The 550,585-nt window shown below is 36.1% G+C and overlaps 3 protein-coding genes across 6 annotated transcripts; 2 read left to right on the plus strand and 1 right to left on the minus strand.

Moving 5' to 3' along the window:
- The first annotated feature begins 8,907 nt into the window (after positions 1-8,907).
- Positions 8,908-440,298, plus strand: CMSS1 (cms1 ribosomal small subunit homolog). Its single transcript, XM_074214320.1, has 10 exons — positions 8,908-9,060; positions 391,971-392,071; positions 406,771-406,839; positions 412,250-412,379; positions 429,250-429,309; positions 430,367-430,469; positions 432,181-432,241; positions 433,988-434,075; positions 437,397-437,485; positions 439,709-440,298. The coding sequence occupies exons 1-10, from the start codon at positions 8,997-8,999 to the stop codon at positions 439,790-439,792; spliced, it is 849 nt and encodes a 282-aa protein (XP_074070421.1). The 5' UTR covers positions 8,908-8,996; the 3' UTR covers positions 439,793-440,298.
- On the minus strand, positions 17,369-373,782 carry FILIP1L (filamin A interacting protein 1 like). 4 transcript variants are annotated; one of them, XM_074214317.1, is made up of 8 exons: positions 373,259-373,782; positions 372,131-372,266; positions 217,960-218,077; positions 162,239-162,500; positions 161,375-161,548; positions 149,586-149,764; positions 47,574-50,349; positions 17,369-20,662 (listed from the first exon to the last, which is right to left on the minus strand). In XM_074214317.1, the coding sequence occupies exons 4-8, from the start codon at positions 162,488-162,490 to the stop codon at positions 20,471-20,473; spliced, it is 3,573 nt and encodes a 1,190-aa protein (XP_074070418.1). In that variant the 5' UTR covers positions 162,491-162,500; positions 217,960-218,077; positions 372,131-372,266; positions 373,259-373,782; the 3' UTR covers positions 17,369-20,470. The 4 variants fall into 4 exon arrangements, with proteins under 4 accessions (XP_074070418.1, XP_074070417.1, XP_074070420.1 ...); XM_074214316.1 differs by lacking the exon at positions 372,131-372,266; XM_074214318.1 differs by lacking the exons at positions 17,369-20,662; positions 372,131-372,266 and adding an exon at positions 23,539-23,571 and having other exon boundaries at positions 373,259-373,781.
- A 4,883-nt stretch (positions 440,299-445,181) lies between the features above and the next one.
- LOC141521192 (cell cycle control protein 50C-like) lies at positions 445,182-482,568 on the plus strand. The gene is made up of 7 exons (XM_074233475.1): positions 445,182-445,405; positions 453,756-453,866; positions 469,772-469,873; positions 473,603-473,690; positions 475,127-475,267; positions 478,480-478,689; positions 482,275-482,568. The coding sequence occupies exons 1-7, from the start codon at positions 445,205-445,207 to the stop codon at positions 482,460-482,462; spliced, it is 1,041 nt and encodes a 346-aa protein (XP_074089576.1). The 5' UTR covers positions 445,182-445,204; the 3' UTR covers positions 482,463-482,568.
- The last annotated feature ends 68,017 nt before the right edge of the window (positions 482,569-550,585 follow it).

The raw sequence follows: 550,585 nt of genomic DNA on the forward strand, positions 1-550,585 counted from the left end.
CTGAGGCCGGATTTGAACTCAGGTACTCCTGACTCCAGGGCCAGTGCCTTATCCACTGAAACACCTAGCCGCCCCCAAAATTAACTTAAAAAAAAACTTTAAAAAAAAGAAAGACAGTGACCCATGAGTATGTTCTGAATTTGAAAATCAGCATGCTATTTGTGCTGACAGGCAGCATGGGAGGCGCATTAAAGGTATGCAAATATATCACAGATATATCATGATGTGTGGTCTCTAACTTTCAAGCTAGAAACCAAGATTACAGGTGGGTGGAGAAGCCATTTTTTTTCCTTTGGTGAAAGAAATACGTGCATTAACTTTAAAAGGGACAAGAAGCTGCTTAGTGCCTCCCCTCTAAATTATCTGCAATTTACTCTGCACATATTTATTTGATATATAATTGTATGCATGTTGTCTCTTCCATTTGACTATGAATTTTACATGTGTGTGAATGTCAGATAGATTTGTTCTTTTTCCCTTTAATTAAATAATTGTAGTCAGTGTGTGAATTTTTTCCTTTTTCTGTTTTCCTCTTTCTACATTACTTCATATGCCTTCCCAGCCAATTGTCCTGACCTGATGACATTGCATAGCCCTGCCACTCTTAAATTCAATTCATTTGCAAAGCAAGACATCCTCCTCCTCCTAATGTTATTGGTTCTCTTGGAGAATTAAGGATGAATAACAACAATCTGTCTTCTCATCATACTATTTTTACAAAAGGCAACAGTATAGAAGGGGCAATTGGGTGACAAAGTAGTAGATAGGATCCTGGACCTGGAGTCAGAAAGACTCATCTTCCTGAGTTCAAATTTGACCTCAGACACTTACTAGTTGTGTCACCCTAGACAAGTCACTTTAACCCTCCTTACTTCTGTTTCCTCATCTGTAAAATGAGTTGGAGAAGTGTTGAATCCCTTTCCTGGACTCTCCCTCAATTTTCCCCAAGTGAGCATTGGAGGGGTGGGAGACAAGGATGACAAAGGAGAAGAGTACTCCATCAAGATCTCCAAGTGCCCTATTTATTTACCAAAACACCAGTGCTTAAATACCTTTCCAGTCTCTAATTCACTCCTACTCCCATGGCATTTAGTAAGATAAGATTCTGCAACTTCCAACAGAGAAGGAAATGATGAATTACTCCCATATCCTTGCCAAAAATAAAAAATAACCAACAAACAAAAAAACCCCAAATGGGGTCAACAATGATTTAGACACAACTGAAGAATGACTCAACAACAACATTATGGAATCACTTGAGAATTGTGAAGGGGTACTGAGAAATGCTACAGTGATATTTTCCTGGATTGTTAATCAACAAAAAATCTCTGTTACTATAGCAGGAAGCCTGAAACATCTTTGTGCATTCTTCACTATTTCAAAGACCACTTCAGGTTTCCCCAGAGTGTTACTGTAATTTATGAAGCAACCTTAATGGAAAGGATTAAATGTCTTTGCAGTAATGGGTTTACCATCTCTCTCAGTAGTAGAAATAAATCCAGATACTTGTATAACCATGTATAAATCAGCATGATGTAGGTGCTGTTTTCTTTTTCTATTTTTGTTCATAGAACAGTATTTGAATAACCTGAATATTTAAGTTAACCAAAAAAAGTTCCTTATTCCCACTGCAATTCGTCCCCTTAAAGTATGTGATAAATAAGAAATCCAATCAATCTCTCTTTTAGATCTTAGAGTAAGTATGAAAATTTTTTGAAAATCATTTTAAGAAGTGAAATGATACCAGATAGAAAACACCAACTACATTTGTTCTAATTAGTTAAGGGATTTTGCCACATCCTCTCTTGTTGAGTTGAATCTGACTCTTCCTGAACCCATTTGGGATTTCCTCATTGGATGGTTTGTCAATTCCTTTTCCAGCACATTTTGCCATTGAGAAAACTGAGATAAAGAAGGTTAAATCACTTGCCCAGGGTCACATAGCTAGTAAGTTTCTGAATCTGAATTTGAACTCAGAAAGATGAGTCTTCCTGACTTCAGACTGGGCAGACTCTTCCACCTAGCTACCCCATTACATCCTGAGCCTTGCCACAGAAATATACCCCTGAGGAGATAAGGCAGGATCGATCCTGCCACAGAAATATGATAGAGTAGCAATTGGGGACCTCAGGTATCTGGATATATGCCGAAGTTCTCATTACCAAAATCAAAATAGCCAGTAACTTCTTTACTTTCCTTAGTGTTTGGTAAAGAAACCATTAAGGGGAGATTTTATTTTGTATTTGATTCTCAGCATCAGGGATTGTGCTGGCATCAAATTAATACAAACTTGGGGAGGGAGGAGGTGATGTTGTTATAAGTGACCATTTCCTCCAGTTTGTAATACGGCGGAGGAAATCCAGAAATAGGGTAACATCTTATCTTTCATTGTGGGAGAGCAGATTTCAAAGTATTCAGAAGAAAAATAGGATCCCATGGGTTAAAATGGTTTAGGGAAAGTCTGTTCAGGAAAGATGGGAGGAAATGAAGAATAAAATTTTGGGACACAAAGGAAAAAAACAGTGAGGAAGAAAAAATAGAATGTATGTGAAAAAGCTGATATGAACCTATATGTAACTTGTCAATCAAAAGAAACAAAAAAAAAACCGGAAACAAGGGCAGATAACAGGGTGAATGAATATGGCATGTTTCATCACATTCTTTTGTATAACTTGTTCAGTCAGGCCTCAATAGCTTGGATCTTTGGAGTTAACAAACACTAAGTTATTGTGATCATTTGTGTTTGTGTGTGTGTGTGTGTATGGGTGTTCCATTGGTTAACCATTTTGTTTCTTATTTACTAAGTAACAAGCTTGATCATTACCACTTGTAGTATAGTTTTGAGATCTGCTACTATAATTCTTTGGTGATTTGATTGGTAAGGCATTTCTATTTCATCTTCTGTCAATTTGGGCAATTTATATTTTTGCAAATATTTATTCATTTCATTTATAATATTAGTCATATTGCAAATAGTTGGGCAAAATAACTCAATAAATAAAGGCTTTAATTTCATCTTTGTTGGTTGTATATTCACTCTTAATTTTAGACAATGTGAAATTGGTTTTCTTTTTTTTTTTTAATATTCAGGTAAGCCAATTGTTTATCTATTTTATTTCTTTCCCCGATAAAACCAGCTCCTGGCTTTATCTATTAGTTCAATGGTATTTTTTTCTTTCAATTGTATTAATACCTCTTTTGATTTTTCAGGGTTTTTTTTAAAAGGATTTGCAAGGCAAATGGGGTTAAGTGGCTTGCCCAAGGACACACAGCTAAGGTAGTTATTAAATGTCAGAGGCTGTATTTGAACTCAGGTACTCCTGACTCAAGGGCCTGTGCTTTATCCACTGCGCCACCTAGCTGCTCCCAGGCTTTCTAATATGGCATTTAGCTGAGGATTTTAAATTTGTGTTCTTTTTCTGGGTTTTTTCGATTCATGTCCAATTTGTTAATCTGCTCTTTTTCTCTTTTACTGATGTAAACTTTTAGATAAATTTTTTTCCTAAATACTCCTTGGGTTGCATCCCACATATTTTGGAATATTGTCTCATTATTATCATTATTTTAAATAAAGTTATTGATTGTTCCTATGATTTGTTCTTTGATGCACTGATTCTTTAGGATTAAATTAATTGGTTTCTAATTAATGTTAAATCTACACTTTTACAATCCTTTACAGATCATATTTTTTTATTGATTTATGGTCTGAAAAAGGTACATTTAATATTTCTGCTTTTCTGCCTTTGTCTGTGAGGCTTTTAGGCCCTAATATATAATCAATTTTTGTGAAGGTACCTTGTATAGCTGAAAAAAAATACTCTTTTCTATTCATATTATATTTTCTTCATATACAATTTTTCTAAAATTCTATTCATTTCCTTTATTTTTTCTATTTTACTTTATTGTTATATTTATCTATTTATTCTGAAAGAGTAAAAATGAGGTCCCTACTATTTTCTTCTGTAACTCATTTGGTTTTTCCTTTAATAATTTAGGTGCCATGCCATTCATACATACTTAATTTTCTATGGTGCTTTTTAACAAAATGTAATTTCCCTAAAGATCTCTCTCTCTCTCTCTCTCTCTCTCTCTCTCTCTCTCTCTCTCTCTTTAGGTTTTTTGCAAGGCAATGGGATTAAGTGGCTTGCCCAAGGCCACACAGCTAGGTAATTATTAAGTGTCTGAGGCCACATTTGAACTCAGGTACTCCTGACTCCAGGACCTGTGCTCCCCCCACAGAAGGTAGTCTGTTAGTCTTTACATTGTTTTCATGGTATACATTAATCTAAATTGAATATATTTTTAATTTGTTTGGGATTATGATTACTACCCCTGCCCTTTTTACTTCAACTGAAACACAACAGATTCTACTCTAGCCTTTGATTTTAACTATATCCCTGCCTTTCTGTTTTAAATGTGTCTCTTGTAAACAGCTTATTGTATTGTATTGTATTGTATTGCATTGTATTATGTATTCTGGCTTCTAATCCTTTCTGCTATCCATTTCTATTTTATGGGTGAATTCATCCCATTAACTTTCCCAGCTGTGATTACTGTGTATTTCCTTCTACCCTGTCCTCTTTTATACTGTCTTCTATGTATCAGGCAGTGTGCTAAGTACTTTACAAATATTATGTTATTTGGTTCTTTGAATAACCAGGAAAGATAGATGCAATTATTATCTCTGTTCTTCAGTTAAGGAAACTGAAGCAAATGGCAGTTTAAATGACCTATCCAGGGTCACACAAGATGAATTTGAACTCAGATCTTCCTGACTTCACATCCATTGTGACATCTAAGTGCTTCCAATGGTCTACATACTGACTTAGAAAACTACAAATTAACATCTATATTTTATTGTATTTTTTTATTAATTATTTTCAACTCTTTCCAATTGAATTTCAATTTTGTTTGAGACTCAAGATTTTTTCTGGGATGCAAGTAGGGAGTGGGGAGAGGAAAGATCTCCCCTAAAGCTTTTCCATAGGGGTGGCTAGGTGGCACAATGGATAAAGCACCATCCCTGGAGTCAGGAGTACCTGGGTTCAAATCCGATCTCAGATACTTAATAATTACCTACCTAAAAAAAAAAGCTTTTCCATAGTAGCTCTACTAAAATTCTTCTATTTAAAAAAAACAATTAGGGAATAGAAAAAGAACTTCTTTGTAGCCATGAGGGTCCAGCTAGATTAGATGACAAAAATTTGCAATGAACTTGATTGGTCAGCATGATTTTATGATTTCATCTGGTTCTGTTCAAGAGCACATAAAGGAGGTAGATTCTCCCTTTGATAGGTTAAAGCCCAGTGAACTCCTTCAATAAAGTACTGAAAGACCAGAACAAGAAAAGACACTTAGCTCCACTTAGGTACCTGGGTGTCCTGGAAGACATGTGCCTGCTGAACCTGACCAGTCCAATAGTTTGGACCAGTTTACTTTCCTTGGCGATTGAGACCCTGACTCAATCCTCCCACCTCACATACCCTTCTTTTGACTTCTAAGAGGTCTGAATTCTTTCTAGATTTGATGAGCCTAGGCTAGGTCACCATAAAATCTTGAATTGGGTCACTATAAAATCTAACTCTTGAAGAATTCCATCAGGTATGGCTGGCTGGAGCAGTGGATCCAGATGACGATACTGAGAGTCATAGACCTAGGTGGGGCATTCCATATATGCCATTCTTGGGATGAGGAGCCAGGAGGAGGGCCCCATCACTGAGGTCATTCTGCAACAGTTTGGTCAGAACTTGTGTCTATATTGACAGATGCTTCTGCTATGACAGGGAAGAAGCCTAGTTGAGATTGCTGACTGATTGTGCTCAAGAACAGTGGCTTCCATCACAAATGCTCTTAAAGATACCAACATGTTGCCTTGAATTTCAGCTCAGAAACCCCTCATGAACACAATGTCAATGTGAAGATCACCCTATCTGGAGTGTTGACCATGTCCAACGGTAAAGAACATCATTGGCTTCTCTGTATTCACACAGTTGACTTCCTTTGATCTGTGATTAAACTGCCTTCAACATACCTATAAGGTACCTAGAGCTCTAGTCAAGACTATGTGCAATGAAGTGTGACAAAAGCTGAAGTAGTATTTATACTCAGATATGCAGGCCTATTTGGTGGATTATTGTCCCTATGCCAACTTTATGATCCAGTTTCCTGTTTAAAGGTACATATATGACAAGTATTCCTCCCCCCATGTTGACTTCTGGAAAAAGGCAGGAACCATGTCAATTGGTTGAGCACTAGGGTATCTAGCCCAAATCAGACCAATATATTTCTACCTGGAGTGAAGCTTCTGTAAGGGCACTGTGTATGATTCCTAAATAGTCATAATTCTTTTCATCATAGTCATCACAAATAAATTAGTGAGCTCTCTGATTCTGTTTCTTGTTAACCAACAATTTTATAATTCATATAGTTTGAGAAGAGAATTTGTCATGTTCATCCTGTAAATTGGTTTCTTCCTTTGTATTTGATAGAGAACAGGACTAAGAATCCTGAATTAGAGATATGTGTTGTTAGAAATGAAAATAAGACTTGTAGTCACATTAGTAACTATGGGATATGCATCTTCAAGGGCATTTTAAAACTTCATTGTATGTAAATCCATTCAGAGTTTCTGATTATTGAGGACAATAAATAGCTCATCTTTCAGTGAGTAATTGTTGTTGATATTTTCTAGCTTACCATTAAGATTTTTCATCAGACCTTATTCATTTTATTTTATTCAGTAGAAATTATTCATAGAATCATAGATTTAGAGCTGGAAAAGACTTCAGAGGTCACTGATAAGAAACAGACTCAAAGAAGTTGGGATTTGCTCAGGGTTAGTAGATCTATAAGAATTTGAATCCAGGTCATCACAATCTTAGGTCCATCTTCTTTGCAACTGTCTTCAACCATATCTTTCAAATTTATCATTTGTACTATAATAGTCCCACATTTTCTCATCCTGACTCTACCTCACCATTGGTTCTCCAATTTATCAACTCCATTTTCTCTCCCCTCCAAGACATCTATTTATGGAATATTTCAGTAAGTTTATTTATACTTGAGTGAAAGTGTAGCTTGTCCAAGTGAGCTGATAATATCTTGTGAAAAGATAAACAGAACTTTTAAAGAGAATAGAAACAGAAGGGGTGAGTTGTGAGGGGTTTGGAGATAGCTTAGGAAGAAGTCTTCTGGGAAAGTTTATTTTAGTAAATCATATGAGAAATAGTCTAGGATAGTTTGCTCATTATTTGGGCAACATTGTTATCTCAACATTGTTTTTGTGCCTCAATGAGTCAGATGGTTCTGGTACACTTCTGGGGCATAACAACTTTGACATAATGTGCAAGACATAGGGTACATGATAGGAGGAATTTTCTGATTAGATTCAGGATGGTACAGAGGAGTATAAAACAACAAATTTTCTCAAAGATGTTAGAAAAATATAACATTTCTTTAAATTTCACAAGATGGGCTTTGAAAGTGGAAAAAGTCACTATGGAAAAGTACAAGTTAACTATTTGCTTTCTGCTCAGTATTTACACTTCATTGGAATAATATAGTTATTTACCAAATATTTACTGTAGTATAAACTGGGAACTCCCAGGTTGTGTATAGTGTAGATTAAGGTAAGATTTCCTGGCTTGGAATCTGTGTTCAGATCTTTCCTGGGACTAGCTATGTGGCTATGGGTTTCTTCTTCTTCTTCTTCTGTAATATGAGGATAAAGGCTAGGTGGCCTCTCAGATCCCTTCCAGATCTTAAACTATAATTCTAGGTTTTAATGTTTTTTTAGAGTTAGTACTATTTCCCTTCATTTTTATGCTTCATAATGGGGTTGTTAAATGTTCTTCAATCAGGTTAAATGATTCTACATCATTCAAATAATTTCTTTTCATTCTCATTTATATTAAGTAAAACATGCCAGAAATTATGTTCCTGCTCTGCTCAAAAACATTAAATGGTTTCCTCAATACCCAGTGAATAAACTCCAAATTTAGCCTGGCATTCCAGAATTCGCCCTATCTTAATTTTTCAGCTTTATTTATCACTCTGCCTCTTCAGCAGCCAGATGTTCTGGCAGGCTCTTTGCTCCCAAGCACATTATCTTTGTCCTGGACCGGTGCTTCCCTGCGTTTTCCTTTCAAAACAATGCCTCCCCTCTTTTTTTTTCTTTTATCTTCTGTTGAAACCCTATTTTTTTCCCCCAAGGCGAGTCTAGGGTAAGGGCTTGCTGCCCCCCAAGCTCCACACCACTTTGTGGAAGGAGGAGGCACTCAAGGTCAGGGGGTGGTCTTCACTAGAGAGCCAGGCCAGTTGGTTCTGAGTCCTCCAGAAGCATCAATTAAAGGGGATAAGAAGAAAGAGAAAGATCAAGCAAAGCCCCTGCCCTCAAGGAGCTCACAAGCTAAAGGAGGAGCTACATGGAAGCAAGCTCGGAGATAACGCCCCAGAGGGGAGGCTCTGGCACTAAGGGAGGGAAGGAAAGGCTTCCGGCGCTTAGCTTCGGCGCATGTTCAGTTCTTCTCATTTTATTTTATTTTAATTTAATTTTAATTTTTTGCACGCTCATTTCTTAAGCTGACACCCACGTGGGTCGCACTGTTTTCCCGCGGCACTATCCCTTTAAAACTACAGGAAAAAAGAAACAGTCTCTTTTCTTTACCGCACTTTCGACAATATTATTTTTAAATTAATTAAATGTTTAAAAAAATTTTCCTAGAATATTTAATAAATAAATGTGGACGAAACATTTCTAAACGATAAGCGCTTTTCATACGATTTATTTTCTTCTTCTCCTTTCAGCTCACTGTCTTCCTTCCACAGGTGTGTGGAAAGTGCGGACAGCTGTGCGCCGGCCAGGAAGGGGCGGGGCCGGCCAGGAAGGGGCAGGGCCGGCCGGCTGAGGGCAGGTTCCGCGCCACGCGCGCTCGTTGCACCGGGGAGCCGGCGGCGTCCGTGGCCGGGAGCGAAGCCCGAGACGACCCGGGACGGGGATGGCCGACGCGCTGGGAGACGAGTGGTGGAAGTCGGAGGGAGGCGGCGGCGGCCGCAGCGCAGGTACTGCCCCGCCCCGGAGCTTCGGGCTGCCCCGCGCGGGCGCGTGGTGCCGCTTTGGCCGCCTGGGCGCCCCCGGCTTGCAGCCCTGGCCCTGCTGAGTGTCCGGGCCGCCCTGCTGAGTGTCCGGGCCGCCCGGCTGAGTGTCCGGGCCGCCCTGCTGAGTGTCCGGGGCCGCAGCCGCGCTTCCGACCGGACCCCTTCCCCAGGGCGAAGGAGAAGGCGCGCCCCTCGGGGGCGGCCTTACCTGGCGGGTTTGATATTGAGCTTAGGAATCGTTAAGTGAACCCCCGTGGGGGCGGGTCTTGCTGCCCCGCCGCGCAGGGACCGCGCCATCTCGGCCTCCGGAGGAGGCGACGCTTCCCGCCGCCTCCCCGAGGCCCAGGTGCGCGGTCCTCCGGGTCAGCCGGCAGCAGCGCCGTGGCCGGCCCCCGTGCCCACTGGGCTGTTTTCTGGCTTGTGACCCTAGACTTCTCCCATCGCAGTTTTGTCGTCTGCTAAATGGAAATAATTAGAGTACCCACCCGGGGGCAGGAGGTGCTGCAGTGGACGGAGCTCCGGCCCTGGAGTCAGAGTACCTGGGTTCAAGTACGGCCTCAGACACTTAATAATTACCTAGCTGTGTGGCCTGGGGCAAGTCACTTAACCCCATTGCCTTGCAAAAAACCTAAAAAAAAAAGGACCTATCTGTAAGGAGGGGGGGTTAATAGCCAGAATTTATATAGCGATTTAAGGTATGGAAAGGTCGTGACCGTTGTTTTCTGAATGCCATATTCTACATAAAGAGTTTTGCAAATCTTAATATTGGGGGCTATCTTTGTGCCTCAGTTAACTTATTTTTTTATATGGCCTCAAAGCCTCTAACCCTGCTTTGGATAGGGGGAAGAAAAACAAAAACAAACACTTTGACTTTTCAGTCACAGAGCTTGTATTTGTATATGACCTCCAGCAAATTACTTACCCTTTCTGGGACCTCATCTTTCTTTTTTTTTTAGATTTTTGCAAGGCAGTGGCTTGCCCAAGGCCACACAGCTAGGTTAATTATTGTCTGAAGCCGGATTTGAACCCAGGTACTCCTGACTCCAGGGCCGGTGCTCTATCCACCTAGCCACCCCTGGGACCTCATCTTTAAAGTGATTTATAAGTATATCAATCAATCAGTCAACATTTATTAATTACTTACCATGTTGCCAGGCATTGGAGAGACAGAGGGAGACAATTACAATCTTAATGGCTGAGAGAAGAGACAAATATATAGAAAGCACCAGGTTTTATATAAATATAGAGCAAAGCAAGCTACATATAGGATAAACAAGAAATAATTAGCAGAGGGAAGGTACTGGGATTCAGAGGGGTTGGGGATGACTTCCTGTGGAAGTTGGGATTTTAGTTGGAACTGAAAAGAAACCAGGGAAGTCAGTGGTTGGAGTGGATGGGAGAAAGCATTCCATTTTGGGGGGACAACCAGAGAATGAATGCCTGGAGCCTAGAGAGAGAAGTGTCTTGTTCATGGAATAGCCAGGAGACCTGGATCACTGGCATGTAAGAAGACTGGAAAGGTAAGAAGGGGACCCAGTACAACAAATTTTGAATGCCACACAAAATATTTTGCATTTGTTCCTGGAGGCAGTAGGATAGCCACTGGATTTTATTGAGTGGGGGAATAACATAGTCCTTTGTTTTAGAGAAATCACTTGAATTGGGTTGAGAAGAGATTTTAGGCAGACAGATTGACCTGGAGGTTTTGTTGTAATCAAGACATGAGGTGAAAAGGGTCTGCCCTAGACTGGTAGATTCAGAGGAGAAAGCAGCACATTGGATGTGGGAGGTGAGAGATAGGAGTCTGAAAGAGGCTTAGGTTTTAGTCTGAGGGACTGGGAGAAAGGTTTTTGCCTTCTCATTATTGTGTGGCCCTCATTCTCAAAGAGAATGATGATCCCATGATTGCAAGTTATTTGGATTTAATCGAGGGAAACCTGTGCATAGTTGCCAGTCTTACCTTCTTTTCTGGTGTCATCTGAGTCCAGTGGCCAAATGTCCTGGAGATGGCCCTTGATGTCTCCTTCTATGATAATAAGGAAAATAGGGAATATGTGTTTGTGTTTGTGTGTGTGTGTGTGTGTGTGTGTGTGTGTGTGTAAATAGGGTTTAAGGAGAATGATGAGTTTTGTGTGGACATATTGAGTTTAAGACTACTAGTCCTACAATTTAATGTCTGAAAAGCAGTTGGACATAGGAGATTGGAGGTCAGCAGAGAAACTGGACTAAGATAGATAGATTTAAGAATCATCAGCAAGCATAGTGGTGATTAAAATCATGGGAGCTGACAAAAGCATCAAGGGAAGTAGTATAAAGGGAGCAGAAAAGAGGGCCCAGGGCAGAAACCTGCAGGAAACCAATGGTTAGAGGGTGGGTTAGAAGTGAGGGCAGTAAAGGAGTCTGAGGAGAGATCAGATAGGTAAGAGCAGAGTATGGACAATAGTATCAAAAGCTGTAGGAGGTCAAGGAGAATGAGGTCTGAGAAAAGGCCATTGGATTTGTTCTCTTAGTTCCCTTCCAGCCCTGGATCAATATATGATCCTATGACATTCACAAGTTACTGTAATCATGATGCTCATTTTTATAGATTTAGAGACTCACTTGTAATGCTAATGTAATACTAAAATGCAATAGAGACCCAACTATTTGATTAAAATTGGATTTTGAATAAAAGGCTTTTTGTTCAGCTTTCAAGTCAGCAAACATTTATTAAGAGCTGACCATGTGTTTGGACATTATGGTAAGTAATAGTGATACTAATGGAAGCACAAAGAAACAGTCCATATTTTATGCTACATTTTTGTTGTTTTACACTCTAAATTTACCCTTTAATGAGGGTTAAGAAAACACATTAAAGGTACTTGCAGAAAGAAGAAAGTTCCAGGAGTTGGGGAATAAGTGGTGAAAATGCAGTTAGGAAATGGATTGTTTTGTTCTGCAGGGGGACCACTGTCTGTGGATGTCAAAATATAAGGAGAAGAAAAATATTGGAAAGTTTGAAAGTGTTCAGAATATGAAAAGCTTTAAAGATCTAACAGAAAATTTTATATTTTGATGGAGGCAGTGAGAAGAATGCTAAATGGAGTTATTTCTATTTTAAAAATTGGATCTTATTAGTGATTTATATATGTTTGCCAAGATTTGCTTAGGCAATGTTTTTCAGTAGAACACCTGAAGTTGCAGAAATTCTATGGTTTGACCATGCAAATAGCCAAAATTGGACCTTACAAGCAGTGATTTATATATGTTCCCCAAACTTGAAGATAGCATTTTTTCAGTAGAACACCTTAAGTTGCAGAAATTCTGTGGTTTGGCCATGCAAATAATTTGGCAGCTTTTGCCTTTTTTGTGTAGTGCCAACTGAAGTCCTTGTTGCAACATGAAACACCTAGTAAAGTTCTTTAACTGTATTTGGATTTAATGTTTTAAGTTGTGCTTTGATAGGAAAATTTTTTGTTGCCTCAAGGTTTTGAGATTTCTGCTCTGTAAATAAAAATTAATTTCTGTAGTTGAAATATATAATTGTCATCTGGAATCAACATATATCTCCTTACATGATGTTGTTGAAAGATGCCTCATGTATATTTTTTCTAAATTTTTTTCTCCTTGTGTCAGAAAATGCTCAGGAGGCCAGCTGATTTCTTTGAATTTTGTTCCTTCAGTTATTCCTAGTACCTTGGGAGATTCATTAAATATGAACTACTTTGGCTAATTTTTTTTTAACAAGGGGGAATTTAGTATTTTTAGTCTTGTTCTGGAGTTTGGCTCTATAATATGCTGTTTTTTTTTATTCTTTGAAATTTTGTATGAGAATATAAAATACAGATTCTGATTTAAATTGCTATCAGTAGACTTTGATGTTTAATAGTGGAACTCTAGGAAATTTGATTTTCAAAAACAGCAACTGAACATTCACTGCTTGTTTTATCCTATGGTAAATGTTTCTAAATAAGTTTGTGAAAAGATGACTATGTCCTTGTGGAATTTGCTTTCTTAAATATAGATTTGTGAATATGGCTGTATATAAAATTCATTTAAACCAATAAAGATATCTACTTTTAGTGACAGAATTTTTAAAAAAAGAAAAGGCAAATCATGTTATTAGCTTTATATTTTATTTTAAAAATTCCTCTACAATGAATTTTGGAAAGGATAAACTGAAATTAGAAGGAAGTTAAACAAAAATATAGGATTGGGTTTTTTTTTTTAGACTTAGATAGTAGGTAAATGAGAATGTAGATAGTAGGTAAATGAGAAGTATAAGAAAAGAGAGAAGATATTTTGACAATTGATGGGACTTTGATTTCCCCAGCAATGATTCAAGAGTGGAAGAGACAAAGATACATGAAAAGAAAAGGACAAGTCAGTCATTATTCTCTCCCTATTTGGAGATTTCATAGTAAAACAGTTTTTTTAGATAGAACCACTATTAAAATTTACATAATGAGCTTATAACAAAATTCTTTAAAGCATTTTTAAAGGCTATTTAGATATATCTTCAGTAGTCTTTGCTAAGTCTATGGTAAATGTCAATTCTTTTACATAAGCCTTGATAAAATGCATTGGTAAACTTTAAGGTCTACATTTTTCTAGATTAAAATCGAGTAAACAATTTATTTCATCAGTGTGACTAAATGAGCTTTATAAACCACTGCAAATCTTTTGAATGCTCTATCAATGTTCTATTCACCCCCTCAGAAAAAACCCAGAATTCAAACCAAGTACATGTACAATGCTAGTCTACAACTATTTTGCTAGTTTTCTTATTATTAACCTTATTATTAATCTGCTCATGAATATTATCTTTTTTAAAAAGGCTCTATAAATCATCCTCAGCTTGTTTGCCCAGGCTACCACTAATTCAGAGTATTTTTGTATAGGACAGAATACTTTGCAAGAATAATAGGAAGTTGAAAGAATTCAGTAATTGCATTATTTTAAACTTAAGTCTAATTTTTAAACTTAAGTCTAACTTATCTCTGATAACCAAGCTTTTCAACATTTGTCATTTCAGTTACATTGATAACAATCCTATTAAAAGACAAATTCTTTATTTAAAGAGTTTGAATAAGGTTATTTTTTTGAAATTATAATGTTACTTTATAAAGCATTTTATAAAGCACTTTACATACCATTTCAAATTTGACCCTCAAAACAAGTTAAATCCTTGTGAGCCTTAGTCCCATTTTATAGATGAGCTAACCCGAGGCTCTGAAGTCATGTAATTGAAGTTTAAAGACTGGAACTTGAACTAAGATCTTCTGATTCCATTTACGACTGCTTCCCACGTAATCATGACCAGGTAAATTTAAGAATGATATAGTACAACATAGAAAGACTAGGTGAGTATGTATCTGTGTGTTTGAAAACATTGGATTTATGTTGATTTACTTTAACATATTGTTGTTTCTTGACTTGTTTTTTAATTAGGCAGCTAAAGATAGTTCAGCAGAATTTCTTCCTTTATTTTAATTTTCTACAATGAAATCTAATTTTTGTGGAAGTACACTAAATAAGGAAGGTTGCTTTTTATTTCATTTGGATAGATGAAATGAATCTTCCTTTTTATTTTTAAGCCTAACTGTCTATGAATATGAGAAAGATAAAGAAAAGGTCAGATATCATTAGTTTAGGGGATTCCCAGGATAGGAACTTTCTCCACCAATCCAGATATTACAAACCTCTGACTTACCAGACAAGTCTTTAGAAATTGCCTGAAGCACAGGGAAGGGTAAATATCTTGCTTAGGGAAATACTTTCTGCAAGCCCACGCTCTGTTTTGTATTCCCTCTATAAACCTATTGATGGGAATAGGAAGGACGATTGATGGGCTAAGGAATCCCCAATCTCAAATAGAAAAAATTCACTATATAATGTTTTATTAAAGTTACAGCAGGTACATCCCTCAATTATAAATTTTCTCTTTGATTGTTTTCCCCTAATAGTTTTTCCTTATATCATATTTCAGATTATATGTACTGCATCTATACTTTTATCTCTGTTATGTAATGTAACCTTAGTTAATGCTTTTCATCAGTGGCACTTTCTGGATTGTATTTTATTCAATAAAATGAATTTTACTAGTCTTTATTATGTATGCAGTATCTTTGCATTTTAGTACATTTTTCATTCAGTCTTACCATGTTTTGACCAAATAATCAATCCCTCACTATCCACCATATCACCTTTCAGTTACTTAATGGCAAACTTGTAATAAAGATTACTTGATGACTAGTATTCCCCTATGAGATTCTCACTCCTGTATTATATGTGGTAGTGGGACTTAGTATGTTGTTGAGTTGTTTTTAGTTATGTCTGAATCTCATTTGAAGTTTTCTTGATAGGGCGAGTAGAGTGGTTTGTCATTTCCTTCTCCAGCTCATTTTATAGATGAGGAAACTAAGTCAAACAGGGATAAGTGACTTGCTCTTGCTCAGAGTCACACAGTTAATAAGTGTTTGAAACCTGATTTGAACTCAGGGAGATAGTCTTCCTGACTCCTGACTTCAGGCTTAGTAACTTGATCCACTGCACCACCTAGTTGCCTTTGTTTCATGTCACTGTTCTCTTCCTTAACTAGAGTTTTTTTTTAAATCTCCTTTTTCTAATCTTTAATTCACCTGAGACCAAATCACCATCTTTCTGCTACGACTGCCAACTTTACTACTTATTTTCTCTCTCTTTTCTCTGTTTAACTGTTTTGCATAAACCAGTAGGGTGACTGGATCTGCAAATCGACAGGATTTAGAGATGGAAAGGATCACAGAGACTGATGATCCCTTCATTTTACGGAGAAGACACCAGAGAGGCATCTTGCTCATGGTCATCCATGTGAGAGCTGGGATTGAAGCCGTGGTTCTCTGACTGTACTCAGTGCTTTTTCATCACAACATTCCCTCTTCTGTTCATGTGTGGTGAGAGACAATAAACTGTTCAACATAACATCAACTAAATCTAAAATGAATCCAAGGCTATTGTCAGTATTCCTGTTTCCAGGTCATGAAGTCCTCCCAGAGTTGGAAGGGAGACCATCCAGTCTAACTTGTACTTTATCACAGACCTCTTTCTGACATTCACCTGAGGAGCTCAAAGGAGGAGGAACCCTTTACCTCTTTTTTTTTTGACTGTGACCTCTATTTTATTTAATATTTATTCTCATTTTGTACAAATAATATTTTTTTACATTAATAAAATATTCTTGTTTAAATATAGACTTGCAATTTAAAAAATTAAAAAAAATAATAGTAGTAATTGTAGGTATGGCCAGGTGGTGCAATGGACGAAGCACCAGCCCTGGAGCCACGAGCACCCAAGCCCACATCCAGCCCCGTACTCCCAACAATCACCCAGCTATGTGACATACAAGCCACCCGAACCCCAGTGCCCTGCAAAAACCAAAAAAAGAAAAAAAAGAAAAAAAAGACCCAAAATAAAATAAAATAGTAATAATAGTAGGGGTGGCTGGGTGGCAGACAGAGCATTAGCCCTTGAGCCAGGAGCACCTGGGTCCAAATCCAGCCTCAGACACCCAACGATCACCCTGCTATGTGGCCCCAGACAGGCCACCCAGCCCCATTTGCCCTGCGCCCCCCCCCCCCAAAATAATAATGATAAAAATGTGCTTGAGTCTTTGTTCCAACACCAACAACTGTCGTGAGTGGATCACATTCTTTATGATAAGTCCATGGCAAAAGTTACTTCCATATTCTTCCACAGTTGCCATAGCTGAGCGCAACTCCCTCCTTTCATATTTCTCCACTACCATGTACTATATTTTCTCTCTCCTTTCACTCTGACTCTGCTGTAGGGTCGCTGAGTGGTGCAGCAGACAGATCCCTGGCCCTGGGCCCAAGAGGCCCCGAGCCCCCTTACCACCCCTTAGGCCCAGAATCCACCTGGTCCTATGGTCCTGGACAGGCCTTCCAATCCCAGCCCCTTGCAAGAAGTAAAAAAGAAAATGTGTTATATCTGACCACTCTCCCCCCATGGTCCAGCCTCTCCTCCATGACTCACATCCCCCCCTTCCCCCTGTCCCCCCCTCTCTCCTTCTTACTCCAGATGCCTATACCCCATTGAGTATATATGCTGTTTCCTCTCCTAGCCACCTCTGATGAGAGTGAAGATTCCCTTATTCCCCCTTGCCTCACCCCCTTCCATATCACTGCAATAGCTCATTGTAATAAAGAAAAATCTTATTATATGAAATATCTTGGCTTATTCCCCCTCTCCTTTTTCTTTCTCCCATTACATTTCCCTTTTTTTTCTATTGACTCCATTTTTACACCATATTTTATCTTCGAATTCAGCTTTCTCCTGTGCTTCAACTATAAAAGCTCCCTCTACCTGCTCTATTAACTGAGAAGGTTCATATGAGTATTATCAATGTCATTTTTCTGTACAGGAATACATGCAGTTCATCCTCATTGAGTCCCTCATATTTTCCCATTCTCCTCCAATCTCTATGCTTCACCTGAGTCCTGTATCTGAAGATCAAACCTTCTGTTCAGCTCTGGCCATTCCAACAGAAACATTTGAAATTCCTCTGGTTCATTGAAAGTCCATGTTTTTCCCTGGAAGAGGACATTCAGCCTTGCTGGGTAGTTGATTCTTGGCTGCATTCTAAGCTCTTTTGCCTTTCGATGTATTATATTCCAAGCCCTACGAGCTTCCAATGTAGTTGCTGCTAAGTCCTGTGTGATCCTGACTGTAGCTCCACAATATTTGAATTGTGTCCTTCTGGCTGCTTGTAATATTTTCTCTTTGACTTGGGAGTTCTGGAACTTGGCTATAATATTCCTAGGGGTTGGTTTTTTGGGAGCTCTTTCTCAGGGGGATTGGTGGATTCTCTCTATTTATATTTTGCCCTCTGCTTCTAGAATATCAGGGTAATTTTCCTGTAGTAATTCTTCGAAAATGATGTCAAGGCTCTTTTCCTGATCATGACTTTCAGGTATTCCAATAATTTTTAAATTATCTTTCCTAAATCTATTTTCCATAGCAGTTGTTTTTTCAATGAGATATTTCACATTTTCTTCTAATTTTTCATTTTTTTGGTTTTGAAGTATTGATTCTTGATTTCTAGTAAATTCATCAATCTCCCTGAATTCTATTCTTTGTCTGAAGGATTTGTTCTCAGAGAGCTTTCTTATCTCTTTTTCCATCTGGCCAATTTTGCTTTTTAATGCATTCTTCTCCTCCATAACTTTTTGAACTCTTTTATCCATTTGACCTAAGCTGGTTTTTAGCATGCTATTTTCTTCAGCTTTTTTTTTGGATTTCCTTGACTAGGCTGTTGACTTGATTTTCATGTTTTTCCTGCATCTCTCTCCTTTCTTTTCCCAGTTTTTCTTCTAACTCCCTCATTTGATTTTTCAAAGTCTTTTTTGAGCTCTGTCATAGCCTGAGCTTAATTTCTGTTTTTCTTGGAGTCTTTAGATGCAGGAGCTTGTGCTTCCTAATCTTCAGACTGAGTATTTTGATCCTTCTTGAGCTCATTTGCAAAATATTTCTCAATGGTCTTCCTCTTATTTCTCTGCTTGCTCATTTTCCCAGCCTGAGCCTGGTTTTGGGGTTTCTTCCTCAGCTTTTGGGACACTTCCACAAGGGTCTCAGTATGTGAGGCTCTGTCCTCCCTCCTGGTCTGTGAATGGCCATATGCGACCCCTCTGCCACTGGGCTGAGGGTGGGGGGGGGCCTGGACTGCTATCAGGATCTGAATGTGGTCAGAGCCCCAGAGTCCTGTTCCAGGGGCAGAGGACAGAGCTCTGCAGTCTCTCTTCTCTTCACTCCCCTTCCTATGTTCAATGGACTGATGCCTTGGGGGCTCCTGCTTACCAACTTCGCCTGCTTCTGTTCCTGGATCTGGGCTGTTGAAAGACCACGTTGCTTGCTGTGTGCCCGGAGGGCTGGGTGTCACATGCTGACCCTGGCAGAGGTCCCCCTTCTATTCCCCCACTTTGTGCCCGGTGCTCCCCGGGGCGTAGCTACGGAGACTCTTCTGCTGCTGTGAGACAGGGCTCCCACTGCCCTGGGGCTGCCTTTGGGAGGCTGAAGTTCTTTTGCTCTGGCGGGCCCCCCCCTCCGACCCCGGGGAGCAGAGCCTTTCTGCTCTTTTCCAGGTTACCTTGAGTAGGAGAACTGCCTCACTGGGTCCCTCTGTGGGTTCTGTCTCTCGAAAATTTAGTTAGAGTCCTTAGTTTATGAGTTTTATCAGTATGCAGCTAAGATGTGATCTCCATCTTGGCTCCGCCCCCAACCCTTTACCTCTTGCTGTAATCCTAGATCTGAATGAATTCCTTGACGTGGTCACATGTATTTAAATCTGTACCACTTGAAGTCATGATTATATAAAATATGGTCATTGGTTCCAGCTCAGTGAAACTATCTCAATGTGAATTCAAATCATGTGACCACTTTATTCAACCAAATTCTCCCAAATTGAGCCCATTACATTTTTAAATAGCTCTGATTGCCTCTCTAGGACTTCTTCCCTTGTTCTTAGATCTTCTCTGAAGAACCAAGAACAAGTCTAATCCCTGTTTAACAGCTTTTCACAATATTTAGAGATGGTTAATCTTTCCTTTTCTCAGATCTTTTCTCTAGTAAGGACTGGGGTCCTTACATGTATGTGTGATCTTCCACATTCAGATATAAGCTCCTTCTGGATAGGGACTGTTTTTTGTTTTCTTTTGTTTCTCTACTGCTCAGCACAATGCATAAAGGGAAAAATAAATAACCTTTCCCCTTCCCTATGGGATCACTTCAGAAACTTATTACAACAGATTGTGAGTTATTTTTCCTTAGCAAAGTTATTGCTCAGCGAAGATCTGTGGAAAGAAGCAATATTTCTAATTATATTTGTAGTTAAGAAATTTAAGGCATGTAACTTGTAGGAACTGTAAGACTGTTCAGGAAATGTCAAGGTTAAGCTTTAACAAAACTGAAATGATAGGGTTCTTGAGGGCTATCAGATCTCGTACTTCATTCTGAAAATCTGATTTCACTTTTTTTTTCTATTCTGGACTAGGAGAGTACAACCTAAGGATTTTCCCTGGGCTGGATTGGAAATGAAGAGGCTAAGGAGTTGGATGGATCTTCTACCTTATTTTCCCCATGTTTCTGTAAATGTTTAAGTACTTTTTTTAAACTCAAACATTCCTGGTATGAGATACCGTGTGGTGAAGTGCTAATACACTGTAATGTCAGGTTGAATTTCCCCTTCTTCCACCAAAAAGAACAATTTCTTAGTTTCTTGCTCCACTCTTCACCAAGATGGTGGCCCTTGGCCTTCTTGTCCTTCTGGAGTGGTTATTGGAGCTTTCTAGGTCTTTCTGCTGGTGAATGAGACTTGTCACAATGACCACAACAGCTTGGTTTACCTTTTTGCTCCTACTTGAAGATAAGTGTTCGATTTGATGGTCCTTGTGATGTGCAACTTTCCAAAATCGGAATGATGAACTGGTTTTTTGTTATGCCCTGGGAGAGGCTTAGCAGGAACTTTAGTGATTACCAGGGACTTCAGTTTAGGAGTCCGAGTTGGAGTTGAACAATGGTAAACCTCCTTGATCTTGAAGTAAACAGAAAAAAAAAAGCAATTAATAGTTATATTGGTAAACAAGTCACAAAGTGATTTTACAAGTGTTCAGATCATTCAGATTATCAGCAAGAGGGTGGCTTCCTCCCATTTTTCAGGGCAAGGGGACCTATCAGATTAGACATGGGCAATTGGGAACAGGTTGAAGAGTGGAAACTTTGACTGGAGTTTGAGAAAGGGAAGGGCTAAGTTGGTTCAATTCACTTTTTTAGTATATTGGATAGAGCAGTGGACTTGGAATCCATAAGAGGTAAATTCAAATCTAGCCTCAAAAACTTACTAATTGTGACCTTAGGTCAGTAACTTAATCTCTGTCTGACTCTGCTCATCTGTAAAACTGGCTTAATAATACCTACCTCCTAGAGTGGGGTGGAATACAGAGTTAAGTTAGCAAAAGTTAAGATCTTCCATAAATACTAGTTATTGACTTTCTCTCAACAAACACACAGTAACAATTGGTTGTCAATGTTTCCTAGAATTATACTTTATAAATCAAATCTCAACATATTTCTTTAGGTGTGAGAGGCAAGAAGAACCTCACTCCTCCCATTTAATAGCCATGTAGATTTCATAAATAGCACATTTAAAAAGTGCTTTCCAATTATCAAAAGTGTTTGGATCCTTTTTTTGTCAGGCCCATAAGGACTGAACTCCTCCCTAAGTAAGCTAACATCAGTTGGTCCCTTTCTGTATTGGGCGTTTTTTTTTTAATTTCACTCTTACTGATTTCTTATTGCTAAATTGTCTTTTGTCTCAACTTTCAAATCCTGTTCTGTTCCCTCACATTATATTAATACCTCTTCTTTTACTGAGATTGAGAGCCTCTAGCCTATGCTCAAGGCACATAAAAACCCTACTGCCTTCCTAATTGCTTTCCCTTCTTACCATCAGACTATCTGGAAAAGTAGCTAACAACCCATGCCTTCCCCTTGTCACCCATCCTCTCATCTTGCATCCTGGTTTCAGGTCATTTGACTGAAATTTTTCATTTCTCACCTGGTTCTCTCCTTTGGACCTCTCCATCACACCTCCAGCAATCCATCCAGTCAACCTTGATACTCACACCTCATCAGGCAAATCTCCCCTGGGACTCCTCTGATTGGAGAACAGAACTGAGATCTTCTCCAAAAACTTCCATTTAAGGTGGGGCACCTAGGTCAGCCATCTCTTCATTTCTTACTCAAGTATGCTCCTTTGGATTTATCTATAATATGGTACCCTCCCCATCTTCTCCAAATCCATAAACTTCTAAAGGACATGAACTAACTTTTTCTTTTCATATTTGTATCCCTAATGCTCAGCAAGCATAATATCTGGCACACAGCAGCTTCTTCATAAATATTTATTGACTGGCTGAAATGACTTGCTTTTAAAAAAAATTCAGTTCTGAATTGTCTACCTTTCTCTTCTTTTCCTCCCTCACCCACTGAGATTAGAAAAAACAAACCTATTTCTAATGTATTGTCATAGAAAACAAATTCTTTCATTAGCCATGTTAAAAAAAGGTAAGAAAAAGACAGAAAAGAAAATCTGCTTCAGTTTGTAATCTGAGACCATAACCTTGGATCAGTAACTCTTGTTAACATATTTCTTCCCTTAGTTTAATTGACATCAGACTCCATTGGTTCTTTTCTGTTAATCATTTTATCTCTTTTCCTCCTGACTTCCTAAGCATTTATCTTCTCTTTTTTTCTCTTTATAGCCACCTGTGACATCCTTCATTATTTCTCAGCATTTATCTCCAAAAGGTGAATAAACTCAAACTCTATCCTTTATCCCCATTTCTGACCCTCCTTAAACTGCCAACCTACTTTTCAGTAGTCCCATCAGAGGGACTTGTGCAGCCTGAGACCTAATGAATCAGAGAGGAGCTTAGAGTGACACCAGATAATAATAGCTAGAGAAGGCTGAGAATTAGCCAAGGAGCAGCGTTTGCAACCTAGAGGCAGCAAATGGATAGAATTTGAAGCTGTGAAGTCAGGAGAATGTTTAAATATGGCTTGTACCACATACCAGTGCCTCTAGATGGCAGTGGCTGCTTGATCCTGGGCAAGTCTGGTTCTATCTTTCTCAGTTGTAAAATGAATATAATAATAGTAGCACCTGCCTCTCAGGTTGATTGGGAGAATCAAACGAATTAATAATTGTAAAGCACTTGGCATAATTGTTTGCATATAGTAAGTATTTAATTAATGTTTCCTTCTTTCCTCCCTAACAGGTAGTGCCCTTTTAGGTTGTAAATCCAGGTGTATTATAGAAATGTGTACCTTTTAAAGTCATTTTATTTTTGTACTTGATATTTTTGAAAACAGGTGCCACAATGAAAATTCTAGGGTGTCATATAGCTTTGGTGTAGAGGGGTGTTTTTTTATTGTGGATATTACTAGTTTATTAAGTTCATAATAAAAAATATGTGAGATAAAACTATCCCAGTGTTGCTAGAAATATTGCCTTCCCGAAAGTTGTCAAAACATTTTTATATCTTCAGTTGTGTGATATATCTTCCTAGCATACTGGATTGTAGTGGGGAAAATTGTGATTTCTTTTCCCCCCTCCTGATTTTCCATATTGTTAAAATTCTCTGTTAGAACATTCTTGTATGGAAAAAAGTATTAATAATATTAAGTGTTTTTACTCATAATAATGACATGTATTGTAATCATTAAACATTTAACCACAGCAGACTCTATTCACTCTTAAATCTTATGATCTTGTAAGATAACAATTCTCAAAGCATGGTCTGGAGAAGGTCCCTGACACTCCTCAGGGAGTCTTCAAGGTTAAAACTATTTTCATAATAACACTAAGATATTATTTGTCTACTAAAAAACTCCTACCTTTTTCAACTACATGTCTCTGTGAGTTCAGCTTTTCTTCAAATACTGCAACCAAAGCAACATTAAAACAGATTGAATACAGAAAAAGATACAAGAACCCACCTGTCTTCTATTAAGCCAGACATTAGAGGCTTACAGAAATATGTGAAACAATGTCAATTTTGTCACTATTTCTTTGATTTTACATAAAAATGTTATGTATGTTAATGTGTAATTGGGTTTATTATCATGGCTATTTTTAAATGAATTAACATATTTTCTAAAAATTATTCATCTTAATTTCCGATGAAATGAATATGATAACTGGATCTCACATAAACAAGCTCTTTGGAGTCCTCAGTGATTATTAATAGTGTAAAGAGGTTTTTGAGACCAAAAAATTTAAGAACTGCTGCTATAAAACATCTCTAGGGAACCTTCTTAAAAGTATAATAATAATAATAACTAATATAATATTTTAAATGGATTTAAAGTTATGATAATAACTCATTTATATGGTATTGAAGGTTTGAAAAATGTTTTATGTACATTATCTTAATTCATAAGCAGTGCATTCATTAATTTGCATTTTAAAAGTTTTCCTTTAAATTTTTGTAAACTCTCCTGAGGCAAGAACTGTGCCACTTATTTGTGGGGTTTTTTTTTAATTAGCCAGATCCTGGTATATAAAATGTTAGACACTCCGCTAATTCTAGTTGGTTTATATTCTCCATTGTTGTAGCAATTTAATGAGAAAGTGTTTCTTCATTGCTTTAGATTTCACTACAAAATTTCTACCTCTAGATGGTAGCAAAGACTAGCTTTTTGCTTTAGTTGCAAAATCAGATCCATATTGAACTTATTGAACCATTGGTATGGAAGGAGCCATAGAGATCTTCTAATTCCAACAGCTCATTTTAATGATGAAGAAACAGAACTTCTGGAACTTGCCTGGGGTTACACAGCTAGTTAGTCAAGGCTTGATTTCATGTTCCCTGGCTTACATCTTGAATGAGAAATATTGCTCTTTTCAGAGTTTATAAAAAACAAAACACAAAACTAAATATAGAACTAAAAAAATTGTACATCCTTTGGAAGAATTCCATGTGAAAATAGCTATAATAAAGTTTTGTACAAATTTGAACTGTATTATGCAAGTACAAATCTGTGTAATAACACATCTTTTCAATAAAAAAATTATGTAATAACTGATCTTTGTAATGAAAGAAGTGATTCCTGCCCCCCCTCTTTTGAGACCACAGAATGAATACTTGACAGGCTCTAATTAGAATGCATATAGCTTGGAGGAGATTAAAGAGTTTCACTTCGTAGGAAAAAATGAAATAAAAAGCGTATGGAGCTCAACTTAATTCTATATTTGGAGATCCCATTTGTCTACAAAGGAGACAGATTAAAGGGAATGGAAAAATGATTTTTTTTTAGGGAATGTATATTAATTGGAAATATGATTGGATAGCAGTTCACAAGCACATCATGTTAAGTTTGTAAGAGACCTCATAGGTCCAACTTATCTGAACCAGAATCCTCTCTATAGTAATCCCAGTAAGTGCTCATTTTGTCTCCATTGGAAGTGATGAAGACCTACTACCTCCTGAGGAATCTTATCCCACTTTTAAACAGCTCTAATTTTTATTAGGAAGGTTATTTGAGGCGTTTGGATGGTGGTGTGGGATCTAATGCTAGAATGGCCCCAGAAGATCTGGGTTCAAATCCTGTACATTCCCTTAGTAATTGCATGACTGTGGGCAAGTTATTTAAGAAAAAAACTTAACTCCCTAAATCAGTCTCAGTTACCTCATGTGTAAAACAGACATGATAATCACCTATCCCCAAAGGATGAGATAACACGTCTTTGTAATAAAAAAGTGATTTTTTTCCCCCCTCTACCCAGATAACAGAATGATTGATTACTTGACAGGTTCTAATTAGAATGCATGTGGCTTGGGGGGGATTAGAGTTTGAAAAACCTCCCAGGTGGAAGACAGAAAATAAATAGGTGTGTATACAATTCAACTTGGGAAATCGCTTATAGAATTTAATATTAATATAATTTTACATAATCATGATTTAATATAAACTATACATTATGATTATGTATTATATCAATATAGAACAAAGAAAGAACTAATAAAATTATGATCAATTAATATTAGTCTAAATGTTATATAATTATAATTATAAAACTTATAAAATTTCATTAAGATTCTTAAATGGCTATTGCCTAATTTTTAAGTCTGGTCTGGTGTTAATTTGGGTGACCAGAGGTCATAATATTTAACTCTTCTCTTTTGAATGAATAATTTAAGTAGAGAAACTGAAAGGATCTTAGAAAGTATGTGATTTGCCCATATAGGTAGTAATTGATGAAACCTAGGTGCTATAGAGATGGAGTTAGAATATTTGCTCACTTAGAATGAAATTAAATCTTCAAAGTACTTTGAACGTTTTGAAGCTACTTGGAAAACTTTTGTAGAGAAAATAATATTCTTTGAAAATAGCTACTTCTTTGGATTGATGCTAAAGGATGCCTGCCATAGGACCTAACATAAGCTATAGGGGTTTTAAGCAAAATGAAACTCTAAAAGAAACCAGTGTCTTGGTTTTTAATAGGATCAGAAAATGTAGAACTGTTAAAAAAAAAATCAGAGACTGTCTAGTTCAACCCCCTCATTTCAAAGAATAAATCGAGGCCGGGAAGTTAAGTAATTTCCTCAAGGTCTCTCGGGAAGAAGCAGAAAGAACTGAGATTCCAATCTGTTTGCTCTGGTTTGACTCTAAATCTGGGGCTCTTTGACATTAACTACAGCTTGTAAGAGGTGTTCCGAGCCTCCCTAACTTCATTCAATGCCTTTGCTGTGGAATATTTGTGTCAGTGCACTGTTTTTTCAACTTTCTTTTCTACATTTTTTTGTTTAAAATGTGTAATGGGAAACAATAAGACGATAATTTTCTATCTGACTCTGGCATTTTCCAGACTAGTTCTCTTTCTTAAGGCTTTCAAACCTACTTCTTGCTAATTCTGTATATGCTTTGTATTTACTTTCGGTGATTTTTGTGTTTGGGGTACCTTCCTCTCTTCTCTTTTCTGCCTGTTGAAATTCACCTGTCTTGGTGAACTGAGAGAACTATCTTGGATCTCATGTAGCAGTATGTAGATTGTATTCTAGTTATCAGTCTTTATCTCATGCTCTAACCAGATTGTGTTGTTCATGTGCAGGAATTATATTTTATCCTGACTTCTATATATTGTAATACTTGGCACTGTGCCTTATACATAGTAAGCATTTAATATTTTTAATTGAATTGTTGGGTTGGTAATATAAAGAAAAAATTCCTAAATGGAGGGGGAAAAATCCTCAAAAAAATTTTTTTCTTCTTTTTTTGTCTCATGGACCACTTAACTAAAAAATCATTACTATTCGATTGTTGGTGTGGGTAAAAAAAAATCAAAAGATAAGACAGCATGCCAAATTACCTGAAGGATTATACTGTTGTTTTATATATTTTTCTCTTTTCAGCTTATTCCTTTTTAGTACAAGCCTTTGTGACCAAGAATCTGACCCTTTTGCAAAAAAAAGGAATCCTTTGGAAGAAATCTTTGCTATTTAAAATAATTTATCTAATGTTAACTAGTTGGAAAATGCATGAGGTAATTATATCATATCCATTAACCTTCTGAAAAGAACATTTGGTTTTAAATAGATTCCCACTGTTCCTGAGTGTTATGATTTGTATTCAAGGGCGGTCCAATTTTGAGGTGAAGATTATAGTAATTTGGTCTTTTTAGATTATGATGTAATATGCCTTTGTGGTTTCTAGGCCTTTGACTGGAAAGGAAAATGTACTAATCTGCCTCCCTCCTAACCCCAGTTACCCCTCATTTCTATTTCAACTATGATTAAACCATGGACAGAGGACAATAGAAGAGTAAACTCTGGCTCTAATTAGTCTACTCCCTGCTCTATCCATTCATTTCCTTCCTAATCTTTTTCATGCTAGAGAAATATAATTGTATATAAAAGCATTTATTTAAAATATACTAACCTTAGACAACTTGGAACCTTACTTGCTTTTAATTTTTTTATTCACTTTCCTGTCTGTGAATTTTTCTTTTACAACCCCTCCCCCCATTCTCTCCCTTTTGCTTTTCTTTCCAATTGTTTGATATGAATTTCTTTCAGGTTTCCCACCCTTTTTCCCCCCCTCACCTTTACCATCTGGCAATCCTTTTCTCCAATAACTTTTAAGTTGCTTGTTCCTCTTTGTTAATTTTAATTCTCTTTTTTATTTCATCTTCATTATTTGTTTTTTGTTTCCTCTCCCTAGTTCCTTTGGGAGAAGAAGGCAAGTAAAAGTATATATTTAATAAAACAATAAAATAAACAGGACATTGGCTTTTACCTTAATGTAACTATCATTAAGATAGATTCAAGATGTTTACGTTTTGGTTTTTACTATGCCTTTAGTCCATATAATAATTTTTCTTAGTTCATTCCCTTTCTATTTTCTTCTTCTATTTTCCTAATGATTTTACTTCTCCATTTTCCAAAAGTTTATTTGAAAACACACATTTTCAACAGTTCCTGCTTTTTAAATGTTTCTCCCTCATCTGAAAAAGAACATTAAGCTAAATGGTCTCTAAGGGCCTCTCCAGTTCTGACTTTCTTTGAACCTCTTCATTGTGTCTGTCTTGCCACTAAGGACACTTAAATCTCCTAATATTAAAAAAAAAAAAAGGAAAAAGTCTGTAAGTGAAAAGGTAGATCATTTCCCCATTCTCCTTTAATATGCCATTTGTTGATAGCATTGGTGTGCAGTTTGCAGGGAGAGTAGTAAGTCATTCTAAGGCAAACTGACCTCTTTTCTCACTGATGCTTGAATTGCTGTCATCCCCAGCTACTTGGCTTCCATTCTCAATTGAATCATTAACTGAAGAAAAGTGAAGTAAGAAGTCTTAACATATAGAACTTTCTCTTTAGGGGTTTGCAGAGAAGTGTCATAGCACAGTGAGGAGGTGGAAGACATAGTTTCTTGGACCAAAATCTCTCTAAGATCCTTTAAAATATTCCAAGCACATTTTATGACAGTAGACCTTTTTTTATTGTTGTTGTTCACTTGTTTCTGTCATTTCCAATTCTTCATGACTCCATTTAGAGTTTTCTTGACAAAGATACTGGAGTGGTTTGCCATTTCCTTTTTCAGCTCATTTTACAGATGAGAAACCGAGGCAGATAGCTTTAAGTGACTTGTCCAGGGTCACTTTGCCAGTAAATGTCTGAAGTCAGATTTGAACTCAGTAAGAAGAATCTCCTTGGCTCCAGACCTGATGCTCTTTTCACTGCTCCAACAACAAAAACAACAAAGTAAAGTGACTTCCCTAGGATTCTAGAAAGAGTCCCTGGAAAAACATTTAAATTTAGTTCCATTTTTATAGTCCCATTTGTTCTTAGTTTACTAACCAAGAGAATTTTCAGACAGTACCTATTCACCTGTAGGCAGGTACATTGACTTTTAAATTGATAGAGCTCCATTTGCATAGTGCTTGTCTCTGAGCTACTATGATTTTGGAAGCATACAAATACAAAGGGGAGAAAAGCTAATATATTCATATATATATATATATATATATACATATATATATAATCACATCCACTGTGACTTTACATTTGTTATCTCCTTTCTGGTTGCTAGATCACTTTTTGGTTGAGAAAGTCTGCTTGCCTTGTACTAATTGATTTATTTCTATTTTTTTTAAGAAAGATTTTTTTTTATTTTGAGTTTTACAATTTTTTCCCCTATTCTTGCTTCTCTCCTCCCACCCCCCACAGAAGGCAATCTGTAAGTCTGTACATTGTTTCCATAGTATATATTGATTCAAGTTGAATGTCATGAGACAAATCATATCCTTAAGGAAGAAACATAAAGTATAAGAGATAGCAAAATTACATAAGATGTTTTTTTTTCTAAATTGATGTTAATAGTCTTTGGTCTTTGTTCAAACTCCACAATTTTTTCTCTGGAACAATAGTATTCCATGACATATATACCAGAGTTTGTTAAACTATTCCCTAATTGAAGGACATTCACTTAATTTCCAAATTCTTTGTCACCACAAACAGGGCTACTATGGATATTTTTGTACAAGTGATGTTTTTACCCCTTTTCATCCTCTCTTCAGGGTATAGACCCAGTAGTAGTAGTATTGCTGGATCAAAGGGTATGCACATTTTTGTTGCCCTTTGGGTGTAATTCCAAATTGCTCTCCAGAAAGATTGAATGAATTCACCAACAATGCATTAGTGTTCCAGATTTCCCACATCCCTTCCAACAATGATCATTGTCCTTTCTGGTCGAATTGGCCAGTCTGAGAGGTGTGAGGTGGTACCTCAGAGATGCTTTAATTTGCATTTCTCTAATAAGTAATGATTTAGAGCAGTTTTTCATATGACTATGGATCGCTTTGATTTCCTCATCTAATAAATTGCCTTTGCATATCCTTTGACTCAATTGTGGGATGGCTTCATTTTTTTTGCAAATTTGACTCAGTTCTCTGTATATTTTAGAAATGAATCCTTTATCAGAAACACTAGTAGGGAAAATTGTTGCCCAATATGCTACATTTCTTTTGAACTTGGTTACAGTGGTATTGTCTGTGCAAAAGCTTTTTAATTTAATGTAATTGAAATCATCTAGTTCATTTTTAGTGATATTCTCCGTCTCTTCCTTAGTCATAAACTGTTCCCCTTTCCATAGATCTGACAGGCAAACTACTCCTTGATATTCTAGTTTGCTTATAATATTGTTTTTTATGGCTAAATCCTGTATCCATTTTGATCTTGGTATAGGGTATGAGGTGTTGGTCTAATCTAAGTTTCTTCCATACTAACTTCCAATTTTCCCATCAGTTTTTATCAAAGAGAGTTTTTATCCCAATAGCTGGACTCTTTGGGTTTATCAAAAAGCAGATTACTATAATTATTTCCTACCATTGCACCTAGTCTATTCGATTGATCCACCACTCTATTTCTTAGCCAGTACCAGACAGTTTTGATGACTGATGCTTTATAATATAATTTTAGATCTGGTAAGGCTAAAATCACCTTGTTTTGCACTTTTTTTCATTGAATCCCTGGAAATTCTTGAGGTTTATCAATTTAATTTTTTTTTCATAAAACCAGCTCTTGGTTTTATTTTTTTATTTTATTCTTTATTTCAATATTTTTCTTGTTTTCAATTTTACTAATTTCTCCTTTAATTTTTAGAATTTCTAATTTGATATTTAATTGGGGGGCTTTTAATTTGTTCTTTCTCTAATTTTTTTAGTTGCATATTTATTTCATTGATTTCCTCTTTTTCCAATTTTTTTGGAAGCATTTAGAGATATAATATATCCCCTGACAGTCACCTTGAATGTATCCCATAGGTTTTGGTATGTTGTTTCATTATTGTCATTATCTAGGTTGAAATAATTAATTCTTTCTATAATTTGTTGCTTTATCTACTCATTCTTTAAAATGGGGTTATTTATTTTTCAATTAGTTCTGGGTCTATACCTCCCTGGTTCAATATTACATATTATTCTTATTGTATTATGATCTGAGAAAGATGTATTCACTATTTCTGCCTTTCTGCAGTTGATCATTAGGTTTTTATGTCCTAGTACATGATCAGTTTTTGTGTAAGTGCCATGTACTGCAGAGAAAAAGGTATATTTCTTTCTATCCCCATTCAGTTTCTTCCATAAGTCTATCCTGTCTAGGTTTTCTAACTCTCTATTTACCTCCTTAACTTCCTTCCTGTTTATTTTATGATTAGATTTATCTAGATCTGAGAGCAGGAGGTTGAGGTCTCCCACTAGTGGAGTTTTGCTGTGTATATTTTCCTGTAGCTCTTTCAACTTCTCTAAGAATTTGGATGCTATCCCATTGGGTGCATACTGTTTAGTATAGAAATTACTCTATTGTTTATGGTACCTTTTAGGAGGATATAGTTTCCTTCCTTATCTCTTTTAATGCTATCTATTTTTGCAGATGCTTTGTCTGAGATAAGGATTACTACCCCTGCTTTTTTCACTTCAGCTGGAGCAAAATATATTTTGTTCCAACCTTTTACTTATTCTATATGTATCTCTCTGCTTCAAATGAGTTTCTTGTAAGCAGCATATTGTAGGATTCTGGTTTTTAATCCACTCTGCTATTCGCTTAGTTTTAAGGGAGAATTCATCCCATTTGCATTCAGAGTTATAATTACTAACTCTTTATTGCCATCCATGCTATCTTCTCTCTTGTTTGTATTTTTCCTCTTTTTCCCCTTTATCCCTATTTCCCAGTATTTTGTTTCTGGATACCGACACCTTCAGTGTGTTTTCCTCCTTTATCAACCCCCTCCCCTTTCTTTCCCCTTTCCCCTACTTCCCTTCCTTCTGTTATATCCCCTTTTCTCCCTCTCCTTGTTCCCCCCCCCCCTTTCCCTCTTCCCCTTTTAATACTTGAAAGGTAAGATAAGTTTCTCAACTGAGTGTGTGTATGTTAACTTTAAGCTAAGTCTGATGAGATGAAGATTCAGGTGGCTCTTCCTTCCTTCTTTCCCTCTATTACAATAGGTCGTTTGTCCCTCTTAATGTAATCATATTTACTCCATTCAGTCTCCTCCATCCTCCCATCTCCTTACTGTCCCCCCTTTTAAGGAGGTATTGTTTTTAAATCATTTTGTCTGAATGATTTAAAAGTCATGAGTGTCCATTACTTCTGGCTAAGTATATTCTCTCTAATAGAGTTAAAATTCTCAAGAGTTACAAGCATCTTTCTCACAAGTCGGGATGTAACCAGTTTCCTCTTATTGGATAGCAGTTCTTTTTACCTTTTTTGTTTTTAAACTTTTCATGTGTCTTTCAAGCCTCCTGTTTGATGTCCAAATTTTCTATTTAGCTCTGGTCTTTTCACCAGGAAATTTTGGAAGTCTCCCGTTTGGTTAAATGTCCATCGTTTCCCCCTGGAATTGAAGGCTTAGTTTTGCTGGATAGTGGATTCTTGGCTGCATTCCAAGCTCCATTACTCTTTGAAATAGCTCATTCCAGGCCCTTCCATCCCTTAATTGTTGATGCAGCCAGGTCCTGCGTAAGCCTTACTGTGACTCCTTGGTATTTAAATTGTTTCTTTTTGGCTGCTTGCTGGATTTTCTCTTTTATCTTATACTTCTAGAATTTGGCCACAACATTCCTTGGCGTTTTCATTTTAGGATCTCTTTCAGGAGAGGATCGATGTACTCTTTCAATAACTATTTTGCCCTCTGGTTCCATGACATTAGGGCGATTTTCCATCACCAAATGTTGTAATGTTAAGTCCAGGTTTTTTTTTTTCCTCTTCAATGTTTTCAGGAAGGCTTATAATTCTTATGTTGTCCCATCTTGATCTGTTCTCAAGGTCATTGGTTTTGTTGATGAGCTATTTTATATTTTCTTCTATTTTTTTGTTCTTTTGGTTTTAACAGACTCTTGCCTCATGCCTCATGAAGTTATTAGTTTCCACAGATTCCATTCTTTTTTTTTTTTTTAGGTTTTTGCAAGGCAAATGGGGTTAAGTGGCTTGCCCAAGGCCACACAGCTAGGTAATTATTAAGTGTGTGAGACCGGATTTGAACCCAGGTACTCCTGACTCCAAGGCTGGTGCTTTATCCACTACACCACCTAGCCGCCCCTCCATTCTTTTTTTTTAGAGAATTTTCTTCATTTATCTTTTGCAACTCCTTTTCCACTTGATCAATTTTATTTTTGAAGGAGTTTTCCATTTGCCCAAGTGTAGTTTTGTGAGAATTATTTTCTTTTTGCATTTGTCCAATTGAGGATCTGGGAGAATTAGTCTCATTTTGTATTTGTCCAATTGTATTTTCCAAGGATTTGTTTTCTTGTTGCAAGATGTTTATTTTCTCTTGCAACTGGGTAATTTCTTTTCCTAATTTTTCCAATTGAATTTTAAACTTCTTCCTGATTTCTTTAAGGAAGTCTTCCTGGGCTGGAGACCAATTCATAATCTCCTCAGCAGTCTATTTCTTTTAAGTATTTCTCCATGGGCCCCTCTTTTTGCTGGCCTTTCTTCATTTTCCTAGGACCTTGTGTTGGCAGGGGCTGACTCTCAGAGGTTTGCTTTTGAAAACCCTAGAGACTTTGTTCACTTGAATTAGTAATTACAAGGCCTGCCCAGTAGGAGGCACTGTTTGCTTTCTCCTGAATGTTTGAGGTCAGCAGCAGGGTCTGAGTTGACCTTGAACAATGGCCTGGGCCCTGGGGGAGGTGAATTAATCTCCCTTTCAGCTGAGTGAACTCTGTTGCCCAAACCTGAGCCTGAGGTGGTAGGGAGATCTAATCCTTGTTCCTGGGAAGAGTGCTCTGCTTAAAGTATGGATTTCAGGTCCCTTGTCCAGCTGGTCATTTTTCCAGATTTACTCTGTGATTCTGTGTTTGAATTCATCCTTCTGTGGACTGGGGCTCACCAGAGCTCCTCTCCCCTGGTCAAAGATTCCACAGCTAAAGTTGGTTCTTGGGACCCACCACTCACCAAAGCCTCTATGGCTGAGGCTGATCCTCTGGCTTTCCCCTGCTACTTTCCCTGTGCAGGCCCTCTAGTCTCCGCTCCCAGTTTACCCATGGTCCCCGGAGACAGACCTTGTTGGTAGGTGTTCTTCTCCTAGCTTCTCTTTTTGTGTTTTGTTGATCGAATTTCTATTAAGAGGTTTCTTTCATATTATTTTTGAGGTTGAAACAGGAACACTTAAAACAGTGCCTGTCTTCTCTTCGCTGTCTTGGCTGAGAGTAGATTTATTTCTATTTTAAGGAGTAAATCTAAAGAGTTGTAGCGTGTGTCCATTTTTCCAAGAAAGGCAGACAACTCTACTCTTTAGAGTTATCTTTTTGCTATTCATGGGGTAGGAAGCAGGTTTACAGAGGCATGCCTTTTATGAGACAACTATGTCAGGTTAATTGAAAGTAACTCCATGTTATTGTTGGGTTTTTGTTTTTTGTTTTGTCTTTTTAGATGTGTAAGATCTGACCTCAAACCAGTCTGCTAACCAGTTCAAAGCAAGAAGACTGATTTTGTTGTTTATATTCCATAAAACACTTAGTGCAGGGTTGTATGGCAAGTCAGTTTTTCTATAACAGAACCTAATAAATGTTCAATGGATAACAAAAAAAAAATGAACAATTCTATTAATAATACCAAATTTATCTCTAAAAAGAAAAAAAAGTAGCTCAGGAAATCTGAATTCCAAGCCAAGATCTTGCCTCATTATTATCTGTGTGGAATTATAGGCACTTAAACTCACTGAGTCTCATTTACTTATTTTTTTTGAGTATAATGATGCATTTCCCTCTCAGAATATTTTATTTGTACCTATTTGGTATTTATTCTCTTTTTGTTTCTTCTTTATACACTTAAATATATTTTTCTTGTCCTCCCAGTGAAAAATGTCAGATCTTTTGTAGTGGGGCTTTTTCAACTTTGTTTTTTATTATACTAGTCCTAGTACTTAATATTTGAGTGGCACTTTAACTTTTAAATTACTTGAAGGCCAATACTTAATTGTTTTTCCTTTCTGTATCCCCAATATGCAGTTCACAATGTCTCATGTATACTAGGTTCTTATTAAACTGAATATTTGCTTCTTACAATTGTTGGAAAGATGAAATGAGATCATGTCCATAAAATGCCTTCTAGCTACAAATCACTATATAAATGTCAGCTATTATAATATATTACTCAGACAGCCAGTTTGGTTGCTCAATTGTGAGAAAAATGAATTAGCAACGGCCTTATAGACTTGTGACTCTCACTGTTGATAAAGGCAGAATTCTCAAACTTCCAGAGTCTTCAAATTGGAACTTCACAGTTAAACTTGGAGTAATCTTACATCACTCACATCAACAGGAATATTTTCAGGCTCCAGTAAGAAACTCCAGGTTCTTTGCCAGTTCTCCTAATTCCAGATTTTTGAGTTAGAATTTGCTGTGGGGATGGTCTCTTTCCCTTGCCCAAGATTTGTAACTGGATGGACTTAAGGACAGATGTAGCATGCCAGGCCAAGAGACTCAAATGTCTTTCACACTGGTGAAGTTTTGCTAAAGCTTGCTTTGCTCTCCAGGTTAAAATGTCCCTTTTTGTGCTTTGCCGGTTTCTTCCCCATTTCATGTTTCCTTACTCCCCAAATCAAGAGGGTTCTATTTTTATAGGCCCCTACACTAGAGCTTATAAATCTCTGCAAAGCTTAATTTTACTTTTAATTAATAGAACTCTGAAAATTTTACCTAGCTGTTACTAATGCAGCTGACCTGCAGAGAGACTCCTAGAGTTATAATTTCTTTTATTTGCTTAGTGATGTCAATATTGTCTAGGTGGCTCAAGAAAGTCCACCTTCACCTATTTGGTTAGACTCTTCCTTTGCATTGCAGCAGCAAATCCTGAAACTTTCTCATGTTATGCCTGGAACCTTTGCCACTTGTCTGGGTAGTGTAACTGTTATGTAAACTTAGAGATTCCATGGTACTTGAGGAGGGATGTGCAGTAATAATGGGGTAATTCTTAAAATCCAGTTTTCTATCCTTTCTGTGAGTCTGGTAGTATCAGAAAAAAATCTGGGTTTAACTCAAACAAAATTATTATTTAACCTGTTCTCCTAATATTCGTTGTTCTTCAGAGATATTTAAAAATCGTTGAATAGAGAGGTTTCATTGAAACAGATAACATTTTCTGCAATATATGTGACAGGTCTTATAATTCAAATGGATAAAAGTAAGACTAAACTTGTGTTAATACACGTTTTCCTGAGCTTGCTCTGGTAGGCATGATGCCATATCTACATCCTTGTGGGAAATGCCAGATTTCTGGATGGATATGATATTGTATTATGATCTTCATTGTGATATGAAACTATTTACAGGCTTACTTTAGTTTCTATTGTTAACATTTTTCCAGCTGAGCTAAGTTACCCAGGGTTGGATTATTGGATTGGTTAGAATTTAAATTGAAACATTAAGGGCCCCTTTTGAAAGCAAAGACACTTTTCAGGAGGAAAAAATTTGTAATCCATAAATGTTGGATAATAGTAATATTACTGGGAATTGCCTTAAGAAAAGTGGCAATGTTGACATACCTTTTCAATATGTCTTGAGTTATAATACTGGGAAATATGTAGCCAATGACCAATGTTATTCCACTGTTATGCTAAGTGCTGGAGACACAAAGAAAGAAGGAAAAATTCCCTATACCTCAAGGATCATACACTCTAATGGAGAAGATAATCTGTCTACAACTAGTAGATTAGAATTCTTTACCTAGGACCTAGGAACTATTTTTTTAAAAAATATTTTAATAGCTGTATGTCAATATAATTGATTTCCTTTGTAATCTTGTGTGTATTATGTTGTGTACTTTAAAAACTTTATTCTTATAAAGGGTCTCTAGACTTCACCAGACTGCTGAAGAGGTTCATTTCTTCTTTGTTCAGCTTATCAAATGTTTCAGGGTGCAGAACCAGTTTCTTATATCTTTGGTAAAGAGTGTTTATTTTAAATGATTTAATGTTTTGTTAGAGAACCACAAAATTTTATAACTTTTAGGGAGCTTTGATTTAATAGCTGTCTAATAGTTGATTCAATTAGAGAGTTATCCTAGCTAAAATTCCATTCTTTTACTGGAACTCTTTCTGGATTCCAAGAATTCTAGTGTCTTTCTTTTGTTGATTATTTCCTATCTGTTCTATATATAACTTGATTGCATATAATTATTTACCTGTTGATTTCCCCTTTAGATTATGAGCTCCCTGAGAGCAGGGATTGCTTTTTATTGAATCCACAGCAATTAATACAATGCCAGAAAAATAGTAGCCACTTAAGTCTTTATCAACTGACTGGAGACTCAGGAATTAGTAGGGACAAGATTATAAAGAATGATAGAGATCTATAAAGAAAGGGAAGAAATAAAAAAGAAAGAAGGGAGATAAGTTCTTAAGACATTTGTGTGGCCATTTTACTATATCATTATTTACCTGAACACAACTATATACATATATAGTATATGACTTAGTGGGGCTTTCTTAAAGCAAACAAAACCAAAAAACCAAAGTCTCTTAGTCTGAGAAGAATAATACACAAGGACATAACTCACATTAAGAAATATATTTCACTCTTCCAAAGAATTGCCTAAGGGAGTCACAAAAATCTTAGTTTATGATTTTAAAAATGAGTTTTTGAAAAAGGAATATTATACTCAGGAGGGGAGCCTCTAATGCCAGAGTTCAGATGAGAGTAACAATTCATAACCATCCATTTATCTAATAACCTAATGGAGGAACTGCTGATATAGTCTTTAAGTACCATCATGTGGATTCTTTGCTATCATATTATCAAATTTATAAAGCACTTAGAGTTGATTATTCATTTAGTTTGCTGAACTCTCTGAGTATTGTTAACCCTATAATGTCAGTGAGATGCCTGGTACTTGTGAAGTCTTCCCCCCACCCCCAACAAATATTTTTGATCTGCTTTGCATTCCCTTGCTCAACTTGGAATTTTAACTTTATTGCCAGTCTCTTTACCCTCCTAAAGACAACCTTTTACCTTATTATTTGTTCTATCTGTCCTCTTTATCAGTGCCCTCTGTCCCTGGTTCACTTGAGGTACCCAACATGATTAAGGTCACCCTTTTCCTTCTGAACCTAAGGCTACTTTGTCCTTTTCCTTAATTACTTGTTCTAACTGCTCCTAGGACCTGACCTGTTTGGGGTTCCTTTTGACATCCAAAGCCCACCTTAACAAACGTAAGTTCTGCCCTTTCTAGCTGCTCCATCTCAGCATCATCCATCTTTGGGAACCCTTATGATATACAGAGGTCACCTTATCAGATTTAAACATCTGCTAAGGACATTTTGTTTTTTCCACCCTTTATAAAGAACCTGTTTTAAACCTCCCATTGTCAGAGCCACCTTTCAAGTCTTGCCCACTGCCCAGTAAAACTTACTTTACTGGGAGACAGTAAAGCCTGCATCAGACATTATTTCTCAGACACTCTTTGTTGAACCCCTATACAGTACAAGCTCTGGGTTTTCCATTCTTGACTAAATTTGAAAAAAATGAAAAATATCCAGCAAGAAGGAACTTTAGGGCTTATTTAAATTAAAGTGACTTTAAATATATTTTAAGAGTTTGTATTTTTTGAACCATTTCTATCAGATATTTACTTCAGTAAACAAAGGTGAGAGACAAAGCCCATATTCCTTGCTTTTCCTTTAGGAACTAGCCTTTGCCACATACTTCATAATTGTATCCTGAACTGATTCCAAGAAACACAGAATCATAGGATAAAAAATCATGAAATTTTCAAACCAGAAGGGACATTAGGAGTCATTTAGTCCAACATCTTCATTTTATAGATGGGAAAAACAGGCCTAGGGACATGAGGTGACACAGAGAGTTAATTTGAAGAAGCTGGACTGAAGTGGGTGGATTTTTTTTTTCTGGGATTAAGGCAGGATGGGGGGAGGGGGCCTAGTTTGAGATGGGAAGCTGAGTAAGAGTAAGAACTTCCAGGCATCATTTGTATCACTATCCAATAGTTCCCATTTAAACTACAAAGAGTCCTGGTGGTGCTTGGATTGGAGTTGAAGGAGACTCTCTCCGGGGATTCTGGTCCCTCCTGACCAGAGGAGGGTGGAATAGTTGAGGTCTAATTCCATCTGGCAGAGGAGGGTTGTGCACATAACACCTGGTGGTGCCTGCCTCTACTCAAGATTCTAAAATGTTTTCCTCTGCTTATATTTTCCTCTGGCTTGCAAAATTTTTTTTGCAAAGTGATTTTTATGCAAGGGGGAAAAAAACCCTGAAGGAGAAGACTATGCATATTCAATTCATTTTTAAAACGTTTTAGACAGAAAGGGAAAGGTATTAAATGGAATAGGGAATACCTTTCCCTTTCTGTCTAAAGTTTTAAAAATGAATTCCCTTCTGTATAGATATTTTATTTTGAAATTCTGAAACGACAAGGGGAATATAGAGAAATAGGAAACTATATAAAATAATAAAAATTGAAAGAAATGAGACGAGTTTCATTGACTTAAATCTCAGAAAAATGTTTATGCCAACTTAGTAGTGACTGGGCAGAAAAAAGAGTTGAGATAGGGGAAGTACTATAAAATGGGACATTGTTGTAGTTGAAATTTGTATTTTAAAATGTAAATAATTTAGATCAAGAATTCTTAACCCTTTTGTTTCATGGCTTCCTTTGGCAGTAGTAAAACCTATAGATCCCATTTCTCAATATTATTTTAAGATGCATAATATAAAATATATGATTACAAAAGAAATGAATTACAGTGAAAAATATATATACATACATATATGTATGTATGCATATTTAAAGTTCAAGAATCTCATGCTAACCATTCTTGATTTAAATGATATTTTGAGTTAATTACTTCCTTATTTAGGATTGCCTATTTTATTTAAACTAATAGAGTCAGGACCATATCTAGACCTTAACAAATATATAAGTAGCTAATTGGCAATTTTTTTTGTAGATTGACTTCTACCACCCCTTCAGAATTCAGATGGAAATCATCATCCTTATTTTTTTTTTAGGTTTTTGCAAGGCAAATTGCGTTAAGTGGCCTGCCCAAGGCCACACAGCTAGGTAATTATTAAGTGTCTGAACCGGATTTGAACCCAGGTACTCCTGACTCCAGGGCCGGTGCTTTATCTACTACGCCAATCATCCTCATTTTCAGATGATTTGGCGCTTTTTATTGATTGATATGAAGTAATGCTGATTGATATGAAGAAATGCTTAATGAAGTCACCTATGTGTCGTAGGAATTGAGGATAGGGATAGTTAACACAGGCAATCCATTTAGCAAAGCCTCCATACTTCTCCTAATTTCATCCTTCTAATAATATGAATATTCCCTATTTTTCCTTAGTAGGACTTTGCCAATTATATAGTGTTTATTCTGGAAGCTCTGCTATAGAGCATCATTTGCTTCCATCATTGTGTGACCCAATTACCATAGTGTTCTGTCCTTCAATAATGATATTGTGGATACCCCATTAACAGGGAGCAGGTTTCTAGTTATTGCACAGTCTTCTGCCCCCAAAATGGTGATGAATTTGCTCATTTCCTTTTCTATTTTACTTGGCATCCTTGGCACCATTTTTTAAATTAATTATTTTATTTATTCATTTATAGATTTTGAATTTTACAATTTTCTCCCCAGTCTCACTTACCTTCCCCCCACCCCCTCAGAAGGCAGTCAGTCTTAGTCTTTACTTGGCACCATTTTCTAAGCAATTAAGTCAATAGTCACAGATGATCGTTACAACTTAATTTCTGATAATGAAGATGCAAATAATAACACTCAGGAGAGAATAGCACCATCAAGTGTGAGTATCTAATGTTGGAAAACAAGTTTTAAATGCCAGTGCTTATGCCTGTATAATGAACCTCTTTTTCTAAAACTTTTAGATCTCTACAAACTCAACTTACATTTTTGTTGCCTATCAATATTACAAAGCTGTTTTTCCTGTTAGCAATTTCCATGACTTTTTAAAGGCCAGACAAAGCAGATTTCTTCCTACTTAAAAATATCCATACATTCATTGTACCTTAGGTATTTCAGTAATCACTTTTAATGTTATAAGTATACTCAGACTCAAATGGTTTCATAGTCTATATGACTTTACAGGTAGATCTAGAACTCTACTAGTTTAATAATTCACTCATTTTCCTAAAAGCATCTAGGTGACAGTGGATAGAATTCTGGACTTGGAATTAGGAAGACCTGAGTTCAAATTTGTTCAAAACCAAAGTGAATTTTTTGAATGAAAAGTGAATAAATTAATGAAAAATATTTATTAAACACCTATTATATAAAAAGAACTTTGCTTTTTTTTTGAAAGTAAGAAAAATAGCTAAAGGATTTTCTCAAGTTGTCTAGAATCAACCTTTTTAAAAATTTCTTGTTTAGATGGGAGTGTTGACCAGTTTATTCAAATTCAGTGATTTAGTCTTTATTACACTAGTGAACCTTTTATTGACTCCAGTATGAATGAGTACATGTCTCTTCATGCTTCCTGGTATTGTTCTTTTCTAGAGGTTGGGAATTGTTTATTATTATAAATAAAAATAATCACCAGTAATTTGTTTCTTTGGAGTTAGAGTGGGACAGAACAGGTATCTTTACAGACTTTGTGTGTTTGGAAGCAGAGGGAATTCATTTTAACTTTTCTTTAGATTGTTCCATAATGAAAAAGTCAAAGAAGTGGTTATCTAAAAAGGCTGATCCATGTAAACCAGGTTCATCTGTAAATTGAGGGGATTGGTTTAAATATCCTCTCAAAGGGCTGCTAGGTGGCACAGTGTGTAAAGCACCGGATCTAAATAAATAAACAAACAAACAAACAAATAAATATCCTCTCAAGTCCTTTTCAAGCTCTGCAACTGTGCCTAGTTGTAGGGTTGTAGAGTGTTGGAGGTGGAGTGGGAGTGTTTCTTTGATTCCTTCAAAACTTACCTCTAGCACTACCTTTTCTGACAACTTTCTCAACTCCTTCAGCTTCTCTTGCCCTGAAAAATTTTATGTTTTATACACCTGATCCCACCTAATTCTAGTGCCTTCACTTTGTTGATTATTTCTATTATATCTCATCCATCTTTGTACAGTCATCTACATGTTATCTCCTTTATTAATTTGTGATCTCTTAGACAGCAGAGACTCATTTTTATTTGTATTCCCACTGTTTAGCAGTGTTTGACACATAGTGTTTACCTGTTGACATATGCATATGTATATGTTATATCCATTAGTGGGATATAAGTTGCTTATGGGGAAGTGTTTTATTTTTTTGTTTATCTAGAGAGGAAAGCCTAGTGGCTGACCCATAATAGGGTGCTTATAAATCCTCATTGATTGAGTTGTCTCTTGGAACACCCTTGGTCTATAGTCATTAGAACATCAAGGGGATTATGCGCATAGTATTATTCAACTTTATAATTTCTTCAGACCCTTTCTAACTGTCTACAATTCTGTCCAGTGGTTTTCTTTCATAGCTTTGGGCTCATTATGGTTCTAGATTGTGATGTCAGAGCAAAAAGAATTACCAGCTGTGCCAGTCCCCATAGTGGTTTTGTGATAGCATCCCAAGTAGCCATTAGAGGCTAAAACTGAGACTGCCCCACTCCTTTTCACTTGTAACATAAGTTACTCTGGAATTCACAAAGTTAAGACTAGCCAACTGTGGTAAAAGTGTTGAAGTATATATTCAAGCCCATTCTAAGTATAGTAATTCTTCAATTCAAATGATAAGTTTGAATACTCCTATACCCAATTCAAAAGACAGCTGTTTTTTTAAAAAAATTTAAAGAAAAATGAATTGGGATTTTAGGTTATTGATGCTCAGCCCTGGATTTGCTATATTGCAGGTTGGTTCTAGTTAGTAATCTTGAGAATTGTCATGAAATTTTTAGTAAACAAATATGTTAAGAAAAGAATTTTTTAAAATTTATTTGGATTTTAAATAGCTCTTAGTACTTTGAGAAAGGAAGAATGCTGTAAAATCCAGCATATCAGTTCAAAAGGATTGTTAGGGTCTGAGACTTTGAATTGTGGGGAAATTGAAATTTGGGCCTAAACTGAATCTGGAATTGGAAGAGAGATGCCACTTCTTCATTTTGATATAAAAATCTCTAATCCCCTTTATATCTTTTTTTTTGGGGGGGGTTTGTAAGGCAAACGGGGTTAAGTGGCTTGCCCAAGGCCACACAGCTAGGTAATTACTAAGTGTCTGAGACTGGATTTGAACCCAGGTACTCCTGACACCAGGGCCGGTGCTTTATCCACTACGCCACCTAGCTGCCCCCTTTATATCTTTTTAACATCTTACTCGATTTTTTTCCCCTTGAGAAAAATATAGTCAACTTTACCCAATCCTACCTTTCTTGACTGATTTGGCTTTTCTATGCTTTTCTGTGCATTTCTATGCATTTCCTTACCTTTGGTCATACTATTCTGATTTCTGTATCTCTTCAGTGAAACCAATCTGCTGCCAAGTTCTATTGATTTTACACTTACATTCTTACATTTCTAAACTTTCTCTCATATGCTTCCTTTTCCCCCCTACACTCTTACCCCCTTGCCTCAGGGCTATGGGACTATATATAGAAATAGCTTTATTTTTCATTGGTCTTCCTGCCTAAAATCTCTGCTATCAAAGTAATAGGTTAGGTCTAAAGCTTTGGTCTGACCATGTCAGCTCCCCCCATTCAGTAAACTCCATTGGCTCCCTATCACCTTGAATATCCAATATAGCATACTATTTGTTCCTGCTCCCCTTTTGTAGTCTTAAATCTTACTTTCACTCTTTGATCAACTGACCCTGGCCTCCTTTATATTCCTTATATCTCTTAACTCCATACATTTTCAGTAACTGTTCCCCATTTCTGGAATTCTCTTCCTCTCTGCTTCATCGATTTTCTGACTTCCTTCAAATCCCAGTTAAAATCCTGTCTTGCATAGGAAGCCCCTTTCATGATCTCCCTTAATGCTGGCACCTGCTTTCTATTGTTAAATCACCTTCAGTTTATCCTATATCTCTCAAATTGCAAGTATTTGTTGACCTGTTGTCCATCCCATTCCACTGTCTTTCTTTTTATTCCATGAGATTAACAGTGCCCGAAATATAGTAGTCATTTAATAAATGTTTATCAAATATATATTAAAAAATGAGAGATGGTGGAGGTTCTCCATTTGGCACTAATACAAAGAAATATATTCTCAAGTGAAGAAAGATAGAATTTCTTTTTCTTTTCTGGCTTTTAAAAATCTAACCATAAGTATATACTTCTAAAGTATATGGTTTTGTTTATTTCATGACTAGATATTTCAGAACCCATCATCATCTTTGCATGACCTGCTAGATGTTTTTAGCTCTTAGAAGTTTAGAAGTGGCTAGCTGGGTGGGAGGAAGAGGTAGACCTCAGAATGGGGAGAGGAGTTCATTTTGTGCCCCACCTCCACCCCATCTTTTTGTTATTCTTGTGAATAAAAAAAATCCTACAATATAAAAAAGAGGGACAGAATTTCACAAGCTTTTTTCCATTTAGTGTAGAGATTTGCATTATCTAACAATCTTTGTTACAGTACACTTACCAGAGCCATTCTATTTTTACTCTCCCCATTCATTTTACATAAGTATACACACACACACACACACACACACACACACTCTCTTTTAAGATTCAGATATTTTGAAATTATGAATGATTGTTAATAAGAGGAAAACTATAAAACGTAATACTTCATGTACAGGGAATACAATGAGGAATAGGGAATAAAGCCTTGAATGTATTAAGAAGGGGGGACAATTTTCTAACCTAACCATAACAATTTTTTCAAATGAGAAATTATCCTATATTAAAATGTAGGAGGTGATAAATTTTTTACAGTCTGAACAGTGATTTAAACTTGTATTACAGTCGAGCACAATGATTTTTTGTGGGAAAATTAGAGGTTTAATAAAATGGGAGATATTTTTTGTTAACTCATTAAAGGTCTTCGCTAGGTATTCAATTTAGGGGAAATTATAAACATTTTTGGTATAATTTATTAATCTACTAGTGTTTTTGAAATTTGATTTTGTTTTGAACTATAAACTAAAGTAAGTCTAATGTCTTCCTGGTAGAGGAATCTCTCTAAAAGTGATTCTTCGAAAAATTCTGATTTGAGTTTCTCCTGATTTGAGATGAACTCTTGGGGTGACAGGCTACAGAAGGAATGAATTAGGATGACAAAAAGACAATTGGGTGCTTTGGAACTGTGGGAATTGCCATTGAGAAATGTCATCCTGATGTAAAATCTAAAGTCCTTCTATTCTAAGAAATATTTAGCTTTGCATTATGATAGACATTAATTTCATGAAGTAATGGATATAGCTTAGGGCCTAGGAGTCTGTCATATAAAATCTTGATGTTCTTGATGTCTGTCTGCTGCTGTTTGAGTTGGACCAACTCATCTTCCCTCTCAAATAACAAGACACATAACTGTTCCTGACTGCTATTGAAGTAGATCTAATGATCATGTAGGAAAACTTGGCAACGAAGCACTCTCTCAGGTCTGATGCGGAGTCTGGAATAATTTTAGTTGATGCTTCCCCTTTTAAGGTCTAAGACTTTATGTATAATTTCTCTTAAAGATTTTGCTTAAAATCTAAAATGACTAAACTCCTTTAAACTTCTGTATTTTGTTGTATCTTTCCTTCCAGCTGGTTCCCAAGATAAATGTGTCTAAACATAAGCTTTTCCATGCATCGCCAGACTCTGATTTTTGCCAAACTCACTGGATCATGATGCAATCCTGTGAAGTTGGTGTTGGAGTTCATCACCATGGAGGTGTTTCTGTCAACAAACCTTAACTTTATGGTCCTTTAATAATTGATTATACAGAAGAAGCAGAGGATGCTTAGGAAGGGAGGAAGATTGGTTTTATTTCAAAACACCTCTCACAGTTAAGAGTGATGATATGAACTATTTCAAATTTGGGATGGTCTATGAAATCTGACCTCACTGAATTAATATAGTAGTTTTAGAGTTAGAAAAAGGAAAGTGGTGATGGGCTGATTTGTCTTCTAATTTAGAAACTCACAAGCAGTGAGTCTCCCAAAAGTTTCATTCAGTATTTGGACTGTATTAATTTAATGTGATCAATAAATCCCATTATGCAGGCTCAAAATAACTTAATAGTTTGCTTTTTTTTAACAAGGCAATGGGGTTAAGTGACTTGGCCCAAGGTCACACAGCTGGGTAATTAGTAAGTATCTGAGGTCAGATTTGAACTCAGGTCCTCCTGACTCCAAGACTCCTGACTCTATCCCCTGAGCTACTTAGCTGCCCTAACTTAATAGTTTGAATGGATCCATATCTTGTAAATTATAAAGGGCACAACTAGAGGAATCAGTTCAGATTATATATAATTACACTTTCTCCCCCACCCCCAATGAGGTCATTCTGATTTTCTTTGGCTTTTACTTACTTGCTGAGATTTAAAACCAAAAAAAAAAAAAAACCCCTAAAATTATGACATGAGCTTCTGCTTACAATCTAGCTATAAGAGGTGTAATATCAAAGAGAGAAACTTCAAGTCTTTTGTGAAATAAATCGGGGATTTACACCTCTTCTTTGAAACTGGTTGAGTGACTGTTGTAAGAAAAGTTTTTTGTATGATAATAATTGATAGTATGAGTTGTGTTTTTTCTTTTTTGTTACATTTTTGGATGAGTCATAGAAAATAAATAAATCCTCAGTCAACTCTAGAAAACTATTAATTTTAGGCTGAACTGTATTTCAGAGTTAGTATTCCCTATTCCTCTTTGGAGCTCAGAGGCTATAAACCAACTTTAACTATAGCTTATGTATAATAATTCTGAAAAGAAATAGGAATTCATTTTAGACAATGGTTTTTGGGGATGTTTGTGTCATCTCAAATTCTTTGGATTTTCAAAGGAATAGGGTAATAGGTCTTGTTTTAAGGGTTATTAAACGTAAAATAAAATTCTGTTGTACATGCAAAAATATAACACAAGATGGCCAAAAGAAAATTCAGCAAGCAATGGCAAAAATAACACATTATTTTACTGTTTTATAATGTTAAAGTATTTCACCAAGACAAAAATTGCAGTCAAAAATTAATATGAGTTATGGAAAATGAAATACATAAAGATGCATCTATACAAGTGCAGACTAAATATTTTTCATAGATAGGTAAATAAAAAACAAAACAAAACCAAATGATATACAGTAAGTGCACACTTGATATGACTATGCAGGCAAAACTTAGTTAGTTTTATATATTCTTGTACAGTTCATGCACAAATCTCTCCCAAAGTAAAAGTTCAGTCTTTTTCTTTTTTTTTTAATTTGAGGAGAGGTAAGAAAAAGGGGGGAGGTTAAGTTCCTTGTAAGAATGTCAGTGTGGATGATGATGATGATGAGAGATCAGTTATATATATTACTTACTGTAATTTGTGATTGGCGAGGGAGTGGAGTGGTCGTTGGTGTGATAGTAATACTGCTGGTGACTTTATTTGTAGCTTTGCCTGCTGTTCCATTAATTAGGACTGGAGTTCGGTTATCTTGTGGTGGAGTTGAAGGACTGGCAGGTCTCACAGGACTGGCCATAGCTTGCATGTAAGGGCTTCCTAAGTGAATGTGGATTTTGTTATCCTCAGTAGTTATCACACTTGAACCATTACTGTTTGACCTTTGAAACTGCCATGCTGACTGTCTCTCTGGGGAAACTCTGAAGACAGCATGCTTGGCACCTATCTCCACTGGCTCTGGTGACCGTCCCTGTTCTGGGGAGCTTGCTGAACCAGTCACAGCCAAAACATGAATGGGAGACATTGTCCTTTCAGGGGTTATAGAGCCACAGGATTCTGGGGTTGGTGCTCTGGCAAAGGTAGCCATAGTAATAGGGGATGTACCTTGCTCAATGTTTATTGAGCTATCAGTAGAGGTTTTTGACTTCACTGGTGTTATGGAGGCATTTTGAATAATGGTTATTCTTTGCTTTGGGGTACCACAGTTGGGTATTACTGCAGTGCTTGTATAAGAGTGAGGACTTTCTGTAGTAGGACTGGTGATTTCAAGAGTGGCTGTATTTTGCCCATGGTCTGGAGTAACCTTTATGTGAAGAGGTTGTCCAGGTGTGTGACTTAGGACCAGATCCCCAGGCTGCACATAACTTCCATTCTGTTTAGCTGATATTTTTCCATTCTGAGGATGACCTTCCTTGGATTTCATCCAAGGGATCCACAACTTCCTATTGACTGGATGAGCGGGAGATGAGTTACATTTGAAGGACACTGTTGGCTCATTGTCGTGGGGATCTTCATCCTCATTATCACTTTCCTCATATAACTGCCCATTAATTACAGCTCGTTCCAAAGGAATGAGACTTTTGTAATCAGGAGGTTCATTGTCTGCTGGTTCAGTTTGGACTTCTTTAGAAAATACTTGAAGGTCAGAAATTCTTCTTCCATTAAGACTGGGTCGGAGACTCTTACTGAAATGCCGATATCTCTCTAATTCTTTAGTGAGGTTTTCAATCTCTCTTCCTAAGTCCCTATTCCTGTTTTCTTGTTGATTGAGTTTCTTTTGTAGAATTGTATGGTCACCTTGTAAGTGACATATTAAGTCTTCAGTTGCCATATATTCATGAATTTTCTCCTTTAATGCATCTACCTCCCTTGACAGGTGACCAGATTTGGCTTCTTCCTCTTTTAGCCTTTTGAAAAGCCACTGTTCCTGACTGGACTCTGTCTTTTCTGCTAACTTGTACCTAGCAAGTTCCTTTTTCACATCCTCAAGTTCCTCTGATAAAAATTTAGCCTTGTCTCTTTCATTGGCATAGCGTCGCTCAAGAGACTCATATTCATCTTCAGTTTTCATGAGATCATCTTCAATAGCTTTCATGTCTTTTAACTTATGCTTCAGCCTCTCCACCTCTTGGGAAAGCTCTTTAATCTTATTGTTTTCTTGGTGTACGGCCATTGTCGACTTCCCTGTCTCTTGTTTTGATTTGTTTTTGAGAAAATCTTTCTCAGTAGCTTCTAATGATTGGAGTCTCTTTTTCAAAATGTTAACTTTTGATAAGAGATCATTTCCTTTCTCTTCTTCTGCTTTAAGTTTGATTTTCAGTTCATCCCTCTCTTTGGTCACATTGTACACTTTTTCCTCTACATCTGTTTTGGACTTTAGTGCTCTTTTGCTTTCCTCAATTAGCTTTTCAGTAACCAATGCCACTTTGCTTTGTTCCACTTGAAGCTGAGATGTAACAGCTTGTAGCTTATCTTCTGTCTGCTTCATTTTTTCACTCATTGTTTTCCGTTCATCTACCAACATCACTGTGAGGGTTTTCAATTTAGTTAAATCCTCTTTGAGGGTAAATTCTGTCTTCTCCAGCTTACTCTCAATGCTTTCTAACTCTTTGATTCTAACTTTTAAACCATCCAGGTCTTGGGAAAGTTGCTTTGTTGTCATTTTTTCTTTTTCTAAATTACATTTCAGAGCATGACACTCCTGCTTGCTTTTGCCAAAGGCATCTTCCAGTTTTTCCAAATCCATAATCCTTTTGTTGAGCTTGTCAACCTCCAGTTTAAAGTCCTTACTCTGTGATGTCTCCTTTTCTAGCCTTTGGTGGAGATCTCGGCACTGCTCTTCCATTTTTATGAGTTCTTCATCTTTTCCTTCCATTTCTAATACTCTTTTCCTGAGTTCTTCCACTTCTGCTAGGATGCTGGAATTACCACCTTCTCCCTTGTTAATCTTTTCTCTTATTTCTTGTAATTCTTCTTCAGCTTTTCGTAAAGACCTATTCGTCTCCTCCAGCTCATCAATTTGGCGACTGAGTGCTGCCAGTTTTAGCCGGAGCTGCCGATTTTGGCTGTCCTCATTGGTGAGTTTAGCCATTGTTGCTTCCTGGCTCTCGTGGAGCTCCTTGGTTTGTCTTTGCAGTTTTCTTTCTAACCTGCCCACCTTCTGCTCTTCTTCCTGAGCTTTGGCTTCAGCAATGGCCAGTTTCTTGTGTGCTTGCTCAGCTGTTGTGGTCAAGTCTTGGATTTTCTGACTCTGGAGGGTGAGCTGATCAGTGAGCTTCTGTTGCTCATCTACAACCATCAAAGCAAATGATTTCAGTTTGGTCAACTCCTCCTTGAGGGCAGTGACTTTCTTCTTGTTCTCTTGTTCTCTTTGTTTATGGTAGGCTGTTTCTTGGTCTGTCAGCTTTTTAAACCTGAAAAACACAAAGTGCATTCTGTTTTACTACTTTGGATCAGTTAATCATTTTGCAATTTTGGAAAATGGTAAGAAGACAGTATCGCATGGTAAATAGTGTTGGGTTTTGAGTAAAAAAGACCTGACTTCAAATTCTGCCTCATATACTCACTAGCTTTGTAATCTTAAGCAAGTCATTTAGTTTTCTCTGACCTCAGTGCTTCCTTTTTGGGACTATATAAATGATGGAGGTGACTTGGTGGTTGACCTTTCAAGGTCCTTCCCATCTAAAATTCTGTGATTCTGTGGATTCTTTATTTTTTGGAGGGAAACCATGATAACAAGTTTAGGTACTTGCTTGGTGCTCTTACTTGATAATTTTGGTTTCCAAAGAATGCTGAGGGAGGGAATGGAGGGGGAAGGGAGTCTGTGAATAACCTTGATACTGTTTGTTCTATTGTAGCCTGGAGATTGCCATCTGAGGGCTTTAACTTAAGAACTTTTCTCGGATTTTACTATAAGTGGGAGGTTTAACATATAAAATCTAAACATCCTGACTAGATAAAAATCTTAAGATTGAATCTGATTTGGTTCTTCTGCTTTGTTGATATACAAACATTCAAGAAACATTGTTATGAGGGTAGAAACCTATGTGAATTTAAGAGAGATATTTACTCTCTTGTGTTTCAGTTTCCTGACCTACAAAAACATTAAGCCCTGACCTAGGACTTAATAACTTCTTAGGGTTCCTTCCAATTTCAAAACTGTATATTTATTCTGTGATTTTGCTTCATTGAAAACAAAAGCTAGAATTCAGGAATAACTTTTAGTTGAGTTGTTTCATCAAGACAAATAATATTTATGAAAAAAATCTTTATTGGGTAGATAGCCCTCTGGTAATGAACTTACTTGAAAACCAGATGGATTCTTAGATAATAGACTTATTAAGACAGAAAGTAGAAATGCTATAACTTTTCTCCCAAGCCTTTCCAGCTTGGTAAAAGCTGCCAGAATTTGCCTTATGTCCTACCTAGTTGACCTTGAACAAACCACTTACTTTCTGCAGGTCCCAATTTCCTCACTTCTAAAATGAGTGAGCTGTGGATTGGTGAAAATGAATAAAGCCTTCATAAGACCCAGCATGTGCTTTATAAATATTATTTCATTTGATCCTCACAACAATTTTGTCATTTTGGCGTTGTCATTATTCCCACTTTATAATTAAAGAAACTGAAGCAAACAGTTTTTAAATAATCAGGCTCACATAGCTAAGTACATGTCCGAGGCTGGATTTAAACTCAGGTCTCTCAGACTCCAGGCCCAGCACTCTATGGATGGTATGAAGGCACCATGTAGCTTCCTACTTCTAATGTGGGGGATCTGAGACCCTTCCAGCTCTAAATCTAAGATTCATAGATTCTGTGATTTGGGATCCATTTCTGTGCCACAGTAGAGAATTGAAGATTTTTAAGTCTTCAGGATTTCCAATAGCTATGAATGTAGAGTTGTAAAGGTTTTTAGTATTGTTCCAGATCCAGCACTGACAAATTAAAAATAATGGCAAGCATTTATATGGCACTTCCTATGATACAGGCAATGTGCTTAGTGCTTTTACCATAATTATCTCCTTTGCTCAGCATAACAACTGGGAGGCAAGTACTTTTATTATTCCCAATTTATAGATGGGGAAAACGGAGACAAACAAAGGTTAAGTGACTTGTACAGAGTCAATAGTAGAGTGTGTCTGGGCCCTATTTGAATTCAGGTCTTTCTAATTTCAGACCTGGTGCTTTATCTACCTAACTGCCCTAAGGGCATGAAAAGGAAGTTTTGGCAGTTTCTGTCAAAGATTGGAAAGGTTCATGTTCTTGGATTTTAAATTTTCTTGTTTCAAAAATAAAATTTTATTGTTGTTGTTGAGTCATTTCAGTCCTGGGTGATTCTTTGTGATCCAATTTGGGTTTTCTTGGCAGATCATTTTACAGATGAGGAAACTGAGGCAAACTGTTTGCCCCAGGATCACACAGATAAGTACAATTCTGAGGTCAGACTGGAACTCACTCAAAGCTCAGCTCAGAGCCCTATCTACTGAACCACCTAGCTTGCCTGAAATCAATGTAGTCCTTGCTGAAAGAGGGTTAACTTTGCTCCAAGTCGGCAGTCTCAGGATTGTAGAGAGAGCATGGGAAAAAAGAGAAAGGATGCAGTCATGGGTTCTTGTGAATATTTTAGCAATACCCCTTGGTCTTTGGAATTGTATCCTTATTGATTTTTTATATAAAGAGTAGCTTTATTTTCACCTAGCTATAAGATGGTCAGCTGGAGATAATTTGTCACCAGAGAGTAGTTTCTCTACAAAGCCAACTTCACTATGAGATTTCAGTTTTGGCCTTATATTTACAAATTTTGGCTTTACATGGACCAGTATCTAGTTTCTGAATATTATGGTGTACTACTTAAATCCATTCAGTTTGAAGCAGGCTAACTTGAGGTTCATTGAGCATTGCATATTCTTGGGCTGCCATCCTTCAATTACACTGCAGTACAGTTGACTTATAGTTCTGATTGTTTTGTTTTGAATTTTTCATCAAGAAAAGATTTTTTTGACAGTAGACGACCTTCAAGCAAAATGTATATTAACATGCAGAAACCTTCTGTGATTCACCATTTCTTTGAAACTCTCCCTGATTGCCCCATTTTTCCCTTAGTCTTTAACAGGATTATATTAAATATGTTTTAATATGATTATAATTTTCTTCATCTTTAATGATGATTATGCACATTTATAGTTGTATTCGGGATGCTTTATTGCATTTCATAAGTGGTCTTGTATTCTCAAAGACGTGTGTGTTTGCAAAGGAACAAAATCTTCTCCCAAACTCTTGTCTAAGTACCAGCTTAGCTAAACAGAACAAGGCTAGAAAATAAGCTAACAGGTGGCAAATGTTTTAGAATAGACCATCAGAACATCCTTAGTAAGTATTTATTTCCTGCAATTGGTCTTTTAAACTTTACTGTTCCAAATATCAGATGTTTTCTGGAATATTGGTTTATGCTAAATATTTAATGACTTCATTAAATTAGGATTTTGTTATCTAGAGTTGAAAGGGATCATGTTTTGTTTATGGTGTAATTAATTAGACACCAAGTGAATATGCTCTATTTCATGATCACAGACTGTGCTACTAACATGAGCTGTGCCACTGTCAGAAGGAACCTTTACTAAGTGGGTGACTTAAATCAGTTTAAATTTATCACTACTGATAGTTGATCAGAGAAGATGCTTTTTTGGTATACAAATATCAAAAGATTGTTAGACACAACTTCTTCCCCTTCCCTGCCCACCAGTGTTCAGATTTAAATGTGAGATAACAAATATTTTATTTTTTAAGTACCTAGATATATGGAACTGATAATTAGAATAACATGTCCCTAAGGAAGTATGTTAATAAAAGTACCATTTATTTAAATTAATTTTACAAATAAGATTTCTATTTATGGTTATATATATATATATTACATATATTTAAGAATGTACTTGCATTTCAGACAAAAACAGTTAACAGTATTCATAAGCATGCCCAATTACTGACCCCATAGGACTAAGGAACATTTACTGAAACCTTTCCAGTAAAAACAGACCTTGGAAGCTGGTTTTACAGACATAAATGTAAGGTGGTTAGTTCCAACAGTATCTTATTACAGCCTTCCTTTAGCATTTCTATTATAGCTCAGAACTTATATAACTTATTGTGGTTTATCACTGTAATTATATGCAATACTGATTGCTTACTTTTCCTAAAAAATTATATCTCTCATTTTGAAAGTTCTTTGTTGTTAACCACAATTACTCTTGTTTTACAAATTACATATTTCTGAGTATCTTTTCCTTTACAAATTTAAAGATCCCCTCGAGATATGTGCACACATTTATTTCCTTCTGGAAGTAATAAGGTTACAAGTGTCAAACAATTATACAGAATGTCATTCACACAAAACATTTAGCACATTTGTAAATGTTTTTAATGTCATTTTTATCTTTCAGTGGGAACTGTCAAAGTAGTGTTTTGAATGATTTTTAGAGGGGCTAACTCAGAAAAGGTATGCTAAGGTAATTTTTATGTAAAAGAACTTTTGAGTCCTTTATGGGAAGATTCCCAAAGTAACATTCTTTTAGTCCTTTCATAGAAGAGAGAACAATAGAAAGTAAGAATAACTGACACAGACAATTGTACTTTAATTTTCATATACTGTCTTCTTTTTCCCTCCTATCTTATTTAAGTTTTACAGCAGCCTCATGAAAAAAACAGTATAGTTATTATTATACCGATTTTGCAGGTGAAGAACTTAAGACTCAGAGCTTGAGAGAGATTCCTATGGTTATGTAATTAATGTTAGAGGCAAGAGTTGAATCCAGATTTTCCCTGATTTCAAGTCCTAGTAATCTTTCAGGCTTGCTATACTGCAAAAACTTAGGGAAAGAACTCAAAACTCCCAAAACATAACTCCTTCCCCTCTCTAATTTTTCCTAACCTTCCTACTGAAACCTTTGTCACCATGGGTCAACTAGTGATGGAGATACAAATTAATGAAAGTCACTCAATATTTCATAGTCACAAACTTGTGTGAGTTATTTTGGGTGGTAGCCTGAAAGCAATAGAGGAAGAAATAAAAAAAATTTTTATTTCCTTCTTAGAATTGTACTGTCTTCTAGCAAATCTGTCTTCTAACTAGAAAGTAGTTCTCAAATTTTTAGGATCTAGAGCTTTCAAGGAAAAAAAAAACAAAAGGGGGGAAGCAAGCCCCAACGTATATTCCTATAGAACCTTGTACTCAAACCTCAGATGGGACACCTGATGAAGCAAAGCTGAGAGATTCTGCGTGGGACTTAGAACACTTTCTTGAAAGGCACAAAGAAGGATCTGACCAACTTACTTCCTGATCTTCTCCCTTATTTTCAGAAGAAAGCCTTAAATTAAGATAGAGCACTAGCCCTGAAAGTTAGGAGGACCTGAGTTCAAGTCCAGTCTCAGAGGATTACTAGCAGTGTGACCCTGGGCAAGTCCCTAAGTTCCTACTACCTCCCCAAAATAACAACAACAAAAGAAAATCTAAGCTTGTATTGTTCTTCATAGGACAACTTAGGTACTATCTTCTACCCGAAACTTTTCCTGATCCCTTCAACTACTTGTGTCCTTCTTCTAAAATCACCTGGTATTTACTTTCTAGTTATATTTATTATCTTTATATCAGATATATATATATATATATATATATCTGATATAAAGTGTATATATATATATATGGTATGGGGATATACGTATATATATATATATATACTATATAAAGGGTATATATTATATATATTTATATATAGATATATATGTATGTGAATTGTGTGTGTATTTAAATATGCTTATACATGTACTTTTTGTTTTGGTAGAATGTAAGCCCTTTGCAAGTAGCAAGTGTTTTCCTGATCACAGTTATAATCTCAGCTTCACTGAATTTTTTTCCCAGCATTTTACACAGTTCTGGCCATAGTAGGTGCTTAATAAGTATTCTATTGATTGAATGATTAAAGGCCCCTGGGTGGCAGAGTATGGATAGAAGGCAGGACCTGGAGTTCAAATCTTGCCTCAAGATACTTTGTGACCACGGGCAAGTCAGTTCTATCTGCATGTTTCTACATCTGTAAAATTGGGATTAAAAAAGATAATAGTACCTTCTTCACAGGATCATTATGAGGATTAAATGAGATAATATTTGTAAAGCACTTTGCAAAAGAAAAAATTTACAAGATAACTTTATTATAAACTTAAAAGGAATAGCAAATTGTATATAATAGATTTGTAGTTTCATATGCAATCACTTTTTATGTTATAGAAATGCTTGTATTATTCCATAAATTCAAAATAAAAATAAAAATTTAGTTAAAAAAATTTAAAGTGTTAAATAATTCCTGGCTGTTTTTATTATTAGCCCGTTGTTATACTCTTTTGTTTACCCTGAAATGGTATACTGGAAGACACTTCACTCCCATCCAGCTCAGATGCTACCTCCTTCATATCTGTAGTCTTCCTGGTCCCAGAAGCTAGAAGCAATGTTTTCTTTTTTTTTAAATCTACCCAGTATTTTGTATCTCTTACTGCTTTTTCACATTCTACTTTTTTATTTTTAGTTGTTTTGTGTACATTGTTTGTATATTCCATTAAATCCCAGTGCATTGTTGAATGTTTAATGATTAAATTCATGCATAAGAGGGTATAAGCCATGTGGGCCAGTATTTCTTTTTCCCTATCCCCTTCCCTGGCTAGAACCCATGTTGTTAGTTGGCTTAGTACTGTCCTCCCTCTCCTTCGTTTTCCCAACCCCAGGTGCTATTTTTTTTTTTTTTTTGTCACGCTCAACAAATGACCCATTCCAGTGCTATGGGCTTCTTTTCATATTGTAAGAGTTAAAAATGCCAACTTGCAGGAAAGATTGCACTGATCATACTTGATACAATGATGACTTGCCCTTAAGGGTTTGTTGAGCCTTGACTTCTAAAGTATTTGGTAGTGTAGTGCCTAAATAGTATTAATTTAATGAACTATTATTAATGGGGGGAAAAATTCAGTCTTCCTCTGGAAAAATCTTTCATTTTGCTGTTCTTATAGGTCCCTAATGAGAAGAGATATGTTGCTTCATTGTGATGAATTCCACAAACTGTTGATCATTGGTTTAGTCATTGGTTAAATGTTTTTATCAGCAATAAAACCAGTCTTTCACTGTCTGACATAGAAAGGCCATTCTGTAAAAGATTCTTTGCCAAATAGGGCAAATCCAACTTCTGCCCTCTCATTTCCTTTTCTCCAGACCCTAAAAAATCCTGTAATGATGAGAATGTGTCTCCACATGGTCTCATGTATCTGTTTCAAACCACTGTTTAAAACATGGGCGAGGACCCATACAGTTGCTTGCTTTCAAAATTGGAAATGTTCCCAGGGATGTAGTACAGTGTAGAATTTGGAGATTATTTCCTTCATTAAACAAATACTGAGTACCTACTACGTGCTAACTTTTCTTGATTTGGAAAGCCTCTTTAAAGTATTGTTATGTAAAGTTTAATGGGACCATAAGTCAGTATGGAGGGTGGTTAAGGGGTGCAGGAGATAGACCACCACACCTGGAGTCAGAAAGACCTGGAGAAAGAATTGGCAGACCACTCCAGTATCTTTGCCAAGAAAATCCCAAATAGGGTCTCAAAGAGTTGGACACACCAGAAAACAACTCTACGATAGCAAAACTCAATATTGGTAGTAGCATGGATTCTATTAAAAAAGCCTATTGAGTCTCTAGATCTTTAAGATATCTATCTAGTTTATAATGACAATCCCATAATCATGGCTAGCATTTTATTTCTCATTATCTATCATTTGCTTTAATTTTTTCTGCCAGAATTGCACTCTTAGATTAGTTGATTTTTTTCTTTCAGAAATTTCTGCTAAGCAGGACAGCTGGATCATTAAATTCCCTTGAATTGTTGGTTATGTCAACTAGCAGAATTCCTGGTCTTATGTTAGGGGTTTGTTGGTCTGTGGTTATGGATCTCTCCCAGTATATCTTGTAGTAGTTATTTTATAAGGAGTAATTACTTATGTTAACATTTTGAATGGACAGTAGCTGAATCAATTGTGAAATAATTCCCAAGTTTCAAACTGTTTTGTTGAACATTGATTCCCACTTTTCATTGGGCTCTTGAGGTAGGAACAGTCCAGTAGAAAGTATGTTCAATTCAGTCAGAGCTTTGTTATTTTCCCCATCTGTGACTCTAGGGAAATCACTTAACCTCTAAGTTTTCTCTTGTCTAAAATAGAGAGATTTATACAAGATGACCTCTCAAGTTGCTTCCTGCTGTGTGTAAGATTCCAAGATATGCAGTTAATAGCTATTCATATGATATCTATTTCCTTATTGTGCCCATCCTTTCTTCAATAGAACTATGGAGTATTGTCATTTTTAGACATGCCTATAAAAATAACTGTGAAGAGTTTTTTTCATTTTATGTATTCCTATTTCCTTTATTTTTTTTCCCCTCCACAGACAAGAAGGTAGTTGTTGTTGTGAAAGTATGTGTATTTTTTTTTAATTATAGCTGCAATAGCATACCACAATCATAATGTCATGAACTGGATTCATTTGGCTTGGTCAGCATGATCTTTTAGAACAGTAACACTTTTTTTTTTTGTGGAATTTCCAATAGAATATGTGTCTGTGTCTGTATTTGTTTAATGTCTTCATTATTTAAGATCATGTCGTCATTGAGAAATATGGTAAATGGGTGCCTACAAATCTAGTGAACTGGGTTTCTTAATTGTTTCCTTCCCATGTGAACATAGAATTTGGGCATGTGATGATGAAGAGGTCAATTAAGGAAGAGTTTGTTACCCCTAAAAGGGGTATTTTGTGCTTATGTGTATGTATTTTTGTATTACTTAAAATCCTCATAGAAATATAAACTTGGAGCAGCTAGGTGGTGCAGTGAGTGGATAGAGCTCTGGCCCTGGAGTCAGGAGGACCTGAGTTCAAATCCAGCCTCAGATACTTAATAATTACCTAGCTGTGTGACTATTTGGGAATTTCTTAACAAAGATACTGGAGTGCTTTGGCATTTCCTTGTCCAGCTCATTTAAGTGAGAAAAGTGAGGCAAAACAGGGCAATGTGACTTGCCCAGGGTCACACAACTAGTAAGTGTCTGTGACCAGATGTGGGTAAAGGGTAGTAAATGTACAATAAGCCTGAAAAGTTAGGTGAGTGTTAGATTGTGAAAGGTTTCAAATGTGAGAGACAGACCTTTGTATTTTGTTCTAGAGGTAATATGTTCTTTGATCAAGGGGAGTGATGTGGTCAGACTCATTACTTAGCTGCTTTGTGGATGATGCTAGGGACACAAATAAACTGAGAAGACACTTGAATCAGTGAGATCAATAACCTAACAAAGAGGTAATATGATCTAGAACTTCAGTGTGCAACTGAGATATGTGGGTGAGGTAGAATCCATAACATTCTTTATAATAGATTGGAGATGCAGAGGGGAAAGAAAGGGATGAATTAAAGGATTCTCAAGTTCTCAGACTGAGTGACTGGAAGAGGATGCTGACAGAAATAAGGAAAGATAGATAGTGAGTTCTGTTTTGTATGTGTTATTAGCAATCCCTATAGAACATCTAGGGCTAAGGTCCAGTGGACAGTTGGTAATATACTGGAATTCAGGAGAGAATAGGTCTGGAAATATATGTGTGTTCATACCTATTTTCATAGAAATATGGATCTAATAGGTGTGATTTTAGTCAAGTCATTTAACTGAATCACATTTTCCTTTAAAATGAAGGGCTTGACCTAATGACTTTCTAAGGTCCCATTCTATTACAGGATTTTATAAGCTTGTGTACCATCTGTCACCAAGATTTGTAGAGATGGACCTCTTCAGTTTATCCCATCTATCTCTACTCTTCTCTGTTTGCACTGCTGTCACCTGCCTGGACTATTTAGCAGGATCATTTCATCAGGTCACTGTTCCTCTCTGTTCTCTTTTCCCTTCAGCTCACCCCTTGTGTTGCTGTTGGACTAATCCTTATAAATGAGTCTGGACATGGTCTTCTGTTTAGGTAGTCTTCAGCGCCTCTCTAGCGGTCTTTCAGAGTCTGGCATCATCCTACTTTTCCAGCATTTTCTCATATTACACCTCTGTATATACTCCAGAACATGTCCTATGCTCCTCACTTCTTTGGCTTTCCTTAGGCTGCTCCCTATGCATGAAATATCTATCTCTCCTATACTTTCTACTCCCATGCTTGTATACTCCACTCGTTTTACTCTAATACATATATGGTCAGGGCCTGAATCTTGTCTTCTATCTGTCCAGCACATAGCAGAGTGCTCTGAACAAATTGGGTAATTAGCATCTGTAGCTGCATCCCCACTCATCCTTTTAGAGTGCAATTTAAATGCCACTTTCTCTTTAAATCCTGTGATTTTATTTTTGGCAGTTGGTAAGGATCCTCTCCATCAAATCTTCATGGTTGAATTTTTCTTGGACTTTGAAGATTTGTAAAATTCTTTATCTACATGACTTTTTAGACTCTCATAAAAGTCCTATGTGGTAGATGCTTACAGTTGTTGCCATTCCCATTTTGCAGGTAAGGATATTGAGATCAGGTGATATTGAGACTTGCCTAATACCTAACAAGTTATATAACTACTAAGGCAGGAATTGAACTCAGCTCTTCCTAACTCCAAGTTCAGTGTTCTGTCTATGGCTTCTATCTAGGTTGCCTTTTGAGATCACCTCTTTAAAGGACTTAAGTCCAACTCTATCATAGAACATTGTTTTTGTGGATCGGTCTTGTCTGATTCTTTGTGACCTTGTGGATCACAGAGTCCCAGAGTTGTCTGCCATTTTCTTTGTCAGCCCATTTTACAGATGAGGAACCCGAGGCAAGAAAGGTTAAGTGACTTGCCCAGGGTCACACTGCTAGTAAGTGACTGAGACAAGATTTTAATTTAGGAATATCTGACTCTAGGCCCAGCACCCTGGCCTCTATGCCACCTAACTATCTCTTACAAAATTTTGTATAGTTATTTGTATGGATTGCTTATCATTTTACTAGATTGCAAAGTCTGTGAGGGCAGAAACCATGAATTCTCTTAACTTTGCATTGTCTAGCATACAGTGTCCAGCATATGTACCAATTTATTAAATATTTGATGAACTGAACTGGATTTTATTGCCATGAATGTCCAGGCTCTAGAGAAGAGATAGTAGGGAAGGTCTGTGGGCTCTAAATATAGCTTGTGCAAGAAAAATTTCTTAATTTTTGACTCCTCCTACCAGTTATGGTGTAAATTTACCCTGGTGGGGGGTGGGGATGGTGGAATACTGGCAGGAGCTCAACTGTTGAAGGGTTCTGTTTAAGAGCCACCCTGGAAGACAACCTGATACATCATATCACACTACATGTATATACATGTAATTTAATTTAGCCTAAAATTCATTGAACTTGACTGAGATTATGTATTATATTTATTTTTTAAAAGATATTCAGTCCAGCACAGGCGGTCCTATGTATTGTTTACTCTAGTCATGTGATGGAGATAATGGTTCTTTTAGAATCTTTTTCCAAAATTGAAAACATCATAATTACCTGGAAGGCACCTCCTAAAATCATAAGTCCCTCATTTTGGAGTTGAGGAAATGAAAACTCAAGAGGAGCCAAGATCATAGAGCTTATTAAGCTTTTGCTCTCCCCTAGAATGCCTCTCCTCTACAACAGAGCTCAAGAACTCCTTCATGATGCCTTTCTTCACTAAACATAAATATAAGTGAGTATTCATTGCATGTATGCCCCAGTAGATTTAGAGTGTATCCCTTTAGCATTCTCTCCCCCCCCCCCCCACTCTGCTTTTGTTTTTAGGAAATAAGGATGGGACCTATGATTTTATTTTATGAGGAAGCTCTAGCTCACTTAATCATCTCCCTTTGTATAACATCATCATATAGGAGCAGTGGGGTCAAACTCAAATAGACTCAGAGCCCTGTGATACCACACTGACTTAAAATAAAACAAATTAACATTATCTATGTTTTATTTCTTTTTTATTTTGTTAAACATTTCCCAAGAACATTTTAATCTAGTTGCACATTTGAGTCTCTTCTATTCTCCACCAGGAAGGAGAAAGTACTGAAGAGTTAAGAGACACAGGGTTGCATAGCCATGTGTTCAGAATATATCATATGGACTTGAAATCTGACCTTCCTGGCTTTGAGGGTGGAGATGCAATTTGTTATTCAGTCATTTTTCTATCATTTAAGATTCTTCTTGACCCCATTTGTGTTTTTCTTGGCAAAGATGCTGAAGTAGTTTGCCATTTCCTTCTTCAACTCATTTTACAGGTGAGGAGCTTGAGGCAAACAGGGATAAGTGATTTGACCAGGGTCATACAGTTACAAAATATCTGAGGTCAGATTTGAACTCATGCTTTCCTAACTCCAGACCTTTGTCACCCATCTTCCCAATGCTATTGTAGACTGTATTTACCTGGAGGGTACAGAACCACCTGCTAGATATTATCTGGGTATAAGTCATGGGTACCCTTGACATGCTGCATTCAAAACCTCTATTTTTAGAATGGACAAATGTAGTCTCTATAGCTCTCAAATTTAGAGAATTGAGAGTGAGGTATTTCAGGAATGACCTATTTTTTCCACCTCACCTGCAGAGAACTCAAAGAAAAAAAGATTTATTTTAATGTTACCAAGGAACACCCTTTTTTTCACATGACTCTTAGCATGCAGCCCTCAACAGGTACTGAATAAATATCTGCTGATCATTTGAACATATCCACAAAATAACTGGAGTGACCCTGTTAAAAATAGTGCTTTTGTTTTTATTGATCTCCTTATTTTTGTTCCTGTAATTAATACTAATAAATTATTTTGCTTTTTTTTTGCAGAGAAATCCTATCTCTTGATATAAAAAATAGTTTATTTCTAATACAAATATTCAATTCATTCAACATTTATTAAGCACCTACTATGTTCCAAAAAGAGGTAAAAAGTATGGTCAAGGTAACCCTTGTCCTCAAGGAACTTACAATCTGTGAAAGGGAAGACTCCAAAGCATCCTTACTTAGTAAGACTCATATCCAGAGTTTTGCCTCCCTTTTGACCTATTAAAAGATTGCTTTCCTATTAAAGGGAACATTGAGAGTGGCAGAGAAGGAATGGGACCATTATTAATGCTAACTTTTCCCAGTCAGGACTTTCAGACTTTAGTATTGTAATCTGATGGAAGTGGATTGACCTATCCTAAATAAATATGATGATGATGATGATAGCATTTATAGAATGCTCTGAGGGTTTATAAAACACTTTGCAATTAGCTCATTTTAATCTCCCATCAACTCTGAAGGGGAGGGCTATTAGGATCCCTATTTTACAGATGAGGAACCAGAGCCAGGCAGAGGTTAAATGATGTACTCAAGGTCACACAGTATATTCTGAGGCCATCTTTAAGTTTAGATTTTTCCAGACTCCAGGGCTAGCATTCTGTACATGGCCCACCCAGTTACCTCAGCATCAGAATCAGCAACAGATATATATTGAGCATTTCCTGTGGGCAAGATTTTGAACTAACATTTCCCTTTAAAGTGACCAGATCTTTGTACATCCAATTGTCATAATAGTCCAGTGAAGGTGAATGGCATTATCTTCCCCCAATGAATTCCAAAGATAGGAAGTGTCTGAGGTAGCATTTTAAACCCACGTCTTCCTACCACAAAATACAGTGCTTTGTCTGCTTAAGAACAGAAATTGTGAACATGATTAATATGAATCTATGTTTAGCACCATTATAGATGTATAGCTTATATTAGAGTGCTTTCTTTCGGGGGGGGGGGAGGAGGGAAAAGAGGGAAAGAACAAAATGTAAAAAACTCAAAACCTTGCAAAAAATGATTGTGGAAAGTTCCATTGCATATAGCTGGAAAAATAAATAAATGTCCATTTCAAAAAAAAATTAGAAGTTGTGAGGAATACAAAATGTTAGCAGACACAACTCATTGTTACATAATACTTTAAAGTCAACCACCCTGTGAGGTAACTGATGAAAGTATTTTTATCTGGTTTGTTCATCAAGAGGTATCCCTTGAACCCAGACCTTTCTACTGTGCCTACCATCTTGTCCTCTCTTTTCTTTTTTTTTTCCTTTTTATTTTTTTTTTTGGTGTTTTTTTTTTGCAAGGCAAATGAGGTTAAGTGGCTTGCCCAAGGCCACACAGCTAGGTAATTATTAAGTGTCTGAGACCAGATTTGAACCTAGGTACTCCTGGCTCCAAGGCCAGTGCTTTATCTACTACGCCACCTAGCCACCCCTTTGTCTTCTCTTTTCAGCCTTATTATTGATTGAGTTCTTAATTTTAATAAAAATATGTCCCTGTCCTCATCTACAAGCATCCATATCCACAATTGGTTTTCTATAGTTATTGTGACAACCAGAAAAAGGTAGCTTGTCCTTGAAGAGGCTAGAAGACAGTGGCAGTATTACATAAGATCAACAGTGGCCATGTCATGAATTCTGTTTCAGGGGAACCCAGAGAGGAGAGGGTATCCAAGAGCCAGGGGAGGGAGGGACTTTGGGGGAGGTCAATAGTGCCAGATAGGGTGAAGATTGAGAAAAAGCTGTCAGATCTAGAAATAATTGGTAAATTTGGAGAGAGCAGTTTTAGTGGAGTGATGAGCTTTTAGAAGCAAGCTTACAAGGAGTTGAGTAACTGGGAGAAGTAGTAGGAATTTGGTAATGTAAGAGAGTAGAGTATTGGAATCAGGAGTCATCTTCATGAGTTCATATCTGACCTCAGAACTTACTAGCTGTGTGACCCATGAAAAGTCCTTTAATCCTTTTTTACAGTTTTCTTGTCTGTAAAATGAGTAGTATCTTTACCAAGAAAACCTCAAATGGGGTCATGATTGAAGCAACTGAAGAATACCAAAAAAAAATCTAGAACAATAATATAAATGAATAAGGTCATAGGAGACTGAGCCTTGGTTATAGGAAGAGAGAGGTAGAGGTTTAAAATTCAAGAGTTGGTATGATTGTAGGGGCAATCTGCTGGAGAAAACAGGAGGGGATGAAATCAAGAACATAGGTGTAGAGGGAGGCTGAATGGGGATGAAGTTAGAGGACTTGGGGGATACAGAGAAGGGAGTCTAATGACATTAGTCTGTTTCCCAGGAAAGATGAAATCCTCAGCTGAGAGGGCAAGGGAGGTTTGAAGGATCAGGAAAGGTTTGGAATAACTTCTGCAGAGAGTGGTTTTGAGAACTGGTAAATAAAGAGTGAAAGATGGTCTTATTGAGGAAAAGACCCACGAGGTCAGCTAGCAAAATCTTGTAGTGGCTCACATTTATTGTGGTGTCCTTCAGCTCCATTCATCAGCACATGAGTAGGAGTGGAGGAAATGAATAGAGAGGAGTAATCCAGAGGTAGGGTTGCTCAGTGGATATTCAGTGTCATGGAATTTTAAAGCTGAAAGAGACCTTAGAATTCATCTCATCTAGTATTTCCCAATCCAAATTATATTGTGGAGTAGAAGTAGTAAAATATCCAAATCCTCTGTCTGGAACTGCTTGGCTGTCCTCAGACTCAGTTCATTGACAATTTGGAAGGAACAACAGAGGAACTTGATGAAAGGAGCTATTAGGTGGAGCCATAGAGCGCCAGACCTGGAGTCTGGGAGACCTGACCTCAAATCCAACTTCAAAGGCTGTGACCCTGGGCAAGCAACTTCCCCCATTTGCCTCAGTGGCCTCATCTGTAAATGTAAAATAAAAGAACCAGAGAAGAAAATGGCAAACCTCTCCAGTATCTTTGCCAAGAATGAAGGATTAGACACAACTGACATAACAGGGAATCGTTATTTTTTGCATTTAGGTTTAAAGAAATAAGAAGTTTTGGTGCAGATCAGATAGATATTACTGTAGGAGAAGTGTCAATCTCATCTGTTCTGACTTTTTTTTTTTTCAGATAAAGAAATTGAAGTCCAGACTGGTTGTGATTTCTTATTCAAGATCACACTGTGGGTTAGTGGCAGAACCAGGACTAAACTAACTTCAAATTCTGCTGATTAGCTGATAATCACCCAGTGCCAGCAAGCACAGTCTGTTACCTACATTAAATAGCTTCAGCTTCACCCTCCACCTGAACTTGTAAAGAATGTTAGAAAGATATCTGGAAGAGGGGCAGCTGAAAGCCCAATGGGAATAATGAAAGCTAAAGCTAAAAGAAAAGGAATGAGTATTTACATAGAGCTTGGTATGCGTCAGACCCTGAGCTAAGTGCTTTATAGATATTAAAGCATTTGATCCCCACGACAACCCTACAAGTTTGGTTACTGCTCTTATTGCCATTTTATAGATACAGAAACTGAGGCATGTAGCGATTGAGTGACTTGCTCAGAGTCACACAGCTAACAAATTCTTCATCAGTTAGGTAGAACAGTCAATAGAGCCCGAGACCTGGACACTGGAAGATTCCCCTTTCTAAGTTCAAATCTGGCCTCAGATACTTATTGGCTATGAGACCTTGGGCAGTTCACTTCTCCCTGTTTACCTCAGTTTCCTCATCTGTACAATGAGCCAGAGAAGGAAAAGGCAAACCACTCCAGCATCTCTGCCAAGAAAACCCCAAATGGGGTCATGGAGAGTCATGTAGGACTGAAAGCAACAACTTTCTGATTTCAGATCCAGCACTTTGTCCACAATCCCACTCCACTGCCTCATAAGGCAAAATATCCAAGTGGTAATGCCAACATGGCAAAAAGGGGCAGAGTTTAAAAAACATCATCACTAGGGGTGGCTAGGTGGCATAGTGGATAAAGCACCGGCCTTGGAGTCAGGAGTACCTGGGTTCAAATATGGTCTCAGACACTTAATAATTACCTAGCTGTGTGGCCTTGGGCAAGCCACTTAAACCTCATTTGCCTTGCAACCCCCCCACCCAAAAGAACCCCAAAATAACCATCATCACTAACACCTGAGATTCATCTATGCTACTCAAGGATGGGTGACATCCATTAACTCTCCAGGATGCAGCTTCAGAGTGCTCCTTTCAGTCCAATTTCCCACCTGGAAGTCCCAAGTGTATTGTCATTTCCTTTGAATATCTTTGAGTTTTGCGAAATAACTTTATTTATTGAATTTTGTACAATAGCTATAACTCTTAGTTTTCTCCTCCAAGTTCCAAAATTAATGAGACTAGCAATTATTTTTCATTTCTCCCCCACCTCCCAATATTGTTCCTCAGTTTGAATAAGGACATCTTGTGTCTTTTTTTGAACATGTTTTGGTTGTTTAGTATTTATGAATCTCCAAGTGAAAAAACCCTGTTAACAGTTCAGAAGGACTGCCTTTTCTAAAGTATGACTGTTATCTTGTCCTTGCCATTCTTAATTTGTAAATTAAAAAAAAAGAAATTTGGGACCACTAGATGGTACAGAAGATAGAATACTGGTCCTGGAGTCAAGAGGATATGAGTTCAAATCCAGACTGAGACACTTATTAACTATGTAACTTTGGGCAAATGGCTTAGCTTCCCTCTACCAGCACCCCTGTCCCCAAAAAAAGCATGATCAAAGGAAGTTTAGAAGTCCTTTAGATCATTCTCCTCATCTTGAGCTTAAGGAAACCAAGGTTCAGAGAAGTAAGTGACTTCCCCAAACTTTCTTAGGTTATCATCTGGGTCGGCTAGGTGGCACATTGGATAGAGCACTGGCCTTGGAGTCAGGAGGATAGGAGTTTGAATCTGGTCTCAGGTCACTGGACACTTACTGTATGACTTTGGGCAAGTCACTTACCCTGATTACCTTCTATTCAGGGCCATCTCCAGTAGCCCTGATTCATATCTGGCCACTGGACCCAGTTGACTCTGGAGGAGAAAATAAGGCTGGTGACTTAGTACTACATCCCCTCACTCGGATCCAATTCATGCGCTTGTCATGACATCACCTCCCTGATGTCATGGTCTTCTTCAAAAATGAAGAACAAACATTACAGGTCATCTATGGCAGACCCAGTATTTGTACCTAAGTCCTCAATGTTCTTAACAGTTCAACTTGTTGTTTTCTACTGGGATTATGTTATCCTTAGACTTTTCTTTTGGGATTATATTATTCTTAGACTTTATCCGTTTATGGACAGAAAAGACTGGGTGGTCTCAAGGGCGGAATGCTGACTTGGAAGTTACTTGTTCCCCCCCCCCCCCCACTTCCCCCTTGACTTTGCGACCTTAGGCAAGAATGTTGGGAGCATTAATGAGGATTTTTGTAATACTTTTTGAGCTCCTCTGAAGAAATACAAAATATTGATGTGAAGATGATATAATAACTTAACAAGATGCTTCTTGCCTAAATTGAGAAAGTCAACAAATCAGTGGATTTGTTGAAGTTTATGAACTGAGTGGTAGGTTGGCTGGGCAGTTCAGTTTCTTACAGTTTTTCTTGTGGACAGTTCAGATGCACTAATTATTGATTTGGTAAGAATTTAATGGTATTATAATGATTATTGTTTCAGGTCTAGAAATGGCCTTAGAGACCATAGTGAGTCTAACACCAACAAAGGAGGTTAAGCAACTTACCCAAAGTCTCATGGCTAGAAAGTGTTTGAAATCAGATTTGAATCCAAATGTTTCCAGTCCCCAAGTGTTTCATTCCCTATTCTACAATGGATTCTGATTTTGGAGATCGTAATCTTTCTCAAATAGGGAAAAGGGGAAAGGTAATAAAACTCATCTTGACTACTTAAAAAAAAACCTATCACACCTCCAAAACTGAAATTGATTTGTAATAGAATAATGTACAAAGAAAATGATCTAGCACTTTTTCTAAGAGAATGTACAAAGAATGTTACATTTTGAATATTTAAAAATTAATGTCATAATAGCAATAGTTATTTGTTATGTACTATCTTCATGTTTTAAGGGGTAATATTACATCTTTTCTTTACAGTTTGAAGTAGAAGCATATATGTATGTATATAGTTTTCCTGACTTTCTTTATATATGATATAATTGAGTCCAGAGGGTACTGTGTCTTGTCAAGATCATAATTAATACATAACTTAGGATTTGAGTCCAGAATTCTTATCTTCTAATCTAGGGTTCTCTATTTGTGGTTAAATAGCTTTGTTAGATATTAAAAACATTTGTATGAGCTATAAGAAGGAAGGTGTATATTTCTAAGGGTTTTTTATTTAACACCTTTTTAATTAGATTTCTCTAGGATATATGTCTTTATGGTAAAAATTGCATTTTTCAATCAGATTTTTAAAAAATTATTCAGTTCATCACCATAATTTTAAAAAAATTTAAAACTATGGCATTTTCTCATCATTAGGCACTAAAGATATTACCTTATTAGATTAGCAACACATTAAGCCCAATAATTTGGTGTAAATTAATAATTATTTTTATTGTAATTTTTAAAAATTGCAGTGTTTCCAAAAATAATATTCCCCAGGGACCTGGTTACAAATACCATTTCCTCAAAACATTTCAAGGCACAGAAGTTCTCTGAAAAGATTTTAACAGATAGTCTTTAGCAAGCAGGTGGTGTAGGTCTGATACCATATGATACCATATCTCTCAGATATAAGCTTCTTGGTTTTTATCTGCAAATTGGCTCTATGAATTTTTTCCTTCGTTGATCAAGGTTCAACCAGTCTATTTAGATATTTCCAATATATCATAGAAATTTAAGGATTGCATAGGCAACTCTTTAGAAAAAATTATATTTTGTCTATGAAACATCTTTCTTTACATTTTTAATCTTCACCCTCCAGACCACAAGTTATCTTTAGTTATGAAAATGATAGTTATTTTTTGAGTTAATATGTAACATTGTCTCATTCTCTTAGCATCTTCTGTGTGTGTGTGTGTGTGTGTGTGTGTGTGTGTGTGTGTGAGAGAGAGAGAGAGAGAGAGAGAGACAGAGACAGAGACAGAGACAGAGAGACAGAGAGAAAGAGAGAGAGGCAGAGAAAGAGACAGAGACATCCCATCCCCATCATGTTCTTTATAGTAACTGAGGATAATTGGTTTATGTCTTTGCTGTGATTTTTGGATAACTCCACATTTTAGCCATATGTACTACTTAATCACAGGCAGGTGGAAAGTTTTATTCTAAAGTTTCAGCAAGAGCAAGTGGCTATTTTTCCTGTGGCCTCTGTTTTGAATGCCCCCTTGCGTGCAGTATAAAAATCTGTAAAATGGTTTTGGTCATCTGAGCTTTGTTTAATTTTCCCTACACTAGCAACCCAGGACATTTGGATTACATTTTCCTATTCTCAGCTGCTCCTTCCAAGCTTAGAGAAGATCAAATGCACTGACACTTAGCATTGTTTGTTAAAACAAAAACAAGACAATCCCTTGGTTTTTACCCGTTGGTTAAATATGTGTCTGAATATAAGCAGCCTGCCTTCAAAAGTCAAAGTTATCCCACCAGATCATCATAGGATCACAGATCATAGATTTAGAACAGAAAAGGGGGACCTTGAAGACATCAAGGCCAAAATCCTCATTTGACACATAAATAAACTGAGTCTGAGAGAAGTTCAATGACTTGTCTAGGGTCATAGAGCTATTACCTTTTGAGGTGGGATTTGAACTCATGTCTTCCTGACTCCAAGTCAAACACTGTCTTTTTATTTATTTATTTTTTCTCCCCACTTTACAGATGAAGAGACTAAAACTCCTAGAGGTCAATTAAGTGACTTGTTTCTGATCATACTTTGAGTAAAATATTCAAAAATTTAAGCCCAAATCTTCTGGACTCTTAAAGGCCAACAACTTATCCATTAAACTACAGTGCTTCTTGAAAAGAAAATATCTTCCCTTTTTTGTAATATTAGCCCTGGCTCTTTTCAGAAAGGAAAGAGGAGCAGATAACAAAGGAAAAAATCTCACTCCTCAAAGAACCAAAAAAAAAAAAAAAATCCCAAACCAACCTCTCCTAAATAAGTAGGAAATTCAGTGGATAAGACACCTGTTATACTAAGTTCTCCACTTAGATTCTGTGACTGAATGACAAGGTGACCATGCTGGATTCTCTTAAATTTCCCCCCACCTTCCAAATGTGTTGTTTGTCTTCTGTCTCATCTGCAAGAAGAAAAATTGTGCTGTTGTTTTCTAGCTTATAAAGCCTTTGGGGATAATATAATTCATATGTCTCTTCCATTTTATAGTTTATAAAATCCCCATCCTCATATGAATAAAGAAACTGAAATTTGGGTAGACATTGATTTGCCAGAGGTTATATTACTGATGTAAGAGCTAAGTCTTGAATCTAAGTTCTCTTGATTTCTGTAATTCTAACCGAAGTTTTTAACCTTTTTCCACAGGGTGGGGAAGAGAATCAGCCTTTATGCAGTTCCATATAGATATTATCTTGGTTGGTTCTTGCAGCAACTCTGTGAGGAAGGTACTATTATTCCCATCTTATGATTTAGGAAACTGAGGCAGACAAGTTAAGTAATTTTCCCATGGTCACATAGGTAGTAATTTTCTGGGACTGAATTTGAATTCAGGTCTTCCTGACTCCTGCCTGAACCCTCTATTCACTCTGCCAACAGCTGCCTCCATCCACCCTTTGGGTAGACTGGTCAATCCTTTGAAACCCTTGTTTGTTGCCTATATTAATTGAAGGAAATGTTGACTTTTTTTTGTCATTCAAGTTCACAAATCTCTGAAATCAAGTTAAGAATCCTTGTTCTTGGGGAGGCTAGGTGGTGCAGTGGATAGAGCACCAGCCCTGGAGTCTAGTACCTGAGTCTCAGACATTTAATAATTACCTAGCTGTGTGGCCTTGGGCAAGCCACTTAACCCCATTTGCCTTGCAAAAAAAAAAAAAGAATCCTTGTTCTACTCTGTTTACACCCTTACAAAATAACTTTCAAAGTGAGGGTCAGTCACTTCTCTCTTGTTATTTAAGTAGTGACTTCTAAAGACTGTGTATTTCTTGTAATCTTTGTGGTTACAGTCTTTAACAACATACTTTAATAACTTTGATTTGGGTTTGCATTTATTTTTGTTTCTTTTTTAAATAAAAAGCATTGGAGCAGCTCCAATTGGTGATTTAAAGGACAAAATAAAGAAACATTTTCATCAGAATAACACTTAAACTGTTTCTAGTACCTTGGTCTGAAAAAGTACTGTCTTGGGAGAAGACTCTTAAGTAAGGAACCAGGGTGTGTAAGGAGCTGATAAGTTTTCTCCAAGAAGACAACCTTGTCTGTGACTAGAGATTGGCTCAGTCATTGAGTACAGGGTTGTTCTGTTTGGTTCTCCCAGATGTGTTTTTCAATCCAATATCTGTTCAGTGACAACTTTATTAAAGGAAAGTAGAAAGATTCCATGCTGCCTTTAAAGAGGCTGACTGCAAGATATCTACACATGCATGCAAATCATTTCCAATTTATCCTTTATTATAGCTTGATTGTATGTGGTTGTTTGAATATTGTTTCCCCTGTTTGATGAGCTCCTTTTATCTCTCTTGGTATCTCTAACATTTAACACAATCTCGGGTCCATAATGGACCCTTAAAGACACAGTCACACTCAGTTCCTGATTTGACTTCCTGCTTTGTTGATCTGATTCCTTTTCAAATTTCAACTGCTAGAAAGTTATTTCTTCTGAAGGTTAGGGGGTGGAAATCATTGAATCAAAGAAGGATAGAGTTGGAAGTACTTTAGTTAGAGATCATCAATTTTGGATTGGACCTCAGAAATCATCAGAGACTAGTCCATCCCACTTATCTTACAGATGGAGAAACTGAGGCCCAAATGTTAAGATGACATAACTAATAAGTGGCAGAACTTGGCTCATATCAAGGTGGATTTTTGTTTTGTTTTAGAACGGTGTTGTTTTGTTTGTTTTCTTTTGTAACATGGCTAATATGGAAAAACGTTTTGTATTACTTCACATATATAATCCATATCAAACTGTTTGCCTTCTCAAAAAGTGGGAAGGGCCCAGAGGAAAAGAATTTGAAGTTTAAAATTTTTAAAACGATTGTTAAAATTTTTGTTTTTTATGTAGTTGGGAAATATTTAACAAATAGATAAAAATAATTTTTAAAATAAAGTGTTTTCACTGTCCTAGAGATACACTTTTAAAAAGTCCAAGAGTTGGGTCTCCAAAACCTGACAGTTTCTCTCAAGTCTACCAGCTTTATTCACTTTCTTTTTTGGACTTATTTGAATGAGTTTTTCAAGTATCATGATAAAATCTTAAAGTATGTACTTTTTCCCATATGATTGATATCATTGTAGTTTGTTGGGACCCACCATTCTGACATTGGCCACTTCTCTCATCTATCAAAGGAGTGGGTTTCACATAAATGATTTTCTAAGGTCTATTTATCACTTTTAGAATAGATCCTATTTTTACCTCTTGCCTCATTTCTCATAAACTGTTTTTACTTTTATTAGGAAAGAGTTCTTCATTTTCCTAGTCAAAATAGTTCTCTCTCAACCTCTGAAGAAAATACAAATTCCAGTTCAGGTGTTAAAAAGTTAGCTAACTTGGTAATCATGGAATTTGTCAAGTTACAGATCTTAAGAGTAAGTAGCACCAAATTTCTCATTTGGGCAGCTAGGTATTTCAGTGGGCAGAGTGCTGGCCTTCGAGTTCAAATGTGGCTTCAGATACTAGCTATGATCCTGGACAAGTTCCTTAACCCCATTTGCTTTAGTTTCCTCATCTATAAAATTAACTGGAGAAGGAAATGGCAAACCTCTCCAATATCTTTTCCAGGAAAACTCCAAATGGAGTCACAGAGGATCAGACATGACTGAAAAAGGATAGGACAGCAACACATTTCTGATATAGCTGGACTTTGCATGTTCAGTTCTCTTACAATTTAAAATTTTGAATCACCATGTTAGCTAGTCTTACTTAGCAAATGAAGCAAGACTTGCACTGTGATTAAGAGGAAAATTACTTAAGTAGCAAGATCAGCTTGCTTGAAATCAGAGAACAATTACTAATTAGGTGGCCTTGGGCAAGTCAGCTAACTTCTCATTCTCTGGGAATAATGTTATCTTTTCTACCTTACCTCAAAGGGTCATAATGAGATCAAGTTAATTGTTCTGTGTAAGAGCATTATAAACTATATAGTGATCAATCAAGTCATATTATTGTAGCACTTTGCCACATAGTTGACTCTCAAATGTTGGTTAATTTTAAATTGCACAATATTTACTGAATGGCACAATAGGAAGGAGAAGTCATGAACTTTCAATTCTTGAAGTTTTACTTAATCTGCTGGATCATGTAGCTCCTTCACTTCTTTGAAACTTTAACATTAGTAACAAATTATTTTAAAAATGTATTTGTTAACCCAAATATGAAAGTAGCATAATGTAGTGAAAAAAAGGAATGAGGAGATCCATGTTCTAGGATCTAGAATTTTCCTCTAGCTGTTTGCTTATCTGCAAAAAAAGGAAGTTGTATTAATGTTAACCAATTTTTTTATAACACTTTGCAAAGTACTCTCTTACAGCAGCCTTGTGAAGTGAAATAGGCAGTATAGAAATATTATCTCTATTTTACAGATAAGGAAACTGAGATTCAGAGACTTGCCTAAGTCTGATGCTATCCAAGTCCCAGTATTCTGATTGTGCAATTTTGGGCTTCTTCTATGACTAGGTAATCTTGGAGGCCTTTCCTAACTTTGAAAGTTACAATGAAACTTAGATTCTGCATTTTGAATTTTTTCCACTCTGTTTCTGATCCCTGAACAGGAATTTATTTTTTTTCTTACTTAGAAAAAAAGAAAACTTATTTCACCTTTAAACTTTTGTTCGTGTAGTAGAATTGGTGGACTGTGAGACACAAGAAATTTGGCAGCTGTGCTCCTGTCAAAATGGTCCATCTTGATGCACTGACCTCATCCCTAAAGCTGCTGTTGGTGTAATGATTTTGAGCTGTAACAGACTCAAGAACTGAAGTAAAGATGTTTTATTCCAACTAAGTATTAAATACAATCCTTTCTTCCACACTCCTCTACTTTTTTTTATTTTGTCTTTGTTAGAGTAATAACAATACTATGATTTTTTTGCAGTTCCTTTCTCCAAGTAGCTTAGAATATCATACAGATAACATATAGTATTATTTTAGGGTTTTGTTTTTGTATTTTATTATATATATATTATATTATTATTATTATTATTTTAGGTTTTTGCAAGGCAAACAGGGTTAAGTGGCTTGCTCAAGGTCACACAGCTAGGTAATTATTAAGTGTCTGAGACTGGATTTGAACCCAGGTACTCCTGACTCCAGGGCCGGTGCTTTATCCACTAAGCCACCTAGCCACCCCTTGTTTTTGTTTCTTTAAAGGTTAAAAGGTACATGACTATTTTCCTTATTTTTTGTATAGGGAAGACAGCTTTTTGAGAATAAAAGGGCTTCCTCAAAATCACCTGTGGAGGAGAAAAGACTAACAATCCCCCATTGTTTTCTTTTGCCTCATGATGGTAGATGTCTGGACTCTTCTGTTATCTTCATTACTTTATCAAAACATGAAGAAACTTATGTAAAGCATTTATGGAAGAATTTCTTAATTGCCTTAGTCATTATCATTAATCCCCTACCAACCAGTGCAAAGTGCTACACAGGCCAAAATAGATAGTCTAGTACAGCAATTCTAAAAAATTTTTCATTTCTAAAAATTTATGGAGGATCCTTCCCCCTAAAGAGTCTTTGTCTATTTTACCTATTGATATTTCATATTAGAAATTAAAATATCTTAATACAAAAATAGTTTTAACATAATAGATGCCTAAAAGGGTCTCTTGACTTCTATTGCAAGGATTTTCAGATCACACTTTGTGAACCCCACTGGTGTAGTGTGTAAAGAAATGAAGTATTGAACCTACTGTCAAGCAGATAATAGGCACTCAAATGTTTATTAATGTTAAGGGGAAAGAGAAGTTAAATTCCTTATTGACACTCTGGCATTGGACTGATTACATTTGTTGCAATGGAAAAAGTATTTTCTTTTCTGTGAAAAGAAGGCATTTGTTGTTGTTGTTGTTCAGTTATGTCTGACTCTTTGTGACCCCATTTTGGGGTTTTCTTGGCAAGACACTGGAATGGTTTACCATTTCCATCTCTAACTCATTTTACAGATGAAGAAATTGAGGCAAAAGAGGGTTAAATGATTTACCCAAGGTAACTTAATAAGTATCTGAGTTTGGATTTGAACTCTGGTTTTCCTGTCTTTGATCCAGTACTTTCATCTGTTCTGCCTCTTAGCCAAACCCTATGTCCCTGGACCTAGAGGATCATCAGAGTATGGAAGAAGCAACAGGCTATTGAGAAAAGATATTTAGGTGCAGTCATCATGGGCTGGATTTTATCTTTGACCCATTTTCCAGCTTCCATCTGAAACTTACCTGATAAAGGTAATGCTGTGGAATCCAAACTTTCTCATGGGCATTTACTAATCTAAACAACAGCAACATTTCATATGGTTCCTCTTTTACAGAAGACTATTCCATTCCCCAAGGCTTTCCACTTGGTACTCTTTCATAATCTTTACTCAGTATTATTATTTTGTGGGAGTGTAGATAGGGACTAGCTGTTACTTATTAAGTGTTCACACACCTGTGAATCTAAAGCAAAAGTTAAGGTTCCCTGTTTGCTATTTGAATCTGTTTTTATTTTTATAGGCACTAGTGCCTTCTGATAATGACAGAAGTTTAAATGACTGATTCCCAAAGTAAAGTCTAGCAGACCAACTACCTCCAAATTCTTGAAGAAATTTCCTCATCCATATACATTGAGGGGGTCCTTTCATAGGTTATGAAACCCCAAAATGGCTTTGTAAGTGTTAACTGTTTCCCACACTGTACATGCCTCAGAGCTGTATGTTGTATTCCTTTGGTCCTACATTCATGTTGAAAGCAGGGAAGTTGTAGCAGATTTTCACAGGGAAGGGAAGCATACTAGGGAAGTAAACAAGGGATGGGCAATGTAAGATGTTTGGTTGGAGGCCCCAAGAAAGTGAATCTTTTTCACTTGCAAGACTTTAAATGAATTTTTTAAGCTCTATTCAATAAATGTTTTATTAAATGCATTTCATGTTGCTCTGATACATATTGAGGAAAACACAAATATAAAACACAGTATCCATTCTTTCCCTGTTTTTTATTTTTTCTTAATCATTTTGTTGTTATTGTTTAATTGTTTTCAGTCCTGTTTGACCACATTTGGGTATTTCTTGACTGGAGTGGTTTGCCATTTCCTTCTCCAGTTCATTTTATAGATGAGGAAACTAAGATTAAAATAGGGTTAAGTGTCTTGCCTAGGGTCATGCAGCTAATAAGTATCTGAAACCAGATATGAACTCATGAAGAGGAGGCCTGATTCTGGGCCCTGTACTTTATCCAATTTTTTGTACCACCTTGCTGCCATTTTTCTCATTTAGCCACATATTTTTACATCTTCCAAACTACCTTTTTTGACTTTTTAACCTCATAACCCAAATATCTTCCAAAATACTTAATTGTTACCAAGTTACAGAAGACCTTGATTTTCTCCTTCAGTATCTTTTGTGGCTGACCAATCAAATAGCAGAAAGTGTAAAGACTATACAAATATGTAAGGACTATATAATTAATGCTATTGATCCACTAATGTCTGGGACAATTTTTGCAGGAATAAAAGAGGTGGACAGAATGCATGCTTAATCAAAGCTTCCCAGGGTTGTCTGGAGAATAAAGTACTATTTTTCTAAGCATAAGTAGTTTGGACCAGATGTCTTGTAAGTTACCCTCAAGCTCCAAATCTACAATCCTATATAATCTTCCTTAAGACACAAGCATCATTATGAGAAATAGACAGTATTTGCATGATGCTTCTGACTTTGAGCATGGAATCAGGGAGGGCTTCCTGGAAGAGATTGACACTTGAGATGTATAGGAATTCAACCATGAGGGAGACAAAGACCATTCCAGACAGAGAGAGAGCAAATAATGTCAGTAAAACATGGAGATATGAAAACATAGAATAGGAAAGTCTGTTTTGGTGAAGTAGAGAGTATATGGAGGAACAGGAAAGGAAATAAGACTGGGAAGGTAGGTTTCTGGATTGTAAATGAGCTTGGCATTACTAGAAAAGGGAATTTAAATTTTACTCATTAGACGGTATAGTGCCTCTAAAGAAATTCCCAGATCTCTGCATAAAGAAAACAATTGTCAGTGATATGCAAGGAGAATGTGGAAAGATCATGTGAGAGCTTGTTCTTAAGTTGTTTTTCAGTAATATGTGACTCTTTGTGACCCATTGGGGTTTTCTTAGCAAAGTTATTGGACTGGTTTGCCATTCCTTCTCCATATGAGAAACTAAGGCAAACAGGATTAAATTGATTTGCTCAGGGTTAGAAAGCTAGTAACTGTCTGAGGCTGGATTTGAATTCAGGAAGATGTCTAACTGATTCTAAACCTAGTGCATTATCCCCTGGGCCACCTAGCTTCAGGCTATTTCATTTAGTTCAGGTAGGTGACATTGAGGGTCTGTTCAAGAATGGTAGAAGTGGGAACACAGTATCTGCTCTTTCCCAGTTTTTTGTCCTTTTTTTCCTTTCTCATTTTGTTGTTATTGTTCAGTTGTTTTCAGTCCTGTCTGACTCTTCTTGACCCCATTTGGGAAGAAACTGGAGTGATTTGCCATTTCCTTTCACTTTACAGATGAGGGTGGGATCTGTTGAAGAGGTGGAATTGGTAGGACTTGGTAGTTTTTAGAGATGAGAAAGGAAGAAGAGGTAAAAGGCAAAGATAATCCTAAACTTCTAAATATGGGAGACTAGTTGAAGGTGACCTAGACTGAAATAGCATTGTTAGTTAGAAAGATGATGATTTCAGTTGTTGACATTCTACTTCAGAGGTGCCAGATACATTAAGACAAAATAGCATAATAGTGAGTTATTATTTCACAGATTAGGCTATGCCATAGATCAGATTATGTCCAGCAAAGAACAGTAACTACGCACGATAAAAACTGAATATAAATTCACTCAATAGAGGTCATGCTAATCTGTATTAGTTTTAGACCTCTTGAATCAAGATATTTCTACCATACTGATATTTTCATGCTCTCTTGTTTTTTTCTCCAAGCTATCTAGACTCTCATCATTTTGGTAGAACTCGGTGAGTAAGGGAGCAAACGATGATGGTAAACACTGTACTATCCTAGAAATTGGGGGATGGGGGTGGGTTGTCAGATTCTGGTACTACCTTTACCATTAACCAAATATATGAACTTGGTTTTCCAAAAGATATTGTTTGAAATGATCTCTCAACCCTGTTCTGGGTTTAACATTATGTGAGTCTGTAAATATCTTCAATCATCTATGTATATTTTTGTACAACCCTAATTCCTGGGTTGAATGACATGGAATAGCCCCACATGACTTAATACTCACATAATAACTGCTTATATGGAGTCCTTTTGAGCCTTTCCTCATAATAGCCTTATGAAATTGGTAATGCAAACAATATTATCCCTATTTTAGAGATGATAAAGTGATTTGCCCAGGGTCATATAAGGCATACAGTCCAGAACTGGGAATGTGTTTCCTGACATTGAAGCCAGTATTCTGTTTTGCTCATACAGGGCTGCCCCATTATCGAGATAGAATGTCAATGATTGAACATGTGTATTCAGACTGCTTCTGGTGAATAAGGTGTCTGTTAATGTTTCCCCAGAAATGATAATTGAATTGTTGCCTTTAACTTGTTGCTATGGATATCGTTCTAAACCTAGGCTTGGGTAATGATTGCCATGTGCTTAAATGCCCTAAAGAAGAGAGTATTTAGTACCCTCTCTCAATCCAAATAAGCTTGCCCTGGTTCCCATCTCTACATATAACTGATGAGCTCATTACATCCCTGTACCCTTAAAGTAGACTGTTGCTAGTAGCCTCTGATATTCAAGTTGGAACCAATAGTTACTCTAAATATGGGAAACCACACATTTAAAGTCCATGTATGTGCATTCATACAGGTCTTCTGATGACTTTGTTTAGGATGGGCTCTATTACATCTTCTTCCTCATTCCAATGTCCAGTAGTGTTCTTAAGGGGTTATTTCCTTTAATGATTCATATTATTTTGAATTGACATGATAAAGATGGTTAAGGAGGGAAAAGAGGGCTATTCATCTGGTATTCCTTGCTCCAGGTTTCAGAATATAAACAGCTACTATCATCAACCGAGTACCTTACAGATAATGTTAATTGTTGATGCTTGGATTAAAGAAATAAGTAACACGTATGAACGTAAGCTTGAGAGAAAAGGGGGATTTTAGAGATACTCTATGCCAGTCTTTGAATTTTATACATGAGAAAACTGAGACTTAGAGAATGATGACATCTCTAAGGTATATAACTAGTAAGTAGCAGAGACAGTTCAAAAACTGCTTCCTTCACTAATTGCAAATCCAGTGATCTTTCCACTGCATCACCGTCTTCCCTAGCATTCAAGAAGGACAAGGGTTTGGTCTTCTTCACTGTCTTCCTAACCTCCTTTATACACCAGAATTTCCCAACTATGGTAAAACAGCTTATTCTTTTGGTCAAAATTCCTTTTAGAGTATCCTGATATGATGGAAAGAAAGAAGGGTGAGTTCTGTGTCTTTCTACTACTCCCCCAGATTCTGTTTCTCAGTTGAACTCAGAGACTGTTTTCAGGTTGGAGAAAGCACCATTATTCATTTAGGCTGTGCATGGGATGATAGATTTACCAGAAGCCCAAGAGTCTTAACTTCAGGGATTGACTTCATTCATTGTTGAGAGTGCAGAGGGGTGCAGTATGCTAGGGTTATGTAAAATTGTATCATCCCATTTTTATAAACTTCTCCCCCAAAGGCTAATTTTGAGTTCTCTTTTTTTACTTAAAAGTGTAAAAAAAACTTACACTTTTATGTTCCCTGTAACAGCAGTTCATTTCAGTGAGAAAATGACTCTTTAACTGACTGACCATTCAGGCACTATAGACTAGCTTCAAAACAATTATAGTGAAGACAGAAATAGCCCCAGAACATTTGCCAAAATGTTTAGAATACCCTTCACCTGTTATTAGTACCTGTTCATATTTAAACTGTCAGTTGGATGCAACTTAAATCCCTAAGGATACACATTAATTTGATGGATACATCACAGTAGTTTAAAAAATATGAGATTTTTGTTTTGTTTTGGGGGTATAATGGAAGAAAAAAGTTAAATCTTATTACTTATGTCAAGCTTCTAAAATAGGTCAGAGGTTTACTATTTGGAATCATGGTTCTTTTTAATTAGTGTGACACCTCATTCCCTTCCCTCTCCTCTCAAAGGGTCTTGAGAGTCTTACTGTCAACATTTAGAATTACTCTTAACATTGTTATGATTCTGTGTTGCAGAAGGTGCCCAAAATTCAGAGTAATTTTCTCCTTTTCTCTCATTTTCATTTTGTTAAATCAATGTATGTTTGACATTAAAGGTCTTGGAGGAAGAGGGGACAAAATCCCAAAAACCTTATAAGGAATTGTATCTAATGTGAATTTTCAATTTGAATGAAAATTAAGAAGAGCTGGTTTGTGTTTTCATATTGGCTGTTACTATAGAATCAATCACAACATTTGGAAAATAATACAAAAATGCCAGTGCTCAGCAGGCGAGGACTGTCTCCCTTCACTAACTGTATAAAGGGGTGGGGTGGAGTTATAGTAGCTTTATCAAGTTGATGCACATTCATTAACTTTGAAAGTTATAAATACATCATTTTTAAAATGAACTCTTTCCTGAGAATTAGGAAGTGAATTTCTATCCTAAGAGAATACAAATTTAGGAAGAATTTATGTTTGAAAAAGCACTCCTTAAGGTGCAGCCTTAGAAAAAGGCTGCAGAATACTGAGATGTATTTGGGAACAAGAGGAAGGGAATTAGAGCTTACCCTTCTTTTAAAAAAAAAAAATCCAGACAATGGGAAATAAAACTGTAAAGAATTTTGATAGAGGTTAGGGTTTTCAACAGGCTAGCTGCAGCTTATGATACAATTGGTACTTTGGGTATAGCTGAAACAGTAATTAATGGTTTCTGTTTCCCTTCTATATTAGATGCAAAAAAGCAGAATAACCTTTTGCCTAAGGCTCGGATTTTTTTTCCTCTTCCAATTACAGCCTATACCAAATAAACAACTTTGTTATTGCATATTCAGTATTTCTTCACAATGGTCTGGGTGTTGGCCTTTTTTTTTTCTCTTCATATTATTATAGGCTTTTTTAAGCTTGAAATAATAGTTCTAGGGAAACCTATTTATCAGTACAAACTTGCAGGTCCCTTAATCTGTTTTCAGCCTGAATGAAAAATAAATTTTCTTTTGGGCTGCTGGAAGCAAGATCTTCTAATTGCTCTATAAAAGTCAATTGATAAAATTCTACTAATTGATACAAAAGTGAAAGATGTGATTGTCCTCATGAATTTATCAAAACTTTAACAGACTCAGGTTTGGAAGATATTAAAAAAAATCACCGATTTATCTAATTTGTCTTTTCATTTAAAATTTCAATCTTGAATAAAAAACAAGCAAAGAAAATCCCAAACCTGTTCACTGTATTTTTATACTGCCCTGTTTAGTCCTTAGCTCTGATAAATGAGGTGGGAGTGTTCACAGTCGTCCACCAAATGCAGAGGTATCTTTAACAACTCAAGTTATGGATATTCACGTGTCAGTAAGCTATGTCTGTGAAACACTTAATCTCCATTATACATACTATAAAACACAGGGGTGAGTTTTAAGAGGAAATAGTTCTGTCACAGTAGATTTAATTTTTATGTCTTCTAATATATGTTTAGTCCAAGTTCAGCATAACTAAAAAAGCATATAACTATTTCATTCCAACTGCAGTATAGCAGCCAATCTGGTTTCTCAACTTGGAAGAACTGTATATATGTCATTAGGGAAAAAAAAATTCTGCCGAGTTTAATTTTGGCAAAAGAAGCCAAGTGTCATACACATTTTTTATTAAGCTTGCTGACTTGACTGTCTTCTTATACCATATAATTAATTTATAGCCTTCGCTTATTTCAGGTTTCGATATCATTAGGTTCAAAACCCCAAAGCTCTGCTAAATAACAAAATACTTCTTGAAGACATCTCTTGTCAAGAAAGCAGTTTTCTATGGAGCCTACCTTGATCCAAGACATCATCTTAGGGTGAATTGATTTAGCTCATTTACCCAGTGACCAGAGTTGAAGAGGAAAAAAAGTTAGAACTCAAAACTCCCTCAGTTCCTTACTTCCTCTTTCCAGATTGACATTTGCATGCTCTGTTCAGAAAGGAGAAGTCCTGTGTCTAAATAGATGCAGCCTAAGTTAAATAGCAAGCCTCCCGCTCTAAGACTTAAATTGATTTTACTTTCAAACCGGGCTCATAATCATCCTTAGGCATGTTCTTAATATTTCACACAGAATTTCCAGTCCAGTCATTCAATCTGTAAGCGGCATTCTGTCCCTTTAGTCACCTAACCACAGAGACACACATGCAGGAGCCTGGGGTGTGTGTGGGGGTCTTTTACAATTCCTTTTTTACTTTTTCTCAAGTACAGGCAGTACTCCATGTGCACTCCCTTGGAAAGCGTGCACAATTTCCCCCTCTTCTTCCCATTGAAAATGAAATACCTCATCTGTTTCTCTGGCAGCTTGGGTTTAAGCTCAGGTTAAGTTGAGAGAGGTCTTCTCCAAGGGTTCATTGGACCCCACTCTGTGAAACCTGTTTTCAGCCTGCAGTTCCGAGAGCTTGTTAAGAGAAAGGGAGCGCAGACCTATCTCCACTGACAGAAGAGCTCCTTGTTTTCTGAAGAGGAAAAAGCAAAGTCAGCTTTCTCTCTCTTCTCTGTCTCTCTCTTACCTTAGCTGTGTCTGCTGTGGAATCCCAGGAGCTAGCCCCTGCTTCTCCGAGCTGAGCCCTCCCAGGCATTCGAGATGTGAGCATTCCAGGGCTTGTGCTAAACAATGAGAGATAGGCTCTTTGCATGCCCCAAGCCTATGGAGCATTACGTCATGGCATTGCCATATAAGGAGCTCTGTGTTGTGCAGACTCGTCGTGTCTCACTAGTGTACTTTAGTGATAGCCAGAACTGAGAAAGCTTATTAATGGGGTCTGGCTCCCCCTGACGTTCCGGACTGTGTGAAGGATTTCATTTGTCTGGCCCGTTCACTGGCAAAAGAATGTACGGAAGGCCAAGTTGCATTAGTTCCTTCTTGCTATTGATAATAAAGGCGTGGAAAGCCATTTGTTGATAAGTTCGGTAATACACATCACCACCACCACCTTGGTTCCCTTGCTCAAAGCCCGAGAGGTTTTTTGTGAATAGTCTTGTGGGGGTTGGGAGGAGGGATGGGGAAGAAGAAGTAGGGAAGTAGGTTGAGGAGAAGTCTCTGAAGGTTGATTTCAGACTTCCAAAAAAAAATCTTCCCTTTGTTAAGAGTTGGGGTCCTCAGAGGGTAGTATTTTATTTCCTGATGATGTAACTACCAAACAATTTCTCAAGTGATAATGGGAAGGCCAGATGAAATTTTTTTTTAAAGTTTTTTTACCCCAAAATGAACCTTTCCTTTTCCTGAGCTCCCCCCTCCCCTCAATTCCTGCATGTCTTTGTTTTAGTTAATTAGAATCAATCAATTTTTGGAGAAATGTTTTTAGGGAAAATAGATGCTCTGTTTTATATTCACAGAAAAATAAAAGTAAGACTTGGCTTAAGAATTATTTTCTCTTCTTTATTCCTTCCATTCTGCAGGTACAGGATCTTAACACCTCTTTCTTACCTCGCCACCCCTTCCCACCCCACAACAACAAAAAATGCTGTGTTCCCCAAACAAGAAGAAAATAATAAATGGGTAAAGCCTGTAACCTTCTGATGTGCGAGGAAGTTTGCTTGCATAATTTCTTTTTAGGGTTAATGAAATTTATCCTCCTAATTCCTGTGCACATTGAGAATTAACTTCTGAAGTCAGGATCCTCATTGAATTATACAGTTCTGTTAAATAAATTATAGATGTGGCTATTTTATTTGCAGATTTCAGATGAATTGAGTAGTTTTAATAACCTGAATCTATTTAGAAGCTCTTTAAAAATTGCATTAAAATCAGATTGTTTCCTAATATGATGTACATATGTCTATAGAATTATTGTTTCCATATGTTAAGCCAAATAAAAGTAATGAAAATAGTGTGCTTTCTGTCATGTGTATTTTTGCATTGAAGTTTTATAAGAATAGATAGGAGAGGTTTAGAATAAAGATGTTGAACAGAAATTATACACTGTATATATGCCTGATTATTTATTGTAGGCTTAGTTTAGCTGTTTCTCCATTAGATGTCAGGCATTGGGTACCATCAAGGCAGAATTTATACTGACTTTCATCCTTTGATTTTTAATACGTTTGTCTGCTTGACTGGAAGGGATGAGCACCATACCCTTTAACTTAATCTATGGACGTCTTTCCATTAGCATTTTAGAAGGTGGCATCATGTTGCTCATTGTCAGTGAGCATTTCTATACTCTAAATTCATACTTTATAGTCATTTTATTTGTCAACACTTCTTCATGAATTGAGAAACCTTCAGGGGGGTTTTAAGCCATATCATTACAAGATGAGATACAGTGACTGTTATAAGCATTATATGAGGTACAAGCTATTTTGGCAGAAACTCAGTCCCAGATTGATTAGTTTCTTGTTAAATATACTCATGTAGTATTCTATACCTTGAGTTTACCTTTGACGCCAACATGAGTGGTATTGTATATTTACCAATCTGACTCTGCTGTTGGTCTTTTTTGTTTTTTATTTTTGTATAAGAGCTTTTTCTTATATATGTAATTTATTCTTTTTTTATAAGTTCATATATAAAATAGGTTGAGCTATTTCTCCTCTCCTTTACATGTGGCATAGAATCTTGACCAAAGCCCTGCTGTTATAGATGGTAAAGTCAAAAATATAGATCAGCTAACCAGATGAAAGGCCTGTGTTAAGGTATTGGGGATGGGATGGGACAAGGGAGGGGACGAGGAAGGAGATTGAGGTGGGGAGACTATCCATTTCTAGGATACTATATTATTCAAGTTCTAAATAGAACCTGACTTGATAACACCCAGAAGTAAGATCATTGCATATGATTGCATTGCATTGCATAAGAAATGATAAATATGTCCACCTTGAATTGATTTTTTTGGCTAATTAGTTCATTGACCTGGTGGTGCTAAGAAAGTTTTTTAACTAATTAATGTATTTCTCAGTTAATACCTTCAAAGCCACTGATCACCACCCCAAGTCCAACCAGCTAGCTATGCAAGATGACTTACATCTTTTAGGTCATTAGACTGTAACAGGCAAAGGAATGATTAGGATTAGTGCAAATCCATTCCCATTATGAAAGTTGAGGTGATCTTTCAAAGTGCATTCCTTATTGCTTTGAGTCAGAAATACTATTCTATTGTTATACTTGAACTAGGTCAATTAAAACCCTTGAACTTTTCTCATTACTCATTGTACAATTGAATATCATTCCTTCTGAACTTGATTGTTTGTTTTTAATTTGACCATGGCATAGGGGATAGAATATTGGAATCGATTTCTGGAAGACATAGGTTGCCTATGATTTACTGTATAACCTCGAGCAAATCATTTAACCCTCTGAGTCTCAATTTCCTTATCTATAAAGTGGAGATCATAATACCTATTTGTTGTTTTTGTTCAGTTGTTCAGTCAACTCTTCAAGATCTTTTTTTAGGGTTTTCTTAGCAGAGATGCTAGAGTAGTTTTGCCATTTCCTTCTCTAGTTTATTTTACAGATGAGGAAACTGAGGCAAACAAGATTCAGTAATTTGCCCAGGATCACCAGCTGATAAATGTCTGAGGCCAGATTTAAACTCAGGAGGGTGAGTTCCTGATTCCAGACTCTTAAGTTCTATCTACTGTCCCATGTAACTGCCATATAATACTTATAGTCCTTCACAAAGTTATTATAAGGCATGAAATAATATGTCCAGTTTTGCTTTGCAAGTTTGAAGCATTATGTAAATATGTTACTGCTATCTTTTAAATCTATTACAACTTATATGTGAATTATGTTTTTCATTTCTCTTTCAATCTGTTCTACAGAAATATTTTTCATTTCCTTCCCTTTTTCCTCCAAATTCTTCCATTATGTAAATTTAAAGTAGAATTAGTGAGACTCAGTGTATTGTCTGGGAGAAAAAAAATAAAAGTTCAATCCTTGGACCTTTTCTCTCTGCCATAAGACCTACTACTTTATTTTTATACATAGGAAGTTACAGTGCATCTTAAAATTTAAATCCTCCCTACATTTAGTTACCCTAAACTTCTTTACTTGGTCATATCAGTAAAATTTTTAACTTTTTTTTTAATTTAGGGTAAGTTACTGAAGAAATTTTTCTTCCTAAATGGTTTTTAATATGTGGAGGTAATATCTAAGAAATTCCTAAGAAATAGTGTTAATTCTATATCAGCATTATGAATGTTACTATTAGCAATATAATAGTTTAAATGGCCCTGAGTATACAGTCTGGTCATCAGAGACAGAATTCTCCTAAATTACTTTTTTAAAAATGATTTTATAATGACTACTGCAATATAAATAAGTTAACATTGAGAGGCAACTGATTTCTAATTGAAAACAACAGTCTTCCAGAGTACTGTAGTATCTCAGTTAATTGAAAAGAGGTAGGTATGTCATTAATATTCAATAAAATGTTTTTAGGTAATATTCTTTGAGTGAGCTTTATTTGAATATTTATTGGGAAGTATCTGTGTTTAAATATACCAAAAATGTCTCCAACTCTCTCTTTTATTTTTTTGAAGAATGTAACTATTCTTCCTTTCTCTCTTTTTTACAAACTTCATTTCCCATAATTTATATTAGCTGCCTTGTTTATATTTCATCAGTGACTTGGGGCCATCCTCAGACATTCAGTCGAGGTCAACACAACTTAGATCAACCAAACCTTTGTAGCTCCCTTTATCTTTTGTTGCCTATTCTCTCTTGGGGAACTCATAGGTCAAGTCCCTACTTTACTCTAGTTCTGAAGAATGCTCATTCTAAACTTGAAGCTTTCTTTGTCATTTGACAGTATCAATCTGAAAGCATTGAAAAAAATCTTAGATTTTGTGTTTGTATTAAATTCCATGTTTATAGTTGATGTTGACCAGAGTATGACCCTTTAGCATTAATTTATTCCTCGCCACAGTACTCTCCCATGTGCAACCTTCTTGCAAAGCAGCTGTGCCCCTATGCACTAGCCAAGCCTGCAGTTGCCTGTTGCCATTTATTTCTGCTCTACTGCCCCACAATTCAATAAGGGAAGGCAGAAGGTGATTTTTTGAATACCAAGTGAAACAGAGAACTTAGCACCAAAAAGGAAGTCTGGAAGATAAAACCTTCCTGGTTAATGATGCTTGTTCTTCATTGTTGAAGAAGACCACAACATCAGGGACATGTTGCCATGACAAGCACATGAATTGGATTTGAATGAGGGTGATACTGTACTAAGTCACCAGCCTAACTTTCTCCTCCAGAGCCATCTGGATCCAGTGGTCAGAATGTGAATGACTGGAGATGGCCCTGGGTGAGAGGCTGTCAGGGTTAAGTGACTTGCCCAAGGTCACACAGCTAGTAAGTGTAAAGCATCTGATGCTGGATTTGAATTCCTGTCTTCTTGACTCCAAGACCAGTGCTCAGTCCATTGTAACACCTAGCTCTTCTTTCACTGAATAGTGAGATCTACAAAAAATATAACTTACATGCTTTTGCAAAATGTGCAGCAAGTAAGAAGAAAAGTCCCTCAAACTTGAGATGCTTTTAACCACATCATTTAACTGATTGACTTTGAATGTTGTATTGGATATATCAAACCCTTTGCCTTCCATATCAACAACTTCTTTGTGCATTTCTGTTCCCGTGAATTTGTTGACCAGTCAGTCTCCTTTTCACTGTTCATCCTCCTCCTTCTCCTGCCTTCTTTTACAGAACACTAAGATCAAACAGCAGAAAGATTTTGGAGTCAGAGGACCTGGGTGCAAATCCTCACTGGACAAGCTACTCTCTGGGTCTCAGTTTTCTCATCTGTAAAATGAGAAGTTTGGGCTTTAATGTTTTCTAAAGTACATTCTAGTTCCAAATCTATGATCTTATGGTACCCAGTCAGGAAGATTCTTTTTTGGTATCAAAACTAGTCTCAGATTATCTCTGTGACTCAGTTTACTCCTCTATAAAATGAACTGGAGAAGGAAATGGCAAAGCATTAAAGGTATCTTTGCCAAGAAAACCCTCTCTGGGATCATTAAGAGTCTGACACTACTGAAAAATGACTGAATACCATGATACCCAGCAAAGTTATCCGGCTTAGGATGACCCCAACATTAGTTGTCACACTATTGTTAGTCTCATGATGCTACTAGATAATGTTAGGTCTTTTTAAGATATGTTTAGGGGTGGCTAAGTGGCGCAGTGTATAGAGCACCAGCCCTGAAGTCAGGAGTACCTGGGTTCAAATCCGGCCTCAGACACTTAATAATTACCTAGCTGTGTGGCCTTGGGCAAGCCACTTAACCCCATTTGCCTTGAGAAAAACCTTAAAAAAAAGGAAAAAAAGAATATGTTTACTTGAAATCAATGAGATTTAGGGGAGGTTTTTATGTAGTTTTATCCTCTGATTACTTTTCTGAAGAACTCACTATGTATTCTCTCCAGAATTAGTAAGTATAGTAAATACTTATAGTAAGGACTCTATACTGAACCAACATTACTTGATGTCTACATAACTACCTTGTTTGTTTTTTTCCTCTATATAAAGTCTGACCTTGAATCTTTCAGGTCCAAAGGTTTAGCAAGCCAGGCATGGAGCTTTGTATTTAACAAAGAATCTTTTATTCAATGGAAAGCCTAATAGACTTAGTTTACACAGTGAGATATGAATTAGCTGCATTACCCCAGTGAGACCGCCAGTGGGTCAGCTAGATGACTTGGCGAGAATTAAGGATTGATAAAATGACGCCACCAAAAGAGAATTAAATGGGGAAGAGGAAAGGCCTACTATTTAGGTCCTGTAAGTTTGCTTATTTATTTCTGCAAACATGTTTCGTTTCCTTAGTAACTAATAATAGTTTTGAGAAATTGTTGTACTCACAAGTATTACTGCAGGAGCAAAAAAAAAAAAATCACAAAAAACCCCCTAGAATCACAGAAATTAGAGATGGAAAAGACCTATTAGGTCATCTTCTTTATCCTTTGCCAGTACAGATTGTTCCCAGTGCTTTTATCCAGTTCATTTTTAAAGTGACCTTGTCAAATAGTTTATGCTTATTATGCTTTTTTTAGTAATGAACTTTTGAAGAAATCAAGTGTGGCAGATTGTATTTTGTATATACATGGAGCTCATTAACTAAGGGAAAATTTTGTTGGAGAAGTCTATGGGTACCGATTACAGAAGAAATAGTTTTATTTTAAGTGAATGAAAACTACTCCAGAATTTAAAAAGAGAGATAGAGTAAGTTCAACTTTGGAAACTCAAATATTCCTTACATTGTATTAATTCAGGAAATTAAATACTTTTACTTCGTTAGTATATGTAACTTGATAAAATTGGCCTTTTGATTTGAAAATGTAAATCCACCAAGAAGTAGATAAAGGACATACATTTACATATGAATTGTATAGATATATTCTTACATATAAACACACACATATTTGTATGAATCACGCCACCAAAAATGTCCATGTTAGAAATTTCTTCTAGTAAGAATTCTAACTGCCTCCTTCATGGTAGAGTTTTTAATTCTGTGTCTGTCACTAATAGTACAGACAGGGATAACGACCAATCTATAGTTTCACTGATGCTGTAGTCTTCTGGGTGAATAAAGTGCCTGTATTAGTAGATCTGTGTCTTCTCTTTGACACAGAGTTTTGGAGAATTGGTTAGGCCACTGAAAGACTAAGTGATTTGCCTGGGACCATATAACCATTATGTTATGAGAGGTTGGACTTGAACCCAGATCTTGTGTTAACAAGACCAGTTCTCTATCCACTGTATTATGTTCTAGCAGTATGACCATGAACCAGTTGCTTCTTTCTGAAACTCAGTTTTCCCCACTTGTAAAAAAGAGAAAGTTGAATTGAAATTGAATTGAGTTGAAAGTTGGTAGTCTTTAAGGTCTCATCCAGTTCTACCATTCTTTGTATTATGAAGCAATGTGATGTCGAATCTTTCAACTTAGAAGTCCTCTATTATCAAAAAAATCTATAACTGATGTTACCATTTTTTTTTAGAGAAGCAGGGTCCATTTTTAGAGTGCTTTGGCTCTGTGTGTGTGTGTGTGTGTGTGTGTGTGTGTGTGTGTGTGTGTGTGACTATACATAGTAAATAAATACCCACACATTGGTCCATTGATTTAATGCTTAAAAGGGATTATAGGGATTGTTTCATTCAACTCTCTCACTTTACTAGTGAGGAAAGTGACCCTGAGTGGTTAAATAACTTACCCATCATGATATGAGTAATAAGTAATAGACAGGATCCAAAACCAGACTCTCTGATTCTATAAAGTTGAAATTTTTTCTTCTCTGATTATTTCTCTGATATCATACTTCCTCTGTCAAGCATATTAGTCCCCATTTGCTGATTCAGAATACTTCTGCTATTGAAAGAAAACTCTTTCTTGTTTTTATTTTCTTAATGAAATCTTCCCTACTTGTATTTTTTTCCTAGTGATCTCAAATCAGCAACTTGCTCTTCAGATTCTTTGCTGTTTATCTAGTTAATGTAAAGTGCCAGAACTCCTAAGAGGGATGGGGGTTGAATAAAGAGCCAGGGCCATCAATATATGAATGTTCTACTTCTGTAAATTTCTTGTTTTCCTTTAGCCATCAGCATCCTTTATGATAGAATGGAGAGTATGCAGGTTTTTCCACCTAGCCACCCCCATAGCCTTGTATACTTTTGACCATCTCCACTTTCTGGATACTCTGTCTTTTTGATTCCCAAGACTTTGCTCCTATCTTTCTTTTTTTTTAAGGTTTTTTTTTTTTTTTTGCAAGGCAAATGGGGTTAAGTGGCTTGCCCAAGGCCACACAGCTAGGTAATTATTTAGTGTCTGAGACTGGATTTGAACCCAGATACTCCCGACTCCAAGGCCAGTGTTTTATCTGCTACACCACCCAGCTGTCCCTGCTCCTATCTTTCTAACTAGTTTTCTGTTTCCTTTTTCTTCTAGTACTTTTCCTGATCCTCAAACACAATTATTGCCCAAGTTTTTGCTCTTCATTCTTTTTTTTTTTCCTTTACATGGCTTCTTTCTTGACAAACTGCTATTCCAACTCTATCTATCCTAAATTTATAACTCCAGCCCTGACCCTTTTGGTTAAATTCTGCCTCTGTGGACCTAAAATGATTTAGTTATGTTGAATTTAAGGTACAATTTGACATATCTGATAGTGAGATTTCCCTCATATACTTGTTATTTTTATTAGCAACAGCATTTGCTTTTTTTTTTTTTTGCAAGGCAATGGGTTAAGTGGCTTGCCCAAGGCCACACAGCTAGCTGATTATTAAGTGTCTGAGGCCGGATTTGAACTCAGATATTCCTGACTCCAAGGCCAGTGCTCTATCCACTATGCCACCTAGCCACCTGCAGCATTTGCTTTTTGATATCATTTTCATTATTCATTCATTTCCCATGTTTAAAATTTTGGTGTTATTTTTGCTCTTTACTTTTCTTCTTCAATTCTCTTATTTAATCACTTACCATGTTTTCTTGAGTTTATGGTAACATTATGTGTTGACTGCTGAAATAATAGTAATACTGATAGGCTGTAATTATACAACTAGCCTAGCATTTGATTCACAAAGCACTTAACAAATATCTTATTTTATTCTCACAACAACTATTTGAGCTTGGTGCTGCTATTATCATCTCTATTTTAGGTATGAGGAAACTGAGACAGAGTGACTTGCTTAAGGCTACACAGCTATTAAGTGTTTGAGGTTGAATTTGAACTCATGTTCTTGATTCCAGGTCAAGCACTCTATTCACTGTGACACTTAACACATGTTTATACCATGCATGCTAGGATAAAAAAAGATGCCTGAACATAACTCGCTCTTTCCTCATCTCTCATGTCTTTAGCTATAGTAGTACTAGACTTAAGTAGATTGTATCTTCCTTGTGACCAATTCCTAGTGCTAAGTATGGTTTTTTTTGTGTGTGTGTGTGTGTGTGTGTGTGTGTGTGTGGTAGTATATATATTCAGTTATTTGCATATAGAGATAGAGAGGGAGGAAGACAATTTGAAACTTAAAATGTGACCAAAAAAAATTAAATAAAAAACTATATTTGTAAATGTCTATAGAAATTCAATTTTCAGTGGGTAAGATTTTGTATTAAATCCATTTGTCAACAAATATTTATTGAGTGGCCACAAACTCAGTTCTGTTACCATGAAGGTTGTAAAAGATTTGAGGCAGGCAGTTGCTCCCAAGGACTTAGAGACTAGCTTGGGATATAGGACTAACACATTTGAAAAATGAGGCAGCATTTAAGAGACAAACTGGTAAATATTAACTATAAATGCAACAGGATTTTAGAGAAGGGAGAGAGATCTATTAGTCTTTAATATTCTGGAAATTCTTTAAGGAAGAAGGTAGAATTTGAGATCTTTGAAGTAATTGACAGGAGGAGGAAATTCTAGGTAGAATTGACAGTATAACAGCCACCAAGACAGAAGCTAATCCTGTTGTGTGTGTGTGTGGGGGGGGAAGACCAGGAGTAAACCTGTCAGACTGGTTGTGGTAAGTGGTAGGAAATGGTAGTAGGATGTAGTAAGGAGAAAAGCCAGACAGAAGATTGGAATTTGTTAAAACACACTGTTCTAGCCTTTAGTCTACAACTGAGCAGCCTTTTGTTATTATTTTTTTATGTGTTTTTTGATCTGTAAAGTAGTACTATAAACAGGAGGCAGCACACTGAGGGCTTGGGGTCTAGAGGACCTCTTTCTTTCTTATTGTGTCACTATAAGAAATTCATTTAACCCATACTATCTGAATTTTACTTCCTACTTGGTAAAATGAGGGAGTTGAACTTTCAGATTAGAGGCATCAAGAACCTGACCCATCAATGGGACACATTGCAACCCACAATATTCCAAAATATAGCCCGACCAGATTAAAATATAATTAGGAAATATTTAACAAATAATGTAAATAAATTGAAATAGAAATAAAATAAAAATAATATCAATCTGTGAGTTTCTAAGTCAATATGCTACCCGTAGGGATCCTCATTTCTATTTGAGACTCCTAGGTGACACAGTAGAGTACTTCACTTTGAATCAAGAACCTGAGTTCAAATATGGCCTCAGACACTTGTTAATGAGGGGTTTGAAATTGTCCTTGATATAACTGAGAGGCATTGAAACTTCTTGAATCAAAAGAGGGACACAGTCAGACTTGTGCTTTTAGGAATATCAGTTTAGCAGTTCTAGGGAGGATGATTTTGAAAGGGCACATATAGAGAACAGTTCCAAATACCTTGTGTTCTCTTGGGTTGGAGCTCAAATAAATGGAAGAATCTGACTCCTAAGAAAACTCATCATCATTCCCCTTATCTTTTTTGCTTTTGAAGGGCTGAGTGAAGTCACACTGTGGTTCTTAATATATTCAAAGAGAAGATTAAAAAAAAAAAGACCTACTGGTCTGATCCTCCTCACTTCCCTTTCTGGTTCTTCTTCTATATCACACATAATTAAGATTGTCCCCAAACTTGTCCTGTGTCCTCTCCTCCTTTCATATGACAATTTCATTGGCTCACATAGGTTCAATTATCTCTATGCTGTGGTTCCCAGAGTTGTATGAACTCTGTATGTCTCTTTGTATAGTCATGAACCACAACTTGCCTTTTTTTTGTCTCAAACTATACAAAACAAAATTCTTGCTTTTCCCACCAAACCTTTTCTTCTTCCAAACTTTTCCATTACTATTTAAGGTTTGCAGTCTTTTACCCAGTTACCCAGATTTGCAGCCTTAAGATCAGCCTCCACCTCTCAATCTTATATCCTACATATCCAATCTGTTGCCATATCTTGTCAATTCTTTCATACTAGTCTATGATAAAACATCATGTGTTGGGAAATAGTGCTGGATTTAGAGTCACATTTGAAAATTGGTTCTGTCATTTATTACCTGGGTAACCTAGGCAGATCTCTTGACCTCACTAGGCCTTGTTTTCCCCACTTGTAAAATTAATGGGTTAGGTTAGATGGCTTCTCATATAAAGTGACAAGGAAGACCTGAGTTCAAATGTGGCCTCAGACACTTAAAAGCTGTATGACCCTGAGCAAATCATTGAACCTTTGCTTCAGTTTCCTATAAAACTGAGACTTCACAGAGTTGTTTTGATGATCAAAGAAGATACCATTTGTAAATCATTTAGCATACAGTATAAAAATACCACAGAAATGATTATTCCTTTAACCTCCCTTTCCCTCTTTTCCTTTTTAACTTATCTTAATCAATGATATTTATTTTGAACTATATACTCCTTTCCCCAAGGAAAAGACATTGAGTTGCATCTCTCAATTAACTAATTATAATGTTCTTATAAATTGAACTGCTAAAAATTTCTTGCTTATCAATAATCTAAAGAGCATTAGGCTAGTTTTTCTGCCATGGGACTGTGACATTTATTTCTCTTTCTTGATTCAGAATCTTTTTTTACACTGTGAGGTGAGGTTACGATACTGAGATTGAGATGTGAGATTCTCAGGTCTTTATGGTGACAAAGGGTATATTTCCAAGTTAAGGGGGATTCTCTGAAATCTTGTGTTATCCTGATTGTGGCTCCATGTTAATTTAATTGCTTCTTTCTGACTGCTTGCAATATTTTCTCCTTGATTTGAGAGCTCTGAAGTTTGGCTATAATATTCCTGGCAGTTTTCATTTTGGAATCTCTTTCAGGAGGTAATCAATGGATTCTGTCAATTTCTATTTTATTCTCTGCTTTTAGAATATCAGGGCAGGTTTTTTTTTTTTTGATAATTTCTTAAATATGTCTAATCTCTTTTTGCCCTCATGGCTTTTAGGTAGTCCATTCATGTTTAAATTATCTCTCTTGGATCTGTTTTCCAGGTCAGGTGTTTTTCCAGTGAGATATTTCACATTTTCTTCTAGTTTTTCATCCTTTTGGTTTTTATTGTTTCTGGATTTCTCATAAATTAATGCCACTACCAGGTCTATATTCTAGAAGAGATGAAAAACAGGAAGGAAAAGGACCTTTATGTGTAAGGATATTTATAGTAGCTCATAAATATATATATATATAGTAGCAAGGAACTGAAAATTGAGGGGATATCCATCATCGGTTGGCTAATGGCTGAACAAATTGTGGTATGATTAAGATGAAATACTATTCAATTATAAGAAATGATGAATAGAATGCTCTCAGTGAAAAAACTTGCATGAGCAGATGATATAGGAAATGTACTATATATACAAAATAATAACAATATTGCAGGATGATCAGCTGTGAATGACTTCATTTTACTCAGCAATGTGTGACCCACGAGAACTCTGAAGGACTTTTGAGAAAGAATACTACTATTCATCCCAAAGACAGAGATGACGGTATCTGAATACAGATTGAAGCTTCCTTTTATTTAACTTTATTTTTCTTGAAGTTTTTTTTAGGGGGGTGGGTGGGATATGTTTACTTTTACAACATGACTATTGTAGTAATGTTTTTCATGACTACACATTTTTAACCTTTATCAAATAACTTGCTTTCTCAGTGAAGGGGATTGGGATGAGAGGAAGACAGAGAATTTGGAACTCAAGGTTTTAAAAGTGAAGGTTGAAACTTGTTTTTTGCATATAACTAGGGAACAATAAAATAAAACATAAATTGTGAAAAAATAAAACTTTAATAGAAACACTTTTAAATATAAATAAATAAATGAATGAATGAATAAGGAAGATTCCCTCAGTTGGAAATTTTGGAGAACTTCATTAAATTAGGCCACTGGGATGTTTCTTAAGTAGTCCTTCAGTGTCTAAAGGATTACTTTAAACTGCTCCCTAAAACTTGTTTGTTGTTGTCCAGTCCTTTTAGTCATATCTGACTTTTCATGACGTCATTGGGGATTCTTTTGAAAAAGCTACTAGAGTGCTTTGCTCTTCCCTTCTCCAACTCATTTTCCAGAGGAGGAACCTGAGGCAAATAGGGTAAAGTGCCCAGGGTCTCATAGCTTCTAAATGTCTGAAGCCAAAAGACTTAAACTTGGGAAGATGTGCTTTCCTTACTTCAGAACCTGCACTCTTTCTACTGTTCCCCTAGCTGTCCCAAAACTCATTTGTCTGCCTTCAAACTAGAAAGTTATGCTTCATTAAAAACTCTCATTTTTGGATAATTCTTGTAAGTGAAATTTGTGCTAGAATTGGGATCAGAGGATCACATGAAAATGCCACTCCTGTGAGACTTTAGGATAGTCACAACTCTGGCTATCAACTTCTTCAATTGTAAAATGACTAGAAGAAATAGTGGATGTTAAGTAGAAAATCTTAAAGTTCCCTTTGAACTCTAAATCTGTGATCTCACAAAATTTTTAGCATTTGTGTATGGTGATCTCTCAGAAAGAGGGAGAAAAAAGTCCCCATATTTGTTGTTGATCAGTACATTATTTATTTGGCATAAATAATCGGTGTATAATGCTTTAGATGGAGAAGTTAGAAAATGTTTGGGGGAAATAGACATTGTTATGTTTATTTCCTCTTTCTTTCCTTATTTTTTTGGGGGCGAAAGTATCTGGGCTTGTGACTTTATTGGTCTAGAGAGAGCATCTATTTTGAAACACCCATTTTTTGTAACTGCCTCTGTTGATACTGATATAATCAGCTATCTGTAACTCACTGTCTTAGGGAATTTCCTGGTTTACTGAGAGGTTAAATAATTGCCTGAAGCAGCAGAACTAGTTAGTCAGAAGTAGCACTTGAAACCAGATCCTCCAAACTTAAGGCATTCCCTCTCTCTTTACTATCCTTCTCCTTCCCCTTTCATAATAAATGATTTATCTGGGGGGCATATATTGTCCCCCTAGATTTTCAGAGGGACTTGTCATCTTGTAAACAATATAGTAGGTACAGTGTTCTTTCACTGAAAGTCTTAAAGACCATGCATCTTCTTACATTGCCCAAAAGATTCCTCATTCAAATACAGGTTGAATTAATTGACTTGTAAGATTTTTTTCAGCTCCGAAAGTCTTAGATTCTGTGATTCTTCATTTGGGTCCATTTGATACTGGAGTGATTTGTCATTTTCTTCTCCAGCTTATTTTCCAGATGAGAAAACTGAAGCAAGCAGGATTAAGTGACTTGCCCCAAGTCATATAGCTTCTAAATGTCTGAGGCCAGATTTGAGTTCACCTTTTTGAGGGCTGGATGCTAGTTTTGTTATCAGTCATTGATCATTTATTAAGCATCCATTATGAGAGTCAACATGCTATAGTTGATCATATATCAGCCTTGAAACCAGGAAGATGTGGGTTCAAATCGGATCTCTGGTACATGCTGACTGTATGATTCTGCTCAAATTACTTAACTTCTCTTTGTTAAAGTAGCTGTATCGGATTCTTAAGTTGCACACAAACACTTATCATGCTTCTTCCATGTGCCAGACATTGTATTAACTGCTGGGGATATAAAGAAATGCACAAGACAGTCCCTGCCCATAAGGAGCTCAGTTTAATGGGGGAGACAACCTGAAAATAAGGTATATATAAGATAAATTGGGAATAATCAACAAGAGGGATTGGAAAAAGCTTCCCTGTAGAAATTAGGATTGTAGCTGAGATTTACAAGAAGCCAGAGAGGCCAGAAAGCAGGGATGAGGAGGGAGACCATTCCTTGCAAGGAGGATGTCAGTGAAAAAGTCTGGAGTTGAGTGTTTTGTAAAAAGAATAGCAAGGAGGTCAATGTCGTTGAATCTAAGAGTACTTGGGATGGAGACAAAGTATTGGGCTGGGTAGGGAGGAATGTAAGATTTAAGTAAACTGGAAAGATGGGGGGTCAAGATACAAAGAACTTTGAATGCCAAACACCTGGAAATGATAGAGAGCCATTGGAATGTATGTGTGTATGTATGTAAAAGGGTGAGACATGATCAGACCTGTACTTTTAGAAAATCACTTGAGCAGCTGAGTGAAGGATGGGCTGGAATGGGGTGTGATAGAATGAAGAATTGATGATGATGCCTAGGTTGGAAGCTAGGGTGGGGAGTGGCAGGACTGGGAGGAAAGTGGTACCTTCCACTTTCAGTATTAGGGAAGCTTGGAAGAGAGGATACTTTGAAGACAAAAGACAATAAATTCAATTCAGTTTAGGATATCTACAAAACATCCAGTTTGAAATGTCTGATAGGCAGTTGGAAATGCAAGATTGGAGGTCAATAGAGATGTTATGACAAGATAGGTAGATTTGGAAATCATCAGCATGGAATCCATGAAATATATTCATTAGTTTCATGAGCTCACCAAGTCATGTAGTATAGAGGAAGCAAAATAAGGTGGTCCAGGAGAGAGAGAGAGAGAGAGAGAGAGAGAGAGAGAGAGAGAGAGAGAGAGAGAGAGAGAGAAACCTGAAAGGTTCAGCAAAGGAGTGAGTCAGGTAGGAAAAGAAAGAACCAGGAGAGAGCAATGTCATAAGAACTTAGAAGAGGGTTATAAGGAGAATAACAGTGTCATAGATTGTAGAAAGGTTAAAGAAGGATGAGGGCTGAGAACAGGCCACTGAATTTGGTGGCAATTAAGAGATTATAACTTTGAAGAGATCATTTTTGTTTTAATGATGGAGTTGGAAGCTAAACTATAGAGCTTTAAGAAGAGAGTGAGAGGAGAGGATGTAGACATCTAATGTAGAAGATCCTCCAAGGAGTTTAGTTTAGATTAAGAAATGTGGGACAAATGGGATCAAGGTTTTTTGGATTTTTTTGAATGTGAGAGGGACATGGGCAGGTGTGTAGGCAGTAGGGAAGTATCCATTAGACAGGGAGAGGTTGAAGATAAGTGAAAGAGTGGGGATAATAAAAAGGTCATTCTGCTAGAGGAGAAAGGTTGGAATGGGATCACATTTGCATGTAGAGATTGGCTTTATTTAAATAGGACCACCTCATGTGAGACCAGGGTGAAGAAAGAGATAATGACAGAAGGTAGATATGGTTGAAGGAGTTTTCTCATCTGTTAGTTCCTTATGATAGGGAACTCACAGGTGAAATATTTATTTCTCTTTCTTGTGCTAGGTCCTATGCTAGACACTGGGAGAGGCAGAGAGAGAAAAAAAAGAGAGAAAGAAGGAAAATATGATTATGAATGGATGAATTCCTGACTTCCAGAAGCTACAGATCATGTTGCTATATAATAGTTCAGACCCCATGGATTGTAGATGCCAGACCCTTTTATTCTCAACTATTTCTCAAAGTTTGTTGCTTCTATAACATCCATCTCATCCTTTGCTGTTACTTTTCTATTGTCTTCAGTCTTTCCCATCATCAGGATCTTTTACAATGAGTGTCATCTTTCATTATGTGGCAGTGTTTAATTAAGCTTCAGCTCCAGTATTTGACCTTCTAGTGATTAGTCTGTATTAATTTCTTTAAGAATTGACTGATTTGATCTCATCGCTGTCCAAAGGACTCTCAAAAGTCTTCTCTAGCTTTGTTTGAAAGTGTTGAGTCTGTGGCACTCAGCTTTCCTTATAGACCAATTCTTTTTTTTTTAAGTTTGGGGTTTTTTTTTGTAAGGCAGTGGGGTTAAATGACTTGCCCAAGGCCACACAGCTAGGTAATTATTAAGTGTCTGAGGCCAGATTTGAACTCAGGTACTCCTGACTCCAGGGCTGGTGCTCTATCTACTGCTCCACCTAGCCACCCCTTATGGTCCAATTCTCATGGCCATACATTGCTTCTGGAAAAACCATAGTTGTGACTATATAGACCTTATAGACTATATAGATCAATTAAGAGATCAAAAAATACTCTAACTTTTGGATCTATGGAAAGGGGGAGAAATTTATGACCAAACACGAAATAGAAAACATTATAAATAGTGCAATTTGCACTAATAAAACCAATGCGTCCAAGATTAGAAGAAAAATAGAAAGTTGGGAAACAATTTTCACAGCTCAGAAACTATATGAATACAATTACAAAATGGACTCATTTCTAAAATATATAGAGAACTAAATCAGATTTATAAGATTACAAGTCATTCCCCAATTGGTAAATGTTCAAAGGATCTGACAGGCATTAAAGCTATATATCAATCAGTTAATGCTCCTTATCAATATTGATTAGAGAAATCAAATTATAACAATTACAAGGTACCTCCTCACACCTATTGAATTGGCTAAGATGACAAAAAAAGAAAGTGATTAATGTTGGAGAGGATATGGGAAAATTGGGACATTAATGTACTGCTGGTGGAATTGTGAGTTGATACATCTATTCTGGAAGAAATATGAAAATATACCCAAAAAGCAATATAACATTATACCCTTTGACCCAGGAATAACCAATATTAATCCTGTGTTCAAAAGAAGTCATAAAAAATGGGAAAAAAATCTCATGTTACAAAATATATATTAGCAACTCTTTTTTTGTAGTGGCAAAGAATTGGAAATTGAGGGGAGGCCTATCAATTGAGGAGTGACTGAACAAGTTATGGTATATGAATGTTATGGAGTACTATTGTTCTATTAAGAATGCATGCATGGTCAAACTTTAGAGAAGCATTGAAAGAATTATAGAAACTGATGCTGAGTTAAGGGAGCAGAACTAAGAGATCATTGTACACATTAACAACAGCATTGTGAGGTGATCGATTTTGATGGATGCAGCTTCTCTTAGCAGTTCAGAGATCAAGAACAACCCTGAGAGACATGTTATGGACAATGCCATCCACATTCAGAGGCAAAAAAGCACAGAATCTAAATGCATTCTATATGTTCACTTTTTTGAAACTTCTTTTATATTTTTTCCTTCCTTTCTTATGATTTTTTCCTCTCTCCTTAGTTCTAATTCCTCTTTCACAAAATGACTTAATATGTAAATATGTTACATACACACACACACACACACACACACACACACAAATAGTACAAAGGGAAAAGAGAAGAGGACCTAGGATAGTGCCTGGAGTTAACCTGTGGTGAACAGGAATGACCCTATAAGAAAATCCACCAAAGGAGAATGAGGAGTGGACTGTTAGGTAGAATGAATGAGAGCCAATAGAGAGTAGTGTCCCCAAAACATAGATATATAATAATGATGATGACTAACAGTGTCAAAAGCAAAGAGAGGTCCAGAAGGATGAAGATTAAGAAAGGATCTTTATATATGACAATAAAGAGTTCATTGGTAATTTTGGAGAGAGTGGGTTTTATTCTAATGATGAAGGAAGCCAACCTATAGAGACAAGGGAACTATGAAAATAAAAAGAGGTAAAGGACAATGGCCAGAGAAGATATCAAGGAAGGGTTTTTTTTTGAGACTGGAGGAGACATGAATATTTATCAGCATCAGTGAAATTGCCCGGAGAAAGGGTGAGATTGAAGATTAGCAAGAGGAATTATAACAGGGTCATCCTGCTGGAGAAAATGGGATGAAATGGGATCACTTAAGTATGTAGAGTGGTTTGCCTGGACAAGGAGAAAGCACACCTCCTTGAAGAAAAGGGAGTAAAGGAGATGGTGGGTGATATCTGAACAATGTGAGATAAGGATGGGAGAAGAAGGAACCCTCTACAATTGTCTCAGTGAAATATGAAGCAAAGTTCTCAACTGAGAGTGAGGAAAGGGCAGAGAGGTTTTTAAGAGGTATTAAAAAGTTTGAAAAAAATCTGTGGAGAATTGAATAATGGATTGATTAGAGAGGTGCTAAAGACTACTCTGGTGTATTAAGGACCCAAGTGAAATAAAGTTTTAAAATATTTCAGTTTACCCACTCAACATAGTTCAGTTCAGAAACATGTGAATGGAAATAAAATGATATTACATACATACATACATATATATACATATGTAAGCTATTAAAGCTTTAAACTGTATTAAGGCTTTCTAGATACTCTATGTGTGCACACATGTATATGTACATATAGAATAAATTAAAAATTAATATCAGGTTATTAGGGAGGGAAGTAAGGAAAGCATTTTGTAGATGGTAATCTTTAAGTGCCAACATGAATAAATTAGGGATTATAGAAGGCAAAAGTGAGGAGGGAGTTCCTTCTAGAAGCTGGGCCTCTACTGTTCCAAGTCAAGGAGATTGGAAATGAAATGCCTATGTTATTTGTGGTGGAGCAAAGATAAGGCCAGTTTGTCCACATCTCAGAGTTTGGGAGGAGACAGAATGTGCAATGAGCTGGAAAGATAAGTAGGGGCAAAGTTCTGAAAGACTTGAAAGATCAAATAGAAAAGTTCATTTGTTGTCCTGGAGGCAATTGGAAGCCAATGAAGTTTACAAATTAAGGAGTGATACCTTCAAATCAGAGTTTAAGAAACTTCACTTTGGCTGCACCTCTTTGGAATCCATATTGAAATGGGGAGAAATTTTAGATAGGGAAATCAATCAGGAGGTCAATGGCAGCATTCCAGGAGAAAGTTACTGACGCTGTGAAATAGAATGGAAAAAAAGGAACTGGATGTGAATGATGATGTGAAGATTGAAACAATCAACTATGGTGACTAAGCCGATATGCAAGGCAAGATAGAATAATGTTGAGGTTATGAATGGAAAATTGGAAAGATCTCAGAGATATTTTAACAGAAATAAGGAGGTTCAGTAGATGGGATCATAGGGGCAAAGCTAATGTTCTCTCTTTGAGATTGGACTTCATATATCTCTCTAGTACAACCTAGGCAGTTGGTAATGAGGGACAGGAGCTCAGGAGAACGTCTGGTACCAGTATATAGATCTGGATAGATTATCTACATAGAAATAATTATTAAGCTAGTATACAGAGGGAAGAAAAGGGGATCTGGACCAGTGCCTTTGGATAAACCCATAACTAATGGTGTGATATAGATAATAATCCAGTAAAGGAAATAGAGAAGTGGATCAGACAAGTAAGTAGGAGAGAGTAGTGCTTCTGAAACCCACAAAGAAGAGAATAGCACAGAGGAAAAGGTAGTTAGCAGTTTCAGATATGTTATAGAAATCAAGAAGAGTGAGAATTGAGGTGAGACCATCATATTAGGCAATTTAATAGATCACTGATAACTCAAAAGAGTTTACAATTGTCTGATGTTTGGAAGCCAGAAAAAACTCCCTGAATGAATGGCAAGCAAGTGAAAGTAAAACATGTAAATTAATTATTCTAGAAGTTTGAGAAAAGGAAATGTGTTAGCTTAAAAGTCTGATAATATATAAAGAAACAATTTTAAAGGATGAAGGAGACTTGTGTTTGAAAATAGTAGTGAAAGAGTCAGCAGATGGGAAGACATTTATAAGAGGATGATCAGGGAAGCATTCTGTTAGAGAAGATGGAAGGAGATGGAATTAAAGGCCTATTTAGTTAGAGGAGTTGATTTCAAGATTTTTCAAAATGTTAAACCCATTTTGATAACTAGTGAATGAGAATTATTAAGCAGGTAACATGTTGAGGACCTTGCTAGGTGCTTGAGATTATTCAATGATTTTAGTCATTTAGTCATTCAGTCTCCATTTGGGATTTTCTTGGCAAAGATACTGGAGTGGTTTGCCATTTTACTGATAAAGAAACTGAGGCAAGCAGGGCTAAGTAACTTGCCCAGGATCATACATCTAGTAAGTATCTGAAACCATATTTGAACTTAGGAAGATGAGTCTTCCTGACTCCAGGCCTGGACCTCTATTCACTGAGCTACCTAGGTGTTCTGTCTGGTACCTAGTTGGCAAGATTGTTTGATCAATGGATTTGTTGATTAATTAACTTTATCTTCTGTATGCCCTTTGAAGCAGTAGTGGTACAATAGACACTGTCAATGTTTATACCTTTAATAGTCTTTCTGATACTTTTATAGGTGGTTTTATTTTTGAGTGTTAAGGAAATTAATGGGATCATTTATTTTGAGCTTCATAGAGTTTGACACTCATTTGACACATGAGGAAATAAGGGAATTCAACTTTTCCAGTGTTACACAATTTCTGAGGCTGAATTTGAACTAGGTCTTTAGAAAATTCACATCCAATGTGGCATAGTATACCATACTTTGGCAAATTAGTTGAAAATGATGGAAACAGTCATTCCATGTAGAAAATAATAATGATAGCATTTACATAGTACTCTAAGTGCTTCCACACAACTTCTCAAATATCTCACTTCTTTATCACAACAATTGGAGGAAGTAGGCACTGTTATTTTCATTTCACAGATGAGAAAACTGAGAGAAATGAAATTAAATGTCTTATCTAGGCTTTAGAAAGTATTTGAGACAGGAGTTGAATTCAGGTTTTCCTGAATTTTCTCATCTTTGTACCTCCTAGTTGTTTGAAACTCAGAACACATTTACCTATGGACAAAATAATCTTGAACTTCTAGTAGGCGCTACAATAAGGTATTGCTAAAGAATTCTAACAAGAATGTATAGAAATGGGGACAGCTAGGTAGGGGCAGCTAGATAGCATAGTGGATAGAGCACCCGGCCTAGAATCAGGAGGACCTGAGTTCAAATCTAGCCTTAGACACTTCCCTAATTACCTAGCTGTGTGATCTTGAGCAAGTCTCTTAACCCCATTAACTTGCAAAACAAACAAACAAACTAAGAAAGAATGTGTAGGCTTCAAACTACATCGTCATTCATGGTCATCTCTGAGAACAAAGGACAAACAACAACAATAGATCTTTATGAGCTAGTTTGCAATTCAGCTTCTATTTATGATATTGTTTTCTTGACAAAACACATTCAGAAATTTCCTTCAACCAGGTATACATTTCCCTTTTCTCATGTCAAGCCTCTAACTGCCTAGGATAGAAGAAATTCAGTGACTTTATATCTGCTTCTCCTTTACCATGAGTTGTCTTCATGGTAAAACATTGAGTAGTCCATTTACAGATAATATATTCACAAAATAGTTATTCATAAATCATTAAGAATCTATTTTATTTGGATACTATAATGCATGAGTGGCTGAAACTTGTTAGTGATGGGATGTTATCCCTGAATCAGTTGTCAATATGCAGTGAGGACAATGACTTGTCATTACAAAGATCATATTTAGTAAAAAACAAGAAGAAAGAGTAATGAGAAAAATATGTGACATATAGTTAAACATCTGTCATGAACTGTTTGCAGGTAATTAGCTCTAATAAAAGGACACAAGAAATTACATAAACATGGTTTACAGTTGAATATAGAAGTATAACTAATTAAATCTTTTACCAAAACAAGGCTAGAAGAGTCCAGAAAATGTCTTAATCAATAAATATTTGCTTTACTTGCCAAACACTGTAAAATTTGTAAAAAATTGTAAAAAAAAGTCATTTATAAAAAAGGAAAGTGATCTTAAGGGCTTCTAAGAAAATAGAAACATTTCTACTGATATAATAGTTTTTCTATTTTATAAGAACAGTGGAACTATCTGAATTGAATCTTAATATCATAATCATCAATGTACTCATGACAGAATAGAAATGGTAATGAAAAGACAGAAAGATAATTAGTCAGATTTGACTAAGTATATGTAGGGAAGATCTGTGCTAAAAGAGATACAGTTGTAAGAGGTGTTGATATGCAAGCTATCTGAAGGAGGGAAAGATAACAAAAATGCTAAAAAATATCTTGAATCCAACTGATAACACCCCCCCACCAAGACAGCCAAGAAAACTTTAACTGCTACCAATGACTGTTTTCCTACATATATAGAATCTTTAGGCAAGTCATCTATATGTGAAACATGGATCCTTGATGGATGTTTTAGTAGAGAGCAAGTAGACTTTTAAAAGGAACATTCAGCAATGGTCCACATCTTTACCATATCACAAGTGATTGAAAGATATAGAAAATATATGCTCTCATTATGCTCATGTTTAGGTGGTTATAAAAAAGCATTTGATTTGGGAAGCCAAAAGTTATCTCAAAGACTTTTTCAACAAGATGTTCATTTATCAAAATCACTTAAGATTTCTTGAAAAATATAACAGTAGAAATAACTTTATTTAGTGACATTCTAAACATCAAGGCGCAGGACTCTTGCCAAAGATATTTGATAGAAGATGGGAGAAACCAAGGACAGCATCCAGATTGAGAATTTCCCTGTTGGTATGAGGTCCCTGAGATGTTCCAGTTTGTTAGAAAGGTTAGGCTGCTTATAACTTCATATGTTACAAAGCCTTTTAGAGATTTACACTTTAGCTTGACCATTTATGCAAGAAAAACCTAAGAGGTGAATTCTCTCTATTATCTAGATTTTGATATGCATTTGAATGAAAAATCTGTAAAATCCTAACGTATCTGTATGAAACTTCAATACAGCTGAACAATGAGTTGGGCCTAGAGTAAAAGAAGAGGAGAGTGATCTGGAATACTTTCTTGAAATTATAAAGTTTATTTAATCACCTCAAGCTTTCCATGTTTTAATTACCAACATTTCTGTGATGTTGCTGTGTGGAAACATGGAATATGGTAGTTCCTGAAGAATTTGTATCACACTGGGGCCATACAGAGGCACAGGATGGATGAGAGTAGCTTATCATATGTGTCTAGTGAGGAGGAATAGGAGTAAGATATATGAATAAGGAAATAGATCATTAAAAGAAAAGAAGGCTGCTATCCTTGCAATATGAGAAAAGAGAAAAGAAAGCCTCCAGAATTTTTCAATGAATGTCCCCTCTGAAAACTCATGGGAGAACTTTGGCAAAAAGTCTCACAAGATGGGCAGGCTTGGTTGGGTTGCTGTCTGCATCATGGGATGGATGTCTCAAATCGATGAGATCACAGATCTACTTGAGTGTTTGAGTAATATGTCCAACTTATCCGTATTTCATTACTTTCTATTCCTTACTCACCACGTTCCATTCTGGCAAAGCTCAAATCACCCTTTCTAAGAATGAGTCATTCTGCAAGCTTTGCAGTTCACTTTCTGGCTCTCTTGGGCTGCCACTTAATAGAATGATATATTTATTTGACTTTTTAACACATCCAGTAACATTTGGCTTTTATTTTATACGTATTTGATCAATTTTAAGCTATCTCTTATTAGATGAGAGTATATTTTTTTGACTGATTTCTCTTCCCAAAGAAAGCATGGATAAACTTTAGGAACATCACTAGGAAACATTTTAATTTAAGAAAATCAGCATAACCACATCTTGTAGCCATATTAAGCAATATTTATTAAATGCCTTCTTTATTTCCTGCTGATAAAACAAATATATCTAAAATTTCAAAATATTATTTTACCAGTGGTATTTGTCAAGGAATATCTGGAAAAAAGTATTATCTTTTCAAATGAAATGCAAAAATCTTACTTTTGCCATATTCTTTCTTTGAGTGGGGCAAAGTTGCAGGTTCATAAAAGCAGGTTAGCAATATAAGAATATTTTAAAATTCCTAATTATTTTCATTTTAAAATGATCTCCAAGTCCCTTCCATCTCTAAATTTCTCTGGTTAGTATCTGTAAAAGTAATTCATTTATCATTATTATTATTATTATTATTATTATTATTATTATTATATTCTCATATTAAATAATATTATTTGTTAATTCATACATCTTGTAATAGAAGCATAGATTTTAAAACTGAAAACAACTTAACTGTTCAAGAATTCCTAGACAATCATTTTTATAGATAAGGTTCAAAGATTAAGTGATTTGACTGAGATTATATATACCCATTTTAGTGACAAAATTAGACTCTGAACCAAGATCTCCTAGTGCTTAAGCTGGTATTCTTTCCACCACATTTTTTTTTTTTGGTACAGTTAAACACATTTATTTCCTGTTGGCTTTTTTGTAAAGATAAGTTAACCTTTTGTTCCCTTTTCCTTCATCTTTACTGGAAAATCTAGTAGACATCTTACCTCTCTTCTATTCTTTCCCCCTTTGCTTTCTTCTTATTGTGTTATCAGCTGTTGACATACCTCAGGAAACAACCCCACAAGCTAGTCTGACCTCAAAGAACAAATGCTTCATAAAAAAAGATTGTCTATTAACTGTTGGTTAAACCATAACAGAGTTTACAAGAAAAGAATGTGGACACTTTGGTGAGAGGTTTACAGAGGAATCTACTACCTAGAAATAAACATTCAAAGACAGTTGTAAAGGTGGCCTTTTGCTGGTAGTGAAATGGTGGATGGAAGACTGGGAACTGTGGACTTCTGCAGCATCTTGTTAAATTACTATATTCCAAAGCATGAGTCATGGATGTCTTTATGGTTACACATCCTTCCTTGCATATGAGGAATAAACTTTTGAGAAAAGGAAGTTAAGAGAAAACAGAAGTGTGAATAGCTGCTAATGGTGCTCTCTCTGGCTCCATTCAGTCTGCTATTTCATCATCCATATAGGGGCTATTTCAGAGATTCCTTTCCTGGCAAATAAGTGGCAACATATGTCTGAAACAGTGAATGGAAACTATAGGGGAAAAAAATGACAGGCATATGGCAAAAGGAAGGCAAGGGGAAACTTGTTGCCCTAATGTTAGCCACATAATTGCTACTTTTAACTATGGAAGGGCTATTTTATTTAAAGAAACCTGCTTAGTACATCGGTGTGATTTTGGTATGTATAGTTAAACATTTTTCTAACTTTTCCTTGTCTATTAATGAATGGAAGTCACTTTTATATCTCAATTTGATATAAAGGTTGTAGGGAAAGGGGGCATAAAAAAGGAAAAGGTTAGGTTAGGTTATCAAAGAGAAAACCTTGTTGATTTTGAAAAAGTCTAACCTAAAAAATACTAAATTAATTTACTGAGATTAGCAGATAGATGCCAAATTACCCTGCTTCATTTAAGGAGATATGGAACAATGGATTTTTTATTCTTTATCTACCATAGCTACCATCCTTTTTCCAATGATTTGAGGTTCCAGGGCATTTAAAAAGGAAAATTGATATTCCGTGATCCTTCCCCCCACCTTTGTTTTTTAGATTTTTGCCAGGCAATGGGGTTAAAGTGGCTTGCCCAAGGCCATACAGGTAGGTACTTATTAAGTGTCTGAAGTCAAATTTGAACTCAGGTCCTCCTGACTTCAGGGTCCATGCTCTATCCACAGCATCTCCAAGCTGCCCCTCTGTGATCTATTTTTTAAAAATGAATTTTAACAAATAAGAATATTTTTATTAAGAAATATTTTCTTTAAAAAATTCTTCTTTGCTAAACAGCAATTTTCTCAAACCAGTATCTTTTTCTTCTGCTTTAATTATATTCTACTTTACCAGTAAATCTCTGGTCTCTTCAATGCAGATTATGTCTTTATCTTATTTCTTTTAAATGAGCAAAAAGGAGAATCATTTTATGTTGATAATATTGAATTATGACCTAATAACTCCCATTAGAGAAAAAGCACATAAGGAAGGAAGGAAAAGGAGCATTTTTTCAAGTACCTGCACTGAGCTAACAGCTTTTCAAATATCTCAGCTAGGAGGTAAGCCTTCTTATTTATCTCCCTTTTACAATTCAGGAAACTGAGATGGGGTAAGTGACTCACCCAGCCTAGATTTGAACTCTCCGGACTTCATGCTGTATCCATGCACCACTTAGTTTCTTCAAAGAAAGATTTTTTAACTGCATATATATTTTTTTAAGACTTTTGCAAGGCAAATGGGGTTCAGTGGCTTGCCCAAGGCCACACAGCTAGGTAATTATTAAGTGTGTGAGACCGGATTTGAACCCAGGTACTCCTGACTCCAAAGCCAGTGCTTTATCTACTATGCCACCTAGCTGCCCTATTAACTGCCTGCAAATATGAGAAATAAATTTTAGCAAACTTTCCTAAACTGAGCAAAAGGAATCTCACCAGTTTTATTCTTTAAATCTTGAAGTTGGACCAGGAACTTAATTAGTAAGAATACATACACAAATGTATGTACATACATCTCAATCTACATAAATATGCACATACACATACCCATATATGCCTATTTTTGATTTCATCATTAACAGCAACAATATTGATGATTTATAGAAAACACTAAATTTTCTATTTTAGTTCTTCTTAAGAGTCTTGGTTTTATCAGGGTGGATTTTTCTTCCATCAGTGTCACTGGCTATTCTCTAAGCCCTGATAGATATTGTTCTCCATGAGTTACAGTGATAATAATAATAATGATAATGACAACAAGAATAACAATAATATTAATTTCATCCATTTTTTGTATGAGAATCAGTCCAGGTGGCAGTCTTCTAGTGATGAATCTCCACAAACTTAGCTAGATTTTTTATATGGGCTGTAACGTGGTCCATAATCAGACTCTTTCTAATTTGGTAGGATTTTCCAAACCAAAGTCTACAAGATAGTAAAATCACCTGTAAACCATAAAGAGGCAAGTGACTGATATGTAAAAATGAAAATGAAGTGAGTGGTATTATGAATTAGAGTTTAATATTAAACTATATCTGAGACTGTCTGCTTTCAACTTGTATCATTGCCTTTAGTGTCAAGTGCAATTGTCTGCATATAGTCCAGTGCTTAATAGAGTAATACTATAAATCTGTCAATAAAGATTTGTTAAGCATCTACTGCATGCCAACATTAGGCTAAATGTTGGACCTTCAGGAAGAGGTAAAAGGCAATCCTCGCTTTAAGGGAACTCATAATCTAATGGGGGAAACAACATGAAAAAATCCATATACAAACATGTTGCATATAGGATAAATAGGAAATAATTAACAGAGATATTCATTTAAGAGGGTTAAGAACACCTTCCTATCAAAGATGGGATTTTAATCGAAACATAAAGGAAGCATGGGAAAACAGTATGCATGCAGAAAGGAGTAGAAGAGAGCATTCTAGGCAGGAGAGACAAGTTCAGAGAATGCCCATGACTGAGAGCTGGAGGATCACGTTCATAGAAAATCAAATGAAATCATGTGTGTAAAAAGTGCATTTTAAAATTGAATGCTTATTTAATGTAGTTTATTGTTCAGTATTGATAATGAACTTATTGTGCATTGTAATCTGTTGCAAAGTTCATAGACAGGGATAGCTCACATTTATATATAGTGTTCTATAATTTAGAGAAAACTTTCATACATCAATCCTTTCCACAGATGAACTGATGGGGATATAGTGGAGTGGAAAAAGAATTGTCTTTGGAATTTGAATACTGGTTCTTATTTTCCTTGGGACCCTTTAGGAGGTATTAGACATGTTAAATTTTGAGGTTCAGTAAAATATAGGATGTTTTAATAGATTTAGACTTGAAGGGACCCTAGACATGGCAAACTGTATGTGGTTTAGCATTGGCAATGAAAACACAGGAAACAGCCAAATGTTTGAACTTAAACACTTTACTTAGTTTTTTTCGGTGCTTTTTTTGGAATAAAGGTTAGCTTCTTGAATTTTGAGTAAGGGTCAAAAAACTCATTAGTCACTACATCAGACTCTATTCACTCTAGATTCCCCAAAGACTATATAACTTGTATTAAGAATGAAAAGTATGATTTATGGGAGAGCATAGAAGTGGGTTACTTTGTATTCTTTTCTAAATGACTTGCTCTTTTTGACTTAAATATTTTAAGGGGAACAAATTCTCCATATCAGCCTGGCTTTTGAAACTTTAGTGTCATCCCTTCCTGTATCCATCTATATACCTTTCTCTTCCTCTTGTTACCATCTTAATTTTTCATTCTAACCCATTTTCCATGCTGTTACCAAAAATAGATTTCCCAAAACATTCATTCTTTGCTCAGGGATCCCATTCCTTACCAAATAAAGTCTAAGTTAATTTATCTGCTATTAAAAGCTTTTAAAGGAGATGGCATTGTACAGTAGAAAGAACCCCATTCTGCAGTCAGAGTTCACTGATTTTGATGTCACCTCTGATGTTTTTTTGGTGACCTTGCTTTAGCCCTCAGTTTCTTCAAACTCAGAATGACAGAGTTGAATACTTAGAAATTCTTAATGTTTTGGTGTCATGGACCCTTTTGGGATCTAGTGAAGGCTGTGTATTCTCTTTTTAAGCAACTGAAGGAAATGCTAAATTTCAGTTAAAGATTAGTGAAAATAATAGTATAATTTTTTCCCCATTCAAATTCAGGAACCTCCTGAAATCTCTCTATAGACTCCAAATGAAGAACCACTAAATTAGATGGTCTTGCAGAGTTCCAAATCTATGTATGACCCTAATTTTTCAACTTTATCTCCCATTACATAAACTTCTTGTTCTAGGAGAACTGTACTTGTTCTTCTTTATCTATCATAGCCCAAAGTCCCTCTGTTTCTCTTAACCTTTGTTGTTGTTGGGTTGTTTCAGATGGTGTTCAACTCTTTGTGACCCCATTTGAGGTTTTCTTGGTAAAGATACTGGAGTGGTTGGCCATTTCCTTCTCCAGCTCATTTTAGAGATGAAGAAACTGAGCCCAACAGGTTTGAATGACTTGCCCATTTGAACTCAGGTAGATGAATCTTCCTGAATCCAGACCCAGCATTCTATTCACTGTACCACCTAGCTTCCTCTTTACTTGTATAATTAATTTTATTTTTACTGAAATGATAATTCCTCCATGAATTTTCCTCCATGCTTAGCCAGAAATTTCTTCCTTTTTTTAACTCTGCTAGCATTTTGGTCATACCTCTATCTTTTTATATACTTACTATGTTCTGTGTAAATTTTGTATGTCCTCTACTATTTATTATAAATTCTTTAAGAACAAGGCCTGTGTCTAGTTTATCTTTGTTCCCATTAGTTCCTACCACCTAGCAGGTACTTGATATGTTTGTTAAATGTATGAATGATGAACATGGGAGGTAAGATGAAGAATGTGGAAAAAACATTTCTGGGTTAAAAGAACCCTTGGCAGGGCAGCTAGGTGGCACAGTGAATAGAGCACTGGTCCTGGAGTCAGGAGGACCTGAGTTCAAATTCAGCCTCAGACACTTAACTAAGTACCTAGCTGTGTGATCTTGGGCAAGTCACTTAACCCCATTGCCTTGCAAAAACCTTAAAAAGAGAGAGAGAAAAAGAAACATTGGACATTCCTAGAAAACTATGAGACTTATCAAGGGATTCAATTAGTTTTTTTGTTTACTCTGTAACTGTGTAGGTGTTGCCACATTTCCAGTTTTATGTAGTACATGATAAGGAAGGCCAGGTTGAATTGTAAAAGAAATAGAGAAATTCTAAGCCTAAAATTCAAATTGTTTACTTTGGTTTCTTTATTACAATTCTGAAGTTCTGCTAAAGACAGTTGGCTCAGTTGAAGTTTCTTATTATTTATAGATTTTATTCAGAATTGTTCCTTCTCTGTGATAGTTACAAACAAGAGTTGACTATTTTGAAAAACAAATTCTTTATGAGAATTTAGTATGGTGTATATAGTGGGAAAAATGTTGGACTTGATTTCAGAAGAAATTTGAGTCTAAATTTGACCTCTGACATTTTTAAGTCGTGTAGCCATGGAACAATGTTTTTAGATCAGTTAGTAAAGATAAATTAAGTAACTTGCTATTTACCAGGTACTGTGATGCTTAGTTTCCTTCTCCGTAATATAGTATTAACAATATGGGACTGTACTCAACTGTCAAGATAGTTAAAGAGGATAAAATTAGATATCCTTTGTGACACTTTGGCAAACCTTAAAGGGCTAATAAGTGTCAATTATAATTGTTGTTTACAAGATATAAAACAAAATATAATATAATATATATATATATATGTGTGTGTATATAACAAAATTTTTGATTGGGTCTCCTTCAGGAGGCACGACTTTAAGGAAATAGATTGGTATTGACAGTCAACAAAATGTTCTTTCATGTGAAGACATTCCATTGTTGGCTTATACTTACGTCCATACCAAAAGACCTAAAAGATATTAGAAATGTTTATTTTCAGATTTTTTTAAATTTTAAAATTGTTAGTGTCTTTTGAACTTTAAAGACAGAAGATAGATTTATAGTCAGAAGAGACTTTAGAGTTTGTTTACTTAGACTTCTTTTATAGATAAGCAACTGAGACCTAGAGAGCAGTGATTTTACTGAAGTACACAAAAAGTAATAAGTTAGAGAAATGGGATTTGAACCTGTCTCTTTGACTCTATTTCCCTTGCTTTTTTTGGTGATTTTGAGTGGGAGAAATTTAGTGTTGTTATGTTTAGTAGCTGCATAGCTGAAAATTTTTTTATTATGTTTTATTCAATGAATTGAAATTGTACTTCAGGTTATGACCTTCTGGCATGTTGATGTATGATCAATCCCTTTCCCTAACAATGGAAATATTAAAAAAAAAAATCTAAATAAAACTTCTGTAACCACAAATCTGCAATAGATGGAATTTGATATTTATGTTCATGAGCACATATACACAATCACAAACACAAGCAAATGTTCATTTTGTTATAGTTTAGTGCTTTTTCTAACACACAAGACTATTACTATAGCATAGAAGTAAATTTAATTAGTTTTGCATAGAAGTAAATTTAAATTTAAATGTTTAAATGATACTTTCTAAAATTTCACAAACTAATCTTCTGTTTAATTATTGCTCATTTATAAATATAAATTCCTCTGTGTGGTTTTCAAAACCCCTCATAGGGGGCAGCAAGGTGGTTCAGATCTAGTCCCAGATAATTAATAATTCCTAGCTGTGTGACCTTGGGCAAGTCAATTAACCCTATTGTCTTAAATGAAAAAAAATTAAAGGAAAGTTATAACTTATAAAAAAACCCACTTAGTTTCTTCCCCCTCACCGCCTCCACTTCCTAGTCTATACATTACACCTTCTCCTTCCCCCCTCTCCTTGACCTACAATGCCCTGTGATCCAGGGGTGCTGTCTTCCTTGTCAGAATAAGACACCCCATCTTCTTTCTCTGGGAATTCTATCTGATGTTCTTGAATATTTGGACTGCTTTGTTCTCCTCGTTTATGCCTACTTCCGTCCTTGGCTAAAATCCTGTCTTTTAGGACAAGTTGTGATTGATCCCACTTAATTCTAGTGCCTCCCTCTCTTGATTATTTCAGTTATTTCCTATATATAGTTTGTTTGTAAAGAATTGTTTGCATGTTGTCTCCACCTTAGTAGACTTGTAAGGTCATTGGGAGCAGGAACTATGTTTTATATTTATTTTTCTCTAGTGCCTGGCAAATAGTAGAAGTTTATTAAATGCTTATCGACTGCCATAAAGTGAAAGGGAAAATTGATATGGTTTAAATAATGGAATTGTGCATGTTATTTATAAGTAAACTATTTCCCTTGACATGTAAATTACTTTGTTACAGAGTTAGAATAATAAAAGGATCATATATGTAAAACATTATGTTTTTGATGATTTGCTCTGCTAGTATTGTTTATTTTCTCACAGTCACTTATTCTATATTATACCTCCTCACTTTCAACATGAAACTCTTTCCACTTACCTTGTTGTCTCTTAGTCAATCAAGTGGCAAAATAGATTAAAGAACTGGGCCTATTGTCAGGCAGACTTGAGTTCAAATGTAGTTTCAGATATGGGCAAGACACACAACCTCTATTTGACTCAGTTTCCTCAGTTGTAAAATGGGGATAATGACATCACTAATCTTACTAATCTACTATGTGCCACATAATTGAGACTATATAGTTAGACCTTTCCTCCTTATAAAATATCTTTTTAAATATATCTTCTCTTTAAAATGCTTAAGGGCAGCCAGGTGGTTCAATGGGTAGAGCACTGAAGCCAGGAGGACCTGAGTTAAAATTCGGCTTCTGATATTTACTAGCTGTGTGACCTTGGGCAAATCACTTAATCCTGCATGCCTTGCATCTAGTATTATCTCTTGTCATCCTGATTCATATCTGGCCCCTGGACCCAGATGACTCTGGAGAAGAAAGTGAGGATAGTGACTTAGCCCAGCACTCTCTCATTCAAATACAATTCCATGTATTTGTCATGGCATCACCTCTTTGATGTCATGGCCTTTTTCAAGAATGAAGGGCAAGGGGTGGCTAGGTGGTATTAGGGGCAGCTAGGTGGTGTAGTGGATAAAGCACCGGCCTTGGAGTCAGGAGTACCTGGGTTCAAATCTAGTCTCAGACGCTTAATAATTACCTAGCTGTGTGGCCTTGGGCAAACCACTTAACCCTATTTGCCTTGCAAAAAAAAAAAGAATGAAGGGCAAACAGCAGAAAACAGAAAAATGCTTAGTGATATATATTTGTTGTAGTATTACTATAGCTACAATCAATTAAGTGTAAATATTTTTACTTGATATATGTGACATATTAATACCATAAGATGCCAGAAATACTTATATTAAGATTTGTTATTTTGCTCCAGGAGGAAAGGTGTACCCTTGGGAAAGTAGTGAGCCTGTTTTTTTTCATTTTTGGTTTCACACTTTCCCTGCTAATAAGTATTAAAAAAAATCAAGTACTATGTGCAATGACTTATTCTAAATATTTTGTGGGGATTCAAAAGAGTCAAAAGAGCTTTCCCTAAAGAAAACCTGCATTCCACTGTGTGGATCAGAAAGGAAAAACATAAATCTAATTAAATACTAGAGGTCCTTAACTTGGAGTTAAGAACATGTTTTTGTTCTTTGTATTTTCTGAACTTTTAAACATTTTCATAACTATATCCCAATGTAATTTATTTCCTTTGTGTAAGCTAGAAGGTTGGAAGGTTAGTTGAACTCCCAAATTGCATAGGGTCTTAAATATCAAACATAAAGAAATAGTTATTTATTTGGTAAGGGTGAGAGAGCAATTGAATAGTTTCCAGCACTAAAGTGACATGATCTTATATGAGCATCAAGATGTCCTACCTGCCAGCAGGGTGTGGAGTTGGTTCCAAGGAAAAATGAGTAGAATCAGGGAAACCTGTGAGAAGACTAGATAGAGTATAGCAGAAAAATAGAAAAGTCTTGCACAAGTGTGAATAAAGTGGGAATGATAGAAGAGGGAATGGATAGAGAGACAATGAAGAAGTGGAATCAAGAAGTTTCAAAGATACCTCCAAGTTCTCAAACATGAATAACTACAGAGTGGCATTGATGTGCCATTATTGCCAGAGGAACAAGTGTAGGAATTGGAGAGATAACAGATGAGTTTGATTTTAGGCATGCTAACCTTGAGAGATGGGATGAATACAAATGGAACTATGTATCCTATCCTGTTGTCAGAAGTACTGTCTAGAAGTCCAGAAATAGGAAATAGGTCAGAGAGAAATAAGAAGATTTGGGAATCATTTCTATTTAAGTGATAGTTGAAGACTTGGGAGCAGATGAGATCATCAGGAGGGCATTTAGAGAGAGGAATAATGGAGACATCTTTTTGAACACCTGGATTAAGTAGGCAGGAGGAGGAAGAGTAGCCCATAAAGGAGACAAAGAAGTAGGAGGTTAGAGAGATAAGGAATGGAAAACTTTGGTGTCAGGAAAGACTGGGTGAGTCAGAAGACTTGGATTTAAATCTGTGCTCTGTCATTTGATTTTCAGCTGTTATGTTACTTTTCAGAGTCTATCTGATCTCTAAAGTTCCGTCTCACTCTAAATTCTATATTGTAGACCTAGAAGGTATTTAAAGCACTTGGATGGCCATAATGCCAGATTCCATAGAGTTGTTTTGGAAGATGGAAACTAAGGAAAGATCACTGGTTTTAATGATTGTGGTTGGGAAAGGGTGGAGGTAACCCAAAAAAGCAGAGATGCCAGAGGTTACTTAGATGCCAACCAAATTGAAATTTTTGATTAAATGATCCTTTCAGGATCATCTTAGATCAAGATTTGGGGGACTTGAGAGAGAGAGAGAGTAGATCTCATTTTGGTCCACAGACATTTCCTACCTTGTAGATCTTCCATGCCTAATTGAATCAGAGTCCTGAATTCTAGAGGGTGTTGACATTCTTAATGCAGTTGACCAGGGACTAATGGCAGGGGCTGGGAGGGAAGAAGTGTTCAGTTTATGAGGACACTTAAAATTCCTTGTGAGGCTTGTAGGAGAGTTTTTGATAAACATTTATCATGTGGGTTAATATCAAGCCTGATATAGTAGGTATTTAGTAAATATTTATTGACTGGTATGCTTTAGAAAAGAGATAAAACATGTAAAACTTTCCAGAAATATCCAGTGCTAGTGATTCTTGAAGAAAGGGGTAGAGGAAAGGAAGAGGAGAGCTAAGTCCACTATGATTGATCCTCTTACTATTTTTTTCTAAACTGATTAAAATCAATGATTAGGATATGATATTTCAGGATTTTCAGGGCACATATCCTGTATTGGAAGCAAGCAGCAGATTTCTGGGTATCCTGGGTTTTTTGTTTTTCTTTTTAATTTTAAATTGTTTTTCTTTTTAAGATTTAATTGTCTAAGGCCAAGATAATTTTGCATTTGATTTGGAGTAGGAAAACTGATTTCCAAATTCTAATTTTGTGAATATCTCTCAGTTTTCTCATTTGCACCTGTCTTGAGAATGAAAATAATAGAGGAGATATGAATGTTTTTCAAAACATTAAAGCATTTTGCGCATGTGTGTTGGTGGTATTATTCTGTGGAATATGTTCTCTTTAGGATTGAAAACTATTCAGCCACCATAAGATTAAAACTGAATCTTCACTTCAGTACCCAGCTACTAATGCTAATGAAGTATGGGTAGTCCAGTTATGTAATCTTATTTCAGCCCTTAGGTTCAACTTCTTTCCCTTGTAACACTGTCTGGGTTCTTCAAACATGAAATCTCATCTCCCATTTTTTTTTGTCTCTGCCCTAGTCATCCCTTGTGCCTGGAAGGTAAGTTCTTCCTCCTTTCTCTTTCAGTAAGGTAAAACTTTTGTACCATCTTCTGCAAGATCTTCCTGATTCCTCCAACTGCTAATAACTCTATCTAGTAATTCTTCTTGTCATTTTTCACTTGTGTCTGATGCTTTGTGACCCTAATTGGGTTTTCTTGGCAAAGATACTTGAGTAGTTTGCCAATTTTTTTTTCTCCAGCACATTTTACAGATGAGAAAACTGAAGCAAACTAGGGATTAATGACTTGTCTGAGGTCACAAAAGCTAGTAAGTGTTTGATGCTAGATTTGAACTCAGTAGTTGAGTCTTTCTGACTCTAGGCTCAGTGCCTCTGTGCCACCTGAGGTTTTGGCTGCATATAAATATTTATATATGCATATAAATCTATGTATAAATACTTATTTGTAGTTGAATACTAGATAGTTTGGTAAACATATGCTTATGTTTGTGTATGTATTATTTATATTTAAACAATACATATTTTATAGGTTTTTGTCTCCCTCATTAGAATACAAACACATTGTGAGTGAGGGTTTATTCATTCTTTGTGGTTGTATCCATAGCACCTGGCACAGTACCTGTCAAATAATAGATGCCTAAACATACATATTGATTGAGTAAGCCTAATAATAGTGATATAAACTAAGTAGCAGAATGTAGGAATGAGGGCTGGGATTTTAATGGATTCATTGACATGAAATCCTTAAATACATCAAAAAGTGGTGGATAGAGTAACTTATTTCTAGTAGAATTTTAGAATGTAATTTTAAAGAGATGGCTGCGAGCATTTACAAAAGAGTGGTGATTACTCTCTACCAGAATTGCTTCCTTAAGAACAAATTATGCTGGACTAACCTCATTTCCTTTCTGGCTAGGGCTCCTAGACTATGACTTTCAGTGGTATGCTGCAGATCATGAAAATATTGGCAAAGCAATTGACACATTATCTTATAGTACCCTAGTACCCTAGAAAGAGAGGTGTGGCTTAGATGATAATGCAGACAGGTAGACTTGGAACAGACTGAATGACAAAACCTAAAAACAGTCAGCTTTAAAAGAACCATTTCCAGTGGAATGTCCTAGAGGTCTCTCCTTGTTTTCTGCTCTGTACCATTTTACACATTGACTTGGATGAAGGTGTAGTGGCAATGCTAATCAGATTTATAGATGATACAAATATGGAAGAGATTAACTAGCAAGTTTGCTGAGTTAGGTTCCTACAAAAATTCTTTTGTCAAGAAAATTGAGATGATTACAAAATTTATTAGTGATAAATGTAAAATTAGTATAAATTTATTTATGGGTAGGAAAATGGCACAATGGAAAGATTCATGCGTCTAGAGTCAGTAAGACTCCTCTTCCAGAGTACAAAGTTGACCTCAGACACTATGTGACCCTGGGCAAGTCACTTAATCCTGTTTGGCTCAGTTTCCTCATCTATAAAATGACCTGGAGAAAGAAGTGGCAAGCTATTCTAGTAGCCTTGCCAACACAATCCCAAATGGGGTCATGAAGAGTCACACATAACTGAAAAAATGACTGAATAACAAAAACTTATTCGCGATAAACATAACTTAAAGAAAGTACTTCACAAATATTAGGTGGGGAGGTGTGGGTAGATAATAGTCCCCATGAGGGAAATCTGAGCATCTTTGTAGACTGTACACTCAAAGTCAATCAGTAGTTTGACATGAAATAAGTAAATGTGATCTTAGGTGTCATTATGAATAACAACACAGTATCGACAGTGAGAGAAATGGTGATTTTCTGTGTTCTGCTCTGATCACACCTCATCTAGAATGTGCTATGTTATTAGGAAAGACATGTACAAGCTACAGTGCATCCAACAGAGGGCATTTTGGTGGTAAAGGGGACAGGATTCTGTGCTATGGGATAATCCACATAGAACTGAAGACATTGACCTTGAAAAAATGAAGATGATGGATCCTTATGATCACTGCTTTCAAGTATTTGAAGAAGTATTATAAAGAAGGATTGACTTCAAGAATAGAACTAGAATTAGTGGGTGAAAGATAATTTAGGTCAACAAATAGAGATATTGCAAAGAGACTCTCTTGAAAAATAGTGAGCTCCCTTTTATTAGAATTATTCAAGGGGGGCAGCTAGGTAGCAAGGTAGATAGAGCACCACCCCTAGAATCAGGAGAACCTGAGTTCAAATCTAGCCTCAGACAGTTGATACTTACTAGCTGTGTGACCTTGGACAAGTCACTTAATCCTAATGCCTCACAAAATACAAAACAAAGAAATATTCAAGGGCAAAAACTAGGAATGTTAAATAGTGATTTTGTTCAATTATGGTTTAAATTAAATGGCTTGTGAGGTCATTTCCAACTCTGAGATTCTATGCTTCTGTGTATATTATTCTGATTCTGCTTTCTTCATCCTTTTGCCTCATATTTGTCATTTGTTATGATGAAATTATAAGACTATATACGTTCTAGAAGAGTTGCCAATTCTTTGAAAGGAAGACTTTTTGTGGAGTTCTGTATCTCAATGAAATTACAGATTAAATCATGAGACCAAAATACATTCCTGATAAATTGCATTGCTCAATGGAACACTTCTGTTAGATCCTTCCTTTTGACACCATTCCATTCAGTCTCAGTCATCAGATACATGGATTGTTTTAGATTTGTTTGTTTGGTGGTGGTTGTTTTTTGCTGTTGTGACTATACCTGCTATAAACATTTCAGAATTCATATATTCCTTTTTTATTTTTAATTTTTTTAGGGGAGGCAATCAGAAGTTATTTGCCCATGGTCACATAGCTAGTTAAAATCTGAGGCTGAATTTGGACTCAAACCCTCCTGACTCTAGGGCCTATACTCTATCCACTATTCCATTTAGCAGCCCAGAAATCCATGTATTTTTATTTATTTATTCATTCATTCATTCATTCATTCATTTATTTATTTTTTGCAAGGCAAACAGGGTTAAGTGGCTTGCCCAAGGCCACACAGCTAGGTAATTATTAAATGTCTGAGACTGGATTTGAACCCAGGTACTCCTGACTCCAGGGCTGGTGCTTTATCCACTACACCACCTAGCTGCCCCAGAATCCATGTACTTTTAATGCCAGATAATCTCATCTTCCATGAAGGTAAATATTTAAACTAATTTAAGTCTCCTGTGGTACAGTAAACACAAACACAGGGCATAATTTTCAAACTTTGTTTGGAGCACACATCCTCAGGTTATTTCTCTCTCTGAATGAATATTAAACATTCTTTGAATGTTTTCATTTTTAGAAATTATAGAAGGATGGACTATATTGTCTAAAAATGTACAGGGAGCAGATTGTAACTATGATATCAGCTATTCATTTCAGGTTTTTACACCAGATTAAACTCTGAGATATTTTCATTTCCTGTTATACTGGAAAATTAAAAACTGGCCTTAGTACTGTTTTAGAAATGGTTCCTTGGACCCAAGTGTGTGCTGGAACCTAACTGGGCAGAGTGATCGTTAAATTTTCAGTGTGAGCATTTACACCTTGGAAATGAGCAATTGCTACATATCAGAGCTTGATTTATTGTTTTGATGAGTATCTAGATTAAACAGTGATGAACATTTTTAATAATGAAGATTAAACTTAAAAGTGTGTTATGTGGGTATTTTCCTCTCCAAAGAGTTGATTATTAAACATTGATCAGCACACTGCTGCTTAGATAATAATGGGAAAACTGCATCAAAAATAATATTTGGAGGGGAAAAAAAAACAAAATGGACACCAAAAAGTAAAGGATGTTGCCATAATTTAGCTATTCAAACTTGGTGCTACAATGAAAAGACTTTGCAAAACTGTTTAAGAGAATTGATATTTTATTTCAAATGTTTATACTTTATTGTCTCAGAAGATTAATGCCAAATCCCTGAAAATGTAATGAGGAGAGATGACTCATTTTAGCTCATGTCAAAACAATGCACTTTTGTAATTTTCCTGTCCCTAGAGAAACTATTAAACACTAAACAAAATGCTTCAGAATGAAACTTATTGAGTGTTTTAAATTATGTCCTCTCACCTGGCAATTTGCCAGACACTCTTTGGGGAAGGATTACTGCAAATCAAGGCCTGTAATTTACACTGACAATGATAATACACAGTTTACATTGCTTCAATCTCCACAGTATGCATTTTAAAGTTAAATAGTCAAACAAAACTTCTACTCTTTATATAAACAATTTGTGTAACACTATACACAGCCAAGTGGTTTTTCCTTTGTTAAACTCTGGATGGGATGTGCTTAATGGATTAGGTATGTTCTCTGCTTATCTTGTTGATAGTTGAAACTAGGAATCCTGGTAAAATGCTTAACTGTAATCTCATTAAGACTTGATTCTCTTAAAGGGTTACATTGGTATTTCTTTTTAACTATATGGAACCTTAAGAAAATTACTTTGATGTCACCTCTCCTATTAATTCCCAGTAATTAATTATATTAATATTTCTCTGTTTTCATAGAATAATATATTCTTTATATAGATAGCTTTATTCATTTGTATGTGAAGATTCTTACGAGCACATCTTTTAAATGTTTAATGTTAATTACCAAACCCATAAATGGTGTTAAAGACCAATTATGTGTAAGGTGCAAAGAACTGTACTCTTAATTTTTCACATGATAACCATTGGTTATTTTGGAGTTTAAATATCTATTGAAATCCAGTTGTGACAGTTTCTATTCTGCAGAGCACCTATGGGATGACAAGTATATTCAGTAAATATTTATTGAACTGACATTGGATACCTCTATAATCTTGGTCATAAGTTTGGTAGGTGAAATTACATGAGTAATAAGGGGAAAACATAGTTGGGGAAATCTCTAGCTGTGTCAATTACATTAGCATACTGATATTTAAATGTAAAGTTTAAGGGAACATCTGGGTATTTAAATGTTTTATCCTTTATTCCCGAAGAAGATTACAACATCAGGGAGGTAATGCCATGACAAGCACCTGAGCTGTATTTCAGTGTACTAAGTACTGTACTAAGTCACCAACCTCACTTTCTCCTCCAGAACCATCTAGGTCTAGTGGCCAGCTGTGATTCAGGATGACTGGAGATGACCCTGGATGTGATGCAGTCAGGGTTAAGAGATTTGCCCAAGGTCACACAGCTAATACTTGTCAAGTCTGAGGTTGGATTCAAACTCCTGTCCTCCTGCTCAAGAGGACAGAGAGGTGCAGTGGACAGAGTTCCATATGTGAATTCAGAGGACTAGGATTTGGTTCCCAGCATTCCTACTTATAACCAGAATAACCTTAAGCAATAATAATAATAATAATAATAATAATAATAATAATAATAATAATAAATAAACAGTTTGCGTTCATATAGCACTCTGAAGCAGGCACTGTGCAAAGGGCTTTACAAATAGCTCATTTGCTCTTTTGATACTTATAACAACTCTTACAGATAGGTCTTATTTTTTTCCCCATTTAACAAATGAAGAAATGAGACAAGTAGAAATTAAGTGACTTGCTCAAGATCACTTATAAGTGGCTAGGGTCACATTTGGACTCAGGCCCTCCTGACTCCAGGCTCAGTGTTCTCTCCACCTTACTGCTCCAAGCAAGACTCTTAAATTCCTTGGCCCTGTTTCCTCTTCTCAGAAATGAAGGGTTGCACCCAAATTAGAAGGTTGCATTCAAATGGCCTCCAAAGTCCCTTCAAGCTCAAAATCTACGATGTAATAATGTGAATGAGTTAATTTGACTAGACAGAAATCTTAAGACTAATAAATGGGCAGACATACAGCAGATAGAAAAATGCTATAATTACAGTACTTTAAAGTTTTACAAAAATACAAAAACTTTAAATAGGTACACACATACACACACACAGACAATGTGTTTCTCACAACCACCCTGGGAGGTTAGTGCTGTTATTATTTACATTTTGCAAATTAGGAAACTGAGGCAGGCAGAGATTAAGAGACTTTACAGGTTCACACAGTTAGCAAAGAGTTTGATGTTCTATTTGAACTCCAGTTTTCCTGACTACAAGTACAATAACCGATTAGCTCACCTACATGTCAGATAAAAATGTCAAGTGTAAGTGCCTTTAGAAAGAAAAATCCAACTTAGATTTATTAAATAACAGATTCTGTTAACTTCAGGACAGAAGCTTTGCAGCAAATTTATTTAACAAAAGTCTGATCCATGATAAATAGGGAATTGATGTAAATATATGAAGAATAAGATATGAATAGTTCTCAAAACATGAAAGGCAAGCTATCAATTATGTAAAAATCTCTAATAACTAATAAGAGAAATTGAAATTTTAAAAAATCTGAAGTTTCCTTTCATACCATCAGAATGATAAAAAAGATAAAAAGGGATAATGACAATGACAGTTGTCAGAGGAACTGTAGGGTAACAGGCACTTCGAAACTGTTGTGATGTCACAAAACATTTCAGTGGCTCTGCAAAGCAATTTCTAACATTCCTTAGTTATGCACTCTTTGACTCAGCAATATCACTATTAGACTCATCCTCCCAAGAGACCAAAGAGAGGGAGAATGTATCCATTTGCACAAAAATAGTTATCACAAACCTTTTTTATTATAGTGAAAAACTGAAAAAGTTGGGCAGGCCATGATCGAATAATTATGATGTATAAATGCAATGGAATATTATTGTGCAGGGTGAAATGAGGAAAAGGATGGATTCACAAAAACCTAAGGAAATTCATTGATTATAAAATGATAAAAATTTATGCAGTACAATACTATAAAGGAAAACAGCTGTAAAAGGCTTAAGAATTCTGGTCAATGGCATTGACCATGACTCCAGAAGATTATTAATGAATCATATCTCTCACCTTTTGACTGAGGAACAGGATGAGACAGATAAAGCCAGTGAGAGAGTTTGTTGTGCTTATCTGTACTTATCTATTACCAGAAGAGGGTGTGTGTGTGTGTGTGTGTGTGTGTGTGTGTGTGTGTGTGTGTCTGTGTCTGTGTCTGTGTCTGTGTCTGTGTCTGTGTGTTTGTACTTGTATGCAAATTAAACTAGTGAGAAAGTGTAGACTTTCTTGCGAACTTCCAAACCACTATAACTAAAGCTTACATACTCTGTAAAGCATGAACTTCTAATTTACACAGTGAGTAGTAAACATATATAATTCTCTAGCCAGAATGGTTGTAGATAGAGAATATAAATAAATTTAAGAGGGGTTTAGCTTGCTTCGTAGCAGAGGAATCTAAGTAAATTAGGAAGGTCAAGTTTAACTTTTGAGGACTGTGTCCTGAGAGACAGTTGTCATTCAGACTCCCTAAAATGCCTTTCCCCAATTTTTTGTATTAGAAATTACTATTAAACTAAGAATGAAAATTATGAGGAATGTTATAAAATATGGAAGGATATATCTTGAAAAATTAAAAAAAGCAAAATTGGAAGATCAATATAAACAGTAAGATTATAACACAGAAATTAAGTTCCTGGAGGGGAGGGGTTGTCTTTTGCTTCTTTTTATATCCCCAACATACCTATTATGATGCCTGGTACTTATTAACTATTTATTGACTGATAATATCTATTAATCTCAATCAAGTTTCATATAATTTTTAGTTAAAATGGCAGCATAAAAGGTCATAGAAACCTTTCCTACTTATATTTTTATATGTCTGTCTGTCCATCCATCCATCCATTCATTCCTGTTTATATCTATAAAAGAACTTAGAAAGGTCTCTTTTAAAGAATACCAAAAAGATGTAAGCTTTTCCATCCAAATCAACACTGTAACAGAAACTAGTGGGATGAAAGTAGAAGAGATTTGACTAGGAAAACTGTGAACCGAGCTAAATGTGAAACCAGAGGAAGTGGAAAAGGGGAATTTTCAAGGGAAGCCAGCATGTGTTCTGGTAGTCAGGCCAGAATCTAATGGAGATAGGAAGAGGAACTACCCAGAGAGGTCAGACGGAGCTCTCCAAAAGGGACCTAAAAGTAGTCAATGCTTGTAACAGTGGTGTTACAAGCTAACTCAACTCTGATGATGCAGAAACTGAGGACAAATTCCTAACCCTGACCTATTGGAATAAAAATTTGGGATAGAATCAGGCCACATAAATAAACCTGAAGAGACTAGCCCCACAACAGCTATAATAAGCATAACCTCAGAGGAAAAAGAAATGACTTGATCCCAATCTACAAGAATATCTGGAAGATATGAAGCAAGGGGTGAAAAATGAAATAATTGGAAGGAAAAATTTTGGAGACTATATAGCCTGGATCAAAAGGTGGAAAACTTTACCCAAGTACTACATTTCTTAAAAAATAGAATGGGGCAAAGTTCAGAATCTCTATAAGATAAGCAAGAAAGAGAATAAAGTCAATAGACTGAAAGATTAAGAACTGGAAAACAGGATGAAAGGCAATTTAAGAATCAGACTACCTGACAACTGTGACCAAAAATCTGGGTTAATGTTTTTTTGTCTCATGTGTTATCTATAAATGTATACTTAGTTAGTTTGGATCCTACTTAAAATTAAATTCACAGAATTTATTTTAAAGTGGTAATCAAGTTGCCCCCACACAATTGATTCATTCAAATGAACCAATTTGTTAGAAGTGAAAAATTGTACTTGTTGGCAGGAGAAAAATATGCCTTTAAGTAATAAAAACAAGCCCTAGCTAATTAAGTTAATCAGATTCTTTGTTTTGTCAGAAAAAGTAACAATTTAAATAGGCATCATGTTTTTCCAAGCAAATGTTACTACTTCATGATCTTGGTAGGTTTTAGGATACTTGCCCAATTTTCAGACAAGTATTTTACATTTCTAGTACCAGTGATTGTGATTGATGTTGTTATTGTTGCTTTTAATGATAAATACATGTTTTCAGTTCCAGCTATAAACATAGTTCTGTAAAAGATCTTAATTGGGTCATATTGTTTTTCAGTTGGGAAAGTTCCCATATTATTAATACTCTTCCCCCCCCCCCATCATTATTCTCAGCATAGGATTCCCAGGCAATGGGGAGAAGATAATTATGGAATCTCATAGTTGGAAAAGACCCATCGACCATCTCATCCAATGCATACTTTAACTAGAATCCCTCTGCGTCACAAGTAGATAGTCATATAATTTGTGTTTGAACTAGTAATGAGAAGAGGGAATCCACTAGTTCCTGAATGAGTTCATTCCTTTTTTTTTTTAACTTTATTATTAAGTTTTTCTTTGCTTGGTGGCAAGTGAATAGAGTGCCCCACCTACTTATTAGCTGGGTGACCCTGGGCAAAGTCACTTCACCCTGCTTACCTCAGTTTCCTCATCTGTAAAATGAGCTGGAGAAGAAAATGGCAAACCAACCCACTAATTTTGCCAAGAAAATCCTAAATGGGGTCATGAAGAGTCAGACACAACTGAAATAACTAAACAACAATACATCTATTAGCAGTTTCTAACTGTTCTTCCTTGCCAAAGTGGACAGATGTAATTCCTCTACCATGAGGAATTCTGGAAGAGAGCTATCATGTTCCCTTATTCTTCTCTTACTATAATTAAATATCTCCATTTCCTTCAGCAATATTACCCTTCAGGGCAGCTAGGTGAGGCAGTGGATAGAGCATCCACCCTGGAGTCAGGAATATCTGAGTTCAAATTTGGCCTCAGACACTTAATAATTACCTAGCTTTGTGGCCTTGGGCAAGCCACTTAACCCCATTGCCTTGCAAAACAAACAAGCAAACAAACAATAGTACCTTCAAGGCTCCTCACTATCTTTTTCTCCCTCCTTTGGACATCATCTAGTTTATCACTAACTATCCTTCCTAAAATATGACACTAACACAATCCTCAAAATGTCTCTAATCGGGGTCACTTTGCATTTGGTTGGGTGGCTCTTTGCCAAGACTTAGACTTGAGCTGGTTTAAAATAAATTTTAGGTACATTGACCTAAATAGGAATAATTTAATAATAGGTATAATTTAATTATAGGCATAATTTAAGATAAAGGTATGGCATAGTGCTATGAAAGTCGATTCTTCTCTCCTTATCCCCAGAATTGTGGCTAAGATAGGTAGATCATGTACCCACTAAAAGATTCAATCAAATATCTAGTGTCTTCATTATATTTCTCTGAAAGTACTTTTGCATAAAATTTTAAAACCCTCCAAATTGATAATATTTTAAGTGTGAATCCTGTGAACTGAGGAATAATGTGAATACCCAACACAGTTTCTTTCAGTAGGTAACCACTGTTTAGTTTTTATGGCATTTCCTTGTTTTTTAAATTCATTATTTTCCTCAGAGTTACACCTATCTTTTTGATTTGAAGAACCCAGGAAAGACAGTAATAAGCCTTGCATGCCTTTCCCAGTTCAGCCAATTCTGAGTTTCATAAATGCCAAGGGACAACTAGACACATATACTATCCAGAAACTTCAGTCTGACTTTAAATTTTATTCTCTTCCCATACTAAAACAATTTATCAGTTATAAATGATAATCTCTTATCCAAATCTCTTTTTCCTCCATCCCATCCTTTATTTAAGGTGTTTCAGAATTCAGTTACAGATAAAATAACTAGAGGAAGAGATAGGACAAGAGTGGCAGTAACCAAGGGGGAAAGGGAGTTTATAGAGGAGCAAGGTAATTAATTAATCCTTGAATTTTGGACAGATGTCAGTTTCCCAGACCTGTTTTCTTCAGAATGAGTTTTCCTTTGCCTTTTGATTTCTTTATTCTCAAAAAAAAAAAAAAAAACTACTCTAGGAGGTAACTACCAAAAATTTAAAAATAAAAAGTATTTTGTAGCCTGCAAAATAGAATACAAATGGGTAGCAGTATAGTGCTTTTCAGTCTGCTGGCTTGAGAATTGTGATGGTTTTGTAACAACAGGAAGGGTTTCCTTGTGCTGCCATTTGGTGATGACATTAATATAATGTGACATTTATTACTGTTTCAGAGAATGGGAGAAGAGAGTGATAGTAAACATCTTTGAAAGATGAGAAGATTAAGAGAGTTTTTTTACTTCCACTCCCTTATACCATCTTTTTTTTTAATCATGAATATGTTGTCAGGAGTCACAGATATTTTAGTGACAATCAAAAAGAAAAGTTTTGTTCTATAACAAAGGGAGAGAAAGAACCTTTACTATTTTGAGTAGAAAAATTATAGGACTGAAGGACCTAGTCCATTTGAAACTACTAGAGAAGGGGGCTCTTTTTGTATGGTGAATGAAGCAAATAACTAAGTTAATGAGGATGTCCTGTTTAATTGGTCATTTATTCCTCTCACCCTATCCATTTTAAATACTCCATTACAATGTTAATTTTTAGTTATCTGAGTTATTATTGACTAGTTAAGTCAGATTGTTTACTCTCTTATCATGATACTTTTTTAGTTCCTTTCTTCAACAGGCATTGTATTTTCAGATTCAGAGGTGTCTAACATAGTTAACAGTGCAACCAGAACCATTAAAATATCATTAAGAACTATTTAGCAAAATAAATAAAAATATAGCTGAACAGAGGTAATGGTAATATGTGGTTTTCTAAGTCAATATGCTGCCTGAAAGAATCCTTAAGTACAGATGAGTGCCTCCATTTCTCTTTGAGTTTGACACCACTGCTCAAATTCACATAACATAAGCAATGAGAATAATGGTCCCCAGTCCCATTTGTTCTTTTTCTGAAATATAAATGAACTCTTCACATTTAGAGCTCATTAATCATTATCAACAAGAGCTGTCAGCATCTCCCCCAAAGTGAGAAGTATCCGTGTTCTAAAGACAGACTGCTTATGTAGGTCTTAAGGTTTGACGATGGAGTCTTAGATTAAGAGTCAGAAAGATCTTAGAGGCCAGCTTATGCCCTCTCACCCCCCATCCCTTTACATTTGATAGATGAAGAGCTAAGGTCTAAGGAGTTTAAAGGACTTGTTCAGTCTCACCACCAGTTCTGTGTCAAAGGTTGGCCTCGACTCCCAGTTTTTCTGAACTATTATAGCCAGAGCTTTATTTACTGCCTAATTAGGCAACGTTTTTCTATTAGTTATAGATATGGGCTTAGATTTATAACCTAAGTTCCCACATTACATTATTGAGCATTTGATTCTCCTGTTTTTATAGAGCCAATGGAATTTTTTTATATTATGGTTTTATTAAGTTTATTTATAATCTCTAGTCTTTTTTGGCCAACATGCACTTAAATTCTGTGTGAAAACCTATATGCCTTTCATAGATTTGTGGAAAATTAAAGGGATATAAAATATTAAGAAACTTCACTCAGTAAGCATGTTTACCTAAATGTGTCATCAGAGTTCTCAGTTTTCTTGTTAGAAGACTAGGTCGGGACAGACTGACTCACACTGCAGATTGATAGAATGCAAACACATCCAGAATTTGGTTGGCGAGACTAATGCAATGAAAACAGAGTTCTCTGAGTTTTCAACAGTGAAGTGGACTTCATTCCTTTAATAAATCTTCCTATCAAGGTGGTCTTTGAATGTAAACAAATATATGTTCTCTTGTGGGCTTAAGTGGCAATTTCTTACTATGGGAACTGGGATAAACTCATATGCAAAACAAATAAACAACAAAACTTTGAGAACAAGCCAAGATGCTTTTATAGCAAGGTCTACCACCCCAGAATTCTATCCTTGGAAGAATCACTGAACTGGGAGATAAAAGAAGTGGATTCTCATTCTGGTTCTTCCCCTGTTATAGCTATAGGAAGTCATCTCTATTCTCTGAGTCTTATTTTCCTCACTCATCAAATGAGAGGCTCAGGTCTTTCCAGCATTGACATATGTTGATTTGAAATGACCACCATCTAATAAGAAAATGGCCAGAATGTCTATGCCTAATTTGGTTAATTGGAATTTTTTAACAGAACTGCTAATATTTTTCTAAGGTCCCTCAGCATCCTTATGACGGACTTTAGTCTCCTTAGTCCATGTTCTCAAAGGAAGTTTCCTAAGTAACAGGCTACTTATGTGACATTATAGGAAGTGAAATTTCTTCTTGGCAGAGCTGAAGGTATAGTTTAAATAAATAGATACTCCTGTTCTTTCTTTTTGGAAAGGTGACTTCTCTTCATTGCCATTTGTTCTCAAGCTCCCTTAATTAGCCACTTTAGGACCAGGAGAAAGATTCTTTGCCACATTACACACCCACACTTCCCTTCCTGGGATTTAGGATAGAATGAGATTCATTTTTCCATTTACTGTAACTAAGTGCCAATACCAACATATGCCCCCCCCAATACTATTTTTTTTTTCTTTAAATGAACCATTATCTGGAATCAACCCTGTGCTTCCAGTTATCATTAAAATGGTAGCCCAGTGTTAAAGAGTTCTGTCCCTTATTGTATTTTGCTTTCCTGAAATGCTTCCTGATTTTTTTCCACTGACTTAACTAGATACCACCAGTCATGTCAATATTTAGCACATTGCTTTGACATTACATGACCACCCTATTTATTAAAGTGGATGATGACTTAAGTTGTTAAATTCGGCATCTCTTTGTTCTTAGTCTTAATAGAGTACTTATTGACCTCCTAGATTATCCCGAATCTCCACTCCTTCTCTTTTCATAAATAATTACTCTTTGCTTCTTTTTTCCCACCTACCATTTCCCTAGTGCCTACTCCTTGGTCACAGACCAAGAATATCATCTATCACTAAGAGGCCCTTCATATTGTACCCCAGGGGCCTTCTTGTACACACTTTGGATTATATAACTAACCCATTTCACCTCATTAAAGGAACTTTGTTCAATCAGTCTTTATCATAGCTGACAAAGTACTGACAAGGTATTTAACCAAATATCCCGGATAGAGAATATAATATAAGAGTGGACTGCCAAAGGTAATTCTCTAAACAGAGTTTATTTGAGTTGCTAAAGGAGTAATTGAATTTCTGTATTTAGACATTTTATCACCTTGCCAAACAAGAGGAAAAGAGTGAGATGGACCAATGGAGGTTGTTAGCCAAATAAAAGGCATGGTTTTTCATGTTACAAGATAAAAAGTGCTTTGAGAGTAGCTCTTTAGATTTTGATACTTTATATACAAAAAAAAATTTAGAGATATTAATTTCCCTGAAAGTTCACTAGTTTATTCTTTGTAGGTTCAGGTATTTGTTTTATTGATCATATACATATATATATATATATATATATATATATATATATATATAATATGATCTTTTGTCAGTTTCTTTTCTTATAAGACATCCCTAAAATACATAAAATATAAAACATAAAACATTAAAATATAAAATAGATTAAATGATAAATGCTTTGAATGTTATATGTCCTTATTCTCTAAGATATGATTTAATTTTACTACAAGAATTATCAATGCCATTATAAAACAACTGACAAATTTACAACCTTTATTCAAAATGCATCTTTAGTCAACACCTTATGCTTGAGACCTTTCACCCTCACTTAAAAATAAAATTGGAGAGAACTTTTGAAATTATCTTCCAGGACCCATTTGTATATAATATTTAGTGCCACAAGTTCTATATGTCCTATGAATCATGATGAAATGCATATAAAATATATTTTATATCTATATAATAATAATCTTTTTGATTGATTTGAGATAATTTAGTATCTTTCATCTAGTGTCTGCTATATAGATGAATGAAATTTATGATTGTCCTAAAGATATTGTTGCTCTTGGATAAAATTCTACCTCTGTAAATAAGGTTCAGATTAGTTCGTTCTCCTTCAAGGAAAAGAACTAGTCAAATACAAAGTCCAGGATCTGTGGACCTGGATCAGTACATTTTATCTCATAACTACAACTGCTGTATATAATAATCTTCTTGTTTCATGTTTACATCTCTGAAAATGTTTTTCTTTTCTATTTTGTTTTGGGGAAAAAGAATAGATTAGTTATAAGACAACTCTTCACAATCTATAAGGTATTTTTTTCCATAACAGCTCTGTGAGAAGGGTATGGTATAAATGTTATTGTCCCTGTTTTACAAGCGAGGAAACCAAGGCCCTTAATAGTAATAATAAACACAAAGCAACAATGGTAATTGTAGTATCTAGTATTTATATAGAGTTTTAAGATTTCCAAAGACAGTCCAATTGCGTAATACTCTCCCTCCTTCTCCCCTCCCCTTCTCTCCTCCTTAATTCCTATATATAAGCAACTCTATATGCAAAGAATAAACAAGAAATTATCTACATTAAAATGCATATCTCTACTACATATAACTTGATTTCCTTTTTTTTCAAGTATATCTTTGCAAATAGTAAAGTTTCACTGTATGCTTCTTAGGAGACAAGTGAAGATGTCAGAGAAATGAATAAGACCTGAGTCTCCTTGAAACTTGTTTGTTCCATTTCTTTATAAAGGAATCAAGCATTGTCAAAAGTACTGTACACCATTCCCATCACCATCACCTTCCTTTCCATCAAAAGAGGACAAGCACTACTGTACATAGTGGAACAATATCTGAAGAGGCTAATGCTAGGAAATTGTTTCAAGTGTTGTAATGGCTTAAATGGATCATAAACTGAGGAATGTAGCCTTATGTAATGAAAAAGATGGTAAGCTAATGCTTTAGTGTTGGCACGAAAAATTACTATCATTAGCGTTTCTTGGTCCTTCCCTTTCTTCAAGTCAAATAAAATCACTAAGATAACTTTGTTCAGTATTTCCTTGATGATCAGTGTAAGCTTCAGTATAAAAGAAGGGGAGAGAGTCACAGGCTGTCCTAGAATTTGTTCTGGGCAGAGTTCAAATGGAAGAGGGACTCTATATCGTCTAGGCAAGCAAAGTAAATGATTCTGTCTTTTGTCCTAATTGAAGATATTGCCATTTAGGACACCTTAGTCTTTGTAAAAAAAAAACAAGTAACAAAAGCAAACAACAAAAACACAAAGTCATTTGTTAATTTTTGTTCTTGATTCAATTTTTGTATAATATCAATATATACCATACTGACACTTAAAATAGTAGGATTTTGGAGGAATTTAATCTTCAAAACCTTTTTTTTCTGTTCATTTTTGGAAGTAGAGAGAATTTCCTTTAGCAAAAGTAGTTTGAAATGATTCCTTTACTAAGAGTAGTTAATTAAAATGTTTTCTACAGGAACTCACATGCCTTTTTTGCCCTTAAAATATAAAATTATAGCTCATATCTTAGTCTTGAAAAAATAGCAGAATTCTGGAGAAGGACAAACTTAGTTCTAGAAATATTTCTAGGCTGAATCAAATCTGGTGCCCCTTAACTATTTCATCTCCATGTGACTGAGATGTATGAATAAATAATGTGTTTTATCCCTCTATAAGTCTTTCTACCAATCTAAAACTATCACCATACTCAAAAAAGAACTTAATAAATACACCTGCAATCACAACTACTCCCCCAGATCCATTTTTGATGGAAGTAGTAATAGAATTTTTCTGTACAAGGAGGTTGCCATTTTTTTTTAAGTATCTAGATCAACAATGCAGTTTTTCTCCCTTTCTAATAATAATCAATCATTTCTTTGCTCAGCATAGAATCCATGAAAGAGAAGAGCAGGGAAATGAATCTCAGAATAATTCTTTGAGGCTATTAAAGAGTAAAGGATGATTTAGAATCATTGGGAGGAAGTGAAATGCAGAACAATATGCCTTTTGGGTGGCTACTTAATCAGGATAGGCCTTCAGGGTTGAAGATTACATAGTACCACTTATACCTGCTATACATTTTAATAACTTTTAATATTTGGAAAATTCTTTCATATCTAATGCAAATTCCATTTATTGAGTATCCAACACTTTTCCTCATGTGTTTCTCCAAGAGGTTTTTGTGGCTGAATTGGTCTCTTAATTTTGCATTACTTTGATGGTTTAATGAATGTTAAAGGGAGATGGCAAGAATGAGATAGTAAAAGAATACAGAACTTGGGAGTCACATGGATGCTGAGTTTGAATTCTGGCCTTGTCATTTATTACTTATACAACCATGAACAAATAATTTAACCTCTTGTATTTCATTTTCCTTATTTATTAAATGAGGGGCTCAACCTGGATGATCTCTAGTGTTCTTTCAACTCCAGAGATATGATACTGTGCAAAGATGCACATTCTCTTCCACCAATTATTGATTTCTGCCCCTGCATGCTATCTCAAGTGCATGAAACATTAATAATGTTCCCTTTCATTTTTCTCTGTGGCATTTTTGCACATGAGAATTGCCGATTTCTCATTATGATTACTAACAAATGTCTTGGTATACTGGTTTGTAACTTCTGATGGGGAATAGGAGAATATAGTTATGATACTTGTTATGATATGTGTTTAAAGGGAAAAAATACCGTTAAAGATTTTCATTTAACACAAAAAGAATCACTAATATCAGTAAGTGAATAAAGTTGTTTAACATGCTGTAAATATTGGGAAAGGTCTTGGGATATGATGTTTCATTTGTTGGGTTGGGTTGGTTTGGTGCTAAATATCTTGATAAAATATTCTTTTATGGATTCAGTTGAATTTTTTTATCCATAGAAATTTGTACTTTAAAAATTTGTGCTTTAAAAATCTTAACCAGATTTAAGGTCAAAATGCAAAACCTAACCAGCCCGGTGCTATTTGAGTTCTTTTAGTTTACTCTTGGACTAGGAAGGTTACAAACACTGCATTATAAAAACTACTGATTGTATTAGATTATTAAAGTTTCTTCCTGGAACTGGAAATGGAATCTAATTGATTACCCCACAAGTTGTTTTAATGATCCAAAAGGAAAGCAGCCTTAACTGACAGATGTAACCGGAAGAGAGAAGCAAAAGAGACTTGCAAAGTTAAATAGAAAGGCATAATAGACTTTGGTCTGATATATAGAAGATTGCAAAGACTTAGTCTTGGGAGTAACTACATTTCTTTGATCTATTCAGATCATTCACCTTTGACCAAGCCCAGAAAATAAAAATGTTTTTTTCAGAATATACTCTCTGAAGAACTTCAGGATGGTACTTCTGCTGATTGTCCTTTGTTACTGTTCTAAGACGACTTTACTTAGAATTAAAAGAAAAATTCAAGCAAAACCCATTCTTTAATTCAAACTTTTTGTTGTTTGTTTTTTTTACTTTATTTATCATTCATAAGACTGAAAACAGTAAGGACTGTTGAGAATGAACCCTTTATAAGTCAAAGATTTCCCTACCACCTCCACAAACAAACCAAAAAAATTCAAAGTTTTTCTCCCACTGATTGATGCTATCATATTTGAACTATGGTTTACTGACTAAGTTGAGGTTTTGTGAGTGATTAAAATCAGCAAGCAGGGTTTTGAGTGGTTAAGAGATATGTTTACAGTACAGAATAACTCAGTGTGAAGCAAATAACCAGGTTTGCTGAGCCAGAGGAGTGGGGTCATGTGGAATTTTTCTACAGTGTTGTTGAGATTAATCTAATTTCATCAGTAGTATTAATATTAATAAACATTCAGTTTTTTTGAAATCTCTTATCTGATAAAGGAATGTTTGCTTTCATAATATGTTAATAGATACTTTTGACTGATTTTTTTTCCATTACCCTAAGTTTTGGGGTTGGATTTTTTGGGGGATTTTTGAGGCTTGTGACATGAAATTCCATGAATGTTCTATTATGTCCATTCATATCAGATAGCAGAAGTCACAATTTACCAAAAGTGAATTAGAAATAATGTTTTTTAAGAAACAAAGTATTATTTCAATTAACTTGCACACTGTTTTGGAGACCCTATATTGAGGAACTATTCCAGCTTTAACCAAATATGATGCAGTATTTTATATATTTAATTACAACATTTGAAATATATAATTTATCCCATACATTAATTTGATATTAGAAATTTCAAATGTTTTAAGTTGTTACTGAGAAACCAATCAAAACAATTGGGAAAACTGCATCGTCCCTATGTGTATTTCAATAAGATAGATTATATTGCTTAAGAAAAGAGATGGAACATAAAAGCCATTTACTAGCTGCATCATTAGAGATGGGGTCCTATAGAGTAAGCATAGGGTTTCTTCCCATAAACTTTTTTCTTTTGTGTACTTCTTACTTAATATAATCCTTAGCATCCTTTAAAGTGCTGCTCAGGTACCTCTTACAAAAGGCTCATGCTGAAGGGGTTTACTGCACTTACTCCTTTGAAATTACTTTGTATTTCTCTGCCTAATAGTTGGGTCTCCCCAATCCCATTCTCCCATTAAAAAAATGCAGTCCTCTTGGAATGACTATATTTCTCTGAATATCTATTGTGTGGTCCTTGAGGAAAGAGACTGCTTTAGTTTGTAATCTTATCACTTGTGCCTAGGACAGTGCATTATATTGTTGCAATTCATCAGGACTATTGTGAGGCTAATCTTTTTTATGTAGCAATGGTCTATAGGTTTATTAAAAATAAAAAGACTGAGTAATAGATGAGGCAATTTAACACTGAACTTTTATCTCATTCACTTGTTATTTTTCCTGATGACATTTAGTTACATCATCAATAGAAAATTATTCACATTAAATTCATGTTTCCTCCAGAGAGTAGCTTTGTATATTTAAAAGGATTTAAAGTAAGTGTTCTTCAATTTGGGGTGGCACCATAGGGGGGAAAACGGACTATAGTAAGTGAGTATAATATGGAATGTGTTGGCACTGTAAGAAAGGATAAAATGGATCTATCTGGAAAAGCCCAGGAGGACTTTGGTACCTCTAAGTGAGCTGAACCAGAATACTTTGTACAGTGAACGAATCAAATCTCTAAAACACAAATGAGGAATATACTTCCTATCTCCTATCAGAGAGGGAATAGTTCAGGAACAGAAGGAAGTATGCACTTTTAGATGTGGCCAGTATTTTTAAAAAAATATTTTTGGATGGATAAAAAGCATATGGAGTTGGTGTGGCCTTGGGCAAGCCACTTAACCCCATTTGCCTTGCAAAAACTAAAAAAAAAAACATATGGAGCTTTTATTTATTATGAAGAGGGAAGAATTAGAGAAGATCCATGAGGGGGAGGGGAGGTAGATTGGAAAAGGTAGAGAAGAAGAAAGGGACAGTGATGGGATAAGATGAGAGGAAAGATAGTGATAATAAAGAAAAAGAAAAAAATTAAATGTTAGTCATTGAAAAATCATAGAAGACAATGAAGAAATAAAAATACTTTAAAAAGAAAGACAATGAATCTCAGAATAAAAGTAGACAGGCACTACAATATTTGAAATATTTTTAAAACAATAAAGCAAAAAAATCTTGAGTGATTATAGATCATTTTTTATTAAATAAGATCCAGCATAATGTAGGGACTTGGTGCAATCAGCACGTTATCTGCAACTAAGACCTTCTATAGGACCTCACCATCTCATAGGTAATTCCTCCTTGACACAGATCTTCCGTGGCAGATAAAATGTACATCAGTCAGCAAGCTTTTATTTAGACAAGTATGTATTATGTCCCAATTGCTGTGCTAGTTGTTAGGGATACAAATAAGAATAAAACAGCTCCTATTCTTGTGGACCTTCTGATCTCACTAACCAGACAAGTGCAGTCATCACCACTCGCATCATCATATCATCTACTCTGCCAGGCACTGTGCTACTGCTGCTGCTGCTGTTGTCCATTTGTTTCAGTTGTGTCTGACTCTTTGTGATCTCATCTGGAATTTTCTTTGCTAAGATGTTGGAGTGGTTTGCCTGTTCCTTCTCCAGCTCATTTTTACAGATGAGGAAACTGAGGCAAGCAGATTTATGTGACTTGCTTAGGGTAACACAGCTAGTAAGTATCTGAAGCCAGATATGAGCTCAGGAAAAGGAGTCATGGCAGTCTACTATTCTACTTGGTGCCAGTGCTTTACAGTTGTCTCATTTGATCTTTAAAACAACTCTGGGAAGTTATTATCTCCATTTTTTTCAGATAAACTGACATAAAGAAAGTTTAAGGGCTGTGTCTTTGTGTGTGTGTGTGTGTGTGTGTGTGTGTGTGTATTCCAAAATATAATCAAGAGAATAAATACTAGATAGCTGGAGAGGGGGTTTACTGGCATTTGGGAACAAGATAGAGGACCAGGAAAGGCTTCATGTAGAAGGTTGGGCTTGAACTGATCCTTGAAAGAAACTAGGGATTCTAAGGTAAAGGTGACAAAAGACCACATTCTAGGCATTGGGGACAGACAAAGCTAAGGTATGGGAGATGGCCTGTCACTTGTGAAGAAAAGAGAAAGGATCACTTTGTTTGAATTGCAGAATGCCATAGAGGAGGTAATGTATAACCAAATTGAAAAGATAGATTGTAAAGATGGGTTGTAAAGATAAGGACTTTTAAAATTTAAATAACATAATTTATATGTTATTCTGTCACCTACTAGTGGATTGATATAGTGAGAATCTGCTCCTGAGGAAAATCTTCTCCTATGGATAGGACAGATTTGGAGTAGGGAGAGAATTGCAACTAGGAACATTCCCTTATGGTAGTATTAATTTCCTGTATGACAGGTGGTGGAGATACAAAAAACATAAATGAAAAAAATGAAACATTTTTACACTTGCAGAATTTACAATCTAGCCAAGGAAGATATCTAATTATACACAAAATTATCACAGAATCACTACAGGACCTTGTTTGTCTTAGTTCTGGGGCACTTGAAAAAGGCTTCATGAAGAGTTCATCATTAAGTGAGACTTGAAGGAAATTAAGGATTTTTAAAACCATGAAGGTGGAGAAACAATAGGGCATTCCAGCTGGTAGGGAGCTGCCAATACAAATGCACATATGCAGGAGAGGACATGATGAGGAGTAATAAGGTGGCAAGTTTGACTGAATCATAGTGTGTATAAAAGGAAATCATGGGCAATTAAGCTGAAGTGGTGGAAGGTTGGATTCAAGTTGTAGAGTGCTTCCAGAGAAGCATTTGTATTTGTTGTGCCTGGTAATAGGGAACCAAGGGAATTTATTGATTAGGGAAGTGACATGATGACTCATCCAGTTTCATGACTCACTACATATCAGTTTCAGAGACAATAAAATAAGTTCATCTCTCCTGTAATATATTTTATGTATTCTTATATAATTTTGCTTTGGAAGCATCAGTGGAATACAGCTTTTCTGAAGTCTCATTATAGCAACAAGAATAGAAGATCCATTTTTGGAATTTAACAATGAAAGGAAGGAGAAATAGAAGACCATAACTGAGGACTTAGGGTTAAGTGAAGGGTTTTTTTTTTTTGTTTTTTTTTTAGGATGGTAGAGACTTGGGCTTACTTATTGCCATCAAAAAAGAGCCATTAGAAAGGGGAAACTGAAAATAGGAAAGAAGGAAATGATAATTGAGAAAAGCTTTCAAGACATGAAAGGAGAATGTATCAAGAATATAAGCAGAGAGAGATGAAGTAAAACATTCATCAAGAAAGGAATAGTCCACTATTGCTGTACTGAGGAGTCCAATTGATATTAGATAATATGAATAATAATAAAAGATTTCCTGACTTCCCCTTTCTACCCCTCATATCCTACTGATCTGTGCTGTATTCTTTTGGGAGAAATCAAACAACCATTCCAGTTAGGTCCCTTATAGATTCACGATATGTCATCTCAATTTTGCCTTACCTGCTGTTTAGCATTCTTTATTTACTGCCATGACTTTCTACAACATTAAAGATCATGTTAATCGGCCCTCTCTTTATGAGAAATGAAACTCAGAAATTTATTTTGCTTGATTATGTATATGTGGTGCAAGGTTTTTTCTTTTATTTTTTTCTCCCCATGGCAGTATTAAAAAAAAGTGAAAGGAAAAAGCATGATTTTTTACTTGAAATAATTTTAATATATTTTAAAATGTTTTAAAAAATAAAAAAAACCAAACAGGACCCAGAGAGATGAATAGTAGATCCTGACCAAATAGCTAGTTTTTGACAGAACTGAGGCTAGAACTCTTATTTCCAAGCTTTTAGGCAATGTGCTGATAAAAACATTTCAAGTATTTTTTTGGTAAACAAGACATTAAATGATTGTTCATGAAATCCACCTAGTCATCTTAGATATTTTTTTTTGACAAAAAAATTTAAAAATTTTTGGAAAACTTATGAGATAAACATTGTAAAGATTATAACACTGCCTTCTGAGGGGTTGGGGGAGGGAAGGGAGGGCATGGAAAAAAATTGTAAAATTCAAAACCTTATAGAAAATGATAGGTAGAAACTACTATTGTGTATAATTGGAAAACAAATAAAATATTAATAAAATGAGGGAAAAAAGAAAACTCATTAGATAGCATAGCACCAGTGTATCTTTTTTTGACACAGTAAGTCAGGAACCATTGAACTATACATTTAAAAGTGTATGGTTTCATGACATCTGTAGGAAAAGTGTAAATGAGTTTTTGGTACCATAACATGGGGTAGTCTCTGTGCATCACTGCCCAGATCCTTTTTTAATATCTTGGGTGTATGGATGAACACTGACCAGATCCCATGAGTCTGTTATATAGAGTTACAATGCTGAAGTCATGTTTGTGGTAGGTCCCCATATTGTACCTATGAAACATTGGTTATCTATGAAAAAAGGTCAAATGAATAAAGATCTGGCATCCAATTCACAATTTGCAAGACATAGTCTCCAGTGTATGTAATATGTGTAACCTATTGCCAGAAAACTTTGAAAGGAAATGATTACATTTGAGTACAATGCATTCTACAACAATAGCTTAGTGTTCATGAAAATTAAAAACTGCTGGCTGCCCACAGATGATAAATAAGTAGACTTAGTTTGCTTTTGTTAAATTATTATACAAATGAATTATACTTTGTAATCGATCTAAAATGTTTATATTTAAGATCATAAGATTGCAACTCAGTGGCCATAATAAGAGTTGAAATTTCTTGAGAGTTGAAATTTCTAAGAAATTTTAAGTTCGTAGAATAGAAGGGACCTCTTGCCCTGTATTCAGATGGGGGATTGAGCTTACATGAGTTATCTGGAATCACATAGCCAATAAGTGTCTTAGGCAAAATGTGAATCCAGAGCTTCCTGATTCCAAACCTATTATTTCATTCTCTACCCTATGTTATTTCTATAATGAGGTTTCTAGGATCATACATATAGAACTGGATGGGACCTCAGAGTATCATATTATCTCATCCCTTTATTTTACAAATGGAATAGCTAAGAAAAATAAATAACCCTACCACTCTACCATAAGTAGAGAGAAAAACCTAAGTTTTCAGATGCTAGAGTCAACTACATTACATGATATAGTGGGATACTTAATGTATTAACTGGAATATTCTACATAGAAGATTTTACTGAGCAATCTGTAAAACCACATGAATAACCTCACCCTGTCAAGGATATCCATTAGCCACTAATAAAAAGATCAAAAAATTATAAAAGCACTGTAAGCATGGAAGGGACAGCTTGGGGGCACAGTGGATGGAGTACCCAGTCTTGTGAAGGAGTGATTCCGCCTCCTGAATTCAAATCTGGCCTCAAACTTAGTGACTGTATGACCCTGAGCGAGTCACTTAACCTGTTTGCCTTAGTTTCCTCAACTATAAAATGCGTTCTAGAAGGAAACAGCAAACCACTCCAATATCTGCAAAGAAAATCCTAAATATGGTCATGGAGACATGACTGGAAAATAACTGAAGAACAACAACAAGGCAAGGAAATTTCAATTTTTGTATAGGGACAAAACTGAAGGAAACTAGACAAAGAAAGAATTTGACATTTTAGAGGGAGTGTTTAATGCAGGTCAAGACTGGACTTGGACAATGGCAGGGTCAAATACAAAGCTCTTCCAAGAGAAAAAGAAATATTTCATACATATTGCACTCCAGTCTGGGCCATCACAGAAAGTAGTTGACATGAGAGACCAGGCAGCATCCACTTAGTAAAGTGGATGCTTTTTTTTACAAAGAAAGCCTGAATTCTAATTCACAATATGCCACTAAATCATTTTGTGACTGTGGGCAACATGTGGATAGTTCCAGACCTGAAACCAGGAAAACCTGATCTGACATAAGAAGTATACTAGCTGGGTGACTCTGGGCAAGTTGCTTAATCACGAGTTGCCTCAGTTTCCTCATCTGTAAAATGAACATAATAAGAGCACCTACCTCTGCCTGGTACAGAATAGGTACTATATAAATGTTAACTGCTATCATTATAATTATTACTTAATTTCCCCAAGCCTTAAATAAAATAAAAGGATTGGATTAGATGAATTCTAAGAAAAGTTTTTACACTCTAAGGTATGAATATTAATTCAAACTCATTTCTTATTTATTGTAATAGAAGAAGATAGCTTTTTATTCCTGTCTTAAATGTTTATTGACTAAAGCTAACACTTGGATATTGAGCAGTCAGGAAGTCAGGCACCCTCACACAATAGAATTTGGAAATTCTGATTACATTTCTATAGTTGGAGCTCTATCTTATCAAATGCCTGAAGAGAAGTTTAGTGGTTTGTATTGTGGTGTCCTGCTCCATAAAATCTGAATATTGATGTGAACCTGCTTTGTGGAGTCATTGTGGGATTGAATTTAGCCTTTTAAAGCCCTGGAATATGCTGTGATCTGAACCCTGATTTTACTTTGGGTGATCTTCAACCTGCTTCCATGGTTATTTTGATACAAGATTAGGCTCCAGAGGAGCAGTCAATGCTCTTCCCCTTTTATCCATTTTGTTTCACACACTGATTTCCTAAGAGCCAGTGTTATAAATTTTGCTTAACAAAGCAAACTACTCCCAGTGATTTTTTTTTAATTTCATAAGCTTTTTTAAAAGTGCAGATAAAATTGGCACTTCACTTATGGGAAAATTTTGCAGAATTGCCCTGACTAAAAGTGATTTTTGTTTTGACTTTCCTGTGAAGTCATCCAAAAAAGCCCAAGTTGCTGCCATTGCTTTGTGTATAGAACATTTCACATAGACTGCACTTGTCCACCAGCCAAATCAGTTAATTCAGGTCATGGAGTGACACATTTATACACGTATTGGAACTGTGCAAAGAAACTAAAGTCACGAAATCTGTATGTGGGCTGACTTTATAGACAGACTAAACTAAATGATATTACAGTAAAGGAAACTTTGTATTAATGTCCTTGAGAATGGGGTTTCCTGAACAGCTCCCCTCCCTTCCCCCTATTCCTCTCCCCTTTCAGTAGGAAAGGCAGTTGCTTAGTGATTATAAGGACGACATCACTTGGCGAGTATTTTGGACTGAACTCAGCATGTGACATCAGGTTCCTTTAGGGTTTTCCACATAAAATGAATTCTCCAAAGAAAACACCGAAATTTAGCCTTAATCTGAAATCCATTATTACATCCTCTAAGGTCTCATTAGTCACCTCAATAAAGTGTTTTTTAGTTTTTATTTCATTTCCAGGCAGATATTCATAAATGCTGCACATAATCGTGGTAAACTTTTGCAGTATTTTGTAGGCTTTGGTCACATAGTTTATAGAATCAAATATTGAGAACTTAAAAGAACCTTAAAAGTCATTTAGTCTGCCCCTGTCTTTTTCAGATGAGGAAATTGGAGTTAATGTTTAGTAATTTGCTTAAGATGCCACAAATAGAAAATTAGCACAAAATAAAAACTCTTATATCTGGAAATTTGTTTTTTCAGTCCATTTTCACTTTAGCCCCGCTCATTTATGCTGTGATCTAGCCAGGCTCTTCTAATTACTGTTCCTTGTGCAGAATTTTTCATCTCTTACTTCTGCCTTTGTATAAGCTGTCTCCCATTGACCAATAGACCTGCCTTTCTTTATGCTTGCTTTTCTGAGAAAACTAAGGTCCATGTCCCTTAAAGCCATATATTTTCCTTTTTCTCTCAGATAACATAACCCTTGTTTTTGCTCTCTCTCTTTTCACCTGTCATTTTTAGAATACTGAACTTTCTTTTTTAAATTTAGTTTTAATTTTTCCTGTTACATGTAAACAAAAAAATTTAACATTTGTTTTTAAAATTTTTGAGTTCCAAATTCTCTTCAGATAACTTTCTTTCAATTACAACTTATATTTCACTTTATAATTAGTGGATTCCCAATATAAATTAGTGCTTTTCTCCTCCAAAAATTTTTCTTTATTTATTTTTTATACTTAGTTATCTGTTTATATGTTGAATATAAGCTTAATAGAATATAAACTCCTTGAGGGCAGTTCATTTTTATCTTTTTTGTTTATTCATCTTATTTTTGTATTTACTTATGTGTTTACATGTTGAATATTATCTTACTCAAATATAAACTCCTTGAGGGCAAGCACCAGATCATTTTTATCTTTGTATCTCCAGCTTCTAGCACAGGTCTGGTACATAGCAAATGCTTCACAGAATGCTCAGAATTAGTTAAATTGAATTCTCCTCCCTTCATTTTAATGGGGGTTTGTAATAACTTTTTTTTTTCAATATGGAAATCTATATATTTTTTTCTGTGTAATTCCTATCACTTAATTTGTGGAGAGAATTAAAAATCATAAGGGGTACAGTAATCTTAATGCTTCTGGGGAGGGCAGTTTGAGTCCTTGATAGAAAAATAGCCCAATTTAATTAAAATGTAAACGCAATTTGATTTGCTTTGTTGCTTCTTTGACTGTAGATACTTTATTTTTCATAGCATGACCAAGATCTGTACTTAGTTATCTGAAAGCTTTATAACTTTAAAAAAATGTGTTCTCTTTTTTCTCTTCTCTCTAAGGTTATGCAGTGTTTATTTTGATAGTTTGATGCAGATAGCCTCAGGGAAGGTTAAAATCATGTTTGCAGGATTCAGTATTTGCAGTCAACCTGAGAAAAGAGGCACGTGCTGGAAATTCCAAGATGTGTGACTCACAGTGTGATACAAGGGAAGCCAAGGGGGAATTATCTATGCATCATGTGAATGGAGAATTGGTTTAACATTCTCACACCCAAACATTTCCATCTGGAAGCTGTTCCTAAGCAAATGATAGTTTTCTCCTATCTTTTCTAGTAGCAATGTGGAGAGGGAGAGACTCTCTTTAGTAACTTTTTCCTATTCCTTCTAGGTTATATTGTTTCATTATTCCTCCAAGTTGAAGGAAATTGGTTAATTTTTGTCTGTCAAAAGGTTAAAAATCCTAGGTGTGAGACATTGTAATCCCATTTATTGCACTTTTATGTGCAGAAATATTATCCCTTTTGAGTTGTTTCCAAGTTGCACACTTTAAGCCCTGCTAATTTTTGTTCATCTACCTTTTAAAATAATTTTGTATCCAGCTCTGTTCATTCACACTTTCTGAGTTTACTAAATTTACTTCATCTGCCTTTCATACTTAACACCCTCCACCTATAAAAGCTGCCTTAGGTCACACTTCCACTCACCCAAAATTCCTCTGAATTGTGAACTGGGACCTGTGATTTTATTGTAGAGAATTCCTGATGAGGGAAACCCTTCAGCTGATCCTGATAGGCAACAGCTCTGCAACTGAGAGTCCTAGAGAATTTTCTAGGAAACTGGGAGGTTAAGAGATTTGCTCATTCTCATTTAGCTAGTTAAATACATGTCAGAGGTAGGCAAACCTCTTACTGACTTTTAGACTGTCTCCAAAACTCATACTATCTCTCAGACCTGCATGATTATAGAAATGAAAGTGTAGACATTAGTGCATGTCCTACCCTGTCTCTGAATCTCACTTACCTTATTGGTCTTTGTTAACATGACCAGTCACAGCTTGGTGCTCTCTGGGTCAGCATTTTGGCAGTGTTCAATAAACATCATAATAATAAGACTTGAAAGTCGTGTCTGTGTTCTGCAAGTTATTGCTCCATAACTGTTTTAAAGCTAAATGAGGTCCTGAGTGCGAAACCATGGGAGTCCAAAACAATATTTAATATACCATTGTTTCTTTGGATGGTAGATAATATTGTGATGACTAAGACAAAAAAAAACATCTCCTTGCCACCAGGTTTCTTTTTTCCTTTCTTTCTTTAATCAGGTCTAATATACATTTTAAAGTCCATCCAGGTCAGCTGAACACAACCACCACAGAATCCTGAATAGATATTAAACCTATTCTGAGAGTGGGGAAATATAACAGATATGTAAAGGACATGAGAATTGCTAACAATGAGGGCTCCTATCTGTGTACAGAATTCATTTTTATTTGCATAGACTTTTCTGTACCATCTATTGCCATTTGATTATAGAATTGTTGTTTTTCTACTTCGCAGTCATGCTTGACTTTTCATGACTCTATTTGGGGTTTTCTTGGCAAAGATGCTGGAATACCTTGCCATTTCCTTCCTCATCTCATTTTACAGATGTAGAAACTAAGGGAAACAGTGACTTGCCCAGGGTCAACCAAACTAGTAAGTGTCTGAGACAGGATTTGAACCCAAGAAGATATGCTTCTTCACTGTGCTACCTAGCTGCCCCGGATTACAATGGAGAAATAAAGTAGAATAAATCACATATTGCACTCTCTCCCCCATGATATTCTTGAATACATTTTCCATACAATTTTGTGGAAAGTAATATCAGTTTATTAGCTGTTAAAGAGCCTTCACTTATGTCTTTCTTTTAAAGATACATAGAAATGAGTAATTCTCACTGTAAACTTATTCCAAAGTACTACTATCATTTATTTAGATACCAAGAGAAGGTACCAAGTATTAATTTTACTTTCAGTGTAATATGAATCCTGGTGCTTTAAAAAAAATAAATCAGAGTAGTATGTTAAGATGGGACACATATTACTCTATTGCTTAGTTTTGAGATTAAAAATATTTTAATATCATTTTAGGGAAGAACCTTACCTTTCCTGCTCTTTTTCCATCAAATTTATGTATTCTTCACTTTTCTCCACATAATCTCTGTATTTTCTTTTTTCTTCCTCTAATTCCAATATCGTTTGTCTGTGAGCTTTTCCCACCATCAAAAGTTGTGCCAGCATTTGTTTGTAAGACTCTTTCTGTTTTTCAACAACTTTTTCCAGCTAAAAAGAAAAGAAAAAGAATTAGCAATTCCTATAGTATCTGCCACTGCAAATTAGTCTTATCCTCCTGGAGGTACACATTTTACTTAATCACTTCTTGATTTTCATATATGTTACTTATAGATTGTTCAAAATTCATTTTGGGGGTGCCTCTAACTCTGTGGAAACGCTTTTATTGGTATCTTGTCTATTCATCTGGTGGTCAAATTTGTGGCTTCGGGGGGGGTGGTGGTTATTGTCTTTCCTTTTCTCTTGGCTTTAGAACATACAAGTACCTACCTCTTTCCAGAAAAATTAAACCTGTGAAAACCATAGAGGGTAAAACCTAATGAACATGTTTTCATTCTTTGAAAATTTGGCTTTTCATCATATTCATCATAGCTATTCTCTTCCTTCTTCTGAGAGCTTTTAGAATTGTGCTAAATATATGCTTCTCTGGATCCATTGATATATGTAGACTTCAGTTTCTCATCTGTAAAATGAGGGGTCTGGACTAGCTGACTGCCAAGATCTCATTCATCACTAAATCTATAAAACTCTGACTCCTTATTAATTTGTATGTCAGAATGATGATTTAGGATTTTCAGGGTCCAATTTTTTGTTGGCTTTAGAGATTTGAAATTTTAAAAATTTACTTTGAACACATAAATAGACCATGATACTATAGAATTCTATAAGATAATGAAACTTAAAAAAAAACCCTTTTGTTAGATTCACATTATGATCATAAGAAAACTTGATTTTTTTTCTGTTACCAAGGTGAAGCTAGTTAGAAGGAAATCTTGCTTTTTTAATAACTTTAAGAGAGTAATTGATTTGCATAGTAATATCAGATTATCTTTTCAGTAAAACTTAAGTCTGGTCCTCTTTAGTCAATCAACTGTACCTAGTTTAAGGAACTCCTCTTTAAACAAAGGTCATTTTCCACATTGTTTAGTTTTTCACAAAGCTCACTGCTCAAAACCTATAAGAAATTTAAATATTAGAGTAAGCACCCAGAAGTAAGTTTGAATTTATGCTTTAAGGTGTAAAACCACATCTGTTTAACTTTCTGAAGAGGTACACAAGGAAGTCTATTGACTGAAATGTGGGAAATGAGATATAAAGTATCTTCCTGTACTGTAACATTTCTCCCTCTCATCCTCCCTCTGCCTTCTGTTCCCTCAAATTACTTGGAGGTACTATTTGAAGAAAAATCCACGTTGCTAGACTTAAACTCTTAATTGCAGAATGCCCTACAAATGCCCTTGTTTTGAGAATCACCAACACTTACCAGATTTGTACTGGTTCTTGCCTGTTAGCAAGAGTGGAATGGCAGAAAGAGAGATTTGGGGAGGGGGGGAGATTGAAGTATAAATGAGAATTTTTCTTCTTTTCATTTTTCCCCTTGTATGTGGTTAAGTTACAATTTAAGACAACTCAAAGACCACCTTCTCCAAGCCTTTCCTGTTCCTGATGCCCCTCAACTGCCTGTACTGTCCCTCAACTCAAATTAACTTGTATGTAACCATATACATGCACATTATTTTACCCAGGAGTATATAGGGACTTGCTGCATTTTCTCTTTGTATCCTCCCATTATACACTGTGCTTACCTACTTGCTGATTAATTGATTACAATATTGATAGTCTTCTCTATCCTGAGTAATTTTAAGAGAATTTTCCTAAAGCTCTTTTGTTCATTTTGAATGATTAGTTTATTTAAGGTTGATATATGGTTTCATTGATTGTATAGGTGATAAAAACTGCCCAGAATGCAGGCTTTAATAACTCTTTGCCATTTAACACAAACTTGGAAAAGTTGTTTTATTTTTTCTAAGTGGATTCGATTTTTCATGTAGAAGTAAAAACTTTGAGAAGAGCAGGAACATATTTCTTTTACTGCTACAATACTTATTCCCCACTCCTTCCCCTATTTTTAGCATAGCCCCCACTCACTCAAATCCAATTCATGTGCTTGTCATGGCATCACCTCCATGATGTCATGGTCTTCTTCAAGAACAAGGACAATATCAACATCATCATATTTTCCCCTGTTGAATTCTGATTTAAAAGAGATTCTTTACTTTTAAAAACATATAATGTGCAAGTTTAAGCTCCTGTGTCAAAATATTTTACTTTTTTTAAAGTTGGATTAATGGCAGAGAGCTATTAGAGACTGCATTTTGGGCAGCTATATCCCCTCCACAATGAATTTAACAGTATATCAACCTTAAATTTAAATTTTGCAACTATCAATAACTGGAGTATCTTGAGGTACAACTTTAATTAATCTCACTGATGTTATTTAGTAAATATGTTATTTAGATTTTTTTAGCAATGTAAAATCAATAGGAAATATTAATTTTGGTAAAACACACTTCTTTCAATAGGTTAAAGATCTTGAATTTTGTCCCTATGGTTATTTGTTCACCCTAAAGGGATCACAAACTTCTCTAATTCAGATACTCTCAGTGTTACTGTGCCTGAACAATTCACCCTGTGACCTCCCTGGTGGTGAGCCCTGTCCTAAAATAATCAGACACCTATGCAGAATCATGTCTGTAACCATAGATTTTGTATACTGTTCTGTTGGCATGAACTTTGAGCAACCAGGATAATCTCCATGTCTCCTAGAGGCACCGAAGGGGATTCAGAACTGCTCTAAATCTCTAAATAAAAATGTTATTTGAAATGTTGTGGGCACTTAGAGGCCATATAGTATAGAAGTAGAAATCAGGTCTGAGATCTTGATTTGGCACTCCTAAGGAGGCAACTCTCCATTTCTCTACCTGCCAAAGGGAGGACTATGAGACTTTTACATTTCTATTTCTATTCTAAGATCCTAAAATATCCAAAGAGTGATAGAGGGAAGTTTAATTCCTGGCCTGCTCATTGACTAGTTTAGTTAAGGTTGATTTATAGTTGCATTGTGTAGGGGATATAGCTGCCCAAATTGCAGGCTCTGATAGCTTTTTTCCATTTAATCCAACTTAAAAAGAATACTATTTTGACATAGAAGTCTAGACTTGCACAGTGTTCTTTTCTTCAACCATTCCCCAAATTAGCCATCTAAGTGAGAGCCTAGGTTCCAATCTCTAATAATTATTACTACTACTACTACTAATAATAATAACAGCTAGCATTAATATAACACTTTAAGTTTGCGAAACACTGTACATAAATTACTTCTTTTTTCCTCACAACAGCTCTATAGTATAGATATTATTATCTCCATTTAACAGATGAGATAATGGAGGCTGACAGTTAAGAGACTTCCCCAGGGTCTCACAGCTAAGCAATATGTCTGAAGCAGAATTTGAATTCATGTCTTCTGAACTCCAAATCTAGCACTTCAGGGTGACTTCTAAAAGAATTCTCAGTTTCACTGTTTTTGAATCCCCCCATCCCCAAAATAACAGCCATTCTTACTAAACTGACTTTTATGAATTGCTTCTCTCTTTTTCCTTTTCTTTATTTTGGCTCATCACCCTGGTAATCAGTCTGCTGCCTGATAATGAATCTGCTCAAACTTAGCTCCACTACTTGTTGAATAACAGTCATAGCTCATCACTAGACCCATACTTTTTTCAAGGAAGGGATATTTTAATTTGGAATGTTAGAGAGATGCTAAGAGATGTTTCAATGAAGTATATCAGTACGTGTTTTTCTACAAACAATGAAAGAATTGATTTGATTTTGGTTGTAGAACTGGAAAGGGGAGAAGGAAAGACCCAGAAGAATGGATGCCATAGCAGTTGCTCAGGAAAAAAATTAAGGAAATAGAAGTAACTGAAGTAACCACTAAAATAGATGGGGTAGGGAATTGGGGACTGGGGGCAAGAATAAGAGTTCTGATCTCCTTTAGAGCTTGGTATAAGGATCTTGGAACATGGTGCTTGATGAGGTAATATAGTAGAAAGAGTTCTGGACTTGAAGCCAGAAGACATGTGGGTTCAAATTCAACCTCTGATGCATAATAGCTCTGTAACCATGCATAAGTCACTTATTTTTCTGACCTCAGTTTCCTTATCTGAAAGCAGGAATAATAATAGCCAGAGTACCTGTCCTACAGGATTCTTATAGGATCCAAATGATACAACTCATGTAAAGTGCCCTAATGATCTATTTACATAAAATAGTTATATATAGTATAAGACTTAATGCTATACTAGAATATAATTATATATAGTATTATATATCACAATATCATTCTATTATTAATATCATCTATTAATATTAATATCTAACATGCTTTCTATTCTGTCCCTGTGTCCCCAAATCCTTGGAAGCCCAGCTCATTTCCCACATTATCAAATTCTGACTTAAAAGAGATTCTTTACATTTAAAGATATATAATATGCAAGTCTAGGTTTAAATGTAAAAATATTATACTTTTTAATTGCAAGAAAGTCATATAATAAACTCCCATGGCAATTCTAAGTGGTAGTTTGGTCTGAAAGCAGCATTAGCATCCCCTCTCATTTACAATGGTATGCCAGATATATAATTTATTATTTTATATGTACTTAATATTGTTTTTTTTTCATTTGAGTTTAATTTGGAGTTGGACAAATTAAAACAGTTATCTACTCCAGTCCCCCTTACAGCTGATGAGGAATAAATTAGATTGCCCATACAACTAGAAACTAGCAGAACCAGAATTTGAATCCAGGTCTATTGAATCCACATTCAGTGTTTTTTCCTTCCATATAAAATCTTGTCTTTCAGCTAGTTTAACAGCTAACAATTTTGTCCTCATTTATTCATTCAATAAATATTGTGGTAGGCAGAATTCCAGCATTGGCTGAAAGGTTGAACTATATTAGTGCTGTGATTTTATATAATCTTCTTGTTAACTGGTTACTATTTATGCTACACTCAGGACTGGAAGACAATAAGCATTCAGGAAATACTTGTTAAATGGAAAGGCTAAGTGATTTAAGTGCTGTAAGTGTTTATAATAAGCATTTCCATAAGATAATGCATTCTGGAATATCTCTTAAGAAAGATTCTTGACAAATGCAAAGTGGCGTTATATGGAGACTTGGCACCTTTTCTACAAGAGCTCAGATTGCAGTATGGTCATTAATTCCATCATTCTTTCAACACTCTCGTGAGGTATGTGACAAGGATTATTATCCTCACTTTAGAATTGAGGATATACTTCAGACCAGTGGTAAGGGTTGGGAGAGAAACCAGGACTCATTAAGTCTCCTTATTGTGGAAGATAAAGACATACCTTACTCTGCTATGTTTCCTTTCATTTATTTCCTATAAGAAGGATACCTAACTCTGTCTAATCAAATAATTATTTTTTAATGTTTAGTGTTCCTAAAAATTAACTCTTAAAGGGAACTGCCACCCCCTTCCCTTTTTTGACATGTTTGATGGTACAGGTTTACCACTTTATGAGGAGTTGGTATCTTTTGGTGTTATTCATGCATATGTGGTACATATACATGAAATAGACCATAGCTAAAGAGTCAGATCCTTGAAGGAGAAAAAAGGACAGAGTAGAATGAGTTCCTCCAGTTTTCTTGATTTGCTTACATTCCACCCTGGGTTAGTAGGTTACTTTATTGATAATAGATAAAATAGTTGGAACATCACCAGGGATTTTAGGATATGATCATTTCCAGAGACAGAAGGGACCACCTACATATTTGGAACCTTATTTACATCCAAAGCAATTTGGTACTGCTGGCTACCTTATTAACTTTGTGTCTGGGAAGTGATTGTAAGGCTACTCAAGGGAGAGGGTGATAAAAAAAAACCCATTTCTTGGAAAGGAAAGCTAACTTGTGTGGAAAATTTAAACTCAAGTCTTCCAATTCCAAGTTCAATATGCTAAATATATCACACTATGTAATATTTGAGGATTATATTCCTTTTACCTCCTACAGGTTATGAGCTCCTTGGGGGCAGAGATTAGACTGACTTGTATTCCTTTTGTTTCCCCACTGGGCTTAACTTAGTTTATACCTTCCACAAAGCAGAAACTCTTGTCATAAATATCAGCAAAATGAATAAGTCATGAGGCAAGCAGCATAGCTAACAAAAATAGGAATTAGGCTTAAAATCAGGAAATATATATATCCCCACTGAGAGTGGAACTTTGGAACAGGCTACATATGAAACTTGCCCAGTCTTGTAAAATAGAGATAACAGAGCTTCATCTATCTCTACTTCGCAGCATGTTCACAGGGCATGAGACTACTGAAGTAACCAGACAACATCATTTTATTAAGTACCTCCCATGTGATTGGAACATGCTGGTTACTGAGGCTATAATGACAAAAATGAAGCAGGTCCCTTAGGAGCTTATATTCTATGTGGAAAAATCATATATATGAGAGAGGTAAGCAAATGCACAAAACAAATACAGTGGAATTTGGGGTACTAGCAGCTGGGGGAATCAAGAAAAACTTCATAAGGAGCATTTACTTATCTCTAATGTTGGGAAGGTAGATTAGAGTCTAACTGGTACAGGGTTTTAAATGCTAAATATAAAAGTTTATATTTATCCAAGAGACAAAGTTCACAAGCAGGAGAAGGACATGAACATACCTCCATTTTTAGGAAAATTATATGAGAAGGGAAAGATTGGGAACAAAGAAACTGATGACAGTATAATATTATAGGCAAAAAGTATTACGTGCTACATTCTATATGGGAAAATAACAAAGATACATGTAAGCAAATATAGAGGGATTTGGGGCACTAGCAGCTAGGGGGATCAAGAACAACTTCATAGGGAGCATTTATTTATCTCTGTGTATTTATGTGAAATGGGCCAATTCCATACTGCCTAAAGGGATAATTATTAAGAACCAGACAATAACTTTTGCCTTTACTAAAAGACTTTTCTAGAGATGTCTCTCTGATTATCTCAAGGACATCTCAAACTCACTATGTCCAGAAGAAAATTCATTATATTGCCCATATCCTGCCACCCCCACCTTCCTCATTTTTCTTTCTAGTCACTCTCATTCAAAATATCATTCACTCTAAACTCATTTCTCTTTCTTACTGCCCTACCATACAATCATTTGCCAAATCTGCTTATTCAACATGTACCCATCTCTCCATTCACTTTTGCCACCATAGTTCAGGGACCTCAACACTTTTTACCTATACTCTTACACCATCCTTCTCATCAGTTTCCTTGTTCCCAATCTTTCCCCTTTCATATAATTTTCCTAAAAATGGAGGTATAGCCATATCCTTCTCCTTCTGCTTGTGAACTTTGTCTCTTGGATAAATACAAACATATATTCAGCATTTAAAGCCCTGTACCAGTTGGGCTTTAATCTATCTTCCCAAAATTATTTCATAGTATTCCTCTTGATGTAGTTTCTCTGCCTTCTAGCCAGATTGGCTTACTGGCTGTTTTCTAGTCTCAACATTTTATCTCCCACCTTCTTTGATTTGCCTAGACTGGTCTTTATGCTTGAAATGTGTTCCTTTGCTCCTTAGGATCCTTAGCTCCCTTCAAGACTCAAGTTAGACTCATGGGAAGCCTGTCTTGATCATCTCAGTTATTACTATCCTCACCCTTAAATTATCTTCTCTTTACTTATGTTTCCTTTTTGTATTATCTGTAAAATGTAACCAAGGTGGAAATTCTTTTTCATTTTTGTGTCTGTATTTGTGTTTTGTACAGAGTAGTTGCTTAATCATCTTTGTGTCTTAGTGGGGTCATTCAAGATTGAAGAATGATTTGATGAAAAGTTGTTATCCCTGTTCAATTAATTTGATCTGTTTGTACCATTTATCTTCCTTTAGAGTTACAGTCATGTTTTTGGTTATCTGGAGTGAAGTAGTTTTGATTAGTTAACTAATACTGAATGTCTACTATCTACCTTATGCTGTCATTCATGTCTTAAGGAATATAAAAGGAAATAATATATTGTCCAATTACTGTGACTTCTGATCTCCTAACTCCTCAGTTCTTGTTCCAGGTCTTCCTCCCTGTACTAGTCCCTATTTCCTCCTTTCTCAATCTTGATAAACCAGTTCAGCTCTACTTTGTTCTCTCTTCATGAGAACTGTGTCCCCGTTACAAATCTCTGATCTTGCCCTGCCTAACTTCAACCTTGGCTTACTCTCACTATCCACTGCCTTCATTCCTAAACACATACCACTGAATGAAGCTGGGGAAAAAATCTTGAAACTGCACTGACAGGATCTCCCACAAATTTATGTCACGTAGCCTCAACTGGGTCCTCATGGCTGCAAGACATTCTTTTTATACTTCCCTAATTAATGGCACTTTCATACATTTTTATCTCTTCACATTTCTCATGTCTCTGCTTCTTCAGCTAAGAACTTTGCTTCATATTTTATCGAAAAAAATTGAATCCATTTGCTAAGAGCTCCATCTTCTTCCCTGTTCCACATCTTCTATCATTCAGATGCCTTTTGCCATTATCTTCTCCTTTACTCCTGTCTTATATAAGGAGGCAACCCTTCTCCTTTCCAAGGAAACCTCTCTACCTGCATGAGTGATTCCATTCCATCTTGTCTTCTCCAGTAAATTGCCCTGCCATCCTCACCTCCTCACTCATCATCAGTCTCTCCATATCTACTAGCTTGCCAAACTGCCTACAAACATGCCCATATTTTTCCTATCTTTCAAAAAAGTCTCACTTAATCCTTCCATTTTTGCTATTCTCCCCTAATATCCTATCCTTTTGTAGCTAAAATTTTTGAAAATATTTTCTACAATTGGCATGTCTACTTCCTTTCTTCCCATTCTCTTAACTTCCTGAAGATTTTTCTGATCTCTTCCTTCAACCAAAACTGCTCTCTATCATTTCTGAATTATCAAATATCATAGCCTTTTCTTAATCCTTATCCTTCTTGACTTCTCTGCAGCTTTTGACACTGTTCATCACCCTCTTCTTCTCTTTAATATTCCTATCTCTAGGTTTTCAGGACATTACTGTACTGTCTTTGGTCTTCATTGCTGGATCTTCACCCAGGTTACACCTGAAAACTATGGCTGTTCCCCAGACTTCTTTCCTGGGTCCTCTTTCTCTCTGGAGGCAACTAGGTGGTGTAGTGGATAGACCTTGGAGTCAGGAAGATGAGAGTTCAAGTCCAGCATCAGATACTTGACACTTACTAGCTGTGTGATCTTGGCAAGTCACTGAACCCTAATTGCCTCATATCATCCTAATTCATATCTGACCACTGGATTCAGATGACTCTGGAGGAGAAAGTGAGGCTGATGACTTAACACAGCACCCCCTCACTCAGATCTAGTTCATGTCCTTGTCCTGACATCAATCTCCTTGATGTCATGGTCTTCTTCAAAAACAAAAGACAAACAATCATCTCTTCTACCTCAATTTCACTTGGTGATGATCTCATCAGCTCTCATGGATTCAGTTATCTCTATGCTAACAATTGTCAAATCTATTTATCATCTTGCATCCTAACCTTCCTTTCAGATATCTCAAACTGGATCTATTCTCAAGGCATTTTAAACTCAACTCATCGAAAACTGAAATTATTATCTTCCTCTTAATATCATCCCCTTTTCTCCAAACTTTCTTGTTGCTACTGCAGTATCCCACCCTTCTCCCAGTCACCCAAGATTTCAAGCCAACTAGTGATCTTCCCTGATTTCTCACTCTCTCACTCCCTGTATTCCATCTGTTGCCAAGTTTGCAGATTTTTACCTTTGTAACAACTCTTGAGTACTACCCCTATTCTCTTCTGATAGTGCCACCTTGTCTACTAGCGTACTGGGGAATTTGCCTGCTACAAATGTCTTCCCATTCCACATTATCTTTCAACCAGTTGTCAAAGCAATCTTCCTAAAGTACAGGTTTGTCTATGTTGTCCTCTACTCAGTAAATTGTATCACCTCCAGAATCAAAAATAAAAATCTTCTAATGTTCAAAGCCCTTCATAATCTAGCCCCTCCTTTTTCATTTTCTTACATTATAATATAAGCTTACAAACTTCTTGAGAAGACATGAAATATAATTAGTTAATAAGATAATAAACTACCAACTTGTATAGTCAATATATATATGGAAAATGAGTTTAGAGTAGAGAAAGTCCATGTGGATCAAAAAACTCAAGAAGACTCCATGGTGGAAAATTTGTCCTAACTTCAAGGCATGGGTGAGAACTGAGACTGTAGAAACCAGAGACAAGATAGGAACCAACAGATTGTGTAAGGAAGTTCAGCCTGCCTAAACTGAGGCTTTGTACTGAGGAGAATTGGCTAGGTAGGGTAAAGCTAGATTATGGAGAGCTTTAATTACCAAATGGAAGAATTTATGTTTTAGGCATTTGGAGAGGAAAAAGTATATTTTTAATTTTACATGGCTTTTAAAAGAATTATTTCATAACTGAAATCTATGTTGTTGAAAAGGGTTCATTTAACTCTATACCATAGCACTGGAGTTGATCCATTTATTATATTTTATCAACAGCATATGTCCAATGGTTATTAATATCTATTGAAGGGATTTATTGACCCACCAGTATGGAACCAGTGATAGTGGTTCTGATTCTTAAAGTATTTAGAGATGTGTCTGTGATCCTATATTACTTTTAATTTGCCAGGAACCAGTAGAATAGTTTAATATTCCTGAGTTTTAGCTTTGGCTCCCCATACTTAAAATTTGGATTAAATCATAAGTCAGCAGACTTTGGGTGGTCTAGTCCTAACCCCTCAGAGATGGTGATCCACATGACCAAACTTCTTTACAAATTGGCAAGGCTGGGAGTCTCTTTCTCAGGAGACGCACAAGACAAGAATAGCAAGTATATTAGAGGTCAGTGTTGAAGTGCCTTGCCAGAGTCATGTGGGGAAGTCCAAATTTTGCCTTCATGATCTCCATCTTTAATGTCTGCTTTTTCTACCCAAACTCATTTTTAAAAATGAGAAATTGGTGAAAAATTCCATCAAAGCATCACAAAAAAAAAAAGGATAAAACAATCCTAAGACATCTAAAGGGTCAACAAAAGACTAGGAACCCACCATGCATTTGCACCATGGTAGCCATATTTACAACCATATTTTTATCTACCATTGCAATTGCCAAGCAAACTTGATACTGAAAAGTTTTTTGCTGCCTTTAAAATTTTGAAGGAAAAAAGAGAATATGCATTTATGCAAAGTACATGACAGTATATGTTTTTGAAAGTTATTTCTTGGATAACTCTCAGGTCATTTCCATTCATGCTCAAAGTTTCTATGACATAATACTTCACTGCTTTAAAAAAATTAACCTCTGCAGTTAAACTTTATCTGTTTTTTATTATTGCCTAAGTTGTTAACCTACAAACACCCCTGAAGGATGTGTTGACCCTTTATCCTCTCACATTTTCCAGCTAAACAAATTTTGTATCATTTTAGTTTCAATTTGCTATTCGGCGGGGGGGGGGGACTTAGCAGAAGAATATTCCTATTTTTAGTGGTTTCTTGATTTTCCTTAGACCATACAGTGTTGAATTTCATCATGTTGTATTTTCCCTTTAGTGTTTTAGAGAATACAAAAGATGATCCTCAAAAGCTAAACCTTGTACATGGCTAAGCTGTCAGATTCTTTTACCTTACAAATATACTTTAAGGTTACCTATCAAAGCACCTTATATGGTACATACCTCATTGATTGGTTTCTCATAGATGTCCTCTTGCCATGGAACATCCTTTGCTTGAATAGCATCTCGCTGGAGAGCCTCTAACACTTTTTTTGGAGTGACAAACCCATATTGAGCTTCCAATAAAGCCAAGTCCATTTTTTCAGCCTTTAAAATGCCTATGACTTCATCTCGAGCCTATTGAAACACAAGGTACATAAAATACAGACTGTCTGAATCAGCAGCAAGTGAACTATGTTTCTGACATAGCAAACAAAGGTAATGTTAAGTTGTGTTTCTTATTGAAAAGGTAGCAGTGGAACTAGGTTTCTTTGTCTCTTTCTCTCAGCTTACCTTTAGGTATTTAGTTAATTTGATTACTCTTTTTGGACTAACATCTAATTTTTTTTTATTTCATTTAGTTTTCAAATATAGGCAACAAGATTTTCCAAGTCTCAACAGTTATTTTTAGGCTTTTCCAGTAGGTTAACTAATATAGTATGGTTAAGTGTAGAGTCTAGTTTCTGCTGGGTACAAAAGCAGCTATTGTTATTGAAAACCACTCTAGAAGTCACCTGGTATTATTGTTATAGATGCATGTTTGTGCATTGAAGCCAAGGATGTGACCTTTCACAACATGCATTCCAATAGCGTGTCTTAATGACAGCTCATTTAAAGATGATTAATTGCTTTCCCAGTTGGCAGAAGAGATTTGTGTTTTGTGTGTGTGTGTGTGTGTGTGTGTGTGTGTGTGTGTGTGTGTGTGTATGTGTATGCATGCACATAGGCTATCTTGGCTGTGCAAATACACAAAACATATGTATCCATAGCAGGATGTACAGCAAATTCAAAATTGGAACATGGATAATGACTCAAAATGCTGCTGACCTGCACTTCCCCCTCCAGAATGCTTAGGAGGAATAACAAGTCGTCTCTTGAGAGATTGGCCTCTTTGGGAGAACTTCCATTCTGTGTTGTCTCTGATTTGGGACTTCTGAGGATAAGACTGGTTTCCATGGGATAATCATTCTTTTTATTTCCCCTCCTCATTGTTTTGACACCCTGGATGGTGGGATCCTCACTGTATTTGCTCATCTGTGTTTGGGATATGTTTTCAGGGCAGCTACTTCTGGAAGGCATTTTTCAATGTCTAGAATGAGAAAAGAAGCAATTTTATAATCCTTGGTAGAGGTGGTTCTTCTCTTTTTGACAAAACATTTCTCTATTCCTATTTGCCAAAGTTGAAAGAAAGAAACATATGAACTAGGTGGAAGAATATTAGCAAGCTTATAAATTGAATCCTGTTTTATACTTCCATAATCAAATTAGTCATCTGTTTTAAAGTATATGCTCCCTTGATTATATCAATAGTTTTAGGATTTGGGTAAATAGAAATATATTTGAATTTCCACAAGTATCCTGGAATTGTCATAGTCTACAGTTCTTAACCAGGGTTCTTAATCTTAACATGAATTTTTTTGGTGGGTTTAATTTTTGATTATTATATTTCACTATAATGTTTCCTTTGTAATTCTACATCTTTTAATTTTTTCATTTTAGAACATAATATATTTTATGAAGGGATCAAAGTTCACTAGATTGACAAAGACATCCATGACACAAAAAATAGTTTAAGAAATCTTATTAAGAGAGTGATTCTTGTTAACTCTTATTTATTGCTGTTCCATTCAGTTGTACTCAAGTTTTCGTGTCCCCAGTTGGCTAAGATACTGGAATATCTTTTTCTTCTGTAGTACCATTTCCTTTTCCAGCTCATTTTGCCCATGACCAAACTGAGGCAAAGAGGGTTAAGTGATTTGCCTATAACCAAATAACTAGTAGGTATCAGGTGGCTTGGTGGATAGAGAATAGGACCTGAAATCAGGAAGACCCTTCTTCCTGAATTCAAATACAGCCTCTGATGCTCCGGACAAGACATTTCATTTCTCAACTTTTCTAAGATGATAATTGATTTCAATTTTTATTTTTAAAAAAAATTTTCCAATTACATGTTATGAAAATTTTTAAATATTCATCCACTTGCATATTTATGTTACACATTTTTCTACCACCCTCCCTTACTACTTCACCTCCCTTCAGTGGTGAATAGTCTAGTAAAATTTGTACAAATATATTTGTGTTTAACATGTTTACATATTAGTCATTTTTTAAATGAAGAATTAAGATTACGGGAAAAGAAAGAAAATCATGAGATAAGGAAGGAAAAATGTAAGGTTTTTAAAAAAAGTGAACATGGTATCCATTCAGATTCTGTGGTGTTTTATTTGTTTGTTTTCCTCTGGATGAGGATACTATTGTCCCTAAAGGTTTCCCAGGGTTGTCCTAGATCTAAGAATTGCAGATGAACCATAACTTTAGAGTTAGCTAGGTAATTAGCTAGGTAATTTCACTGGTGCCAAGGTGATCAATAATAACCTCTTACCCATTACAAAGAAGCTAGCAGAGCAAAAACTACTAGGTCAAATAGTCTGGAATTAAAATAGTAAAAGGCCTAGTCCTAGTCCCTGTTCTAGTTCCTTGACTGAAACTTTGCACTGTAGTAATGAAAAGAATGCTGGGTTAGTATGGACATGAATGTTCTCCATTTGGCTCTGTTACTCCCTGTATATTCATCCTTAGGAATATAACTTAATCCTTTTGTGCTTTAGCAATTTTTCATCTATAAAATGAAGCAGGGGTAGTAGAATTAAGGATTTTTACCTCTTTAATATTTGTCATGGACCCCTTGAGCAGGCTGGTAAAACCTGTTTACCCTTTCCAGAATGAAGGCTTTAAATATATAACACTGAGCCATCTAATTATCCTTAGGCATAAATAATCACGAATAAGTTATATTTCAAAAAAAATACACATGTGATGTTTTCATCTTAAAATCCTATATGATACTGAATGTTTGTAGTTGTATAATAAAGCTCTAATATTTTAACAGTCTTCAAATTGAGATGATAATTCTCAAATGAATAACAATTTGATGCTTTTGTTGATATATTAACATAGTCACGTCTCCACTGGGGCAGATCACAACCTTTCCATGTCCTTTCTCTTTTTTTTGTAAATTTTGTCCCTGTCCTTCAATACCTAGTATATTAGAAGCATTTTTTAGTTCCTTGACAGTTAGGATGTCCATCTCTCATCTCTTGATCTAGGTAAACTGATTTTATATCTTTTATGATGTTTTAAATATGCCACTTCTTTCATGCATAATGCATTGGTAGTCTGTTTTAGTCAACTTACATCTTCTATAACTTTTCATTATGCTTTTTAGTCATCTATGATTTTGTTTCTTTCAAGATCCTTGATTTGCTATTATGGGAAGCAATTGCTATTTAAAACATCTACCACTTGTAAAATGGAGTAGCTTGAGAATACTGATGCTATCTCTCCAAATACAATCCAGCCCACATTTCTCTCCCTTTTCAATTTTGGTTTTAGATCATTATCTATATGCAGCATCTATCATGTATGTATGTGTATGTGTCTCTAATATTAGTCTTACATTACACATTTGGAGTTATTCAGTAATACAACAAAAATTTAAATTTAGGTTAAAAGCTAAAATATTCATAGAACAGTTTATTTACTATTGAGATATCTGGGGAGTTTGGGGTAGGGAAGGGAAGGAGGAAGAAAAATCTACATAAAGATAGATATTAGACTTTATTTCTGTCTGCCTGTTTCCTCAACTAAAAACTGGACCTATAAAGCTAGATTATAATTTACAGGGCTTTCATTTTTAAAATATATCCTTTTACCAATGTCAGTGCTGTAATTGCTGCCATTCTAAATTTTGTATATTACTTTGTTCTTTCCTTACATAATTATTTATCTTTACATTTTATTTTCTAGCCCCAGTCATGAAAACTTAAGTTTCAAGCTGCTCTATGTTACAAGTGGTTTATGTTTTAAATAGCAATTTTTTCCCATTATAGTAAATCAAGGGTCTTAAAAGAAACAAAATCATAGATGAACCAAAGCATAATGAAAAGTTATGAAGGATCTAAGTTGACCAAAACAGATTACCAATGATGCATGTATGACTATAAGTTTAAATACAGTTGTCATTTCTATTAGTGGGGAAGTACCTTGTTACTATTGTTGTGCCTTTGATTTGCCTGACTCTTCATGCTGATGTGGAGCATTCTTTCCAAGGACTTTTCATGACCAAGATACTAGAGTGGTTTGCCATTTCCTTCTTCACTGGCAAACAAAGGTTAACTTATTTTCTCAAGGTCACATAGCTAGGAAGTTTCTAAGGATATATTTCTGATTTCAAGCCTAACTGTTCTCTCCATTGTGATACCTAACTGCCTTTAGCAGCATCTTAGAATAATGAAATGCTAGATCCCCTCCTAACCCCACCACCACCACAAAAAAAAATATTTCATAGCATTATTTCAACACTATTAACTTCTACAGGATGAAACACCTTCCCTAGAAGAAATAGCAAAGTGGCTCAGTAGATAGTTAGCCCAGGAGACTAGATAACCTGAATTCAGATGCAACCCCAGATATTTACCAATTGTGAGTCCCTGGGTGAAACACTAAATTACCTCATTTGTGGAGGTAATAATTGCAAAGATTGAGTTAGATACAAATTATAAAACTCTTTACATGAAGTTTGATATATTAATAAATGATATGTGTAAATATTTTTTTCCTTCTTTCTGGTTTTCAGAACATTGAACTTGGAACCTGGTCCCAGAGATAGTTCCAGGTAGTTTTCACAAGATAGGATATTTCTCCTTTCATATATTACTTGTGTCACTTTTATGTCCTTTATCAATAGTTGATTTTTACTTTAGCTATTATACCTATTTTGTGTCTTCTAGGCTGTAAATTTGTATTTTTCAGGTATTATATGTTCCCTTCTCAGCATCTGTCTTACAATGCTTTCCTTCCCTTCTCTGTATTTATTTAAAGGCTGATTATATGTCCTGAACTTGGTATTACAAAGATGCAATGAGCCAAATCCTTAATACATCTGCTCTGTCTCCCCTGATCCAAAGGTAAATGAGGTTTCTGCTGAACAGAGTTGCTAAATAATATGGTATCCCAAGGTCCATAAAATTAAGTAGTTGAATCAGAAAGCCTTTCTGTGGAATCTATAGAAAGATGATACTAGTCTTATGTAATACATTTAGAGTTTTTCAACAAATTCAACAAACAATTGAATTAAAGTTAAATCATAACTCACAGAACAGTTTTCATGCCATAAAATATCTAATCACCTAACTGCAACTTACTTGAGAATTTTTTTAATGTGTAAATTTATGTCAGAAGTGATTTGAGGACTTTCAGGACTCTAATCCTTTGAGGAGTAGAAATAGTTTACACTTTTGCCTATTAATGAAGCCAACCCCATGTTGTTTTAATAGCATTTAATAATAACCAATTATTTGTAGTATCAGAAACTACTGAAGGGGAGGAGCTTATATGTCCACTTGTGTACAGTATTTGAGGTTTTATATATTCCATTGCCAAAAACCTCAGATGAGGAATAATGAGAAGTAATTAAATATCCTGATGGAGAAAACAAAGAGGCAAATTGGATGATGCTTTCAAACTTTGTAGCATCAGTGACTTCATTGTTTCTCTTGGCAAATTCTTAATGCATTGGTCATTGACTCTGGAGGATGAGCTGGGAAAGTGAATATATTGAAATACCAATGGTGGTTTGGGATTTTCATATTATCTCCCTCTTTCCTACCAGCCAAAAAAAAAAGTTTCATCTGTTTGATTATGTGAAGCAACAATACAAATCTTGTTCCTTTGGGAAGGAGTATGGGGTGGGGGGGGAGACCCTGTTTGGTTTTTAACATTTATTCATTAATATTTTTATCAATTAATATTTCCTGATTGCCACCATTTAAGTGTTCTGTTCTCTATATGTAAAATTACTTTGTAGGAACTTTTTGATTTTATATATTTTTCTACATGTTCTGATCCGTCTTTTCCTCCATAAAATTTAGGCTCCATGAGGGTAGAGATTGTCTTTATGTCTGCCACCTTTAACCAAGTACTTTGAATATAGTAGATGGAATTGAACTTAATTAAATCAGATTTAATCAAATATCAAACATGTGGTAGAGAGAGAATTTTAACAAGGTTCTGATTTTGACTAAGCTCCAAAGTAGCTGTTTTAACATCTATTAGTCTCAATTTTCTTACCTTCAATATAAAAGGTGTGGTTATAGTTGTTTAACAAATTAGTCACAGTAAACTGGTTAATCTGATCATAATTCTATGATCGTAAGATTTTTTTATTCCTTCTTCCTCCTTCACATCCCACTAGTAGTTTCCATCAATCAACACTCCTACTCAGTGTTTGATCTCAAGGTTTTGTGGTCAAAACAATATATGTCTTCACCACAAAAATAGTGGTCTTGGATTGAATCATAATACATGACTTCTTTTTTATGGGCACACCATACTATTGAGTAGAATTGACAATTTGTTTTGTTTTCCTATGTGACAGTGTGTTGTTCAACATTAGCTTGAATGAAATATCTGATTAAAATTGTTGACTGAACCAGTTGTCCCAGGTTTATTTATAGTTGTCTGTGAGCACAGCTGGAGGATTGGCAATTATTTTCTTGATTTGTTCAGAGGCAATTAGCAGATTGGAGATTTTAGTCTATAATAAAAACTTCAACTTTACCTTAAAGCCAGTTTTTCTTTCTCATATATCAGATTAACAGTAGAATGATTTCTCAATCTTATTTTCATCTATATAGATAGAGTTGCAGTGTCCATAGCATCCCTGAATCTCTATGATGCAGATTTTGAAAGGATGTGATTAAAAAAAAAATTATGGTTTATGGTGATTTAAGTTAACCAATAAAAAGTAACCTGAATTTAGGTAAATTTATTCATACAGCTACAAGACAGATCATTAGACCTATGTAATAAATGCTGTCATAATATCCAATTTTGTTTAATAAGACTATACAGTTAACTACTTATACTAATATACTTTTTGCTGATATTTGTACAGGTAATTTTTTTTAGAAAAAAATCATTCTGTGATTTATGCATTCATAAATCCACACCATTTCAGCAGTTCAATGATTATTTTCTTTTGAGGTACTTTTTTTTGTATTGTAGAAAGTATTTAGGTACTTTTGAAGTATATTCTATTTATGTTTAGTAAATGTTTGAGAATGTGCTGTTTAAACTCTTTGTTAATAAACTTTTTCAATCTTTTTTCAAATGGAGAGCACTTTACAATGGTGGAGACTTGTCAGCTTCTAGCCTGGTAGAACCAGTGAAATCTTCATCCTGATACCATATTTTGTCTAGACTGGTTTACAAAAGATAGTAAAAGGACTTATCAGAATTAGTAGGAAATGGATCAGAGATAAACTTGATTAAACAGGGAGCAATTAACAGAGGACAAAATGAAAATTTGTTTAAGGACAGCTCTGGTATGTGGATTAATTTTCACTTTTTCAATTAAACTTTTTTAATTGATCTTTATTCGCTATCGGCCTAGTTGTGGTATAGTTAGGTGACAGAATATGGAAAGTTTGGCAACTTTTCTGGGCAGAACAGCTCCACCCATAGTTTATTAGTAACCTGTTTTCCCAGAACCCCTCCAAAATTTGTCATTTTCTTCTTTTGTCATTTTTGCCAGTCTGATAGGTATGAGCTGGCATCTCAGAGTTCTTTTAACTTGTATTTCTTAATTATTAGTGATTTGGAACATTTTTAAGGACCTACTATGTATCAGACACTTTGCTAAGCTCTGAGGACATAAGGAAAAGTAAACATTCCCTGCTCTCAAGGAGCTTATAATTTTAATGAGAAACATGCAAACATGTACAATGTTTCTGTGTGTGTGTGTTTATGATAAATTGAAGGTAATCTCCAAGGGAAGGCACTCATGTTAAGGAGGGTAGAGAAAAACTTCTTGCAGGATACGGGGTTTTAACTGAGACTTGAAGGAAGTTGAGGAATCCAGGAGAGAAATTAAGGAGGGAGAGAATTCCAGGAATATGAGTAGAGCCAGTGAAAATATACCAAAGTTGTAAGCTAATTACAAAATGGATTTGATCCATATTCTCTGAGATCCCCATCCTTCATGAACTAAGCCTTTTATTTACAAACCTCACTTCTGCTGGACCCTTCTTTTTATAGCAGAGATCCTTATTTACCCTTTTATCTATTTCCCAGCTTAATCCACCAAGAACTAACATTCCATTTAGAGAACACAGGTGAAAACTCATCTTTGTGCTAGTTCTCTTGGGCTTGAGCAATATTTAATCCTTGGTTAGGAAATAGGACCTAGAGTGCAAATGATTCATTCCTAAACATATGAAACTAACTTCCACAGTCTTAAGTTTTTATTTGATAAATATCCCATACTTTATTACATTTTGGAGCAATGTGTCTGTTGGTTTTCCATTTGAGTTCTATCCTTTTCATTGAGCCATTTAACTGTATTTCAGTTCCCTAGAAGGGGAATGGAAAGAGATACTGTGGGATGACCAATCATTAGCAGAACTGGTTGGACTCTGGATATTAACTGTCAAATGGTAAATGTGATTCAGCTGAAAAAAAATACTGGCTAAAAATGGATTTTTAATACTGCTAAGTTACAGAAGAGCTAGGTTGTTCATTGCATAGCCACATAAGGAAAAAGGGCATGTTGGATTTTTTTTTAAACAGTGTATCTTAAAATAAAAAATAAGAAAGAACATTGCTTCTGAGTTTAATTTTGTTTCCTACTACCCCCTAGACACTTACATTTGAAGATACTAAATCCATCCAACTACAGTAAAACCTGATGACTAAAAAAGCACATTGAAAACCAGATAACCTAATTTAGCAATTGCTTGTATTTATCTCCTTTCTACCATTTTCAGTCAAGTTATTTGAACATTCCCTTTTTTGTATTCTGCTGTTTTCTCCTTGGACAGGGTTACAGAGGGAGAAAGAGCAACATAATGTTTAGTTCAGTTTCTCCCAAGGTTCTGGGTCCTCAGAACAAGGTCATATTTTTTTTATTCTTAACAAATTTGTCATATAATCTTTGAGTTAGATGGGTTATCCAGTTAATTATCTCTGGCAGATGGTTATCTTGCTTTTGTTCAAATACACAGAGAATTAGGATTCTCTAAATTCTTCTTAAAAATCCACTGTTAAATAATTCAGATTTTTTGAAAATATTTTTCTCTCTTTAGCCAAATTCTGTTGCCTTTGAACTTTTATTCATTTGTCCTAGTTCTGTCCTTTGTAGCAATGCAGAACAAATTTACTCCCTTCTGTACAATATATATCTATAAATAAATGAAGGACTTTTTTTTTTAGATTTTGGCAAGGCAAATGGGGTTAAGTGACTTGCCCAAGGCCACACAGCTAGGCAATTATTAAGTGTCTGAGACTGGATTTGAACCCAGGTACTCCTGACTCCAAGGCCAGTGCTTTATCCACTACACCACCTAGCTGCCCCTAAATGAAGGACTTTCATGACTCTAGTTTCTTATTTCCTAAAGGGGAGCTTTCCACGTTCCTTCAACTGTTTTTCATCTGACATAGTTTCAGACCCTGTACCATCATGTTAACAGTCTTCTGGTTATACAGTTTAAAGTTCAATTCATTTTCCTGGATATTGAATTTAATGTCTTAGGACCCAACTAGGATGGATGGGTAAGAGAAAAGCCATAGAGAAAATCATTGTCTGCCCCTTTCTTCAGATTTGTAAAGGTTGCTTGTCATAAAAACAGGATTCTAAATGATGAATATGAGCAAAGTATTCTTCAGACAAATAGGTAGCCATCTTTAATCCTATATGTATTCGGTTGTTTTCATTTTGAATTTACTTGGTGGTTTGCAGCTGTCATTCAGTTTTCCTCTTAATGACAATTGAAGGTGATTTGGGAATTATAAAGTGGAAGATTTACAAAGGACATCCAAAGTCACATATCCCTACATAGCATCTCTGACAAATGATTATCCAGTTTTAACTAAAGACCTCCATTGATGGGGAACTGAGTAACTCCAAAAAGTAACTAATTCTATTTTTTGATATCAGTAATTGTTATTCAAGTCAACAAGCATTTATTAGACTCTAAGGCCTGGGACCCCACACATTCTAGGAGAATAGAAGAAAACATATAAGAGCTAGATATGAATGAGGTAAATGGTGGATAAATTAGAGATAATCAGTAAGCAGTAAGATTAAGGAAAACTTGGAAAGACTTCTTTCAGAGATGGAACTTTCACTGGGACTTAAAGGAAACTAGGGAATGTAGGAGAGCATGGAGACAAAAGTTCCAGGTATTAAAGATAGCCAATTAAATGCCCAGAGAGGAGACATAGAATATGATTGAATTGCAGAGTATGAGGTGGGGGGGGTGGTAAGATATAAGACTGGAAAGCTAGGATGGGTCCAGGTTGTGAAGGACTTTAAAAGTCCCGAGAATTTTATATTTGATTTGTTGAGAGGTTTGCTGTTAAATAAACTTAAAGACTTTCCTCTCTGAAACTTCCACTGTGTTCATCTTCCCTCTGGAAGTAGGTAGATGAGCACAGCAGATAGACTGACTCCATTAAGATGACATGAGTTCATGATGCTGAGCAAGATGAGCAGAATTAGAAAAACATTGTACACCCTAACAGCAACATGGGTACAATGATCAAACTTGATGGACTTGCTCATTCCTTCAGTGCAATGACCATAAACAATTTTGGGCTATCTGCAATGGAGAATACCAATCTGCATCCAGAGAAAGAACTGTGGAGTTTGAACAAAAACCAAAGACAATTACCTTCAATTTAGTGGGGGGGAAGTTACCTTATTATGTAATTTTGTAATCTCTTATACTTTATTTTTGTTCCTTAAAGATATGATTTCTCTTATCACATTCTACTGAGATCATTGTATAGCATGCAAACAATGTAAAGACTAACAGACTGCCTTCTATGGGGGGGGTCGGGGGAGGGAAGCAAGAATGGGGGAAAATTCGTAAAACTCAAAATTAATAAAAATTTTTCTAAAGGGGAAAAAAAGACATGAGTTCAAATTCAGACTCATTTTGCTTCAGTTTCCTGAACTGCAATCTCAAAAGAGTATTATGGAGATATTATTTGCAAAGTTTCCTGGCACTTGGTAGGAATTATATAAAGCTTTATTTTCTTTTCTCTTCCCTGAAATGAAGCAGAAATCTAATCCTTTCACAGGAAATTTGAACCTGAGGAAAGGATTAAACACACATCAGTGTTTAGATATCAACTATCAGGTTGACTGAGACACAGGTAGAGAAAAGGAACTGCTGCTAGATGGATATAATAAAGGAGAGGTGACAGTATCACTAGATGAAGATGGGGAAGGAGGTAAGAGGTAAATCTAAAGGTCAAGAAATGGATGGAAGAATGATCAGCACCACTTCCTTCTCAGGAATGGACCTCCAAGGTAAGGAAAACGAAGCCTAAAGAGTTATAAGACTGGTTCAGAATTCAAAATCAGGTCTTCTGATTTCAAATCCACCTTGAGTACTTTATTCTTAAGGAACAAGGGGAGCCACCTAGGATAATGCTATAGTTTAGGAGGACTGTCTAGATCTCTGGACTAGGTGGAAGCCCATCAAAAAGAGAGAGCTAAAAAGAAAAAAAAATTAAATTAAAAAATAGAGGGAGCTTACTTGACTCTTAAGTAACCCTATGTTATTTCCTTTTGCACAAAAATCCTACACAAGTTATTACTATAAATCAAGTGGTTTGCATAGGTCCCTGAGACTCTTGAAGAGAAAGGAAGTTGTCTTGACTGTTTATTAGCTTGTGCATTTTTGGTCCTATACATTTTCTGTATTATATTAAATAAAACTTTCCCTGTATTCAATATTTTTTTTTAGCATGAGTCCTTTCATGGAAAACTTAGGGCTCTTAATCCAAATTCTGATGTTACCAGGGTAGACTTTTTGTTGGGGATCTGTATGAGTCATATAAAATTTTGATAGAAAACTCTCAAGATTGAATGTAGGACATAGGAACCCAGTGCTTTGTTAATGACTTGCACATATCACTAATAAAAATATTGTACGCAATAGAGTCATTTTCTGTGGCAATCCAATAGATCCTTCCCTCCACATTCATACCTATCCATTAATCACTCATTTTTGAGTGTATACTTACATTTTAAACTGTATCTAACTGTATAGAAAGCCAGAATACTTCTCTCCTTGCAGTTCATAAAGTTATAAGAAACTTTTTCTGAAAATCTTGCTAAAATCCAAGTGTACTATATCCATTCCAACCTCTTGGTCTTCTAGTCTACCATATTCCAAGAGACTCCTGGCCTTAGATAAGAAATAAACAGCAAGTATATAGTAAGCTCTAATTGAATAGCATTACATCATGGCATTTCTTTGCCATGTGTTATGAGACCATTGGAGGACATAGAGAAATATAAAAATTATTATATATAAATAGATGAACTATCCAAATTTTCCATTACAAATCAGTTTTTCTTTAAAGATTGTTTTCTTATTTAAGAATGAATTATGAATTGGAATTTATTCTAAGACTTTAGTAGAAAGAGCACAAAAATTATTTTCATGTAGTTCAAGGTCATTTTTAAATATATTTTAGAATTCTACATTCCTGCCCTAGATCTGTTTTGACTATCAAATGGTGATTTTATTTTAGGGGTTTTTTTTGCAAGGCAAATGGGGTTAAGTGGCTTGCCCAAGGCCACACAGCTAGGTAATTATTAAATGTCTGAGGTCAGATTTGAGCTCAGGTACTCCTGACTCCAGGGCCGGTGCTCTATCTACTTCACCACCTAGATGCCCCTCAAATGGTGATTTTTTTTTTAATGACCTAAAGATTATATCACTTTTCACATATCTCCCTGGTGTATAGTCATTTTCTCTATATTATTAAAGTTATTTAAAAACTTAATCTTGACATATGGATGGCATTTATAATGATATATGCCAAAAATTCAGACAGTTTTCAAATGTTTGCTTCAGCCTGTAGGCAATGACCCCTGGGAAACTGAAGATATCTGAATGTGTAATGTATCCTAGGAAAGTTACCTGGTTTTTGTGAGTTAAGTAGCATTTTCTTGTTTTCATTTATTGCTATATCATCAAATATAATTTAGTAATAGACTAAAGTCAAACCAGTTCAACATAAATACTCCTAAATTTTGTGTTGTGCTGACTGCACCACATAAACAGTTTACTCAGGCATACATAATACTCAACAGAATACCCAGGAGTGCCTTGACTGTGTCTCATGTTTCCAAAAAAAGTAGCATGATAACAAACCACCAACCAAAAGTTCATTGTTTCTTGTGGTTAGTCCTATCCTACCTACATTTAAAAATACTATACAGAACTAGAGAATTGATCTGGTACTCCTAGACTGTTCAGTTCAACAGATTTTGTTGACTATTTCCTGTTACATTGCTAGTTGTTATATGGGAAAATGCCTTAACTTTTCCCATATCTTCTGTGTCTTCCCTATAAAGGGAAAAATGATGCCAACTTACATTTTCCTTTTCCTTAACAGTAGTTGAGCCACGTTCTGAAGGATCGGTAGCAAAAAATTTAAAAAAAAAAGCTAATCCCATTTAAATCAAACATTCCCATTCTAGTTCTGAATATAAGCTCTATATTTTCCTAAATCTGACTTGGACAGAACTTTAGTCTGATTACTAATAATTGCAGTGTTGGTAAGAGAGATGTAACAAACCTCTTACAGAAAAGGATGACAGAAATGAAAAAATATCACTTGAAGTCAACAGTTGTTAAAAGTATGTAATAGGGGTGGCTAGGTGGCATAGTGGATAAAGCACCGGCCTTGGAGTTAGGTTTAGGTCTATACTTCTGGGAATTGAAACAAGAGCATTGATGAGAGAAGCAGGCAGGATGTGATGAGTCTTGCCTGACCTATTGCTATAATATAAGTGTATGTTCATAGTCCCATCTACAGCTAATGGTGAAGTACCTTTGCAAATAAAATAAATATTTAAAAGTTTATTTGCATAGCAAACCCTATATAAATCCTTTGAATGACATTCCAAGAAATAAGTTTTGAAAACAAGTCTTCAATGGGGGTAGGGATGTTTTCATCTTTCCAGTCATCTTCTATCTTATATACTTCTACATACTCTGCAGTGTGGCAGCATGGGTCACTTTTCTGTAGACATTCCATCTGCTGATCTCCAGCATTTTCACAGACTGTTTCTAAGCTTAGAACTCTGTCCCTTCTTCTCGTTACCTCCTAGCTTCCCAGGCTTCTTTCAAATCTTAGCTAAAATCCCACCTTTGCCATTCATGATCCCCTTTGATGTTATTGCTTCCCTGTTGCTTATCTCCAATTTATTTTGTGTGTGTGTGTGTGTGTGTTGGAGATATATATATATATATCTGCACACATATACAAATATGTGCATTTTATCTTCCAGGTTTGATTGTGAGCTCCTTGAGAGTAGGCATTGTCTCTTGGTTTCTTCATAATATATCCCATTGTTGGTTGATTATATTCTTTCCTCTTGAGCAAGTTAGATGACTATAGAGTTCAAGTGATGTTTACTTCTTCCATCCCCAGTCTTTCTGTGTTTTTCTATAAATTTATTTGTGTCATCCAATTACATGTGAAAATTTCCCTGACCTTCCCCGTTTCATTTTTTATAACAAATACAGCAATGTTTCCATTAACACAAATGAGTCTTTGAAGATTGAAGGTTTCTGTTATGTTGCAACTAGTAATTATACTTTACATGTAATTATAACTTCAAATAGCACCAGTTTGAATAATGCAATCACTTACTGGGATTTGTTATTCATACTAATTGGGTTCTAACAGTAAGTTTCCCAGTCTATTTTTTCATCATCCCTTGTGACCATTTGCATGACCACCTGGTTCAGGCCCTAATTCCTCTCTCTGGACTACTGCATTAGACTACTAATTGACCTCTCAGACTTCAATCTTTTTCATTTTCCAGTTTTCTGATCATGTCACTTCCCTTGCTCTCTAAACTCTGGTGTCTTTTTCTTTTTCTCTGATAGAATACAAACTTCTCTACTTGACTTTTGAAGTCTGTTGCATTATGCCTTCATTCTATCTTTCCAATATCATATCTCATTATTCACCTTCATACATTCTTATGTTCCAGTCAAATTAACAAAGTTATTGTAACCTGCTACATACAATGGTACTTTTTGCCAATCAATTTTTTTGGCAAATTTTGAGTTTCATAATTTTTCTCCTTCCCTTCCTCCTCCCTGCTCCCAAAAGCAATTCAGTATCAGCTATACATTTGTAACCATAAACATAGATTGAAACTGAACATATTGTGAAAGAAGAATAAGATCCAAAAGAAAGAAACAAAACATTAGCGATAGCAAAATTGCATAATTCATAAGACAACTTTTAAAAAATTGAAGATAATAAGCTTTGGTCTTCATTTAAACTTCACAGTTCCTTCTCTGGATATGGATGGCATTTTCCATCACAAGACCCTTAAAATTGTTTTTGATTATTGTACTGCTGAAATGAACAAGTCCATCAGGGTTAATCATGAATCCTTAACTCTTGAACTTCCCTCAAAGCTCATTTCAAGTACCACCAGAAGCTAACTTTATTCTCCCTCCCCCCAACCCCTAATTGTTATACTCCCTGATCATGAAAGTATTTTGTATATATACTTTGCATTTCATTTCTGTGCACATGTTGTTTTTTCCAATAGAATGTAAGCTCTTTGAGGGCAAGGACTATTTTGTTTTTGTCTTTTTTATCATCTATATTTAGTCCAGGGTAGTTACTTGCTAAATGTTTTTTAAATGTCTTTACAAATCTCAAACAGGAGTTCAAAACTGCTTTCCAGTTGTTAATAGAAATGACTTGTGAGATGTCCTGTCTGGAGTTATCAGTAGTCTTTATTGTACTTTATTGGTTATCATGAACTGATCTGAAAAGGTCTATTAGCATTCAAATCCATCACTGTAATATTATTTGTCTTCTATGAGATCACAGATGCAGTGTCTAGAATAAGCAAAGGATCTTAACTTTGTTTTAAGTGTGCTCACTACTAGGAAGGAAGATGTACAAATTGGACCACTCATTTTCTGCCTGTGTTTTTTAATGTCTTCCACAAAATTCTATTCCAATTCCCATTTGTTTAGGAAGGTTATGCTAGGAGAGTTCCAGTACTCACAGGCTCACTGCAAGTACCAATTAGCCATGGATGGTATCTGTTCTCTGAGCATCTGTTTAGTTTTTAAAATGTGAAGAAATGCATCCCAGAGGGTTGGCTAGCTACTCTGATGATGGTTTGTTTTTATCACAAGAAGTTGGAATGGTGGAGAGAGTAGCTGCCTTAGTGAAAGCTCAAAGTGCTAGAGAAAAATGTGTGGTTCCTATCTTCCATTCTACTAAGTATTAATAAATAAATCAATCTTAAGTAGTGAAAGAGATTAAAAAGGAGGGAATCCCAAATCTGCTTTGAGGCAGAATTTAGAGTTTTCCATAGAAAAGCCCATCAAAAATCAGTAAGTGTTGTAAGGCAATGAGTTCAGCACTTTTTAGCTCAGGGAAGCCTTGTACATCTTGAATCGAATCCTCTTAGATTATGATCAAGGGACAAGGATATAACTGGATCAAAAAGTATAATGTCTGATCCTTGGAGGGTACAGATGCAAGCCTTAGGGGAGTTGATTGTCGAGCCATGACAAGAGGAAAGAGGGGACAGATAATCCAGTGAAAAACAACCCTCCTCTTCAACTTGGTTTCTAGGCTATTCTGGACTTTTATTGCTCTTTTCCTCTAATAGAAATGCTATGAATAAGAACCTGAACATCCCTTTCTATAAATTCTGGTACCAGTGTGGCGATACTAGACCAAAGGAAGGGGCATGTCTAGAATGCCTACTGGAAGAAAGACTTGATTCAGAAAAGTAGAGTTTTTCAGGCTATGGTTAAAGAATCAGGGAAAGTCTGAAAGGAATGTGTATTAGTTTAAAATAATGGGATTCTGCTTTGATAACTCTTCTCTATACTTCTCTTTTATCTCAAAGTCCCAAAATGCAGGGGTTTGGGGTGTGTGTACCCCAGAGACCACCTTGTTAGCTCCAAAGCACTTTGATGTACTATGTCTTCCGGATGACTCATCTGGCCTTGCAGCATGATTACTTGCAGTCATCTTACTGGGGACTTTAATCCATATGGCTTCAAAATGTCTGGTTATTAACCCTTTGCTTTCCAGACAACTTGTTTTTCCACTTTGTCTAATGCATGGTCAGCAAATCTTAAAGAGGGGACATGGTGGAAAGAACAATAAACCAGAATTTATGCTCTGATGTTCATCCATTAGGTAATGATGAGCAAATCACTTTCCCTCTGAAACTCAGTTTTCTTGTCTGAAAATAGCAATAATAATAATAATAATAATAATAATAATAATAATCCTATCAGTCAATACAAGGAAAGCATATAAGCATATTATAAACTATAAAAATATGTAGAAATATATGAAGTTATTGAAATGAGGCCCTTAAATAATGTGATTTTGCCCTACAAAATTAACTTATAAGGAAATTGTTTCTTCTAAGGAACTTAGGGACCTTTTGCGTTATCCTCATTATAATTTTTTTTGCTTTGTTTTCATGTACTTCATTATTTGCCTTTTTAATTCATTGACTTTTTTTAAGTGAGAAATTTCATTATATTATTCATTGAAGCAACAATTCCAGACAGGAATCATTGAGCATCTATGTGGTTAATTATATTGTTATGGCAACAGTAGCCTCAAAGAGAGAAAAAAAAAACACATTAATGTCTTTGGCAGGAGGAGAGGTCCTTCTTGCCTTTCATGAGAATGACTCAGATGCTGCTTGGCTTTTACTACTAGGATGCTCCTCAAAGAGTGGGGAAGAAAGAAAGGATTTTTGAGTGTTTGAATCAAAGGATTTTGAGTGTTTCCAGTAGTGCATCGTTTTACGTCTTCTCATTAGTCTCCTACTTTGCAGCTAGGTGACTCAATGGATGGAATCCTGGGCCTGAAGACAGGAAGAGCTATGTTCATATTCAGCTTAGAAGCTGTGCAGGAAGTTACCAGAACCTTTTTATGCCTCTGCATCAAATTCAAAGTAAATTTCTTAGTCCTGCCTCTCTTGAGAGTTAGTCATTGTGAAGTCTCTATCCAAAACCTGTACTTCTAGATAGTATGTTATCTTATACACAGCTCAAGTGGGGAATGGTAAGCTGCTATGAGTGATTTGGATAAGGAAGAAAGAAATTGCTATTTAACGGAGAGGAAATATGGAGTCATTCCTTTGGAGTTGCCGCTAGGCTATGTTGATTCAGACTGGTTAAGATGAGTGTTAAAAAAATGATAGGTTTTATGTTCACCTAGGTAAATAAACATGTCAGACCTTGTTAGAGATCTCTTTCTTTGCCTCTACCCACCCTATCCATACATCCTCAGGAATGTTGATTTTTTCCCATCTCTTAACAAAGGTTATACTGCCAATAATAGGGAGTATTTACTTCCAAAGGACACTTAAGCAAATATATTGAATGCCTTTTACTGGGTCAACCAAACCCATTTGACCTAACCTGTGTTATTTGATCTTTTTTATTTTTTTTCATGAAATAGCATCCAGAAAAGATAAGCTATTAGAAGAGATTGGGCTGCAGTGAGAAAGGGGAAAGGGAAGACTGAGGAGGAAATGGTGGAATGGAAAGGAAAAAGAACAAGCATATATTAACTACCTACCTACCATGTGCCTGACATGTACTAAGTACTTTATTAAATTAACTATTATAAATGTTAATTATTCTATTTGATATGCCTTAAACTTGGAGAACTCAGCAATGGCTGCTGGATTAGAAAAGATCAATTTATGCCCTGTCCCAAAGAAGAGTAATGCCTAAGAATGTGTAGATTACCAAACTTCACACCCCAGCAAGTTTATACCTAAAATTCTGGGCTAGGCTTCAGCAATGTGTGAACTGAGAATTACCAGAAGAGCAGGCTGGTTTTCAAAGAGGCAGAGGAACTAGAGGCCAAATTGCCAGCATAGAGGAATTATGGAGATAACAAGGGAGTTCCAGAAAAATATCTATTTTTGCTTCATTAATTACACTAAAGTATTTGACTTTGTAGATCACAGTAAAATGTGCCAAGTCCTCAAAGAGATGGGAGTACTTACTTGTCTCCCAAGGGAATTGTACATAGGTCTAGAACTAAACATGGGACAGCTAAAACATGTTTTAAGATTGGGAAAGAAGTACAACAAGGCTGTGTATTGTTATCTTATTTATTTAACTTATCTGCAGAGTATAATATGGGAAATGCCAGGGTAGTTGAATCAGAAACCAGAATTAAGGTTGCTGGTAGAAATATCAATAGTCTTAATTATGCAGATGATACCATTCTGGTGGCAAGAAAGTGTTGAAGAATTAAAATGAGGGTGAAAGATGAAAATATAAAAACTGGCTTAAAACTTAACCTTAAAAAAAAGCCAAACCTATGATTATGGCAACTGGACACACACACACACACACACACACACACACACACACAAAGAGAGAGAGAGAGAGAGAGAAATAGTGTCAGATTTTTTATATTGTGTTCAAAGATAACTGCTGACAATGACTTTAGCCATGAAATTAAAAGATACTTGCTCCTTAGAAGAAAAGCTGACAGATCTAGATAGCATACCCTAAAGTAAAGACATTACCTTGTTGACAGTCAAAGCTATAGGTGTTTTCAGTAGCAATGTAGGACTCTGAGGATTAGGTTATAAAGAAAGGTGGGCACTGCAGAATCAACACTTTTTTTTTTAGGTTTTTTGCAAGGCAAATGGGGTTAAGTGGCTTGCCCAAGGCCACACAGCTAGGTAATTATTAAGTGTCTGAGACTGGATTTGAACCCAGGTACTCCTGACTCCAGGGCCAGTGCTCTATCCACTGTGCCACCTAGCTGCCCAGAATCAACACTTTCAAATTGTGCTGCTGCAGAAGACTTTTCAGAGTCACTTTGGTCAGCAAGGACATCAAATTAGTCAATATTTAAAAAAAGTTAATTAATACTAATCATTGGAAGGACAATTCTGAAGTTGAAGCTTTAATATAGTGGCCAAATTGAGAAGATGATAGTCATTGTAAAAAAAAACAACCCTGATAATTGGGAAGGATTGAAGGCAAAATGAGAGGGGAACAGCAAAGGATGAGAAAATGTTAGGGAAGTAATAAACATGAGCTTAGTCAGACTTTAGAAGTAGTAGAAAATGGAAAGGGGTTTGGTGTGGTAAGGGGTGACAAGAATTGAACAGCAGCAAACCGATGAATAACAAAATTACTATTTTTTAAGGAGATTTCAACTGTTGTAAATCAGTTCTAAAACTTAAGGACCTGTCATCTAGTCTGAGCCCCTTATTTTATAGAGAAGGAAGATGACACTTAGGAGTAACTAAGTCACTTTTCCAAAATCACAGATAGAAACCTGAGGTGCACAATTTGACCATGGAGTCATTCCTCTTTCCATTGTTTTGTGCTGGATCCTTAGCATTCACCTAAGTGACAAAGTGGATAGATTTGTGGATTTGGAGTCAGAAAGATTTGAGTACAAATCCAGCCTCAGATACTAGCTGTGTGATCTTGGGCATGTCACATAATCTCCATGCCTTAAGTTTCTCAACTGTAAAATGAGGTTAATAATACCACCTCCATCTCATGGTTGTTGTGAGGATCATATGAGATAATCTTTGCACAGTTCTGAGCATACACAGTGTGCTATATAATATATATCATGTATATAAATATATATTTATACTTATATAATTGTATATAATATTATATAAATGCTACCAATTATTACTATTATTGTGTGTATGATTATAGGATCAAATCATGTTCCAGCATCTTTCTGGTCCCAGTCATCCTAGGCATCTTGAGGAAAATATTAGAAAGTTTCCATTGTCTTTTTAACCCAAACAGAAAAAGGTGCATTCAGATTGCTGACCAACAGGTATACATATACAGCTAATATAAAAATTTGCTAATTTAATTTGATATAGATCAAGATCCTAAAACCAGATCAGTGCATGATAAACTCCAGAACCTAGTAGATCTAGAAGACTTGAATGGTCTTGAGGCCAGTCTGTTTGATAAAGGACAGCTTTGGCTTGATCCATACCCGAATAGCCCAAGACAATTTTAGATTTCCTAAAGGCTCTTGGGCAACTTGAAGATGAACAGTATTCTTGAAAAAAGAGGTTCTTGAACTCTACATGGTCTTTTTTTCCCCTTTCTTCCAATGTAGGCACTTTAGAACACTAATCCTTCCATTCACTTTGTGTAACTTCATATCACTTTTCATCAGAGCTAAATTGGAATGACCATGCATAGGAGTTGACTGCAGAGGATAGCTGCTGCTGCTAGGAGAGCTCAGTAAATAAATGAATCTTAGAAGCTTACAATTAAGAGGTAAAAACAGGGAGCCATTATTATCTTCTGAGCACCTTTGGTTATATTGATAACAATTATAGAGCATTTACTCACTAGACTAAACTAAGCCTTTGTATATATGCACAAATGTCCAAGTCTTACCAAATCAGTTTCAGGACGCAAAATTCAGATGTGTTATTTGGAGATTTTAGGTCTTGAGCTCCAATTTCTTTGCTTTAAAAAAAATTTTTTTTGCCTTGTGGAATTAGTGGAAAGAAAGCTATAAGAAGACTTTGTGAAAGAAACAGGACATCTTGAATTTAAAAACAAAACAAAAATCTGATCAACAGATATTCATCTTATTCTTGTATCCCTAGATTCAAGCTTATCATAGTCAAGAACAGGAGCCTTCAGGCATAGAATTCTACTCTACACACACACACACACATATATATATTATATATGCATTTTGGTACTCATAATATCACTCAGTTATGGCCATTTTCACTTCTACTGTGTTAGCTTACCATAAAATTTTGTTTCCTTTTTAAATGTGTGGTATGAGGTTTTTAAGATGTGTATACATGGTGGGGAGAAGCAGCCATGAGAAAAAAGATCATGCAAAGAATGTTTTTTTGGAATTCCAATGTTATTTGGCATTTTTGGACAGCCCTATTGGGTGTTTCTTCTAAAAATAATACCCTAAAACATGTATAGTTGATTCAAGTAGCAAACCTGTGTTTTCTATTTCTTGTTATTATTAAGGAGTCTAATTAGGTATTCATCTCATTCATCTGGTAGAAGATATAAGGAATGATTCATTTGTTTCCCTATCATTTACATATAGAGTTATTTTATGTGGCTTAACACATAGGAAGATGCTAGATATTGAGCTGGCTTTGGGACTTGGGGGGAATTCAGATCCTACCTGTGTTACATGACCTACCTTGACAAATCACTTAACCTCTCAGAACTCTAGGCTTTTCTTTAAACCTATAAATTGTGGAAACAATACTAATCTTCATTGGTAAAAGGAGTTTCTCCCTGAGAACTCAGTATGCTACTGAAATCACAGGTTGAGTCAACAAGCCTTGATTAAGTCCTAAGTTTGTGTCAGGGATACAAAGAAAGGGTGAAATAGCCCATCCCCTAAAAAGTCCATATTTCAATGGAGGAGTCAGCATGTGTATAAATCAACACATACTAGAAATATACAGAATGAATGGGAGGCAAGCAGAGAGGGAAAGGCATTATCAGCAAAGTAGATAGGAAAGGCCTGCAAAAGGTTACCAAGGAAATCAAAGTATGGAAATAACAAGAGAGGGCATCCCAGACCTGGGGGACCCAGAGGCAGAGCCACAAGGCAGAGGGAGATGGAGTATCCTGTCCAATTCAAGTAGATCAGCGATCCTAGATTATAGAGTTCGTGGAGGGAAGAGTAAAATGTAAACATCCTGAAAAGGTGAGAAGGGGTCAGGTTTTGAAGAAGTTTAAATATTAAACAAAGAAGTTTATATTTGACCATTGATGTAATAAGGAACCAAGGGAGTTTATTGAATGGGGAGAAGAGGAGAAAGAAGGAGTACACCAACACTTTAGAAAAAATAATTTCAGCTATTGAGTGGAAGATAGGTTGGAGGCAGAAGGGTGACCAATTGGAAGGCTATTATTAGAAGTGAAAGGTGATAAGAATGGAGGCTGTATTAGTGAAAGGAGATACAAGTGAAAGATTTTAAAGGTTGAAAGTGTTAAATGTGTGGGATGGAAGAGGATGAGGAGTTAAACATGTGTTTCTGGAATGGTAGGGTCCTTGGAAATATCAGGAGAATTGAGGAAAAGGAATAGGTTTGGGGTGGAAAGAGGAGTTTTGTTTTCAACAAATCTGGGAAGAAGAAAGCTTCGTTATCAGCATCGTTAAATGCTGCAAAAGTCAAGGAAGATTAAGGATCAAGGCAGGAAAACATTTGACAATTAAAAGATCTAATAAAGTTGGAGGCCAGATTACAAAGACTTTAGAAGAGAGTGAGAAGGAAAAAAACAGAGTTGAATCACTAAGGATAAGAAAAATACAGGACTGTAACTAGAGTTGTAAGATCAATTGAAGGTTTGTGTATTTTTTTTAAAGCATGGTAGATATTAAGGTATACATGTAGTCATCAAGAAAAGATTAGAGAAAGGTTGGAGAGAGAGTGAGGATGATAGTGGGAACAATTTACTGGTTAATGTAGATAGGTTGATCTTGGCAAAGAAAGGGGCCACTTCTTTCTCAGAGATTAATTGGAAGGATAGGAGGGGAGCTATCAGAATTTAAAAGAAAAAGATGTGTGAAAGTGACATTTGGCCTCAGGTTTTATTGTGTGTTTGCTTTTTGTTCATGTTTTTAGTGATAGGGTGAAGTTCTCAGCTGGTTTAGGGGAGGGGATACTATAGAAGACTTGAGAAGAGCAGATCAGGATTAAAAGATATACATTGGAAAGTGGGAGAGTCTAGTTGAGATAAGATCACAAATCTGTAAAGCACCCAGTTGGTTTAGTTGTGAGTGTTGGTGCAATTCTAGGGTAGAGTTTGGCAAAGGGATTGATCAGTGATAGGATAAAAGGACAAAAGATTGAAGAATAAAGGATAGGGTAGAGTTGAGTTGATCTCTCAAGGAGTCCATTATATATGAAATAGAGTTGTCTTTATAGGGGTGATGGCCTGTGAAAAGAATTGGGAGTTGGAAAGGGAATGGAAATCACATTGAGAACAAGAATGTGCCAGGTACTATATTAAGGGTCAGTGATACAAAGAAGTGGCTCAGATGGAGTCAAATGTTGTTAAATAGGAACATATAAGAGGTATATATACTGAATAAATAGGAAGCAATCACAGAGGAAAAGGGTTGGTAGACCAGAAAAGACCTGCAAGAGGTAGGATTTAGCTCTTTCTTGAAGGAAGCCAGGAAAACTATGAGAATATAGGGATTATAAAACAAAGGGAAAGAAAAAGTGATAAAAGATTATGATCAGAAACAAGAATTTCCAAATTGATGAAAATGGGAATGGAACTTTGTGAGTGATGACATGATCAAGGCTTGGATATATATATATTTTTTTTTATTTTTATTTTTTTTAGAGAATGCTGATTCTAATACACTTGATGACCTTTTTTTTTGGATAGAGATTTTCTGTCCTTTAAAGCATAATAGATAATCAAATTGCCCTATCTTTTATGTACTATCTAGATCAGGATGAAGTAGCCTATGATACTGCTGCCCTGAATGACAGCTAAAGTGATGATTGGTAACATTTTCCCATCTCACCTTTTTTCTTCTCTTCTCTTCTGCTAAATGCCTTAGTCCTGACAGAATACCCAAGTATTTTTGCCTAGTGTCTATTAAGGGTTAAAGATGAGCTTTGGCCCTGATTTTGATTTATTTAAAGCTGGCTAAATTGCCTGGGAATTGACACTGTAGCTGAAAAGAATGTGTGCTGTTCTAAGGTCATGTCTATAATCCTCACGAGGTCTTAATCACAATTTCCAGTCATTTTTTTTCTCCCCCATAAGTTTACACTTGTCTCATTAAAAATATAAATCATACCATTTGAACCATGATCTATTTTCAGTTGTGGGAGTGGGAGAGAGGCACAGGAAGTGGAAAAAATGAGAATTTGAGGCATACTTTTAGAGAACAATACTGCCTCTCCATTTTCAATCCTTAATAGCTGAAAATATTGAATTGAAAATATGTTTGAAGTATGCATGCAAGTAGCTCATTCTTGCTTCTCATGGAAGTTTATTTTCACAATTTTTTCCCTTTAATTTTGTGGTAGTTTGCTATTATATTCACAAATGACTTCATCACACAGTTTAGTTCCAAGAATGAGGACTAGATTTGGGGGATAAGGGTGGGTAAGCTTCAAACAAAATAAAAAGAAAAGTAATACAGACACCAGTGACATTTGGGGGAAAAAAAAGAAAGCATGGTTGAACAAAATAACATGGTTTTCCAATTCAGCATTCTGTTTCTGATTTATAGTATGGGTATTATCATACTTCAACTGTATTTCTTAAAATTGGCATCATAGCATACAGTCTTCTGGGTACAAAAATGTTGTTATAGAAAAGTAAAATATTGCTTAGTTTAAGATAGTATCAAATCATGCAAATCATTTCCAAAAGATATTCTATCATATAGCTAGATGATGTATACTTTATAACTACAGTTATCAGAAATCAGACTGATTGGTTCAAAATGAGTCCTGAATTGTTTAACCTTCTCCTTTCTCAGCATTCTCTTCTTATATTGCCACTAGATATTGGAAATTTCTCTATTGAAATATGGTCAAAACTTAATCTTCACAAACTGGAGTAGGAAAAACTTCCCAGTGAGAAATTTCAGAAATAGGAATATTTGATAGCATTGTGGATATCTCCAAAAGCAGTTATACTGTTTTATAACATAGTTGTCAAAAGCGGAACAATTTTAGGAAATAATCTTTGAGTTGAAAATACTTCCATATCTAAAATTAAATTTTCCTTTGGCCATTTTGAGAGAAGTTAAATAAATAAGGTTTTTAAATAAATTACTTCCTTAAAAGATCTAGGTTCTTGGTTGGAAAGTGAAAGAAAAGGGAGATTTTGGTAATTAGAATTAGTTTTAAATCTATCTTAAAAGTTTTGATATTTTGTGAGAATCCTTGCCTTTGACTTAGGAGAATTGAAACTTCATTAGGTGATGATGTGCTCCTGAACAGAAGTTTGTGTTCTGTTAACTGGTTGCAGAAAAGACTGCATTTCAAAGTATTTACTGATTCTTTGAAAGACACACAGGAAGTACATGATACTTTTATTTTATAGGCTTAACTGCACTTTTAATTCATTTACCAAGAAAGTGGTGATCATAGTTACATAAAAGGGTTTCATATTTATATAAAATTATACTTCTAAAGAGAAATTCTTCCTTTTTAAGAATTCCAAGTTTTAGAAGGGCAGTTTTCCTGGGAGTTTTTAACATGCCAAGGTGCTGCTTAATGCTAAGTTTCCTCCCTGGATTTTTCTCTCCTATCAGAACAGTGTGGTGGCTACAAAAAAAAAACCATTCTTAGCCTTGTGGTTTCTTATACAAATTATGATTTTTACCTTTTGTTTAAAAATTATCTAGAGTAACATTTATTTCTGTAATCAAAGGTATGTTCCTGTTTCTGGATTCATTTATTTTGGCAGTCTGTTTATTAGAATTGGGATAAGGTCTTTTCAAAGACGTATTAAGTCATTTTTGTGACCTAAGAACAGAAGATATAAAGCAAACAAGAACAATAACAAGTCATATTGGAGCCTCTGAATAACTCCAGTTAGGACATTGCCCTCCTTTCCTTCGTTATCTTTTTACTTTCGGTGGACTCCCTTCTATCCTTCTATACCTGTAATGTTCCAGGAAAAACTAGTAACCTATTTGCCTTTCAGATACAAAATGCTGTTCACATAAATTCAGTGAAGAATTCATTTGTCCTTAGTTCACATGGTAGGTACAGTGTAAGACAACAGAGATCCAGGACATGAATTTATAAACCAGAATTCTCCTACCTTGGAATTTCTTATATTTATCTGCTTTTAGAAAGTGGCATCAAAAGAATGCTACATAATACCCTTGATGGCAAAGATGGATGTTTGGAGATAGATAGCATTGTATTATCTAACCCTGATTATCAGAAACCACCAATGGACTTCCTGTAGGGAAAGTTGCCATTGCTACCCAGTTAGTAACTGGAAGCAAGACAGCACAGCAAATGCTATGGTGAAACTCAAAATACTGAACCTAATGAATCAATTCATCTAAGCTATATTTTCAAATCTCTTGCCCCTTATCTTATTGCCAGCCATAACCAACCCTAGGATTCTCCCACTTTGCCTCCTTTTCTCCTCTTATTCATATGCTGCTAGACAAGCCTAATAAAAGTCATGAAATTGTGCTACTACTGCTAATTTGTTATCTAATCTCAAACTGGGTCCTCACTGTAATAAGGCAGCCCTTTTACTCTTCCCCATTCAATTCTTTATCCCACTTATCACAATGGCTATTCTCAAAACTCTCTCAAGTCTCCCATAAAACTGTCTTCTCCATTTATATCTTTCCCACAACCTCATTTTTACTCCTGACTCCAGGGCCGGTGCTTTATCCACTGCGCAGCGTAGCCTCCCCCTCATTTTATATTTTGCTGAAAAAATCGGAGGATCATTTGCCCAGATTTCTCCTTATCTCATTTCACTCAAACGTGTTTTTCATACTAGCTCCTTTATTTCAGTCTGAGATGTTCCTTCTCTTTACCTTACTCAAGCCTGACCCCGCCACAAGAACTCTTGATCCTATTCACTCCAGCATTCTCCAGAAATTTGCCCCAACTGTAATCCCCACTTCCTATAATCATCAATCTCTCCTTATCTATTAGTCCCCTTCCTTGCTGCCTACAATCAAACCAAGGCTCCTCTAATCTTTTTTTTTAGATTTTTTTTTTTTTTTTTTTTTTTGAGGCAAAGCAATGGGGTTAAGTGTCTTGCCCAAGGCCACACAGCTAGGTAATTATTAAGTGTCTGAGGCCAGATTTGAACTCAAGTACTCCTGACTCCAGGGCAGGTGCTCTATCCACTGTGCCACCTAGCTGCCCTCCTCTAATCTTTAAAAAACAAAGCAAATTCATTTGTCCCTGCTATCTCCACATGCTATTGTCCTACTTTTCTCCTCCCTTTGTAGGTCAACTCCTTGAGAAAACCATCAATACTTGGTGCCTCCTGTTCCTTTCTTCTTACTTTCTGCAGTCTAGTTTCCAAGCTCATTATTAAATTCTAACTCCTCTTTCCAAAATAATCAATGGTCCATTAATTGCTGAATCTAATGACCTTATTCTTGAATTTTCTGCAGTATTTAACACTATGGATTAATTTTCTTCTTATTCTCTCCTCTAGATTTCCATAGCACTCCTCTTTTGATATTTTTTAATATATAAAATATATAAAAAAATATTCAGCTTCTTCTCTGAATCCAATTCCTCGTCACATACACTAACCATGAATGTCTGTAAGGTTTTTGTCTTGGGTGATATACTCTGTATATACCAACTCACTTGATCTCATTGGTTCCCTCGGATTGTTTTCTCTAAATGGATGATTTCTGGATCTTTTTATATTAAATAGTTAGATGTCTGTGTGTGTGTGTGTGTGTGTGTTCTAATTTCTAATCCCACTTCTCCCCTACCTTTTGGATATTTAAAACTAAATGAGCCATAAGTATTTCCAACTCAACATACCGCAAAAAATAACTCATTTATTTTTTCCCTAAAACCATCACCCTTCACAATTTCTGTATTGCTCTTGAGGGCATCTGCAAACTTTGTGTCTCTCTCTAGGTCTATACCTCAAAGAGATTAAAGAAAGAGGAGAAGGACCCACATATACAAAAATAGTTACAGACACAGCTCTTTTTTTTTCTTTTGCAAGGCAAATGGGGTTAAGTGGCCTGCCCAAGGCCACACGGCTAGGTAATTATTAAGTGTCTGAGACCAGATTTGAACCCAGGTACTCCTGACTCCAGGGCCGGTGCTTTATCCACTGCACCACCTAGCCAGCCCTGACACAGCTCTTTTTTATGGTGACAAAGAGTTGGGTGTGATCTCAGAAAAACCTGGGAAGATCTTTATGAAACAATGTAAAGCAAACAGAACCAAGAGAACAATGTATATAGAAACAATGATAATCAATTTTATAAGATTTAGGAATTTAGATAAACACAATGACCAAACCACAGTTCCAAAGGACTCATGATAAAATATGCTGTCCACCTCCAAATAGAGAAGTGATGAAGTATACTGATTGAAGTATACTTCAAGAGTACTGATTGAATAATATTTTCTTATATTTTTCTTTTCTTTTTTAAGACATAATTAATGTTCATTTATTTTTGCATGATTCTGTAGATATTTATAATGGATTTTTTTCCTGTTTTCTCAATAGGTGAAGTACAGTAAGGGAAGAGGGAAAGGATTTGGGACTGAAAAATTAAATTGATTTAAAAAAGAAGAGAGAACTTTGGCATCCCTCTCACCCACATGTCCCCTTTATGTTTTCCAAGTGTTTTCATTTAATTCTCATAACAATCCTGTAACACAGGTACTTTTAGTATTTTTAATTTACAGATGAGGAAACTGAGGCTAAGCTTAAGTGATTTAGTAAGTTTCTGGTCTTTAATCTCTGATCTTCCTGTCTCCAAACCAGTGCTCTATCCACTGTCATCAAATTGCTTCAATAGCTCTAGTCTATGTTCTCTTCTTCCCTAGCTCAGGCACTCATCACTTCATACATGTACTGTAGTAATAGTCTTCCAATTGATCTCCATTCATCGGGACTCTTTACTCCAATTCACCTTCCACATAGCTACCTAACTAATTTTCTGACAGTATAGATTTTACCAAGTCACCTCTCAATTAAATAAACCCTAATGGATCCCCAAGGGTCAAATATAAAATCCTTTGGAATTTAAAGGTCTTCGGCACCTAGCCCCTTCCAGCCTTTCTAATATTGTTACATTTTCCTCTGCTCTTACTTCTTCCATTCACCTCCACCTCTTATGCTCCCCTGTGCCTTAGCTCAAATGTCACCATCTCCTAGCTCCTCCAACTTCTAAGCCTTGCCTTCACCATTATAACAGAAGCTACCTTAGGACACAGCTGTTTTGTTTTGTCTTTCTTTGTATCCTTGGTGCTTCCCACATTACCTGGTACATAGTGATCAATAAATGACTGACAATAGTATAAGGCTGTTTTTACTCTGTCTCAAGTCTCAAATTATTAAAAGTAATGAAAAGACTTTGTTATAACGTATTCATTAGTAGTAATCTTATGGCACAGACCCTGAAGAAAACTACTCTTTATTTCAGTGGAATATATGTTTTAGGTATATTTTGACAAATATTTAACTCCAGGGTCTCCAAAAACACTAGTCATACTTTAAAGTTTATCTTATGTCTTAATATTTCCTTCATCACTAACTTAAGTCTAGACAATCAACAAACAGTAAATCAAGTCCTGATTTATAAAGGTTGCTGATTTGGAGGATCTAAATGCTTGGTCTATGGATTTTTTTTTTTTTTTTTTTTTAGGTTTTCTTAAGGCAAACGGGGTTAAGTGGCTTGCCCAAGGCCACACAGCTAGGTAATTATTAAGTGTCTGAGACCGGATTTGAACCCAGGTACTCCTGACTCCAGGGCCTGTGCTTTATCCACTACGCCACCTAGCTGCCCAGTCTATGAATTTAATAATCAGTTTTTGATCCAATATGAGCTTGCTCCAACATAAACCTGCTTAGGATCGAATTTGGCATTACTAAGAGGAACTTGAGGTACCCAAATATCATCTGGTTCACTAACAGTGATTGTGTTGTAAGCCAAGGACTTTATAACAAAGTTTTCCTGGACAAGTGAACCAATTACTTGATTTTAACAAGGGCAACTGCATTCTCTACTTAAGCATGGATCTGATCTCTGTGACAGTGTTCCACTGTGTCTTAAATAATAGCACAGCAATTCCAAGGGAGTTATTTTTGGCTTCAACTCTATGTCTCAGCTATTTTAATAACACACAAATTACAGCATTATGTTGTAGCCCCTAAGCAACATTTTTTTCTCAATTGTTCATTTTGCAATCATATTGTCTGTTCAGATATAAGGAACAGAGACCAATCCTTCCCACATCTATCCAGAAACTCCCAGTGGTTGAAAATTAATTTAAAGATGTTTAGTATCATACTTGATAAATTACTTAAATTTTACTTAAATACTGTGAGATAGAACCAACCTTTCTAGATGCATTCTTTGTTAAAATGTTAATATGAAGTTTTATGAAAGAGAACACACACACACACACACACACATATAAAGGGCCTACCATGTACCAGACACTAACAGCTTTACAAATTATATCTCATTTGATCTGTACAACCCTGTGAAGCAGATAATATTTTACAGTTGAGGGAACGGAGACAAATCAAGGACTTAGCCCATGTCATACAATACAATAAAATACACTAAGATTCTAAAGTCAGATTTGAACTTGAGTCTTATTAAAGCTTTTTTTTTTTTAGTTTTTGCAAGGCAGTGGGGTTAAGTGGCTTGCCCAAGGCCACACAGCTAGGTAATTACTAAGTGTCTGAGGCTGGACTTGAACTCAGGTACTCCTGACTTCAAGGCCAGTGTTTGATCCACTGCACCACCCAGCGGCCCCCTTAAAGCTATTCTTTTTTTAAAATTTTTATTAAAGATATTATTTGAGTTTTACAATTTTCCCCCAATCTTGCTTCCCACCCCCACCCCACAGATAGCACTCCGTCAGTCTTTACTTTGTTTCCATGTTGTACCTTGATCCAAATTGGGTGTGATGAGAGAGAAATCATATCCTTAAAGAGAACAGAATTCTCAGAGGTAACCAGATCAAACAATAAGACATCTGGGGTTTTGTTTTTTTTTTTCCGAATTAAAGGGAATAGTCCTTGCACTTTGTTCAAACTCCACAGCTCCTTATCTTGATACAGATGGTACTCTCCTTTGCAGACAGCCAAAAATTGTTCCCAATTGTTGTGCTGATGGAATGAGCAAGTCCTTCAAGGTTGAACATCACTCCCATGTTGCTGTTAGGGTGTACATTGTTTTTCTGGTTCTGCTCATCTCACTCAGCATCATTTCATGCAAATCCCTCCAGGCTTCCCTGAAATCCCATCCCTCCTGGTTTCTAATAGAACGATAGTGTTCCGTGACATACATATACCACAGTTTGCTAAACCATTCCCCAATTGAAGGACATTTACTGGATTTCCAATTCTTTGCCACCATAAACAGGGCTGCTATAAATATTTTTGTACAAGTAATGTTTTTACCCTTTTTCCTCATCTCTTCAGGGTATAGACCCAGTAGTGGTATTGCTGGGTCAAAAGGTATGCACATTTTTGTTGCCCTTTGGGCATAGTTCCAAATAGCTCTCCAGAAGGGTTGGATGAGTTCACAGCTCCACCAACAGTGTAATAGTGTCCCAGATTTCCCACATCCCTTCCAACAATGATCATTATCCTTCCTGGTCATACTGGCCAATCTGAGAGGTGTGAGGTGGTACCTCAGCAAAGCTTTAATTTGCATTTCTTTAATAATTATTTAGAGCATTTTTTCATATGGCTATGGATTGCTTTGATCTCATCTGTAAATTGCCTTTGCATATCCTTTGACCATTTGTCAATTGGGGAATGGCTTTTTGTTTTAAAAATATGACTCAGTTCTCTGTATATTTTAGAAATGAGTCCTTTGTCAGAATCATTGGTTGTAAAGATTGTTTCCCAATTTACTACTTTTCTTTTGATCTTGATTACATTGGTTTTATCTGTGCAAAAGCTTTTTAATTTAATGTAATCAAAATCATCTAATTGGTTTTTAGTGATGTTCTCCAACTCTTCCTTAGTCATAAACTGTTCCTCTTTCCATAGATCTGACAGGTAGACTAGTCCTTGATCTTCTAATTTGCTTATAGTATTGTTTTTTATGTCTATGTCCTGTAACCATTTGGATCTTATCTTGGTAAAGGGTGTGAGGTGTTGGTCTAATCTAAGTTTCTTTCATACTAACTTCCAATTATCCCAGCAGTTTTTATCAAAGAGGGTGTTTTTATCCCAGTGGCTGGACTCTTTGGGTTTATCAAACAGCAGATTACTATAATCCTCTCCTGCTTTTACACCTAGTCTATTCCACTGGTTCACCACTCTATTTCTTAGCCAATACCAAGCAGTTCCCTTAAAGCTATTCTTATTGGAAACTTTTACAGATATTTGATTTAACTTTTCCTGTCTTCCTAACTATGAATAATGAAACTAATTTATACTTTTATTGAAGATTTGCAGTCCTCATTGTGAATATTAATTATTATTTGGTAAGAGGACATCTAAGTGTTACGGGGATAGAGCACCAGGTCTAAAGTCAGGAGGACCTGAGTTCAAATGTGAGTCAGAAATTTACTAGCTGTGTGATTCTAGACAAGTCATTTAATCCTGTTATCTCTGTATCTATATCTGTAAAATGAACTACAGAAGGAAATGGCAAACAATGCTAGTATTTAATATATGAGGCATGATAGAAAAACTAAAAGTGATCAAAGAATTATATTATTAAATTTTTTGCTGTTCATTTCAGTTGTGTCTGACTGTTCATGACCCCATTTCGTTTTTTAGCAATGATACTGGTCCCAGTATTTTATGCAGTGGCCCACCTAGCTGCCCATAGGTATATTCCTACCAATATTCTTCTTACCTGAAAATATTCTAAAATTTTTATTAGGGGAAATGACTTGGTTCAGCCTAATGAAAGATCATGAGACCATATTATTTAGAACTGAAAAGTATTCCCAATTCCTTCATTTGAGCATTAGGAAGATTTAAAATTGGCCAACTTCTGGAATTTTTATATATGTGTGTCAGCAGATTGAATTCATGTCAATGTTTGGATGCCCTTAATTCTCCCACTTTTCCAGGTTAAGCTATCCTTTTTTCCCAAAAGAGCAGTATCAATATGCAGGAGTTTATTTGTTTTTGTTTTTTACTGATACCTCTTTTTTCAATCAAATTCATTTCTATATATCTTCCCCCTTTAATTATTCATCTAGCATTCTTTATAACAAAAGTTTTAAAAGAGAACAAAATTCAGAAAAAAACAAAACATTGACAGTTTCTGAAACTAAAAAATAAACTGCTTTAATCAGGAACCATTTTAGTTTTTTCCTTTTTTTTTTTTAATATATCCCCAACACCTATCAAAATGCCTATACCTAGGTGCTAAATAGTGATTGATTGAATGATGTATATACAACATTCCATTCCTATAATCCTACACGTTTGCAGGGAGGGAGAAGTTGAGCTCAACTCTTCTCTCAGGACAAGCTTGGTTGGTAAAACTACAGAAAGTTGAGTTTCACTTTTTTAATCTTTTCATTTACATTATTGCTGTAATTTCATATATATAATTTTCACTAGTTTTGCTGATTACACCATTCTGTATCTATTTATATCATGAGAAATTATTTTTCTTTTATATTTAGCAACTAATTAGGTTTTTTCCCCCTTTTCTACTTCCTTACCCAAAAAACAAACTGTGGAAATGTCTTTAGAGATTTACATAGACCAGGATTTAAAAAGACTGTAAAAGAAATTTTATGTCTGAGGTAATTGGTGTTATTGAGTCCCTTTCTAGACTCCCTTATCTTTCCCCAGGCAAGCATTAGAGGAGCAGGAGACAAGGATGACAAGTTTCCCTTTATACCAAGGTCTCCAAGGTCTTCATTTATTTACTAAAATACAAATGCTTAAATACCTTCCCAGTCCCCTAATCCACTCCCACTCCTGTAGCCCTTAGTAAAACAAGAGTCTTGTGCTCAAGGATACCAGGTGAAGATAATTTGTAGTGTTCCCACCCACAACAGTCCCTAACAGGGTGTAAGTCTGCTAATTGTGTTTGCTCACACAGGTCTGGAAAAATGTGAATCCTTTCTTTTATCAGATTGGTGGGATGGGAATAGATATCTCTTTGACCAAGATTTGAGTGATCTAAATCATGAACCCCAAGACCTTCATTTTAATATAGCCCACCTTCCATTGAGTTAACTAGTAATGAGTTGATTGTTACTCTTCAGGGAAGGGCATTAGAACTATGAGTTCATCACCTTATGGGTCTTTAAGAGAGATGGCCAAATGACCATCCTTTTATTAATAACATGATGGTCTTATTAATAAAATGATTAAATTACCCAGAAATTATTGATAAATTTAAAACTCCACAATATAAATTTTTTTAGCATTTTAACCTTTTGTTTTCCAGTCATATACATTAGTAATATGTACCCATCATTTTTTGTAAGGTTCTGAATTCTACACCCCCCCCCCCCACAGAAGGCTGACAGTCTCCACATTGTTTCTGTGCCATACACTGATATAAATTGAATGTTATAAGAGTAAAATAAGAATAAACATAAACCCCTCAAAGAAGATGAGAAACCTCAAGAATAGAGAGAAAAAAACATTGTACTTCAGTGTGTTCAGATTTCAGTGGCTCTGTCTCTGGGAGAGTTGCTTTCTTTATCGTTAAGTCCACCAGAGAAGTTGCTTCAATATTTTTCCTCAGTTGCTATTACTAGCTGTACCTCCACTCTATTCCTCCCCACTCTCATTTATTCTGTTCTCTCTCTCCTTTCATCCTGACCCTGTCCAAAAGTGTGTTGCATCTGAGTACCCTCTCCCTAGATCTTGCCTCTCTTCTGTCACCTGTTCCCCCCTTCCCTCCCCCCATTTCCCCTCATCCTGTCCCTTTTCTCCCATCCTTCTCCATGGCAAGATATATTTCCTCACCCTATTAAGTGTGTATATCATTTCCTCCCTGAGTTATTTCAGATTCGAATAAAGGCTCACTCATTCCCCCTTGCCTTCCCCCCCCTTCACTCCATTGAAAAAGCTTTTTCTTGACTCTTAGGTGAAATTTCTCAGCTTCTTCATGTCCTTTTCCTTCCTCCTAATACTTTCCCCATCCCCCATTGACTCCATCCCTTTACCACATCATACCGTTCCTTCCTATGTCCTGTCTATATATGTTCCTTCTAACAGCTCTTATAAATGAGAAAGTTCATATGAGTTATCAATATCTTCTTCCCGTGCAGGAATACAGACAGTTCAACATCATTAAGTTCCTCATAGTTAGTCCTACTCTTCCACTACCTCTATGGTTCACCAGAGTCCTGTACTAGGAGATCAAACTTTCTTTTCAGCTCTGGTCATCTCAATAGGAAAGTTTGAAAGTCACCGGTTTCATTGAAAGTCCATCTTTTCCCCCTGAAAGAGGATGTTCAGTTTTGCCTTCCAGAATATCATCTTCTAATCCCTATGAGCTCTTAATATAGATGCTGCCACATCCTGTGTAATCCTTATTATGGAGCCTCAGTAGTTGAATTGTTTGTTTCTGGAAGCTTTTAGAAGTTTCTCTTTGATTTGGGAGTGTTGGAATTAGTCTATAATATTCCTGGAAGTTTTTCTTTTGGGATCTCTTTCAGGGGGTCACCGTTGAATTCTCTTGATTTCTATTTTACCCTCAGCTTTTAGGATCTCAGGGCAATTTTGCTGTATTATTTCTTGAAAAATGAAGTCTAGGCTTTTATCCTGGTTGTGACTTTCAGGTAGCCCAATAATTTTTAAATTATTTCTTCTGGACCTGTTTTTGAGGTCAGTTTTTTTCCATTGAGATATTTAACATTCTCTTCTAATTTTTGGCTTTTTTTTTTTTTGGAAGAGTTTTATTTCTTCCTGATGAGAGCTTTTTTATCTTCTTTTCCAGCTGGCCAATTCTGCATTTTAAGGCATTCTACTCATTTGCCTTTTGTTTTGCTTTTTCTATTAGGACTAAACTGGTTTTTAACAAATTATTTTCTTCAGTATTTTTTTTTTGCATATCTTTCACCAAGCTTTTGATTTGGTTTTCATGATTTTTCTGCATCGCTCTCATTTCTCCTCACAATTTTTCCTCCACCTCCCTTAATTGCTTTTCAAAGTCTTTTTCGAGTTTATCCATAGTCTGAGCCCATTTTCTATTTTTCTTGGAGGTTTTGGATACGGAAGCTTCGATTGTCTTGTCATCTGAGTATGTGTTTTGATCTTCCATGGGACTAAAGTAATTCTCTATGGTCAAATTCTTCTTTTTCTGTTTACTCATTTCCTCAGCCCAAGACTAATTTATAGCACTTCCAAGGCTTTGGGGTTGGATTTTTTGGGGGGACACCCCACTGGGCCCTTTATTCCTCCTAGGTCTTATGCTCTCAAGCCTGTGTTTTGATATGTAGATGACCACAGCAGTACCCTCTGTCCTGGGGCTATCAGGAGAGATCCAGCTTAGTTATTTAATATGGAAGCCCAAACTGCAATATCTGAGTGTAGGGGAACAGCAGGGTCCTAACCCAGGGAAAGCAGAGAAATCTCTGCAGACTTCCCTTACCTGCTCTAGAGTTGCAACAGACTGCTTTCTCCTGATTCTTGCTGCAGGTTCTGCGGCCAGTGCTTTCCCACTCCACACTCATTCTGATGGAGCAGAGTTCTCTCACCGCCCCCCCCCCCCCCCAAGCCATTGCCAGTGCACTGGGCTGGGCTGTGCTGGGGCTTTTTTCCCAAATCCTGGTCCTGGTGAAACCACGGAACTTATAAGTTATCCTGGACTGGGAAAATGTATCACTCAGTCTTTCTGTGGGTTCTGCCCCTCTAAATTTTGGCTAGAGCCATCTTTTGTTTTTTTGGGGGGTTTGGGGGGTAGGAGTTCCCGGGAAATGCTACCTTCACACTGCCATCTTCCACAATATAAATCTTCGCAGGTTCTTCATATTTAGCATTTCATACAGTAATACACTATGACATTCTTGTACCACAATTAACAGTTGACACATTTTGTTTCCACTTTTTTTTGTTACTGCAAAAAGTGCTGCAGTAAATATTTTATGTATTTGTTGGACCTTTCTTTATGTGTGGGACTTTTCTGTATATGTGGATTGTTTGTCTTTGTCCTCCTTAGTAGGAGGTGAAATTCAGACTTATTTTACTTTTCAGCATGCCACTTAAACACGGGAAATATTTTTTTTTAATCCTCTGATACTCTGAAAAGATCCCTTTTATGTGTCCCCTTTCCTTTGTTCACCTGCCTGATGAACCACAGAACCTTACCATAAGTACCTTGTCTGTCTCTCTGGTAGCTCAGTACCCATGTCAGTAAACACAAATACTAGAAGTATCTTGGTATGAAAGGATGAAACAAGGTAAAGGCTTTACTCAATATCATGTTTTAAAACTAAAAATAAATATTTGTTTTCATTCCATAACTTCCAAAGTATAACTCTTAAGATTCTATTATCTTCTATCCCAGCTCCATTAAAATAAGAGGAGACAGGAGGTCTTTAACTTAGCTAAATGATGCCATCACTAATACTGCTTCTAATTACAATGACAGACAGCCTCCAATAAAGAGTTATGCCTTGGACATCATGGAATGAAAAATGGTTATTGTTTTTTGTTTTAAAACTAAAGAGATTTTAGTGAAATCTCTGGACTTCCTTCAAAAATCTTAAATCTCACTTCTATGTAGGAAACCTTTCTCGATTACTCCCCTTACTCCCAACCACATGGTGCCTTCTCCTTTGATTACCTTGTAAGGATTCTAGGTATCTTTTAACAATATAGCTAGCTATATATATATATATATATATATATATATATATATATATATATAGAGAGAGAGAGAGAGAGAGAGAGAGAGAGAGAGAAATATAGATATAATATAGAGATTATATACATGCATGCACACACATATGTAAATAAATTTATGTAGATCTACAAATAATATATATATTTCATATATGATTTTTCCATATAATTAGTTTGGGTAATTCTCTGTATTTTATTTTCCAAATTTAAAAATATGCTGAGGAGTCTAAGCTTGACCAAACTGCCGAAAGGATTCTTGATACTCACAGAAAAGAACCCCCAATCCATCCTTTCTATCTCTAATATGGTCCCAGTTATTTTCAAGTGTTTCTCCCATTAAAACATGAGCTCCTTGAGAGCAAACTGCTTGCCTTTTGTTTAATCTATATAATTTAGCAGAGCATCTGGCACACATAATAACTATTAATCAGTAATTATTGATTTATAGTCTTGTGAGATGAACGAATCTCTAATTTATGAATTAGAAAATGGTTCTCTCTAAGGTGACAAGCTTATAAGGTGAATTTAGAATCTAGGGCTCTAGATTCCAAATAGTTTTCAATTCTGTATTCCAATAGTTTTCCATAGTGATTCATTAACTTTCTTCCAGTTTCAGAGTTCTTGGTAAGTGTGTCATCTGATAAAAGTTATAGAGAACAGGGCTCCTTTACAGGGACGAAGCCTATATTAAAGAAGACTGGGACAATTCATGTTTGTCCTTCATTTTCAAAGAAGACTATGACACCAGGGAGGCGATATCATGAGAAGCTGGTGAATTGGATTTAAATAAAGGAGTGCTGTGCTAAGTCACTTTCTCCTCCAGAACCTTCTAAGTCCAGTGGCCAGATACCAATCAAGACACCAGAGATGCCCCTGGATGCAGGCTATCAGTCTAAAGTGACTTACCCAAACTAGGACAATTAATTTATTTGCCAATATTGCTAGTCCACTAATGGTGCGAGTCTTTTCCACATTTTCCTGAAATGCTCCTGTAGTTTTGCTTTTTTGTTTTTTTGGATTTTTTGGGGGGGCGGGGGTTGCAAGACAATGGGGTTAAGTGGCTTGTCCAAGGCCACACAGCTGAGGTCGGATTTGAACTCAGGTACTCCTGACTCCAGGGTTAGTGCTCTGTCCACTGTCCCACCTAGCTGCCCCTGCTCCTGCTTCCTGAAGTCCTTCCTCTTGTTCTAGGTCTCTTTACCTAATGATTAAGAATATAATCTAATCTTAACCCCAGTCCCACGAGCAAGAGGGAGTTCAGTAAATCTGAGTAGGAGAAACATTCTTTCCTTATTAAACATTTAACTAATACAGACATTTTCCTGTATTAAATACAACTCAGAGATTGCCTATTTACTACAGAAAAAAGTTTGATCAAATGTTTTTTGAGTTTCATTATCTAAACAATTGCACAAGTGATTTATAAGACCCCTCTCCAGCTGTAACTTTATGGAACTACAAAGAGCTATGTGCTTTTTTTTTCCATTAAGAAAATTTAAATAGATGAATATTTGAATTGTGTCTATAGAATTCAAATGTGTTTCCACCTTGGTGGAGGTATACTTTGTGCCTTAAACACATACAGAATATAATCTTCAGGAAGTTAGTTTAAATAATGAATAAGCCTTGGAGTCTTTGGAATGCTTATTTTTTTAAAGGAAATAAATCTGCTGTTATTTTTTTTAAGATGTAGACAAAACTAGCCATTTGAATCCTTAAAGAAAAAGAGAAATATTTATTTTTTGATAAAGCTTTTAGAGATAACAAAATAGTTTGTGTGTATGGTTGTGTGTTTGTTTGTCTTGGGTGTATTGAATGTCTTTCTAACTTTCTCCCAGAATGTAATTTAAAAAATATAATCATCAAGAAGTACAAACATTTCTATATGCAAAGAACAAAAATAAGAACTTTATATGAACATCTTATTTTGTTATGTATAGTTTGAATTTTTATAAAAAAATTCTATTAAATTATCAAGGTAGTAATAAACCTTCCATTTATGTCTTTCTGTTCTTTCTTTTTTTAATCTTTCTTACTATGTAAGAAATCTAATAGAATCACACACACACACAGACACACACACACAGACACACACACACACACACACACACACAAACACACACACACACAATCAAAAATCTAAACATTGACTATGTTGGAAAATGTTTGTCTCATTCTACTCTACGCTTCTTAGCCAAGAGGAATAATGCTGAGGCATGCCTTTCCCATCTGTCTTCTTAAGTTATTATCTGTATTGATAAAGAGTTATGACATCTTTTAAAATTGTTTTTCTTCTGGATTATTGTGGTCATCATGAAAATTTTTCTGGTTTTTTCATTTCACTTTTCATTAGTTCATAGAACTCTTTCTCTGAAATACTTTTTCAGAGAAAAACATTCAAAATTTCTCAGTCTTTCATGGATTCATCATTTTTTGTAGTGCAGTATCCATTTACTTCCTATACCACAGATTCTTCATCTACTCCCCAGTTGAGGGACCCTTTTTTTTCCATTTCTTTACTTTCACATTTTCTGTTGTTTCTCTCCTGGAATGCTTAAATTTATCTCTTCTATTAAAGGTGTCTATCCCCCCTCCCAGTAGTATTATAATCAGTTTTACAGATTGTTGTTTTTTTATTGTATTTTTGCTTTTTTGCTATATCATGTTCGAAGTTTTCTTACTCTATTTTTTCATGGTGCCCAGCATAAAATAAACTCTTAGTAATTATATTTTATTATAATTGTTGTATGATGATCTGTGATCATTATTATGATTCTTTGGTAGTTGATTTCTTTCTGACTTGCTTATGGTATTTGATCTGGAAACTCTGGATTTCTACTATAACATTTTGGTATATGTCTAGTTTAGAGTTTTTTCAAGAAATTACTTGTAGAATGCTTTACTGTCTCAGTATTTCTGAGTACTCTTGTAAGTTTATATCCTGATATTACATCATTGTTTTCAAGAAAGTCTGTGATTCTTTATCTAATTTTATCTTTTTCACTTGAATTGGTTGTTTTTTAAAGACCATACATATTCTAATTTTTAAGTTTTATTTTAATTTTAAAAAATATTTCTTTTTGTATCATTGAACCATTGATTTCATTTAGTCTCATTATAGATTTGCAATTCTTGTGTAATACTTTCCATTCAATCTTCTAGGCTATTTTCTCTTTTAATATGTTCTAATTTCATTCTTTATTGCATTCATCTATTTCTTTGTTTTTTTTCCATCCACTCTTTAAGTTTTTGTGAAGGGTACATTTCATTTTTCTGTGTTTATGCTAATAATTATTGCTGAATTATTTCCTTCTAGCATGTTATCTTGAGATTTTGTTTACCTATTTTTTTCACTGTAGTTTGAGTTCTCTTTGCTTGTTGAAAATATCGTTTCAGCCTCAATTAGGAATTGTTACTTTGTGATAAGACCAAGCTCTACCCTCTCCTACAATTTTGGATTGGGTGAATAGGTCCAGGGACTTTCTCCTATTATAGTCTGGACCACAGTGAAATAACAATATAACCAATCTTGGCCCAGTTTTGGATAAGGTATCTGACTCTTGGTCCTCTCTACCATCCTGTACTCCTTAGTTAGAGAGCTGCCAGGACTAAGGCATAGCATAGTCTCTTTCTGAAGTTCTGACCTGGACCAGGAACAGGAGGAGGAAGACCCCCCCCCCCCCCATTGACTCTGCTTAGAGATGCTTTCCCAGCTTGGCCTTTGACTAGGGGTTGGCAATATATCCTTGGGTTTTTTTCTTCACACTTTTTCATCAATACTTCTGTGTTTCTCAAGGAAGCTGTGTTTGGCTGAAACTTTTTATGTTGCTCTGAAAACATGAAGTTCCAGAAGTTGTCCAGAACATCATTTTCTAGTACATAGATATGAAATTATTACAAACTTGAAAGACAAATGTAAACTAACCCAAATTTGCCTGAGATGCATATTTGTTTCAGGAAATTTGTTTTTTTCTTTTTCTTTTTTTTTCCAGTGAGGTGAAGGTAGGAAGAAGAGGAAATAATTTCAATTTTTTGAGGGCAATACAAATTTGAAATGCTATATGGGTTTTAAGAGGAGATCACTGTATTTTTAGTTTTTTCTTAGCTGTTAGTTGGTCATTAAACATTTATTAAAAATCTTTTTTGTCCCAATCACTGTGCTAAGTGCTAGAAATATAAATGTTTTAAAAAAAGATAGTACCTACCCTCAGGGAGATTATAATCTAATAGACAATGACTGTACTCAAAGGAAAGCTGAAAAGGGATGAGTCTACCCAGCATAGGGACATGGTGGGATCCAGTCTGAGGATTGTATTTGGTGGGACTTATGTTTGACCTTCATTCTCAAAGAAGACCAATGACATCAGGGAGGTGATGCCATGACATGCCCATGCATTAGTTTGAATGAGGGAGCGCTGTGCTAAGTCACAGCCTCACTTTCCCTTCCAGAGTCATCTGAATCCAGTAACCACATATGAATCAGGACCACCTGGAAATGGCCCTATATGTGAGTCAATCAGGGTTAAATGACTTGCCAAAGTCACACAACTAGTGAGTGTCAAATGTCTGAAGCTGAATTTGAACTCCTGTCCTCCTGACTCCAAGATCAGTACTATATCTACTGTGCTACCTAGCTGCCCAATTTGGTGGGAAATGAAGCGTTGGCTAGTCAAGGAGCCCTCTTTAAATGGAGGCTCTGGGAGCATTCTTTTCTCTACCCTTCAGTCCTCCAATTAAAGGAGCAGAGGATAATGACATATCTGAAGAGGTCTGAATCCCAAAGCTGACGCAATCTCACAGAATGATTGTTTTACTCATAAAGAGGGTTCCCAGTACATGATGATGTTGGAGTCCAAGGAGAGCAGCTGGAGGGGAAGATGTTTTTTAATTTGTTATGAGACCTCTCATGAAGTTAGAGTAATCTGTAAATGTTTGTAATGTAAAAGCATAACATATCAATGAAACTGAAAGTATAAAAATAAAAAAAAGTACTGCTTAGGGAAAATAATTATATAATGCTTTAGAATATTCAACACACTCAAATACAAGATTTCATGTGATTCTTAGAGCAGCCTAACTGCTTTTCTATAGCATCCCCAACAAGGGACTCATGCAGACCCAATACCTCCCAAGACAGCCTTTTCCACCTCTGTGCAGCGTTCTCATTAGGGTGCTTTTTTATACTTAGCCTAAATCTGACTTTTTACCACCTGCTACCCTAGTTCTGCTTCTAGTTCTGCCTTCTGGAGTCAAGAAGAACAAATCAAATAATCTCGTCTGTTTGAGAGTCCTTCAGATCCTTGTTGGCAGCTATTATAGTTCCTTTACATCTTCTTTAATACAGATTCAATTCTTATAGCATAATCTTAGTCTCTATGCTGTCATGGTCACCTTCCTTTAGAATCTCTACAGTTGGTCAGTTTTCTTCATGAAGACACATAGCCTAGAGGGAGATGGTTTCCCACTGTGTCCTAAAGAAACCAGCCTGTATCCTGATGGACAAGTCATCAAACACATGCCAACTGTAAATTAGTTCAGACATGTATTTCTTGAATAGTTCCAAAGCAAAGTTTATTCAAATACTTTTTCTTTTTTCTTTTTTACCTTTTTTAGGTTTTTGCAAGGCAAATGGGGTTAAGTGGCTTGCCTAAGGCCACACAGCTAGGTAATTATTAAGTGTCTGAGACCAGATTTGAACCCAGGTACTCCTGACTCCAGGGCTGGTGCTTTATTCACTATGCCACCTAGCCGCCCCAAAATACTTTTTATTTTAACCAAAGTCAGAATCTTTTTTTTCCTCACTAGTTCAGACTGACTTAAAGAGGCAGACATTATTACTCTCCCCACTTCTTCCTAGAATTTATTTTAAATCCTAGAAGATCTTGAGATTTCAATTTGAATTGCAAATTTGTAGAGAAATGTATACTTTTTATCTTTTCTACCATAATAGTTTATTAATCTAATCTATCTGATGAATAAAATAAATCAAAAGACCTAAAGACATTGATTTCACCTCTGACTGGATTAGATTTCTTCTAATAGCACTGATAAGATAGATATGAGTTTTTTGTTGTTTGTTTTTATGTTTTATTTTAATGGAGTCTAGGGACATCTGAGACCTATGTGTTTTATGTGGCCTAAGTTTCCTTTACTTTGCACACTGATGGGACTTGACTTCTCTCTGCTGTTTAAGGGATAGCTTCTTATATATCATTCATAATACTTCCAGTAACATTCAAGAAGGCCTTCACATAAAAGAACAAGGAAAGTTCCTTGCTTTTTAATATTAAAAATATTTAGGTGGATAAATATTAAAAATATTTAGGTGGATAAAATTTAACAAAATCCAGCTCTTCTATGAAAACAGTAAAAAATTAATTCAGCTTGAAGACACATGTCATTTTGTGATATGATCAAACTTTTTTTTAGTTTGTCTTTTTTTTTTTTGCAAGGCAGTGGGGTTAAGTGACTTGCCCAAGGCCACACAGCTAGATAATTATTAAGTGTCTGAGGCCAGATTTAAACTCAGGTACTCCTGACTCCAAGGCCAGTGCTCTATCCACTGCACCACCTTGGTGCCCCTATGATCAAACTTTTATCTCTTGAGGATTATATTTCTATTGGGACAGTTGGAGGGAGGATACTTGGAAAGGGGATATAGGTATAAATTGACTATATGATCAAACTCAGCTCTTGAGAAGTGTGTCTATTATTGGGACAGTTGGAGTAATTATACTTGAAAAGACAGTGTTAAGTATAAATTAATTATGCTATAAGGATGCTTATGACTCTTGAGAATTGTAGTTCTATTAGGACAATTGAAAGGAGGGAATTGGTATATTTGATAGAGGGAATTGGTATAAGAAAGCTATAAAACAATTAGCACATGGAAAAAAAGATTATTCTGGGAGAAGAAGGCAGATGCCTTCTTATAAGATGGATAAATAGCACCATATGAAAAGGCCCAAAGAACCTAATATAGTAGGGGGAAAGAAGGGAGGCTATGAGCACTAAGTAAATCTTACTCCCAACAGATTTGGCTTTAAGAGGGAATAGTTCCCAACTAGGTTTAGAAATTCATCCTACCCTACAGGGAAGGGGGGGGGGGAAAGGAAAGAAAAAGGAAGAAGGTGATTAAAAGGAGGGGAAAAGTAAAAGTTTAAAAAAAGGGGGTGGGAGTAGAAAATGGTTGTGGGCTAGTTTCTCATATATCATTCTTGTACTCGTATTATCAGTCAAGCAGGCCTTCACATGAAAGAACAGGGAAGGTTCCTTGCCTTTAATATTATAGGTGAAAAATTTAACTTGAAAACACATCTCTTCTATGAAAGCAGTAAAAATTAATTCAGTTTGAAAGCACATCATTCTGTGATGTGATGAAATGTTTATCTCTTGAAGATTGTATTTCTGTTGGGACAATTGGGTTGATTAAAGGGGGGACAGATTGAGAGAGAAGCAACAGTCAAAAGGTAAAATAATGAGAAAAAAAGAGAAAAGAAGAAACAGGATGAAGATAGAATGGAGGGAAATACAGAGTTACTAATCATAACTCTGAATGTGAATGGGATGAACTCTTCAATAAAACATAAACGAATAGCAGAGTGAATTAAAAACCAGATACACACAGGGTAAAAGTAAAATGCTAGAGCAGAATAATTTATACGTCATATGAAGTTAGAAAAAAAAGAGGTAGTAAGTATAATAAATGAAAAGCCAGCTATAAACTGGAATAGTTTTTAGTTTATCTAGGTGGCTTATTTGAAGTCGTATGATTCAGTATGCTTATAACAGTCACTTTAAAAACACTATGTGTGTTTTTGTGTGAGTTTGTATATGAACTCATAGGAGAGGGATAGCTTCAGGTTCTTTTGTAGGTGGATTCTTTTGAGATTTCCTTCACTGCCATTATTTCACAATAAACTTCCAAAAAAACTGTGTAGTCATCAACTCATTTTCCTACCACCAATTCTTCTAATGCTTCAAAACAGTTTTGCAAGTGGCTCTCCCACCCACCCACCCCCAAACATTTATTATCTTGTGGCCAGCTTTCTGAAAGTAACTATGTTGGTCCCTGAGGACCAACATAAAGTGTGATGGTCATGGATACTGCAACACGCAGTGTGGAGGTTCAGATCACAGTCAGGTGGGAAGGTTGGTAGTCCTGATAGAGTGGAGCAGATTAGTAGTAGCAGACAGATGGTGAGGTGAACTGGATGGATAACTGGAAAGGTTATAAAGCTGAAACAGTCTGATATCCAAGCCCAGCATAGTTTGGACCCTGGGCAATCAGCTGGGTTGGACCCAAGAGGAAGAACTCCAAAAATGAATGGATTAACTTTCCCATGGACTGAGGACCTGGATTCTGGAAGACCTAAGTGTGTAGGTTCAGGTCTTAGCTCCATTATGGATTATGCTTAATCAAGAAGTAGGGGAGAGCAGAATCAGGTAGATGGTGAGATTGACTAGGTAGATGGTTGGAACAGGTGTGAAATTGAAACTCTAAGTCACCTGGCTTTTTGCTGTGCCTCAATTTTCCAGGCATAAAATGGAAAACACTGAAAAATTTAGTAATATTATATGCTTCAAATCAGAATTTCATGTAAGGCAGTTCTTCCTTGGATTCCATACAAGGAGTTTTAGTCACTGAAGTACCAAAAGCACATCATGCTTTGGCAGTTCTAAGGCAATCTCATGGAACAGACCCCCCAGGTAGTGCTGTGGTGAGGTTCCAGTGGACTATCCAGTTACCTCCCAGAGGGTCATGGGATTATTGACTATTATATAATTCTAGCAAATGATTTTGCAAATAAAACTTTGATTTTAAAGAAATATAGAGGAATAATAGGATAAGTCTTTTCCTCTGGGTCAGACTTTAGGCTCAAACAACCTAGAGGGAACAAAACTTTGGCTACCTAGCAGATTTAGGGTGTAGTAGGAGGAATATTGAAGTGAATGCCTTTTACTTCCTATACAAGAATAGAATGATTACATTAATGTGTGGAATACTCCATATTTCATTCTCTCTTGGTTGAAGTAAAGACCCCAAATCCTTTTTCTATCCAGTGACCAGGGCAGCATAGAAAAAAAATCCATTATCCATGCTCTTGGCTATTTAAGACAGGGTGGACAGTGGAGGTTTGGATGGAGGTGGGGTCAAAGAAGTGATCCAAAGAAGCTTCTGCCCCCTTTAAACCCATGAAAACATCTGTTCTTCTGCACTGAGGGAAGAATCAAGGAGAATGAGGTCGTGCAGAGAATGCATTCCAGATGACAAATGGGAAGATGTGTAGGGGTTGCCCCAGTTTGCAATATGAAACATATACAATCCTGACATGTCTTATAAAAATCACTAATTTTCACCCCATCCTTTTAGTTCTTTTATCTATTACCTTATGATTAAATTAGTAGCTTAAAGGGGTGGGGTTGTTAGTGGTGCTGAGAAAAGGGGGGGATTCACTATCACTTTGGGACTATTGTTTCTGCTTCCTTTTGTATGACATCATTTCTCTTATCCATTTCAAGTTTATTTACTGTCTGAATCCACATCCATTTATGTGCCCTTGGATCTGAAGTATTGTTTATATATTTTTGTGTTGTTAATATTTTTAATTGATGTTTTTAAAGTAGATGTACTTTGTGTATTTGTCAGGCCAACAAAGTTGAGCATAAAAAGGGCAGGTTTTTTTTTAAAGTAACTATATAAGGTGAAAATTCCCTTTGTGTATGTGTGTGTGTATGTGTATGTGTGTGTATATGTGTGTAAATGTCAGGTTTTATCAGCCATGATATTCATTAATATTTATTGTAACAGTTTACAATGCAGACCCTTGATTCTCTCAGGAATATGAATAAACTAGATGACGTAACTTTGGAAAATGTAATAAATCTATAGTTGAAACCATTCCTTCTAATGGGAAGTTTTTTTAAGGTTGTAAAGCTAAATTGCCCCCACCAGGATGAAGGAAGTACTGCCTAGAGCTGTAGGCAATCATCATTTACTTCTTGTGTCACCTTTTCTTTGTTGGAATGTCATGTCACATTTTGGATTTTATCTGGTATTTTGTTTTCAGTTATTATTTTATTGTGTCCTTCTCCCCTAATTTTCACTGAATATACAGGACCCTAATGGTATTAAATACATAGACCATTATTTACTTTTTCCTTTATTAGTGGTTGTTTTTAGGGTTTTTTAAAATTTTTTAATGTGTTATCCCATGTTATCCTGAAGTCATCAGATATGGGGATTAAATAGATGTTTCACATACAGAAATCTCATAGAATGGTATCAGTGACCCTTTGGCTTGGAAAGAGGGGGATCTGGCTTTACCTCTACTGCTGAAATCTATGACCTTGGCTAAGTGACTTTGCAGAACCTCCATTTCCTCTTTTATGAAAAGACTCAGACTAGATGATCTATAAGCACTAATGTTCTCAGATTTTGTGAATTGGAAGAAACTGGAATTTGTCTGGTCCACTAATCTGCCTTTTGCAGCAATATCTTCTATAAACATCCTTGACAGGTGTCTACTCAACATTTTCTTGAACATGAATTACTTACCATGATGGAAGACTAGGTAACCACATTTCATTTTGAGACAACTCTGATTTCTTTCTTAAATTGTTTTGAAAGTAACCTCCCTATCATCCTTTGACTTCTGGTGATCTACAGAATAAATCTAAGCACTCTTCCAGATGAGATTTCTTCAGATACTTGAATATCTACTACCATATCCCCATTGTTTTATCTTTTCTGTACTTAGTATCCAAAAGTCCTTTTCTTCACCTCATAAGGCATAGTTTCCAGAACCTTCACCATCCTAGTGTTCCCAACTCTTGTGCTTCAGTTTGTCATTGTCCCTACTAAAATATCACTAAAAATTTCAGATATAATTTGATCAATGTCAAGTATACAGGGACTATTCTTATTTTGTTCCAATTCCTATGTTTCTTTAAGAATATATAAGACTTTTAACTAGCACAATACAATATTCATTGAATTTATAGCCCTATAAAATCACTGCTATTAAAGTGGATCTTTTGAATCTCATTTGTATATAGTTGATACTTAACTAAAATTAAACTTGATATTTATCTCTATTAGAACTTCATCTTGTTAACTAGATCCTTCCAACTCGTTAAGATCTTTTACAATCCTATTTCTACCCATGTCAATCAAGATACCCCTAACTTTGTGTCAACAATAGAATTTGGTATATCTTTTTTGTTTTTGTTCAGTCTTTTTAGTGGTGTACAGCTCTTCATGACACCATTTGGAGTTATCTTTGCAAAGATACTCCAATATTTGTCATTTCCTTTTCTAGCCCATTTCTTAGATGTGGTAACTGAAGGTCAATAATGTGACCAGAGTCACATAGCTAGTAAGTGTTCTGGGCCAGAGTTGAACTCAGGAAGAGGACTCTTCCTATTAGGTCTAACATTCTAGCCCCTGTTCCACCTAGTTGCCATGCATATGGCCCCATTCCATTTCTATTTTGAGTTTGACATCAGTGCCTCATCTATACAAGACAGTAATGTATTTATGTACAATGGTTAGAACTAATTAGTATTTCCAATATTCATATTTATGAAACTGATTATTTTATATTCCCTTAGAGAATTATGTTTTCCTCTAGTCTTTATTCTTCTCTTTTTCCTCATTTCCTTCCTTCTCACATTCCTCAGTTGTTTTTTTTAACCTATGGCTAAAATCCTATTGTATTACTGTATTTTCCCTCAGTTATGTAAAGTTTTAAGATTTGGAAGTAGATATTACTCAGTTTAGCAAGTTTTTACTTACCCATCAAGATTTGCTATTGTACAGGGCCCCATCAAAATATTTTGGAGACTTAGTCAGAACTGTTCTAATAAATGTAATGTGTCGGATTTAAAAAACTATTTAGAGAGCAGAGTCTTTGTGAAGTTATATGGGCCACCTGTACAAGACGTAACTCTGAGGAGAATGAACTCAATGGACCGTGCTGTACTTGGAAAAAATAGCTTTTTTTTCTTTTCCTTTTCCTTTTTTCTTTCTTTCTTTTTTTCCCCTTTAACTGAATTAAATCAAGCTGGCAGTGATCTGAGCAGCCTTTATTGAGAGCTCTGGATGGTTGATAAATGGAGCCTGCCTGTCTGAGCTGCTGTAGGATCCATCTGCAGTGCAGGTGGGTGTTGGCTGAGAGTCTAGGTGACCACTGCATGCTCACTTAGTTCCTTTACTGACTAGGATGAGAGGATTTTTTTTTCAGTCCTTAGGAAAAAAACAAAGCCCCCACCTCCTTCTCAATCATGATGAAAGCATTTTAGAAAGACTTGGATTCAGCCTAGCAGTGGATACAAGTACAGGTCTCTTGGAGTCTGTTCTTGGCTCTTGACTTTGAGCTAGTCAGCTGCCCTCTTTGCTTAGAATTCTCCTGTAAAATAATATTCCCTCTGGCATTAATACTTACCTCATAAGGTTATCTAGAGGATAAAATGGTAGTAATAATGGCTTGTATGTTTACCTCATTCCCTTCTCAGTAGAACTCAAAGCACTTTATAAACATTGAACCCAAACCTGCTCACAGGAAGAGTTTTTGAAGCTGTACTCAACCTAACACAATGAGAAAAATCATACTTTGGTAAATGACTCCAGTGGCCTGAAAGTTGTCTGTAACTTATAACTCTATCCTCTTTCCTTACTGGTGCACAAAAACAAAAACAAAAACAAAAAAATAAAACAAAACATTGAGTTGAACTGAGTGGGATGATAGAGATGGAGGAATATGACTATAATGTATATCTGGATAAAGAGATTGATATAATCAGGAGAGTTCATAGTGAGGGTTGGGACTTAAGGTGCAGCAGAAACTCCTTATTCCTGGAAAAAGACTCAGATGAAATAATACAGGTAAAACATTCTTCAAACTTTAAAGTATTATATGAATACTAGTTGTTATTCTTACACTCCTAGACTGCAGGACATTTGAGAAATTTAACACTGACCCCTCCCCATCCAAGACTCCCCAGTGAACAATTACATCATTTGGAGACTGATATTTTCTACTGGAGTCTGTTGTGTAAAGAATTTTGGAATTTTCAGAGTATTTGTTGTAGGAACAAAGGGAAGAAGAGATGCACAGAATTTAGCATTATTTGGCCTGGCCCATAGTTCCTGTGAAAGCTAGTGATCTTTATGCTTAAGGGGGCGTTCCCCTGGGACTGTGTCTAGATATTTCCAATACAAAGGCATCAAGAGAGTCATTAACTTTTTCCAATATCATATGTTGAATTACTGGCATATTCTAGGAAAATAACCATCCCTGGATTCTGAGTCCAATTGTAGTATAGTTGGGGTACCTTACTAGCAGCTAAAGTTCTTATATATTGATCCTATTCCACTTGTACACCCTAAACCATAAATTTCTAAGATCACTCTCCAAAGATCATTTGTCATTATGTAGTCAATTCTAGCTCAACAGTGCTGGTCATATACTACTATTAAGTTTGTCTTTATAGAAGTTTCCCATAGGCCTTCCCTGCTTAGGCTAGTTAGCACAGTGGATAGAATGCCTGGCCTATAGCCAGGAAGACCTGAGTTCAAATTTGGCCTTTTACAATATTAGCTGTGTGACCCAGGACAAGTCACTTGATCCTGTTTGTCCCAGTTTCCTCATGTATAAAATCTATAAAATGAAGAAAATGACAAACCACTCCTTATTTTTGTTGAGAAAACTCCAAATGTGATCACAGAGAGTCGGACCTGACTGAAAAATGACTGAGCAACAATAAAGATGCAGGGAAAGAAGAATGGCAGTGGTGCCATCTTCTTTGTGTCTTGGTAGTTGGAATCTATTCCTTTTCCTCCACCCTTGAATGACCTGGACCTCTCTTCCCTTCTTCCTTCCAACTGAAAGGTTTCAGATAATGGCAGCAAGTTTTTCATCACTTAAGGAGGAAAAAGGCAAGTCCTAATAAAAATAAGATAGGTGATGGTGCAATGGAAAAATTTCCAGACTTGGAGTCAAATGATAGGGATTCATATTCCAATTCTGCCACCACAGAAGGAAAACTTTGTTCAAGGCTTTGAAGACACTTTGAAGTAAATATATGATGAACCCAGCTGGGTCATTGGTTGAGACATTACAAAGTTGTTAGGTTCCAGGGATTTACATGTGGAGAATGAATGCTGTTGAGAGATTACCAGATTGTAAATTCATCAAAGGACTCTGATGATATCATAAGACGTGAGGCATTGGTGTCCTATGGCAGCATTGGAAGCCTTCCTCCTGGTCTGCTGTAGACCTAGGTTCTATACCTACCCAGTAGTTATTACAGTCATAACACAGCAATGACACAGTCTTCTTTTCTGTTTCTATTGCTTGGGCACAGCTGCACCAAGTCATTCTTTCCAGTGTAAATAATGGTTCATGTTTCCACAGGCTGTCGCGAGATCTTTCTGTGTTTATGAAATGAACCCATGTCACCACCCTCATTTGGAAAGATTTAACATATGGATGAAGCCAGGGAATAACATAGGAAAGCCAGTTACTTTTTTTCTCTTTTCTCCCTAGATGCATCTTGTGCCATGTGAACATTTAGATTGGCTTGGGTGGTACTGATTTGTACCATAATGAATGTGAGGTATAAAAATTGTATCATTTTCCATCAGTCTGATTTGAACATTGCATGTTGGCATTTTTTCTTTCATATTTTATGTAAGGAATAAATGTCCATTTCACAAGATGGCACTTTCCAAGCCAAGAATAATTCAGGCAAGAGCCTCTTTTGACCCTAATGCCTTTAGTTTTGAGAACAAGAGATTTATATAAAGCCTCAAAGCAAAAATCACTGATGGCTTCCTTTTTCTACTCCCGAAGTAAGATAAAGAATAATAGCAGTTTGGGGCAGAAAGTCTATGGATAATAATAGGACATTTATCACTTTAAGATATATGAAGCACATGATAGTCCTATAAAAGTTTTGGTCTCCATGCCAAGTTTGTTATTTACCCAGAGAAAGTGGATAAATGTCACTAAGATGCAAAGGAAGGTGAAGCTGATTACAGTGATTAAGGTAGAGTGGGAAAACCCTTGACTTTCCTTGGAGTCAGAGGGCCTTGACTCAAACCTGCCTCCAACCTTTATTATTACCTTTGTGACTTTAATAAGCAAGTCACATTATTTCCTTGGGGTCATCCTCCCCATCTGTAAAATGTAGATGTACTAGATTATTATCCTTTATTTGAGCATCTAAATAAGACCAAGTAAAATTTCATAATTAATTTACTTTATTTTCACCTAAGTTATATAAGAAGTAGGATTTAAATATAAACAGAGTGAAAAAGAATGAAGTAAAATGTTTCCCTTTTCTTCCCCAAATTTGTGTAAGTACCTAAGTGGACATTTTCTAAATTTTGAAGTAGAAACCTGAAAATAAGTTTTAGATTACTATAATCAAGAAAACATTGATGAAATTTGCCAAGTAACCCTTTTAAAACAGACTCAATGACTTGCCTTCTTGATCTCATGTGTAAAAATCAAAGTCAAGAGTATGACATGCTAATACAGGTTCATAGATACAAATCTAAAACAAATAGAAAGGAAAACCAACTTAAGATGCCCAGGTGAAAATACTATAATATACACAAATATATAATATTGTCCCTGGAGTCAGAGGACCCGAGTTCATATCCAGCCCCAGGATGCTTACTAAATTTGTGGCCCCTGGACAAGTCACTTACCCCCAATTGCCTGCTAAAACAAAATAAAATAAAAAATTGAAATAAATTTTATCTAATAATGGTGGATACAGTATACTCAATTTATAAACATTGCATAAAAAGGGATGTAAAAGATTCAATCCTTTACTGAAAGGATTAATTCACATGCAATTGAAAAAGAAAGTCTGTTTGATATTAAAATATAATGTACTTCATCTTCTAACATTGAGTATGATGTGTCTATATATGATAAGCAGGAGTTCTTAACTCTATAGGGAGCCTTCCTCAATCCCTCTTAATTCTAGAACCTTTTTGATATAATTTCCTGTTTACCTTGTATATAGCTTATTTTGTGTACATTTGTTTACATATTTTCCATATAAAATTGTAAGTTTCTCGAGGGCAGGGATTGCCCGTTGCCTCTTTTTGTAGCAATTAGCACATAATAGGGACTTAATAAATTGATTGATTGATATTTTGCATCATGGACTCCTTTGACAGTCTTCTGAAACCTGTAGACCCCTTCTCAGAATAAAGTTTTTAAATGCATAAGATAAAAGGCAACCAGTTATATTGAAATAGTTCAGATATTTTTAAAAACAAGTTTATAGGGGCAGTTAGGTGGCATAGTGGATAGAGCACCGGCCCTGGAGTCAGGAGTACCTGAGTTCAAATCCAGCCTCGGACACTTAATAATTACCTAGCTGTGTGGCCTTGGGCAAGCCACTTAACCCCATTGCCTTGCAAAAAAAAAAGTTTATAAACAGGTTAAGAACACTTGATACAAATTCTTATATCCCACTTATTAGGGAACTTTGAATATGCTTATTCTACAAGATAATTTCCATATCTTTTTTTTACATCCCTGATCTGCACTCCACACATAGAGAGCATCCTTTCTCTAATGGTAAAAGCAATCTGTTTTTTATTAAAAAAAAAAAACTAGTAAAAGGAACTACAGATTTTTGTGATATATTTCTTCAGTGCTCTCTTATCCTTTATAGCTTATTTAAAGTAAAATCTGTTGAAATTATTCTGATACTGTCTCAACTTTCTGTTAAGAACAAAGAAGGTTCTCTCATTTCAAAGATTGACAAGGATACTTTGTTCAGTTTTGATCTTCTTTTAATTTGAAGGTTAAACTTAACCCCCTCATTTGCTTTTGAGTAACAAGAATGTTTCCATTGTTTGATATGGGGGGGGGCTAAATTATCATTGAAGAATCTGTTACTTCCATCTTAGTAAATTTGGGTGGCTTTGAAGTTCAGGCTAATTTCTTTTGGTTTGAACCTTAAGTTTTTTCCTTGTTTTACAAAATAGATTTTTTTATGTTTTCAATTATATTTGCTCCTATCTTGTTAACTTTATATTAAACTCTTACTTGATACTGTCAAATTGCATTGAATGATATTCTATTGCATTTCAGGCAGACCATCTGTAAGATCATTGATGTAGTTAGATAAAATAAGTCTCATAAGCAAATATTTAATGTATTTCAAATCTGATCCTCGCCTCACCTCTGCTATAGATTGTAAGCTACAAATAGCTTAGATATGAGTTTTCTACTACAGAAACTTCTTCCTGTAACCCTCTTCTCTAAATTTAATATTCAATCATATAATTTTGAGCCAAATTTTAGCTTTAGGGGAAAGATATATTGCAGAAAAAACTAATAACTGATATTTATATAGATACCTGAAAGACAAAATACTATATATTATCTCATTAGAGACACCCATGTGATGAAGTGGTAGAGCACTGGGTCTGGAGTTAGAAAGAGTTCAAATCGAGTCTCAGACACTTATCAGCTGAATGACCCTGAGCAAATCATTTAATCTTTTTCTGCTTCAGTGTTCTATGTGAGGAAATTAGATATAACAATGCCATTTACTTTGAAGTGTGGTTGTGAGGATCATTGAGATAATCATTGTAAAAATTGGGACAAAGGAGACACTTAATAGATGTTTGCTTCCTCTATCACCACCTCTTTCCTTTGATCCTCACAATGATCTTGTATTAGTAAGTATCATTTCCATTTTACAGATGAAAACACTACAGTTGAGAACTTAGTTGTCTACGTCATAAAACTAATAAATGCTAATGATTTCCCAGTCCAATATTTTTTCTGCTGGATAATCTCTCCTCTCAATTTGTAAAATCTGTTAGCATCAAAACTTTCAATTTTGGTAAATTTTAAAAAAATCTCTTACTGTGAGGCAGACGGAGGAATTGAAGGTATATGTCTAATGTAGTGTAGTTCTCGAATCGTTTCCAATCTTCAGAATACTTCAGAAGGATAAAAACTGTCTCAGCCCACCACTCCACTGTCTGTAATTTTAAAAAAAAATACAAGAGAAGAATGAGACAAACATACATAAGAGACAAAGAACTAGAAGAGTACTTAACTAGAAGGTGTAGTTTTTATTAAATATTGAAATTATTAATCCATGACAAAATCAAACAGATATCTGAGAAAGCAGGAAAATAGGAAACAGTAGACAGACCATCTCTCAGGCTCCTTTTAGACTATTGTGATTCCCTGGGTTTTGAGAACTATTATTTTATTATTCCAGTATATGAAGTGTTAAATTGGAAAAGAGGCTACCTATATGTTCTTTCTAGTCTTCCATTTTTTTTTTAGGTTTTTGCAAGGCAGTGGGGTTAAGTGACTTGTCCAAGGCCACACAGCTAGGTAATTAGTAAGTGTCTGAGGCCGGATTTGAACCCAGGTACTCCTGACTCCTGGGCTGGTGCTCTATCCACTGTGCCACCTAGCTGCCCCCATAGTCTTCCATTTTAACTTGTAGAATAATGAGAATTAAATTTACATTTTGGAATTCAGCATTGTTTAATAAGTTAAATGTTAATCTAATATCCTAAAGATCCTCAAAGGAAGTGCCCCAGACTATTGCTGTAGTAATTTTTGTGAGTTGCAAGATTTTTGCCCTCTCTTCTAAACCAACCTAAGATATTGTCCTTTTCTCTCCACCTTGCTGCCACTCTGTAATTCAAAGGTTCAGAAGTTGTAATTATTTTGTACAAGATTATTGTTAGAGAGGTAGTCCAGTGACTTTCTGAGGAGTTACTTTGATAGTCATAAAGCTTTTTTGTTATCTTTTAAAATTTTATTTATTTAAGGCAATGGTGTTAAGTGACTTGCCTAAGGTCACAAAGCTAGGCAATTATTAAGTGTCTGAGGCCGGATTTGAACTCAGGTCTTCCTGACTCCAGGGCCGGTGCTCTATCCACTGCACTACCTAGCTGTCCCAGATAGTCATAAAGCTTTTTTAAAAAATTTCAAGTAAGGAAAAAAATTAGATATTTGTTGTTTACATAATTAATCATTCTAAAGAAGATGACTGAGAATTTTACTCTTGACTTTTTACTCCTTGGCAGTTTCCAAAAAGTTATGTCATGGAGCCCAGAATGGATTTTAACTCTTTTGTTTCTTAAAAGTGCCCGAGATTTATTTTTGCAAAGCTTCATAGAGTTAAAAGACTGAAGATTAATACTATTTCTAAATTCCCAACAACTGTCATAGGCTCTCTCTACTATTCCAGATAACTTCTTTCATATATTAACTTTGTAGTAAAATGTTTTAGACCTTGGAGAAAAAAGAAGAAAAAAAGTTCTTTGCAAGAAAAGTGTATTTTTATGGAAATAATGAAAATATTGCATCTCTGGGTTTCTTTTTAATAAAATTTGTATTAATTGAGATCAGGTGGCAAAAAAATTACATGTACAAAAATAGCATTAGAAAAAGTATATCCTGTCAAAAGATGTTACTTAATTTAATAAAGTGAATCATAGGGGCAGCTAGGTGGCGTAGTGGATAGAGCACCGGCCTTGGAGTCAGGAGTACCTGGGTTCAAATCCGGTCTCAGACACTTAATAATTACCTAGCTGTGTGGCCTTGGGTAAGCCACTTAACCCCATTTGCCTTGCAAAAACCTAAAAAAAAAAGTGAATCATAAATTGAATACATTTTCTATGCATTTTAATAAAGGTTCTTCATTTGATTCTGTAGAATTAGCTTTTGGGAAATAGGAAGATATTGAATGAAATGTTTGTTTCTTTATAACAGTGTGTTCATTCTGTGTATTTGTTGAATCAGTCAGTTATGAAAACAGTACTTTGCCTTTTAGTTGTTAAAAAGTTTCACTTGGAAAGTGTCTTTTATTTTCCCCTTAGAAACTCAAGAATGTGTTCGATTAGAATGAGAAACTAGGTTTCTTCTGTTGTTTCTGTTGAATTACTCAGAAATAATGTTCTACCTATAGTCCCCCTTATAGCTCTAATATGCTTCTATGATTCTTCATCGCTTGTTACATACACTTCAGAATCATATATTGTATTAGACTTCTGCTAGATGATGTCTTAGTTGCCTTTTTGAACAGAAATTTAGCACTGTGATTCCAAGTGTGGAACATATCAAGATGATTTGGGAAGGATTGTTGTGTTATTGTTTTCAACTTTGTCTACCTTGAAATGGATATAGTATACCACAGGCCACCATTGTAATTTCCAAGAAAATTTAAAGAAGACAGCAATAAAAGTCAGCAACTTCATTTCCAAGAATTACCCATCAACTCTTTATTTTATTTCATACTTAATAGACAACTGACTCTTTTATAGTTTTCCTAATCTTGCCCATTTTGTCTACAGTTGAGCAGGGAATTCCTGACTATTCACCCACCACATGACTTTGACTTCCTCATAAACTAAGCAACCGAGGCATCCACAGCCAATTGAACATGGCATTTATTTTTCCTGTTCTTGCATCCTTTGCCATTTTGCTAATGAGCTGGAAAATAGCCAATATCCAGGCAGCTGGAAATAGAGAAAACCCAGGTGTAAGACAGTAAAAGCTCTCTCTTATTGGGTTAAAAAGCACTCCTTTTTCCTTATTCACTACAGAGAAACTAAAATCAGTTTTATCTCATCCTTTGCAAACTGGAAATATGATTTATGTAAAATTAGTCATTTTAACAATATCATTACAGCAAAATTTCTTTTCTTTCTTTTCTTCCTTTCTACCTTCTTCCTTCTCTTTCACTTGAGTGTATTAGTTTGGGATTTTTATCTGTGCAATGCTAAAGCCACATTTGACTTCTCCATGAAATACATTTTAATAAAGAAAAATTGATCTCAGCATACAAATCCTGAACTGTATAACACTCACATGGCAATACAGGTTTCCCAAATTTGAAATCGTGTGTGTGTGTGTGTGTGTGTGTGTGTGTGTGTGTGATGACTAAAATTAAGTGTACTGTCTTTTGTGATTCCAGAGAAATTTAGCTTCCAGGAAAAAAAATTATGTTAAAGAAAAGTTTTAAAAAATCTGGACAGAACAAGAGGCTATTGAGGTAAATAAAGCTGGTAGAAATTAGATTCCTACATCAGAATTAACTTTACTATGGTTTAAACCTGGTTGGCCAGCTAGTTTTAAAATACAGGTGATCAAGCATGGTGACAAATATCTATAATTCAACTACCCCAAAGGTTGGGACTGCCAGATCTCTACAGTAGACTAAAGCCCAGTGGAGTCAACTCAGATTAGAATGGGCACCATTAAACAATATTGTAGGTCTCATGGTAACTATTTTATTGTATTTTTCTTTCTTTTGTTGATATTACTCATTTAAAATTTATTTTGGTTCATGCTGCACTTGACAGTGTCATAGGCCATGTAGCTAACTGGACTATGTCAGTAGGATTTCCTCTATATCATTAATATGATCAGACCCACCCTCCCCCTTGCCAAAGGGGACCCTAGGAATAGATTGTCTAAGGAAGAGATAGAAGGAAGGAAAGGAATGAGGGAGGGAGGAAGATGCATGTCATAGGGTCAAAATGGACATCAGCTGAAGGGCTATAAATAATCCAGCATAAATTAGTCACCACTGATGGTAAAAATAATTCAGAATCTATGTCCTGTTCCTAGTGATTCAACAGCTCTTGATTGTCAAGACAATAAAGAAATTCACCTTTTTTACTGGGTCAGGGATTTGTTGGATGTTGATATACCACTTATTTCTCCCTAGCTATAGAAGTTGACTAGAAAAAGACCTCAGAGAGATTGACAATATCAAAAGAGTGGGGAAGGTATCTTCTCATATCTCACACTGGTAGAGAATATTGGAAACTTTACCTATTGTAATTCAAAATGTCATATGGTATAACCTACTCGACTCAGTCTGCCTCTTATTACTTCTGCCTGTGTATCAGGCAACTTTTCCTTTGCTAGAACTATTTGTTTTCCTCATACAGTCACCTCATGATTCAGAGGTAAAGTAAAGATTGTTCTTCTTTCCCTTCTCCTCTTCATAAGGGCAGCTAAGTGGTTCAGTGACCTTAGAGTCAAGAGGATGGGAAAGGAAACTTGAATCCATCCTCAAACATTTGTCACTTACTAGCTGTGTGACCTTGAGCAAATCTTAACCCTGACTGCCTCATATCCAGGGCCATCTCCAGTCATCCTGATTCATATCTGGACCCAGATGGCTCTAGAGGAGAACATAAGACTGGTCACTCAGCACACAAACCCCCTCATTCAAATCTACCTCATGTACTTGTCATGGCATCTCCTCCCTGATATCATTGTCTTCTTCTAGAATGAAGGACAAACATTATCATCATCATCATCTTCATCAGGACCAGAATTTTTCATTGTAATTTAGTAACAAATATTTTTCATTATGTGGTGGTGTTTTTCTTTCCATTTACATTGTTGTAGACCATTTTATATAAATTTATTTCTTGCCTCTGCTTACTTCACTTTATGATAGCATATATAAGTATCTCCATGCTTCTTTATATTCATCATTTACATCATTTCTTCAACACCATAATATTCCATTACATACATTTATCACAATTTGTTACATGCTCCTCCAAATGATTGGTATTTCTTCACTTCCAATCCTTTTTTACACAAAAAATAAATATTTTAATACATATGAAGTCTTTCTTTTTTTAGCATAATAGACTACCTAGCTCACAGTGTGTAGACACTTTAACTTCATTATAGTAATGTTTGTCCTTCATTTTCAAAGAAGACCATGACATCAGGGAGGTGATGCCATGAGAAGCACATGAGTTGAATTATCAGCCCTGTCTTCAACCTGGAAGACATGAGTTGAAAAAGTTAAAAGTTGTTAAAGTTTATTAAAATAGGAAGATTTTTTAAAAAACATTTTTTATTTTAATTTTTCAATAAAAGAATTTTTTTAGTAGTTTATCAGTTATTACTGCTATCATATTGATAATTGAATCAATGGAACCATATTTCTATAGCCTTAACCAGTATTTTCTTACCTTGGTCCTTAATCAAAAATCTCTTAAATGCAATAATGTTACTAAAAGGATAATGATATTGCAAGTAAATAATGTTTGATTTTATATGAACTCATAAATTCCTTAGTGGTTATTAAATTAATTATTTAACTAAGATTACAAATGTCCTTCATGCTTAGTGTTAAATCAGTAAGCATGACTGTTATTCTAATAGAGGTTTCTGACCTCATTTGAGTCAGAAAGAACCCTGGCAGATAGAAACTTGGTGGCCAGGAATCAAGCTAAAGAAAGTAAGAAATGAAAATACCCTCTGTATCTGAGTGTAGCATATCGCATATTTTCTTAGCAGTCAATTTAGTTCAGCTTGTTAAATAATCATTTAGACAAAAGCAAAAATGAAATTCTTCCTGCCTTTGATAAGTTAACATTTTTTTTCTAGAATAATAACATCTATACAGCACAGTGCAAAAGAAGATAGAATAAGCATAAATTAAATGCCTACTGTTTATCAAGGGCTGTGCTAGTTGTTCATTCATTTTTTTTCACTTGTGTCTGGCTCTTCCTGACCCTATTTGGGTTTTTTTTTGGCAAAGATACTGAAGTAATTTCCTATTTCCTTCTCCAGAAACTGAAGCAAACATGGTTAAGTGATTTGCCCCAGGGTCACACAGCTAGGAACTATCTGAGAATAGATTTGAACTTAAAAAAATGAGTCTTCCTGATTCCAGGGCCAGCACTACATCCATTCTGCCACTAGTTGCTTGATAAATTTTATCTCATTTGATCCTCACAAAAAACCCCTGTGAGATAATTATTGGTATTATCCCTATTTTACAGTTAAGGAAACTGAGGCGGGCAGAAGTAAATTGAATTGCCCAATGACACACGGCTAATAAGTGTCTTGAGGTTGAATTTGAACCCAGGTCTTTATAATTCCAAACCCAGCACTCTATTCTAGTCTACCACTTAGATACCCAAATATAGGTAGAGAGTAAAGAGGCAGGAAAGGTACTAGGCAAAGACATCTAGGAAAAACTTAGGAAGGAAAAAAGTCACTATCAGCGTGGGGCAGAAGAATAAGTAAAAGCATCGTGGAAGGAGGTCCTATATGAGCTGTAATTTAAAGGAAGGTAAGTATTATGAAATTGCTTCATATTTAGTACATCACCAGATACTAGTAGGTGCTTATTAAATATTAGTTAATTGATAAAATTTGAGTGGAATGTATTCTAGACATGAGGTTAGAGGTAGAGGTCAGATTTTGCAAAAGTATAGAGACAAGACAGGAAAAAATGTAGTTCCCAGGTTGGCTGTAGGATACATTAAGAGAGTTATGTGAAATAAACATGGGAAGGTAGCTATGGAGCTTGCTTATATAGGATTTTAAGGGCCAAGCTAAGAAAGAGGGTATTTGACCCCAGAGGAAATTTTTGGCAGAAAGTTATTAATTTGAGATTGCAGACACAAGAAACAGGGAGATGAGCAATGATCAGGGCTTGAATTAAGATAGTGGCTATATTAGTTAAAAGAAGAGGAAAGAAGATGGTATAGGAAGAGAAATGGCTATATTTTTACGTAGTCCATATGTACATATACAAAAACAATTTTAGGAGAAATGCACAAAACAAACAGCTTTTTGGATTATGAGGATAAGGGAGATGAAAGAATGAAAGTTCACTCCAATGTTATGATCCTGGATATGACTTGAATAGTTGGTGGTGTTTTGGGAAAGAACTGTGTTTTGTGATCCTGTTAGAGGACTACATTCTTTTAGCCTTCACCATCCGTCTTTGAGTGCTTACTAGCAACTTATTAACTATGTTTATGCAGGTGTCACATAACTAGCATGTTGCATCTATTGTCCTGGGCTGCAGTGAATAGAACACCAGACCTGGAGTCAGGAAGACCTGAGTTCAAATCTGCCCTCAGACCCTTCCTAGCTGTGTAACCCTGGGCAAGTCATTTAACCCTGTTTGTCTCAGTTTCCTCAACTGTAAAATGGGCTGGAGAAGGCAATAGCAAACCACTCCAGTATCTTTGCCAAGAAAACCCCAAATGGGATCACAAAGAGGCATACACAGCTGAAGTGACTTAACAGCAACAACCTGTTGTCTATATGAAAAAGAACCTAGCCTTGTGAAGATAGATAGATGTGGTGTTGGCAGAACACCACAGGGAAGAGATTTAGTCATTTGTATTTAATCAAATTATTTTCATTTCTTCTCATATCATTTCTTGCTTATAGAGGATCATGAAGTGGTACTCTTGCTTGTGCATTTTCCATATACCAGTTTAAATAGGAGAAATACACATAATTTTGACCACTTTTAAGTCACTAGAATGTTTAAACATGAAAGGACTAAACCACCACTGCTCTGCATGGACTCACTTATACCACGGATTAGAATCTCATTGTAGAATGATTTTTCCTGATTCTTAAAAATTATGGTGCTTCAGAAAGTTATGATGACAGTAGAACTGTTCAATCCCTATAAAATGCTCATTTATTCAACAATAAAAAATAAATGAATCCACATAATGTGGGCTTACAGCTAGAGGCAGCTGTGGGAAGCATGTTTTTGGTCTCTTACATCAAAGTGATACAGACAGTACTCCACACAAAAAGTATAGATTGAATGTCTTTGAAGTATCAGTTGTTGGATATGCTGCTGCCCCCACTCTCCAGGAGTGTACTGCTCTTTTCCTCGGGAATATAATGATAATATAATAATCACATACATATATAATGCCTTTCCAACAATTCAAAATGCTTTTATAGCTAATATTTCATATGACTTTAGATTTTTGCCTACCTATCATCCCAGAAAATTTTCACTGGAATGTTTTCCTAAAATATGTTTATAAAATTAACTGAGATAATGAGATTTATATAAGCATACACATATGAAGACATAATTATATGTGTGCATCTAAGCTTTGACTCTCAGACTACATACACAGTATCTCTTTTGGGATCCAAAATCATGGTATTAAGCACTAAAATGAAATTCTAGAATGAAAATAAAGGAAGGGGGTAGAAATCTTTTGATCAAATAAATACACAATAAGTAAAAAAATGTTATATAAAGTAGAACCATCACTGGATCAATCTGTTAAAAAGGGAATGGAAGAGAATAATGAATAGAAGCTCAGGTATAAACTCATGAAATTAGATGATTCAATTATATGCATTATTTATTTTTTAATACCACTTAACTTCTAGGAGTGAATTTATTGGTAATACATTATAAAGAATGAAATGAAAATCAAACCAATTCTCATTCTTTGCTCAGTGGTGAACTCTGAAGATTTTTGAAATTCTCCCATTATGTTCTGACTTTCTGTGCCATTTATGATAAAACAATTATATTATTTCTTTGGAATAAGATCACAAAAAAGCAGTAAAAAAGTTGAAGTGGAATGTGATTCTTTAGGAGCCAAAAATGTATATTTGAGTATAATTTTAATAGTAGCAACTCATTTATTTTATAGAGAGTTCTGTCAAGATGAATTAAATTTCATATTTTGTCTTCTCCATCCTTAAGCAAGAGCCAAAATTGAAAAAAAAACCCACATAATATATTTTTAGTATTAAACTATCTATTACTGATAGATAATGACAGAGTAGTAGCAGAAGGCACCAGTTAGTCTGCATTAGCTCATGTGCTCTGGATAACTGGTGAACTCTGTACATTTCTCAAATTCTACCACTATGTTCTGACTTTTTGTTGCATTTCTGATGTCTTCTTTTCCCAATCTTTGTTAGAGCACTTAGTATGGTGCCAAGTTACTGTTGCTTTCTAAAATTATTTGCCTTGGGAAAATATGAGAGTTATAGTCATTAAAATTATTTAAGCTATTTAGAATTCTCCTAGCTCCATTGACTTTTCATCATCTCATATAGCTTCAAAATTTGGTAGTAAGCATCCACATTGAATTTGGTCACTTATTTTGAGATTCAAATGATTAGGAGAGAGGGCATGGTGTAGAAAAGGAATTCTCGAACTTTTTTGAATCTTGGATCCTAGTTACTCCTCAGAATAATGTTGTTTTTAAAAAATTCATAATTGGGGGGTGGAGCCAAGATGGCAACATGAGCAGATCGTGTCTTAGGCGCTCTCTCATCAAAACTAAGGACTCTAACTAAATTTTCGAGAGACAGAACCCACAGAGGGACCCAGTGAGGCAGTTCTCCTACTCAAGGTAACCTGGAAAAGAACAGAAAGGCTCTGCTCCCCAGGGTTGGAGGGTTGACCCACCAGAGTGAAAGAACTTCAGCCTCCCGGAGGCAGCCCCAGGGCTCTGGGAGCCGCAGCTCACAGCAGCAGGGGAGTTTCCTGACGTATACCCCAGGGAGCACCAGGCAAAAATTGGGGGAACAGCGGGAGGAAGCCCAAGCCCTCAGGGCACACAGCAAGCAGCATGGCCACCACAGTCCAGATCCAGGAAACAGAAGCAGGCGGAGCTGGTAAGCAGGAGCCCCCAGGGCATGAGCCCATTGAACCTAGGGAGGGGAGTGAAGAGAGAGACTGCAGAGCTCTGTCCTCTGGCTCTGGAACAGGACTCTGGGGCTCTGACCACATTCAGATCCTGATCAGAATCTAGGCCCCCCCATAGAACAGCAGGGCCCCCACACCTCAGCCCCATGGCAGAAGGGGGCACTTATGGTCATTCACAAACCAAGAGGGAGGACAGAGCCTCACACACTGAGACCCTTGTGGGAGTGTCCCAAAAGCTCAGGAAGCACCCCCAAAACAGGCTAAGGCTGGGGAAATGAGCAAGCAGAGAAACAAGAGGAACACCATTGAGAAATATTTTGCCTGTGAGCCCAAGAAGTCTCAAAATACTCAGTCTGAAGATGAGGAAGCACAAGCTCCTGCATCTAAAGACTGCAAGAAAAACAGAAATTGGGCTCAGGCTATGACAGAGCTCAAAAAAGACTTTGAAAATCAAATGAGGGAGTTAGAAGAAAAAATGGGAAAAGAAATGCGAGAGATGCAGGTAAAACATGAAAATGAAGTCAGCAGCTTAGTCAAGGAAAGTAAAAAAAGGCTGAAGAAAACAGCATGCTAAAACCAGCTTAGGAAAAAATGGATAAAACAGTTCAAAAAGTTATTGAGGAGGAGAATGCTTTAAAAGCAAAATTGGCCAGATGGAAAAAGAGATAAGAAAACTCTAAGGAAAACAAATCCTTCCGACAAAGAAGAGAACTCAGGGAGATTGATGAATTTACGAGAAACCAGGACTCAATACTTCAAAAACCAAAAAAATGAAAAATTAGGAGAAAATGTGAAGCATCTCATTGAAAAAAAACAACTGATATGGAAAACAGATTTAGGAAAGATAATTTAAAAATTACTGGAATACCTGAAAGTTATGATCAGGGAAAGAGCCTTGACATCATTTTCAAAGAATTACTACAGGAAAATTGCCCTGATATCCTAGAAGCAGAGGGCAAAATAGAAATAGAGAGAATCCACTGATCCCCCCAAGAAAGAAATCCCAAAAAACCAACCCCTAGGAATATTATAGCCAAGTTCCAGAACTCCCAAGTTAAAGAGAAAATATTACAAGAATTACAAGAATTACAATTCGGATACCGTGGAGCTGCAGTCAGGATCACACAGGATTTAGCAGCAACTATATTAAAAGCTCATAGGGCTTGGAATATAATATACCGGAAGGCAAAAGAGCTTAGAATGCAACTGAGAATTGACTACCCAGCAAAACTGAATGTCCTCTTCCAGGGAAAAAGATGGACTTTCAATGAACCAGGGGAATGTCAAACATTCCTGTTGGAATGGCCAGAGCTGAACAGAAGGTTTGATGTTCAAATACAGGACTCTGGTGAAGCATAGAGATTGGAGGAGAAGGGGGAAATATGAGGGACTTAATGATGATGAACTGTATATATTCCTGCATAGAAAAATGACACTGATAATACTCATATGAACCTTCTCAGTTAATAGAGCATGTAGAGGGAGCTTTTATAGTTGAAGCAGAAGAGAAAGCTGAATTTGAAGATGAAATATAGTGTAAAAATGGAGTCAATAGAAAAAAGGGAAATGTAATGGGAGAAAGAAAAAGGAGAGGGGGAATAGTCCAAGATATTTCATATAATAAAATTTTTCTTTATTACAATGAGCTATTGCAATGATATGAAAGGGGGTAAGGCAAGGGGGAATGAGGGAATCTTCATTCTCATCAGAGGTGGCTAGGAGAGGAAACAACATATATATACTCAATGTGTTGTAGACATCTGGAGTAAGAACGGGGACAGGGGAAGGGGGGGGGGGGATGTGAGTGATGGAGGAGAGGATGGACCATGGGGGGAGAGTGGTCAGTTATAATACATTTTCTTTTTTACTTCTTGCGAGGGGCTGCCATTGGATGGCCTGTCCCGGACTATAGGCTCAGGTGGATGTTGGGCCTAAGGGGTGGTAAGGGGGCTTGGGGCCTCATGGCCCCAGGGCCAGGGATCTGTCTTCTGCACCACTCAGCAACCCTACAGCAGAGTCAGAGTGAAAGGAGAGAGAAAAATCTAGTACATGGTAGTGGAGAAATACGAAAGGAGGGAGTTGCGATCAGCAACGGCAAGGGTGGAAAAATATGGAAGTAACTTTTGCAATGGACTTATAAAGAATGTGATCCACCTGCGATAGAGTTGGTAGTATTGGAACAAAGACCAAAGCACATTTTTCATTATTATTATTATTATTATTATTATTATTATTATTGGGGGGGGTGCAGGGCAAATGGGGCTGGGTTGCTTGCCTGGGGCTACATAGCGGGGTGATCATTGGGTGTCTGAGGCTGGATTTGGACCTGGGTGCTCCTGGCTCAAGGGCCAATGCTCTGTCCACCACCCAGCCACCCTCTATTATTATTACTATTTTATTTTATTTTGGGTCTTTTTTTCTTTTTTTTTTCTTTTTTTTTTTTTTTTTTTTTTGGTTTTTGCAGGTCAGTGGGTTTGGGGTGTCTTGCATGTCACACGGCTGGGTGATTGTTGGGTGTATGGGGCCGGATATAGGCTTGGGTGCTCCTGGCTGCAGGGCTGGTGCTCTCTCCATTGCGCCACCTGGCTATATCTACAATTATTACTATTTTTTTAATTTTGATTTTTTTTCTCTCCCCTTTACTTTATCGCTCAAATGAGTCTATATTTTTTTGGGGGAGGGGGTATTTTATTTACTCTTAAACAAGAATATTTTATTAATGTATAAAAAACATTATTTGTACAAAATGAGAATAAATAAATAATAATAAAAAGAAATTTAAAAAATTCATAGTTGAAAGAAATGCTTAATTTCTTAGTAGAGGTTAGTAGAAAATAAAAGTGTGATTTTTTTCCTCCAAAATTTCCACATATTAACTGATTAACTGCTACTGCCTCATTATCTTTATCCTTATCCTTGATTCCTATTTAATCAAAGGGCAGCTTTTAAAGTTCCCTATTAATTACTAAAATGCAGCATCTCTCACTTTAAAAAAGCCCTGAGAACCCATCGCTGCTTATTACTTAATCATTAATTTAAAAACTGGAGAAAACTCTTTTGTTATGTCTTAATAAATAGTAAAATCCATATCTCCTAAAGCTTAAACTTCATAGTGGCTATCCATGCTATTTTATAATTGGTACCTAACAATAAAAAAGACATAGATAATTATTATTTAAATAATACATTAACAGTATATTAGTGGGGGCAGCTAGGTGGCACAGTGAATAGAGCACCGGCCTTGGAGTCAGGAGTACCTGGGTTCAAATTTGACCTCAGACACTTAATAATTACCTAGCCATGTGGCCTTGGGCAAGCCACTTAACCCCATTGCCTTGCCTCAAGAAAAAAAAACACCAAAAAAATCTAAAAAAAAATCAAAACAAAACCAAAAAACAGTATATTAGTTAGGAGAATGATTATGTCCATAGTCTGCTTTAATTAATACTGCAATTATCAACTTCTCAATTCTGAAAATAGTCCCACTCTTCTATTTTCTTAAGATGTTAATTACAGCATTATCTCAAAATTCTCTAAATGTTTCTTTGCAAAATTGAGGTTAAACTCAATTCTCTCTACAACTGAATTTTCTAATTTCTTTTCCTTTTCTATCTCTTGAACAGTCATAGGTAAGACAGCTAAACTGCTAGGTTGTCAAGTCTGTCAGCTCTTTAAAGATACAACAAGTATCTCTAGTTCCTATTATATGACAACTTCTTGAAGCTGATTAGAACATGTTCCAACCAAATTGGTCTGTTTGTGATCCCCAGTTATCTGGCATTCCATCTCTTGCCTCTGTTCTTTGATCAAACTGCCCATATGCCTGTAATATTTTCCCTTCTGCCTATTGGAATACTTCACTCCTCTGTATGATGTTAGCTCATGACTGTATGCTCCTTGAGGGCAGAAGCTATTTTCATTTTTGTCTAGTATTGTGTCTGACATAGAGGTGGTTCTTGAAAATTGGTTACTGGGGGCAGCTAGGTGGCACAGTGCATAGAGCACCGACCCTGGAGTCAGGAGAACATGAGTTCAGATGCAACCTCAGACACATTACTTAGCTGTGTGACCTTGTGCAAGTCACTTAATCCCATTGCCTTGGGGAAAAAAGAAAAAAGAAAATTGCTTACTGAATTGAAATTAAAAAGGATAGAAAATTTATTTTAAAATGGAGGGAAAACTTTAATGATTAGAATACTGGAAAAATGAGATATTGTACAAGTGTTGTGTGTCTCCTTTCACTGGACAGCATACTTTCAAGGACTTCTTATACTGGTTTCCAGGAGAATGTGTCTTCAATATCTAGTGTCTTCAATATCTCTTCCAAGTTCCTAGATTCTACAATTCTATGAAAATGAATTATTGGACCAGATGAAACTAAAGTCCCTTTCCCATTTCTAAAATTGAGTTACCTGTAATTGTATAATCTTGAACAAATTTCTTATCTGTCCATATATTAATTTCCTCACCTTCAAAAAGGAATTGTTATATGAATATAGTAACCTTAGGCATATAGACAAGCTTTGTAAATTATATGTCTATAAAGTAGTATTCTTACAAGTCATCTAGCCTCACTGAGCTTCTATTTTTCTCACCTTTTCAGGAGAGAAAATTGAGTCTTCTTATCTCTACTTCTCAAAGAAGCATATATATATATATACATATATATATATGTATATATATATAAATTACTTTCACAAAACTATCATCATCATATTATTAGCTTGTGGAATTCATACTCGTTTATAAAACAAAGATTTATAGTGGCATGTTTTATGCTAAGCATTATAGGGATTTGATCCAGCTCTTTGATTTCAAGGAAATTATATTTTATTAAGCAAAATAAAACTAGTATTCACATAGACAATAAAACCAAATATGATACAGGCTCCTGTTCTAGAAACAATGTGATTTGGTACTTTTAGGGTACAGAAATGCTTTCTGGAAGAGGTGATCAAGGAAGACTTCAGGGTTGACCCTAGCCTTGAAGGATTTCACTTTATTTTTTTTTTTTTAGGATTTTGCAAGGCAAATAGGGTTAAGTGGCTTGCCCAAGGCTACACAGCTAGGTAATTATTAAGTATTTGATGTTGGATTTGAACTCAGGTACTCCTGACTCCAGGTACGGTGCTCTATACACTGCACACCTAGCTGCCCCTGATTTCACTTGTAAGTGAATGATAGTTGGGTAGATTTTTCTTTTTGGTTGTGGTTGGGAGAGACCAGTAAAGAAGAAGAGTATAGTGGGCACTTGGAGGATGTTCTAGATACAAATGGAAAAACAAGTATAAAGATCCTGATGTGGGAAAGAGGAAGTACTATGTTGGGAATCACATTTAATCATATTTGATTGGAATGTAAGAGAGTAGAGGAATAAAACAAAATTGCATTTGGGAGAGATGGCCGAATACTTTGACTGTGCTAGTTTAGACTTCATCTAAATTATTGAAGGTTCTTAAACAGGGAAGTCTTGTGATCAAAACATGTTAAGAAGACTAATCTGGTGTCAATGTGCAGCATGGATTGATTAGGGAGAGAGAGACCAAAAGGAAAGGAAACCAGATAGAACATTGCAGTGGTCCAAATGTATATTTATAAGGTCCCAGACTAGTTCCCTCTCACTGTTCTCCCCTCCTCCCAAAGTCAAAGATGCCAAGTCTTTTATACTGTGTCATGAAATGTCGGTTGCACCCATTTCTGCATTATACTAGTCTGTTAGTGTTAGAGTTTAAGATTTGGAAGTTGTCTTAATAGATATGATAAATGAATCTATATGAATAGATGAGGTTAAGGAAAGAGAAAAAAAGTGGTGACCTGAAAAAAAGAACTTTGAGTACACATTTAAAAGGGAAACAAGGGCGGCTAGGTGGTGCAGTGGATAGAGCACTGGCCTTGGAGTCAGGAGTACCTGAGTGCCTGAGTTCAAATCAGGCCTCAGGCACTTAATAATTACCTATCTATGTGGCCTTTGGCAAGCCACTTAACCCCATTGCCTTGCAAAAACTTTTAAAAGGGGGGGGGGGGAACAGACAAGGAACAAAGATAAAAGCATCAGTAAGGAGCACTGTTGCAGAAGACAAAGGACATAGTTCTCCAAGTTGTAAGGATTATTTAGAGAAGTTTTAGGAGAATGAAGACCAAAATAAGTTATTGTTGTATTTGGTAATTAAGAGTAATTTATGTTCATCAAGAAGGTAGTTTTAGGGAGCGGCTAGGTGGTGTAGTGGATAAAGTACCGGCCTTGGAGTCAGGAGGACCTGGGTTCAAATCTGGTCTCAGACACTTAATAATTACCTAGCTGTGTGGCCTTGGGCAAGCCACTTAACCCCGTTTGCCTTGCAAAATCCTAAAAAAAAAAAAAAAAAAAAGATTGATCAAGAAGGTAGTTTTATAGAAAGGACTCTGGATTGTGAAGGCTTCAAAAATGATTGGGTAAAAAAACTCTAAAACTCTATATACCGTTTTATCCAGCAAACAGCACTTCAGAAGAGATAAAAGGAAAAGGAGCTATATGTACAAAAATATATATAGCAGTTCTTTTTTGTGGTATCAAAGAAATGGAAACTGAGGTGGATGCCCATCACCTGAGAAATGGCTGTAGAAGTTGTGCTATGTGAATGTGATATAATAATATTATGTTTTAAGAAATGATAGAAAGGGATGGTTTAGAAAAATGTGAGAATACTTATAAATTGATATATATCACACAAAGTAAAGTGAACAGAACAAAGAGAATAATTTATACAATAATGATAATATTGTAAAGATAATCAGCTCCAAAAAACTTCAAAGGACTCATGATGAAACACTCTATGCAGCTCCAGATAAAGGGTTAAGGACTCGGACTGTAGGTTGAAGCACATTTCCTTCTTTCATTCTTTTCCCTTTCCCTTTTTTCTTTTCTTTCTTTCTTTCTTTCTTTCTTTCTTTCTTTCTTTCTTTCTTTCTTTCTTTCTTCTTTTTTTTGGACATGGTTAATGGGAAAATGTGTTTTGCATGACTATAGTTATTTATAATGGGTCTTGATCTTGTTGGCTTCTCAATGGGCAGAGAAGGGAAAGGAGAGAATTTGGAATTGAAGTTTATATTGAGTTAACATAGATGAAAAAATAATTGGGAAGTGGAGACATTATTTTTTTAATTTAATTGATTATTAAAGGAATAAGAGGAAAAGATAGCTACAGTTAGAATCAGCTTCAAGAGGAAAAGATTTCATATACATATATATATATATATATATATATATATATATATATATATATATACATATATACATATATATATATATAGTACATCCAGAAGGAAGTCAATGATTTGTAACTGAAAGTAAGGAAGCAACTTCATTTTTCAATAAGCCCTTAGCAGAAATATGAAAACCTCTTCATTACTTCATAAGTTTGAAATCCCTTTTCATCTTTCTCTTCTTAAAACTATTCTTCTCTTAGAGAAATTGTAGGCAGGAGAACAAGCAGAGATGTTAGCCCTGGCCAAGAGAAAAAAGACTCTTTATGAGACTGGAAAGTTAAAAAAAGATGAGTAAAGTTCATGGGAGTTTTGAAATAGGAATGAACAGTAAAGGAGTATCCCCTAAGGGACCATGATTTGCTTAGGATAGTAGGAGATGATTTTATTTAATGAAAATTAGGGGAAAATAATTATTTTGTTATTATTCAAAAACTCAGAATTAGCATGGAACCCTTTGGAGCTTAACAAATCTGTTCATTGCTACATAAATTTAAAAGATTATAATTGTTTTGAAATTCCATTTTAAAATGCCTTTTCATTGAACTGTTCACAAAAATTCTTTTGTTTACAAAAATTATACCCTAGTAGGGAGCATTTCATTGATTCTGTAAACAATAGTTTATATACTTTTATAAGGAAAAAATCTTATTTTTCATATTGTTAGATACTAAGATTTAGAAATCAGCATGTAATGTCTCTATCCAGATTTTTGTACATAAGAACTGAAAGGGGGGGGGGGTTAGGTCCTTCCCCATGCCCCAGGGTAAAAAAAGCAAAGATATTTTGTTCAATACAGACAGCCTCCATTTCCTAAGAAAGATTTGGGGGTTTTAATTATCTTTTTCTTTCAACAACTTTTCCTTAGTCTTGAATAAAGTCAGCTTTAAAAACTAATAGTGCAACAAGCATTATATTCAATGGGGAGAGGCTAGAGGCATTCCCAATAAAATCTGGGGTGTAACAAGGGTGCCCATTATCACCACTACTATTCAATATTGTATTAAAAATGTTAGCTTTAGCAATTAGAGAAGAAAAAGAAATTGAAGGAATTAGAACTGGGAAAGAAGAGACAAAACTCTCACTCTTTGCAGATGACATGATGGTCTACCTAGCGAATCCCAAGAAATCATTCAAAAAAACTACTGGAAACAATTAGCAATTTTAGCAGAGTTGCAGGTTATAAAATAAACCCTCATAAATTCTCAACTTTTCTATATATGTCTAGCAAGATACAGCAGGAAGAGCTAGAAAGAGAAATCCCATTCAAAGCAACCTCAGACAGTATAAAATACCTGGGAGTCAATTTGCCAAGACAGACTCAGAAACTTTTTGAAAACAATTATAAAACACTTCTCACACAAATCAAATCAGATTTAAATAACTGGGCAAATATCAACTGCTCATGGATAGGTAGAGCTAATATGATAAAAATGACAATTCTACCAAAACTAAACTACCTTTTTAGTGCCCTACCAAAATTCCAAAAAATTACTTTAATGAGTTTGAAAAAATTGTAAGTAAATTCATATGGAGAAATAGTCAAGAATCTCCAGGAGCTTAATGAAAAAAAAGTACAAAAGAAGGGGGCTTAGCCCTACCTCATCTAAAATTATATTATAAATCATCAGTCACCAAAACCATTTGATATTGGCTAAGAAATAGAGTGGTGGACCAGTGGAATAGACTGGGTGCAAAAGCAGGAGACGATTACAGTAATATGCTGTTTGATAAACCCCAAAGAGTCCAGCTATTGGGATAAAAACTCCCTCTTTGATAAAAACTGCTGAGATAATTGGAAGTTAGTATGGAAGAAACTTAGATTAGACCAACACCTAACACCTTTTACCAAGATAAGATCCAAATGGTTACAGGACTCAGACATAAAAAACAATACTATAAGCAAATTAGAAGATCAAGGACTGGTTTACCTGTCAAATCTATGGAAAGGGGAGCAGTTTATGACTAAGGAACAATTAGAGAACATCACCAAAACCCATTCGATTACATTAAATTAAAAAGCTTTTGTACAGATAAAACCACTGTAACTAAAAACAAAAGAAATATAGTAAATTGGGAAACAATCTTCACTAATGATTCAAAGCAATCCATAGCCATATGAAAAATTGTTCTAAGCCATTAATTATTAGAGAAATGCAAATTAAAGCTTCTCTGAGGTACCACCTCACACCTCTCAGATTTGCCAATATGACCAGAAAGGATAGTGATCATTGTTGGAAGGGTTGTGAGAAACCTGGGACACTGTTACACTGTTGATGGAGCTGTGAACTCATCCAACCCTTCTGGAGAGCTATTTGGAACTATGCCCAAAGGGCAACAAAAATGTGCATACCCTTTGACCCAGCAATACCACTACTGGGTCTATATCCTGAAGAGATGATGAAAAAGGGTAAAAACATTACACTTGTACAAAAATATTTATAGCAGCCCTGTTTGTGATGGCAAAGTATTGGAAATTAAGTAAATGTCCTTCAATTGGGGAATGGCTTAGCAAACTGTGGTATATGTATGTCATGGAACACTATTGTTCTATTAGAAACCAGGAGGGATTGGATTTCAGGGAAGCCTGGAAGGATTTGCATGAACTGATGCTGAGTGAGATGAGCAGAACCAGAAAAACACTGTACACCCTAACAGCAACATGGGAGTGATGATCAACCTTGAAGCACTCGCTCATCCCATCAGTGCAACAATCAGGAACAATTTTGGGCTTTCTGCAAAGGAGAGTGCCATCTGTATCCAGATAAAGAGCCATTTAACAAAGTTCAAGGACTATTCCCCTTAATTTAGAAAAAAAACAGATATATTATTGTCTGATCTTGTTACCTGTTAGACTTCTTGTCTCTTCCTTAAGGATATGATTTCTCTCTCATCACACTCAAGTTGGATCAATGTACAACATGGAAACAAAGTAAAGACTAACAGATTGCTTTCCTTGGGGGGGGGGAAGCAAGTAAGATTGGGGGGAAAATTGTAAAACTCAAATAATATGTTTAATAAAAAAAAACTAATAGTGCTCTGGCTTGTTCCATTTTAATCATTTCTAATTACTGCTTTCCAAAAAACCCGTGAGTTTTTGCTCTAATTTTTGAATTCCTCTATAGCCTCAAAAGAAAAATGATATTTTCTGAGTCATCTCATAATTTTCTGTATATTTTAATTTTTGATAAAATAGTATTGCAGATTACAAATATTAAGAAAAAAATAAAAGGAAAACCATTTTTGTCTTGTTTCATCTCAACATGTAAAAGGTAATTGCCTTGGAATGTCTCTCCACATCACTGAAGTTAAACTTGGAAGAGCAATTTTACAGACACCTGTTATGCTGACATTTCCACTTCCATCACTTGTCCTTGGGGCCAGATTCTCCCATTTGGTCAATTATCCCTTGGTCATAAATTTGGCAAGTGCCTTAATTCTTGTAGTCCTAAAATTTAGTCTTATACTGAATAATTAAATGCTTTCAGAGTTCCTACTTTTCCAAAATGAAATAGAATATTCTTTTATTTATATAAGCATATCGGTACATGTATATGTGTATTTACCTGAATATATACAGGATTTGGTATGGGGAAGTGGAGAGGGGGTGAACAGCAGAGAAACCCTAGAAATAGATCGTTTCAAACCTGACACTCTTCTGCTTTTGCCTCACTCCCTGCCCCACTCACATAATAGCTATTAGTGGAACTGAAGAGGAACAAACAGTGATTCCTACAGGTGTAATTGTAAATTGATCTAGCTATTCTAGAAAGTACCCAGCTAACTTCTTGAGCCCTACTGTTATAGGAGTGTCCATTTTCCCAGAGGCCAACATCCTTATAACTTTATCCTTTCATCCAGTCTTCTGATCTGCCTTCTCTACTCTTTCCTATCCTCTAATGCCCCTTCAGTCCTTTAGTCAACTTAAACATTTTTTAATCACTGATTTGAATAAAAGCATACTTAGATAACGTGCTTATATCAAGTTCACAGTGAAAGCTAAAATGAATAGCAAATGCCATTGGGTATCTTGTTTAGAAAAGGATCTTGACAAGGGGCAACTTTTTTTTTTAGGTTTTTGCAAGGCAGTGGGGTTAAGTGGCTTGCCCAAGGCCACACAGCTAGGTAGTTATTAAGTGTCTGAGACCGGATTTGAACCCAGGTACTCCTGACTCCAGGGCCGGTGCTTTATCCACTATGCCACCTAGCCGCCTCCAAGGGGCAACTTTTGACTGAATTGAATAATAGAAAATGTCATAGGGATAAATGACTTACAGTGGGGTTTAGAAATGGAGGCAGTGATAAAAGAAAGATTTGGAAGAGAAAGGAAGGAAGGAAGACATAAAGATAACTAAGAGAGGCTCTATTAAAAAAAATGGCTCCCAAGAGTAAAAGCTAATTCTACCACACTTCTGTACTTCCCAGCCCAGACTACTTCTGGAGAATTGTGCTTAGTTCTGGGTGCTTAAGTTTAGGAAGCTTAATTAATAAGCTGGAGAGTGTCCAAAGGAGTACAACCAGAATAGTGAAGATCTTCAAATTTATTCCATATAAGATTTAGCTAGCATGACCAGGGAGGTAAAGCTCTAGTGAAGAGAAAATTTAGGTAGAGCTCATCTTCAGGTTATGTGAAGGGTTGTCCTGCAGAAAGATTAGATTTGTTCTGTTTAGCCACAGAGATCAGAATATAGAAAATGAGTGGAATTTGCAAAGTGGCAGATCTGAAATTGATGTAAAGAAATATTCTGTAAGTCATCTGAAAAAATCAGAAGAGAAGTATATCATATACCTCTCAAGTTACAGGTAGGAAATGTATTTTTAATCAAAAAAAGATAGAGGATATTACAAAAGGCAAAAGAGATAGCTTTGATTATCTGAGGCTGAAAATCTGCACAGACAGAATTAAGGCACCTAGGATAAGAAGAGATGTGATCAAATGGGATGGGGGGGGCAAATATTTGTATCAGATTTCTCTGATAATAGGTTGGTCCAAGATAAACAATTCTTGTTTGGAGATCTATATGTATATGTTTGTGTTTGTGTATATGTATATACATGTATGTATGTATTTATGTATAAAATTAATTAATATTTATTCCCCAATAGATAAGTAGTCAAAGAATTTGAACAAATAGTTCTGAAAAGATCAAAATATTCACAACCACGTGAAAGAATGTTCCTTCAATTCTTTAAATACTTAAAGATAACTATTATATTCATTCTTAGTTTTCTTTTTTTCCAAGCTAACCATGCCAATTTTCTTCCACCAATCCTGATGCCTTCTTTTCCTGGGAGATATGGCTCTGCCAAGCCAGCTCTCTTATCCCCTTGGTGAGATCCCCACCCACCCCGAGCCTCAGTTTTGAGCAGGAACCCAGGCTGGCCAAAATTCTTCTCTACCATGCTCTCTATGGATACCTTTCCCTTCCCTTCTCAACTCCCTTTTGTAAGCTGCCTTCCCACACACACATTAGAATGTCAGATAGGTGAGGGAAGGAACTGTCTTCTTTTTGTAGCCAGTGTCAGACTCAGAACACTTAATAAATCTGGTTTGTTTTTATCTGGTCAACCATCAGTTTATCAGTGCCCTTCTTAGGGTAAAGCACTTTTCCCTTAGTGGCCTGTGCCCTAAATGGTTAGTCTTGAAATTTTTATTTTCAGTTCCCTGTACTGGTCATCATTACTTACCTGACCCTTATCTGTGGGTACATTCCAAGTTTCTAGTCTTGGTCTTCTCTTCTCTTCTCTTCTCTTCTCTTCTCTTCTCTTCTCTTCTCTTCTCTTCTCTTCTCTTCTCTTCTCTTCTCTTCTCTTCTCTTCTCTTCTCTTCTCTCTCTCCCTCTCTCCCTATTTTGATGACCTTATCAACTGGTTTTAATTACAGTCATTCCTTCCACAGTGAGGGAGTTAGGAGCACAGTACCCCCAAAATTTGGAAAATCCTTGTAAAATTTTTTTTGATTCTTCCTTTGACCAGAGAAGAAGTCTGAATTTTTTTATTTTTCTTTTATGGAGTGTTTTCAGTATCTTGTAAAATTTGTATTGATGTTATACAATATTATGCATATATTTTATGTATTTCTGAGTTTCTAAATTTTTTTCTCCATCACCTGTTGGCCTTTGTCTGTGGTTTCCAAAAAGTCCCAAGAAATTCCCATTTAATTTCTTGCATTGATGTATGTTATATTGAAACTGCATGCAATGCGGAAAGTTGCAATGGGGAAAGGATAACTGTATTCAGAGGCTCCCATATCTATATTTTCAACCCTAGCCATCCTCTGCATTCAAATCCTGTATACCAGCTGCCTACTGAACATTTAAAACTGGATACCTTGTGGGCAGTCCAAATTAAAAATCATTAGCTTACTCCCTAAATCCCTTCTATCTTCCATATTTTCCTAATTCTGTTGAGGACTTCACTATTTACCTAACCAGGTTCTGTTTTAAGTGTCTTCTTTCAATACCACTCCCCCATCCCCACCCCTATATCCAAATGTTGCCAAATCTTTTTTTTTTTTTTGTCTTCCCAACATCTCTCATTTCCAAACCCTCTTTTATTTTTATGGTCACAATCTTGTTACCTTGTTAAACTATCATATCAGTCTCTTGGTTGACCTCCCAACCTTAAGTCTTTCCCCAGTCCAAATCAGCCTCCAAAGTGATTTTTCTTTTGTATTCATCTATGTCATCCCCCTTCCCAATCAATTCCAGTGGATCTCTATTACTTCTAGGATCAAATACAAACTGAAAGAAATCAAACTAAAAGTAATCTCAATAAAGGAGAAGGATCCTGCTCTGATGAATAGCTTTAATCAATGAAATATGAGGTGAGATCCTCAGCCTTGAGGGTGGGAGTATTTAGGAGAGAAGAAGGAAAAGATTTGGAATAGCTTCTGAGATAAATGTGACAGTCAGTGAGATGTAAAAAGATTGCTTTACTGCTGTTTAGATCAGATAATATAAATTTGTGGTAGACCCAGTCAGAACACTTTGATGCTCTGTAGAGCCAGATGAGTAGGAGTAAAGAAAGAGAATAGTCAGAATAACCCATTGTTGGGATTTGGCAAGAGGAGACAAAAAACAAGGAAATAAGATTTCTGAACTTGTTCTACAGGGGAAGGGATCAAAAGTCATAGTGAGGTGTGAAAAATAGGACTGGTTAATAAGGCATAGGGAGGAGAGATGGTAGGATCAGCAGTTATTTTAACTAAAAGTATTTTTTTTCAGAATATCAAGGAATGTCTTAGCAAGTTTTAGCATGTGAATGTGATAGAACACTATTGTGCTATATATAGTTTCAGAAAAAATCTGGAAAGGCTTATATAAACTGATGCAAAATGAAGGAACAGAGTCAGGAGAACATATATAGCAATATTTTAATTATGATCAGCTGTGAAAGTCTCAGCTACTGTAATCAAGACAATAATCCAAGACAAATCCAAGGGACTCTTGATAAAAAATGCTGTCCACCTCCAGAGAGATATCTAATGAACTCTAAGTACAGATTGAAACCTACTTTTTTCACTTTTAAATTTCTTGTTTTTTATTGAGTTTTTTCTTTTTTTTTTCTTTTTTTCATCATGGCTAATATGGAAATAAATTTTGCATGACCTCATGTACAAGTGATATATTGCTTTCCTTCTCACAGGTTCAGAAAAAGACTGGAGGGGAAAGAACTTGCAACTCGAATTTCTTAAATGAATGTTAAAAATAAATAAGAGAAAAAAAGTTTTCAGTACATAAAGTATTAGATTTCAGGGTAACTTTAAAGCCTCTGGACTCTTTTATGTCTTTTCCTCAAAAACATTTATCTGCATAACTCTTATTTCCCCTATGCCTACTGTTATACTTAAGCCACAGTACATGAATGGATAGTTGGATTCAGTTTTATCAAATTCTTCTTAAAACTTCACTTTTTCACCTGTAAAATGAATGTCAATTCACAGTTCACAGTTATCTCTGTATTGGTCTGTTTTCTTATTGCTAAAATCATAAGCTAGGCAAGTTAAAATAGTCAAGGATACCATGAAAAACAGTTTCTTGTTGCCTTTGTACATATAATGAAATCAGCTCTGCCAACTTTATTTTCTTGATAGCTCTCTTTTCCATTTAACTGTGATTCTTTATAGCTTCTGGTTTCATTTAAAGCACAAAGGACCATGTGGATGTGGTTCAGGTTCTACAGTATTATGTCAGCTCAGTTGTTGGAGGTATATTGAATAAATTGATGCTTAACCCAAAATTCTAAAAAATTGTATGATTCTTAGTACTCTATGTTCATTTTTAGCCACTCTACTATGGTACTCTGAAACTGAAAGGAGCAATTAGGTGTTACTAAGTATTCTTTCATTAGTGATAAGCTATGGAATAAACAATAGTACTGCAAAACTTCATTGTTTATATACACTTGAAACAGAACTTTTTTTCCCTTTCTGGAAAAAGGGGACTCAAGTTCCCACTCTGATTATCTGATTTCAACTTAGTTTTTTTGATAATTAGTTTCAAAAAAGCCTTTCCCTCACTTCATACTAGTCATGGGAGTGATGATGATGATGGTGATGGTGATGGTGATGGTGATGGTGATGGTGATGGTGATGGTGATGGTGATGGTGATGGTGATGGTGAGAATAGCACCATAATGCTGTAAGATTTGAGAAGCACTTCACAGATATCTCATTTTATTCTCATAACAACCCTGTGAAGATAGTTGCTATTATTATTCTCATTTTGCAGATGAGGAAACTGAGGCAGACAGATTAAGTGACTTGCCCAGGATCATGAAACTACTAAGTGTCTAAAGTGGAATTGGAACTCAGGTTTGTCCAACTCAGGGTCCAATGCTTTTTCTTCTACACCAGCTCATACATACTTACAAATATATATACATACACACACACACACACACACACACACACACACACACACATATTATCTTGACTGTGTGTGTGTGACATTATTCTCAGATATTAAGTTATTTTTTTCAAATGTGAATAAATCTTGGCTATATCATTACTCCCCAAATCATTTTCAGGAGTATTTCTATTCTGTTTTCCCATACAAGATTAACTCATTTTTAAAATATGAAGTTATTTGTCCTCACTTCATCTTAGAATTCCTGGCTCCTTTCAAGATTCAGCTCAACCACATTTTGCATGAGGCCTCTTCAAGTCCCTATCTCCTACCTCACCAGGTACTAGTGCAACAGTAAACAGCAACCAGCAAGTCTAGAATTTGTATAGAGATCCTCCAGCTCCAAATCCTTTCCTTTTAACCACACTGTGTTTTTAGGAGCATCACTTAAAAAAATAAAAAATCTTAGCATGCTTGCTGAGAACTTAAACCAGAGTATTCTTTTTTTTTTAGGTTTTTTTTTTTTTTTGTCAGGAAATGGGGTTAAGTGGCTTGCCCAAAGCCACACAGCTAGATAGTTATTAAGTGTCCGAGGCTGGATTTGAACTCAGGTACTCTTGACTCCAGGGTTGGTGCTCTATGCACTGCACCACCTAGCCGCCCCTGGAGTATTCTTTTTAAAAAATATTATCTAAATTTAATCAAGGTAAATTATATCGATAGTACTTTCCTGGTTAAATAACTTAATAACCCTTTCAAAAAGAGAAATTAGGTTAGCCTAGAATGACAAATCTTTTTTAAAGTGTTGTAGAGGCATTTTTTTAAAAAAACTAATCCATTTGATTTTAGATATAAGCTTAAAATAGAAAGGGAATATAAAATATTTCAGAGAGAAAGTTACAAGGGATGAAATTGTGGGGAATAAAAAACAGTACAGTGGACATTAGCATACTGGAACTTTGCTCTGTCATGGATTAAACCAGATTATTCTGAAAACATTTGTAGATAAAACCTAGAACTAGAATAAGACTGCTACGTATAGGTGACAGCAACAAATATTTTTTTCTTTGTATTTTTCTTTGTAAGTGTTGTATTGTAGTTAGTTAGTATTAAATATTTGAATTGCCTTAGATGTGGGAGTAACTGTGTCTATGTTCCTTGAAATTCCATATTAGACTAGCAGAATTAAGAAAATAAACATGTCATAGGGAGCAAAGGAAGGGAGATAATATTAAAAAGAGAGGAGATGATCAGTTGTGACAAGTATTAGGGAAAGATCAGGAAGAATAAGGCAAAAAGTAGGTCATTGGATTTCCCAAAGAAGGTCTTGGAAGCATTAAGAAGAATAGATTCAGGCAGCTAGGGGCACAGTGGATAGAGCATTGGCCCTGGAGTCAGGGGGACCTGAGTCCAAATCTGGCCTCAGTCACTTAATAATTACCTGTATGACTTTGGGCAAGTCACTTAATCCCACTGCCTTACAAAAAGCAAAAACAAACAACAACAACAAAAAAGAATGAGTTCCCTGGAGTGGTGAAGAAACTGATTTGCAAGGGATTGAGAAGTAAATGGATGATAATAACATGATGGCAGTGAGTATATCATTTTTCTAGAACTTTGAGTATCAAGTGAGGAAATGGAATGGAAGTTTATGGCAGTAGCAACTTCAAGGAAAGGTTCTCTGAGGAAGGGGGGACACCTGTATCTTTGTGGTCTGTGAGGAAGACAACAGCAATGTAATTCTGGAAAGGCAAAAGACAACCCTTACCTTAAGGATACTCCTATACAAATAGGGAAGACAACATAAAAACAGTAAGTACAAACTAGCTTCATACAGGATACTTGGGAAATAATCAAATAAGGAAGGAAGGCACAAGAAATAAGAGGGATTGGTACAGGTCTCCTGTAGAAAGTTGAGTTTTTAGACTTGAGGCAACCCAAGGGAAGTCAAGAGGCAGAGATGAGGAAGAAAGTATTCCTTCTTCAGGAGGTATGGCAGACAGCCACAGAAGATGCTGAGACAACGCATAGGGTTTGGAGAACTGCAAGGTGGCCAGTGTCACTGAAATGAGGCATACATGGGGAAGGGTATGGAATAAGAAGTCAGGAAAGTGTAAGGGGACTAGGTTATAAAGGGCTTTGAATGTCAAACAGAGGATTTGGGATATGATCCTGGAGGTTGTAAAGAACCATTGGAGTTCTTTAAGTATGACATGGTCAGATTTGCTCTTTAGGAAAATCACTTTGGCAGCTGAATGGAAAAGATGGATTAGAATGAGAAGAGATTTTTAGAAACAGTAGAGACTGTGATTTTGAAAACTGAAGGGAATAGCCATCATCATTGAGACGGATCCATTGAAGCAATTATGTAAGAAGGATATTAGTTGTAAACTACTGTTTTTGGTGTGACTTTTTAAAAAATGACTTACAATTTCTAAAACTTATAGGATAACACTGTATTTTGTACTACAGATGTGGATTGGATCCATTTATTTGTTATTGGTTGTGTTTCTCAGTAACTGAAGCATGTCATTTGCAGAGTACTTAGCCAAAGGACCCATTCTTTGCAATACCCACCTACTCTCCCACAAATTTCCACGTAGTCTTTTTATATATGTGACATACTTAAGATTCAAACTGATTTAAAATTAAATTCTGTCTTTTTTTCCCCCTTCTAAATTGTATAGACTCATCCTAATTAATTCTCAGTCTAGTTGATTCTCTTGGACTAGGATGATCAATGAATAATTTCAGAATTATATCAGATGAACTGAACATGAATATTTATGGATAATTGTGGGTTTAGTGATGATTATTTTTGTTTTTTCCTGTTTCTGGTACTGTAGGAAGACCTGAGAAACCCTTTACTACAAGTAGTGAGAACTTGGTAGCATTTTCTGAATACTGGGAAGGTGAAAGGTTATTAGCAAGTAGTTGTTGTTCAGTTTGGGGTTTTCTTGGCAAAGATGCTGGTGTGGTTTGTCATTTCCTTCTCCAACTCATTTGAAAGATGAAGAAACTGAGGCAAACAGGGTTAAGTGACTTGTTCAGGGTCACAAAACTAGCTAAATATCTGAGATTAGATTTGAATTCAAGCCCTCCTGACTCCAGGACCAGCAACTCCATTCTGTCACCTAGGTGCCACCATCTAATTGGTACCTGTTCTATCAAGTTAGTCATCTTTTTTTTCTTCCATTTTTTTACTGCATCCTCCCAGTTAGCCTAATGCTAATAGCTACAGTAGTGATCACTCTTCAGAATATTTGTAGGCTGAAGCCTCTGCATCTAATAATTTAGTTGTCTTAAGGTTTAAGGACTGGGATTTCTGTTGTACTTACCCAGAGTATCATGAAGGGAGGCAGAGAGGGGTGAAAACCACACACCTTATCAAGTGTAAATAGTATGTTATGAATTTTGTCTAGATAATTCCAAGCAGATCCAACTACCTTTACAATTTCCAAACATTATTGGAAACACTAGTTTTGGAGATTTCACTGCAAATCTCATGGTGACAGGTGTGAGTGCTGGCACTGGCCAACCTGGAAACATCAGAAACACATCCAGGTGGAAAGCATCAGTGGGGCTGGATACTATTCAGTCTTCCATCTGTCTCTCTCAGAACTTATTTATCTCTCTACAAAGTTGTGTCTATTTGTGTTTCTGTCTCTTGTGCTTATAAAGTATGTTATCTGAATTCTTCCTATAGTCTTAGATTATAAATTCTATATGTGAAATTTCTGATTTCCAACTCCTTATTTCTCCTTTATGCTGTTTTTTTTTCTATCTACAGTGGTTGCTAAGTCATAGATATTGATTGGTGAACTTTTGGTTCTTTGCTTCAAAAAGGACTTTAATGTGTTTCCCCAACTTCAGAAATGAACATTCCTGAAACTACTGATTCCTTTCTTGGCCAGAAAAGTTAAATTTATTTTTAGGTAAGGAAAATGAGTATTAATATGGGCTGGATTTATAAACTTCCCCCCATTGCTTTTTTTTAGGTGGAAAAGCAAAAAACCCAAACTTTAAATAATAACTAGTTAATTAAGAACAAAGCTGATTACTGTACCTCACTTCTGTATTTTAACTACTTTTTATTGACTTGTCCAAGTTCTATAGACCTGGTTTCAGAGTCATACACCCAAGAAGGAGCTTTGAGGTTCATCTGATTTTAGCATTTGAGGAAAAAGATCCAAAAAGGCTCATTCAACTAGATTCATTTGCGTGTTTTGCAGATGGTTTTTAATGTCCAGAAGATGTCTGCTGTGCCATGAAATATAGGTGACTAAACTCTGGAAAACCTAAGTCTTTTATGACCACATGAGTTTTTGATTCTTGAAGCATTGTTTAAATGAAAGAGAACAATGGAAAGTAAACTTGGGACTCTTCTTGCCTGCCCTTGTATGTATTCTCCAAGTGTTTCTTTGCCGTCTACAGATCAGACATTCTTGTTGGGTTGCATCAGGGTTGGGTGACATGATTGATGCAGGAAAGTTAGAGGAGCAATGACGTCGTGGCTCATGCAGAGTTTACCTGAGAATTATCTCTAGTGTGGACTGCTTAGTGTCTGTGTGACTCATGTGCTGAAGCCCTGCCATCATCCCCTGTTATTCAGCAATGTAGACTCACACTTACCTCACCCTATGCTTCTCTCCTTTTCATGCCAAATCTGATTAGAAGCACTTTTGTTTGAAGTCTTGTGTTTATGAAACAGTAAATGTATTCGTATGAGTGACATGGTAAAGAAAAGAGAAGAGTGGAAGAAGAGGGCTATGTGTACAGAGGTGTGGATCTCTCCTTTGGTCTGTCTCCCAATGCTGGGAAAATTCTGTAGTGGCCTTGTCTGAGGTCTTTCTCCAAAGAAATGACCTCTCCCCCACCCAATTTGATGATTCAGGCTTTTATCCACATGAATGATCTGAGGCAGAAGTATGGACTGGAAATCTGAGTGGCAATGCAGTACCATTAATTCATTTAATATTTATTCATTATTTAATTTATCTGTTTAGTAAATATTAATGCTTGTTTAGTTAAGACATGAGGAGATGCAAAGTTTAAAAAAATTTTATTTTCTAGGTTTGTAAAGGATCCATAATGTAAAGGAGCTTACAGCCAAATTTGTTGGCAGTAATATGTAGCTTTGTCTACAATTGACAGGGAATCATGACTGCATGGTTGAACTGAAATTTGCCAAATTTCCTTCTAAAATAAAATTTTGGGGACCACATTTTTTCTCATATAGTTCAAGGCTTTCCTTGGTGTGAATTCACCACCTTGTGGTTCTCACTTACTAGATGATCTAGCTGTAGAGGTCAAAATATTAGGGACTTTGTTAGCAACCTATAATAAATTAACCAAATTTAGCTAGTCTCACCCTTTAGAAAAAAAAATACTCATGTTTTGGATCTCAGCCCATAGCTGAGTAGATCCCACCAGATTAACTCAGCTTCTGCAAGAGTCACTTCTATGGCACTGAAGCATTTAAGATTTTAGGAGAGGCATTAGTCAGAATAAAGTTTAAATACTCTGGTAAATCAAGTCTGTCATTTCAGCTGGTTCAAGCTCCCAAATGTAAAACTACAGCTGTCCTGCTTTTATTCATGGTAGGGGAAAGGACCTTTCTATGATACCTTCCCTAAGAATTGAATCCAGATAACACGTTGCCTTACATAGCTAAACATCTAGCAGGAGACACTATTTCCATTTCATTCACCTCTATCATCTGTCCTGGACAGCTATTTGTAATAGCCAATATATAATCCATGGTCTGCATAGATGAATATGTTTTAGATGAAAAAGAAGGAACTTGTGGGAGTTTTAACCAAAATATAGTTTCCAGATTCCACAGCCATTACTTCACATAAAATATTTGCTTTAAAAGTTATTGCTCCTCTTTAAGAGAATTCTTTCATGCCCAACATGCCCAAAAACAATTTTTTTTATTCATTGGTCCAATCAGCAAACTCAGGGACAGGACATTAGCAAGGACCAGAGAACTCAAAGAAAGAGGGTGTGTGAAGGAATTGGAAAGAATCTTTATTAAGTGTCTGAGACCGAATTTGAACCCAGGTATTCCTGACTCTAGGGCCAGGGCTTTATCCACTACACCACCAACTGCCCCCCATTCCACAGTTCTAAACCCACCTAGCCATACCAGCAATCAATCATTAAACATTTAACAAGTCGCCACTATGAAGTTGGTACTCAGCTAAGTTCTGAGGGATACAAAAAAGATGCCAAAGATAATCCCTGCCCTCAAGAAGCTTACAATCTAAAGCGAAAGATGACATGTTAACAAATATATACAAAGCAAACTATATTCAGAATAAATAGAACACAAAAGAGACAAAGCACTGGAAGGAAGAGAGATTAGAGAATGTTCCCTGGAAAAGGTGAGATTTTAAGTATAATATAAAGAAAAATAGTGAGTGGAAGAGGGAGAATATTTGAGATAGCCTTAGAAAATCCCATGAGTGCCAAGAGATGGAGCATCTTGGTTATAGAAGAGCTGGGGGCTGATGTCCCTGGATCAAAAGGGACTAAGTTCAGGACTAAAGTGTAAGACTGGAAGTATAAGAGAAGGTTAGATGGTCTTTGAAGATATAAGCATGTACCTGTTTTAGGAAAGGGGATGTCTTGGGTCCTGTATGTCTGCATCTTGATTGAGTCTCAAACTAGCCAGACTCTATTCTTACAACTTCCTCAGCACTAACCTATAAATCATTGTCTCCCACTTCCTTAGGCATTGGAGAGCATTCATTGAATATAAGCTTATTTTAAAGATGAGGATAGACAGAGAAAGGTTAACTAGGTACCTGAGGTCACACTACCACTGTTTATCACTGCTATTATTGATACCAATGCTACTGACTAATGTTTACGTAGTGCCTGTTTGCACCAGGCACCATACTAAACACTTTACAGTTATCTCAATTTATCCTCACAATAACCCTAAGAAGAAGGTCCCATTATTATCCCTATTTTACATATCAGGAAACTGAACCAAACCAATGTTAAGTGACTCATCCAGGATCACTAAACTAAGCAGTTTCTGAGATTGGATTTAAACTCAAGCTTTCCTGACTCTAGGCTTAGAACTCTATCCACTCTGCCACCAGCTTGCCCCTATAATAAACAAGCATTTATTGAACACCTACTATATACTAGGTACAATTATGTAATAATGGTATTACAAGGACAAAAATAAAAATAATCCCTACTCTCAAGGAACTTAAATTCTAGCTAGGAGGAGAAAACACAGGATAGATAGATAGTCACGTATATAAGTATTTAAGAGTATAGGTACAAAATCTATATTATATATAATATGTGTACACATGTATAAAATAGGTATATATTTATAATTTGTGCATAGGTGTATAAAAATATGTATTATACATGAGTGTGGATACAAAGTATGTTTGCATGCATGCATATGTATACTTGCATGCACTCATATTATATGCATATGCATACCTCCAATGGACATGGCACTTGAGCTAAGCCTTGAAGAAAATGAGGAATCTGAGATCTGGAGATAAGGGGCATGATTGTGTGTGTGTGTGTGTGTGTGTGTGTGTGTGTGTGAGAGAGAGAGAGAGAGAGAGAGAGAGAGAGAGAGAGAGAGAGAGAGAGAGAGAGAGAAGGAGAAGGCAAGTTTGGTTGTACAACAATGTGCATGGAGGAGAAGATGTAATAGACAACAGGTCTTGAAAGGTTGCTTCTGGCTATGTTGTAACAGGTCAAATGGTGATTTATATTTGATCCTTGGGGTCATCAAGAGCAGCTAGAATTTTAGCAGAAGAGTGATATATATGCAGCTTGGAAAAATCTGTTTGAGAACTGTGTGGTGAATGGATTAGAGACAGGAGAAACTTAGGAGCCTGTTAGCAGTCGTTAGCTTGAATACCAGTTTAAATGTGTAGAGGTTGTGTGAGTGGAGAAAAAGTCACAGGTTCACGAATTTGAAGGTAGAAACCACCGGATTGGACAACTTAGTTATAGTTAGTTGTATAACCTGGTTGAGGTGAGTGAGGGGGACATGTGGAGGATAGTTCCAAGAATTAGTCCCCAGCTCCTCTGCCTCTTCTCCTGTTCTAGTGGTAAAAGTGCTTTCCATATTGATTCAATTGATTTTTACATTTTCCTTTAGGGAAAAGTAGCTGTTCACATATGTTAGGCAAAGTCTTACACATTTCTCATGAAAAGCTTGGGGACCACTTTATAAGATATGAGTGGGTTAAATTTTCCATATGATGCAGATAGGGTTGTCCCAATCACAAAAATTGTGCTATTGTCCATTATGGCCACTACCACTGACCCTTTTTAGCCTCTCTCTAAGAGTGAAATAAAAATAAAAACTAAAAAAAAATAAATTAAAAAACTGCATAAATGTTAAATAGGATTGATAATTATAATAGTTATAGTGTCACTCAGAATTTAGACACATAAGAGTAGAGAAACTTACATTTATGAAGTAATTTAAGTTGGCTAAGGTGCTTTCCACAAATACAGCTGTCCCCACGAAACTCAGAAAAATTGTCTCAAGACTATTAGTAGTAATGATAATAATTTCACAAGTTATCAACTATGTTCTAGACCCTGTAGTAAGGTAATATTTACAAATATTATCTTAATTGAACCTTGCAACAACCCTGGAAGGTTAGCCCCATTTTATAGGTGACAAAACTGAGACAAATAAAAGTTAAATGACTTTCCCAGGTCACATAGCTTCTGGATTTGAACTCAGCCCTTCCCAACTCCAGTTGCTGCATTGTATCCACTTGCCTCAAGGTTAGACAACTAGATTGTCTAGAGTTAAAAAAAAAAAAGTAGTAGAGAAAATACTAATAATGCAGATTAAACTTTTAAATTGTTTTGTTTTTCAGAGAGCCAGTTGTTAAACATTTACCAACAAACCACTGAGGAGGGTAATAATAAAGACTTGTACCAAAAATTAATAAATAAATAAAAAGCTTAGACAACTACTATGTGTAGTAATAAGTACAATTTGAACCTTAGGGTACTTCTATCTTCAATTCCAGTAATCATTCCACTACCTTCAGCTCTCTCCTCCCAAAACATTCCAAGGTCACTTGCCTCATGATCTTTGCAATTACTTCTGTTCTTCATCATCCATCTTCAAAATTAAATTTACATACTGCCATGGCTTTCAAAAGCTTAATTACCTATTTACTACCAAATGCCAGAATTCCCTGGTGACAGTCCCCTTTTCCAAATCATCCTTACTCTCACTCTTAGCTTTTAAACTCTAGGTCTAATTGCCAGTGTGATGGAAATAGAAAATTGTTGATCAAAAAAAAGGGGATAAGTATTGATAGAACATTAGTTTTATTTATGAAAAGAGAAAAGTGAGTGGAAAAATAGACCATAGATATTCTAATTAATTCTCATTTCATTTCATTTTAATTTAGAAAGACAGGTCACTCTGCATCCTGCACCATCATCAGCTGCCTTGACTGTTGTCTTGCCACTGGACTTTGATGACTAGAGCAAAGAGTGAGGCTGATGACGTTGCACAGCCCTGCCTCACTGAAATGCAGCTCATGCAGAAGTCAAGACATCTTTTTTTTATAGTTTTTGCAAGGCAATGGGGTTAAGTGGCTTGCCTGAGGCCACACAGCTAGGTAATTATTAAGTGTCTGAGGTCACATTTGAACTCAGGGACTCCTGACTCCAGGGCCAGTGCTGTATCCACTGCATCAGCTAGCTGCCCCAAGACATCATTTCTTGATGTCACTGGCCCCCTTTGAGGAGAACGAACAACAATCACAACTGAAAAAGTAATGAAGTCTTATAATTTATGAACCCAGAGTTTAAATATCTACTGCTATCTTAAGTGATCAAACACCATAGTCATGTAGGCAGAGAGAATGTGGTTGAGTCACAGCATTTTTGAAGCCTTGCCCATCCCCACCTTCTCCAAGAACATTCTCCCAGCTTTTTCCTAAAATATTATCACTTCTCAGAGCATCCACGAGCAGTACTGTACATTTTGCCTCTTACTTCTATTCTGTTTTAGAATCCTTTAATGATTTCATGTGCATTTTTGCTTTCCAACTAAATTAGAAATTTCAGAACCGAGGAACCCTTCCTCCTCACAATCACAAAGGATGCAGCCCTTTGAAAGTACTCACTGCCTTCTGAATTAGAGTACTAAGTAGGTTCTGACCTCAAATAGACAAATACAGATCATAAATTTTCAGGTCTGAAAAAGTGATCAACTTTCATTCCAGGAATGATGACAATCATGCTAGGTCAACGTGTTTTTCTTCAAAGCTAGTTATTCTTAGATTAGTGTCACACTCTGCTTAGAAATTTATGGTGTGTCATATTAAACACAATTATCCATGTACAACCTATAGTAAAGAAATTAATACTCAAATTAAGCCTTTTTTATTTTATAAAATGCTTGATATCATCAGTATTTATAGATGACTCATACCTGACAATGCATCACAAAAAATGAGCTTACTTTGTTAAAGCCAATACTTGATTTTGCTTTCAGGTACAGTTTGTCCAGATCTTATGAGGAAATATTTCTGTTTTATGAGTTTTCTTAGCTCTTTAACTAGTGTTTTCCATGTGAAGTTTACACCATCTTGTGGCCTACAGTTTTCCCTGGCTTTCTATATTTCTCATGTCCTTGGCATCAGAATTCTGTTGGCAGATGTTTGAAATGGAAAGAAAAGAAGCAATCACCTGTAGTTTTCTATTCCGTAGAGAGTCTTTGCTATTTTTTAATATTTCTTCTAAATCATCAAAGTGGACTGTCACTTGAGGCCCAGAACATGTAAACTTTATATTTGACACTCACAGAATGTTAGAGCTAGAGGAAGAAGCTGAGCCATGATCTTAATCCCATTCCATATTTCCAAAGATGAGGAATTTGAGGCTGTAGAGCAGGAGTGGGGAAACTTTTTTCTGCCAAGGTTCATTTGGATATTTATACCCATCATTCTTAGTCCATAAAAATTTATCAACTTAAAAATTAGCCATGTTTTGTCAAACATTTAATTTACACCTGAATTTTGAGTCCCACCTAAGGTTGCCATAGCAGCACCCAACCGTTGATTTTGTAGGCTTTATAAGGTCCAAGGACTGGAAGTTCTCTAAGAGGGATGTTAACTTTTCTAAGGTCACACAGCTATTTAGTGACAGAGCTGTGGTGAGTTTTCTGACTTCTAGTATAGTCTGCTTTCCAATCCACTACATAAAAATGGATGATATTTGATCCCAGCATCTCTTCCTCAAGCTAAAGTCTTATCTAGATTTCCCAGCCAAATTATGGAATTTACCAAACTGACAGACTTCATTTACATTTCCAGAACTTAAAAAGAAAGCACTGGACATCAAGTTGAAAAGATGAGGTTCAAATTTTAGCTCTGCCTGTATACACAAGTTATTTCTCCTTCTTGAGACCCTGGACCCTGTTATGAGAAATGACAGACTGAATGAGTTCATTGCTAAATCTTAGGATCATAATGAGTTTAAAAAGATAATACACCGGTCACATCCTGGGGAAACCTGCATTATGTGATAGTCTCAGAGATGGAGCAGAACTTCCTTAATCATGTATTTCCAGAGAATTTTGCTCTTTTCACTTTATTTCTGGTTTTTGCCAGTGTGTTTAAAAAAAAGTATTTTGTGATGTCATGTCTTTCATGTTAGAAAGTGAGGATTTTAAAGAGAACAAAAATGTGAATTACACCTTTGACTACCATCTTAAGTCATAGGAATGGGTACTTGGAGTAAGGATAAACTGAGTTCACATCCTGCCTTTGACATTGACTTTTCTTAGATATTTTTAAAATTTTATTTATTTAAGGCAATGGGGTTAAGTGAGTTGCCCAAGGACACAGAGCTAGGCAATTATTGTGTCTGAGTCTGGATTTAAACTCCAATCCTCCTGGCTCCAGGGTTGATGCTCTATCCACTGCACCACCTAGCTGCCTTGACATTGACTTTTCAATGGACATGTTAACCTAATTTATCCTAGCTCCAGATTATTAGTCTGTAAAATAGGGATGAGAGGCTGAAGTATGGTATAACAAGTGGATGGTCAACATCAGAATTAGGACAAGTCCTAACCAACCCATGTTGCTGTTGAGTCTTTTTTCAGTTGTGTCTAAACTCTCTATGACCCTATTTGAATTTTTCCTACCAAAAATACTGTGGTTTGCCATTTCCTTCTCCAGCTTATTTTCTGGATGATGGAACTGAGGCAAATAGGATTAAGTGAACTGCCCAGGGTCACACAGCTAGGAAGAGTTTAAGACCAGATGTAAACTTAGAAATCTTCCTAACTGTAGGCTCAGAGCTCCACTCACTGTAACATCTACCTGCCCTTACTGGTAATGTAACGCTGGGGAAATCACATCACCTATTGGTCCCCCTACCACTTGGCAGGCAACTCTGAGGCTATAACCAAACAAAATGTTTGCAAAACAAATGACAGTCTGCATTGATAGAAGTATCTTTCTCACTGGGAACTCCTTATGCCAATAAAATCACAAGTATGGACTAAATATAGTTGGAGAGAATAGTTAATATTTGCATTTTCCATCTCTTAGAATTTTAAGTTTGAGACCTAAATGAGATAATAGATTATGTGTTATCATCATTGTAGAAAGTTGTACCAAGACTTAAGATTTTTGTGATATGACAAGTGTTTGTGCTGGTCTCTTGCAATTCAAAGAGTTGGATTCAGTTTCTACCTTCCCACCTTTTCTCAGTCTTATAAACAGGGCGTCTCTGCCCCCATCTGCAAAATTGGGATAACATTTTCCATCTTTCTGATGTACCAACTAATGTAATTGCAATATGCTGTTGCTGCCACAGATGATGATGTCTTTTTTAACATTGAGAGTATAAAACTCTATTCCAGGAGTCATTTTCAAAAAAGGTTTTTTTGAGAGAAGAGGGAAGAAAAGTCCTTTCCATTTCTTTGAAATTCTTGATGATTAAGGTAACTACTCCACCCCTCATTCTCAATTAGGTCTCTTGCCAACAACCAAGAGTTCTTGGACCACTGCCAAATGCTTCAGAGTATAGGGACTCATTTGATAAAAGCTAAGCATAGCAAAGAAGAAAAAAAACAACTCAATAGATCCTGAACTAAAATGTATTGCCAAGATCTCTACATGATTCGTGATTGGGGTACCCTTTACCTAACTTTTACATTGGGTTTGCTGCGGTTATTGATACCTTGGAACTCTTAGCCTATAATTCTTTGACTCTCGCTTTCTCTGTATATATGTGTATATGTATAAAGATATACAGACATACGTATGTATATATTATTGAGCAGCTGTATTGGGGAAAGTAGTGTTATCTACTTTGTTGGTTCCTTCCAACTATCAACTATTATAATAAGTATATCCACCACTATTCTAGTATCATTTGATTATTCTTAAAATTATTTATTTGTTGATCTTCTCTTCCAATTCGATTGTAATCCCTTTAAAGAATTGAATTGTCTTTGAAATCTTCCACCTATTTCTTCTACTGATACCTAGCCCTGAGCCAGTCACTCTGCAGATGTTCGTTAATACTTGATGGAAAAAATACAGGTTGAAGTCAAGATTTTTGTTAGTTATACATTAGAGCCAATGTTAATGGTAATCACTGCCACAATACTTACTGCCACCTCTAAACCCTAAATTTCATATATACTATTATTTTAACCTCCATATTCACTAAATTTTTGTTATAGCTACAGCTAAATTATCTTAGAATTTATTGCTCCAGTTTGCTCTATGTTAAAGGTATAGAGGGATCATGAAATGGGCAAAGATTAACATAAGTAGAACAATCGGAAAGAACTTTTTTAAAAAAAGAACCTGGAGACACTCAATATTTGAATGAACACTTCTTGGATAATGAATCATAGTGACTATAGTTGATTGAATGAAATGATCTGACTCATACTGATCCAATTCCCAGTCCTGTTATCTTGGAATAAAATGGTGGATGATAAATTTTTTCAAATGGACATATCCTTAGTGAAGACAAAGTTCATAGGACCATTAGGAACAGTGTAGAATTAGATATAGGAAAAAAGACTTGCCTTCCCTATTGGCAAGCAGGAGAGGGCCATTAATGGATCACTGAAACAGAAAGGAGATTACAACGTGGAGCAAAAATATACAAGAGCAATGTGAGAAACTTTCATCACCCCTGCTTTCCAGTGCCTTTTCTCTGGATAGAGAACATTTTTAATTTCCTAAGGTTGTTAATCTGGCACCTTTCATGGCCATCAGTAATCACTTTGAGGAAAAAATTTTTTTAATATAAAGCAAACAAGGAAAACATCTGAGTGGCAAGGGGAAAAAAACCAACAGAGGAAATTACAGTAGTTCTTAACATAGATCCTTTTTTTTTTCTTTAACTACAAGGAGAAAAGAATATTTTAAAGTTTAAGTATTTTTCAGCCTCTTCTTAGAATGATAACTAAAGGTCATGGGAATGGAGCATCTCATACACTGTGGAAGAGTAGCTATTATAACTATGCTTTTTTTTTGTTCCCCAAATGTTTTTGGTCTGTTCCTTATACAACCACTGTGTGTCAGAGGTAGGATTTGAACCCTGGTCTTCCTGATTCAGGGGCTTACTCTCTCTTGCCAATATACCATGCTGCCACATTGCATTTTATCTGCCCCCAAACACAGCGGCATTTTATAGACTAGTAGCCAGATTGCCAGCCAAGTGCTTTGGAATCAGACACGACTTCCTTTCTCTCTTGTTTGCTCAATACTTGCAGTTTCCTTTCTAGCATTAATGACTGTTTCTATAGAAATTACTATTTCCTCCACTGGTAAAGCTTCTGTTTGTTTTGGATTGTCTACTAGTTGTTAAGATACCTGTGCAATGTTGTTTTGGAGTCTTTAGAATTCTGGAGGTATAAGACTGTATTTGGCTCTCACTATTTTTTTCTTTCTCTTTGTTTCTAGGTAAGACAACTTGATTGGAGTAGCTCTAATTTGAAGGAATTTTCCATTTGGTAAAGTACTGCTATTTTTACAAAATACCATAAACTTTTGTTTCTCAAGCAGTGTTTTCCCACAGAATTTATCTAAGAAGTCCTTTCACCCTAGTGGGCCAAAAACGGCAAGTCAGGGAAAAATGGAAACATAGAAGATGAAAGTCACCATAATCTATTTATGTTTGAAGTTTGTAAAGCATCAATTTTTAAATATTTCTTAAGGTTGTTTGCTTTTTAAAGCTTCAGAAAATGAAAAAAGGCATTATATTTCATAACTCTACTTTAAATCTACATTGTTATTTATTTTCTTATTTATCATCATTTAATTATTATGTGTTATCTATAACATTTATTTATTTAAATTGTTTGTTTATAGTATTTATTAACTACTCTCTCCATGTAATAAAACACTAGGTATTGAGGGAGATGCTGTAATGAATATGACACAGTCCTTAGCCTCAATGCATTATCAGTCTTAACAGGGAAAGTCAGCCACATCAAGAAAACATGATTTGGAATTACAAGGGCCTAGGTTGAAATTGTGGTTCTTCTATTACTGCCCATGTAACCACTGGTAAATCATTGAACCTCTCAACCTGTTTTCTCATCTTAAATGAGGGGCTAAACTAAATGATTTCCCAGGTCCCTTCCTTCTCCAAATACTTTGTTCTTGTAGATGTATCTAGTTAACATAAAATTGAAAATGATGAAACAAACAACAACAAAAAAAATCCTTCGACTTGGATTTCAAGTGTGTCATAAAAACTGGAGTTCTGTGGCACAGTGGATAGAGCACTGGCCCTGGAGTCCGGCATACCTGTGTTCAAATCTGGCCTCAGACACTTAATAATTACTTAGCTGTGTGGCCTTGGACAAGCCACTTAACCCCATTTGCCTTACAAAAAACAAAAAACAAAAATTAAAAAAAACTGGAGTTCTTCTTGAATGAAGATTTTTAACCTATTTGATCTGTGAACTTTAAAAAAATTGATAACTGTATTTAGAAATCATGGTTTCCTTTGAAATCCTATGTATTTTATTTTGTATATTTGTTGTTTATCCTTTGGGGTCTCCTGGTTTCCACAGATTGCCAAAAAGTTCCATGACAAAAAATGATAAAGAATTCCTGCTTTGGACTTGGTTAGTTTTATTAAAAAATGATCCATATTAACTTCTATGAGATATTTTGAGTCCCAACTTGTTAATAATTCATTAATCATTTGTTACATTTTGAACATAGTTTTTCAATAAATTAAAGAACATAATATAATAAATTAAAACCCTGAAGATAAGAGAATTCGGATCTTGCCTCCGAAAAGTCTCAAATGACTGTAATAAGAAGATAAAGATTAGTTGTAATCTACTTGAGAGGAAAGAATTTCCACACATCAAAAATTACAGATCCTTTATATAGTGAGATGGTCAATAGAATGGAAAATATTCACCCCTACATGATTTACATTTATATTATATTTTAAGGTTTGAGATTTTCCTTATAATAATCATATGAGGACAGAAACATAAATATTTTCTTCATTTTATTTTTAATAAAATGAAGACAAAAAAATTTATATTGCTAGTAAGTGTAGGAGCTAACATTTGGATACAAGACACCTTATTCTAGTTCATTCTTGTATCATACCAGCTATCTTCCCACTATTGTATATTCTATGGCAGGTGTGTAATATATAATTATCTAGACTATTTCTGATTTTAATTTGGTTCAGACCCATGATTTTTATCAATGTAGGAACCTAGATCCTTGCTACAAAATGTCTTCTCCCAATGCAGATAGACATCTGTTCATCAACATATTTTCTTAAATCACCTTGGAACATGGAGAAATAAGGGATTGGCCCAGGGTTATACAATCAGAATATGTCAGAAACTGAATTGGACCCCAAGTATTTCTGCCTCTGAGGCTATCTCTCTCCCTGTCTCTTTCTTCTTCTCTCCTTCTGTCTCTTCCTCTATTGTTTCCTTTTATTTCCTTCCTTCCCTCTCCTCTTTCTTGTCCTCTCTCTCCATACTTTCTGCCTTCCCCTTTCTCTCTCTCCTCTCCCTTTTCTATACTCTTCTCTTCCCCCTTTATTCTCCCTCTCTCTCTCTCATGACTTCTGAAGAAATTCTTAATTACTGTTGTTTTTTTTTCCTTAATTGGCAAGGAATCTCCCTTTTTTTTTTGACTCCTAGACAGTTGTACCTCTCGGATAAAATAGTTAAAGAGATAACAGAACATGCTATTCCAACAAAACCATTTTGCTTTAACTTATTATTAACAACTCACAATTATGTAGCATTTTAAGGTACATGATGAAGTCCTTAACATCTATTATCTCATTTGATCTACATTATTATCTACCTCACAGAGCATTTAAAACTGAGGAAATTGAAGCTTAAAAAGTTGAAGTGACTTTCCTGACAGTGTCAGGCATTTAAAACACAATAGCCTTATTGTTCAAATCCAAGTCTTACTCTACCTTTCCTTGAGAAAATCAGATTGTTTTACTAATGTGTAACATAGGATATTTGGGAAACTTATTGTGATAGAAGTCATCCATTTGCACCTTCTAGTTCTACAGTGATGGCTCAGTAAGTATTTGTTCATTGGTCTGCTGAGTTATAAGTATTGAGTGTAAAGGTTGAAGATGAAAGAAGAGCTCTACAGAATAAGGCCAGTTCCACTGAAGAATTAAACCTGGACTTGGCTGATAGTCCAAAGGTAATGAATGACACGTTCCACTCTGACTCTCCTCTGCCAGGGGTCCATTACCCAGCCTGTTTTTCCTGTACTTGCCATAAAATGATATTAGCTCTGTGTCCTATGAGATTCAACTTAAACTTAAATTTAAAGATAGGCACTCTTGTACTCCTACAAAAGTGCTCATTATAAGAATTTTATACTTTAGAAGGGACCACAATGATGTTTTCATTATTTTAAGCTCGTTAAAGTGGTAGATTGTGGTTTGTAGCTTCATTATGACCAAAGTCGAAAGAAAACACAACTTCTCATATGCACTGATGGATTTTCTTAGTTATGAAGATTAGATGGGATCAAAACTGAGTTCCTTTACTGGAGCAGGAAAGCTGATTGAGTCATTCTTTTACATCCCATGAAAACTACACATTGGACAGGAAATGGTTAATTTTATTCTTTAGTTGTTTTTCAATTATGTCCAACTCCTTGTGACCCCATTTTGGAGGTTTTCTCAGCAAAGATTGTTGAGTGGTTTGCCATTTCCCTTCTCCAGATCATTTTACAGTTGAGAAAACCGAGGCAAACAGGGTTAAGTGACTTGCCCAGAGATACATAGCTTGATTTAGAGTTCGTATTTGAACTCATGAAGAGGAAGCATCTTTCTGCAGACCCAGCTCTCTGTTCATTGTGCCACTTTGCTGTCTTTCCCTAAAAAAAAATTATTTGTTAATCCTCATTCACCAGTGGTTTGTAATACCTTCAGAAACATAATGCCTACCCACATACAGATGTCAAAGAAGGAAACAAGTTTATTGCTAGTTTATGTATTAAATTTATTTAAAACATTTTGCAACTGGAGTCAGGAGTACCTGGGTTCAAATCCGGTCTCAGACACTTAATAATTGCCTAGCTGTGTGGCCTTGGGCAAGCTACTTAACCCCGTTTGCCTTGCAAAAACTAAAAAAAAAAAAAAAAAAAGACCATTTTGCAGTTCTGGTAGAAATCTGCCATTTCTGACAAAGGAGAGTATTGTTATTTGTCCTTCATTCTCGAAGAAGACCACAACATCAGGGAGATGCTGCTATGACAAGCATGTGAATTAGATTTGAGTGAGGGGGTGCTGTACTAAATCACCAGCCTCACTTTCTCCTCCAGAGCCATCTGGGTCCAATGGCTAGATATCAATCATGATGACTGGAGATGACCCTGGATGAGAGGCAGTCAATGTTTAATGACTTACACAAGGTCACACAGCTAGTAAGTAGGAAGTCTCCGAGGCTGGATTGGACTTGACTCTAAGATCAGTGATTTATTCACTCATCACTTAGCTACCCCAAAGGAAAGTAACTTCATTTTGGTAGGATACAGTATCTGTTAAATTGAATCTAGTGCTTGGGGAGAGGCAGTTATAAAGTAAGTCTTAGGCTACTTGATATGGATATTAAGATGATCTTTCCTGATAGCATTTTATTAACTGACTGGTATTATTTCAAGAGAGTTTGTCAAAAAAAAATAATAAAGTCATGATGCTAAGAAAAAAAAGATTTTCCTAGGAGGAAGAAATTATACTTCATTAGAATTTTTATTTGGGTAGTATGATGAATAGAGCACTAGGCCTGGAATCAAGAGGATCTGAGTTCAAATATGGTCTCAAACAATGTTATTATTTGTTTTTCTTTCACAATGAGGACCATGATATCAGGAGGGTGATTCCATGACTTGGAAGTGAATTGTATTTAAATGAGGAAGAGCTGTGCAAAGTTACCAGCCTCACTCTTTCTTCCAGATTCATCTGGGACCAGTGACAAGCTATAAATCAGAATAACTGGAGATGGACCCTGAGCAAGTCACTTATCCCTGTTTTCCTCAGTTTCCTCACATATAACATAATCCAGAGATTGAAATGACAAAGTACACCAGTATCTTTGTTGAAATCCCAAATGGGGTCATGAATAATTGAATATGACTATAAAATACTAAACAAACAAAAATCCTTTTAAAAACTAGAAATCTAGTCTTTAGAATAAAAACCAATTATCATGCCCTTGGCAAAATACTACTTTTCATTCTTCCTTTTTTAAAAAATGAGAATGGTGGGGTGTGTAGGTGGCACAGTGGATAGAGCACCAGCCTTGGAGTCAGGAGTACCTGGGTTCAAATCCGACCTCAGACACTTAATAATTACCTAGCCGTGTGGCCGTGGGCAAGCCACTTAACCCCATTGCCTTGAAACATCTAAAAAAAATTTTTTTTAAAAATGAAAATGGATTTAGTTTTAATGAATTGAAAAAAATAAGTTAGCTATCTAGATTGGATTTTATAAAATACAGTTCCAAAATAAAAGTCCAGGGATTTGATGAAAGTGTTATGGGGTGAGATAAAGGAAGATACATAGGTGGAAGGACTTGGCCAGAAGCATAAGACCTTACTGGTTAGCTCCTTCCTTTTACTGGAATGGTAAAGGAGCCTAGAGAGGTAAGGTCATTCAGGACCAGAATCAGAGCCTCTGATTCACTCATTCGGTATTCTTTTCTCCATGCATTCTGCTGTAGAGTAAATCATATTATTAAATCCAAATATTTAAGAAAAATAATCATTTAAAAACATACATATGTACACCTGATTTTAGCTTGGTTGGTGGTAGTCATTTTCCTTTAGTTGACTTCCTTATAACCTATTTCTCCATGCACTTAAATTATATTCTTCAGTCCATTTATTGTAGAAAGTGCTACTTCAATAAAAACACCTAGAAAAATCAATCCACCATGGTTCCTTCATAACTTTCTGCTGATGTAGAATTCATAACTTGAGAACCACTCTCAGTTTTTGCCAGGTGTTATTCAAATGAAATAAATTAATTTTTGAATTCATTCCCACTCCAACCCCTTCTTTTTCCCCTTCAGTTTTTGTCACTAAAATTGAAACCCCAAAGTCCATGCTTTATGTGCCTCCAAGAGATGAATCTTCCCCCCCGCAAAAAAATATCATGTGATATAATACATAGAAATCAAATCTTTGCAGTCAGGAGGGCAGAGAAGAACATTCAAATTCTATCTCAGATACTATGTGAAACTGAGCAAGTCACTAATCTTCTGACTGTCTCACTTACAAAATGGGGATAATAAATAAATAATAGCAACTACCTCCCAGAATTGTTGTAAAGATCAAATGAGATAAACTCTGTCAAATGAAGATAAAACTCTTCATGCCCAATTAAATGTTTCAACTTTGTCAAGGTACCATCAGAAAGGTGAGCATCTAGTTTGCCCAGTAAAACAAAACCAAAAAACCCCAAACAAACAAACCAACCATAAAAACTATGTTGAACTTTCTAAATTTAAATGCACTGACTTTCTGATCCAGGCATCAATCTCTTCCAATGGTCAGTTCAGCCCAAGATGTTCCTTTAGGCTGCACAAGGCCCCATAACAAATTTAATTTAAAAGTATTGCAGTACATCTCATGATGCATTCCCTTAGTATAGCTGTTCAAAGTCAATTAAATGTTAGACATTTTTCTAGGTTCTACAAATGGATAAGAATTCTTCCTTTCCTCTCCCTGTCTATCCCAGTCAGCAAAGACTGAGGATATCTTTAACCCTTTTCCTTTTTTTTAATAGAGAGTCCTCATTCCCCTTTAAATTTTCCCCACTACATTAAATGAGCCCCAGTTGCTTTTTAAATTCTTCTTTTTGTAGGTTTTGGGATATTTTTGCTTCTTGTCTTGCTATCACCAATTATTTCTTTCCTTGCACTGCTTGTAACTGCTTCTAGTCTTCCTCCTAACTTACTGTTTATAAATTGCTGTGGACTTGGAAACCAGATTTATTAGACATATGTATAAATTAAATATAAATGAAATCAGAGTCAGGGCCTAAGGGACTCTCCTGTGAGTCTAAGTATATGTATTGGCTTTAGCAACTAGGCCTTTGTAATCCAATTTACCCAATAAGAAACTTCCCGCCCCCCCCCTTCAATTTCTCATTTTCCTGATTTCCAATTCTTTTTAGGATGGTTGAGGTCCTTCAAGAATCAATTTCTAGGTAGGTTGTTACTATAAATTGTTAAGTGTGGAAAAAGAAAGAAACCTACTCCTATTCCTACTTTCAGCTCCACATTCAGAAATAGGCTGATCTCTTGACTATTAATCAAGCATTCATTAGGTCACATTGCCCTGTACTAACAAGAGATTTATTTGCTAGCTAAAAATAGTAAGCAAAAATTTGCCATAGAATGAAAACTTTAGAAATAGGTCATCATCCAGTTAAAATTCACAACTACCTTGAGGATCGTTTTGGTTTTTGCCAGAGATTTAGGTTATATTTTGGTGTGCCATATAATAAGATTTTTATGGGTTTCTAAAATTCAGTAGTTTGAGACCCCAGTTAATTCTGTAAAAAGACATATTTAACTACCATATAGTTTTCCATAAAGAGCTATAGAAATAGTCATTTGAATCCATATCTCTGGTCAAATTTTGTGTCACATGAGGAGAATGTGGTTGGGGGAAAGGAGGCTGTGGGATGTTAATATTCAGAAATATCTCCACTATCTCATAAATTAGAGAAAGTGAATGAATACTAGAAAAAGGCCTATTCTAATTCATTTGTCACCCATTGGTTCCAACTTATGGATGGATTAATTAGAGCAATACAGGGGAGAAGCCAGGGCTCCAAGCCATGGAACTTATTGAACTTTTTGCCTAAACTGCTTCCCTCTGGTCACATAAATTGGGTCAGCCCAACTATATGGAAATGGAACAAGGAATGGTGAGTTCATTGTCAGTGGACAGTGACACATTGTAGACAAGATTCACGTTTTTGGGCGAGGATTAGACTCTGAAATCCCTTCCTATTCTGAATGTCTTCATCCAAAGGCATCAATTATTAAAAAGAACAATGAACCAGGATACAAGATATCTAAGGATAAAAACTATAACAACATTTACATTTATATTATTTTTGTAGGGAGCCAATAATTTTATCAAAGTGATGAAATAGTATCAAAAACATTTTAGTACCAGGTCTAACTTTAATTTTCTTTTCAAAATGTATTAAATACAACTCCATGAACTGTCTTGAGCTAGGCATTAGCAGGAGATATATACAGACACACAAAAAAAGAAAACACTCTCCCTACCCTTGTGAGCTTCCATTCTGAAAAGGAAATGGCCATATTTGCAAATAATTCCAGAATGAAAAAGGACATAGTTCAAGTTCATAGTACTTTACAGGTTCCACATTTGTGACTGATCTTGGTGAAGTCAGGTAATATCTCTGGCTTTCACTTGCTTGATCTGGAAAATGAGGAGCTCAGATTGGATAGTAAGCTCTGCTATTCCTTTCATCTCTGAAATTCTGAGATTCTGTGACAATAGCATCTGTTTACTGAATCTAAAATTCTCTTGTAGGTTCAAACATAGGCTACCTTTCTATTTTATAGCCCTGAGTTTCTCTTTAGAGGCATATAAATGTATGTTTGCATGTATGATTCATATTAGACAGTAATGCATTTTTATTTCATTCTATTTATCACCAAATCCCATAATAATAGGATTTTTCATCATTCTGTCTTCTAGCTGCATGATTCATTTCTATCTCATTTTTCTGTTTGTTTGAATTTTGGAAGAAATTCTGTTTGAAGTTAAAATTCATATTTTATAAAATAGCTTGAAATATTTGTGCCATACTTATAATTTTATTTTTGGAATAATGTATCTTTGACTCCATTGCAATCATTCTCAGAAGTGACCCTGCAATTTTATATACTCCCTGAGAAACCATATAATAATCAAGAATTTGCCATCTATTATATTCATGTACTTCGCAAGTAATCATGAAGAACTGAATTCTAATTTGTTATCTTTTGTAATTTATTTTCAACAACCAAACATCTATCTTTTTATTACCTTTCATCATTCTGTCTTCATTTATTTTTCAATTCTGTAGATGTTTTTTATATTTGAAATAATTCTTTACATTTCATTTGCTGAGAGAACAAAAAGCAAACAAATGCCATTTTTCCCCCAACCAGATCAGAACATTTTTCTGAGAGCCTTTTGTTTTATACCAGAAGACAAATTTGTGGGCAAGAATTCAATAGCAAAATCTTTACAAGTTTTACAGTGAGACTGAAAACATTGCTTCATAGTCCCAAAACACTGGAAAAGATGTTACACAACATAACTGGCACTGCCAAGAGAAAATTCCTCCAATAGAACTACCTTGCACACGATGGGTCCATCCATCATGTCAAAAATGTCAACTCTCTTCAAAGTATAAATTGAAATTGATTATGGCTCTGGGAGTTTGTAAGAGCAGTGGGTAGTTGGATGCTTGAGTCCTCAGCACTGCCTCAATTATTAATTACTTGTGGTATAGCTGTTACCAAGGCCTGTGCAGACCCAAATAAACATAAGTAGTAATGTTGTTCTCTATAGAAATTCTAAATCCTGTGATTTTTGTGATTGGGAGGGGGGAACTAGAAATAAAAGGGGCACCCACTGATTTAGGAAATGGCTGAACAAATTTTCCAATATGAATGTGATAGAATTTTATTATGTCATGAGAAACCATAAATAGGAATTCAGAAAAAAACTATGAATCAATGCAGAGAAGAAGAAACAACATCAAGGACAAAATACATATAATGACCAGAACAATTTAAAGAGAAAGAACATTAAAAGACATGAACATTAAATTCAGTTCAATGGCCAGTGGACTCTAGAGGACAGCTGATAAAATCTGTCTCCCTCTTCTTGGTACTCTCAAGTTGCACAGTGACACTTTGTCAGAAATAGTCAATATTACTATCTTAGTTCTGTTTCCCTGTTCTAAAAAATTAAACCCATTCTCTTTGGAGGAGAGGGAAGTGATTTGAGAAAATGACAACATTGTTTGGAGAACAAAATCAATATTTTTTTAAAAGATATAGAATTTGAGTCAATAATAATCCAGGGTTCTCTTTATGTTCTGGCCTCTGAAAAATTTTTTTTTAAAAAAAGGGAAAAATTCATATTCCTGGTGCCTCAGGTATAATTCCCGTATTTCAAGTCTGATATCTCCAATATTATTTACTTAAAGAACAAAATAGTAGCTCCCAAAAGAGCTCATCAGGAAATTTCAAGTCCTAGGCCAGGAATAAGAAATGTCACTGATGAGAAAATTCCTGATTGTTTTGCTCTATTCTAAAGAAAAGAGGTACCTGGAACAATAAAGAAACCTTAAAGAGAATAATAGTAGCTCTTAGAATTGAAGAAAGATTTGCTGTAAGTCATCTTTTTTTTAGAGGAAGACTGACCCTGAGGATTTAAAGTGGTGCTTTTAGCAAGCCACTGGATTATTTCCCAGGTTTTGTGTTTGTTTGAATTTCAGTGATTTGTGTCTTGCCATGAATAATCATACTGGGTGCACCTTCCAGATACTCTGAGCACTGTCAGAAATTTTGAATTCAATACTTCCTTCCCTGTTCACCCATCAACTCTTAACTTTATACTCAGAGGTACCAAGCACTATAGGACTCACATAGACAGGAGCTCAGAACCTTACAGTAAGGAAATGAGAACCTTGATTCTTGGTTGTAGAAAAAAAAGGCTATAATTTTTTTTTATCTAGTCCCTTGCTAAAAGTCAGTAAAGCATAGTGGATAATATATCAGGCATGGCATAAAGCATGCCTGAAATTTGAATATTGTCTCAAAGACTTCCTAGCCTTATCATCCTAGGCAGGTGGTCTAATCTCATTGGCCTTCAGTTTTCTCATCTGTAAAAACAGTGGGGTTGGACCTAGGGTTGTGATAAAGACAGCTCATATCCTCCAGAATTAATTATTAAGTTTTGAGTATGAGCATTAACACCTTGAAAATCTGCAGATACTACAAATCAGTGCTCTACTTATTGTTTTTATTGTTAAATTAGTGCTTTATTGATTGTTTTGTTGATTGTCTAGTCTTAAGAAAGTGATGAGACTTATAGGGTGCATAGTGGATAGAGTTCCAGGCCTAGAGTCCAGGAAGACTCATCTTTATGAATTCAAATCTTACCTCAGACACTTATTAACTGTATGATCCTGAACAAGTTTTAGCTCTTTTTATCTCCGTTTCCTCATCAGTAAAATGAGCTGGAGAAGGAAATGGCAAACCACTTAAGTATTTTTGCCAAGAAAATACCAAATGGGGTCGTGAAGATTTAGACATAACTGAAAAAAAAACTGAATACCAACAAAATTATGAACAAATTGTTGATATTGGAGATCAAGTTCTAAATATGTCAAAATCTTTCCTTTTAATCTGTAGAGATAATAAATTGTTAAAACATTTGCCAACAAACCTCAAATTGGATCTGATAACCTTAAAGATACCTCCTAGTTCTGATTTAATTATCCTGTGATTCCTCTGCTAAGTGGTGATAATTTTCTTTCTGGCTTTTCTAGGAAAATAGGAACACAGCTGCACAACTAGTTAATGATTTCTGACATTTGGGGTCTTTCTTATGGAGGAATGAGAACCTCAGAAATGGTTCTAAAGTAACTGGATCTTTTAGGAATCTTAGGGTTGACTGATTTGAGAGCCTTTACAAAACACTACTCAGTTACATCATGATGGCATGGAAGTAACACTGACTTCTTTTTTTTTTTTCTTTATTAAAGATTTTATTTATTTTGAGTTTTACAATCCCCCCCATCTTACTTCCCTCCCCCCACACCCCCCCACAGAAAGAAATTTGTCAATCTTTACTTTGTTTCCATGTTGTACATTGATCCAAATTGAGTGTGACACTGACTTCTTAAAAACTGCCGTCTTTATGGGCAAGCTTTGGCCCAACGTTCTGATGCCACAAGGTCTTTGTTAGTTCACCGTTACCTTACTTGCTTTCTACTTCTAATTTCACTCATCATAAGAACATGCTTATTAGTCTTTTGAGCAAGAGTGTTCATCACAAAGTTTTGGAAAATGCTCCAGTTTTCATATTACCAGTTGTACATCCAGGCAGTGAGACAGCTAGATAGCCCAGGGGCACAGTAGTAAACCTGGAAACAGGAAGACCCAAGTTTAAATCTGATCTCAGACACTTACTAACTGTTTGACCCTGGGCAAGTCACTTTGTTAAACCCTATTTGCCTTCCTTCACTTAAGAAGAAAATGAGAAACCACTCCAGTATCTTTGCCAAGAAAACTGTGCTGTGGTCCAGGGAATCACTAAGAGTCTGACATGACTGAAGAACAAACAATTGCACATTCAGTGATCCTGTTAAGCACCATTGTAGGGAAATTGCACAAATTCCTTGTATGGAATGACAGCAATTAGAAGACTGTTGTTGTTGGTCATCCTTCATTCTAGAAAGAACCAATGACATTGGGGGTGGGGGAGGGGGGGATGATGTGTTGACTAGTTTTCGAATTGAATTTGCTTGCTACAGAGCTACATCAAGTCTGCTCCAGAAGCATTGAATACCAATCAGAAAAGTAATGACAAACTCACTTTCTTACCTTATTGGCACAATTATCTTTACTTTGTAATGGAGTTCTGAACCTGGGGTTTACAGATTCATAAGCTGGGGATCCGTGAATTTTTTAAAAATTACACCTTTATTTATATTCCATTTTTCATTTTATTTACCTTCAACTTAAATGAGCTTTTTTTCTTCAATTATTTATAAGCATTTTTCCCAAGAAGGAATCTATAGGTTTCCCCAGTTTGCCAAACAGGTCCATGATACAAAAAGGTTAAAAAGTCCCTGCCTCATAAATCACACCTTTTAAGTTAATGCTCTTTATAATATATAATGTAGAAGAGTTATAATGCAACTCTTGGGAGCCACTATTTAGTTCTTAAAGTAAATGATATTGAAGATATCAGACTTGAAGACCAGAAATGAGATAAGGGAAATATATCTGAGGCAAAAGGAATACAAGTTTTTGGTTTTAAAAAAAAACAAAACAAAACAAGTTTTCACATTTGCTACCTAACTGCTTATTGCAGTCAGAAACTACAGAAGCTCTTATTTCCTGGAATTTCATTGCCTTTGACTGAAATGATTGATTTTAGATGACTTGGAATTTAAATGGGGGGGTAGAGGAGTAGGAAGGAGGAACTTTACTTTTTGGGGAAGGCTAGCAATATCTAGTATTTATATAGAATTTTAATATGTGCAAAGCACTTACATTTGTCATCTCATTTAGTTGTCACAATAACTCTGTGAAGTTGATGTTTTTATGATCCTCATTTTATAGATGAAGAAAGTGAGACAAACTAAAGTTAGATGACTTGCCTAGGGTCACACAACTAGTATGTATCCTAATTAGTCTTACAGCTGGTAAGGTAGGATTTGAATTCATGTCTTCCTTACTTCTAGTCTAGTCTAATTCAATTCACTGAAACACTTAGCTATCTAAGAGCCAGAGATACCATTTCTAAGGACTGCAAATAAGGATAGAATTCCACTTCACTGCAAGATCATGGGGCTCCCAAGGTTTACTTGCACCCTTGTGTGGTTCCCACTTTGCTTCCAGATAATGTCATGATGCTCTCCTCCCAAAGTGACAGTCAACCTTGTAGTAGTTAATTATTTCTACCCACTGACCCACCACAAAGTATTGTTCCTTGTTTTCCTATAATGCTTGTCACAATGCTATGACAACTAGTTGGTTTTATGCAAACAGACCCTGGCTCTGAAAAGACAGTATGTCTGAAAGTCAAACATGGATGGCAGCCATTGGCACGCAAAGAAGTCAGAAACCACAGATTGTTTTCTCGTTGGATGAACAGCTTAAAGCAACGTAAAGTTAATTGAAGAATTCCTTGAAAGTGAAGTCAGACTAAAAGAAAAGCTCTAAGTCTATAATTTACTAAATGTGAAAGATCTGTAAGCAGGAGTGAGGCTGAAAGAGTTTGGAGAGGAAAAAAGAACATTTTTTGTAAACAGATCTGGCTTGTATTACAGCCTGGGTTGTTTTAATTATTTGCTCTAATAATGTAGATTTGCAGGAGAATCTCTAATTAGGTAAGGTTTGATTTATTGAGTTGGCCCCATATAAACTATGATGTCATGGTGCACTGCAGAAAATTACAGGTCTGGTCTCGCCATTGAAAACTATTTTTTTTAAAACTTGGAATACTTCAACTCTGCATGTCTTAGTTAGTTTCATGGGCCCAAGGCATTTTTATGTTCCCTTATTCTATACCCTTTCCCCTAGTAAAATCTGTTTATCTTACCTGTGATCAAATAATTTATCAAACATGAAAGAACTGGGAAGAAGGAGGTGACCCCATTCCAAGTCTAAAAGACGACATGCTGCTGCTTAGGAAGAAAACAGAGAGAGAGACCTTCAGCTCTCTGGAGAAATGGTGTCACTCTCACCACCAGATGACTATTGGTAGATATAGCCAAATAAATGCAAGGCACTGATTATCCCTGAACATCAGGGCAATAAGAAGACTATCTTTGTCTCCCTCTCTATGTTTCTATCCTTCTCTATCTCCCTTCTCCTTATCTCTTTTCCTGCCTTTCCTTCCTGCTGTTCTCTTCCTTCTCCTACAATATACTTTATAGCTTTTCCACACTTCAAATTCACTAGTGTCTTTAGTTTTATCTAACTTTGAAGAGATCCTGGGCAAGTCATTTAACACTATTTCCTTCAGTTTTCTCATCTGGAAAGTGAGCTAGAGAAGGAAATGGCAAACCACTGCCGTATCTCTGCCAAGGAAACCCCAAATAGGGTCATGAAGATTTTGAGACAACTGAAATAGAACAGTACCATTTAAATTAAATCCTAGAGCTGGAAGTAATCTGAGAGGTCATCTTGTCCAACCCCTTCATTTTGGAAGTGAGGCCCAGAGAGGGAAAGTTACTTGTCCAGGGCCTCAAAACTATTCAGTAGCAGATCCAGATTTCGAAGATAGGTACTCACTTTCAATACACAATCTATTCACCATATCACAAGAACTACAGAGAGGTGTTAAATTGTGGTCTTTTATTTTGCCTTTCCTTGTTTCTGAATATTCTGGTTGAGCACATAAATGTGTTAAAGGGAGGTTTTGTAGGCTATTTCCTGATTTATTACCATGGAGTATCTGCCTTGATATTTACTTAGCCCCTAGTTTTGGTGTTACTAAGTTCTTTTATAAAACCCCCAATTAATTTTAAAAACTAGTCCAGTTTTATTACATGGAATCAATCTGAGGCAGAAGATTGATCTAGTCTATCTCTGTGTATATTAACTAAGTGATTCAGAATGTTAAGGATGATAGAAGATTGTTCCTGTCACAAAATAACTTTGTAGGACTGTTGTTATTTTTTTGTTTTGCTATTGTCATACTACTTTAACAAAGATTTGGATCAGTCTTCTGTCTGTTTATAAGGCTAGTTTGAAAGGGGTCCAAGCATTCTGAAATGAAGATTCTTGTGTCCTTCATTATTGGAGGCAAGCAAGGTTGACTTAGACCTGTTTCTTCCACCATACCTTTCAGCTTTTTTAAAAAGGTGCCCTGATAGTTTTTCAGGTCTCAAATTCAAAATGAGAATCCCTTTACTCCCTTGATGGCCACAGTGTTCAGTGTTAGGAATAGAAAGACAAATATATAGCTATAGAGAAAGACTTTAGAGTTTAAATCTCAGCAGAATACAATTAAACTTTCTTTAAAAAATCTCTTCTGATGGTAGGGAGCTGGAGACTGAGGGAATGACTAGCAGTTAGGGAATGGCTGAACAAATGGTGGTATGTAATTAAGATGAAATGCTATTCTATTGTGGGAAATGATGAACAGGATGCTCTCAGTAAAAAACTTATACAACCAGATACAATGGGAATTGTACCTCATACAAAGTGACAGCAATATTGCAGGATGATCAACTGTGAATGACTTACATTTTCTCAGCAATGCTGTGACCCAAGAGAATTCTGAAGGACTTCTTGATAAAGCATACTGTCCTTCCCAAAGACAAAGCTTGATGGTGACTAAATAGAGACTGAAGCATATTTTTTTCACTTTATTTTGCTTGAGGTTTTTCTTTATAAGAGGTGGGAGTTATGTTTACTTTTACAACATGACTATTGTAGTAATGTTTTCCATGGCTACACAGTTTCAACCTATACCAAATAACTTGCTTTTCTCAATGAAGGGAATGGAGTGGGAGGAAGGAAGAGAATTTGGAACTCAAAGTTTTAGAAGTAAATGTTGAAACTTTCTTTTGCATGTAGGTGGGGGGGTGGATTTTTAAGCAATAAAAAAAGAATAACTTTTTTTTAGAAGGCTGAATATTGCAGCCTTCTTTCTCCAGCTATGGTTCTATAAGATTTGACCAGTGGGTAGTAAGAGAAAGAGTAAAGAGGAAGAAATAGGAAGGACCTGTTTATGTATTTTTTTCTTTAAAAGAACATTAAGAATTATATAATGCCTATAAATACATTACCATCTGAACAGGTTTTTAATCCTCTTAAAGAAATTGTACTGGGCAAAATTTTGTTTATTTTTCCTTACTCATGAATAAACTCAGAGCCAAGAAGACTTGCCCAGAATCACATGGTGGCTCACATGCAGCATTAGAATGGTTTCATCACCTGGCTGCCTGACCCATTGTTCCTTGTTGTCTCTGCATCCACTCACACATCTTTGAGTAAAAAAAATCACAAACAGCAACCGACCTGAGTTTGTAATCAGGAAAGATTTGCCTCTCCTGTTGCATTATCCCCAGTTATGAATGGGTAGGAGAGAAGGGAAAGTTTGATTTTGTTTGTTAGACTCCATTTTCTGATCTGGCGTCCATTTTGACTTGAGAGACAGTTTTAATTTACTATGAAAATTTACTGGCTGGATTATTGAACCCCACCACACTCCTCTGTGCCCAAGATTCAAGGCAAAACTAAACTTGTTATTTGGAAGAACTTCAAATTAATTTGAAAATATCTCAAAATAAAGCATGACTTTATTGATTATGAAGAATATTTATTAAAGTTGAACACCATTTTTCTGTAGTTTTAGAAATGATCTGTTTTTGGAGAAGTAGTAGTGGGCAGCTAAATAGCATAGTGAATAGAGTGGATAGAGTCTGGAATCAGGAAGACTCAATCTTCCTGATTTCAAATCTGACTACAAACACATTTTAACTGTGTGACTCTAGGCAAGTCACTTAACTTCGCCTCAGTTTCCTCAACTATAAAATGAACTGGAGAAGGAAATGTCAACCCAGTCTAGTATCTTTGCCAAGAATAGATCAAACAGGGTCACCAAGAATTGGGCATGACTGAAAAATAACTGGGTTGGAAAGAGCCCTAAATTTGAAGTTTAAAAATAACCAAACTACAGTCCTATTCCTAGTTTTCACAAACTGTACAACTCTGAAAAACACTCTTAATTTATCAAAATCTAATTTATCTTCACAAATTATAACAATATTATTTGTACTATCTCCTCACAAAATTGTTAATATGGAAAGTCATTAGTAAACATTAAAGCTCTAAAAGCATGCCATTATTTTAAATTTTTTTGGTTGAGATCAAATCAATGCTAGTTTCAAATAGAAAAGAAAGTGTCAGTTTACTAACAAATTCTCTATAAAATGGGGAAAACTTTTGATTTACATGGATAAGTACAATGAATTTTACCACAGTTATTTTAAATCACAGAATAAACTTTTTAAGATACTAAATGCAGTTACCAGAATAGCAGTTTCTACCAAGAACCACATTGACATTTTGAATGTCTTAGGGCAAGAGTTTCAACCTTTTTTTTTCTCCTCATAAAAATTCTCTTAGATTTGCTACCATAGTGCCTTCATTTAGTTTTGAAATTACTTGTTTAGACTGGCAAAAGTGATGAGGGCCAGGGGGGAGTGAAATTTTTTCATATAATTGTCTTTTACTTTTAATTCTAAAGATATAAATTGGCATGTTATATAATTATAGTACTTTAGAATTGGAAGAAATTTTAGTGCCTACCTAATTTAATTCCTCCTTTTACATGTGGGGGAAAAAATGGAGACTTGAAAAAAATAAAAGATTTGTTCAAGGTTATATGTTTAGTGATAAACCAAGACCTAGAGTGAAAGTCACTTAATTTTGAGTTCATAACTTTTTTCTTCATTCTTATGTATTATATTTTATGTATTTGAAAACATCATTCTCTAAATGGCTCCATAAGCTCCTAAAACTGCCAAAGGGATTCACATCTAAGTGTAAGGACCGTGTATGTAGAAGGAAGGGGGGGATGTTTAACCTAGAGAAAAGAAGACTTGGGAAGGAAGGAGGGAGCTTAGATGATAGCTGTGTTCAAATGTTTGAAGATCTATCATGTTGAAGAAGAATTAGGGCAGAACTAGGAAGGAGGAGAGAAAGTTGTAAGCAGTCAAATTAGACTCAAAGTTAAGGAAAACATTTAGAGCTGTCCAAATCTGAACAACTGGACTACCTTGAGAAGTATTAGTTTTTTTCCTTTCGTGTGGGTGTTTAGGCAAAGATTAATTAATGATTTGTCAAATATGTTATAGTGGGGATTCTTTTGGGGTATTTTTGGACTAGGTAATTACTGAGATCCTCTCACAAGGCAATTTTTTTGGAGAGATGAACATTATAAAACAAAACTTAAGGCATGAAATGTTGTGGTTGTGCTAACAAAGAATAAATGATTCAGACTCATGTGAAAAGAACTACAGGCCTAAAATAAATTTGGTCACTAGGCTACAGCTAAAAATGACAGTTCTCTACCTTTTCTGACAAATATATGAGAACAAAAGTTCTCATATTCCCCTATGTAATTGACCTGGTGTCTTCTCTTTTGGAGATACACACACACACACACACACACACACACACACAAACACACACACACACACGGGGGGGGGGACCCAGAATTTTTGAGTTTGAAGTGACTTTATACCTTTTCTAGTTTGATCCCATTATCTGACAGAATCCCAGGTTTAGGTGAGATCTCAGAGATAACAAATGACTTGTCCAAAATTGCAAAGCTAACTAATGGAAATTTGCCAGAATCTAGTTCCCTTCTCAATCTTACCCACTTTCCACTATATCAAATCTATGTCTTATTTTGGCCATTTAAGTAAAAGATCAGATTTTTACTTGAAGTTATATTCTTTCTAATGCTGGAATTGAATGAAGGGGAGCTAATAGTCAAGGAGGTCTAATAGAAAGAATAACAATGTTTTTTTTTTCTTTCCATTAACCTCTCCTTTAAGTGCTTTGGAACATTTATAAAATAAAAATTCCAGTATCCTGTCATTCTTTGTTTTAAACAAATAAACAAAAAAAGTATTGTTATCAGTACCATGAGTCCATCTCTTTTACTAACAAAATTTTGTTTGGTATGTAGACCTGATGACATGTTTTCAGTCACATAGATACTACATTCTTTGGAACAAAATTGATGTTCTTGTGGTTTCCCTGTCATCACCCTCAATAAGTAGCTGCATTTCATAAACTTTTGCAAACAAATAAGGAATTTAAAGAACTACAGGCTTATGATCAAAAGGATAAAATTCCAAGTCATTTTCCTTCTATGAATGCTCATTCTCATTGTAATATTTCATTTGTCATCCTCACAGTAGCCTATCAACTATATTTGCATGGTCTATTGACATCTAGCTTAGAAATAGAAGGATACCTGGGGTGGGGGAGGGGTTAGACTAAAGGGGAGGAGGAAGGTAAAAAGCAAATAATTTGACTTTAGAATTCCTGGACCAACACAAAATAATCACTCCTTTCTTCTTAACTAACTCCTGTTCTCTGTCTCACTAGAAATTTTAAGGCTTTAATTTTTGTGAAACTTTTATGAAGTAGATGATAGCTAAAACATTATTTCTTTATTATCAAAAAGGTAAAAAGCAGAATTTTCCCCATTTAAAAAAAAGATTCTCACTACTAAAAATCCTGTAATAAAAGAATTCATATTGCATCAGAATCATTAAATGAAAACACAAATTCAAGAAAGACCTTTCTAAACCTTTAATTGTGGTACTTACAATTTCTATTCCTTATATAAATAAACTCTTATCCCCATGATGGTTTCTTAGATAAAAGTAACATTTTTATATGCCTCCCCAATAAGACAAATTAGGACATAAAAAAAAAGGTTGGGAAAAGCTCTCAGTAACTGATTTATTTTTATTGCATAATAGTCTTCAGCCATTTATAGCTTTGGAAATCAGATCATCTCTTCACAAGGAATGGACAATAAAATCCTTATTCATACCATAATTGGAGAAGATCAAATGTGCTGTGTCTTCTATGTGGGGAATGTTCCTTGCTTTAGCAGACTGATGAATCAGTCCCACCTTTTAACAGCCACCATGTCTGTGTGTGTGTGTGTGTGTGTGTGTGTGTGTGTGTGTGTGTGTGTGTGTGTCTTTTTCTACATCAGTCTGTTTCTAAGCAGGCTATAGTATCCTTGAACTATTCACTATCTGAACTTGCCCCCCAAAGAATTCTTCCTCTCTGCCCACCCCTCAAGCAACAGCCAATGAGAACCCATGGATGTGGCAGCAGCAGCTGTGAAGGGTTTCCAACTTCTCATTCCCACGTCCCCCTTTGTATGTTATGGCTCATGGAGTTCACTGTTGTATTACTGAAGGGCAGGACTAATGTTCATGACATTGTAAAGCCTTCACAGTAAACATTTTCTTCAGTACCCCATCTCCTTAACTTAGTCCCTGTATTTAATTGGCCCATAAAACCCATTCATTGCCTCTACGCTTCTTGACTATTAACTCTTATCCAATAACTGGGAAAGCCAATATTAAGGAGGCTTCTTTTTTTTAAATGGCTGTTCCAAAGATGGGTAAACATGAGTGATCTCATTTAGCAGAATCTGTTTTTATTGGTTTCAAAAAGTACCACCTTTTTTTCCCTAACAGATCATATTTTAATGAAACTGACTGGGGATTGGAGGATATTATGGGGCATTACTTCCCTACCCTCTGTAATTCACTTATTTTAAAATCTTAAAGGCAAAACATCCAATATGCCAATCTTATAGGAAATAGTTTTATTTTTCCTTAATATTCAGAACAAAAGCTAGCTGTTTTATGAGTATGCAGCCCTAAATTGTGTTCATAGATAGCCTTTTCACATATGAATCATGATATTTAATTCAGATTTCTTTGAAACCACAGTCAGACATGCAGTATAGATACATGCTTCTGGGACCTTGCTCCTATTCACTCTATCACATTTTGTTTTATTTAAATTAATAATCCATTATCACACTAAAGAAAAGCAAGTACATTTCCACAATCAACTAGTGAAATTTACATGTTTAGACGATGGAAGTTATTCAGATAAATATTTTCTGAGTGCTAATGTGCAGGTCTGCTTTGTGTCCATTTTTTTTTTGGTAGACTCTCCTGCCCCCTCCCATCAAACCCCATAGTATCCAATGTCTGACTCTTGAAATGCAGAGCTATGTCCAGGAAACACACAGGCAAATACAGTGCTCTGCTGTTTGGCCAAACATAGGTTCAGAGGCACAATCAGAAGGTTGTTTGGCTCTTGGTTGTTTACATGTGTGCTGCATCATGTTAACATATTGCAGGGAACCCAAACCAAAATGGAAATGATTCTTAAGCTTTTCCACATTACCTTGAGAACACTTTTTGAATGATTTTTAGTCAAAGGTAGAAGTTACCAATCTGTGTGCATAACTCAGAAAGACTTTCTGAAAGTTAACTGAATCTTGGAGAACACCAATATTCTAGCACCAAAATCCTTTCTGAAATAATGGTTATTAGTCACTTTAGCAGATTTCCTTATCAGTAAAAACTCAAGGAGATGCATATTTTTTAGCTTTTGACAGAAAATGTCTACTATTTAAGTATAGCAGTGAGCTCAAGATTTATGGGAGATAAGCCCCCATAATCCAAAATGGACTTTTTTTTTTAGAAGAATGTTGATAAAGAACTTTTAGCATGTAGTTTGCTTAAGGGAGGGAGGGGGTTGAAGAATTCCTTGAGGATCCAAACATTTCCAGTAAGTAGCCGACCTTGGTCAATTTACATTCCCAAGTCATTATGCAGTATATAAATATAAATATAACTTTTTTCTTTTTTTAATGTTCTCTCTCTCTCTCTCTCTTTATCTCTCTCTCTCTCTCTTTATCTCTGTCTCTCCCCCCCCTTCTCAAAACTTTTAGTTCTGTGATTTTCCACTTGAACCCTAATCTCAAGTAATGAGTGTTATGCACTTAAAGAAACAAAAAAGATTTAATCCCTAAAACTAAAGTTTTCTTAGAATAATTAATGCTAGGGCAAAATGTATTTCTCTTGCTCTGCTGCTTTAAAGAATCAGTTTGGGGCACCTGATTAGATAGAACATTCAAGTATATTTCATTTCAAATTCTTTTTATTCCTATCAAATTGTGGCAATGATGATTTGTGAAGTTAACTATTAGAATTTTCAGAACTTGTAAGCAAAGGGTCTAATTCTATGTTCAGTAATGAATGGAGAAACAAATTTGTGGCATTTTATTTCTTCCTGTTTTGGTTGATATTATATAGAACTAAGCATTTAGTTGATATTATATAGAAATAACATATAGTGATGAAAAAGGGTAAAAACAACACTTATACAAACATATTCATAGAAGCCCTGTTTGTGGTGGCAAAGAATTGGAAATCAAGTAAATGTCCTTCAATTAGGGAATGGCTTAGCAAACTGTGGTATATGGATGTCATGGAACACTATTGTTCTATTAGAAAGCAGAAGGGATGGTAATTCAGGGAAGCCTGGAGGGATTTGCATGAACTGATGCTGAGTGAGATGAGCAGAACCAGAAAAACACTGTACACCCTAACAGCAACATGGGGGTGATCTTCAACCTTGATGGACTTGCTCATTCCATCAGTGCAACAATCAGGGACAGTTTTGGGCTGTCTGCAATGGAGAATGCCACCTGTATCCAGATAAAGAGCCTTGGAGTTTGAACAAAATTCAAGGACTATTCCTTTTAATTTAGGGGGAAAAAACTGCTATCTTATTGTCTGATCTTGCTATCTCTTATACTTTTTGTTTCTTCCTTAAGGATATGATTTCTCTCTCATCACACTCAGATCAATGTACAATATGAAAACAAAGACTGACAGATTGCTTTCTGTGTGGGGGGGGAATGTAAAACTCAAATAAAATCTTTAATTAAAAAAAAAGAAATAACAGATAGCCTTCTGGATCATTTACCCCTACATGTGAGACTCTTTCTATTCTAATAGTTAATAATAGTTGATAAACATCTATTAAACACTTTCATTGATTGATTGATTGGCACTGTGCTTTTAAACTCTGTGGAGATACAAATTTAAAACCTGCCTTCAAGGAAGTTATAATCTCCTGCCAGAAGACTATATTTAAAAGAAAATTGAAGAGGGAGAACAGATGATAAATCAAGTGTGTCCAATCCATGCTAGATGATACCCAAAGACTGGGCATGATATTCCCCAAATCAAAACCAATCGGCTGGAAAATTCTGAGCCCACTATAATGGCAAGTTTGGGAAGGGGTTTATCGTTCCACCCACCATTCAGAGGGGAGAGATAACCAAGGGTGCTGAGGAGGCACTGAATGTCAGTGCTGAATCAATCACCATAATTATGAGATTTCAGATGATTGGAGTTGGGGAAACAGTTGATAGGAAATGAAGCTGATGGCAAGGCGATATCTAGTAATGACATAACTCATTATTCTATGGATCTAACTTCAGTTCAAAAGACTATCTCATCCTTTTAGAAGATGAAAGAAGCAGTGAGAATTGGGAATTGCTGTTCTGAACCTGAATCTCACTAATAAGGATAAAAGAGAGGAAGTGACAATTCCATCACCATTTCATTGTGATCAGAGAACATTGCAGAATCTGAGCAAAAATAACTGAGCAAACTGAGCCAAAAACAGTTCAATTTTTGCAGACCAGATTTCCAATGGTGCACAGAAAGGATAGGTAAGGTTCCATGGATTAAAATTTTGTAAAGTCAGCTCAGAAAGGAGGGAAAGACCTCCAGGATAAAATTCTAAAGACAGAAAAGTCAACAGTTCTGAGAAGGAAGCAAAGAGGGAGTTGTCTAAAGAGATTAATGTGGCTAGGAATTCATTGACCTGCTTAGATTTTTTGAAAGTTACATACTGAGATTATAAAGTAAGAGCCAGTAATAAGTTTAATACAAAAGCAAGGCATAGTTCTGTAGAACTATGTGTCAGCATCACTAAAGTTCAAAATGAACTGAAGCTGAGGGAAAAGCAAGCAATAAAGAGTTGGTGCATTTTATTTTTAAAGCTGTCTTGGGGGGAATAGAAAAACCAAAGACAAGACCAACGTAGAATGTATAACGTTATGATAAGAGAACTATTCAAATCTTATTTTGCTCCCATTTTCCCTGCCAATAAAAATGATATTTGGGCTGCATATGATAGGGAGAAAATGACTAATACAGAGTTTAAAGCCAAGATAAGAGGATATTAGGATAATACAACTAGGTACTATTTAGTGTACTAATATCCACAGGTTCCATTTTAATTCCTGAAATTATTCACTTTTCAGAGTTATAATTGTATGCAAAATATTGTCATTAATTTCAGCCCAATCAAATATAGTAATGGGAATTTTTAGAAGTTTTTTAACCTGTTTATTAATGTAATCTAACAGTTAAGGGTAAGAAAAATGAATTTGATTCAAGTTTATTACAAAGTAATGCAATAGCAACAGAAAGAAAAATTTTAATGCTTAAGAAATAACAGTTACTAAATATCATACCTAATGATAAGCCTACACTAACAGTATGACAGAATTGTCTCCATTTCATTTAAAATTCCTTAGCCACAGATTGAACTTTTTTCTCTTTAATTCTATATCCATATGTTGAAGGTTACAAATTACATTTTCCACATCATCAAAAATCTGAATGCTAACATTCTCACATATGGAATCAAATGTTGTTGGAATATCTGGGGCATTATCTAAAATCAGTAATGCTTTTAGATGTGCTGCTGTGGCCCTTGAAATATTTTCTAAAACAGGCTCTTGTTTTTGTTTAGTTTTTTTCAGTCAAGTGTGACTCTTTATGATCCCATTTGGGGTTTTCTTGTCAAAGATATTGGAATGGTTTGCCATTTCTTCCTGAAGTACATTTTACAGATGAGGAAACTGAGGCAAACAAGGGTCACCCAGCTAGAAAGTGCCTGAGACCAGATTTAAATTCAGGAAGATTAGTCTTCCTGACTCTAGGCCTAGGACTCTGTCCACTGTACTATCTATTTGCTTCCTCTTCTCAACAAGTAGGTTAAAAATAGCTTGAAAATAGCTAGCTATCTAATTTGACCACAAAAAACGTGGAAGTGATTAAAAATGGGGATAGCATAGATAGATGAAAGTCTTCTGGGGGGTAAAAACAATGTCTGGAGGTGAGTATGATTCATGGACTACAGATTCAATATAAGCTGGCATCCACAAAATGAGGCACAACCGTCTTGGACTTCATTGAGAGGTGTGTTGTTGTCCTGAAATTCAGACCTGATCAAGCCTCATCTAAAGTATTGTGCTCTGTTCTGTATTCTACATTACAAACAAGGTAATGAGGAACTGAAAAGCCTCCATAGAAGGGGAAGCAGGCTAAAACAGGTCTTCAGGTCATCCTACTAAAAGACCATTTAAAGGAACTTGGGGATATGTAGCCTAGTGAAAAGAAGACATGCCAAGTGCTACTAAGTTTGAAGAGCCATCCTTGGAAAGGGAGAATAAATATGTTGTTTTGGTCCTAGCATTTAGGAATAAAGTGAGAAGAAACGAATTTAGGCTTGATATAAAGAAAAACTTCCTAACAATCCTACTAATGTTTAGCACCAGAAAACTTTAACGATAAGATTTGAGTCATTTTAAGTAGATTTTTCTCTATTGTCTGTATTTTATACTAAAAATAGAAGAAAATGAAAACAGTGAATTTGAAAAGATCACAAACTAATCAGTCAAATGTTTCTTGTTAATTCTAAATACAAAAATAATGTTGAGATAAGAATTTAGAGCTGAAATAAACTAATAGATCATCAGGTTTATCTCATTATTTCTAGATCAAAAACATTTTTGTAGCATTTTTCTACAAAATGGATAAATAAAATTGATACAATCACTACTCATTGGTTGAGTTGATTAGTTGATTATGAAAGATTGCATTTTTATTTATAAATTCTTTTAAAATACTTGTGTTTGTATATATGAATGTGTATATTTGCATGCATGTAGGTAGGTAGACAGAAATAGATAGATAGATAGATAGATAGATAGATAGATAGATAGATAGATAGATGATAGACAGACAGGCAGGCAGACAAACACCTAGAATCAAGTTTGCAATTTTATTTTCTTGTTTCTAAGGCAGCAAAGTTTCGTGTATATTTTCAGTGCCAAAAGTTAATGAGTGTATCATATACTTTAAATAACTTTTATATTGCTTTGTTTATAACAATTTTATAATGGAGTGCTTCAATAAAAATAGTTGATATCTGCATATTGTTTTAAGATTTACAAAACACTTTGCATACCTTTACATCCACCCATATACAACCTCATGAGTGAGGGACTAGTGATGTTAGTGTCTTCATTTTACAGAAAATGAAACTGTTTCTACAACTAGTATCAGGTAGGTCTGTCTTTCTGATGATTCCAAGTCCACTAACCTTTCTACTGCTCTCTAAGATGCATTATGTTCCATTTTTCAAAGGGAACAAAATGAACATCCCAGTTATAGAATAAAGACGACTCAACCCCTCTCTTTTTGTAAAACTACTTTGCATTAATAGCTCCTATGACAGAGCAGCTCTCCAGGCTTTTACAAGCTATCCTTTCCCCAGTTTCTGGATTCATAAGAGAATTCTCTCTTTTCAAACTACCCGTCAGACTCCTCTGAGAACAGTTCAGCCAATCAGGCTTGGTTCCTGCTCCATGGATGTACTGGGCACAAGTAGATTTTGCAATTGTGCTTCTTGACACAGTCTGAGGATAATTAAATTTTCCTTTAGCCTTCTTTTAAGTGCAACTATCTTTTGTTAGTAAAGGATGATGTCTTTATAAAGCCCCAGATTGCTAAATTTGGCATCTGTGTTCCCTGGGGTCTTAGCCACATACTAAAGGAGACCTTTACTAATGGCCACAGATGTCAATTCCCATCCTACATTTTTTGTATTTTGTATTTACTTATATGTTTATTGTATTTCCCCTACAGACAATAAATTCTTTGAAGGTGGGGATATTCTATTGTTCTCTTTATATGTCCAAATCTAACATAGCACCTGTCAGAGTTATAATAAATGTTTGTTGATTTATCAGTGACCAGTTTCTGCACAGAGGACTTACTTCCTTCTTTAATTTAATTAGTTAGCTTCAGTCAATAAGATAATTTCCAACACCAGATCAACTTTTTAATTTTTTTCTTGTTTTATATACACAGCCAAAGAGATTATTGAGCTGAGCAAACCCTGCTGTGGTGACATCAGAACTCAAAACTTCTTTAACTCTAGATTAGGTGGTTATGGGGGAAAGTAATTAATTGCCTATAGGAATGAGAAATGTACAGTTTGTTTGAAACTAGATGCACCTACTTTCTTTAGGTAGAATCAAATGTTCCTCATTGAACCTGGAAACAAGTAGAATCCAAAGGACTTTATTCAAAGATTTGATGTATTCTGATGCATTGCAGGATACATTTTTAACCAAAACCATTGTGCTTACTTTTAAACAAGATATTAAATAGATGTTAGTCATTTTTCAGTGGTCCTTTTTATAATTAACAACTTTTGTGATATAGCCATCTGTATTTTACAGACTTGCAGGTGGAACTCTAGGCAAAATGAATGGACTATTACCTCCTCTTCCCCCACCCTCTACACACACACACACACACACACACACACACACACACACACACACACACACACCTGTCAGCTTTCATGTAGTGATAAGACCTTAAGGCCCAGTCTTTCAGTGAATAATTAACAATCTGATATCATATAACAAAGAAGCCATTATTTTTCAACTTTTTTCCCACACTGCCAAAGCATATTCCATGATTTTCAAATTTAGTTAGCCCATTTGGATGTTGAATTTTTTTCTTACTATTTTTCTAATAAAATCTGCTTCTCAATAGACCCATAAATAATATATTAAAGAACTCTCCCCTAGGGGCTTCTATGTATGGTTCCAGTTAATAACATTGGTATTTTAATAAGGAAGAGTAGAGACGGGACAGTGGCTTGGGAAGCAACTTAGGTAATGTCAAGAAACATCTGTGTACATTTCTCCTATAGCTTGAGGAAGGCAGCAGAAATCTTAAAAGTCCTCTCTGTATTTGTACTATCTTGTTCCTCCTCCATATATTTATTCTATAGAATGGATAAGCCTAGACCTTTCCCTTATATAGACTGACAACCACATAGTCCATCCAAGCTCATCTGGACATGCAAACTATGTTTTCTTGAAGCAGCAGATACAAATCTCTGTTACAAAACAAAATAAGATCACCTATGCCTATGGGCTGTGGCAGTCTGGAGGAAATTACAATCAGAATCTTGTAGGACTGTGTTCGTGTTATAGCCAAAGTATTTAGTGTTCTTTGTAGGAACATTATGCCTCAGGGAGAGAAAGTTTGAGTCAGGGTCTGGCCTAAAGTATGGATTATATATCTCAAAGAAATGCTTCCTTTGCTATCAGAATAGGAACATTATCATCACTCAGGAGGGGGGAAAAGGTCTATAACCCATTTTCCATAACCCATAAAATGAATCCAAAACCTAACGGCTCTTCATATTGTAAAATATTACAAAATACTCATCAAAAGCATTTGAAGAAAGAGTCCTAATTGTTAAAGTTGGCCATATATAACCTTTTACGTTTTCCCTAGTCTGTTAGATGTGATCATAGTGGTGTTTGCCAGGCTTATTTCAACTCGGATATAGCTAAAAGGAAAATCATCATACAACACCTTTCTTCTATCTGCCTCACCCTAAGTCACCATTTTGGAACCAGTTATGGGGTCTAAGAAAGGGTGTATGTGCCAAGTTAAATTTGAAAGTGACTTTTATGGCCAGTTTACAACTGCTTTTGAAAAACCCTGACGTCCCAAGCTGTAACAAATGAGTTGCTATAGACGATGAATGCAAGGTCATGTCATGGAGCTAAATATTTACTTTCCAGATGATTTAGTGTGTCTTTGTTCCTTTCCACACTGAGCTTTCCCGTGCATTGCTTCGTTCCCCAAGCTACTTTTTGCAACTCTGTTATATCAGTGTTTTGTGATGTTACAAAAAGCAAAGAGTGTAAGGTCAAAATTTCCATTACATACCTCTACAAGAATGCCAGGGAATTTAGCCAAACTAAGGCTATAAAAAAAAATTACAGGAAGGATGATTCATTAATCAACAATTGCCTTACTAGAAAACAAAATTAGTTGTATATATTTGGGTTTTAGAGGGATGGTGCAGACGACCCAGCTAACAAGGGTGAAATAGGGTGATTTTTATGCTTAGCTTACTTTTAAACCTACTAAAAGATCCATTGCAATTCCCAAGTTCCAGAGATTTTTTATTTTTTTCCTCAGTTTTTATTGGTCTGCATACAATGAATATGTTTTCTATGATGTTACACACAAACTATATCTCAAAGAGGTAGGCACATGAACTTGAAAGGACCTCCTTGTGGCAGTTCAAGGACTATGGAAGTGAGGTAGAGTACTCTCACTCTTTTTTTCCCCCAATTAACTATTATTTCCTTTCTCTTATCTTAAAGTTCTGGGATCTTTCCATGTCTTTATCTCTTCCATTTGCTATAATTTCAAGGTAATACTGGTTCTACAAAATCCTATCTAATAGGGAAACAATATGATAATTTGCCCTTAATTGTGTCTCCTGGATACTTAAAAATATCAATAAGACAACCAAAGCATATATTAAAAGATAGTGAACTTTTAAATAAGCACTTGAAATTTCCAGAAAAACAAAGATTTCAGTTATAAATAGAAACATCTAACCATAAAGGTCAGTACCATATATATAAGGCAATGTGGAACTTCATTTGTTTGTTCATTAAAAAGCCTTAGGTATAGCCATTACTCCCCCACCTGAGACTGATCATTAAACAAAACCATTTCAATAGTTCAATCTTCAAAGAATTATATAATCTATTTGTCTGAAGGAGATTCCTTGTTATAAGACAGGCTTTAAGGCCTAGTTTTACTCTACCCAATCAAACTTTAGGATTTTTTAGTAATTAAAAAATGAATATCATGTATATTTATATTCTCTATACATTTTGATTTAATTTGAATTATTACTATGAAGAATAAAACAGAGATGTTCATCAAGTGAGTTTGCCACATTCATACCAAGATGAGAATGTTCCCCCAAATGGTCCTTTTTATTGATATCATTCTGATTGTATCAGTCTCAGAATTCTACAGAATCTCTTCAATGCTATCTAGTGCTTATCAAAAGAGATTATCAGATCAACAATCCATAGAGGAAAAAGTAAGTGGCTGAAGAATGATGATTGCTCTGGGAATATCAGGGAAGGCTTGTTGTAGGAGGTAGCTTTAGAAGTTCCTTGAGGACAGAAACCTTTATAATTCATCACAAAATATTCTTGTCTCTAATTCCTGTTTTCCTTCTGGTGCCAACTAATCAGCCTTAATTCTACCACCCTCCTTTGTTGTTGTTGTTCAGTTATTTTTCAGTCATGCCCAAGTCTTTGTTGACTCCATTTGGGGTTTTCTTGGCAAAAGATACTAGAATAGTTTGCCATTTCCTTCTTTAACTCTTTTGAAAGGTGAGGAAACTGAGGCAAATAGGGTTAAGTGACTTGCTCAGGATCACACAACTAGTAGGTATCTGAGCCAGGTTTGAACTCAGGAAGATGAGTCTTCCAACTCCAAGCCCATTCATTACTCTCTCCACTGCACCCCCTAACCATCCCTCCCTCTTTTGCTTATTTCAAATTTATGCTGAATATAGTTTGAATTACATTATTGTTTGCATATTGTCTTCCCTTTTAAATGGTGAGCTCCTTGGGAACAGGGACTGTTTTCTCTATCTTTATATCCCTTATAGTTAGCACAATACCTAGCATCAATTAGGTGATTAATAAATTTTTACTAACTTATTGATATTACATAATTGCACAAGAGAGGTCCAAAACAACATGTTAGGCAAAATTGTAGCAAGGAAGGTCTGGGAGCATTTTGTTAAGAATTAAGATTTTTAAAGGTTGGGACCAAAAAGTAAAATACCTTTTAAAATGTCAGCAAAGCATTATAAACCACATTTAATGTCTATTATTTTTCAGATGAAAATGCATTTTCAGTGTCCTTTTTGACTTGTGTGGGGCTTTTATGTTTTGGGTCATGTAAATCTCTCTGATGTTTTGATCAGTTACCACAGCAATGACAAAGCTGTTTTCCATATGGCATGATATTCCCATTTAGCTTTGGAGTTTTTAATTCTTATATTTTATATAAAAGAAGAAGGGGAAAAAATCAGAAGACAGGGTCTCTAACATGGAATAATATCCATAAAGAAATGAAATAATTTTCCTCCAAGGAGAGGTATAAAGATTTTCATCATGGATACATAATTTATCCCCCAGCAGTCCCCTGGGGAACCAGAATTTCTAGAAATGTTGATAATGGTTTAGATATAAGCAGAAGTTATACCTTAACTGGCATAAAAGTGGTCTTATATCAGTTAGACAACTATAATGGTTGGTTTGGAATGTTTTTTTTAATTTTGAATCACAGGATTTAGTCCTAAAAAGATATTAGAGATGACATAATTCAACCCTCTCATCTTAAAGATGAGAAACCTCAGGCCCAGAGATATAACATGACTTTGCTAGAAAGTGTCAGAGTTAATATTTTAATCCAATTTGAAAAATCAAAATTTCCCATTACAAGAGTAACACTCTGTTTATCCCTTTACAGAAACCTTAAAAGAAATTTTTACCACAGATTCCTCTGTGTAAGAGGCCTTTTACCAGCATCATCACTGAGACTTTCAGCATATCTTCCCCCTATCTGTGATTACCACAGGCAGAGATGTAGAACAGTAGCTTCTGCCCATGTTTAAACATGCCCAAAGTCTGGCAGGATAAAGAGGGTAGGGGAAGTCTAAAGCAAAGGTAAAGACTGCTGACTCCATGTTAACCTATGGGCAGAATCACCTTGTTGGTGCTTCTGACTCTAAATAATAATGATGATGATGATGATGATGTGACTCTTTAAGGTTCATAAAGAGCCTTATATGTGTTAACTTATTTAGTCCTTACAACAACCCTGGGAGGCAGGGGATATTAGTACCTACCTTTACATATGAAGCTAGAGGTTAAGTGAATTGCCCAAGATCACATAAATAATAAATCTCTGAACTAGAATCAAAATTCAGGGCTTCCTGAATCCAACTTGAGGATTTTATCAGAGGCTTCACCTAACAAGCCATGAATTCCATTCAATAAGCATTTATTAAATCTATACCTTATACAAGACAATGGGAATACAAGGAGATAAATAAGACAGACTTGTCCTCAAGGAATTTATGTTATATTGGGGGTGAACAGCATATTTAATCAGTCATTTCAGTCAGACATGACGGAAACTCTGGGATTTTCTTGGCAAAGATGCAGAAGTGGTTTTTCATTTCCTTGTCTAACTTGTTTGACAGGTACAAACAGGATTAAGTGACTTGCCTAGAGTCACATAGCCAGTAAGAGTCTGAGGCCAGATTTGAATTCAAAAAGATGAGTTTTTCTAAATCCAGGTCTGACACTATCCACTGCACCAGTTAGCTTTCCAGGAAGCAATATAATATAATTTGAAATTATAAAGAGGAATAACTGCTAGAATGGTCACTAGTAGGTGTCATTGGCTCAGTTATCCAAACTCAACTGGATCCTCACTACAACTGGGCAGGCCTTTTATTCCTCCCTGATTCCCTATATCATTCCCCATAGAAACTATTCCAAATCATTTGCATTCTCAACCCCACCCACATACTCCTCACTTTTCTTCTTTACTGAAGAAAAATTGAGGGTATTTAATGTGAGCACCCTCATTTCCTTTTCTTTTGATTTCAAATCTCTTTGATATCATCTCCCACTCACTTCTCATTTCTCCCATCTTATACAAAGAAATGGCATTTCACTTTGCCAAGGCCAACCCTTCTGCATAGGTACTTAATCTCATCCCTTCCTTTTTTTTTCCCAGCAGTTTACATCCTAATCTTCACATTTCTCTTTTGAATCTCCCTCCTTGGGGTAGCTAGGAGTGTGATGAAAAGAGCACTAGCCCTGGAGTCAGGAGGACCTGAGGTCAAATGCAACCTCACACACTTGAGACTTACTAGTGACTTTGGGCATGTCATTTAACCCCACTGCCTTACACATACACATAAAAGTGAACTTTTTCCCTTCAAATAAACCCAAGATGTTTGTGGATTGAAGATATTCAGGAGGCAGTTGTAAGTGGAGGTCAAGAGAAAGACTGGGACTGGATAAAGGAATCTGAGAATTATCTTGATAAAAACTGAATTCACTGGAGCTGATAAAATCACCAAGTGAAATAGGACAGAAACAAGAATCATCCTCTTACTAATAAGTGTAGCTAAAATACTATGGCCCCTTTGAAAAACATAACCTGATGTCATGCTATTAATCTCTGAAAACAAGTGACAAGGATGGTAAAAGGCTCTTTTTTTTTTTGCAAGGCAAATGGGGTTAAGTGGCTTGCCCAAGTTCACACAGCTAGGTAATTATTGTCTGAGGTCAGATTTGAACTCAGGTACTCCTGACTTCAGGACCAGTGCTCTATCCACTGCACCACCTATCTTCCCCTAAAAGGCTCTTTTGAAACTTAAATTTTTCTGAGGGAGATCTAAACAAATATACACTACTTGCTTTTTGTCCTACTTGCTACCTTAGTGTCTCTAAAACCAAGAATTCTGCAAACCATTGTTTTGCAATCTGAAAAATACATATTTTGGTGATGTTCAGCATTTTTCCACCTTGAACCATTGGTTGATTGACTTTGATTATGACTATTTTATTGGAACTTGTCTCATTTTGTAAAATTAACTAAAAGGGGAAATGCATTTCTATTCACAAATCCATGAATAATCATTATATGTAGCCATGACCTAATATGAAAAAAGGGGAAACCATCTTATTCTCTGGTAGTGGGCACACATCACCCATCTTTGTCATACAATACATATATTTCATATACACACATGTAAATACACACACAAAATATATTGGTATATGTGTGTATGTGTGTGTTCTTTATGTGCCAGGGTTTCAAGTGGAATGCTTTGAAATAAGTATAGATTATAAGGTAAAGAACCTAAACTCTAACAACTTGAGAGAACTTGGAAAGAGAAGAAGAGGAGGAAAGGTCATTGATGCCTCTGTTGCTTCCTAAATAGCCATCCCTGTATTGCACAGTATCATTTACCTTTTGACTTCACACACACACACACACACACACACACAATGGTGGGCTCCTGAGAGTATGTTGATGTATTCCTCCTTAGTTCTGTCTCCCATTTGGCAAAAATCGAATTCATACTTAGCATCCTGTGACCAAATTAAAACACTTCAAGTCAGGATCATTATACTAGAAAAATAATACCAGTGCTAATCTAAATCATTTACTAACAAATGCCTAATTCTCTTGAATTTTGACCTATAGGCGTTTTTGTATACCCCAAGTTACTTATAGAGTTCAGTCATCCCCTTAGCTGAAACTAGCATTTGGAGAGTAGTTCCTTTTGGGGGGGGGGGGGGGAGTAGAGATGAAGATACGGTGTTGAGCTAGATAGTCCCTGCAGCTGCAGCTAACCCAAGCAAGCTGTTGACATAGACAGCTGTCTCCATTTAAACCAGAAGGCCACCATGGCAGTAGTCCTTAGTGTATCATGGGTGGAGGATTGTTATACTCCATTGTGGAGTGTAAGGGGACAAATTCTTTGCAGTTTAAATGGAAGGACCCAGTAACTCTTGAGCCTCTTTTCATGCTGCCATTTTTGCAGATTTATTGGCAGTCCACATAAAACAGTGTTGGGTAGATGAGTATTATATCTCGTGAGCTCCTTGGTCACAGCTGAGAACCATGACTAGCCACAGAAGTTTTCATGATTAAATTAACTTTTGCCATTACATGTATGTATGTTAGTATTTTTCTTTCCTTTTAAATCTTTTTTATTGAATCATATAGTTTTGACTAGGTTTTATCATTTAAATATGAACTTGGACAATTGTTGAAGTGCACATTGTACTGTGAGGGTGAAGGTCAGAGGCACAATAATCTGTTTTCAAACTTAAATGCAACTGAACATAGTGGCATAATGTTTAACAAATCCAAGGAATTTGTAACTACTGGGTAAGGACTAAAACTCCTGATGACACTGGAAATAATCTTGTAGATATAAAGTTTAGGCCATTATTTCACCCAAATACTTCTCTAGATATCAAAGGTCCTATTATAAACAGATCACAGGAGCAGGGAAAGCACTACTTTTCACAACTATAGATAAAGGAAGAGTTCTTTATCCAACAAGGGATAGAAAAAGTTTTTATCCAAATGGAATCGATACAGCTAAAAATAAGAAGGGGAACAGATAACACTGAACAAAATCTTTGCTGGAAAATTCTCCTATGAAGCCTGATAAAATATATAGGAAGTTGATAGAACTTTCACCCATTCCTCCAGGTTCCTTCCTCTGAAATCACATAGAACATAACTGGATTTTTTTTCCACTGGGAAATACTAAAGAGTCTGCAGTACCTTCCCACTATGCCCTTTGAGGAGCCAGATCAGAGGGGAAGTTTTTGAAAATGACATCATCTTGTCTGCAGAGCAATATTCACTTCTTAATCTTTGCTTTGGTTGTTTTATTTTTAATTTGAAAGATGGCAATTACCTTTTGGGTCCTATTTTTAAAATATAACAGTGGCTTATGCTTAGCTTTCCCAAAATCATGTATTTGTGGCTTCACCTCCCATAGATTTAGTTCTTGAGTAGGCATGTTCAGCCTTTTTTTTTTCCTTCTGAATGAGTTTGCTTCTAATTTAATACCTGAGGGAAAGGTCCTTGAGGTGAAATTTTAATCATCTAAGTCTCTCTTCTGATTCTACATATGCTTAACCCCACCCCCACCCGCCACTAGCTTCATAGAATCATAGAGTTGGGAGTTGCATTGACCCTAAGAAACTATCTCTTCTAACTCCCTAATATTACAGATGAGGAAACTAAGACCCAGGGAAGTTAAGTCATTTGCCTAGAGTAATAAATATCAAAGTTGTTTATTGTAATAAACATCAGGGATGAGATTTATCCCTGATAAGGAGTTCTTCACTTCAGAGCCAATGCTAACACTTTTAAGTCATCCTGCTCTATTAGATTGCTTTTAAGATTTTATAAGAGATTCCCTTACATCCCTTCCCAGGTCATCTCTTTTATTCTCATTATAATTCTTTCTGAAACCACATGTTTGTTGATGACTCTTCATTGTTCATTGTCTTTGGTCGATTTGATCCAGTCCAAAAGTCCCATCTATCTTTCAGAACAGGTCAGGATTCCCAAATGTAAAGACCTGTCAAACATCTAGTTGCTATTCTTTACAAATTACTCTCCATCTCCTGCCCCTTGCCTTTGAACTGACTGGGCAGCTGCCAGCACACTACTACCATGCCTATAGTAGTCTTCTTCCTTCTATATTCTGTATATATATTTCTATCTTTCCTCCTCTATTTGAACATAAATTCTATATTTTTGTCTTCATATTACTTCTTAAGATGGTGTCTACAATTAATAAATGCTTGTTTTTGTTTACTGATCTCATTCTAAAAAGCCCTAAAATTATCGAGGTAGAACTCTGAAAAGCAGTCCTTTTAACAACTTTAAATTTCTTGGCCTCATATTTATATTTTTAACCATCTTACTTCTTGCCCCTTAATATGCAGATCCCATTTTGTAGAGATTTTTTTTTGGTAATACCTATTTAAAGGGAAGATAGTTATAGCAATGAGATGCCTTTCCAAGGAATTTTCTAGGAATTCTTAATTTTTTTTAGATTTTTTAAATTTTAAAAAAATTTACAAGTAAGAATTATTTCAATCTTTGTACTTATGTTATGTCCCCAATGCTTGGCATATAATAGTCATTTAATTAGTTGATTAATTAGTGGTTTGATGGTTTATCCTTTATCTTGAAAGTCTCTTGCATTGTTGTATAATACACAATAGTATAAAGGAGGGTGTCTCAGCACCCAAGAAACTTAAAATGTGGTTATGGAAACTCTACAATAAAGATAAGTAACAGCATACAGGTAGTGCATAATAAGTGCTGAATTGAAGAATGAGGGTTAAGAGAGCACCTAAGAAATGCATTAGTTAGGGAAGACTTCAAGGACAGGAGATTTTGGTCAAGCTTTAGAAGAAAGGCAGGCTTAGAATCACCTGAGAGGAGGAGAAAGGAGAAGGAAGGACTTTCCATGCAGGAATAACCCAATTATAGCATTTTTACAGATTGAAACAAACACACTAGTGAGATACCTGAAGCTATAGTAGATTGCTATAGTTAACATATTACAATTAGTACTGTAATTCAGGCCTAACATTTAGCCTTTTGGATCATCCACTATAATTCCATTTACTTAAGTAATCTCTATTCAGAAAGAAAAGAATAAATGCCTATTGACTTTGCTACTGTTTGTTCATTCAGATTCAGTTCCAGAACAGACAATTTTCAAAATAAATGAACTTTAGCTTTGGTTTAATTAATTAACAAGTATTTATGAAATGTAAATATAAAAGTGAATTAGTCTTGTCTTCAAGGAGTTTACATTCCATCAAGGAGGCTATGTGTATGCAGACATATATAAGAAAATACAAAATTTCTATGTGACAAATATAAAATAATCTTTGAAGAAAGTGGCTACCCAAGGAAAGGTCCCATATAGGAGATGGCCCATGATTGGCTAAAAGATAGGGGTCAACTGGGAAAGTTTCCTAGGTAGAGGATGCAAAGGTAAGAGATGGACTATGGCATGTAAAGAATAGAAAATAAGGCACCCTACAATCTTCTCTGCTCCAATCAGTTTTAGGTGATTTGTCATTTCCTTGATTTGGGGCTGGTTTTTATGCCTAGATTAATAGTTCTGCCATGTAATAATAGCTAAATGAAAATTGCTTCTAGAATACATAAGCCCAAATGTTGGTTCTTAAAAAATATAGTATTATACAGGGGCGGCTAGGTGGCGCAGTGGATAAAGCACCGGCCCTGGAGTCAGGAGTACCTGGGTTCAAATCCGGTCTCAGACACTTAATAATTACCTAACTGTGTAGCCTTTGGCAAACCACTTAACCCCATTTGCCTTACAAAAACCTAAAAAAAAAGAAAAGAAAAGAAATATAGTATTACAATTCTTTTCATGTTTATGCTGTTATTGTTGTTTACTTGTTTTTCAGTCATGCCTGACTTTTCAAACCCCATTTGGAGTCTTCTTGCAAAGATAGTGGAGTGATTTGCCTTTTCCTTCTCTAGCTCATTTTACAGATGGGGAGACTGAGGCAAAAAGGGTTAAGTGACTTGACCAGGGTCACACAGCTAGTTAGTGTGTAAGGCCATATTTGAACTTGAGAAGCTGAATCTTCCTGACCTCCAGGCCCTGACACTCCATTCACCATGCCTAGCTGCTCCAATGTTATTTTAAGGAGGGATAATGGACCATGACTGCTACACATTTTTTATGAATGTTTGGAAAACTTCAATACAGAGAAGCAAGACTTGATTGATATAATGGAAAGTTTAGGACCTGGGCCCTTTATTTCCTCTCTTCCCCATAGCAAGTCTCTTAACACCACACACTCACACATGCACATGCACACACAAGCACATACACACTTGTCCCTCAACTCTAAAATAAGGAAGAATGATAGCTGTTACTTCACAGGATTTTTAGCTATTATTGGATTGGGTTCCCTCTGCCCCAGACCTGAGAATGATAAAATTTCCTATACTTATACAGATTAGCCACTGTTACACAGTTTATAGATTAGTTGCCTGGAGGCATCAAAGAAATTGTGAATTACCTTGAGTTACACAGCCAGGATAGTGGGACTTGAACTCACATCATCCAGATACCAAGACTAGTCCTCTGCTCATTGCGCTAGTTTGCCATTTTACTGTATTAGCTATTGTTGTTATATGTCTACCAGGAAATTAATGACATCAAGTCAGATATGAAAAAATAGCTGGTGACTAAAGATGGGTATTTAAGAAATGACTGCAATATCTATGCAGGAAAAATTGAGAATATGGAATGAAGATTCTTTAAGGAAAACATAATCAAATGTGCTCAGTTGTTCTGGCTACTCTGTCTAATGCTTGGCACATCAAATTTAGAATCGCATTGCATCACCAGGGGAAAGAGCCAGTGGGGGTGTGGGGAGATTCAGTATTTGGCAATCAGGAGAAGGATTCTTTTTGAACTGTGGAATATACTTTTTTTAATGGTCCTGAATCATGTGTCTACATTTTCCCCCAGCTTTATAATATCACTTATTTCTTGGTATTGCTAACATGTTCTTTTTGTTATTCTGCATCTTGCTAAAATTCTTATTCTTCCTTATATACCCATGTAAATAATGTCTGCCTTTCAGTTTTAGCCCCCCCGCCCAAAGCCAAGGAATGTGCCTTTTGCTAATCTCAGTTAGAAGTTAGTTCAGTATGTTAAAATCCAAGGTTGTAGAATCAGTCCCCAAGAGGGACAATTAGCTTTGTGCTGTGAAACTCAAGCCTTGACCAGCAATTTCACAAATATATTTTTTTAAAGTCACAAGGGGGAATGAGGTGAGAGTAGAAAGTCTCAATATAACACACCACTGCTACTGAAGAAAAAATATCAAAGCACATGTCCTATGGGAAAATAAATGACAACATATGACAAGGACAACCTTATTTCTTCATTTTAACAATTGGGTATTTAAGTGTTTACATGTTAATATGTTAATTGGTTGTCCCTCAAGATGTAAATAAACTTCTAAAATATTCTTTATGGTAGTCCCTAAAAAAAAATCCAGCATGCATGAATAGAATTTGTTTTTAAAAAACATAATAGTTTCTTGTTTGTGGCATTAACCCCACCCCTTTTTTTGCAGTCTTGAATCTTTCCAGGTTAATAATATATTTCAGGTTTTATTTTCTTGAGAGATATTGATCTGTCCATAGAACAAGTCTCTCCTCTAAAACATATTGATTGAGTATCCCTGAGCAAGTTAATTTGCCTCTCAAAAACTGGGTTGAGAATTTACGTTGGTAGAAGCATTTAAAAAGTAGGTTCTTTTACCAATGAAATCTCAGGTTCCATTCTCCCAAAACCCTTCCCTTAAATTATCTAATAAAGAGACACATAGCCCTAAACTATGTATGGACTTAACAAGGTTTCCCCCAAAAAAGTTTTCAAACTTTCCAAAACTTAAAGTTACTCCACTAATAAAGTTTTTAAGAATCTTGATTACTCTCGTATCATGACAAAGCTTTGGAATGAGATGAATTCATTTCTATCCCACAAGTACTTATTGGATTATCTCCTGGATTTCATATCAAGTGTGTTTAATCACTAGCTATAAGACTTTTAAGTAAGCCACTGAATGTCTTCTGTGCCTCAGTTTACTCATCTGTAAAATGGGGATAGTATTAGTATCTACCTTATGGGCATTTTTTATTTGTTTTGTGAATATCCAGTGATTAAAAAAATATATGTAAAGCATTTTGCAAATCTTAAAGTGTTAGATATGGAAATGAGGAGTCATACCAAAGACATATAAAAGTATCTATAGTACCTCTCTTACAAATTATCTTAGAATAAAATGAGATATAAATATATATTATATGTAAGCATTTTATGTTTTTATATATATATATATATATATATCTACATTAAGCAACTTTAGTGCATTACTTAAATGATGATTATTAGTTTTACATCTTCTAGGGTTAGGAACTGAATCTTGTGATTTTTTTGGAATAGAGAACTCTCAAATGTGGAAATTTGACTAAAACAGGTCATCATCTTTTTTGCAACTTACAGTCTATTAGGGACTTGGGAGATAAAGTGACTTGCCTGTTTTACATAGCCATTATTTGTCGGAAGTGGGATTTAAACCCAGATCTCTGTGGCTCCAAGGTCTGCTCTCAACTATTATATATCTCTATCTCTCCATATTATAGGTAGATGTAATTTGACAAATAAAATCTTTTTAATTTTTACTTTCTTCAGTTTTTAATCAATAAAATGGGATTCATCTCCCTGTTTAAAACCAGAGATAATATAGGCATTGGAATTAATCACATGTAAGTACTGGAAAAAGTCCCCTCTACCACCCGGTACCACTGTAGTAACCTTTGTCCTTCTCTCCTTGATCTGTTCAGTCCATTTCTTACATTCCTATTCATCAGACTTCCTCTGTCCCAATTCACTCATCATAATTCCCCAATTCAGGACTATTCCTCAAACTTAGTTTTCCAGAAGAAGACATCTCACATGATAAAATAGATTAACTAAATATTCCTTTTACTCTTAAGCAAGCCATTCAGGGAGTGCTTCTCCTATTAAAGCTGAAGTGATTTAAGAAGATATTGTAGCATTTTTAGTATTTTTAAAATAATATGCACTTAAACAATGGGTCGGGCTGTACTCTTTAAAAAGAAAAAAGGTGGCGGTGGAGCCAAAATGGCAGCAAGAGAAGAGCCTCTCTTAAAAGAGTTCTTTCCAAAATATTTCAAAAACCATAAAATTATGACTAAATTTTTGAGAGACCGAACCCACAGAAAGATCTAGTAAGGCAATTGTCCAGCCCAAGGTAACCTGGAAAATAGTGGGAAGGCTCTGTTTCACAGGGTTGGAGTGGCAGCAGCCTGCCAGAGTGAAGGAGCTTCAGCCTTCCGCCTGGATCCCTGGGAGCCCCAGCTCCTGGAAGCAGGAGAAGTTTCCTGATCTGCCACCCAAGGAAGCATCAAGCACAACTTGGAAGATCAACAGGTTGACCTCTGCCAGAGCAAGCATGAAGCCCAGGCCAGCATGGCCCTCCTTAGGGCAGTTACAGCCCTCAGCAGCCCAGACCCCAGGAAATAGAAGCAGGCCTGTGGAGCCGCCCAGCAGGAGCTTCCAGGCAGCTGCTTCCTGAGTGCTCAGCCCATGGAAGGTAAGGGACACCTCTCCACCCCCATAGAGCAGGGACTACCCTCACAGCACTAGAGCAGAGGGGTGAGTTTGTGGTCATTCAGCAGACCAAGAGAGCAGTCAGAGCCTCACATACTAAGGTCCTTGCGGGGGTGTTACAATAATACTCAAAAGCTCAGGGAGCACCCCAAAACCAGGCATGGGCTGGGGAAATGAGTAAACAGAAAAAAGAAAGGAACCTGACCATAGACAATTAAAAGCACACACTCAGAAGATGAGAAAATCCAACCTTCTGCATCTAAAGAATCCAAGAAATATAGAAGTTGGGCTCAGGCTATGATAGAGCTCAAAAAAGATTTTAAAAATCAAGTAAGGGAGGTAGAAGAAAAATTGGGAAGAGAAATGAGAGAGATTCAGGAAAACATGAAAACAAAGTCAACAGCTTAATCAAGGAGATCCAAAAAATGCTGAAGAAAATAACATGTTGGGGCGGCTAGGTGGCGTAGTGGATAAAGCACCGGCCTTGGAGTCAGGAGTACCTGGGTTCAAATCCTGTCTCAGACACTTAATAATTACCTAGCTGTGTGGCCTTGGGCAAGCCACTTAACCCCATTTGCCTTGCAAAAACCTAAAAAAAGAAAAAAAAAGAAAATAACATGTTAAAAACCAGCTTAGGTCAAATGGATAAAATAGTTCAAAAAGTTAATGAGGAGAAGAATACCTGAAAAAGCAGAACTGGACAGATGGAAAAGGAGATAAGAAAACTCTGAGGGGAAAAAAACTTGCAGATGTAGAATGGAACTAAAGGAAGCAGATGACTTTGAGAGAAATCAAGACATAATAATTCAATACCAAAAGAATGAAAAATTATAAGAAAATGTGAAATATCTCATTTAAAAAAAACAACTGATCTGGAAAACAGATCCAGAAAAGATAATTTTAAAATTATTGTGCTACCTGAAAGTCATGATCAAGAAAAGAGCCTTGAACTCATTTTTAAAGCATTTCTACAGGAAAATTACTCTGATATCCTAGAAGCATAGGGCAAAATAGAAATTGAGAGAATTCACCAATCTCCTCTGGAAAGAGATCCCAAAAAAAACAACCCCCAGGAATATTATAGCCAAGTCCAGAACTGCCAAGTCAAAGAGAAAATATTACAAGCAGCTGGAAGGACACAATTCAGATATCATGGAGCTGCAGTCAGGATCACACAGGACTTAGCAGCAACTACATTAAGGGCTCATAGGTCTTGGAATATAATACTCTGGAAGGCAAAAGAGTTTGTAATGGAACTGAGAATCAACTACCAAGCAAAACTGAACAGCTTATTCCAGGGGAAAAGATGGACTTTCAATGAAACGGGAATTTCAAAAGTCCCCATTGAAATGAACAGAGCTTAACAGAAAGTTTGACCTTCAAGTATAGGACTCAGGTGAAGCAAAGAGAGTGGAGGAGAAGGGTAAATTATGAGGGACTTAATGATGATGAACTGCATGTATTCCTGCATAGAAAAATGATACTGATAATATTCATATGAAACTTCTCATTTAATAGAGCAGGTAGAAGGAGCTTTAATAAATGAAGCATAGGAGAGAGCTAAACTTGAAGATATAATATATTGTAAAAATGGAGTCAATTGGGGTGGCTAGGTGGCGCAGTGGATAAAGCACCAGCCCTGGAGTCAGGAGTACCTGGGTTCAAATACAATCTCAGACAGTTAATAATTACCTAGCTGTGTGGCCTTGGGCAAGCCACTTAACCCCATTTGCCTTGCAAAAAAAAAAAAAACCTAAAAAAAATGGAGTCAATGACTAAAAGGGAAATGTACTGGAGTAAGAAAAAGGAGAGGTGGAATAGGCTAAGATATTTCATATAAAAGATTTTTTTTTCAATGAGCTTTTGCAGTGATATGGAAGGGGGAAGGTGTCGGGGAATGAGGGAACCTTCACTCCCATCAGAAGTGACTCAGAGGAAACAGCATATATACTAAATAGGATATAGACATCTAGATTAAAAAGGAGAGAAGGAGGGGAGCATGGGTGATAGAGGAGAGGGTAGGTCATAGGAGAGAATAGGCAGATATAACACATTTTCTTTTTTCCTTTTTTGCAAGGTGATAGGATTGGGTAGCCTGTCTGGGACCACAGCACCAGGTGGTTGCTGGGTCTCTGGGGTGGTATGTGGGCTTGGGGTCTCTTGGCCCCAGTGCCGGTGCTCTGTCTGCTGCACCACTCAGCTACCCTATAGCACATTTTAGAAGAGGGACAGAGTGAAAGAAGAGAGAAAATATAATATATGGTAGTGGGGAAGAATGGATAGAGGCAATTACAATCAGCAACAGTATTTTGAACAAAGACCAAAGACCTTCAATTAGGGAAAAAAAACTGTTATGATATAATTTTGCTATCTCTTATGCTTTATTTTTCTTCTTTAAGGATATGATTTCTCTCTCATCACATTCAACTTGGATCAATGCATACCATGGAAACAATGTAAAGACTAACAGACTGCCATCTGTGGGGGGTGGGGGTGAACAAAACTAAAAAAAAAAAAACAATTTCTACAGGAAAATTGCCTTGATATCCTAGAAGCAGAGGGTAAAATATAAACTGAAGAGAATCCACCAATCTCCTTCAGAAAGAGATCCCAAAAAACAACCCCTAGGAATATTATAGCCAAATTCCAGAACTCCCAAGTCAAAGAGAAAATATTACAAGTAGGCAGAAGGAAACAGTTTAAATATTGTGGAGCTACAGTCAGGATCACACAGGACTTAGCAGCATCTACATTAAGGTCTTGTAGGGTTTGGAATATAACATTCTGGAAAGCAAAAGAGCTTGGAATGCAACCGAGAATCAACTACCCAGCAAAACTGAACATCCTCTTCATTGAATGAAACAAGGGAATTTCAAATATTCCTATTGAAAGGATCAGAGCTGAAAACAAAGTTTGATCTTCAAGTACAGGACTCAGGTGAAGCATAGAGAGAGTGGACGAGAAGGGTAAATGATGAGGAATTTATTGATGATGAATTGTGTGTATTCCTGCATGGAGTGATGATACTGATAATACTCTTATAAACCTTCTCATTTAATAGAGCATGTAGAAGGAGTTTTTATAGATGAGACATAGGACAGAGCCAAATTTGAAGATATAATATATATTGTAAAAAGGGAATCAGTGGGTGAAATGGAAATGTACTGGGAGTAAGAGAAAGGAGAGATAGAATAGACTAAGATATTTCATGTAAAAGATATTTCATGTAGCTTTTGCAGTGGTATGGAAGGGGGGAAAGTGAGGGGGAATGAGGGAGCCTTCATTCTCATGGAAATGGCTCAGAGAGGAAACAGCACACACACTCAGCAGGGTATAGACATCTATAAGAAAAAGGAGAGAAGGGGGACAGGGGGAGGGGAGGAGAGATGTAGACGACAGAGGAAAGGGTAGATCAGGAGAGGATAGTCAGATATAACACATTTTCTTTTTTACTTTTTGCAAGGTGGTGGGATTGGGTGACCTGTCCAGGACCATGGCACCAGGTGGTTGTTGGGTCTCTAGGGTGGTATGTGGGCTTGGGACCTCTTGGCTCCAAGCCTGGTGCTCGGCCACTCAGTTGCCCCACAGTATATTTTTGAAGAGGGACAAAGTGAAAGGAGAGGAAAAAATATAATAGATGATACTGGAGAAGAATGGATGGAGAGAATTACAATCAGCAACAGCAACTGTGGAAATTACATGGAAGTAACTTCTATGATGGACCATGATAAAGAAGGTGATCCACCCGAGACAGAGCTGATAGTATTAGAAAATAGTTTGAAATGCATTTTTTTCTCCTTCTTTCACCTTATTTCTCATGAAGTTTTATATTTCTGTGGGGGAGGGGGTATTATGTTTACTCTTAAGAATATTTTACTAATGTGTAAATAAATTAAGGAAAATTTTTAAATTTTTAAAAATTTTTATAAAAAGAAAAATGGCAGGGTTACAAAAAGGGAGGAGGTTGAGAGAGGAGTTTTGCATGGGAATAACTAGGAAAATGTGTGGTCTCTGAATATAAACTATGGGATGACACTGAATGTGTAGTATGTGTGTTCTAGACAGCATTTAGACTACTGTGGATGCCATTAATTACTCAGCAACATTTGCCATCACCCAGACTATAATTTACATTATCCTCCTTCCATTTATTAACAGCAGCTTTCCCTATTAAGTGTTTTCTGCAGATAAATTTCTACATCAAAATTTTTATCAGTTACTAGACAAAAAAAAATTTTTAAGCCAAGCTGTGAATATGGAAAATTAGTCACATATTTAAGAATATTTGAAAACAAAGAAATTGCTTGGGCAAATTTGTGATACCAAAAGAAGTATCCTCTATAGCCTTGTGGTGGAAGGACACCAGATCAAAAAAATTTAAAACAACAACATTAAGTCTTAAAAGAGGGTCCAGTTAGGAAAGTTCCAGACAAGTCAGAAATCCTCACCACTCTGACCAAGGATGCAAAGCCAGGAACCAGAAACATACCCCAGGACCTCTAAAAGTCCAGAATACCCTTACAGAGGGCCCTAAAGGCCTCAATATTCTAAAGCCAGGTGATCCAAATGGACCTTACACTTTCCTGTGCTCATTACAAATACAACAGGGAAGTGAGAAGTCAGTGGAAGAATTCCAGGTAATCAAGGTGAGGACCAGTAGAGACTCAGTCCTCCCATCCAAGTGTTTGGGAGGAAGCAGAACTTAGCCTTTGTACAAAAAAGTAACAAACTAAGACATGAGGCTGGAGATATGAATAAATAGAACACACCAAACACCACATAAAAATATTCTGGTGTCCAAGCAGAAAAACTAAAAGAAGAAAATAGTTCTACATTCTTAAGCAGAATCGATTATAGGCAGTTAAGTGGCAGAGTAGATAGAGTCCTGGGCCTGGAATCAGGAAGACACATTTCCATGAGTTTAAAACCTGCGCCAGATGCTCACTAGCTGTTTGACCCTGGGCAAGTCACTTAACCTCTTGTTGTCTTAAAAAAGAAGTAAATGGTAAACCACTCCAATATTTTTACCAAGAAAACCCCAGACAGTCATAAAGAGTTGGACATGACTGAACAAGTCAGCAGTAGCAATGATAACACACATAAGCTCCAAATGCAGTCATGACCTACTTATAAAAGGTCATGTTCCCATCAGCTGCCATTTTTCTTTATATGTCAAGAAAATCAAATGTTTGCCAACTGAGGTGGTTTCTTGTCTTCCTGTGGTCTGCTGGCCTTGTCAATTGTTTTATATCACTTAATCTGATATAGGAAATATTGTATAAATCACTATTGGTAAGAGTTGCCTTTTACTGAGCACCAACAACATCTGTTGTCAAATGGAGAATTGTTACCCTAATAGAAGGTCTTAGATTTATCAAACATTATGCTGTAGTTTGTTTTTTTGATGTGTTTCATATATACCTAATTTGTTGTACTGATCAATTTTTCTATTTCCAAACTAGCACTAAATAATTTTGATGATTACTTTTCTGTTGTAGTTTGAGATCTGGAATCTTTTGAGTAAGACTCAGCTAAAGCAATATCTTCCTAGGAGCATTTATAGATAAAACTGAAAGGACAATAAATTGGCATATCTATTCCAATCTTTTCCTTTTTCTTAAGTGACTCATATTCTTTAATAATGATAACCATATTTGGATTTCTCTCATCCCTGATGTCATATATAAGTGTGTATATATATATATATATATATGTGTATATATATATATATATACATATATATATATATACACATATATATATGAAGTTAATTCAGGAGTAGAAGATGAACTTGACAAAATACACAGAAGAAATATCTGGGTCAAAAGACATAAATAAGGGGCAGCTAGGTGGTACAGCAGATGAAATACTGACCCCAGAGTCAGGAAGACCCAATTTCAAATCTGGCCTTTGATATTTATGCTGTGTGACTTTGAGCAAGTCACTTAACCCTTACTGCCTTGAAAAACAAACGAAAAAAAAGTATATTAGCCCCTTTTTAGCTAAATAGTCCACAGATTTGAACAAATAGTTCCTCCCCAAAATTGAAAACTATTAGCTACTTGAAATAATACTTCAAATCATAATAAGAGAAATACAGATCAAAACAACCCTGTTTCTCATAATTACCTTAGCAAAGTGTCAAAGATAAGAATAGTTAGTATTGAAGGGTGTGTGGGAAGATAGGCACATTAATGGATTATTGATAGAGTAGTGAAACAGTACTACCATTCTGGAAAGCAATTTGGAATTTTGCAACTATAGTAGAGTGACTTAAATGTTAATTCGCTTTGATCCAAAGATTCCACTTCTAGAAATCATTGATAAGAATAAAGTCTCCATATGAAATCTTAAAAGAGGAACATCTTCAGAATTTTGGATGGATTCTCTATGGGAGATTAGAAATACAAAAGGTAAGAAGGCTTCATGAGGTTACATTCTATGTCACTGAAGAAGTACTTAGATAGTAAGAACATAAATCCATTTATTTGCAGTGAAAAGAATTCTCGGGGCGGCTAGGTGGTACAGTGGATAGAGCACCAGTCCTGGTGTCAGGAGGACCTGAGTTCAAATGTGGCCTCAGACACTTAATAATTGTCTGGCTGTGTGGCCTTGGGCAAGCAACTTAACCCCATTTGCCTTGCAAAAAAAAAAAAACAATTGAGAAGAATTTTCAGTTTGACTTTGAAGAATCTCAGATTTCACCATAATAAAATGGGGATGATATCTGTAGTATTTCTATACAATTTATAAAATTACAGATTACAATAAAGTAGATATCACTACTACTTCTATCACTAATCCAATAATAATAATAATAATAATAATAATAATAATAATAACAGGTGTTAGCATTTCTATAATGCTTTAAGGTCTACAAAGTGCTTTACATGTGTTATCTAATTTTATCTTCACACCACCCTGGTATGCAGGGGCTATTGTTATCCTTATTATACATAAGGCTAAGCAATTTGTAGATAAGATGTCCAGAGGACTAATGTCTGAATCCTACATATTTTCTTTGTGACTTTGGACTAGAAGACTTCCATGGTCCCAATTCTAAATCTATCTGACAACCACCATGAAAGATCTCATCAAAGACTTTTATTGTGGAGTTCTGCAATAATAATGAAAGAACAAATAGTCAGCCCTAGCACTACATAGATATCTCCAAAATATTAAAAGAACAAGAGGAAAGCCTAATTCATATTGGGTTTATAAAAAAATGGAGGATCATTGGCAAGGTGTTGACAAGAATTGCATAAAATAAGCAGGGGGAGGAAGGAAAGTGTTGTGCTCTATATCGTTTTTGCAAGTGTTCACACAAATAAATCATTAATTTTCCTAAATGGTTTTTAGTTTATAACATAATGTTTATTAAATATGGGAAAGTATCATTTCAGTTTGATCAAAGATAAAAAGCAAGATTAAAATGTAGGCTCTGTTTTTAGCCATTTTTTAACCTCAGGATCATCCATTCAATTTAATTAAGAATACATTAAGGGAAAAAGAACTTGACTATGAATCTCACATAGCTAGTGATGTTTTTGAGTGTGATTTTACATTATATATTACAAAAGATCAACTTTTACAAGAATCAGAGAATTTGGCAGTTGAAAAGGATTTTAGTAGCCATTTACTCCACCTCCTACATAGAAGGAATTCTATTACATAATAAACCTAAAAAGTAGTCTTCCTGCCCAGGTTTAAAGACAGAAATGGAATCCTTTTAACCACTCTAATTATTAGGAAGTTTTCCCCCAATATCATACTAAGTTTGCTTCTGTATAGCTTCTAACCCACTTTTTTTGATTCTGTCTTTTGAGTTCCAATCCCTTCCATATAATTCTTCACATAGTTTATAGTTGTCGTTTCCCACTTCTCTTGCTGAAACCAAAGCACTTAATTCTATTTTCATCAAAATCTTAGGTCCTCCTTCTCAGTAATAATGTTCAGCACTGAAATCATTTATTATTGACAGTAGCACACATTTGTGTGCTCACTTTCTTTAGAAAAACTCCACCATACATTTATTTTGTTCAAATGTGTTTTTTATTTCTTCATTGAGAACTAAATTTTGCCCAAATTTATTCCTTAAATTTTTCACTTAAATTTTTTTTTTCTTTTAAACCATTCTGAAAATTTTTATTGATGTTCCAGAAAAGTCTACAGGAGTCTGTATTTCATTAAGCATTGGGTCACTTTCCCTTATCTTGTAATATTTGTTAAGAGCTTTATAATCTATTTGAGAATTTAGTACTCATCCTTCCTTCTAATTTTAGGATAGTTTTGTTGATTATCTGCTGGTGCTCTGGATTTTTGAGTTGTCTTCCTTTTGCAACTGTTGGTATTTCAACTTTTTTTCTTTATATTCTCCTATTATTTTTATTTCCTCTATGCCCTTCTTTTCTAGTGAACAACTAAGGGGCACAGAGGGTAGAATGCTGGACCTGGAGTGGAAGACTCATCTTCTTGAGTTCAAGTCTGACATCAGGAATTTAGTAGCTATCTGACCTTGGGCAAATCACTTAACCCTGTTTGCCTCAGTTTCCTCATCTGTAAAATGAGATGGAAATGGCAAACCACTCCAGTATCTTTGCCAAGAAAACCCCAAAGGAGGTCATAAAAAATCAGACACAATTGAAAAATGACTGAAAAAAATTCTCTGAATTCAGCCTACAAAGCTCCCTCTGCTTCTTTCTTTGTTGAAGATTTAGGTTTCACCAGCCTGAGTTCTCTGTCCTGAATAAAAGGGGGCTGGCCATTGCTGAGTTTTAACAGCTTTCCTTCAGATCTGTTACAGCCACACTGACTCCTTGCCCCATGTCCTTTTGCTCTCTTCACTTTTTCTGATTGTGCTAAATGAATATCATTTTTTACAGGAGAGGAGAGGAGAGAGAAGAAGGAAAATATTCTTCTCTGAGTTTCTGCAGCCTTGATGGCTCCTGGCAATACAGAGATGAACACTTAGGCTTTCTCTGTCTTCTCTCATTGTCTGGACAAAATCCATATCTGTTACTTGTTTGGGTGGCAGGCAAGGGCTGAGGGGTTTTTACAAACTCTAAAGAAGGAGGAGATCCCAAGATGAGACCCAAGCACTAGAAAAGGATCAGATTATGAATCCCTGAGCTTGGAATTTGATGAAGGAGGGGTCCTGAGTCAATTCTTTAAGGATTAGCACTCTCTGGTGTGAATTCATAATATTTTTACCTTGTCAGTGTTCTTTCTTTTTTGTACTGTGAATTCAGCTATAATTTCTCCACATCTGGCACATACTTCCTCTTTTGGGTTTATTTGGGGGTTTTTTAAGAATTAATGGAAACTAGAAAAAATATCTAGTCCTATATCTTATTCACGATTAACTGTTAAAGTGCAGATGTATGAACGTAATCTAGAAAGACCAAGAATTGGCAACTTTTGAAAAGTGTCATTTTAAGACTAATTTTTATTTTTTTTTTACTAACTACATCAAAAAGTTAGGATTCCTGACACCAAAGGAAACTTAGGATTTTGAAAATAGTTTTAGGATCATGGAGCTGGATCTTTTTTCTTTTTAAACAGATAAGGAAACTGAGGTCTCAGGATACTAAATGACTTATTCAGGATCATCCAAGTGGAAAGTAGCAGAGGAAAGGTACAAATGCAGGTCTTATTAACTTAAATCTGATGTTATTTTTTGCTATTCTAGCTCTTTAAAAAGTAAATCGCTCTCTCTTCTAAAGGAACAAGAACTGTAGCTATATCCAGACACAGGAAGAGATATAAGCCTAATCGAATATGGAATCTTGCTCCAAATTACTCCTAAAGTCTATCATTTTACAATAATATAAACTAATTCATTTTAAAATATCAACTAATGCTCATCCCATTTTCCTCAGTGAAACAACTTTGTGCTACAGGTTACCCATAGGTTTGAAATCAGAGCCAGATTTCTGACTCCATAAATTTTAATGGGATGAACAAGCCATTTGATTTTCCTAGCCTCAGTTTCCTTGCTTGTAAAAATAAGGAAAATAATACTTAATTATCTGCAATCTGAATGAAATCTAGAGAAAAGTCTTATGAATTACAAAATAGATTTATAAAATGCAAATCACTTTTTCTGTCAGGTCTTTTCCCAAAATCACTAACTGCCAGCTTCATAGGAAGATTTTAAAAGATTGAAGGGTTAGAATGAGGGAACACAATTCTGACAATAAGAAACTGAAAGGGAACCGTAGCTGTCTTTCTCTTTATTATTCTGACTTGTCATCCTAGAGTCAAATAAATTCAAATTGAAGAGGTTTGGTATGAGGATTGCACAAAAGATTCTTTAACTTTGGCTTCTCAGTTTTGTTACTAAGACTATAAGAGCCAAAATCAAGCAGCTGAGAAGTTGTCCCTTCTCCTACATTGTTACTTAAGGATCATTTTGTCAATGGCACCTTTAAATTGATGCATGTCTTTCCCAGTATGCTTTTTGGTCCGTTTCAGTAAAATAGTCTCTTCTGTTCTTCTTCAATGAAGCCTGTGTGTGTGTGTGTGTGTGTGTGTGTGTGTGTAAGAAACAAACATACTGGTAACCTTTTGTAATATATCTGATGTGTGTACTCTGATTTATTGGGGCAACTTGGTGTAGACCCAGTTTCACCTTGTGACAAGTTCATCTTGATGCTAAAGGCAGAGCACTTACTTAAAAGACCTTTTTTCCATCAATGAGGATGGGAGGCCCAGATCTGGGGGAGGAAAGTTCTATAGAAAATACCCCCCTGCTTCTGGCAGGGAACTTGGAAAATGCTTACGGTTTTAATGGAACTTGTGATTTCCACACACTGCATTTTGTGTAGCCTCAGAATTGTCGAGGGCATGCTGGGAAGTCATATTCATACACAGTGCTGCTTTTAATTTAATAAGTTCTGTGCTGCCATCCAATGCATAGGACTGTTTTTTGCCAAATAGCTAATTATTGCAAGAATTCTACAGTTTAGATTTCCAGGAGAATAGATAGAATTGGTGGTGATTTGGGTCAAAGTAAAGTTAAAAAATACAATAAAAAATTTATTAAGAACCAATTACATTCAAGGTTCCTCTTGTCTGACAGAGCCCCTTGGGAAGGCATTTCATCTAGGTGTGCAGATGACTGGCTTATGAAGTTATATAGGTTTTCCCTCATTGGAAGTCTTCAAGCAAAGAATAGAAACTAATCACCTTCTACTTTGTGAACCAGACAGGAAAGGAAGTTTGGTGGTTAGAATGAATGAAGTCAAGTGGATATGATTATTTTTTCCTATTTTTCCTTGTCTTATCAAACCTTTCCCCACAAGATCATCTCACATATCCCCTCAGCAAAATTCAGATACTGACATTGTTTCTTACCTGCCTGTCTGATCTGGAGGGAGGATTCCCAAGGATTTAAGTGGGTGACATTTGGAACATTCTCAGCATGAAAAAATGAAAACATTTAACTAAGTCCTATGTACAAAGTAATGTGTTGAGAAGTGGAGATACAAACAGAAAAGTAAGACAGTACCTGCTTTCAAGGAATTTTGAAATCTGTCTGGGAAATACAGATATAAGGGACAAAACCTGTTTTTTCAGTCAAATGTGTCAGAGTAGAGAGCTGAGCAAAGAAAAATCTAAAACACTGTTCTGCACACCATTACTTCTGTACCATCAATTTCAGATGATTGATTGTGATGTTTTTTTTGTCAGTCCCCAACATCACTTCCTTTCCCTTTATCATTTGTTCTGCTGAATATTTTTAAGCAGGTATGTCAATTCCACAGACCTCATAGCCCATTCATAAGGCATTATTTACATTTTTTATACTTACTGGTAATATGGGCTACAATGCAATCATAAATAAGTATTAAATATTAAATTCTATATGTGTCCCATGGCAAATTTTTTGAAGAGTGCAGCCCAGAAGAGCTAAAAGGATGGATACACATTTTTAGAAGGTATACGTCTAAGTCAATGATTGCTAAAAGGCAAGAAACCAAAAAGAAAAGCATAAAAAAAAATACTCATATAAAGACAACCTAATTATAGTTTGAGTTTTCTGAAAATAAATGGTATAAACTCAAGACTATCTGTACAAATGATGCGTAAATACTATATATCAAGGTAGAGCCAATACCAGTATGACCCTTTTATTTCATATACTTGACTATAATCCTTGTGGCTTCTTAGAAATCACTCACCTAAGGTATCAAACCATTCATTCATTATCCTTAAGTGTTATTTCTAAAAATTTCTCTTCCTACACATCCTCTTTTCCTTTTTTCTCTTTGCTTTCATAGACATCATGTGGATTTGTATTAATAATTTTTAACCTCTCTAGGATCCCACTGCTCCAGTCATTGACAGGAGAGAGAAGCAGTAGTTGATGGTTTTGATTTGTTCTTCTACAGCAGAGATCATTCCATAGGCTAATAAATATCCTTAGCTTGCCATTTAAGTTTTGTTATAATTGCACTTGAAGCTGTTTTTTCTTATTTTACATGTTTTCCTTTCACTTATTATAATATAATTACAATCTTGATTTATTAACTAAATCCAGTCAGCCATTTCCCTACATAGTTATTTTTATGTTAGTGCTAATATCTGGGAAGTACTTTACCAAAAAACAATACAATATTAGTAAAACATATACCCATCCCTCTAAAGCAGCAAAGAAAGATTAACATTTCTAAACCTAAGAAAGAAGAGAAAGTTTTATATACATTCTTAGAGCTTGTGATACCTGAATCAGAACCTTCCTGAAATGCTTTTGGACAAGAAGACATCACTGAGCAACAGAAAATGTTGATAATAGGTATTTGACCTTGTATTTCTCCAGTTTAACTGAGGCATCATGGTGCAGTGGAAAGAATACTTGTGCTGAAATCATTGGACTCAAATTCAAATCCTACCTCCGACACTACTTTTGTGACTCTAAACAAGTCTCCTAACTTCCTGGGACTCAGTTTCTTTGCCTCTAAAATGAGAAGATTAGTTTAAATGACCTCTGAAGTCCCCTCCAACTCTCAATCTTATTATTTAGTGATCCTCTGACCACTATATGGACCCTGTAAAACTACTAAGATCCAAAAGTGCAAATGAAAAGGCCCTTCTTGGACACTATTTGCATTCACCAAAAATACAACTATCAATAAGTTTTAAACACATGACTGGGTAAAAAGATTTATTTAGAGAAATGGATGGAGTTTACATTGGATATTCTAGTGCAGGTCACTGTGACCAGAAACTATAGAAGAGTTATTGTTAAGGAACCAGATTTTATGATCGAAGAAGATTATATAAGGAAAAAGTGGCAATTTTGAAACTTTCCACTATAGGCTATAAAAATTTATCTCTTACAAGATACCTAGCAAGACATGCCTGAGAGCTAGCATTATAGATCACAGAAATTCATTATCTTTCATGACTGACTTTAATCTTGACTGGAAACAGGATTAGGTAAGACAAATGTAGACAGTTAGGTGGCTCAATATATAAAGCACTGGGCCTGGAGTTAGGAAGATCTGAGTTCAGATCTGGCCTCAGACACCTACTGGCTGTCTAGGTGGGCCACTATCTTAACCTTATTTTTTCTTAATCCTTTGAAGAAGGAACTGGTAAACCACTCCAGTATCTTTGCTAAGAAAACCCCATATGGGGTCACAAAGAGTCAGACACTATGGAAGATACTCAACACACCCTAGAGAACTTAGCCAATTACCCACAGATAAAATCAATAACAATGATTCTTAAAATCCTAGCGATTTTAATAGATGTTAGCATTCTAAATATATTTGGGATACACACACACACACACACACACACACACACACACACACACACACACACACACACAGGTGTATACACTTGATTCATACATAATTTAATATATGCTACTTAGAACCAAAAAAAAACTTTCAAAGTATAAAGACCTGACTAAAGGGATCCAGACTATGTAGACACAAAATAAGGTGTTGCTCTTTCAACTAATAGGATTGTACCAAAAAGCTGCTTTCATTAAGCCCACAAATATATCCTCTTCAGTTACAGAAGGCAGTTAATTTTATTCACCTGTTCAACAATCTATAGAATGGAAATAAGGATTAATAATACTCTTATGTGTAGAATATGATGCTATATACTAAGATAGAAAATTTATATAAGACATGGTATCTGACCTCATAGAGATTACAGTTTAGGAGAAAAATGTGACAATGCAAGATGATGCATAATATTTAGGAAAGGAAGAAGAGACTTAGGAAGGCTTTCTAAATGGTGACCTTTGGTCTTTTAAGGAAGGGAAGGTACTAAAAAAAATAGAGAGGATAAGGAGGATATTTCACAAATGGGGACAATATGAGCAAAAAGCATCAAGGTTTGAAAGAACAAAACATGTTTAAGAGAGAAGAGGAGAAACTGTTGAGGAGGATTGTAGAGTATGTAATGGGAAATAGTATGAGAGAAGACTAGAATGGTAGACATGAGAGGATAAACAAAGTCCTTTAATACCAGCAGAGGTGTTTGAATTTGGAATTGTCATTCAGTTGTTTCTGACTCTTCATAACCCTTTTGGAGTTTTCATGGCAAACGTGATAGAATGATTTGTTATTTCATTCTCTATCTCATTTTACAGATAAGGAAACTCAGGCTAACAGAGTTAAGTGACTTACCCTGGGTTACAAAGGTAATAAGTTATCTAGGACCATATTTGAACTCAGTAAGAAGAGCCTTCTGACTCCAAACCCAATGTTCTATCCCCTGTGCTACCTAGCTGCCCACTCTGAATTTTATTTAGAAGGAAATAGAGAGCAATTGCAAGCTGTTATGGATGGAAATACCAATCAAATTTATGGGTAAGCATGTGGTATGAAGGAAAAAATATAGCGAGTAAAAGGTGGAAAGATCTATTGCTTTTTGGAGGTTGTTGCAGTATTTCAGACAGGTGATAATAATGGTCTCTAGAAGGTTGTGACTATTATATTACAGAAAGGACAACTGAGATATTGGATGTGTTTATAGAATGGACAAGACTTAAAATGAGGGAGAAAGTGGAATTCAAGATAAATAAAACCAAAGATAGGATAAATTAAATTACAGCACATCTAATATCTCAACTTCAGATGATAAAATGGTATTCTTAGCAGCTGTAAATGTCTGTTGCAAAACTAGTCCATTCATTATTTCAGTAGGTAATAAAGAATAGAAGAGTACTGTCATCAAAGTGTTGGTTTATTCAACTCCCAATCTGTATTAAGCTATGTATTAAGTTCTGAGCAGTTGTGTTAATGTAGTTTTATGTAGTTTAATGTAGTTTTAATGGTCCTTGCCCTCATGGAACTTTCAGTCAAAATTAAGTGTCCACTTCTCTATGCAAACCAAGGCAAGAGTTTCCAGCAGTTGAATTGTTTATACCAGCTTTATGTCTGCCTCTACTTGGCTTTCCAATATACTTTTTCTTTGACAAGCAGTAAAAACCTGTTGTAGTTGTTTTTTTCCTTTCATCCTTAGTGAAAAGTTGCTATTTAGAATAACTTGTAGATATCTTAGCATATTTCTGATAATAGTCACTTGAAGTTTTTTCCTCCCCACTGTTATGAATTGCAAATGAATCTTATAGAGCTGAATTGTTTTATTTATGCAGACAGTCTTTTACCATGTGGTAAGCTTGGAAATAGACTAAATAAATGGCTTGAATAGTGATGTCATCAGTACTGTTGATTAAAACAAGGATAATGCTGAGGGTGTGTTTTCTAAACATAGCATGGACCAGACTTAGCCCCTGGATTTCTGGATCTAAAGTATCATGATTTTGTGTGACATATCTACAATGGATTTTTATTTGTTTCTTTTAAGGATATTAGATTTCCAGAGAAATGTGTGTTTAGCTTCCCTCAGTAGAAATCTGAAAACTTGTTGCTCACGTTCTAGTTGGTGTGAATCTCACACATGGAAGAACAAGTATGATCTGATGGTACTTTGACCAATTAGTATACCCTAAACCACAAGGAAACATAAGTAGTTACATTACAGTCTTTTTCTTAATGTTAAGAAAGGAACTGGGAAATAGAGAAAAGGTAAACCAAGGCTGCCTTTTAAGTCTTTATTAGTCTACAAATCAAGTTTTGTGTTTTTTATTACTTTTCTCTCTCTCTCCCTCTAATTTCCCATAATCTTTTGACTATTGTGAACTTCCAGTAAAAGGCAATAAAGAAAATAAGGAAGTTAGGAAACTCAAATCTTCAAAGGCTGTTTAAATGATTACTCACTATCATGGGGAGGAAAGGGAGAGAGGTAGAAAGATTAGGAACTCAAAGTCTTACAAAAAAAATGAATGCTGTAAACTATCTTTGCATGTAATTGGAAAAAATAAAATAACATTTTAAAATGTTGATTGTCACTAGTTTCAGTAAGGCTTTGATAGATTAAACAATTTATGCTAAATTATACTGAACCTGAAAATGCCATTAGGCCAATTTATCTTTCCCTATCAACAAAATATAATAGAACTATAGCTGTTTTTAGGTGGTCTAAACTGAATAATAACAGATAATCTGAATTATGCAAAAATAACATATGCAAGAATTGGTTCATCCTATATCTAAAATAAGCTTTGTCTGGGCTATCAAGTAATATACCTGATTAACCAGTTAGGGGAAAGTGTTCTTAATGGCTTTGAAGGGTCTTTGAGTTAGTAAATTTCTTGTAAATGGTTGGCTAATTTCAATAACATGTTGTTCACCCTGTGACCAGTGGAGACACACTCTTTTTGTGAACTAATCTACAATTTCTTATAGATTCAGTGTCAGCTCAAAAAGAAAAGTACAGCTCTTAGTCAAAATGGCACTTCCATAACTTGGTAATAGAGTCTCTGTGGTCTCATTGCTTAAATACCATCCAAGTAAGTGGAGGTCCTTCGAGCCTGCTCAGCACCAGACCTCCCTGATGTAATATCAGCATTGCCAGCTGCCTTGAGCTCAGGAGCCCTGGGACTCAGCCCACCAAGGGAGCAACAGTTCTCTGACTTTAGCCACAATTCTCAAAGCCTACCTGAACAAATAGAGAATTCAGCCTAGCTATGCTTCTTGAGATTTTTCTATCAGCTTTACACATTTGAGAAGAGCTTAGGTTCAAGTTTTCTTAGTCCTTTTTTTCCCAGGTGGCAGTTTGGGAGGTAACAAAATTGGCCCTTCACTGACTTTTGGGAGATATTCAGTAATATAAAATGATGGAATCTGTATCACTAATCAAAAGTGTAAATTTTTAGCTATAAAAAATAATATAGTCAACCCTATTAATCTCTGTTCAGATAATCTATATTGTCAATCATACATCCTTTTCTGTTTCATCCAACCTTCTCCATCCCCTAATACATTTCTCTCTTGGAGCTAGATTCAGACATTGCTTACCTCATCTCCCTCTTGTCTCTAGGTCTCAACAATTTCTTACTAATACTTACCATGTTATCCTCAGTGATACTGACAGTAATAATAATAATACCCTTTTCATTTCTTCAGGGATTAATCATGAGCAGTTAAAGTGACAAAGTGGCCATTCCTGGAACCAGGCAGATGAGTTCCAATTCAGCCATAGATACTAGCTATGTGAATCTGCGACAGGTTGCTTAACTTCTGTTTGCCTCAGTAAATGAGAATGATGATAATAATAGCACCTCTCTCCCAGGGTTGTTGTGAAGTTCAAAGGAGATAGTAATTGTAAAGTACTTGGCACATTGTATGTGCTGTATGAATGTTAATTATTATTGTTATTATTAATAATGCTTTCATATGCACCAATGGGGAATCATAAGCAAATTTTTTGTTTTCTTTATATATTTTATTTTTTATACCACAGTAACTTCCCTTCTCAATAGTACTTTACCTTCAAAAAAAGTTATTAGAAATCATACAATGTGGCAGCCACCAAAACTCAGAAGTAGTTTTCTACACCCAAAATTGACTATTACAACATCAGTTCTCTGGAACTGATACCAGTTGTTGCTTTTGATCTCCATTCACTGAAGACCATTTGCTGTGAACTCCATCTTAACCCCTCTTCCATATATCATATCACTCTTACGCTTTCTACCATCATCACTTCCTTTACAATTATCTCACAAGAAGAGGTGGCCCTTCTCTCCCTTGCCAAGACAAACCCCACTCCCATGTCTTCAATCTCGCTCTTTCAACTGTACAGATAAACCTATAGCTCCCCTTTCTTAAGAAACTCACTAGATCTTTCTATCCCTGATAATTATCATCCTATATTTATTCTGTCCTTTGAGTCTAAAATTTGGGGGGGGATTTACATTAGTACCCCCATTTCCTCCTGACACAGTGTTTAGAACACACTGGTTGGGCGGGGGAGGCCTGGAAGGGTTAGACTTAGAATCAGAAAGACTCATCTTTGTGAATTCAAATCTAGGTTCAGACACTTACTAGCTGGGTCACCCTGGGAAAATCATTTAACCCTGTTTGCCTTACTTTTCATCTGTAAAATGAGCCAAAAAAGGAAATGGCAAACTATTCCTGTATCTTTGCTGAGGAAAACCCCAAAATAGGGTCACAAGGAGTCAGACATGACTGAAACGACTCAACAACAACAAAATGTGTTAGGCACCATGCTAAGCACCGGAGATTTTTTTTTTTTAATGGCAAAAGACATGGGTTTTTGATTGATGGAAAGAGGGGGAGAAAAACCTTAACCTAAAAAACTCATTTAATATTGTACTAGCTTAAAACTACTGAAAAATAGAAACTTGCTAGTGCAAAGACCATGCCACTAAGTTCACATGTAAAGATGATATCTTGTTCTCCATTTTCATGCTTCTCCTTCCTGTTTTGAATATTTGGGAGGAAACACTAATCAGCGGACCATGCTTAACTAGCCAAACTGAGTTGATTAAGCTGCTTTTCTCCAAACTTGGTTGGCATAGAGAGTAGCATTTCTCAGTTGCTCCTGCACAGTGGAAACCATGTACACTAATTTCTTCTTTCCATGAATTCATTACTTGTGTATTGATCAGAGAAGTCTTTCCTGGCTCCACTTCTGCTTGAGTACATCGAGGGGAAGGCAGGAACTAACTCCCACATCCTTACCCAGCAGATGGCACTCTGCAGTAATGAGAGCATCATCTGCCACTGGCCTGGGGTTTCTCAGCAAAGAACAAGATTTGAAACATTATGAACAGTACAGCCTCCTTTGTATCTATTTGAAAGATACCAAAAGTATATTTACAAGTGCCCAGGCTTCCACGTGTTTTTTTTTTTTACAATTTTATTTTGATTCTTTATAAAGTTTTATAAGTTGGCTGGGAATAAACCCATATGCTGGCATTAGCGGAGGCTCTATGGGCTTTTAAAATGTGAAGTGTTGGTTTTGCCCCTGGACAAGCAAGATAAATAAAATTCCATTCAATCATTCATTCTTCCCTCTGGAGTTCTCAGGTCTGATGAAAATGTTGTAACTGTTAATGCTAAGTATCTTTTTCAATAGCATCACCCCCTCCCTTTCCCACTCCCACCCCTGGGAAAAAAAAAACCTCCACAGTGTTTTTCTTCTACCAAGAATAGGTATCTGCTAAATTTGTGGTGTAACCTGTTATCTACTCTGAGTAGTAGCTGTATGAACTTTCCTAGGTATATGCTTAAAAGAAAAATAAGAATTAGCCTCTCTCTCTCTCTCATTTTTTTCTCCCCCTTCCTTCTGATTGATAGCGGTTACCTTGGGACTCTGAAACAGCAACCAACTGAATAAGTGTGCTTTAAAGTAAAGTCATGCTTTATACAGACCCGTGATCTGGCCAGGGCACAGTCTCCTGGGGCACCAGACAGTTTATGCTCATAAGAACTCTCACTTCTTTTTCACAGACATTAATAGTTTCCTGGCATGGCCTTTCAGGAAATGTCGTCATAGTCTAGAGGAACCAATAAAAATACAAGTAACCTGTTTTGACGGCTTTTTTTTTTCCTTTTTGCCAAAAGATTTGGACGGGAGGGATTGTACAGGGAGGATTGAGGGAAGAAGCAGACCATTTGGGTGGATGTAAGAGGAGGTTTTTTTCTAGGAACAAAATACTGAAATAAGCCCTAAGTATGAGAAATAGTGAATTCTGAAGCTCCCACGGTAATTCCAGTCAATTTGGGAAATTTTTTTTCTTGTAGTTGAAGAGAACCTTGAAACCCAGTTAGATAGGTCTATGGATTGTTAATTCCCTTGTTGAAATCTTGTAGTTTTTGTTGTATTTTTTCCCCCTCCAACCTGGATCAAACTTACAAATCATGACTCTTTTGATCTCCTTACAAAGACCTCACACTTTTTAAAATAAATAATATTTGGATGTGGGCATGCCCATGACCTATGTTGAGAAAAGGCAATGAATTTAGATAATTACTGCCAAATGTATAATATTAGAAACTTTAAAGTTTTTTGTCAGTTAGGCCCCCAAATGGTCAGCAATGTGAGAACATCAGCTTTGCACAGTATATGTTGACTTAAATTAGATTTTTCCTTTTGAGAGTCAGTTATTTCCTGTCTGTTTTTACATGTGATTTGCATATCTAATTTCTAAAATTGGTAGAAGTTTCTACAATGAATTAATGCCCATATTTGTTATAGCTACAAAAATATACATATATACCTGAGTCTAAAAATATACTTTCATAAAATCATATTAAGTTTAAATTCTTGTTTAAATGCCCTGCTTTGTTTTTAAAAGTAGAACATTAAATGTTGGTTTGCCTTAAGAAATCTATAACTCAAAAATTGTAGCTTTGAATTTTTTTTAAATCAATGATTTTGGTCTTGAATATTTTTGCATAATTGTTAGGTATAAAGAAATAACAAGAATTAGGTAAGATACAGTCTGTTGGGGGCGGCTAGGTGGCGTAGTGGGGGTGGCTAGGTGGCGCAGTGGATAGAGCACCTGCCCTGGAGTCAGGAGTACCTGAGTTCAAATCCCATCTCAGACACTTAATAATTACCTAACTGTGTGGCCTTGGGCAAGCCACTTAACCCCCATTTGCCTTGCAAAAACCTAAAAAAAAAAAAATGATACAATCTGTTAACCACTAAAATTTACTCACTAACATTTTTATGTTGCTTGAAGCACAGCACATTTTTTTTTTTTAGATTTTTGTAAGGCAATGGGGTTAAGTGGCTTGCCCAAGGCCACACAGCTAGGTAATTATTAAGTGTCTGTGGTCAGATTTGAACTCAGGTACTCCTGACTCCAGGGCAGGTGCTCTATCCACTGCGCCACCTAGCTGCCCCAACAGCACAATTTCTTAAAGACAATTCAACCTATTCCCTTCCTCCTGTATTTGGTTTGAGATCCAGCTCATTGTCCATCTGTCTATAGATCATAGTCAAAGACATTATATTTTCATTACCCATTTGATATTTTATCTTATGTGAATAATCAGGCCAAAGTGAGATCTTTTGAATTTCACTTAGGAGACTTTGTAAAGTTCTGCATCTTACTGCAATCAGCACAATACTTCCACAAGTTGGAGTATCTGGAAGATCTAGCTGTCTTTAGGGAATTCTTCCATTTTGACTTGTGTAGTCATCCTTAATGACAGTCTCAAATATCTTTGGCTAGGGTACATCTCCCTATTTTATGCCTCTCTTGGTAGCAATAATAATAGAAAAAAGGGATAAAGAATATCAGTAGAGATAAGAAAGAAGATAAACTAGTTATGCAACAAAAATAAGAATACCCAGTGAACACCCTGTGTATTCCATTATTATCCACACAAAACAAAAAGATCAGGAAGTACTTAGCACATTGAGTATATCTCCTGTAGAAGATGTATAGATTAGTAAGGATTCGTATAAGAATCAAAATGAATGAAGTATGTGGATTGTAATGTGTGTGTGTGTGTGTGTATCATAGCAGAGAGGATCCACATCAAAGAGATCACAGATCCATTGAAGTAACAGAAGTTCAGCACATTCCCTAAAACTCTCAAGTGTAGAATGAAAGAATCATTGTTTCCATTTTCCTCATGAGAAAAATTGAGGTTCAAAAGGCAATACATGAGCTGAAGGATGCATATTGCCTGAATGTAATGTAAAATTGGATATATAGGCTTACACAGAATTGAAGGTCAGAACATAGCATTGGCTAGTTTACTACAGAATTCTCCTTTGGTTGACTTGTGAGAAGGAAAATCAACTTTCTCTTATACTTCTCTTTTCTTTTAGAACAGAACTCACATTATTCTGGAATTCATATTGTAGAAGCATTTACAGAGGTAGGTTTGATGATTTGGCCTCTGAGGTATTTCTTTCACCTCTAAAATTCAGTGATTCTTGGTGGTCCATCCATCAAAGACTCTACCAGGATACTACTATGGATAGCTTTAAAGGATTCAAAAAATTATCTTATTTAAATACATATATTGGAGTGGAAGGATAAGAGGTAAGACCTCCAAAAAAACCAAAAGCAGGAAAGTATATCAGGGGTCTTTTTTTTTCCCTTTCTTCCTCCACAAGTGGAAAATATGAGGCAGATCCTGTTTATGTTCTGTAACCTCAAAAGGACTGATAGGTTGTTGTCATTAAGGAAGAATCCACAGTTGTTTATTTAGCAGTCAAGTAGGAGAGGTCTAAATATGAAAGCCCCCCTGGGCCTTTCTGGCCCAGACTGAGAACTTTGCTACTCTCTGGAGACACTAATGAAGCCCAAAGTAAAGGCTGCTACTGAACCTTGGACAAGATGTCAGAAATATGATTTTATAAGAAGGCAGGAGGGTTCAAAGGCAACTTTACATTTAACTTTGGCTTTGAAATCTGTTTTCTGAGGCATTTCCCTCCTTTAAAATGTAGTTTAATTATCTCCTTTTCCCTTCTCTTTTCCTGTAATCAGCTTGTCATGTTCCAGTATTCCTTTTACAAGTTAAGTTCTTCAAGCTGTAATAAAATGTGTTTTCCGATTTCTGGAGAATAGTAAAAGGGTCCTACAGGAATGAATCTTCCTTTTGTATTTAGAATATTTTCCTCCAATGTTTCTTTTGTATGTTGCCTACATGTCTGCTGATTTTTTATTTCTTCTTTCAAACTCAATGACAACAGCTCTGTTTGCAAGAAATATAATCTTGCCCCCCTCCTTTGACAGTTGAGATTTGCTGGTCTCCATCAGGAGGTAAGTAGGTAGGTAGGTAAGTAGGTAGATAATCTGTATGGATGCATACATACATGCTTACATGCATACATGCATATATATGTACAAACATACATATAGACATACATTGTGTGTTTGGAACTTCTGTTTATGCCAAAGCAAAGTTTTGCCAAGTTTGGTTCATAGGAGTAGAAATTTTGTCAAAAACCTGGATTGACTCTGGCAAAGACAGACCTGAATCTCACACCCACTGGCTGGTTTTTGCTGATGCCATTAGAAGCCACATAAATACAATATGTTTTCTTTTTAAAAAAAATAACAAACTCATAATGAATGCAATGTGTTAAGTGTCCAGAAAACACCAAGCCCAGTCACAATGACAGCTGCTCATGGTAAACCACAGCCTTTTTTTTTTTTTAATAAATTTTCTTTTTCATTATGAACTTAAGAAAGATCAACAACCATGAACATTTCATTATGTTTAAAGGACAGGAAGAAGATTGCATGTGAAACTTGAAATTTTTGTTACATGCAGATTTTTATTAAATGAAATATTTTAAGTATATTAAATTTAAAATGTAGTAACAACACTACCCTGTCTTTTCTGAACTTCTTTCTGTTCTATTCTGTGTCTTTTTAAATGTTTTCATTGTTTTTTCTGTCTCTCTCTCTCTGTCTCATTCTGTCTCTCTTCCTGTTTCTGTCTCTCTCAGCCTCACTTTCAAAGTAAGATATTAAATAGCAATATTTAAGTAAAAATAAAGCAATTCATTGACTACATCTGAGAACATAATTCTACCAAAGTATAGAAAGAAAGTATACTTCATCATCAGTCTTTTGAAGACATTCTTGGTCACTGAATTGATTTGTTCTTAAATTTTTTAGAGTTATTATTGTTTATTGTAAGCATTGTATAAATTATAATCCTGGTTTGCATTTTTTGCATTAGTGTATTCCTTTTCTCCTGAATCCTTTCTATTCATCATTTCATATAGTACAATGATATTCCATTACATTTATATATCATAATGCTTTTGCCTTTATCCCATTTAATAGGAACCCACTTTATTCCCAGTTCTTTGCTGCAACAAAAAGTACTCTTATAACTCTGGGTCATTTGCTACTAACTTGGACCTCTTTGAGATACATATCTTAGGGTATTATTACCAAGTTGAATGGTATGCAAAATTTAGTGACTTTTGGGCTATGGTTCCAAAATGCTTTCCAGAATAGTTCATAGCTCCACCAACATCGCCAGTACCCACTGCCCTTCCTGTACTTGTCATTTTCCTTTATTGTCACTGTGGGGTAGAATCTCAGAGTTGTTTTAATTTATATTGGTCCTATTGGTGATTTAGAACATTTTTCCATATGATTTTCTTCTCTTCTTTTGAAAATTGCCTATATGTATTCTTTGACCATTTATCTCAACAAAACTCATTTATCTTTTTCCCCAAAGTCTCTCTCCTTCCAAACTTCTCAATTACATTAAGAGAACCACCAAACCCTAATTCACCAGGCTCACAACCTAGGTGTCAACCTCAACTTTTCACTATCTCTCACATACAGCCATTTCCATCCTCTGACACTGCCAGTCTTGTATTCGGATCCTCATCACCTGACACCTAGACTGTTATAGTAACTTGCAAGTTGATTTGCCTACTATAAGTTTCTCCACATTGCCCATCTTCCACACAACAGTCCATTGGTCTTCCTTAAATTCAAGTATGACTATGTCATCCTCCCTATCATCTATAGGTTCAAATATAAAAACCCATTTAGCATTCAAAGCCTAACAAAACCTGATGCCCCCCAGTCACTTTTCTCATCTTCTTCTACCATACATGCTTCTCCTTTCTCATACTCTTCAATCTAATGACACTGGCCTCCTTGCCTTTCTTCAAACAAGACGCTCTGAGCATATTCACTGCCTGTTCTGGAAATGTTCTCCTTCTTCATATATCTCCTGGCTTCCTGGGCTTCCTTCAAAGACTCAGCTAAGGGGCGGCTAGGTGGCATAGTGGATAAAGCACCGGCCCTGGAGTCAGGAGTACCGGGGTTCAAATCCAGTCTCAGACACTTAATAATTACCTAGCCTTGTGGCCTTGGGCAAGCCACTTAACCACGTTTGCCTTGCAAAAACCTAAAAAAATAAAAAAAAAAAACCTCAGCTAAAATCTTACCTACAAAGGAAAGGATAAGTTATTCCCCCTATATAGCTTAATAGTTATCTATTTCCCTTCTAATTAACTTGCTAACGCAAATGCTTTTCAATTTTATGTAATCAAAACTATCCAACTTATTTTTTGTAATCATCTCTGTTCCTTATTTAGGTAAGAATTCTCCCCATCTATGTAAACAGTATCTCCTTCCTTTCTACTGTAATTATTTTAAAATAATGAGGTTTTTTAAAATGGGATTTGTGGTCTGTCATGGCATGTGGTATGAAATATTTTTTCTCAACCTGGTTTAGACTATTTCTAGTTTTTCAAAGCAGTTTTTGTCAGAGAGGAACTTCTTCCTCAGTTACTTAGTATCCTTGGATTCTTCAGATACTATACTTGTTTATTTTGTTCAACTGCTTCTGGATCTGGTGTACCTGATTTGTGCCATGGAACAACTTTTTCAATTTTTCTGCCAGTAGCAGATGTTTTGATGATTATTACTATATAATATAGATTGAGATCTAGTAACACTAGACCACAGTCTGTTTTCCCTGCTTCTTTCACCAAAATGGCAAAGTCTAGCAGAATAAATCAACCAAAAAAGTGATAAAATAATTCATATTCCCAGAAATGCATGACCCTATTATACACAGGACCAAATTTGTCTATTATTCAAGAGGAAAGGAAGAAAAAACTCTGTCTTAGACAAACTGGTTGGTTACCTCCAGGTAACTGTGAAGTTTTTTCTTCCTTATGAGTTGATAAGTTTCACAGAATTTGGTAAAATGTCATTCTGAAGAATGGGCTATAGTGTGCTTTCTGTATTCTGATTCTTCCTTATCAATATATTTACATCTATAAATAAAGTAATCTAATAAGAGACAGATAAAGTCAGTACAATTGAAATACAAGCTTTATGGCTTGTATCAAGTCTTTTACTTCTGGATATATCTACCCTTTTGTCTTGGTTTCTGTACAGGAACTGAAAAGAATCAGTAGGCTGATTGCAACATAAAGCCCATTAAGTTGTTGGAAATTTTGCAATATAAAAACAAAACAATATTAAGTAAAATAGTAGCAAGTATTTTGAAGACTTTATTGTTTGTCCCAGTATAATAAACAGAAAGAAGACTTATTTGGCTAATAGTCAAGGAGACATGGACTCCAGTCTCATTTCTGCTTTACCAAGAACCTTGATTTCTTCATCATTTTTACTCTTGCTTTAAAAAAATATATTGTTCCCCAATTACATGTCAAAATGATTTTTCAACATTTGAGTATGTTTTTTTTAATTTTGAGTTCTAAAAAATATGCTAACTCTGATATTCTGTGGTTGTTGTGACTCCACTGAGTTACTATGATTAACTATTCCTGTAATCTTCTAGAGTTTATACTTTTCACTTATCACTAAGAAATAGTCACTTTCCCAGCATTAATATATACAATAATTTTGAATTTCACTCCTTTAATTTTTAATTGTGCATGTGCATGTATATGTGTGTGTATATATATATATGAAAATTAATTTGATTATTCATTTCTAGATTCTCTTAAGATTTTTTTTTTCCTTACTAGAAAGAGTGTCTCAAAATAAGATATGGCAGTAGTCCAGGCAGTGCTTCCTCCCTCTTCTGCTCTTTTGCATTTGCTGCATCTTGACCTTTATTGTTACTTATTTGGTATTTCATTATCACCATAAAGTTCCTTTTGACATTGCTTTCTATGTTCTGGATTATTTTTTCCTGGATATTTTTTTACTTCATTGTATTTTACAAAGCTAAATTCATGCTCTTTACTGTCCATATTTCTAATCTTCAAGTTTTATATATGTTATTTCTTCCTATAAAGGGTTTTGTCTGACCAATCTCTATTCATCTCACTGCTTTCAAGGAAGATTAATATGGTCCCTACTCACATTTCCACATCAGTGATAAAGAATGCAATGAAAACTATGTGTACCAAATGAGAAACTGCATAGTAACTTGAATGGAAAACCAAACTCTGGGTAAAGACCTGATTTTGGTTGTGTGATTTTTTTTTTTTGGTTTTTGCATGGAAATGGGGTTAAATGACTTGCCCCAAGGCCACACAGTAGGTAATTATTAAGTGTCTGAGCTTACATTTGAACTCAGGACCTCCTGACTCCAGGGCTGGTGCTTTATCCACTACACCACCTAGCTGCCCCAAGTTGTGTGATCTTAGTCTTAACTCTTAACTTCTAAACCACAGGTTCTTTACCTGGGAACCAGAAACTTTTTTAAAAAATATTTTGAAAATATTTATTTCAGGGCAGCTAGGTGGCATAGTGGATAAAGCACCGGCCCTGGAGTCAGGAGTACCTGGGTTCAAATCCGGTCTCAGACACTTAATAATTACCTAGCTGTGTGGCCTTGGGCAAGCCACTTAACCCCATTTGCCTTGCAAAAACCTAAAAAAAAAAATATTTCAATGTCATTGATTCCTTTTATAATCTTATACATTAAACATTTTTCTGAAAAGAGGTCTCTAAATTTTAACAGATTAATCTATAACACAAAGTAAGTTAAAAAATTCATGCTCTAAACTCATAAATTGCTCAACAGTTCCAAACTTTAATTGGTAGAGGAAATTTCCTCCCAAGATTTCTTCATGCCAGTTAAGACACATGTTCAGATCTCTCACCCTTCAAAAAATGCAAACTAACATACACATTTATTCAGCATTTTTATTGAATGAAGTAGCTTTTTCCCTGGAAATACATCCTTTGCAATGATACTGTGTCGAAGATTAGCATATAAATTCTAAATCAATAATGAAAATCCTCCCCCCACCTTCAGAATTATTTGTCCCTGCCCCTTGTGAGAAATATAAAAAGGAAAAAAAGGGGGGGGAAGCCTCCTTTTCACTTAGCAAGGGAGGCTCTTATAAATAGATAGGTAGATAGGTAGATAGATACTCACACATATGTATGTATATTTCTTAAGAGTATAGATATTTATAGTTGCCTGAATTTGTTCTTCACATGTTAGATCACAAACAGAGGCATATTTTGAATCCAATAATATTTTTAAAATTCAATAGTACTATGCTAGGAAAGTTTCTTTTTTTATTTAAAGTGCATTATGTTTTTTTAAGGCCAAGAAAGTTGTTAAACCAATTGAATTTGGCAAATATAAAATTGAACCAAAAATCCACACATTGTTTGCAGGTGCTTACAAATGGAATACATTTGCTAACTTGCTTCACACATTCTGCCGTTATTTATTTTAGGTTGAATGATGTTCTGAATTCCAAAATTGCCAAATTCAATTGAAAAAATCTTACTACCTCCCCTACCAGTTAAAGTTGGGTGGCCCATTCCCCCACCCATCCTTTCCTCCAGACCTGGCAGGGCTGCCAGAAATAAATCAGTCATGTGCCAAGGATATTGTAGGCATCTGAGAGGTAACATGGGTACAAGGAACTATAAGATGATTCCTTCAAGAAGTATATAAGCTGGAAGGTAAGAGAGTGGAGAGAGACTGCCAAGGTCTGTCCTCTGACCCTAAGACAGGACTCTGGGGATTTAACCATATTCAGACTCTGGTTGCAGTCTGGGCCCCACATAGAACAGGGGACCCCCTCACAGCCCCAGGGCAGAGGGGTGAGCTTGTGGTCATTCAACCAACCAGGAGAACAGTCAGAGGTCTTTGCAGTGTTGTTCCAGTAATACTCAAAAGCTCATGAAGCACCCCAAAACCAGGCACAGGCTGGGGAAATGAGTAAACAGGAAACAAAAAGAAACCTGACCATAGACAATTACTTTGGTCCCATGGAACACCAAAATACACAATCTTAAGATGACAAAAAGCCAAGCTTCTGCATCTAAAAACTCCAAGAAATATAGAAGTTGGGCTTAGTCTATGAGAGAGCTCAAAAAAGATTTTAAAAATCAAGTAAGGGAGGTAAGAAGAAAAATTGGGAAGAGAAATGAGAGAGATGCAAGAAAAACATGAAAATGAAGTCAGCACCTGAGTCAAGGAGATACAAAAAAATGCTGAAGTAAATAACATGTTAAAAACCAGCTTAGGTCAAATGGATAAAACAGTTCAAAAAGTTATTGAAGAGAAGAATGCTTTAAAAAGCAGAATTGGTGAGATAGAAAAGGAGATAAGAAAGCTCTCTGAGGAAAAACAATTCCTTCAGATGGAGAATGGAGCTAAAGGAAGCTGATGACTTTGCGAGAAATCAAAACAGAATAATTCAACACCAAAAGAATGAAAAACTAGAAGAAAATATGAAATATATCACTGAAAAAAACTGATCTGGAAAACATATCCAAGAAAGATAATTTAAAAATTATTGTGCTACCTGAAAGTCATGATCAGGAAAAGAGCCTTGAACTCATCTTCAAAGAATTTCTATAGGAAAATTGCCCTGATATCCTAGAAGCAGCGGGTAAAATAGAAATTGAGAGAATCCACCTATCTCCTTCAGAAAGAGATCCAAAAAAAAAAACCAACAACCCCCAGGAATATTATAGCCAAATTTCAGAACTCCCGAGTCAAAGAGAAAATATTGCAAGCAGCCAGAAGGACACAATTCAAATATCGTGGAGCTGTGGTCAGGATTACCCAGGACTTAGAAGCGCCTACATTAAGGGTTCACAGAGCTTGGAATACAACATTCCAGAAGGCAAAAGAGCTTGGAATGCCAGTGAGAATCAACTACCCAGCAAAACTGAACATCTTCTTCCAAAGGAAAAGATGACTTTCAAATGTTCCTGTTGAAAGGACCAGAACTGAACAGAAAGTTTGATCTTCAAGTACAGGACTCAGGTGAAGCATAGAGAGGGAGAATGAAAAGGGTAAATTATAAAGGATTTGATAATGATGAACATGTGTATTCCTGCATGGAAAGATGATACTGATGATATTGGTATAAACCTCATTTAATAGAGCAGGTAGAAGGAGCATGTGTAGACAAAGCACAGGAGAGAGCTGAATTTGATTTGAAGATATATTGTAAAAATGGAGTCAATGGGTGAAAGGGAAATGTATTGGGAGTAAGAGGAGAGATAGAATAGGCTAAGATATTTCATATAAAAGATATTTCACATAGCTTTTGTAGTGCTATAGAAGGGGGGAAGGCAAGGGGGAATGATGGAATCTTCATTCTCATTGCAAATGGCTCAGAGGAAGCAGCATATGCACTCAATAGGGCATAGATATCTAGAAGAAAAAGGAGAGAAGGGGACAGGGGAGGGGAGTGGTGATGAGGGTAAAAGGAGAAGGGTAGATCATAGGAGAAGATAGTGAGATATAACACATTTACTTTTTTACTTTTTTGCAAGGTGTTGGGATTAGATGGCCTGTCCAGGACCATGGGGTCAGGTGATTGCTGGGTCTCGGGGGGTGGGATATAGGTTTGGGGCCTCCTGGTCCCAGGGCCAGTGCTCTGTCCACTGCACCATTCAGTTGCCCCACAGCACATTTTTGAAGAGGGACAGAGTGAAAGGAGAGAGAAAATATAATATATGGTAGTGGGGAGAAATGGATGGAGGGAATTACAATCAGCAACAGCAACTGTGAACAAATAAAAAAAGAATGTGATCCATATGAGACAGAGCTGATGGTATCAGAACAGGGACTGAAACACATTTTTTTTATCTTTCTTTTGCTTTATTTCTTATGAGGTTTTATATTTTTGTGGGGGAGGAAGTATTATGTTTATTCCTAAACAAGAACATTTTAGCAATATGTAAATTAAAGAAAATTTAAACAAAAAATAAAGTTCCTGTTCAAATCCTTAAAGGAAAATGGGGGGGGGGGGGGTAAAAGAAGTATATAAGCTGGTTAGGAAGGTAATACATTTGGAAAATGTGCTTTAGTTGACGTTGAAGTCCTGAATTCAAACCCTAACAATGCCACTGTGTGACTTTGAAAAAGTCACTTAATCTCTCTCATCCTCTCTATTCTCTCAATAGTCAAATAAGGGGGTTAGATTGCCAAATCACGTCTGTCCCCAAGTGTACCATTAATTATTTGTTTGACCTTGAGCAGATCATACTTATTCTTTGGACCTAATCTTCAAATGAAAATGAAATGAGATGCCCTTTTAACCAGCAAAAATGGTGAGGCAGTATGGTAATAATTAGCAATTATATAACAGGGACCTGTGGGCAGGGGGGGCAGATGAGGCAGAGCTGCGTCTTACCTCAGATTGCACAATCCCTCACAAAACTGAGTTGAATGACACAATAACCACATGCCTATGCTACTAGCCCTATTAGGCTCATATAGTCCAGTCATGAACCCCACTGTACCTCTCTATTATGAAATGTTTAAAAGTTTACAGAGTGCTTTTCAAATATCTCATTTTATTTTTATAAAAATCTTATTAAATGGATATTTTATCATTCTCATTTTGCAAATGAGGAAACTGTGGTAGACAGCAGGTCCAGGATCACACTAGTAAGTATCTGAGGCTAGATTTTAACTTAGGTCTTTCTGACCTGTCTAGACCCAGCATTCAATGCACTGTGTCAAAACTCATTAAAAACAGGTCTACTAAAGCTCCCTGCAACAATACATTAACTTAGAAAATCACATATTAACATTATCTTTGTTATATTGTATTTTTATTTACTTTGTTAAACATTCCCAATTACACTTTAATCTGGTTCTGGCAGCCCTAGGGAATATTGCCACTGTATGTATCATAAGGGCCCTAGTTTGACAACTTCATGCTTGCCTCACCTACCTGAATTAATATTAGAGACAAGAATAATAAAAAGACTTATACTATAAAAAAGATTTGGAATAAACCAACACTTATTAATTTCAGAATTTGAATAATAGATATAATTTTTAAACTCTAAATTCATAGACTTAAATGTTAAAGTTAGACGTGTCCTTAGTCCAATCTTCATTTTCATTTAAAAGTTAGGACTAAAGAGTTGAAGATGAGCTGCCTGGGATCTCACAGATAATTAATGGCATTGATCTAATTAGAATTCATATTTCTTTTATTCATTTTTTCAAGTATTATATCCAAAGGGTATAGCTCAGAAACATAACAATACTACTAGTAGTAAAAACAACAGTTATTATAGATTTAATAACTCATTTCAGAGTTTATTTAAATTTTTGAATGAGTTTAAAAGGCACCAGTCCTTTCCTTGTTCTTAAAGAACAAGTCACTTTTCAGTGTCATGTACTTTAAAGAAGAAATAGAAACTAGCATTTCAATAACATGAATTCTTTATGCTTATTTTCTTAGTATAAAGCATATATTTTTGCTGTTGATTCATTTTTTAATTATGTCCAATTCTTCATAATCCCATTTGAGGTTTTCTTGGCAAAGATATTGGAGTGGTTTGCCATTTTCTTCTTTGACTCATTTTACAGATGAGGAAACAGAGGCAAACAAGGTTAAATGACTTGCCCAGGGTAACACAGCTAATAAGTGTCTAAGGTCAGATTTGAATTCAGAAAGATAAGTCTTCCTGACTCCAGGCCCAGCACTCTATCCATCCACTTCACTGCCCCAGTATATGTATAATATCAGTGCAGACTTAAGAAAAAAAAATATTGATAGTAGCATAACCAGCTCTCATTTTTCCAGGATCAATATTACTTTAAGATTCTCTGACATCATACAGTTACTATGAATCTTAACTGCCAACTACTTTGTGACATTGCCTGTATCTGGTTGATGTCAGCTCCATCTGTATGTAGAAAAAAAATCTTTTACTGCTCTTTTTAAGAAATAAAAATAGATCTTTGATGTCATGTAGACAAAACATTTGGATGCTTGACTGAATTGTTCATATTTTGCCCAGATCTTTTGGCTTAGTATAGTTATAGTCAGTGTCGCTTTTGCTTATTTAACTCTTGGGTAGGAATACTGCATAGAAACCTTTCTGACCCTCCTCTGTCAATCTTCACAATGTGATTCCATCATTTCATTTGAAGTGCTGCAAATTCCTAGAATATGAGATAGCTCTGTTCCAGTGTTAAAACAGAAACACATTCTCAAGGTTTGTCTCTTAAGTGGGCTGCAGTTATCTGTTTCTTTTCCTCTGTGTTATCTTGATAATTAAGATTAATATCATCATGATGATCATTAAAAAGCATTCACATGTAATAGATGGGTTTCTCCCAAATAAATTAATTTTGACTATTAAAATACCCAAATTAACTGTAAAGGACATATGAAAGAAGACACTCTAAGCATACAGAGAAAAAAACTGATAAATAGAAATATGTAAAGAATGATTTTACATGTGTGTAAGAGATACACACACACACACACACACACACACACACACACACACACACATATACTTGTGTCTAATGGTAGCTATCTCTAGCACCAGGGGAAGGAAGGAATGAAAAAAAAAGGAAAAAAAGAAATTTACATAATGACTTTATTATATATATTTAAAAGTAATAGCAAGTTGTACACAATAGATTTGCAATTTTTAATGAAATCATCTTTCTTTTTTTAAATGAGATGATCATTCAGCTCATACTGGGAATTACATTCTTTCTGCTGAGTCCTATGGTAGGGAGGGAAATCAAGCAGACAAGGGAAGACTGATAGAGATAATAACAGAGAAGATGGATATAGTAATATAAAATATACAAAAATTGTAACCATGAGAGAAATAAAGATATCATAAAGTCAGCACAGTCCATACTAGGGGCCTCCCACATCCTCTCTTCATCTTCACCCCAGCCTTATTGTGACATGAGAAGGGTACCTATTTTGAGATTCCTTACAAGTTAGGCTAGAGGGCAGGTTACTTCTGCATGCCCAGGCTTGCCTTCTTAGTGATTTTTGTCTTGGATCCTAATATCCTCAAGCAGACCATAGCTTTGAACCAAGGAGCTTCTTCTGGTTTCATCATTTGCTTAAAGAAAACATTGTTGCTGTTCTTCACCCCTCGCTGCCACCTTCCCTTTTATACTTCAATCTGATCTCCCACCCAGATGCCCTTGGAAAATATCTAAGGAGGGTTTGTCACCTCATGAAATAATAAAGTTAGAAACATGTACTCTTCCCTTAAAATAGGTAGGCTTCTTCCCCTAATAGAAAATAGTGAGATTTGGACATGGGAAGAAAGGGATTAGTATTTGGGTCCAACAAATAATTGAAGACTGATGTTATTGCTTAGGCAGTATTAGTTAGGACATTATTCACATGGTAGCAGGCAGCTTTGTGAAAACAGAAAAACAGGGAGCTATCATCTTTTTTTCAACACTTGGTTAGTTCCCTAATAAGGCATGGATTGAATTTTCTGGGGTAGTTACTATTTCCGGGTAGTTGTATGTGTTTTCCCCTCCTAGTTACCAGAGCAATCCCCTGAAACAGACTGTTCCTGCTGGTCTAAATCAGCTGCAAGTTTAAGTCTGTAATATAAACTGGCATGTGATCTGTGAGTGCAGAGGTGAAGGAGGACACAGCTATTTCTACATCTGTTCATTCATCCATTTGACAGACATACTAAGTGCCAAACCATTAGTGGGTTTTCAGTGTACCTACTATGAGCTACATGGGGAGACTCATTGCTGTCAGCCATCAACTTCACTGAAAGCCCTGTCTTTCAGGTTGATAGCATCTAATGTTGGAATAGTTTGTCCTGGTCTACAGATAGGACATTGCCTAAGACATCCTAGTGAGTTGAATGTGTCCTTTTAAAAGGATGGAAAGGGTTACAGTATCAAAGTAGCTTACATGTATATGTAAGCTTAGCAGTTTAAGTAACTCCTGGGTGGAGTGGTGGACCTGGAGTTAGGAAAACCTGCAGTAACATTCAGCCTCAGACACATGCTAGCTCTGCTACCCTGGACAAGTTATTTAACTTATCTCAGTTTTCTTAAATCCATAAAAATAGAGATAATTATAGCCCATAGCTCCCAGGGTTATTGTGAGAACTAAATGAAATACTATTTATAAAGCACTTTGCAAAGCTTAAAGTGCTACATACTTATGATTATTTTCATTATAATTTTCTCAAGCAATTCTTCATCAGTCAATAAATAGCAAGCAAGTACAGTTAATGAGATTGGAGGGAAAGCGGTGAGCAGCAAGTGTTGTCTGACAATAAGTACTTGACTCATAGACATTTCAATTCTTATGGGTACAAAAATAGTTTGCCAGCCATTTAAACATTGTGGACATTTTCAGTGGCTCTAACAACCCATCTGAAAGACACCAAAGCCAATGGACCAGAGGGTTTCCTTCTCTTAAGTTCAAGCAGAGATGTGTCTTTTGTGACTCTTTTCTCTTGCCACAGAAACTTTTTATAGTCTAATCTTTTTAGCTATAGTCAACTAAAAGTCAGTGTTTACAGGAGAAAAATTTTAGGAACACACACATTAATCTGTTAGCCTAGGGAAGTATGGTATTATGGAAAGCATTGGACTTGGCATGGACATATGGGCTCAAGGGTCAACAAAACTTGCATTCAAGTCACAACTTCCATAGTTAATTGAGCAAATCATTTCTCTCTGAGGCCCAGTTTGCTCATCTGTAAAGAAGACATTGTAATATCTATACTTCCCAACTCATAGCATTGTGAGGGAAATACTTGGTAAACTTTAAAGTACTATGTAAAAGTAAGTTATTACTGGTAATATTGATAATATTATTAACTGAAACTTAAGTTAATGTTATATATTTTGGGGAGAGTGATAAACAGCATTCATTAAATGTTTACACAATTCCAGATACTATGCTGAACACTGAGTATAAAAAGAAAGGCAAAAATATGACCTCTATCCTCCAAGGAGCTCATATCCTAAATGTCATAAATTCTGTTTATCATCATGATGGTCATAAATTTACCAGTGTTTCAGTAAAGCACTGCTTCATTTGATTAGATAGACAGCCCCTCAGTTTTCTTTTGACTAACCAATTGTACTAAATATTCCAGGAAATATTAATTTAGAGCCTTTATAGTTTCCCTTGCACAATTTCCTAAGAATAAATGAAGTTCTTGTCATTGTGTCTTGCTGTACTAACCAGGAAAGTTTGTGTTTGATTGAGCAATTTATATTTCTTTATCTGAGGAGTGATGTTAAAGTAATATAGTTTTTCCACATCATCATAATAACTCAAGACTTTTTAAAACTGTATTGAGGTGGAGGGGATTTATTTCTTTAATGTCAAATATTCTGGCCATTAGCACCTATGTATAATATGATATGATAGGGTGTGATAATTAACATAAATATATAATCTGTAATAGTAAATGAGTTGAGATAAGAAAGTTTTTACTTCATGCTACTAATTGACAAAGAATCAAATGTTTATAGTATTCAAGCTCTACTTTGCTATCTCTTTTCTCAACTCTAGCTACAGCTATTTAATAGCACAAGCCATACTGATTTGTATTTCTTAATTAACACCTGGAACTGGAGTGACTCCCCCCACCCCCCGCCAATGCTATGAAAATGGAACTGTTGTTCAGCCCTATGAAGTCAGATGTTTTATTTTATTTTTCTGTTTATAAATAAACCCAATTGCCTTAAGATTATTTAATCTCTTCATTTTCTTTTTAAAAATAATATTTGTTAGAAAAATCAACCTACCTATTCTTTTTAGTCTGTCAGCAAATATCTATTAATTAAAAATTAAGATTAATTTTAAAATTAATTAGAAATATTAATATTACTATGTGCCAGATACTGTTCTATTACTAGAACTGCAAATACAGGTAAAAGACAGTCCTTTGCCCTAGGAAATTTACTTTCTAATGGAGAAAGAAGTCACATTTAAAAAAATTTGAAATGTGGATTGGTGAGGATGAGGAACAAGTCCCCAGTGCCAGGGCATAGGAAGTCTGGAGTCAGTCTTGCTGAGGAAGATGTGACACCCCCCCCCTTTCTGTGGAGATTCTAGGAGGAGCCATTCACTTAGAGGGAGAGGTCTCCAAGGAAAAAAATACTTCAAAGTCCAGGGTTTTAGTAAAAGCTTCAGAAGGAGGGTCTGGGGCAAGTCCTGAGTGTGGGCTGGAGAGAAGTAAAAATTTTCAAATCTTTTAACGTATTTTGAAAAATCTCCTTTTCTTTGATCTTCATTTAGAAAGTTCTGAAATAATATTTGCTCTCAAAGCCTTAAAGTTTTAGCTATGATTATTAGAAGAGAAATCAGGGAGAGTGAAGCTAATTGCAGTTTAAAAACTCCTTTTACTGTGTCATCTTTGAGTTGTGCTATCTGGTCTTTTTATGACCACCCTGTCCAGAGTACTTTGTTAATTTCCAAGAGGAAATAATAGAAAAGAATTCTGAAAGAGAGTGGCAGTCTTCATTAAGAGACATCCATGGATATGTATTGACTCCCTCTTTCTTTCTTATTCATTTGATGACAGACAGTATCAATCTTCTTGTATATATTTCTCCATTGGAAAGAAAAGTTTTTCTCATAATTCATTCTTTTATTGTAACCACATTCTAAAAACAACCAAATTAGATATTTTAGGATGAGGGACTATAATTTTATGTTCTTGCATCGATGATAAAATTAAGTAGTTAGATTGCTGATAACTATCTGTACTTTTGAGTTTTAAATCAATCCAGTTCTTACTCTTCCTAAATTTCTGAAACTAGAAGCATAAAATTCTACCTATAGATACACATAAGGTTGGTTGTTTGGGTGGAAGGGGATGATTCTTTTTTGTGTCTAAGGACCCAATTATAAGAATATTAAGAGCATCAGTTTAGAACTGGGAGGGACCATAGAGATCATCATTGAGGCAGCCATGTGATATAGGCTAAACTTAGTCAAGACCAGAATTTCAAATCCTGCCTCAGACACACTTGTTAACTAAAGTCACTTAACCTCTCTGAGTTTCAGTTTTCTCATCTGTAAAGGGATTAGTAATAATACCTACCTTCAGGGTCATTGTGAGGGTCAAATGATTTAACTTGAATAGTGCTTTGTAAACCTGTAAGTATATAAATGCTAGCAATAATTATCTGACTCAAGCCCCTTACTGTACAGGCAAAAAACTGAGGAAACCATGATCTCAGTGTTCTTTTCTCTTGCACCAAACTTCCTCTCAAAACATGGATTCATTTTTCTAAAAAAGGAATTCTCTCTAGCTGTGTGACCTTGAATAAGTCTCTAAGTCAACTCTTAGATTATTCATCTATAAATTAATAGTTTGACCTGATTGACCTCTAAGATTTCTCTTCCAGCTCAAGAGTCTTAGATAAATATGTTCAAAATCTTGTTCTTCCTGGTACCTAAGATACATTTTAAGCAAAACCAACAATCTCTCAATTCTAGCCCTCCACACGGAGTTACTCTTTCCCTGGTCTGATGAGAATATGATGAGGGGAAAGATTGAGTCATGATAGGTAAAAAAAAAAAAGAAAGCGTGGAACCCTCACATGTGGCTGAGATGCTTTTTTACTGACATTATCCTTCCTAAGAACATGCCTTTTTGTCTCAGATCTGTAAATCCAAACTGGAAAGCTACATAGTGGTGACCACTTATTTAATAGCCAAACTAGAAGGAGCTGCATATGTCTTTTATTCTCTTGATATGTCTCTAGAGTCATCCACCAGTGGGAAGCAGGAAGATGGCTTTTCCATGAATATCATGCTCTGAAATGTGATTTTGATGGGTAACTTACTTGGCCTTGGTTTGGATTCTTTGCCATGTGGGTCATAATTTTTAATAAGAAAGGTCATGGGTTTAGTTATTGAAAGAGTTAATAGCTGTAGTTCAGAGTTCTGGAAGTGGATAAAATATTTCTCTTTTTCCAAAACCAAATCTGACATTTGATTTTCCCTGAGTAATAAAAATAAAACTACAGAAGTGTTCTTTTCTATGACAAACTCCATAGCCTTCATTTTGAAGCATACAACCTACAACCTACCATGGGTAACAATTTTATTCAATCTCCTGAAGTTACCTTCTTGAGAGACTTCAAACCATATGGGCTGTTATGACAATCTTACTCAGAACTGAACCTCCCAAATGTTTGATATTTTTTAAGATTTTGAAATAGTTGTGAAAAGTTATTGATAAGTTAACACCCACTATTCTTCTTCAGGTTATTTCAATAAAAGTTTTTTCCCCATGTTGTTTTTAATTGGAGTTGGGCATATCTACTTCCTCATTTCCGTGGCATAAGTAAAAATTAATGTTTCTATTTATTTGCCCTCTAATATTTTCACCATTATTTGCTCTCATTGAAAAGTATATAGAAGAGAATTTATGGTATTATTTCATATCCTTTTATATTCTCTTACAGGCATCCTCATATGCTGTCTATCCAGGACATTTTCTTGGTTTCTTTCACTGGAATAATATTGGCCTCTTGCTCCTAAACTGAACTTTTCGTAGTTTTTATTAGCTTTTCAGTGGTAATAAACTGACTTAGCCAAAGAACAAGGATACTCAGCTTCCTTTACTGAAGCAAAGCATAATACAAACTCTCAAGATTTTGAATGAGAAAATTTTTTGAAATAAAAATAACTCAGGGAATCAGAGAAGATTTAAAGATCTCAAAATATTGTCTTTGAGAACAGAACTCTTTTCTGAACTCTATTGGGAACCAGGTGCTGCTTCTTTCAAGAGACCTTCTTTTGTGTTCCCCAACCCAATCTCTAGTAGACTCCCACTTGAAACGATTTTGCATGTACTTAGAATTTTGCATATACTTAAGAATTTAAGAACTGTATATATACAGTTATCCCTTCCACATCATGAATTTTCCCATCATGGTTTCAATATATATTATAGGTCAGCATAAGAAATTAAACGAGAATTTTTTGGAAGTTTTGTGGAAGCCACAAGCAACACATGAAGGCTCTTTATCAGACAACACAGACAAAGGTTTAGGAACTCATAAATGCATACAATCTACATGCAACATTGCATAATAACATATTTTATCTTTTAATACTATAATAATTCAGATTTCTTCTCTGGTATAAAAAGAGGGCAAAAAAATTTTATGAGGTTTTCCAGATTGCAGGGATGTTGAGCCTCTAACCTCCCTTCCCCCGCCCCAGATGTGGAAGGAATAACTATACAATAAAAACTTTGTGTCTCTATAGCTTCATCTCTGGCTTTGGCTCTCATTCTTTCTCTCCTATCCACTCACATATACATGCGCAGACACACTCACACACCCCCTAGCCAAAGTTGAAAACTTTCTTTATGATAAAAATGCAGCCCTGTATTGACCACAAGAAATCTTACTCACATTTTGCCAAAAGATTCTTATAATTCTTTTTTTTCTTTGCTTACCTCCTTTGCTTTCTTTAAAAAGAATTTTTAAAAATCTGGGATCAGTGGTGTCACTTTCTTATTAAAGAGAAAAGAGAAGTAGCTCAAGCTCTTGTGAATCTATCATCTTGAAAGCACGCCATGATTCTTGTATAATACCTAACATTGTCTGAATGTGAATTTTATTATATTGACCATTGTTCTCTCAAAAGCAAATTTAATTGTCCTGCTCAACTAGCTCTTTACAGATAGTCAAGGGAATATTAGTTCACTATAAAAAATAATTGAAACCTTTTCTAATAATGCATTTGTGAATACCATTGGTATTCAAATATACTCTGCCAGTGGTTTTTAGGGTAAAAGGTCACTACTGTACTTTTAAGTGGTTTCTTATAAGCTAGGTATCCAGCAGCTAGAATTATCACATCCACTTCCATAGGATCACATCATGTTAGAGCTGGAAAGGATGTTGGAAACCAGCCAGTCTAATCATTTCAGAAAGCTTTAGAGCAGAACTTAAGTAACTTGGTCAAGATCACATTGCTAATTAATGATGGTACCAACAGTAGAACTCAGATCTTTTGAATACTAGTCTAAGGCTTTTCATCTTTTGCTATTTTTGTAATGTTTTTACTGACACAAGTTAAATGGTTGTATTGATAACTTGTCATTTAAAATGGCAGAATGAACCCTGTGAGACTATCAGTCTTGATGATAGATTCACAACAGCTCCAGTTGCTTTTCCTTTGTCTTTGATAAGGTAACCAGAGATGATATACAGAATTGGGGTCCTGTAAAACTCCTCCTTTCATGTTCTACAAGGCACCTGAGAAATCTATGCATTGTAATCTCAATATTCACATTCTTTCATGAGACATGTAAGGGAATTTGATTCAGGGTTCCTCATTTTGACTTACACTTTTGAGGGCAGCTATCTATATCCAACTCCAACTTGAAAATAGCACCCCAAGATAAAGTTGTAACCCCATTTTGTGCATTAGAAACATTAGTAGCAACTGTACTTCTAAATCTTTAAAAAGATTTTAGCCCCATTCAAAGAATTTTTCTTCTTTATTGCTATACTCCAATTCAACAAACATGTTACAGGTGACTGATCTTTATCCTTCTTTTATTTAATTTTAGTTTTCTGAATTTAATACCCTCAATAGAAAATGTTTTCATATAAAAGTAGTACAGAAAAAAGGATTATATATGAGATTACAAATCACTAAGGTAGCTAATTAGTGCAGTGAATAGAGTTGGAACAGAGTCAGGGAAACCTGAGTACAAATCTGGCCAGACACTCTCTTAACCTCTATTTTCCTCAGTTTACATTTCTGTAAAAAAGAGAATAATAGCACTTACCTCCCAGAATTGTGAAAATCAAATGAAATCTTTGTAAAGCTCTAGCACAGTATGTGTTTGACATATAATAGGAGTTATATAAATGCTAGCTATAATGATGATTATTATAATTATAATGTATAGATTACATTTTTCTTCTTTTTAATCAAATTTTTTTTTAAAAAAACTATTTTTTCTCCCTCACATGGCTCCAAAACCCTTGGGGAAGAAAAAAATATATCTTTGTATCAAATAAGTATATTTAAACAAAGCAAATTCCCATATTGGCCATGTCCAAAAACATGTTTCTCATTCTGCATATTGGCACGGCACCTTATTTGAATGATAAATTCAACATATTACTTTCAAAGCTTCCCTTGTTTGTTTTTCCCTCAAAATTTCTTTCTGTGTATTTTCAAAAATGCATCAATGATTCTCTCTTTTTTGGGGAGGGGAAGATGGGGGCATTGCTATTGTTAAATTTTCCCTCCCTCAAATCCTTCTTCACCCCCACCGAAAAAAGGAAAAACACAATTTTCATAATACATTGCACTGACCATTTCCAAAAATGTATGTCTCATTTTACACTTTGGATCCATTGCTCCTCTATCAGGAAGTGAGTCATGTTTCTTTATTGGAGTCATAGTTGGTGACCAGAGTCTTTCCATGTTCTTTTTCTTTAAAATGTTGTTTCTGTATAAATTGTTGTTCTGCTTCTGCTGACTTCATAAAAGTTTCTTTGTGTCTCTGAAACCTTCACTTTCTTCATGTCTTATGGCCCAACAATATTCTTCATTTTTAATTCATGTACCATAATTTGGCCATTCCCCAACGAATAGAAACTGCCTTTGTTTCCAATCTTTGCTGGGAACTATAAAATAAACTGTGGTAAATATTTTTGTAAATAAGGACATTTTTCCCCTCTTTCTTTGAACTCCTTGAGGTGTTGACCTAATACTAGTTGGGGACCTGAAAAGTAGGCACAAATAGACTTTGGAGTCACAGTTCCAAAAATTTTATCAGAACAGCTGAATCCATGAATAGCTCCATCAACAATTCCTCGGTATGCTTCTCTTCCCATATTCCCTCCAAAAGTTGTTATTTTCTGTTTTTTGTCAACTTTGTCAAGTAGTACAGTGCAGGTCCAATATGACTTGGAATCAGAAAAGACACTTATTCCTGAGTTCAAATCTAAACTCAAGCACTTACTGTGTGACCCCCAGCAAGTCACTTAATCCTGTTTGCCTTAGATGTGACTGAAGTGAGTGAACAACAACAGCTAAAATTTAATGATATGGAACTTTTTTTCATATGACTGTTGATGGCTGGAATCTCTTTGAGAACTGCTTCTTCATATTGTTTGACCATGTATCTATTGGGGAATGGCTGTCATTCTTTTATATTAAAATCAGTTCTCGATTGGTCAAGAAAATTGTACCATCAGTAAAGAAGTCAGATCTCTATGAATGGAAAAGGATAGGAGTGAGAAAGGAAATGGCTTAAGAGGAAAGTAAGTTTGTTATCTATAGAGCAGGCATTCCAGAGAGCACAGTGGAATGAGTGGACAGAGCTTTAGTGTGACATGATGGATTTGGGTAGTGGAGGATAGGAATGGGCTTTATACAGTGACAGCCAAGAGTTCAGAGTCATTGTGACGGGTAGAGAATGACAGGGTGAAAAGTGAACATACGAAGTAGAATATCACCAAATATCACCAAAACTTAAGACAGTAAGTTTCCTTTCCTTTTCCATATGGTCCTCCCATTGTGGAGGTTGCTTTCATATTTGGACACAGTTTTTTAACTAGCCTAAATATCTCAATTTTTAAATTAATATCTTGGATAATTATTTTGTTGGATTATATTTTATCCTTCACTTGAACATACTGCTTATAATGGCAATGGCATTTGTTTTTATATAAACTGGACTGGTTTTCCTTTAAGATGGCCAAAGAGCTATCTTGATAATTGATTTATCTTGGGAATTTCATGTCACCAGTGGCATTTAGTTGTACGTTTGTTTATTACAGAGTAGTTGAAGTTAAGTGACTTGTTCAAAGGCATACAGCTAATAAATGTTAAGTGTCTGAGGTTGGATTTGAACCCAGATCCTCCTGGCTTCAAGACCAGTGCTATATCTACACCTAGCTGTCCCAACCAGAGGATTTTGAAAAAAGAAAAGTATTCATAAGATTTGAGAAAATTCTCACTACTCTGTCAGAGTCAGTTTCTGACTTCATATAGTCACCCTGAAAAGGTCCCCTGTTCTTAGAAAATTATACCCTTTTGATCATATTGTGAGTAAATTTATTTTTATTTCATTTTGTGGTTCGCACATATTTCATTGTTTCTCATCCTTAGTCTGACTCATTAGGCTCCACCAAACAAAGCCTAGCCTGAAACATTGCCTTTTTCAAAACAGATTGCTTTTATAATCACTGTGTAGCCTTTAGGAGGACTATGGAAGATGTTACTCTAGAAAGCTAAGGATTGAAATCTCCTGACTTTGCTTACATTAAAAAATTCCCCCCAGCAGAGTCTTAACTAGTTCAGCTTCTCCAGGGCCCTGGCATCTAGGGGGAATATTCATTCTCCCTAACTATAGAGCCTGGCTTCTTGAGGTCTCCCATTGTCTTACCATCCTTCTCCCAGGCTTACTCTCCGCCCCCTTCATCCTTTAAAGAAATGAGGAATATATCCAGGGACATAGGCTATTTTGTTCTGGCACTCTTAATTATACTTCCCAAGAATGTCTCACCATCCCTAGGCACCTTTAGGCTCTTTATCCCAGGGGCCTTTAAGAGGGTACGTTAACTCTAGACAATTATTATTTTTTTTAATTTTAGAAAGGTTTTATTTATTTTGAGTTTTACAATTCCTCCCCCCCCCCAATCTTGCTTCCCTCCCTCCCACCCCTTACAGAAGGCAGTTTGTTAGTCTTTACATCATTTCCATATTTCCATAGTATGCATTGATCTAAGTTAAATATGATAAGAGAAACATATACTTAAGGAAGAAACATATAATATGTGATATAGCAGAATTACATAATAGGAGAACATTTTATTTAATTAAAGGTAATAGTCTTTGGTCTTTGTTCAAACTCCACAATTCTTTCTCTGGATATAGATAGTATTCTCCATCACAGATACCCCAAAATTGTGCCTGATTGTTGCCCTGTTGGTATGAGCAAGTCCATTAAGGTTGACCATCACCCCCATGTTGCTGTTAGTGTGTACAGTGTTCTTCTGGTTCTGCTCATCTTACTCAGCATCAGTTCATGAAAATCTTTCCAGCTTTCCCTGAATTCCCATCCCTCCTGGTTTCTAATAGAGCAATAGTGTTCCTCACTACATATACCATACTTTGTTAAACCATTCCCCAGTTGATGGACATTCCCTCAGTTTCCATTTCTTTGCCACCACAAACAGGGCTGCTATGAAAATTTTTGCACAGGTGATGTTTTTACCCTTTTTCATAAACTCTTCAGGGTATAGAGCCAGTAGTGGTATTGCTGGATCAAAAAGTATGCACATTTTTGTTGCCTTTTGGTCTAGACAATTAATTTATGAAAATATTACCAGAGAAGTTGCTAATATCTTTATTGTTCTGTTCTCACTTTTCCTTGTGTTGCATTTGGAATAACTTAAGGATGCTAGGAAATTTACTGTACAAGTTGTATAAATTTACTAAGATTGTGTAATTTACTAAACACTTTTTTTTTAGAATGTACTTTACAGAATCTCAGAACTGGGCAGGACTACAAGGGTTTAAGACAGACCTACATCTGAATAGAATTCCCTCTATGGTATCTCTGACAAGTGCTTATCCACCACTTGGAGATGGAGACCCTACACTAAGGGGGAAATCACTCTTTCATGACATAACCCATTCCAGATTTGAGCAGCTATAACTGTTTGATAGATTTGGGCTCAATATGAGGAAGATTTTCCTCTTTGAAATTTCCAGTCATTGTTCCTGTAAATGTCTTTGTGAATTAACATGTTAAATTTAAATTCTTGTTAAGTGATTAGTACTTCTAATTATTTGGAGTAGAAAACTAAATTACTTTTATTGTTTCTTTATCATTTTCTTGATCATGGTAATGAGTGTCTCCTGATATCTGAGAATTCATTGCTGTTTTTTTCCTCATTAGAAAACAGTTTTATTCTCCTAATCCTATAAATATTTTAGGGTCATCCCTCAGAGCACACATAAATTCTATACATCCACATGTGCGTGTACACACACACACACACACACACACACACACACACACACACACACATTCATGAGGGACAAGATTGAGTCCTGGTGATCAGACCAAAGTAGTTCTAAGAAAAGACCCCTCACAAGACATTTAAATAAGTTATTGGACCACTAGCTTTATGAGAATGCTTTAAGTCTGTTAGGACTTCCATTATTGTCCAAACTTGTGGGAATTTGATGTCTCCCTCTAAGCCTACCAAGTCCTTACTTTGCTCATTCCATAGAATATGATCCACAATGTATTTTAAGAAAATTTGAGCCTATCCAGAAGCCACATGTTTGGAAAGCAACTCTGACTTATACAGGTAACTTTAAACCTAAGGTCATCATTCCAAAAACTACAGTCCCAAAGAAAGTACCTTCAAACAAATAGTCTCATAACCTGCCACTCCACACACACACACACACACACACACACACACACACACACACACACACACACACACACACACACACACGTCATTAGAACATTTTATTTTTCTTGGTAAGAGAAAAATCACCTAGGATTAGAAAATGAGAAGAGACAGGTAGCAAAGTAGTGAGAAGGGGGATCCCTACTTAAGCAGAACATTGATTCTTACCATACTGCCATATTCCTAAGCAACAAGCTCCATAAATTATTCTGTCAGTAGGAAAATAAACATGTTCTGACTTTGGTTCCAACTTTCAAAGAATTTACTGGCTATCTAATTTTCCAGTTAATCCTTTCATTTGGACTCACTTGAATTCCTGTTTTTGCCATTGTTGGCAGAGAATAGATGGAATGGGGGAAAATAAAGATTTTTCCACCAATCATGTCAAACAATGACTGGACTCCCCTTGAATAAGGTCTAAATATTTCAGGTTTCAGGTCTTTTCCTTTGGAGCAAACACCTTTTCTCAGTCTCCCCTCCCTCAAAATCAAAGATAAATAATTCCAAATTCTGTGTCAGGCAAGGGATAGGGTTGCTTGAAATTCAGAATCTACCTTCTCTAAGATTCATATTTTCCTACTCTCCTCATTTCCTGCCTCTCCCCTCAGCACCTGTCTTTACTCAGGTTCTTGGGGAACTGGAGGATCCAAGATTACTTTGCTCAAAATTATAATTCTCATCTTATTCACACACAGGGAAATTCATATTTTAAGTGTCACTGCTTGCATTTTTCCCCCCCTTTTTTGATGACAATGATTAATTTCTGTTCAATCTGTCAATTTTGGTTTTGTCATTTTTACTAAAGCCTTGCTATTTTCCTTTGTACAGGACCTGCCTGCATAGGCCCCTTGTCCTTTCCACTAGTAGCATTTCCTAGGTATCTCAGGCTCATATTTTAGGTAACTAAAAAAATAAGAAAATATAATTTAACCAAGAAAAACTGAAGTATGAAGTTTAAAAAAAAGGTCCTTTGTTCAGCAATTTTCCACTATTCTAGCTCCCATATTATTCAAAAGTCAGTATGATATATGAGAAAGAGCACTTATTAATCTGGGAGTCAGGCATGGTCATTGACTTTAAAGAAATTACACTAATTGAGAGGAGACTGCTCATGTACTCACACAGAAGCTCCAACTATCTCTGTTTCCCACCACCCCCTTTAGTTTCCTCATTCTAAAATAAGAATAATACTAATATCATCTACTTCACAAAGTTCTATCTGACATTAAATGAGACTCCATATAAAGTGTTTTGAAAACCTTAAAGATAAGTTATTACATTTTGAATTGGTTCTGTGGACCAATTCCCTTTGATATGTGCTTTGCTGATTTAGTAATCCCTGCTGATACAAATTCTAAGTTTCTCTTCTTGAATTGTCTCCAAAATGGGATAGCTTCCCAATTTAAAAAAAGACAAACCTGTGAATTTGAAATTGCTCCTGTTGCCAAAATAAGTGACTTCACCTTAATTTTCTTTTATTTTTCCTGCTAGGACAAAAGCCTTGTTCAATTTTCCTATGTTTATTTTTATTGTTGTTCACTTGTGCCCAAATCTTCATGACCCCATTTGGGGTTTTCTTGGCAGAGTTACTGTAGTGGTTTGCCATTCCCTTCTCCAGCTCATTTTACAGTTGCAGTTTATCCTGTGCACCACCTCACAGCTTCCTTTGTATTAAAAGATTAAGTTTTCTTTAATCTTTTTATTCAAAGATAAATGTTAACTAGCTTTCTTAATTTTATCCATGAACAACATAGTCTGGTAGTGAGTATTTAATTTTTAGACAACTTAGCTATTCTAATATATAAATTAGAATGTTTTTCATAGTCCCCCATCAGACACTTAGTAATTACTTAGCTGCATGACCTTGGGCAAGTCACTTCCTTGTCTCTTGACCCTGAAATAACTTGATATTGTCAAGTCATTGGCCTTTCCTGCCCTGGTTGTACAATAGCCCACTGAAGAAGTCCTTCAAGGTCATCTGGCAGTTGAAGAAAAGAATGTACTATAGATACATCAATATCATTCATGTAAGGGAATAATTTTTAAAATCATTTTTCTGTGGCACTGCTTATTCATATAGCATTATACATATATACATACTTCTAAAATATACTTACTATATATGTATATTTGTATTTGTCCAATCTTATTATAGAAGGACTCAGCAAAGAAACTCCTTCAACCAATGCAGAGATTAGTAACTAATCTGACTTCTGCCAGCTTGAAAAACTGCCTAGAGCATCAGTTTACCCAAGGTCATTACAAGTAACCTATGTTAGAAGCAGGGCTTGTCCCAGATCTCCCAGCTCTATTCCTTTACTCCATATTTTCCCCAGATATCTTCCTCTCAGTGTTATTAATTAATAAATACCTTAGTACCAGTTACTTGTTACTATTATTTATCATATTGTTGCCCTAAAGGATAATAGTATCTTCTACTAAAAAATTCTGGAGGGGAAGCTAGTTGGCACAGTGGATAAAGCACCCGCCCTGGAGTCAGGAGGACCTGAGTTCAAATTCAGCCTCATACACTTAATAATTACTTAGCTGTATGACCTTGGGCAAGTCACTTAACCCCATTGCCTTGCCAAAATAACTAAAAAATTCTGGAAAGCAATGTTCATCCAATTGAAGGACTGATACCTTATATGAAGATCTCTCACAAATAGGTGAGTAGAAACAGAATCCAAATTTTTAAGTGGTTGCTTTTAAAGAATTTTAGCATTGACATAGGGCAGAAATAGAAAAACTATTTCAGTCATTATCTGAAAATAAATTCCTGTTATATCAAATTGAGAAACTGCCATAACTGAAAATAATATAGAACTTAGTTTTGAATGAAAAAGGTTGAGTCATATAGTTGTTGTAGAGTTACCTTATGAGTAGCATAGTTTTCATTTATGGAAAATTCAGATGAATAACATAGAATTCATCATGTGGATAATATAGGAGTCTGTTGGAAGGCTGGATGTGGAATTAGATAAAGTCTTACTTCGGCAAACCATATTGTTCATTTTTCTTTGCTTATTATTAGAAGCTGTTCTTCAGGTTTCTGCCAGTGATCATTTTTCATGGGTGACCAGCAGTGGACTTGAACTGTCATTCTGGAGACTTTATCAGAAAACTCAAATTCAGAGTTGAACCCAGTATTGGGTTTCTCAATTTCCAGTTCTGAGAAATTACTTAGTATGGGCTGTAGACAGCAACATTTATCATTTTAGAACCCACAACGGAGGTAATCAAATATCTAATCACATACTTATTCTAAGAAAAATCCCTGAAAGCTTAATGTATAGCCTGATGGTGACAGCCATTTGGGACCATCATAGACACATGATACCCTATCAACTCCTCAAATTAGAGTGTTTCCAAAGAAAATGCAAGCTAAGCCAGTAAGTGGAGTGAAATATGCTATCTCCTTTTTATTAACATTTAGTTTAGAGACCATGTAAATCTAAGTGGGGAGAGGAAGTAAGAGAAGAACACCAGTGGTATCCATTAATCTGTAAGCTCCTTGAAGGCAGGGACTGTCATTTGCCTCTTTGAATCCCCAGTACTTAGCAATATAGTAGGCATTTAATAAATGTTCATTGATTGAAGATAATTGGGTCAGATTGCATAAAGATTATTGGTCTAGGAGCTGGGTGGTCTAAATTTTTAATCTGGACTGCCACTTACTAGCCTCTTCTAGCCCCAATGTCTTCATCTGTATAATGGGCATAATAACACCATTCTACTTACACAGACAGGGTTATTGTGAAGGCCAACTGAGTTCATGTCTAAGAAAATGCTTTGAACTAGATATTGCTCTGCTAGCAGAAAGTATTTTAGGCAAGTGTTCATATTTCCTTGGCCTGGTGACATGAAGGAAAGTTAAAGAATGATACTGATATGTGTCTGTTGGGAGAGACTCTTTCCCCCAAAACCTCCCCTCATTCATTGATGCCTAAAATCCTTTTAACTGGGGAGAAGCATTTCATTCCAAATTAGAGAAAAAACTTAACATACAAATATGCTGTAAATGACTGATAAACTCTTCTTTTTCTGAGAAAAGATTTTGATGGGAGAAAAGAGGGAAAGACCCTTATAGGCTTTGATATATGGGGAGGGACATATATAGGGGTGGTGGAGAAAGGGAGAGCACATGGACACTGAGGACAGACTGTTCACCTTTATTACACCTGGTTAAAATAGTTCACTGAAAAAAATTTAAATTGCACATTTTCTGCACATTGCTTCTCTTAGAATTTCATGATCTTTGGGTAATTAAAATCTCATTTTTGGTTTTTCATATATGCAATATCTATCTATCCTCTCTCCCTTGGCCCTGGAATAGCTACTGTGATAAATGAATATCCTAACTCTGAGAAAGGAACTTGGCTATGAGTTTTGCAGATGAATTCTCCTATAAATAAGCTGAATTTGGGGAACTTGACCAGTTATGTTTACTGGGGAGCAAAAAGATGGATAGGAATCTCTGTAACTTTTATCAAAAAATGAGATCTTATTTGAAAATCATGCAAGTATTTGTAGGAAAACTCATGGATCACACTTAACTAGAGCACATGAATTCTATTTTATTAGCAGATATAAAATCTAAGGATACTACAGTTTTTTCCATTTTTTTTCAATTACCTACTTGTATTCCAATTATCTACTTGTATTCCAAATGTCTTAAAGACATTTCCTTGAACTTTGTTCCAATGTCCTCATTATATTCGCCAAGAGAGCTACAATTTAGAGAATGTTGTTAAGCCTTCTCTTCAAAAATAACCTTCCCTCCTACCTTAGGGCTGAGCCAGGGAAAGATAATACAAAATGAGAAGGGCATTTAAAAGGGAAAAGTAATCTGATGTCCTTACAGGTAAGCACAGACTTTATACCAAGGAAAATCTTATGGATAAGGCTAAAGATTTTTTTTAATCCTTTCTGCTTGTTTTCTTATGAGTCAATAATTTACTAGTGTTGTGAAGTAATAACGATTAACTCAAATTTACAGACAGTGCTTTCTAGTTAAAATGGTCTTGATTCTATCATCTGTTATCTGAAATAATTAGAATCTGTATGATATTCATCTTTATGGTAATTCCTTAACATATATTTGTACAAATTTGAGAAAAGAACAAAGGACAGCTAGGTGGCACAACATATTTCTGAATTCCAAACTGGCCTCAGACACTTACTAGTTGTGTGACCTTGGATAAGTCACTTACTCTTGGTTGCCTATAAATTGAACTTTAGAAAGAAATGGCAAACCACTCCTTTGCCAAGAATACCTCAGATGTTACAAAGAACAAGACACAACTGTAAAACAGCTAAACAAAAAACAGTGACAGAGATGGTCACACTAATTTTAATTTTGGTAAACTTTATACCAGTATTATCAAGTAGAAATTTCCTAGGCCTCATATTGCCTTAGAAAACCACAAATTAACATTATTAATTGCTTTTTATGTTGTTAAACATTTCTCAATTACATTTTCAATCTAATTCTGACACTACTCAGGAGTTTAGTCCTTAGGACTGTTTGACATCAGCTTTATCCCTGAGTGGAGCCAAAGGCAGTATTACTATGATTTTGTGAAACTCTTTTTGTATTTATTTTTCCAAATTCCCAATTCCTAAATCAGAATTATTGATTGGAAGACCTGATAGAGAAGTTATCAATAACCTTTTAGAATTAACACAGAAGGAGCTGCCAGGTAACGCAGTGAATAGAGCACTGGCCCTGGAGTCAGGAGTACCTGAGTTCAAATGTGGCCTCAGACACTTAGTGTGTGACCTTGGGCAAGTCACTTAACCCCATTGCCTTGCCAAAACAAACAAACAAACCTAAAATTAACACAAAAGAAAGGAAAGGCCAGAAAGAGTCAAATTTGGGGAACAGTTCATGTTGGTCTACCATTAATACAGTTGGATTGATTATCGGGTTGTTGTTATTTTTTTCAGCCTGTTACAAACTGAGAAATCTAACCAAAAAAAAAATGAACTAAGACAAAGTCAGCCCCAATAAATCCCTCTCTTTAAAACAAAAACTCTTCAAAATAAGAGGACTTCAAAAAAAATAAGAGGACTTCTTTTTCCTGGAAAAAAAGCATCTTTGTATTCAATACATTGGAAACATGATTCAAGAATAGTTGACATAAAATCCCCTCCTCCCATGAATAAAGATTACAGGCATAATTCTTGCCAAAGCTTGTACTATCTTGTTTTATCAGCTGCATTAGTAAGGTGCTTTGGAACTTAAAGGAAGCTTCCACTTCCACACCTCATTGACTGTGTTCATGTCTCTAGATTAGTGTTCTCTAACCTTTTTTTGAGGAGGACCTGCTTTTTATATGTCTGACGCCATCAGGTCACTGGCAGCAGCAGAATAGGGTCAGAGAGGAGGGAACAACTGTAATATGTTTTTGGCTGCCCTTTCCTTCCCCTAGGAATCTTGGCAGCCCAAAGACAGGGATTTGAGGGAGGCCCTATATCCAACCAGGTGCAGCCTCACCTTCAACTACTAAACCCTGATCTCCCTTTGGGAGAACCCTGAGCTAGTTAATTATGATATCTCTGCTGCAGTAACAAACAAAAGAATCTTCAGGAGACAAAATGATGTGACATACTGGCCATACCATGTCCATTCACTGCATTAGTTGTCATTTATATTTCAGATTCACTTACCCTAATCAAGATGTTTAAATATTTTAGAAGAAAATACTACCTCAAGGACCTGTGATTTGCCAGTGTGGCAAAAATAGAAACCACCAAAGGAGAAACAACTCATCTGTCAGTCAGTCAGGCAGTAAACATCTATTAAGTAATGATTGGAGAAACAAAGAAAGGCAAAAGACAGTCCCTTCTCTCAGGCTGCTCACAGTCTAAGGGGGGTAAATGAAATACAAACAACCATATACAGACAAGATAGATGCAGGAGAGTTTGGAAATAATCAACAGAGGAAAGGCTCTATAATTAAGGCCAATCAGAAAAAGCTTCTTGGAAAAAGCTTTTGCAATAGAGTGGAATGGGGGAGGTGAGGGAAAATGAGGGAGCCTTCCTTCCCTTCCGAAATGGCTCAGAGAGGAAATAACATACACCCTCAATAGGGTATAGAAATCACTCACCCTAGAGGAAAAAAGGAGAGGAAGAGGATGGGAGAAAAGGAGACAAGGGGAGGAGAGGGCAGTCAGATCCAACACACTTTTTTTTTTTTGCAAGGTGGTGGAATTGACTAGCTTGCCTGGGACCACAGGACTAGGTGGTTGTTGGGTGTCCGGGGTAGGATTTGAGCTTGGGTCCTCCTGGCCCCAGAGCCTGTGTTCTGTCCACTGTAAACTCAGCTGCCCATAGCACACTTTTGAGGAGGGATAAAGTGAAAAAGAGAGAGAAAATAGAATAAATGGGAGTGGGGAGGAATGAATAGAGGGAAATATAATAAGCAATAGTAATTATGGGAAAAATATGGAAGCAATTTCTCTGATGGACTTATGATAAAGAGTGTGGTCCACCCCAGAAGAATAAATATTGATGGTATCTGAACATAAATGGAAGCACAATTTTTTTCTTTCTATCACTTTATTTTTTTATGAAGTTTTTCTATTTTTGTGGGGGGAAGGGAGGGTTGTGTTAACTCTTACAAGACTATTTTAGTAACATGTAAATCAATAAAAATTGTAAGAAAGAAAGAGTTCTTGGAATGTTAGTTATGAGCTAGTTTGATTAAGTATTAGAAAAGTGAGATGTGAACAGGGGAAATTAGAGGAGACCAGCTACAGAAGAGGAAATTCAATTTTAGAAATACCATTTTCTGTTTTAATATGGTGTATATGTGTGTGTGTGTGTGTGTGTATCACTAATGACTAATTACTAGATATCTTTAATAAATTTTACTGTTAAGAATTGACCATTTTTATGACTAAAGGACAGCGGTTTGGAGTAAACATGATTGTTGGCAAATGTGTATCTTCTCAGGATGTAATAGAAAAAAGCAATCAGAGTGAGCCTTGCATTCAGTAGACAGTGCAGTGCATTACAGTTGGTACTCTTTCACCAGTTCTGCAAATGACCATCTTATTTATTTCTGACCCTCCATTTTCTGTGTATTAACCCAGGTGAACTGGGGTGGTGAAAATAACCATCATTCCCAACTTGATGTAAAAGAGCCTTAAAAATATTTCCTCTTTGTACCTGGTTCTGCCATTCAAGATCTAACTTAGAGTTTATAGAGAACCATTTCTAGTGAAAGATCAACCACCAGTCACTTTTTTTTTTTTTTGGCCACTGAAACTCATAAAGACCATCTGCTAAAGTGTGGGAGGGAGCTGCTCCCACTTATGAACTCATAACTTTTAATGTCTATATTCTTCTGTGTTAGTGAAGGAAATTCCCATACCGAAGAAATCACAAATCTTTTTTTTTTTGTTTCCATGCTATGAATTGATCAAGATTGAATATGCTGAGAGGAAAAAACATATCCTTGAGGAAAAAATAAAATATTAGAGGTAGCAAAATTATGTAGTACAGGGGCGGCTAGGTGGCGCAGTGGATAAAGCACCAGCCCTGGAGTCAGAAGTACCTAGGTTCAAATCCAGTCTCAGACACTTAATAATTACCTAGCCATGTAGCCTTGGGTAAGCCACTTAACCCCATTGCCTTGCAAAAACCTTAAAAAAAATTATGTAGTACATAAGACAACCTTTTTCTTAAAAAATTGAAGGTAATAGTCTTTGGTCTTTGTTTTAACTCCACAGTTCTTTCTCTAGATAAAGATGGCATTCACCAACACAGATACCCTAAAATTATCCCTGATTATTGCATTGATGGAATTAGCAGGTCCATTAAGGTTGATTAACACCCCCATGTTACTGTTAGGGTTTACAGTGTTCTTCTGGTTCTGCTCATCTCACTCATCATCAGTTCATGCAAGCCTTTCCCAGCTTCTCTGAAATCCCATCCCTCCTGGTTTCTAATAGAACGGTAATGTTCCATAATGTACAAATACTACAATTTGTTCATCCATTCCCTAATTGATGGACATCCCCTCTATTTCCAATTCTTTGCCACTCAAACAGAACTTCTATGAATATTTTAGTACAAATGATGGTTTTTACCCTTTTTCATGATCTCTTCAGGGTATAGACCCACTAGAGCTATTACTGGATCAAAGGGTACACACATTTTTATTGCCCTTTGGGTGTAATTCCAAATTGCTCTCCAGAATCAGTTCACAGCTTCATCAACAATGTATCAGTGTCCCAGATTTCCAACATTAACCATTGTCCTTTCTGGTCATATTGGCCAATCAGAGAGGTGTGAGGTGGTACCTCAGAGATGCTTTAATTTGCATTTCTCTAATCAGTAATGATTTATAGCAATTTTTCATTATGACCATGGGTAGCTTTGATTTCCTCATCTGCAAATTGCCTTTTATATATACTTTTGACCATATGTCAATTGGGGAATGGCTTGCGTTTTTATAAATTTAACTCAGTTCTCTGTATATTATAGAAATGAGTCCTTTGTCAAAAATACTAGTTGTAAAAATTATTTCCCAATTTACCACATTTAGGGGCGGCTAGGTGGCGCAGTAGATAAAGCACCAGCCCTGGAGTCAGGAGTACCTGGGTTCAAATCTGATCTCAGACACTTAATAATTACCTAGCTTTGTGGCCTTGGGCAAGCCATTTAACCCCATTTCCCTTGCAAAAACCTAAAAAAAATTAAAAATTAAAAAAAATAAATTGTAAACCAATTTACCACATTTCTTTTGATCTTGGTTATATTGGATTTTGCAAAAGCTTTTTAATTTAATGTAATCAGAATTATCCATTTTGTTTTTAATGATGTTCTCCATCTCCTCCTTGGTCATAAACTGCTTCCCTTTCCACAGATCTGACAGGTGAACTATTCCTTGTTCTCCTAGTTTACTTATAATACTGTCTTTTATATCTAAATCCTGTACCCATTTTGATCTTATCTTGGTCTAGGTCACAAATCTTTTAAATATAAAAGTGTGGTATGACCTAATAAATACTCTCCCCCAAAGGTACCAATAAACTGAGTCTGAGAGCATAACAAATATATTAAGAAACAGAAACAAAAATTCTCAATGTCTTTTTAGGTACCTTAAAAAACAACCCATCAGTTCAATTTTCACTAAAATAATGTTCCCTATTTTAATCCCCCCCCCAAAAAAAGGCAGCAACTTCAACTTCACAGCTTTAAAAAGCAGATCTTGTAATTAAGATGTTCTGCTCTTCTGACCAAATACAAACTTTCTGAAAGCTCGGTAATCATTGAACAAAATGGTTAAAGAACAGTATGGTTAACCAGGCTTAGCTTAGAGCACAACATTTTTTTCCCTTATATACTCTTTAAGCAGTAGTGACAAGGCATTTCCCAGAGATTAATGACTGTCTGAGTTAATGGTCTGAGGTTGGGTCATTAATTCCTGCATTGAGGTAGTTTGGAAAGTAGAAATGAAAAACAGCTCCTGGGTCAAAATGATGCAATCTCATGAGGCATGTCTAAAAATGAGTTCCCTGTTCAGTAACCCATACCATTGTTCTAATGTCACCTCTCTACCTATCACTTTAACATTTAATCACCATTCTGTTTTCTACCTCTTGAATGTAGTTAGTAATACATGAATGAAATTGCATTTGTAAAGCCTTTAAGTGCATCAAGCACTATGGATACCAAGAGGAAAACTGAGACAGCCCATTTTCTCAATGACCTCACACTCTAATTGGAAAGACAGCACACATATACAAACATATTTGTGTGTATGTATATATATATATATATATATATGTATATACATATATATATGAATCCACATTATATATATATGTATATGCATATATATAAAATATATATTTGAACTCTCATATACATATATGTGTATATGAAAATTCAAAAGCACAATGGACTTAAAAGCCCAGAACTCTTTAAAGGTGTAGCAGTGGGACAGGTGCTAAAGCTCCGGGGTTCTTAGGGGGTGTTGATAATTCAGGTGGTAGTTTCTGGGTAGTTGCATGACAGAGATGCAGGGCAGACCTTGAGATGCATCTTAGCCAGACTCTAAGACTTAATGGTTCTCTATCTCACTGAAGGTTGTACTTTGTGATTCCCAGTTCAGACAATTGATGTCAGCACTTTGTGGAAAAGTGAGAATATTAAAGGGGGACTGACTCAACACCATTGGGAAGCATGATGCGGGTCTTAACAATTAAAGCAGAGATTCCTCCCACAGAGGCGGTGATGAGGGAAGGAAGGAAGGCACAGAGATGATCAACCTTCAATCAGGAAGAGTAAAGAAAAGGGGAAATTGGCAAGGAGATTGAAGAAGAAGGTGAGGTAGCTCTTCTATTCCACGCCTGAATAGGACCTGGGACCCTAGATAGAAAATGAGGAGATGGAAGGTGAGGAGATGGAAGGAGGAAGGTGATCTCACACTGGTGGCTCTGTATCAAATGGCATTTCAGCAGCCCAGATTAGGTAAAGAAGGCAAAAGAATCCCTGTTTAAAAGAAGTCTGTGACTGAAATATAATTCTTTTAATGAATTATCTTCTTAATTCAAGTTGCCAAACTTAGGATTGAATACAAGTTAGCTAGAATTGGAGTCAGAAGGCCTTAGTTCAACCATTTATGTGTGTGACCTTGGGCAAGTCCCTTCCCTGATCTGAGTCATTTTCATCATCTGTAAAAATGATCACTAAGTTCCTTTATAATTGTAAATCTATAGGCTTATAATCCACTTTCTTTAAGAACAGTCATTTCATGCACATGAAGCTTTTACTGATCATCCACTTGCAAGTGGAACTAAGTTTCATTTCTTCATTCATTTGTCTTCCAGTTGTGTTCCAGTTTTGTGACCCTCATTTGAGGTTTTCTTGACAAAGATACTGGGAGTAGTTTGTCATTTCCTTTTTCCAGCTCATTTTACAGATGAGGAAACTGAGGCAAACAAGGTTAAATGTCTTGCCCTTTTGCAAAACTATCCCTGTACTTCACCTGCCTTAGAGTTTCCTGCCTTGGTTTCTTGGCTCATAATCCCAACTTCAAATGTTCTCTCCCTTGTTTTCTGCCTAGATGATGATGATGATGATGTTATAATAAATAGCATTTATTATATTTTATTTATATTTGCATATATTATATACATTTATATACATTACATAACATGCTATATGCTAGACTCTGGACTGAGTGATTTACAAATATCATCTCTTGATCCTTATAACAATCCTGTGAAATAGGTACAATTATTATCCCCATTTTATAGTTAAGGAAACTAAGGCAGACAAAAGTTTAATGATTTACTCAGGATCATACAGCTAAGAAATGTTTGGTACTATTTTTGAACTTAGGGCTTCCTAATCCCAAACCTAGTGCTCTATCCACTTTGCCACATAGCTACTTATGTAAATTCTATCCATTTGTTCAAAACCTAGCTCAAATGCCCTCTCTTACATGAAGCCTTAGCAGATCATCATTGTGGGCAGCTAGGTGGCACAGTGGATGGAGCACTGACCTTGGATTCAAGAGGATAGGAGTTCAAATCCAGTCTCGGAAATTTGCCCCTTACTAGCTGTATGACCTTGTGCAAGTTACTTACCCATTATTGCCTCATCTAGAGCCATCTCCAGTCGTCTTAATTCATATCTGGCCTCTAGACCCAGAAGACATTGGAGGAGAAAGTAAAGCTGGTGACTTAGCACAACATCACCTTCACTCAAATCCAATTCACATGCTTGTCATTTTATTATTTCCTTGATGTCATGGTCTTCTTCAAAAACAAAGAACAAACATTATTATAACTGATCATCCTAGTGATCCTGCCCTTGTTGGAGCCATATAGCATTTCTCATGTTTCTGTGATCTCATTTGGCACTTTCCACACTCTGTAAATGAGATTCCTCTTTCCTACAAGTAAGTCATACACTTTTAGTAAGCGGACATTGTACCTCATACTTCTCTTAATGGTATCTAGCACCCTAGTACAATACTTGATGAAAGAATAGAATACTGAAAGAATACCATAGAAACTATCCCATGTTTAAAAGTTGACCATATTTAAAACAGGAATTCCTACATATCATCATAGTCAAATTGGTAATGTATATGGGAACCTTAGAAATTAAAGCATCTAGATCATCCAGGCTCTAGTCCAGGCTTTGCCATTCTCTGAGGAAGCCATGTGTCAGACCCGTGGATAGGTGCTTAATAAATGATTTTTGACTGACTAATTGAAATGTTCTGATCCCAGTGTTCTTATCTTAAAATGAAGTAGGCATATTAAGCATGAAGTTTCCTTCATTATTTTTCCATATTATTTTCCTTACATTTAATTTTCCTTATATTTAATTCTCTTTTAATTTTTAATCTGCTGCCTTTTCCTTTCTAGACAACTTTCTTTCAGATTCTAAACTTGTTTGTCTGCCTGACCCCAAATATTATCTGTTTAAATAATTTAATTAAAGCTTCAAAATCTTAGAGTAGCCTTAGGTGGAACAATTTGTAGAAATAAGAATAGAACTTAGATCTTTTATTAAATTGATCCCTGGGTCTGTTCTGCTCTCAAATAGATTATACCAGAAAATGTGTGAACAAAATTATATTTTACCTTGTTGCAGTAATATGATAGAAAAGACAAATTACTTTTTGAGCCTAGTAGAATTTCATTGAATATTCCCCAGAAGAGAACATTTTTCTGGTTGTAGATTTAGTCTTTTTTTAATAAGCCAGCATTTTTTTCAATCACTGTACACTGTTAAGGAATAAAGTAAGTTCATTCAAAAATTCTGCATTGTATAAATGCATTATTGGACACAAAGGAGGGACTCATTTATGCAATAGGTAATAGCACTCTCTTTCAAGACTGGGAAGAAGATAAAACTGGGAAAAAGAAAGTGAGGCAGTTACATACCAGCAGTTCTAAACATGAGCCCCATGGGAATGTCATAACTATCTATCTCAATGTATGTGAATATGGCACTGATAGGGCCATTTAGATTATTACAACAATATGGAATGACACCTTGTAAAAACCATATACACCTGGTAGAAATGGCAGCATTTATTGCTTTATCCAGAATAAAATCTAATTTTCCAGGACTTCTGGGGGCCATATACAGGACATACAACTTTCAGAAGAATATTTTATTATTGCATGCAACCCTTACTCATCTTTCAACTCAGTGTCTTTCAGAATACTCCCATATTGCAGCTAGTAAACTTTGCATGGGTAGGGAGGGAAATGGGAGGGAAGGGAGACTTTGGGATGGTAAAGAAACATAAGCTTTTTTTAACTTAAAAAAAACTAAAAAAGAATAGCCCTAACAATCTTTAGTCACTGTTTCCAGGTAATCAGGGTAAATAATAGAAATATTAAGTTCATTTGAGTACCAGCAGTCATTTTGCGGTAAGGTAGAACAGTGGCTAAAGCACTGGGCTTGGAATAAGAAAGATTCATCTTCATGAGAACAAATCCAGCTTCAGATCTGTACTAGCTGTGTAACCCTAGGCATGCCCTTTAACCCTATTAGCCCCAGTTTCCCCTCTGTAAAATAGCAGGAGAAGGAAATAACAAACCACTCCAATATCTTTGCCAAGAAAACCCCAAAATGGAATCACAAAGAGTTGGACATGACTGAAAAATAACTGAACAACAACAGAAACAAAGTCATTATGACTCTCAATTGAATCTGATCCAGTTTTATAAAATATCCAGTTCATTGGGTTTGTGCATGAGGGCCTAAAGCCTAAATGACTTTTATGCCAGTCACCATTCAGCTTCTTCTATAATATAATGGGTCTAGATTTAAAATCTATGCCTGAAAAGATCTGGAGATACCAAAATGGCCAGATAATTAAAGTTCATCTTTAATTAATTATAACATATTAAGTATTTGCTGTTTCTATAAAGAATTCTAGACATTGGAAGAATCAGAAAGTTGAAGCAAGACCTGGTCACTGCTCTCTTTAAACTTGGAGTCTCGTAATGGGATTCATTTAATGTTTTTCCTTCATTCTTGAAGAGGACCATGGCATCAGAGAGGTGATAGCATGATGCAAGAGAATTGGATTTGAGGGAACAATGCAGTAGAACCACAAAACCCAGGGTTGAGGGAAGTTCAAGAAGTTAGTTCCCTGGAGATAGTGGAAGGTACCAGGGAGGTAGCTAGGCTTTAGAGTAGTGTATGAATTCTACAGGTAAAGAATATCAATGAGGATATTCTTAGCACAGAAAGCAACATGAGCAAAAATCATGGAAGTGGGAAAGTACAAAAATGATGAGGCAACAGAATAAAATATACATGGAGTTCAAATGAGATGCCTGGAAAAACACAGCGGAGACAGATTATGATGGCTCTCCAATAGCAGACAAAGGATTTGGCAGTCTGTGAAGATTATTTTTTTTAATAGTCAGATTTAAGTATGTGGAAGATTCATTTGTCAGTGATATGGAGGATAGATTAAACAGGGAAGAGAACAGAGGTACACAGACTTTTAAAAGACGTGGTCTACGTGGAATAAATAAAAAAAAAGCTATATGTTTAGAATGCCAGTGAAACTTCTAGGTAGAGATGGGTTGGAGTTGTTAGAAATGGGAATCTACAGATCAGAGATGAAGAGAAAAATCTGTGTCCAGAAGTTGTATGTGGAAGTGATAGCTGAAGCCATTCAAAGAGATGCGAGAGAGAGACTGACCGAACAAGCAAGGAGAGAAACATGAGAAACACTCACCAAGCCAACAAAAGATAAAGAGGATGATAAAGAGTGGAAAACTGGAAGGTTCTTAAACATTTTTTTCTTTCTTTTGAAGTCTCAGGCCACACTGCCTTCACATTCTTCTCAAGGGTAGGGGATTCTGCCTTAATTAGAAATAGTGGATTCTATTTCTTCTATTTTATAAGGAAGCAAAAAGTAGGTAATGAAGCTAAAAGGAGGAGAATTGAGGACGAGTTTTGTCAAATCAGTAGTCTTGGTAAAATTTCCTTGTAATTGTGATCATTTTCTTGTAAATGTGAACAGAAATAAAATAAGTTTGGAACAGTCACTGTGGAGAATGAGATAGGAATTCTATGAACTGTCAAGGCAGTGTTACCAAAAGAATAGAATTTTTTTTTAAAATCAGGTAGAAAAATGACTGTAGATGTACATTGGAAGTTCTAACTACTATGATTATTATTGTTACTATTTCCTACAGAGTACACTCTATTATCCCTATTTCTTAGTCATATTGTTTAATTTGAAATGGATTGGACTGGCAAATTATACACAGTGCCATAATTTGAACATAATACTATCTTAAACATAAGAGGAACAATATGCATGTGAAGACTATGAGATCTGAGCTAACCACTTAGTATGATACACCTTACAATGCCTTGGTTCTTTCCAGATTAAGAGAGATATCTTATTTTAAAAGCTATAATTTAGTGTGTTACCCTTTGGCTTTACCTTTTAAACAAGCTTTTGTTCCACAAATAATTATTGCTAGACAGGAATAATCATTTCTTATTTTGCAAATTTGACATGTGCTTTGAAATATTATTGTCCTTTTAGAATCCATTGTATTCTTGTCATTAATTATTATTTTTCCTGTAGTTCTAATTATGCAATTGAAATTTTACAACGGAGTAGAGAGTCCGTAGGATTACATAAACAATATCTTTTAAAGGATAGTGTTTCCCAAGAGAGAGGGGAAACATTTTAACATCTTTTATATTTACAAAGGAGATTCTCTCTCCTTTCTATAAAGATGATGCTTGAACCTAGATCTAGTTCTTCAGCAGGATTAAGTGAAAGATTCCTCCTATGTAGAGAAATCAGCCAAAAATTATGGTTTTTGAGAGCTAACAAGTGATAATCCTTCCACTAATGGAAGACCATTGATGCAGTAAACTCATTCCCCTTTTAAATAGTTCTTATATGTTTTTTCCTAGGGGTGGGACTGACCTTTGAGTAAGGTGTATTGCATAATATGCATTACTGTTATCAATAGCAGTCAGAGAGGAGTTTTCAGAATACTTTGTGTCTTGAAGTTGGCTCATATTCTACCCAACATTTCATATTCTGCCCCTATCAGATTCTTTTGGTGATATAGCAGAGTGAATGTGAAGAAATCATTTATTTACCAGTTTACATCCTTCTTTATCTCTTATCCATTTAATTTCAAATACATAGTCTATCTGTATTTTAGGAACATCAGTCTTTAGGTATTGTGCTTATTCAGAAAACTTACATTGTATTTCTATGAATGGCTTTGGATTGTAAGGTCCTGCATTGGAGGGATTTGATTTCCCTCCTTCCTCTTTTATAATTGCCCATCTGTGTCAATGCAGTCATAACTCTGGAAGAGTGATGATGAGCTACCATTTGACATAGAGGTACAGATGGCATTTATTTTCAGGTATGCCTTACTTACATACCTTACAGGTATGACTTTATTTTACTTGATTTTACTTATCTGTTACAAAGGGGTGCTTTAATGTATAGGGGGAAATCTCAGAGGTAGTGGATGAGTAGTAACAGTAATGCAAAAAAGCAGAGGAAAAACATCACTGAAACTTTTAACATGCAAATGAGCAGGAGGGGAATAAAAAAGCAAAAAAGTGTTAACAAAGTCTTGTTAAATTTAATATGCCCTTTTAAAAAGCATGCTCCATATCTGAATCATGATTTAATATACAACCTTTGTATTTTATATATAAGGAAATATGCATATTTGTTGAACATACTTGTTAAATTGATCTTTTTCTCAGTTCTGCTGATTGTGATTTTGGAAAAGTCACATAACCCATTGTAACTTTGGAAAAGTCACATAACTCATCTTAAATTCATTTTTCTTCATCTTTTCAAAGATGGGACTAGACTAAAGTGATCTTCTCAAGTCACTTATCATCCAAGAATTTTATAGTTTTAAAACTCTTCAAAATTGCTTTTCTCATTCTTCTATCCAAGCAACATAAACTTGAAATTTATTTTCTTTTTCCCAAAAAATAAAAGAAAGCTTTCATATTTGAGAGAGGATATGTAGAAAAATGTTCAGATCATAAATAACAGGTGGTTATTTTTTACCTATTTTCCCATATCCTGTGTTTTACAATGTATTATTCCTAACTGATGGAATGAATGATCTCTTTTCCAGGGAGATGGATCACGGTGATAGGGCTATCCTGTTGGATTCTTCTGTTTTGATACAGCTTTGCTAGAAAACTTGAATGATATATGGTATAAGCTCTGCCTCCACCAAATAGTTTTTAATCTCCCTTTCTTGTGAATTTTAAATAAAATGTCCCATTTATCCAGATAGCAATTCAAGGGGAAATCGCTGTTTTCAAGCAATAATAACAATACTAATAATATTTTAAAGAAATACAAGTCCCCTAGTTCACACTGGTGGTTGTTCCTTTGCTCTGTTATAAAATTACTTTCCCCTGTGGATTTGAAGGAGATTGACAGTTTCCTAAATTTTAAACTAATCACTGCACCTGCTTCAGTTCTGAAACTAAAATATAAAGAACAAGGCCCCAGCCCCACATGCTCTCTGACCAAACAATCTTAAAATAGCTTCACTTAGTGAAGTTCAGAGCAGCTGAAACAAAAGATTAGTGTGTGTACAACTAGTCACAACATCAGTTTCACATACTGAAAACAGCTACTTCTTTATCTATCTGTTACTAGATTACAGTCAACAGGGATTCTTGAGGAAGTTACAGTCTCAGTCCCAAGAACCCTTCCTGTGACCATTTTTATTCACATGAAGATTTCCTATGTAAATGCTAACTCTTGAACTCATGTCTTTTAAAATTTGTGAGTGCTTTTTAAGTGGGTTCCCCCCATCCTTTTTTTTTTAAACACCACCAATTTCCCTACATATCTCCAATTCTTAACAGAACTCATTTTGTAGCAAAGAACAGTTAAGCAGTACTGACCGACATCTGGCATTTTCCATGCACATTCACCTACCTTTCTGTAGAGAAGAGGGAAGTATATATCATCACCTGTTCTCTAGGACCAAGGTTAGTCAGATTTTTTGTTTTTCTTTATATACCCAAGATTAGCAGCCTCTGATAAAATATTAATTTGCTGACTGATTGAGATCAGCTGTCTTTTAATATTTATATTTTCGTTATAATAGTCAGGTATATTCTTCTGATTCTGAAATCTTTGCTCTGCCTCAGTTTTTCCCTTGTTTCTCAGAATTCTTTGTTACTCATGATTCAATAAAAAGGTCAGCTAGAAAGCACAGTGAATAGAGTTCCAGGTCTCAGAAAGATCAATCTTCCAGAGTTCAAATGTGGTCTCACTTCCTAGCTTGTGTGACCCTGGGCAAGTCATCTGGAAAATGAACCAGAGAAGGAAATAGCAAGCCACTTCAGTATCTTTTTCATGAAAACCTCAAATGGGGTCACAAAGAATCAGACATGACTAAAAAGTGACAGAAAAACAAAATAATACAATAATATTCTATTATTAGTCATTCTCTATGTGATGGGTACCTATTTTATTCAGTCATTCTCTATGTGATGGGCACCTACTTTATTTTCAGGGATTGTTTTATTTTGTTTATTTTGGGGTTTTGTTTTTTGCTACCTCAAAAGTTTTGTGTAGTGGCGGCTAGGTGGCTCAATGGATAGAGCACTGTCCCTGGAATCTGGACACTTAATACTTACCTAGCTGTGTGGCCTTGGGCAAGTCACTTAACTCCATTTGCCTTACAAAAACCTTTTGTATTACAAATACTTCATTATATTGGACCTTTCTCTCTTTGACCCAAATTCAGCAATCTAATAAATACCAGAAATAGTCTACCTCTAGAACACACTTAGTACTCTTTAACCTCAGAGTTGTTATAATTGGATTTTCTCTTATTATTTGTGATTTGAAGCACCTTTAAAAAATATGTATTTATTAGTTTGCATTTTTTTAAAACATAATATCCTTTGATCACTCATTTATTAGAGAATAGTTTTTAATCTTTAGGCACCAGTTTCCTATTATCTTAGTTTTCAAACTTCTCAAAGATTTTTATGAGTTCACAGTTTTTCTTCTTGTTTAACTTACATTGACTTTGGTTATACAAAAAGTTTTTAAATTTTATATACTCAAAATTTGTCTCCTTTGTCCTCTATGTCTAACTTGTTTGTGAATTGTCATGAAAAACTTCTTCCTTTCTCCTATTTCTTTTTAAATGATTTTGGTCTTAAACTTTTTTTTTTGTCAAACTACCCTCTATTTTTTCCAGATGTTCTTCCCCCAGGAGATTGTGTTCTTGGATTTAGAGAATACCCAGTTACTTTATTCATTCACTTCTCCTGACTCTTCTTAATCTGTTCCTTTGATCTTCTTTTCTGTTTTTTTAAACAAGGTTAACTAGCTTTGAACTTTATTTTAAAATATAGTTGAGATTTTGTATTGTCAAGTGCTTTTTATCCCTTCCCCCACACACACTATGTCCTCTCATTTTTACCACTCCAGATGATTTTTTAGAATTTTTGTCTAATTCTATAAAATAACTCTTTGAGAATTGATTAACATAGTATGAAATCTATAAATCAATTTTGATTCACAACCTTGGAGTTATCCCTGACCAATCTTTCTCATTCTCCTTTGCTGGATCCTCATCTAGACCATGACTGCTAGTCATGAGTATCTCACAGGGCTCTTTCCTGGACCTCTTCTCTTCTTCTAAACTATTTCACTTTATTATCTCATCAGTTCCCATGAATTTAATTATCATATCTATGCTAATGATTGTCAAATCTGCTTATCCAGTCCTCATCACTTTGCTGGCCTCCCAGGCTCCCATTTCCAAATGTCTATTAGATATCTTGAACTGAATATGCTCAATACATTTTAAATTCAATATATCTAAAGTGTTTCATCATCTTTCTGCCAATGCTTCCCCCCCTTTAAATTTTCCTGTTTAGGGGAGGCTAGGTGGTGTAGTGGATAGAGCACCGGCCCTGGAGTCAGGAGGACCTGAGTTCAAATTAGGCCTCAGACACTTAATGATTACCTAGTTGTGTGGCCTTGGACAAGTCATTTAACCCCATTTGCCTTGCAAAAACTAAAAAAAAAATTTCCTGTTAAAAAAAAATTTTAAATCACTGTAACACTCAGATAGTACATAGGGGTCAGAAGAAACTAAGGCTGGTGAAATAGACCTCAAGAGTCCTGGTTCCACCAGGAAACTTTCTAGTGGCAATTCAGGTCAGCTGGAGAATTATAGATCCTAAAATAGTATTTATCAAACTTTTTTTCCCTTGAGGATCCCTACTCCCCTTGAAGATCATCCTATTCAATCTACCATACTTCACTCCTTCATCCAAGAGAAATGAACCCAAAGTCTTGGCCTTCATTGAAACACTCAGAGGAGAGACTTTTCAAGAGATACAAAAGAGGCATACTCATCTCAATTACAGAATACACATACCATTTACTATTACCACTGTTCCACAACTCTTTAAAGTTTTCCCAATCCTTCAGTTGAAAAAAAATAGCTTTGAAGCTACTACTGTGCACACTTGTTATTGTTAGAAAAATCTAAATAATCACTGCTATTTTTTGAGTTGTTTAATCTCTTTCATGTATCCCAATGACTTTCTTTAAGACAGATCATTAAGAGACATCTTGTCAAATTTGAACCTGAAAGCACAGGTTTAAGTCCCAAACAACCATGGAAGGAACTATACTTTTTCATCTTTGTCTTCCTTGGGGACTTCCTGTCTTGTTCGGTCTTCTGGAGAAGGAGAACTTGTTAAGTCACTTGTCTAAACCTCCTGTAGCCTTGAAAGGAAATGTTAGCCTCCCAAAAGGAATGCCCCAATATTTAGACTAGAATGCCTATTCATCCTTAGTTCTTAGCTTGTTCCTTGAACTTTGTCTATGGGTCAAAGAAACTGAATAATGTGATTCTAAAGAAGATGTTTTCCCAATTTTTGACTTCCCTTCCAGAAAAAAAATTCCATTCCACAGCCTCCTTCAAAAACCATCTTATATGCCAACTCCTACATAAGGTGTTTTTTTAAATTTCCCCTCACATATTGATACCTCCCTGCAAAATTGCCCTATATTTACTTTGAATGTTGTGATATACTTATGTATATATTTGCATGATGTTTCCCCAACAGAAAGTAAGGACAAGAACTGTTTCATTGTTATCTTTAACTTTCCAGGGTCAAGCACCAGGCTAGTTGCTTAATAAACAGAGAGAGAGAGAGAGAGAGAGAGCTGAAGAGAAGGAAAATGAAAGAGAGAGCTGAAGAGAAGGAAAATGAAAGAGAGACAGAGAAAGAGAGAGATTGGAGGGGGGGACAAGAAGGAAGCAGAAAATAAAGCCTCATCATATGAAGCAACCGGCAAAAAAATTATTCTTAGATTCACTAATAATAAAAAGCTCCACAAATCAGATATATCATAGGTATCAAATAGGCTGCTCATGGAAGCCAGATTAAAATATAATTGGGAAATATTTAGCAAAATGAATATAGTAGTACATAGACTATGTTAATATGTTATTTCTAAGCCAGTATGCAACTAATCTTTATGTACAGTTCAGTGATCCCTGTCTCTAGTTGAATGACATCATTGAGGAAGACCACTATTGATCAAATAATCTTCTTGTAAAATAGCAGAAACCAAATTGGAAAAATGGATCATACCTAAAAGAAAAACAGAATGCTATAAGAATGCTAAATTCTTATTATCAGCTTCCACATTCAATTTTATGTCATGTTGTTTTCATTGAATTATTTGGAAAAAATCTGACCTCACACAAAGCTAGTTAAAAAAAGAGAAGAGTATTTTAATATACAGTTATTATTAATTGTTGTTGTTCAGTCTTTTCTGTCTTGTCCAATTCTTCATGGTCCCTTTGGGGTTTTCTTGGCAAAACATTGGGATGGGTTGCCATTTCATTCTCCAATTCCTTTTATAGATGAGGAAACTAAGGCAAACAGGGTTAAAGTGATTAGTCCAGGGTCACACAGCTATTAAGTGTCTGAGAAACAATTTGAACCCAGGTATTCCTGACTCCTGGTTACCCATTATTGTTGTCATTGTTGTTGTTGTTGTTGTTGTTATTATTATTTAACTAGTATTGTTATATTAGTATTATAGGTGTACTAGAATACCTAATATTTTTATGTTATGCATTTCAGGAATTTTCAAGGGTCCTCCGATTACTTGGAGAGCTAGTGTTCTAAACATCCAGTCTGGAGTCAAATGTTTTCTACCAAGTGAAATTTCAAGCACATGATTTAAAAAAAATGAATTTCACATAGAATTTAACATCATCAAAACTGTTGAAAACATTTTACATTCTCTTAGTGTCTAACATTTACCTTACTCTCCATGTATTTTTATCTAAAAGGGGTTTTTTTTAATTTTTTTCTTTCTATGGAGCACAAATTATGGAAAAGGCAAAAAAAAACTCTTCAGAATAGAACTGACCTAATAGCCCTACATCCTTGTTTTAGGGGAAATGGAAATAGCACAGGGCTATGAAAATTAGGATTGTTAAAGTAGTTTGCAATAGTTTTTACCATATAAAGAATTTTGTGGATTTTTAAAAAATATTCATAGACTTTACAGGAGAGTCACAAACTTGATATTAAAGAAGACTATGAGCAGAAGAAAAAATAAAAGATTGCAGGATCTCAGATTTGAAAAGTACTTCAGAGGGCCAGTTCAAACAAATATCACCAGCATTTGTTTGAAGGGCATTCCATTACTTGTAGAGGTGACTAATTTCCTTTTCAACTCCCTTCTTATGTATTGTCTGCTTCTGTTAACATGTAAGCTCCTTGAAGGCAGGGCTTGTCTTTCTTCTTGTATTTGTATTTTGTATTCTCAGTCCTCAGCCTATATATATTGTTCATTTGAGTACTCACTCCCTTTGAGCATACCCAGCACCTATACTCTAATGAGTTTGTGGGGATCCATCCATGCAAAAGGGGATTTCATTTTTAATATGGCATTCTGCAACTCAATGGTATCATCATCATCACTTCATCAAGTGTTAAATTACATATTCTCAATTTCATACTCTAGACTTTGGTGTGTGTGTGTGAGAGAGAGAGAGAGAGAGAGAGAGAGAGAGAGAGAGAGAGAGAGAGAGAGAGAGAGATGAAAGATGATTAAGGAAGCCTCCCAGTTTAAATGTTTTTATATTCATTTCTTTTAAAACATGCTTTACATGTACAGATGATTATTCACTGATGACTGACCCTTCTCAGAACTGGCATTTAGTAGGTATTTACTGAATTCTTGTTGACAGGACTTTTCATCTGAACAGCAAATAATTCAGCACAATTCAATAAACATTTTATTCAACCCCTTCTTTGTGCAAGGAGGTATTGTATTAATTGCTGGAATGGTCCCTGCCCCCAGGGAGTTTGTACTCTACTGAAATGATATATTACAAAGTACAAAGTAATATTAGTATTGAATTGTTGTGTTTTATTGTTGACTTTTTGCAGCTTTCTGCAACATACAACATTGTTAAAATCTGACTCTACAGTAATAGCCACCATATATGCATTTCCCACCTACTGTAGCTACCCAACTTCATCCATCTCAGTCATGGTTTTGAATTGTTCTTTAATAATTTCAAATGAGGAAAAAAGCATTATTTTCTAAACTAGAGTTTGTTGTATTTTCCTACTTTTAAGAAGATAATAATATAGCCTATAATTTAAACCTTTCTTTTGACTTAACTTTTACTCTTTTGGCTTATTGTGGGTTGGAAGTGTCTCTGAGTTCTGCCCCAAGAATACAAACTCTGGTAAATTTTACCAGGATAAAGAGACTTTGACTATAGACTGTGTCATTTGTTCAAAAATCAATCAAGCCAAATTTTTAAGATGCTCGTTATCAGAGAGCTCATCACCAGGATATGACTTTTTCTTTTTTTTTCAGAGGTAACAACTTATAAAGTGTTTTTACTAAGGTTGGGAGAGGGTGGGAGAGGGTTTCTGGTTTAGTGAAATGTACCTCCACAGATGAAACCATGAATCCTTGAATTAAGGCCTAAATAAAATACAGGCTTACCTTGGAGAAATTGCAGATTTGCTTCCAGACCACCACAATAAAGTAAATCACATGAATTCTTTTGGTTTCCCAGTGTATATATATAAAAGTTATGTTTTCACTATCCTGTAGTCTAATAGATGGGCAGTAGTAATGTCTAAAAGAAAATAGAACATGTCCTACTTAAAAATTAGTTTATTGCTAAAAAATGCTAAGCATCATCTGAGCCTTTAGCGAGTCATCTTTTTTTCTAGTGGAGTATCTTGTCTTGTTGATGACTGCTGATTGGTGAGGATAGTAAGTTGCTGAAGATAGGAGTAGCTGTGGCAATTTCTTCAAATAAGTTAACAATGAAGTTTGCTGCCTAGTTGACTCTTCCTTTCATTTGACCTCGTAGAGGCCTTTGTAGAATAGTTAATTGACCTAATTTCAATATTGTGTCTAAGGGAATAGAGGAGAGGAAGAGAGATAGGGTTGGCAGGTCAGAATACACACAACATTTATTAAGTTTACCATCTTATATGCATACAAATGACAAAGTCTGTTGTCAGGTCTCTACTCAAAGTCTCTTTTTTCTTGGTAAAACCTACCAGAGTTTGCACTTTTGTGGCAAAATCTAGGGTCACTTCCAACCCATAGTAAGCCAAGAGAGTAAAAGTTAAGTCAAAATAATTACAGTAGTAACAACAAAGATCTCAGATTACTATAATAGATATAATAATGTTGAAAAAGTTTGCAATATTGAGATAATTACCAAAATGAGATATTGTATGAGCACATGCTGTTAGAAAATAGCACCAATAGACTTGCTCAATGCAAGGTTGTCCCATACCTTCAATTTATAAAAAATGCATTATGTGTAAAATATAATAAAGCAAAGTACAATAAGTACCACACTATTTCATTTAACATAGAAGTTGCATTTCCACTGTTTTTTTCAAGGTTTAATTTCTTTAAATCTGATCCATCATAAGTTAGATGTCATACTTGAGAACTACCATATCTATTTTGAGACTGTTAAAAATAAGTCAAGTCTAGCTTCCTCCTGGAGAGCAGTAATTGCCATTCCCATGTCCTGGATTACAGGGAAATAGAATACCACTGCTGCTTCTCAGTAACAACAACAAATATGGAATAAAGCAAGCTTACCTTACTTTTTATATGACTTCTCTTTAAGGTTTCTAGTATTTCCTGGAAGCACTCTCTCTTCTTAATCGCACCAGAGTCCAGTTTCTCAATAATACACCAAAGAAACTGGCCACTCTTTTTTTTCCCCTCAGAACTCCCAATTAGGTTGTCTCCAAAGATAGAGAAACCCTAGGGTTTCCTGCAACCAACTGTGATGCTTTTCTCTTTTCTTTTTTCTCTTTTTTGATCCTTTCTCGGTTTTTGTTCTGCCACCTGCCAAAAGAAAGGCACTTTGCAGACCTAGACCCGAAAGAATAGTATTACAAAGGAGAGGCGGGGAGGACCCTGACCCTGCTTGGGACCAAACAGTAAATATAACCCCCCTCACTCTCTGTCCAACACTCTTCATACTCTGAAGGCAGAGGACCTTCTCAGAACACTGACCCCTTAGCTTGTCAGTTTTTAGAGAAGAAAGGAGCTAATTAGACTAGGCTCTGGAGGGGAGAGATTCAGCAGCAACTAGCCTTCTGCCCAGGGTAGACAAGTAATGACAGGTACATGCTGTGTATGTCTGTTTATGTGTGTGTGTGCACATGAATGTGCCAGCTGAAATTCATATCTGTCAATGCCACCCTCTTTGGCAGGCAGCTTTTGAAGGCACCCTCCAGAAGGTCATTTCACTGCATGTGCAAATTTTAGCCAAGGTTAAGAAGTCTCCTAGAAGGAACCCTGCTCCTCTTTTCTGCCCTGGTGCCAAAATGACCTTTTTTAATGACTCATTTGAAAGGTATAAGGTGAATAATTTTATACCTTCCAACCATTAATTTCTGTTTGCTTTGCTGGGTGGGGGTGGTGGTAGGATTAATGAGAGCATGCCCTTTTATTTTTTTAACAGTCTTATCTAAAGTGGGATGATATTCTGTTGTTTTTTTTAAATATAGTACTAAAATGAATTCAAATGGTAGACTGGAAAAAATGTTTTTGGATTCCAAAGACCTGAGTTTCAAAGCCTGGCTCTGCTATTTAAAGTATTAATGTTGACCATAACTAGGTGGTAGAGTGACTAGTGTGTCAGGCTTAGAGGCAGGAAAAGTCATCTTTCCGTATTCAAATTCAGCTTCAGACACTTCTTAGCTATGCAAATGCCAGGCAAGTAACTGATATAAAGTAAGAACATTTGGAATATCTGTACCTGTAATTCTGAAATATTGAGCTCAAGCACATTACACAGGAAGCTCTTTTCATTCAGCTTTTCTTTTTTCTTCTTTTTTTTTAGGGGGGTGGGGGGGCAATAGGGTTAAATGACTTGCCCACTGAATTTGCCTCAGTTTCCTCAGATGGAAAATGAGCAAGGAAAAGAATAGCAAGAAACTCCAGTACAGAGAAAAGCCCAAATAGCATCACAGAATCAGACAAATCAACAACAACAAACCTTGACCAAATCAATTATCTCAATTTTCTCCTTTGTAAAGTTAAGGAAGGTGAGGGAGATTACCTCACAGATTAAAACTGATTCTTTGCATTTACTTGTCTCTCACAATCAATATCTCTTTCTCACTAGGAGCTTTGAGGTAGTTTTGAAAGCATGTTCCATCCAAAACTTAGCTAGGAAGATATACTTGCTGAAATATAAAGGAATATTTTGTGAAAATATAGCTGACTCTCCATTACCTTGTATAAGCATATTATTTGCTGATCCTTTGTTCTAAGCAGTGAGCACATTCTCTTTTCATTTGTAAAACCTGAAATATGCCTGGAACAACTTGTCAAAAAAATGATGCAATAGAAACAATATTCTATCCTAATCCCTTCTTGCCCTCCTCCTCTCTTTCTGATTGCAGTCATTTTTTCAGTATTCTTATTTTTATGGACTATAGCAAGGAAAATACACAATCGTTTAGTAGTAATGCTCTAGTTAAACTAGAGTTTTACTTGGACCTCCATGCTGTTCAAATAACTGAGGTCATCTTGAGTCGTTACATGAAACAAAAATACAGTACACATCCTAGAGCTGTAATATTCAGTGGTTCATGTATCTAGTCAAAATCATTCCCAGTTTTGCAAAGCTCTTTCCCAACCATGGATGTTATTGACTTAAAGAAGCCCAATACTTTATTTTTCTACCCTAAGCTTTCAATAACTATTATTACCAAAGAACACTTGGCAGGTGCTCAGAAGGCTTAAGACCACTCATATTTTAAAACGATAAAGAGATAAGAATATATATATATATATATATATTTGGAGGGAATAACAACAATGTAGATTTGCAATTTCATGTGCAATCTTTTTCATCATACAACATTATGGAAATGCTTATTTTTTAATAATAAATGCTTCTTCATTAAAAAAAGAATAAAATCTTGATCCTGAAAATTATTTTAAAGAATATTTAGTGTATTTTGCAGGAAAGTTTTAAATACTGTAAAGGTAGATTTCACTGGAAGACCACCTAACAGAGGTCCACCTACTACTGTAGTTTCTTTGTGCTAGTGAACAGTCAGAGACATCTTAGAATGGGTCTCATCTCATTCAGTTCTTTTATTTTTACAAATAAAGAAACTGAGAACAAAGTAGATTCAGAGGGTTGACTAAGGTCACACTGTTATTTAGGGATAGAGTCAGGAGCCTAAGCTAGGCAGGTAGAGACCAGATCTAACTTCTGAACTAGTCGGTACTTTTTACATTAAAAACCACACTATTAGAGAACTAGCCTCTTGACAGCCTCTCTGGTAGCTATCAATTATCTGTGCTATTAGGAAATGAGAAAAGTAGATATTCCATCTATCTTAAAAATCTAGTCTTAAACTTCTTTAGCAGATCTGTTTTGGGGGGGTGGGGGAAGAGAGAGGGTGTTCAATCCTGTATTAAATCCTGTAAGGAATTCCAGGTGAGGAAACTCTTTCTTCACTGACTTATCAAAAACCATTATGCAAAAATTATCTTTGAGAATTACTAGGGAAGTTAAATATTTTTAGTCTAGGGTCATATAGCCAGTCCTCCTGACTCTGAGTACAATAAACCACTCTACTCCTCATCAAGACATTTTATCAGCAGTAAGACTGAACATAATTTCATCTCCCTGCCTAATGAGGCTATCATTAACAGCAAAAGTGCTATTAAATGATCCACAGACTAGGGCATTACCCCTGAATAAGTATAAAATAATTATGGTAAAAGCCATTTAGAAAAACAGAATGATGGCACAATGAATAGAGCCCAGGAATCAGGAGTACCTGAGTTCAAATTCAGTGTGACCCTGGGCAAGTCATTTAATCCTATTGCCCCCCCCACCTCCCTAAAAAAAAAAAAGAAGAGCAGAATGAAAAGAGCTTCTTATGTAATGTGCTTGAGCTCAATATTTCAGAATTACAGGTACAGATATCCCAGCTGTTCTTACTTTTTATCAGTTAAAAACTATTCATACCTTGTTTTTATGGCTTACTATGAGAAATTTAACTGCTAGTTCTTTGGGTTGCATATATCTGTACTTTGATCTGAGTTTCAGAATCCATTCCATGAACCCCGAATGAACCAGAATACCAAGGGTCAGCTGCTTCAGCTATGAGACATTCCTAAAGCATCCTATTCTGATACTATTACATAATGCTCTCCTGGTGGTATATTATTTCCCAGTAGCCTTGTTGATTTTCCTCACTGCAGAAATCTTTTTGCTCTTGATCCATACCACATTTTAACAATTCAGTGATTAGGATAGGTGAGGAAGAAAAGAAAGAAATAATTCTAGCATGTTACCCTTGCCCCCCGCTTAGTTTCCTCATCAGCTTCTGAATCAGGGCATTAATAGAGATCATAAGATCTGAAATTTGGAACTAGGAGAGACATTACCCTAAATTAGTCAAAATGCTAGGGAAAGATAAAAATTAATATTACTTCTGGTTTCTACTGCATTGATTTTATATTATCATTAATTTTATATTGCATCAATTTTTATATTTGAGTTAGTTTCTGCCTAAACTCACCTTGCTCAGAATGTAGTTTAAAGTTGTGGTTGAAAGGGAATATTGATTGTCATTATTCATGCAATTAATTAGCCCAGGGACATTTGCTTGTTGTCTAAGCCCCAACCAATTTAATCTGGTGCACTCCCTGCAAAAGTTAAGTTTTTTATCCCTGCCTGTCCTTGTACAATTAGAAGAGGTTTGATCCCACCCATGGCAACAACCTACTTAATGGTTCTAATCTTCTGGCCAAAATTGTAAGAGGTAGAAGAATTCCTTAAAACAATTGTCATTTCTTGGGTTGGCCAGGTGGATAGAGCATGGGCCCTGGAGTCAGGAAGACAACCTGAGTTCAAATTCAGCCTCAGACCTTAATTACCTAGCTGTGTGGCCTTGGGCAAGCCACTTAACCCCATTTGCCTTGCAAAAACCTAAAAAAAAGCAAAAACAATTATCATTTCTTAAAGTTAATTAAGAGAGGGGTGTGATTAACTACACCTGAATGCCAACCTACTTTTCCTAGTATAACCAATCACAAAATTCTGTAATTACTGTCAACCTGGGAAAAACTCAGACCAACTAGGTGGTTAATGAATGAAGTGAGGTGGTTATTAGTGTCAAGGAATTGAAACTCAGAACAGTATCCAGCCTTATTCTGACAGGAAACCTGGACAAGGGGATCCTTATAGGATATAGTTTTGGGAAAAATGGGTTTGAGGGATTGTAAGAATAAAATGACAGAGATGTCCTTGAAATATCTTTGTCCAGGAATAAAAGTGGTTAGAAACTTCCAGGGTATGCAGGGGTCTTCTTGGGAGCAGTTGGAAACTGCTGGTCAAGGTTAAGAACACAGATTTTCCATGGGGTTGATACAACCCAGACTTTCCCCCTCTTCTCCTGAGTGACAATAAAAAGGGTTTCCTTCCCCCATCCCTTCTCATTGGGGTCTCTGGTCTCCAAGTCTGACCCAACTTTGTTAAGTTATACATGTCACTGTTAATAAATTGATTATGTTTGGAGTCTGAGCTGAAGTCCAGAAACATGAAGTGATTTGTCCAGTATCCCAGAATTCAAATTTGGATTTTCTGACTTCAAATCCAACTCCCTTTGGCAAACTATACTCCCACCTTTTCTTTTCTGTCTTCTGATGTCTTGATGTGATATGTTCTGTCCATTTTTTTCCTAAAGATAAACATCATTTTATACACATAATAGGATATTTTGTGTTTAGCACTCTTTCTTCTAATCCCAAATAATTTGACATCATAAAATGAAAGATAATTTGCATTTCTAAATCAGAAAAGCATTTTGTACCAAACCAGATGCTTAAAGACAACAACTTTGTAACTTTCCACTTGCAGATGTACCACAGGGTTCCACTCTCTTAGTGCTCTCAAGTTAAGACAGGGTGGTCCAAGTAAAATGAATTAAGGAGAAAACTCTTACAGCAATCTAAGGATTTAGAGAAACTAGTGGTAGTGGGAGAAAAAGTGTCATACTAACTTTTTATTCCTTCATTTAGCATTTCCACAGGACTGTGTTTATAATCAACTTGGGTGTCATTTCATGAATTATTTCTCCCACTTTTCCCCAAAGCCCCCAAGCCAATGCCCTTGCCTAGTATTAATTGGACCATAGCTACAAAGAAGTGTGATCTTTCAGGTGAGCTATGCAGCCCCAGTCCTGGTCTACTTGATCACCTGTGACCCTCCTGCTTTTTATAGGAACTGTAGCCCTGACGTAATTTTCAGTTTGCAGGTTTGTTGACTTCATGCCAGCTTCCCATTGGTTTTTTCTGAAAATCTTAGGTATTATAATGACCAAGGTTATGCAAACCTACTGAGAAGGAAAATCGGATACACTGTTCCTGTTTACTTCCCGTCTAGAGGTGTTATGTTGGCATTGCCATGGCTCCTTCATAATTGTTATTTTTTCCCCTAATGTGGCTACAGTCCAGGGGTAAATAAAATGAATCCCAGACTGAATGGAAGGTGCTATGTACACGGAAAGGGCTATTTGAGAGCATCTGGTTATGATTTATATGGCTTTTTTAAAAAATAGGTGGGTTTTTTTCATGTTCCAGTTACTTAAATATGGCTAAAAGTGTGTTTTGGCATTTTTCCAAAATAAAATCTCTGCAATGAGAAAAATTTCAAATCTAACAATAACTTGAAAATTGGGAGTTAGACTACATAGTTTGAGGGTCCTCCCATTTGCCTTTGACTTGGATGTCAGTGATATGGGAAAGAGATAAAGGTAAAAGATGTGGCAATAATTCATGTTCTCTGTTTTTTTGCCCAGCTGGTCACTGACTACAGTTAGAGGCATCTATCTTTCTTTCTCCTTCCAGTCTTTCATGTGAAGTTGGACTGGAAGGTATAGCATAGATAAGGCAACTCTGATCTCCTGATCATCCCCTTGTTTCTTTTAGGAAGATAGGACTCTCCATTGTGGGACTAAGTGAGTACACCTGGAGCAAATCACAGCAATTCTTCCCTATAATTCCCAGATATTTCTATAGGTACATGACTAGTCTATATCAGATTGATTCAGTTGTCTCAGGAACAGGGGATGGAGAGGAAGGAGGAAGAGAATTTGGACCTCAAAATTAAAAAGAATGTTAAAAATTCTTTTTACATGTAATGGGGGGTAAATATTAAATAGATACATTTCAGTATGGAAGTGAAGGGGGGTTTGGGGGGGGGGGTTCCCATTTTCCCAAGGCCACACAGCTAGGTGTCTGAGGCCAGATTTGAACTCAGGTATTCCTGACTCCAGGGCCAGTGCTCTATCCACTGTGCCATCTAGCCACCCTGAAAGTGAAGTTTTTAATTGTACTTTGAAAGGGAGCCAAGAAATAGAAAAGAGGAGGGAGAATGTGCCAGGGCCTAGGGATCAGGGACAGTCAGTGTAAATTCCAGAGTTGGGAATCACTGAATATCAAAGAGTACAAGTGATAAGGAGTTAAGATTTAAGCAAGCTCTCTCTCTCTCTCTCTCTCTCTCTCTCTCTCTCTCTCTCTCTCTCTCTCTCTGATTGTCCCCTTTTCTATGAAGTAAATGCTGAATGAGTCAAGTAACTAACAGACTAGATCATACTTAGGCCGGAACCTGAATCTAATTTGCCACCTCAGTGACTTAATTTCATATGAGACTATGAAGGGGGTCTGTTAGTTATCCTTGAGAAAGGAGTATCTGTTAGTATATGGGTCAAAAACAAATTGAAATTTTTTTTTAAATCAACAAAGGTCCTACATGGGGCAAAATATGTAGCAGAAGACATTTTATTTTCAGGAATTTTTAAAAAATATTTGGAAAAATATAAAGTATGGTGTTAAGCAGGTAGGTGGGACATTGAATGGAGTGCTAGGTTTGGAAACAGAAAGATTCATCTTCCTTAGTTTAAATTTGGCTTCAGACACTTATTAGCTGGGCAAATTTAACTCTGTTAACCTTCCTCATCTCGAAAAATAAGCTGAAGAAGGAAATGGCAAATCACTACAGCGTCTTTGTCAAGAATACCCCAAATGGGGTCATAAAGATTTATGATTGATAATTGATCAACACCGCCAAAGAATTGTGTTAATGTTAAAGGGTTTCCCATTAAGTTAATGAAATGATTGGTGAACTGTCTCAGTGGCAGATGAATTAATAGGTTCTAACCCACTTTGGTTTCTGTAATGAAAAATCCTTGCAGAAGTTCAGAGTAGCAATATGCATCTCATGTCTAACAAACATAACAGACAGCAGCTGTAACACAGTGACAAATTTGCATTCCTCTAAGCCCTCATCTCTTCCCTTGAGTCACAACTAATTTAGAGGTTTACTGAGAAAGTTTGAGTATCTGTAGTTTCCATTCCCCCTTTTTTTGGAGGTGCTTAAGATAAAAACTGGGGACAGCTAGATAGTGCAATGGATAGAGCACCAGGCTTGGAGCCAGAAGGATCTGAGTTCAAATATAACCTCAAATACCTATGAGACTGTGTGACCTGGGCAAATCACCTAATCTCTGTTTGTCTTAGCTCCTCGTTTTAAAATGGGTAAACACTGGAGAAGGAAATAATCTACCCCAATATCTTCCTCAAGAAAACCCCATGGGAAAAAAATGCCCATTGAATCACATAGAGTCAGACACACTAAACAAGATAAAAGCTGCATCTGGGAGAGCTCAGGACAAACAAACAGAACTCTGTAGCTACCATTAGCAGCTGTATGTTTTATTCCATAATTCAAATTTGATTCATTTTCACCATTTCTTTGTTTGATTGAACAGTAAATTATAAGAGGTAAAATTTATATAGCACCTTAAGATTAGAAAAGTACTCATTGTAAATTATCTCATTTGAACTATTCTTTACAGATGATAGACTTGTATTTATTATTTCTTTATACATAGAAAAAAGATTTTTAAGTCTGCATAACTCAGCTTTAATATTTTATATATGTATATATATATGCTTTATATAACTCTTTAGCGTTGGTGTTTTATTACTATTTCTTCCCCCTTTTAGAAAAACAAAGAATATGAAAGTAGCCCAAGTCAAGGAATAAATCACCTTTATAATAACATTAGTCTTTTTATGAACTTTGAAACATTTTTAAAGGCCGAGCATGGTAGCTGCCACTGGGGAAAATGCATAGAATCCTGCAGTATGAGTAATAACCACATAAATGGAGTTCAGTAAATGTTTAATTATGTTAAAAATAATATATCTAGTTAAATCCCACCATGGAACAGTCTAGGGGAAAGTAAAGCCTATGTCTTTGTCTATTACCTGTTTCTAAGCATTCCCTAAAATCAAGAGATTCCCCCTAGAGTCTGTAATATCTTTACCAGGTACTATAGGGATCTTCTCCATCCTATTTAGAGAAATTCAATCCTCACAGATTGTTATATTCCACTGAATTTTCCATGTTTTCATTCTTCCTCTACAGACTAGTGTTGTCTTTATTTAATAGAGTCTTTGTTTTACTAAAGCAATGACTGGAGGGAATAGAAGTTATTTCTTTGTAACCACTTCCCTAAAGCTTTTATGCAATTCTTTTCACCTTCAATTCATAGTTGGGTTCCCCCCCTTCATTTTTTTCCCCTCTGTGTTTATTGCTGTTTCCTTTTTTGTCATTAATCACAAATGGAAGCCTGCTGAAATGACTGTGTATAATATCGTTCCTACCCTCTTATTTTCACACACCAGATCATTATCTTTCATAAAGTGAAAACTTAAATACTATATATCACATTTCTTTAAGTAAATAAATTTTCTACATAGTTTTAATGTATATCCCTGAGTCTTATAGCTTACTCCCCCTTTTAAGACTGGATCAGAGAAATAGCTATTTCTCAGTTCCTATAAAACGTATTCTGTTTTAGCAATCTAGCTGGACAGCACCATGTTGATAGCTGTGACTATTCAGTTCTTGAAACAGTGAACTTTCAGAATCTGAATCTGTATCTCTCTGGAAAAGAATGGGTACAGAGACTTATCATTATGTTGTTTGAGTATATGACTGGCTCTAAACAGACACACCAATTGTAATAATATTTGAGAAAGACTCCTTTTGAAGAGATCATTACTTCATTCATCAAACTCTTATTAAACACCTACAATCTGCCAATCTGGAAAAGAAAATGCAGATCATTCTAGTATCTTTGCCAAGAAAACTCCATGGACAGTATTGGTGAGATGGTCCATGGGATCATGAAGAGAACTAAACAACAATAACGTGCCTATCACCTTTGCTAAGCTATGAAAAATACAAAAGTGACATGTGCATAAACAAATATGATAATAGATAAAATATAATAGATGCAAAGGAAAGTACTTTTAAGAATATTTGAAGAGAGGAAGGTCACTTTCAACTGAATGATGAATGAGGAAAAAGTTCCCTTCAAAGGAAATATTTGTACCTCGAATGTTAAGGGAAGTAGATGAGGAGGGAGTGTGTTCCAGGAAAAGGGTCCTGTCCATACTAATGCAGAATTTAACATAGGAACACATAGCAACCTAATTTGTCCCCCAATGGTCTCAAAGAAAATAATATGAAATAAGGCTGAGCTGGAACTGGGTTATGGAAGACCTTAAAAGCCAAGCCAAAGAGCTCATATTTTATCCTATAGGCAATAGGAAGTCATTGAAGGTTTTTTTTAACCAACTATGTGACATGGCCAGACCTATGTGTAAGAAAGATTATTTTGACAGCTGTGATTTTAATAAGGTAGCACAATGTAGGGGAAAGATTGCTTAGTTTGGTATTAGGAGATGACAAGGGTTCAGATCCCACGTCCGACTGGTACTTTGTGTGACCAAAAGCAAATTTTTAAATTCTCTAAATCTGTTTCCTCACTTATAAAACTGGTGTGAGAAGAGACAGAGCCATTGGAATCTGAAAACAGACTGAAGTACTTTTTTTTTCCTCTCTCTATTCTTGATCTTCTGGGGGGGGGGGAGTTTATTACTCTTATAACAAGATTATTGTAATAATATAGAATAAGTAAACAAAAAAATTAGTTTAAAACTGGTATGAGAGAATAACTTTTTTTAGTTTTAATTAAAGATTTTATTTATTTTGAGTCTTTTTTGAGTCTATTTTGAGTCTATATTGAGACTTTCCCCCAATCTTACTTCCCACCCACCCCTACAGAAAGCAGTTTGTCAGTCTTTACATTGTTCCCATGTTGTACATTGATACAAATTGAGTGTGATTAGAGAAAAATCATATCCTTAAAGAAGAAACATAAAGTATAAGAGATAACAAGATCAGACAATAAGATATCTGGGGTTTTTTTTTCCCCTAAATTAAAGGGAATAGTCCTTGAACTTTGTTCAAACTCCATGCTCTTTATCTGGATACAAATGGTATTCTCCATTGCAGACAACTCAAAATTGTCCCTGATTGTTGCACTGATGGAATGAGCAAGTCCATTAAGGTTGATCATCACCCCCATGTTGCTGTTAGGGTGTACAGTGTTTTTCTGGTTCTGCTCATCCCACTCAGCATCAGTTCATGCAAATCCCTCCAGGTTTCCCTGAAATCCCATCCCTCCTGGTTTCTAATAGAACAATAGTGTTCCATAACAAACATATACCACAATTTGTTCAATCATTCCTCAATTCATGGGCATCCCCTCAATACCTAATTCTTTGCCACTACAAAAAGAGCTGCTATGAATATTTTTTGTGCAGGTGGAATTATTACTCTTTTTCATGATCTCTTCAGGGTACAGACCAGTAGTGGTATTGCTGGATCAAAGCATATGCACATTTTTATTGCTCTTTAGGCATAATTCCAAATTGCTGGATCAGTTCAAATCTCCAATGCATTAGTGTCCCATTTTTCCCACATCCCCTCCAACATTGATCATTATTTTTTCCTCATCATATTGGCCAATCTGAGAAGTGAACTGGTCCCTCAGAGATGTTTTAATTTGCATTTCTTTAATCATGTTTATAAGTGTCCTAAGTAGGATCTGAACTCATCTCTTACTAGCAACAGCACCAACACTTTTTTCCTATACTTTGCAAGAGGAGGAATATAATTAGGCAAACTCATCATCCTAGAATCCAAACTTTAAGAAAGTTTCTTGTGGAATTAATCACTAGGTTAATATCCCAACAACAACTTTTAGGGATGTATATTATTCTAGGATTTTTTAAAAACCACTTAATCCTTCCCATAATTTATGATCAAAGATGAAAAGTCAACATGTGATTAACAAGGCTTAGTGAATTCTATTCTTCATTCAAAATAATCAGCTTAATTTTTTTATACCAAGACTAATATTCAAAGTAATGATCATTCAATAAGATTAACAATTATAATAACAGCCACTTTCAAGCTTCTTTAACAATATTCATGGGTTGATGAAAATTCTATATATCTCCAGAGAGAGAGAACTAATGAATTCTGAATGCAGATTGAAACTTATTTTTTTCATTTTATTTATTTTTAACATGGGCTAATCTGGAAATAAGTTTTGCATGACTTCACATGTATCACTGACATCATATTGCTTGCCTTCTCAATGAGTGAGGGAGGAACTAAAGGGAGGAACAGAATTTGGAGCTCAGAATATTTAAAACCAAATAATAATAAAAATAATAAAATATCTTTTGAAAAATACTTCATGAGAAAATTCATCTGACTTCAAAGATTCAGTTTAAATCACCCAAATGTTATGCTTCATTTTGAAGACTGCCCCAGAATCAGACAATCATTCCAATATAGGAGCATAACTTTCAAACTGGAAGGAATATTTAGAATTGTTTAGTGTAAGCCCTTCCTTTTACACATGAGTAAACTAAGTCCCAGAAAGCTTAAAAGACTTCCCCAGATCACTCAGGTAATGAATGACAAAGCCAGAGTTCAAACCCAAGCAAAGAAACAATAGAAGTATTGTATCAGCTGTAAGACATCCATGCAAGTTTCATTTGCAAAGTTGACATCCCTAGCCCTTCAAGGGATGAGACTGTCCCAGCTCTATCAGAGACCCCATCATGTCAAGCCACCTCTCCAGGCATTCAGAGGATGGGTCCCACCATCCTTAGGAGCTTATAGGTATCCAGCCTCTTGTTGGACGCCTTTCGTTATTTTTCCCCATGGTTAAGGTTAAATCCACCATGGATTTTAAGATCTCTTTCTCCTTTCCTAACTAGAAAGAAATTATATTTATAAGAAGTTATCTTTCTGATCCTCACATGAAATGATTGCATTTTTTTCTATATCAAAGTTGGCTAGTAATTTCTCAAATGTGTGAATAAATAAACAATTTTACAAATAAGAAAATATTTAAGGGCTCTGAAACATAATTAGTATTTTATGCCATGTTTTCCTAAAACAAATGTATAGCTCAATCTGAAGACTTCCTGAAATACTGCCAGGGTCGCCAGTATAAATTTACTGAGTCATCTCTCCGTTAGAATTATCTTGTACTAAACACTTGGGTCTTAAAACAGTTCAATTAAACATGTAATTTGTAAAGGGTAGGAGACAAATATAAGAAAAGAATTTCAAATGAAGTTAATTTTCTCTTTAGGATGTTTATAGGGGTAGGGAGCAGCAGGGAGGGAGAACTGGTAGAAATACAAAAAGTAGACAACAAGCACACTTAATTTTTTATTCTAGTGCCTGATAAGAACTTATAGAAATATACGTAAATTTGACCATTCTTTTCCAGATAGATATTATCAGAAGTCCTATATATCTTGGAACCTGATTATTTTAGAGTATGCTCCTCATTTTACTTGGTGCAGAATGCACTCTAATAAATATAGCTCTAGGGGGGCAACTAGGTGATGCAGTGACCAGCCCTGGACTCAGGAGGACCTGAGTTCACACCCTGTCTCAGATACATAATAATTGCCTAGCTTCATGATTTTTGGCAAGTCATAACCCCATTGCCTTAAATAAAATTTTAAATACATATATATACATATATGTGTGTGTGTGTGTGTGTATGTATATATATATATATATATGTATATATATATATATATAATGAATTACAATTCAAGGGTTTAAATAATTTTTAAAAAAACTTAATAAGTTCCCAAGGCAGTGAATGATTTATTGCCAAATGAATAGAAAGGACCAATATTGCTAGAAGACTACCTAGTCAAATTTGACCTAATCTACTTACTAACTGTGTGACCCTGGACAAGTCACTAGTCTCCCTCTGTTTCCTCAACCATAAAATGTGCTGGAGAAGGAAATGATCAGTCACTCCAATATCTTTTGCCAAGAAAATTCCAAATGAACTATAAGCCTACAAAACTACTGAAGGGCAATAATGCTGGGCTGAGAGACTAGAGATCAGTACAAGTTAGAATGTCTTTAGGGCAGACTCTCCAGTCAAAGAAGAGACTTGGACTGCAGGTTGAAGATAGGTAGGATTTTCTTAGGTAAAGAAGGAAGGGGAGTAGCATCAGTGGTAGGTGGAACTGAGAAAATGAATAAATACTGAATTCTAATTGTGGTGAACAAATCTTGAAGAAAAATGTATATCATCAATTGCCTACATGACACTTGTCCCCCACTATTCCTCAGCAAAATTAGCAGTAGGCTTCTAATTTTGCTTAGGTTATCAGTGAATTCTGGGTTCCAATATTATTGGGTTATAGATCATTTTTCCACTTAAAATCAAATTTATACTTGCCTGCTAACTGATTCTTTGAGCACTAATTTTTTTAAACACTTTATTTGAGGCCTGTAAGATTTCTATTTATGTTTTTGGTCAGGAGGTAGAGAGAGAGAGAGAGAGAGAGAGAGAATATGAATGTGGGAAGAGAAAAGTTGAAGTTCACAGGGGATGAATTTAGAGACGAGGAACATGCAGAGCCTCTCTTGGTCTGCATTTTATTTTCTCTGAAAATAATTCATGAACTATAGTGTGATCTGTATTGCTCTTTTGGCTCTAAGACCTTTGCATTGTTCAGTCTTGTGGTCATGCTGTTTGAATGTGGGAACTATGTTCTTTTATAATTAATACTTGTGGGAGTCACATGTTGGGTTGGGAGCATAATCTTGAAGGAGTAGTTCCCAGAACTGGGTTTCTTGGCCAAGTTTAACATTCTTGTTCCTTAGGGATGATAAATGTCATCAAAACTTTTGGCCTTTTTAGGGACAGTTGTTTCTACAGCCTCGTGCGGTATCAATTACCCAGACAATAGACAACTTGCTTCCAGAGGTATGCTCTAGCCCCAGGAAGGTAAAATGTGATCCAATCTGACAGAATGGCCTTACAACATCTTGAGATGTTGGAACAGACCTGGAGATAGCATTAGTCTTCTCAGCATGTACTATGAACCACATCTAAAATGTCCCTTTCAGTTAAATATCTACCATTTGGATGCAGTAATACTAGTTAACATTTATAAAATGCCTTAAAGTTTGCAAAGCAAACACATCTGATCTTCAGAGGAAATTTGTGAGATAGGTACTTTTATTATCCATATTTTATGCTGAGCATACTGAGTCGGAGAGACTTTGCTGACTTGCCTAGGATCAACAGTAAATGTCTCAGGCAGAATATGGGCTCAGATCTGTCTTGTCTCCAGACCTGGCATTCAATCCTCTGTGCCACTTAGCTGCCCCAGTCCATTTATTGCAACACTCACTCTCAGCTGTTCAGTGATGTTACTGTCTGGGGTTTGCCACATTGGAGGACTACTCTGGTAGTTTAATAAGATGGTCTTTTGTTCATTTAAAATGCTGAAGTCCTTTAAAGCACTGTATAGTTCAATCTCACTTGCTTTCCACACCTTTAATCCTGGATCCATTTCTTTATCCTTTCTCGCTCCCTCCTCATCCTGTGTGTATTGATAGACTGATGCAAAGAGCACTAAGACCTGAGTTCAAATCCAGCTCATGTACTTACTAGTTGCATGACCAAGTGTCAACTGGCTGACTCACTTTCTTCATCTGTAAAATGGGGGTCATAATAGTTCCCAGGGTTTTGGTGAAGATCAAATAAGATTGTTTATAAATTGTTGAGCAGTGTCTGTTGCATAGTTGGTTGCTTAATAAATAGCTATCATCATCACCATCATTAATAATAACAATAATAATAATACTCGCACTTCCTACCTTAGAAAGGAAAACACTAAAGCACCATTTTTATAGTTTCAGTGCTTAATATATAGTATATAATATATAGTATATAGTATATAGTAGGTGCTTACTAAAGTCTTGTCAAATGAATTCATAGATGAATGAGTTATTATTACTATTATTGAAGTTGAGTCAATAAATTTAATCTTCAAAACACTTAATTTCAAAGCAGATTTGTCACTAATCTTAACTACTAATAACTAATGTTTATATTGTGCATCTAAAAAGTTCACAGAACATTTTACATGGATTATTTCATTTGATCTCACCTCAACCCTGTAAGGTAGGTACTGTATTATTCAATTGCAAGCATGTATTAAGCACCTACTATTTGCCAGACATCTGGGCTAAGTGCTAGGAATACAAAAAGAAGCAAAAGACAGTCCTTGCTCTCCACAAGCATACAGTCTAATGAATAGACAACATGCAAACAATATACAGAGGATAAATAGGAAATAATTTAGAATAAACACTGTAATTAAAAGAGTTTGGAAAAGCTTCCTGTAGAAGGTGGGATTTTAGGTGGGAATCTTCATCATCATCAGCACCATCACCATCATCATCATCATCATCATTATTATTATCATCATCACCATTTGACATACCAGGGAAATATGATAAGAGAATTAAGCTACTAACCCAGGCTACTAATCTGAAGCAAGATTTGAACTCACATTTTCCTGCTTCCCAATTTCCTGTTTTTTCAGTGCTCTACCTTTCCCCTACCTAATTTCTGGTGAATCATGGAGGTACATAATAAAATTAACTACTGTCTATGAAAATTGACCATAGCGACAAATTCTTTCATGTATACCAAATACATAGACATGCCCCAGTCATTTCACAGTTTTTCTCAATGTCCTATTTCCACGGAGAAAATTTTATCTAGATACCCTGCCTTTAAGGATAAAATTGCATTTTTTTTTCCCAGTTTGTAAACAGAAACTTTCTCTCTTAGTTTTTCTTGAGGAAGCTTTGGAAAACAAAAGGCTCTGGTGACTTTTTTACATACCAAAGTGGAAAGGAATGTGATTCCCACTAGGAAGCTGGATCCAGATTCTCCTAGGCTGGGGTAGCAGCCTTCATCTCTGCCATTTATGGCCTGAATTAGAAAAAGGATAGCACTTTATTTACCCTTTGTTTTAGTCTGGCTGTCTGCAGCCCTGGAAGTCCTGCATTTCTTTTAATGAAATCTTTTAATGCCTCTAGGGAGGCATTTTGATTTTAGGAGAGGTAAGGAGGGGCCTGTTTGTTCTCTGTTGGATTCATTGCCCAGAATTGATTGACTCTTGGGGCAAAGAGAAAAGGCATTTGCTTGATGGGGCTTCCTGACACTTAAGCAATTAGACCTGAGAATTGGAGACTGGGGTAAAGACCTGCAGCCTGAGGGTCTTAGAGGCCCCACCTGAAGGAAAACAGTTCTCTTTAGCTACTGTCTTAATGGAAATCACAGAGATAAGAATTAAGAGTCCTTTTCTTTTCAAAATCTATAGGACAGCATCAGATCACTGCTAAAGAAACAAACTAATTCATCCAAGTTTCAGTGAAATGAAATTCTCCTATTATATGTTTTTTTTATTTTAATTATTTAAGGCAATGGGGTTAAGTGACTTGCCCAAGGTAACACAGGTAAGGAATTATTATGTGTTTGAGGCTGGATTTGAACTCAGCTGCTCCTGACTCCAGGGCCCGTGCTCTATCTACTGTGCCATCTAACTGCCTTTATATAAATTTTAAAGCAAAAATTTGACTCATTTTCAAAGTATTTTTATAAGCATTGGGTATACAAAAAAAAAAAAGATTAAATTTAAAACAATCCCTGCCCTGGAGGAGTTTACAGTTTAATGGGGGAGACAATTTACAAACAAATTGATACAAAGCAAGCTATATACAAGATAATTAGGAAATAATTAAAAGAGATGACATTGTGTTAGAGCAGGCATCCTGTAAAAGATGGGATTAAAAAATAGTTACAGATGAATGTCTGCATTCTTCATAGGTCTGAGAGGCTTAGGAAGCCTTTAAAGAATATATTGTTGATTTCAAATCAACTTCTTGAATACAGATTTATTTCAATCTATTTTAGAAAATATAGTTTAATTTCAGATCAAATTCCTGAATACAGATTTATTTCAATATATTTTCTAAAATATATTCATTTCAGGTCAGTTTCTTGAATACAGATTTATCTCAATATATTTTCTAAAATATATTGTTTAATTTCAAATCAACTTCCTGAATACAGATTTATTTCAATCTATTTTAGAAAATATAGTTTAATTTCAGATCAGCTTCTTGAATACAGATTTATTTCAATGTATTTTAGAAAATGTATAGTTTAATTTCAAATCAATTTCCTGAATACAGATTTATTTCAAGAGTCAGTTTCTAATGATTGGAAGATTTCTGCTGTTTCAGCCATTAGAACCTGACACCTTGCTGAATGATGGGAGCAGAATCTGGGGAACACTGTCCACCTTCTCAGGAAGAATGATAGATCCACTCTTATCAGCAATACGATGCTCAAAGATAACTCTAAAAGACCAACAATGGAGAATGCCAACCTCCTTCAGAAAAAGGAATCTGAATTCAGAGCAAAGCAATGCAAATCATACTTTTTTTTTAATATTTTTTTTCCCTGTTGGGGCTTTTTGTTCTGATTCTCCTTTCACAGTGTGACTAATCTGGAAATATTTGTAACATGATTGTATGTGGATAAACTATATCATATTACTATGGTGGGAAGAGGGAAGGGAAAAAACTTTACAAAAATGAATATTGAAAATTATTTTTTCATGTAATTGGAAACATAAATAATAAAAAGAGGGGCAGAAGAAAATGACATCTACAATGCATCATCTGAATCAAAGAAGTTGATTTGAAATTAAACAATATATTCTTTAAAGCTCTAAGTCTGCTAGTCTACCCTCCTATGATCCCATTCACCATCCCTATTATTTTCCACATCCTCCCTCCATGGCCACTATTCTCTCTCTATATGCAAGCTTCTTGTGGGCAGGGAATTTTGTTTTTGTAGTCCTAGCACTTAATGCTTGATTCATGAATGTATAATGAATGCTTTCTTTTGTTCACTCATTCATGAAAAGGGGAACCAGTTTCTCTTTTTCATTATTTTTAATGTGCCTTATTTTGTTCTTCCTTTAGATCCATCAGATGATGAAGAAATGGGAAAAGACACAAAAATATTAGAAATGATGCAGCAGGAACCAACCCCTGTGCCTGCTTCACCCAAAAATGATGAGCAGGTAACCTTACATTATTTAATGGCATAATTTTGTAGCTTCTGGAGCTAGCTTTTCTCCCTTTCCCATTCAAATTGGAAGTTTCCTATGCTCCATAATAAACTACTGTATAAAGTTATGGGGGAAAAAGAAATGAGGCAGAAGAAGGGGTATCACCTGGAGTCTCAATGGGCAATAAAAGAATTATTGTCAAAAAAAAGAGAATTATTGTCAGATGTCCTTAACCCTTTTTGTAACAGCTGTGGTGTAATGGAAAGAGTGATGGATTAGGAATCAGTGTTAGTGAATTCTCACTATGACTAATGGTTAAACCCATATATTAAAAAATATATTAAGAGAAATATTAAATATATATACAGAAGTCTCATTCTTTCAGCAATTTTCCATATTCATTTTACCTAACAATTTTTATATATTAAAAATCAGGACTGCTAAAGAAACAAACTGATTCATCCAAGTTTCAGTGAAATGAAATTCTCCTATTATATGTTTTATTTTTTATAATTTTATTTATTTAAGGCAATGGGGTTAAGTGACTTGCCCAAGGTAACATAGCTAAGGAATTATTATGTGTTTGAAGCTGGATTTGAACTCAGCTTCTCCTGACTCCAGGGTCCGTGGTTTCATCAATCTAGGGTATTATTCTCTGGTGAAGAAACTCCCTCTACCATCTCTACAAGTTACAGACTTAGAGAGTAGCCTAGAGGCCTGAAATGATTTGCCCAAGGTCATATAGCCAATGTGTCAGACAGATTTTTCAGTCATTTAGTAAGCATTTATTGAGTACCTATATGGCAAAATGGGGATCAAATGAGATAATATTGATCACTTAGTCCCTTCCCTTCCTCTTCCCTTAAAGAGTTGTCTGGAACTATTTAAACTCTGAGGGTTTAAATAGCTTGCCCAGAGTCACATGGGCGAAATAGGAACCCACATCTTCCTAAATCTGAGACCAGTGGTCCATCCATCACTCCTTGTTGAGATACTTGTTGAGATAACACGTGGATGTTAAGTATTAAATCCTATGCTTTGAACATTATCAACTTTGTAAGTACATGAGGGGGGAAGCAAGACTAAGCCATCACTTGTGTGTAAAAGAGCAAGAGGTCTTAATGTACTCTAAGCTCCATTCAGCAGCTTCTATCTTGGCTTGCACTGATTGCCCTGTATTGGATTCAAGGAAGGCAGTGGTTCCAAGGCAGGCTGCTGGGATCAGACCACATCTCAGACATTGTACTCACGTCTGGGTTCCACATTTTAGGAGAAGCGTCAACAAACCTGAGGATGTCAGCTAGGACCTGAAGGAAATGGAAGACAGTAGTGACGTATGGGGGATCACTGCAGGAACTGAGGATATTTGTTCTGTAGAAGAGAAGACTGGGAAATGGGATCAAGAAGCATAACAATCTGTCTCCAAGCTATCAGAGATTAGACTTGTTCTTCTTAACTTTGAAGACTTGAACTAGGAGAAATCATTGAAAATAGCTGAAGGCCACATTTAAATTTGAAACTTTTTAAAAAATTGCTAATAGTTCTGGCTGTATAAAAGTAATGACATCTGTTTTGTTAGGTAATAGATTTACCAAGAGGCAGGAAAGGGGAGAGGAGTGAACCAGGGGGTACCCAGCACAAGAGTGTCTTGTTCCTTGGAGTTGAAACAAGGCCAAATGGAGTGAGTAGAGGCTAATTTCTGCCCTCTATAAAGGAAGGCATTGGGAGAAATTTGGTACTCCACCCTCCAGTCCTCCAATCAGGTTGGAGAGCAGGCTGAGGGAAGTGATCAGGGCTCATAGTGATGAGATTAAGGCATGAGCTTAAGCTGGCTGGGGGCCATCATGTTCCTTGGAGTTGAGACTAGGCAGAGCAGCAGATACAGAGTGGAGTGAGCCACTGTAAGAGCCCCATTCCCTTCCTCCAAAACTCAAACAAATGATAACATTTTGAATTTCAACTAATTTTCTAATAGCCTTTCTCAAATTTCAGGATAACTTTGACTTTTCCTATGTTGGAGCAGTCCCTTAAATAATAGAAAATTGGTTTTACCTAAATTCTCCACCTCTAGGGGTGACTAGTGAATAGAGCACTGGCCCTGGAGTCAGGAGTACCTGAGCTCAAATCTGGTCTCAGACACTTAATAATTACCTAGCTGTGGGGCCTTGGACAAGCCACTTAACCCCATTATCTTGCAAAAGCCTAAAAAAATAAAAAAATAATTCTCCACTTCTTTCAGCACTAGGACTTGTAAGTAGTCTCAGATCTCTTGGCATTCACAACTTTTGCTCCTCAACTTCCTAACTGCAGATTCCTTTTAGTTTGTTAAACCGTCACATTTGATTAATTTCCTCATGAGAAATTCCATTCTTTTGAATCTTATCTTCTTTTTGGCATTTCAAGCCACTAGGTAGCTCCTTCTTCCATTCTGGTCTTTATACTTTATATCTCATTTGTACAGTTCAGCCACAGTGGCCTAACTTGTTGCTGCTCAAACATAACTTTATGCATTTACACTAGCTGTTCCGAAGACCGGGATGTTCTATCTTTTCTCAACTTCACATCTTAGCTTTTCTGGCTTCCTTCAAGACCCATTGTTATTCCCATCACCAGTCCCAACCCTCTGAGATAACCTTCTGTTAATGCTGCATATATCTTGCATTACATTGTTAGAGGAGATGTGATTGTCTTGTTGTGACTTTTGAGATTGATCCTCCATTTTTCACCTACAGCTATGTATAATCCTGGACCCCACTGTTGATCATCACAGTTGACCTACTCTGTATCTGACACATACCAGTTTGTCCCTCCTTAGGCAGCCTATCTCTTCCCCTCCACTCACCACCAGCTCTGAAGACTCATGATATTGGTACCAGATATGGTATAGGCTTCCAACTGTCTTTACCCCTTCTGTAGCTCAGAACTCCCAGATTTGAGTGATGCTCCAACCTTCACCTCCCCAAGAGCAGGGACCATAGGCACGAGCCACCTCTCTAGGCAACATAATTATATTTCCATATTGTCTCCCCCCATTAAAATATGAACTTTTTAAAAATGTTTATTGAGTGTCTACAGACTGTCTCATTGTCTCATTCCATGTTCAGGGTGTCTTCCTACAATCCTCTATTTCTCTCTCCATTGGAGGGTTCACATCTTCTTTATTCCACCCCTGGCTCCTATTGGACCAACTTTTTTTTCCTCCATTTTTATATATTGAGATCATAGACTCTTTCAAAGACTTATAATTCATACCTCTAGTAGCCTCATTTTCTTCCAACTACTTCCCAATTTAGGTTCTGTCACTTTCCCTACTCCTGCTTCTTTCTCCTCCTCCCTAAAATCTCTACATAGCATTTAATATCTAAATCTACTTCAAATTTTTTTTGTCTCATTTTCCTCTATTCCTCCTTTACTCCAACTACTTTTCATCCCTTTTTTCTTTTGGACATCACCAATGCTACCACCAGTGTTTAAAAAAACAGCTCAGCATCCTTGTCCCCATTATTATTATTATTATCATTATTATTACTGTTTGGTCCCAAGTTCACATTTTCTCTCCCTTACTGTTTTCTATCAATGATGTGTTGGCAATAATAAAGTAGGACTTCTCAGACAACCTTGTTTTACTCTTCTTGAGACCTTTGTCACCTTTATAATCCTCCTGTTCCCAGTTTGAATGCCAGTCACATCTGTTTATGATTTTCCTTTATCTCAAACTTGGGTGGTAACATGTGATTTTTAAAGAATTCCCTGTACTGCCAGTCTGTTCAATTCTAAAATGATTGTGTTCTGTAAGCTTCTTGTCATTGTAGTATGAGTTATAGTCCAGACTGAATGGAGGCCCTGTAGTGCCTGTCCATTAATGCGTATATCTGAGACAGACAATGCAGATGGACAGTGCAATGGACCCAGAACTGAGCAGATGGGATTCAGCTTAACTTTGGAAAATTACAACATCCTTTTAATCACTTCAACCTTCTCCCTGAAAAAAAATATGTGGTTTATGTTCTTAACATCATTATTCTTCTGGTGATACTGTTTCACCATGTCATGAAATATATTATTATTTCCAAAAAATTGAAGTTGAGGATCTCCTAAACATGATAGAGAGGCAATACTGGGGTGTGAACAAACTGCAAAATTGAAAAAAAAAAGGAAATGAAAGCCTTCTAAAACCTGGAGGATGAGTCATTTGAGTGGGACTGTAGTATCAGAGTCTAAGGTGGCTCATTGTATAGAATACTGGGCCTAGAGTTAAAAGACTTGAATTCAAATCTGTTTTGATGTATGCTAGCTGTGAGATCCTGAGCAAGTCACTTAAGCTCTGTTTGCCTTAGTTTACTGGAGAAGGAAATAACAAAGCATTCCAGTATCTTTGCCAGGAAAGTCCTTTGGATAGTATTGGTGTGCTATACTCTATAGGGTCATGAAGAATTGGACACAGCTGAACAGCAACAACATAGTTTCAGGGTAAAGATTCATTAGGGGAATAGAGGATAAAAGGTTAACAATCCAGGAACAGGAAATAGCCTAAGTAAAGCGGGGAAAGGGGGAAGCTTCATTTCAAGTTATAGGCAGCTAGGAGAGTGGATAGAATAACAGTCCTGGGGTCAGAAAGACCTGAATTCAAAGCCAACCTTAAGCAATTCCTGGAAGTGTGACTCAGGGCAAGTGACTTAACCTCTGCCTCAGTTTCCTCATCTGTAAAATGAAATAAAGATACATACCTATACACACACACACACACACACACACACACACACACACACATAAAATAGCACCTACTTCCCCTAGGGCTATAATGAGGATTAAATGAAATAACAAAGTGCTACAGATTAACTGTGAGTTATTCCCCTCTGCATATTTCAGGTCTTAAGCAAACTGGGCTTCCTTCCACTCTCTAGAAACACTCCATATTCTTCTCCTTTTTTATGTTACTTGGACTATTTCCTATTTCTTGATATTTTGCCCTCTTTTTTTTTCCCTCTATTCTTCTATTCAACTTCTTGTTATTATGTTATTATTCACTCATTTCTGTCATTTCTGACTTTTTGTGTCTCCTTTTGGCAAAGACCTTGGGTTGGTTTGCCATTTCCTTCTTCAGCTCATTATACAGACGAGGAAACTGAGGCAGGTAGTGTTAAGTAATTTGTTCAAGGTCAAGTGTCTGAGCAAATGGCACATTCTCCAGGAACTCTGCCATGATTCCCTGTGCCGAGCATAGTCTTCCACACACAAGGGGTATTTAATAAATATCTGTTGATATTATTCAATTTTATTGACAAGATTGCTCAGTGAGCTTATAAGAATCAAATTTGAAAAACTGATTCCACAACTACAGTATAGTTTAATTGTTTTATATATATGTTGTATTAAAGCCTTGAATTAAGCTTTTCTTTACACTAGGATAAGTTTTTCTCTTCAGTCAGATAAGCTGCCCCATTTGTAAATATAAAACAACATATGATGACTAAAGGTCTATTAAAGCCCTGGTTAAGGGCATTAATAGATCTATCATCATCATCATATGTTACATTTTTAGTTTTGCTCCCAAAGCAGTGTTCTGAAGAGAAGGCTTATTCTAATCTGTCTTTGCCACAGGCATACCTCACTGTATCTCACACTCCATTACCTATTACCCCATCAGCTGAATTAGAATATTACAGACTCTCCTTAACTGTACACCTACATCATCTCTAGCAACCAGTTCGTGTCTAAATTATATGGAAACGGTCCTTATTCTTGGCCTGCTTTATTCCAGAGACTTGCCAACATTTCTCATTTTTTTTTCTCTCCATATGTTTCTTCCAAAATAAATTATACGCTGTCCTACTCCTAGAGATGACATCATATTCTTTCATCCCTGGCATCAGTCACTTCAGGAATGTCTTTCAGAGTCATCCCTTGTGAGTTCACAGTGAAAGTTCCCAGAATATAATCCCTTCTGTGGGATTTTAATGAATTCCTCTTGGACTCTTATCTGTGATGTTCATAGATTTTGAATAGTGCTGTGAACTGTTATTTTCCCCTCAGGGGTATGTAGGATTTCTTTTTCCTCACTATCGTATGCGTGTGTGTGTGTGTGTGTGTGTGTGTGTTTGTCTTGAAAACAATTAAGATACCACAAGAAAGCAAGAACACTGACATCTTTTTTTCTTCATTCTTTCCTCAAAATTCTCTTTACTTACTTCTCCTTACCTTAGCATGAATTTTGCCATATCTGTAGCCTGCCTACTTCCCAGAGCTCTTAAGTAAGGATCAAATGAGATGATTTTTATAAAGCATTTAGCACATTTCCTTGCCCATTTTATTGTTCAATCATTTCACGGTCTTGTCCAACTCTTCCTGATCCTACGTAGGATTTTCTTGGCAAAAATCCTGGAATGATTTGCCATTTCCTTCTCCAAGTCATTTTACAGATGAAGAAACTGAGGCAAACGGGTTAAGTGATTTTTCCCAGGGTCACCCAGCTGGCAAGAGTCTGAGGTCAGATTTGAACTTGGGTCTAACTTGAGGCCCAGCAGTCTATCCACCACAACACCTAGTTGTACTTGCCTGGTACGTTATTGTAGCTTAATCAGTATTTGTTTCAAGTCTAAACTACTAATTGTTCATTATCATCCTGCTCACCCTTCAGTTAAAATTATATTCCACCTTTCTTTCTTTCTTCATCTTGCTCTAAATGTTGCTACAATTTTCCTTTCCTTTCTTTTTTCTCCTCCTTCTTTCCCTTCTTCCCCATCATTTCCTTCTTCTTCTCTTCCTCCTCCTTTTTCTTCTTTTCTTCCTTTCTTCTTCTCTCTTTTCCTCCTCCTTCTTCTCCTTTTCTTCTTTATTTTTTCTTTCTTCTTCTCCTCCTCCTCTTGTTCTTCTCTTTCTTCCTTTCTTCCCTCTCTCCTCCCAATCAGTCGTTCCCTCTAGCTGCTATAAAAACACAATGAACCTAGTCCTCCTCTTCACAGGTAGTAGACATTTGACCTTTTTCCATAAGTCTCTGAGAGACTTTACATCCCATGAGATCAGTGGAAGCAGTATATTTATAGCATATTTTTTTCAAAAAAGATTTACAGTCATTTAAAGCTTTACTAGCTATTCATCACAAAACTGGAAAATCTCAGTTTCACAAAGATGGGATCTAACTAAGGAACCTGTGGAATTATTTGTTGATTTATTGAATAGACTATGACCAGATTCAAAAGTAGGCTAAAAAAGGAAATTCTAGTACATTCAAACTTTTGACACCATTTTAAAAAATTAATCTACACCTTCCTCTTTTGAATTCTTTCCACATTCTATTGAAGGGTTTTCTGGTTTTGTTGTTATGCTTCAAAGTGCCAGAAATGCCCTCTTTCTATTTAAAGATAAGACCCTTGTGTTCTTTTCCACAGATGCTCATATTGAAGTCCCTCAGTCTCATCCTGTCCCCATTATAGATGACAATACACCTTAAAAATCCATATCAAATCTATATTCATAAAAATGAATCTGGCTCTTTAGAAAGTTGACTGGCCCATTTGGCTTTGGCTCCACAAAGTTATATCCATTAATGGTACCGTGCTTTAATGAGGTCAGTAAACAAGTTCTTCCCTATTTTGGAGGGAATAATAACCATGTGATCATTTGAAATTTTCCATAAATCTAATGCCACATATTTCTTGGTGTAATAAGACATTTTTGTCCAAATGATTGATACAGTCTTACCTTTTTTCTTATGAATTAGATGGAATGGGTTCCTGAAACTGAGTTCACTCCCAGATACTTGGTTAGCAAGATAATATTTAGATTCATCTGTCTTTTAAACTTAAAAGCATACAATCATCCTTTCCCCTTTATTGCCATAATCATCAAAAGCTTTGATATCCTATGACCTCTCTAGTGGTTTTTGAGATGTATTAGTAACCCTAGCTCAACTTCTAATTCATTAAATATCAACATCCCAAGGATAGCTCTCTTAAAAGGCAATATTCAACTTTGAATAATGAGGCAACTAGATGACACTGTGGATTGCATGCTGGGCCTGGAGGTAGGAAGACTTATCTTCAAAAATTCCAATCTACCCTCAGATACTAGCTAAATGACTCTAGGCAAGTCACTTGACCCACTTTGCCTCAATGATCTGGAGAAGAAATCAAAATGCTAAAGTATCTTTGCCAAGAATAGCCCAAAGAGAGTCCTGAAGAATCAGACACAACTGAAACAACTAAGCAACAATAAGCCTTAGATAAAGAATTTTTAAACAAGAGAGATCTAACACTATTTCTTCATTTCTGATGTATTTTTGCTATTGGCATGTTTCTAAATTGATAGAGAAGGCCCCAGGATCTTCACATTGCTTGATTCTTGAATATTTAAAATCTACTTCTCTTCTAGCTGAAACAGAGCCCCAAAACTGTTTAACTGTGGCCTTGATAATTACACAGGAGGGATCATATGGAACTATGTCTGCCCTGGCATGGGCCCATGTTCATCCTTAAATAGCTCATTGAATTTGCAGATTGTCTGCAGGACTATAATGAAAAGGCTTGTCTGTAATCATTTTAAAAGGAGATGGTGAGGCAAGATTTATGCTGGTTATCCATTCTCCCATTGGTAACAAGAATTCCCAGTTGGAATGGAAACTGAAAGAGGAAACTTGGAATATTTTTATTTTACATTTTAGATCTTGGCAGTATGTTTTAAAATGTTAAGTTAAAAAAGTCCAACACAGGAAGTATTTTATATTCTGCTTATGATTAATAAATAAAGAATTTGAGGCATTCTATTTCATAAATCAAGGTCTTAGTCCAAATATCCTGTTTTTCTACATTTATTAAAAAAAATAGTATAAAAATAAAACTGAATTGTGCAAGGCACTTAGGGGTCAAACCAACAGGCTGTTTGGGTGGAGTAAGGATGGTAGAATTAATGATAGCTTTGTAGAAATATTAGCACGAGAATTGTTGTCCTAATGTTGTTCCAGTGTAATGATGTACTAACCCACTTAAAATTTTGACACAGCTAAGTAGAACTACAATCCATCTATGATTTTCCAGACTAAATAAGGAGAAGCTTAGAAAATTGTAAAATAATAATCTGCTAAACAATCCTATTTATTTGGGATTATGCAATTGGATAATCAGTCAAAAATAACAATCTCACCATTCATAGAATTGTGGTAACAAGACAACAAATCTTGCCATCACATCCATTTTATATGGAAGTTATGTGGACATGACTGAGGTCTTTACAATATATTTTTTTAACCTTTAAGCTTTACCCAAAGATTTCAGCACTGGATTTTTTAAATTTTTTAAAATATTTTTTGCATTTATATAATAATCTTTTCTCAGTCTTCTTCCCCAGGGTGAACCCTCCCTTATTACAAAGAAAACAAGCAAAAGCATCTGATAAACATACCTCATTTGACGTTACATATATTGTGAGGAAGGAGATATATTTCATTTCTTTACCAGGACCTTCATTGCTATTTCCATTCCACTCATTGTTTGTCATCATTTTATGTTTTATTCTTTATTAATTTTTGCACATCTTCCCACTTTTCTCTGAAGTCATAATTCCATTATATTCATATATATTCATATAACACCATTTTTACATCCTCTTACAAATAATTGTTTTCAGTTATTTGCCGGTTGATTGAGCATTGTCCTTTATAATAGTCAAAAAGAACCAAAATGATACCATTATCTCAACAGCAATGGACAGTGTATCTGACCAATATGAGCTCAGAAGACTTTACCACATCAGTCACAAATAGTCCATTTGAACATTTAGAATAAAGGTATCTCTAAATGTGTACATCTCACATTTCTTTTGAGTTACTGAAGTTCTGCTTTGCTTATAGAGCACAGAGCTTTCTTTGATGTAGGCACATCATGTCAGATAATCCTATGTCAATGTCCTGCATGTCTTACAATTGATTCTAAAGTTTTCAGAGAGACCTTGAAAGTATTCTAGTAATGCTTCTTTTGACCTCCAGGTCAACACAGGCTTTGTGTGAATTCATTGTGAAAAAAACCTTTTAGAGGGGCGGCTAGGTGGCATAGTGGATAAAGCACCAGCCCTGGAGTCAAGAGTACCTGGGTTCAAATCTGGCCTCAGACGCTTAATAATTACCTAGCTGTGTGGCCTTGGGCAAGCCACTTAACCCCGTTTGCCTTGCAAAAACCTAAAAAAAAAAATCTTTTAGGCAATTATATATTTGGTATTGCAACAATATGGCCAGTCCATCAGAGTTACACTTTCTGAAGTGGTTATTTGCTACCAAAAGTAGTGATGCTCTTTACTAGAACTTTGCATTTATCTTGACTTCCTTTACTTTGAATCTGTTTGAAATTTAATCATCTTTCTTGCATTATTCCAAATTGAAGTCGAGTGGTTATACCAGCTGTACAGTGGTGTGCCTCTTTGCACAGCCTCTCTAGCACTGATTGTTCCCTTTTTTTCCTTCTTTGCCACTTGAGATAGAATAAGGAGAACTCTTCAGGCTTGTTTTAATTTGTATAATTCATTATTATCATTATTATTATTATTATTGGATTGTAAGTGATTTGATTACTATAAGTGTGGTTGTAATAGTTAATAAAATAATAAAAGTTTTAATAGTCTGCAAATTTTTTTTCCAAAAAACTCTTCTTAGATCTTTGACCACTTACCTCTTTCAAAATGGCTCTTATTATATTTTTGTCGGTTCTCTGCATGTTTCAGCCTAACCTTGTATCATTGCTGTTAGAGATGTTTTTCCTGCTCTTCAAATTTCCTTCTAATTCAGTTTTATTCCAAGCAAAGCATTTTAATTTTATGTATTGAAGGCTGTGTTTTTTCTTTCTTAGTCTCCTTGACCCACTTGTTTAGGGAAGAATTCTTCCCTTAGCTTTAGATATTAAACGTTCCGATTTTGTTGTCTTCTAACTTTTTTATGGAATGACCTTTTGTATTGTATTTTATATTGATCTGATGGTAGGTAAGTGGCAATGGGGAGAAAGTGCCTGGCCTGGAGTCAGGAAGTCTCATCTTCATGAATTCACATCTGATCTCAGATCCATAATAGCTGTGACCCTGAGCAAGTCACTTAACCCTGTTCCCCTCAGCTTCTCATCTGTAAAATGAGCTGGAGCAGGAAATGACAAACCACTCAGTATCTTTGTCAAGAAAACCCCAAATGAGATCACAAAAAGTCAAACATGCCTAAAACAACTAGATAAAATGTGGCCTGATCTTGATCTCTACCCAACTTCTTTCATTTTCCATGCAGCTCTTTGTCAAAAAGACTTGATGCTTCCGGATTTATTAGTATTAAGCTATTATTTTCTGTCTTAACTATCTACCTGGTGCTTAATTAATATTTAATTAATTGATTGATCTATTTCCAACATTTTGGATTTTAAGTTGGAAAACTTAGCTTCAAACCCTGACTCCTTGTTCCTTACTATGCAATCTTAGGTAAATTGTTTCATTTCTTTTAACACAGTTTCCTTACCTTTAAAATTCTGAGGTTGTCCTAGATGGGCTATATGGCATCATGAATACAGAGCTGAACCTAGTCTCTGGAGGAGTTTGAATCTTGCCTCAGATACTTATTAGCTGTGTGATTGTAGGCATGTCATTTTAACTATCAACTTCTGGTTCCTTTATCTGTAAGATAAATATGATAATAACATTAATGAAATAAATGAATGAAAATGATTCAAAAAGCTTAAAGTGCTATGTGAATGTTGGCTGTTTTCATTATTGCTCTTGTTATTCCTTACAATATTAAATCCATTATCCTTTAATCTTTCTATTGGATCCTGCAGATAGCATTTATTCTTTATTCATTCATCCAAGAAGCATTTTTCAAGTGTACCAAGTGCTAGGCCCTGTTTAGGGTAATGTGATACAGAACGAAACAAAGAAAGAAAGGAGGAAGGAAGGAAGGAAGGAAGGAGGGAGGGAGGGAGGGAGGGGAAGGAGGGAATGAAAGAAGGGAAGGAGGGAGGAATCCAACAACTGGGAGATTAGGATAGACCTTTTTGCAGGAGGTGATTCTTGAGGCAAGCCTTGAAGTAAGTTAGGGATTGAAGAGATGAAGATAAGGAAGATTCATATATATAAGCCAGGGCCAGCTAGAACTAATTCATAAAGCCAAAGGTGTTTGTATTTTATTCTAGAGGCAAGTAAGAAGTATTAGAGCTTCTTGAGTAGGATGGTAACAGGATCAGACTTATGCTTTAGGAATGTTAGTTTTCAGTTTCTCTGACTCTATAGCAAAAAGAGGGTGGGCTGCATGGTATAGGGATTTACAAGGGACTTGAATTGAGGAAGATGTGGGTTGAAATCCTGCTTCTGGCATTTTGAGTTATTGATCTCTTATTTGTAAGATGCATTTAATATACTGTCTGTACTTTTTCACATGGCTCTTATAAGTAATGTATATAAAATGTTGTTGCAAAATTTTATTATTCAGTTTTGTCTGACTCATCATGACCTCATTTGAGATTTTCTTGGCAGAGGTACTGCTGTAGTTTGCCCTTTCCTTCTCCAGGTCATTTTACAAATGAAAGAAACTGAGATGAACAGGTTTAAGTGACTTGCCCAGGGTCACACAACCTATAAGTAAATGAGATCAGATTTGAACTCAGGAAGATGACTCCTGATTCCAGGCCATATATTTTTTTTGCTCTGCATCACCTAATTGCCCCCTTGGAAATTTTCAAGTGCCCATCACTCTTCTAGCCCTAAAGGATTGTCTGATTTTTTTTCCCCAAATTCCTTCTACCTAACTTCTTTTTTTGCCCCTAAATCTCAGTTTCTTTTTTTCCTCTTATTTTAAACTTAATAGAAAATGAGAAAAGAAAAAAATGCCATGTATACAACAGAATGAGAGGATTCATATAAAATAATAAATTTCCATTTCAAGAAAACCTATATAATAAATACTACACATTACACAGCTTTTTTTTTGTTTCTTTATAGGCTTTTTTATTCTTTGTTGTATACTTTTTGTTTTATTTTTTCCTCTTCACTCTAAAGAAGGCTACAATTAAGCCCAATATCTATCTATCTATCTATATGAATAAGTAGTACGTATATGTAAGATTCTATTATGCTTATTTCCACTTGTCATCTGTTTCTCTGAAGATAGAGAGTGTCTTCCTTCAAAAGTCTAAGTCTTTTCAAGTTTTTCTAAATCAACTGTATCATCATTTCCTACACCACAGCAACATTCCAGTCTAATCACACCCCATCTGAGAGACTGGCTATTAAAACGTTTTCCCCCAGTTTTCTGCAGTCCTTCTATTCTTGACTGCATAGGTTTCATTATAAAAGAAAATTTTAATCTCAGATAATCCAAATTATCTATTTTACACTTACATAATGCTCTCAAAGATCTGATACTACTGAATTTTCTTCCTTTATATCTTTTTCCCCTGGTTTCTCTGAAGTATCTACCTTTTATTCTTCCAAATGAACTTTTTTTTTTCTAACTTAGTATGAGAATTTATTAATAATTTCATTAAGATGGTATTATAAATATATAATTAGGTAAAATTGTTATTTTTAAATTATACTAGCTTTACCCATATATGAACAATAAATATTACTTCAATTATTTAGATCTGGCTTTGTTTAAAAAGTGTTTTATGTTTATGTTCGTATAGTTCCTATGTCAGTTTTAGCAGGTAAACTCTCATATTTTTTAATGTCTAGTTAATTTAAATGGATTAAAACAATATTAGATAATATTGCTGTTACACAGTGTAGTTTCCCTATTTTTCTCTTTTGATTAAATCTATTTTAGCTTTACCTTTGTCTGGGATAATGATTACTTATTCCTGCTTTTTTTTACATGATAAATTCTACTCCTTATCTTTATTTTATCTTTGTGTGTATCTCTCAAATTTAATGGCATTTCATGAAAGCAACGTATTGTTGAATTCAGATTTTTAATAGGCTATCCATTTTCATTTTATGGATAAATTCATCCCATTCCATTCTAAGCTATAATTGCTTGTTTTTTTTCTCCCACCTAACTTCTGCATTCTAGGACATTTTTACTATGTAAATATTCTCTCCATTTTAGAGTTCTACCATGACACTGATGAAGTTAGGGATCAAGCAGTGAATGAATTCTTGAAAGAGATTCAAAACTCAGAAATATGAGGGACATAGAAGTTTTATTACACAACTTCAAGGTTATTGTATGCGGGCTGATATGCCATGACTTAAATAAGGAGGGGGAAACAGGGCTTGGTGTTCATGTTAAAAAGTATGGAGTCTGCATGGGTATAGTTTTAATGGATTATGTCACAATACTCAAGGATAATTAGCTTCTTTTGGGTAGCAATCTGTTTTCTTGATAATCTTTGTTGTCCTCTGGCCTCTTCCTCCCTGTCCTTGTACGTGGACCAGGTGTCCTATCTATTTATAAGATTTGGATACCCAAGATAGTTTTCATCAACCGACGACTTGCTAAAGGGAAGTGAACTTTCTGAGGGATGGAGGCAAACTTTTCTCAGGGATGTTGAAAAACAGTTTTTCCTTTAGCACAATTTTTCTCAGGATATACAAGGTCAGCATAGATAGGCACAAATTAAAGTATTTGTTCTCTGCCTGGTATTTCCTCTTCATCAACACCTTGAAGGGCTTATGATAAAAGATACTCAAGAAACATTATTATTTTCCAAACTTTCACTCAAAACTGAGACCCCTTTACCTACTTTGCTTTACAGCCCAAAGAATGTTTCCTGTTGCCAGCAAAAGAAAAGGAAGAGGCCCCCAAGACCAAGAGGAGAAGAAAGGTACCGCTTACACTTAACTAACCAGTTAATATTGTCTGTCTACTTAAGAGCTGGTCAGTCCTTGGATGAGGGGTCTCCAAAGGTCACCTGGTATCCATCCCTCAGCTATGGAGAGAATGTGGCTAAATAGGTATACAAGTCAATTTTCCAAAGTTTTCTAGTTTCCAAAAAACAAGATCCCTCTTTCCTCGATGACCTTTCCAATACTTAGTGTAGTTACACCTCAAAACAGTTTCCTTTAAGCCTGTGGAAACCTGAAAATAGCCTGAACTCACCTTGGCCAAGGAGTCTCTGTAGTGAGACCCTCAGTCTTCCTCTTATCACAGCTGAAAACCTATTTAGTACTTGTCAGTCTGAATGTTTAGAAATCAAAGTCAAGCCAGCAACCATTTCTTCAGTGCCTACTGTTTACCACACATTGTGCTAAGGAAAGGACAAAAGACAGCCCCTATCTCCAGGGAATTCACAATAAGCAATTAACTATGAATGAACAAGCACTATACAGAATAAATGAAAATAATCAACATAGGGAAAGCATCTACTATCAAGGAAGATATTAGGAAAGATTTCTCTTAGAAGGTGGGTGTTTATCTGGGACCTAAAGGAAATCAGGAACATCAGAAGGTAGAGGAAAGAGAGCCAGTGAAAATAGGGGCACCTCAGTGATGCAGTGGATGTGTTTCCAATTGAGTTCAATCATCCACAGTGAGGAATCACTCTGAGACCCAGGAATGCAGGTGAGGAAGAAAAGAGAGATTTATCAAAAGAAGTAACAACACAAAAGAAGTAATAGGAAAATTAAGAAGAGTTTAAGGGAAAACCATGTGGATTGCTAATTAATCTTGGCAGGCCAGCTGGCAGGCTCAGCTGAAATCTGGAAAAGAAGAGAGAGAGAGGGAGAGAGGGAGAGGGAGAGGGAGAGCAAGAGGGGGAGAAAGAGAGAAAGAGAGAAAAGGGCAGGCAGCCATGAGGCTTGGCTTAACCTGGCCACATGGTCAGGCCTATAGAGCACCATGTAGATTAAGGAAGAGCCAGAGAAAGCCTCTTCCTTCTGGATGGGAGGCTGGAAGAAGCAAGAGACTCTAAGGGGTGGTGCCTCCTATTAAATACCCCTCTATGGTAGGCTGGACAGAGGTTGGTGCTTGGGAGTGGTCCTTCACCTTGGAGTCAGGTAACCCCCAATGGCAAACTACACACTGGTCCTGTCTCAATGTCCAATTTTAACACATCATTTCCTGCCCACCAGCATCCAGGCCAAAGTCAAGTAGAAAGGGAAAATAGGGACAAGATACAATCAATAGTGTCCAAGGGAGGCAGAATCTCAAGAGCAAGAAACTCCATCCATTTAACAGATTGTGTTTCTGCTAATTCACAATTCTACATCATTTTCTCCCTCAAAATTATTCAGAACCCAGATTCTTCTTGGTCTTTCAGAGTCCATCTGGAGATGAATGCACTACAGCAAGAACTTCATTAAGACAGGGTCCAAAGGATGATTGTCTGGCAAGTTGACTGGCATCCTGCAGAGTCTGGTCTTGGAGACATACAGTTAAAGAAATGAAATTCAAGGGGAAAAAAAATTGAACAAGCAGATACCAGAAAGAGATATTTTAACAGAGAAAGCTGTTTAACAGAGGTCCAATAATTAGGAAAAAACTAGAAAGTATATAAAGAGCAAGAATTACATTATATGATCCTAAGCCAGTATCAAAATACCTTTTATAAGAACATGGGTTCCAATATAACTCAGATTCTTTAATGGATGCCACATTAAGTTGTAACCAAAAGCTCAAAAATAGTATAAACGAATGTACTGAATAAGCATTTTAAAACTGCATGTGTCCAAAAGGTAATTTGCCACAAAATTTTCTATTTTGCTTTGGCCATGTTTAGAATGAATAAAATTTGTAGTTGAAGAATGGATTTCTTCTTTAAAACAGTTTAAAAATTAGACCAAAAGTCATTATCCTGATATAAGCAGCCATACTGATATTTCTTTTCCTTAAGGGAACTTGTGATAAAAAGGTCACATGCTATGTTAAAAGGCCAAGACAAAATAGTTGTCAATTATTTAAAATTTAGAAGGTAGAGTTGCAATGACTCACTCTCAGACTTAATTATTAATGCAACTGGAATAATCATGGCAATTTGCTATTACAGAGTAGAGAGGAACATGAGGACATGTTCCCTTACGAATTAGATGTCCTTTACAGGCAGAAGTCATACAGACAATCCTTTTCAGTGAGCCAAGCTCCAGGTCTGCCAGGTGAGAGATTCCTTAGAGAGAATCCTACCCCAGTTGAGCCTAGGGTCATTCTTTCAAAGGCCACTCACTCCATCTGCAGTATATAACATCAAATCCCATAGAGTTAATGGCTTCATTGGCATATATTGTTTTTCTGTTCTAACATATCTGATGTTAGATCAATTATCAATTCATTGTACTATAGCAATTACCTATAACCAGAGCTTCAGGTGGCTTGAGCACTAAGGAGAATTAAGAGTGTGCCAATTACAATTTACTATAAGAGATCCAGGGAAAAATTATAATTCAGTTGTTGCTCATATACCTAAGACAGTGCTGTAAATGAAATATAATAAGCAAATTTTGAGATATAAAAATGGAATAACCCTAATTTACATTTAGAACATTTTTATAAAAGCAACTTTTTGCAGTGTGTACATTTAGTTATTAGCCATGTATAAAATAAACATCTCCTTTTGGCTAGGAGATTGTCCATCATCTCCAGACTTCTCACATAACAATTAACTAGAGATTGCCACAGAGAAATCTCAAAATATCATCATTATTTTATCTTCCTCATTTATATAAGTGCTTTTCCCCCTCAAAGTAAAAAACCACAGTTTAGTCCCAGTGTATATATATATATATATATACATATATACATATGTATATATATATATACCTAGAAACTTCTATACATAAATTTGTTTAACTACTAGTTATCTTCTCATACAAATTATTACTTTCAGAATTCTTTAAAACCATTAGAACATCTTAGGTGACCTTAAATTTCCAACGTGTGTTATTGATTCTAATACAATAAAACAATAGTAAAAACAAACAGGTATTCAAGTCAATTAACACATGAATTATAAATTTTACAAAATAATATTTCCATCATTATGTTATGCATGAATCCACAGATTTATCCCAGAAGGGCTCATAATTTGTGATATTTTCCTTACCCATCAAAGTAATTACATGTTAATTCCAGGCTTTAACATTACAGTATTCAAATAGCTTATATGTTCACAAGAGATAACCAAATATTGTAATTATAATTTCTTTGCAGTTAAAAAAGAATATCACAAAACTGATAAATACATTTTATTCATCAATAAGTTACCTTACAGTGGGACCACACAATTGATATTTGTTTCAGTCACCTGTCAGAGCCCTCCTCATCAGCCATCTGCAGTTACCATGAGAAAGTCCATTTTCTTGACTTCTTTAAAATTAAACATACATTATTAATTTACACTGAATATAAGATTCTTATTTAAACATATCATTCCCCTCAGAACAAAAGCAAAATGAATATCCCACTATCTTTACACTTTTGACTTCCAAAACTCTTTACCAGATCCTCCAAGAATTCAATCTCATACATATGATACATTTAAAACCCCAATGTAGTTCTGGAGACTGGAGAGATAGAAGGGAGTCAGGTTATGAAGGCCTTTAAATGACAAACAAAGAATTTATATTTGAAAGACTTGATGCCCACATAAATTCCTCCTCACATAGAAATACAGTGGTGTATAGAAACTGAGGCTGAGTGAAGTGAGCCGAACCAAGAGAATATTGGACACTTTAATAGCAGCACTGTGTTGGACTTAGCTCCTCTCTAGCTTCAGTGACCAAGGACAATTCTAAAAGACTTGTGACTGAAAATGCCATTCACATCCAAAGGGGGGAGAGAAAAAACTATGAAGTTTGAATGAAGACCAGTTATGAGTTTTTTTTTAATGTTTTTTCTTTTTTTTTCCCTTTAGTTCTGATGCTTCTTTCACAATGTGACTAATATGAAAATTTGTTAAACATGACTGTACATGTATAACATGTCAGATTATGCACAATCAAAGGGAGGGGGAGGGAGGTAGAAAAATGTGGAACTCAAAAACTTACTAAAAACTGAATGTTGGAAAATATCTTTGCAAGTAATTGAAAAAAATTATCTCAAAAAAGGAAATAAATACATTGGAGAACATCAACCTTCCCATTTAAAAAAAAAATAGCAACAGTTTTCTACCTGCCAAAAAACAGAAAATAAAAGGATCTCTCAGCTGAAGTCATTCAGGTGAAAAAGGATTTGGGCCTGATGGGAAGATGGACTCAAACTGATTACTTAACAGTGGGCTTTTAAAAACTGTTTAAAGTGCATTTGTTTGTTTCCTCACAAGGGGCCCAGATTGTAAGACAAAATGATCTATCAATCTAATTGAGATTTAACACATCCTAGAAAGAATTGAGTTCTAGTCTTTTTTTCAAGTAGTTCATATACCAATAACCTGAAAAGGCAAACCCTTGAGTGTTCAAAGTCAGGGCTGTAAGTTAGATAATTCCAACTGAGGTCAACTCGAAATGTAACCCCTGATGACACAGTTTTTTTAACATTTGATACTTTTGGCAATGATCCTGACCATTTGAGGCTGGAACAAGAAAATGAGAATAATTTGGAAAGAATAATAGGAAGCAGTAAAAATGACCCCATCTGATTGGTCCTTGATAAAATAATTAAAAAGGAATGAGAAAAGAGAAGCATTGTATGTCAGAACAGATGAAAGAGGATATAAGTTTCCTATCCTTGCTATTCTTTGCAGGTTTCTTATGCTTCTTTTCATTCTGTTGAACAATTAGTGTGCTGTCTCCCCAGATTTTGGTTAAGCACTATCAATTTTCTAAGTTTTTATTCTGTACCCAGAAAAAACCAACTGGGGACACGGGACTTCCCAAGTCAATACAAGAATTCTTTTAGAGCAACTCTTCCAGGAAATAATTTTATAACCATAGCGGCATAAAAAAAGTAGAACCAAGAGCACTGAGGATTTTTATGATAGCTTCATTGCCAAGTAACATTATCTATCTCTATCTAAACAAAAATAGAGTCATGTTTAGTCATAAGAATCTAGGTTCTCACAGGAGACAGAGAGCTCAGAGCCAAATAAGGCCTTGGGGATCAGTGCCTTCATTCTTTGAAATATTTAGTTATAAAAGGAAAAATGTTATTTTTTTAAAATGTGTTTATTTGGATTCCCATTCAAATTTGATTTCTCACTGGTGTCATTCATTCCTCTCGCTGGACAGTTAAAATTATTAAAAATCAACACACCAAAGGTCAAATATTCTTAACTTTTACCCTCCTCCTTTCTTTCCAAACGTTAGAAGAAAATTTCTGATGTTCTTGCAAAATCAGAACCAAAGCCAGGAGTTCCAGAAGACCTGCAGAAGCTGGTGATGGATCAGTTGAGCCTCAAGCGTTCCTTGATTGAATTAGAAGAATTGAAACTGCCAGGTAGATTAAAGGGATATTTGACTTTCTGGTATTTGGGGAACACAATTTTTCCTTTCCTGTGTACCTGCTTATTTCGCATTATTTACAAACCTTTAGGAACTAGGTGATGCGTTTTGTTTTGGGTTTTTTGGAATTTTATTTTAATGCCCCCAGAAGAAACACTTTGTCTGAAAACCAAATTGTAGTTTGTCTTTCTTTTTTTTCTTCCAAAGATAGGTAATTTCTTCCTTATTTTTCAAGTTTCTACCTTCATTTTCAAAGGAAAAATAACAGAAATGCTACTGCTAGGTTCTGATTAATGCAAATGACTCAATCTGTGAAGTGAGCACATTCTTCAACTTTGCACTGCATATTTCCATTGGTTTGGAACCAATTACCATGTTCAACATAATTACGACTACTAATAGTGTGAATTGAAATGCATAGGCCACTTCACAGGAATCATTATTCTAATTAATTAGGATTTGATTGATACTATAAGCAGAAAAAAAACCAGTGGGTTAACATTATCTGCATCCTATTGTATTTTTATTTATTTTGTTAAATATTTCACAGTTACAACTTTGTCTGGTTCCCATGGCCCTAGAGAATGTTGAAGTTTGACATCTTTGGTCTAGAGAGTTCTCTGCAGGTTTTTAACTGACATTCCTGATTCCTCTGGTTATCTGTGCTCTCTTTTCCTTCTTTATATTAGCTTATTTGATTCTATGTTGTATTCCCCTCCATAAAGTATGAGGTCCTTAAAATATTAAATAGCCTAAAGTGATGATCCCAGGACTCTTCTTTCTTTTGTGTGTTGTGTCTCTAGTCAGTCAATGAAGTGATAAACATTTGTGAATCACCTACTGGGGCTAGACAGTGTGCTAATTGCTGAAGATACAAAAAGAGCCAAAAGACCGGCTCTGCCTCAAGGAGCTTGCAGTCTAATGACTTGACACAGTGCATTACATATAGAAATTAATTTGTGTTGGGTTGGATTGAACTGAATATAAGGTGATTTTACTGAACTGAAATGGCAAGCAATCAGACCTAGTCATAAACATTGTTTATGGACAGACTACATTCATAAAAATCATCTCGTGGCTTATATAAAATAAGTAAAGGGATCACTTTTTGGTGATGATGGTAGTCATAACAATAATAATAATAACTAACATTTACATAAACATTTTCTTTGGCTGTAACCCAGGCCTGGCAGAACATTTTAATATCTCTGCCAAAAAAAATCCCAAATAGGGTCATGAAGAGTCAGGCGTGACTCAAAACAACTGAAGAACAACAATGATCCCCATGCCTGGAATGCTCTTCCTCCTCCCCTCCAATTACAAATCACTCCTTACCCCCACCTTCTTTAAGTCCCAACTAAAATCTTATTTTCTACAGGAAGCCTTCCCAAGCCTTCTTAACACTAATGCATTCTCTTTGTTAATTATTTCCTGTTTGGGCCAGGTAGGTGGCACAGTGGATAGAACACTGGCCTTGGAGTCAGGAGGATCAGAGTTCTAATTTGGCCTCAAACAACTGACACTAACTAGCTGTATGACTTTGGGCAAGTCACTTAACACTGATTGCCTCCTATCTAGGACCATCTCCAGTTGTCCTGATTCATATCTGGCCACTGGATCCAGATGGCCCTGGAGGAGAAATGAGGCTGGTGTCTTAGCATAGCTTCCCCCCACCCCAACTCAAATCCAGTTCATGTGCTTGTCAAGGCACCATCTCCCTGATATCATGATTGTCTTCAAGAATGAAGGGCAAACATCATTTCCTGTTTATCCTGTTTACAGTTTGCTTTTATATATTTGTTCACATATCCAGTTCTACCTCCTACAAGAGGCTTACTTTCCATATTGCTTCCCACCCAGGTGCTTTGTATTTATATATATTTTCTACTTAATTTTTTTAAATATCTCCTTCTTCCCCACTCCCATGAGATGTAAACTTTTTGAAAGCAGGATTTGTTTTGCTTTTATGTATTTATTCTCTCCCATTCAACTGTAAGCTTTCTGAGGACAGGGCCTATCTTTAGCCTCTTTTTATATATTCTCACAGCTCAGCACATAGTAGGTGCTAATAAATATTTGTTGATTGATTGATTAATTAATAGTGTTTTAAGGTTTGAAAAGTGCTTTAGAAATATTTGAGGTTCACAACAACCCCAGCAGGTAGATCATATTGCCTCCCCATTTTACAGATGAAGAAACTGAGGCAAACAAAGATGAAGTGATTTTTGAAGGATCAATAGACAGGCAGTGTCTGAAGCTGGATTTGAAGTCGTGTCTTCCTCAATCCAGGTCTAACATTGCATCACCCACCTGCCTTTTACATTTTAATGTCATTTCAGTACCCATCCATCTCCCAAATTTATACCTCCCTCACAAAGAAAATCTTCATCTGATGGCATATATAACAGTCCAGTCTTTGGGAGGAGGGGAGACGTGTTTCAGTATCTGTTTTCTAGGATGTTCATCAGTTTTTCACTTATTCCAACTGTAACTTGCCCATAGTAACTTTTCATAAAAAATACTTACATTGCTGTCACATCCTGCACATTATTCTCTTGATTTTCCTTTATCTCACTATCAGTTCATAGAAGTTTTTCCATATTTTTCTGAATTCCTCATATTTGTCATTTGTTACAATTGTACAGTAATATTGTATTCCATTCATATATGATGATTTTTTTCAACCATTCCAGTGACCCATAAATCTCTCTTCAGTTTTTTACTGCCACCATGTTCTGCCAGGCCTTTTGACCTTCTTCACATCCTGACTCCATCCTTTCTTTCCCTGACACCCAGGAGGTACTTGATATGTGCTTCTTGATTGACAGACTGATTATACACCTTAGTCCTCCACCTCACACATTCTATTTTCCAGTCAAGCTGGCATGATTGCAATTCCCTCTATACCACATTCCCATGCCACACCTTTGCACAGGTGCTCTTCCAGCCCTGGAGGGCACTCCTTCCTCACCTCCACATCTTAGAACACCTTTCTCTCTTTAAGCTTGAGCTAAAGTTCTACCTCCTACAAGAGGCTTACTCTCCATATTGCTTCCCACCCAGGTGGTTTGTATTTACATTAGTTTCTACTTACTTTTTTCTTAATATCTCCTTCTTCTCCACTCCTATGAAATGCAAACTTTTCGAGAGCAGGATTTGTTTTGTTTTTACCTTTGTAAACTCATCACTTAAATTTATGCCTGTAGGTGTTTAAAAGATGCTTACTGAATTGAATCATTAAAGTCTTCTTACTACAAGGCCCATGCTGTCTTTACTATTAGCATCCTACTTCTCATATCCACACATATTAGGTTAGTAAATTGTGTCTATGTTTACATACATTCTCCCTATAATGGTTTATTTTTTAATTGCTGGCATCTTTCTTCATTAAGCTTTACTAGTTCATGAACATGGACTCTATTAAGCCTAATAAGATGAGAAATTGTGTTCTGGTCTCTCTCTCTCTCCCTCTCAAAGCCAGTCATCAAACTGTACTTTTAACACCTTTTTGACCTATAGGTCAACCAGTTTTAAAACAATAATGATATTGAGATAATTATCATTCACTAACTTGTTCCTCAGTCCTGGACATTAGCCAGGTTAAATACTTGGATGCATACATCTATATTTGTTTAAAATTAGCCACGACAGGGGGCAGCTAGGTGGTGCAGTGAATAGAGGACCGGCTATAAAGTCAGGAGGAAAAGAACAATGATCAGTGTTGGAAGGGATGTAGGAAATCTAGGACACTAATACACTAATACTGTGAACTCATCCAGCCTTTCTGGAGAGAGATCTGGAATTATGCCCAAAAGGCAATAAAAATGTGCATACCCTTTGATCCAGCAATACCACTACTGGGTCTATACCCTGAAGAGATGATGAAAAAGGATAAAAACATCACTTGTACAAAATTCATAGCAGCTCTGTTTGTGGTGGCAAAGAATCGGAAATGGAGGGAATGTCCATCAGTTGGGGAATGGCTGAACAAATTGTGGTATACATATATTATGGAACACTATTTTTCTATTAGAAACCAAGAGGGGTGGGAATTCAGAGAAGCCTGGAAAGACTTGCATGAACTGATGGTGAGCAAGTTGAACAGAACCACAAGAACATTGTACACCATAACAGCAACATGTGGGGTGATGATCAACCTTAATGGACTTGCTCATTGCATCAATGCAATAATCAGGGACAATTTTAGGGGGTCTTTGTTAGAGAATTCCTTCTGTATCCAGAGAAAGGACTGTGGAAGGAAACAAAGGTCCAAAGACTATTACTTTTAATTTTTTAAAAAAAGTTGTCTTATGTACTACATAATTTTGCTATCTCTCTAATATTTTATTTTGTCCTCAAGGATTTGTTTTTTATCTCAACACATTCAACTTTGATCAGTGTATAGCATGGAAACAATGTGAAGACTGCCAGACTGCCTTCTGTGGGGGGGTGGGGGGAGGGAAGTGAGATTGGGGGAAAATGTGTAAAATTCAAAACCTTACCAAAAAAATGATAGGTGGAAACTACTATATATAATTAGAAAAAATATTTATATAATAAAAATATTAAAGAATTAATCAAAAAAATTCATGTTTTTCAGAGAAAAATTTATGGAGTCTGAATGTAAATTGAAGCATATTTTATTTACTTTATTTTTCTTGGTTTTATTTTTGATCTGCATTTTCTTTCAAAACATGGCTAATATGAAATATGTTTTTCACAATATAAATGTATAATCTATACCAAATTGGTTTCTCAAAGGAGGGAAAGAGAGGAAGAGAGAGAATTTGAAACTCAATTTTTTTTAAATGAATGCTAAAAATTGTTTTTCCATGTAATTGATAAATTAAATAAAAATAAAATTGATAAATAAAATAAAATAAATAAAATAAAATAGAATTGATAAATAAAATTAAAATAAAGTCAGAAGGACCTGAGTTCAAATCCAGTATCATCAGACACTTGATACTTACCAGCTGTGTGCTCCTGGGCAAGTCACTTAACCTCATTGCTCCACCCCTACCCACCCAAAATTATTTGTGCATATACATCTAAATTTGTTTAAATTTTTCCTTTTAAATCAGAAACTTCATAATCCCATGATCACCTACAATGTCTCCACTTGTCTCAAAAACCATCAAGAAGTTTGAACAGCATGCCATCTCTCAACTCCAGAGATTTTCTCAGGCTGTCCCTCAAACCTGGAAATTCCAAATCATGTCTTCTGCAGGAAACCTTTCCCGATTTATCTTCATTCTAGCACTTTCCCTCTATGGATCATTTCCAAATTATCCTGCACCTACCTTGTTTGTACGTGGCTACTTGCTTATTGTCTCTCCCATTAGATTGGTAATTCCTCATTGAGAGTAGGATTATATTTTGCCTTTCCTTATTCCCTTTGCTCTTATCCCAGAGCCAGGCAGAATAGATAATTACTGCCTGAATATTGACTAACTCAAACATAAATGGATTTTAACTAATTCCAGAGCTGAGTTATAAATAAATGTCATTAAGTTGAGATAGGAGAATAGTACCCCAAAATCAGCCCCACTAAAAAGTTATTCTATGTAGACTTTTTTTAGCACTGACATAGGAGCATCTCTTCATGCTCTGTCCTTTTCATTATCAAGGGTAACTTGATTTCCTCTTCTCATAGAAAGGTTATATTTCCTTGAAGCCTAGAAAAACAGAAAAAGGGTCTGGTCTCTGATTTTTTTAATGATTCCTTTGTGACATTCTTTTTATAAACACATTAAATTTGGAAAAATGGTTTCCCCTGTCTGGTTCCATTCCAACAAGAAAACCTTTCAGGCTGATGGAGCAACCTATTTCCACATGAACTGTATATGGTGTCTGAGAATCGCTAAATCAAAACTTCTCCAACAGCTGTCAGAAATCATTTCAGGAAGCCCACAAGGCTGGGCAAAAGCAATCCTGTCTATGCCATTTCATCTTATCATTCAAATGTTAGACATTTTCTTCACAAGCTTCCAATGAAGCTTGGTTTTGTCTGTTGCTAAGTGGATTTTTCCTTTTTAGCTCTTCCTGTAGACACACGTTTTTTCCTAGGGAGGATTTATGAGATAACAATACAACCTCTAATATTGTGTGACCCTCTGAAAGACTATAAGCCTTCATTCTCTTATAGACTATAAACTCATTTTAAGATTCTAGCCCTCTTTTGAGCAGTATTCCCCAATTTTTTAAATTTAATATTGATTTATTTATTCTTATTTTGTACAAATAATGTTTTTTATACATTAATAAAATATTCTTGTTTAAGAGTAAACAAAATGCCCCCTCCCCAAAAAATATAGACTTGCTTGAGCGATAAAGTAAAGAGGAGAGAAAAAAATTAAAATTAAATAAAAAAAATTATAGTAGTAATTGTAGGTATTGCCAGGTGGCACAGTGGATAGAGCACCAGCCCTGGAGCCAGGAGCACCCGAGCCCACATCCGGCCCCATACACCCAACAATCACCCAGCTGTGTGACATGCAAGCCACCCCAACCCCACTGCCCTGCAAAAACCATAAAAAGAAAAAAAAAAGACCTAAAATAAAAGAAAATAGTAATAATAGTATGGGCAGCTGGGTGGCGGACAGAGCACTGGCCCTTGAGCCAGGAGCACCTGGGTCCAAATCCAGCCTCACACACCCAACAATTACCCTGCTATATGGCCCCAGGCAGGCCACCCAGCCCCATTTGCCCTTCACCCCCCCCAAAAAAATAATAATAATAATAATAATAATAAATGTGCTTCAGTCTGTGTTCCAACACCACCAACTCTGTCGCAGGTGGATCACATTTTTTATGATAAGTCCATCACAAAAGTTACTTCCATATTTTTCCACCCTTGCCATTGCTGATCACAACTCCTCCTTTCATATTTCTCCACTACTGTGTACTATATTTTCTCTCTCCTTTCACTGACTCTGCTATAGGGTAACTGAGTGGCACAGCAGACAGATCCCTGGCCCTGGGGCCAAGAGGCCCCGAGCCCCACTACTACCCCTTAGGCCCAGCTTCCACTGGGCCCTATGGTCCCTGACAGGCCATCCAATCCCAGCCCCTTGCAAGAAGTAAAAAAGAAAATGTGTTATATCTGACCACTCTCCCACCATGGTCCATCCTCTCTTCCTTCATTCACATCCCCACCCCTTCCCCCTGTCCCCCCTTCTTATTCCAGATGTCTATACCCCATTGAGTATATATGCTGTTTCCTCTCCTAGCCACCTCTGATGAGAGCAAAGTTTCCCTCATTCCCCCTTGCCTTCTCCCCTTCCATATCATTACAATAGCTCATTGTAATAAAGAAAAATCTTATTATATGAAATATCTTGGCCTATTCCCCCCTCTCCTTTTTCTTTCTCCCGTTACATTTCCCTTTTTACTATTGACTCCATTTTTATACCATATTTTATCTTCAAATCAGCTTTCTCCTGTGCTTCAACTATAAAAGCTCCCTCTACCTGCTCTATTAACTGAGAAGTTTCATATGAGTATCATCAGTGTCATTTTTCTATACAGGAATACATGCAGTTCATCATCATTACGACCCTCATATTTTCTCCTTCTCCTCCAATCTCTATGATTCACCTGATTCCTGTATTTGAAGATCAAACCTTCTGTTCAGCTCTGGCCATTCCAACAGGAACATTTGAAATTCCCCTGGTTCATTAAAAGTCCATCTTTTTCCCTGGAAGAGGACATTCAGTTTTGCTGGGTAGTTGATTCTCGGATGCATTCTAAGCTCTTTTGCCTTCCAGTATATTATATTCCAAGCCCTATGAGCTTTTAATGTAGTTGCTGCTAAGTCCTATGTGATTCTGGCTGCTTGTAATATTTTCTCTTTGACTTGGCAGTTCTGGAACTTGGCTATAATATTCCTGGGGGTTGGTTTTTGGTGATCTCTTTCTCAGGGTGATCAGTGGATTCTCTCCATTTCTATTTTGCCCTCTGCTTCTAGGATATCAGGGCAATTTTCCTGTAGTAATTCTTTGAAAATGATGTCAAGTCTCTTTTCCTGATCATGACTTTCAGGTATTCCAATAATTTTTAAATTATCTTTCCTAAATCTGTTTTCCATATCAGTTGTTTTTTTCAATGAGAAGTTTCACATTTTCTTCTAATTTTTCATTCTTTTGGTTTTGAAGTATTGAGTCCTGATTTCTTGTAAATTCAGCAATCTCCCTGAGTTCTATTCTTTTTCTAAAGGACTTGTTTTCCTCAGAGAGTTTTCTTATCTCTTTTTCCATCTGGCCAATTCTGCTTTTTAAAGTATTCTTCTCCTCAATAACTTTTTGAACTGTTTTATCCATTTGACCTAAGCTGGTTTTTAGCATGCTATTTTCTTCAGCATTCTTTTGGATCTCCTTGACTAAGCTGCTGACTTCATTTTCATGGTTTTTTCCTGCATCTCTCTCATTTCTTTTCCCATTTTTTCTTCTAACTCCCTCATTTGATTTTCAAAGTCTTTTTTGAGCTCTGTCATAGCCTGAGCCCAATTTCTGTTTTTCTTGGAGTCTTTAGATGCAGGAGCTTGTACTTCCTCAAATTCAGACTGTTTTGAGCCTTCTTGGGCTTACAGGCAAAATATTTCTCAATGCTATTCCTCTTGTTTCTCTGCTTGCTCATTTTCCCAGCCTTAGCCTGTTTTGAGGTATTTCCTGAGCTTTTGGGACACTCCCACAAGGGTCTCAGTGTGTGAGGCTCTGTCCTCCCTCCTGGTCTGTGAATGACCATATGTGCCCCCCTCTGCCATGGGGCTGAGGTGGAGGGCCCTGCTGTTCTATGCGGGGGCCTAGACTGCAATCAGGATATGAATGTGGTCAGAGCCCCAGAGTCCTGTTCCAGGCACAGAGCTCTGCAGTCTCTCTCTCTCTTTACTCCCCTCCCTAGGTTCAATGGGCTCATGCCCTGGGGGCTCCTGCTTACCAGCTCCGCCTGCTTCTGTTTCCTGGATCTGGACTGTGTTGGCCAAGCTGCTCGCTGTGTGCCCTGAGGGCTGGGCTTCATGTGCTCACTCTGGCAGAGGTCTCCCACTGTTCTCCCAATTTGTGCTCGGTGCTCCCTTGGGCGTAGATCAGGTAACTCCCCTGCTAATGTGAGCTGAGGCTCCCAGCTCCCTGGAGCTGCCTCCTGGAGGCTGAAGTTCTTTTGCTCTGGCAGGCCACCCCTCCAACCCCGGGGAGCAGAGCCTTTCTGCTCTTTTCCAGGTTACATTGAGTAGGAGAATTGTCTCACTGGGTCCCTCTGTGGGTTCTGTCTCTGGAAAATTTAGAGTCCTTCGATTAGAAGTTTTATGAGAGAGCACCTAAGAGAGGATCCTCACTTGTCACCATCTTGGCTCCACCCCCCAATATTTTTTGTTAAGTTCAATGACACCATCCAAGAAATCTGGAGTTGGAAGGGGCATCAGGAACCATTTGGTCCAACCCATACCTAAAAAAAAAAAAAAGAATCTTTACTATCACGTACCTAATAAGTAAATCTTCTAGCCTCTACTTGAAAATCATCAAATTGGGAGAACCCTCCTAAGAACTGTCTCCTGAGGAAACCCTTTCCACTTACAAATAGCTCTAGATCTTTATAAAGACTTTTACTCCTTGCTACTCCTCGTTTTCTGGTGACCAAGTGGAACAAGTCAGTCAATCATTTCATCTCTACAAAGAGGCCTCTCACATTTACTTGTCTAGCACTAACCTCCAATCACATCTCCATGCCCCTATTGGACATCTAGAATTAGATGTCCCACAGACATCTTAAGCTTAATGTGTCTAAGTTCCCTGTTTTTAACAAGTGTATCACCTTCCTTCCAGTTGCCCAGGTTCAGAACCCAGGCACCCTCTTTGACCTCTCAACCCCATATCTAATCAGTTGACAACATCATCATGGAATCTCTACTGTTAAACATCTCTTGCATTATCTTTTGCATTGTTCCTGGAACATATCAGGCTTAACAATTCTAAAACTCAAAACCTTAAAAAAAATGATTGTTGAAAATTATCTTTGCATGTCATTGGAAAAATAAATAAATAAAATATTTTTTAAATATTTTACTGATTATGCTGAAACCTAAGCCCCTGTGTCATTTGGTTGCCCTTCTCTGATTGCTTTCCAACTAAACCATGTCCTTTTTGAGCTAGGGCACAAAGAATTCAACATGATGTTCCAGGGATGATCTGACCAGAATAGAGAAAAGAGGTATTTTTATCAGCTCCTTACTCCTGGAAGCTATTCATCTGCAGCCTAAGACTGAAATAGCTGTTTTGGCTGCTGCATCATTTGACTGATTCATATTAAACTTCTTGTTTCAGTCATGTCTGACTCTTTGTGATTCTGTTTTGGGTTTTTTTGGCAAAGATACTGGAGTAGTTTGCCATTTCCTTCACCAGCTCCCTTTAAAGATTAGGAAATTGAGGCAGAGTGAAATGACTGACCCAAGGTTTCACTGCTAGTGTGTCTGAAGCGAGACTTGAATTCAGGAACATGAGTCTTCAGACCTGGTGTTCTATCTACTGCATCACCTAGCTGCCTCTGTCGAGCTTATAGGCTATTGAGTGCCCTGTCTTTTTTTTTTTTTGTCAGATGAATTACCATCTAACTGTACTTCATCCCATTTTATTCTCGTGTTTTTTTGAAACCTAGATTAAAATATCATGCTCACTACCTATTAAATTCATCCTGTTCGAGTCATCCCAGTGTTCTAGCCTTTCAAGAACTTTTTGGATTCTGATTCTGTCATCCCCAGTTTTTTTATTTTTTAAATTAATTTTTATTAAAGATATTATTTGAGCTTTACAATTTTCCCCCCAATCTTGCTTCCCTCCTCCCACCCACCCCCCACAGAAAGCCCTCTGTCAGTCTTTACTTTGTTTCCATGTTGTACCTTGATCCAAATTGGGTGTGATGAGAGAGAAATCATATCTTTAAAGAAGAGAAGTCTAACAAGATCAGACAATAAGATAATCTGTTTTTTTCTAAATTAAAGGGAATAGTCCTTGAACTTTGTTCAAACTCCACAGCTCCTTATCTGGATACAGATGGCACACTGCAGACAGCCCAAAATTGTTCCCGATTGTTGCACTGATGGAATGAGCGAGTCCTTCAAGGTTGAACATCACCCCCATGTTGCTGTTAGGGTGTACAGTGTTTTTCTGGTTCTGCTCATCTCACTCAGCATCAGTTCATGCAAATCCCTCCGGGCTTCCCTGAAATCCCATCCCTCCTGGTTTCTAATAGAACAATAGTGTTCCATGTCATCCCCAGTTTTAACAGGTCTTTGGTGTCTGCTATGAGAAGCATGTCATCTTTACTGAAGTCACTGATAATACTGTTCAGCTACATGAGAAGCACAGATCCTTAGGTCCCTCCACAGATCTACCTCTGAGCTGAGACTAAGCCCTTAATCCTCTTCTTAGAGTCAGAGCAAATGATTCAGCCAAAACTCAGGGAAAACTATAAAAGAAGGGACATGATAAATTATTATATCTCTATTATACTATGTGTGTCATATATGAAATTTGGTTATCAGAATTTGTATAAACTTGTAACACAGGTATAGTATCTTTTAAAATAGCTCTATACATTGAAAATTATTAATATCTGACAAATAGAATATAAGAAATATTTGGTTATTCTAATAAATTTCAGGGCTAATAACTTTTTTCTGAAATATTTTAATTAATCTTTCAAAACTGTACAATTCTTCAGAAGAGTATTATAGATTTAGAGTTGGAAGTAACTTTAAAGACCTTCTCATATGACTCTGCCATTAGATAGTTAAGGAAACTGAAGCCCAGAGAAGTAAAGGAATTTGTGCATCCTATGGCTAGTTAGAGGGAAGATTTGAACCCAAGTTTTACTGATTACAAGTCCAGCATTCAACTTACTATTCCACCCTGCCTGAAAATTGATTACACAAATAGCCATTTGTTTGAGAAAGAAAGAAGGAAAGGAGGGAAAAGGGAATTTATTCTCCTAGGAGACATAACATGATATAGTAAAAGGGGTGTGGGATGTTGGGTCAATTCAAATTATGCCTCAAAATATTCATTTATTCTTGTGACCATTATCAATTCTTTTAGTCCCTCAGAGTCTCAGTTTTCCAGATGTAAAATGGGGAAAAAATATTTGCACTAACCTATTTCCAAAGAATCATTATTGAGGAAAGCACAAAGTATTCTATAAATGTGAACTATAATTACTATTTCCTGAAATTCTCCTTAGGGAGAGAATTGCACTTTTTGAATACATAAGGAAAAAAATGCTATAATATTTTACTGTAAGAAATTAGAGACTTGGAAATCGGGGAAAGTTGGTTAATATGGTATTGCTTTTCAAGAAATAGAAATTTCATTGGCTTGATAAATGATACAAACATCTTTTCTATTTCACTAGTTTTAAGTGACTGATGGTCAAATGAGTAGAGGATTCAAATTAGTTTTTGTATCCAACAAGCTATTATCACCACCAAAATACAGAATAATGGTTCATTCTAATAAACTTTTCATTAACATTTTAACAATTTTGAGTAAGCTCATCCCATCAATCTTTAATTAATTTCATTATGTTGCCTAGAGACAACTCAGTGGGACAGTGGGTAGAGTCTTGGTCCTGAAGACAGGAAGCTCTGAGATCATACTTTCTAACTGTAATACTGAGCAAGTAAGTTAGTCTCATTTTCCTCATCTGTAAAATGAAGATAATAATAGCACCCACTATAAATAAAATTAGAAAAATATTTGAAAAGTGCTAAAGTGCTTTACTAAAGCTGTTATTATTTTAATTTTTTTACCTCTAATTTCTATTTCTTACATCACCAAAGTAACGCATGTATCCATCCCTCTTCCCTTCCAGAGAACCATCTTTTATGACAAATAATATATTTTGACCAGAAAAAGAAGTACAGGGCGGCTAGGTGGCACAGTGGGTAGAGCACCAGCCCTGGGAGTTCAAGTCTGGCCTCAGACACTTAATAATTACCTAGCTGTGTGACCTTGGGCAAGCCACTCCCATTGCCTTGCAAAAACCTAAAAAAAATAAAAATAGAAAAAATAGAAAAAGAAGTACAATTGAGTGCTATTTAAAAAAGTCTGTAAATATGTGCAGTGTCTAACAACTGTAAGACCTCCCACCCCCCACAAAAGGGGCAGCTGGAGATGTTCTCTCATATCCATTTATTAGAGTATGCTCAATCTTTTTCATTTTGTTATTTTGACTTTTGATTTGTTGTCATGTAGTTATTTATTTCCATTTCTATTGCTATATTCACTCTGTGTACATTGCTTTCTTGGCCTTGTTTACTTCACCCTGCATCAGATCATATAGATCTTTGCATTCTTCTCAGTATTCAACATAAACATATAAGGGAAAATATCATCAGTACAGAAACTTTTCATTTTCAGGTTCCCTCTTCTATAAATACAGCTCTCTGTTCCTCCAATTACTTTAATCTTTTTTTTAACATGTTCCATGAATCTCTTCCTCTCACTCCTGACTCCTTCTCACTTAATACCTTTTTCCCTTTAGAGTTTTCTTTATTAGTTCTTTTGTCTCCTACTTTTATTGAGTTCTGGATTTCTTATCCCTCTTTTTTCCTATGAGTCAAATAGATTCCTCCTGCTTCTCCTCCTCTTCAGCTACTCCTATTCATTAACTTTCAAATTTTGTTTTTTTATTCCTCTTTCCAAGTAGAATTTCTCTCACTCTGTTCATTATCCATCTTCTCTTCTGTTTACTTTAAACCCTCATTCTCTGGTTCAGGATTCCTATGATTTTCTTATCTCTTTTTTCTGAATTCTTCAAACAATGAGAGTTTCTAAAATATCCATCTTAAGCCCTGTCTTCTGAGTATCTTCTGTCGCTGTCTTGTAGGACTTGACCCATGGATTCTCCTTTTCTATTCTGTCTAACTCCCAATGGTATCAATTATGACTGGTTTCAGGGAGGACACTGCCCTATGGCAGGGGGCATCTCCCATCCTGTCCCTGATCATGCAATCCACCACTAATATATAGCCTTTATGACCTTTTTTCTACATTTACTTGTAGATCTCCCTATAGCTAAGCTTTCCTCCACTCCTCCAGGTGCCAGTTATCCCCCAGAGGTTCCGACTCCCCTCTTCTCAAGATAAGTAGACTTTTCAAATCCCTCGGGCCTCTTCTACCTCTGAGGTGTAATGACTTCATCTACTTTTCTCCAACTAACTCCCTTCACCTAGAACAAGGGAAAATGGGGTGACCTCAGAAATAGAGGGTTCATTATAAGTGAAAAACTCACAGACTATCTGACCCCAGAGTTAAGAAAGGTTAAATTTTAATTCACAGGTTACTATAAAGTTTATATGTTATTATTTCAGACTATATAAAGTTCACAGGTGACCTCAAACAATTCACAGATTAAACTCTCTGGAAAGGCAGCTCTGTAGCAAACAATGTAAAGGACAGGCTAAATAACAAAGTTGAGTCTTAAAAACTGAGGGAAAAAGAGAAAAGGAAAAGGAAACAACCACAGACAGGTCCAAATGAATCCAGCACCAAACTTTTATAGAGAGTCTTGCCCACCTCCTATGCAGGGAGGAGGGGATCACAGAGTGACTCTACCTTGGCATGATGGGAAGACTGAGAGCCAGGAAAGTGGAAGAGGGTTAGGGGAATGGACTGAGATTGCTTTCTATTGACATGGTAAATTTACATTTGACAAGAAGCTAACATTGAACAATGGAAAGGAGTCTAAGCCTTCAGAAAATATCCTTAGTTTTAAAAGGCTGGATTTCTCCTTCAATAATAGAAACATTCATCAGTTGGCCCCCCTTCTATCTTCAGCCTCCTTTCTCCCCCCCCCTTTTTCAGTCTTTTTCCCCCTTCCACTCACTCACTCCACTCTGTTCTTTTGGATACTTAGAGATCTCAAATCTTTCATTGATAACCCTTGACTTGACCTTGGAGCATCATTTGTTGTTCTCTATCCTCCCAGTCCTCATCCTTCCTTTTTGTGCCCTCCCCTGTTGTAATATAGTCCCATTTAAAAAATAGCATTGACTCACCTGTAGGCAGAGAGTATTGCCAGGTTCCATCCATAATACCCTTTCTCTACCTCTTCATTCCTACTCCACTGGCTTTCCATCTCTTTTTCTATATTCAGAAAAAATAGTCTTTTACTGGTCTTTCTGTTGTCACTTTGTTGCCCTTTCCTTGCTTGCTGCATTTGTATTGTTTGAAGTGTTTGAAATGTTTGAAGGACAAATCTCTTCAGTGCTTTTTAATCTAAAAAAAAATGGGTTAAATTCTTCTTTATTATTGAGCTTCTATCTTTTGTTCCAGAGTTCAACCCAGATTTGCAGGACAGATTCACTTTGGGCTGCAACCTAAGCTCTTTAGAACATACTATTCCATTCCCTCCTCTGTTTTCTAGTAGATTTCTAGTGGAATAATCTTGTGTTATCCAAATGTCCTTAACTTTTTATTTGAAGGTCTTTCTCCTCGTACCATGCAAAACTTGTTCCTGAATTGAGTTGTTCAATTTAACCACTATGTGTCCTGGAGTTTTCAGCCTTGTATGTGTGATTTTTTTTTATTTTGTTTTCTTTTGTTATTTTCTGAAGGTGCTCTGTGAATTCTTTCAATTGGAATTTCATTTTCTTTATTGAGAAGTTCTGAGCAGACCTCTTCTATCATTTCTTCACTATGCTATTTATGTTTTTTGTCTGATTATATTCTTCCCGGAGACCTGTGATCTTTAAGTTGTCTTTTCACATCCTGCCTTTGAGCTCAGTACATTTTGCTAGTATGTGCATTGAACATATTTGCTTTAAACCAATTTTTTGCTTTTCTTCTGGATTGTCCTTCACTTCTGTGCATGTGTATTCCCAATCTTTTGTTCTCTCTTTGTTTCTTTGTGAGACTTGCCTTTGCAGGCTCCAGTTTTTCTATGCTGCTCATCAGTTTTGCTGTGCAGACCATAAATTCTACTCTTATAATTCTCATTTCTCTTTTAAATCATTTGGGAATAGAGCATTATAGTTCCAGTTCTCCATAAATTCCACAGGGTCCTCTGTGTCATCAAATCATCAAGAATCATTTCCCTTTATTTTGTGATATTTACTCATAGATACCTGTTCTCATTTACTAGATTTCTTTCTCTTTTTTTAAAAAATTCATTCATGTATTTATTTTTAAATTTCCTTTACTAGTCATAGTTCCTTCTAATACTACTTTTCTGTTATCATGATTTATCTTTTTTATGCTCAAGTCCTCTGTCCTCTACGTTCTACCTCCCTCCCTCTTATTTTCCTCATCACTCATTCTCCCTTCAGAGTTTGATTTCCTGAGGGCTGAATCTCAAAGTGTTTCAAACTCCTCTGACATGAGCAATTCTTGGCTCATTAGACTAGGTCTCTGCCCCAGGTGACTTTTGGGTATCAACCTGCCCCAGCTGGACACTTGTCCACATAGAGTCCTATCCTAGTGCCCTATCCCATTTGTCCTGGTCAACAACAGTTCAGAGTCTGTTTTCTCCTTTTGAGACCCAAGCCAGGGTCTCCAAGGCCCCAAAAAGGGTGGAGGGGATATGGGGGAAAGTTTGATATAAGCTTGTGTGTCCTAGGATCTGCTAGCATGGGCTCACTGCTGGAGGTGGGGGGAAGGATATTCAGTGAGCACAAGGTCAGTGAGAGTCAATTTCTTTGTTTAGAATTGTTTTTTCTTTTTTTAAAATTTGGTGTTAATTTGTATTTTGTAGAGATTTGAGAGATCATAAGGATTGACCTAGTCTACCATCTCATTGCTCTCATATTAATTATCATTTTTATCTTGTAGTACATTGTTAAATTCTCTACGAAAACATCTTTTTTATGTTTTTAGATTCCTGTTTCCTCCCAGCCAATGATCTGTCTCATAGCTTTTCTTCGTATCTAAAACAAAGTAAGTAAACTCCATCCTTTTGCTTTATCAAATTTTCATTATTCTTTTGAAAAGATAATCTTTTGTGTTTAAGTAAGTCAGTTCTGAGTATTCTAAGGCTCTTTTCTGTCCCCCTGACCTAGAAAGTACTCTGTATACTTCTCCATTAGACTCCTCAGCTACCTTTAAAGTTTACCTTACCTCAGTTGCCAAATTCAACAGGAGTCCCTCTAGTTTTTGCATTCTCTCCATCCTCAAATTTTCTTGTATTGACTTATTAAATATACATGTTATTTCTCCTAAATAGAATGGAAGCCCCTTGGGGTCAGGAACAGATTTCCTTTTGTTTTCATATCTGTCCCCAGCACCTAAGATGGTACCTTCACAATTCTTAATAATTAAATTAAATGGTACCTTAATAATTAAATTAAATAATGGTACCTTAATAATTAAATTAAATTAAAGTGAAAATAGCTAATTTTATTGTTAAACAGATCAGTTTATTAATAATAATTAAATTGAATTTGCACATTAAAAGACTATATTTTAAAAACAAAATTATCATCAATAATTAAACAAATTTTATTTTAAGTAAAAATTCAGGGGCAGCTAGGTGGTGCAGTGGATAGAGCTCCAGCCCTGGAGTCAGGAGAACCTCAGACACCAAGCTATGTGACCTTGAGCAAGTCACTTAACCCCACTGCCTTGAAAAAAAACAAAAAAGAAAATTCAATATTAACCTCATTCATTTCTAAGTTGTTTAAATTTTTTTATTTTGTCTTTGTTTATATGATTGTTATTATGAAATGATAGGGAACAGATTGAGAGAAGAAGGGGCTTGCCTCTTTTTTTTTTCCTAATTTATTAACAGTATGGGTCAGATTTGCTGCTTGACACAAATCTCTTCTCTTGTCCTTAGGGTTTTCTTTTTTCTTGGGTAAAATGAGGAGTCAGGCCAGGTGAAAGAAGCAAGGTGTTATTGTGTAAAGAGATCAGATTTATAGTCAGAGCCCCTGCCTGCTTATGTGACCTCGTTCTACTAGATTAAATTGATGATGTCACTTTTTCTTTCTCACAGTCTGTCCTAAATGGGCCAAACTTCGAAAGAACCACAAGGAGAAGAAGTCATTGGTGATGTTGATAATCTGTAGCTCAGCCCTCCGAGCCTTGGAACTCATTAGGTTTGTAACTTACCATAAAAATAGCTGACATTTCTAGAGACTATATCTCTATATCCTCTCAATAACACTGACAAATGACTAGATTTATTTGCATATTAATCTAAGCCTGAATTTAGAAGAATTCAGAATAAGCCATTGACTTTCAGCTCTTAAACATAGGTTTATCTTAAAACATATAAGCCCTTCACCTCTCCAAAATAGGTAAAACGTCCATCTAAGGTTCTTCCCTAAAAATCACCGGAGCCCTAAAAAGTCTCCAGGTGGTTTTTCAGACTTATACATTGAGCTGCTCCATCTGCTCTTATAAGAATCCATATCAAATTTTTATTGCTAATAAGGAAAAAAAATATGCTGTCACCATTTTTTGAAATTTTGAAACATTTAGTAGGGAAAAAAAAATTCAGATTTAAAAATCTACTGACAGAGAGTTTGGCCCTGGAAGGCCTTCCTCTCAAATTTATTTGAACATTAAATGTGTATAAATACTTTTTTTTGGTTTTTCATTTTGTTTTATTTTGTTTTGACTTTTTGTAAGGCAATGGGTTTAAATGACTTGTCCAAGGTCACACAGCTAGGTAATCATTAAGTGTCTGAGGTCAGATTTGAACTCAGGTCCTCCTGACTCCAGGGCCAGTGCTGTATCTACTGGGCCATATAGTTTGCTCCTTTTAAGGAGAGATTAGCACACTCCTATTACATCAGGTTTCCTAGTTCTCCGTGTTTTCTTGTTCTCCTATAATCCTACAATTTCTTTTGGTGTTATATTTGACAGATGATCTGACAGAGAGAGGTACACTAAGTTCTTTTTGTAAGGATTACTAGTGACCAACTCTCAACGTTGCCATAACACCTGTTCCTAACTAGAGCTGTAGGCTGGGCATTATTGTCCCTTAAAGCATATTCTTCACCGTTTTAGCCAGTTGGAAGGCATCCTAAATTATCAGCCAACAATAAGGATTAGTTCAATACAACAGAATCCATTATTCTGTGTCATTAGACCCAAAATAGCTTGTTTTTCTGCAGATTCCAATATACCTTGCATCATATCAAAATGCCTGAAATATAACAGTAATGCACATAAAATCCTTATCTACAGAAGAGACTCAGTGAACATATGAGAGCCATCTTCAAGCTATGGAAGTGGACTTCTAACTTTCTTTATATGACTCCAGAGGGCAGAATTTGGGCTTGATGAAAAAGCAAATCCTTCCACCAAGTAGAATTGGAACATTGGAATATACTCCCTTTGGAAGTGGTGGATTTCCCTCACTAACATTTAAATGTTGGCTGACTACTTTGTAGATGGATTGTAGAGAGATTCTTCTTGTAGTAGTCATAACTCTAAGGTCCCTTCCATCACTGATTCTGCCAGAGCATAGAATGTAGATGCTAATGACTCCCAACAGTAGATGCCCCCAAATGTATTATTTTTCCTACAAAATATTGTTTTTAGGAAAATACTCAAGTCTTTATTATAGACAGTGATGTGCTGAAGACAATTGTTTAATTTCCAGTGTGAGCATTTATACCTTAGTTTATTATTGTGTGTGGGTTTCTAGATTTAAGAAAATGATGAAGAAAATATTAAAGTGTATCTTCCTTGTGGTTTTTTTTTGTAGGACAGCCTACAGTTAAACATTTATCAGATCACCACTGTTAATAGGAATTGTCTTCTTCTTCCATTCATTTTGTTTCTTTGTTTTTCCACTAGATCAATGACAGCTTTCAAAGGAGACTGCAAAGTGCTGAAGTTATTTGCAAAACATATAAAGGTGAGAAAAGATTTGTGATGTACAGACTAAAGTAGCTGATAGGGAGAGAATCTTGTGATAAAAGTAGTGGATGTATATAATATATATATATATATATATATATATATATATATATATATATATATATTATATACATGTGTATATAATGTGTGTGTGTGTGTGTGTGTGTGTGTGTGTGTGTGTGTGTGTGTAGTGCTCTTCTATTTCTTTCCCCCAACCTCTTCCCATTAATTTTTGTTATTGTTTAGTCATACCCAACTTTTCATAACCCCCATGGACCATAGCATTCCAGGCCATTCTGCCCTAAACTCAAGTTTGTTGCTTCCAAGACATTATTCTATCCATCTCATTCTTTGCATCCCCTTTTCCTTTTGCCTTTAATCTTTCCCAACATCAGGGTCTTTTTCAGTGAGTCCTCATTATGTAACCAAAGTATTTCAGCTTCAATTTTTGACCTTCCAATGAATAGCCTTTCAGAACTGACAGATTCGAGTTCCTTTCTGTCCAAGGAATTCTCAGAAGTCTTCTCCAGTACCACAAGTCAAAAATTTTGCTTCTGTAGCCTTCAACCTTTCTTATAGTTCATGCCCCACAGCCATATATTGGCATTCAAAAAAACAATAGTTTTGACGATATGGACCTTTGTCAGCAAGATAGATATCTCTACTTTTCAGTCTGCTTCTCAGATTTTCCAGTTTTCTTTCCAGGGAATATCGTTTAATCATGACCACAGTCACTGTCTGCAGTAATCTTTGAGCCCAAGAATAGAAAATCTGACATTACTTCCATTTCTTCTCCCTCTTTGCCAGGAAGTGATGGGATCGGTTTTCGTTTTTTTTGATGTTAAGCTTCAAGTCAACTTGTACACTTTCCTCTTTTACTCATTAATAGACCTCTTTATAACTTCCTTTATTCCAGAACCCATTGAGTTAGTTGATCAGTCAATAAACATTTATTAACCACCTTCTCTGCACCAGCTCTATACTAAGTGATAGTGTTACAAAGTTTAAAGGGAAAAAAACCCATATTCTTAGGAGTTTTCATCTATTGGGGGGACAAAATGCAAAAAAAAAAAAACACATTCAGAAAAGCTTCAGGCAGGGTAAGTAGGAAATAATCCACAGAGGTAAGGCTCTAGAATCGAGAATGTGAGGAGAGTGAGAGCTAGAGAAAATTCCTGTAGTTGGGAGATGGAATATTTTCTTATTCAAGGAACAGCCAGAAGGGATCTGGAGATTATGCTGAGACTTCAGCCAGGAAGCCCTGACCTTGAATTCTCCTTCAGACAACTTTTAGCTGTGTTGTCCCAGACAAGTCACTTAAAGTCTTGGCCTCAACTTCCTTATCTCTAAAATGGGAGTAAGAAGAGCCCCTACTTGCAGGGGTTTTGTGAGGTTCAAATGATATGATATATGTGGAACACTTCATATACTGTAAAATGCTACATATAATCTAGTTTTGTTATCATCATCATCATCATCATCATTATTATTATTATTATTATTATTATTATTATTATTATTAGCCACAGAACTGCTTTCATTTACTTCTGCCAGGGCTTCATGTTCAACTGCTTATTTTCTTGAGATTGTGTTCCTGAGGTCACCAAAGGCTACAATAGAAAATGATTCTGCCAATACTTGTCCTTGCACCTTTTTCTACCTTTATCTTTGAAACTTCTCTAAATTTGCTTGATATGAAAATCCTTTCTTTTTAACACCCCTTTTCTCTTCTGTCTTGGAGTAGATTCAGGAACAAGTGAAGTTGCTAGAGAAGGGTGTGGTCCATCTGGGAGTGGGAACACCTGGAAGGATCAAAGCACTCATTCAGCAAGGTAGGAACCCTAAGGGCCCCCGAGGTATCTCAAAATCTCCTAGCTAACTGTTGACTAAATAGAATTTGTGAGAAATGAACCTACTTTAACCTGGACTTGTTCTGAAAGTCAGCATGAATGTCTTATTACCATAATACCTCTTCTGATAGAGGGCTGAAGGATCAAACCTATTGAAATAGAAATATAGTTTTGGGGGTTCTCTGCAGACCAAAAGGGTCCTTGTCCAAAGTCAATCAGCATTTATTGAGCATAATTACTTCTTTGCCCACACATTCTGATACATGAGGAAATTTAAAACAAAATCCATGTCGTCAAAAAACATTCATAAAGACAAGATATTTATGCATAAAAAATAAGACATGGGGCAGAAAAATGTAAGAATTCAGAAGTTTGAGAAATGCTCATAGGCTAGGGTGATCTGAGAAGGTTTCACAAAGGAGTTGTCATGGGAGCTGGACCTTGAAATATAGATGAGATTCAGAGAGGAGCAGAAGACAAAGGAGAATATTCCAAGGCGAGGGATTGAGAAATTGGGGGAGGGGTTGTTGGGGGGAGTAATGAGTATATCAGTTTTGCAGGAAGGGTGACCTTGTGTAGAGGGGTGATACGAAATAAGTTGATAAAAAGTACCTTGAAGACTATCAGAGGTATCCAGGAGCCATTCAAGGTCTTTAAGCGGGGATGGGTCTTGATAAAAAACCTCAGAATGCAATTAGGATTTTCTGTCTTTATGGGAGATGTAAGGTTGAATGAGATAGAGGCCTGTGCAGAAGTCTGAGGCAATTTTTCTTTCCTTCCTAGAAACTAGTTATCGTTGATGTTTCCTATGAAAATAGTAAATAGTAACACATTCATATAGTACCATAAGGTTTACAAAATGTGGGAAAGTATCTTAGAGACTTTAGTTGACTGGCCCAGAGGACCCCGCCCCATGCATAGAATCTTTTGATGAATATAATGAAGTTAATTGGCTTGCCCCAAGGATCCTCTACCAGATTGTGGTGTAGTTGACAACTAGACCCACTTAAGAAAAAAATGAAGGTTTTTGCCCCCACTATCCCATCTGCTTGCATGGACTAATAAAATTGGATAGAAGAGTAGGAGATGTCAGACTTCATTTTTAGGTGTGGTCAAATGGAGAGACCTTATAACATAATAGAAAGAACACAAGGGGCCAGAGGCAACCTTGCCATATACTCACTAGGTGACTCTTGGGCCGTCTGGAGAGTGGCAGGAAGAGCTACCGATTCTGATGTGAGGGTTGCCCTTTTCAGGGCTTCTCATCTGCTTTAGGTGAATACCTGTCACCTGTCTCTCCCCTATGGCTCCCAAAAGCTGTAGCATGTGCAGCAACCACATCCCAGTAAAACCATCTCAGAGACTGGCTAAAACAGGTTGAGGCTAACTGGCAGACCTCAAACCTGTCCTTGAGTTAGGAGGATGTCCACCCCAAGCTTGTGAAGATCTGAACCCCCACTCCCAACCCCTGGTATAATGGGCTGATGTTCTAGCAACCATGAACATGACTGAAGGAAGCTCTTTGGAATATTTAGGTACCAATGACACCAAGGTCATTCATTGTATCCTGGGTCATCTCCATTCTTTATTTTTCTTCCTGAAATAAAACAAGCATTTCCAAAACATAGCAAAATAGAAAAAGAATGTAATTGCAAACAAAACTGTAAATCTAACTTGCTATTCTTTTCAAATATGCAATAAAGTTATGGTAACATTTAATAACTCTTTGAACATAATTCCAGATTGTTCTCCAAATGTAGCATTAATATTAATGATTATTATGAGGGTGACTTTATTTCCCTCTATGACCTAAATTAGGTAAAATTTTAAAAATGTAGGTGTATGTGTATAAAAATTAAGTTATCATGTAACTTTTCTTTTTTTCCTCCTTTTTTCTTCCCTTGTCCCTCAGTCCTAGAGATTAATGAAATTGAATTTTAAAAAACTGTTGAATTAATAAATTAAAACTAGAAGTTGGTTTTATGAAAAACCAATAAAATAAATAAACCATTACTTAATATGATTTTTTAAAAGAGAGAAGAAAACCAAATCGCTAGTATTGAAAATGAAAAGGTTGGAAGCAGCTAGGTGGTGCAGTCAGGAGGACCTGAGTTCAAATGTGACTTCAGACACTTAATAATGACCTACCTGTGTGACCTTGGGCAAGTCACTTAACCCCATTATCTTGCCAAAAGAAAAGAAAATGAGAAGCTTGAATCACTCACAGAGATGAAATCAAAGCAATTGTAAGGAGTTCTTTTGCCTAACTATCTGCTAACAAATTTAGCAGTTTAAGTGAAAAAGAATAATATTTACAAAAATATAAGCTGCCAAGATAAACAGAAGAGGAAACAGAATAACTAAATAGACTTTATTTTGGTCAAAGAAATTGAATCAACCCTAAATTATCTTCCTAAGAAAAAAAGCACCATGACCAGACAGATTTACAGGTGAATTCTATCAAATGTTTAAAGGCCAGTCATTTTGACTTTTGTCCTATCCTGGAATTCTATAACTCAGGAAGAGAGTGAGACTGATGCTTTTGTACAACTCTGACTCACTAGCATCCAATTCACACACAAGTCAAAACATCACCCGTGACATCATTGGTTCTCTTCAAAAAACGAAGGATGATCAACAACAAAGTGACTCTTGGACAAGTTAACTTCTCTAGACCTCCATTTCCTCATCAGTAAAATTGGGGGAGAGAGTGAGGATATTAAACTGAGTGATCATCCCTGAAGACAATAATTGTATTTTCTGCTTCTTGTATGGGGAAACTGAGGTACAGAGTGATTAACTGACTGCATTGACATCATGATTTCCCCTTCTGCCCTAACAACTATATTAGATGCTGCCCACACAAGTGGGTTGCCTATGCTTCCATCTGATTCTTCTCTACAGATGAGTCTGACATCTCTCCCCTGAAGGGCCACTAACCCCAAACCACAGGATGAATCTTACCAAATTGTTTGCCAGGGATGAAAATTGAGCCTCTGTGGTTTCTCATAATGGTGACTTGGGGTGGATTTCCTTCCAGGACATGAATTTAACAACAGTCATTTTTCTGCCTTTGCGTTTTTTCTCAGAATGAGGAGCAGGATTAGGGGGTGAGGAAATCTGAAGAGTGGTTGCATTTGTTTGCACCAGGCCAGAGTAGCATTTCATATCCTGAGATTAGTTGCCTGGGGAGAGGACAGCAGTGACTGTAAGAATGACCCAAAGAGGGGAGGAGGGAAAAGTCACTTTGATAAGCTCCTGCCATGTGGTCTTCACTGGAGCAAATCTCTATGGCTTTTTCAGATGTCCTGAACTTGAACTCCCTAAAGTATCTGGTTTTTGATTGGAACTGGAGAGATCAGAAGTTGAGGAGACTGATGGACATTCCCGAGGTACCATGTAACCAGCAATTGTTTTTAATCACATTTTCTTTCAATTTGAACTTGGGTTCAAACATGGTAATAAAGCTCATGACTTCGGGAGCCAGCAGATTCTGGCTCTCAAATTGGTTTCTGGCATTTGACTCTGAGGTAGCTTACTGTGGAGAAGTTAACCCTTCCAGAGACATTTGTGTTCCACTTGTTGAATATTCTTGAGCAACTATTCTGTATTATTTAGATTCTCATGCTTTAATTTTTAAAATACATAAAATCCCATAGGACTCCATGTATGGCTTATTTAATAAGCCTCCCATGCCTCAGCTGCATCCCCTTTTTGGTGGGTCCTTTTAATCCTGCCCTTTTAGAGTTATTAATTTTATTTTGAGTTTTTTCTTTTAAATTGAATTAGCAGCTTACATTGATGAATTCCTTTTCTGAGGGAGAAACATTGCATTGGCCCTAGGCAGGAGGGGCACAGTGAATAGAGTTGGAACCTGGACAATCTGAGTTCTACCCCTCCCTCAGATACATATCAGCTGTGTGACCTTGAACAAGTCACTTCACAGTCTGGTTCAGTTTAGGCAATTTCCCACCTATAACAGCACCTACTTCACAGGGTTGTGGTAAGGATCAAATCAGTTAATATGTATTAACATGCTTTGCAAAATTTAAAGAGCTCATATAAATTCTAGCCAGCATTACCAAGTGTCTTGGAGAAACAAAGTAATATAAGAAGGTAATTGGGTCTAATCTCAGTCTTACTGAATATTTTAAAAAGTTGCCCTCTGTATGAAACATTATATTTAGAAAAGTACATTATGTTCATTATTTCTTTTCATCCTCAAGAAAGTTCTTGAGATTTTCATTGTAATCATGGGAAGGCTATTTAACCTATCTCTCAGTTTCCTTTGTTGTAAAATAAGATAATGTGACTGGTATTGTTCAGTCATATCCAATTTTTCATGGCCCCTTTGGGATTTTCTTGGCAAAGATACTGGAGTGTTTTGCCATATCTTTCTCCAGCTCATTTTATGGATGAGGAAACCATGTTAAGTGACTCAGCCAGGGTCACACAGCTAGTAAATATCTGAAGTCAGATTTGAACTGAGGTCTTTCTGACTCCACTGTGCCTCCTTGCTGTCCATTGTGGCTAGTGTTAAACATTAAATGACGTCCAAATTCATATGGCCTGTAGCCAACTCTTGTGGCCTTGCCCAGACTCATGGCAGTCTTCTGGCTCAAGGCCAGTGTTTCTTCCATTACACCATATTGCCTTTCTTTACTAAATGAAGATCTTGTCCAGAGGCTCATGGCCATCATTCTGAAAATCACTGATTATAGTTCAGTACTATTAAAACAGCACACAGCAAGATGTCCAGTAATAACCAGAAATTATACAGTTAAAAATAATTCTAGAAGAATTTGCTTATTGCTTAAACAAATGTCCCTAGAATTACATAAGATAGATATAACTTGAACTATTAGTCTAAAATGATGTTTGATTGGGCAAGTTGAACCTGAGTGATTAGCTGATAAGCCCTCAATTTATTTTTGCTTATTTTTGACCAGACCTAGGATTTTATCTAGTTCACACATTCTACTCCCCTTTCAACTCCCAACACCTCCCCCCATCCCCAAATGGCAACTATCTGTACTTTATTGTCTTAGTTGTCTGAACACAGATTAAATAATCTGTTAAAAGGTATTTATCCATGGTCAAAATCAGTCTGGATTTTCAAGGTCATACCTCTAGTCACAACAGCACACTGTCACCAGTAACTTGATTAGAAATAAGATAACTATATTTTTATCTTGTGATTAGTTATTTGATGTTGTTTTGTTGTTGGTTGTTAACAATATCAGTAAAGGTAATAAAAAAATAGTCATCTTGAAATATTAATTCATTTATAACAATGAACCCAAAACTGTAATGCATCCAGAAGGCAGACCTTGTAAATCCATTGAGATGGAATGTTTTAAAACAGATACAAACAAGAGGCCATTTTATGGAACTGATGCTTTCTGCAGGACCTTCTCATTTACTTACGTAAACATTTCACCTCCAGATCAGATGTGGGTTTGGATCTGATCCTTTTCTGGCCACTTCTCTAATAACAGCTGAGTAAATAGCAAGAGTCAAGAGCATTGCATTAATTCAACAAAATGTCTCCTCTTCACATTGAGAACTTTTCCCTTTTTTCATCATTGTTGATCATTTGTTTCTCTCTTGTTCAGATAAGAAAAGAAGTTCTTGAATTGCTGGAAATGAAACTAATAAGCCTGTGTAGAGCCGAGTCTTTGAAGCTGGGACTTTTCTAACTTCCAGGTTCTAATGAAGATTCAAGTTTTGACATAAGGATAGAATTTTCATCTGTATTTAATGTGACCACACACTGCCAAATGAGTCACACAAGATGGATGTTTGCCTTTTGAGATGCTTTGGCCTGAATATTATTGCTTTTTTTTTTGCCAGCTTCCTTCTCTTTATAATAAAGTAAAACAAGTTTGTATCATTTTGACTAGATTCATGGATACCTTCACTCTGCATGTGGTCTAGAATATTATTGATCTAGAATATTATTTTTGTTATTCATGAGGAACAGTAAGTATATAAGATACTTTTCACACTCATAAAAGACAACACTATAGTCCTCATAATACAACGATATTATTATCAACCTGTAAAATACTATATTTGAATCTTAGATTAAATTTTTTTCAATCAACCTGAGCTCTGGTAAAGTAAACCTAGGTGTTACCATATAAGGTGACAGCTTGCTTATGGGTTTGCAAGTGTTAGGAGTATGTCAAAAACACAAGAAAGACGGCAATAAGATTTATGTTGTGTAAGAGAAATGAGAAACCCAAGTAATAGCTAAAAACTCATGTGCAAAATAGAATAAAAATTTATATAAGCTATTGGTTCATTGGTTCAGGGAACACTTATTTAAAGCAGAAAGAGGTCCAATGTATCTTTCCTCTCTTCACATGAGTGATGCCATCTTTGAACAAGGTTCCTTTTCAGTGTAAACTGAGCATTCAAGTCTACTTCCCTGTGTTTAGGCTTTATCCTACCCCAGTATATTGCTAGGATTTTCATTTGTGATCATCAGTGTCCTTCTCACGGTGTCAAATAGGTTTGAAGACATTGCAAACCTATGTAGGAGAACTATGTTCTCTCTCTTACATCTCTCCTTGTAAGAAGCATCATTATCCTGAATTTGGCAACAAATTGCAATGTAGCATACCTATTCGTCATATTTACATTGCTTTCCTCTATATACACTGCCTGGAAATTATTTCTAATTAGGGCTCATTTGACAGAGATTTTCCTTTGTGAACTGAACAACCTCTCCCTGCCATAACTGTGTTATCTGAGTAAAACTTTTACCTGACCTGTACCCTAAACTGAACCATGGGTCCTTTTTAACCACAATACAAGTACAGCTAAACAATTTCAGAAAGTTGAGGGGAAAACACCAATACCTGTTGGGAACAGGAAAAATGTAGCAGGTAAGTTGATGATTGGGCTACACCTTGAAGACAGTTTGGGATTCAGTGATAAAATACTCATAAAGAGAAGGATGCTGTTTGCCTACAAAGAGAGTAGAGCTTTCAGTCACCCCCACAGCTCCCAACCAAGATCTGAACATTTCAAGAAATAGTTTGTTAATGTTATTCAGTGTCTTTGACTGGCCAAGGAAAGAGCATCAGGAAATCATCAGGTAAGAAAATAGTAAAAATCCAAGACTGCCAAATATCCATGTGCAACCTGTAATATTAATGCAGCAGGGAAGAAGGTGTGGGTTTTATTGACAGACTGACTTTTCAGGCACCCATTTGCCAGGCCCAGGAAATGGGGGGGCCTGCACTCACTGCCAGATTCCCACGTAGATTCCAACAAAGTTAAAACATGACAAGGCAATGAAATGTGAGACAAGCCCTTGTATCCAGGACATCTGGTCACCCCAAAGAAGGCTCTCAGTGCAGTGGTAAGGAAGAACCAAAGGCACTTCTCTGAAATGTCCAATAGCAATTTTGTATGCCCAATGGAGACATATCACCTTGCCACAGCTGTGACAGATCATCGGGTCAAGGTTACATAGGAAAGAATGGGAGCATTCAAAAAGACTAAAACAATAGAAAGCACATTTATAAACCTGGTGCAAATCTACTTAGCAGACTGAAGAAGGTGTGAGTAGAAAATAGCTTTTCAACTGTGAGGCTGTCCTATCTCACTTTCATATATTCCTAAGACATTTTAAAGATCACAACCCCCCCCAAAAAAAAACTTTTAGGATAAATGAAATACCTGTAAACTAATTTTTAAAGAAAGCACCACATAAAATCGTTCGTATACTTTCCTATTTAATTGAATGAAAGGCAATGCATCAGATCATTGACTGGTGGGGGGGACTTAGAAATTTAAAAAGAAAGTGCCCATCATGTAGACATCCAAGAGAATGTCATAACATAGGAGCTTGAAGCAAGCTTAGCAGTCATATTGTCCCATCCAGATATGAATAGGAATCCCCTTCTCAATATTCACATTCCATATAAAGACTAGGAAATCCACTGCCTCTCAAAGCATTCTACCCCTGAACAGCTCCAGTTCTTCTGACTGACTTTCAAGGAAGGAGAACCAATGTCTAAGTTCTTCTCCTGATACATAGTACTTTATATCACCATGGACAAGTCATTTAATTTCTTAGTTGTCTCAGGCAACCATCTAGCATTGCAAGTTAAAAATAAATCATCTAGTGCTTTGGGAAAGGGAAGTTTCAGTAGAAGGTCCTGGCCCACCAAAAAAAAAAGTCAAAACAGCAAGCACTTAGGAAGCACCAACGATGTGCCAGACACTTTTTTATGGTTATATTATTTTAATGACTACCTTACAAGCCATTTTTTTTAGGTTTTTTGCAAGGCAGTGGGGTTAAGTGACTTGCCCAAGGCCACACAGCCAGGTAATTACTAAGTATCTGAGGTCAGATTTCAACTCAGGTCCTCCTAACTCCAGGACCAGTGCTCTATCCATTGCACCACCTAACTTCCCCTCCTTGCAAGCCTTTTGCTGAAGAAATCAAGCCCATCTAGTAGCTGAATTAGATCCCCCAAAATGCCCCCACTAAGGCTAAAATTTAATGTACTACCTATTTTCAGCTACTCATCAAAGCTTTTACCACCTTTCACACACAATCCCTTGACTGTATTTGCTTTAGCAAAACAAATAATGCAAGTAAATTGGTAGCATTCTTTGCCAATCTAGTGCCAACCCCCATGTATATTTTTTCCCTTCACCTCCAAGCCATTTGGTCTGCATGGCATACCTCTTTCCTGGTATGAGCCTTAGCAGCCTTATTCCATTTGCAGCAGGGGTGTTAAGTCATAGAAACAACAAGTTCCTGCCGTAAGTATTATGCCTCCATTTTTACTTCTCTTAAATGAGGTGTATGTAACTAATAACTAAAAGCAAAGTGAGTACAGTCTGGCCTTTGATGAAACCCTTAGGTCTGGGAGATGGGAGAATAATAATAAAACTGTCTAACCACCTGAAGCAAAAAAGCTCTGAGATCTACTTTCTAGCTTCCAGTTCGTAAATTCAAAGAGAAGATAAATAGTTCTACTCTAAAGGGGATTTTATGTGAATTTTTCACAAATACCCAAAACTTAACAAACAAGCCCTTCTAGTCAACTTTTTATTATTCAGGAATTGATAATTCAACATATGGACTTTCCAGACTCATCTTTTGTTCTTACTGTGTCTTGTTACCTAGTTCCTTCAGCTGAAATTGGAAGGAACAAAACATAGCGGTCCCCACCTAAATTCCTTTACTATTGACAAGGCTGAAGCTAGTCAACTTTGAGTTAGGAATTTCTGACTTGCATTTGAGTTAAAGCCAAAAGGATATCCAAACTGAGTCATGCACCAAAATGGTGAGCCCCCGGCAATAGGGGGCCACCAGGCTGCTTGAGGAAAGGGGAACCAGCTCAAGATGGAAAATGGAGCAAGTTAGAGCTTCTGCCCAGATTAGTATTGGAATCAGCCTCCAGTGGCTTCCAAACTTACATCCTGGGGGAGACAGAGACTCTACCAAAAAAAGGAAAGGAGAAGGGAGATGTAAGGTAGGGTAAGGATAATAGTAGGGACTATGATTTCACTGGGGCATCAAGTTCCAGATGAGAAATTCCATCAATCAATACTGGTCAGCACCTTCTCTGAAAATGGAATTACCTCAAACCTCTAGAAATTTGAATGAACCAGACCCTGTTGAAAGTAGGACTTCCTAACTCTGAAGCCAACTCTCTGTCTCCTAGAAAAGGAAAACAAAAAATTGAAAATCTACTTTGCCAGTTTTAAATAACCTTAATAAAAGTTGAGGAGTGGGGAAGTTTACAGTTATCTGCAGGTGTTTCTTTGACACTTTCTCCATTACTGTAGATGATGTAGGGTTGTCTAATCAATAAGTAGTTTTCCAAAATTAGTTTATAACCACACAGTCTTAGAGTTGGAGAGGAATTCAAAGGTCATCTGATTCAATACTCAAAGTTTTGGGGCAGGAGCCTTTTACATTCCTAAAAACTGAAAACCGTAAAAGACTTTTGTTGATGGGTAATATATTGATAATTATCATTTTAGAAATTAAAACATCTCAGTATTATGAAAATGGTTTTGATCTTGTGGGATCCCCAGGGGTTACCATACCATACTTAGAGACTTCTACCTATAGTGTGAATCTAAGTCTACGTATTCCTATTTCTGGTTGAATACCTCCTATAGCAGAAGACTTAATACCTCTGAGAACCACCTCTTCTGTTTTTGAATAGTACTAATTGTTAGGACACTCTTATACTGAACATCAATCTGCCTTTTTGGTGATATCCATTGGTTCCTACCCTCTGAGGGTACCTGATAGAACAAGCCTTAGGCCTTCTCCATAACTCTACAATTATAATAAGACAAAAATCTCCCCACCACACCCCTAATTTTCCATGTTTAGCTATAGTCACATTTGGGGGGAGGGGGAAATATATTGTATTCACCACCCAGATTTAAAGAAACTCTTATGGATCAATTAAGTAGTGTTTATAGGCTTTCTCCTTTCTGAAATTATTGCCCTTAAGGCAGGGTGTAAGAAATCATCCTTTCTCCAAAGCAGATGTCACTGGGAGCTGGTTGCCACCACTCCCTACCACCAGCATCACCACCAAAATAGGTCTTAGACATTCAGTCAGTACCAGACCCCAGTTAGAACTTTTGCAGTGAAGGCCAAAACTGTACCAACCCTTTTGAATCAGAATAAAGTTCATTTAACCAAAATCCAAACTGAGTGAAAATAGATGCCCTCAGGGGCAGCTAGGTGGTTCAGTGGACAGAGCACCGGTCCTGGAGTCAGGAGAACCTGACTTCAAATCCCACCTCAGATACTTAATAATTACCTAGCTCTATGACCTTGGGCAAGTCACTTAATCCCACTGCCTTACCAAAAACAAAAAAAACCAAGAAGAAGAAAAAAAGAAAATAGATGCTCTCCAACTATGAATGGTGGCTAAACTAAACTACAGATGTAATTAATGACTACTTTAAGGAGTACCAAGTTTTTATAAACACAATGCCTACTACCTGGAGCAAAAAAAAAAAGACTCTGGATTATTGAGAATTTTAAATTACTATTAGTACTTTATTAATATTTTGTATATCCAGAAAGTCCATGAACCACCAAGAGAACCAGGATGAAGATAAAAGACTACAACTCTCAGCGTCTACCATCCAGAATACCAGACAATAGTGCATTTAAACAGCAACGGTTGCCAGCCTGGAGACCTTACCTCACAGCCTGGGCAGTCCTTCCTGGCTTCTTTGCTACTGCAACATTTTTCCTTGGCATAGGCATCTTCCTTATATTATCTGCAAAGAGTGTCAAGGAAATTGAGGTTTGTACTGGATTTGTGTTTTTTTCAGACCCTGGACTGGGGTTAGGACTGGGGAAGGGGGGTCCTAGGTAGAAAAGTAGTTTTAAGGAAACCAACAAAATCTGATAGATTGGGAAATAGTCTGACCAAGACTGGTAGGTGTGGATAGTTAGATTTTAGAGTTAAGATGATCTCATCTAACCCCCTTCATTTTACAGATAAAGAAGTAGATTTGGAGAAGGGAAATAAGTGTATAGTTAGTAGACAAGGGTTCAGCATCCCAAACCCTGGGTTTATGTAGACTGAGTTCAGGAGGATCAATCAGTCAGCAAGCATTTATTTATTAATTATTTTATGACACCTTTTGGATGGAAGATACAAAAGGGTGTGTCCTCTCAAGAAGTTCACATTATATTGGAGGAGGAAAATGTGTATGGAAATAGATGTGTATCCATAGCAATAGGAACTAGACCTGTGATTTCACTACTATAAGAGCCAAAGAAAAGCCTTTCTGTCATTGCAGGCCAGAACTTTATCTGCAACTTAGTCTTAGAGAATTTCCTGGAACCCAGAGGAGTTAAATTACTTGCCCAGGGCCACACAACCAATACATGTTAGTCAGAACTTGAACCCAGGACTTCCCAGCTCCAAGGCTAGTTCTCTATTCACTGCACCAAATTGCCTCTTGGAAAGTATAAATGATTGCAAATTCAATTGGGAAGGGTATATACCAGCAACTCGGGGATCAGGAGTGCTTCTTAGAGACACTTATACTGTATTGTGAAGGAAAGCAAATAACAGAACAGTATTTGAACCCGTTCCTTCCTACTCTAAGCCTATATACATACATTTATGCAAATATACATACGTAAATACATACAGTTCTGTACATTGTAGTGTATAGTTAAATATACTTCAATGTGGGGGCTTTGGATATCCCTGGCTTTCAATAACATCATGCCCATCTGCAGGGCCAGGAACAAGGGAAAGAGTATTGTGGCAGAGAAGGAAACAACTACACATTTTTTTTTATCAGGATCCTGAAAAGTCAAAAGGGACTAAATAAGTAAAGGGGTGGTTTTGTGTATGTGTATGTGTGTGTGTGTGTGTGTGTGTGTGTGTGTGTGTGTGTGTGAACTTTCTCTGAGATCACTATTTTCATCTGAGCGTCATAGGACTCTGGTGCCTATCACCTTTTCTGCAAAACAAATTTGTTCTACTGAAAATGATAAAGGGCAAAAACTAAGAGTAGAATCATCAGACATAGGCCTATTGCCAGTGTAATTAGTAAGCTGTTTGAGAACCAAAGTAGCTCTCTTCCAAGAAGCCTGGAGTGGGAGGAGGAAACAGGGAGGGGGATGTGAGAAGAGTTAGTCCACAATTAATACCAGTTTTGTGCCCATAAAAGGCAATATGAAAGGTGTCTTTCTGAAGGGATAGATGGTCAGACCTTCATTTAGGACTTGACAGAATCTCAATGGCTATCTATTATAATTTATATCCATATGTCTGGGGCAGCTAGGTAGTACAGTGCATAGAGAACTAGCCCTGGAGTCAGGAGGACCCGGGTTCAAATTCAGACTCGGACACTTGCTAGCTGTGTGACCTTGAGCGATCCACTTAACCCTGTTTTACCTCAGTTTCCTTTTCTGTAAAATGAGCTGGAGAAAGAAATAGCAAATTTCTTCAATATGTTTGCCAAGAAAACCCCAAATAGGGTCACAAAGAGTTGGACATGACTGAAAAATAACAAGAAATTTTTCTTTAGCCTCTTTAAAACGTCCATCCATCAAAGAAGAAATGTACATATATACATATAGATACACACCATACCAATTAGGTGGTACAATTGAAATATCCCTGGCTGCAGCTAGGTGGCAGTGCAGTGGGATAGAACACAGGCCCTGGAGTCAGGAGGACCTGAGTTCAAATTCGACCTCAGACATTTAATGATTGCCAGCTGTGTGGCCTTGGGCAAGCCACTTAACCCCATTGCCTTGCAAAAACTAAAAAAAAAAATTTTTTTTTAAAAAGTGGAAATATCCCTGGACCTGGAGTCAGGAAGACCTGAATTTAAATCTTCCCCTGCTCTATGACCCCAGACAAGTCACTTATCTTCTACTTGCCTCAGTTACCTGGATAATAATAGCACCTACCTCACGGGGTTGTTATAAAAGTCAAATAGGATAATATATATGAAACATTTTGTAGACCTTAAAATGTTCTTTCTATATATGTACGCTAGTTATTATCTTTATTATTATTAATTCTGTGTTTCAAGCACAAGTCTGCCAGAAACTATTTTATTTCTTTGAATAATCCAGACCTTTTCTGGCTTAGACACATTCAAATTGGCAAAGTTCCCCCATGCTCTCTGGCAGGTCTCTTTCTCTTCCTAAGACAATTCAAGTTAATATTTATAGAAATCTTGGATAATAATATGCTAAAATAAAGTTTAGTTGTTAAGAGTCCAAAACAATAGTCACTACTCAGTTCCTCCATGGACCACTCCCCTCAAGGATTGAAAAGAATCTCCTCTCTGAAAAATTCTTCATGCTTGAAGAAGTCTGGGCACCATCTCTTCAGGAGATGGTGAAGGGGAGATGGCCTTTAGATGAGTCACAATCATGGCAGGGGTGGCAGGGAAGGGAAAGAGACTCTTTTGTTTTAATATTTGTTTACCACCCAATCCATTTCCCTAGGAAAGACCTTTAATCCTTAATCTAACTCACCCTCAAATAAAGAAATATTATTTCTGAATATTTTCAATTTTCCTAAAAAAGGAACTTTTAAATATGCTTCCTACACTCATCATTTCTAGCTCTGCCCTCCAAGATCAAGCCAAATAAATTAATTCCTCTTCCTACTGGCAGTGCTTCAAATACTTGAAGACAACTCTCAGATTCTCCTCAAATCTTTTATCCAGGTTAGATATCCACAATTCCAAAATTTTACAACTAAAGGAAAATGTAGATCTGAAGGATTTTCAGACATTTTTCAGGATGCCAAAACATTCCCTGGCAAAGCTTCTCAGTAGACATGGTTTGTCAACGTTCCTGGTTTAGTGGGCCCATGTGCCATATAAGATTAAAACTAGAAAGAAACAAATATTTTTTTTATTATTTATGATAATAATTACCAGCATATATGTAATGCTCTAAGTACTTTTACAAAGTACTTTTTATATTCACAGGATACCTTGAATGTTTCACTGCAGTACTTTTAGATTTTTTTTGGTTTGTTTTTTTTTTTTTTTTTTTTTTTAGGTTTTTGCAAGGCAAATGGGGTTAAGTGGCTTGCCCAAGGCCACACAGCTAGGTAATTATTAAGCGTCTGAAACCAGATTAAGTGTCTGAGACCAGAGCTTTTAGACTTTAATGGCTTAATTATACTAAGACTTTTTGTATACAAAGTATTTATCTGAGTTTAACTCTTTCTACAATTAAGGAAATAGACTCAGAAAGATTAATAATCAGAGGATCTCAGAACTTGAAGGATATAACTAGCTCTCATGTAGTCAAACCCACTTGTTTACAGATAAGGAAACTGAGACACAATGAAGTTCAGTCTTTTATCCATTCCCACACAGGATAATTAATGGAGCTGGCATTTAAATACTGCTCCTTATACTAGGAATAATAAAAATAACTAACATTTATATAGGTACAGTTAGGTGATATAGTGGATAAAACACCTGGCCTGGAGTCAGGAAGACTCACCTTTGTGAATTCAAATACAGCATCCTCAGATACTCACTAGCTGTGAGTCACTTAACCTCAGTTTCCTCATCTGTAAAAAGAGCTGAAGAAGGAAATGTCAAACCACTTATGTATCTTTGCCAAGAAAAACCCCAAATGGGATCACAAGAGGTCAAACATTACCAAAATGATTGAACAATTTAAAATTGCATAATATTTTTAATTTATGATTTGTAATTATTTATAATGATAGCCTAAAACTACACTAAGATTTGGGGGACATTTATAAGTCACTTTACATCTCCCTTTAGTATACTTTAAAGGTTTGCAATGTAGCTACATTCAAGTACAAATAATGTATCATGTGAAGTAGTCACTTGTTTCACTATTTTAAGTTATAAAGTATCATTTAAAATATAATAATTGGTTCCAAACAGTAGAAGTATGCCATGCACATTTGAATAATACGATCTCCTTGCACGGCAGTGGGGTTAAGTGACTTGCCCAAGGCCACACAGCTGGGTAATTATTAAGTGTCTGAGGCTGGATTTGAACTCAGGTACTCCTGACTCCAGGGCCTGTGCTCTATCCACTGAGCCACCTGGTCGCCCCTACAAGAATTTTTTTGTACTAATTGGTACCTGACTACTATGTAATTTTGTTATCCCACTTTGATCCTCACAAGAACCCTGAGAGGTATGTATGTATGTATGTATGTATGTATTATTATTATTATCCCAATCCCAGATGAGGGAACTGAGGTTGAGAAAAGTTAAGTGACTTGCCAAGAGTCACACAACTAATAAGTGTCTTTGAATTAGGATTTGAACTTCAATCTTTCTGACTCAAAGCTATTCCACTAATTTGTCACACAGCTAGTTATTAAATCATTTTATAGACATATATATAAAACATAGGTATATATATATATATATATAAAACATAGGTCTCTCTATATATACATATATATAAAACATAGGTCTATATATATAGACCTATGTTTTAGACACACTATCTCATTTGACCTTCACATCAGCCCTTTGACTCTAGGTTGTCTAACTGTTCTCCCTATTTTACATAGGAGAAAAGTAATTTGCCCAGGTTCCTTAACCAACTAATTAAGGGGTTTAAATAAGACTAAGACTGATCTTCAATTCAACAAACCTTTTTTTAAAGGCTCAGTATGTACAGAACACTGTCTTGTCTTTGAATTCTGAACCCAAACTCTATCCTCAGAAGATACAATGCTAGCAGGGATTGGGATGAGGAGCTTCAAATGAAGGCTTTGCTGAACCAGTATGGAAGAACTCATAGCCTTAAGAATTGGGTTGGGGGTCCCTTGAGCCCTTCTAGGTAATCATTTAAAATGGTGAGATATTCTCTTGATCCAGAGAACCCCACAAAATCATGCAAGTCAAGGGGTTCAAATCTCCGGGTCCACTTCAAGAACACCCATGAAACAACTCAAGCTATCAAGGGCATGCACATCTGAAAAGCTACCAAATATTTGAAAGATGTCACATTGAAGAAACAATGTGTTCCATTCCGTCGATATAATGGTAGTGTTGGCAGGTGTGCCCAGGCTAAGCAGTGGGGTTGGACACAGGGTCGTTGGCCAAAAAAGAGTGCTGAGTTCTTGCTGTATATGCTTAAAAATGCAGAGAGCAACGCTGAATTAAAGGGTTTGGATGTGGATTCTCTTGTCATTGAGCATATCCAGGTTAACAAGGCTCCCAAAATGAGACAGCGTACTTACAGGGCTCATGGCCGAATCAACCCATACATGAGTTCTCCTTGCCATATTGAGATGATACTTACTGAAAAGGAATAAATTGTTCCTAAACCAGAAGAGGAAGTTGCTCAAAAGAAAAAAAAATATCCCAGAAGAAACTGAAGAAACAAAAGCTTATGGCACGAGAGTAAATATGACATTAGAGTGCAAATAAAAGTGAAATGAAAAAAAAAAGAATTGGGTTGGGGATATTTAGATGTTAAGTCATACAGTCAATACTTGCAAGAGGTGACAAAGCTCTTTCTGACTCCACAACCACTAAAATCAGAAATTGGAATAATTTAAGGAAAGAAACTTAGGGTGATATTTTCAATGCCCTCAAAGAGAGAGATGAAATAATTTTTCTCATAAATGAGAGAAGAGGGGAATGTGACCCATTACTAATCCCCTAGACCCACTAAGAGAAACCCGGTGAAGCAAATATGAATGAGAGAGAGAGGGAGAGAGAGAGAGATCACATATGGTAACAATTAAAATATTTTTTAAAATATATGTGCTAAGCAGTAGGGATACAAAAAGAGGTAAAAGACAGTCTCTGCCCACAAGGAGTTTACAGTCACTTTTGGCAAAGAAAAACTGCATGTGTGGCTAACACTGAGGCTTTCTAGCTTCAAACTAGACCTTGCAAGTGGGACTCTATTCTTAAAAGATCTAGGACATCTTTTTTTTACACTAGCACCCTTTTTATGAGTATGAGCATCTTACCAGTGGGATCCCATCCTCTTTAAATAACTTTTCTTACAAATGGGAGCTCCTTCCTCCTGTATAGGAGTTCAACATTATTCATGTTTCATTTCTGTGTGGAGAGCATTGTTGTGGATTTCAATGGAGAAGTTATAGAGCAGTCCTGTGCTCAGTGTCATTGATACTACTCCATGTCAGATAGACGCATCTGGAGATATATCTCAAGAAGGGCTTCATGCAGGGCATCTTCCATGAATGATGGAAGAAAGGAAGGAAGGAAGGAAGGAAGGAAGAAGGGAGAGAGTAAAGAAGTCACTATCTGTGACTCCAATTGGTTTTCTTGATAGAGAGTAAACTGAGGCAAACAGGGTTAAGTGACATCCAGGGTCACATAGCTAAGAAGTGTCTGCAGCTATATTTCAACTCAGGAAGATGAGTCTTTCTGGTTCCAAGTCTAGCTCACTATTCACTTGTACCACCTGGGTAGATGACATATGATGTTACCTCTCCAATCATACTACTAGTGAGTGACTGACCCTGCCAACAATCTAATGGGACTATGACAATATTTGACCATAAGAACTATACTTATCACTATCATCTATTTTGAAAATAGACTGTTTCCCAAAAAAAGCTGAAATTGACAAAATTGAAAAATAGCAAATACTATGTCAACCTCTGCCTTTGGAAGGCTATAGAGTGTGTTGTACGGTGATGGTTAGGGCTTTAAAGAGGTTGCAATCTGACTAATAATACAGTATTATCAAACCAAAAATTAGTTCTAGGTATCTAGATCTAATGAGAAAATTGATGAGATTCCATTAGATGGAAGAGAGAAAGAGAGAGAGAGAGAGAGAGAGAGAGAGAGATGGAGGGAGAGACAATTTGGAACTCAAAACAGTAAACAAGTGTTAAAAATATTTTTACATGTAATTGGAAAAATAAAATATTTCATTGAGGCAAAAAATGTGTACATACATACACACACATATATAACACACACACACACACACACACATATATATGTACACACACATCCTAGTTGATAATGAGAGGAAGAAATTACCAGTCAAAATTATACTTCAAACATTTATCACTGCATGACCCTGAAACAAGTCACTTATCCTCTCTCTTCTTCAGTTTCCTTATCTGTAAAATGAGGAAATTCCATTATCAGACAGGTGTGCAGATCAAAGGAGTAATGTGTATAAAGTGTTTTATAGAATTATAGAAATAATATATGGTATATAATATTTATAGATAATGTATTACAGATAATATAGTATATTATATATTATGTATAATATTGCTAATATTATGTTATGTAATATAATTATGTTGTGATATGATATAATCTGTTACATGATGTCAGGTGTACTATATAACATGACATCTTATTTTGGTGATTAAGATTGATGAAAAAAGTGGGGCACAGGGGGCGCAGTGGATAGAGCACTGGCCCTGGAGTCAGAAGTACCTAAGTTCAAATTTGGCCTCAGACACTTATTACCTAGCTGTTTGGCCTTGGGCAAGCCACTTAACCCCATTGCCTTGCAAAAACAAAAACAAAAACAAAAAAAAAAAAGATTGATGAAAAAGGTTTAAAACATGCAACTGAGACTATTCAGTCTGAAAGGGTCACTAAAGAGGTGATTTAATGAAATCTGATACAAACAGAATAAGAGAAAATTTCAGCCCCAGGGACTTAAAGTACAAGGAAGTTTCTGATAATTATCAGTTAATGGGCTAGGACAGGTTGTTGACGAAGGTTTTCAGAGTAGAAAGGCCTCTTATTTTAACCATAATGGTTTACAGTTAAATCAAATAAAATGGCAGCCTTGCTTAACAAAGGAAAAGAATTGATTGAATAAATTCCTCAAACAGATTCAATATCTAAAACTTGGCTCTGCCACCTACTGGTAATGAAACCTTGGACAAGTCATTTCTCTTCTTCAGATTTTGTGTTCCAAATATGTAAAAGGAGAGAATTGAAGGAGATAAGTTTCAAGTCCCTTCTAATGCAAAGAGACAATAACTTCAGGGGATGGAGACTGGGAATGAGGTAAATTGTCAGGGAACTTCAGGACATAAAGCCACATCACTTTCTAATGGACTGCTGTATATATATATATATATATATATATATATATATATATATATATATATCACCTTTTTTGTTTGATTATTTGGTTTAAAGATCACATATACAGACATATGCTCAGATTGTTCGAAACTGAGAGAAAATGCCTCTAATTTCTACAAAGAGTGTACCTGCTCAATTCCTTTCTTCATTCCAGAGAAAATGCCAGTAAGTAGAATCAAAAAAAAAAAATTCTTCTCTTGCTTATTCACTGTCAATAATTTAAGAATTACATCCATTATTTTTTTATATTTAATATTTATTTATTCTCATTTTGTACAAATAATGATTTTAAACATTAATAAAATGTTTTTGTTTAAGAGTAAACAAAATACCCCCTCCCCCCCAAAAATATAGACTCACTTGAGTGATAAAGTAAAGGGGGAGAGAGAAAAAATTAAAATAAAAAAATAATAGTAATAATTGTAGGTCTGGCCAGGTTGCACAATGGAAGGAGCACCAGCCATAAGCACTCGAGCCCATATCCAGCCCGTACACCTAACAATCACCCAGCTGTGTGACATGCAAGCCACCCCAACCCCACTGCCCTGCAAAAAACAAAAAAAAGAAAAAAAAGACTCAAAATAAAATAAAACAGTAATAATAGTAGGGGTGGCTGGGTGGTGGGCAGAACATTGACACTTGAGCCAGGAACACCCGGGTCCAAAGCCGGCCTCAGACACCCAACAATATGTGGCCCCAGGCAGGCCGCCCAGCCTCATTTGCCCTGCACCCCCCAAAATAATAATAATGAAAAATGTGCTTCAGTCTTTGTTCCAACAACAACAACTCTGTCACAGGTGGATCACATTCTATATGATAAATCCATTGCAAAAGTTACTTCCGTATTTTTCCACCCTTGCCGTTGCTGATCGCAACTCCCTCCTTTAGTATTTCTCCACTACTGTGTACTATATTTTCTCTCTCCTTTCACTGACTCTGCTGTAGGGTAGCTGAGTGGCATAGCAGACAGATCCCTGGTCCTGGGGCCAAGAGGCCCTGAGCCCCCATACCACCAGAATCCACCTGGCCCTATGGTCCTGGACAGGCCTTCCAATCCCAGCCCCTTGCAAGAAGTAAAAAAGAAAATGTGTTATATCTGACCACTCTCCCCACCATGGTCCATCCTCTCCTCCATCACTCACATCCCCCCCTTTCCCCCTGTCCCCCCTCCCTCTTACTCCAGATGCCTATACCCCATTGAGTATATATGCTGTTTCCTCTCCTAGCCACCTCTGATGAGAGTGAAGATTCCCTCATTCCCCTTTGCCTTCCCCCCCTTCCATATCATTGCAATATCTCATTGTAATAAAGAAAAATCTTATTATATGAAATATCTTGGCCTATTCCCCCTCTCCTTTTTCTTTCTCCCATTTCATTGCCCTTTTTTTCTATTGACTCCATTTTTATACCATATTTTATCTTCAAATTCAGCTTTCTCCTGTGCTTCAACTATAAAAGCTCCTTCTACCTGCTCCATTAACTGAGAAGGTTCATATGAGTATTATCAGTGTCATTTTTCTATGCAGGAATACATGCAGTTCATCTTCATTAAGTCCCTCATATTTTCCCCTTCTCTTCCAATCTCTATGCTTCTGTTCAGCTCTGGCCATTCCAACAGGAACATTTGAAATTCCCCTGGTTCATTGAAAGTCCATCTTTTTCCCTGGAAAAGGACATTCAGCCTTGCTGGGTAGTTGATTCTCGGCTGCATTCTAAGCTCTCTTGCCTTCCGGTATATTGTATTCCAAGCCCTACGAGCTTCCAATGTAGCTGCTGCTAAGTCCTGCGTGATCCTGACTGCAGCTCCACGATATTTGAATTGTGTCCTTCTGGCTACTTGTAATATTTTCTCTTTGACTTGGGAGTTCTGGAACTTGGCTATAATATTCCTAGGGGTTGGGTTTTTGGGATCTCTTTCTCGGGGGCATCGGTGGATTCTCTCCATTTCTATTTTGCCCTCTGCTTCTAGGATATCAGGGCAATTTTCCTGTAGTAATTCTTTGAAAATGATGTCAAGGCTCTTTTCCTGATCGTGACTTTCAGCTATTCCAATGATTTTTAAATTATCTTTCCTAAATCTGTTTTCCATATCAGTTGTTTTTTCAATGAGATGTTTCACATTTTCTTCTAATTTTTCATTTTTTTGGTTTTGAAGTATTGAGTTCTGATTTCTCGTAAATTCATCAATCTCCCTGAGTTCTATTCTTTGTCTGAAGGATTTGTTTTCCTCAGAGAGTTTTCTTATCTCTTTTTCCATCTGGCCAATTTTTCTTTTTAAAGCGTTCTTCTCCTCAATAACTTTTTGAACTGTTTTATCCATTTGACCTAAGCTGGTTTTTAGCATGCTATTTTCTTCAGCATTTTTTTGGATTTTCTTAACTAAGCTGCTGACTTCATTTTCATGTTTTTCCTGCATCTCTCTCATTTCTTTTCCCAGTTTTTCTTCTAACTCCCCTCATTTGATTTTCAAAGTCTTTTTTGAGCTCTGTCATAGCCTGAGCCCAATTTCTGTTTTTTCTTGGAGTCTTTAGATGCAGGAGCTTGTGCTTCTTCATCTTCAGAGTGAGTGTTTTGATCCTTCTTAGGCTCATATGCAAAATATTTCTCAATGGTGTTCCTCTTTTCTCTCTGCTTGCTCATTTTCCCAGCCTAAGCCTGGTTGGGGGGTGCTTCCTGAGCTTTTGGGACACTCCCACAAGGATCTCAGTGTGTGAGGCTCTATCCTCCCTCCTGATCTGTGAATGACCATAAGCGCCCCCCTCTGCCATGGGGCTGATGTGGGGGGGGCCCTGCTGTTCTATGGGGGGGGCCTAGACTGCGATCAGTATCTGAATGTGGTCAGAACCCCAGAGTCCTGTTCCAGGGACAGAGCTCTGCAGTCTCTCTCTCTTCACTCCCCTCCCTAGGTTCAATGGGCTCATGCCCTGGGGGGCTCCTGCTTACCAGCTCCGCCTGCTTCTGTTTTTCTGGATCTGGGCTACATGTGTTCCCTGAGGGCTGGGCTTCATGTGCTCACTCTGGCAGAGGTCTCCCACTGTTCCCCCAATTTGTGCCCGGTGCTTTTCAGGGTGAAAATCAGGAAACTTCCCCCTGCTGTGAGTCCTGGCTCCCAGCGCCCTGGAGCTGCCTCCTGGAGGCTGAAGTTCTTTTGCTCTCCTGGGCCGCCCCTCCAGCCCTGGGGAGCAGAGCCTTTCTGCTCTTTTCTAGGTTACCTTGAGTAGGAGAACTGCCTCACTGGGTCCCTCTGGGTTCTGTCTCTCAAAAATTTAATTAGAGTCCTTAGTTTCGAAGATTTATGAGAGAGCGCCTAAGACACAATCCTTTCTTGTCGATATCTTGGCTCCACCCCCCCATCTATTAATTCTTAAAAAATAAACTCAAACTCTGGGAACCCGTTTGGATGGGAAGGCAGGGTAGAAAGGGGTAGGAGGAGAAAAGGATTCTGACCCAAGAAACAACATTCACATAAAATGCAGTTCCATTCAAATGTTTTGGTCTTCCTCTTTTGCCTCCTGTTGACCCAAGTTTATAGATTCCTTACTTCAGCAGTCTGTATCCAAAAGCAATGTGCAGTCCAATAGTATAGAAAGATAGAATCTCACCTGCTCAGGGCAAGGATGGGGTGGGTAAGGACTAAGTACCCTTTTGCTGCTGAGAGTAAATCCAACAAACATTTATTAAACTTCTATTATACCTGAGATTCCAAGAATAGGATTAGGGACTAAACATGTTGATTTCATCTTCACCCCAAATTAAAAAAATTGCTTCTACAGATTCATCTTATATCTCTGGGGTTTATAATACATATATAGCTGATTAGAGGACAGCCAAGTGGCATCATAGTACATAGAGCACTGCACTTGCAACCAGAAACATTCTTCCTGAGTTCAAATCTGGTTTCAGACTAACTAGCTGAACTAGTTGTGTGACCTTGGCCAAGTCACTTAACCCTGTTTGCCTCAGTTTCTTCATCTATAAAATGAGCAGGAGAAGGAAATGACAAACCAATCCAATTTCTTTACTAAGGAGACCCCAAATGAGGTCACAAAGAGTCATATACAACTGAATAAAGAGCCCTTCAAAGTTAAGTGACTTGTCTAGAGTCAAAAAGCTAGAATATGTGAGTGGTTGGACTTGAATTAATCCAAAATGAGCTTAATCCTCTCTACCACACTGCTCCTAGGCCCTGTATATGGCAGACAAATTCAAAAGTATCATCCCTTGCCCTCCCAGAGATCCACAGAACTTATTTGTTGTTTCTGCTTTCTCCACCCAGATTCTGAACTACATATTTCTGATCCCAGTTGTTATTACAGAAAGAAAACCAGGGCAGTTTAGCTTTAGCAAGGGAAGGAGGGTACTGGTAAATGTTTAACATAGTTGGTTAATATAGAGGGTTAGTACCCTCTAAGGGGGAAAAAATTCACATCTTACACTTTTAAGTTTAAGTTGCATTATTATCATTTTCTCCATCATTTTTTTAAGACTAAATCAAGCCCTAATTCATAGTACTTTCACAATTTAAATTGAAAATTTAACAATTAGCTCCTTAGGGACTGTATTAGCCAGTTTGAGTATACTACTAGCTATAATCCTTAGGTTGTCTCTACATGTCCTATCTTTGAGACAATGTTTTGCTTATATAGAGATTGTTCTCTTGTCTAAATTATTGTCCTTTGCTTTTTTCCTCTAGATTGTTTTCATCTATTGTATTTTCATTGCAAATCAATTGTTTTCTTGTTTCTCTGGTGAAGTTTGCAACCATTGATGCAAGTGTTTTATTCTGTTGATTATTTCTACTGTGCAGATCATAAATTCTGGTTTCACATTTGAGTTTTCTCTTTGGGAATATTCTGCTAAAATTCCATGATCTCATGGGAATTCACAGAGTCTTCATCCTCAGGTGTTGATTCATTTTCTTTTGCCTTACAATGTTGATTTGTGTGTGTGTGTGTGTATATATATATATATATATATATATATATATATATATATATATACTTATGTATATGATCTGGAGGTCTTATTCCCTTCATTTGTTACTGTCTTTCTTGTTGGTTTACATGTGCAAAGTCTTTTGTATGCTTTATTCTGAATTTATTTCTTCTGAGATCTTTGGTAATATTTTTAGGTTCCCCCCTTACATTCTTCTATTGCTCACTTTCTGACTCCTTCCCTTTTAATGGCAGTCATATTAGAGGAGGATCTCAAAACTATCTCAACCTTCTCCTAACTAGGGAATCAGTCTGTATCTCAAATGACTTCTGCCCTAAGCTGGTTGCTGGGCTCTTTCCCTCAAGCTTAGTGGAAGACTGTACACAAAACTGACATTCTGTCCCAGTTCCATTTGTTCTTTAGTTCTCTAGCTGATCTTTGTTGAAACACAAAATTCTAACATACTGCAACCTTCTATTTTTTTCTGGGACATAGGCAGAAGACAAATTCTGCTGCAAGTCCCTGGGTTGACTTGGGTAGCTCTGTCAGAATATGGCAGCTAGTGTTGAAGCAGGTTTTGAGTGAGTACATTCAACATTAGGGATTAAACTTCTTTGCTGTTATTTCATTAGATTATTATCTCATGAGAGTTCTTGGTGTCTTAGACCATGGAGTCAGATGAAATTACTTTATCTTTTGTGCATAATTCCTATTTCAGAGAGATTTAAGAGACTGCCACCTAGGAAGCTAGGTGCCACAGTAAATAGAACCCTGAACCTAAAATCAGGAAGACCAGAGTTCAAATTTGACTTCAGATATTTACTAGCAATGCGACCCTGGGCAGTTAACTTCTGCATGCCTCAGTTTCCTCAATTATAAAATGGGGAAGAATAACAGCATCTATCTCACAGGAATTTTGTAAGGATCAAATGAGATAAGATTTCTAAAGCACTTCTTATAATACCTGGCAAATACTAGGTCCTTTATAAATGCTTATTTCCTTTCATTCACTTATAAGGATTAGAGATCTCATTTGAAACTTACAATCCTGAGGAGGTTAGTACTACAATTATCATCATCCTCTCTCTAGAACTTTGGAAACTTGGGTTTTAAGAAGTGCCTGACCCCCTCATTATAAAACTAGAAGTATCAAAGGGAGTCAAACCCAAAGTTTTCCTAACACAAGCTTAGCAGTCTTTTATTATCTATCATTTCTCATGGATCAGACTCCAGTGAGATTGTCATAGAACCAACTCTTAAAAGTTGTCTGACTGTCTCACTGCCTGCTTAAAACCAGTTCAACTGTTGCTGAATCCTATCACTTTGAGTCATAATCTTGGGGGATTAGAGTTATTCAGATAGAGACATTCTTACCTAAACATGCCTGAAATCACCTTATGTCCCTGTCCTAAGGTTCTTCAGAACATTAAGGAATTTTTCTGGATACCTTCCCTTTCCCTCCATTGCAAACCTACTAAGATGCCATCTTCATCTTTGGCAGTCAGGTTCAAATTCCTAGCCCTGTTTCCTAATGGCCAATCAATTAAAGGACTTTAAAGGTCTGATCTCTCTATTAGGACAAGTCTCCTAGAACCTCTACACTCTCCCAAACTACTTGACTCTGCAGATACTACATACTAGATTATAACTTTAGAGCTGGAAAGACCTTTGAGGTCAATCCAACCTGCTCGTTTTACAGTTGAAGTAAATCCCAAAGAATAAATTGGTGAGCTTACCAAGGTCCCATAGAGAAACAGCAGAGGTGGAGTGGAAACCCAGGTCATCTGCCATCCACACCCAGGATGCCTGTTCTTGACTTTAACACCTAGTTTTATTGTTGTTCAGTAATTTCAGTTGGGTCCAACAACTTGTGACTTGACTTGGGGTTTTCTTGGCATAGATACAGGAATAGTTTGCCTTTTCCTTCTCCAGCTCATTTTACAGATGAGGAAACTGAGGTTTACAGAGTTAAGTGACTTGTCCAGGGTCACACAGCTAAGAAGTATCTGAGGCCAGATTTGAACTCAGGAAGATGAGTTTTCCTGACTCCAGTGCACCATAATCTTTGCTCATTCCTGGTCATAGAAATGAAGAAGAGCATCCCACAGATGATTTGTTACTTGTAGCCCATATTTCAGTCAAGGGAGACAGTCTTTGGAAATTAGAAAGTCTAGAAAGATGAATATTAGGTATGAAGAACAGTAGGTAGGTCAATTCCTATGGGGGTGGCAAGAGGAAGGGAGTAAGGGGAAGTATAATTAGCCTAGAAAAATAGGCTTAAGTTAAAATGTAAAGAGTTTCAAAATATGAACATGTAATTTGTAGTATATACTAAAGGTAATGAGAAACCAAGTAAACTTCTTGACCAGAAGAGTGATGTGGTCAGATCTATGTTTAGGAATATAAATTTGATCACTACATAGAAGGTGAATTAGAGAAGTGAAAGACAAGGGAAGTAATGAAACTAATTAGGAACCTGTCTTAGTAGTTTACATGAGAGATGATGAGAGTCTGTCCTAAGGTGGATGTAAAATGAGCAGAAAAGTGGGGATTCAAAAGAGGTTAAGAGACTGAGATTGACATTCAGATATTTGGGAGTGGCGGGGGGAGGGAGGGACTGAGGGAGGACAGATCAAAGGATGACCTGAGGAACTGCAAGTAGGATAATGTCAAGCTAACTTTTCAAAACCTTAGTTTTCTCATCTGCTCAATCAGGACAATGATGATACCTAAGGTCCTTTCCTCACAGGGTTGTTATGACCAGTGAGATAATTTATGTAAAAGCACTTTAAAAATATTAAAGCATTGGAGGCAGCTAGATAAAAAGATAGAAAGATAGATTGCACTGACTCTGGAGCCAGGAGGACCTGAGTTCAAATGTGACCTCAGAAACATAATACTTACCTAGCTGTGTGACCTTAGGCAAGGCATTTAATCCCATTGCCTTGCAAAAAAAAATTAAAGCATTACAGAAATATTATTATTATTATTATCATCACTAATTGCCCCTCTGAAACCAAAACTGTAACCTTTCATTAAGCAATTAATATGTGCTATGTTACTCCTTTTAGGAAAAAAAAGTCTGATAATATGTATTGAGGAAGCACAGTGGGTGTTTCTTTGGAGGTATTGTTTATATTTCTTAAAAAATCTTCTGCAAGTGAATCAAGGTAGATAAACTGTAAATTCAAAGACTAGAAGAAATAATTCAATAATTTATTGTTTCCTCTATCAAGCTCACACATTATAGTCTTCCTTTCCATGTCTTCTACCCTCTGCTATTCTAAAATCACCCTGACTCTAAAGATATCCCTGGGATCTATTATTCTTTGCCCCCCCCCTTTTTACAGCTAAGGAGGAATGAGATGCTCAGACCTAGTCAGTGGCATGAGGCAGAAGGAATGCCAATCCATGCATGACTCTGCCGTGTCTAGATCACTAAGCTGATGATGACTATCCCTTCCATACACATCAGAGTGGAGTTTAAGGCCTTGCATTATGTTGTCCTCAAGTCTCATCCACTTATTTTGACCTCACATTGTCTGTTGCCAGGTCATGAGTTTTAGCTTGGCCATTTCATCAGCTTGGCTGCTATGCATGGCCCTCCTTATCTGGGGCTTAGAATTCTATAGTTTTCAAGTCAAGTTGATGAGTGTTTATTGAGCGGCATGTCTGGCACCAGGGTGGATCCTAGACAAAGCTCTAAAGGAGTGATCCTCTCCCACTTCACTGAGCTAACTGATACAAGTCAGACTCCAGCCTTGGAATCTACCCCTCCTCACCTGTTGACATTTTTCTTTTCTTCAAAGCCCAACTCCAATCCAGTGTAATCTATCCATAAAGCATTCCCTCATTCTCCCTGTGTGTGTGTGTGTGTGTGTGTGTGTGTGTGTGTGTGTGTGTGTGTGACTCTTTATCTCTATTCCTCTCTCTCTCTCTGTTTTTCTGTCTCTATCTCAGCCTCTTTCTGTGTCTTTATCCCCCCTCTGTTTTTCTATCTCATGTCTCTATCATCTATCTATCTACCTACCTATCTATCTCTTTATCTCTGTGTTTTTCTGTCTCTATCTTGTGTCTCTTTCTGCGTTCCTCTGTATCTCTGTCCCTCTGTCTCTGTCATTGTGTGTCTTTCTATGTCTGTCTATGTCTATCACTCTCCCTATTTCTCCTTTATCCCTTCTTTCTCTCACCTTCACGCCAGCTGAAAGTGGGGTGCCCATATTTTCTTAAAACACTATTCAGTACCTCTCCCTTGAACTTATCACACTGTATGCCTCATTCTTCCTGTTTACTTAGCACTCTGCTTGCCCTGCCCCCAAGTTTGACATCCTTAAGAGTCAGAATGCATCACTTTTCATCATTGTCTCCACTGGTGCTGGTCAGATACTAAGTGACTAACGTGTATTACTGAATTGAGTTGACTACCAGGTCTAGTCTCCTGGGGGGAAATCAGGAAAGGCTTTGGGGAAGAGGTGGCTCTTGAATTGAACCTTAAAGGAAAAGACAAACTTCAAATGGAAAATAGAAGACAGGAGTAAATTCCAAGAATGAGACTAGGATGTGGGAGAAAACAAGATGAGGTTGGAGTTCAATTGACTGAAATTAAGAAGAGAGACCCTGTAATACAGAGGGGAAAAGTAGCAACAATACTGGATTGGAGGCCAGAGGACCTGGGTTCAAATTCTGACTCTTGTTTACCCCCCTGTGTGACTCTCAACAAGTCACTTTACCTTAGGTTTTCTTGCTTTTAAAATGAGAGAGTTAGATTCAGTAATATCTAATGTCTTTCCCCACTCAAAATCCATGGATGGTATAAAAGGAATTGGTACATTGACTGGAGCCAAATTGAAAAGGACCTTGAATGCCAAACTTAAAACTTGGATGTTATTCAAGAGACAGTTTTATTAATGTAATAGCAGTAGTAATTTTTACTTCCATGGTTCTCTTAGGGTACAAAAGCACTTTCACATACTTCATTTGATTTTGTGAGTTAGAGAGTAGAAAAATTATAATGCCCAGTTTACAGATGTCAATGGACTTGCCCAAAGTCATAGCGTTAACAAACAAGTGGAAGAGTCAGGACTGAATCACAAGTCTCCTGTTTAAAGCAGAATCCTCTCTCCATCCTTTTTTGGTATCTTTCTCCCCTACAAATAATACTAATGATTAAGTCCTAGAAGGTCCTCTAAGGCCTCCCCTATACAGAGTGTACCCTTATAAAATATCTCTGTAATTTCTACCCTTGTCTCCCACTTAAGCTTTTCCAGGTGATAAATCTCCATTTCTGTTGATAGAAATTTTTTGTTGTAGTTGAATCATTTTTTAGTTCTGTCCAACTCTTTGTGACCCCATTTGGTGTTTTCTTGGCAAAGATACTGAAGTGCTTTGCCATTTTCTCCTAATATAATAGTTATCTAATTGATTTTCCTCTATCATGTTTATTTGAAAAGGCTGAAGGTTTGCAAAGCACTTTCATTTATTATGGCATTTGATCAGTAGCTATGTGGCACAGTGAATGGAGGACTGGACTTGGAGGCAGGAGGACCTGATTTTGACTCTTCCCTCAGATAGTGATTGATTAGCTGTGTCCTCTCCTCCTTGCTGTCCTTCAGAGATAATTCCCCATTTAGCTTTTACATATCCAGTATAGACATTGTTGTTTACATCATTAGACTGTGATCTCCTTGATTAGCAGGACCATTATTTTGTCTTTCTTTGCATCCTACTAATGATTTAACCCAGTACCTGACACATAATGGTTCTGGTGGCAGCCCTTTGTTTTGCAAGAGGACCAAAGTGACATCACTATGTTGGGGTCAATGTGACCTACTGTGGTTGATCAGACCAATATGAGCTCAGAAGGCTCTATTCCAGGTAGGGCACAATAAAAATGAAAACGTGTAGCAGATGGATTGGGTGAATGATGCCTCATCATGACCCAGATCAGCAAAGGAGAAGGTCTGGCAGTTCCTACCAAACTGGAAACTCTTTGACTGATGAGCTGTCATCCTGCAACTAGCCCAAAAGAAGGAAAGAAGAAATGAAGTGCTAAGCTATGGAGTGCTAAACAGACACTTCATATCATGGGTAAATTGGGGTCTAATATCTCCTTCTCCAGTTTCTTTCTATGAAGGATGTTAATACCAGATGGAAGCATAATGGCAGACCTTTCTGAGAATGCCTTCATTGGAAAGGATTCTTGATAGAATGAATCATTTATGGTTCATTGTTCTATAGCCTCTTTGTCCATCCTACCCCTTACCCTATACCCCAATTTATATGCCCTTCTCTTCCTATCTATGTCCTTAGTTAACTATGCAGAAATCTTCTCTAGAATGCTACTTTCAGGAAGAGGTTCAGAATAAGGGAAACAAATGACTCAATGGGGTAATAATTTGCATTTGGAGAAGAAAATGGAATATGGATCACATAACCAAATAAAGAAACTGTACCCCTTGCTTGATATTGTCTTTTATATTTTCTATGTATGCTAAGCATTCCTGTGATACAAGAAATCTACAATTCCAAATGGAAGTTCCCTTTCTTCCTATCTCCATCCCTACCTCCTTCTCCACAAAAGTCAGCTAGTGCCACTAAATTCTAAAAGTTTAAGGTAAAACCCAGAGGGCCACAATCCCATCTGTAAGTTCTTTTTTTTAGCTTCCTAAGTCAAATGAAGTGTTAGCAGCTGTTAACCATTTCTTCCAGGCAGACTTTCTTGTAAAACTTAACCAAACTACTTAGGGGAATCACAGAGCATTCAGTTATCGAATCACTGCATATTACATATTGCTGAAAACTAGGAGGGCAAATCCATGTGAGCCCCTCTGTTCTTCAACAAAGGGAAACTGTCTGAAAGCCCCACTGTATATAAAGAAAGGAAGCTCCACAAAGCCCGACCTGCCACCAGAAATCATTGGAGAGGCCATGGTCATGAAGGCCCTCATTGAACTCAGTCTTTGGGAAGAGAACCATTGGAAATAGTTGATTAAAATACAACAGTCCCAGTGTGGTATGTGCTCTGCCTGTTTATTTTGCCATTTATATGAGTCTATAATTTAGCTTAAGGAGAATTCCCATTTCAGCTTCCAAGAAAACGTACAGTCAATTCCATTATCTGGATTTAATGTGCATGTGCGTTTTTTTCCCTAAAATCAGGAGCCAACAATAAAGATTCATTGTGTGCAAGTGTGTATGTGAGTGCACATACATAGACACAAGTTCATGAATTTGGTTTTTCAAGTGAGTTAGTAAATATAATTAGCAGGTTGGGTGGCCAAGAGAGAAGATGATTCTCTTACGTTTGACTCGTTGCCCTTCACTCATGATGTTTCCTACTTATTTTAGCTAAGATCTGGGATTTTACCAATGCCCATATAACAAACTGTTCCTTTTTCCCATATGCTGCTGATGTTACTTTTCCCAGGATTATACTCCCGAACCTGTCTTACTTTCACTCTTACCTCTGACTTTACCTCTTTGCCCGGCATACCCAGGCCCCAGCTCCCATTTTATATGTTTGTCTCTTCCTAGATCTTAAGTCGACCATGCAGAAATCTTTCCTATAATGCTGCTTTCAGGTAGAGGTTCAGAATAAAAGAAACAAATGGCAATGGGTGAAATAATCTCTTCCCTCAAGAAATTTATAATCTTATATCAGGTAATGTATAAAGCCCAGGTAGAGCTGGGGGTATTGATGATTGCTAGGCAATGGAGCTATTTATTCCCTCTTGGTTGACCCATGTGCTTCCAACTGTTGGAAGATTTGGACTTTTTTTTTTTTTTTTTTTTTTAGTTTTTTGCAAGGTAATGGGGTTAAGTGGCTTGCCCAAAACCACAGTTAGGTAATTATTAAGTGTCTGAGACTGGATTTGAATTCAGGTCCTCCTGACTCCAGGGCCGGTGCTCTATCCACTGTGCCACCTAGCTGCCCCTGATTTGGACTTCTTATTGGCATCCTAGTTGTACCCCAGAACTGAGGTGACTGACAGTATGTCTGCACCAGGAGGCAAGGACAGATTAGACACACTGAGGAAAGGCAGTTTTCAGAATCTACAAGTCTAGTAGAAGACCACCTCAGACCTAGAGGGAGCTGAGTGGTGCAGTGGATAAAGTATCAGACCTGGAGTCCAGGAGACCTGAGTTCAAATCCAATCTCAGACACTTGTGTGATCCTGGACGAGTCACCTAATCCTATTTGCCTCCGTTTCCTTATTTGTAAAATGAGATAGAAGAGGAAATGAAAAACCACTCCAGTATCTTTGCTAAGAAAATCCTAAACAGGTTTACAAACAATCATACATAACTGAACAAGAAGACTAACCCCTAGAGAACTTCACAAGTAGATAATTCACAGTTCCCAGAAGTGAGGACCTGTGAAACCCCATGAAGAGAGAAAAAGGACTTCTGATTCTTTTGCCACATGTGCTCTAAGCATGGAAACCCCTTTTCCCTGACTTCTGTATGTACTTATTAGGGGAGTATATCTCAGACTTTTAGAAGAAGTTTTATACAATCTATCCTCACAATTCCCATTAGTAAATATTGGTTTCTATGAGTTAATTAAGTGGGGCTGGCTAATGGGAAATCAATTGATTCTCACTAACAGAATTACAGTCTTAGGGGCTTGTTAATTAGGCTTCTAGAAAAGTCTTCCAACCCCTCCTAGGGTTTCTCCTTGAATCTGACGGAAGAAGCAGGAACCCTTTGAGGCCCTACCTGCTGGTGTGTGGGGGGTGGGGTTGAGAGAATGACAGAGCCCCTCCATTGATGCAACTTGCTAACTCATCTGTAACTTAAAGTTTTAGAGAGTTGTATGAGGGCATGAAGTGACTTTATTATATACTTGGGCAGTTAGTATTGTCAGAGATAGGACTTGAACCCAGGTCTTCCTTATTTCAAGGAATTTACTCTACCAAAACAGCTACCTCCTTCATTGCATAACACACAAAAGAAAAGGTTTAGTTACCATTAAGACCTTTTTCTTGGCTAGAATTTGCCAATACTGAGTGATTATGGTAGACTTTTTTATTAAAGATTTTATTTGAGTTTTACAATTTTTCCCCAATCTTACTCCCCCCCCACACACACACATCCCCATGGAAAGCAATCTGTCCAGCTTTACTTTGCTTCCATGTTGTACATTGATCCAAATTGAGTGTGATGAGAGAGAAATCATATCTGTAAGGAAGAGACAAAACGTCTAAGAGATAACAAGATCAGATAATAAGATATCTGGGATTTTTCCCTAAATTAAAGGGAATAGTCCTTGAACTTTGTTCAAACTCCATGGCTCTTTATCTGGATACAGATGGTATTCTCCATTGCAGACAGCCCCAAATTGTCCCTGATTGTTGCACTGATGGAATGAGCAAGTCCTTCAAGGTTGAACATCACCCCCATGTTGCTGTTGGAGTGTACAGTGTTTTTCTGGTTCTGCTCATCTCACTCAGCATCAGTTCATACAAATCTCTCCAGGCTTCCCTGAATTCCCATCCCTCCTGGTTTCTAATAGAACAATAGTGTTCCATGACATACATATACCACAGTGTGTTAAGCCATTCCCCAAGGACTTGATTTCTAATTCTTTGCCACCACAAACAGGACTGCTATGAATATTTTTGTACAAGTGATGTTTTTACCCTTTTTCATCATCTCTTCAGGGTACAGACCCAGTAGTAGTATTGCAGGATCAAAGGGTATGTGCATTTTTGTTGCCCTTTGGGCATAGTTCCAAATTTCTCTCCAGAAAGGTTGGATGAGTTCATAGCTCCACCAACAGTGTAATAGTGTCCCAGATTTCCCACAACCCTTCCAACAATGATCATTATCCTTTCTGGTCATATTGGCCAGTCTGAGAGGTGTGTGGTGGTAACTCAGAGAAGCTTTAATTTGCAATTCTCTAATAATTAATGATTTAGAACAATTTTTCATATGACTATGGATTGCTTTGATCTCCTCATCTGTAAATTGCTTTTGCATATCCTTTGACCATTTGTCAGTTGGGGAATGGCTTTTTTTTAAAAAATATGACACAGTTCTCTGTATATTTTAGAAATGAGTCCTTTGTCAGAATCATTAGTTGTAAAAATTGTTTCCCGGTTTACTACATTTCTTTTGATCTTGGTTACAGTGGTTTTATCTGTGCAAAAGCTTTTTAATTTAATGTAATCAAAATCACCTAGTTTGTTTTTGGTGATGTTCTCCAACTCTTCCTTAGTCATAAACTGTTTCCCTTTCCATAGATCTGACAGGTAAACTAGTCCCTTAATCTTCTAATTTGCTTATAGTGTTGTTTTTTTAATATCTAAATCCTGTAACCATTTGGATCTTATCTTGGTAATGGGTGTGAGGTGTTGTTCTAATCTAAGTTTCTTCCATGCTAACTTCCAAATTTCCCAGCAGTTTTTATCAAAGAGAGAGTTTTTATCCCAATAGCTGGACTCTTTGGGTTTATCAAACAGCAGATTACTACAATCATTTCCTGCTATTGCACCTAGTCTATTCCACTGGTCCATATGGTAGACTTTCTGGGAAACCCACAAAATAGGAAAGAACTTTCAGCTCCCTAAGAATGCTCTGTTGAGGGGCAGCTAGGTGGTGCAGTGGATAGAGCACCAGCCCTGGAGTCAGGAGTACCTGAGTTCAAATCTGGCCTCAGACACTTAATAATTACCTAGCTGTGTGGCCTTGGGCAAGCCACTTAACCCCATTTGCCTTGCAAAAAAAACCCCAAACAAACCAACCTAGAATGCTTTGTTGATACTTTTTTTTTTTTTTTTTTAGTAAAGAGCAGTCAAGGGTTTGCTGTTAAATGTTTAACAATTGACTGGGGGGGGATATATACATACATGTAAGTGTATATATTTATAGATATGTATATACAAACAAAAAAAGCATCCATCTTTTTCACCACTTTCCTATGTCTAAACAATCAACAAAACAATTAATCCAGCCCAGATTTATAGTTTGCTGATTTTCAAGGTGTAAATACTCACTCTGAAAATTTGATAATAGTTCTGAGTCATTATGAACTGGTTCCTGCCTAGCACTGTTTAAAGTTCTTATTCATGCTCACTAATATTCCATTTGCCTTTTCTTAATCTTTCATTATTCATTTCTTTTTCTCTTTCAAGGGCAATGTTTACATGTACTATAAACTGCACAGCTTCTATCAGAACTATCATCTATATCTTATTTCCAGAAATAATCGCCAGCTTTTGGGAGAAGATATTACGGTAAAACTTCATTTAAATCATTGACTTACTCTCGGGTGATTTTATACTGCGGGTCTTTAAATCTGAAGAAGTAGAAGGAATTTGTGTGATTATTTAGAGATGGCTGTTTCCATGGAGAACAGAAAATCATAATAGGACCATAGATGCGGAGGTTATTGACACTCCTCCTCCTTTTATAGATGAAGAAACTGAAATTTGGTTTAAGTGACTTGCCTTGGGTCACTCAAATCAGATTTGAACCTAGATTTTCCTGACTCTTGAGTCCAAGAGCTAATAGGTCAGACTATAATACAATTATGATATAACACCTAAGATGTAAAGATGTAGCCACATCTGAAGTTGAGAGCATGAAGCATCTAGCAGGTGTAGTGGCTAGAGCACTGGTCCTGGAGTCAGGAGGACCTGAGTTCAAATCTAGCCTCAGACACCTACTGAATGTGTGACCCTGAGAAAGTCACTTAACCCTAATGCTTCAAGAAGGAAAGAAGGAAGGAAGGAAGGAAGGAAGGAAGGAAGGAAGGAAGGAAGGAAGGAAGGAAGGAAGGAAGGAAGGAAGGAAGGAAGGAAAAAAACTAAATTGAGTGAAGCAAATTAAGGCAATATTTATAGAGTTCAGGCACCTGTTGTAATTTTAGTATATATTCTGTGGCTCACCCTGGATGATATGTTCATTCTTTCTTATTTCCATACCCCTAGTCTACTGTCTGTGCTTCCCATATAAGCAGAACTTTCCACCTCTCTCTCATAAAATCATCCTTTATCCTGCATTACTATTTTTGGTTTATCACATGTTATTTTTAGCGCCATCCTTCCCACACAAAAGGGAAATTCCTGACTTCAACTACTCCTTGCAGCCCACCTATAGAGGCTTCAATTTTGGATGAGAACCTATGAATCTTAGAAGATGTTGGAGACAATATTAAAAGTCAGCCAAACTCATATAAAATACAATTGTCAATCTTGTATCTGTAGACAAGATATTGGGGAGATTTTTTTTCCTCCTAGTAGAGAGACGGTAGGCAAAGGAAGTAGATTTTTGTATATGCTGTCTAATGTAGGATCCTTTGCCAATTTTGTCTGATTGTGGTTTTTCTTTCTTTGCCCAACGGACATGGTACATTGGGAAATAACTATGTAAATGTTATTTAAGAAACAAAAGACACAATCTAAAATTTTTTTAAAAGATAGTGGAGAGGACTAGGACTTACCTAGAGAATCTATCTGGTAACCTCAGCATCATTAATCTCTGGCGTCTCCAAATCTAGACTTGAAATATCTCTGAGCTCCCAGCTCTCTCTGAAGTCTTAGTAGAAGAACTAATCAAGGGCAGCTGGGTGACACAGTGGATAGAGCACCAGCCCTGGAGTCAGAAGGACCTGAGTTCAAATCTGACCTCAGACACAAATAATTGCCTAGCTGTGTGACCTTGGGCAAGTCACTTAATCCCATTGCCTCAAATAAATAAAAAAAAATTTTAAAAAGAACTAATCATATTGGTTGGTTGTGAGAATCAGAGGACCTATTTAGTGATCATTAATCTCCAGGGTTTCAGAACCTATGCTTGAAATATCCTTGAATTTCCAATTGGATAGCACTCTCTGCCTAATAGAGGGGCTAGCCATATTGATTTGCTGTGAGCATAATACTGATAGAAAGTGATTTGTTGGTAATGATTTCCCAGAGAGACTGTAATCAAATCAGGTTCCATTCATCACTATTTTCCTTCTCCAATACTCTATTGGATAGATACTCATCTTGTGAATTCTCAGTACTAAGGTGCTTGATTTAAAATGAGGTTTTGATTTAAAATCATCAAATAAAAAGACAGATATCCCACTAGGGTTGGGTCAGTGAGATGAATGGATAAGGGAAATATTCATCTTTTCTCAGACCACATTTATTCTCCCATGCTTAGGTGTAGAAAATGCATTTTAGGAAGAATTTGATGTTGTTCAGTCATGTGTGATTCTCTGTGATCTCATGTGGAATTTTCTTGGCTGGATAGTGGATTGGTTTGCCATTCCTTCTCCATCTCATTTTATGGAAGAGGAAACTGAGCAAATAGGGTAAAGTGACTTGCCCAAGGTCACATAGCTAATAAATGTCTGAGGTCAGATTTGATCTCAGAAAGATTAATCTTCCTGATTCCAGACCCAGTACTCTAGTCCTTAAATCACCTACCTACCCTTTAGGGAAGCTATTGAAAACTCCTGTAATGTATTAGATAAAGAGGAGTGAAGAAGAGCTGAAATCATTCAAGTCCTGCCACTGTCACACAATCACTTTGTGATCTTAGGTAATGGTCTAAGACTATAACTTGTAGAAAAATTGCTAATGGGGATTTGCAAAGAGAATTTTTCCCATTGAGAGCTCCTGACTCCAGTGGAATCACAGGTCCAGAAAAATAACAATGACCAAAGGCCTGGGAGCATGACCAGGATGATGAGGAGACACCAAACAACACCACTGAACATTGGTTGAAGGAAGTGGGACTGTTCAGAAAAATGAAATTTTATGAGTCTAACAATCTGCAGGTATTTGAAGGATTGTCCTGGAGAAGATTAGGTGTACTCTACTTGGTTCCAGGTGAGCAGGAGCAATGGATAGAAATTGCAAAGATAGATTTCTATTTCATATAAGATCTTCCTTAAAGCTTCCCTCTGAGATAATTTCCTTTATATATTTTATTTGAGCAATCATGTTTTTCCCCTCCTTTGTATCCCCAGAGTTTAGACAGACCCTGGAACATAGTAGACACAATGATTGTTGACTTGACTTGATCTGACAAACTTGATAACAATGAGTTTTCCAACTCAGAGTTTATTGGGTTTCCTGTTCAGGGAAGTCTTCATTCAGAAGTTGGATGAGCATTAATCAGGAATTCCTACTGAGGTAGGGGTAAGATGAGAAAACCTCTGAGATCCCTTCCAATTCTAAATCTGAGGACTGGAATTCTCTCTGTTCTAGAACATAGCAGATCCTAGCCCCAGTGTGGGCTTGGCAAGGAAAAATATAGAAACTAAAGCCAGTAATCTATACACTTGGCTAAGATTTTCCTAAAGAAAATTTTGGAGAATATGGGGTTTCAGGCTGAATGAACTATGGATATAGACAATACAGAAGTTTTCTTTCTTTAAAACAGAGGTATGAACCTAACCTTGCCCTTTAGGTATGAATGCTTATACTTTCATTCACCATCAATGGGCTTAGTGAATGAAAAGAGTGGTAGGTCTCATTCCTGCCCATCAGATTGACTTCTCATATAACTGGACCCCTCAATGACACTGTAGAATATCCTGAGTTACATGAAGAAACTGATCTCCACTTCACTGCTCTGGGAAAATACATTTTGTTAAGAAGGAAGCCTTTTCAGACCTGGAGTAGAAAACTTACTAAGTCCTAAGCAATTTTGTCTGGAAACGTGAATTGCTAGCAAGGAAAACTTAAGGAAAACATTTTTAAACATTTTTCTATTTAGTCATATGAAAACGACCTCCATTTTGCAGCAATTTTTAGTACATTTTGCATTAGTTGTCCTTCTGCCCTTCCATTTCTGCAAACATACTTCCTTATTATAAAATACAAATAGTAGAGCATTTCTTATAAACACTGAATAAGAAACTTTAGAAAAAATAACATTCCTTGGTCTCTGTTGCTGTTAATTTTCTCTCTTTCAACAACCCAAGTAATCAAAAGACATTCTTCATTTTTATGTCATCTTGAATTCAGAATGTTGAGAACTGTGCTCCATTCCAGAGGACTTCCAAAGGTATACCTATTGCTCCTTGTGGTGCCATCGCCAACAGTATGTTCAATGGTAGGTATCTTCTGTCATCCTTTGAGTTTACCCACTTCAATGAATACAATTTATTAAAAATGTCCAGATCCCCACTTCTGCAGCAAAATTGTGCTTTTTAAAATCTACATTTTTCAGAATGTATTCTCCATCACTTAAATGATATTTTGTACATAAGTACTTAATAGTTATTGAATTGACTTTATTTGAACTCCCACACTGAATTATAGTATTCAGTTTACAAATGGGTAGATAAAGATATAAAACAAAAACTAGAAGAGGCCTTATAGATCATCTAACTTAACCACTTCATTTGACAAATGAGTAAACTGAAGCTGAAAAAGATTTGGAAATTCTTTCACAATACCACCCTGCTTCCAAAGACTGATTAAAGAAGAGACAATAAATTTGAACCAAATATAACTGGAGTATTCACTGGAAGAACAATCAATCTTGATTGCTTTTGATAGGCATGTGTGATGTAATATCCTACTAAACTTTACTAATTTCCCAATTCAGTCAAAAAATGATTAAGAACCAGTTATGTAAAAGGTGCTATGTATATAAAGAGAGACAGGACAAAGACCAAGGAGTAATTGGACTGGAGAGACTATGATACAAGGAAAAATAATATATGTGCTATAAGATTTAAGTAAAATACTGTGAGAAATTTGAACGGGGGGCAGCTAGGTGGCGCAGTGGATAAAGTACCGGCCCTGGAGTCAGGAGTACCTGGGTTCAAATCTGGTCTCAGACACTTAATAATTACCTAGCTGTGTGGCCTTGGGCAAGCCACTTTACCCCATCTGCCTTGCAAAAACCTAAAAAAACCCAAAACAAAACAAAAAAAACAAAGAAATTTGAGCAGGGAAAAATCTCTTATTTTAAGGAGCTCATAGGGCTAAGGAAAGATTCATGAAAGAGACAGAATGTGAGTTAGGCCTTGAAAGAAGGAAGGTACTTCAACAGAGAAGAAATTTTAATGACCTGAACATTAAAAGAGTTTAATATGTCTATTTAAATAGATTGTTTAATTGGGGTTGGGAAAGAGGAATGGAAGAAAAGGAGAAAACAGGTCCGAGTGACAATGTGAAGAATTAAGGAGATTGGGGAGGGAATAACAAAAATAAGGGAAAGACAGAAGTTTTGTGAGCCTGGTACACAGAATTATAATTAGGAGCTAGTTTGTTGTTCTTGGGTCTTTCCAGTTTTAGAAGATAATAGGAATTTTGAACCAATGGCCAACTACCCAGAATAGACATAGGACATACACAAAAGCAAACAAACAAACAAAAAAAAGGATAATTGGTAGAAGGGCTAGAGAATGGACTTTTATCTATTGGTTGGTCATCTCCAAGTGCACCTTTGCTGCCAAAAGCATCAATGTGTGTGGGTAAGGGGTGAGTGCTTCAGAAGGACCAAAGCACATGATAAAGTTTCTTTGGATTTCCCTACAGACACTATTCTTCTTTCATATTATCCTAACTCATCTACAAGAATCAACGTCCCACTGCTCAGCAGTGAAATTACATGGTGGACAGATAAACATGTGAAGTTTCAAAATCCCAAATCCAGTAACCTTTCCAGTGCATTTGCAGGTAAGGTCCAATACTATTGGCATTGCCATTTTATCTCACCTATAAAGTGAGTTAGGGGAAGACTTTCAGTCCCACCATGTTTGGCAATGCTGTATAGTAGGATTATGACCAGCAGTCTGCTACCATAAAGTAATATTTTAGGTAGGAAAGTAAGTGGGAAAACCCACCATCTTTCAGATGCCGACTACTCCCTTTAATAGGATATTTCTTCATAAATTCAGCACTGATTCCCCAGCTTGGAAATGACTGGAGACCTTCATTCTTTCCTTCCAACCAGCCCTGCTCTTTGGATTTGTTATTCTGATGAACTCTGACTTGACTTGGCATGGCCTCTCTCTCTCTCTCTCTCTCTCTCTCTCTCTCTCTCTCTCTCTCTCTCTCTGATTCACTCTTTATGATCATGACCTTTTCCCAATTTCATTCTAACCTTTTGGCCACCATAGTCCAGGTCTCCATCACCCCTAGCCTGAATTCTAATATAGCTTCCTCAGGGGTCTTCCTTCATAAATCTCTTCCATACTTATTCCATCTTCAATTAAAATTCCTAATTCAATTAAATTCAATTAAAAGCCCTAAAATGTAGTTTTGACCACATCACTCCCCTGCTTATTGACTCCCCAAACCCTTAGTATAAAATATAAATTCTTTGAGATGAGCAGAACCAAAAGAACATTGTACATCCTAACAGCAATATGGAGGTGATGATCAACTTTGATGGACTCACTCATTCCATTAGTGCAACAATCAGGGATAATTTGGGGGTATCTGTGATGGAGTATATATATCATTTGTATCCAGAGAAAGAATTGTGGAGTTTGAACAAAGACCAAAGACTATTATATTTAATTTAAAAAAAAGTTATCTTATAATGTAATTTGGCTATCTCTTATACTTTATTTTTCTTCCTTAAGGATATGATTTCTCTCTCATCACATCCAACTTAGATCAATGTATACCATGGAAACAATATAAAGACTAACAAGACTGCCTTCTGTGTGTGTGTGGGGGGGGGAGGAAGTGAGATTGGGGGAAAGATTATAAAATTAAAAACAAATAAATAAATAAATTTAAAAATAAATTAAAATATAAGCTCTTTTTTTCATATTAGAATCCTTCCTGTTGAGACATAAAGCAAAGATGGCTTGCTATGTGCTCTCTAATTGGCCTCTGTAGTATTCCTGTATAAGCAGTGATGCCCAGCAGAGAAAACCAGTACATAATATGACTGCTTATCATCTTTGAAATACAACATAGATGAAATATAATACAGATCAATTCCTCCTGTCCTAGGATAGGAGGCTCTGGGGTACTCTGGGCAGACCATGGAGCAAGGGAAGGATGTTGAAATGTTGACAACAAAAAGTCTAATCTTTCACCTACAGTAATTAGTATTCCCAAATCAAACCACTGTGGAACAGGGGGATGCTTTATCAACCAACTCAAGGTGGAGGAACATCCTTGTTTCCTTCCACAAAGGAAATCTCTCTAATTAAGAAGTAGAGTTTTTGAAGCACAGATATAAATATACAGAAATACAGGGAAGGTTAATCCTACTAGACTGCACATTTTTTTTGTTAGCATCAAGTGTCCCATACATAGAAAGGAAGACTGAATTTCTCTGGAGGAGATGGTCTTATCTGTAAACCATGTAACTGAAAACTTCTCTCTTCAATGTATTAGTGCTTATATATCCTGAATGACAGAGAGCAGGCTTTACAGTAGTGGAAAGTCTGTTAAGTTATTGCTACTTAATTGAGAAAACTGGATAGATAGCGGAATGACCAAAAAACAGATTGAGATCCAATCAATATTCCCATCAATTTTTTATTGAATAATGATTAAATTTCTTAATGTTAGGGGAGGCTAGGTGGCACAGTGGATAAGGCACCAGCCCTGGAGTCAGGAGTATCTGGGTTCAAATCCGGTCTCAGACACTTAATAATTACCTAGCTGTGTGGCCTTGGGCAAGCCACTTAACCCCATTTGCCTTGCAAAAAACCCCAAAAACCTAAAAAAAAATTTTTTTAATGTTTTAGTGTGCCTTTTAATCAAACAAGAATCTCATATGTTTTAAGGTTCTATTTCTGTTCTATTTTCCCCCCCTAAAACTTTTATAATTAATACCTTACAATACATTTAAAATATATTGGACCTAACTCCCCTTCAGCTGTTCTTTTCATAGCTATTCTGGATATTTTTGCCTGAGTGCTTTTTCATATGAATTTTGTTAGGATTTAATTCTATTGAGTAGCCTTTGATATTTTTATTGGAATTGCACTAAATATATAAATTAATTTGGAGAATCTTGTTTTCATTATGAAGCAGCTGGGTCACTCTTGATAAAAGTCCTGGGCCTGGAGTCAAGATCTGAGTTCAAATGTGACCTCAGACCCCAGGGAAGTCACTTAATCTCTGTTTACCTTAATCTACTGGAAAAAGGAAATGTTGAACTACTCTAGTATCTTTGCCAAGAAAATCCATGGACAGTATTGATCCAGATGCTATGGTCCAGAATTGCACATAACAACAAATTTTCATTATATTGACTTTACCTAACCACATACAAAAGAATATCCCTCTATTTGTTCAGTTCTGGATTTCTGTCAAAATAATTTTATGATTATATTTATATGTGTATATCTTGTATATCTAAATAGACTAATACCCTAAATTTTTATGTATTTTTGTTGATATTGTCAATAACATTCCTTTATGTTTCTCTTGATTTTTAATGGTGATTATAAAAATGATTTTCTCATTTTGAATCTTAGAAACATAAATTCTTTTCTATTTAGAGTTGCTAATTAACCATCAGTATTATTGGTATTTTCTCTCTTTTTTTTTTTTTTTGGCAAGGCAATAGGGTTAAATGACCAAGGCCACACAGCTAGGTAATGATTAAGTGTCTGAGGCTAGATTTGAACTCAGGTCCTCCTGACTCCAGCACTGGTACACCACCTAGCCACCCCATTATCGCTATTCTCAAAAGATCATCTTTTAGTTTCATTGATCCTTTCAGTTGTTTTCTTTTTTCCTTTATATTAATCAGAACTCTTGTCTACCTCTATATTTTTCTGTTGATTTATTACTTTTCCTCCTTTTCTACATTTTCAGAATACAGACTAACTTCATTAGTTTTTCATTTAGCTTTCTTTTTTATGCAGGCATTCAAATCAATACTTTTATCCCTGAGTACTGGCTTCTTTCCACAGGAACTGCCAAGCCTCCTTACTGGAGGAAGCCAATCTATGAGTTGGACCAAGACAATCCAGAAAACAATGGCTTCCTCAACAATGATTTCATCGTCTGGATGCGGGTAGCAGCTTTTCCCACTTTCAAAAAGCTATACAGGCGCATCCATAGAGTCCAGCAGTTTGCTGATGGCCTTCCTGCTGGGAATTACAGCTTTGACATATCCTACAGTATCCTTTCTCCAATTGCTCCCTTCAGAGAATGAGGGGAAAGTGTTTTAAAGGTATGCTATCTAATTTTTAGGGGCAGCTAGGTGGGACCATAGGACACTAGGCTTGGAGACAAAAAAACTTTTCTCTTGTGTTCAAGTCCAGCCTCACTAGCAGTGTGACCCTGGGCAAGTCACTTAACCTTATTTGACTCAGTTTCCTTATCTGTAAAATGAGGTGGAGACCATGAAGAGTCCAGCATGACTGAAAATGACTGAACAGCAAATCTAATCATTCTCTCCTTGAATTCCTAGTACAATGGACTATACAGTATGGTGGTTGTGAAAAAAATTTTATGGAATTTAATTTCTACAAATTAAGTCAGTGGCTTAGATACTGTTTAATGCTTTGGCCTCCTAGAAATAGGGAAAAGAAAAAAGAGACACCTGTAACTCATCTCCCAGTTCTTACTCCCACTATATAGTTGTTTGGAAATGATGGTGAATTATTCCTCCCTTCTAATTCCCTCTACCTCATTCATCTAGTAGAATATGCGGTAAGTTCTGTCTCCAGGGGAAAGTTTCAATACTTCATGGGATCATAGTTTTAGAAATGAAAGAAATCTTAGAGGTCATCTAGTCTTATCCTACCCTCTAATTTTACAGATGAAGAAATGATGGAGATGTTAGCTCATACAAATAACACAGATAAGTATCAAAGCTAAGACTGGAACTCATGTCCAGTCGCTCCAAATTTGACCCTCCATGTTCAGTGCTCCCTCCACTGCACCACCACTGCCTTTCCTGGAATGCATGATCTCCTTGATGAGAATACTTCCTCCAGAGATACAGGTCACAATTCATATTAAAAAAGGATCTCAGAATGCATCAAACTGTTTAGAGAAAAACATATTTGTTTGGGCTCGCAACCTAATTAACAGGCAGGATAAAGAAAATTAAAAATAATTTATTAAAAGAACATCAAGGCAGAGATCAGCAAAAGATTGAAGATGGAACCAGATTTTACTGATGTTGTTCATGAGGAGATAAAGGCAGTTCAGGCATTGCATCTCAGTTCCTCCTCAATTGCCTATTTGTGAAGTTTATCAGGTAAGGGTACAAACCACAGGTAGAAGATTAGCAAGGGTGGCCTTCTTTGCTTATTGACAAAAAACACTTATGGATAAACAGGATTGAAAGCAATGGATCACTGAGTCAGAATGACTTTCAATATAGTACAGCCTATATTAGAATAGGATTCCCCTACAACATTCCCAGCATCACAACTTTGAGGATAATCTTATCTTCTCAGAGAAAGGGAAAAAGGAAAGGAATAAACATTTTTATAATACCAGATGCTGTGTTGAGCACTTTTTAAATATTATCTCATTTGCTTCTCACAACAACCCTGGAAAGTAGGTGCTATTATTATCCTCATTATAACAGTTGAGGAAACTGAGGCAGATAGAGATTTTTTTTTTTGAAGCAGAATTTGAACTCAAATCTTCCTGACTCCAGACCCAAATAATAACAGAGCCTGGGCAGAAAGCAGAAAGATCCCTCAAGGCCTAAACAATCTGAAGATAGTCTGATTCCCCTCTCCATCACTGTATAAGTTGGACCTCCTGTCTTTCCTTCTAGAATGTAGACATCAGAGGCAGAGTGACTTAATTAGATAAAGAGCTGGCCTTGGGGAAGGAAAGGTCTAAGTTCAAGTTTTCACCACTCCAGAGAGTTCTAGCTTTCCATACAATGCAATCACATTGGGGATGGATGGTTAAAAAAATGGTGGCACTATCCCCCACTTTTCAGCTTTGCTTAAGATTGTAGGTTGCTTTTTTCTTCTGTTTTTCCCATCTCTCTGGGGAAGTTGGAAGCTAAGAAATGCCCTATTAATACTCAAGGAACCTATGAGAAGACTCTCCCATTGCCCCACAAAAATTTGCAAGATGTAGTTGGGTAACTTCCAAGAAGGGCAGAGAAAAAGATGTTGATGGGTAGAGGTGAGGCCCAAGGGCTGGAGGCATCAGAGGACTGCTGATCTAAAAGGAAAATGAGACTCGTTTCCCATCCATCTTCCTAGTGCCTGAAATACCAGCTGCCAGGGGATTTGAGGCCTTGCTGGGAAATGCCTCTTTTCTGTTCGTTGCTAAGAGATGCCATTGTTTGTTTATTATTTTGGTTTACAAAAGACACCAGCTGTATAAAAACCTCAGGCCACATGTATAATCACAATGATGTCATTAAATTCTAATGATAGCAGACAGGGCTTCAAACACTTTCTCCTCTGGGGAATTCTGGACTTTTAAAAACCTGAAGTCCAAGAGCCCAAGTTCCCATGTTCCCACCAAAAATGTTTTGTCATTCAGTCCTTTTTAATTTGCTCATCACCATGAACCAGAGGGTTCATGTTAGTCTAACGGGACACCAATCATCAGCTCCCAATTAAAACAAAGGGTGAAGCCAGCCTGAGGGCTATGGCTGTCCTTTCTTTCGTTTGGTTTTCCTTAGACTTTGAGAGAGAGAGAGAGAGAGAGAGAGAGAGAGAGAGATTTGAACTCGAGTCCTCCGGATTCCAGGCCCAGGAATCTGTCTGTCTAGTGACAGAGACAGAGACAGTCTCTTCTCACATGAATAATTATAATGGTTTATTTAGATGAGAAAGAGAACCTGCTAGATATAGTGAATTGAGAGAAGCCCTTCCCTCTAAGACCACTGGCTGAATTACCCCAAGCAAATCATTTACCTCTCTAAGATTATGGGCAGCCAGATGGTGCAGTAGGTAAAGCCTTGGACCCCAAGCTCAAAAATCTGGCCTCAGACACTAACTGTATGACCCTAGGTAAGTCACTTAACTCTGCCTCAGTTTCCTCATCTGTAAAATGAGTTGGAGGAAAAAATGACACACCCCTCTAATACCTTGGCCTAGAAAATTCTAGATGAGGTCACGAAGGGTCAAAATGCCTCAACAACAACTCTAAAATTATAAAGTAAAGAAAAGGTGATGGCCCACACTGACATAGAGATAGAAAAGTTCCCTGTAACCAATGAAATTGCAGTTCCAGTTCTCTAATCTCTACTCTCTATGACTGTTCGGTCATATTCATCTCTTCATGACCCCATTGGGGTTTTCTTGGCAAAGATATTGGAGGGGGGGGGTTGCCATTTCCTTCTCTCGCTCTTTTTACAGATGAGGAAATTGAGATAAATAGGTTAAGTGACTCACCCAGGGTCATACGACCAGTAAGTGTATGAGGCCAGTTTGAACTCAGGTCTTCCTAAATGGTCTGGAGTTAGGAGTCTATCCTCTCCCTGTTACAGTTTCCTCATTGATAAAATGAGAATGATGATACCACCTACCTCACTGTGATTATCAAGTGAAATTACACAGGTAGAATAGTTTGTAAATACTAAAGGACTAGTCTTAGCTATTTATATTATGTGGTATAGAATTGCATTATATCACATCATAACATGTTTCATTGTTTTCTATTACATTGGATTATATCACATCATCCTATATTGTGTTGTATAGTATAGCATAGACTAATAAGTATAGTATGGCATGGGTGAAGTACTGAAATGTAGCCTTAACAAATCTTCCCAGACTTCCCTGTTACTGTAGTCAAAGGAGAAAAGGGAGTTGTCCTTTCTACAGTGACCTGGAGTGGAGGAAAGAGCTTCTTTCTGGGTATTGCCTATACGGCCACAGGAGCAATGACATGGCTTGCTGCCTTTTCCATGACAGCAGTCCACTTAAAAATGAAAAAAAAGAATGGATCCTCCCATCTTTAAAATTGGCCAAAATCAAAGCAAAGGTGAAAGGGAACAAGTGTGAGCATATATTCAGACCTTCCAACACCTGGATCAAAACCCCTGAAAAGGATAGCAGTGGCTTAAGTTTTTCTAACCAGAGTGAACTGGATTTAGTGACCAAGTCTTATCCCATATATAGGGTATTTACTAGAAATAGAACCATATAAACAAATAATAATTATCTTTATACTTTTTAATTCAGGAATACAGATTAATTTTAAATAACATCCACCAAAATTTCATTGAAAAAATATGAATAAACAAGAACAAAAATGACTAACATATGAACAAATCTTATGACTAAAGTGTATTTTAACACCTCTTTGTTTACTCAATATGTAATTCCTCAGGCTCCATTGGGAAATCCCATAATAATGAATTTGATTATTTATAAACCGAAATAATGGGTCTGGCCAAGTAAATCAAAAGCCTCCTGGCAGTTATGTTGTGTGTTAGCCTCTTTTTTCAGGTTTCCTCATGACCTCTGGGGCTCTTCTCTTATGATTTTTATTTAATTTTTAAATTAATAAGTATTTTTCTCTTCTTATCTTTAATTTAAAAGAAAATTATTTAATAAAACAAATTCCTACATTGGTCATGTCTAAAGATATGTATCTCATTTTGTATATTAAACATATCACTTCCCTATCAGGAAGTAGTACCATAGATCATCATAGGTCCCTTGAAATGATTGTGGATCAAGATTTCCTGATCAAACAATACAAAATTGTTCCTATAGCATAAATTGTTCTAGTTGTCATTCCTCATCAGTTCATATGTCTTCCCAAAAAAAAGTTGTTGCAACTTTTCCCCTCAGTTAATTATTGCATTTCTTTTTTGGGGGGAGGGGGGTTACAAAGCAATGGAGTCAAGTGACTTGCCCAAAGTCACACAGCTAGGTAATTAGTTAGATTTGAACTCAGGTCTTCCTGACTCCAGGACCAGTGCTCTATCCACTGTGCCACCTACCTGTCCCAAATCATTGCATTTCTAGTCTTAACTGCATTGGTTTTCTTTGTGCAAATATTTTCCAGTTTTATTTTAATAAAAATTATCCATTTTATCTTCTGTGATTTTCTTTCCCGTTTGGTGATGAACTCAATTTTTATAGCTAAGTCATCTCTATTTAGAGCTATTTAGTCTGAGATATTGGTTTAACTCTAATTTCTATCAGTCTGCTTTCCAATCTTTTTTTTGAATAGGTTTTTTTTTCTCTTAATCCAGGAATTGAAGTCTGGGTTTATTAATTAGTAAACAAAAAAATAAAATAAAATATCTGCTATGTGCCAGACACTGGGGTAAGCAAAAAGAAAAGGTAAAATATAATTCTTTCTTTCAAGGAGCTTAGTAATCTAATGGGGAAGCCAACAAGCAAATAAATATAAATATGTATAAAGCCATATACAAGATAAATAGGAAATGACAGAGGAAAAGATCTAGAAATAAGAGGTGTGAGGATACCAAAACTACTAGACTTAATTGCTTTTGTGTTATATACCTAATCTATTCTACTGACCAATATCTATTTTTTTTAACAAAAAGAAATTATTTTAGTGTAGTCTAAGATACTATAGTCCTAGGCTTCCTTCCTTCTGACTTTTTTTCATTATTTCCCTTAAGTTTTTTTTTTACCTTTTGTATCTCCAATTGAAATGTTATTCTTTTTTAGCTCTTTAAAGAATGCTTTAGTTGTTTTATTAGTGCAGCACTAAATAAGTAAATTAATTTAGGTAGCATTGTCATTTTTATTTTGTTGGCTTGATTGTGTTCAGTCATTTCAGTCATGTCTGACTCTTCCTGACCCTATTTGGAGTTCTCTTGGCAAAGATACTGCAGTAGTTTGTTTGCCTTTTCTTTCTCTAGCTCATTTTTACAGATGAAGAAACTGAGGAAAAAGGGATTATGTGACTTGTCCAGAGTCACACAGCTAGCAAATGTCTGAGATCAGATTTGAATCCCTGAAAATAAGCCTTCTTGACCATATACCTGACCTATTCATGAGCAATTAATGTTTCCAATTATTTAAGTCTATTTTTTATTTCCACAAAGACTTTTTTGCAGTTGTAGTTATACAATTCTGTCTTTGAAAGTAGTCTACCAATTATTTTATACATTCTACAATTATTGTAAATGAAATTTTTCTTTCTATATCTTCTAGTAATTATTTTTTAGCAATATAGAGAAATACTGAATGGGTGGATTTATTTTAAATTCTCTCAAGTTGCTGAATTAGTTTTAATTAATTTTCATTTACTGTCTAGGAGTCTCTAAGTAAGCCATCATATCTGCAAAGAGAAATAATTTTTCTTCTCCTTTGTCTGATCTTATTCCCTCAATTTCTTTTTTTTCTTTTTTGCTATCTAAAGCATTTATAGCATTATATATCAGATAGAGAGAATGATGGGCATCCTTGTTTTACCCCAAACTTAATGAAGACCTCCAGTTTATTCCTGTTACTTATAATGCTGGATCTTGATTTTGGAGAGACACTACTGTTATCCTTTCCACATTTTGGGATTATAGAATAGGAAGCCTTTAGGGGCACAGCATTCCCTCAATCTGGAAAATTTGTGTAAAATTTTTTGGCCTTCCCTATATAGCAGAGGAAATGTCTAATTTTTTTTTCTTTTTCTTTTATGGGGTGTTTACAGTACATTATTGTAAAATTTGGATTAATTATTTGGTCACAGGCTCTGTGTCATCTGCTGGCCTTTGCAACTTTTGCAAAACTAACAAAAAAAAATCCCATTTAATTTCTTATGCCAAAACTATGATGGGGAAAGTTGTGATGTGGAAGAGGGAACTATATTTATTATGTTAAGGAAAAGTCCATTTATTTCTATGTTTTCAGAAGAAATTGGTTTTGTTTTTTATCAAAAACTTTTCCTACATTCATTGTTATACTATTGTCATTGTTCTTAATATAATATTATTTTTTATTATTTATTATAATAATATAATGCCAGCAGCTAAGTGGTACAGAAGATAGAACACTAGTCCCAAGTCAAGAAAATATGAGTTCAAACTAGCCTCAGACACTTACTAAGAGTGTGACCCTGCTTGTCTCAGATTCCTCATTTGTAAAATGAACTGGAGACGGGAAATGGCAAACCACTTTGGCAAGAAAACATCAAATGGAATCACAAAGAGTTAGACATGACTGAAACAATTAAACAACAAAATTATGTTTGCAGTTTTCCTAAAATTAACCAATTCTGCATTCTTGGTATGAATTCCACCTAGAAATAGTGAGAGATAGATATATAGACAGAGAGACAGACAAGATAGGATAGATATACATGAAGAACCTACTAGTATGCAGGTAGCTAGGTAGTCCAGGGGATAGCCTGATGACCTGAAGAAACATCTGAGTTCAAACTTGCCTCAGACATTCCCTAGCTGTGTGACCCTGAGCAAATCTTTTTTTTTTGTTTGTTTGTTTGTTTGCTTGTTTGTAAGGCAAGGGGATTAAGTACTTGCCCAAGGTCACACAGCTAGGTGATTATCAAGTGTCTGAGGTCAAATTTGAACTCAGGTCCTCCGGTGCTCTGTCCACTTAGCTGCCCCTCGTTATTTTTTTCCTGAGTAAGTCTTTTAACTGCTATTCATCTTAATCAACTGGAGAAAGAAATGACAAACTTGCAATATCCTTAACAAGAAAACCCCATATGGGGTCATGAAGAGTCAGACACAACTTACCAATAACTTACCAGTATAGTTTTTTTTTAGAAGAGTTCATTTATTTCAACCAAGAGAGCACCTTAGGTCCAAGGGGCTTTAGGTATCTGACTCACCCTAGGATCTAGATCATAGCATCAATCAATTCTATACTTTTCATTTGAAGATATAAGAATAACAATGTGCTGGTTATGTATTTGATGCTCAGATATCTCTTAAATTGAATTTACTATCCAGACAATTTTCCAAAAGTGGTTCTTGTGATCTCTTCTTACACACTCTTTTGCCATGAAATTAATAAACATCTTTGTGAGTCTAAAGGAAAAAAAAACCTTGGGTTTAAGGTGAATGTTGTACCCTGAGCATGGTCATCCCAGCAAGAACCCAGAGACACAGATCAAATGCTGTTCTGAAAACCATCCATATGATTTGAATGAAAACCAAATCTGTCAAAGACTTGCTCCATCCCTGGTTAGAAGGAGAAAAAAAAAGTCTTTTAGACCATAGTGGATTAAAGTCTCAGGAACAAAAAGGATCACCAGTGACATTTGCAGGTCTTCTTCACAAAAGGATAATATCTTATCCCAAAATTAGCAAAATCTATTTCAAAAAGGTGTGAAATCCTTTAGGGGCTCTCTTGAGGTCTCATAATCCATTTCTATTTTTGCAATTGCAGAGTGGATAATGCAGATGCATTAACACAGGGCAATTATGATAGAATCTCTTCACAACCTACCAAAGAGAGTCATACTCTGTAAAATCCTGACTGACACAGCATTGTGAATCTCTGCAAATCATAGAACCTCTCTTTGCCTCTTTAAGACAATAATTACAGATGAATAGAATATTTGAGAAGGAAGAGATCTCAGAGACTCTCTATTCGAGTCTAACTCAAATCCAAAAGAGATCTCCATACCTTACATTGGGTTGACTATTCTTCTCTTGAAGATTTCGCAGGGGAAGTGGAGGATAAGAGGGTGGGTAAGGAGTTGAGAACCCACTATTTCCTAAGGTAGTTCAGTCCACTTTTTGATAGTCTATTCCACTCTAATTTATTAGGAGGGTTTTTTTAGTTTCTGGGTTTTTTTTTGTTTGTTTTTAGTAATTTAAATTATTTTTGTTTGTCTGAATCAGGATTCGGATCTATATCCTCCTAACTCAAAATTCAACATTCTATTCTGAGTCACCTAGCAACCTTGTTACTCAGTTCTTCTGTATCTCAGGTTAATTCTGACTTCCCAGGAAACTTATGATTATAGACTGAAAAACAGCAAACTCTAGTCCTGATGTATCCTAAAATCTAAGCTAAGAATTCTTAACTTGGGGTTCATGGATCCACAGGGGATCCATGGTTGGATTTCAAGGGATCTTGGTTGGGGAAAATTTTTTAATTTTTTTCACTTTTTTTTTTTTTGTTATTCTTTGGTTTCCTTTGTAATCTTATATATTTGAATTTATGCATTTTAAAACATTATTCAGAATAGGAGTCCATAGGCATTGTCAGAAGGGTAGATGAGACAAAACAAAACAAAATAAAAAATTAAGAAATTTTCTTGAATTCAAAAGAAAAAGACTGGTACAAGTGATTTTTAAAAATATCTGTAGAGATCTTCAACTAATCCGTCCAGAGTAGTGAAGCTGAGAAGACATAGGAAAGGAGAAAATGAAAATATCTTGCCTGTCTGCATTGACTTGCTGACTCTAGGGCTGGGATTCACCTTATTCCTCTCCAGCCCAATGATGACTTCAACTTTTCCTCTCCTACTGTGGTAAAAAATGAATAAGAATATTGGATCCCACTTTGGGGAAGCAGGAGGCAGGGTAAGTGATAGAGGAAGATTCATTAGAAGACAGTATTTCACTCCTGAGATTTTGAAAACTTCATAAATTTTCCAAGTCCTCTACAAAGCACTTCAAGGTCCGCCAAAGGATTAGAATGGGAATATTGTGTGAGCCCTGCCCTTTGGAAGGAGGGATATTTTCTAAATGAACTACTCTTTGGTGCCCTCTGACTCATTGCAATACAAATCTCATTTTTTATCCTCTTTCTTCCTCCCTAACCATTTTACCAGATTTTTGCTTTAAAAATTTATACAGGCCTACTGTATAAACCCCAAAGGATATAGTCCTAGGATGGACAAAGCAGATACACATTTAGCATACAGGTAAAAGAAGGAAGGAGTCATAAGAATCTCCTCAGCAGTGACAAAGTATCAAAGGGCCTTTCTCCACTATGACAAGTAAGTTATAGGAGGAGAGCATTAAGCCAGACCTCACCATAGGCACCCCTTCAATGCAAATCTGTTGTCTCAATTAAACCGTGGTTCCAAGACATGTGGGGTGGGCTGCAATGATGGCTTCACTTGGGTCTTATGCTGCACAGAGGGGGAAAAAATCAACTCAGCAACATTACCATTTATGAACATCCCATTAAGGAAAAAGGTTCATGACTGAAGCCAGACATGCTACGGGATTCTGATGGACAGACAATAGACACCAACTACATCTACCTTGAGCTGATTTTTTGGTTTGTAAAAAGTTCTTGCTGTGAAATAAGCTGTATTTTTGAAATACACATAGACAATTTGACATAGAAGATCTAATTATCTTTTTGGAAAACTAGTTAATTCAATTCAACAAATGGGTTCCTTAGTCCTTGCAAAGTCCTAGGGACCCCAGCCTGCTCATGACTCTGCTCCCGCTACAGGGGGACATCCTTCTCTTCAAGACTGAGTCTAGATGCCATTTTCTCCATGAAACTTTTCTGATTTATCGAATATAAATGATTGTTCTCTTCTTAAACTGATCCACTCAACTCCATTGAAAGAGTATGATACTGAGGATATAAAAGTCCACGCTTAAGGACAATCTGCTTGAGTAGAGGAGTTGGCCAACTTGTTGGATGTTTACAGAGACGGTGAGATATAAGTTCCTTGATTTTTATCCTGCCCTTGTGAGGCTACGTATACATAACCTCAAAGCTGGAACACCTACCTTCCCAGACCTTGAACTGGTAATTCTGGTGTCATGGAACACTCTGGTAAAAAGGGGGAAAGTTGCTTTCAAATTGTCATAAGATATATTCAGCTGGAGATGGAGATGGAGGGTATAAAGTTCAAGACATAAAGACCTATTGAGGAAGAGGCCTTACTTCATTGTCCCAAGCTGGGATGGAGAGGAGCTTATCTATCTGATCTACTGAAAAAATGGTTTAATTGGTTATTCTTGCTATCCACTACCAAGCTTAGTTACCTCTAGTTGACAGGGGTGTGTTGAAGTTGGCTGGTGGTGTGGCCATAGAGAATTAAATTTTGAGTATGAGTATTTACACCTTGGAAACTAGCAGATGCCACAAATTGAGGGTTGCTTTATTATTTTGTGGATTGTAAAAACTTAAGAGACAGGAACAGCTAGGTGGATCTGTGGATAGAGTAGGGGTCTTCTTCCAGTTCAAATCCTGCCTCGGACACTTTCCAGTAGTATGATCCTGGGCAAGTCTGTTAATCCTGTTTGTCTCTGTTTTCTAATCCATAAAATGAGCAGGAAAAGGAAATTGCAAAGCACTCCAGTATCTTTGTTAAGAGAACCCCAAATGGGGTCATGAAGAGACTGAAATGACTGAATTAATTCTTCCTTCTACTTCTCATGCCTTTCTATTTATCTACTTCTGTGCTAGATTTTAAAATAATCTTTTTGTATCCCAATCACTAGCATTTGGAAATCCTCTTCATTCTCTGGTTCTTCCCTATTCTACTATTATCTAAATAATGAGGCTTCTATGCTTTCCCAGATTACCTAAAATGGAGGCACCATATGGGAGATGCCTCTAGGAGAAGACATTTTTCAATTCTCTACCATTTGCATGGAAATAGCCTTTTCCATTGGCAGCTAGCCAGAACAGGTGGAATCTTTAAAACTATCAGACTGAGATAATTCCATTTCTTTTTTTCCTGGTAGCATCCAAAGGTTAAAAGTCCTGCTCACCCAGAGCATTGGTGCAATGCCCTAATCTGTGGAGAGGGAAGGGTTACCTTCCCTCCCCCAGACCTCCTCTATTGGTCTTGTGGCTTTGAGTAAGGGGCTGGTGGTTTGGGTCTGTTTTGTTTGCCCTTTTCAGGGTTCTAGGTGTTGGAGATCCCAGCCCCAGAATTTGAATCTTGGCAACATCAGAGGCCAGATTCGAGGTCAGATGTTATAGCTGAAAAACCAGGGTGCCAGGACACAAGCTGACACAGCCTTTGGGATTGGCCCTTGGTAGGTCTAGCCTGTAAATGCACCAGGCTACTCTGTGAACCTAGCCCTTCTCTACACTTCAGAGACTCAGAAAGTGTTACCAGGGATTATATCCCATATATTGGATAGAGATTTTTGTATATTTGTTCCTGCTTTTCCTTTGAAATAAATATTCCTTTGTAAAAAACTAATCTGACTGGTTAAATGATACTAGGGTACAAGGAGAGCCATAAAATTAGGGAAACATTAGAGGGGATTTGAGCCAATGGTGGTCGCTAGACATGCCCAAATTCCCTTTAAGGTATTGGAGACCCTGGAGGGGTCTTCAGACAGTGGCAGCTAAGGTGGTCATTTCTGGATCCAGATTCCTTCCTGGGTGAATGGACTGGCCCCAACTGGGTTTTTTAACTCATTTCTTAGACTTAGGCATGAGATTCATTCTTCACTAGTCTATGATTCTGAGTACTCACATGAAATTTTTTAAATTTATTCTTGGAAGAGGGGGAAGTCTGTCTTCTTAGTCTGTGAATTCAACTATAATCTTTCTATACAGGCGCACAACTGTTTTCTTTTGAGATTTGGGCTTTGGAGAGATTTCAGAAAACAATTATTCTACCATTTTGCTGGTCACATGGTCTGACTCCAAATGCTCTCATGAGCAGGTTCATCAAAGTAAGAAAAGAGGAATTGTGTAATAATAATCGCTTTCCTTACAAAAACTTTGTGAGATAAATAGTGCAAGTATTATCTCTATATTTATGTCTGAGGAAACTGAAAGTCCAAGTGACTTCTTCAGGACTGCCCAGCTATTTAGTATTTGAAGTAGCAAGTCCATTACCTCAGGTTTTGTATGAGTGTGTATGTGTATATATATATATATATATATATATATATATATATATATATATATATATATTTAAATATTAGGATACACACACACACACACACATATATATATATATATATGTAGCTATAGAGAGATAGAGATACACAGATATGTCAGAGTCACTGTATCCTAAATCTTTAGATATAGCCATTTGATACATACATATACACATGCTCATATGTGCATGTATGTATATGGACATAGAGAAAGCTATTTGTTGGCTCAATAGATAGTTCTAGACCTGGAGTCAAGATCTGAGTTCAAATCTAGTTCACATACTCACTTGCTTTGTGATCCTAGGCAAGTCACTTCTGTTTGCCATAATCTACTGAAAAAGGAAATGATGAACCACTCTAGTATCTTTGACAAGAAAATCCCATAAGGAATCATAAAGGGTTGGATGTGACTAAACAACATAAATATTTATCAAATATCCCTATTAATATAGATAACTCTTTATAGTATAGATATATGTCTTATATCGAGATTATAGATACATATATATATGCATGTGTGTGTATATATATGAAAAAGAAACCTTTGGAATATATAACTCTAAACAGTACCATATTCTCAAATCCTTCCAACAATGTAAATCACATGACCTTCTTCCTTTATCCCCTCTCCTCCAAAGAGTATCCTTCAAGGGTCGGATGCTCATTCCCTCCCAATTCTTTGGCTCTCTCTCCCACCCACAGAGAGCCCTTAAAAGCCAGTGGGAGCCTCACATGTGGAAGAGATAAAAAGCAGAGGGAAGAAAGAAAGAACCCTTGCCTCTCATTTTATACTTTGGATTGAAAAAAAAAATAGATGTGGTGACATTCCTCAAGTCACCCCCCAGTAAGTACTTCCTCAGGAAGGGAATCCAGAGAATTTACAGCTAAGACATTTGACTTCGACAACCATTAAATAATAATGCCGTCTTTGGCTGACCTGATCAGAGGGAACGATTATAAACATGGCAGGTTTGCTGTGTTTTCTTTTGTTTTTATGGCTCTGTTTTGATTTTATTCATCTAAAGTAGAAGAAAAGAAGTGTGTGAGTAGGATTTAAAAATTGAAAATTAGTAGTCTATCTTGGTGCTATGGAAAATACCTTGGTTTGGGAACTGAAAAAAACTGGATTTAAATCCTTTTTAGTCACTTACTACCTGGGTGTGACCTTGGACAAGTCATTTATTTATCTAGGCTCCAATTTCCCAACCTGTAAAATTATATTAGACAGTACAACTTCTAGCTCTGAATCCATTAGTTTATGACTTAATGAGTTTTTCCTCCCCAAACAGAGGTAAAACATGTAATGTTGGTTGAAATTTGTAATTTCTTTTTTTTCAGTTTAGCCTCATTTCTTTGTTATCTCCCTAGAAATTTCTAAAGCTTCATTATAATAACTTTAAGCAAGAGCATTTAAAAATATTGCAATTTATCAACAAGATGTTCTTTTTTTAAATTTAATTTTATTAAAGATATTATTTGAGTTTTACAATTTTCCCCCCCAATCTTGCTTCCCCCCCCCCCCCCCCAGATAACACTCTGTCAGTCTTTCAAGATGTTCTTTTGAAATGAACTTTTTTGCTGTGCAAGAGAACTTAGAACAAAGTCCTTCTCTGTTTCCTTTTCCATTTAGGGAGAAGACTTGAAAATCAAGAAGTCCTAGAGTGTTACCTTATTCATAGTATTCAACAATCTATCAAGTATTTATCAATCACTTAGTATGTGTCAAAATCTACTGGAGATGCAAAGATAAAAATGAAATAAACCCTGCCTTCAGAGGCTTAAATTCTACTAAGGAAAATTTTATTTTCATTTATATTTGTGCAAGAAAATGAGAGGCCTGTCATTTCAATGGTGTAAGGAGCTCCCATGTCAAGAAATACCCTCCATTGATGTTAAACATTATCCAGTCCAATCCCCTTATTTTTACAGATAATAAACTGAATCCCAGCAAATTTAAATAACTTGCCCAAGCTAACACAGGTAATAAGGGGCAGAGACAACATTCAAACCTTCATCCTGGTCTTTTTCCTCCAAAGCCATTGATCTTTTTTCCACTGTATCATGCTGATTCTCTAAAATTTGAAGGCATCTGTCAAATGGGGACCATAGTGGTGCCATGGAAAGAGTTAGATCTGGGGTTAAAGGACATAGTTTCAAATCCCAGCTTTACTTCTACTTATCACTTGTATGACCTTGGGCAAGTCACTTGAATTTGCATATTATATTTTTAAAACAGGAGTTTGGATTAGATGACCTTTGAAGTCCTTTCCAGATGTATCTGTGGTGATATTCATCTCCATCTCTTATCTAGACACCGTTTAGCTGACATTTTCTATAGGAAACTTACTTATTACCCTACAAACAACAAGTTTTTAGTACTATTTATTTCTCAAATGATATTGTATTGACTGTGTCTGTAAATAAAGTCTCCCTTTCCCCCTCTACCCTTTCAATTCAATTTAGTAAGCTCTTTGTGGGTTGGGATTCTTTTCTTTGTCTTTGAATTCCCCCAAATTAACACTATGATCTGTATATAAAAGATGTTTAACAAATGTTGGTTAAATTGAACTGTATGGGTTTAAATCACTATAAATATTAGTTACAATTTTTAATTGCTTAGTGCATTTAGATCAGGGCATATAGGTAGCACAGTGAATAGTGTGCCAGGCCTGGAGTCAGAAAGATTCATCTTTATGAATTCAAATCTGTCTTCAAACATTTGCTACCCCTGTTTTTTGTTTTTTTTTTCTGTAAAATGGACTTTTTCTGTAAAATGAACTAATGAAGGAAATGGTAAATCCTCCAGTATCTCTGCTAAGAAAATTCTAGATAGTATCAAGAAGTGTTATTCACAACTGAAAAACAACTGAACAACATAGAGTTTAGACCAAGGGTTCTTAACCTATAGTGAAGGAAGGGATCTGTGGAGAGATTTCAGGGAGTATATGAATTTGAATGGGGAAAAAAATTTACATCTTTATACTGGCAAACCTCTACCTGAAAATTAGCATTTCCTCCAATAAATTCCATTCTGAGGCAATAAATTCTATTCTAAAAGGGAATTCATAGGCTTCATCAGACTCCCTCAAGAGGTCAATGACATAAAAAAGGTTAAGAATCTCTGGATTAGGTAGATGTCAGAAAGATGACTTGAAAGTGGCTTTCAAATGCAGTATCTTTTAATCTGTTACAAGATTTATGTTACAGCTGTTTCTAGATCCCACCTTGGGTCCATATCAAATGTAATCAAGAGTTCCAATTTTTCAGGAGCAACTGGGGTGGGGAGATCTCGTTTTGGGTGATGAAATCACCACACTCTCTGACTCAGGGATGTAAGAAAGGCTTAAATTTTAATTCACAAGTTGCACAAAAGGTTTACAAGTTACTACAAAAGTTCACCTTAGGGGAGAAGCAGCAATTAGTAGGTTTCAGTATTCTGTGAGCTAAAGGGAAAGAAAGGTCAGCCTGGATTAGCAGAAGCTGAAGAAAAAGAAGGGCTAAAGTGAAGGCAGGAAACTACTGATCCCTAATGAGAGTAATCATGTGGGAATCAAGTTTTAATTCTTTCAGGAGGTAAAGAATGTGAGTTTCTAAGAAGGTAGTCAAGTTAAAAAGATAGTTACAAGCTGGTAAAGAAGGTAAATTCTAAGGAGATAATCAAGTTAATCAAGGAGAGATAATTGGGAGGGAATAGCAAAAAACATAGAAGATAGTCAAGTTAAGCAAGGACATTCAGCTGGGGAAGAATAGCAAAGAAGATAGAAGATATTCAAGTTAAGGAGAGACAGCTGGGGAGAATAGCAAAAAAGAAAGGCACAAATTAAGTTAAAATAAGTTTTTAAGAAGATAGGATCCAGCTGCATGGAACTGGGACCACATTACTCCAGAAGCATGGAGCTAGGATCACAAGGATTCAGCCTAAAGAAAGACAGCAGCTGCTATCAGGAGGAAAAGTGCAAGCCAGGATGGAACCTTACTTGAACATATTTTGCTGTGGTGAGTGGAATAAGGAGTGGTTAACCTGATGTGTGAGCAGTAGTGTCAACTGAACATACTCCAAAGGTGGTGTTTAGATAAAACTGGTGTGACTGCACATAAGTAGTTAGGCATCCCACAGGCGAGTGTTTGGAACCAAGTCAAGCATATAGCTACTATTAAGTCCAAAGTGGCTTAGGATTCTTAAGAACATAGATACATAGTGGGTGTCTGTTGCTAGAAATGGGGATTTACAAAAGTCAATAGAGATAGGGAAAAAACACTTTAACAGTACAGAAAAAAAATTACAAAATTTGCTTACAATATAAAAAGATTACAACATTTCTCTGGACCCAAAGTTCCCCTGCCTCACCAGTTTTAATATAGTTTTACAAAATAGCATTCAAGATGTGTGCTAGCACAGTCCTAGTACTTATTATGTTCTATTTGAAAAGTCCCTCCAAACAGAGACATCTGGCACTACTGCATAGTACAATGTCTTTTGAATGATCTGAGGGCTCAATAAACAACTCTTTATTAGCACAAGAAACATATTCTTCTGACAACACACCATATGGTCCATAAGATGCCAACCTCTTTGAAACTGGGACAAGACTATCTAGCTAAGGAGGAGATAGCTCCCAGTTGTACATTTTCTTAGCAACTCTGGTTCTCAGAAAAACTAAAGGAAGGAATCATCTGAAGACCCAAAATAGAATCTTTTGAATGCCAAAAATGTGAGATAATCTGGGCTCATGCCGAGACATTAAGGAGGAGGAAGACAGCTCATTCACAGCTTTGTTTAACATAATTTATTGGCTTCTAAAGGGTCAAAGGTTCTAGGGAAGGAAAAAAAAGTCAAAAACCATATCTGCCAGACTATTTTCAGCCAAAAATTATCTAGTCAAAGGCCAGGTTGATAACCACCACTGACCAAAGTGATAAGAGAGCCCCTCACTCACTGTTGTCCTTAGAGTTTATTTGAAAGCCACAAATTTAGGGGCCAAAGTAGATTCAAAGTCTGTTATTTAAATATCCTGACCTTTGACTCTTATTTTAAAAAAAAATCAATAACTTAAGCAATGTTATATATAGCACATAGTTGATGTGTAGGTCTTCCATTCAATTCAGTGAGAATTTCATGTGTGGCATGTGATAGGTCATTGACCTCTGGAGTTCCCAGAACATTGTTCTCAAGACAGCTGCCTTGTACTTCATGTCATAAATTAGCTGTGCATTTTCTTCCATTGCCCATATCCTCTGTAGGCTGGCTGGAGCCCATCCAAGAAACTTGGCCCCCATTTTACCCTCTCCCTAGAGATCATTTTGTGAAGACTTCAGAAGCAATAATTCAAGTAAAGAAAGGCTCTCAGAAAGTCTTCACTGGTCAGCAAGTCTTAAATTTGGACTTGAAAATATTCATTGACTTCAGTCATTTTGGCCAAAGTTGGAGAGGGATCTCAATGCTGTGATGTCAAATATCCTTTCCCCCCACTCTCTTTACTGAAACTGGAAAGATGATCTAACTCATAGAAACGATTTGTTGATAATATTTATGTCCCAGGACTCTTTCATAATAACACCCCTCTTTTCTATATTTCTTGTACAGTATCATTTCCAAGTACTTTCCCTTTTTAGCAACACAAATTTAGTCTTCTGAAGAAAGTTTATTGTTCAAGAAATCTAGAATCCCGAGTTTTATCCAAATGGATTCTTTTGTTCTTTAGGGGTAAAGAGAGAAGTTTACCCATGTGAATTCAAGGGAATTTCATAGGAACTAGGGACCAGAATAAACTACCCAGGATTTAAAAAGAAGTAAAAGAAACCAAGACCAGTTCCACTGTACCAGTTTAATTTGTTCTTGGCAAAATATAATTCACAAGTGTGTCTTTTGCCTCTTTCCATATAAAACTTAGTCCTTAAGGGAATATCTGGCTCCCATCTACTGATCTGCTATGCAGTTGGCAAAATGGTTTGCAAGTTGCTTCTGTAGTAGAAGAGAAAAGGCTATCAAGGGGACTGTACCAATGAATGCCATTGTGTAGATGTAAACAGAAGTCAAAATTATTGTCATTGGCCAAATTAATTGATAACTTTTTTAAGCATCACAAGTAGAGGATAATAAAATCATAGAATATTAGAAGTAGAAGGGATCTTCCTTCCCAATGCCTTCATTTTATAGTTAAAGGAACTGAGTCAAGATAGGATATGATTATAATACTGCTTTTCAGTATTATTTCACCATTACTAATATTGTTCATTATTATCGTTGTTGTTGTTGCTTCAATTCTCTTTCTAATCTAGCTTCCAATCTGCAATAGAGTGTATGTTTGGAAAGAGAAGATTACACATAAGTGACAATGAACAATACAAGAAGGGATTTCTACAATATACATAGCGATGAACCTCCCCTTCTCATATCCTTGGCTCATGTCTGCCTTAAGAATTTTATGTTCAATAGTCTAGGGGATAAAATTCTTGCTTTAGTTTCTTAACCTCTACTTATAATCTCTCTTATAAATTAAATTGGTCTGTTTTGGAAGTGCAATTGTAATGTACTTCCAGAGTATTTTTGATCCCCCAAACCTCTTCCCTAGGGTTCCCACAAAGGCAAGAAATATCTCTGTTCTCTTTACAAAAAGTCCCATACTCTCCCCAAGGCCCATTTGTGCTACTAATATTGAATGTCCATCAAACATCAGGGATAACCATTTTTCTTTATATAAAAAGAAAATCAACAATACAAATTGAAAAGAGGGAAGAAAAATAAAGGAGTAAAGATTGTCAGATATTCAAAAAAAAAACCAAGATTAGGCATCTTCTGTTTTAGAGTCCTTTCTCTCATGATCAGCAGAGTGAGGAAAAACTTGAAGGAGTTAGTTAATAGGAATTGTTTCTTTCCCTGACTCATAGGTCATGGGAGAAGGAAATTGTTTCTGAGGGAGACATTTGAGTTAACTCACCAACTGTGGTCTATACTAATTCAGCAATATGCTCAGCAATGGCAATTTTAACTGGTTTCTAGTCTCAGTTTCTGGAGTGGAAACCTGGGAAACAGAAGTTAGAAGGTGATTTTCCCACACTAACTGATTTGTCCACTTCCTCTCTCTGTTGTCTTTCCCTCAAAAACAAGCAGTTCCAGAAGTTCCAGTTCCAAAACATTATTGGTTTGCAGATTCTGGGATTGCATCTCTCATCTCCATGGCAATGCAATTATTCTGAAATAACCCAATGGAAGATTAAATATTGTCATATGAACAATTGTGAGTAAACCAAATGTGTACAACCACAGCAGGGGGATTGGGTGCTATTCAAATGAGTTATGACAGAGGTATATCTGATTTAATATGTTTATAAAGAAAACAAGGGTCATCTGCATTAGATAGCGTTCTATAATAGCTGGACCAGATGTGGGGGTAAAAAAAATTCCAGGAATAAAAGATATACATCTAGTCTTAAAATAAATTCTGAGATTTAGCAGGGCAAATAACCATGAGCAAAAGTATAAATCATGAAATAGAAGGTCTATCAAAACAGTTCCCATTGGTTTCTATGAGTATGTAAGCTAAAACTGATAGATTGCTATGGGAACAATTCTAAAGTGGACTTAAGATTCTGAATAGAAAAATTCTGGTTCATTTTTCAATAGTTTTGACAGAAAATTGACTAAGGAGTCAGAGGTAAGGTGGCTGACTGGTAAGAAGTAATATGGTGAATTCTCTTTGACAAACTCCTCCAAATGAATCTAGAAGAAAAATCTATCTGACCAAATCCTGATGGGGGAACCCAGAAAAAGTCACAGTGAGTCATTTGTCTAGCCCAACTCAGCATAGGGAGACAGAGAGGGTGGTCTGAGAACACTGGGAAAATTTGGGGCAGGAGCATACAACATTCAAAACACACTCCAGCATAAAGGAATAAAAGATGTGCACTAGCAAAGGAGGAGATCCCAGATGCATAATGGAGCACCCCAACCCATATCAGGACACTAAAACAGGTATAGGTGCCAGCTGGCAATTTTGTCACCTACTATACAATTCCAAGTGACAAATTTAGATCAGACTGAAAAGGGATCTCATGCAAGGGAACAATGTTCCTGGGTATGGAGATTCTGGATGATGAACAGAGAAAGTAGGAAATTCAAGAACCAGATGCATCAGAAGCCACAACCTCTGCAACTGACTCAGACCTCAGGTTCCTGGGAGGGTCTCATTTCCAGCATCTTGTTCAGCCTGAGGAGAAATAACAAGGGCAGGAATCCTAGAACAAAAGGAAACTTAATATTTTGTTGCTCTGAATCAATAGAGTTTTCCAACCAACTAATAGGGTTGGAGCCCAGGAGCAGTCTACTCTCCTACTCTGCCTCAGACCCAAAACCAGATAAAAGATTTGCAAACCTCAGATCAAGGAGATAGCAATCAGATTTTGCCCTGGATCAGAGCCCTTGGGGAGCACTAAAAACTTGCATATCTTCAGCTTCTCCTTGAGATCCTGGAATAACACATACTCAATACAGCAAAAGGACCAGCCCAGACCTTCCTTTCAGAAGTGATGCAGAACCCAACTTTCACATCAGGTTCAAAGTCAGGATATAGGCTAGAAGACTGGGCATTCAAAAAAACAGGACTCTAATGAGCTATTGTGATGGCATCCATGCTCAAGGTACAAACACAGAAGATTACTCTAAAACACTTAAAGGAAAAAGCAAGAGTTATAAAAAGAGTTTTTAAAAAGAGGCAAAACTTTAAAAATATTTTTATAAATCTAATAAGAGCACTTGAGGGAAAAATTGGAAAAGATGAAAATTGTGGAAAAATTGGCAAGGGAATTTACAGTTTGGCACAAGAGGTACAACTCCTTCTAAAAATAATAGATTCTCTGAAAATTCGAATGAGCCAAATAGAAGTTAATGATTCTAGGAGGCAACAAGAAATGTTAAAACAAAGTCAAAAAACCGAATAAGAAAAGAAAATATGTTATCTTAGACAAATTGAAAAGACAAAAATTTAAGAATCATTGCACTATATGAATGCCATGACATTTTTTCCTCCTTCCAAAAAGAAAACCCATTTCAAAAAATCTTACAGGAAAATTGTCTAGTTCCATAGAGTCAGAGGACAAAGAGACATAGAAAGCATCCATCAGTCATCTCTTTAATAAACCTCCAAAATGAAAACTTCAAGAACATTATAGCCAATATATAGTTTCCAGATTAAAAAAAAACTGCAGTCAGAAAAAATTAAAGTACTGTGGAGCCAAAGTCAGGATTGTGCACAATTTAGCAACTACCACTAAAAAGGGAGAACACTAAGATATTCCATATTTATGCTTATAGCCAAGAATAACTTAACCTGGAAAATATATACTTAACCCACAGTATAATGCTATAGGGGTGAAATGGGTACTTGATGAAATAGAGGACTTCCAAACATTCCTAGAGAAAAGACCAGAGTTGTAAAGACATTTTTGAACTTCAAACACAATAGTGAAGAGAAACATACAAAAATAGGTAAATATGAATGTACAATGATAAAGGATTCAACAAGTAAACTGCTCCGATGATAAATGTGTTTCTTCTGATCCCTATCATCATCAGAGCTCATAGAGGGAGTTCAATTAGACAAGGATTGAGAGTCATTTATTTTATGTTGATAATCTTAAGCAAAGAATGGAAAGAGGAATACACTGGTGGGGACAGGAAAGAAAGGTTAAGGAAATTGTCTCATATACAGAAGTAGACATCTGTGTGAACAAGTGAGGAGTGACTGACACTTAAACTTCAATCTCATCAGAACTAGCCAAAAGAGGGAATATATATATATATATATATATATATATATATGTATGTATGTATGTGTGTGTGTAGATAAGATATATAGATATAGATGATATAGATATATAGACATATATATGTATGTATATACCACCACCCCCAACACACACACACACACACACACACACACACACACATATTACTCAGCAGGAAAACAGGGGAGAGAAAAGGAAGAAGGGAGGAGGGGGGGAATTAGAGAGAGGGTATCTTAAGGAAGAGTCCTAATTAGAGTCCTAAATTAAACAAACTCTGAGGGAGGGAGGGAGAGAAGGAGAGAGGGAGAGAGAGAGAGAAAATATGTGTGCTTTTAGAGATGGCAAAGAGAATCTGAGGGAGTGTCCACAGATCAAGTAATGGATGAACAAGTGTATGAATGTGAGAGAATACTATTGTGCTGAATTCTTATCAGTCTGACTAACCAGGATTCCAAAGGACTAATGATGAACCATTCTCCCCACTTAGGACTCAGAATGCAGATTTTTTTGGATGTGTCCTATGTAGAAATGTATTCTGATTGATTATATATAAGTTGGTAATGAATGCTATTTTTTTCTTGTGTTATCAATAGGGGAGGGGGGGAAGCAGTGAATTAGGATGGAAGGATAAGAAGGAAAATCTTGGTCATATTTTTAAAATTTTTTTGATTAAGACCCAACTCTATCAGTCAACAACTTAGTTAAAAAGGCATCATATTTTTTCAAATCCAGTTTTAGAATTTGAAAAAATCCTGTTACATATAAACAAAAATCTATTGCATATAAACAAAGGAATGAGTTGCAACCAAATAATATGAACAATTACTGAAATATTAAGATCCTTCAGTAATATTAAGATGGCACATCTATCCCTCTAGGCTCTCAGTGATCAGACTTTAGCATCTGCCTTGCTCCTGTGCCCTAAAGATCCCCAGGTCTTTCCATCCACACTACCATTGAACCAGGGATGTTTTGATAGATGCTTATCAACTGACTATATCCATGACATATTGGTTGGGGAGGGCCAGTTTTACATTTTCAGAGTGAGCATTTACTCTTTGGAAATCACGAAATGCTAAAAATCAGAACCTGATAATGGTACAGACTTAAGTACTGTTAAAAAATGTTAAATCTCTGATTCCATTACATCTCTGAACTGAATTCTTAATAATTTATTAGTCTGTCTAGGTGACTTAGTGAATAGAGGGCTGGCCATAGAGTCAGAAAGACTTGCATTCAAATCTGGCCTCAGATTCTTACTAGCTGTGTGACCCTGGGCAAGTCATTTAACCCTGCTTGCTTCAGTTTCCTCATGGAGATGAAAATGGCAAACTACTTGAGTGTCTTTGTCATGAAAATCCAAATGAGATCATAGAAAGTCAGACATGACTCAACAATAACCTATATGTGATCTCCCTCAATTAGAATTTGAGTTATTTGAGATCAGTATTATCTCTTGCCTATTTTTATGTTCAAATTTAACATGATGTTTAATATACAGTAAGCACTTAATAAATTTTTCATTCATTCAGTAATGATACAGATTAATTATTAACATGGAATCTAAAACCAGGGTTAAAGCTTTATCACTTATCTTTGGCCTCAACCATAAGAAAAAAAATATTTCTATTAAAAATAAACCTTATTATAACTAGAAGCTCTTGCTTGACTTTAGACATCTCTATTAAACACAAAAGTGAATAGAATTTTAAAGTTAAAAACAGATGTATTTCAATCTAGTTGCCAGCTCCTCTCAAGATTCAGTTATGTTAATGGGAAGTCTTTATATGTGAAACATGAATTATAGAACATTTTGTTCATACTCCAGTTATAACATTGACCATGGTTCTTTCAGCTTAGAATCATAGCTCTCTTGGGGGTATACTGGAAGAGACCTTAAAGAGCATATAACTTGAACCCTTCATATTCGACTTTTCAGTTCCATTCCTTGAGCAAGGTCTTTAAAACTAACACTATTTAACTAAATTCCTTCCATTTCAAATGAGCATATTTGAAAATTTTTTTAAAAAGGAAAGTTCATTAAATCCATTAAAATCATAGTAATAGTCTATGGAGATATCATATTATTATGATATCTACCAATGATTGGCATTTATACAAAGTTTTTTTTTTTTAGGATTTTTGCAAGCCAAATGGGGTTAAGTGGCTTGCCCAAGGCCACACAGCTAGGTAATTATTATAAGTGCCTGAGGCTAGATTTGAACCCAGGTACTCTATCCATTGCACCACCTAGCTGCCCTGCAAAGTTTTATTTAAAAAAAAATTGGGGGGCAGCTAGGTGGAGCAGTGGATAGAGTACCAGCCCTAGAGTCAGGACCTGAGTTCAAATTCAGCCTTAGCCACTTAATAATTTACCTAGCTGCATGATCATGGGCAAATCAATCAACCCCATTGCCTTGCAAAAAAAATTAGTAGCAGTCAGCAAAAAAATGAATCAAAAACAAATAAAATCAATAAAATTTAAACATAAAAACCACAGATTCCAAACTATTTATTATTTGATAAAAGGAAAAAATATATAAACTCTAATAAAACTCAACACTATGCAGTAAATATTTGCTCCCTGATTATAGTGAGCTATGAATGTTTTTGTACAAATATATCTTTTTTTCCCCATTCTTTGAAAACATACTGAAGATGTAGGCCTATTAGTGGGAATTTAGGGTCTAAGGAAATGATAAGTTTTATAACTTTCTAGTTTGTTTTCTTTTTAAAAATTTTTTTATCCTTTGTTTTTCCTTTTATAAAAAAATTGAAATTATCCAGTTATTTCTCAATTTTGTTATTCTTTAAAAACAACTATTTTATTGACAACATTTTTTAACATTCCATCTTTTTTCATATTTGTTCTTTTCTTGATAATCTCTCCTCTTTTGCTTTCATTTGGTGAATTATCTTTTTTTTTTGTTTTCTAGTTTCTTTAAATACAAACTCAGTTGAGTTTTTCTTTTTTATCTCATTAAAATAAGACATTCAACATAATCATTTTGCTTCTACTACAGGAAGCTAGATTGTTCAGTGGATAGAGTGCTGACCCTAGAGTCAGGAAGACCTGAGTTCAAATATGACTTCTTATACTCACTAAGCTGTGAGGCCCTGTCACTTAGTCTCTGTTTACCTATAATAAATGGCAAACCACGCCAGTTTACTTGCCAAGTAAACCCTATGGACAGTATGGCCTTCAAGGTCACAAATAGTGAGGTTTGACTGAACAAGTTGTTTTGTCTGCATCCCATAAAAATAAAAGAAAAGATTCTTTATTTCTAAAGTAATCAACTATTGTTTCTATAATTTTTCCTGAGTATAGATATTATTTGACATATAAAATTTTGATCATATTGTGATCACATTTTTATTTGATGCTTTGTTGCATTGTCATCCCTAAATATTTTTATTTACCTTTTCTGTCTCCATTTGCCTTACTTCCTTATAACTTAGAATATTATAAACTTTTTGGTAAATTTTCCAAATTTAAAAAGAAAAAATATATTATTTACTTTTTCTCTACACTTGAATACTTTGATGGATGGATTATTATTATACTCCCTCCCTTGGAGAAGTCTGAAATTCATCTTTACTTTTCCATCTTAACTTTCACAGATCAAAAAAAATTTATACTTACTATGCTGACAGTCTTCTATGACCTTTTTAACATTTCCTGGTATTAGGGCAGGGCTTGGAATGTCACTAACTAAAAATTGATCTAACTCTTTTTCTAATGATACATTTTCTTAATATTACCTTCTAGTGAAAAAGCCATTGTTAGTAACAAATACTATACTATTTATATGCAACCTGTATTCAAGAATGTACTCATAAATAGTTAACAAGTGACTCCCAATCCCCCCCCCAAAAATTATGTAGGATACACTTTAAATTTTAATCGTCATTATATTTTCAGCATCACTTTCTTAAGACTAGACAATCAACAAGGAGTAAATCAAGCCTTGATTTGTAGCATTATTGATTTCTGAGTTACAAAGGCTCACACTGGAAATTAAACATCAGTTCTCTGATTTGCCCCTAGCATACCCATACTTGTGTCTCTTGACTGCTTTTTCCATTATTCATAATTTTGATTCTTCAGAAAGAATAATATTCTGTAATTCACATCCACATAGCACTACCAGACAAAACTGGTGTTAAAAAGATGAGTTTATGGATCAGGGATTAGACTGGGATCAGTCATAGACTTTTTTTTCTAAAATAAGACCATAGCTTCACACAACTGATTAAAAGAAGTAAGGGAAAATATTCTAATGTGGTTGTTGTTTGTTGATTAGAGAAAAGATTGGATCTGGAAGAGAAAAAAGCAACTATAAAAATTGTCCTCCCACAAAATGTCTCCCATGAGTATTAGTAATATCAAATCCACCTCCCACTACCGGCCCAATGTCCCAACTGGTTGGTTGTCTGGGTTGCATTTGGAAAATGATACAGTGATTTTGAAGTAGCTATGAATTCATTTCAGTTACTCCAACATTTTGTACAAATTTGCAACTTCCTGTTAGCTTGACTTATATAGTGTGTGATATTGTAATATCCTATTATTCATTTTCCATTTCCATGAAGTTTTCTTTTGAATTTAACTACTTCAAAGTTCTATAGACATATTTAAACACCTCAGTGCTATCATTATCCATGATACATTTTAGTGTGATATGATTTCCTTGTTTATCTATCTTTTAAAACTTTCTGATTTGAACTTGATTTCTAAATATGATACAATTCAAGATTTTCTTAAACTATCATAAAAATTTCAATTTACCCTTTTAATTTTTGATGCCATTCATTTTTACATTATGCTCATTTCCAAACATAGCTCTTTCCCTCCTTGTGCAACAATGATTTTTAAAAAGAAAAATTTTTCAGCAAAACTTATTAACATATCAATTTAGTCTTTTGATATATGCAACATTGCATACCCATCGAGATCCACTTCTGCAATAAAGTGAGGAATCCCTTTTGAATTTAAATTTTTGTGCAAGTTTTAGCATTAGATATATTTTCTTATATCACATTATTAGATTTTGTTTTCAAGTACATTTTTCAATCCACATAACGATTATAAGAATTCAAATTTCATGTATATTCTTCCATTATTTGTTAATCTTTTTCATTTCATCAGAAGGAAATAGAAGCTTTCTTATTTTATTATTTCCTTACTCTTTAAAGAAACAACAATGCCAAAAATACACTGACCAGAATTCTTACCTTTTATACTATTAATTTTACAAATATCTTTAAAACTCAAACTCCCCTTTGCCTTAGTTATGAACAGGAGCTTTGCCCTAGAACTACTCCTTTCCCCCAAACTCTTCATTTATCTATTTCTTCTCTTTTTATACCCTTAGTTCATTTGTACTATTCTTATAACTATATGCTCATATTTCTTTTAATTATTCTTTCCTTTAAAGCTTTCTAAAAGCACTTACACAAAGAAAAATATTATTAATCTCCATAAAACATGAATGATTGTTTCCATTGTGAACAATGATGAGGTTAGAAATTGTGGAATTCTAAATATAATGTCAATTACTAACATAAGGCCAAGTTATTTTGTTTCCTGATGAGATTAGAAGATTATATACCATATCATTTATCCTACTAATTGTCATATCACTTAAATTATCTAAAGTTGGTCTATGTTGGCAGAAAGGAAGAATAATTAACAGATTTATTCATTATCATAGGATCATTGATTTAGAGTTAGAAGAGAATTTTTAATTCTAAAAGCAAAATCTCATTTTGTTTTACTGATGCTTTATTACTAGGTCAAAGAAAATAGCACATGAAATTATTAGTGACTTATTTTCTAGCATGAAATAAATGAATGAATAAAAAATTTATTTAAAAAATGATTCTGCTATGTAAAGCACAAAGTAATGAGTAAACAAAAATAAAACCATCTATGTTCTCATGGAACTCTCATTCTAAAAGATAGAGACCACCCATAGGAGGTTTCAGTTTCAAATCAGACAAAAAAAGCCCCACAGGCCTTAGAGTACAGAGGTAAAGCAGATGGTAAAGAGTATTTTAATGTAATTTCCATTTATTAAATTTAATTGCTTCATAATTATATAAATATGTATGTTTAACCATCTAAATATTATAATTATCCATGACACCTGTCAGCATGATATAATTTTCTTGTTTATTTTTAAGTATTTGATATTGAACCTTTTGATGGTGCCAAAGACTTTGGTGGCAAAAACTTTCTCTTCTGTGTCTTTAGTAGTTTGGCTGCAGTCGGTTAGTTACAGGAATGGTGGACCCCTTCTCCCCAAATGACTTCCTCTGGTCTATTGCTGGAAGGGTCGAGTTGTAAGTAGGACCAGTGAACATTGCTATTCCTGGGGCTGGTGGGCTCAGGCTCCTACACTGTCTTTACTGGATTCTAAGGTGATTTGACCTGCCTGGTAGGCCAGGAAAATAAAAAGGAGGATCCAAGTTTTGTGCAGTAAGTGGCTTATGAACTGGATATTCTAAGATAAATAAGACTCAACTGGGTTAGGACAAGGGGAAGTCATTTCAAGTGGAGACAATCACATAAGGAAAAACATAAAGTTGAGAAGGTTCAAGGAATATTCAAGGAACAGTGAGTGGCTATTGTAGAATCACCGAAGTACAAGCTCCATTTGGGAGAAATAATGCTTGTCCTTCATTCTCGAAGACCATGATATCAGGGAAGTGATGCCGTGACAAACACATGAATTGGCTTTGAATGAGAGGTTGTCATCAGTCTCACTTTCTCTTCCAGAGCCATCTGGGTCCAGTGACCAGAAATAGATCAGGATGACTGGAGATGGCCCTGGATGCGAGGCAATCAAGGTTATGTGGTTTGCCCAAGGTCTCAACCTCCCATCTAAATGACTCCAAGGCCGGTGCTCTATCCACTGAGCCACCTAGCTGCCCTATTTTTGGGAGAGTGAACCTTGCTTATATTTTTACTCTAGAACCTCTTGGCAATTGGTTGGGCAACTCAGCTCCAAGACCTCACTAAATCCTTTCCCATTGCCACTGTATATGAAAAACAAAGCCGGAAGGACATACTTAAGACTTGAAATAATGTAAAATAATCAATTCAATAAACATTTATTAAATGCCTTCTATGGACCAGACTAAATGCCTTCTATGGACCAGACTTTGCGTTAGGTGCTGGGGATTTAAAGACAAGCAAAACAGTTTCTACCCTTCCTCAAGGAATTTGTTTTCTATAGGGAAGAAATAAAGTAGGGGAAGCATTCTCTGTACCCACATACACAAATAAATACAATCTCATACAGTTTCCCCATATGGAAGATAAGATAGGAAAAACTTCCCAGGGAAGACTTAAAAAGGGGTGGAATTTTTTAGCCTGTCATGGTAGGGAAATTGTCAATCAATCCCCTGCATGTTCCCAATGACCCTCATAGAGACCTGCTTCCTCTTGGGGAAATTAGGTTGGAATCTGCTGAAGAATTCTGGCTATTATTATTCTATCTAGACTCTACTCTATCTTTACTTAGTCTTAACCAGCTCCATTTTATTTATTTCTCTTTCTAAATTCAACTTTCTGCTACTCAGAGTTGTCCAGATAGGACTTTTCTTTTTTTCTGGGGGGGGGGGTGTTGCAAGGCCATGGGGTTAAGTGACATGCCCAAGGTCACACAACTAATTGTTAAGTGTCTGAGGCCAGATTTGAACTTGGGTCTTCCTGATTCCAGGGCTGGTGCTCTATCCACTGTACCACCTAGTTGCCCTAGATAGTGCTTTTCCATCTAAGCTGAGTTCAAATAGACTCTTCATTCCTTCCTCTAATGAACCTCTTTCCTCTTCCTTCTGCTATTTGTCTAGTATAGGATAACCTTGATTTTTAAACCTCCATTGAGCACACCTCCAATCATTGTCTTCATCTGCTGAGGTACCTATTGTATGACCAATCCAAGTACTATATCTGATGGAGAATGAATGAAAATTAGAAAGGGTGAGTTCCAGTATGAATGTAGGCCCTTGAAAAGGTAGAATTCAAGAAACTTATGATATTTTAGCTGTTTTAATTCAGATTGGTCCAGACATGTGAAGTGAATGACCAATAACAACAATGGATGTATCATTGGATTTGATTTTTTTTTTTTTTTGCTTCTGCTTCTGCCTATCACTATTGTATCTTGGTGACAAAAGATACATACACATCTAAATCTGTTGATCTGTTTCTGGAAATTTGAAACAAAACCAAACAGAAACAGATTAGCTTCCTGGAACTGGAACTACTGGATAATAATCCTCCAAAGAAATCTAAAACCAAGATAAAGAAGTTATGGGGAGTAGAGCCTTTGAAACATTCTTGGCTGGTCACAGTCAAGTGGTGGCTCATTGCAAAGAATTCTGACTGATTGCAATTCAGTGGGTGATTAAATGAATTCATAGAGCTTATGTAGTACAGGGATATCTTCATAATTCTTCCCTAGTATTCTTAAGAAAACAAAAAAAAAAGCAACTAAAAAGCATTTTATTAACCACTTTCAGTGGCTCAAAGAACTGGGAGAACATGCCATTCTAGACCAAAGTCAAACATTCTTAAGTATAATGGATAACTGACTTTGCTTAATTTGATTCATTCAAAATATATATTAAATGTTTAATTATACTAAACTCTACAACTGGAATTGTATGAGACAAATACTACTGGGGAGATATTCATAAATATCTCCAATGTAAAACAATACAACAGTTCTATGTCTATGTGGTGTAAGCTAAGTGGAACACACTATAGTAGAGCACAGGGAAAGAAGTAGGTGGGATCAATCAAAGTATCATACAAGAAATGATAAAAAGATCTCTGATAAGCTGGGACAGGAAGAAGACATTTCAGGCTGACAATCACATAAGCAAAAGCTTAAAGATTAAAAGGCACAAGGGTAGCTAGGTGGCACGGTGAATAGAGCTCCTGCCCTGGAGTCAGGAGGACCTGAGTTCAAATCCAGAATCAGGCACTTAATACTTACTTAGCTGTGTGACCTTGGGCAAATCACTTAATCCCACAGCCTTGAAAAAAGAAAAAAAATGAAAATAAAAAAAGATTAAAGAGCAAAAGGTGTACTTAGGAGATTGTGCAGAAAGACTGGAGCATTAGATCCAGGAGAAGTAAGATGTATGACTGGGTCCTCCTCATATACCTTATAATTTAAATTTCTTTCTTTCCTTATCAACATATAGTTAGTGATAATAACATCACTGTCTGCAAATAGTTAATTGGAGTCTAACAAAAGCTTGTCAGATTGAAATGAATCAAATACAAGAGCAGAGTTGGTTTCTTGTCAATAAATCTTCCAAATTTTGGAAAGTCACACAGACCTTCATTATGGATAATAATGAAAGTATTTTATAGCCCAATTGTAGAATTATAAAAATTACTTAGAGCCATATTAACTAATTGGTTCTCTTCCCTTTTGTAGGAATATTGGAACATTTAGAGTCAGAACTGACCTTAGAGATCATTCTATCTACATCCTTCCTTATAGATGGAGAAACCCAAGAGAAGTTAAGTGACTTCAAGATTTCACAGATGATAAGTGGCAAAGGCAAGATTTCAGCCCAGGTCTTCTGGATCCAAATCCAGAGTTGTTTTCTATATTTCCCAATTAGAAAAATGATTTTTTAAAAGGAAGGACTGTCTGATGTAGGGAAGCATTCCTATAATTCCTGCTACTAGAGAGGTTGAAGTTGGTGTATGTGTCTTGAGCACCCTGTTCTGAGGTCAATTATTGGGTCTCCATACTAATTTTTACATTAGTATGGCAGCTCCCTGAGGAATTAGAGGATCACTGGGTTACCTAGGTCAGAAACAGAGCAGGTCAAGTCTTCTAGGACAATCAGAGTGCAACTAGGATAGATAGTCCCTGTGCATCTAGCTGGAGATGGGAAGTCCCAGCTGCAAAAGAAAAATAGAAAGGAAGAAAGAAACAAAGAAAAGAAGGAAGAAAAAAATTATAAAGACAAAGTCCTGGATAGAGCACTCGTCCTGGAGTCAGGAGTACCTGAGTTCAAATCCGGCCTCAGACACTTAATGATAATTGCCTGTGTGACCTTGGGCAAATCACAACCCCATTACCTTAAATAAAATTTTAAAAAATTTTTACAAAAAGACAAAGGCTATATAATCATGGAAAGCCATTAGTAAAAACAGCTACAAGTCCAGAAGCTCTCTTTTGAAAAGGAGGTTTAATCAGTGGGAGAGATTCTTTTTTAAATTATGCCTTCCAAGTCAATGGGTATTGAAGGAAAATAGTAAAACTGAACCAGAATTACACCAACATTTCCATTGGAGTTGCAGCAGCACCACCTAGTGTCTGTCATTTTATAAACTAATTGATAATTAGACCAGATTCATAGAAAATTTAAATAGCTAGAACTAGATTAATAAATCATCTATCTAGTCTAACCCACTCATTTTACCAATGAGGAAAATGCAATCCAGACAAGTGGAGTGATTTGCCCAAAGTTACGAGATTAATGACTACAAGATTAGTCATTGGCAGAGTTGGGACTAATAGTATTGTCTTATTTTATTTTATTTTTTTTGAGATGGGGTCTCCCTGTCTCACCCAGGCAGAAAGTTTAGAGCACACTCATAGCCTTGATTCCATTGGTGATTGACACAGAAGTATTGAGTTGCTCTATTTCCAATCTAGGCTGGTTCATTCCTCCTTTGGCAGCTTGGTGAGCTGTTCCCGGATGCTTACCATATTGGCACCAGACTTGGTGAGGACTCCAAAAAAATTTTAGTCCTACTGCAGCTCAAAACTCCTGAGGCCAAGAAATCCTTCATCCTTAGTCTTCCCTGTAGCAGAGACTCTAGGCCTACAATCTCCAAAGTCCTTTCAAATGCATTCTTTATGTTGTCTTTACATTAACCCTGTGAGGTAAATGGGTTAGGTATTACTAGTTCCATTTTACAGAGGTTCATGTAGAGACAGTTAGGATTTGGGAGTGCCCTTTATTTGCCATTCACATAGATAACACAGAAAACAGGTTAAACTCTCTGAGTTGCAAACACAAGGGTGCTTGTTCTTTTTTGTTTGTTTTAGTTTACTAATTTTTTAAAAATTTTATTTATTCAAGGCAATGGAGTTAAAAAACTTGCCCAAAGCCATACAATTAGGCAATTATTAAATGTCTGAAGCTGTATTTGAACCCAGGTCCTCCTGACTCCACTGCACCTCCTAGCTGTCCTGTTTATTTTTAAACTATTTTATTTTATTTTAAATTTTACCCCAGCTACATGCAAAAATCAAGTTTCAAAATTTACTTCCAAAATCTTGAGTTTCAAATTCTTTCCCTTCCTCCCACCCCATTCCCCCCCATTGAGAAAGCTAGTTACTTGGTGTAGGTTAAAAATGTGTAAATCATAAAAATATCACTCGTACAGAAATATTCATAGCAGCCCTGTTTGTGGTGGCAAAGAATTAGACATCAAGTAAATGTCCTTCAATTGGGGAATGGCTTAACCAACTGTGGTATATGTACATCATGGAACACTATTGTTTTATTAGAAACCAGGAGGGATGGGAATTCAGGGGAAGCCTGGAGGGATTCGCATGAACTGATGCTGAGTGAGATGAGCAGAACCAGAAAAACACTGTACACCCTAACAGCATCATGGGGGGTGACGATCAACCTTGATGGACTTGCTCATTCTATCAGTACAACAATCAGGGACAATCTGGGGCTGTCTGCAATGGAGAGTACCATCTGTATCCAGAGAAAGAACTGAGGAGTTTGAACAAAGACCAAGGACTATTATCTTTAATTTAGGGGGGGGGGGGGGGGACTGATATTTTATTGTCTGATCTTGCTATCTCTTTTACTTTTTGTTTCTTCCTTAAGGGTATGATTTCTCTCTCAACACATTCAATTTGGATCAATGTTCAACATGGAAACAATGTAAAGACTGGCAAATAACCTTCTATAGGGGGGTGGAAAGAGGGAAGTAAGATTAAGGGGAAAATTGTAAAACTCAAAATAAAATCTTTTTTAAAAAATGTGTAACCATTCAATGTTAGGAAAACTGTCAGTATAATTTATAATATCAATAACAAACCTATCAGAAATCATATGAATATATCAATAGATGCTGAAAAAGCTTTTGACAAAAACACTATAGAGTGTAGGAATAAATGGATTGTTCCTTAGAATAATAAACAGTATCTATCTGAAACCATCAACAAGCATTATATGCAATGGGGATAGGCTAGAGGCATTCCCAGTAAGATCATGGGTGAAACAAGTGTGCCCATTATCACCACTGCTATTCAATATTGTATTAGAAATGTTAGTTTCAGCAATAAGAGAAGAAAAAGAAATTGAAGGAATGAATATTGGAAAGGAAGAGACAAAATTCTCACTCTTTGCAGATGACATGATGGTATACCTAGAGAATCCCCCCAAAATCACCTAAAAAACTACTGGAAATAATAAGCAATTTTAGCAAAGTTGCAGGATATAAAATAAACCCTCATAAATCCTCAACATTTCTATATATGACTTCATTAATAATAATCACTAAAGGGTAGCTAGGTGGTACAGTGGATAAGGCACCTGACCTGGAGTCAGTAGGACCTGAGTTCAAATCCAACCTCAGGTACTTGATTGTCTAGCTGTGTGACCTTGGGTAAATCACTTAACCCCATTGCCTTAAAATTAAAAATAATAATAATAAATGGCTAAAATAAATTTTGAAAACTAAATTTTATTTAAATTTGTTATTAAATCAAATACTAATATTTATAAGGTACTTAACACAGTGCCTGGCTATATAAAAGCTCCTGCCCTCTGTTCTCTCTTTTTCAGTCCCATTCTTCGGTATTAAAAATCATCATCCTGAAGAACTCAAAATAGGCAATGAAGAAGAAAAACAATCACTCTTTGCAGATGATATGATGATACTTAATCAACTAAAAAATTACTTCAAATAATTAACAGATTTAGAAAAGTTGCAGGATATAAAATAAACCCATACAAATCATCAATATTTCTATATATTACCAACAAAGTTCAGCAACAAGAGATAGAGAAATTCCATTTAAATGTACACAGATATGAAATAGTTCGGATTCTACCTGCCAAGCAAACCCAGGAGCTATATGAATACAATTACAAAATATTTTTCACACAAATAATGTCAGATCTAAACAATTGGGAAAATATCAATTTCTTTTAGGTAGGCTTTGCTAATATAATAAAAATGACAATTCCACCTAAATTAATTACTTATTCAATGCCATTCCAATCAAACTACCAAAAGATATTTTATAGAACTAGACAAGCTAATAACAAAATTCATTTGGAAGAACAAAAGATCAAGAATGTTAAGGCAATTAATGAAAAAATTCAAAAGAAGGAGGTCTAACCATACTAGATCTAAAACTATGTTATAAGGCAGCAATCATCGGTACTGGTGGTAAATCAGTGGAATGGATTAGATACACAAGACAGCAATAAATGACTGTCTATAATAATTCATAATTTGAAAAACCCAGACTTCAGTTTTGGAGATAAGAACTCATTATTTGACAAAGACTACTAGGAAAAGTGCAAAATAGTATGACAGAAATTCTGCATAGACCAACATATACAATATTCCAAGATAAGGTCAAAATGGACAAATGATTTAGACATAAAAGGTGGATACCATAAGTGAATTAGGAAAGCAAGGAATAGTTTACCTGTCAGATCTATGAAGAGGGGAAGCATTTATGACCAAACAAGAGATAGAGAACATTATAAAATGCAAAATGAGTAATTTTGATTACCTTAAATTAAAAAGTTTTTTGAACAAACAAAACCAATGCAACCAAGATTACAAGGAAAACAAAAAGCTGGGAAATAATTTTTATAAGCATTATTTAAGGCCTCATTTCTAAAATATATAGAGAACTGAGTCAATTTATGAAAATAAAAATTGTTCCCCAATTGAGAAATAATCAAAGGATATGAAAGGCAATTTTCAGATGGAAAAATTAAAGCTATCTATTAGTCATGTGAAAAAAATGCTCTAAATCACTATAATTAGTGAAATAGAACTAAAACAATTTTGAGGTATCACCTCACATGTATCAGATTGTCCAATATGACAGAAAAGGAAAATGGTAAATGTTGAAGGAGATATGGGGAAAGTGGAACACTAATACATTGTTGGTAGAATTGTAAATTAATCCAATCATTCTGGAGAGCAATTTGGAACTTTGCCCAAAGGGCAAAACTTTGCATGACCTTTGATCCAGCAATAACACTATTAGGTTTGTATCCCAAAGAGATCTTTAAAAAAGAAAAAGGACCCATACATACAAAAATATTCATAGCAGCTCTTTTTGTGGTGGCAAAGAATTGGAAATTGTAGGGATGCCCATCAATTGGGCAATGGCTAATCAAGTTCTGGTATATGAAAGTAATGGAATATTATTGATCCATAAGAAAGGATAAGAGGGCAAATTTTAGAAAAACCTGGACTTACATGAACTGAGGCTATGTGAAGTGAGCAGAACCAAGAGACCATTGCATACCATAAAAGCAATACTGTGCAGTGATCAGCTATGATAGACTTGGTTTCTCTCAGCAATACAGTGACCAAAGACAGTTCCGAAAGACTTGGAATGCCATCCATATCTGGAGAGAAGTATTGTGGAGTCTGAATGCAAATAAATACATACTAGTTTCACTTTTTAAAATTTTTTTTGTTTTTCCTTTCTCATGATTTTTTCCCTTTTGTTCTGATTCTTTTTTCACAATGTGACTAATATGGAAATATATGTACCATGAAAAAAATCATCATTCATATTTTCAACCATGTCTCTCCCTTTTCTTAAAATCTTCTGTAGCTGGGGCAGTTAGGTGGAGTAGTAGATAGGGCACTGGCCCTGGTGTCAGGAGGATCTGAGTTCAAATTTGCCTCAACTAATAATCACCTAGTTGTTTGACCTTGGGCAAGTCTCCTAACCCCCTCATTGCCTTGCAAAAAAAAACCACAACAAACTTCTGTAGCTATCAAATATTCCTGAAATTCAGTGAAAATTCATGAGTCAGGATCCTCTTCACCTTACATGCCACCAAGGAGGTTAAGCAATGCCCACAATTTCTTTGAGTACTAGTAGCACTTAGTGGGGGAGGTAAGGGAGATGATGAAAAAATTAAAGGAAGTTAAGAGAATGGAAGGGAAAGAAGAATGGGCCACAGCAAATCTAAAATCTTTCTTTCCACTGGTTCTGATCAAAGAGAACACTCAGCAAACAGTTTAGAAATGCTTTCCAAAGTATTGAAAAGACCTGAGTCCTGAGAACTTGGGCAAGTCGCTTCACTTCTGTTTGCTTCAGTTTCCTCAACTGTAAACTGACAATAATAGCACCTCCCTCCCAGGGATTTTTTTAAAAAGAGTAAATATAGATTAATCTTTAGTCCAATTTTAGTTTACTGTGAACTCCCTGGGATCACCACTGATCCATCCACCTCAGGATTCAGCTTCCCCCCACTCCCATCCACATCCTATCCTTTACAAGTGGGTATTGGTAGTCCTGGGAGCTTTCCTCCTTAGCTTGAGAGCTTTGGCAAATGTTCTCAGAAGACTGACATATACCTTGGGGCATCTTGGGCCATGAGAGGCTTTGGTTCCTGCAGAAAACCTAGGTGCTCCCAGGTCAGGACTACCAGGATCTCAAGGCTGGATTGCCAATTCAGGCACTTTCAAAATGAGCTGGGGTTGCTGTCCAGGAAGACTGAAGCTCTGGGGACCCCCTCCAGAAGGGTCAGAGGATATATTTTGGGAACCTACTCTTGGCTTTTCCAGAAAGCATGAGAATAGATTCACTCAATCAGAAGCCGCCTCCTCTTGACCCCCCCCCCCCAATAAAAAGGCCCTGCTGGGAAAACTGGGGTAAGCTTGAGGAAGATCAATAAAATGAGAAAATATATGTAAAGGCCCTTGCAAACTATGTAAATGTTAGCCATTATTCTTTTAAAACATTAATTCACTACTTTAAAAGATCTTATGCTAAATGGAGAAATAATACTATCAGAAAAGTTCTTTTTGATGCTACAAAAAAAAAAATTGACCAATCCTTTGAATGAGTTTCTCCATGAGGGAAGAGGCCGGAGAACTGCTCACTTAGCTGTTCATAGACCCTAGGCCTGGGGAAGAAGAGGGAGAGACCTGGGCTGTAAAAGAAGACAAAAGAACAGAGAGAGAGAGATAGCTGTCCTAGGAAAGAGGAAAGCCAGGAGATCCAACTCAAGGGACTAGAACTGGATTTTGGATCCCGAAATGAGGCTGGAGCTGGTGAGGCTGCAGACAGATGGTGGCTAGGTAGCAAGCCATTCCCCAAGAAGGAGGGTGGGGAAGGATGGGGAATGAGAAGGCCTTGGTAATAGTGGATCATGGTCTCTCATTTCTCCATGAGAGACACTTGAAACAGTCTAGACTCATGTTGTCCTGGCTTAGAATGGCCTGAGATGGTAGTTACCCTTTCTAAGGAAGGTGGCAGCTGTATGGCAGGTAATTGAAAGCTACTCTTGGGCAGGGAGAAGGTACCCCTCTTAAAGGGGCAGTAGCAGGGCAGACCAAAGTGATAGAGAGGCTCAGGGTAGGGTGTCCAGGTGAACTGAAAGAGTCAATCTCATATATCTCTATAGGTGCAGCTTCCAGTGTTTTTAAATACAAGGGATTTGTAACCAGAACCTCAGGACTCATTTCTCCAAAGTTACCATACCAATGGTTATTCTTCCAAGGATGGTGATAGGAAGTGGTCCTACTTCCAGGCAGGTGATGACTACTGGATCCTGCCTACCACCACAGTTTTCCCATGAACAATTACTGACATCATTGAGGTGCAAGAACTCACTGTGGGTGGGAACAGGTCACCGTAGAAACACAAACAAAAGCACACCTAGAGCAAAGGTCTTCAGAGTGCCTGACAGTCAGCAGTTCCCTTCCAGGGATTTTTGAAAATCAAATGATATCATATTTGTGAAAGTGCTTAACAGAGCGCCTTGCACATAGTTTATAAATGCTAGCTATTATTGTTATTATTATTATTAATTATATTAATTATCATTAACTTCAGCCTCCTCAGGAACAGTGATGACAGGCATGTACCACTGTGCTCTGTGGTTGCCTTCTCTTGTTTAACATTAATGACTGTCCTTTCTCCTCATCTCTAATTCTTTGACTTCTCTCTATCCCTCTGACTTCTTTCTTTCCTTATTTTAAGAAAATGTATTTAGCCTTCACACACACACACACACACACACACACACACACACACACACACACACACACTCATTTCACTCCAAGATAAAAATATGTTGTTCAATATTTCTAACTGCTTATTTCTTGATCCAGGTCCTTCACTCTATGTATTACATCTAGTTTCCTTTGGTAGATTGCTTGAGTTCAGAGTTCTGAAATGCAGTAGGGTATGGTAACAAAATACCTTTCACACAAATAAATCAGTTCTAAATGATTGGAAAAATGTCACTTGCTCAAGGTTAGGCCTAGCTAACATAATAAAAATGACAGTTCTACTCAAATTAAATTACTTATTCAGTACCATACCAATCAAATTACCAAAAAAGACATTTTACAGAGCCAGAAAAAATAGTAACAAAATTCATCTGGAGCAAAAAAAATATCAAGGGAATTGATGAAAAAATGCAAAGGAAAGTGGCTGTATCAGATCTAAAACTATATTTTAATGCAGCAGTCATCAAAACTACCTGAAACTTGTAGAATATTCTAAGAAATAGAATAATGAACCTGTGGATTAGAGTAGGTACAAAAGAAATAGTAATAAATGACTAAAATGTTTTACATACCCAAAGACATTAGCTTCTGGTATAAGAACTCACTATCCCAGACAAAAACTGCTGGGAAAATTGGAAATTTTGCAAAAACTAGACACAGATCCACATCTCACACCCTCAACCAAATAAGGTCAAAATGGGTACAGGATTTAGATATAAAGGGCAATACTATAAACCAATTAAGAGAACAAGAAATATTCTATCTTATCAAGAGAAACTTATGGCCAAACAAGAAATAGAGAGCATTATAAATTACACAATGGATGATTTTGATATACTAAATTTAAAAGTTTGTGCATTAATAAAACCAAATGCAGCCAAGATTATAAGGAAAACAGAAAGTTGGGAAACAATTTTCTCAACTGGTGTTTCTGATAAAGATCTCACTGAATATGCTGTGGCCCATTCTCTTGAATATCTGGGAGAGTAATTATGATTCCAAGAGAATCAATTCAGTTTCTAAGGCCAGTAGATTAGTTTTTGATGATCTCTATTTTTCACCCTCCAGGATTCTAAGAGAATATGCACACCCACAATGGGATAGTAGCCATGCTTCTAGAGATGACAAAATCTGGACCTGGGTGTCCAGGATTGACCGTCTCTTTTTTCCATCTGCTGCCCTTGAGATTAAGACTTCCAGATTGCTATGTGGGAATGGGTGACTAGAGACACAGCTGTTAAAATGGAACAGCCTGGAGCAGATTTGCTGAATCCCAAGCTCAAAACTCAAGCAGCTGGTGACTAGGATGGCAGACATCAGTGCTATAGAGTTGATCCAGATACTTGAGTCGGAGACCAGAGAATGGAGAGGAAGGATCCTCAATCCTGCAGTAAGCAGCTATTGATAATTTGGGGGGCTAGTGAGCAAGAAGGTAGCAATGACATTTTTGCACTACTATCCCCCATGGTATAGTCTCTGATCTGGAGCCAGAAACCTGGACACATAATTCTGAATACACAATTCTTTCATTCCTTCTCCACAAATTGTGCATGTAGGTGGTTTTTAACCTCCTCTCACCACACCCAAAAAAAGGAGGTTTGGGGAAATGACTTAGAGGCAGATGGTTTTACAAAGCAGTATTTAATATTCTCTTTTAACTTTCTCTATATTCATTAAGCTAGGTAGACACACTATGTTTAGAATCTGAGTCCTCTGAATGTGGAGAGTCATGCAAATAAAGAGGAGATTCCAAATGTGAAATAAAGACTCTATAGTATAGCTTTCACATTTGAATATTTTTTGAGCAGGATTCTAAATTGTTTCTGTTTGTCCTTCAACCTCCAGCTAAACTACAAACTGGGTAGTATGGATTTAGATTTTTCAGTGCTGCTCAGACTGTAAACAATCTGGTGTCTATAGGTAAGATTTCAGGCTTTGGGAAGGCTTTATCCCTAATGCTCTAGAGAGGAATTAAGGTGATCTCTGAGCAAACCAATTCACACTTCCACCAATATTGCATTAGAGTATAGACGATTCTTTAAAAGAGAGATTTTCCTCTCTCCTTGGGCAATGGCATCCCAGTTAGAGTGTCTTCAGGGTCAGGTATCCACTGCAGTAATTCTTAGTTATAACTCTAGGTAGAAGCTATCTATATTTTGCCAATGAAGTCATTTGGTTTGGGATCAGAAAGAAAAATAAAGATTATTTAATCTGGTACATTTTGTAACTCATTTGCCTAATACTCAGGTCAACATACTCTGAATTTCTAACGTGATCCCCTGTCCTCTTAGGGAGAGCTGATACTTAATGAATTCAGGATCTTGCTGAGATACCCTATATCATTGAAAAAGTGATCATACTTTTGTGGTGGAGATGAGTAGAGTGGAAAGTTGGTGTCCATAGTTAACCCAATTTTTGGGGGGGTATTTGAGACCAAGGCTTTTGCTCATATTCTGGGACTATTCTGATAATAAACAAGACTCATATCCTGAATCAAATTGAATCTAGCTTTATTATGGCTAAAAAACTGTCTAACTCAAGTTTGTAGAAGTCAAACTGACCTCAGAGATGTTGGATAGATGTAGGGAATGACTTCTTTTGGGATGATCCAAAACTTGTATTTGGATTCCTTAAATGTGGATATTTAAACTAATCAGCTGATATATATCTTCTGAAAATTGCCTAATACCTATGTGAGGCCAGCAAGGTAAATGTTTTCTGACTTTAATATAACCTCAGAAAGATGTGAGGAAGGATCCACACCTTTTACCAGCTCTCTTCTTTGCTAATTGACTTAATAAAATTCTTTCCAAAACTATGTCTGGTTTTTTGGTTTGTTTTTTACAGACATTTACCAGTAAACCTTAAAATTTGGCTAGAACTGAAGTGTGAAAAGGAATTTAGGGAGGTGAATGAATTTGTGTTGTTGCATATGGTTTTTCATTATTGCTCCAAGAATTGGGGTTGAATAGAAAAACAGAAGAGATGACAGTCAAATCAATTCAACTAGTATTTATTAAGTATCTACCACATTCAGGAACTGTGATAAGCACTGGAAATACAAAGAAAGACAAAACAGTTCATGGTCTTAATTAAAAAATATGTTATACACATTTAATCATATAAAACATATTTCTATATTAGTCATGATGTTAAAGAAGAAACAGAACAAGGAAAAAACATGAAAAAAGACTGAAAATAGTATTTTTAGCAGTTCTTTTTGTAGTGGCAATGAATTGAAATCTTAAAAGCTAAACAGACAAATTTCTATTTTATTTTGGAGGTTATAGGCATCCACTGAAATCCATCAGTTGGGAATGGCTGAACAAACTGGGATATCTATCTATCTATCTATCTATCTATCTATCTATCTATCTATCTATCTATATGATGGAACACTATTATTCTATAAGAAATCATGAGGGATGGGATTTCAGAGATGTCTGGAAAGACCTGCAAGAGTTGATAGGGGGCAGCTAGGTGGCACAGTAGATAGAGTACTGGCCCTGGAGTCAGGAGTACCTGAGTTTAAATCCGTCCTCAGACACTTAATAATTACCTAGCTGTGTGGCCTTGGGCAAGTCACTTAACCCCATTGCCTTGCAAAAAAATAAAATAAAATAAATAAAAAGAATTGATAGGGAGTGAAATGAGCAGAACTAGAAAAATATTACACACACTAACAAAATCATGGGGTGATGATCAACTATGATGGTCTTGTTCATTTCAGTAGTTTAGTAATAAAGGACAATTTTAAAAGACTTGTGATGGAAAATACCATCCAGTGCAAAGAAAGAATTGTGAAGTTTAAATGAAGAACAAAGCTTATTATCTTCAATTTTTAAAAGTTATCTTATTTATTGTCATTTTTCTATCTAATGTTTTCTTTCTTCCATTTGGATTTGATTCTTCACTCACAAGATCAATATGGATCCATGTTTAACATGGTTATAAAATGTAGAGCCTATATCAGAACTGCTTTCTATCAGGAGGAGGGGGGAGGGAAGGAAGGGAAGGAGAAAAGTGTAAAACTCAAAATTCTGCAAAAAAAAAGATTGGTAAAAACTACCTTTGCATGTAGTTGGAAAAACAAATAAATAAATATTTGGTAGAAAACAAAAAAAGAAAAAGAAAGAAAGAAAGGAAGGAAGGAAGGAAGAAAATAGTATGTTCAAATTGTATTCAGACTCCATTTCTTTCTCTGTATATGGATATCATTTTGCATTTTTCCATCATGAGTCTTTTGGAACTGAATTGGAACATTGTGCTGAGAACTATCACATACTGTTACTGTGTATGATATTCTCCTGGTATCACTCACTTCAGTATATGTAAGTTTTTCCAGGTTTTTCTGAAATCCACCTGTTCATTATTTCTTATAGCACAATAATATTTCATTTCATTCATACAAGTGCTGAATTTATGGGCATCACTTCAATTTCCAGTTCTTTTTCCAATACCAAAAGAACTTTAATTAAAACTTGAAAGAAGCCAAGGAAGGCGGGAGGAGGAGAGTTCTAGCTATAGGAGACAGCCAAGGATATTTGGGTCATGTTCAAGAAACAGCAAAACAAGTCACTGCACCATAGAGTATATGGTAATAGATACATAAGAAGTAAGAAGAATAGAAAGGGAGAAAGAGATCAGTTGGATGAAGGACTTTAAAAGCTAAATAGACAAATTTCTATTTTATTTTGTAGGTTATAGACATCCACTGAAATAAATTGAATGTGGTGGGGGAGGAGGGCAAAGATGACATGTTCAGACTTAGACTTTGGAAAAATCAACATGACAGCTTCTTGGAAGATGGACTGGAATGCGGAGAGGCTTGAGACTGACCAATAGTCTATTGTTATAGTCCATGTATAGGTTAAAGAGGACTATACCAAGGTGCTGACAGTGTTAAGAGGAGAGGAGGCATATGCAAGAGTTGTGAAGTTATAATTAACAGGCTGTCAGCAGATTGGATTGGATGGGGTGAGGAAATGAGAGAGAATAAGGGGTCAAAGATGAAAACTAATTTATGAGACTGGGTGACTAGGAGGATAGTGATGCCCTCCATCCTATAATTGGGAAATTAAGAAGAAAGTAGAGTTTGGGAAGTGAGGCAAAGCAGGGAGGGTACTATGAATAAAAATACTATAATGTAAAGTTTAACATGAAAGGGAAAAAATATGGTTTGGAGTAAGGACAGTGTTGCTTGTTATGTCTTAAAAACCTTCAGTTGCTTCCCATTACCAACTAAGTCTACCTTATCTCCCATGATACCTGATTCAGGAACCCTACACACCCACAAAGCTGAACTATTTCTTGAACAATATTGTCTTGTACTGGTTTTCAACTATTATCCTTGCTCTATCTGGAAATTTCTGGATCTATCCTTCAACATCTTTAGCTATAAAAATCCAACCCTCCCCTTGTCAGAATCCAAAAAAAATGTCAACTCATCCATAATGTTTTCCTTGATCACTCCAACCCAAAAGATCCTTTCTTTCCTACATTCCCTCAGTATGGAATATAAGAACCCCCTACACGACAATATTATCGTGACCTCCTAATTTGTCTCCCTCCCCTTAATCCATCTTGCAAACCAATGCTAGGTCATATTTCATGGGATCTGTGCTCTCTTCAATATGGGTCCTCCCTTCATTGGTGCAGAATGCAATCCATTCATACTTTCTCAACCTCTGTGACTTTTTCCCATTTTATTATAAATCCAAAAAGGAGTTGCCAACTGTACTGGCCATCTTCTTTTAGGTCTTTTTCCTTTTCTTTCCTCTTAAATTTCATGAGTACTGGAGAATCTTTCAGAATGTATCTAGGGTAAAACCTCTAGGGCCTTGCTGGAAAGTTAAAGAATGTTTCCAGTACCTTCCTAGGGGCATTTTCTCCCCACCTACTCCATCCTTACCTCCTCCCTCTCCCATGCAGAAGTTCTGACAGTAGTGGTGAACTTCTACTTATCAACCACTTATTAAGCAGAAAAGAAATCAATTAATCAATAAGTATTTATTTAGTACCCACCAGATCCTATGCTCCAGGGACACAAATAAAAAGAATGAAGCACATTTTAATCTAGGAGACAAGTACATATTAAAATATAGTCAACATAAATATGAAGTTGATTATATATATATATATATATATATATATATATATAAAGTAGGTAAATAAAAGATAGTTTGGAAGGGTATTAGCAATTGGGAAAAATCAGGAAAAGCTTTGTGTAAAATATTTTAGATGTATTGAGGAAGAATGGGACTCTCTGAAGATGCACTAAGAAAGGACATTCCAGATATGAGGGTCAACTAGTATAAAGGAATGAAGACGAGAGATAGAGATGTGGGACTATATGAGGCAGAGGTGAGAATGAAGTGCATTCCAGACAAATAGACTAGCCAATCCAAAAACACAGAGATGGGAGGAGTGGAACATATGAGAAATAGAAAAAAAGCTCATCTAGTTGGATTTCAGAGTGTGAAGGGAAAATGATATTCAATGAGGTTGGAAAATAGGATGCACATAGGTTTTATAGGGCTTTAAAAACTAAAGTATATTGTTCTCTAAAGGCAAGAGGATTAAAGTTGATTGATCAGGAGAGTCACATAGAATCATGTTTAAGGGAAATTAATTTTGGCAGAATTGTATAAAATGGATTAGAATGGGGGAGAGACTTGAATCAGGAAGACTAAGTAGAAGGCTGTTGTGATAATCTAGGTAAGAGGTGATGAGGGTCTGTGATATCTATATGACTGAAGAGAAGGGGTCAGATGCAAGAAATATTGTGAAGATGAAAATAGCCATATTTGGCAAGTGACTGCATATATGAGGGAGTAGAGGGAAGAATCAAAAATAATGTCACAGTTACAAACCCAAATAACTTGAAGGATGATGGTGTCTTCAACATAAATTGGGAAGTTTGGAAAAAGGTGGGGCTTATGGGGAAAAAGTTACTGGGTTTAGTTTTTGACAAGCTTTTTGTACATACATCTTAAAATTTCTAATTGGAGCAGCTGGTGAATTGAAGCAGCCCTGGAGTCAGAGGGACCTGAGTTCAAATCCAGCCTAAAACAGTTAACAGTTACTTTGCTGTGTGACCTTGAATGAGGCACTTAATCCCATGGCCTTAACAAAAATAAAAACCCAAAACATTTGTGAACTTTGCAGGCCTGTGAATTAAATTCTGAAATTTCAAAAACCTAATTTCTAATTGGCCAATTCTAAAATAAATTTTCTGACTCTGAAGTATGGAGGAGAGACTCGGACTATAAATATATATATATACATATATATATGTATATATGTCATCTGCAAAGAGATGATAATCTCTAAGAGCTGATGAGATTGCCAAGAAAAAAAAAAAGAATGTAGAAAAGAGTTTTGTTTTGTTGGTGGGACAAAATATTGGAGAATAGTCATCATTAGGAAACAACATATGGATAAAAACGCAGCAAAAGACTTTCTTTTTTAAATTTATTTTTATTAAAGGTATTATTTGAGTTTTACAATTTTCCCCCCAATCTGGCTTCCCTCCCCTCCCCCGCCCCCCCCCACAGAAAGTACTCTGTCAGTCTTTACTTTGTTTCCATGTTGTACCTTGATCCAAATTGGGTGTGATGAGAGAGAAATCATATCCTTAAAGAAGAGAAAGAAGTCTAGGAAGTAACAAGATCAGACAATAAGATATCTGTTTTTTTCTAAATTAAAGGGAATAGTCCTTGCACTTTGTTTGAACTCCACAGCTCCTTATCTGGATACAGATGGTACTCTCCTTTGCAGACAGCCCAAAATTGTTCCCAATAGTTGCACTGATGGAATGAGCAAGTCCATCAAGGTTGAACATTGCCCCCATGTTGCTGTTACGGTGTACAGTGTTTTTCTGGTTCTGCTCATCTCACTCAGCATCAGTTCATGCAAATCCCTCCAGGCTTCCCTGAAATCCCATCCCTCCTGGTTTCTAATAGAACAATAGTATTCCATGACATACATATACAACAGTTTGCTAAGCCATTACCCAACTGAAGGACATTTACTTCATTTCCAATTCTTTGCCACCACAAACAGGGCTGCTATAAATATTTTTGTACCAGTAATGTTTTTACCCTTTTTCCTCATCTCTTCAGGGTATAGACCCAGTAGTGGTATTGCTGGGTCAAAGGGTATGCACATTTTTGTTGCCCTTTGGGCATAGTTCCAAATAGCTCTCCAGAAGGGATGGATGAGTTCACAGCTCCACCAACAGTGTAGTAGTGTCCCAGATTTCCCACAACCCTTCCAACAATGATCATTATCCTTCCTAGTCATATTGGCCAATCTGAGAGGTGTGAGGTGGTACCTCAGAGAAGCTTTAATTTGCATTTCTCTAATAATTAATGATTTAGACCAGCAAAAGACTTTTAACTCTACTATCTATGGTCACTTGCTTTTGCCACATGCCTGAGCCACCTTCTTTTCCATCTATCCATCTCTTGATTGATAATTCCTTTCTCTGCCTCTTGAATATAGGTTGTCATTGAAAATATACTTCAGCCTATTTGGACCTACTATACATGCTTCCACAGTGTCCTTTTTGTGTTATTCACAACTTTAATCCAGAGATTGTAGAGTTCAGGATTTTAGAACCATTAAACATTATTGGGAGATAACTCATGTAAAAAAATTGTGTCAAAGAGATAGATTATTTCCTCTATAGTATTACTTTCGTTGTCTTATTTTGCTATTTTAAAACTTAATCTTATAGTGACTATCCACTTCACTTATTCACACTCTGCCTCTGTTGCAGCCCCATATAAGTGGTACCTTATAAACTACTCTGACTCCAACAAAAATATGTACATGGGGCAGCTAGGTGGGTCAGTGGTTAAAGCACTGGCCCTGGAGTCAGGAGGACCTGAGTTCAAATGTGACCTCAGACACTTTATTACCTAGCTGTGTGACCTTGGAGAAATCACTTAAACCCACTGCCTTGCCAAAAACAAAACAAAAATCTATAACTTCTGCATTCCCTTGGCTTAAAGGCATGCCCATACCCACATCTCCAAACCCTAGTAATCCTTGCCTTTTCTTAACTTCTCTTCATTCACACCACTCTATTTTATGGAATCTATTATTAACTTACATATTGTAGTGATTTGTATACATGGCTTATTTTTGATATAGGCATGGATTATGACTTGTCCATTTCTGAAATTCTAACAATACCTAGGACCTTCAACTTAAAATACTGAGGAAAGGTCAAGGCAGGAGAACACCTGGATTTGAGGACTGGATCCCAGAGTTACAATTTGTATGACCATGGGAAATTCACTTCACCCTACTGGACCTCAGTTTCCCCATTCACAAGATAAGGGTTTGGACTAGAATATTTTCTGAAGGCCCTTTCAGCTTTAAAACTGATCATCTTAGGGGCAACTAGGTGGTACAGTAGATAGAGCAGTAGCCTTAGAGTCAGGAGGATCTGAGTTCAACCTCAAACACTTAATACTAACTTAGTTGTGCGACCTTGGGCAAGTGACTTAACCCCATTGCCTTGCAAAAACAAAAACAAAAAAACCATAAAACTGATCATCTTGTTATATACTTCATAGAGTAGCCACAAAGAAAAAAAGAACCTTATAAACCTCAACGCACTAGATAACTGTGAGTCACTATACTCATTACTCAAACATTCAATACATATTTGTCATTTGAATTATAAGCACATGAGCATATGGACTACTAACTTTTTGGACCTTGATTCATAGTCTGACTTGGCTGATTACTAAGACATTACTTTGTCTTAGTTCATCTGTAAATTTTATGATCCTATGAAGTCATCTAATCCAATTCCCACATATTACGAGTAAGGTAATGTGATTAGTGAGGGTGAGTCAATCTGTCCAAAGTTACTTAGATAGCAAGCAACAGAGGTAGAAATGAACCAAATTCAGATATTTCCAGGGAGAATTCTGGATAGGAGCAAACAGGAGCTATAGTGACTATTTTTAGAGAGAAGTTCTTCAAGCTTGAACAAGGTCCCTATGTCCTCAATTGACACAAAGTTTCACTTTTTAACTAAAGATAGAAAATTCTCTTGTTCTGTATCTCAATGAATAATTCAGTAAGATTTTGGGGTTCTGGTGCCCTCTTGTGGTAAATAGATATTAACTCTGCAGTAAGTAGCCTTGGTCTTGCTTTCCTCCCTTCTTTCTGGTATAGAATAATAGGAATAATGGTTCTTTATTAATTTCATGTTAAAAGTTAAAATATGGAATTATAGAATGTAGGAGTTGGAAGGGATCTTACAATTTGCCTTCTAGTAAAACTCCCTTATTTTATTGATGAAGAAACTAAAACTCAGAGGGGTTGTGACAATTGCTGCTTCTTGTCTCAGAAAGGAGGACCCTCAGATTCTGAATATGGAAAGCCATTTGTCACTAATACATCACTCTACTGGATACCTCTTATTTCTTGGCTTCCAAGATGCCATACTTTCCTGGTCACCCCGCCCCCTTGTCATCCTCTTTTACTCCTCTAACTCCATTGACTCTTCATCTATCTCATGACAGGTACTTAGTAGATATATGCTCTAACTTGTCTGTTTGTCAATCTATCTTCCCAGCCTCATAAAGTGGATATCTTCATGGAGTCTGTTCTTGGTCCTTATCTCTATATACTTTCTTTCTTGTCTATTTTATTCCCTCTCATGGCTCCAGCTATCACCATAATGCAGTTGATTCCCATATCTATATCACCAACTTTGACCCCACTCCTCTAGCACCAATTCATCCATCTCTATTTTTTATCTGTTTTAGCATTATACCTGGCTCATGATGGGTACCTACTAAATATTGCTATATCTACCTATCTATTTATCTAAATATCTATCTATCTAATCTATCTTCCTAGCCTCAAAAAGTCTATGTTCTTCATAGGTCTGACTCTTTTCTCTATATCCATTCTTCCTAGGCTATTTTTAATAATTCCCATAGCTTCAACAATTAATTCTATGAAGATAACTCCTAAATCTATATCTCAAATCCTGAACTATTTAACCAGTCCATCAATCCCACTCTGTTCTCAGTTTCTTCCCTTCAAAATCTTGAAACTATAGTTAACATTTCCCCTTCATAGTTTTTTCTTTTTGATTTGATTCTTCTTTCATAACATGATTAATATGGATATACATTTAACATGGCTGTACATGACTAACTGGTATTAGATTTCTTTCTGTCAGGGGATGGGGGAGGGAAGAGAGGTAGGGAGAGAAATGTGAAACTTTACCAAAAAATTGTTAAAAACTATCTTTGGATGCAATTGGAAAAATACATTTTTTTAAGAAAAAGAAACTATATTTAACAAATTTAACTTGACAGTAATCTCAACCTTCAAATATTTAATCTTATTGCCTTCATCCCTTTATAGAACTATAATAACAAACATAAGGAAACAGAAATATTCTGATATAAGGTAAATATCCTTACCAAACAGTTGCATGTAAAGGAATAATGCAGACTGTGGAAAATTCAATATAGAGAATACAAATGTCACAAGGTGGAAATTGTATGCACTCATGAGGAGATTCATTTCTGCTTAAGATTACCAGACTCTAAATACTTCCTAAATGCTCCTATACCTTTAGATAATGCATCATTTTCATTTAGAGCCACTTGTGTTAATAAATCACTTAGACTTCTTAGCAATAGTAAAGACAAAGAATAATTTACTTAAAATATCAAGCACTGTGGCATCATTCTTTCTGGTAGTTGAGACTATGAGTAAATCTACTAAAAATAGCAAATAAGGAAATACATCAACAGCTAGAACTTGCAGCTACCATGAGCCAAGCAGCCTGCCTTGCTTTGTTAAAGTTCCCTACAAATGGCAGATTATGAATATAATCTCTACTTCCACCCTCACTTCCACTCCCAACACACATACCATCCTGCTGCTTTTGTGAAGGAAGGTAAAACTTAGAAGTCAACACCTCCTCAGAAACCTACAGTCCCTCAGCACACTGGGAAGTGGGAAATTGCTCCCTCACTCATCATATTTTGTAAGAAATTTGCTGCTTGTTAAACTGTGAGACTGATTCAAGGGGTGGCTAGGTGGTGCAGTGGATAAAGCACCTGCCCTGGAGTCAGTACCTGGGTTCAAATCCAGACTCAGACACTTAATAATTACCTAGCTGTGTGGCCTTGGGCAAGCCACTTAACCCCATTTGCCTTGCAAAATCCTTAAAAAAAAAAAAAAGGGAACTGATTCAATAACAGGTCAATTCCTCTCTCTGCTGTATATCTTAGTAATCTTAAACAGAATTGAAAAGACGGGAAAAAAAACCCAGGGGGGGAAAGTACTATGAGTTAGATCATCTTTCCCATTTTGGTGAAGAGAGTGGGAGGAAAGGATATTTGAACTCATGGAATTGGGATTCTTCTCCTACTTTGGTCAAAATAACTGAAATCAATGTTTAGTCAAGTCCAGAATTAAGACTCGGAAGACATATTACAAGAATAATTCTTCAATAATTCTGCTTGAATTATTGCTTCTGAACATTCACAAAACAGTCTCTAGAGAGAGCAGAATGGGGCCCAGGTCTTGGATGAATTCTAGTCAACCTAAAGAGGATATAGGCAATGGAAGAAAATGCACAGCTAATTTATGACATGAAGTACAAGGCAGTTGCCTTGAGGACAATGTTCTGGGAACTCCAGAGGTCAATGACCTATCACAAGTCTCCCATGAAATTTCCACTGAATTGACTAGAAGACCCATATGCTCAAGTTTATATATATATATATATATATATATATATATATATATATATATATATATATATATATATATGTATATATTAGATTTAGATACAGATATAATTTATATATATATATATATATATATATATATAAAATAAAGAGGGAGCAAGGATCAGAATGTTTAAACAGTTGTCTTTTATCCACTTTGGCCCCTTAAGGATAGTGACATCCAAATAAACTCGTTTTTATTTTTGGAAGGCAGTGGGGTTAAGTGACTTGCCTAAGATCACACAGCTAGGCAGTTATTAAGTGTCTGAGGTCACATTTGAACTCAGGTCCTCCTGACTCCAGAGCTGGTGTTCTCTCTACTGTGCCACCTAACTGCCCCCAAATAAACTCTTAAAGACAACAGTAAGGGGCTCTCTTGTCCCTTTAATTGTCAACCTAAATTTTAACTAAATAATTTTTGACTGAAAATGATCCAACAGATGTGACAGTTTTTGACTTTTCTTTCCTAGATCCCTTGACCCTTTGAAAGCTAATAAATTATGTTAAACAAAGCTGTGAATGAGCTGTCTTCCTCCTCCTTAATGTCTCAGCAAGAGCCCAGGTTATCACGCATATTTGGTATTCAAAAGATTCTACTTTGGGTTTTCAGATGATTCCTTTCTTTAGTTTTTCTGAGAACTATAATTCCAAAGAATCTGTGCAACTGGGAGTTATATCCTCCTTAGTTGGATAGTCATGTTCCATTTTCAAAGAGGTTGGCATCTTATGGCCCATATATGTGTGGTCAGAAGAATCTGTTTCTTGTGTTCATAGTGAGTTGTCTATTGAGTCCCTGGATCATTCAAAAGACATATTATATATAGGTGCCAGATTTTTGGAGGGACTTTGAAACAGAAGATGCTAAATCCTAGGACTATTCTTGTACATATTTCAAAAACTATTTTATAAAACCGTATTAAAATTAGGACCCTCAGTTACATTTGATTTGTACCCAAACAGGGGATATAAAAACAGCTGTAAAACAAGTATTGTAATAGAATAAAAGAAATTGTAGTTGAAAGCCACTTTCATGTTATCATTCTGACATCTATCTAATTCAGGGGTCTTTAATCTTTTCGGTCATGAAGTCCTTAAGGGAGTCTGGCAAAGCTATGGATTCCCCTTTATTTCCTACAGATAGATAATTGGAGGAAATGCTGTTTTTCACTTAAGAGTTAGTTGAAATAAAAATGTAAGGCTTTATCCCCCATCCAAGTTCACAGATTCCCTAAAGTCTATCCATGAACCCCTTACTTCATCCTAGGTTAAGAACTCTTGGTCTAAACTCTATATTGATCAGTTGTTTTTCAGTTGTGCCTGACAATTCTTGACATTATGTAGGGTTTTCTTGGCAGAGATACTGGAATGTTTTCTCATTTCCTTCTCCATTTTACAGAAGAAGAAACTCAAAAAGTTAAATGACTTGTCCAGGATCACACAGGTAGTTAGTGTGTGAGGCCACATTTGAATTCAAGAAGATGAGTCTTCCTGCCTATAGGACTGGCACTCTATCCTCTGTGCCACTTAGTTGCCCTGGTCCAAACTCAATAAACAGCTAAAAATAATGCCACCTCTGAAAACAAATGACTAAAGAGTTACAGAGGTTATGCCCTCAGTTATCTCTGAAAGTACCAAACAACTAACACAGGTTATCACTGTCATAGTTAAGTCTAAGAAATAAAATAAAAACAAAATAAAAACAAAGTACTAAAAGTAGTTACAAGTTGGAGGAGGGAAGCTAGACTCATGTCCTGGAACCTCCTCTAGGAGATCTGCTTTAGGAGACCAAACCTTGATACATTGAGCAGTGGCTACTCAGTGAGCCATGACAATGAGTGGGTAAGAACAAGAAAACAAGTTTGATTCATAGCAAGGCTTTGTGACCAGGACATGGGTCCTGTAGGTATTATCTAGACTCAAAAACTACCTGGTCCTGGTGTGAAATAATTTTGAGATTTTGCTGTCCCTGAGTTCATCCAGAGGATAAGTGTGAAGGATCATTGTTATGCCAAGCTTCACTTGCTGGGCCTTAGCTCTGGAAAACAGGGTGGCTCCTAATAGTAAAAGAGAGGGGGTGGTCTTAGCTTGGAGATCCTGACAATAGCAACTGATATTTATATGATTGAAATACATAGGGTTCAGATTAAACTGTTTAATATGCATTGGCTCTTCCACACTATAATGTTAAATTGTGGGAATACAAAGACAAAAGAAAAAAGAGTACCAACCCCTCAAGAGATTACTACATTCTATTGAGGTGGGTGAAAGAGAAAGGGATACAGAATTTACAGAGACAGTCAATAAATATCATTTCAGGAGGAAAACGGTAGAAAAGGAAGCAAAGTTTTCCTATATAAAGTGGTGACTTAACTGAGCCTAGATGGGAACTCAAGATTCTAAGAGATGGAGATGAGGATCTGGAGCTGCAAAGGACCCCAGAGGTCTTACATTCCAACCTTCTGCTTTACAGATGTAAGATGTAATGCAAGTGACTTGCCCAAGGTCATAGAGGTAGTAAGTAGAAGAAATGCTGGGATTTGAAGTGAGGTGCTCCAGCCCCAAATCCAACATTTTCTATTATAATCCCCAATTAACAAATGCCCTCAAAAGTTAGAGAATCAGCATGATACAGTGTGGGAAAGATCAAAGACTCTGGAGGGAAAAGACAGAGATGAGGTGTTAAATCCTGTCTCTGCCACTTATTACCTGTGTAAGTTTGGGCAAATCACTTAACCTTGCTGGGCTTCAGTTTCTTCATCTGTAAAAATAAGAAGATGGGGGAGGGGGTGGTGGAGTAAAGATGGCAATGTGAGGGCAATAATTCCCAGAAACTCATCTCTCCAAAAGTCACAAAATTATGACTCTAGCCAAAATGTAGAGGGGAAGAACCTATAGAAAGACTGAGCAATACAATTTCCCAGTCCAAGATTAGAAGATCCACAGAAAAGTCTGTTTCACTGAGACTGGGGGTTGGAAAGAGCCTCAGCACAGCATGGGTGGAGCAAACCAGTTTAGCTTTCTAGGAACAGCCTGCAGGGCTCCTGGGTACCTGAGGGCACTGGGTCCATGAGGGGGTGGTTTCCAGACCTCTTGGCCCAGGGATCTTCAGAACAGCTTGAAGGGGCAGTGAGAGAACTCTGTTGCACCAGAGTGAACATGAAGCCCTGGGCAGTACTGGGCCCAGAGTAGTCCTGCAGTGGGAAACTGCAGTGAGAACCTGTGGAGTCACCCAGAACTTCCAGAGCACTCAAGCTACAGATAGTAAGGGTTGGGGAGAGACTATAAAGGTCTCTCTGCTCTCCCTGGGGCAGGACTCTGCTGTTTGCCCACATTCAGATCCAGGGCCCAGTCTGGGCCCCTACACTACCATAGTGAAGCAGGTACCCTCCTCACAGCTCCAGGGCAGAGGGGAGGGCCAGTGGTCATCCACAGACCAAAGCATGGGCAAGAGAGCAGTCAGAACCTTTCATAAGATCTTGGAGGAATTAAAGTCCCTATGGGGTGTCCCAAAAAACCCCAAAGCCTTGAAAGTGAGGTAAATCAATCATAGGCTGAGGAAATGAGCAAACAACAGGAAAAGAAGAATCTGACCATAGAAAATTATTTTGGTTCCATGGAGGATCAAAATACATATTCAGAAGATGATAAAGTCAAAGATTCTGTATCCAAAGCCTCCACGAGAAATAGGAACTGGTCTCAAGCTATGAATGAGCTCAGAAAAGACCTTGAAAAGCAGGTAAGGGCGGTAGAGGAAAAACTGGGTTGAGCAATGAGAGCAATACAAGTAAATCATGAAAAGGCAAATGAGAAGAATGCCTTAAAAAGTAGAATTGACCAGCTGGTAAAGGAGATAAAAAAGCTCTCTGAAGAAAATAAATCCTTAAGGGGCAGCTAGGTGGCACAGAGAGTAGAGAACCCACTCTGGAGTCAGGAGGACTTGGGCTCAAACCTGGCCTCAGACACATAATGACTGCCTAGCTGTGTGACCTTGGGTAAGTCACTTAACCCCATTGTCTTAAATTTAAAAAAATTAAAAAAAAAAGAAAAGAACTCCTTTAAATGTAAGAATGGAGCCAAAGGAAGCTGAAGATTTTGTAAGAAATCAAGAAACAATAAAACAATGTTAAAAGATGAAAAATTAGAAGAAAATGTGAAATATTGACCTAGAAAACTGATCCAGAAGAGATAATTTAAAAATTATTGGGCTACTTGAAAGTCATGATCAGAAAAAGAGCTCTGGTTTCATCTTTCAGGAAATAATGTAGGGGTGGCTAGGTGGTGCAGTGGATAGAGCACTGGCCCTGGAGTCAGGAGTACCTGAGTTCAAATCTAGCCTCAGACACTTAATAATTACCTAACTGTGTGGCCTTGGGCAAGCCACTTAACCCCACTGCCTAGCAAAAACCTAAAAAGAAAAAAGAAATAATGTAGCAAAATTGTCCTGAGATCCTAGAAGCAGGGGATAAAACAGAAATTGAGGGAACCCACTGATCATCTCCTGAAAGAGATCCCCCCCCAAAACTTCCCAGGAATATTATAGCCAAAATCCAAAACTCCCTAGTCAAAGAGAAAATACAACTAGCTGCCAGAAAGAAACCATTCAACTACCATGGCGCTGTAGCCAGGATTACACAGGATTTGGGAGCATCTACACTAAGGGCTCATAGGGCTTGGAATATGATATTCCAAAAGGCAAAGGAGCTTGGATTACAACTGAGAAACAAGCTAGCAAGCAAAACTGAACATCTCTTTCAGGGGAAAAGATGGACATTCAATGAATTAGAGACTTTCAAACTTTCCTGTTGAAATGACCAGAACTGAGCAGAAAGTTTCATCTCCAAGTATAAGACTCAAGTAAACATAGAGAGAGTGGATGGAAGGACTAAGTATGAGGAACTTATATGCTCTTTGTTCTTCCTGTAACTCATATGAACCTCATTTATAAGAACAGTTAGAAGGAGCACATATAGTCAAGGCACAGGAGGGAGTTGAATATAATAGTTTAATGTAGTATAAAGATGCAGTCAATAGGTAATGAAGAACATACTGGGAGAAAGGGAAAGAGAGATAGAATGGGATAAGATATTTCACATAAAAGAGCTAAGAAAATAAATCCATAAAAAATAGATGCCATTCATGTGCAGTACCAACAAATACCCCTCATGCACAGTGAATACTACCTTACATCAAGCATTAACCACTCCTTAAGGACCACCCCTGTGGCATGCCCATTGGAGACTACCTGAAGCCAAGTGCTAAACCACTCCTCAAGTAGCACCCTCAAGTCCTCCCACCACAAAAATGTATTTAAGCAAGGTTCCACCCCAGCTCTCCCCATTTTTTCCTGTATGACTCCACCAGTCATTCCCTCTCCCCTTCCTCTCTCCAAGCTGGATCCAAGAGATCCCAGCTCTATGCTGCTGGTCCCATGTGGTCCCAGCTCCATGTAGCTAGATCCAGGTTGATCTAAGCCCAGTCACTCTCTTGTGGCTTCCCTCTTTTCCTTTCCTTTTTTCCTTTCTTAACTCTCTTTGCTATTCTCCCCCCTCAACTGTCTCTTCCTTGCTTGACTATGTTCTTTGCTATCCTCCTCCAGCTGTCTCTTCTTGCTTGATATGACTATCTTCTTTGCTATCTATCCTCCCCCAGCTGTCTCTTCCTTGCTTGACTTGACTATCTTCTTTGGATTTTTAACAGTAGACTGACCTTGATCATGCTATTGTGAAAAATCCACAGTGACCTAGGAAAAGGAGAACACTTTTGCAATACAGAAAAAAATTACAAGATTTGTTTCCAATACAAAAAAGATTACATTTCTTTCTGCCCAGAGTTCCCTGCTTCAGGTTGAGGGCATCTTGTCCAATCTTCTTATTTATTTTTTATGATTTTCTCCAGCTGTATCTTCCTTGCTTGATTTGACTATCTTCTTTACTATTCTCTCCCAGCTGTCTCTTCTTGCTTGATTTGACTATATATCCTTTGTTATTCTCCCCAAATGTCTCTTCCTTGCTTGACTTGACTATCTTCTTTGGACTTTTAACAGTAGCATGATCAAGGTCAGGCTACTGTTAAAAGTCCAAAGTGACAGGGAAAGGGGTTTAGAAGAGCCAAAACAGAATGGAGAACACTTTTACAATACAGAAAAAAATTACAAGATTTGTTTCCAATACAAAAGATTACATTTCTCTCTGACCAGAGTTCCCTGCTTCAAGCTGAGGACATCTTGTCCAATTTTCTTATTTTTTTTTTGATGATTCTTCCCAGTTATCTCTTCCTTTCTTGACTTGACTATCTACTTTGCTACTCTCCCCAGATGTCTCTTCCTTGCTTGATTCAACTATATTCTTTGCTATTCTCCCCCAGCTGTCTCTTCCTTGCTTGATTTGACTATCTTCTTTGCTATTCTCCACCAGCTGTCTCTTCTTTGCTTGACTTAACTACCTTCTTAGAAACACACCTTCTTTCCCAACTTTTAACTGTCTCTTTTGCATAACCTTATTACCTTCCTAGAAATTCACCTTCCTGGGGCAGTTAAATGGTGCAGTAGATAGACCACCAGCCCTGGAGTCAGGATGATCTGAGTTTAAATGCAACCTCAGACACTTAAAACTTACCTAGCTGTGTGACCTTGGGCAAATCACTTAACCCCATTGCCTTGGGGGGGAAAAAAGAAAGTCGCCTTCTTTACTTTGTTGAAGAACCAAAATGTGATTCCTCACATGAATACTCTTTCTCATTAGGGATCAATGCTCTCCTGCCTTCATTATAGTCTCTCTTTCCCTTTAGATAACAGCAATATTGAAACTTACTATCTTACTGCTTTTCCAAAGAACCTAGCTTGTGAACTTTTTGTTGTAAACCTTTTGTGCAACCTGTGATTAAAGTTTAAGCCTTTCTTACCAACCTGAGACAGAGATTTGGGTGATGAAATCATCCCAAAACACACCACAGCTGTCCCTCTGTGATATCCCACTCCAATTGCTTCAGAGGCAAATAGAGTTACAGATATAGATCTTAGACATTTCTCTCCCATTTCTTGGACTCATGATGTTACCAGAATTCCAAAGAGGAACTATAATAACAGTTTCAGTATCTGGTTGGTTATCTTGATTCCAGATCAATAGAGGGAATTTTTACTCCACAACATGCCTGTGTGTGAGGACAAAGTTGGTCTAAGAGCTTTGGAGATAGTCATTCTTCTTCCTTCCAGTCAGTCAATCAACACACATTTATTTATTAAGTGCCTGTTAGGGTCTGGAGAAAGGAAGATATCTTTTTGAGTTCAAATCCTACCTCAGATACCTCTGTGATCTTGGGAAAGTCATTTAACCCTATTTACCTCAATTTTTCTCATCTGTAAAAATGAGCTGGAGAAGAAAATGACAAACCAATTCAGGATCTTTGCCAAGAAAACCCAAAATGAAGTCACAAAGAGATAGACATGACTAAACAACTGAACAACAATAACATATGGCTGACAATGAACTAATTGCTGGGAATATAAGAAAGGTTTTTAAAAATCCATACTCCTTTCTCTCAGGGAACTCATACACTTCAAGAGAAGACATGAATCTCCACGCCCATCCCTGAGTTATATCTAAAAAAAGGAAATTGCTTAATTGTATCCAACTCATTGTGATTCCCTTTTGGCTTTTCTTGACAAAAATACTGGAATGGTTTGCCATTGACTTGCCCAGAGTTACACAACTTATAAGTGTCCAAGGCCAAATTTGAATTCAGGTCCTTCTAGGCTGCAGCGCCAGTACTACATCCACTGCATCATCTAGCTGCCCTTGAAAAAGGGAGATCCTCAGGGCAAAGGCAGTAAGATTCCTTGAGCTCTACACTATTATTAGTTTCTTTAATTTCTTTACTACAACTACTCTCTTGACTTTCTCTGTTCTTCCAGTCAATCTTGGCACCAGATTTCAACCATCCTCCAACACTACTTTATCAGAATTCACACTGAGGGCTACATAATCACAAACTGTATTTCACTGACTTTGGATAGTTTCCCATTAAAGCAGGTCTACTGGGCAAATATGCCCCAGAAACCAGAGCTGCCTCCAAACTGTGCCCTTTATAAAAATACAATAAACATTTAGTTTGCTTTGTACTAAGTATTGTGCTAGGATTTGAGGGAAATATGAATTTTAGATAAAATGGGGCCTCCTGCCCTCTGGGATAACAATGATGATTTCTATCTAGAATGATCCTCTGAAGCCTGCCTTCTGGGAGGCAAAATTTGGGGTTTTTTCTTTCTTATGATGTCAGTCTACAAGGAATTAGAAATGGTTTTTAAAAATAAAGTCTGTTGACAACTAATAGGGAAATTTCTTCCTATGAACCTAAATAGAAGTGATTTGACTCAGACGCCCAATAAGAGACCTGGAACATTTGGAGCAAAGATGGAAAAAAAAAAAGATGAAACAGGTTCCCACACTGACCTACTACCATCCCAAGGACAGCAAGCGCTGGTCTAATTACTGTCCAGATGTTTGTTTTGGGCCATGTCTACACATCCTATTAGTAGTAGTCAGATTCAGTTAAAAAGAGCAACTATGTATAATTACTAGTAGATGACTAATAGAGAAATATTAGAGTTGCCAACTTCTTTTATCTTTCTGTTTTCTCAACACTTTCAAATGAATTAAAAGCAGATGTGGAAATTATTGCCAAATGTTCACTTGTCATTTGCAAATGAGAATTAATTTGGCTCAATTCACCACAATATTAATTTTTAGGCTTCAGTAGTTAAACAAGATGTATGTAAAATGTAATTCCTAGTGGAATTTCTAAGTTAAAAATAAAATGGAAATGCTTCAAATTAAAATAAAAATAGTTTTTATTTTTAGTCACACAGCAGGGAAAATTCCTGGAAAATTTTAAATTCCTACACTCCTCAAATAATTTAAATAGATAAGAGCCAAGATATTATTGTTCAATTTATTTAGTAAATATATTTTTGAATATATCTTGAACCCACTATCAGCAGTACACTAAGTTTATGAAAAATATAAGAGAAGGACTAGAAACAATTATTGCTGTCAAGGAGTCTACTTGTATTTGGAAGAATAAATAATATACTTGAAAGTTAAATAACAATGTAAGATGATATAAATTGAGTGCCCTAAAGAGCAGCAGAAATAGTAAATGTGATAACTTCCAAAGGGAAAGAGAAGAATATAAGGTATGAGGAAGAATACTTATGTTTCCTTCCCCTTTGACCACCAGTCTATATGTAAATTTTAGAACAATACTTTAATGTGAAATTCTTTTTTTTAAATTTATTTAAAGCAATGGGGTTAAGAGACTTGCCCAAGGTCACACAACTAGTGATTAAGTGTCTGAGGCTGGATTTGAACTCAGGTCCTCCTGACTCCAGGACTAGTGCTCTATCCATTGAGCCAGTGTTCTATCCATTGTGCCATTTATCTGCCTCCCCTTTAATTTGGAATTCTTGATCTAATCTCAATGAATCAATAAACATTTATTCAATGCTACAAACCAGGCAACAATACTGAGCTCTGGGGGGATACAAAAAGAGGTAGAAGACAAGTCTTGCCCTCAAGAAGTTTACAATCTAATAGGAGAGACAACATGCCAACAAACAGAAAGCAAGCTATTATACAGGATAAATAGGAAATAATTAACAGAGAGGGAAGACACTGAAATTAAGAAGAGAGAGGTATGGGGAAATTTTCCTATAGATGGTGAGATTTTGGTTGGGCATTAAAAGAAGTCAGGATGATCAGTAGGCAGAGAAGAGGACGTAGAGCATTCCATGGGTGTAGAGCATTCTATGGGAGATGGAGAGAATGTCCAGAGGTCAGAGATGAAGACTGTTATTTATGGAACACCCAGGAAGCCAGTGTTATTGGATTGAGGATTATATGGTGAGGACAAAGGTGTAAGAAGACTGGAAAGGTAAAGGGGATTAGATTATGAAGAACTTTGAATGCCAGAGCATTTTATATTTGCTCCTAGAGGCAATAAGGGAGCCACTGGGGCTTGTTGAGTAGGAAGGTTACAAGATCAGACATGTTTTTTAGGAAAATTATTTAGTTGCTGAATGGAGGATGGATTGGAGTAGAGTGTTGAGGCAAGCAGATCCACCAGCAAAATTTCTTTAAATTATCAATTCTGAAAAAAAAATTCTGTATCTTTTTATATCATTCTTACCTGACACCTGTGGTGTTTTAAAAGTTTGAGAGACATGCTTTCTGGGTAAATAATAGTTTTATTAATAATGCTATCATATTACCAATAAAACTAGTTAGTCACTCTCTTGAGTGCTAAAGATGAATCATGACAATGGCTCACAGTTTTATTTAGCCATAATGGGTGTTTCTGAAAGTGGCAGTCAACTCTGATTAGTTAACAATTAATGAGAGATCTATACCCGGATAAAGAACTGTGGAGTTTAAATGTAGACCAAAGCTTACTATCTTCAATTTTTAAATCTTGTCTTAGGAATTATGTCTTTTTTCTCTCTCTTATGTTTCTTTTTTCTGTTTGGATTTGATTCTTCTTTAACAATATGATTAATATGAATTTATGTTTAGCATGGCTCTACATGAATAGTTTATATTCAAGTGCTTTCTGTGGGGGGGGAGGAGAAGGGGAGAAGGAAAGGAGGGAGGGAGAAAATATAAAACTCAAAACCTTGCAAAAAAAATGATTCTTGAAAATTATTACCACTGCATTTAGTTGGAAAAATAAATAAATAAAATATAGAGCCATAAAATTCAGCAAAAAACCTAAAACAACAAAAATTAATGAGAGAGAATGATTATCATAAGGAGAGGTGGACCTATTCTAATGAGGGACTGAGGGATGTAAATTGGATTATATTTACTTCTAAATTGGGCAATCTAATCACTATTTCTATTCATACCTGTGCGGAGCCTCAGATGAGGCTTCACCACTTGGGCAATAGGAATAATGGGTCTGAACAAGATTGAGGAGAAAGATAATTCATTCTCATTATCAGAGACTAAGTCTTGAAATGAGGATGTTAGAAAAAAAGGGGAAACTGGATCTTCCCAAATCATTGGTGATCATTTCTCTTACACCTAACTGGTTTCTAAAAGGAGAGACTTGGGCAGTCTAGGAAGGCCTAAAGTGAATAGGATAATGATCAGCATAAGAGAAGGAAAATAGCCTTTGATGATTTCAGTTAATAGAAATATCTCATGAATTCAACTTTTATGAGGCTAAAAGAAGAATTTCTTTATATTCATAGTGGGAATGGTTAAAAAACAATTGACTGGATTTAGGAAAATAAACCTCTGAGGTGCAACAAAAGGTGTTTTATTTGATGAATTAAAACTTAACCAATCTTCCAAGTTTTGTAACTTTCTAATTTCATTTGAAAATGTTAAAAATTGTATTTTTTCTTTGGATAATGCAGTAAGTTAGTAAGTGAAAAGAGCTTATGTCAGAGATAAATTTACAAAGGTTTGGAGACCCTGAGACCTTTTAAATTACCCTCTCTTTAAGCAGAAATGCTTAGAATTAGAATAATTTAATTAATTAATATTTTTCTCTGTTAGGCTGGTGTCTAAAACATAGTCTTTTTGTACATAATGCAGTAATTTTCTTTCTTAAGTTATAGGTTGAGATTTGGATGTCACCTGAAATCCAGCAGGAGACAAATAAATGGTAACAGCGGAGGACAGTTTAGTGAAGACCAGAGAAGCCCTGGAGGATCAGAAGATGGTCACACAGGAGAGAGAAGTCCAAGAAAGGGTATCAGTGAGTTGCAGCACCGGATTAGTTCCAGCTAGGGGACACAAGGTTATGAGTGTGAGTGACCCTGTGTAGGTGCTTTCTTCACATATATTCCCTGGCTATTTATTTTCTCTCCCATTAGTGATATGAGAATCTGTGGGAGAAGGTATCCTCTCTTTTTCCTTAAACTAATGTGTTCTCTCGTTGGTCTGATGAAAGAAACATATCTAGTGACCTGTGAGCTATGGTTTTGAATGGATGCCAACCCAAAATATGCTCTGAATCTACAGTTGTCTTCAGAAAGCACTGGAGTTATTTCTATATCTCTAAAGTTTAAGACACCTCTATATCTCTACAGCATAAGATCCCAGGTGTCAAACTTAATAAATAGTAGGAGTTTTGTCCTCTGAGAGTTTCCTAGCACTAAAATCTCCACCTCCTAAGAGACACCAAACTCTGATGAATATTTTGGCAAAAGATGTATCATCTGTATCACTCATTTGACACTTATTGTATGATTGAACACATTCCTGGGTTCCAAAGGCAGTATAAAAATGCTCTAATATGACTAAACATGACTTCACAAGATTGTGAAGGATGCCTCCTGTTTTTTAGAAGAGATATAATTACCTAGAGATTCAGAATGAGACATGGGTTTTCAGAAATGACTACTCTATGGGTTTGTTTTGTTTGACTATTTGTTAGGACATGGAGTTTCTATTAGAGAACTGAGTCAAATTTATAAGAATACAAATCATTCTCTAGTTGATAAATGGTCAAAGGAGGTGAACAGGCAGTTTTAGTTGAGAAAAGTACACCTATCTAAAGTCATATGAAAAATGTTCCAAATCACTGTTGATTAGAGAAATGCAGATTAAAATAATTCTGAGGCATCTCCCTACTCAATAAATTGTTTCCTTATTACCTTCAGATTTAAATATAAAGTATATACATTGTATTATATGTCACATATAATATAAAGTATATATTAGATATATCTTATAACATATTAAATATAAACATAAGGCATTTAAAACCCTTATTTAGTCCCTTTCTTCCTTTCCTGTCTTCTTATTCTTTATTCCTCTCCATACACTTGGCTGAATGCTGCCATATTTTGCTTATCCACTTGCTGTTTGTGGCAGGATGGGGTGTCTAGAGAGAATGAATATGACTGATGACAAGGGCTTATTGAGACCTTTTCAAAGGGGCTGACTTTGGTCTTCACCTTTCACCTGGGGCTCCAAGAAGTTACAAGATATGTAGTGGTCACACCCCAGTAAACTGTCTCTGACGATGGGCTACACCAGATTGAGGGTAACTCTTAGACCTCAAATGCATCAGTGAGTCAGGGGATATCTACCCAAACATATGAAGACTTCCCTTGGTGGAAGGGACAGGCAGAACAGCTTGTTCCAGAAGTCATGAAGATAGCTCAAGTAGGTGCTGGTCAAGGTGAATCTAGGAGCTTTTATATAGGGCAAGAGAAGTACTGTGTTTCTAACATTAATTTTGCTATACAGGGAGGAGGTGTTGGGTGGTTACCCAGGTGTAAGTGGTTACCCAGAGTGCATACAGAAAAACCCATTTAGGGGAGTATTAGTGTATGATAATGATTTAATAATTAGCTTGACTTCATAAGTTCAACCAAGAACAGCAAAGAAGGGTAGTGTACAGAAGTTGCTCTATGGAAATCCCTTCTGTGATTTATGATCTAGGGTCTGGTCTACATCCTGTTGTTGCCACTTTCTTATTGACTGACCTCTGTGGTATCTAAACAGGATGATGTGGCAGGTGATGTGGTTAGGTCAAGGTATACTTATCTATTCTGGTGAGGCCTTATGAAAGGAAATTAGATCTGGGGTATTGTTTAGGATCCTATCAAGGGGCTAGCCAGTGAAACATACAGAGACAGGAGATCAAGGGTCTTCTGCAGAGAGCATCAAAGGGACCAGTATTACTGGATCACAGAGTATATGGTGCAGAGTAAGGTATAAGAAGCCTGGAAAGATAGGAAGGTCCCAGATTATAAAAGATTTAAAAAGTTAAATATGATTTCCTATCTGATCCTAGAGATAATAGGGAGTTGAATGAACAAGAGTCAGGAGTATGTATGTGTGTGTGTGTGATATCAGACTTATACTTTAGGAAAAGCAAATTGACAGGCTGAGTGAAGAAATGATTGGGAATTCAGAGAAACTTGAGACGGGGAGACCGGCCAGTGGGTTGCTGTAGTAATTCGAGGATGAATTCAAGGATGAGATCCTGAATCTGGGTGGTAGCAGTGTCTGGAATGATCTTCCTCTTGACCAATACTTCTTAAAATTCCTTAGCTTCCCTCAAGAATCAGCTTTTATGCTAACTCCTATGGGAAGCCTTTCCTGATTCCCCAAGTGTTTTCTTCTTCCTCAAATTATCATATATGTACCTTGATTCCTGTCCCAGGCCCATCTAGGGCAGTTCCCTGAAGGATAGTCCTGTGATAATATATATTTTGTGCATGGGGAGAAATATAAGACTCCCTATAGTCATATAGTTCCTATAATTTGAGAGATTATAAAGAATAGACAAAAGAACTATACAAGAAAGATTTTAACACCACCAATAACCACAATAGTGTGTTATTAATCTACAGTTATTAATCTATTAATCCTGGAGAATGAAGTCAAGTGGGCCATAGGAAGCAATGCTAACAATAAGGCTAGTGGACGTGATTGAATTTCTACTGAGCTATTTAAAAGACTAAAAGATAATGCTGTTAAAGGGCTGCATTCAATGTCAGCAAATTTTGGAAAACTCAAGAGTGGTCACTGGATTGGAAAAGATCAGTTTATGACCTAGTCCTAAAGAAAGGGAAAGTCAAGGAATGTTTAAATTACCAAACAAATTGTACTCATTCCACACATCAACAAGGTTACATTTAAAATTCTGCAAGAGAGGCTTTGATAATATGTGAACCAGACAAGCAAGCTGGTTTTCAAAGCAGCGATGAACTAAAGACCAAATTGCCAAAATTCATTGGACTAGGAAGTAAGCAAGGGGGTTCCAGAAAAACTTTCTGCTTCATTGACCACACTAAAGCCTTTGACTGTGGGGATCACAACAAAATGTGGAAGTACTCAAAGAGATGGGAGTATCAGACCATCTTACTTGTCTCCTGAGGAATCTGTGTATGGACCAAGAAGCAACAATTAGACATGAATGTGGAAAAACTGATTGGAGAGAATTCAGAACTCTCAAGTTTTAAAAATGAATGTTAAAACTTGTTTTTACATATAACTGGGGGAAAAATAAAATAAAATATTTTTTAAAAAGAAATGGGGGAAGCTAGGTGGGGCAGTGGATAGAGCACCCACCCTGGAGTCAGGAGGACTTGAGTTCAAATTCAGTCTCAGTCACTTAGTAATTTGCTGTGTGATCTTGGGCAAGTCACTTAAACCCACTGCCTTACAAAAACAAACAACAAAAAAAAAAAAGATTGAGCTCAATGATCTTAGAAAAACATGGAAAAACTCATATGAAATAATGAAGAATAAAATGAGCAAACATTATATACAGTAACAGCAATATTGTTTTAAGAACTACTTTGAGCAAAGAAGTCATTTCAATTTATAAATAACCAAATTAACTATAAGGGACATATGAAGAAAAATGCTATCTCTAGCTAGAGAAAGAACCGATAAATAAAAGTATGTATAGAATAATTTTATATATGTGTCTAATAGTAGCCATCACTAGGGTGGAGGGAATGGAAGATAAAAAAAAGGAATTTACTTGATAATTTTATTATATATTTAAAAGGAATAGCAAACTGCACAAGATAGAGTTGTGATTTCATGTGCAATTATCTTTTTTATCATGCTATATTATGGAAATGTTTGTTTTATTCCATAAATTAAGAAAGAAAATAGAAACAGAAAAGAGAGAGATAGTAAGGCTAATGACTTTGTACAACACTGCCTCACTTAAATCTAATTCATGCACAAATCAAAAGGCATACCCATACCATTTCCCAATTTTTGTAAACTGACCTCAAACTCCTGTGGTGACAAGCAGGTGACAAGGCAGCAGGTGCAGGTACACTGGGAATTGTAATCACAATCGTGCACATAGGAGGCCCAGGCCATAGGGTTATCTGTCCCCCAACAGTGGAATTCAACAAACCCCGGTTGTCTGAGCAGCCTGTTAAAGACTGCTTTGCTGACCTCCTGATGGGAGAAAGGGGCTAGGAAAAGTGCCCTAAAAATTGTCTGCTTCATCCAACCCTGGCAGAAAGGGATCCTATCCTATGGTGGAAACAAAAAAATTCAAAAAACTTTCGCCAAGATGATCCCACTCACCACTGTTACAATAGAATATACACACACTTATAAATAACACAAAATCCAGTGGACTGAAAGGCAAGCAGCTCTTGTTGTGAAACAATTCTTCAGATGTTACATCCAAATAGCAACCCTGAGTATAATAAGGTTGGCAAATGAAGGTCAGCTTACCAAAGTCAGAGCTGGAAGCATGTTTTTCTGGAGTGGTTGCAGTGAAAGGGAGCACCATGAAGCTAAGGTAGGTTTTCCAGTCAAAACAATTCTAGCCAACAATTTTTACGTATACCAAAGGGAGTAAACAACAGACTCAATACAATGAAATTGCCACTTAGTGCCTATGCTCCCACTATGATGAATCTCAATGTGTCAAGAGAAAGTTTATAATTTTGGGTGACTTTAGTCATAGTGACTTTAGTCAGGCTACCTGGTGGGGAGTCCTTGGGAGGAATGGAGTCAAGAAATAGGATGTGAGAGTAATGAAGGTGATGTACGGTACAGTGTGCTAGACTGAGCATAGACTTATCCTCTCCAAGCTAAATATTTGCATTCAACCAAACAGGTGAACCCCAAGGAAAGAGAACAACAGACAATTTAATGTCAACAGATTAGAGTGCTTCTCAGAGCCAGAACAGTTCTTCCTAACTTGGAGGGAAAGCTAGCCAACACATGATTGGCAACAGTGGAGCAGAAAAAGAGTGGGCAACTTTCAGAAATTTGGCATGCAGTGCTGCATTTATTCATCTGGACTAAAACACTCACAAACACTCATTGATTTGATGAAAATGATGGAAAAATTCAGAAAATGAGAACCTCACAGGGCATATCAGTAAGATAATTCATTGAACTCTAAGAAGGCCTGTTTAATTCCATCAAAAGTAAACTGCAGGGCAGTTAGGTGGCACAGTGGTTAGAGCACCAGCCCTGGAGTCAGGAGGAGCTGAGTTCAAATCCAGCCTCAGACGTTAAATAATCACTTAGCTGTGTGACCTTGGCAAATCACTTAACCCCACTGCCTTGCCAAAAAAAAAAAAGTAAACTGCAATACAAGCTTAGAGAGAGAAGCAGAATTCTTAGGACAGAAGGCAGATAAAATTCAGTTTTACACTGATAGTAGTGATCCAAAACATTTTCATGATCCCTTAAAGGCTTTTTAATAGATCAAAACTGTGATGCATCTCAACTATTCAATGTTGACTGAATCATAATAATTGTTGAAAAGAACACAATCCTGGAGAGATGGGTTGAACACTTCCATAGTGGTCCCAGCAGACCACTTAATTAACTCAATTAATACTGGAGCCATTGATCACTTACCACAGGTATTAGAAAATTATCTCCAGACGAATTTCCAACTAAAAAAGAGGTTTCGAATGCCTTTAGCCTTCTGTCATGCAGCAAAGCATCTGGTGCTGATTCTATTCCAGCTGAGATTTACAAGGCAGGGGGGTCCACTGCTCATACAAAAGCTGACTGAATTTTTCCAGGTTATATGGCAAGAGGAAGTTATTCCTCTGAAGTTCAAAGATGACTCCATTGTCCATCTCTTTAAAGGTAAAGGAAACAGATTGTTCTGTGACAATTACAGGGATATTTCTCTTAGTCATTTCTGGCAAGATTATTGCCAGGATCCTCTGATTATTGCCAGGTTGATCATTCACCTGGAAGATGGTCATCTACCTGAGAGCCAGTGTGGCTTCAGAAACAGCCAAGGAACACTTGATATGGTGTTTTCTGTCCAACCCCAGGAAAAATGATTGAAGAACAGAAGTTTGTACACAATTGGTCAATCTGACAAAGGCCTTAGATACTTAAAAATGGAAATATTATGTCAAAATCTGGATGCCCAGAGAACTTCATTAGTATTGTCTATCAATTTCATGACAGCGTGCTCACCTTGATTCTGGATAATGGATGATGATCAAGAAGTGAAATAAGGCTGTGTGGTTGTTCCCATGCTTTTTTAGCAAAATGTTTTTTTAACAATGTCATTAGAAAGCTTCAATGAGAATGAAAATGGCATTAAGGTCAATGGCCATTGATGGCAAACTAACTTGAAAAGACTTACAAATCAAGGCTAAAGTGGAGGGAGTGTTGGGACGTTTTTGGGTTTTTTTTTTTGCATGCAGATGAATTTGGTCTCTGAATTTGAGAGGCAACCAAGTATGTAGCAGTTCTCTTCTGCTTGTGCCAATTTTGGCCTAACAATACCAAAAAGCCATAGGTGCTTTAACCAGCTAACCCAATACCATCAATATATGGAACCATTAGTTACAGAAAATGAAGCAGTGTTGAATAAGTTTACTTAACTTGGCAGTATACTTTCCATTGATAATGAGCTACCATGAGTTACCAGAGCTAGCTCTGTGTTTGGGAATCTCTGAAGGAAAGTGTGGAAGAGAACTACCAAACTGAAGGTCTACAGAACCATTGTGCTGACCTCATTGTTATATGCCTGTGAAATCTGGAGTCTAGCAGAGTCATGGCATGAAACTTCACTGTAAGGTTGGGAGGGGTCTGACCAAGATTGAAGAGCCTTACTTCAATCTCATTATCAATAACATCCAAGAGGCTGAACTTTGAATTGAAGACTATAGAAAAAGGAGCATTTAGGACCTTCCTAAATCATTGGTTATTAATAATCATTTCTTTTAATAGTACCATAGACATTTGTTTACATGTTATGTTCCCTTGCCTCCTCTTCACCCGATAGAACAAGAACCATTCTATGTCTGGTATAGAGATTTATACATAACAGGTCCTTAATAATTGCTTGTTGGATTGGAAAGAATTTATTATGATATTAAAGTCTCAAGGTTTCCTCTGTCAGCTGCAAAAATAAAACAAAGTATGAGAAAATTTTAAAGGGATTTAGTGGGAAATTGTAATGTTTCTGTTTGCAGTGGGTCAGTGAGGGAAAAATTCTGTGATCAGAAAGAACAAATATTGGCTACTGTCAGGGAAACTGTTAGGTCAATCCCTAGGACTGTGATATTTTAAGGAAGAGAGTAGGAGGCAGCTAGGTGGCACAGTGGACAGAGCACCAGCCCTGGAGTCAGGAGCACCTGAGTTCAAACTCAGCCTCAGGCTCTTACAATTGCCTAGCTGTGTGACCTTGGGTATCACTTAGCCCTGTTAAAAATAAAATTAAAAAAAAATTCTACATTCTATCAGTTGCAATTGGTGTACTTATTAGCTTTGCTGCTTTCTCCTTCCCCTCTCACTTATACTTCCCATCCCCTTATTTTCCCAAATGATATTTTTTCACAAATAATTTTTCAAAAAATCCATTTTGAACACCTCAAGTTCTTTTTTTTGTACTTAAAGATTTTGAATTTTACAATTTTCCCTCAAATCTTACTCCCCCCCCACATAAGGCAATTTGCCAGTCTTTACATT

This window comes from Macrotis lagotis, chromosome 1 (assembly GCF_037893015.1).
Source record: "Macrotis lagotis isolate mMagLag1 chromosome 1, bilby.v1.9.chrom.fasta, whole genome shotgun sequence".
Classification (NCBI taxonomy): Eukaryota; Metazoa; Chordata; class Mammalia; order Peramelemorphia; family Peramelidae; genus Macrotis; species Macrotis lagotis.

Excerpts from the sequence above, each read along its gene's own strand:
- CMSS1 (XM_074214320.1), top strand. The coding sequence starts at position 8,997 with ATGGCCGACGCGCTGGGAGACGAGTGGTGGAAGTCGGAGGGAGGCGGC. Across the intron at positions 406,840-412,249 it reads AGACCAAGAGGAGAAGAAAG|AAGAAAATTTCTGATGTTCT; the intron begins GTACCGCTTACA and ends TCCAAACGTTAG. Across the intron at positions 432,242-433,987 it reads TATTTGCAAAACATATAAAG|ATTCAGGAACAAGTGAAGTT; the intron begins GTGAGAAAAGAT and ends GTCTTGGAGTAG.
- FILIP1L (XM_074214316.1), bottom strand. The coding sequence starts at position 162,490 with ATGCCTTCCAGAAGTAGCTGCCCTGAAAACATATCCCAAACACAGATG. Across the intron at positions 161,549-162,238 it reads TTCTGGAGGGGGAAGTGCAG|GCTCGAGATGAAGTCATAGG; the intron begins GTCAGCAGCATT and ends GTGTTTCAATAG. Across the intron at positions 20,663-47,573 it reads CTCGCCAATCACAAATTACA|ATCAAGGAGGTTTACCATTG; the intron begins GTAAGTAATATA and ends GTTTACTTCAAG.
- LOC141521192 (XM_074233475.1), top strand. The coding sequence starts at position 445,205 with ATGAAGATAAAAGACTACAACTCTCAGCGTCTACCATCCAGAATACCA. Across the intron at positions 475,268-478,479 it reads CCTTTCCAGTGCATTTGCAG|GAACTGCCAAGCCTCCTTAC; the intron begins GTAAGGTCCAAT and ends TTCTTTCCACAG. Across the intron at positions 478,690-482,274 it reads CAGCTTTGACATATCCTACA|ACTTCCCTGTTACTGTAGTC; the intron begins GTATCCTTTCTC and ends AAATCTTCCCAG.